The sequence below is a fragment of the Epargyreus clarus genome, unplaced genomic scaffold (assembly GCF_041222505.1).
Source record: "Epargyreus clarus isolate Ecla_fem2 unplaced genomic scaffold, WU_Ecla_fem_2.2 ptg000022l, whole genome shotgun sequence".
In the NCBI taxonomy this organism is placed as follows: Eukaryota; Metazoa; Arthropoda; class Insecta; order Lepidoptera; family Hesperiidae; genus Epargyreus; species Epargyreus clarus.
In genome coordinates this window covers 1,087,537-1,664,252 of record NW_027332229.1, presented here as the reverse complement: position 1 = coordinate 1,664,252, position 576,716 = coordinate 1,087,537, and the positions used below count along the sequence as shown (strand labels likewise).

Sequence of the window (576,716 nt, the reverse complement as noted above, 5' to 3'; positions counted from 1 at the left end):
ATGTCTGATTTCTATCATAAAATATTAAATGAATTTGAAATGAAACTGAAAACGTGGTAAATCTTCTCACTTTTTTGAAGGTTTTAATTTATAACATAATTTAATACTTAATTACTTTTTTGTTTTTTTGTATACAATACAGAATTACTGCAATTTGTTGTTCCATAAGTTATATTTTCTTCCCTATTTTTCATTAGATTTTTTATATTACAGGTAACTTGTGATGCAGATGTCCGCATTAGATATATTGTTGCCAAATGGAGAGGTAGCACCCCTTGATACTAGAATCTTTAACGAGCCACCTCTACAGCGCTTTAAAACTGGGTCATTTAAAGGGTAACGTTTAGGCGATTCTGGCTATAAATTAGATTCAAAGGCCCCACAATCGTAGTGAGGAAAAGTATAATGAATCACATATTGCTACTAGAAACTCTGTGGAGCGTTGCTTTGGTGTATGGAAGCAGCGTTTGCTGTGGTGTTATTTAGAGGACGACTAGCCATACATCATAAAAAAAAAAAAAGTATAAAAGCGTGTTAGCTGACCCTAATGGACTAGTTCATAGGATACATATATACAAAGGGTCAGCTGACAGAAAGTTGGTGGTACTGGCCCTGTCAATAAGGTCGTCCTCGAACTTATGAAAGATTATTTTAATGCTGATCTTTCGTTGTACATGGACAACTATTATACCAGTGTAGGCCTAGCAGAAATTTTAATAAATAAAAAGCGACCTGCACTGGTACAATACTGAACGCGCCACAGCCCTGCGTACGCGATCGGGTGCGGGGAATCGGTGCGGGGCGCACCTTCCTCCGCCCCCTTCACCAAGACGACGCAGCCGGGAGCGCATTCATACGCGAGCGAACAAGCAGTGCCCTAAAAACTCCCAAAGTGACCGTACGTTACTCTATTGTAATTTTCAGTCTTATTATACCAGCCTCAAGTACAGTCTACGACTTTTATTTCGGGGCAGTTACCCCAAATTCAGGGAGTTAGGGACTGCACACCACCAAATACAATGAAATAGAAAACAAACCCACAACGGTGGAAGGAAATATAGGAAAAATGGAAAGGGTGTATGCGTTATGAAGTGGAAAGACAAAAGGAATGTCCTTTGTCTTTCTACAGAGCATACACCCACCATGGTTGTCAAAATTTTGTTCGGTCTTTTGCCTCCACCATCTACAACACATCTTCCGCAGATGATGATGATAAAGCGTCCCAGCTGAACGTCCTCGATGAGTGACTATTTTTTTTGTTGTTAGTCTTTTTTATTATTGTCATAATTATGAAGTCGGTTTTTGTAAGGTAATCTTAATTATATTTAGATTTATTATTAATTAAATAGACTACGTCTCTATTGTTTATTTGTTAAATAATAGATTAATTAAGTGAAATATACAATGATTTATAATTAATTATAATCTATTTGACACCAATCAAAGCTGTACGCGTATCCAATTGACGCATAACTTAAATCTACCCTCAAGATGACAGACGAGAAACCCGACTTCATGATAATGACACGAACAATTTGCTCCCTTGTTGAGCAAACTGTCAGAATCCTGTGAGTTTGCAAGAAACAATAAAAGCTTTGCACATTGTTCTAAAAAGTACGACGGCGAGAAACTACAATAAAGTAGACGAGTTTATCTCGAGCGTTTCTATATATAAGAAATTGGAAAATTTTACCGACGAAGACTCTTTAGAAGGTCTAACCCTATTGCTTACTAGAGAAGCTGCTACCTTGTGGGGTGGTATAAAGGCAGAAGTAAAAAAATTGGACTTAAGCCTTATACTCTATCAGAAGAACCTTTGCTCCTAAAATGCAGGAGCAGTTGAGAAAAAACAAACAAAGGAATCCATTCACGAATTCCTTTCTGGGAAGCGTGCGTTAATGTCTAAACTTCCTGCTAAAAGACAAAGAGTATTGGCAACCCAACACGTGTTAACGTAATGAGTATGTGGCAACACTGAGCTCTATTCCGCTCGCCACCATTAAGCCGCTTGTATGTGTATTACTAAAATAAAAAAAGTTTTCTGTATCCAAAGTTTAGTTTTTAACAGTCTACAACAAACCCCCAACAAAGAGGAAAAACAATGAGCTTTAGTATACAGCTTACAAAACGTATCATACAAGGAGATACCACGCACTGAAATTAAATCATTTGCGGAACTTCTTAAACGCGGTCGATACTTAGAATCTATTATTAAGGAAGCAGGAGAACGGAGAGAAGAACCTATTACTAAGGTAGGAAGATGTGAATGTTTTGGTGTAAAATAGTCACCGAATGTTAAACTGCTGTTAATAGCAGCGCGCCATCTCTGAACGAGTAGCGGGAAGCTACACAATTACACATGCGATGGATGTCGAGCTACAAGAGTTATAAGAAGCGACTGAAATGTTTGCAAAAACAAAGAGACGCCATCAAAACCAGTGTCTTTTTATACAATTTATAACACGATGCAAGCTAATATAAAAATACCTACCATTGAAATATCCCGAAAGGGTGAAAAGGGCTACCCATACATTGATACTGCCGCCCGAACCAGTATTGCTAGTACACAACCACTCGATGGTATAAAAAAGCGGTAACCATATTTTCTAAATAATCTTTATGTTTGTATAAGAATTTATAAACATCATACCGAGACCGGCAAAACATTATCCCAATTTTTTCAAAAATGAAGTTTTATTAGTTTTTTGACTCCAACAATTACGACATGTCCTCAACAACCAAAGAGCAGTGGATTCTTTACTTCCTACGAATACGGAAACAAGAATGTTAGAACTTTGACCAAAGAGCACGCCATAATTTTGCAAAAAGGCTTCAAGCCCCAAAGTTGGTTGTGCAGGTGCAAGAAAACTAATCCTGACGAGCTCCTAACCTTCTTAAGTGTAATGTTCTTTATGGGGACGGTAAGGCTCAGTGGAATACTTAGCTACTTAGAAAACACATGAGTAGGAAATAGGAATAGATTTATTTTAACGCTCGGAATGCTATACTTCCAATTTAAAAACGCTAGCAATGGTATTTTATTACTTCAATAGCACAATGAAAAATAGTGTACATCCACAACAGCTATCGATCGACGAATCCATGGTGTTATTTAGAGGACGACTTGTGATACGGCAGTTTAGAGAAAAAATGTAAGTTAGCAATTAAAATCTAACACGTATTAGCTGACCTAAAGGCAAAGGATCAGCTGACACTGAAGTTGGTGGTACTTGCCACGTAAACAAAGTCGTCCTCTCACTAATGAAGGATTATTTAAATTCATGTCACTTGGTTTATATGGACAATTATTTTACCAGTGTAGTCTTAGCGCAGATATTAGTAAGAAAAAGTCACGGCTCTGATAATTATTAATTTATCTTAAGGTGTCAAGAAATTTCTAAGTGAAATAGAAGCACGAGTCAAACGCAGCACAATAAACAATTATACATACAGTCACAATTCGGAGTTCGTCACGGGACGAGATATAAATATATATATATATTTTATTACGGGGGTCCTGATGACCAATTCGGGAGTCGCGAGTGTGTGTGCATCAAGGACGACCGGTCGCCGAAAGAAGCAGCGCACCACTCATCGGTATTTATTTATTGTTTCCACCTACACTACTGTCAGTAGCGTAGGTAGTTAATATGAGATACGAGTACTGGTGCCCGAAAAACCCTAATAAAAAACTAAGCTCTAAAATTAGCTCCTTTGGTAAATACCAAAGGAGCAAAATAATAAAATATATATATAAAAGAATAAGCGGCGCAATTAGAGCATATGGATCAGCGCTGGCACCTCTTAACCGAAGAGATTGCCGCTGAGCACTTGCGGCTGAGGAACAGGGAGCTGGACGAGCGACAGGCGGAGCGAGAGCAACGTAGAGAGGAAATGGCTAACTGGCAGACAATTAGACTTGAACTCACTCGGCAACAAGACAGGGCGTATATTGATATTGGAAAACATAAGAAGAGGAATGATACTTATATAATACGGCTCAGCTCCACACCACACCATCTCTAATCGGGGTGATTTAGTATCTAATATTTCAAGAAACTTATCTATGATTTCAGGAAACAGGAACAATATGTTCAATCCTTATTAACTTTTAAGTGGGTAGATGAAAATATTCCACCAGAGGTGTCTTTTAATGTCGCTTCGTGCGACCAGTCATCTAGCGCTCAGTGAGAACATACAGACGCTCTGTACGTGCCCTGTCTCTTCTGTTTTCCACGTGAACTAGCCGTACTACCGCGTGTGAAGTGCAAAGAAACCACTCCCCAGGAAGATCAGGCCGTGCTTATTTCTTCGAGCCCTGTGACAGTGCCGTGCGTATCACCCCTAACACAATTCGAGCTCGCAGATCGACTTGGAAGGCAAGGTTGGTGATTTTATCTACTCATCACCTGGAACGAGAATTGGGACATACCCCTTACAATTCTTTACATTTTTTTAAATGTATATCTATCTATCTATATCTAAATATATACAAACATAAAATTTTCCCTAGAATCCGGGAGAGAATCTGCTCGTTCACGTACTCCTTGCGCGAAACAAAGTGTGAGGGTGGCCATCAGAGGGCTGCCCATCGACACGGACCCGCAGAACATCCTGGAAGAGCTCCGCTATCTGGGGTGTACCCCGGAGTACGCCCGCGCCATTCCGGCCCGAAGAAGACGATCAAGCTGCATGTTTTCAGTGATACTAATAAGAACAGAAGACCTCTTACCAGGCATATACGCAGTTGGAGAACTACTGTGTATTCCCGACATTTAGATCGAGGCATTAAGAAAGGATCGGCCCAATGCCATCGCTGCCAGCAGTTTCGACACAGTTCGCACAACTGCCACCGTCACTGGGCCTGCTTGCTCAATATTTTCAATATTATTTAGTAATATACTGCCGACCTCATCATTCCTAATTAAAATACAACACCTTGCAACGTCCGCTCCATCCGCTTAATCCACGTCCGCGAAAAAATTTTTGTAAATAAGTTTTCGGGAAAAGTTTTTTGTAAACGTAAAGACAATAAAATCGTATAGTGACAACAGTGGATTTTTTTTAAAAAGACAATAAGGGGTTGCCGCGTAACAGTACGCTGCGGCCACGTTGCCTAGCAGTGCCCGCGACTCCACCCAGATTTAACATCGAAATATACATAAGACCCCGAATAAATAACGGGAACCTTAAAATGATACTGGTGACGGGCAAAGTAGAACGGGAGACCTCGAGGACGCAACACAAAAAGATGGTCTGACCAAGTATTATAACATCTGAAGATACCAATTAGTGAGGCAAGACATCAGACCACTGACCGAAACATGTGGAGAAAAACTGTAAAATCACGATACTAAGCTCTGAAGGGCTGACTGAAGAGAGATATTTAGAGCGACGTGTTGGTAGGAACGTATAGAAGGAGGTGTGATCGTTGTTTGAGAGACTGCCTAAGGTGCGGGTGATGGATACACGGTCAGCCTTGAAAAACCACACATATTTTTCCGATAAGGAACTTCCAGAAAATTTTCGGAATGAAATCAATCAAATAATAAATACACGAAATCGTCAACCTCAGCACCATGAGACATTTCTTAGAGAATGGGACACTGCACCCTTTTTATGGCAACCCATAGAAGACCTCTACAGTCTTTACTTCAGGAACAATAGGACCTACGCGGACCTTTGAAAGTTTTTACGATGCGTACCGTGCAATATGAGATGATAACATATAATCCCATATAGTAACGGAAATAAATCGTTACGCTCAAAAGTTCCGCAGAGAATTGCAACGGAAATGGGTAAAGAAAAAAATTGACAAAGTTTACACAAAACAAGTACTAATATTACCAACTTTTGTACCATCTAATGAAGTACCATCACAAATGTTTACTTTTACAGGACTTATTAACGTTCGCAGATATCAAAGTACTCGTCTTTATTAAACCCGTCCGTACACCCACTATATTTTAACCATTCTAATTCTTCTATTTTTGGTTTGTCATGTGGCGACAGGGTGCAACGCGTGGACACACGATATAATTTTTATAATATAATAGTAGTGCCAGCGCCGTGTTCGGCAACAATCCGTCACGATCGGTATTTTCCGCGATTGGACTATGGTTGCAAAGTTTTGCTTTTTAAGATTTGGAAAAATATGGCACCATCCATACAAAATACAAAGCCTCAACGAAAGTGACTATTATTTGCGAGAAACACCTACCTACCACTCAAGGAAACATTTGGTTTAGCTACGAAGAACATTTTAATATTGATGGACATGTTAATAAACAGAATATGAGACACTGGTGCCCGAACAACCCTAGAGAACGCTATCAAGAACGTTTACATTGTTTAAAAATATCAGTTTGCTGTGCCCTTTTAACCAGCGGAGGGCGAGCGAGAAAAAAAATAAAAGGCCAATTGCCCTTATTTTTTTAACCAAAGAGAGACAGTCACTGCTCCGGTGTTTGCCGTATGATAGAATAGTAAAAACTAAGCAGTAATTGCACTTTTGCAGATTCATTTTATGTCCCTTTCCATATTGCTCTAATTTACCAAAGGAGCAAAATAGTAAAATATAAATGAATAAGCGGCGCAATTAGAGCATATGGATCAGCGCTGGCACCTCTTAACCGAAGAGATTGCCGCTGAGCACATGCGGCTGAGGAACAGGGAGCTGGACGAGCGATAGGCGGAGCGGGAGCAACGTAAAGATGAAATGGCTAATTGGCAGACAATTAAACTTGAACTGATTCGACAACAAGACAGGGCGCGACAGGCCGAACTAGAACAACGGCGATCAGACGCGACACGATGACAGACTCTTGTGCTCCACAAGAATATTTTATACATACATATTAATAAGTAGAATAATTATGTAATTTAGGCTTTAATTGTTCATAAGTTTTCATTGGTATTGTATTATTTATTTGGATGCGTTACAGGAACACCACGTGATTCGTGAAAAGTCCACATTACATACTTTACATGTTCACTTGTTTTGCTATTTCTTAACGATTTTCAAATATTTTAGAATATTTTATAGTTCATTGGGATGATATTCCAAAAAATATGTGCTATAATCGTAGAATAACGCGAAAATATGATGTGACAGTCAGAGAGGATTCACGAAAATAAGTTTTTCTATTTATTCAAAATATTATAATATTTTATAAATATAATCAGAGATCAATCAATCAATTTTTTTTTTCGACTGGCAACACTCGCGTCAGCTGATCGTCGCGGTCCTAAATTAACATAAATTTAATATTTTAACTGGTTAAAACAGTTTATTTATGGTAATTAGTCGCAGTATATTAATAAATAATATCAATTAAATGTTAATTTTGTAAAATAAATAATACAAATACAATTTGGTGTAAACAAATCTGACGTATACACTGTGAGAATACGTTAGGTTACGTGTTTTTAAAATTATAATGCAATTAATAGTTAAAAAGGATTGTAACCACAACAAATAGGGTAAGTGTTCAGTTGCCATAAGTCATTTATCTGTTTTGTAACAAAACTGGTATAATTTGACGAGTTTGTAGATTGATAACTTGCCCGGCATAACCTCTCTTGCTGTCAGACTTAACAGAGCAGTCTTTCATACTTAATACCAATACTAGCCTCAGTTTCACCTGTAAACCGAGTAAATTAGTTCATATATCGCAACGATGACGACCCGCAAGGCGTTCGCTAACCAGAATGAGTCCCAGCTTCAGGTTGCGTTGCAGGAATTAAAGATTGCTAGGGACAGGTGTGATCAGCTGAATAACGAGAGGGATGATAATGAGAGGGAATTGTTGGAAATTCTCGATAAGAATAAAGTGAATTAACCGATATTCACTTACAGTACAGTACTGTATGTTAGGAGCGGGATAAACTAGTTTGTATTGTAGATGGGTTCAACAAATATTGTGAGGACTATGAGGTAGCATTAAAAACTATATCTTCATTAGAAAAACAATTGCATGAAGCCCACCAACAAATTATGAGGCTTGAATCAGTTACCCAGAAGTCCGAGGAACAAAAAACCCAAAGTTTATTCGATGAATTAATTACTTGCAACCTTACTTCTGTTGCTGCTGCTCCTAGTAATCCTAACATAAGTATCATAGATTTAACAGGCAATGACACATTGTATTCTGCCTCCCCGAAGGTAATTACTGGGTGCAGCAATAACAAGATTAAGAAATATGTAAAAATAAATAGATGCATAAAGAAAACCCAAACAATGTTAAAATCTCAAAAGAAATTCTTAAAATCCGTGCCAACCACAAAGAAAAGGCTGCACTTACTTCAAGAACTTAATTTATGTACAATAGAAGTAGAAAACCATATATTAAAGTATGAAGCTGACACACAGATTCTTAAGTCTGAAATAACAGAATTAGAATCCTCACTGCAGATGATGACCTGCATGTATGAGAAAGCTCAGGCTTTGGTCGAGAGACACTCTCAGGCTTTGACCAACCTCTTAGATTTAAATAAGTATAATGCTGCTCGTTTGCAACTGTTGGAAGGTGATCTTTTGTCATGTGGTTGCAAATGTCTCAGCGAGTCACAGCCGGGGTGTGGGCTTTCACCTCCATCTTCAACGCAAGTAAAACCACTGTGTGACAGCAGCGTGACTGTGTGTCTATTAAATGTAAACAACGGTTCCCTCAAGTATAGAAATGGTAATGTAACAATATACTGCGATGAAATTGGTAAGGACATGGGAAGTTTGCTGAGTTCTCTCACGGGACGATCAGTATTGAATAATTGTATGCCTAATGCATCTCTCCATGAGATTATGCACAATATTTGTAATACTCATTTAAATAATAATACAAGCTTAGTTGTTTTATAGGAAATAGGGGAAATGTGAACAAAAAGCAGTTATTACATTACTTGGACACATTCTTAAAACTTAATTTAAAGGAGATTGTAATGTTTACATTCCCCTATAGTAGAAGTTTGTCAGTCGAAGAGAATAATATTAGATATAAGTTAAATATGACCTTGCACACTGCGATGTGCAATAATAATAAATTTAATTTGATTGATACTAACTCTCTTAGTATGAATTTTTATTTGACAGGAGATAATTACTATCTCCCTAGATTTTATAAAAGACGGATAGCTGTTGTGCTAGAATATTATTTTGACATTTCTGCCAAGAATTTGGCAACCAAACCTGCTTCTATTGAGCAGAATAATAATTTAAAATTATTGACATCCAATAATTTTAGTTTGACATTGGATTATTTAAATTAAATAATAGGACAACAGAGTGCACCTCTGGCAAATTATTTAACTTACAACCATTTATGTCAAATGGTAATTCATTTATTAATATTGACATTCCAATCAATAATAATGTAAATAATTCATATAAATGCAATAATAATAAAATGATTGAGAGACATAGATCAAATAAATGTTTTCATAAGGGTAAACTTAGTAATAATAAAACTAGCAATAAAAACTTTTCATCTCTAAAAATATTGCACCAGAATATCCAGGGTTTCTCAAATAAGGAGCTGGAACTGGAGTTATTTTTAGAGAGTAATCATTATGATATAATATGTTTAACAGAGCACTGGTTAAAACAAGGTGAAGCACAAATAAATTATACAAATCATTTTATTGCTAGTTCGTTCAGCCGTGAGTCGGCTATCCATGGTGGATCATTAAATTCGATTACAAGATTGTGAATCTCCGACTCAGATTGTAGATTACGGCTCAAAAATTACCAGGAAAGGGTTTTAATTACTGATGAATGGGATGGACATCGCTCGAAGGCCCGATAACCGATGGGGAAGAAAGGTCCTCGAGTGGCGACCACGTGTAGGCAAAAGGAGTTCAGGCCGCCCCGAGACCAGGTGGGCCGATAATAAATAAATAAATTTGTTATTTGAACTTATTGATAGAAATAATGTAGGAATGTTATTGTATAATGATAACCAAAGCGCTCAGAAACTTACAGTAAATCGTATGTATCACTGGAGAAGTAAACATATAGATGTTAGGTTTCATTTTATTAGAGAGGTTGTAGATAAGAAATTAGTTAAAATTGCATACTTTAATACTACAGAAATGCGAGCTGATTTCTTTACAAAAAATATGTCAAGTAAAACATTACAAGTTTTTAGTTAAAATAGGTATTGTAAAAATGGCAGGAGAGTATTAGTTAGTTATGTTTATTTGTGTTTTGTTTTTGGGTTCTTTTGATAAGTGGTGGTATTGTAATATATTAAAATAATACTGGTATGAAGGATAAATGTATGTGCCTAAAAAGAAGAACAAAATTTGTTGTGTGTTCGCTACTCAAGTTGTTTTATTAGTCTTTGGGATATTGCAGTCTGTCTACGCAAGTAGCGGGTCGAGGGGAGCGGAGCGCGGGGACTGCGGCCAACGACCGCGCACCGGGGGCATTGACCTCACCGGCGGGCGGGGGCCAGTGCGCGAAAAAACCTCGGCGCAGACGCTCGCTCGACCGTTCCATATATTGTAACGATTTTATTACGAACTATTATATCGCTCTTACCAATACCGAATTTTATTGCTGCACGACGAGAAGCCAACTTGCTATCCGAACACAGTCCGTTCTACATATTCTACCGTTAAATATCATTTAAAAAGAGTTGTTAAAAAGAATGCATTAACATATGAACATGTAAATACTGTACTTGTAGAAATTGAGGGAGTTTTAAATTCTAGACCATTATGACCACTTTCGTCTGATATTATATTTCACTTCCTTTCTTTTTCTTATTTTATTTTTCTTTCTTTTTATTTTTGATCTAGCGCATCTGACCATAGGTCACTTTTTAATAGGGGGAGCGCTTACTGCGTACCCAGAAAGAAATGTTTCTAGTTTGTTTAAAAATAGGTTAAAGATGTAGCAGATATTCATAAAAATGGCATAAACAATATTTATCATTGCAAAATAATGGCACAAAAATGAATGTTAAGTATTTTAAAAGATAACGATAACCTGCCTAGCATGTGTTGGCCTAGGGCTCTTATCAACCTCGTATCAACGTCAAGCTTTACCCTGGGCATGATAACAAGGTGAGAGTAATTGGTGCCTAAGTATGCAACTATTTCGGAAGAAACAATGAGATGTGGAGCAGATGTACCTCATGTGGATCATGGGCTCACTCGGAATGCACTTGGTGGGACTCGGCTCAAGATTATGTCTGTGCTAGATTATCATTGACTCTGATTGTCCCCGGGATGACCACCAATACTCTCATGTGGGTGTAATGGGAGTCGAATCTGTTTTTTTTAAAACTTAAATAATGTTCAAAGTTGCAATTACACAAGAATTTGAAGTTTTCTTCTCGAATATGGCATTTAAAACTACCAAATGTTTCATCCCCAATTCAAGCAGCGACTTTCCTTAAAGATAATTTAACAACCAACCCAACAATTATAGACCTATTTCAGTACTGCCTGTTAAGTTAAGTAAAATTTTTGAAAAGATCCTTTTACACCAAATGTTGCTACATTTTAAAGTAAATAATCTTTTACAACTAAGACAATTTGGCTTTACTAAAAGCCGTTCTACTATAGTGTACAATTGCTGCGACATACATTTGATTGTTGGGAACAAGCACATGATGCTATAGGTATATTTTGTGACTTGTCTAAAGCTTTTGATTATCCCTTCAAATTTCGGTTTAATATTGATCATGTCCTATTTCATGTGTATTGCTGTGTTATTTTTTGTTAAGTTGAATGGTTATTCATGTTTTAAAGCGTGGCATTGTTATTTTGTCGTGGCATTTTTTTTAAATAATTATTACTCCGACCAAGTCGCTGTTTTGAGTACCTAGGCAAGTTGTGACAGCCTGTCACGTGCTCGAAATGCAGATTTTTTTCAATTAAAGTTACCAATCGTCCAAATCCAGAACAAGAGCAATCAGTTGTGGACAATACAGCAAAATCCCAACACCTGCGCAGACGATTATGACGAAGGAAGAGATGCTGCAGCTACATATACATATCTGAACATATACAGTTAAATATACAGTATACATTTCCCTATAGTAGAAGTTTGTCAGTCGAAGAGAATAATATTAGATATAAGTGAAACATGACTTTGCACACTGCGATGTGCAATAATAATAAATTTTATTTGATTGATACTAACTCGTTTAGTATGAATTATTATTTGGCAGAGGATAATTACTATCTCCCTAGATTTTATAAAAGACGGATAGCTGTTGTGCTAGAATATTATTTTGACGTTTCTGTCAAAAATTTGACAACCAAACCTGCTTCTATTGAGCAGAATAATAATTTAAAATTATTGACATATAATAATTTTAATTTGACATTGGATTATTTACATTAAATGATAGGACAACAGAGTGCACCTCTGGCAAATTATTAAATTTACAACCATTTATGTCAAATGGTAATTCATTTATTAATATTAACATTTCAATAAATAATAATATAAATAATTCGTATGAATAATAATAACAAGCTAATTAAGAGACATAGTTCAAATAAATCGCACGCTTAATCATATACTGACCGATTAGTGTTTCGGTCAAAGTTTAATTAAGTATACCAAGAAGTTTATTTTAACGCCCTCTTTCGGCCGATCTCGGAATTTTTTTGATATCTTGTTTGTAGGAGGAGTTAAACCTATATCTGTCTCTTTCATACGCAAGCGTTTCGGCAAACGCTTTTACGAGACAGAGACAGATATCAGTATGTGTCAAGGACTAGGATCGCGAACATCTCGTGTTTTTATTTAAAAGTGTCATATTAGTAGTTAAGTCGCTTTAGTGTAAAAATCAAAGGTAAGTTTTATTGAAATTATTTATAAAAATGTGACCAATTGTTCAATATGCCTATTTAGTACAAAATATGATCGAACTATTCATGAATTATTTAGTGTTAGTTCTGTTTTATACAAAAACATGTTAACAATTCTTTGACTGATTGTGTATTATGCCTATATTTTATAAAACTATTCCGTTTTGCCGGTAGTGTTTTGGCGGCTTTAGAAGTTAGGTCAGTTTTTTACAAAAGTGTTCTTGAAATCTAAAGTCGTACTTTGTTATGATTCTTTATTTTATAAAACACAATTGTCTGGTATAAAATTGTTGAATGCATATTAGATCTTGTGTCACTTATAGATTTAAATAATTGGTTTAAACGAAATAAGAAAGTAACTTAACTTTTTTCAGAATGTCTTCAAGGTCGAAAAAGATAATGGAATTGATTAATTCTACAAGTGACCCTTCTCGTGATGATAAGGAAGCTCAAATTCAAGATCCCATTCTGAACCCAGACCCTAGTCCAAGGATGGCGAACCAATGGCACGCGTGCCGTTGATGGCACGCGACACAATATTTTGGGCAGGTCACCGATCACAAGAAAAATATGAAATAGGTACGACCTACCTATCCGCAATAATAATATACCTGGTAGGTATTTTATGACGAGCGAACGCGAGCGCGTGCTCCTACGCTGCCGATTGTTCGGGACAGTTCGGGTTAATTCGGGTTAGGTGCGCGGGGTGGGGGCGGCCCGGCGGCAGGCGGAAAGGGCGCTGCGCGGCATTATTGCGTTGTTTGCGCTCATTTGTCTTTGTTTACGTCGTCGTAGATTTCAATTGCTAATCACGCTTTGTTTATATACGTGTTACATGCGCGACCTAGATGAAGACCGCCGACGCTGCAGCGCGTGTTAACTCCACGCGCGCCCTCAATTTAGATGTAGCTGACGCGACATCAGCATTTAATAATTTTCATTTGAATTATAATTAGAATTATTTGTCATTATATAGCTGGATCTCACATCGACCACTATAATCTTAAATTGTAATTTAATTAGTTTAATAAATTAGTTTAAAGTAACTTTGGTTTTTTTTGAGTCCTCCGGCTGTCGTTAACGTAATTGGCGCAGTCGGTAGGATACTTCGAAGCAGTGGTTAGGCTCTAGAAGACCAAGAAATCGGACAGAAGAGGACCAGCTGCGTACACTATCAAGTGTTTCGTCGAGGTATCCCGAACATCGTACGTTCAGCCGAGGCCGCACTCAGAAATCAGCGCCGAAAAAGACCAGAGAAGACACATGTAAGTGCTTTGAATTGCATTTTCTTTTCGTGTTGTCTATCCCTTCCCACCATTTTCCATCTAAGAAAACTCGGGGAAGAATCTGTCTCTTCAAGACAGATTCATAGAAATAGTGCTTTAGATTATAATAGAAATTTGGATACATTAGATTCGGATTCTAATAATTCAGATTCATTAAACTGTAGCGTAGATTTAAATTGTTCTAGCTTATATTTAGATAGTACGATAATTAATTTAAATATGGACCCAGATACGATTTTTAAGGCTTTACGCTCAGTCCCAGATTTTGACGGCAATCCTAATATTCTCACACGATTTATAAGATTTTGTGACCAATTAGTACTACAATATATTAAAAATGATCCAGGCTACGAGTTGACGAATTTATGTTTAATAAATGGCATCTTAAATAAAATTACGGGCGCCGCAGCTCGTACAATTAATTCCAACGGCATTCCCGATAGTTGGCTAGGTATTAGAGAGGCCTTAATTAATAACTTTGCCGACCAGAGGGATGAAACTGCCCTCTACAATGATCTATCTCTAGCGACTCAAGGTAACGACACCCCTCAAGAGTTTTATGACAGATGCCAGACCCTTTTTAGTACAATTATGACATACGTTTCTTTGCATGAGTCTGTGGCTACAACCATTGAGGCCAAGCGAAACCTTTATCGTAAATTAACCAAGCAGGCGTATGTCAGAGGTTTGAAAGAACCTCTCGGGTCCCGTATACGGTGTATGAGACCCGAAACTATAGAGAAGGCTCTGGAATTTGTCCAAGAGGAACTTAACGTGATGTATCTTCAGAATCGCAATAGCTCTTCCTCGGACCGGCGTCCACCTATCACACCACAACCAACACCAAAAGTACCGTATTTTAACAATTATTCTGTGCCTAATTTAAATTCTCCCGGACCAAGCTGGCAGAGGCCTGCCCCCACGCCTGTTAATGCACCCCAGCATTGGCGTCCCCCTCCTCAATCTAACCAACCCCCGCAGCGTATGTTTATGCAGCCCACTCGTACGCAGCAAATGTTCAGAGCTCCCCCTCCAAACTATAATAATAGTGGATTTAGACTTCCTCCCAGGAACGCCCCTCAGGCTACAGGACCAAAACCTATGAGCGGAGTTAGTCATTTTACACCTAAGCCGTTACCCCCGCGAATCTCTGGTCACGATTGGCAAAGATTTGGCAATCCCCCTCCATCTAACTACTTTAAGACAAGAGAAATGAACTTTAATGAGAGTTATGACTACGATGACTATAATTATGATTATTATGACTATTATTATAACTATCAGACCGACTATACAGAACCTGACTATAATAATTATTATGACTACCACACTGTACCAGACTACCACTACGAAAATTACCCTCAGTACTGTGAGAGTCAGGGCTCACGTCCCATGCACTCTAAAGAACCGCCGCAACCCTCTAACAGAAAACCCGAGAAGGATTTTCCCAAGGACCACTGCGAAACCACACCAGAATAGAACTTAATTTGCAATCAAAAAAAGAATTACCATATATTCAGTTCCACAATCCACCTCTTAAATTCCTTGTAGATACCGGTGCAAACCAGTCCTTTATAAGCCCTGAAGCCGTAAATACTTTTTTCTCACACATACAAAGAAACTTTGATCCTTTTGAAGTCACTAATTCGCGTGTGACAAGTACGCATGAACATTCAATTACTATACCTAGTTTTCCGGAATTCAATAGCCAGAAAAATATTAAATTATTCATATATAAATTTCATAACTATTTCGACGGATTAATTGGCTTAGATTTGTTAGAAAATTGTAAAATAGATTTAAAACATAACCTTTTGTTAACTGAATTTGCAAGTATACCGTTATTACGTTATCAGTGTAGAAAACCTAAGTCAGAAGAAATTATTCCGGCCAACTCCTCTCGCCTAGTGACCATCCCTATTCATCACCCTAATGGCGACGTATACATCCCTGAACAGTTTTTATGCAATTGTGTTATACACGAATGCATTACGACAGTGACAGACGATACTGGTATAGTGGAGATCCGAAACCCGACAAACAATGACGTATTACTTACCTTTGACCGACCAATGACTATTGAACTCTGTAACGCAGAGTGTACCCTTAAGGAACAAGACCCAAGTCGCGTTAATGACGTACTAGCCCGACTTCGAACTGACCACCTAAACCCCGAAGAACAAGCTAACTTAAAGACCTTGTGTGCACAGTATGCCGACGTATTTTATATAGAAGGAGAACCCCTGACATTTACCAACAAAATCAAACACAATATTAGGACCCATGACGAAATCCCAGTATATACCAAAAGTTATCGCTACCCTTTCGTACACCGACAAGAAGTTAGAGACCAGATAGAAAAAATGTTACAACAAGGCATAATACGACCTTCGGACTCTGCTTGGAGCTCGCCTATTTGGGTAGTACCCAAGAAAGCGGACGCTTCCGGCAAACAAAAGTGGAGACTGGTAGTCGACTTTCGAAAACTTAACGACAAGACTATTGACGATAAATACCCCATCCCTAATATTTCAGACGTCTTAGACAAACTTGGTAGGTGTCAATATTTTACAACTTTGGACTTAGCCTCAGGTTTTTATCAGGTCGAAATGAACCCCGACGACATCCCTAAGACCGCGTTCAATGTCGAACATGGGCACTTTGAGTTCTTACGCATGCCCATGGGACTTAAAAATTCTCCATCGACGTTCCAACGAGTCATGGACAATGTACTCAGAGGACTTCAAAATGAAATATGTTTGGTTTATTTAGATGACATCATAGTTTTCAGTACTTCTCTACAAGAACACATGTTGAATCTCGAGAAGGTTTTCAGTAGACTTCGAGAATCTAATTTTAAGATTCAGATGGATAAATCTGAATTTCTAAAATTAGAAACAGCTTATCTTGGACATGTAATTACTAGAGAAGGCATCAAACCGAACCCTGATAAAATTAAGTCCATTCAAAATTACCCAATACCTAAGACAAGTAAAGAAATAAAACAATTTTTAGGACTTTTAGGCTATTATAGGAAATTTATACCGGACTTTGCACGACTGACAAAACCAATGACTAAATGCTTAAAAAAATCAAATAAAATAACTTTAGACTCAGAATACATTAACTGTTTTGAGAGATGTAAGACTTTACTGACTAACGACCCCATTCTCCAATATCCCGACTTTACAAAGGACTTTATCTTAACGACAGACGCTTCTAACGTAGCGATAGGAGCCGTACTTTCACAAGGTACTATAGGTTCAGACAAACCCATCTGCTATGCTTCTAGAACCTTAAACGATAGTGAAATGAACTACAGCACTATCGAGAAAGAACTTTTAGCCATAGTATGGGCGACTAAGTATTTCAGACCCTATTTGTTTGGACGAAAATTTAAAATTTTGACTGACCACAAACCCCTCCAATGGATAATGAACCTGAAAGAACCGAACTCTAGACTGACACGATGGCGACTTAAACTGAGCGAATACGACTACACTATCATTTACAAAAAAGGAAAATGTAACACCAACGCAGACGCCCTATCCCGAGTTCAGATTAATAACGAGGAAATAGAATCCCTCCTTAGAGAATGTGGAATCGATCTATCCACGAGACCTGAACCCCCTGGATCTTCAACAGCCACCATACACACATCCAATGAAGACCCTATTTTAGAGATCCCCATCACAGACGAACCCTTAAATAAATTCCACAGACAAATTTGCTTGACAATCGTAGGTGACATTAAACGACGGACAACAGTTACAAAACCTTTTGACACGCACACACGAACCCACATCCAAATCTCCGAGTCGACTTTAGAACAAGACGTTGTCAATGCAATTAAAGAATACGTTAACCCCAAAATAAAGACCGCCCTTAAAATCACACCACCACTAGGGATGTATTCTGTTATTCCAATCCTTCAGAGGAACTTTAGAAACTCGTCTATGAACTTAGTTTTAGCTAAAACTGAGCTAGAAGACGTAAAGGAATATCTAAGACAACAGGAGATAATAAAACACTATCACGAGGGAAAGACTAACCATCGAGGCATTAATGAATGCTATTTGTCCCTCTCCCGTCGTTATTACTGGCCTAAAATGAAGGAAGAAATAACCAAATACATAAACGAATGTACAATATGCGGACAGACTAAATATGACAGAAACCCTATCAAACCACAATTTAATATCGTACCACCCGCAACTAGACCCTTTGAGATAGTACATATGGATTTATTCACTGCACAGAATGAGAAATATTTGACCTTCGTAGATTCATTTTCAAAATACGGACAAGCCTATCATTTACGTGACGGTACAGCCCTCAGTATCTTACAAGGATTATTGACCTACTGTACACATCACGGACTACCCCTGACTATAGTGACCGACAATGGAACCGAATTCACAAATCAACTTTTCGCCGAATTTATAAGACTTCACAAAATTAACCACCACCGAACATTGCCTAATTCACCTAATGATAATGGAATCATAGAACGATTTCATTCGACGTTATTAGAGCATTTACGTATATTACGACTTAGACAAAAGGACGAACCGACAATTAATCAGATGCCTTATGCGATATTAGCATATAATAGTTCAGTACACAGCTTTACTAAATGCAGACCCCACGACATAATAAGAGGACATTTTGACCCTAGAGACCCACTGGACATTGACATTACCGAGCACTTAATGCAACAGTATATCTTAACTCATCGTGAACAAATGAAGACTGTATACGACTTGATAAACGAGTCTACCACAGCTGACCGTAACCAATTAATGAATAACCGAAATAAGAACCGCGAACCCGAAATAGAATACTCACCTGACCAACAAGTATTTATTAAAAACCCATTAGCTAATAGACAGAAACTAGCACCACGATATACACAGGATACCGTCCTTGCCGACCTCCCTATTCACATATATACCTCAAAAAAGAAAGGACCCATCGCTAAATCCCGCCTTAAACGTGCGCCTAAGAAACCCAAATAAAATTGTTACAGGTTTCGACTGGTACTGTTAGCTCACCTGACGATGGCGCTCGAGATAAGACTGGAACCACTTGACAATGGACCTGGACTACTACCCTTTAACCTTGGACAAACTAAAATTATTACCCATTACCATTCTTTTGTACAGTATATACAGCTCTCAGACTTGGAAAACCAACTTAACTCTATTGACAACCAATTGAACTATTTTAAGACTGAATTAGACAACAACACCCTACCCATATATGAACTTCAAATTGACTATTTGACCTCCAAACTTATAAAGATAAGATCCCAACTAAAAAGCTTAGAACCTAACCGCACAAAAAGAGGTATTTTCGATGGATTAGGATCATTAATTAAGAGTGTAACTGGTAACTTGGATCATTTGGATGCCGAAAAATATAACAGCGCAATAGAAATATTAGAGAATAACGAGCAAAGATTGTTATCTGAGTTCAATAATCATGTTAGCCTTAATAAAGCCTGGATGGTTCAACATTCACAATTGATTGACATCTTAGTGGAGAACCAACAGAAGTTAAATGAAACATTTAAATTACTTTTAGATAAAAATTACATTTACGAAGTTAAGTATGCCAAATTTGCACAACTCTTAGCTATTATCAGTGAAAACGCTGAGGATTTATATTTAGAAATAATTAAACTAGAAAATATTTTAGCATTTATTCGTGCATCGAGCACTCATCATAGTATGATAAGTATAGATAACTTAGAACATATGTTAACTAAACTTAGGAAAATTTATAGTAGTAATGAGATATTAGATGCTGATTTAAGAGAGTATTATAACGTCATTAAACCTGGTAGTTATTTCGTTGATAAACGATTAGTATTAATATTTAAATTTCCGATTATATCCCCGGACACTTACGAATTATTTCGCCTTTCCATCGTTCCTAACAAGTTCTTACAAACCTTTTTACCTCCGTATCCTTTCATGGCAACCGATGGAAAAGCATTCATGTACATGGAGGCTGAATGCCCGAAGTTCGGTCACCACCTTCTCTGTGAAGAAAATATTAACCATCTCTTAAGAGAGCACACTGATTGTATCCAGAGCATCATTACGCACCAGCTGATAGATAAATCCTGCAGTCCTACAAAAATTACAGTCACCAAGGAGGCCATGGAGCAGTTGGACGGACAACACTACACTCTTTTCTTCCCACAACCTACGAAAGTGGATTTAAAATGTGGCCGTGAAGAATACTTATCTCTTTCTGGAAGTTATCTCGCCACTATTCCATATGAATGTTCCCTGCGTACAGAATCTATCACAATCATTAACATCAACGATGAAGTAAAAGGACAGCCACTGAAAATTACGGAGATCCCCAATCATCACATTTCCGTAGACGATAGTAATATGAACCAAATAACTCTTAACTCCGTCAACCTGAAAAGTCTACATAAATTAGAAGACAGGATATTTCTTCAGAAGCCACTCACCTTGGACAACACAAATTCTTCACTATACCATACGACGCTACCCTTCTACACTATTATATTTGGGGTACTCGCAGTCACCGCAGTTATAATAATTCGCCGCTATGTGAACCGCACTACCGCTACCTCTGAAAAGAAACCAGAACCCAAAAAGGACGAGGCTCACACCTATGCTACTCCTGAAGGATCCAGAACCCAGGAGGCCGTACCAGCAACATTTTCGGTCAAGGTACTCAAATAGTTGCTGCTCTGGGGGTGGAGGTGTTACATGCGCGACCTAGATGAAGACCGCCGACGCTGCAGCGCGTGTTAACTCCACGCGCGCCCTCAATTTAGATGTAGCTGACGCGACATCAGCATTTAATAATTTTCATTTGAATTATAATTAGAATTATTTGTCATTATATAGCTGGATCTCACATCGACCACTATAATCTTAAATTGTAATTTAATTAGTTTAATAAATTAGTTTAAAGTAACTTTGGTTTTTTTTGAGTCCTCCGGCTGTCGTTAACGTAATTTACGCATAATATAGCATTTTTCATTCGTATAATTATGTATTAAAGTATATTTGAGTTATTTGTATGACTTTTAACTGTTATTTAATATGGCAAGTTCAGCAAAAAGTGCAAGATAGTAAAAGTATCAGAGAATTTCAAACTTGGTGGACTGAGAAGTATGGCATGATTAGTAAAGGTGACAAAGCAGTGTGTGTTTTATGTTCCGGAACAGTGGTATGTAGAACATCGTCTGTTAAACGACATTTTGAAACAAATCACAAATTCATTAGTCAAAAAAGCAAGCAGAGCAAAAGGAATTAATTGCAAATGCATTGAAAGACAGAAATAAACAGTCAACATCAATGTTTAACTATGTTGCCAAAAATTGTCATACGAGCGCGGCAAGTTACGTGGCTGCAAATGTTATTGCCCGGCATGGTAAACCTTTTCAAGAGGGAGAGTTTTTGAAGGAAGCTTGGTTAGCTTGCGCGCCTTCTCTCTTTGATGATTTCGATAACAAAGAGAAGATACTTCAGCGCATCAAAGATACTCCTCTGTCAAGAAACACAATAAAGGAACGAATCTTAAAACTGGCCGAAAATGTAACAGACCAACAAAAAATTGACATTAGCTCTGCTCCTTTTATATCGCTATGTCTTGACGAAAGCACTGATGTCACTAAATCTGCAAGATTAGCTGTTTTTGCTCGATATTGCGCGGGAAATGTCATTAAGGAAGAATTAATAGCTATGAAATCATTGGAAACAACTACAAAGGGCACAGATATTTGTATGGCCGTTAAAAATTCGCTTGCAGAAATAGAAATTGATTTAAAAAAAATTGTTTCTGTAACAACTGATGGTGCTCCAAGTATGGTGGGTAAAAAAATGGTTTCATTAGTTTATTTAAAACAGACGTAGGACATTCAATTCTGGAATTCCACTGCATCATTCATCAACAAGCCTTGTGTGCTAAGAGTGGCTTAACGTCTCTTGATAATGTACTGGCAGTTGTTTCGAAAATAGTCAACCTTATCTCATCACAGGCTTTAAACAAGCGAAACTTCGATGCTTTGTTGGATGAAGTTAACTCGGTGTACAACGGCTTACTGATGTATAATAATGTTCGCTGGTTGAGTCGCGGGCACGTACTTGAAAGATTTGTTAATTGCTTGGAGGAAATCAGACTGTTTCTGCAAAATGAGGGAAAACTTGAACAATATTCACAATTGTTGGACGTTACGTGGCTTTCAAAATTGATGTTCTTTACAGATATATGCCAACATTTAAATACTCTAAACGTGAAGCTTCAAGGCAAAGCCAAAACAATTATTGTTATGATAGATCTGATTCGCGCTTTTGAGGCTAAACTGCAAGTTTTCAGGAACGATATCGACATCAAAAACTACAAATATTTTCCAAACTTAAAAAAATATATGAACGATTTAGATATACATGAGGCACCAGACAAAGAAAAAGTTACCGACGAATTTATTTATGTGATTGATTATTTAATTAAGGAATTTTCAATGAGATTTTCTCATTTCAAGGAATTATCGGAAACACTTAAGTTTATTATGTACCCTGATGTGACTTCATTTGATAAAATGAACTTGTCCCAATTCGATTGGTTGGAAATCGAAGAATTTGAAATGCAGCTGATTGATTTTCAATCAAGTTCAATATGGGTTAAAAAATTTATTGATATGAGGGCAGAATTAGAAATAAATGAAAGAGAAAGACTAACAGGTAACATTAGTGGAAATGCTGATAATAAAATATTGGAAATATGAAATGCATTACCAGACAAATTTAAATGTTTGAAGAAGCTGGCTCATTCCATTTTAACTATATTTTCGTCTACCTATGCTTGCGAGTCCCTATTTTCAGAGATGAATAATATTAAGAACACGGTTAGAAACCGTTTAACAGATGAATCCAGTTCAGCATGCATCTTGCTAAAAGTTACATCTTACAACCCTAATATAAGTAATTTGTCATCTAATCTGCAACAACAGAAATCTCACTAATTTTATTTTAAGTTACCTTTTATAAACCTTACCCTGTACCTTTTTAAAGTAAATAAAGATTTTATAATATTTATTATTATTATTTTCTCGATAATCACTAAGTCAAAATTATGATGGCACGTCTATGACCTTATCAAACATTTCCATAGAATAAATGGCACGTTGTTACTTAAAGGTTCGCCATCCCTGCCCTAGTCAATCTCCGATTCAAAATAATACGTCCGATAGCAACAAAGTGGCATTTGACATAGATGAAGATAGTTCAGTTCAGAATGTTGCAGTTGATGTCGAGGTAAGTACCTACTCATAATTATTATTTTATTCTTTCGAATTATTTTTTTTATTTTATCCCTTTTTATTGTGGTATTTTATTTTTAAACTAGATTTGCGCACGCGACATCATCTATTTTAGGTACCCCTTAGGGGGTGCAATTGTCAATACTAGATGAAACATGACTTTTTAAACCTTGTATTTCGTCATTTATTTTGTCAATGGCCATCGGTTCGAATGTGCGTGAAGTGAAAGTGAAGGCGTGAATCTTTAAATAACTATTCTTTTTTTACAGATGTTATGTGATATTACTAATAAACCTGAAAACAAGCGTTATTACAATGCTAAAGATTTTTTTGAAAGCGAGCTCAATCATAATCATAAATATTCTAGCCGTAAAAGAGACCAAGTTGACTACAATGCTTCACCCGTACATTCTGGTGAAATCAGTGCAGATATCAGCGACAATGACGATCCAACCTATGATAGTCAAATAAAAAGAAAGAAAATAGAACCAGTTCATCCTTCATCACGTCGATCATCATCTAGCTCCAGCAGCTCCTCATCCTCCAGTTCAAACAGCTCCAGCAGTTCCAGCAGTTCCTCATCTTCATCTTCTGATGATGATACAGTGGTAAAACCTTCTACTTCCGATCACGTGGATGATAATACTATCAATAATACAGATACTACAGCTAATGGACAGTCAACAAACGAACAACAAACAAGTGAAATTGAAAATGGAAACAAAACTTAAATAAAATTCTAAGAAATTCTGGACGATCTTATGAGACTTCGAAAAAGAAAACTGTTGCAGCTCCTGAACTGAAACCACCTTGCACAGACAAGTGCAGGCTTAAATGTTATGAAAAGTTTACATCTCTTCAAAGACAGGCTATTTTTGATGCTTATTGGAATATTGGTGAACTCAATCAGCAGCGCTCGTTTATTCAGTCTTGTATGTCCGATGTCACTCCTAGGTATAAATATACCAACGCCATGCGCCCGAGGCAAGCTAATAAAGCTTTTCATTTTATAGTCAATGGTGGACCAATCCGGGTCTGTAAACCATTTTTTGTTGGTACGCTGAATATATCCGATCGGGTTATTCGTACAGTAATCCAAAAGTGTCAAAACCATGGAGTTTTGGAAAATGATCGAAGAGGTAAACACGACAACCACACCACTACTGATGAAACACTGATTTCAGACATTAAAACTTTTATAGACTCAATACCAAGGGTTCCGTCACACTACAGAAGGCAAACATCTACCCGCGAATACATAGACGGGGGCAAAACCATTACAGATCTCTTCAATGACTTCAAAAACTGGGTCATTTAAAGGGTGACTTTTAGGCGATTCTGGCTATAAATTAGAAAAATATCTGTTCACCCAAATTCAAAGGCCCCACAATCGAAGTGAGAAAAAGTATAATGAATCACATATTGCTACTAGAAACTCTGTGGACCGTTGCTTTGGTGTGTGGAAGCAGCGTTTGCCATGATGTTATTTAGAGGACTACTAGCCATACATCATAAAAAAAAAAACGAAAAAAATTGTATAAAAGCGTGTTAGCTGACCCTAATGGACTAGTCCATAGGATACATATATACAAAGGGTCAGCTGACAGGAAGTTGGTGGTACTGGCCATGTCAGTAAGGTCGTCCTCGAACTTATGAAAGATTATTTTAATGCTGATCTTTCGTTGTACATGGACAACTATTATACCAGTGTAGGCGTAGCAGAAATTTTACGAGGGTGCGTTTTTAAGTCCGCGGAATGGCAGGGTTGGAGGGGGGATAGCGGGCTCGTTAAGGGCGGTACGTGTTAAGTGACTCATAAATAGTATAAATATAAAGTTTTATCACAATTGCATCATTAGTTTTAAAACTATCGACAATTAAACAACTCAATCCGGAAGAAAATTGGAAGTATGGAGAAAATCGAGCATCGCGCCGTTATAAAGTTCCTTACCAAGCAAGGAAAGTCTGTGCAAATCATAATGGAAGAGATGTCATCGGTTTACGGGGACTCTTGCCCTGGAAAAACGATGGTTTACAAGTGGAACAACCTTTTTAAGCAAGGCAGGGATTCACTTGAAGACGACCCACGACCAGGACGGTCTGTTGAGGTGACCATTCCGGAAACGATAGCGGAAGTCGAAAAATTAGTACTGGAAGATGCTCGGCTAAAGAAGAAACAGCTTGCAGAAATGGTTGGAGTATCGGATACAACCATTTTTAAAATTCTGCATGACCATCTTGGCATGACTAAGGTCAGCGCGCGGTGGGTGCCGAGAATGCTCACGCCGCCTCAGAAACAATAGCGCTTTGAATGTTCCCGTGCGTTTTTGAACCTCTGTGGAGAAGATAAGGATATTGTACTGAATCGAATTGTTACTGGAGATGAAACTTGGGTTCACCATTATGAACCTGAGTCTAAACAAGACTCCATGCAGTGGCATAAAAAGGGTACAGCACCTCCTAAAAAGTTTAAGGTGTCACAATCGGCCGGCAAACTCATGGCGACAGTCTTTTGGGATGCAGAAGGAATTTTGTTAATAGATTACAAAGATAAAGGTGTCTCTATAACCGGAGAATATTACGCAACAATCTTGGAGCGGTTAAAAGAAGCCATCAAAGAAAAAAGACGAGGAAAATTATCCAGAGGTCTCCTGCTGTTGCACGACAATGCGCCCGTACACAAGAGCCGTATTGCTCTGGCTGCCCTGCATAAGGTGGGCTTTGATATTTTAAATCACCCACCCTATAGTCCAGACCTGGCTCCCAGCGATTATTATCTCTTTCCAAAAATGAAAAAAGAGCTTCGTGGAAAGAAATTTTCTACAGACGAAGAAGTAAAGGACGCAATTTCCTCGTATTTTTCCGACAAGGACAAAACATTTTTTATGAGGGTTTAAATAAGTTAATACAAAGATCTGAAAAATGCATTCGTCTTGCAGGAGAATATGTAGAAAAAGAAAAATAATTTTGACATTTTATTTTCGCTCCTTGTCCCTCATTCCGCGAACTTAAAAACGTACCCTCGTAATAAATAAAATACGTCCTGCACTGGTACAATACTGACCGCGCCACAGCCCTGCGCACGCGATCGGGTGCGGAGAAGCGGTGCGGGGCGCACTTTCCTCCGCCCCCCTCACCAAGACGACGGAACCGGGAGCGCATTCATACGCGAGCGACCAAGCAGAGCCCTAAAAAGGTCTAACCCTACTGCTTACTAGAGAAGCTGCTACCTGGCGGAGTGCTATAAAGGCAGAAGTAAAAAAGTGGACTTAAGCCTTATACTCTATAAGAAGTACCTTTGCTCCTAAAATGCAGGCCTATGAGGTTTATATGGAATTTGATGAATTCCAAACCATTGATGAATTCCTTTATGAGAAGCGTGCGTTAATGTCTAAACTTCCTGCTAAAAGACACAAAGAGTGTTGACAATCCAACAATATTGTTAACGTAATGAGTATGTGGAAACACTGAGCTCTATTCCGCTCGCCACCATTAAGCCGCTTGTATGTGTATTACTAAAATAAAAAAAGTTTTCTGTATCCAAAGTTTAGTTTTTAACAGTCTACAACAAACCCCCAACAAAGAGGAAAAACAATGAGCTTTAGTATACGGCTTACAAAACGTATCATACAAGGAGATACCACGCACTGAAATTAAATCATTTGCGGAACTTCTTAAACGCGGTCGATACTTAGAATCTATTATTAAGGAAGCAGGAGAACGGAGAGAAGAAGCTATTACTAAGGTAGGAAGATGTGAATGTTTTGGTGTAAAATAGTCACCGAATGTTAAACTTCTGTTAATAGCAGCGCGCCATCTCTTAACGAGTAGCGGGAAGCTACACAATTACACATGCGATGGATGTCGAGCTACAAGTTATAAGAAGCAACTGAAATGTTTGCAAAAACAAAGAGACGCCATGAAATCCAGTGTCTTTTTATACAATTAAAAACACGATGCAAGCTAATATAAAAAATCCTACCATTGAAATATCCCGAAAGGGTGAAAAGGGCTACCCCTGCCGCCCGAACCAGTATTGCTAGTACACAACCACTTGATGGTATAAAAAAGCGGTAACAATATTTTCTAAATAATGTTTATGTTTGTATAACAATTTATAAACATCATACCGAGACCGGCAAAACATTAATTATCCCAATTTTTTCAAAAATGAAGTTTTATTCGTTTTTTGACTCCAACAACTACGACATGTCCTCAACAACCAAAGAGCAGTGGATTCTTTAATTGCTACGAATACGGAAACAAGAATTTTAGAACTTTGACCAACGAGCACGCCATAATTTTGCAAAAAGGCTTCAAGCCCCAAAGTTGGTTGTGCAGGTGCAAGAAAACTAATGCTGACGAGCTCCTAACCTTCTTAAGTGTAATGTTCTTTATGGGGACGGTAAGGCTCAGTAGAATATTTAGCTACTTAGAAAACACATGAGTAGGAAATAGGAATAGATTTATTTTAACGCTCGGAATGCTATACTTCCAATTTAAAAACGCTAGCAATGGTATTTTATTACTTCAATAGCACAATGAAGAATAGTGTACATCCACAACAGCTATCGATCGACGAATCCATGGTGTTATTTAGAGGACGACTTGTGATACGGCAGTTTAGAGGAAAAATGTAAGTTAGTAATTAAAATCTAACACGTACTAGCTGATCCTGAAGGCAAAGGGTCAGGTGACACTGAAGTTGGCGGTACTTGCCACGTAAACAAAGTCGTCCTCTCACTAATGAAGGATTATTTAAATTCATGTCACTTGGTTTATATGGACAATTATTTTACCAGTGTAGTCTTAGCGCAGATATTAGTAAGAAAAAGTCACGGCTCTGATAATTATTAATTTATCTTTAGGTGTCAAGAAATTTCTAAGTGAAACAGAAGCACGAGTCAAACGCAGCGCAATAAACAATTATACATACAGTCACAATTCGGAGTTTGTCACGGGACGAGATATAATTATATATGTATATTTTATTACGAGGGTCCTGAGGACCAATTCGGGAGTCGCGAGTGTGTGTCCATCAAGGACGACCGGTCGCCGAAGGAAGCAGCGCACCACTCATCGGTATTTATTTATTGTTTCCACCTACACTACTGTCAGTAGCGTAGGTAGTTAATATGAGATACTGGTGCCCGAAAAACCCTAATAAAAAACTAAGCTCTAAAATTAGCTCCTTTGGTAAATACGAAAGGAGCAAAATAATAAAATATACATATAAAAGAATAAGCGGCGCAATTAGAGCATATAGATCAGCGCTGGCACCTCTTAACCGAAGAGATTGCCGCTGAGCACTTGCGGCTGAGGAACAGGGAGCTGGACGAGCGACAGGCGGAGCGAGAGCAACGTAGAGAGGAAATGGCTAACTGGCAGACAATTAGACTTGAACTCACTCGGCAACAAGACAGGGCGTATAGTGATATTGGAAAACATAAGAAGAGGAATGATACTTATATAATACGGCTCAGCTCCACACCACACCATCTCTAATCGGGGGGATTTAGTATCTAATATTTCAAGAAACTTATCTATGATTTCAGGAAATAGGAACAATATGTTCTATCCTCATTAACTTTTAAGTGGGTAGATGAAAATATTCCACCAGAGGTGTCTTTTAATGTCGCTTCGTGCGACCAGTCATCTAGCGCTCAGTGAGAACATACAGACGCTCTGTACGTGCCCTGTCTCTTCTGTTTTCCACGTGAACTAGCCGTACTACCGCGTGTGAAGTGCAAAGAAACCACTCCCCAGGAAGATCAGGCATTGCTTACTTCTTTGATCCCTGTGAAGTGCCGTGCGTATTACCCCTAACACAATTCGAGCTCGCAGATCGACTTGGAAGGCAAGGTTGGTGATTTTATCTACTCATCAGCTGGGACGAGGATTAAGACATACCCCTTACAATTCTTTACATTTTTTTAAATGTATATCTATCTATCTATATCTATATCTAAATATATACAAACATATAAAATTTTCCCTACAATCCGGGAGAGAATCTGCTCGTTCACGTACTCCTTGCCCGCGAAACAAAGTGTGAGGGTGGCCATCAGAGGGGTGCCCATCGACACGGACCCGCAGAACATCCTGGAAGAGCTCCGCAATCTGGGGTGTAACCCGGAGTACGCCCGCGCCATTCCGGCCCGAAGAAGACGGTCCGGCTGTATGTTTTCAGTGATACTAATAAGAACAGAAGACCTCTTACCAGGCATATACGCGGTTGGAGAACTACTGTGTATTCCCGACATTTTGATCGAGGCATTAAGAAAGGATCGGCTCAATGCCATCGCTGCCAGCAGTTTCGACACAGTTCGCACAACTGCCACCGTCACTGGGCCTGCTTGCTCAATATTTTCAATATTATTTAGTAATATACTGCTGACCTCATCATTCCTAATTAATATATAACACCTTGCAACCATGTGGCCGGTTGCACCTTATCCGCGTCCGCGAAACATTTGTGTTCTATTCTATAAAATAAAAGTGAGGGGAAAAGTTTTTTGTAAAACGTAGTCATATAGCGACAGCAGTGTTTTTTTTTTAAAGACAATCAGGTGCCGCGTAACAGTACGCTGCGGGCACGTGGCTTACCAGTACCTGCGACTCCACCAAGATTTAACATAGAAATACACATAAGAGCCCGAAGAAACAATGAGAACCTTAAAAAGATACTGATGACTGGCAAATTAAAAGGGAAGTGACCTCGAGGATGCAACTCAAAAAGATGGTCTGACCAAGTATTACAACATCTGAAGATACCAATTAGTGACGCAATACATCAGACCACTGACCGAGGCATATGGAAAAAAACTGCAAAGTCACGATCCTCAGCCCTGAGGGGCCAACTGAAGAGATATGTGGAGCGATGTGTTGGTAGCAGAGGCGGAACATATGGAATGAGGTGTGTTGGTGGTTTGAGAGCTGGCCAAAGGTGCGGGGGATGGATACGCGGTCAGCCATGAAACCACACATATTTTTCCGATAAGGAACTTCCAGAAAATTTTCGGAATGAAATCAATCAAATAATAAATACACGAAATCGTCAACCTCAGCACCATGCGACATTTCTTAGAGAATGGGACACTGCACCCTTTTTATGGCAACCCATAGAAGACCTCTACAGTCTTTACTTCAGGAACAATAGGACCTACGCGGACCTTTGAAAGTTTTTACGATGCGTACCGTGCAATATGAGATGATAACATATAATCCCATATAGTAACGGAAATAAATCGTTACGCTCAAAAGTTCCGCTTAGAATTTCAACGGAAATGGGTAAAGAAAAAAATTGACAAATTTTACACAAAACAAGTACTAAAATTACCAACTTTTGTACCTTCTAATGAAGTACCATCACAAATGTTTACTTTTACAGGTCTTATTAACGTTCGCGATATCAAAGTACTAGTCTTTATTAAACCCGTCCGTACACCCACTATCTTTTAACCATTCTAATTCTTCTATTTTTGGTTTATCGATTACGATATAATTTTTATATTATAATAGTAGTGCCAGCGCCGTGTTCGGCAACAATCCGTCACGATCGGTATTTTCCGCGGTTGGACTATGGTTGCAAAGTTTTGCTTTTTAAGATTTGGAAAAATATGGCTCCATCCATACAAAATACAAAGCCTCAACGAAAGTGACTATTATTTGCGAGAAACCTTCGCAAGAACAATGCTGGAACGCTTTCGGACACCTACCACCCAAGGAAACATTTTGTTTAGCTACGAAGAACATTTTAATATTGATGGACATGTTAATAAACAGAATATGAGACACTGGTGCCCGAACAACCCTAGAGAACGCTATCAAGAACGTTTACATTGTTTAAAAATATCAGTTTGCTGTGCCCTTTTAACCAGCGGAGGGCGAGCGAGAAAAAAAATAAAAGGCCAATTGCCCTTATTTTTTTAACCAAAGAGAGACAGTCACTGCTCCGGTGTTTGCCGTATGATAGAATAGTAAAAACTAAGCAGTAATTGCACTTTTGCAGATTCATTTTATGTCCCTTTCCATATTGCTCTAATTTACCAAAGGAGCAAAATAGTAAAATATAAATGAATAAGCGGCGCAATTAGAGCATATGGATCAGCGCTGGCACCTCTTAACCGAAGAGATTGCCGCTGAGCACATGCGGCTGAGGAACAGGGAGCTGGACGAGCGACAGGCGGAGCGGGAGCAACGTAAAGATGAAATGGCTAATTGGCAGACAATTAAACTTGAACTGATTCGACAACAAGACAGGGCGCGACAGGCCGAACTAGAACAACGGCGATCTGACGCGACACGATGACAGACTCTTGTGGAGCAATTAATTGATATTTTATACATACATATTAATAAGTAGAATAATTATGTAATTTAGGCTTTAATTGTTCATAAGTTTTCATTGGTATTGTATTATTTATTTGGATGCGTTACAGGAACACCACGTGATTCGTGAAAAGTCCACATTACATACTTTTCATGTTCACTTGTTTTGCTATTTTTTAACGATTTTCAAATATTTTAGAATATTTTATAGTTCATTGGGATGATATTCCAAAAAATATGTGCTATAATCGTAGAATAACGCGAAAATATGATGTGACAGTCAGAGAGGATTTACGAAAATAAGTTTTTCTATTTATTTAAAATATTATAATATTTTATAAATATAATCAGAGATCAATCAATCAATTTTTTTTTTCGACTGGCAACACTCGCGTCAGCTGATCGTCGCGGAGTAATGTAATTCTTTGAATGAACATCCTGAAGCTAAATATCTGAAAAAAAAAAGTATTTTTTGTTAATACATTATTACTTTATACGTCACCAAGAAACAAATTGTATTGTTTTATGATATTTTTTTATTGATTTCAGGAAAACAGGTTTCAACGAAATGGAATAATATACGAGATTCGTGGCTTAAGACAGTAAAGAAACAAAAAGATGAGTCTAAATCTGGATCTTCGGCCAAAATGACGCGAAATTATTTATATCACGAGCAATTAATGTTGAAAAAAGTCTCCGAACCTCGACCACCACATGAGTCAGTTTCAAAAAAAGCAAGAACTGAGACTGAAGTAGGCACAGAATCAGATTTTCGTTCACCTTTAAAAAAAGAGAAAAGAAAAATTGATAATAAAGAGGTAAATGACAGGATGGTAAAGTTTTTGGACTCCAGAATTAACCCAGAAAAGGAAAACCATCATCTGTCTTTTTTCAAAGGCATTATACCAATCTTGAACACTTTAAATATCGAAGAGACTTTAGAATTTCAAGCTAGCGTCATGACAATGTTGCAAAAAATTAAAAGTAGGAATTATGAGAGACCAAATTGGCGGACTTTGGCGTGATTCATATAATCAGATGACCGGACCAGATCAGTATTCTGGATACTACACACATAATAGCGTCAATCAACAGGCAACACCTACGCAAGATCAACACCTCCCTGGATACTCTACGCAATATAATAGTAGCAATCAACAGGCAACAACATCTATACCATCAACTTCATCTCAGACATCGAATCCGATTCCAGCTTCGCCATCAGCATCTAGTAATCACTCCATACATTCCCAAGACTCAGATTACTTTGATTTTGAAGGGATTTAAGTTTGAGTACAAATAAATACTTAAATATGTTATTTGCATTTTTTAATTCATAATGATTATTAAATACATACACCCTCCCACACACACACACACACACACACACACACACTATATTAACATACATAGCAAACATTCATTCATTCAGTCTTAAGTACCTACTTAGTAGATACCTACGTCAAAACTATTATTACGTAATCTTGTGTATAAAATAATCTTACTTTAGACATATGGCTAATCTTTGTTCTGGGCAAATACATTCTCTGAAACTTGTATCTCGTACTCTTATGTCTAGTCATCCCAGTAAATCGTCAAAAGTGGTTGCTGTCATTCGAAAATAATTGAAGAACTTTGATTCGTCTCTTCTAAGTTCACACATTAATGTTTCAAGTGTTCCAAGTGAAAATCTTTCCCGTAAAATAGGGTGTACCCAATGTTTTCTTTTATTTTGCCTTCTATTAAGATACCACCACAACACTACAATTTCGTCGTCCATTGTGCGCGCAGGTCCAAATTCAACTGAGGTAAGTACTTGACTGTCTGAAGTTCTTCCGGGATCCGGTATAATGTGAACACTTCTGTCCGGTGTCCGGTTTCCGGCAGATCTGCCGGTCCGGCGTAGTGGGAACCCAGCCTAACTTAGAATATAGTTTATTTGAGCCAACCGACGGTGCGGCAAAAATTGCCGGAGAACTTTATGAAAAGGAGACAGGCCACCGCGCTGATATAAAAAATCCCCAGATGCATCCAATAGATTTATCTCGAAATGCGAAAACTCTAATTGAACATTTTGAGATGCCAAGCACATCGGGTGGATCTACTTATTCATGGATGATGGAACCCCAATCTGGCAGAGCCCGACTGGATCAGTATCCTAGGTCCACTCTCGAAAAGGTAATTTCTAAAAAAACTAACGTAGCAAATACGCATCGTAGAATGCATCATTTGACGAAACACTCCAAAATGTCACACAAATCTACGTCTTCATCATCCGTAGCTGCGGTGCGACTAAATGTGAGTCCCAGTTATACGTTACAAGATATTCCGGTACTGCGAGAGCCCACCCAAAATCTCCCGGAATTGTATACGATGTCATCCCGATCCACCGTCGCTCCTGAAATCGTTAATTTAGACTCTGACGAGGACTAATGCTACTTATTATTATACACATTATATGAGAAATTTACATATAAGAGGAATCTTAGAACATAAATTGATAATATTAATTGTTTGTTATCTAAATGTTAAATTAATTTTTTGGCATATACAATAATTTCAATTGTATGAAGTAGTACAGGGTGTCTGGCGGCAGATTTATGTTTTTAAATACGATTATTTCAAAAAGTAATAAACGGTACGGGGGGAGGGTGGTGTCGTTGGAATCAGCGATCGTGCGGATCGCTTAGTCACGATGTCGCAGTGGTCGAGTGAGCATCGCGCGTTCGCCATCGAGGCATTTTTCAAGAGTAACGATTCGTACGTAATTGCTCGTCGACAATTTTGTTCACACTTCGGTATTCGACGGATAAGTGATGGACCGAGTGTGAATTTAATTCGTTCCTGGGTGCAGAGGTTCCGCGCAACTGCTTCGGCTATGAACACCCCAGGGCCAGGGCCCAGTCGATCTTCAAGGACTCCCGAAAACATTGAACTGGTTGAAGAAAGTTTGCGTGAAAGTCCGCGACTTTCGATACGGAAAAGGGCAGCCTCACTGGGACTTCCAAGAGCGATTATCCATGAAATTTTAAAAAATGATCTAAAGTTCCATCCATTCAAAATTCAAATCGTTCAAGAACTGAAAGAAAGTGACTTCGTTTCACGCAAAAAAAATTGTGAAATGATGCTGGAGCGTTTTCGAACTGTGAATGCCATTTTCTGGAGTGACGAGGCTCATTTCCATTTAAACGGACACGTTAATAAGCAAAACTGCCGTTACTGGTCTCCAAGATCCCATAACCCTCGACTGAAACACCAGAAACCATTGCATTGCCCGAGGCTAACTGTTTGGTGCGCCTTATCCACGAATGGGATAATTGGACCATTTTTTTTCGAAAATGCTCGGGGCCAGGCGACAAATGTCAATAGTGAGAATTATCGACGCATGATTACAGATTTCTTTTTGCCGAACCTGCGAGCTCACCCATCGTTCTCATCCCACACGTGGTTCCAACAGGATGGTGCGACCGCACACACGGCCAGAGATTCGATGACTTTGCTTAGGGAAGCTTTCCCTCAAAAACTGATCAGTCGCTTTGGGGACATCCCGTGGCCACCAAAGTCCCCCGACTTGACTCCTATGGATTTTTTTTTATGGGGTTACCTTAAACAGAGAGTTTACATTAACAATCCCCGAACTCTTGTGAACTTAAAAGAAAACATTCGACGAGAAATCAGCACCATTGAACCAAGTTTACTGCAGCGTGCGGCGCGGAACACGAGGCTCCGTTTTGAACAGTGTTTGCAACTCGACGGAAGACATTTGGATGAAATAATCTTCAAAAAATGAAATCCGCATTATTATTCTATCGTTCAATAGTTTAATTAAAACGGTATATCAAATAGTTATTTTTTTATTTAATTATGAAAACACAAATCTGCCGCCAGACACCCGGTAGTTTGCTGTATTAATGATAGTTTATCTTATGATCGTTTTATCCTTTTGATTTTTGTACTGGGCAATAGATTTCTAGTCGAATACTTTTATACCTACATAGTATTATTCGTATCCCTATATTTTCCCCTATTTTTGTAATAATATACCTACAGAAAGCTCAAAGCAAAAAATGAAATGTCTCTATTTAGAGACTTGGATTAAAATACCTTAATGAGGGGACGTCAAATTCCAATTACGCCCCAGGCTGCAAATTGGGTCTGAATTCCAAACGGTGACACCCACGCTACGCCATAGCCCTTTTCAATCACTATTTCTTTTCTTGAGTTCCGTATGAAAAGTACTTGCCCAGTCATATCACATTCTTAATGATTCTTTGTTCATTTTTACTCTCATATATTCTACATTATATATTTTTTAATTACAACAATTATAAATTTTTTCATGAATTTCAGATGAATGTGGACCAATCTAAAAATGACAAGAAGGTTATACGTGATAATCCAGGAACTGCATCCACGACGTACTCGTACACCAACCATTTGCAATATGCAAAAGATAAATTAAAAGAAGTAGAATCATTTTCGGAAGAAAATATGCGTCGCTTCCAGGGCGACATCCACGACGTACTCGTACACCAACCATTTGCAATATGCAAAAGATAAATTAAAAGAAGTAGAATCATTTTCGGAAGAAAATATGCGTCGCTTCCAGGGCGACATCCACGACGTACTCGTACACCAACCATTTGCAATATGCAAAAGATAAATTAAAAGAAGTAGAATCATTTTCGGAAGAAAATATGCGTCGCTTCCAGGGCGACATCCACGACGTACTCGTACACCAACCATTTGCAATATGCAAAAGATAAATTAAAAGAAGTAGAATCATTTTCGGAAGAAAATATGCGTCGCTTCCAGGGCGACATCCACGACGTACTCGTACACCAACCATTTGCAATATGCAAAAGATAAATTAAAAGAAGTAGAATCATTTTCGGAAGAAAATATGCGTCGCTTCCAGGGCGACATCCACGACGTACTCGTACACCAACCATTTGCAATATGCAAAAGATAAATTAAAAGAAGTAGAATCATTTTCGGAAGAAAATATGCGTCGCTTCCAGGGCGACATCCACGACGTACTCGTACACTAACCATTTGCAATATGCAAAAGATAAATTAAAAGAAGTAGAATCATTTTCGGAAGAAAATATGCGTCGCTTCCAGGGCGACATCCACGACGTACTCGTACACCAACCATTTGCAATGTGCAAAAGATAAATTAAAAGAAGTAGAATCATTTTCGGAAGAAAATATGCGTCGCTTCCAGGGCGACTTCATCCTCTGCTACTTGCACTGATACCATTTTCTGTAACTGCACTATAGTTGATAAATCTATAATAAATCATATTAAATCTGATCACAAGGGGCAGTCTATCAATATCCAATATAACATATCTAAGGAAGTGAACATTAAGTTTCTTCATAGACCAATTACAAGTCACCGTTTAGTAAAATATAATAAAGTGCTACTTAATAAGTTGTCAGTTCTGAATCATAGCACTTGTGTTAATAATTTATATTCTTCGTGTTTCTCCACGGTTCACACAGAATTTAAAAAAATATTTTATGAAGTTAGTTATCAAAAAAGTTCTAGACTTAGTTTTTGTGCATGGGCTACTAAAGGAATTCGTCTCAGCAGAAGTAAACTTTTCGATCTTTATAGTGAAAGAGAAAATAACTGTAGCCCACACTTCAAAGATTACGTTCTTAAGTTTTCTAAAATATTTAAATCAGTTTGTATGACGGCTAAATCTATGTTCATACGTAATAAAATAAAAATTACAGACAATAAAATTAAAACGATATGGAAAATAATTAACGCTGAGACACGAATTTGCAGATTAACTAACAATAAACTATGCCTTACTACTGAACATGGTCAGATTACCTCAGATAAAGAAATTGCACAAGAATTTGAAACATTTTTCTCGAATATCCCATTTAAAACCACTAAATTTTTAAAATCATGCCCAATACAAGCAGTGACTTTCCTTAAAGATAATTTAAATCAATGTCCAATTAAATTTAAATTTAAGCATATTTTAATTGATGACATATTAAAGGCTTTTAAAGAAATAACAGTTAAAAATACAGAGGACATTTGGGGAATGTCAGTAAAAGTCTGTAAATCAATCATTAAAACTTTAGCTCCATACTTAGTCACTATTTTTAATATGTGTGTTGATCAGGGCTGTTCTCGTGATTTATTGAAACATACTAAGATAATACCATTGTTTAAGGCAGGTAAGGATACTAAAGATCCCAACAATTATAGATCCCAATGAGTGGAACGGCACGACCAAATGCTAACTTACTACCCCTGCAAGCAAAAGACCAAACGATGGTACAAAAAGTGGGTATCCATATTTTCCAAATGGTTGTAAATACGTATTTTTTATACAAACCGGTACCGGCAAAACTTTATCTCATGAGTTCTCAGTGATAAAGTTTTGTCCGAACTTTCGCCTCCGACAGCTACAGCACGTCCTCCGCAGCTCCCCACGCACATGCCCAAAGAATAAGGTAGCACGACTGGGGTGTGTTGAAAAACAATTTAGCATACCTCATCGAACAATTTTAAATAAAGACAAACAAAATAATGAAACAAGACAAACGTTGGGTGACCACTGCCAAGGTGGAGCCAACAATACAACTACATAGTCTAATACAAAGTTTCTTACTATCAGCATGTACTCACCAGAACTAGTCCGGTCAGATCCAAGGGCCATATGGCCACGAGCGGCGAAGTGAGTGAAAAGTAAGTGCGAAGAAGGGGCACTGCCATCAAAAGAACTGCGGCAGGTTGCACTGTCGCAATTATAAAAAGGTAAGTGTTGCTCGGGGCACTGCTATCCGCTCAGCTGTTGCCGAACGCATTGCCACTATCGGCATGTGGCGAAGTGCTCTGAGGGGCACTGCCATGAAAAGAACTGCGGCAGGTTGCACTGTCGCAATTATAAAAAGGTAAGTGTTGCTCGGGGCACTGCTATCCGCTCAGCTGTTGCCGAACGCATTGCCACTATCGGCATGTGGCGAAGTGCTCTGAGGGGCACTGCTATCAAAAGAACTGCGACAGGTACAGCGTCGCAATTTCAAAAAGAGTTTGAGATGCTTGGCGCATTACTAACGGCTTAGCTGTCGACGATCACGCTGATGCCATCAGCGCAAATGTGCAAGGCTAGTATTCTACTCTTACCTTTGTACTGATGCATAGTAAGGTTTAGTAGACAGTGAGGAACAGGACTGTATAGGCGCCGCAAGGCGAAGTGCCCTGGCAGGCATTTATTTTGTGCCTTTCCATATTTCTCTAATTTAAAAAGGGGCAGAATAAAAAAACATACATGAAAACATCACATACATATAAAAGTGACAAAGAGGAAAATAAGAGGGGACACCTTACATAGTTAATTATGCAGCTAAGATGCCTAAAGAGGATATTAAAATTCATCCACCAGAAAGTTTCATTAGTGGAGCTAATTTCCTGTCCCTGCGACAGCTATAAGCCAATACGCGCAAGAAGGTACGAAGGAGTTAAATCACCCATATATGATTAATACATTAAAATCTTCTGTTTGCCCGAAAACAGACAACGGTTCAAAGTTTGGTATTTAACAATACTTATATGACCTATGGGCTTCGGCTAAAAGTTTAGCGTAACCCAAGTACGAAGTAGAAAAAATATTAGTAATAACCTATTATTTTAGTTTCTACAAAATGTACCGCTTCCTTGGTGTCATGAACGATTCCCATTTTAGAATAATAAAACTTAAGAGAGATGAGGAACATTTATTTTACTGCAGAAAGCATTATCATTCAATTAATGTGCAAGTAATAAGGAAAAGGTTTAGGAAATGCACGTAGCATCTGTCTTAAACAAACACGTTACTTATCTGGTTTACAATCGCCAACACAAGAAAGTTTTCTAATAACCACAATTCGTTTCGAAAAGTAGCTCCTTCACATTTATGGAAACTTTATTTAAATCAGAATGGCACATCTGGACTAAAATAAATATTACATGTTTAGTTAATTTACTTCTGCTAATGAAATAGCGTAGTTTTATTTTTAAAAAGACGATTCTGGATACCTAAAAAGATCTAGGCTACCTACCTAGGCTAACACCTGAAACATGCAACTGGATTGGTAACACTGTAATAACAGTACTTACAACCATATAAGATTAGAGGAACCACCGATTTTATTAGAAATTGTTGTCAAATATAAAGATTACATAAGTGACAAAGAAGAGTAATATATTAGGGTGCGTTTTTAAGTCCGCGGAATGGCAGGGTTGGAGGGGGGATAGCGGGCTCGTTAAGGGCGGTACGTGTTAAGTGACTCATAAATAGTATAAATATAAAGTTTTATCACAATTGCATCAAACACACTCACACTCCGCGTTTGAACGCCAGACCGAGCAGCCCCGCCTGCTCGCGCTCTAAGTGTTTCCTAACCCAGATTTTTGTCTGGCTTTTCGGCCGGTTCTCGACTACTCGATTTTATCGGTAGCGGTCCGTGCTTTGTTAATTGCCAATTTATTGGGAATAAACAAAACTCACGTCCCGACGCGTTTGAGTTGGTGGATACCTAACGGTGCCAACGAAACCAGCTAGCGTTGACCCGGTGCGCTTCTCAGACCTCTCGGCCTGAGAGAAACCGGCAGACCCAATCCCACTGCACTTGGGCTATCCCAAGGGTGACGGTAGCAGTTACTTTCCCTTAGGGGTAATTGCATTTCCCTCCCCCTCCCCGTTAGCTCCCTGCCTCGGCAGGGAGGCATCCCTGGTTACCATGGCCTACATGGTAACTGATAGGTTTTTCGAGGCTCTGTCCTCTCTACTGAGCAAGAAGCTCAACATCCCCTTCGACGCTGTCGAACTCCGCTCCCTTTGCGAGCCCTTAAAGTCCTTAACGGATCCCCTGTCCGTTACCGATTCACCCGCATCCCCTGATGCCACCCCGAGACACGAGATGGACTATGACGCCATCTCGCTAAAACGCCCCGCCTCCTCCGACGAATCGTCGGAGAGCACCCTCATTTCCGCCGCCTCCTCCGACGACGACCAGGGTTTCACCCCTGTCAAGTCGAAGAAGACAAAGAAACGTCCAGTCAAACGCGTCGCTAAGGCGACAAGTGAGACTTCTTCCGAGGCCTCTATTGAAGCCACCCCAGCCCCAGCGGCCCCCGCTCTGGCCCCCGTGCCAAAAGCCTCCACTCTGGCCCCCGTGCCAAAAGCCTCCACCGAGCCCCAGAGCTCAACCCCCGCGGCTAAGCCCCCCAAGCCAGCCACGCGCTGCGAACCGGCACTTGCCAAGTGCAAACCGCCTCCACACATTTTCTTCAGGGATAAGTCGAAATGGTCCGACTTCTCCAAAACCCTAGTGGAACGAAAAATCCACTACACTAAGGCACATAACCTTCGCGATTCTATTCGCGTATCATGCCCCACCACCGAGGACTTCAGGAGCCTCATTAGGCTCCTAACTCATTTACAACTCCCGTACCACACGTACGCACTGGAAGAGGACCGCAAAATCAAAGCGGTCCTTAGGGGTCTCCCCTATGAACTTCCCACCGACGACATCCAAACGGATCTCGTCAACCAAGGTTTCCCCGTGGAAGGTGTACACAAGCTGTACAACCGCAACGGGATAAAATTCCCACTAGCCCTGGCCATACTGTCCAAGACCCCGTCCTCCAAGGACATCTTCAAAGAGAAGGAGCTCACAATCTGTGGCCTTTCTCAAATCAAGGTGGAACCACCTAACAAGCGTGGTTACCCTGCCCAGTGCCACCGCTGCCAGCTTTATGGCCATGCAGCGGCGAACTGCACTGCCCCCCCAAGGTGCGTCAAGTGCCTCGAACCCCATGCCACACGAGAGTGCAAGAGGACTCGTGAAGACGAGTCCCCTCCTGCCTGCGTGTTGTGCACCACTTCCGGTCACCCGGCTAACTACCGTGGTTGCCCGAAAGCCCCTCGTCCCGCTCAAAAGAAGGTTGCCAAAAAGCAGCCCTCCAAAGTAGACCCCACCTCCGGTCAATACGACCAATTTCCCGCGGTTAGGGGCCTCCAAAACCCCAACCGCTCCCATGAGTTGGAGGAAAGTCGCACCCGCGACCGCCCCACCAACCCCGGCCCCTAAGGCCACTCCCACTCCTCGTCCCACCCAAGATGCATCGGTAAGGGAACATATCATGTTCCTTGTCGACTGCGTTAAGGGCGTGGACCTCGACGAGATCAAACTCGTCTCCCAGAAGATGCGTAACGCCAGCCAGGCGGAACGCATCGCTATCTACTCCGAACACATAGCGTTGTTCAAATCTATCCAATGAGTAACGTTCATACTCAACCCCTTCGTCCCGGTCGTCAAAAACCTAAAGGCGTCTCGCTTATCTCCTTCAATGCACGAGGTCTAAAGCCTTGCATTCCCGAACTCAAAGAGTTCGTCCGCAACAGGGATATCGACCTGTTGCTTGTTCAGGAAACCTTCCTCAAGCCCTCCCTTAAAGGCGTAAGTCTCCCCTCTTACGCGCTTGTACGCAATGACAGAGCCGACGACCGTCGTGGCGGAGGCACTGCCATCTACTACAAGAGATCCTTCCATTGCACCCCTCTGGAAACACCCAAGCTCATCAATATGGAAGCCACCGTATGCAAATTAGGCATGACAGGACACCCGTCCCTGATCATAGCCTCAATTTATCTCCCCGCCCATAAAGCCCCTCTCCAAAGCGACTTGGAGGCCCTCCTCTCGCTCGGAGACTGTCGTATTATTTGGAGATTTCAATTGTAAACATACCGTTTGGAACAGTCGTCTGACTAATACCAACGGTAAGAAACTCCTAACCATTTCCCGCGCACTGGACTTTGATATCTTCTCTCCAATAGCGCCAACCCACTACCCCGATCGGGAAGACCAAGAACCCGACGTGCTGGATTTCGCCCTACTCAAAGGCGTCGCGCTCAATACAAGAGCGATCGAAACATTGGACGATCTGGGCTCAGACCATCGTCCAGTCTCTCTCCAGTTAGGTCCCTATGATCCAACTCCCCATACTTCCTCGAAAACCTTCACTAACTGGGAAGGGTACGAGAAATCTCTCACCTCGGCCATAGAGGCCCCCGATTCACCGTATGCTATTCCCCCAGGCTACCTTGTTAGCACGGACAAAATAGACAGTTCGGTCAACTCACTCACCCAGCTAGTTCAGACTTCGCTTCATGACAACGCGAAGGTGGTAGAGGTCCAGAACCGCAAACTACCTCGCGAGGTCAGGAAGCTAATCCAAACTAAGAACGCAGCCCTCAGATGGGCCGCTAAGTATCCCACCCCTGTCCTTAGGAGGCGCGCTAACGCCCTCTAAAGGAAAGTCAGATCCCGGCTAGCCGAACTGAGGGACTCCAACTGGAACTCTCTCATGGAGGATATCCAACCTTCTCATGAGGCATTCTACAAAATCACTAGACGATTTCGTACCGAAGCCTTTTCTAGCACTCCCCCCCCCCTCTCACGCGTCCCGACGGCAGCATAGCCTTCGAGGACACTGAGAAGGCCGAATGCTTCGCAGATAGCATCGCTGCGCAGTGCTCCCCCAGCACTCAACCGTGCGACCCTATCCACATCAATAAGGTGGAGGAGGAGGAGGTCCTTAAAAAGAGCTCTCTCCCTGTCACCTCCGCTCCCATCATAATCACTTCAGACGAGGTCCGGACCGTCATCCGCGGTTTGAAACCTCGTAAAGCCCCAGGTGCGGATGGTATCTCCAACCTGGCGCTTAAACACTTCCCCGAGCAGGTACTGACCCTTCTGGTCATTATCTTCAATGCCTGCCTCGATCTCAGCTTCTTTCCAACAGCCTGGAAGACAGCAACAGTTATCGGTATTCCCAAGCCTGGGAAACCGAAACATATTCCCTCCAACCACCGCCCCATTAGCCTCCTCAATGCAATGGGCAAGGTTTTCGAACGGGTGATCCTCGTTCACATAAGAGGGCACCTCTTCCCAATAGATGCTCCCCCACTCATCATTCCTCACCAATTTGGCTTTCGCCACCAGCACTCGTGCCCCCAACAAGTCCACCGCATTGTCGAGAACATCACAAGCGGGTTTTATCCAAGACGTAACAAGACACTAGCAGTCTTCTTCGACGTCGCCAAGGCTTTTGACAAAGTCTGGCATGGAGGACTGGTATACAAGCTATACCAATCTGGTCTTCCTGATCGCCTAGTTCGCATCGTGGCTTCCTACCTTCAGGACAGAACCTTCCGCTACAGGCACGAAGGTGTCCTCTCTTCACCACGCCCCATAACAGCCGGAGTCCCTCAAGGCTCAGTGCTCGCTCCCACATTATTCATATCGTACTCCAACGATATTCCTATCCCCAAAAATGGGGTGCAGCTATCACTCTTCGCCGATGACACCGCTCTTTACATCCAAGGGCAAAAGGAGTCATCTGTCCTCGCCAAACTCCAACGCTCGGTCAACGAGTTAGGAGATTGGTTTAGGAAATGGCGCATCGAAGTCAATGCGGAGAAAAGCTCCGCAATGCGCTTCGACCACAAACGCAGGCGCTTAAACAACCTGCCCTCCGTCAAATTACTTGGGGCCCCCATTCCATGGAGGCCCACAGTAAAATACCTAGGAGTTACCCTTGACCCGGGCTTCACCTTTAGACCCCACGTCTCTAAGGTCACCCATACCGCCCGCTCTTACATGAGCCGCCTCAACGCCATGATTGGTAGACACAGCAAGTTGTCAGCCAGGAATAAGCGAACGCTGTATAAGGTTTGCATTCGACCGGTGTTAACATACGCCTCTCCAGTCTTCGCTGACGCGAATCCCACCATCCTAGATAAACTCCAGGTCATACAAAATCTTTTTTGTCGTCGGGCACTTAATGCCCCCTGGTATGTCAGGAACGCCGACCTCCACCGCGACCTGGAACTCGCTCCAATACAACAAGTCCTTAAACAATTCTCTGAAGCGTTCTTCGACCGCTCAGAAAATCATTCCAACCCACTTATCAAGGGTGCAGCGGACTATGCTGCCCCTCTTCCTACCCGTCACAACTGCCGTCGGCCAAGAAATATTTTGACCGACGCTCCTAACAAACTCTCCACGGATGTGGAGAATCTTCTGGCCGCCCACAGGGGCGTACAACTCTCCATAGAGAATCGTCTTCCCGACTATTTTAGTCTTATTCATGATACGTTGACACCTTCAGTGTCATCTATCCAGCGGTCGCTCTCTAGGGAGCGCCGCTAGCGCCTCTCGTTCCACAACGAGAGGTCGCTATCCGATGTCGGCTGTACGGTCCCCTCGGACGAATGCCTATAAAGGAGTTTTTAGTGGGATGGTCCTCCCTTCAGGAGGACCTTTCAGTCAGTCCCACACGACGCAGGCACCGGCCGTCGCGGCCTGTAAGTGCTTGGATGCATTTTTTCCTCCTCCCTCTCCGTAGAGGGTCAGCCCTTTTTCCACCTAACATCCGGGCGCCAAAAAAAAAAAAAAAAAAACAATTGCATCGTTAGTTTTAAAACTATCGACAATTAAACAACTCAATCCGGAAGAAAATTGGAAGTATGGAGAAAATCGAGCATCGCGCCGTTATAAAGTTCCTTACCAAGCAAGGAAAGTCTGTGCAAATCATAATGGAAGAGATGTCATCGGTTTACGGGGACTCTTGCCCTGGAAAAACGATGGTTTACAAGTGGAACAACCTTTTTAAGCTAGGCAGGGATTCACTTGAAGACGACCCACGACCAGGACGGTCTGTTGAGGTGACCATTCCGGAAACGATAGCGGAAGTCGAAAAATTAGTACTAGAAGATGCTCGGCTAAGGAAGAAACAGCTTGCAGAAATGGTTGGAGTATCGGATACAACCATTTTTAAAATTCTGCATGACCATCTTGGCATGACTAAGGTCAGCGCGCGGTGGGTGCCGAGAATGCTCACGCCGCCTCAGAAACAACAGCGCGTTGAATGTTCCCGTGCGTTTTTGAACCTCTGTGGAGAAGATAAGGATATTGTACTGAATCGAATTGTTACTGGAGATGAAACTTGGGTTCACCATTATGAACCTGAGTCTAAACAAGACTCCATGCAGTGGCATAAAAAGGGTACAGCACCTCCTAAAATGTTTAAGGTGTCACAATCGGCCGGCAAACTCATGGCGACAGTCTTTTGGGATGCAGAAGGAATTTTGTTAATAGATTACAAAGATAAAGGTGTCTCTATAACCGGAGAATATTACGCAACAATCTTGGAGCGGTTAAAAGAAGCCATCAAAGAAAAAAGACGAGGAAAATTATCCAGAGGTGTCCTGCTGTTGCACGACAATGCGCCCGTACACAAGAGCCGTATTGCACTGGCTGCCCTGCATAAGGTGGGCTTTGATATTTTAAATCACCCACCCTATAGTCTTATCTCTTTCCAAAAATGAAAAAAGAGCTTCGTGGAAAGAAATTTTCTACAGACGAAGAAGTAAAGGACGCAATTTCCTCGTATTTTTCCGACAAGGACAAAACATTTTTTTATGAGGGTTCAAATAAGTTAATACAAAGATCTGAAAAATGCATTCGTCTTGCAGGAGAATATGTAGAAAAAGAAAAATAATTTTGACATTTTATTTTCGCTCCTTGTCCCTCATTCCGCGAACTTAAAAACGTACCCTCGTATATATAGAGGGCTTTTTGGAATCATAATGATATATGATTATCATCATTAATATAGAATTAAATTACGTATATTTCATCATAATAACAGGAATGACGAAGACACCAACCCCAGCCCCTGGACGCCAACCCCAACCCCGCAGGAAATTGCGGCGGAAGGCGGTAGCGGTAGCGGTAGCAGTGGTGAAAGCCTGGCGGCACTGTTACGCACCGCCAGGTGCACTGTCTTGGTGGTCCCTAGGCCAACCAAGAGGCAGTGCACCGAGTGGAAGGGGAAGGGGAAGGGAAAAAAACAAAAAAATAAATATTTGAATTTATACATATCGTCGGGGATGGTGCAAATCCGCGTAACTAGCATTGGATAATACCGCGTATCTGACAAATGTAGCCAATTTTGAATTTTGCGGCCATTCCGCGTAAGATCCCGATTGGCAGCCTTCAGGCTGTTTTATACGAGGTAAGTAACTGGCGCCGAAATCGAGACAAGTCAGCGCTGACCTGCCACTGCCATCGTGTAAATCGATTTTGAAGACAGCGCAGTACTGTCGGACAGCGCTGTCTTCAATATTCCCGCTTCATATTTTTCGGCGCAAGTCCGCTCCCCCCGCGACCCGCGCCAGCGCCACTGTTCTCGTGTAAACGCCGAAGTCAGTCACTGTCGGTGTATTGTATGGTGACTACGCTGCATCGCTCCGCGATACGATGACGACGAAACTGAACGAAGCCGAAAACATAAAGCTCGTACAACTATACAGGGAACATGAGTGCCTGTGGGATAACAAATCTATACATTATAGAAATAAGGATATGCGTGCAACCGCATTGCAGAGTATTGCACAAGAATTGAGTATAGAAGGGATTGGCCCTTCCGAGGTAAAAAATAAAATTAAAAGTTTGAGGGCAACTTACAATTTAGAACTGGAAAAAATAAAAAAGTCCTCAAGATCAGGCGCTGGTGGAAATGTCTATATTCCAAAAGTGAGATGGTTCGAAGAAATGGATGCTTTTATAAGAAATGTATCTATACAAAGAAAAACAACAGTAAGTACCCACATTTTTATTATAAATTTTTTAATATAGTTTTTAAAATTAGTATTATGAAAAAAATAGTAGTAAACTTTGTTTTTAGTATTAAATTGAAACATAAATTTTAAGAAATTCTGTTAAACTGCCACGGTACACTTCCGTTCGTCATAAAGTAATTTTTCAACAAATCTCTTCTTTCAGTAATTTTTCAACAAATCTTAAAAGAAAATAATATGGTAAAATAAAACCGATTCGTTAACTTTTCAACGGGTTAATATTGATCTATTTTAAATATTGAATTTCATTCGATAACGATTTTTTATGTGATTGGATTTCAAGCTATTTATATCGGTACAACAGAGGATTTATGGAATATTCAGCAACGATGGCTCATATAAATATGGTTTTAATGAATGTATCGATCTTACCCCTTCGCCATTGCACCTTACCCCTACATATTGTTTTCGCTGTTGAAGCGGCTATACGCATGACAATTTATCAAAGATCCAGGAGCGGGCAGTATATTAACAAGTTTTTTAAATACTTTTAAATGTTTAATAAACATGATGTAAATTTGGAGAACTCAGTATTGTCTATATAGTATTAAAATATATACTTCAATTACGTTTATTTACATTTGTTTTGAAACATAATTTTGGGTGATAAGTCACTAAAACATTTTATGCAGTATAGTTTTCTACTCTAGATGAATCTGAATCCAGATGAGGTGGAACGCAACATTTACGAGATGTTTGGAGAAGAAGACGCCTCCAACTACCGGCAGGCGAGACGCCGGGTTGAAAGTTGTTCGTCGGTCTTAGACACCGATTTGTCTATCTCCGACGAATCCGAGGGGTAAGTTAATGTATAAAAAATAGACAAAGATTTCGATGTAAAAACAAATTTTCTTTCAATCCAATTTTGAAATAAGGTAACATATACATATAAATAAATTTGTGACACCATTGTACTATGTGCCCATAGTCCTTATGAACCTACGTATAAGCCGTCGGAAATATCTGTGCACCTTGCTGGAATGCGCTTCCCCTCGCGCTTCCCCGCACCTCACGCCGTTCTCGCCTGTCTAGTACCGTTGCCAACGCAAGCGCCGACGCACGTGTATTATTATTCTTGCTTTCGTCATCGCATTATTTTTTTTTATTTCTCCGTTTGGTGAAATATTAATAAAGTACCTATTTAGTTCTGAAAAATGGGTAGGACTATACATAGTGCAGAGCGGAATTTAGTGCTCAAAGTAATCCAATTCTTTGAAAATGAAAAACAACACGGTTCTTTAATTATTCCGGTTGAACAATCAATAAAAAGGGCGTGTGCAGCGACTGGTTTATCTAAAAGGACAATAATGAATATAAAAAGTGAAGCAAAAAGATTACAAAGTTTGGCAGAAACAACGAGAGAGGTGAATGTTCAGGAAAACATTAACACAAACACGTCCTTCGATCCACAAGATCCACAACCAAGTACTTCAGCTTCAGTTACCACGGACACTATCAAGCTGTAGTGTCTATGCAGGCTCGTATGGTATTGAGAGGCGTGTTGCTTGTATGATGTCTTTATTGTTACTGTCTTAATACTAAGCTTAACCTAACTTATATAACTATGAGTCCTACACACACTACACCTCCACGGGTTATTGAAAAAAAAAATGAAAAACACGATTTAATTTTTTTTTACATTACAAAATTTAGAAAAAAAACAGTAAGGTTGGTGTAATATGCGTTAAGACTACTAACATAAACATTTCAAAGTTAAATAATATAAACGAATAAAAAGATAACAGATAATAGTATTTTTACGAACTAAATTATTATAATATAATATTATTATATACCTTAAATGTAGATCTTAGGTTACTAACTTAGTTATAAAAATCAAATCCGAAAAAAAATGTCATATCCATTATTACACAATTACGTTGCGCTGACGTTTTATGCGTTTTAGTCTTATCAAGTATACATTTCTGTTTAGGCGCCAATAGTCAAATCCGAGTTAATATGTAGCTACTTATATCATTTCCAGTTATATAATTCATTTTCATAATTATCACAAAGTCTTTCTCCTTTCCTACGTTTATATTTTTCAATACAATTTTCTTACATCTTTATTACATTTTAACATCGTATTCATTTCATTTCACAATTTCCTTTACTCCTATAGTACGTACTAGGGTTACTTTCCCTTAATCATTACATTATTTCATTCCCTCATTACTATTTCTCATTTTATTTTCAACCACCATATCTTTCACGTATACGACTCGCGTAACTACATGATCAAGAACATGGCATAAAAAGGGTTAAGTTCACTCTTCCTACAGTATTCAACTCTTTCAAATCATTTCATTATTCTTTCATAAATCTCTTCCTCTGGATTTCTTTCACACAGACGGCTCGCGTACAGCATGATCAAGATTTCCCAATAGAATATATTCTTTCTTGCACTCACAGAATCCTACTACTATTCCTCTCATAAAACCAACTTAAATAAAACTTATACAACACACAATATTTCAAACGCATGTTAATACTTTCTTAATCCTCGGGGGATCAATCCCGATCGTTACCAAAAATACTAACTTACGAATGGAATCCTTCCTAATTTCTCGTACTTACATTCTTGTCATAATTATTCAGTATGAATATACTTTCAAAGATAATAGCCATTTAGATACAGTCATAATCTTACAAACTTTAATTTTTATAGACAACTCATAAAAACATTAATAATACAAATTCAAATTAACAGAAAAAAGCTAAATTGATAAAAACATGATTAATAAAATAGACAAAGTAACACATTATTAAACAAGTGTGCATGTAAAACGAAACTGCATCGGCATTGCATCATTCTTGCAATCCGAAACTGACACATTCCATTCCCATAAAGGATGGGTAATAAGATTCGTAACAAACTATTTGCAAGTAAGCGTAATTAGAACGCGGATAGAGTGAAACTACTGTTACTAACTGGGTTTACTTATTACTTTACGTCATTAACTTAATTATTTATCCAAAATGTATGAAATGTGGTATGTAAAACATTCACAATACAAAACAAATATTTAACTATGTAAATAATAACACAGTATCTAAATTGAAATAATTAATAGTCTAACTGAAGGTACAATAAATTATTTATATGATAAAAAAGCAATAATTTTGCAACAATTAATTAAACTTTGACTAATATTTCACACATTCACAAACAGAAAATTTGGTTCATATACTCTATTGTTCATATACTAAGTATTTACTTTATATTTTACTACACAAATTATCTTTTCAAAATCAATATAATACTTTTATGCTGTTTTTTTTCCGATACCTGTTGTATGATGACTGTAACCAGTGTCGTGTCCAGTTGTTCTTGAGCCGATCTTCTACGCCAAGGGTTCTCACAAGGGCTGGTCTCCGTCGGCAGTAAAATTACTCTGACCGGTGTCCATTGATGATGAAGAGTAGATCTTCTTTTGGTAGTCTTCTTGATGTTTGGTCTTCCTTTTAAGATGATCGAGGACCTCGAAGACATTTTTCTCTTTATTTTATGTTTTTCACGATCACGATGTTCAGTTAATCTATTTTTTGTCTTCTTCCATGACTTCATGACGGAACTTCTTTGTTCATCTTAGTTATTTTTCTCATTGTTTGATATAATTTTCTTCCACAAAAAAGAACTTCTTTCTTCGTTTTGGTTTTTTTTCTTTTCCTCGTGATCTTCAATTTTTCTTAACTTTTTTCCCTTCTTCTATATCAGAAAACTTCTTTCATCTTCAAGCTTCATTTAAAATTTTTCTTCTTCGTTTCGAACGCCTCCCGGTGCGCGTGCAACGTGGCACACGCGCACCGGCCTGGCAGGGTCGCCATGTAGTGATGGAGCAGGCTCGTATGGTATTGAGAGGCGTGTTGCTTGTATGATGTCTTTATTGTTACTGTCTTAATACTAAGCTTAACCTAACTTATATAACTATGAGTCCTACACACACTACAAAGCTCTCAACACCGGGAAAAAAGCGTAAAAAATACAAAAAGAAAATAGATCTAGACAATTTTGAATTATGTGCGATACGCTCTTTGGTTGAAAGTTTTTATACCACAAGAAAAGAAATACCAACTTTAAAGAAGATTCTGAGAATAGCCAAACAGGAGCTCAACTTTCCCGGCCAAAAAGACGCCCTAAGAAACATACTTATAAAATCTTTGGGGTACAGGTTTAAAAAATGTAAACGAAAACGTGATTTATTGATTCAAAGACCTGAAATAGCAGCCTGGAGAGCAAAATATCTTAGGAGGCTAAAAGAAAATGACGAAGGTGGTGCCGAAAAAAAACTAGTGACATTCATCGACGAAACCTGGATACATTCGCACTACACTGTCTCGAAGTGTTGGCAAAATAGTAGTGATTCCAGCATTAGAAAAAATCATTCTCCTGGTCAGCGCTGGATTGTGGTACACGCAGGTAATGAGGTAAACGGTTTCGTACAAGGAGCTGAGCTCCTCTATAAGTGTAAATCAACAACCGGCGATTACCACAATGAAATGGATGCGTCCAATTTTACAAAATGGATCAAAGAGAAATTGATACCGAATCTTCCACCAAACGGAATAATTGTCATGGACAACGCGCCCTATCATAGTAAGCAGGCGAACAAGCCGCCAAATTACAGTGCACGTAAAAACGAAATGCAAACGTGGCTGCATGAACATTACATCGAATTTAATGACAAAATGACTAAAAGAGAACTTTATATGTTGATTAAAAGAAATAAGCCAATAAAGGTATATTTCATCGACGAAATATTTAGAGCTCATGGGCATGAGGTATTACGTCTGCCACCATACCACTGCGATCTAAACCCTATTGAGTATATTTGGAATTTGATAAAGCAAAGGGTGGCAGACAAAAATGTAGACCAATTAGAAAAAGACATAGAAAGATTAACAAAGGAAGCAATCCAAAATATATCCCCGGAAGATTGGAAAAAAGAATGCAATCATGTTGATCGCCTAAGAGATAAGTTTTGGCATAACGACAGGTTGTACGAACTTGAAGAACGCGAATTAATAATTTCTTTAGGAGGAGAAGATAGTGATAGCGAAAGCGAAACCCAAGATAACATTTTAAGTAATGAAGAAGATGATGACAACGACAGCGTTACAACAATGTCTGGTGTTGAGGCTTTTTCAGAGTAGTATCGCCACGTCCGTTTCTGTGTATTATTTACTTAAATGGAAATAAAACTTTTTTGTTTCACTTTAATAGTTTTATTATTTTATCATTATTCATTAATTTATAAAGTAGGTACAGTTTGAATTCAAAGTTATATGAAATTTTAAAAAATAGACAATTTTAAAAGATTGACACTCTAATAAAAAATATATCTTATCTTTTTAAATCTCGATTTTTTTGCTATCTCTCCAGTTCGCATGACGTCATTACGCCGGGTGCATAGATATTTCCGACGAGTAATACGTAAAGTTTAGTGTGAGATAAATTTACATTATAATAATTATTTACAGGACAAGCATTTCTGAATTAGAAGAGAGTGACGTGATTGACGTCAGTGACGAAGGTGGGATGGGGGACGATCTTGAGTGGATTGATGAACCCACGGTGCCCCCCACGGTGCCTCTCTCCGGACAACCCGGTATCAAAATATTTAATTTTGAGAACCTTAATCCCGTAGAGTATTTTAAAATATTATTTAATATATCTTTTTTAAATAATTTGGCCATGACCACCAACGACCACGCAGAAGAAGTTATTAGTAGAGGGATATCAGCGAATAGCCGGCTAAATCGGTGGAAACCGACGAATGGAGAAGAATTATTGATATTTTTAGGGATATTATTTTTTATGGGCACCGTTCGGCTAAACAAATAAATTATTACTGGCGAAAGCACCACTTAGTGAAATTTAATTTAGGAAATTATATGAGCAGAAATAGGTTTCTGCTCATTTTTCGTATGCTATATTTTCAGCCGAACGGTGTCGGTGAATCTTGTATTTATTCAAAAGTAGATTGCCTTGTAAATTATTTTAATAATATAATGAAAGATGTTATATATCCCGATAAAGAATTGACTATAGATGAGTCTATGATTTTATTTAGAGGACGGCTTTTAATTCGACAATATATAAAAAATAAAAAATAAAAATTTGGAGTAAAACTGCACATGTTAGCTGACCCTAATGGTCTTGTACATCGTATCCACATGTATAAAGGGTCAGCTTGGAAGTGGCAGGAAAAGGCCACGTCGATAAAGTCGTCCTCAAATTGATGAAAGATTATTTATATGCCGGTCATTCCTTATATATGGATAATTATTATAATAGTGTCAATCTAGCTGAAATTTTGCTGTCAAAAACCACATATTGCACGGGTACACTGTTACCTTCCCGCAGGAGAAATCCTCGGAAGGTAAAGAGTACAAAATTAACACGGGGTGGCCACATTTACCAGAACAATAGAAAGGGTCTATGCGTAGTGAAATGGAAGGATAAAAGGGACGTCTTGACGTTATCCACAGAGCATACACCCGAAATGGTAGATGTGGTGAACCGCCGAGGTCGCACCGTGTCAAAACCAAATATAATAGTTAAATATAATAAATTTATGAAAGGTGTTGACCGGTGCGACCAAATGTTAGCGTACTACCCGTGCGAACATAAATGTATGAGGTGGTATAAAAAGATAGGAGTTCACATATTTCAAATTATGTTTTTGAACTCCTTCTTTTTATACCGAAAGGGAAAGGATAGCAAAATTACGCTAGAATGTTTCAGGGAGAAGGTAATATCAAGCCTTCTTCCTCCTCCAGCGTCTAGCTTATGTCCTCCAGAATTGCCATCGCACATGCCCAGCGAACTACCAAGGAATGGCGATGGCGTTCTAAAAAGGCGAAAATGTGCTAGATGCTGGAGCAAACGTAAAAAAAAGGAAGGACAGTGGTATATTTTGTGCGGACTGTAACATCGGGCTTTGCCTCGCTTGTTACCGTCCGTACCATACAGAAAACATGGTAACATAACATTATTTCTGTATGTTACCATGTTTTCTGTATACGGGGTTAAAGAAAAGTCGACCTAAAGAACTAAGGATATTAACACGTTCACTGCCAGCACGATTTTCTTAATTCATTCGCAGGTGCCGCCTATATTTCACGATGGACTCGCTAGGAGAGTCGCAGGCACTACATAATAATTCAAATGGACTCGCTAGGCGAGTTCATTGACATAATGTTTAGAAACTTAATAATTTGTAATTATTGTGGCCGTCGCAGTCTCCTGAACGTTTATTTCGTTATTAACACATTAAAACACACTTAATTAAATTATATTTTTTTCAATTGCAACGCGTCACCGCGGCGGCGGCCATGTTGTGAATGTCAAAGAGTAAAACATTTGTATGCGCAGACTTGACACTATCGACGTATAAGACTAATTAAGACATAATTAAGGGCAGTAAAATATTAATTTTAAATTACGATAATAATGTTAATGCAATAACATTAATATTTTTTTATTATTATTTGGATTTAAAGGTTTCCTCGGCCGTGTCATGAAACAAGAGAATTATGGATCAAATTTGTATAGAAGAATCGCAGCGAAGAAACGTGGTTACCTTTAGATTATTCACGCATATGTTCCGTGCATTTCCAAGAAAACGACAAATACACCACAAAGACAGGAAGAGTGTACTTAAAGAAATCTGCAGTACCACGCGATAACGGAATTATATTACTGAATAATATTGCTGGGATTTTTGTCTTGATTTGTGATTAGAAATATTTACTTTTTGTGATGTCCCGTAAGTATACTGAAGTATGCTTACGGGACTTATGAGAGGCGTAACTAGTATATGGCGATTGATTTTACTGTACCGCTAGAATATTTACAGGCTTCAAAAATTCCTTTTTTTTCAGCCATCAACATGTGAACAGAAAGTATCAGAATCATTGTCCGAATCAGTAAGCAGTTCAAATTCAATTTTTGATACTCCAAGAAAAATTGTACTTAAAAATAAATTACGCAAGGAATCGGCAGCTAAAAAGAAACTCACTGAGAAATTTAAGAAAATACAAAGACAAAATATTTATTTAAAGCAAAAATGTGCTTCTTACAAAACAATTGTACAAAATTTGAAAAAGAAATTCGGTCTCAATTTAAATGCTGAGATTGATTTAATGGCTAAAGCAGAAGTTGTCGAGCTACATAAATCTTTAATGAAGAAAAAGAATCAACAGAGCAGACATCATTTATTATACACTGCGCCCTTACGAAAACTCGCATTGACGTTACACTACTATTCTCCAGCTGCATATAAATATGTTAGGGAATGCTACAATAAAGCTCTTCCACATCCTAGGACAATTTGCAGATGGTATTCAACGGCTAATGCAGAACCCGGTTTCACAACAGAAGCATTTGCAGCCTTGAAAAAGAAATCCCAATCCAACGCAAATTCAAATAAACCTGTACGCTCATTAGTCTTTGACGAAATAGCTATCAGGAGACAGAAGCTTTTTCACAACAATCAAATATTGGGGGCAGTTAATTTTGGAGCAGGTCCTATGCAAGGTGAAGAAGACGAGACTGTGGCAACGCAAGCTTTAGTATTTATGCTGGTTGCCCTAAACGAAAATTGGAAATTACCTGTGGGTTACTTTCTGATAGCCGGTGTGAATGCTGAAACAAAGACAAATTTGATAAAAATATGCTTGCAGAAGTGCCATGAGGTTGGCGTAATAGTATTAAGTCTTACATTTGATGGTTGTTCTGCAAACTTTGATGCAGCTGAAATTTTGGGCTGTAAATTATCTGACGTCAGTAATATGAAGACTTATTTTCCACATCCATGCACGGGAGAAAATGTTTGCATTTTTATAGACCCTAGCCATGTTATAAAACTAATAAGAAACACGTTCGAAAAGAAAAGACTGTTATTTGATAATAATGACAAACAAATCAAATGGCAACTACTAATAAATCTTAATAAGCTTCAACAAAACGAAGGTCTTAGATTCGGAAACAAGTTAACACCTCGTCATATACATTTTCGACAACAGTGGGTCTACCGCCTATCTCAACGCTATAGCTATAGCTTTGATGAAAGCTAAAGCGAAGCACTTGCTATAGCTTTCATTTTGAGCGACCGGCTATGATCGCCGCACTTTTGTAATAGCTATAGCTTTCGCTTTATTGAATGAAAATGAACGAAATAAGTCTGGCAACTGCGTTTGGTTAATGCTAGTTGATTACGATTTACGGTTTTTATTTTATTAATTAAAAATACTTAATTTTATGAAAATATTTGTAATTTTTTAGTTACTATGTTAAATTATTATATTAATGTAATTACAAGTACATTATATCACACTTCTGAATTTTAAAAAGCAAAATAATTGCCTTTTTTTATTAAGCCATTGAAAAACTAAACGCGTCCTGTCAGTGTCAACAAATTAGCGGTGGCCGTGGCCTTTGGTTGTTTGATCATTGTGTAAATTGTGTAATTTCATACGTAAGTACTCTTTTTATTAATTGTCCCTATGTGAAAAGTTATTCTTTGGTGTTCTGTGCACAAGCACCATAGGTTCCTACCTGTGGTGCTTGTACGATTTGTGCTTTTTCGAAGTTATTGTGTCGCCGAGCCGTGTTTCCAGCCAAACACTACAAATGAGGGGAATCATTATATTAAGTACACATAATATCCCTTTAAATAAGCTAGAGAGAGCTTCCACTATAATTATTTAGTTTTCTGTAATATGTTTCAGAGGTCAAAAATGCCCGCAAATCGAAAAATAGCACAGGGGCAGTTGGAGTGTTTGGTGGGTTGGATGCAGTCCAACCCACTGGTAGCCCGAGGGGCTTTTTTAAATACCCCACAGGGTAAACAGCGAGTCGGTGCCCTGTGGGACGAATTGGCCTCCCGGCTAAATGCTATGCCGGTGGGATGCACCAAAAGTGCAAAAGAGTGGCGACAAGTGAGTATTTATGAACCTTAATTGATAACATATGATAGGTTAGGTACTTGTTTGTTGTTAAATCATTTTGTTTTTGTGTTGTGTTTGTGCTATTGCATGAGTTATTGAATATGATAAGATACTTACTTTCTTAATAGCATTTTGTTTTATGCTGTTTGTGTTATTGCCTGAGTGATTAATTAAATTACTTATTAACATTGGAGGAGGGTTATGGATTAACTTACCTATTACGAGGGTGCGTTTTTAAGTCCGCGGAATGGCAGGGTTGGAGGGGGGATAGCGGGCTCGTTAAGGGCGGTACGTGTTAAGTGAGTCATAAATAGTAAAAATATAAAGTTTTATCACAATTGCATCATTAGTTTTAAAACTATCGACAATTAAACAACTCAATCCGGAAGAAAATTGGAAGTATGGAGAAAATCGAGCATCGCGCCGTTATAAAGTTCCTTACCAAGCAAGGAAAGTCTGTGCAAATCATAATGGAAGAGATGTCATCGGTTTACGGGGACTCTTGCCCTGGAAAAACGATGGTTTACAAGTGGAACAACCTTTTTAAGCAAGGCAGGGATTCACTTGAAGACGACCCACGACCAGGACGGTCTGTTGAGGTGACCATTCCGGAAACGATAGCGGAAGTCGAAAAATTAGTACTGGAAGATGCTCGGCTAAAGAAGAAACAGCTTGCAGAAATGGTTGGAGTATCGGATACAACCATTTTTAAAATTCTGCATGACCATCTTGGCATGACTAAGGTCAGCGCGCGGTGGGTGCCGAGAATGCTCACGCCGCCTCAGAAACAACAGCGCGTTGAATGTTCCCGTGCGTTTTTGAACCTCTGTGGAGAAGATAAGGATATTGTACTGAATCGAATTGTTACTGGAGATGAAACTTGGGTTCACCATTATGAACCTGAGTCTAAACAAGACTCCATGCAGTGGCATAAAAAGGGTACAGCACCTCCTAAAAAGTTTAAGGTGTCACAATCGGCCGGCAAACTCATGGTGACAGTCTTTTGGGATGCAGAAGGAATTTTGTTAATAGATTACAAAGATAAAGGTGTCTCTATAACCGGAGAATATTACGCAACAATCTTGGAGCGGTTAAAAGAAGCCATCAAAGAAAAAAGACGAGGAAAATTATCCAGAGGTGTCCTGCTGTTGCACGACAATGCGCCCGTACACAAGAGCCGTATTGGACTGGCTGCCCTGCATAAGGTGGGCTTTGATATTTTAAATCACCCACCCTATAGTCCAGACCTGGCTCCCAGCGATTATTATCTCTTTCCAAAAATGAAAAAAGAGCTTCGTGGAAAGAAATTTTCTACAGACGAAGAAGTAAAGGACGCAATTTCCTCGTATTTTTCCGACAAGGACAAAACATTTTTTTATGAGGGTTTAAATAAGTTAATACAAAGATCTGAAAAATGCATTCGTCTTGCAGGAGAATATGTAGAAAAAGAAAAATAATTTTGACATTTTATTTTCGCTCCTTGTCCCTCATTCCGCGAACTTAAAAACGTACCCTGGTAAGTGCTCAAACTAACTTTTGTGTGTTGCGTTGCTTTGCACTTTAGTACTGGGGTGACCTCAAATGTAAGGTCAAGAAGAAAGGGGCAGCAATTCGCCAGCATGGTGGTGGTACTGGGGGGGGCCCGCCATGTGGCATTTTGACACCATTAGAGGAGCGAATCCTATGTATAATCGGGGTGCAAAATGTCACAGGCATTGAGAGCGTGAGGATCCCTTTTGATGTAGTTAAACCATTTTAATTTACATTGTTTTGTTTGATAAGGGACTTTATCAAATGTGTTCTTAGCTAAGATTTGGGGGTGGAATGTTTTATTTAATATTAAGTAGATAATAGATATACATATCTACTTTTTTACTACTATTTAGCTTTCTAGGTAGGTATTATGATATTATTATACAATCATAATTATAATTTTATTAAATTATCAGTACCATTTACTGCTACTTAATAATATGTAAAATCAAAACATACTCTATGACTGTACTAACCCAATAAGCCAAAACAGTAGGTTACCCTACCTACTATAATTATTGCTGTGCAATGAAATTAAACTCTTACACATAGATGGAAAACTAATAACATTTCGTTTTATCAGATGGGTGATGATGTGCTACTGCCATCACCACCACCACCACCATCATCAACACCACCACCACCACAATCACGGGTGATAGTGCTGCCCCTGGAATCAGAGAGCCCCATTGTTGGCAGCAACTCTATTCCATTTGGTATGTAGGTGACATAATTTACATTATTAAGAATAATTTATAGGTAATAAGAGTAAAATGCTTATACATATTCTAATAACAAACAACTTTTTCAAAGAAACATGAGTTTAATTTTTTTGACTGTTATTGGTTGGGCAATTTAGCTAATAATAATTTGTAGATACCTTGTTGATGATGGAGGTTGAGCATTGTGGGTATAGCAAGGAAACAATTTAGACTGGCACTTTTTGTATTCTTGTAAGGTTTTTTTTATTAAAGAACATAAAATAGAATAATTCAAAATAAACATTAATTAAAAAAAGCTATGAAAAGAATGCCGACCGCCAACATACCTAAATATGTACAGTAGTTACTCATACATTATAATTTCATCTTTTATCATGCTACTAAAATAGACATTAATATATTAATCTTTAATGTTTTTAGAAAGTGAAATTCAAATGGAGTCAGAGCCGGAGCTTGAGCCATCTCCAATCCCAAGCGCCCGCAAACGACCTAGTAAGTTATTTTTAAAAGAGCGGCTACATTTCCTATAATTAGCGCACTAAACCATTAAACTAGTTCCGTTTAAAGTGCCCACAATTTTCGACACTAGCGCCAAAATTCCTTGGTTTAGCACTATGAAGTGTAGCCACTGCATAAGCAAACTTCATGTCATCTGAGTACATGTTATTATATACCTTGACCTCATTCTCAGATTCTTTAAAATCCTTCCATGTTCTCATTCTTCCGTGATCTCTTTGTTACATATATGATCAACTATTGAAATGTCATTATGCCATAGAGAGGAATTTTTAAAACAATATAATTACTTGAACAAAGGAGTAAAGTATTCATCAATATTTTTGTTTCAGAAAAAAGGAAACATGTCGCTGAAGATGACGGTCATGCTGAGGTGTCAAGGACACAAGGTAAAACTAACGTTTGTCAGCACGCTTAGCGCAGCGATTATTCTTCTTTGTTGGGCAACGCGGGTTCAATTCCCGCACGGAACAAATATTTTTATGGGGCGCTTATCGTTCAGTAAAAAACGATCCGCAAAAACTTTTGCAAACAATTCTTTTCAAAATCATCATGCATGTTGATGTTGCATGATTTGTAAATCATTCATTCGGAAAATCTTTGCAGCAGTGTGAGCACTTAATTTTATTTGTTATAGTGCCTCCACCGCGTTGGGTCCTTGACCTCGAAAACCGTCGGGGCGCCGATGAACGGGAGCGGCTCGAGTTAGAGAAGCGGCGGGTCGCGTTGGAGGAGCGGCGGCTGGCTCTAGAGGAGCGCCGCTTAGAACAAAAACAGAAGTTCGAGGAGCGGCAGCTGGCTCTAGAGGAGCGACGTTTCGAGGACGAGCAGAGGTGGCGACACGACATTCTCGACACCCTCAAGGGCATTGCCGAAATACTTTAATTTTATGTACATACCGATTTTGTTAATTATACTGTTATGTGACGCCTTATGCATTAACCTACATTGTCCTCACATCTCTAATTACATCCTACTGTAAAATCAAACATAAAAAAGGAGAAAAGGAAAAATATATCCATGGAGTTTCTTCCATGTTCTCCATAGGATTTTGTTCTGGAACGGATACTTTGGATGAGGTAAGAAAAAAATATATGCAATTTATAAACTGATCTTTTATTTGTCAGATACACATACACACTAATGTTATGTAGGAACTACTCTCAACATATCCTCCTGAAAAGAAACTCTGCCGTGTCCATTGAAATAAGTTGTTTCTACAGACGAAGAAGTAAAGGACGCAATTTCCTCGTATTTTTCCGACAAGGACAAAACATTTTTATGAGGGTTTAAATAAGTTAATACAAAGATCTGAAAAATGCATTCGTCTTGCAGGAGAATATGTAGAAAAAGAAAAATAATTTTGACATTTTATTTTTGCTCCTTGTCCCTCATTCCGCGAACTTAAAAACGTACCCTCGTATATGACCTATGGGCTTCGGCTAAAAGTTTAACGTAACCCAAATACGAAGTAAGAAAAAGAATCGTATTATTAGTAATAACCTATTTTTTTAGTTTATACAAAATGTAGCGCTTCCCTGGTGTCATGGATGAATCCCATTTAAAAATAATTAAACCTACGAGGAATGAGGAACATTTATATTTCTGCAGAAAGCATTATCATTCCATAAATGTGCAAGTAATAAGGAAAAGGTTAAGGAAATGCACGTAGCATCTGTCTTAATTAAACAAGTTACTTATCTGGTTTACAATCGCCAACACAAGAATGTTTTCTATTTACCACAATTTGTTTCAAAGACCTAGGCTGACACCTGAAACGTGCGACTGGAATGGTAACACTTATAATAACAGTACTTACAACCATATAAGATTAAGAGGAACCACCGACTTTATTAGAAATTGTTGTCAAATATAAAGATCACATAAGTGACAAAGAAGAGTAATATATATGTCGGAGCAAATACGGCAGTTCTCCTATTATAAAATAAAATGATTAAACACCTGAGGTAAAACACCTGCATCTTAAAATACGAAAACAAGTGCACGTGCGCCGGTCTATAAAAAGGGCCGTACTGGCGACATCGGGGCATGCAGAAGCATCGCCGCATACAGCAGCCCCCCTCCGTCGGCCAGCAAGAGCCGCCGAAGAACCGCTTCCCTCCACTCATCGTGGAGAAGCTCCCCAATTGGCACCACCACTTTAAGGTGCTTAAGGAGAAATTGGGTAGAGCTCCGAACGCACGCCCCTTCGGGCAGGAAGTCCGATTTTCCCCAAAGGAAATCGATGAGTACAGATTAATATAATCGTATCTCACCGATCTAGAGTCCCGGGAGAGAATCAGCTGGTTCACCTACTCCCTGCCTGCGGAGCAGAGCGTGAGGGTGGCCATCAGGGGGTTGCCCGCAGACACCGACCCGCAGGAAATCCAAGACGAGTTCTGCGATCTGGGGTATGTCAGAGAATACGTGCGCGCCATCCGGGCCCGTGGAGGACGGCCCGGTTGCATCTTCCTCGCGATTTTTAAGAGGACCAAGGACCTCCTGCCGGGTATCTACGCAGTCAGAGAACTGCTGTGCATGCCTGGCATCAAGGTGGAGGCGCGGAAAGAAGGGACTGCCCCAGTGCCACCGGTGTCAGCAGTTTCGCCACAGCTCGCATAACTGCCATCGGCACTTGGCCTGCGTGCGCTACGGCGAGCAGCACGCGGCCCATGAGTGCCCAGGCCGCGGGAGGAGCCCGCGACCTGCGCGAACTGTGGTGGACCGCATCCCGCCAATCACACATCGTGTCCGGTGTTCCGGCGGGAAGCGCACAATAAGCGCACTGGCACGGTTGCCCTCTCTGTCAAGCCGGCAGAGGAGACGGACGCAACCATCGGTGGCTCCCGTACAGCCGCGGACCGTGGAGGAGCAGCACCAGGGCTCCCTCATGGCCGCAGCCAACGGGCCAACAAATCGCGGGGCTCCAGTGAAGAGTCGGAGGAAGAGGGGGAAGAAGGCAAAGGCCGCCCCCTCAGCCGCTCCACCCGCATCTGCACGCACCTGCTGCCAGGAGGCAGCCTAAAAGGAAGACGCCCGCTTTTACCCCCGCTCCCGCTCCTAGATCAGAGCGGAGCCAGGGCACCAGCGGCCTGAGGCCTGCAGCAAACAGCTGGGGGTACTGCAGGACCTCACAAAGATGCTGCAACAGGTGATAACAGCCATGGGTGAGGGCCACGATACGGGGCCAGCTATCCGTAGCGGCATAGCGAGCATGTCCGCTCACTATGGATAGCAAGCCCATGCGTATCCTATTTTGGAACGCCCGCGGCCTAAAGAAGAAGGCCGCGCTCTTCCGACTCCTCCCGCGGGAACAGGACATGTGGCTTTGGTCTCCGAGACTCTCCTGTTCTCGTCGGACCTCTTCAAGATGCCAGGATACATCGGATACCGCCAGGACGAGATTAACGACTCAGGTAGCCCGTACAGAGGGCTCATATTTTTCATCAAAATGGCTGGCGTCAACTCAAACGCGAAACGAAAAGATGGGAATGCAGAGGACATGGCGCAAGCTATAAATTAGTAAGAGAGAAATGGGTTAATTGAGAGCTGCAAAACACTGAGGTCTATCTTGTTTCGATCATGCCAGAAAAACGAACTATCGCCAGAAGAATCAACAGCTCCTACACTTAGAAGGAAAACTGTTTTAGGGACAACTTTTGAAAATATTTTGGTAGATTACATTTTGACGATGGAATAGTAGATTAATGACATTATTATTGTTGCTATGAAAGCTGCTTACTGGTCATTTTGTACCTGCCTTTATTATATTCCTTAGCAAGAATATGAGTGATCAGCTAATGAGAGGCAGTCCCCCAGGCGCTATTGCACATCCGTCAGGATGGATCCAAATGAACATATTTACTGAGCGGTTCAAACATTTAAGTTCAATTTTTATAGTGTTTATAGTACTTAGCGATTAACCGTCGTAGAGTCAACTTACCCTGATGATGCTCCGTTTTGGAGCGAAACACGTGTTGGTGGTGGTATGTATGGTGGTGTATATTTTTAATTTTTGCATCTGCATGCATCCTTTGAGGGAGGGAGGGTGGTACATACTGCATGGTTTAAAATATATACCATCATACATATTTGTAGCGGATTGTTGCGAAGTAGTTTTAATCTTAACTTAATAGTGTTTATAGTATTCCATATATGGGGTACCTATTCCATATTGGGGTACCATTATCATTATTTAGTTTTTTATTTAAAATAAGTCAATGTAACAAAAACTTGCCACAAAACAAAGCGTAAATATACTATTATTATGAATGACTACAAAATGATTTTTATTTATAACGTTTGGGCAAATTATGTGTAATAAACAAAATGGTATTCCATATTTGGTCACTCTCCTCTACAAGGTGTAAGATGGTAAGGTGGTGAAATAATACACTTGAAAGCTAGTAGAATGACACTGACTTTATTATAAAATATTGTCAATTATAAAGGTAACATAAGTGACAAAGAAGAGTAATATAAGAGGGGACACCTTATAAAGTTAATGATGCAGCTAAGGAGATTATCATCCTCCAGATAGGAGGAGGATCTGAGATGTTTTATGAAAAGTTATTGAACGCGCGACAGCCCTGCGCACGCGATCGGGTGCGGGGTATCGGTGCGGGGCGCACCTTCCTCCGCTCCCCTCACCAAGACGACGGAGCCGGGAGCGCATTCGAACGTTAGCAGCTGATCAATGCCCTAAAAACTCTTAACGCGATCGCACGTTGCTTGTAATTTTTAGTCTTATAATACAAGCATGGAAACAAAGTCCACGAGATTTATTTCGAGGCAGTTACCCCTAATTCATAGAGTTAGGGACTGACTGCACACTACCCAGTCATCCTCCAAAATGTACTTTGCCTGCATCACACCAAACGATAGGGAAGGTTAAAAATAAAAACCTGACAATTCCTTTTCGGAAAAGACAGCGCAGAAAAATTAAAGCAGTCCAGTCAACGTTACATCAATCGAACATCTGATGCTGTAATCAGTAAGACGAATTGGATTTTCCTTGACCGTCACAAAAACCAATATTGTTTAAACTGACATGTTCGGATTTGCACAATCGAACAGATCAGCGATTACACGTTTTTGCATAGTTGCAATTGACGCGCAATCGCTTTCTTTAAATTAGTTTTATTAATATAAGTTAGTACGTGACCAGTAGGGCAGCGCGTATTCGATACCAATACCAATACCATTACCATTACCATTCAGTCGCTGTTAGAATTGTGTATACCATTACCATTTAATCGTTATTAGAATAAACACCAGTTAACCAGTAAAAGGTTGACCGTTATTACCAACCAACCATACCAGTAACAAGAACTCTTTTCATGACAAATGTCCCAACATTATTATTAGCGGAATTATTTAGAATTAAAATAGTGAATACGAAGTCAATAATAATAACTACTATGAAACTAAAGGAAAGAAAACTAAAGATGTGTCCGTAAAGAAAACTAAGGAATATAAACAAAATACAGACGAAAACTGCATCTTACAGCAACTCAAAACCTCTATATAAAAACATAGATAACAGTATTCAGCAAGATAGAGTTGTAATTGAAAACCACCTTTGGTCGTCTCAGAAACCGGTGGAGAAGTTTACATAAAGATAGAGTTTTACATTATAAGCCTGACAAATGTTAAAAGATTATTATTGCGTGACCACTGTTGCACAAGAGCAATATGCACTAGATTTTAAAGTAAAAACACAGATAACAGTATTCAGCAAGATAGAGTTGTAATTGAAAACCACCTTTGGTCGTCTCAGAAACCGGTGGAGAAGTTTACATAAAGATAGAGTTTTACATTATAAGCCTGACAAATGTTAAAAGATTCTTATTGTCCACTGTTGCACAAGAGCAATATGCACTAGATTTTAAAGACTTCCTTTCTGAAGAAAAAATGCTTGTTAATAAAAAAGTTCGTTATAGAAAAAAATATATAAATAATGTTTGTTAAAAAAACAATTGAAGACCCCATCCATACACTAAGCACTTGCTGCAAACTCCACACAAACGTTAAAATTGGTTGATAGAATTAAAAGCTGGGCTACAAAGTTGACTTCAATCTTAACGCGCTTATTCTCGCTTTCCTATACCACAGAACACGTATCGTCTTCGAGGAATGAACCCCTTGTTCAACCCATTCCAAAAATAGTGACCACAGAACCCGACAATTACATCTCTTATAGTTAATGGACACTGTTATTTATACATATGTTTAAAGGTACCTCGACGATCAGCGATCATCAATATAGTTTTCGCAAAGATTATTCAGCTAATGATCTTCTGCTGTACTCGTACCTCACACATCGATAGGCGCAAGCCATTGAGAGCCATGGTGAGGCATTGGCAGTTAGCCTAGATATCGCTTAGACCTTTGATTGGGTCTGGTAAAAGCCCATCCCGCGAAGTTTCCATCTTACGGTCTTCCCGAAAAGTTCTTTCTGAGCAACACATCAAAATCGTAGTTGACAAAAAAGAACGGAAAAACGTCGAGACAACCAGTCACTTTGGACCTAAAAAGACGGAAGCCAAAGTATACGGAGTAAAGCCAAAAACCAATAAGTGATATGAGCTACAGGACCAAAGAAATGTAACTAATACAAAGCTTATCGTGATAACTTTTAAACTATCCATCCAAATTATTTAGTGTAAAAGACAAAGTTTATCTACTTTCAATGTAAAAGATGATAAAGATACTTATTTTGAAAAGAAATAAGTTAATACTATAAAATAAGCATAGCAAAAAGGTAACCAAATAATTAGTAATTTATGACTGACTATTTTTGCTATAATGATACGTGACTAGTCAATAGACACGGCAACCATATGAGTAGACACTGTAGGCAACATGAAGAATGATTGCAAGATCATGAAACACGAATACCTCCAGACTATACAAAACGGTGCTAGCTTCGTCGTACTCCTAATAAATCTAGCAATAAAGCAGACTTTATTGACAGTACGAAGGAGTATCTTAACAAAAATCATTTGATTTTTTTAAGTCGGCTTAAAATGCAAGACGCCAGCGAAGACTTCATAAATATGCTGTGCCCGTTCCCGGAGATAATAGGTTAGTTTCCTGATGTCCCTTTGGTCGTGGGAAAAGAATAGGGCGACGGTATCCCCAGCCTGTCGTAAGAGGAGACTAAGGCTTAAGGCTCGCCACAAGAAAACGTATGCTACCAGCAGAACTTTCAGATTCAGTGATTGTCAAATATGACATTTCACTATTAGCAGCTTTTTGTTACGAGTAAACGTCGCTCGTTCCCATCTGATACCTTATGTTTGGCTTCGTAAACGGTCTAGTGCAAATGATCAACGATAAAAGTAGTTTATAAGTTCCTTACATTAAAAACGTAAAACTTCGTCTAAATGGTGGCTTAATTCAAAGTGTAGTAAGGATATCGGATTCCACCGATACAAATGTAGTCCTATTGCATGCATTCAGTATCTTCTGAAGTACATTAGCAGCGATAATCGTACAACATATAGAAACATTCTCACCCCAAATGATTACGAGACGACGAAACGCGCCACTCATAGCCTTGGACTTGCAAAACAAAAGCAACGAATACTTCCATAAGTGCTGAGAGGAGAAATAATATATTTCAAATTTGAGGGCCAACATGAAACGAGCCTATAGTAAAAGATAGACGCAGTAATGACGCCAATGCACATATTGTAATCTTTAACAATACACACACCAGCGAGCCGCGCGACACATACGAATGCATTTTTAACTTTCTGAACTACTACCTCTCTAGGAACTTTAATTATGCCAAATCACGTCTTTTTTTCTTATTAAACCTAATGTATTTCGTTAGAGAAAAAAGGTGGCAAGCCACAATCTACAACTCTAAGGATCACCTCAAATTAAATGTTGCCATTTGCAATTCTTAATGAGATTTACAACAATAACCATCAGATAGATCTAGTTCATGAACCCAACAATAAAGCAACAATGTCAATAAATATAGCAACCTTTATTGCTATATTTATTAGCATTAAGCTGATAAATATAGCAACCTTTATTGCTATATTTATTAGCTTATTGCTATTTAATAATTAATAATTATAACATTAATAATTGCCTTTATTTTTTATATTATAAGCTATCGAGTACGTACAACGTACCTCGAGTTAGGGCTCTTTGGATTTGTTGTGCAGACTTATAGAATTTATATATATACGTTTTTATTTCTATTTCAGAAAATGGAAGCCAATCATGGGCAAATTGCAGGGCCTAGTGGGGTCCGCCTTGTACTCTGCTACCCCTACAATATAACGCCAGGGGGAACAATGCGGGTAGAAAGTGACGCTACTTTGTACGAGGTGCTTAATGTACTTCTTCTGTGGTTGTTTCAGCCATGGATGCCAACATCTACGCCGGTCATCTCGACTCCAGCCGCGTCTCCGGGGTCGTCGACGGGGCAGCGAAAGCGGCGCTGCCCAGATGTCGCTGGTGGTGCAGGTCCCCTAAGAAGTCGCCGCTCCCTGCTCAACGATGAGGACATTGTCAACTTCTTAGAAGACTCAGGGAGCGAGTGCGAAGAGGGAGATTTGAACTACTTCGACATCGACGGCGAAATCGGAGACGAAGACGAGGATGACCGGTTAGATTTTCAAATGCTCCGCCACCATGCGCGACAACTCCGTGACCGATTGGTTCAGGAGGATGTCGTGGATGGGTGGCGGTTGAGTGAAAGGTTAGGCGTGAATGAGGATGTGAGTGGAATAGAATTGGAGCGTATTGTGGATTGGGTGGAAGAGATTGAAAGAGATGAAGAAAGAATGGGTGTGAGTAGGCGAACGAGCAACGACATTTCAACGGCGGCAAAAAAATTCCAATTGGCAACGAGATTCCAAAATATTTGGATGCTTGGGTCGAGGACACGGTCGAGACCTGTACCGATACTTTGCCATGCTAATTTATATGCCTTTTCGCTACTTCTCCGACGTGAGGGAGTACTGGGCGTCTGGCATAATAGGGATGCCAGCCTTCAGGGATTATGGCGCGTAACCGGTTTCTGCTGATTACCAAATTTTTACATTTTGTGTCTAATGAAAATTTGGTATTCGGGGGGCACCAACGCAAAATCGCCAAAATAGCTTCCGTAGTTGATCACGTGAACAAGCGCTTTGGGGAGCTCTACACGCCTCGTCAATACCTCAGGTTTACCAAATTTTTACATTTTGTGTCTAATGAAAATTTGGTATTCGGGGGGCACCAACGCAAAATCGCCAAAATAGCTTCCGTAGTTGATCACGTGAACAAGCGCTTTGGGGAGCTCTACACGCCTCGTCAATACCTCAGGTTAGACGAAAGGATTAATCTTGATTCATGGTCAAAAGCAACCCGGTTTGGTATTAAATCCTACGAGCTGTGCGAAGCCGACACGGGTTAAGAGGATATAATCCAAACAATATTTATAACCCGGATGAAACTGCTTCGTTCTTTGCTGCCAGATAAAACATTTATTTTCAAGGAAAAATGCCACAGAGGAAAGCAAAGCAAGGAGCGCCTTACTATTCTTCAATATGTTAACAGAGAAGAGAAGAACAAGGTTATCCAAATTAAAACTTGTTAAAAAACAATCTTAGATCACAATGTACTAATAGTGCTTTGATGAAATTGATTGCATTGATGAAAAAACTAAAAATAAATCAAATGGATGTTGGTGCATTTCAAACTATTTTGTCGGAGCCGTTTTCTGAAACTGCGAGATGTATTTATGCGTTCATCAATGCATCTCTCAAACATAGAAATTAATTATATAGGATAACTTAATTAAAGTGTAAAATAGATTGTATAAGTTACAATGGGGTTGACATGTACAATTAGTACCCAAACCCCGAAATAAATAAAGAGAAAAAAAAAGAAAAAAAAAATTCTGTCCATGCTATCTGTTCAGTATTTCGGACTGAATTGGCTGAAATACTGATTATATATATAAAAAGGATGAATTCAAAATTTTAAATATTGACGTTTCTTTCATTACTCACACGAAAATTACATACAGTCGGTATTCGGAATTCGTCACGGGACGTACGAGGGTGCGTTTTTAAGTCCGCGGAATGGCAGGGTTGGAGGGGGGATAGCGGGCTCGTTAAGGGCGGTACGTGTTAAGTGACTCATAAATAGTATAAATATAAAGTTTTATCACAATTGCATCATTAGTTTTAAAACTATCGACAATTAAACAACTCAATCCGGAAGAAAATTGGAAGTATGGAGAAAATCGAGCATCGCGCCGTTATAAAGTTCCTTACCAAGCAAGGAAAGTCTGTGCAAATCATAATGGAAGAGATGTCATCGGTTTACGGGGACTCTTGCCCTGGAAAAACGATGGTTTACAAGTGGAACAACCTTTTTAAGCAAGGCAGGGATTCACTTGAAGACGACCCACGACCAGGACGGTCTGTTGAGGTGACCATTCCGGAAACGATAGCGGAAGTCGAAAAATTAGTACTGGAAGATGCTCGGCTAAAGAAGAAACAGCTTGCAGAAATGGTTGGAGTATCGGATACAACCATTTTTAAAATTCTGCATGACCATCTTGGCATGACTAAGGTCAGCGCGCGGTGGGTGCCGAGAATGCTCACGCCGCCTCAGAAACAACAGCGCGTTGAATGTTCCCGTGCGTTTTTGAACCTCTGTGGAGAAGATAAGGATATTGTACTGAATCGAATTGTTACTGGAAATGAAACTTGGGTTCACCATTATGAACCTGAGTCTAAACAAGACTCCATGCAGTGGCATAAAAAGGGTACAGCACCTCCTAAAAAGTTTAAGGTGTCACAATCGGCCGGCAAACTCATGGCGACAGTCTTTTGGGATGCAGAAGGAATTTTGTTAATAGATTACAAAGATAAAGGTGTCTCTATAACCGGAGAATATTACGCAACAATCTTGGAGCGGTTAAAAGAAGCCATCAAAGAAAAAAGACGAGGAAAATTATCCAGAGGTGTCCTGCTGTTGCACGACAATGCGCCCGTACACAAGAGCCGTATTGCACTGGCTGCCCTGCATAAGGTGGGCTTTGATATTTTAAATCACCCACCCTATAGTCCAGACCTGGCTCCCAGCGATTATTATCTCTTTCCAAAAATGAAAAAAGAGCTTCGTGGAAAGAAATTTTCTACAGACGAAGAAGTAAAGGACGCAATTTCCTCGTATTTTTCCGACAAGGACAAAACATTTTTTTATGAGGGTTTAAATAAGTTAATACAAAGATCTGAAAAATGCATTCGTCTTGCAGGAGAATATGTAGAAAAAGAAAAATAATTTTGACATTTTATTTTCGCTCCTTGTCCCTCATTCCGCGAACTTAAAAACGTACCCTCGTATAGTATATTGTTTATATTTACGGGGGTCCTGGAGACCTATTCGGATGTGTGTAACAAGGACGACCGGTCGGCGAAAGGAGCTGCGCACCACTCCGCGGTATTTATACATTCTTTCACCTACACTATCGTCACTAGCGCACAAGGATCAAAATTTCATTTCGGATCAAACCAGCGACCTAAAACTCTACACTATCAATTGAAAGAAAATCACAACAAAAGAAATAGATTTCATTGACGTTATTTGTAAAGATTTAAATTGCAAATTAGCAAGGTATCACCTGATGGTAAGCGGTGACCACCATATGGCAATGACCACTTACCAATGGCACTATGACAGTGCATATTGATCACTAACACCATACAAAGCAGGTTCTTTCACCACGTATCTTCACCATTAAAGAAAGTGACAACTAATTTATAATACATACATAACTGAGAAATCAGATACATGCCTGGGATTTGAACCTGGGACCCGTCGATTAAAATTTTCAGCCACTAAGTATTCACTGATAAGGATAGAACCTAAGACCAATATAATTGTTTTCTTCCCAAAAAAACCCTAACATTGCAGTTTAAGTTATAATCTGTCCGTGTTTTTAATTGCAAGGAATGTATTAAAAGAAATTGATTTCACTGAAGTTATTTGTGAAGATTGCTGTAACAAACGAGCAAGAAGTATCATCTGACCATGGTTTCACTGAAGTTATTTGTGAAGATTGCTGTAACAAACGAGCAAGAAGTATCATCTGACCATGGTTTCACTGAAGTTATTTGTGAAGATTGCTGTAAAAAACGAGCAAGAAGTATCATCTGACCATGGTTTCACTGAAGTTATTTGTGAAGATTGCTGTAACAAACGAGCAAGAAGTATCATCTGACCATGGTTTCACTGAAGTTATTTGTGAAGATTGCTGTAACAAACGAGCAAGAAGTATCATCTGACCATGGTTTCACTGAAGTTATTTGTGAAGATTGCTGTAACAAACGAGCAAGAAGTATCATCTGACCATGGTTTCACTGAAGTTATTTGTGAAGATTGCTGTAACAAACGAGCAAGAAGTATCATCTGACCATGGTTTCACTGAAGTTATTTGTGAAGATTGCTGTAACAAACGAGCAAGCAGTATCATCTGACCATGGTTTCACTGAAGTTATTTGTGAAGATTGCTGTAACAAACGAGCAAGAAGTATCATCTGACCATGGTTTCACTGAAGTTATTTGTGAAGATTGCTGTAACAAACGAGCAAGAAGTATCATCTGACCATGGTTTCACTGAAGTTATTTGTGAAGATTGCTGTAACAAACGAGCAAGAAGTATCATCTGACCATGGTTTCACTGAAGTTATTTGTGAAGATTGCTGTAACAAACGAGCAAGAAGTATCATCTGACCATGGTTTCACTGAAGTTATTTGTGAAGATTGCTGTAACAAACGAGCAAGAAGTATCATCTGACCATGGTTTCACTGAAGTTATTTGTGAAGATTGCTGTAACAAACGAGCAAGAAGTATCATCTGACCATGGTTTCACTGAAGTTATTTGTGAAGATTGCTGTAACAAACGAGCAAGAAGTATCATCTGACCATGGTTTCACTGAAGTTATTTGTGAAGATTGCTGTAACAAACGAGCAAGAAGTATCATCTGACCATGGTTTCACTGAAGTTATTTGTGAAGATTGCTGTAACAAACGAGCAAGCAGTATCATCTGACCATGGTTTCACTGAAGTTATTTGTGAAGATTGCTGTAACCAACGAGCAAGAAGTATCATCTGACCATGGTCACTACCATAAGGATTGATGACCAACACCATACATAACAGGTTTTATCACCACATATCTTCACCATTCGACGACCCGCGTGTCACCATACCGGTCTGACGCGCAAAGGGTCCCGGGTTCGATCCCCGGCCAGACAGATATATAAATGATGATTTTAGATTTCTGTTTCTGGGTCTGGGTGTTTGTGTATTTGTCTATGTGTGTGTCCATGGCACCCACGACACAGGGAATCCTAGTGTGGGGCTGTGACGCTTATTCCACTTTTCCCCGTTGGATGATCCCCATTGATGGGGATTAGTGAACTTTTTGTTCACTATTCCCCGTTGACCCAAAATTTTTATTTAATGGGGATAAGTGAACTAAAAAGTTCAATAATCCCCATTAGGTAGGTACGTTAAAAAAATAAAATATATGAATCATGTTACATTTATTAATTAAAAATATAACTTTCTTATACCTAATAAAATCACAGATTGTACAATTATTAATTTAAAATAAAAAATATAACTTTCTTATACCTAGTAAAATCACAGATTGTACAATTATTAATTTAAAATAAAAAATATAACTTTCTTATACCTAATAAAGTCACAGATTGTTACAATCATTAATTTCAAATTGTAGCATGAAAATATTTCTTTCTTATACCTTGTAAAATCAAAGATTACAATCACTTAAGTTTTTCTAATTAGGTACGTCTAATAAGATACACAATACTGTAAAAGATGCTCATTTTCTAGAGGCGCGCGCGCAAGGCGGTGGCGGAGCGGGGTGCGAGTTAGCTCGTATGTGATTGGTCGACCCATCTTTTGTTTTTGTTTCGTAGTCGTTAAGGGTTAGTAGTGTGTAGTGTAGTTCAAGCGTGCAGTTCTTATCAGTTCGCAGTTATTAGTTTAATATAGGAATAAATAAAGGAAATGGCTGGTAGTTCAACTGACGTTTGTTTAGAGTACGTTAAAAAAGGTAAAGCTACCATACTTCTCCGGGCCGGACATCAATACAGTAAAAAATGCAAATATAAAAATGGTGGAGTTTTGTGGGAGTGTACCACAAGAAAACAAAGTAAATGTGCCGGATCCATCACTGTCATGGTAAGTTACTTATTATATTTTGTGATTAATAATGACAATAATAACTCAGGTTATGTGTGTTATCAATATCACGTTTATCAATATCAAAATTTAAAAATCAACGTTAAAGTTTAAACACTGTTTCTGTCATGGCGGCACGTGTGACGTCATTCTTTTGTCAAACAAGTCTATTACACCTAGTGTAAAAGAGTGTAGCTGAAGTGAATTGTATATATTTAATTATTATTACATATTTTAGTTAAGCATAAAGTGAAATATGTTTTGTTGAACTATTCTGATAGGATAACAACAATTTGTTATAAGTTTTAAAGGTTGTTAAATAGCCTATTTAATTTTGTATTCTATGTAAGTGCAATATTGTTTACTTAAAAAATAATGTAAAGTAATTAATTATTATTACTTAATTTTACAGGACAATCAAGTTGTAGCTGAGAAACGACACAATGTTTGTGAACCTGATTTTGCGCGGAATGAAGTTACCTTGAGGTTATTCAAACTAAAAACTACACTTGCGGATCCAGAAGCACCTGCTATTCCCACTGCTTACAACGCGGCTGTGAGCTCACTAAAAGATACCGGAATTGACAAAATAAAAGAATTCCCTGCCCTGAAGTCTATCAAAACAACATTATATAAACACAGAAATGCAGCATTTGAAGTAAGTAAAATTGAGTTCAAAAATGTTGAAGAAGTTAAAGTACCTCCAGCTCATCAGGAATTTATTTTAGCAGACTACAATGACAGTGGTATCCGTGTAATAGCTTTTTGCTCTGAATTTGCCCGACATCAAATGAAAAATTTGAAGATGTTCTTGGGTGATGGAACGTTTTGGATCTGTCCATCTCCCTTTTACCAACTCTACACCATTCATGGGGATTTGGGCAGTACAGAAAAACACATAAACATTGTGCCACTTGTTTATGCCCTCATGAGCCATAAAAATCAACAAACATATGAAATTTTATTTAGTATGCTAAAATCTGCATTACCTGATTGGAATCCAGAAATATTTAAATGTGACTATGAAGTGGCTCCGATGAACGCAATGCGAAATGTTTTTGTAAATATATCTATTAGCGGCTGTTATTTCCATTTCACCCAGGCAATATGGAAGAAAGGAAAACAACTCAAACTAACAAAAGATAAATTAACCAGAAGACAAGTTGCACTTAGCACTGCTTTGGCTTTGTTACCATCAGATAAAATCATTGCGGGTTGGTTTTATGTTGCCTCTCAAAGCCCTGATGATGATAATAGCAAGGAGTTTAGAAATTACATGCTCAGACAATGGCTACAAGATGATTTTATTAAAACGTGGTGTGTATTTGGACAGACTCATCGCACTACGAATTTAGTCGAAGCATGGAATAATAAAATAAAAAAGCGTGTGAAAATAAAGAAACCCAACATTATGAAGCTCCTCACAGAGTTGGCTGAAGATGCATCGTATTACGAAGTTCTTGCATTGGGGGTTTCTGAAAATAAAGGTATAGCGGAAAAAACAAAAAAAAGCATCAATCGCGATAATTATATACAGGAGGTCCAAATGGAACTCATTAATAATGAAATTACGATTGGGCACTGTTTAGAAAAACTTAAGTGAGTGTAATCTTTGATTTTACAAGGTATAAGAAAGAAATATTTTCATGCTACAATTTTAAATTAATGATTGTAACAATCTGTGACTTTATTAGGTATAAGAAAGTTATATTTTTTATTTTAAATTAATAATTGTACAATCTGTGATTTTACTAGGTATAAGAAAGTTATATTTTTTATTTTAAATTAATAATTGTACAATCTGTGATTTTACTAGGTATAAGAAAGTTAAATTTTTTATTTTAAATTAATAATTGTACAATCTGTGATTTTACAAGGTATAAGAAAGAAATATTTTCATGCTACAATTTGAAATTAATGATTGTAACAATCTGTGACTTTATTAGGTATAAGAAAGTTATATTTTTTATTTTAAATTAATAATTGTACAATCTGTGATTTTACTAGGTATAAGAAAGTTATATTTTTTATTTTAAATTAATAATTGTACAATCTGTGATTTTATTAGGTATAAGAAAGTTATATTTTTAATTAATAAATGTAACATGATTCATATATTTTATTTTTTTAACGTACCTACCTAATGGGGATTATTGAACTTTTTAGTTCACTTATCCCCATTAAATAAAAATTTTGGGTCAACGGGGAATAGTGAACAAAAAGTTCACTAATCCCCATCAATGGGGATCATCCAACGGGGAAAAGTGGAATAAGCCGGCTGTGAGTGTAGAAAAAGTTTATTTTATTTAAGAAAGTGGTAATTTTATTTCATTATTAATATTTAAGTCAATTAATTCCAGTAGAATTATAACTTTATACCATTTAATTAATTCGACTTATTATATTATTCTTAGCTTCAGATTTAAATAAAAAAATGTATAAACTTGTAATAATGCATGACCTGTTTACCCGTAATTGTAAGAACAGTTAAGATGTATCCATTTAGCTTATTTTAATTTCTTTATTGCAAACATTGCTTCTTATGTGAGTATTCCAATAAATAAGTAACTAATTTATAATACATACATAACTGAGAAATCAGATGCATGCCTGGGATTTGAACCTGGGACCCGTCGATTAAAAATTTCAGCCTTAGTGGCTGAAACTTTTGACTAATAACGATAGAACCTAAGACCAATATGGTTTTCTTCGAAGAAACCCAACATTACTGTTAAGGGAAGAAAAGTTTTAAAAGCCAGATTTCACATTTTTTAAACATTGATGCAGTAATCAAGCAAGATTCACCTGATGGTAAGTGACCACTACCATATAGTGAGACCAACTTTATACAGAACAGGTATTTATTACCTGAAGCAGATTTTTGATATAATTGCATAATGATTATGATTGCAGCAGATGAACACAGATTTTTCATACTCTTTCATGAAAAAAGACACTAGAAAAACAGACAAAAAATCCAAAATTTAAGTAACATTAAGTGTGGTTGTGTGTGTCAATTGAAATAAAATTTTAAAAGAATTGCCTTTTACTTAATTTTTTTAAGCATTGACATGACAAACCACCTTGCAGTCCACCTGATGGTAAGTCACTGCGGTATGGACATCTGTGATCAAGATTTTCACTGTTTCCCGCCCAGCTGTGGAACATAGCACCGGGGGCAGTCGACCCCTTGAGAATTGCCCGGGTAAAGAGGGACACCTCGAGGCCCTTACACCCCGTCTCCTGGAGGCCCACAGGCCACAGAGTAGGATGGACAACGAATGGATGGACAATGAATGTGGACAACATTCACTCTTTCATTGAGAAAATGACAGCTTCGCCCAGATAAACAGACCAAAAGATTATCCAAAATATGAATAACATTAGTTGAGATATTGGCACTAATAAATCAATTGCAATTGGCTGATTTATCCATCTTTTAAAACTTCCAACATACATACACATTATTTTTATTATGTGGTATATGATGCTAAATTTTAAAATATGGTTAAGTTAGCGTACAATATTAAAGATATATGAAGCATAAGCTTCAGCACAATATTACACTTGAACTTAGTTTTAAAGTCTCCAAAATATTCTTTCCACATTTAGTACCTTTTGAGATTTCTAACAAAACAAACCTTAAAAGCGACCAACACTCTAATCTAGACCATAAAAGAGACCTCAAAAATGTTCCTTAACACAAAATTTCGTCATATAATGACATTGCATTTTTTTTCATTATACCCAACATAGTTTTTAGTATCTAAGCAATTTGTTCTCTATTAATAAATTTGAGTAAATCAATTACATGGCTAATACTCAATATGCAAGCATATTGTCTGTCATGTTAGAATGTGGTCAATGTGTCGCTACACGATGTGAGCATGTGACCCGTCTTGTGTGTCATTTCATATGTCACATGATGCATTGTATTTACAAATGGAACATCCGAGGTTGTAAATAAGATGACAGGACAAGTCAAAAACTACATTTAGTAAGTCCTCCTGGTCGAGAGTGGCTACCGACAGAAAACAGACAGTAGTGGGAGCCCTAAGGTACCAAACTGAGACAACAAATAAGGTGTAAATAAAGTTAAATGGGTATGGGGTAGGAATGGGGTAGGAAGGTCCTCGAATGGAAACCACGTCTCGGCAAAAGGAGTACAGGACGCCCCCCGACCAGGTGGACTGATGACCTGGAAGCAGACAGCGGGTAACCGCTGGATGCAGATGGCTCAAGACCGGTCGGAGTGGCGCAGACTAGGGGAGGCCTATGTCCAGCAGTGGACTTTAAAGGCTGGTAGATAGATAGATAGAAAGTTAAATATGTGTAAAAGATTTGCCTTTCATATATCAACTTCAGCTCAATATAGACCCAAAGTCATTGTTGAAAATTGCCAAAATATTCTTGCTACATGGTATAGTCCAAACTACTAGTCCGCTCTGTTGTTGCGAGCAGGTGTAGTCATACAACTTGCTATGGGGATGCGATTCCTTTCTATATTCAGAGCGGACTAGCAGTTTTACGTGGACTATACCTTGGGAGATTTTTAGGGAAACAAACCATAAAAGTGGTCAACAGTGAAATCTCGACCATAACAATGTACCACAATTACCATAATATACCACTTCTTCCAAATTTTAGTTTGTAATAAGTAGCCCTTTGTACACAAAGTTATAAATAGAATTTGTTATAAAGGGCTATTTATTAATTTATTAATTTATTACTCAATATAACATTAACAACAAGTATATGAAATAAACTGCAATTTCATGTTTTATAGCGGTCATCATTGGTAGACTAAGTTTGTCGGAGGCTCGGGACAGATATATTTAATAAGTCCGAGGCAGAAGGTTGAATGAGGCCCTCAGTTTTAAGTTGATCTTATTATACAGGCTTTTTCAGGTCTACAAGGACTTCTAGACATTTGAAGGCCCCCAAGACTAGAAGCCCCTGCCCTCTCCCTTAGTCTTCCAATGCCGGTCATATACAATAATAGCAATTGACAGAAATAACCTCAATTCATAACTTATGGATGTATTCGATCAACTAAAAGAAGGGAAATTCATAAATTCAACAGAAGTGTAAAGCAGATTATAATTGCTTATTAATTAGCGAAAGAAACTAAATTTAGTGAGATTTGTTCTTTAGGAAGTCCAAAATTATTTGTGGGGTTTAACCATAGATTAGTAAAGATACTTCGCCGCCTTGAAACTGAATGAAGCCACAAACGGCTTATTAGAAAGTTCTTTTTTTTAATTCTTGACAAATAAAAATATTTTTAGAGAAAATTTACGAATAAATAACTAATACTGTGTAATTTACATAATAAATAAATCATTATTTCAAATATTTTAGGGACATTTTAGCATGGAGACGTGGCAAAACTGTTTTTACACAACTATTTCAATTCTCAAAACTGGATACATTTTCTTGTTAGGAGTGAGTAATCTTTACTATGTATTTAACATATATGGATTCGAGTCCTATGGTAAGACTAAACAGGACTCCTAACTTGAGATTGGCAAAGAGCATAACGATGGAACTCAGGAACAACGTGTAAGACTCCCCTACTCTTCAAACCACAACACAGCAGCGCTACTGTTATAAACGGATAAGTCTGGCGGCAGAGCCTCCAATCGAACCACAGAATTCTACAAGTCACCGTATATAATATATTTTTGCGACGCGAATGAATCGCGAATCTACCGACATTTTTTTTCTCAAACAGAATTGAACACGTGGCCTACGTAATGATAAATGGTCAGTGGCCATGGACATTGAAAACGGCTCCATTAGAAGGTTTCTACCTGAAGACAATCAAATCAAATCAAATCAAATCACCAATTTTGAGGACTAAGATGGTACTTCAAGTAACTTAAAGTAAACCGACCGACACTCGAGAATATGTAACTTGCAATTTTCAAACTCGAACGACAGAATTTACCTTACTCGCTGAACAAATAACGGAGCACGTATTTTTCTTACAATTTCGACGTAGCTTCGTATAATAATTCTAACTCGGGCGACGTAGGCAAAGGCGAAAACAACGGTCGTCGATCGATAGATTACTTTTGTGAGGTAGGGATGGCTGAATGACGGATGAAGAAAGGGCTAATCGATTTTGGACCAAGAAAACGATTATTTTAATCGATACCACTGTACTAGATCGATTCAGTGAATCGATATTTCGTCTTAGAAGTTAAAAAACGATATTTTCTGTTTTGATAACAACCTTAAAATTATTTATAATTTATTGAATGTACTTCCCAACTTCATTTAAAGAAATTGAAGTTTTTTACTTAATAATGTAAAAACTCGCTAGGTAAATTTCTACTTAATTTCTTTTGCCTCTCCTTAATAATAGGTAAATAGAATAAAAAGTTACTTTAATACAATTGCAAAATGAAATTAAATAAGTTCAAAAGCGGTAATGTTCGTTTATTGTAGTGGCATTTTTTATTTCTATCGTTTGGTTTGTAATTTTATTGCAAATAGGAACTCATAAACCAAATAAAAAAAGATCAGTTTGTAGACAATCATTTCTTTAGAACTAAATTTTATTTGCGAATCGATTTATCAGACTCTGATTTGAATCGATTTTTTTCGGAAAGAATTCATCCCTAATTTGAAAATGACAAATAACTTTTTTGTTTCCGCCTTTTGTCTATGGGCAGTATATAATAGAGAATATTCAAGGTAATCATAGATAAATAAACATTTCAATAAAATGAACACAGGAATGAGGAAATAAAATAATTTTACTTCAAACAAAAATAATCATTTTTATATGGTTTGTTACAATGCAAAGATAACTCTTTAATACTATAGTTGAGTTCGTAGAGGTCGAATCAATTGTCTTAATTTGACATAACCATAAACAAGTTTGTGGTCTTACGATAAACCAACAGATTAGCAAGTTGGTTGGACGTACCAATCAAGAGCAATATTTGCATAGTACATTGAGTCGTAACTTGAATACATGGTCGGACAATCCAAGTAAGCTTGGTCTGACAACTTTTTTCCGTACGGCCGTCTTACCTTGAACAAATGTTTGATGTTATCTTATTAAAAATAATTATGAAGTTAGAGAAAGTATTTTAAGCTACTGTTTGTTTCAATACATAAAAATATCTGTTTATTTGTAATTTAATTGTAATTGAAGACTTTTTAACAGTATAATTGGTATAGTCGGCGCCAAACTTCTAGTCTGCTCTGAAGTTGTTGCGTGCAGGTTTAGTTAGCATATATAACGAAATGGCACACTAACACAGCTATGTAACCGTGGGCGAGAGGGGGAAACGGACGAGTACCGTGGGGGTCCTGCTAGTATCTACAATCTAATGTCTGTTGGGACGCGACTCGTTTCTGTATTCGGAGCGGACTGGCAGTTTGGCGCGGATTCAACATAATTATAATATACAAATAGTTTAATTATCTAGGAGCTAAATTACTCTGATGTTGTAAAACAGGCCACTACTATACTGTATTACACAGGGCCGGATTAAGAGGTCTAGAGGCCTTGGGGCAACAAAGGAGTGGAATAAAATGAACAATTTTTTCAGTTGAGTTTTTCAATAAATATTTTATTATGAAACGCAGGTAGATTCTTCTAGTATTCATGTTTGTACAAAGTACTGTAGATAAAGGTAAAACAGCGAAAAAAAATATCAAAGAAAAATATATTTTTTTTATTTTTATTAGTGTTTACTAGTCGGAATTAAAAAAAAACCGACGCCCTCCCTGACTACAATAGAGGGGGCCCCTCTTTTGTGGAGGCCCCGGGACTGCCGCCCCGGTTGCCCTCTCTTAAATCCGGCCCTGGTATTACATTTTATAAGGTTACATCACAGGGTTACATAGTATAATACTTACTACATTTTTAAATGAGGGAGTAGGTTGTAAAATAAAACAACAATATAGTTCATATACCCACATTTTATTAAATCATCAACACAACAAGATTAGTTTTACTACTCAATAAACAAACAATTAAACATAGCATAATCCTGTTTCTTCACATATGCATACGTTCACACATACAATAATATAATCGTAACACAGTTATATTCTGTTGTTCGTATGTTCTGAGATATTATGGCGTATTTTTAGGCTTATTTAAAGCTCTATGTCGCCTTAAGAAGTCCAATTAATGTTGGACTAAGGTCGTCGAAGGCCCGGGAAAGTTGAATGGGGGCCCCCAGTATAAAAAGTTCATTTGATTTTACAATATTACAAATGTATGATTTTAGACTAAAATTATCGCGGAATTGAGACATTTTATTATGTAACGGGTACTCACGATATGCGTTTTAAATTTCTTTATTGCCGATATTTCGACCCAGTTGCATGGATCGTGGTCACGGCGAAACTGCGGTGGCAGGGAGAAACCATTGACGAGTACTAGTGGTAGATAAGTAACGTACGTCTAATTCCGTTACATAATAAAATATTACAAATGTGTCATATACGTATTATGCCGATAACCTTTTTTTTTGCTCATTAGCATCTGTGTTTGGGGGCCCCCAAGACCGGGGCCCCGGGCGAACCGCCTGTCCGCCCTAGTCCGCTCGAGTCCAATGACACTTTGACATCGGAAAGCGTCAAATAACACCTAAATACCCTTGTAACATGTTAAAGTGTGCACACATATGGAGTTTCTTGCGCCGTTTCTTCTCCATAGCGAAATACCTTCCGAAGCGGTGGTAGTTTGTTGACTTTCAAAAAGCATTCTATATGAATAAATTTTGAATAAATGAGATTTGAATTTTGAATTTGAATTATCAACGTTATATTACGCTATTTAACGTTATTTGACGTTTAATATCGTTATCGTTGTCGGACATCTTAACGCTCAACAGCGCATAAGGACATCACGTAGCATTGTTACATGTGTTTATTACGCCGGTTATTAATATACAATCTATCTAGTGTTTTATCTACCATAGATTGACATTTGACAATTTATAGTAGAATGTAATTTTTCGATCTTTGATAGGTAACATTGTATAGATTGGTTTTTAATAATGGTCGTATTGATTAACCTGCTATTTTCACTGAAGTTGTTCGTTTTGTAATTAATATACATAATAATATAATAATAAATAAATTTATAACAAATATTAAAATTAAATTCAGCTAACAGCGTTATATATCATCCAAAGCTTTAAAATATCACTAAATCTATCACATTTATATATTTGATTTATTTATCTAATATTATTATGTCATTCACGACGGGAAAAGTCCACTACCTAGTAAAATATAGTATAGTTTAATAGTACGTTACAAATATTTTAAAAATTATTTATTACTAAGATACACTTGCAGCTGTACGCTGTATCGAGGTTAATATAACGTTTAATGATTATAAATAACGTTATAACGTTGTATCGTTATAACGTTGTATCGGTATAACGTTGTACCGTTATAACGTTGTGTCGTTATAACGTATAACGAATATTAAGCTTATAATACAGTTATTAATAACGAATATATCTAATACATTCTGAGTATCTGAATGAAAATGAACATTTTAAGTTTTCTATTTCATTTTTTGGTTTGCATTTAATCATTCAGACAATCAAACGTTTTTACAAATGTTACAAAGAGGACCCAAACCCAGCTATGGTTATTCACTATTTTGTATCTGTTTTAAATTACTTTAACACGAAATTGCAAAGTAAATTCATAAGTCTTTCGCCAAACATTCGTAATTATTGAAATATTATTTATGAGAATGACGTCACTACATCTACTAACTAAGATTAAACTACTAGTGTACTTTATCTACGAAAATACTTATTTTTATAGCGTTTTCGATATATATTGAATGCTTTGAAACAACAAAACATTTTGAGTTATAAACTGAATAATTAAAAAAAACCGTAGAAATTGTAGGAATAGGATGTATTTCCATTTATATAAAAACATAGCCATTCATTAAACTTAACTAGAATTAATACCCGTACGTGTAATATAATTTGAAAAAAAAAACTCATTTAATAAACCTATTATAAATTATTTTGACTCCTATACGGCGACATTGGCTTGCCTACTCTTCCTCTATAATGTTAGAACGTGAAACATATACTAACTTCGCCATTTTGATTTACAATATATATGAGAACATAAAGCTTATATTTCACTAAGCCTTAATACACAAAAGCAATAAATATCTGTCATTTTTGACAGTTTCTTTAAAACTAGTGATGGAAGTATATATGTGATTAAATTTCATCTCTACACTACTACTCTTACTACTTGCAACATTTGTAATTCTACTACGATTGTTAGGAAAGTTATTGTTATTACATAATAACAATAACTTTTTTGAACATTGGTACATTACCAAAGATAACACACATATTATTTACATAATGAGAAAAACAAATGGGCTTGCAATCCAGTCACTACCATATGTCTTAACCTCAGATAAGATTAGATTCCTACCTGAGGTCGGCCACAGATACGCCATTATTTCTGAGGACTATTCTACACCACACCTTATAAACCAGAACACAGCAGCGCTTAGCACTACTGGTATTAGGCAGAAATAGGTGGTGCCGCCGGAATCGAACTACAACCTTCTTACTGGTACAGAATATATAAGTTCCTTTAATTAAATAAAAAAGATGTCATTCTACTCATTACTTATTTGGGTTAAATAGTAGAAAATAACAAATTTTTATGTTAATTCAAATCATTAACGGTTCGAACAATCGTAGCATATCCGAATTCTAATACTACAAGCTCTGAAAATTTAACACCTAATATTACCAAGATTATTTAGTGACACTACGTAAGTTAATAAATGCAATATTGTCCCTAATTAATAATCATTATTCAGTAAGCTTTTTGAATATAGCATCTTTACTATAAGTGTTATATTGTAAATATAATGATATATTATAATATGTTATGTTGTGACAAATATAATGAACAGTTTCTACCAATATATTCTTAACCATTTACGCAGCCATACGTCAATGGAAAGAATCGTGTCTCATAACGTGGATGTTGGTACATTTCAGAACATAGACATATGAATCAAATATACTTTTGTTAATACTTTTATATGCAAGATTTGAAGAGACAGTGGTAGATTATTAGTTTAGGAGAAGATTTGAACTTTGTGACCCCAATTACAACATACGTACAGGAACATTACTTCCTATATGTATTCAAAGATAACTTAACCTTACTATGGCCACTGTAGACACCCAATAAACCCTGTATGTATTCTTACACACCTTAAGAATAAGCATGCCACGAATAAGACTAATGTCACAAACGATATGTCATAGAGTATTTTGTATTCGAAATATATTTGGTTTGTTTATCTATGTTATGGCATAATTAGACACTTATGGTGAAATGTCCATTAATTTGCTTAATAAATAAAAATAATCAATTGTTTCGCATGTTCTGTGTGCTAACATCTATTATTTATAGTATCTATCTAGAATATTAATTAAAACAGCGATAAAATGGAAGTAAAAAGTATTAATACTGTCTTAAACTCAAATATAAATACTCATTCGCATAATAATCGATTTTATTCTCATCAACGGTTCTCAGATTAAAGCGAACCTTGTAATCGTTTTTTATTCGAATGTATTGTTGAAAATATATTTTAATGTATTACTAATTTCACAAAATTTTATTTAAACATTTAGGCCAAAACTATACCTAATTACGATTTCTAACTTCTACTTAGCTACTCATCTAGGGTTAAAGACATCAAGATTCAAGTTATTAATGATTTAAGAAATACTACCTAATCACTAACAATAAGACACCTATAGAAATGATTACATTTTTTTTTATGTTATTCACTACTTTTAAAATCTACAGAATATCATTCTACGAAGTAATGAGAAGTGAATATAGTTTTAATATTAAAGTGACTGCTATAATATTTAGTAACTAAAATACTACCAATTATAACAGTTATAATGATTATATTATAAAATATAATTATAGATGTTTGACGAAAGACTTGCTAGTAAAAGCAATTAATATACATCTTACAGTTACTTGTATAAATATGTATATGTTTGTATAAGTTTAGAAGCATTTTTAGATTTTCTTTACAGAAATAACGCAACATAAAACAGCAGCTATATTATTAAAAATAACGGTATTTTGTAACATTATTTTTTATAACGAATTAGTTTAATGTTGTTATAATTTTGGTCCATTTTAAACAATAAATTAAAAAAGTGCACAATTAACACGTGAATTAATTATTTGGTATATAATAATAAATTATTGTCAAATTATTTAAATATGGTGAAACCGTATACGAAAATGACATGTTTTATTTTTATAATGAGTTCATTAATGAAGTAATGATATCTATAATTTGATCAACAATAGTGTTGGGTTGTCGATGAATGATTCAAAAATAGATTATAGAAATAGGGTTACAAAATTTTGAGAGGTAAATTTCTAAAACATCTAATCTACTGTTTGAAAAATATTGATTTTAAAATAAATGCAATTCGAATTCTAAATAATTGATCCACAAAAATATAAAAGATTAGATGGATTTCTTAAAAATAGATATTTTATCACTGATTTAGAAATATATCAATATTTCTGATCTAAAAAATGAATTCTTCTATTAATAAATTACAGATTGCCAAATCTAGTTCCAGTAATAATCAACGTTACAATACCATAAAAAATTGTGACATTTATTTAATATACTATTGTTGATCAAATTCTATAAAATTACGATTAGAATTCCAACAAATGGCAATGGTATTTTTGAAGTCGAAAAAGTATTCCAAAAATGTATATATGCGTTCAAAGCTCATTTTATATAATAATAAAACACTAAAAAATATTTATTTTATTGTCTAGAGCAGATTTTAGTTTGAAATATTGTCTTTAATAAAAGTTAAATACAATTCATTTGGACACGATACGTATGGGAATGTGTGTGTAAATACAAATAGTGTGTCTCTATGTATGCGTTTACAAGTTATTTTTTATTAATGACACTAATGCCGCGCCTGTCAAACTCTCACAAAGTGTGTGGATGGAGCATTTGACTTGATTCGCAAGCGTTTTTAGTATAACTTTTGATCAAGCCAAATGTTTGTACAGGTTTGGATTTTGGGGCAAAAGCCAAGAATACTGACGCGGAAATTTGGCTAGAAAATATTTTGGTAAATCCCATGACAAAGTTAACTGACAAAGAATGGTAGTAGACGTAGATTCAGATGTCTAAGAGCGAAAGTATAGGCCAATGTAAGGGCAATATGGGTGTCCGTGAAACTAGCACAGCATTGGCCAGCAGAGCACTAAAAAATGAGAGTTCTATTCGCATGCACATGAGTTCTATAGTTCCTGATAGTTTTCAGGAATAGTTCTGGCGATTTCACGGAGATAAAGCAGAATGAAATAATGCTCTGCTAACTTCACACAGCAGAGCATTTTCTACAAAATTGAAAAAAAAGCTATTGATTAGTGTAATTAGCTAATACCTGGAGTTCCTAATAGTTTTCAGTCATAGTTCTCGCGAAATAAACATAAAAAATAATTGATTGATAAAATAAATTGACAAAAATTTAACCAAAAAAAATCTGCAAAAAGGTTATTTAAAAGTGGAAACTCGTCGATTTTGCAAAGCCTAGTAATAAAATGATACATTTGTACAATAACTGACCCAGGAACTCACACTAAAGTGCCAGCACAGCATAATAGAATAATACAAATCGGAAAGATTTTCGACAAAACTTTTTTAATATTATTTTCACGTACCCAGGGGGAAGGTACTCAGCGGTTTTACATAGGCTAGGAATATGGCTACAATTTAAAAATATAACCAATCCCAGAACTCACACTAAAGTGCCAGCAGAGCATACTAGAATAACAAAAATCGGATGGAGTTTCGACAAATATTTTTTTTTAATTATTTCCACGTAACCAGATAGCGGGAACTCATCGGTTTTATATAGACTAGTAACATAGCTACAATTTAAAAATATAACCAATCCCAGAACTCTCACTAAAGTGCCAGCAGAGCATACTAGAATAACAAAAATCGGATGGATTTTCGACAAATATTTTATTTAAATTATTTACACGTAACCAGATGACGGGAACTCATCGGCTTTATGTAGACTAAAAACATAGCTACAATTTAAAAATATAACATATCACAGAACTCACACTAAAGTGCCGGCGGAGCATACTAGAATAGCAAAAATCGGATGGTTATATTTTTAAATTGTAGCTTTGTTACTAGTCTACATAAAACCGATGAGTTTCCGTTATCTGGTTACGTGTAAATAATTTAAATAAAATATTTTTCGAAAATCCATCCGATTTTTGTTATTCTAGCATGCTCTGCTGGCACTTTAGTGTGAGTTCTGGGATTGGTTGTACTTTTAAATTGTAGCTATGTTTCTAGTCTACATAAAACAGATGAGTTCTCGCCATCTGGTTACGAGGACATGATTGAAAAAAAAATATTTGTCGAAATTCCATCAGATTTTTGCTATTCTAGTATGCTCTGCTGGCACTTTAGTGTGAGTTCTGGGATTGGTTATATTTTTAAATTGTAGCTTTGTTACTAGTCTACATAAAACCGATCAGTTCTCGTCATCTGGTTACGTGTAAATAATTTAAATAAAATATTTGTCGAAAATCCATCCGATTTTTGTTATTCTAGCATGCTCTGCTGGCACTGTAGTGTGAGTTCTGGGATTGGTTATATTTCTAAATTGTAGCTATGTTACTAGTCTACATAAAACCGATTAGTTCTCGTCATCTGGTTACGTGTAAATAATTTAAATAAAATATTTGTCGAAAATCCATCCGATTTTTGTTATTCTAGCATGCTCTGCTGGCACTTTAGTGTGAGTTCTGGGATTAGTTATATTTTTAAATTGTAGCTATGTTTCTAGTCTATATAAAGCCGATGAGTTCCCTTCATCTGGTTACGTGTAAATAATTTAAATCCATCTTGTTACGTGGACATGATTGAAAAAAATATTTGTCGAAAATCCATCCGATTTTTGTTATTCTAGCATGCTCTGCTGGCACTTTAGTGTGAGTTTTGGGATTGGTTATATTTCTAAATTGTAGCTATGTTACTAGTCTACATAAAACCGATGAGTTCTCGTCATCTGGTTACGTGTAAATAATTTAAATAAAATATTTGTCGAAAATCCATCCGATTTTTGTTATTCTAGCATGCTCTGCTGGCACTTTAGTGTGAGTTCTGGGATTGGTTATATTTCTAAATTGTAGCTATGTTTCTAGTCTACATAAAACCGATGAGTTCTCGTCATCAGGTTACGTGTAAATAAAATAAATAAAATATTTTTCGAAATTCCATCCTATTTTTGTTATTCTAGCATGCTCTGCTGGCACTTTAGTGTGAGTTCTGGGATTGGTTATATTTCTAAATTGTAGCTATGTTACTAGTCTACATAAAACCGATGAGTTCTCGTCATCTGGTTACGTGTAAATAATTTAAATAAAATATTTGTCGAAAATCCATCCGATTTTTGTTATTCTAGCATGCTCTGCTGGCACTTTAGTGTGAGTTCTGGGATTGGTTATATTTCTAAATTGTAGCTATGTTACTAGTCTACATAAAACCGATGAGTTCTCGTCATCTGGTTACGTGTAAATAATTTAAATAAAATATTTGTCGAAAATCCATCCGATTTTTCCTATTCTAGTATGCTCTGCTGGCACTTTAGTGTGAGTTCTGGGATTGGTTGTATTTTTAAATTGTAGCTATGTTTCTAGTCTATATAAAGCCGATGAGTTCCCTTCATCTGGTTACGTGTAAATAATTTAAATCCATCTTGTTACGTGGACATGATTGAAAAAAAATATTTGTCGAAAATTCATCTGATTTTTGTTATTCTAGTATGCTCTGCTGGCACTTTAGTGAGAGTTCTGGGATTGGTTATATTTTTAAATTGTAGCTATGTTACTAGTCTATATAAAACCGATGAGTTCCCGCTATCTGGTTACGTAGATATAATTAAAAAAAATATTTGTCGAAAATCCATCTGATTTTTGTTATTCTAGCATGCTCTGCTGGCACTTTAGTGTGAGTTCTGGGTTTGGTTATATTTTTAAATTGTAGCTTTGTTACTAGATTACATAAAACCGATGAGTTTCCGCCATCTGGTTACGTGGACGTGATTGTAAAAATATATTTGTCGAAAATCCATCCGATTTTTCCTATTCTAGTATGCTCTGCTGGCACTTTAGTGAGAGTTCTGGGATTGGTTATATTTTTGAATTGTAGCTATGTTACTCATCTATATAAAACCGATGAGTTCCCGCCATCTGGTTACGTGGACGTGATTGTAAAAATATATTTGTCAAAAATCCATCCGATTTTTCCTATTCTAGTATGCTCTGCTGGCACTTTAGTGAGAGTTCTGGGATTGGTTATATTTTTAAATTGTAGCTATGTTACTAGTCTATATAAAACCGATGAGTTCCCGCTATCTGGTTACGTAGAAATAATTAAAAAAAATATTTGTCGAAAATCCATCTGATTTTTGTTATTCTAGCATGCTCTGCTGGCACTTTAGTGTGAGTTCTGGGTTTGGTTATATTTTTAAATTGTAGCTATGTTACTAGTCTACATAAAACCGATGAGTTCCCGCCATCTGGTTACGAGGACATGATTGAAAAAAAATATTTGTCGAAAATTCATCCGATTTTTGTTATTCTAGTATGCTCTGCTGGCACATTAGTGAGAGTTCTGGGATTGGTTATATTTTTAAATTGTAGCTATGTTACTAGTCTCCAGCCAGAACCAGAATCGCCAGAACTATTCCTGAAAACTATCAGGAACTATAGAACTCATGTGCATGCGAATAGAACTCTCATTTTTTAGTGCTCTGCTGGCAAATGCTGTGCTAAGTTCACCAACATGCAATATGGCCAATGATTTAAATAAATGTCATTTTGACACCAACTGTCAAAAACAAGACACTATCTGTCAAGAACTATAGCCGAATAAGACGGCTAACGCGGACGGCAAACACAAGATGTATGAACAGCCACACACAGACATATATTATGAAAGTATATAAACTTAAGTGTAAGATGAATGTTTTTATTCATTGTTTGTGCGAATAGAAGAGAAATATATAATGAGAATCAAATTTCAATGAAATATACGTCTTATATATTATGAAAGATATGGAACTTCCACACATTTGCTTCAAAAGATTATGTTTCTGATATAACACTATTTATTAATAATATGTCATGGTTGTTATGTTTTGAATCCATAAATATTATAGGATATGTATCTTAAAAAACTGAATTAAACGTATTTACGGTCAGGTTAGGTTTAAAAAGTATCAAGGATAAAGTATTTAAATTTTGTAATTGATTATAAGAAGTGTCATTGTAAAAATACGTTTAATTTTTTCAACACCCTATATCTCATCATTTTGACAGACAGGCCTTTGTATTTCTTAACAACTGATATATATACAATACTTTGTCGAACTCATAGTTGAAGAACACATACAACCACAACATATTATATAAAAATTAATAAGCCTTCATATTTTAAAAATTGGTCAGAATTTCTACTTTGAATATAATATGTATAGCAATATGTTCGTTACATTGTTTTTTAAATAGAGAATATTTAAATATAGCGACAAAGTAGCTACAATTTTCATTGTATTATGTATATTTTAATTCTACAGTATAATAATATATGTTTTATTAAGTCTGAATATTAATTAATTAAATATGTTGTTATAATTTACCTTTCAGATAAGTACATTATTGATTTTAATTTATACAGGGTGCTTAAAAGCCTGAAATAAAATGGTATTGGGAATAACTGTGAAGTTCAATAACAAAAAAAAACCGTTTTGCGTTTTAATTTTTCTTTTACAATAAAAATCTGACATATTTAATATAGTATTCAGAAGACGACTAATAAACACCCTGTATATATTCTATTTTTATGTATGCAGCCATAATCGTTAAGTTAGTAGATCTAAAAATATGATTATAATTTGTATAAATAAACCAAAAATACACATACTTATTTTTGATTATGAACATCTAATTTTTTTTCGATTTCCATTTTATATTTTTTTATTAAATACCATTAAATCTATTAGCAAAAATACAGCAAGAGCGTTTCGAAATATCTAGATTATTTTAAAATATTCGAATATATTTTTATTTTATTTTTAATCTACGTTTATACCTTGGCACAATGTCATTTGTTCCTTTGTCGTTTAAAAGTATCGGGCGGGTTCAAGATGGCGGCGATAATGGCGGGCTTATTCTTCTTCCTCGTTCTGATAGCTCACGTAGCGAACTGAGGACTTCTCGCTTATGATCAGGCTCTGAAATTATTCAATAACGATTGTTTTTTATAATATAGGAGTAGCAGACGAGCATGCAGTCCATCTGATGGTGGCTACTGCCATGGACATCTGTAATCAACCCCAAATAGGATTAGATATTCCTACCTGAAGTCAGCCACAGACGCGCCACTACCCCTGAGGACTAAGCTGGAACTCCTCGGAAAAGTATGTCTCCTTTACCACATCTTTTAAACCAGAACACAGCAGCGCCTAACACTGCTGTTATTAGGTAGAAATAGGTGTGGTGGTGGTGCCGCCGGAGTCGAACCACAAAGGCTTCTACCACCTTCAATTACTTCCTCAATGCCTTCGAAAATAAAACCTTAAGCCCTTCCCGTTCCCTTCTTAAGATAATACCAGCAAAGTTAGTCAATAAAGCACGCTCACCTGCTTCTCATCACGCGCTGGTGGCGACCGAAGCAGCAGCAGGACGGGAGCGTACGCGAAGTTGAGGACTGCGATCATCACCAGCATCCAGTCGAAGCCAATGCTGTTCACCAACGCGCCGGAGAACGCCGGCCCTGGAAATATTATCATAATAATAATAAAACTCTTTGAAAAATTTCTGTTTTGTTTGTCAATATTTTGTTTGTTTTTTTTTTTAATTAACATCGAAAAGGACCCCTCCTTTCTGTATTCCTTCCCTTCTGTATTCAGCTGTATGTTTTTTGTATGTATGTTCATTGATTACTCCGCTGTGCCTCAACCGATTGATATGATTCTTACGGCATTAAGTATATGCCGCCTTATACACGGCATTATATATGCTGCCGCCTATATCTTTGCGTGGGAATTGGAAAATTTTCCCTAGTTTTGCCGGAAAATTGGACAAACATAAATTCTTAGAAGCACAAATAACTCGAGTATTCCTGGATCAATTTTAATCTTCTTTTATTTAATTTGTAACTTCTATATTTTTTTAGGTAAGGACTCTAAGGTGATTTTATAAGCCAATTATGACCAAAACCGAAGCCTTGATTGAACATTACCGATACGATATCGAAAATTAATATAAAATATCGATGTAAAATATTAAAATTTAATAGGAGGGCTTTTTAGCTGACTTTTTTAAGTTATGTACTTAACAAAGGCAGCTAAAAAGCCCTCCTGAATATTTTTACATATCGATAAGCTTATCCATCGTTTAAGCTTTGATCTGACCGGATCTTATATTACACCTTCAATATACATAAATATCGATTTATGTATCAATAATTTCACAACCTCACATTATTATAAAATATAGAAGTAGCAGACGAGCATGCAATGATACTAACTCACAATAGAACTTACCCACAGCGTATCCAAGACAGAACGCAGTGTCCCCAATCGCGTACACAGAGCCATAAACCGCGGAGTGGCGGATGTCCACCAGGAAGCCAAGTTCTGGCATCATTGAGGAGTCTACCATGCCGATCGCGAAGCCCAGGCCAGCGTTAGGGATTATCAGGTGCTCCAACTTCCGTGCCATTGGGATCTGGGGACAATTTGTTTTATAGGAACCCTCTGTAGTTCAATCGGCGGCACCTTTGAGTTATATATATTTAGATAGAATCTAAATATATATAATTCAAAGGTGACTGATTGACGTAGTGATTTATCAACGCACAACCCAAACCACTGGACGGATCGGGCTGAAATTTGGCATGCAAGTAGATGTTATGACGTAGGCATCCGCTAAGAAAGGATTTTGATCAATTATTGATAGGGGATGAAAATATTACTTCGAAACGCGAGCGAAGCCGCGGGCAAAAGCTCGTTTCTGATATAACAGCAGCGCTCAAAGCTGCTGTTGAGGCAGAAATAGGTGTGACAATTCTGTCGCCGGAGATGATCCGCTAAGGTTTCAACCAACCTTCAAACATACTCATCGTTATTTTTTTAATATTCCAAATATAATTACATACACCTTATTGAAACTCAATACCTTATTTAATTTAGTTTCTATAAACTTTTATTTCACTTGCCTTATTTTTATGTTAGTATGTGAAGGTCAAATCTCGCAACTTAATTTTAAACCAGTTTACTCTAACTCAGCGTTTCCCAGCCTTTTTACCCGACTGCCAAGGAAGGGTTATGTTTTTCGCGCGTATCTTGTATGTTTGTCTTTCTTTATTTGATCCGATCTTACAAACGGCTGGATAAATTTCGACAGTTAAGGTGTCATTATATTCGTCTCTATGACCCGAGTGTCCTTAGATAGGTGTTAGAAAAAAAAAATCAAAAGGGCGAATTTTTGGCGCGAAATAGTAACACATTTAAAAAAAAAAGTTAACCGAACCTATCGAGTGGGGTATCAAATGAAAGTAAATTAAACGTAGATTATAAAAACATATTTGTGTATATATAAAACAGCAAGATGACTGACTGACTGACTAATTAAATGACTTTTTCATTTTTCAGAAATCAACGTACCGCCAAAACCGATCAACTTAGAGTTTTGTAATTTTGCACATGGGTTCGCTATATAGCGTAAATAAGTACTAAGAAAGGCCTTTTCGAAATTCCACCCCTAAGAGGGTAAAATAGGGAAAACCAGTTTTTTTGAAATCCTTAAATTTTGAAGCAACTATTACAAAATTTAGTATTTGGCTTTCTGGGTAGGAACAAGGACACATCTATCTATCCCCTTCCGAAAAATCAACCCCGTAGAGGGTAAAATAAGGGATAAAAGTTCATTTGAACAACCGTCAATTTTGAAGCAATAAGCATAAACATAATGGAACGCCTATTTCACTGTTTTTGGAAATTCTACTTCAGCCTGTTTAGTGCAGTCGGGTTTTTGATTTTTTAATTAAATTACTTGTTCAGTCCACGGACCCTTTGGAAATCAAGCACAGTTTTCACGGACCCTCTTAATAAAATAAACAGCAAAAAAACGGATTAGGTATTTATTTTAGTTATTACAGATACAAAAAATAAAACAAATACAGAAGGTTTACAAATTATAACTGTTTATTTTGAAAAATATGAAAAAAAATTAATGTGAATGTTGGTGTTGCATTTTTACTAAATAAGGGATATGTGGGTGGATGTTGCTACTAATCTGTAATCTGAAATCAGATTCTACTTGTAATCTGTTTCTGTATTTGTTTTTTGTATAAACAAGAGTAGAGGTAGCCTTTTCACATAGGTATGTGGTTGAAAAAAGCAGTAACGCGGCCCTTTTGCATTTAATGAGAGATTTATGTATGGTCCGGAGATGACACCGCGGACCCCCATACTTATACTCGCGGACCCCAGGGGTCCGCGGACCACAGGTTGGGAAACGCGGATCTAACCGATTGAGCTGAAATTTTGCCTAGAAATTTGGTTTGAATGACAAGCTTAGTGACGTCATTCTTAATCCAATATGGCGGTCCCTTCAATATGGCGGACCAATTATTTTTTATTTACTTATGTTATAAATATAATTTTTGCTGAGAAGAATAGGGAAAGAGCTTGTCTTTAATAACTTCAAAAAGGTTAAATTTTTAAAATTGCTGTATAAGCCACCAATAAACTCACCAGAATAAGACAAAAGCCAATGATGATCAGTCCGGAACACGCGGCGAGCCAGCGTCCCATCTTGTGTCCGAGAGGGCCGAAGAGATTTGTACCTAAAACATAGAACGAGAGTATATAGGGACCGAGAATACACAACCACACGCACACACACACACACACACACACACACACACGCGCACACGCATACATACACACACTCATACAGCCATACGTGTACATACACATACATTTATTGTAATTTTATTATACTCATAGATCTCCCGGACACAAATTTATTTCATTACGTTTCTTATTAGGTGACCTATGTATGAGAATATTATGTTATGCAACAATAAAGATTAATATTATATTATTAGAAATATTATTATGTGTTATCTTTTAAGTCCTTCATCATCATCAACCCATTACTGTCCACTGCTGGGCACGGGTCTCCTCTCAGAATGATTAGGCCAAGGATTAGGTCCACCGCGCTGGCCAAGTGCGTATTGGTAGACTTCACATACCTTTGAGATTTTTTTATAAATCTCTCAGGTGTGCAAGTTTCCTCACGATGTTTTCCTTCGCCAAAGTTTAAGCAAGTGATAATTAATTTATACTACGCACATAACTTTGAAAAATCAGTGGTAGGTGCCTGGGATTTGAACCTTGGGCCCCTCGATCGAGAGAACGAGTTTCTTAACCAACAGGCTATCAATGCTCATGTCATTAAGTGCTAAGTAAATTAAAAATACCATAGTTTTATTCTAATTTCTAACCACAAAACCGTCATTGCCGCTATTTCTAACAAACTAATCATAACCCTATTTCTAACGGTTCTAAAATTTATTTATTTTTTAATGTATAGTGGGATTTTTTCGCTGGGCGAACACATCATCCCGTACAAACAGACTATAAAGCAATATATTATTATTATTAGTAAAGATTACTCACTCCTAACAAGTAAATGTAACCAGTTTAGAGAAATAAAATAGTTGCGTAAAAAAGTTTTGCCACGTCTCCGTCCTAAATTGTCCCTAAAATATTTGAAATAGTTACTTATTTATTATGTAAATTACGCAGTATTAGTTATTTATTTGTAAATTTTCTCTAAAAATGTTTTTATTTGTCAAGAATTCAAAAAAAGAACTTACTAATGAGCCGTTTGTGGCTTCATTCGATTTCAAGGCGGCGAAGTATCTTTACTAATCTATGATTCATCCCAAAAAATTGTATAATATGCTTATTTACTTTTAAAGATTTTAAATTGCATTCTAACATACATACCAATCAAGTAGCAAATACTAGCGGGTAGGAAGGCGACGCCCTGCTGCCAGCGGTGCGCCTTCATGGTGTCAGTCATCCAGATGGGCAAGCTCGGCTCCAGCATCGCAATGCCAACGTTCGCGAATGTTATCGCACCTGGAAAGTGTGAAAAGTTTGTTATTAATTGGGATCAATAGAATTAGAATAATGAGAAAAAATTGAAGATATAAAGTATGGTTTGATCAGGGAGGTACCACCGCCACACCTATTTCTGCCTCATAGCAGTAGTGTTAAGCGTTGCTGTGTTCTAGTCTGAAGGGTGTGGTAAGGGAGACGTACTTACCGAGGCGTTCCAGCCTAGGACTCAGTGATAGCGGCGCATCTGTGGCCAACCTCAGGTAAGAATCTAATCCTATCTGGGGTTCATTACAGATGTCCATGGGCAGCAGAGCCACATGGCCATCAGGCCGACTGCATACTCGTCTGCTACTACTAGATTATATAAAAGAACTCTAGAAACGCTAGTATGCTGGGACCCTAAGAGGCTTACCAGCTGCAATAAGGATGTAAGGATCCGTGACCAGCGCGCGCAGAGATGGCGGCTCCGACTCCTGCCTCACCACTCCTGGTTGCAGAATCATCAGCTGCAGCACTGGAACAAAGTAATATAATAAATTTGTTGAAAACGCGGCTTCACCCGCGTTTAAAAACAATAACATGACATAACTGAAAATGTGTACTTTCATTGGAACGACAGTGGTGCCATCTGTCGAAATTTGTCAGCTCAGAAACCTTCGTGAACTCATGCACAACAACTTTGCTAAAGTTCATCATAATAATAAGATCAAATGCATAGTTTACAATTCTATAAAGGACATACAGACAAACATTCATTTATATATTGATAGTAATAAATGATGGCCGAAATGATGAACTTGAATATTTTTCTGGGTTAAAAACGGATTGGTACCTTTCACAGCCAAATGACGTGGTTGATTGAAGTCGAAATATTGACGTCCATAAAGATTTCTGCAAAGAATTCTTAAATAAAATATTTTAATTTTGCCTTTTATTTCGTCAACTCACATCCATCACCAAGCGCCAACGCCGACAGCATGAGGAAGGGCGCGGTCTTCCCCACGAACTCGTACATCAGCCCTCCAAAGGGCGGCCCGATGAGCACGCCCAACGCCAAGCCGCCCAGCGCGATTCCCATGGCGTTCCCTCTCTCCTGCAGGGTTTAAGATTGAATTAGCAAACGAACATATGAAGGTAGAACCCTTTGTGGTTCGACTCCGGCGGCACCACCGTCACACCTATTTCTACCTAATAACAGCAGTGTTAGGTGCTGCTGTGTTCCGGTTTGAAGGGTGTAAGGGAGACAGACTTTTCCAAGGCGTTCCAGCTTAGTCCTTAGAGGTAGCGGCGCATCTGTGGCCGACCTCAGGTAGGAATATCTTACCTATCTGGGGTTGATTACAGATGTCCATGGGCGGTGGTAGCCACTTATCATCAGGTGGACTTCATGCTCGTTGCGACAAATTAATTACTCTTAGTCAATTATTACATTTCCACTGCTGCGCGGATCGCTTCAGAGGTTTAGGCCAAAGTCACCGCGCTGACCAAATGCAAATTGGTAGACTTCACTCACCTTGAGATGTTTTTTCGAACTCTCAGGCATGCAAGTCCTGGTTTCCTCACAGTGTTTTCCTTTACCATTTGAGCAAGTAATAATTAATATCCAATACGCACATAACTTCGAAAAATACTACCACTAACCTTATCATCCGGGTACCTCTCAGCTAACATGCCCATCCCAGACACCGAGGAGCAGGAAGACCCTATGCCCTGGAGTGCGCGAGCCACGAACAAGACCCCGTAGGAGCGACCGAAGGCAAAAACTGAAAAACAGATTATGTATTAATATGATATAACATAATTTAAAGGTAGAACCCTCTGTGGTTTGACACCGGCGGCCACACCGCCATACCTATTTCTGCCTCATAACGCTACTGTGTTCGTTTTGAAGGGTGTGGTAAAGGAGATATACTTTTTCGAGGCGTTCCAGCTTAGTTCTCAGGGGTAGCGGCGCATCTGTGTACCTCAGGTAGGAATATCTAATCCTATCTGGGGTTGATAACCGATGTCCTTGGGCGGCAGTAGCCACTAGGTGGATTGCATGCTTGTCTGCTACTCTTGTATTGTAAAAAGAAATTGATTAATGAACTAAGACGAAAATTTTGAGTGTGTGATTTTGTGTGTTCATTTCATCAATCCTTTACGGGAGGAAATATTTTAAGGGAACAGGTCTCCCCGCAGAGTGAAAAGGTTTTAGGGCATAGTTCATGACGCTGGCCAACATTGGATTGGTAGACTTCACATACCTTTGAATTTTTTTAAAACAATTGTGTATGTTGCCTCATGTTTTCATTCACCATTAAAGCAAGTGATAATATTTTTAAAACGCACATAACTTTGTAAAGTCAGAGGTTTTTTCATTGCATCACAGAGCCCTCAGAGTTTTTTACCGGATTCTCAGTTGAGGTCGCGTTCCGATCCGGTAGTAGTTTAAGAAAAATATTGTACCTGACAATTTGTAAGTGCACCATAGGCCTATACAAAATAAATATATTTCATTTCATTATATTTCTTTTTGTATACATATATATTTATTTATACCTAACTATAAGCAGATGGGCTACCTGGAAAGCAGTCACCGTCGCCTATGGATATTTGTAACACCAGAGTAGTCGCCAATGCATCGCTGGCTTTGAAGGAGATCTCTTTTTGCACCCCTTTTGAAGAGCCCCACGTCAGGAGAAAGTTCATTCCACATTTTGTACGTACACGTGGTAAAAATTAATGTGCAAACCAAACCGTGGAGGACCGTCACGTGTCCAGTTGATGAGGATCAACCTCATCCTTCGGCGAGTGGTGCGGTGAACAAAGGGTGATTTAGGCACCAGATCGAAGTTCCTCAGAACACTCACCATTGTAAAGGATCATTTCTGATTTTTAGGCGTTATTTTAACCAATAAGCTATCACTGTTCATGAAGCTGAGTTGAAGGATTTTAATACTTACTGAGGGTAGACAGAAACATGAGGATAAATCCAGTAAACATTGGGATGCTGTAGCCAATCCTGAAATAAGAAAAAATATAGTTTAAAAATTAAAAACTAAAAACCACGCTAAAATTGCAAAAGGAAAATCGTTAATCCTAATCCTAATAAGAATAGGAATGGAATTGTCATCGGTTCTAGATGATTGTTCAAAATTTTAAAATAATCGGACCGTTCAAAGTGGGTAAAAATTTCGGCGCTGTGCTCGTCCCGCTAATATCTACAATTTGATGTTACGACGCCACTCGATTCTATATTCAGAACGGACTAGAAGTTTGACGCGGACTCTATTTCTCCTACTAGATTTACTCTCTCTATCAATCTTTAGGCTACTACAATTTCCAAAGTCACGTCTATAAACACCTAACCATTGCTCCAAAGAATCACCTATCCCTTTCACTCTCTAGAAGATCAACTTACTTATGAGTGAGAGGTCCAACGAAGGGGTTAGCCAATAGTTGCACGATGGCCTTGCTTGCGAACATTACTCCAACGTCAACAGTCTCGTGGAGCAAATCCTTGTGTCGTTCCTCCTCAGCCGCTGTCAGGTTCACTAAAAAGAACGCATAATATTATACATTTACTCTTTAGTAAGTGTCTTTGACGAAGTCAGAATGAGAAAGCTCAGTGCGTTTTACCGTCAAGGGTCTTTATGGCAGATATCGGAACTACTTCACATGGTACACATTGCTCTTTACAATGGGTCTCCTAGAATAAGACTCTTTAAAAGTCATGAGTCTCTTCTCTCGATCAAAACGTCTACATTCTATTACCTTATGTGTTTTAGAAATACTAATATTTGGCGACATCTATGACGTCATATGTATGAGAATATGCGAGTGTGTATGCGTTTGCACGCGTGTTTATTTCTGTGTGTATGTGTGTGTTGCAAATATATGTGTGTAGCATACATGTGTAATTCGCTATCATCGTAGCTTTTCATCCTTGGTCCTTGTGATACAGTAATTTTTTTTTTTATATTTAAGGAGGAGCAGATGAGCATGCAGTTCACCTGATGGTAAGTGGCTACTGCCGCCCATGGACATCTGCAATCAACCCCAGATAGGATTAGATATTCCTACCTGAGGTCAGCCACAGATGCGCTGCTACCCCTGAGGACTAAGCTGGAACGCCTCGGAAATGTCTGTCTCCCTTACCACACCCTTCAAACCGGAACACAGCAGCGCCTAACACTGCTGTTATTAGGTAGAAATAGGTGTGGCGGTGGTGCCGCCGGAGTCGAACCACAAAGGGTTCTACCACCTTCTAATTATTATGAGCCAAGATTATTAAACTTTCAGGATACTTTTGCTCGAATGGGTCTAACTCTTCGATTTAACTCTTAACCCGTTAATATGAACAGTTTGCTGTTGCGACGCGACTCGCGTCTATATTCAGAGCGGACTAGAAGTTTGGCGCGGACTCTACCGTGCGTGACGTTCTCCACTTCGACGGTGCGGTTGAGACACGGGCAGTAGGGCGTGGGCGGCGGCGGCGTGCTGAGCTCCTCCAGCGACGCGGACAGCGGCGCGTCCGGGTGACGGATATCGTAGAGAAACTCCGGGGTTACGGACGATTGAGAGACCATTTACATATTGCTCTTTGGGATGTTTCTTTTTAAAATGAGACGCTTTAAAAATATCTCTATAACATAGTCATTTTTAGAATCAGCCGCTTAAAGTCACGATGGTGTCTAAATGCATCTATTTGAAAAGCTAAATATTATCCTACGTGTTTAAGATATAGATACCTACGTTTTAGTATTTGTGACGTCATAGATATGTGTTTATGTAAGTGCGTGTGTGACTGTTTGAGTGTCTGTGTGTGTGTGTGGCATAAATGTGTGATTTTCTAACACCACACCTTCAAATCGGCTGTCTAATGTAGTGAGATGGGCACGGAGTTTTAACATATTCTTCCCAGGATCTACATCCTACAGTCTTCTCAACAAAGGAGCTAGATAGGGATTATTTAAGTTATAAAGTGATTTAGTTACCGTGCGTGACGTTCTCCACTTCGACGGTGCGGTTGAGGCACGGGCAGTAGGGCGTGGGCGGCGGCGGCGGCGTGCTGAGCTCCTCCAGCGACGCGGAGAGCGGCGCGTCCGGGTGACGGATGTCGTAGAGAAACTCCGGGATTATTGGTACTGGGGACAAAAATATAGGGATTCAGTTTTTATATAAGTTTTAAGTAGCAAAGTAAGTCATCACGGTGACCCAAAACTGTAAGCAATTCCGTAACTTACTAAGTGGTTAAGCCCCACATGGTAACAGAGTGTGGAGACATGCTTTTCCGAGACTTTTCAGTTATCAGGGCAACGCACCTGTGGCTGATCTGATGTCTATACCGATAGTAGTCACTTACTATCAGGTGGATTGCATGCTCGTCTGCTACTCCTATACTTATTATAAAAAATGCTCGTTTAGTACTTTTGTATCATAAAATAAGCTGATAACTCGTTAGCTTATTCCATAGATCTGCAAATACGATAAAAATGAACATGCTTACGTTGTAAAAACTAATGTTCAGTCATGTATGAGAGATAAAAAATAATTTTGATGGATGACACCTCAGCCGAATTCAGAGAATTATTATTTAACTTATATTTTGAGAAAATAATAAACTTCTAACCGTTAATTCCCTTATTAACATTAGAAACTATAACTTAAGTGCACCACCGTCACACCTTTTTAACACGCTTTTATTAGCTTGGGTTGTATGTATGTAGGTATGTATGTAACTAAGTAACGGAATCTTTGAACCCGATTTCTATCCACGTTGAACGTTCAGTTTAATTCACAATTTTAAAGAATTATCAAAAACCGATTACAATACACGATTTAATAATTTTGTACCATTGTCCTTATCAACATTCTCAGGATTAACGATTTTCGAGGCGAGATTGTTCGAGCGCCTTAGAGAAAGTTCATCGCAAAGTTACTAGATTGCAATAATTATTGCTTTTTTGTTCTGTTATAGTTTATAATATGGATTTTGAAGGTGCTAGAACCCTTTGTGGTTCGACTCCGGCGGCACCACCGTCACACCTATTTCTACCTAATAACAGCAGTGTTAAGCGCTGCTGTGTTCCGTTTTGAAGGGTGTGGTAAGGGAGACAGACTTTTCCGAGGCGTTCCAGCTTAGTCCTCAGGTGTAGCGGCGCATCTGTGGCCGACCTCAGGTAGGAATATCTAATCCTATCTGGGGTTGATTACAGATGGGTGGCAGTAGGAACTTACCATCAGGTGGACTGCATGCTCGTGTGCTACTCCGATATTATATTAAAAAAAAAATGGCTTGTGCCACCCATGGATATCTATCATCAACCCCAAATAAGCGACAGAGGTCCTGAGGAAAACCTAAGGTCGGCACAGATGCGTTTCTTCCCCCGAGGACTAAGTTGGAACGCGTCAAAGGAAAATGTCTCCATGACCACACCCTCCAAACCAGACCAAAGCAGCGCTCTATTGTTATTAGGGCAGAAATGAATTGAGAAGGTGGTAGAACCCTTTGTGGTTCGACTCCGGCGGCACCACCGCCACACCTATTTCTGCCTCATAACAGCAGTGTTAGGTGCTGCTGTGTTCTGGTTTGAAGAGTGTGGTAAGGGAGACGTACTTTTCCGAGGCATTCCAGCTTAGTCCTCAGGGGAAGCGGCGCATCTGTGGCCAACCTCAGGTAGGAATGTATATCCTATCTGGGGTTGATTACAGATGTCCATGTGCGGCAGTAGCCACTTACCATCCGGTGGACTGCATGCTCGTCTGCTACTCCTATATTACAGTGGCCACTTACCATCAAGTATTGCTTGTTTTCTACTTCTATATTATAAATAATACTCGCTTAAATATCCCTGCCACAGAGCTATAAAGTTATAGATAATAACTACAAGGACTAATCTGGAATGCCTCGTAAAAGTATGATTCTGTCATGTAAAGGTGGTAGAACCCTTTACGGTTCGACTCCGGCGGCACCACCGCCACACCTATTTCTACCTAATAACAGCAGTGTTGGGCGCTGCTGTGTTCCGGTTTGAAGGGTGTGGTAAGGGAGACAGACTTTTCGGAGGCGTTCCAGCTTAGTCCTCAGGGGTAGCGGCGCATCTGTGGCCGACCTCAGATAGGAATATCTAATCCTATCTGGGGTTGATTACAAATGTCCTTGGGCGGCAGTAGCCACTTACCATCAGGTGGACTGCATGCTCGTCTGCTACTCCTATATTATAAAAAAAAATGTATTGCATACTCGTTTACTACTTCTATACTATAAAAATACGCGTTAATACGTGGTTAAATATCCCTGCCACAGAGCTATAAAGTTATAGATACGGGTATCTTTCGCGTCGCCGATTATGCGGGTACTTAGGATAGGGATCTCGTATCAACCGTATGAAACATCGTGTTATATAACACATAATGGGATGTTACTAAGTGCCTGCGACTTTGATGAAAATTTTGGGATCAGTATATTAAATCAACAAAGTGACTATTTGTACAGGTACTGGACTAATAAATTATATTTATTCGTACATTTATTCAATTTTTTTTTTTAACATATTTATTCGTACATTTATTCAATTTTTTTTTCTTTAAACAATGTGTCAAATTCAATTTTTTTTAAATATATCTATTCGTACATTTATTCAATTGGTTAGGTTAGGTTAGGTTTTTTTTTTTTTAGATATATTTATTCGTACATTTATTCAATTGGTTAGGTTAGGTTAGGTTAGGTTTTTTTTTTTTTTTTTTAATTGATTTCGAACGGGCTGATGGCGATCGACGTCATTTTTTGATGTTAAGGGCTTAGTTTCTAAAATCGATCGGTAGAGCCATTTAAAAGTTATTAAAAAAAAACATTTCAAAAAAATTTTTTTTGTAGTTTTTTTGAGATTTCTCAAAATCTACCGGTTCGAATCGGATAATAATAAATTGTTTGTCCAGTACCCGTATTAATAATTATAAATTATTTGTACGGTAACCGTATTAATAATTATAAATTGTTCGTACAGGTAGTATTAATAGACTCAGCCTTAAATCAAATCAAATCTTTATTTGTAAATATAGGTCTTACAGCTGTTCACATGGTTATAAAAAGTGCACTATATTTGACCCGTTTGGGTATACAAATGACATAATTAATAAATCCTATTAGAAATATTTAAAAAAAGTGTCATTATCATTATTTACATGCATAATTATTACTATTATTAAATCATTAAATTATTGATTATAATATTCATTCATTATTAAATGATTATTATTAGTTAGGTTATAATATATTACGCGAGGAATATTTAAGGAAATGGGAATATTGGTAGTACAGTACAATACAAGACGATACGATCCGATATGATATGATACTGATATAATACAATACAAATATTCTATAACGGTGTACTTAGCACCGCATTTATTTTATAAAATGGAAATAGCGAAGTAACATATGCTTTTCTATGTAATATTAAATTTTTATACTGACATAGTTTATTTAATTATTGTTTTTCTTATTAATTCTTAAATGTTAGAGCGTTTTCACATTATCCGATCCGATATCGGGTTCGGACGCCGATACGATATCGGGGTAAGTAAAATGTATGAAACATGTACCTGCCTTTCACATTGTCCGTTCCGATATCGGATATCGGAGCCGACAGCGATATGCTGGCGACACCATCGGACGCCCGTGAGCCGTCGGGCGATAATGTTTGTATGTGTGCTCTACGTGTATCTAAATTGTCTCTGTGTGCGTAGAGCCCGATGCGCGGCGGCCTTGTTTCTTGATACTGTTTGTGAGATGAATTAGCAAATAATTGAATGTGGATTCACTCATACGAAAGTAATTAAAAAAATTTCTAGGTGCGTGTTGTAGCTTGCTAAAAAGAGTGTAAAATGCTCCCTCTGAATATCTAGCTTCCACAATAGGATGTATCCAATACTGTCTGTGAACAGATCTTTTTTTGCGTCTCAAATATAATAGATACAGCAAATAAAGTTTTCTATTATAGTCTGCCATGATGACCTGTCCGCACTAAGCTATCGAGCAAATGGCCGTATCGGAACGATTTTGTCGGAAATATGTGAAAATAGCACATGGTGTCGGCTATCGAATGTCGGCTATCGTCGTCCGACACCGATATCGGATCGGATAATCTGAAAACGCTCTTACTATTTAACTTTCAGCTATTATATAAATGTTTTATTCTATTTAATAATGAAGTCTCCTGTATTATGACATTGAATTTGACATGTTAATTAGTGTATAGTCTGATTCATAATTAGGTGTCCAATATGTAAACAAAGGTGTTGACCTATCAAGAAAAAGCGTTAGAAATGGTAGTTTCTTATTTTTGTCGATATTAAAGTAATACAACAATAATAAAATAATAATCTAAATAAATTAAGATTAATTCCCATTTTCTAATATTTATATCACCTCAATTTCGTCCCATACAGTAACAATAATAAAAAACAAAGTTTATGGTAGAAAATTAAAATGTGATAATGGTAACACAATCGGAATCCAAGACATTTCTTGTGCTGTCATTTAAGTTTCGTAACTGATATTATTCATTTTCGTGATTTTGATTAAACTCGAATATTTTCTCGTTTACATAACGCGTTTGTTAAATTGTGTATATTTGTTAAATTTTCGTTTTTTGTTTAGTTTGTTACAGTTTTTGTTTCTTGTTAATTTTGACAGTGACATTTCTTTGTTTACATTTTGGACACCTAATTATGAATCAGACTATAAGTGATTCGTGTATCGTTCTAATTAACAATAAATAAATAAATAAACACGTAGTCCATCTGATTGCAAAATGAGATCTGCATCTGTGTTTTTACAGATTGAAAAATCTATAATCTACTACAAACTATACCCTTGTAGAACCCTTTGTGGTTCGACTCCGGCGGCACCACCGCCACACCTATTTCTGCCTCATAACGGCAGTGTTAAACGCTGTTTTGAAGGGTTTACTAAGGGAGACATATTTTCCAAGACTTTTCCAGCTTAGTCCTCAGGCGTAGCAGCTCATCTGTGGCCAACCTCAGGTACGAATATCTAATCCTATCTGGTGTTGATTACAGATGTCCATAGGCGGCAGTAGACACCATCAAGTGGACTACATGCTCGTCTGCTACTCCTATATTATCCTATCCTATATTACATATAAAGAACAAACAAAATTATTTGATTTTAAAGCTTAATAAACTCGCATTTTAATAAAAACTTCAATAACTTAATGAGTTCTAATTTAAAAAAAAGAGAATATGATTTTCGATATCATCCTAACGGGATAAGCTGTCAGCCACAGGCTCTCAACCTCAGTGCCTCTTGGTTGAGAGCCACTCGACAACGTCACGCAAATTGCAATGAAATTCAATATTGCCGCGGAATATTAAAAAAATATGCCGTATTTTTTCTGGTTTGCATATTATTTGTATTTATCTATAGAAATAAAATAGTCCACGAATAAATGTTATATTTTTTTAGCATTGGAGTAGCAAACAAGCATGCAGTCCACCTGATGGTAAGTGGCTACTGCCGACCATGAACATCTGTAATCAACCCCAGATTGGATTAGATATTCCTACCTGAGGTCGACCACAGATGCGCCGCTACTCCTGAAGACTAAGCGGCAACGTCTCGGAAAAGTATGTCACCTGATGGCAAGTTGTTACTGTTACCCATAGATTAGTAAAGATTACTCACTCCTAACAAGAAAATGTACCCAGTTTTGAGAATTAGTTGCGTAAAAAAGTTTTGCCACGTCTCCGAGCTAAAATGTGCCTAAATTATTTGAAATAATTATTTATTTATAATGTAAATTACGCAGTATTAGTTATTTATTCGTAAATTTTCTCTAAAAATGTTTTTGTTTTTCAAGAATTCAAAATAAGAACTTACTAATAAGCTGTTTGTGCTTTATTCAATTTCAAGGCGGCGAAGTATCTTTATTAACTATGCTGTTACCAGTGGACATTACGAATAACAGTTTTTATAATTATTCCACTGATACAATAGTTTTTTTTGGAACTTCAATCTTACATAAAAATATTTTCGTAAAGTAAAACCACGAAGCAAAAATAGTATTCCCTCGGGCACAATTTCACAGGACTCTTTGTACGTTTTTGATTAAGATTTTTTCCGATATTCCCATCACATCGGATGAGCTGTCAACCGCACGGACTCTCGACTCTCGAAACTCTCGGAGAGTCGAGAGCCACTCAACGTAATTTGCTATGGGGTTCAAATTATCGAGAAATGGTGAAAAATTCTCAATTAGTTTTTCGAAGCCTTTCCTTGTTGATGTTATCTGTTGGTTATGATAAGGTTTACGGTCTTTATTAATAATCTATCTATCCAACTCTTCCTTACTAAAGATTGAAATTAGACAATTTTTAGTATATGTGACACGTTTATCGAAATTTTAAGATATTTTTTGGCATATCAAGTTATAACCACACACAATAATTGCAGATAGCCTAGTAATGGAAACTCGACCGGAGTCCTGAGTTCAAAAGCCAGAAAGAAACGATTCCTAACTTCCCTATTTTTTGAAATCTATATGCGTATTAGAAATTATTTATCACTTGCTATAACGGTGAAGGAAAACGTGAAGAAATCTACACGCCTGAGAGATCTTCAAATAATAAAACGTTCGCAAAGGTATGTGTAGTCTACCAATACGCACTTGTCCAGCGCGGTGGACTATGGCCTAATCCTTCTCATTCTGAGAGGAGACCCGTGCGCAGCAGTGGGACAGTAATGGGTTGACGATATTGTACTTATAATTAGTTTGCATTACAAAAACTTTAGCCTAGTGGTTAAGAAACGCGGCCTACAAGCAGTGATAGCCTAGTGGTTAAGAAACGCGGCCTCTCGATCGAGGGGTCCGAGGTTCAAATCCCAGGGCACGCACCTCTGATTTTCAAATTAATGTGCGTATTAGAAATTAATTATCACTTGCTTAAAAGGTGAAGGAAAACATCGTGAGGAAACCTGCATACCTGAGAGATTTATAAAAAAAAAAATCTTAAGGGTATGTGAGGTCTACCAATACGCACTTGGCCAGCGCGGTGGACTATGGCCTAATCCTTCTCATTCTGAGAGGAGACCCGTGCCCAGCAGTGGGACAGTAATGGGTTGATGATGACAAAAACTTAAAAAACAAGTGATGGTAGTTGAACCCTCTGTGGTTCGATTCCGGCGGCACACCACCACACCTATTTCTGTTATAACAGCAGTTTTAAGCGCTGCTGTGTTCTTTAAAGGGTTTGGTAAAGAGAGATATATTTAGCAACAATATATGGGAAGAATTTTCACCGTGCAGACATAATATAATGTTAATTATACCAGAATCCTCGCGTCTCTATTTCTGGCACTAGTGAAGGGCAAACATGAACATCGACATCGATAAAGTTCAAAGATATTATAACAAAAGATCTTTTTTTCTTTTTGAGCATGCAGTCCACATGATGTTAAGTGGCTACTGTCGCCCATGGACATCTGTCATCAAACCCAGATAGGATTAGATTCCTACCTGAGGTCGGCCACAGATGCGCCGCTACCCCTGAGGACTAAGCTCGTATGCCTATGAGCCACCGAGATATTTGAGTTTAATTTTTTTCGAGTTGTGTTTGCAGGGTCGCATAGCGGTGGCTTTTTTTTTTCTTCAATAGTTTTTCTCTGTTGGCTCGGGCATATCTTCAATTTATCCATGTAAGGATGAGTATGTCTCCCTTACCACCCTTCAAATCAGAACACAGCAGCACTTACACTGCTGTTATGAGGTATTCCCTCAGGACTATGACATGGGGCTTCAAGAGTGTAAAAAGAGCTCTCCTTCAAAGCCGGCGATGCATTGGCGACTCTTCTGGTGTTGCAAATGTCCATAGGCGACGGTGACTGCTTTCCACCAGGTACGTCTGCCTTATCGTTAGTTTAAATATAAAAAAGGCAGAAATAAGTGGTCCTACTTCTATACCATAAAAACAAACTTAGATCAAGTCACAGTTCAAATGAACCTTACAATCAACTTGAATAGTTGACAAGCGTACGCCTGAGCTATTTAACCAAGTTTATAGTTATCAAACTGCCTCTAACATTGTTTGATTCTGTTCCTGTCACTAATTAAATCTATCTTTGTGACAACGACACCTACTTTCAGAGTTCAAGCCGTATAGTGTGACGGCTTATATAGAAGAAATGCAACAAGTGATGGTGGTAGAATTCTGTGGTTCGACTCCGGCGGCACCACCATCACAGCTGTGTCTTCCTCATAACAGCAGTGTTAAGCGCTGCTGTATTCTTGGTCCGAGGCGTTCCAGCTTAGTCCTCAGAGATAGCGGCGCATGTGTAGCCGACCTCTGGCAGGAATATCTAATCCTATCTGGAGATGATCACAGATGTCCATGGACGGCAGTGATCAAATATTCATATAAAATATATCCTATGTTACTCGTGGATAATGTAGCTTTCGAATGGTGAAAGAATTTTTAAAATCGGTCCAGTAGTTTTTGAGCCTATTCATTACAATCAAACAAACAAACAAAGTTTTCCTCTTTATAATATTAGTATGGATATAAAACACTTTCTTTATTTTGAGTATACATTCAAAATATCTTTAGATTTAAATATTTAAAAAGAAAAAACAAATTCATTCTACAACCCATAGATACCTATATTATCCTACTGTCGTAGGGTATATCTATAGTACAAACCGAATTATCTGCCAAAACCGTACGACAAAACAAAAAGCGTCCCTAGCAGATTGTATCAGAACTGATTGGAAATATATGGGAAATACGTAAACAAAAACAAAAACAGTCATTTTTGTCAAAACGTAAAAAACTCACACTAAGGGTACAGTAGCACTACCACGAGTTTACAAAAGTATTACTCGCTAGCGACTGCGTAAAATAAATGTATGAAAAATTGTACAGCGCCTCTGGTGGTTACTCGTAGAACTAAATTCCATAGTGTGAGCCACTCGTAACGTAAAAACCCTATCGAAATCAAATCGCTAGCGAATGTCATTATGATCTATTGCCATACAAATTCGGTCCCATGAGTCATTAATTTGACAGACGTTGTCAAGAAATACCGTAACGATAGTAGTTATGTTATTCACTAGCAAAATGACAATAGTTTTCTATTTAAAATTTCTATAGTGGCGTTTCTATGCCAACTCATGGTAGTGCTACAGTACGCATATACACAACACTACGCCAAACTTAAATTCAACTCAAAGTTGAGATAGCCCCTCACTAGCGGCGCCTTTGATGAGCTCCTAACTGAATTCCACTTTGATGTCGCCGACAGATTGCCGGAGCGAGGCAAACTATATTTGTAGTAACTTGATTTTGTGCAAATTTCACTAACTTAACTAATTTTGTCGGAGAGATAGTTAGTTTAAAATAGGTTGGTGATAGGGCAACACTATTTTTATTATGTGAACGTAGGAAACTACCTAATAGTTTTTATATTGTTAGAAATATATTCAAATTATTTATTTATAGTATTATTTTAAATAATTATTTTATGTTATTTCCATGATGTGTTTTTTTTTTATAATAATAAGTTCCCATTTATATAGTCACTGGCTGGTACGATTGTATGAGTTAGCGTAAAATAGAATAAATATAGTTAAAAAAACTAAAAAATAGTATAATTGTCAAAAAAGCGTGGTGTGCTCCACTTATCAGTTTTCGAAAAGCGCCCCACACTTTTTCCACAATTATACTACTGTACTATTTACTGTTCCTTAATTGATTCCTAGATTGAAAATTATTTTCTACTTTTTAGTTAATTTTATCATAAAAGCGTGTTTTTTAGTTTTTTGAACTATATTTGTTTTATTAATTTTTAGTATTTGTTGTTATAGCGACCATAATGCATCGTCTGTAAAAAAATCAAGTGTCTATCTATTACGGTTTAAGAGATAAAGCCCTGTGACTCACGAACAGGCAGCGGCGGGTTTCGTTTTACCCTTTGAGTACGGAATCCTAAAAATCATTCTACAAGATGGCATTATAAATATGTTTCAGTACATTTGAGTTATAGGGAAATAACATCATTATTTTTCAAAACCAAAAATCAAAGTTTTGCTTGAACTTTCTCTAAGGCGCTTTCTCTCGCCTCGAAAATCGTTAAACTAAACAAAAACATTCGAATTCCTTTTATCTTACCTTTATTAAGATAAAGAATTATTTCAAAGCAAAATCCCGCAAAAACCTAAGGTTTAAGGGTTAAGGTAACAAAAAAGACTTATTTGAAAGCAAAACTAAGGTTACAAAGAACCTTTTAACTAATTTCAGTCACAACTATCCCAAATATTTCAGCATTCACCAACTTGATACCGCTGGAATGTTTCAAAATGCTTTGACTAAAACAAAGCTTAGTCTGTTAGACTAACATTTTCAAATCAAAAGGTATTTTGATTTAGGGTAGGATTTTGCATAAATAGAAATGAAACGGTGTGGCCTGAAGTAGTTCCAGCTCCACATGTACCATTATGTTAAGTTTAACATTGTATTTTTTTTAAAACATGTGTGTTATGGAGTTTCTTTCGCCGCTTCTTCTCCATAACGAAACACCTTGTGAAGTGGTGGTAGTTGTATTGACAATCAAAAAGCGCTCTGTAAAGAACCTATTTTGAATAAAAAAAAATTATTTGATTTGATTTGAAATCAGTCTTACCACAAAAGGTTAGATGGCGTTTATATTAAATACTGTTTTATTTTGTTTTTAACCCTTTGTGGTTCGACTCCGGCGGCAACACCGCCACACCTATATCTGTTATAACAGTGTTAAGCGCTGCTGTGTTCTGGTTTGAAGGGTGAACTTTTCCGAGGCGTTCCAGGAGTAGCGGCGCATCTGTGGCCGACCTCAGGTAGGAATATCTAATTCTATCTGGGGTTGTGTTGTGTATGTGTATAGTACAGTATGCATGTGTGCGTGGCTGCGCCCACCACCACCGGTGTTTCACGAATATACGACAGTGCGTTAATAGACAGCTGCCTTTTCACTCGCTCCCTTGTCCGCATATTTATCAGTGGCGACGATTACCCGCGTTAGAAGAAAAAAAAATTGCAATGTCGAACGTTCATTTCGGAATTTTAAATAGCTTCGACCATAATGTGCAAACGTGGAAAACATATAAAGGTCGTATAGAGCAGTACTTTATTGCGAACGATATAAATGAACAGTCAGACGCAACGGGAAAGAAGAGGAAGGCGATCTTGTTGAGCGCACTCAGTGAGGGTACGTACCGGCTGGCAACGGATTTGGCGTTGCCTAAAAAGGTCCAAAACGTGCCCTACGAAGATTTGTTGAAAATATTAGACGGCCACTTCTCTCCAAAACGCATCGGGTTCGGTGAGCGGCATAATTTTTACGCCGCCGTTCAACACACTTGCGAGTCGCATTCACAATGGGCTGCAAGACTGCGGGGATTAACGGCACATTGTGGCTTTTTAAACGTCGAAGAGACACTTCGGGACAAATTTATAATGGGTATGCGCCCAGGACCTGAAAAGGAGAAGCTGTATGCTGTGGATCTGAACGACCTTTCCTTAGCGAAGGTCGTGGAGATGGCGGAGAACCTGAGCTGCGCGCGTGCCACGGCGGCGGCCGCCAGCTCGGCCGGCCCCGCCCCGCCCGCGGCACCCGACGCGCAGTTGTACAAAATCTCGAACAATGGAAGAAGTGCAAATGTAGGAAAAGTGAAGTGTAGTGTGTGCGGGTTTAACAATCACCGGTCGTCCGAGTGCAAATATAAAAACTACGTGTGTAAAAAGTGTCATGTAAAGGGTCACTTGCGTAAAATGTGCACGAAGGTAAATTACGTGGAGGCGGACCTCGTTGACGAAAGTGACGATGACGGTAAGATTTATTATATTCGTTCATTCAGGGGCGAGCCAATGGTGGAAACAGTTTCGATTAACAATATTGAATTTAAATTCGAAATTGATAGTGGATCAGCTGTGACGGTGATTTCAGAGGGCTATTACAAAACTCATTTCAAGGATGTGCCGTTATCATTTACGCGTAAACAGCTGATGACATATAACGCAGGAATATCTGTTGTATAGGTGTAATGTGTTTACCGGTTTGTTACGCGGGACAAACTAATCAAATCTCATTTTATGTTGTTCGCGATGGTGGACCGCCGCTTCTAGGTCGGGACTTCATATCTAAATTTAAATTACATCTAGTGCCAATTAATTATTGTCAGGACACAGATTTGTGCGTAAGAGACTTAGAGCTACAGTTTTCTGACTTATTTTCGAGTAAATTAGGAACATTCAAGAAATATAAAATTAATTTAGCATTAAAAGATAACTCCACACCCGTTTTTTGTAAAGCTCGTCCAATAGCGTTTGCATTACGCGATAAAGTTGAGAAGGAAATCACTAGATTAGTCAGTTTAGGTATTCTAGAATCAGTGGAGTACTCTCCTTACGCTTCGCCGATAGTCCCAGTATTAAAACGTGACGGAACTGTGAGGTTGTGTGCTGATTATTCGGGTACAATTAATAAACAATTACTTGTGGAACAATATCCGCTTCCCACTATAAATGAATTGTTTTCTAAAATACATGGGGGTCAACAGTTTAGTAAACTTGATTTGTCCATGGCGTACAACCAATTTGTATTAGATGACGAATCTAAAAATATAACTTGCATCAATACAAATCGTGGGTTGTATAGATTCACTCGTCTTGTTTTCGGTCTAGCCAGCGCACCGGCTATATTTCAACGCGCCATGGAAGGGGTGTTGTCGGGTATAGACGGGGTCCTCTGTTTATTGGATGACATATTGGTAACTGGTAAAGACAAAGACGAGCATTTAGAACGATTGAAAACAGTTCTGTCGCGTTTGCAGGCGGCGGGGCTTACGTTGCAAAAAGGGAAATGTCATTTTTTTGAAGACGAAGTCACTTACCTAGGATATATTATTTCAAAAGACGGATTAAAAAAAGCGCCTGAGAAAATTAAAGCTATGATAGAAGCCCCGATACCAAAGAATGTTAATCAATTGCAGTCATTCCTAGGTTTAATTAATTATTATAGGAACTTTGTACCGAATGCGTCCAGTGTGCTATGTCCTTTATACGACTTATTAAAAAAAGGCCGTAGTTGGAGTTGGACTAATGCTCATAATGAGGCTTTTGAAACCATTAAAAAAATGATGACCTCAAATCAAGTTCTTGCACACTTCGATCCACAAGCTAAGCTCATATTAACTGTGGACGCCTCACCAAGTGGCTTAGGAGCTATTTTATCGCAAATAGGATCGAATGGTGTGGAGAGGCCTATTTCGTACGCTTCGCGAACCTTAAGTGCGGCAGAAAAACGGTACGCTCAAATTCAAAAGGAAGCAACCGCTATCATATTTGGGGTGCGACGATTTCACCAGTATTTATATGGTAGGTCAGAACCGTTTATTCTGCGTACCGACCATAAGCCGCTAATTACGATATTCGGGCCGCACAAAGGGATACCCGAGATGTCTGCGAACAGATTGCAACGGTACGCTTTATATCTCAGTAATTACAATTATGTAATAGAATATGTTCGTAGTAGCGATAATAGTGCCGATTATTTTTCTCGCTCTTGTTTACCCGCTGCCCCTCTCGCCGCGCGCCCGCAGCCGGTCGGCGCGGGAGGGGCGCACGGGTCGGATGCGGCCGCCGCAGCGCCCGCGACGCTCGACGGCGAGTGCGCGAGCACTGAACAGTGCCAGTATGAATATAATTGCGATCCGGCTACTTACGTTTGTTTTGTCGTAGACGGCACCATGCCGATTACTTTAGATAAATTGCGCGAGGAAACGAAAAACGATGCGGTTCTTAAGCGTGTAGTGGGTCTAATTATGAATGGTTGGCCACCGAAATTAACAGATTTGCAGATAAAACCGTATTACTTGTGTAAATCTCAGTTGTCTTACGAAAATGGTTGCGTAATGAGAGGACACAAAGTGGTGTTACCCGAAAGCTTGTATGGGACAGTTTTAAAAGAGTTACATTCTTCACATTTAGGGATTGTAAAAACTAAAGCCGAAGCTAGGTCGAGATTCTGGTTTCCGGGGATCGACCAGGCTTTAGAGAGAATGATAGGATCATGTGAAGTATGTATCCAATTGCGCGCCTCTCCCCCGCGGGCACCGTTGGCACACTGGGAATTCCCGCACCACCCTTTCGAAAGAATACATATAGATTTCTTAGGTCCGTTTAAAGGGTGTGTATACCTAGTAGTTGTAGACGCACATACTAAATGGGTAGAAACTTACAATATGAATAATAGTACAACGTCAGCAGCAGTAATAGAGAAAATGTGTGATTTCATGTCGAGGTTTGGGGTTCCGCAAACAATAGTGAGTGATAATGGCACAGCCTTTAGTTCTCAGGAATTTGAATTGTTCTGTACGGCCAATGGTTGTTCACACCTTACATCGCCGGTTTATCATGCGCCCAGTAATGGTCAAGCAGAAAGTTTTGTGAAAGTTATAAAAAAGGGTATTAAATCGTGTTTGCTATCGTGTCGAAATGTAAAGGATACGCGATTAAAATTACTTAGGTATCTAATGGACTATCGAAACTCTGTTCACTCCGCCACTGGTTTGTCCCCGGCTCAAATGGTTTTCGGCCGTAAACTTAGGTCTAGGATAGATTTAATCAATCCGAAGTCATCGACACCTTCGTCACCGTCCGTGTCTAACCGTGTAAGTAACCAACAGTGTATGCAAAATGAAAAGTTAAATAAAAAATTATCAGTGAAAACATTTCAACCGGGCAATCTAGTACTGTATAAATTGTTTAATGGTAAAGGTAAATTTTTATGGGAAAAAGGGATAGTTGAAAAAAAAATAGGGAAAGTATTATATTTAATTAAGAATGTTAAAACATTAGCTTGTTATAAAAGACATGTAAATCAATTGTTGTTGTACAAGGGGACACCTAGCAATGTTTGGGACAATGCCGGGGAAAGTAACAAACCTGAGTCGCGTTCTCGGCCTAACTCGCCGGGCCCGTCGGTACTGCCTCCGTCGCCAGTACGACCCTGCTCACCGCCATCACCAACGATATCATCAACACCATCAACGCCGCCGTCCGCGTTACTGACACGTCCCCTGTCACCACTGCCGACCGCAATTTCAATGGCTCAGTCACCTGGGGCGTCGCACCCTACTTCATCCCGGGACTCATCGCCTGATGTCATTAATACCCGTATTCGAGGGAGAAGAGCAGAAATTTATAAGCCTAATGAAACGTTGTCGTCGGAGGGAGGCGAGTATGAGAGTGATGTGACGACTGGCGAACAAGCAGCTTCACAAAGAAGATCAGCCTTGGATGACACAGAGGATGAATTTCACGAGGCTGAGGAACAGGATGACGGTTAGAAGATCGAACCGACAGGGTTGTTACGTAAACGCCCTTAATATGTTTAAATGGTACACTTCAACCACTAATAATAATTGTCAAATTAAAGGGGGAGGAATGTTGTGTATGTGTATAGTACAGTATGCATGTGTGCGTGGCTGCGCCCACCACCACCGGTGTTTCACGAATATACGACAGTGCGTTAATAGACAGCTGCCTTTTCACTCGCTCCCTTGTCCGCATATTTATCAGGTTGATTACAGATGTCCCTGGGCCGCAGTACGCGATAGGCAATGGAAATTAAAAACATACATATAGGAGTAACGAAAAAATTCTAAATCTTTGATTAAAAATCACACCCCAAGTTACCTTTGATCCATCGTGAATCCATCGAGATGGTTTCAACAAGTAGGCACTTAGCTTTATCACATAGGACAGCGGTACTCAACCTGTTTGAAGCTTCTATAACTTGCCAACAGATGGCGGTAGTAGAATCATTATATTATTTTCAAAACATTGTTCTTTTTTATAATAAAGGGGTAGCAGACAAGCATGCTGTACACCTGGTGGTAAGTGCCGCCCGTGGACAACTGTGATCAATTCTACATAGGATTAGATTCTTACTTGAGATCGGTCACTGATTCAGCTACCCCTGAGGACTAAGCTGGAACGCCTCGGAAAAGTATGTCTCCCTTACCACACCCCTCAAACCAGAACACAGCAGCGCTTAACACTTTTTTAAGATTCTCAGATATGCAGGTTTCCTCATAATGTTTTCCTTCATCGTTTAAGCAAGTGATAATTGATTTCTAATACACACATAACTTTGAAAAAATCAGAGGTGCGTGATTGGGATTTGAACCTCGAACCCCTCGATCAAGAGGCCGAGTTTCTTAACCACTAGGCTATCAATGCTTTCTATCTAACACAATAGTATAAAATAATTCGAATTCTCACTGACATCACAAACTGCAAGTTAAAATAAATAGTACCACTTTCTTTTATTAAATGTAAATGAATACGGTTTAGAATAACTGTTATTCAAATAACCACCCTTCTACCCTTATATTGTATTAAGTTAAACGTAGTTCGGCTTAGCCGTGGCGTTTGCTATACCGAATATTTTATTCAATTCATGTAACTAGTAAAGTGTAGCAGTCGAGGGGTCCGAAGTTCAAATCCCAGGCACGCACCTCTGATTTTCAAAAATTATGTGCGTATTAGTAATTAATTATCACTTGCTTAAACGGTGAAGGAAAACATCGTAAGGAAACCTGCATACCTGAGAGATTTATAAAAGAAAAATCTCAATGGTATGTGAAGTCTACCAATACGCACTTGGCCAGCGCGGTGGACTATGGCCTAATCCTACTCATTCTGAGAGGAGACCCGTGCCCCGCAGTGGGACAGTAATGGGTTGATGATGATGTAACTACTTTTAAAGGTGGTAGAACCCTCTGTGGTTCGACTCCGCCACACCTATTTCTGCCTAATAACAGCTTTGTTAAGCGCTGTGCTCTGGTTTGAAGGGTGTGGTAAGGTAGACATACTTTTGCGTTCCAACTTAGAGGGTAGCGGCGCATCTGTGGCCGACTTCAGGTAGGAATATCTAATCCAATCTGAGGTTGATTACAGATGTCCATGGGCATCAGTAGCTACTTACTATCAAGTAGACTGCATACGTTTCCTTCTTCACCATTATAAAAATAAGAAAAAAAAGAAAGAAACAACATTTTAATTCGAAGCCTTCTTGTAAGAACTGCGATGCAACATCAATAAGCCAAAGTGTAGGCACCTCAGGTTGAGAACCGTAGCGCAAGATGGCCGCCAATCGGTCGAGTGCTTGATAAATAATTCATTACGCCTTTTCCCGCGGAATGGTTGTAGTGACATAGCCCGCTTTCAACAACCAACTTCGTTTAAACGAAACATCATTGCAATTGTAAACGTAAACAGTGTTTAAACGAAGCGTCTTACAAGTGTAAACGTAATGGTTTGGCTTAAACGAACTAGCTTTATCTTTGTTATATAGAATGGTTGCAATTTTAAACGGACACAGCCTGTTTAAACGAAGAATTATTGCAAGTATAAACGTAAAAAAGTGGTTTAAACTTTAAACGAATGAGCGAGGATTTTTGGTTTATAAACGCATGATTGTAATAATTATTATACTCGGAAACAGGCCTGAATAAACGAAATATTATTGCAATTGTAAACCAAACCTTTTTATTTGTAAATGTAATGTAATTTACTCCTTAGAGCCGATCAATCAAAATAAAGGCGTTATATTTCTCTGCCCATAAGAGAAAATAACATTTAATGTCTTTATTTTGGCTTTTTAAATAATATTTACCATTCCCTTATACAAATCCACGATTTCGAACTATTTTGACGACCAATGTCATTCTAATGTTCAAATAAAGAAAAACGAACACAATATGATAATATATACCAACAATATATACGGTTCAGTTTGCATGGACGTTCTTGCCGCAAACGTGTAAGATGTGGAATGAACTTCGTCCTGAGGTATTCCCGTAGCGCTATGACATGGGGCTCTTCAAAAAAGTTGCAAAAAGAGCTCTTATACAAAGCTGGCAATGCATTGGCGGCTCTGGTGTTGCAAATGTCCATAGGCAACGTTGACTGCTTTCCATCAGGTAGCACGTCTGCTTTATCTTTAGGCACAAATATAAAAAAAAATGCTACTTCTAATAAAAAAACTGGTTCTACCACTTGTTCTTCCTGTCTCCCTCTTATTCTTCATATCTTCCCTATTATCCTTCTTATTGTAATCTTCAAATAAAGGTACTCACACACACTGATTCACACCGGGAGAGTTCAGTTGCCTATATTACAGGTTCATGCCCAGTTTAGGCAACTGAAGATAAATGTTATGTCCAATCTTACTATAATGCTAACCTAATAACATTGTGTTATTTTTAGAGATGGGTTGTACTAGGTAAATTTGGGACTAGGTATGCCTGTTAGTCCTAGTATTAAAAAATACGTGATCCAGAAATCTGCTCCACCTAGTCCCATAAAATACTAGGTACTTATTCTTGGACTAGGTCCGACCTAGTCCGGTAAAATACCTAGTCCCGGTACCTGTTCCAGTATATACGCCTCACCTCTAGTTATTTTATGAAATAAAGATTTTTATTATTATTTTTACTCACCAACGGTGGTCAACAGCATGTTATCGAGCAGTAGCGCGACGGCTACCACCACCAGCAGCAGCTTCCGCGACTCGCGGAGCGCCGCCACCCTCGCGCGCCAGCCACCCATCCCGCCGGATGCTGCGCCCATCTTCTGATTCTGGACCTGTTCGATTTGTTCCATACAAATTAAAAATATAGACTTATATATAATCGTTGTTCATGCCTATAATTGGCACTCATACGAACCCTATTAGTATTAATACTACTATAGTGTACTTCTAAGTACTATATAATGTATTGTGTGTGTTGCTGTTGGCATGTAAATAAATAAATAAGATGATAATTTGTAGATTTGAAGACATTGCATATTTTTCTGTTCACCCAAAGGTTGACTGGTAGAGAATGCTTTTAGCATTGTACCAATTTTTATGGTATAATAAAGTTTTAAATATATTCTGGTGATTTTTTTGAATCATTTTAAACATATTTTTGAAGGTAGAACCCTTTGTGGTTCGGCGGCACCACCGCCACACCTATTTCTGTTATAACAGTGTCAAACGCAGTGTTCTGGTTTGGAAGGTGTGGTGGAATGTCCTTTTTTGCGTTCCAGCTTAGTCCTCAGGGGTAGCGGCGCATCTATGGCCGACCTCATGTTGAAATCTAATCCTATCTGGGTTTGATTGCAGCTGTCCATGGGCGTCAGTAGCTACTTCCCATCAGGTGGACTGCATGCTCGTCTGCTACTATATTATACAGAAAAACTCCATTACAAGATTTTATAAGCAATCGACACTAGTAAGACTGAATAAACGCTTGCAAAAGGAATAAAGTCATTAATTCATTGCGCAAATCATTCTTTACGACAGAAATCAAAATGGCCACCGGAAGTGCGTCTTTAGCGCATAAAATGGCGCGTTTAAATTTTAACAAGCTGTCTGACAGCGTCATTTTAGACACCATTTTAACAACTTTGTCTCACAATAAAACATCTTTGATTCACAAAAATAAAAACATAATTTGCAAATTCTTATTGTATTTATTTTTATTTACTTATTATTCATTGTATTGTTATATAATATAGGAGTAGCAGACGAGCATGCAGTCCATCTTATGGTAAGAAGCTACTGCCGCCCATGGACATCTATAATCAACCCCAGATAGGACTCCTACATGAGGTCGGCCACAGATGCGCCGCTACCTCTAGGGACTAAGCTGTAATGCCACTGATAAGTATGTCTCCGTTACCCTTACCACACCCTTCAAACCAGAACACAGCAACGCTTAACACTGCTGTTATTAGGTAGAAGTAGGCGGTGCCGTCGGAATCGAACCACAAAGGGTTCACCACACTCGTTCTACTATCTTCATTACTTGATTTCTTTTTTACAAAGCTCTTCGGTATGTAGGTCTCTTTAAGTTTTCCTTCAACGGTAAAGCAAGGGATTTTTTTTAATACGCACGTACTTAATTGAATATCATCATCACCTATTACTGTCCCACTGCTGGGCACGGGTCTCCTCTCAGAATGAGAAGGATTAGGCCATAGTCCACCGCGCTGGCCAAGTGCGTATTGGTAGACTTTACATACCTTTGAGTTAGTTTTTTTATAAATCTCTCAGGTTTCCTCACGATATCTTCCTTCATCGTTTTAAGCAAGTGACAATTAATTTCTAATACGCACATAACTTTGAAAAATTCGAGCCTAGGAATTATCTATTTATCTTTGTATAATAATAAAATATAATAACTTTAGATAATCAACCCTTTGAAATCAAAAGCGAGTCATAAGTTCTAACACGTCAAGATGGCGGCCGGAAATGAGCGCGCTAACGACGGTACCAGTAATGGCGGCGTTTCCGGCTGTCACTTGGAATTGATTTTGATAGATCTTTGTGGCTTTTGGCAATTATTTAGTTAAAGTTAAAGGTGGTAGAACCCTTTGTGGTTCGACTCCGGCGGCACCACCGCCACACCTATTTCTGCCTAATAACAGCAGTGTTAGGCGCTGCTGTGTTCCGGTTTGAAGGGTGTGGTAAGGGAGACAGACTTTTCCGAGGCGTTCCAGCTTAGTCCTGAGGGGTAGCGGCGCATCTGTGGCCGACCTCAGGTAGGAATATCTTATCCTATCTGGGGTTGATTACAGATGTCCATGGGCGGCAGTAGCCACTTACCATCAGGTGGACTGCATGCTCGTCTGCTACTCTTATATTATAAAAAAAAAAAAAAAAAAAAAATTATTTAGTTATATTAACGAAGTTTTTGGTATATATCTGTAACCACAAAAGATTCCACCTCTTAGCAGTTGGAATCCGAGGGCACTACCGCCACACCTATTTCTGTCTAATAACAGCAGTGTAGCGCTGCTGTGCTCTGGTTTGAAGGGTGTGGTAAGAGGGACTTTTAGGTGGTTCTTTATTCCTCTAAGAAACAATGCCGACGTCAGATATAATACATGTATGAGGGTAGTATTGTCATCCTATCTAAGGTTATGAACCTACAGCTTTCCAGCTAGTTCAATAAAAAAAAAATCATTTAGCTATCTGGGAATCAAACCTATATACCAGAGTAGATAATCGATTCTCAACAGAACTCGTTTTTACAAAGAAACTTTGTACATATAATATACCTCTTAGATATGATCCGTATTTAGCGATAAGAATCGTCGATTAAAGTTATTTCCCCAGAGACCAAGATCAGTTTCAACCCCTTAAGAGTTAAATTTCAAAAACCCGAATCGAGATCCACTTTTACAAGCTTTTATTTATTGAGCATAGTCTTAAACCCGAATCGAAATCCTAGATTTATTTAACGTGTTTACAGTACAACTAATGGTATGTGGCTACTGCCGCCCATGAACGTGTGTGAAAAAACTAATTATCTATCACTTGGTATACCTGTGAAGGAAAACATCGTTAAGAAATCTACACGCCTAAAAGTTTTTAAAAAAAGTTTTGTGAAAGAAAAAACAGTTCTCTCAAGGATGAAAGAACAACCCCGTGTCCTACGCCAATGCCTCCCTTATGGGGGTCGGAGATGAGCGTGGGGAACCCTTCCACTACGCCCGGTTTACGCTGCGGATAGGGAGGTCTGAGGATTTCTCTCTCTCCCTCTCCGCAGCCTTGAAAATTTCACAACTTTAACTATTTTCTAACCTAACCTATCCTAAACTATCCTAGAATCCTGCAAGCCGCTGGGCCCGCAGCCCTGCCCTTGCGGCCCGCGGACCTTTCCAATTTTTTTTTTATAATATAAGAGTAGAAGACGAGCAAGCAGTCCACCTGATGGTAAGTGGCTACTTCCGCCCATGGACATCTGTAATCAACCCCAGATAGGATAAGATATTCCTACCTGAGGTCGACCACAGATGCGCCGCTACCCCTGAGGACTAAGCTGGAACGCCTCGGAAAAGTCTGTCTCCCTTACCACACCCTTCAAAATGGAACACAGCAGCGCCTAACACTGCTGTTATTAGGTAGAAATAGGTGTGGCGGTGGTGCCGCCGGAGTCGAACCACAAAGGGTTCTACCACCTTCCAATTCAATTTACCTCCGCCTTCCTTGGCCTACGCTTCTCCTAATAATGTCTAAATCCTTCCCATTCTACGAACAGACTGTGCCCAGTAATGGGACAATAATGACCTAATGATGATAATTGTGTGCCGTTCGATATTTTGTAAGAAAATTTTGAAAATTAAAGAAATTCAACAAGTTGTTTAGTAAGAAATTATTATCATGTTTCTTGTAGCATTAAATATGTCTACAATTCTGTAGCATTCTGTAGCGCTTTCCAAAACTATTTTATGGATGTACAATAATATTGTAGCTGATTTACAAAAAAAATATTGACTTATAAAAATCTTTTAGAATATTAGTTTAGAATCGTCTTGAAAACCCCGTCTAGAATAGAAAAATAAGTATTTTTTCTTTTATTAAACGTACAATAGATACCTTTTCTTATTGTAACACAAATAATATCTTAAATTTTATTTATGACAATAATTTTGGAAATTCTTTTTACAGAAAGGTCCAAAAAGTGTATTGCGAAGTGATTCTTTTCCTGCCAAGGATTTAATTTATGAGAACATTTTTGAAAATCTCTTTATATTGTATATCCAAAAATTGTATTGCGAAGTCACTATTTCCATGTCTAGGTTCAAACACCCAGACCTGCAGCTTTATTTGCAATTTTTATCCACCGGTTGACGCTTAACGCTTTGACATCAAAGCTCATAAATCAAAGCTTATCTCAAAGCTTTCGAACTTAAAAAAGCTTAACTTATAACATACTCACCCTAAATACTCCACGCGTACCCCATTTTCAAAAAACTCAAAATTACTAAGAATTATAAGAAAATACTATTTTTTAATAATTATTAGACGACCGTTCCCGCTTGCGTTCGGTGGCCGACTGTGTTCTGGCTCAAATGCGAAATATTAGTACGAATGCATCCAGTTATGTTTGATCTTTGATATATATAAGCTACCCCCCTCTGGAGGCCATTTTGTGTTACGACGGGGAAGGGGGGGAGCTCTAGCTACACTGGGTACTTCTTATCAAACGCCAAGTTTCGTTTCACGGAATTTAATATTGAAATACGACCCCATAAGGTTTACTTTTCGTTGCAGTCGAAATAAATCCTGTAAGGGATTTGCCTGCAAGGGAAATGGGGTAGTATTTCGTAATAATAAGGTTTAGTTTCGCTTGTAGATAAAACTGAAAGCTACAGGTTTTCGATAAGTCTGCTGAAAGTGTGGCTCACGCGTGACATGTAGAACAACGCAAGTGAGTTTTTGTAAGATTAAACTAAATATTAATAGCAAAATATTATAAAAACAAAAAAATTTTCTGGTTAAAATATAGTCGACGTTACTTACACAATTTATACGAATCCAACTACACCTCATATGTCCGTCAAGCCGTTTAGACTGTAGGGCGTTACAAAGAATAAAACGTCGTGTTTGTATGTCATTCTTTGGCATTTATGTATGAGCTTACGTAAGGATATACATAAGCTCGAAATCATTATACATAGACTAAACTCTTTTCATTCTAAAACGTAGGGCATTCCATAGGTGGGATAGTTTTTTCTTTATAATATAGTAGCAGACGATCATGCACCACCTGATGGTAAGTGGCTACCGCCGCCCATGGGCATCTGTTATCAACCCCAGATAGGATTAGATATTCCTACCTGAGGTCCGTCACTGATGCGCCGAATGCGAACTAAGCTGGAACGCCTCGGATATGTATGTCTCCCTTACCACACCCTTCAAACCAGAACACAGGAGCGGTTAACATTGCTGTTTTGAAATTGTTATGAAAATGATAGGAGATAATTAACGATTGTTGATTGACGCTTAATCTAGTATTCTTATGATTTTGTGTATGAAAAATCGTCTTTCTTATTTTAAGTTTTCTGCTTCAGCCATAGATAAGTAAAGATTACTCACTCCTAACAAGAAAATGTACCCAGTTTTGAGAATTGAAATAGTTGCGTAAACAAGTTTTGCCACGTCTCCGTGCTAAAATGTCCCTAAAATATTTGAAATAATTATTTATTTATTATGTAAATTACGCAGTATTAGTTATTTATTCGTAAATTTTCTCTAAAAATGTTTTTATTTGTCAATAATTCAAAAAAAGAACTTACTAATAAGCTGTTTGTGGCTTCATTCCATTTCAAGGCGGCGAAGTATCTTTACTAATCTATGGCTTCAGCATTTAAAAGAACTTCCAACTAAAATAATACACCCAAAAGTTCACTTGCAACGTTCTACATACAGTCCGTAATAAGAGGTCCTTAATTTCTCTGTCTGTCTCTGTTATTCGCGCCCACATTCCTATTTCTGTCCCTTTCTCTCCTTTTAAGTACCATCCAGGCCCTTTTATGGCCCACACTATACCCATACATATGGATTTGATCATGAAATTGAATTATTTTTAACGTGTCTTTTCTATCTGCGAATACTGACCCTTAGTTTTCATTTCCCCCCCTAAGGCTGCCTCTAGACCTACAATAACATTGTTCAATACTTTTATCTAATCTTCTAAATATATATAATTAAAGGTGAACATAAAACTAAACTAAACTGACATAGTGATCTATCAACGCACAGCCCAAACCACTGGACGGATCGGGCTGAAATTAGCAGCGTTTAACACTGCTGTTATAACATAAATAGGTGTGGCGGACGTGCCGCCGGAGTCGAACCACAGAGGGTTATACCTTTAAAACTTAAACACTAAATGCTTTTAAGAGCTAGAATGAAGTCATGATTTCTAAAGGACTACAATCCTTTTCTTCTTTATTAAAAGAATTTTGGTACCGTCCCCTTTTAAAGCACTGTTCAAATACAGACGGTAAAAGCTCTAAGCGGAACTAGGGGGCTTTACGTCATCACACTAATTTAATTAAAGATATTTATTATTAAAAAGCTGAAACTTTTATCATAGAGCAGTGATAGCCTAGTGGTTAGGAAAGGCCTCTTGATCGAGGGGTCCGAGGTTCAAATCCTAGGCACCTCTGATGTTTCAAAGTTATGTGCGTATTAGAAATTAATGATCACTTGCTTAAACGGTGAAGTAAAATATAGTGAGGAAACCTGAGAAATCTTAAAAAAAATTCAAAGGTATGTGTAGTCTACCAATACGCACTTGTCCAGCGCGGTGGACTATGGCCTAATCCTTCTCAATCTGAGAGGAGACCCGTGCCCAGCAGTGGGACAGTAATGGGTTGATGATGATGATATCTTAAATGACCCGTTTCTCTCTCTCTCTCACACACTTAGTGTAAGATAGAACTTGTGATTCGACGCCGGCGGTACCCTCGTCACACTTATTTCTGCCTTATAACAGCAGTATTAAACGCTGCTGTTTGAGTTTGATAAGGAGACATACTTTTCCGATGCATTCCACCTTAGACCGATCTTAGGTAGGAATCTAATCTTATCTGGAGTTCATTATATAAATCCATGGGCAGTAGCCACTTACCATCAGGTGGACTGTATGCTCGTCTGTTACTCAATTACAAAAAAGGCGCTTTAAACTTATAACCAGTAAATTCAGGTTTAAAATAGTTTGTATTTTCATGCTCCCTTATAGCGACATAAGGGCCCATTCGAAGTAGCGTTATTAATTCACTAGGCGGTAAATACACCCTTTCGCAATGCTCTGCCCCTGAACACTAGAATTTTGGGCCCCTTTAAAATTGTTAGAAGAAAATATTTGTAGGTATTTTGACAATGTATTTACTCCTATGGCTGCTCTGATAACGAATACTAAAACTAACTGTCCCACTGCTGGGCACGTGTGTATTGGTAGACATCACATACCTTTGAAAACTTTTGTTAAAAATCCCTCACTTAGGTTTCTTCACGATCACACTTTACCGTGTTATAATAAATCTCTCTAATTTTCGCCTGCGGGTATTCTTCAGTGATTTTCTGCGAAGAAAAGTATCAATTAATTGTTCTTTAAAATAATTCTCTGACGGCGGTTAGATTCTATTCACGATGCTCCATCTCGCTCGCACTTACGAGTGACCGATTCTCTCTTTCTAACACTTAAACCGACCCTTAGGGAGAGGAAAATGGACATAGAATACTGTGGAGTAGTTTTCATACTAAAACTTTAATAATATTGTTTAATTTTTACTTTTTACTTTTAAACCATACTAAAGATTAATTCACTTGTTTGTACATGATCAAATACTTTATAATAAATATCATATATAAAGGTGGTAGAACCTTTTGTTGTTCGACTCCGGCGACGCCACCGCCACATCTATGTCTGCCAACTAACAGCAGTGTTAAACGCTGTTGTATTCTGGTTTGAAGGATGTGATAAGAGACATACCAGAGCATTCCAGCTTAGTCCTCAGGGGTAGCGGCGCATCTGTGGCCGACATCAGGTAGGAATCTAATCCTATGTTCTATCCACACCATCAAGTGAACTGCATGCTCATCTGCCACTCGTATATTATAAAAAAACGGCATAGTCCACGGTGTGGGCCACATATTGATAGACTTCACACTTGGGGATTTTCTCTATAAATCTCTCAGGTGTGCAGATTTCCTTATGATGTTTTCCTTCACCGTTACATCAAGTGATAATTGATTTCTAATTCGTTCGTAACTTTGAAAAGATGCGTGCCTGGGATTTGTACCTTGGGCCACTCGAATGAGAAAAGAAGTTTTGGAACTTGGTTGATACGGTTTGCAGCCTAGAGGTTCACCTTGTTTTATAATTAAGTCCATCTGATGGTAAGTGGCTTCTGCCGCCCAACTATAATCATGGCCTCTATGGTGTCATTATTATTAAAGAAAACGTGTGGCACTCGGAGACTGCCGCGGTAAAGCTATTGCATAGCATTTTTTATGCTATGAAAACGCTCAGAAGGAATTCCAGAAATACAATATATTCTTCCATAATCATCAACATTTACATTCATACATCTTTATCCACTATTTTATCATATCTCCATTATATAAGACATTGCAAATATCAGCTGACATTTCATAACTCCAAGCAAGACTGAACATTCTAAAATATAAAATAGAAAAGTATTTAATAAGTGACATAAAGTATTAACAACCAGCAATATAAATGGATCAATGCGATGTGCCTGTGACATTTGGCCGAATGTTACAGGTACATCGCATTTTTCATTAATAAATGCACTTTGTTTATTCATATTTAAAACACTTTGTACACAAATTATTTGTACCATAAATCATAATGGCGTTTTGATTTTGTGCTGTCAAGTCTATCAGTTGTAATTGTACGTTTAAAAATAACAAACACTCTTTTACGTTATTTTATCAATCCAGAATTCAACATAGCTTATGTTGATAAAACATATTATTTGGATAATATGGTAATATAATTTTGAATTTTATAATGGGAATATAAAATATACTTCACGCAATTTTAAGATTTCTGCACGGATTATAAAAAAATGTGTATTACTGCCATCTGTGTTCAAGTTGACGAATTAAGGTTATCAAATAAAATAATAAGGAATGTAAAATAATACTTTATTCAATTATATCCATATTTTTCTATTGACAGTCAACAACTCGGTTGCCTGGAGACTTGATATCCAACAGTCCTCCACCGCTATTTTCACTTACACCACCAGGGGCGCCGGCAGCATTTGGTCAAGGTGACGGCGCACCAGTATGCCATTTTCAGTTTTGACTTCATAATGGAGACTACCTAATCTTCGGATGACGACTCCGAACTCCCATTTAACTCTTGGGTTGGTGTAACTGCGGACTTGTACCTTATCACCTTGTCCGAACTCCTGCGTTGGCGATGCATTGTAATGTAATCTGGATAGTGGGGCGGATTTCTTAAATAAGGCATGCATATAGGTTCTTACCTCTCTGCCGAACATTAACTGATAAGGTGATAACTCTTTTGTATGTGGTGTACGTCTCAAGCGTGCCTTGACAGTTAACAGTTTATCAAATAAACTTCCGCTCTTGCTGATATAAAAGAACATTCAGGTATTAGCCGATTATTTTCTTTTTGTACATTCAAAAATTTAAATTTTAGCTTTGTATATATTTCTTCAAATTCGTACCTGTATTTTATTCCCTCTTGAAAATTTAGAAGAGTAAGCCATTCAATTTTTTCTTGAATCGCGTAGAATTTGTTCAAATTTTCTTGTAAAGAATTCAGTCGTATATTTATTTCTTCAATGTCAATTTTTTTCTATTCCCGAAATGTAATTTTCGGTTCGTTTCATTAACCCACGTAATGTGGCTCGTATTTCCTTATTGTTTTTTAGTTCATTCGACATCTCGTCGCCAATATCAAATAAAATAATAAGGAATGTAAAATAATACTTTATTCAATTATATCCATATTTTTCTATTGACAGTCAACAACTCGGTTGCCTGAAGACTTGATAGTTGGATATCAAGTCTCCAGGCAACCGAGTTGTTGAAAGGTGTTACTTATTTTCGTTACGGAATTTCTCGATTCGGTCGCCGCGCTCAAAGCCCGCGATAAAAGCTATGCAATAGCTTAATAAAATACATTAATACATGGTTTTTATCGGTGTCGTCTCCGCGTATTTCTCTGTCCAACACAGCCGCTATATCACTAATCACTGAATCGCTCTGAAGAGTTACACTGAGCGGAGATTGACTTATTCATTTGTGATAATGGCGCCATTCATTAATAAATATACCTATAATGATACTACCGTAGCTTCTACATAGCTCCTCTTTTATATTTTTATTTAAAGTTACTAAGCATTTAATAAATGATGATTATTAATAAACTAGCAATGCCCGCGGCTTGGCCAACGTTTTGAAAAAAAAAAACATAACATAGATATAACTGAAAATTTGTACCTTCATTGGAATTACAGTGGCGCCATCGAAAATTGGTCGCACTAACTCAGAAACCTTCGTGGGTACGTACATAGACAAACATTCATTTTTATATATACAGAAGATCATTTATGTAATGTTTACTTACAGATCGAACTATTGGCCAAGTGCAAGTCGAACTCGCACACCGGTTCCGTACCACCAGAATGTTCATTTTTTTTTTATTTTTAGTATTTGTTATCATAAGCCAGCTATACAAGTAAATGTATTGTGAAAATTTGAACTGTCTGCTTATTACAGTTCAATAGATAAACCGAGAAACATCGAATACGTTAATCGACTCGTGAGGAAACCTGCATACCTGAGATTTAGAAAAAAAATCATAAGGTATGTGAAGTCTACCAATACGCACTTGTCCATCGCGGTGGACTACCTAATCCTTCTCATTATGAGAGGAGACCCGTGCCCAGTAGTGGAACAGTAATGGGTTGATGATGATGTACAGAACCCTTAAAACCGTGGACAACAGAACAACATACTTTATAATAATATAAACAATCTTGCAGTCGCCTTTCAGAACTTATATAAATTGGTCTAATACTGATATTGTCACGTTCTTGGAAACTTACTTCGCAAGACATACACTTAAGTTAAGTTAACTTTAGTTTAACTTAAACTTTAGTTATAAGGTCGTAGAACGTTGGCTATAATCTTATACCTAATATATATAACTCAAAGGTGACTAACTGACGTAGTGATCTATCAACGCACAGCCCAAACCACTGGACGGATCGGGCTGAAATTTGGCATGCAGGTACATGTTATGACGTAGGCATCCGCTAAGAAAGGATTTTGATCAATTCTGCCCCCAAGGGGATAAAATAGGGGATGAAAATATTACTTCGTAAAGCGAGCGAAGCCGCGGGCAAAAGCTCGTCTTATATATAAAATTCTCGTGTCACAATGTTAGTTACCGTACTCCTCCGAAACGGCTTTAATGATTTTCACCAAATTTTATATGCATATTCAGTAGGTCTGAGAATCGGCTACTATCTATGTTTCTTACCCCTAAGTGATAAGGGTAGTTCACCCTTAACATTTTTTTATTTATATGGCAACACAACGTGTGCCGGGTCAGCTAGTGTATGTTCAAAGTTTAGAAATAATATATAATAATAAATAATTTCAAAAATCAGGCTTGAAGGACCAACTTTTTTCAAAAACTTTTTTAAACGGAAATATTTATATTTCCGATTAAAGTAATGCTAATTGGTATAAAATCTTTATGGGTCTCGAACCCAGACCAAGGGTCGAAAGTCCAGTCATACCACTGCGTCATCGCCCACCCCATAATCTATTCGCATACCAACCCCTATTATATTGCGAGGATCTTTATACCCCAGTTATTTGATCCCTGTATTGTTATTGCAAACAAAAAACACCCCTATTTTGCGAATATAAGACTCAAAATGCCTCAGCGATACCATACATCTCAATTGTTAAGAAGGGAAAAAGGTCTTATTGTGCGAAATGAGCTTTATTGCATTAGAATTAAAGTTTAATTCAATTTGCGAGTGAGACACTTCATTCTTATCATGTAGGGTGTCTATGAGTTATGCTTTACGTAAGTTCATCAACCCTCTGTCCCAATGCTGGGCACGGGTCTCTCAGAATGAGAAGGATTAGGCCATAGTCCACCGCGCTGGACAAGTGAAGATTGATAGACTTCACATACCTTCGAAAACTTTTAATTTATAATTTCATAGGTATGTAGGTTTCCTCAAGATGTTTTCCTTCACCGTTTAAGCAAGTGATAATTAATTCCTAATACGCACATAACTTTTAAAAATCAGAGGTGCGTGCGTGAGGATTCTTATCAGTTCATACAGTCCACAAAAAAATCCCCAACACTAGTTTTCTACTCCAATCTTATGAAAAATGTTAGAAAAGTTCGTGTTTCTCCATAACCACATCCTTTTAAAACCAAACTATACAAGCGTTTAATACTGCGGGTATATAAGGCAGAAATAGATGTCATAGAGGTGCTGCCGAAGTCAAAACACAAAAGGTTACCTTTAAAATAGGCGTATAACACATAATATATATACTCGAATGACTAAGAGGAGTACGCAGAATGTCCTTGAAGGTGGTAGAACCCTTTGTGGTTAGACTCCGGCGGCACCACCGCCACACCTATTTCAACCTAATAACAGCAGTGTTAGGCGCTGCTGTGTTCCGGTTTGAAGGGTGTGGTAAGGGAGACAGACTTTTCCGAGGCGTTCCAGCTTAGTCCTCAGGGGTAGCGGCGCATCTGTGGCCGACCTCAGGTAGGAATATCTAATCCTTTCTGGGGTTGATTACAGATGTCCATGGGCGGCAGTAACCACTTACCATCAGGTGCACTGCATGCCCGTCTGCTACTCTAATATTATAAAAAAAAAATGTCCTATAAATAAGCTATTTTAAGGACACCCCACCCGTCCTTCCTACAGAACGCGAGTAATTTAATAACCGCGTACCCTCCATTCCTGTCGACACTCCGCTGAAAGAAAATGTTCACTCCATTGGTACCGACGTCACAGCTACTTAAGACAATTTTACGCACTCCAAACACACCCTCATCCCTTAAAGTAAAAAGTCATTACACACATTATTCCAATTGAAATGAAGTGGATACTTTTCTGAGGCGTTCTAGGTTAGTAGCTCGAGGTAGCGGCGCATCTGTGGCCGACCTCAGGTAGAAATATTTAGTAAGGACATCTGTAATCAACCCCAGATAGGATTAGCCTATATTACAGATATCCATGGGAGGTAGTAGCAACTTATAGTCCGCGTAAAACTGCTAGTCCGCTCTGAATATAGAAACGAATTGCGTCGCTATAGCAAATTGTATGACTACACCTGCTCGCAACAACTTCAGAGCGGACTAGCAGTTTAGCGCGGACTATACACTGTCATATATCTTAGGTAAGCAAAAGATGGATTGATTATTAATAACGTAAGTCGATCCCGAACCAGTATATAGGGTATCAAGTACAACATATATTACAGAAATAATGTAGATATCTCATTTTTTCTAGCACGCCTCAATGACATGTCCCGTACAGGCGCTGTAATTGATCCGGCAAAGATTATTTATTAAACAGACGAGTTATAAAACCATAGTGGGCAAGTGCAAGAGATGGGTCTAGTATTCTTAATCATGCTATTGAAGTTTTCTCAACAACTTGCATCTATATATATAAAAACTAGCTGACCCTGCAAACGTTGTGTTGCCATATAAATAATAAAATGGTAACGGTGAACAACGCTTATCACTTAGGGATATGAAAAATAGATAGTAGTTGATTCTCAGACCTACTGAATATGCATATAAAATTTGATGAAAATCGGTAAAGCCGTTTCAGAGGAGTACGGTAACTAACATTGTGACACGAGAATTTTATATATAAAATGAATGTTTGTCTGTATGTCCGTTTTGAATCGTTAACTATGAATTTGATCATGTGACGATCTTTAGCAAAGTTGTGCATGAGCCTACGCAGGTTCCTGAGTTGGTGCGACCAATTTTCGACAGATGGCGCCACTGTCATTCCAATGAAGGTACAAATTTTCATTTATAGTAGAGAGTAGTAGAGCATAGCTATCCAGGCATGGTCACCTTGCCTGACGGGACATTTTCCTGTGTCAAAATAGTACAACAATCTTCAATCAACATTGTGTTAAAATTGTTTCGTCGACGTTTCAGCATTACATAACAGATGGCGCTAGAAGTCGTTAATTTAATTACTTTTTTTAAGAAAATAGTTTAATCACTTTTCCAGTCATTATATTATTTTCCTACACATTTGGTATAGCAAACGAGCACGCAGTCCACCTGATGGTAAGTGGCTACTGCCGTATGGACATCTGTAATCAACCCCAGATAGGATTAGAAATTCCTACCCGAGGTCGACCACAGATGCGCCGCTACCCCTGAGGACTAAGCTACAATGCCTAGGACAAGTATGCCTCCCTTAGGGTGTGGACCCTTCAAACCAGATCACAGCAGCGCTTAACACTGCTGTTATTAGGCAGAAATAGGTGAGGTCGGCGTTCCTACTATTGAAAACTAAGTTAGAATGCCTCGGATACTTATCCGGATAGGCGATATACTTACATCCCCTCTGTAACTTCGTTTGGCTTTGACAAAGAATTGAGGTTAGAGGCTAAGAATTATTCAAAGCGCATCGCTTCGTATTATTAAATTTATCGAATACTAACTGAGGCCTGTGGGTTTACTCGTATTAATTCATATATAATACTTATAGATATATATCTACACTAATATTATAAAGAGGAAAACTTTGTTTGTTTGGTTATAATGAATAGGCTCAAAAACTACGGGACCGATTTTAAAACTTCTTTCATCATTCGAAAGCTACATTATCCACGAGTAACATAGGCTATATTTTATATGAAATATATTTGATAAATAGATTTTGAGGCGGTACAAAGTTTGCCGGGTCAGCTAGTGTATAATATATGAATTAATATAGTAAGTTTGAAAGTTACATAGATTGTTAGAAGAAACTTAACATTTAAGGGACCTTGTGAGTATAAATATATTTTTTTATAATATAGGAGTAGCAGACGAGCATGCAGTCCACCTGATGGTAAGTGGCTACTGCCGCCCGTGTCCATCTGTAATCAACCCCTGTAACATTAGATTCCTAACTGAGATCGGGCCACAGATGCGCCGCTACTAAACGGACTAAGCTGGAAAGCCTTGGAAAAGTATGTCTTCTTACCACATCTTTCAAACCAGAACACGGCACTTAACACTGCTGTTATAACAAAAATAGTTGTGGCGGTGGTACCGCCGGAGTCTAACCACAGAGTTTTTTTAAAATATATGGATTTAGGTATGATTGTGGGCTAATTTTGGCTACTAAAAAACCTATATTTCCACGTTATGCTAAGGATTAATGGATCATACGATGGATAAGGCAATGACAAATACTTTTATCAATTACATGCGTTATTATCAGAACTATAATCAATAATTATCAAAGTTATCAACACATAGTACATTGATAACACACTGAAATAACTCAGTTTACTGGGAACGGTATATTGTGTGAGGCAAGGGTCCGGCTACTTGTGTGTGTGGACCCAGAGTGAAGTGTCTATGTGTGAGTTCAGTGACAGAAAGTTTTACCTCGATCTTGGAGTTTTTGAGCCAATCCTGTGTAAGTTATTTGAAGTTTCTGGGTATGTTTATGTATGTGAGTGTAAATAATACCCATGGATTCTAGTGTAGGTTTTTGTGATAAATAAAGTGTAATATAATGAAGGTGGTAGAACCCTCCGTGGTTCGACTCCGGCGGCACCACCGCCACACCTATTTCTGTTATAAGAGCAGTGTTAAGCGCTGCTGTGTTCTGGATTAAAGGGTGTGGTAAGGGAGACTTACTTATCCGAGGCGTTCCAGCTTAGTCCTAAGGGGTAGCGGCGCATCTGTAGCCGAACTCAGGTAGGACTGAAATCTTATCTGGGATTGATTACAAATGTCCATGGGTGACAATATAAAAAAAAAAAAAAAATAGCCACTTACCGTCAGGTGGACTGCATGCTTATTTGTTTATTTACTTCTATATTATAAAATAATAATTGGCTAAGCTTGAGTCAAACTCGCACACGAAGGGTTCCGTATAAACATTTTTTTTATCTACACTAATATTATAAAGAGGAAAACTTTGTTTGTTTGTTTGGTTGTAATGAATGGGCTCAAAAACTACTGGACTGATTTTAAAAATTCTTTCACCATTCGAAAGCTACATTATCCACGAGTAACATAGGCTATATTTTATATGAAATATATTTGATAAATAGATTTTGAGGCGGTACGAAGTTTGCCGGGTCAGCTAGTTTTTAATATTCGTTATCATAGCAGCCTTAGCAGTAAATGCATTTTGAAAATTTGAACTGTCTACCTATTACGGTTTAATTACAAAGCGAGAAAAATGTCAAAAAATTGTGGGGTTTGTATGATGACTCCCATTTATTTTTAACATTTCTTATTTTAAGTAGTTTTGTTATAGCAGCCACCTTTATACACACATGCTCTGTAAAAATTTTACGTGTCTATCTATTTATTTATTTGTGTATACAGAAACATAATAAAAAAAAAACATTAGAAAGAAATATAGTACAGAGGACTACTTCAAACTGAAATTTCTAACAGCAGCCCCTATGGTCGGAAAATTTATATGATAGGCAAACATACTGTGCACAAATTAGATAGGTATAGATATGATAGACATATAAATTGTATATACAAATAAATACACAAAATATATACAATAATATACTATATATCTAATCTATCTATTACGGTACAAAATTAAAGCCCTGACAGACAGACAGCGGACTTCATAATTGGGTTTTCTTTAAGTACGGAAAGGGATTTTACTCTATAGTGTACGGAACCCTAAAAAATGTATCATAGGTACTATTTGACCCGGGATTGCGGACGGCAAGAGTGGGAGTTCGAACCGCCCGGCCAGCGACCCCGTGTGGTCGCATACTGTCGTACGTTTAAGGTGGTAGAACCCTTTGTGGTTCCACTCTGGCGGCACCACCGCTACACCAATTTATGCCCAATAACAACAGTGTAAGCGTTGCTGTGTTCTGGTTTGAAGGGTGTGGTAAGGGAGACATACTTTTCCGAGGCGTTCCAGCTTAGTCATCAGGGGTAGCAGCGCATCTGTGACTGACTTTAGGTAGGAATATCCAATCCTATCTGGGGTTGATTACAGATGTCAGCCACTTACCATCAGGTAGACTGCATGCTCGTCTGCTACTCCCATATTATAAAAAAAAAAAACTCACCAGACGGTGTGGCGAACGTCATGATCACCTGGGCGGAGCCCGACGGGGCAAGACGCTAAGAGGACTCCGGTCGCTTTCCTTTGGAGATCCCGGAGTCCTACGCAGCGCCGGTGACGGCCACCGAGGGGTTTTAGTGCGGTAAAAATCCCACATAACCCTGTATCGCTTCCACCGCACCGAGTACCTTTTGAAGGATTCCCCCTTGTTAACAAAAAAAGAAGATATCATTTGACAAATACGAAAATAACTCCTTATGCCCTCTTCATATGAATTTTCAATGATTTACGATGAAAGTGTTTTAAATTGAATTCCAGTACACAATGGTACACGTCATCATGATAAGCTGATAATTATATCAGTCATTTATCAATGGAGGACGTTGGTCACAGTCCGTTACTGAAGTTCTTTGTTACCGACAAGAAAATGTAAGTATTATTTTCATTTTATACTTATTTTAACGCAACATAAAAATAAAATTTACTGCTTATAATTAATTTAGACAAATTCAACAACTTTTGTTAAGCCGTTTGACTGTAGGGCCAAAGAATGAGACACATAAGTACGCTAGAAAAATATTCGTTTTGCAGTCCACCTTTTTTTATAATATAGGAGTAGCAGACGAGCATGCAGTCCACCTGATGGTAAGTGGCTACTGCCGCCCATGGACATCTGTGATCAACCCCAGATAGGATTAAATATTCCTACCTGAGGTCGGCCACAGATGCGCCGCCATCCCTGAGGACTAAGCTGGAACGCCTCGGAAAAGTCTGTCTCCCTTATCACACCCTTCGAAACGGAACACAGCAGCGTTTAACGCTGATGTTATTAGGTAGAAATAGGTGTGGCAGTGGTGCCGGTGGATTACAGATGTCCATGGGCGGCAGTAGCCACTTACCATCAGGTGGACTGCATGCTCGTCTTCTACTCCTATATTATAAAAAAAAGATGCCGCCTCAACCGAAATGCATAGAAATAAGCACTACGAATTCTATTTTTAGAATTAAATACGGGATGAGTTCTTATTTTCATTCTATTTTGTTATCGAATAAGGGTTGGTTTATCAATAGGGGAAGAAATGGAATTTGAAGCGAGCGGAACCTTATTTAATCGGACAAAAGGCTCAATTATCTCGGGTTTATAGGGTTAAGACTGGGAGCCATTTTATTTATTATATTTATATGCGCAGTGTATTTGTAGGTTGACTTTTGAGTTTGACTTCGATGTTGTGTGTGTTCGAGTATGTGTGTGCGTGCGTGCGTGTGTGAGTGTGTGTGTATGTGTGTGTGTAATTATGCGCGCGAGTGCGCATGTGTGTGAATATAAGTGTGTTTGTGTGTGCCATTGTGTGTGTATTTGAGCGTGTGTGTTTGCACGTGTGTAAGTGTACGCGCGAGTGCGCATGTATATGTGCATGTGTGTGAGAATATAAGTGTGTTTCTGTGTGCCATTGTGTGTTTATTTGAGCGAAAGTGAGTGCGCGTGTGTGTGTACGCGCGAGTGTGCATGTGTGTGTGTGTGTGTGCTTCTATATGTGTACGGGACAATCGTCTTAATTCTCAAGAGTAGCAATGCATCTGTGATCGGCTTGAAGTAAACCCCTGTTTGAAAATGAGACTTTTCCGTCACTCACACCTTGAATTCGAATTAGTACAATTTTTAGCCTGATACGCTCTTATCACGGTCATGATGTGATACGATGAATATGGCAGATTTCTTTTACGTGCTTTAAAGAACTAGCCTCTAGCAGTCTCATCAACTATTGACCGCCCAATAATACTCTCATGTTTAATATATTATTTAAAATCTTTATATCATCAAAATGAAATTTATGTATTTAAGATAATATTTAATAAATTCCAGACCTACCACCACCACCACTATGTCTGGACCACAACTAAGGGTCCAAGTCTCTTGTGGGAACCCTAACATCGAATCCAATGTACCAGGGGAGCAGGAACTAAGAGATGTTAAAACCAATGACACTCCACCAGAAGATACTATGAACAATGCTGCCAACTTAACAGATGGAAACCATAGCGTTGCAGAAAGCACAGAGGAGAAAGATGGAGCAGAGAATAAAGAAGATTACGTTCTATCTCCAGTCATGACTGTGACTAAACAAGAAGCGGTTTTCACGAAAGGAGATCTGAAACTCCAGAAGATTTCAGTCACAGAAGACATTTCGGTAAGGTTCCAACATCTCTTCAAAAAGCAGACGATGCCAGGAAAAACAGTTGTGACAGAAATACAAAAGTTTGAATATAAATATTGAGTTCAATAATAAATGATTTTGACTTGATTTTTGTTTATTTTACGATTTTGTACGAGTAGAAATATAGAGGATGTACTAGTCCGCGCCAAACTGCTAGTCCGCTCTGAAGTTGTTGCGAGCAGGTGTAGTCATGCAATTTGCTATGGCGACGCGATTCATTTCTATATTCAGAGCGGACTAGCAGTTTTACGCGGACTATACCTGATGGTAAGTGGCTACTGTAATCCATGAATATCTGTCATCCATAAATAAGATAAGACTACCTGAGTTTGGCAACAGATTTAAAAGTGGTAGAACTCTGTGTGGTTCGATTCTGGTGCCATCACCGCTACACTTATGCCTACCTAATAACATCAGTGTTAAACGCTGCTGTGTTCTGGTTTAAATGGTGTGGTAAGGTAGACATACTTTTTCGAAGAGTTCCAGCTTAGTCCTCAGGGGTAGCGGCACGTCTGGCCGACGTCAATCTAATCCTATCTAAGGTTGATTAGAATAATTACAGATGTCCATGGGCGGCAATACCCACTTACCATCAGCTGGACTGCATGTTCGTCTGCTACTCCTATATTATATAAAAAAGATGCGTTGTTTTGAGGACTAAGTTGGAACGCCTTGGATAAGTATGTCTCCCTTACCACGCTTCAAACCAGAACACAGCAGCGCTACACTGCTGTTATAAGCTAAAATTGATGTAGCGGTGGTGTCGAACCACAAATGATTTTACAAAAAAATAACACTTGCAAAATACAAGCGAACCAGGGCTTATAGCTTGTGATATTCTCTTCAACAGAGTTAACTAACCATGACACATGACGACACAAATTGTGTAGACAATAGAAAAGTAATTAATCATGACATACTTATTAGAAAATTATGTTACTCTATAGTTTAGTTACAGTGATAAATGTATGTCTCTTATCCGCAAGGCTCGGGGTTCGATTCCTAGGCCACTTTTGTAAAACAAAAAATGAAATATTTTACTTAAAAATAATACAATGGAAATCTTTACCTGAATTCACAGATGCGTTGCTACCTTTGAAGACTAAATTAGTCAAATTTATGTGCGTATTACAAATTTATTATCACTTGATTTAACGGTAAGAGAAAGTAGCGTAAAAAAACTACATGCCAAGGAGTTATATAAAAAATCTTAAATGTATAAAGTGTACCAATTCGCACTTGGCCAGTGTGATGTACTATGACCTAATCCCCTAATTCTGAGAGCCGTGTGCCCAGCAGTGGGACTACATCCACCATGGGTTAAATCTAAAATAAGTTTATGATGATGATGATCTTTAATCTGATGATGAATCTAAAACTGGTTGATCTAAAACTGATGATTTGCATCGTCAACCCATTACTGTCGCTCTGCTGGGCAGGGTGTCTCCTCTGAGAGTGAGAAGGATAAGGCCATAGTCCACCGCGCTGGCCAAGTGCGTATTGGTGGACTTAATACCTTTGAGATGTTTTTATAAATCTCTCAGGTATGTAGGTTTACTCACGATGCTTTCCTTTACTGTTACAACAAGTAATAATTAATTTCAAATACGCACATTTATTTTTGGGATTACCTGGGATACCTGGGATTTGAACCTCGGTCCTCTCGATCGAGAGGCCGAGTTTCAAACATTCGGCTATCACTGCTATATAACGATAATATGGAATAAGCATTATTTGTTTTTTCAGGACAATCAATCCGTTACAAAAATGTCGCATGAAAGGGTTACTATAACTAATAGCGGCGAAAACGAAGTACACAATGAAGTTGTGAAAGTACAGCATATCAGAACAGACAGGCTTGCAGGTTAGTTTGTAAAATATTTTATCTATCCAATTCATCAACGCTTAAAAGAGAAGTCTGATTAAGTCTAAGCCTAAGAAGGGTTGCTGAAGCTTCCTAATTAATTGAAGGGAAACTGTTACTACGACAGCCTCTAGAAAACAAAAAATAACAATAGAAATATTTCTTTCTTTTACAGTAGTAAACACAATGTTATACATATAAAAATAAAGTGAAATAATACGTTACAATAAGCAGAATATTTTCTTAACTTTGTAAAATCCTTAACATCTATAAAAGTCGGGTCTTCTGACCAGTCAATTGTAACTTTAATATTTCAGAAAAGGATAAAATAGAGAACAAGAAGCCTCGAACAAGGATCCCAATGTTAAGGTTCAGGCAGGCTGTAGAGAAAGTCAAGAAGGAAAGGAAGAGTTTGAACGAGAAGAAAGCGGCCGAGGTAAGATAGATTCGAAAGGAGAAAAAGAAAAGACAAATAAATAATAATTTTAAAGTAAAGAAGTAATAAACGAGACTACTGCTATCCATGGACATCTGTTATTAACCCCATATATGATTGGGTATGAGGTCTGAAGTCTACAGACGCGTTGCTACCCTCGAATCCATCAAATGGAACGCATGCTCAATTGCCACTTCAATGTCATAAAAATGTATGTCATGATTAACAGCAAGCAATCAAGAATTAAATATTTTTAAGCGGATTTTTCTTCCATTATTCCTCATCAATTAATATTGTTAGGAACGACGGTAGATGCATAGGGTAGATGATACAAATTTTAATTATTAAATGAGGGTATTAAATAAATGCGTATAAAATGGCGCTGTAGATCGCTTATTAGAGATACAATTTCTGATTGTTGTAAAAACGCTACTCTGCCACTTTTGTTATCGAATGTATAATTTGTATTTACTTCTCATTTTGTTAATTTATTTAAAAAGTGAAATAAAGTAAATGTTCTCGGTTTATAAAAGTTGTTTGAAATTAATTTCTTGGCGAGTTTCCTAATCATATTTATTACATTACTAATTTTAATCAGTCGTAAATTAGGCACTTCATTTCTAAAAACTCTTCTTTTTCAGACCTCCCAACCAAGCCCGCGTCGATCATCGATACCGAGACTAAAAGACAGTAGGATCCCACCACCCATTGTTCCACCATCACCTAAATCAGAATCAGAGCCATCTCCCCGATTAGATGACGAATTTGAGAGACTATATGACGATTTAGTCGACGAACAAGATTCTGACGATACACTATCAATAGCCAGTAGAATCGAAGACCCGGTTAAACTTGAGAACACCTTTGAGGAACTAATACATGCGTATGAAGAAAAAGCACAATCGGTTACTGTGGAGAAAGTAAAGGGTAGTAAGATCCCGTTGCTCAAACGTAAGAGCGAGCAAGAGATTGATGTTAAAGCTGCTGTACAGAATAAGTCTCTTAGTACAAATACAGCTACAGAGTTAGTTGAAAAACAGAGTAAGATACAATCAGTTACACTTAATAAAAGCCCTGTTAGAACTTTGACAAAGAGAGTTTCTGAAGCGAAAATGCATGAGTCTAAAGCAGAGTCGTTTCAAAGTTTTAAAACAGTTAATATTGCTTCTAAAGAAGAGAGTTTTAATGTTAGTCAGAATATTAAAACAATAGAAGACGCTAAGAATAGTATAACGAAAGATATTAAAGAAAATGTGTCAGAATTAAAAAGTACAGAAGTAGTAAGCGCTAATGAAGGTACGATTACTAAAATTAGAGAAAGCGTTAAAATAGCAACGCCTACATTTGATAATTTATTGACCAATGAAGCTATCTTATCTGAATTTAACAAAGGTTCTGATAAAACTATGACACATGAAACGAAAGTGGTCAATACAAGTCAAGAAAGCCACGTATATGTACAAGAAGTTAAACATAATACATCAACAAGTGTAATTTCGAATGTTAAAGATATAAATAGTGGGTCTATAGAACATGTGACCTCTGCTACAACAAACTTTAATATCGATGAAACAAATCAGAAAGAACTAAGTATAACCAAGTTTGTTACAAGTAAATCGCTTGAAGCGAAAGATTCTACAACTGCCAAAGCTCATTATGAACATGGAACCGTAAAATATACTACATCACACTCAGTTGAAACTGTAGGTTCTAAGACTGAGTCAAATAAAGATAAAACCCAAACAATTGAAAATGTTACCACAAATATTGAGGGTAAAGATGTTATTAACAAGAATAATGACAAAGAAGAAGTTATAACGATTAACAGAGACATAAATATAACTGAAGAACAAGATACAACAAAAACGGTTGGAACTAAAGATGTTAATGATAAAGAACAAATTACAACAACAAAAACAATTGAAACACAAGATTCGAAGCTTAAAGAAAGAACAAACGACAAAGAACAAATAACAAACGTAGAACACGTTACAACAAACACAATCGAAACAAAAGATTCTAAAAATAATGAGATATTTAAAGAACAAAGTACTGAAAAAGTTACAACAACAAAATCTATTGATAAATCTAATGATAAGTTAAATGAGAAAGATACACTAGATAAAGATATTTTCGAAAATAATGAAGAAGACATAATAATACTCAAAGGCAAAGTTAGCAGAATAATAAGAAGAATTGATTCAATTGATACTGACACGAAGCCAGCTGCAAAGAACTTAGGAGATGACGTACCCAAACCTAAGACGGTCATGTCCAAAATTGCAATGTTTGAGGTAAAATACATAACATTATATTTTCAAGGTGGTAGAATTCTCTGTGATTCGACCCCGGTGACACCACATAATAACAGCAGTGTTAAGCTCTACTGTGTTCTGGTTTGAAGGGTGTGGTAAAGGAGACATACTTTTCCGAGGCATTCCAGCTTAGTCCTTAGGGGTAGGCGCATCTGTGGCCGATCTCAGGTAATAGTCTAATCTTATCTAGGGTTGATTACAGATGTCCATGGGTGGCAGAAGCCACTTAACATCAGGTGGACTGCATGTTCGTCTGCTACTCTATATTATAACAAATATGAATATACATATTTTGAAATAATCTAGCAAAAATCTTATTTCAGCGGCCAGAACCAGCTGAACCTCCGAGAGCAAGAGTTCGCTGTATTTCACAGATACCTAGACCTAAAAATGATAATGAAGATATTGAAAATACTCCTTCTGATAAACCTAAGATAGTAGAAGAAGTTCTTAAAGCATTACCTGCAAGAGTTGTACAAGAAAATGATAATAATATTGAAAAACACGTGAATACTAATACTGATGATTTTAATGATAATAGTAATGAAACTGAAGTTAGGGCTAAAGATGATGAAAATGGACTTGATATTCAAATAATAGACATACAACCCAAAGTACCGGTTGAAATTTCAAATAATGAAATACAATATGATAATGATATTGGGCATACATTTGACATCCAAATAGTGGATATACAACCTAAGGTACCGGTAATCGAATCTACAGAAATTAATGAAAATGATTCAAAAGTTACTAATAATAGTTTTGAAACTACTATTCCGATAAATAGTAAGCCAAATGATATTTACAATAAATATGACACTCCTATAAATTTGCAAGACATTAGTTTCGGACCAGCAATCGTTGATTTTGATGTACCATCTGAGAACCAAAATAGTCAAGAAAATAACGAAAAATCACACGAATTGGGTGTAAATGGAGCCCAAGAAATTGGTTTTAGACCGGAATTTATTAAAACCAAGAGTGTTACTCAAACTGTATCTGATAAAACACAAAATAACACTAATTTTGTAAATACAAACAAAAATGTTCTTATTGACAATAAAACTGAAATAGTAGCTGATACTAAAAAAGAATTCAAACGGATTAAAGTTGAAGACAAAAAAATTGAAAATTTTAAAGAAAATGGTTTATACAGAAGAGTAAGAAAAGATGAGGGACAATTAAGAATCCATTCTTACAGAAATAATGACTCAGATATTAAGAAGTCGAGATCCTTAGCGGAGCTTGATTTTGGAGATGCTATGAAGGGGAAAGTAAGGAATATGATTGTGAGAATGAATTCCTTAGAAAGGATAAATTTAGGGAGAAAAGAAATCATTGATATTAAAGAAAGGCCTCGAACAAGGTCAGTGTCAGAGAAGATTGCATTGTTTGAGGTAAGAGCTGGTTTATAATTCTGCTTTTTTATAATATAGGAGTAGCTGACGAGCATGCAGTCCACCTGATGATAAATGGCTACTGCCGCCCATGGGCATCTGTAATCAAACCCAGATAAGATTAGATTACTGTCTAAGGTCACACTAATTATTACTCAATAACAATATCTTCACACACAAATATAGACACAAAACACACTTACAATAGGAGTAGCAGACGAGCATGCTGTCCACCAGTCCAGTAAGTGGCTACTGCCGCCCATGGACATCTGTAATCAACTCCAAATAAGATTAGATTCCTGTCTATGTTTGGCCACAGATGCACCGCTGCCTATGAGGACTAAAATGGAATGTTTCGGTTAATTATGTCTCCCTTACCACACCTCAAACCAGAACACAGCAGCGCTTAACACTGCTGTTATAACAGAAGTAGGTGTGTCGGTGGTGCCACCGGAGTCGAATCACACAGGGTTCTACTCGTACCTTCAAATATAGCACTTTATGGAAATATTTTAATACAAGATTTTAGAATACGTTTTATCTTAACATGATAAAATGTTATGTTAGAGATAAACCTATACTTTAAGATGAACGCATATAGCGTTATTCTATCGATAAAGAATTTTCCGTGGTTTATTTTTATGGTCATATGTTTTAACGGGAACAGAAAACATCTTGAAATTCTAAGAATGAGAACTCACGGAGTGTTTTTAGGGTTTCGTACAAAAATAATAAAAACGGAACCTATTACTAAGCCTCCGCTGGCTGTCCGTCTGTCACAGGGCTCTATCTATTGAACTATAATAGATAGACACTTGAATTTTTCCAGAGTTTGTATAACGGTAGCCGCTATAACAACAAATACTAAAGATAAAAATCTTCAAAATAAATAAGGTCGCCATACAAGAAACTGCTATTTTTGACACCGTTACACACACATACTCTAAACATTTTAATTCTATTTATTTGCCTTCACCGTGTTTAATCAAGTGATAATTAATTTCTAATACGCACATAACATTGAAAAATCAGAGATTCCCACCTGGGATTTGAAGCCCAGACTTCTCGATGAAGAGACCGAGTTTCTTAACCACTAGGCTATCACTGCTTTTTTGAAATATTTATCTATTATCATATTATTAAATTTCGGTGTACGCTTACCTTATCAATGATTCGAGATATCATCTTATTTATCATTGTACAAAATATTTTATATTCAGTAAACAAATCAGTCGTGAAGATCAATACTGTAATATTTTTATGATGGTAAGTTATTTTACATGTGAATTTTATTTTAAATTAAGGACTAAATATGACCCTCTGATGAGGGTCTCGGGTTGGTTCCCTGGCCAGACAGATATCTAAATGATGAATTTAGGTCTGTTTCTGGGTCTGGGTGTTTGTGTATTTGTCTGTGTGTGTATGCATAGCACCCACGAATCCACGATACAGAGAATCCTAGCTGTGAGTGTAGATAGCGTCTTTTATTTATAATTGGTAGAATACCTTTAAGGAACGTGAAGGATTCTTCAAATATGTATGTTTTCTTACCTTTTCCTTCGCCGTTGAAGCATGTGATTTCATATCAAGGATCTTTATAGTCTAGAAGTGGTAAACCGAAATACCTGTAACTGAAGGCTAGGGTAGAAGTATTTTATGTTCTTTTTATGTGCAGTGATAGCCTAGTTGTTAAGAAACTCGGCCTCTTGATCGAAGGGTCCGAGGTTCAAAGCCCATGTGCGTATTATAAATTAAGTATCACTTGCTTAAAACATCATGAAGAATCCTGCCTTAGTGGATACCTGAGTGATCTAAAAAAGAAAAAACTGTTTTCAAACGCATGTGAAGTCTACCAATACGCACTTGGCCAGCGCGGTGGACTATGGCCTAATCCTTCGTATTCTGAGACCTGTGTCTAGCAGTAGGACAGTAATGGGTCGATAATAATAATGTTCATTTGTATGATCAGCCACTAGCGGCCATCCATCCAACCGCTAAAACCGCCCGTTGGGTCTCTTTATAAATCTATTGGTCCATAATATGCGCTACCAGGCTATCAGAAACACCAAAGAAAAAAATCAAATTCGTTTTTTCAGAGGAAACTAACGCCATTTAGACTAGAGAAGTATGAACCGCAGAAAAACAAGACAGAAGCCACAGACCAGGGCCTCAGCGAAGAAGAATGCTCGCAGAAGGTCCAAGAATTGGTCCTAGCTAAGACTAAATACGGGACGTTGGACCAGGCACTCATGAAGTACGTGGAGTTTAGGGATGGGAGCAAGATGCCTGTTATTGGAATTGGTACCGCTTTGGTAAGTCCAGAATTAATACTGAATTATCTAGAAAAGTTAAATCTGTACTTTTGTTAGTTATTGGATTTTTTTAAGCGTCATTTTACTTTTTTGTTTATATTTGTGTGCATGCATAATATACAGGCTTTGCGTGTGTGTGTGTGTGTTAGGAAGAATGTATGTGTAACTGTGTGCATGTGTGAGTGCGTATGTGTCTCAGATTTAGAAATTACTGTATGTTGCAATGCAATAATTATTTTAATTTGAATTGTAAAGCTATGCAGCAAATATGAAATAAAAGTATGAATTATTTAAAAATCGAATAGTGAAATAATTTCGTACTTTTAATATATGTGTTCATAACTATGATAATGTTATAGGCTACTTCGAAATTATTAAAAGAATACGTACATTATTACTTATCTTTAAAATTGCAATGTTTGTTTTAATTTTTACATGAATACCTACTATTTTATTTATAATATTAAAGTAGTAAATGAACATGCAAATCACCTGATGGTAAGTGGCTACTGCCGCCCATGGACATCTGTAATCAACCCTAGATAAGATTAGATTACCGGAGGTCGGTCTCGGATGCGCATCAACCCCTGATATGATTAGTTTCCTACCTGAGGTCGGCCACAACCACTGAGATCTAAGGCTGGAATGCCTCAATAAAGTATCCCTTACCACACGGCACACCCTTCAAATCAGAACACAGCAGCGCTTAACACTGCTGTTATAACAGAAATAGGTGTGGCGGTGGTGCCGCCGGAGTCGAACCACATAAGGTTCTACCTTTAAAGAGTCTAATTTGTAATAAGTATTTATTTGCTAATATTTTAAACGACTTAACTTTAGAAATATTTGTGTTTCAGTTGCATCCTAAGCTGGCTCGGTATATAGTCCAAGCGGCCATTGACCTCGGATACAGGACCATAGACACAGCTTTTATTTATGGTAACGAGAAGGAAGTCGGTGAAGCTATTAAAGAGAAAATCAAAGATGGGACGGTTACTCGGTGAGTCGATTTGTATATGACTGCGGAAGGTAATGTTTAAGAAAGGATAATGTTTTAGTTAAAACGTCAAGCTATAGAACAACGACTGTCGATATGTATGTATGTATGTATGTATGAATGTATGTATGTGTGTATGTAAGTCTCATTCTTTGTCACGCTCTTCAGCCCCGACGGCTTGACGGATTACAATCTGTGAGGTGTCGTTGGATTTATATAAATTGTGGGAGAGAAGATAGATTACTTCCTTTTTCAGATAAATATTTTTTTATAATAATTACTAGTAAGTTAGTAGTTGGTACGTTATTTACTTATTTTTTGGGAATTTTGTAATTATTATTTTTTTTTAGTTTAGAGTTTAATTAATTACTTTTTTATTTTATATTTCATGTATTTGATAATTGTAATTGTAAATAACTATACTTTATTTGTTTTTATATGAACGATAACGGTAAAAATCTGTTTTGTAAATCAAATTAAAAAAAAAAAAACAAAAAAAAATTACTATAATTATGCAATTGTTATAACACATTTAATCACATTTTAATTTAACGATATTTTTAAATTATTACAGTGAGGAACTGTTTATAATCTCGAAGCTGTGGAGTACCTTTCACCGCCGGGACCTGGTCGAGAAGGCCTGCCGGGCCTCGCTGGAGGCTATGGGCTTGGACTACTTCGACCTGTACCTGATTCACAATCCTATGTCTTTTAAGGTGAGGACCTATTGATCAGCTTCTCAGACCGCCTAGAGCTTCTAAACAGATCCTCGTAGAATAAAGACCTCCCACTAAGCTCGCCGGATGCCCGGGGCGGAAAGTTGAATAAGGCCAGAATCTAAAAAGTTGATTGTTTTTACAAACTCTTACAAATGTGTTATAGAAATTTTTGGCTGACGGATACCTACATATTTCACAGATTGTTTGGTCCTGACGAGTATATTGCACATAGGTTATTTATATAGCGTACATGAGTAATAAAGAAAGACTTTTGAAAATTCAACCCCTAGCTACTCACTATGAAATTTTGTATTTGGCTTTCTGGATTAAATCCTTTTTCACTGTTTTTGAATACAGTTTAAGAAATTCTAACAACATTTTTTGTGCAGCCGATTTTTTTTTATTATATTCATTGTAAATACGTCAATTATAACTTCTTTTACACAAACGCTTTTTACTACTAACAGGAAGGTCGCGGCCCTATCCCGAAGATCGCAAGTGTGATCCAATTCTCAGAACACGACTATTTGGACGCCTGGTTTGGGATGGAGGATTTAGTACGGAAGGGCTTGATAAGAAAGGGTGGTGTTAGCAACTTCAACTCACAGCAAGTTGACAGAGTTGTTGAGAAGGCGAAGATAAAACCAGTTGTTAATCAGGTAAGGAATGTAATTTTTCTGGGTTCTTTTCATATCTATACTAATATTATAAAGAGGTAAACTTTGTTTGTTTGTTTGATTGTAATGAATAGGCTCAAAAACTACTGGACCAATTTTAAAAATTCTTTCACCATTCGAAAGCTACATTATCCACGAGTAACATAGGTTATATGAAATATGTATATTTGATAAATAGATTTTGAGGCGGTACAAAGTTTGCCATGTTAGCTAGTAATAAATAAGTAACTGACAAGTATGCAGTCCACCTGATGTTAAGTAGCTACTGCCGCTCATGGACACCTGCAATCAACCCCAAACAAAGTTTCCTATCTGAGGTCGGCCACACATGCACCGCTACCTCTGAGGACTAAGCTAGAATAGATCAGAAAAAAATGTCTCCCTTACCAGACCCTTCAAACCAGAACACAGCAGCGCTTAACACTGCTGATATTAGGCTGAAATAGGTGTGACGGTGGTGCTGCCGGAGTCGAACCACAAAGGGTTCTACCACCTTCAAAAAATAATGAAAAATGTACATACTTTCCTTATTTTATTTTGAAGCAGGTAGAATGTTGCATTGGCGCTCAAAAATACCATTTTTAAATTAACAATGTTAAATATAAATAATCCTGATTCAAACATAAACGAAAGTTCCAACCTAACCTAACCTCAATAACAAATCAAACAATTACGTATATAAATACTTTTCCGAGGCGTTCCAGCTTAGTCCTCAGTAATAGCGGCGCTTCTATGGGCGACCTCAGGTAGGAATATCTAATCCTATCTGGGGTTGATTACAAATGTCCATGGGCGACAGTAGCCACTTTCCCATCAGGTGGATATCATGCTCGTCAGCTACTCCTATATTATAAAAACTAACCTTAGCTTCATTAACAAATCCCAGGTGGAATGCCATCCCTACCTGAGCCAGCACCGTTTGGATGACTTCTGCCAAGCGCGCGGTGTGAAGCTCTCTTGCTACGGGGTCCTCGGGTCTAAAGGAACCCCTGAGGAGTATAAGAGTAGTCTCCCACCTCCCATTGATGATCCCCTGGTACGGGTTATGGCAGCTGGTCTGGATGTTACTCCTGCTACGTTGTTGATTGGGTATGAAATGCAATTACTAGTTTAAATAATTTTTAAGCAATATACACTTATATAATATAATATACACTTGATTTTCCATATTTAACGTAGGAATAATTAAAAATTTCAAATAAGGCACCAGTATCATGTGATGATAAGTTTAAAAATATTTTAAACAAAATTTGACTATATTATCTACAAAAAATAGTTTTGACCTTGAAAATGACACTTTAAGTTGATTCTGTTAGCAGCGGGATCCAATACGATTGCAAAATTAAATTGCACGTAAATAAAAGTGAAACAAAAGTTATTTAGAATATAAAAATTAAATCTATTTCTATCTTTTTACTACGCTTTTTATACCTCATTAATTAAGACTAATTAAGCACTAGCTTATTTGCTGACTAGAAAACATAATAGTCTTAAATTAAGAATAAATATGGTTTATTTATTTTTATCGTGGTAAGATAGAAATTTCGTAGAAACTTCCCATCATAAAAGACACAAAGGTTTTAATTATAAATTGTTGTTTTAATTGTTTAGATACCAACTAAACCTAGGTCGTAGCGTGATCGTCAAGGCATCAAGCGCTGCCCACTTGTGGGACAATTTGAACGCGCTAACCCTCTCGCTAAGCCCAGCAGACATATCTGGACTACACGCGCTCAACCGAAACAAGAGGATCTTTACTTTCAAGGGGTTGGTATTACAAATTACCATAATAGATGACGTTAGCTTGTAGGCTTGAATTTTTATATAGCTGATATTTCATATTGAGTTGCGGGAGAACGCTAATAGATGGCGTTCGTTGTGTATGAAAGATATGCGAGTATATTTTTGAGTAAATAAAAATCATCAAGAACTAATCTTGCAATTAAATTGTCTTTTGCTAATGCCTAAAGACGCGACGGAAATTGACTGTCAAAGTTATTAATTCTACGCAAAACGATTTTGTGAGAAAAGTGAGAAAGAATCAATAAATATTTATGTGTTAAGTGATAAGGTAGAGACATATGCAGTTCGATGATTAGATTATTAATTATATTACAAGTAAAAGTCAGATAATAATTATAAAAACAAATAACCCGACTGCTATAATATGTCAATATATTTCGATGAAAATAATGACAACGCATATATTAACGACACCGTCAAGTCGTTTGGGCTGCAAAGCGCGCCAAAGATTAAGAAATACATATTTATAAGAAACATTGCTCTCTACTGTAAAGCAACTGTTAATTATTTATAACCTAATATTTTTATTTTCAGAATGGGCGATACACACAGGAACTACCCATTCAACATTCCATTTTAAATGACGTAGATTGAAATGTATACTCCGCGCCAAACTTCTAGTCCGCCCTGAAGTTGCGCGCAGGTGTAGTCAGAGAGTCAATGCGATCGAACACAACTACAAGCATATACTCCGTAGCAACGTAAGGGCACACTAACGCAGCTATGTACCCGCGGGCAATATCTACAATTTATTATTGCGACGCGACTCGTTTCTATATTCAGAGCGGACTAGCAGTTTGGCGCGGACTATAATCAATATTTATTTTTTACTTTTCTTCTTTATTTTTGACATTAGCTTTAGATTATTTTTATATTACGGGTTGTCAAGTTATTTCACTTTTTATTTCCCGATTCCTTATTTTTAATATAAGAATAGTCATAATTATTTTTAAAAATATTGTCATTTTGGGCATTCTTGACTTTTTTGACACCCCCTTCTGGTCAATAAAAAAAATAAAAGTGCAATAAAATAATATTAACTTCTTATTGTTAAATTTTAATGAAGTATTTTATATTTTGAAATAAAATATATTTAGTGAATTCAAAAACTTTTATTTATCAAAAACCCATTTGCAAATAAAATTACGATATTTACACAAAACATACACAAAATCAATATTTTTATTATAACATTCCATAAATTAAAAATAGCTCTTATAATTAGTAAAACAAAAAACTTGAAACAATTTATTGAAACATACATTTTGCATCACAAGGAAAAATATTAGAACGAAAATGGTGAGTTACCACCGTCACACTTATTTCTTACGCGAATCAGTTCTCATAACAGCGTAGTTTTTTGTAAATCATGTTTTTGTCTTCGATATTGGTTTTTTCAGTAATCCTGAAATAAAACATGTAACATATTACTAGTAGAAGCTTTAAAGGTGGTAGAACCTTCTGTGGGTCGACTCCGGCGGCACCACCACCACCATACCGATTTTTGTTATAACAACATTGTTAAGAGCTGCTGTGTTCTGATGTGAAGGGTGTGGTAAGAGAGACATACTTTTCTAGGGCATTCCAGCTTAGTCCTTAGATAGCAGAGCATCTGTGTGCGACCTCAGGTAGAAATCTAATCCTATCTGGAGTTGATTACAGATGTTCATGGGCGGCAGTAGACACTTATAGTCCGCGCCAAAATGCTAGTCCTCTCTGAATTTTTTTTTATTTATTTATTTATTGTTTAATGTTAAGAAGAACGGTTATGCACCAATTACACTTATTAACAATCATTATAAATAATAAATTTCAATAGACAGATAAAATAAATTACATAAATTCACAATGTCGATGTTGATTATAATAAAAAAAAAAAATCCGTATTCTCTGAAGTTGTTGCGAGGAGGTGTAGTCATACAATTTGCTATGGCGACGCGATTCATTTCTATATTCAGAGCGGACTAGTAGTTTGGCGCGGACTATACCATCAGGTGGACTGCATGCTCGTCTGTATGAATATATACATTTTTATTTATTATTTATTTACTTACTTGGTATTCCCGTAACACTCTTCTGTACGCTTATTTGACTTGTTTTCGACACATTTTGAGAATCGGATTTTGATATTGACGACGTTTTTCCTGAAAATATAAAATTGATAAGTTTAGTAACAAAATTACATAAAAAAAAGCAGTTCAAAGAATTGTAGAACCGGAATAGTTCGACTCCGACGGCACCACCGTCACATCTCTTTCTGCCTAATAACAGCAGTGGCGCGCTGCTGTGTTCTGGTTTGAAGTGTGTGGTAAGGGAGACAGACTTTCCCGAGGCCTTCCAGCTTGGTCAGGGTTAACGGCGCAACTATGGCCGATCTCAGTGGGACTCTAATCCAATGTAGGATTGATTACACATGTCCATATGGCAATAGCCACTTACAACCTCAGGTAGGAATATCTAATTCTATCTGGGGTTGATTACAGATGTCCATACAGCAGTAGCCACTTACCATCAGGTGGACTGCATGCCCGTCTGCTACTCTTATATTATAAACAAACAAACTTATATACATATACTAGCTGACCCGGCAAACGCTGTGTTGCCATATACATAAAAAAATGTTAAGTGTGAACAACGCTTATCACTTAGGGGTATGAAAAATAGATAGTAGCCGATTCTCAGACCTACTGAATATGTATATAAAATTTGGTGAAGATCGTTAAAGCCGTTTCGGAGGAGTATGGTAACTAACACTGTGACACGAGAATTTTATATATAAGACTAGCTGACCCGGCAAACGTTGTGTTGCCATATAAGTAAAAATAAATGTTAAGGGTGAACAACCCTTATCACTTACGGGTTCGAAAAATAGATAGAATATTTGGTAGTGAAGTCTGTCGAATCCAATGTGAAACATTCCAAAATCAACAACTACTTACGAATTAAAAATTAATTTAAAAAACCTTTTCCTACGGACTAAATCGTGAATCTAAACCATTCCCAAGTCCCCTTGAACACAGAACAAATTTCATCAAAATCAGTCCAGTCGTTTAGGAGGAGTTCAGTGACATACACACGCACATAAGAAATATATATATAAAGATATAAGATCACTTACTTGGGCTAATCCTTAGCGGATTTTTCTTAACACCACCATGTTTTGATAATTTTTGAGGTATCTTAGTAAATTTGCTTCCATCTTGTGTTTTTGTATTTTCAGTTTCTTTACGCTTTGGCGGTATTTTGTTTCTGTGGTTCAATACCTTCAATTTTTGTACAGGACTTTTTGGGTCTAGATTTTTGGCACTTTTAACTATTTTCTCTTTGATATTAGATTTAAACATTTTATAATTGATGTCATTGTTTTTATCATTATTTCTGTGGATATTCTTATCATTATTTTTTTGGATATTTTTATCATTATTTCCGTTGGTATTTTTATCATTATTCCTGTGGATAATTTTATCATTATTTCTGTGGATATTTTTATCATGATTTCTGTGGTTATTTTCATCATTTGTTTCATTATTTTTATCATTATCATTAATATTACGATCAATATTATCATTAACTTCTAAATGTTTTCTATTGCTGGCAACATTTTTGTCACCAACTTTTTTATTAGCAACATTACTCTCTCCTTTATGGGCAATTTTGTCAGTCAACTTGTCTATGATTTTCGCATTTGAGCTTTTACTTTTAACTGTCACTTTTTGTAAAGTGTCATGGTTTTTCGAATTTGACGTTTTTTCAAAATCTTGACTTACAAGTTTTTCTTTATCTTTATTTATATTCTGTTTGGAAATTTTAATCTGTGTCGATTTTGTTTTTGATTTTGGTTCAATTTTAGCGTTTTCTGGTATTTTGTTAACTTTATTCGTATTATTAATATTTTCTTTTATATTATCTCTATTGGAATCTCCATTAGAATGACTTTCAATATTTTGCTTAATGACATCAGAATTCATATTATTTTTCTTTTTCTTTTTCTGCAAAGGAATATCATCTTTATCTTTAATCTTAATTGAATTTAGAACATCGTTTTCAGACGGTCTTTTCAAAGACTTACCTTTAACATTTTTCTTTGCATTATCATTTATATTTGAATCTGTATTAATATAATTAATATTACTTGATTTTGTGGCAACACTATTAGACGGAACGTCATTTTTATTTGAAATAGTATTGACATTGGCAACATTGTTAACATTAGCAGCGGATTTAGGTTTGGCAATACTTTTTTTAGAAACAACTTCATCGTTTTTATTATTTGTGTTTACGTTGGCAACACTTTTAAGACTACCAGCAGATTTGCCAACACTCTTTGTAGGTACATCATTATTATTAATAATAGTGTTTGTACTGGCAACATTGACGTTATCACTAGATTTAGCCTTCACACTTTTCTTAGCTATGATTTCGGTATTTTTATCATTCGTGCTGGCAACATTTCTCACTTTATCAGATTTAGTTTTGGCAACACTGTTTTTAGCAACCACTTCATCGTTTTTATTAGCAATACCATTTACACTGGCAACATCTTTACAGTTAACTTTGGTGACACTTTTCTTAGGGATACTATCTTTATTATTATTAGAAATAACTTTATTATCTTTCTCAGTATTCGCTGATTTAGTATTATTTTTATAAGCCCCTTTAGCATTTTTTTTCATATCTTTCTGAGAAACATTTTCTTTATTTTTTTTAGTATTACTTATTTCCGTATTCTCTGAAGTACCTTCATTTATATTATGTCCTTTAGTTAACTTAGGATTATTTAAATCATCTTCATTATTTTCAACTCGTTTCGTATTTTTAGTATTTGTATTTTTAGCATTCACATTTTTAATATTAGTATTTTTATTAACAGTATCAGATTTTTTAGGATTATTATCCGACTCCTTAACATTGTTAGAAATTTTATTAGATTTCCTTAAATCACCAACATCGTTAGATTTTTTTGAACTCGCACCAATTTCTTTCGCTTTACTTTTACTTCCTTTATTAGTATCTTTCTGAACTATATTATCTGAAACTTGGTTAATACCATTATTTTCCTTATTTACAATAGCAACACTATCTTTAGACGCGCTAGCAACACTATTCCTTCCATCTTTATTCAGCTTAGCTTTCTTAGAATCTATTTTATCATCTGTGGCGGTTCGTTTAGTAGGTTTTCTATTATCTATAGTATTCTCTTTGCCTTTCGGTTTAATTCTCTTTGGTAAGCTTTTAGGCGGCGCCATAACTTCACTGTCTTTCTTCTGAAGTTGCTCGATTTCTTCATTGAAAACCGATTTTGGATTTTCTGACTCCAAATCAGACTCCATGCTTTCGTAACGTGGACCTGTGAATATATTAATCTTGTTTCAATAACATTGTATAATTTATCTGTACATATATACACCCACACACCTAAATACATACATATGTCGGCAACGACTTAACTGAAGGTAGATGTCGACAAAATGAGGGTAGATGGCACTTCTACCATCTACCCTCAGTTTGTTACCAAAACTGAATATGTCATTTATTTCTCATCAAAAACATGAGCAACGAAGCTGTGGCCGACCTTAGGTAGAAATTCATTAGTAATAGAACCTTCTGTGGTTCTGTGGCATCACCTATTTCTAGTATAACAGCAGGGTTAAGCGCTGCTGTGTTCCGGTTTGAAGGGTGCGGTAAGAGACATACTTGTCCGAGGCGTTCCAGCAGTCCTTAGGTGTAGCGGCGCATCTATAGGTGATCTCAGGTAGGAATCTTATTCTATTTGGGATCAATTACAGATGTCCATGGGCGGCAGTAGCCACTTACCATCAGATGGACTACATAGTCCTTTGCTACTCTTATATTATAAGAGAAAGCGGAAGCAACCCAACACGAGTCAAATGCTCTATCCACATGTTTGAACTCGTAACGGTATGGCAAGCACGCGTACTGTATTAGGGTTCTAATATAGTGTGTAACACTAACCTCTCGCCTCCAAGCATGTGGCGATGATCTTCGCCATCAATCGCGTCCGCTCGTCCGTGGTCAGCGACGGATCGGAGAGTTCCTTGTGCACTTGTGATATTATCTTCACGTAAGCTTCCTCTGAAACCAAATAATTTATTTAGACATTCTAGATTCAATAGAACGACAGCCACCCCTGAGCAGATTACATGTAAGTGGTAGAACCCTTTGTGGTTCGACTCCGGCGGCACCACCGCCACACCTATTTCTATCTAATAACAGCAGTGTTAGGCGCTGCTGTTTTCCGGTTTGAAGGGTGTGGTAAGGGATACATACTTTAAGGTATACATACCAGTTTAGTCCTCACTAAATGGCGCTAAATGATTACTGATGTCCTTAAGCGGCAGTAGCCACTTACCATCAGGTGGACTGCATGCTCGTCTGTTACTTCTATATTATAAAAAAAATGAAAAAAAAAATACTAGGATTCCCTGTATCGTGGGTGCTATGGACACACACATAGAGAAAGACACAAACACTCAAACCCAGAAACAGAGACCTAAATTCATCATTCCAGATATTGTCTGGCCGGGGATCGAACCCGGGAGCCTCTACGCTTCAGACCGGTATGGTGACCGCTCCGCCACGCGGGTCGCTCGTACATATTTGCAATATATTTTACGTAAGTAATATATATTACATACGTAAGTACATTTTGGGTAAGTGACGACTGCCGTATGGACATCTGTAATCAATCTAAATGTATATAACTCAAAGGTGAATGACTGACATAGTGATCTATCAACGCACAGCCCAAACCACTGGACGGATCGGGCTGAAATTTGGCATGCAGGTAGATGTTATGACGTACGCATTCGCTAAGAAAGGATTTTGATCAATTCTACCCCCAAGGGCATAAAATAGGGGATGAAAATATTACTTCGTAACGCGAGCGAAGCCGCGGGCAAAAGTTTGTCTAGGATAAGATTAGTCCTACCTACATTCGGCCACAGACGCGCCGCTACCCCTGAGGACTAAGCTAGAACACCTCGTTCGCTTTGTAAGGAAAATCCTGATAATTTTTGAATTAAAATTTACTTTTTACTTCAAATATATAACAAACCATATAACATACCCATATATTCCAAATCGAACTTCATCCTGTGATGAAAGGCGGCGACCGGCGACCACTTGTTCTCGAGGATCCAAGAAACTTCTAGAAGATCGGCGCATTTTATTATATAACCACCATCCGCCTGAAAAATACATAACGTAGTGTTAAAATGCTGAGAAGGGATTCTAAAAATACAGTATATTCACCCAGGGTTGACTGGCCGAGAATGCCATTAGGCATTCAGCTTGCTATTTGGCAAGCCCTCTTGTATCTTTTTATTTTTAAAGAGGTGCAATAAATAACTAAATATATTCTTCCATAATCCTCAACATTTACAATAATACATCTTTATTCACAAATTTATGAAGGTGGTACAACCGTCTGTGGTTCGACTCCGGTGGCACCACCGCCACACCTATTTCTACCTAATAACAGCAGTGTTAAGCGCTGCTGTGTTATGGTTTGAAGGGTGTGGTAAGGGAGACAGACTTTTCCGAGGCGTTCCAGCTTAGTCCTCAGGGGTAGCGGCGCATCTGTGGCCGACCTCAGGTAGGAATATCTTATCCTATCTGGTATTGATTATAGATGTCCACACGGCAATAGCTTACGATCAGGTGCACTGCATGCTAGTCTGCTACTCCTATATTATAAAATAATATATATCACACTTTACAAAAGACATTGCAAAAATCAGATGACATCTCATAACTCAAAGCGAGACTGAATATTCCAAAAATATAAAAAAATAGCAAAAGTATTTAAAAGTTGATGTAAATTATCAATAAATAGCAATTATGTGATCTATACATGAATCAGTGTGATGTGACTGTATAGTCCGCGCCAAACTGCTAGTCCGCTTTGAAGTTGTTGCGAACAGGTGTAGTCATACAATTTGCTATGACGACGCGATTCATTTCTATATTCAGAGCGGACTAGCAGTTTTACGCGGACTATTATAGTAGTGATTCGAAATTCTATCTTTCAATCTGGAAGGCAAAGATTCGAGTGCCAGGTTCAGACCTTATTTTCCAAAACTATGTGCATTAAAATAGTACATTACGATACGAGGACGAAAAATTTTTTTCTGACAAGTGTGAGTTTGCAGGCCGAGCCGCAGGCGAGGACTGCAATCACACGAGTCAGAAAAACATTTTTCGTCCGCGTGTTGTATAAAATTTTATATTACGGGGTCGGAAATGGGGGTTTTGCGCACGCGAAGCGTGCGTAAAACGTCAATTTACGCACGCCGTGATATAAAAATAATTATAACTTGCTTTGATGCTGAAGGAAAAGATCATGAAAAAACCTACTCTAGTTCTTACAAAAAAGTTATCAAAGGTATGTGAAGTCTACCAATACGCACTTGTCCAGCGCGGTGGACTATGACCTAATCCTTCTCATTCTGAGAGGAGACCCGTGCCCAGCAGTGGGGCAGTGGCACAATGTGATACATACCATTGGCTCCATGAACAGATTATTCGGGTACTTCTCAGCGAGGCGCGCTAGTGTCGTGCGACGAGATCTGTAGGCCACTGCATAGCTTCTTAGCACCTGGAAATATAATGGAATGTTTTTATTGTCATGGAGTTAGGGATAGAAGCCTTTTTGTGGTTGTACTCGTAGAACCATTTGTAAGACGGTAGAATCCTTTATAATAATAATAATAATAATAAACGTTTATTGCTGTGCAGGGGCACATTACTATAATTGCTGGGTTGGAAGAATTGAAATTCCTTGTTTGTTCTTGTTCCTTTTATTCCTGTTTGTTCCATAGGTCTGTTGCCAGTACTGAATGAAAATTTGAAAATCTGGCCTATTTATATCCCCGACTCAAGTACCACAACTAGAAGCAGGTTTAGGCAGGAATATAGGCCTTTTGGCCAATTACAACTATTTCCCGTTATTCTATGTCTAAACCTGTACGGACCTGTACGAACCTGTTCAAACTGTGGCCTTGAATCGATGATTCACAATAATAATAATAATAATCTATTTAGTTTGTTTAGGAATTTACATATTTCTATTTAAACTTCTATTAAAACCTAAACTATTGCAAAACCTATTATAAATGACACCTATACCTATGCCCTATAAACTATTACGAAATATTTATTTTAATACATTTACAAAACTTAAACTATTATCTATTTTCCCTATTCTATTAAATCCTATTATATACTATTAACAATAAAACATAAGTAAAACACTATTCAAACATAATAAAAACATCAATAAATTACATTAAAAACTATCAGCTGTTTACGTAACTACGTCTTACTGCTATGATCAGCTGATCGAGTTGGAGTCAGCTGTTTAGCGTCGGCCATTGAACTATACAATATTAATCAGCTGATCGTGTGTTACGAATAATGAAGTCTTTATTTATTACAACTTATGAACTATTATGAACTATAAATTAAGTAAACAATTTCAAACTTATAATTACGTCGAATCTTGAGTCAGCTGTTCGCGTCGTCCCGCACATTTCTCCCGCCGTGCAGCTGTGTTGCATCTTCTGTCGGTGCTGGGGCGACGTCTTCTATAGGCAGCACTACCAGCTTCCTCACTGGCCGGCGTAGAACTCCTCCCTTGGTTGCCACGTCGACTGTTCTTACTATGTTGTCTGGACCCGGAAATGTTGCGATGACCCGACCTCGAACCCATATGTTCCTAGGTAGGTTACTATCCAATATTTGTACTAAGTCGCCGATCTTCACTGTTGCCCCTCTTCCGTGGGGCTCCCGCCGGTGTTGAAGCTCAGGAAGGTACTCTCGAAGCCATCTTGTCCAGAATATGTCGGTTAATCTCTGCGCGGCACGCCAGCTGTTTTTGCATATGGTGTCGCGGTCGTTGAACTCTCCCGGGGTCGATACTCTTCCGTTCCCGCCGAGTAGGAAATGGTTCGGTGTAAGCGCTTCTGGGTCCTCGGCGCTCACTGACACGTGGGTGAGAGGTCGGCTGTTCACTGTATATTCCACCTCTGCCAGGAGCGTCGTGAGGACTTCTTCTGCTGGATGTCGTTCGTGAAGCGTTGCTTGCAGTGCAGTTTTCACGGAGCGCACGAGCCTTTCCCACGCGCCTCCCATGAAGGGCGCGCCAGGTGGGATGAATCGCCACGAGATGATCTTCTTAGCAGCCTCCTCCGCTGTGGCTGCGTCGATCGCCTGCCGTAGTTCCTTGTCAGCGCCCCTCAGGTTGGTGCCGTTGTCCGACCATATTTGCGCCGGACGTCCACGGCGCGCCATCATCCGCCGGAGCGCCATCACCGCAGAGTCGGTGGTGAGCGATGCTGTAACTTCTAGATGAATAGCACGTGTGGTTAGACAGGTGAAGATAGCTACATACCTCTTCTGATTGGTACGCCCGACTGTTACTGTAAGCGGCCCGAAGTAGTCGACTCCTGTGTATGTGAAAGGTCGCTTGTGATGTGCCAAGCGACACGACGGTAGGTCTCCGGTTCTCGGGTACGGCGGTGCTTGAGTCTTCATTCGGCATCTGAGACATTGTCGTATAATAGTTCGCGTCACCGGACGTAACCGTAAAACCCAATACCTTTGTCGACACTCGTTTACCGTGGCCTCGACTCCGCTGTGGTGCATCTGTCTATGGATGCTGTGTATCCATAGTTTGACTGTGGGATGGTCACCGTCCAGCACCATGGGGTTCTTGACCTCATTTGTGACGGCTTCTATTGCTTCGATGCGGCTTCGGAGTCTCAGGGCACCATTTTCATACTTGACACTTAATCGATGTAATCGGCTATCTCTGTCTATAGGCTTCTGACGTTTCATGTTATCTATATCAACCTGAAATGAACTTTCTTGCGATGAACGCATTAATAACTCTTCTGCTTCTCGGAGGAGTTCTGCGGGCACGGAGATATAACACTTGGCTTGTTCTATTTTTCTATGCTTTACCTGTGGAGCCACCGGTGTCTTCTTTTGACGTCGCCAGTCGGGGTCCGCTTGAGCGTTTCGTCTAGTCCTCTTGTAATTGACCCGCTGTTTAGACGTCCTGCAAAGCTGTATAAACTGTAAAACCCTTGCTGTAGTGAAACGTAATCTATCCCAATTTGAAAATCTAGATATCTCCGGTAGACCTTCAGCCAGCTGCAGACCTCGTTCTGTTACTATGTTGTGTGTTCTTTCTTCACCTGTAGGTTCTGATGGATACGACGCAGAGTTCTCTATTGGCCAGGTGCTCGAATCCTCGTGTAGGAAGTCCGGTCCCCTATACCACCTGTGGTTCTTATTGAACCCTATTGGGACATTTCTTGTGGCATCGTCCGCCACGTTGGACTTCGTTGGCACCCAGCGCCACTCACTTACCTTTGTACCTTCTTCTATAGCCGCTATGCGATGTGCCACATACGACTTGTAAGAGCGCGAACCAGCCTTGATCCATGAGAGTACTGTGCGGCTGTCCGTCCAGAACGTTCTTGAGTCCGGCTTTCGTTGATGTTCTTTAACGACGGCGTCGGCGAGGCGAGTTCCCATCACTGCAGCTTGTAACTCTAACCTAGGTATAGATGTTAACTTTAAAGGTGCCACCTTGGCCTTGGACATAATTAGTGATATGCTGACGTCGCCGTTGGGTGCCGTTGCTCTCCAATACAATACCGCTGCGTAGGCTGACTCGCTGGCGTCGGTGAACACGTGGAGCTGAAGGGATGTAGCGTCGCTGTACTGTAGGTATCTTCTTGGTATTGCTATATTCGAGAGGCTTCTCAAATGTACCATCCAGTCGCGCCACTGTTCCGCTATGTGATCTTCTATTTTCTCGTCCCACGATGTCCCACGCCGCCAGAGTTCCTGTAAAATCTGCTTAGCTCTTATAGTAACTGGTGAAGCAAAGCCTAACGGATCAAAAAGCGACATAACTATACGTAGGGCTTCTCTCTTCGTCGGTGTTTTCCCATCTATAAGTTCACAAGGCACACGCGTTAAATTGAGGTTGAAGGTAAGTTCGTCTGTATCCGGTCTCCATATGATTCCCAACACACGTTCCAGCTGCTCACCCGCCTTATAGAGTTCTATGTTCTGTGACGACTCCTGTTCCCCTAGTGCTTGTAGTAGCGCGGGCGTATTGGACTTCCACTGTTTCAACTCGAAGCAAGCTCTTCTGTGTATGTCACGCACGCTTGAAGTGATACGTATGGCTTCTTCGATGCTTCTAAAGCTGTCCAGGTAGTCGTCGACGTAATGCTTCTCTATAATGGCGGAGGCTGCTTCTGGCTCGGTCTCTTCATACTTCTTAGCGTTCAAGTTCTTGACGAATATTGCTGTTGACGGCGAACTTGAAGCTCCGAAGATGAGTGATGTCATTCTATACTCCTCGGGTGGTTGATCGTCACGACGGTTCCCTCGCCACAGGTACCTAAGAGCGTCTCTGTCTTCTGTTCTCAACTTCACTTGCATGAACATTTCCTTAATGTCAGCTGTTACTGCAACCATATGCTGTCGGAACTTCATCACGACCCCTGGAAGTGATTGCAGTAGATCTGGACCTTTCAACAGCAAGTCGTTGAGTGCGACACCCTTAGTCTTCGCTGCGGCGTCATGTACCACTCGGAGTTTATCTGGCTTCATTGGGTTCACTACCGCGAAGTGCGGTAAATACCAAGTTCTATTGGGAGTCTTTGTCCTCGGTGCAGGCTCGGCGTATCCTTTCTTGATAAGCGCGTCCATCTGTTCTGTATACTTCTGTTTTAATTGAGAATTACGGTCAAGCTTCTTTTCTATGTGCATAAGACGTGTCAACGAGTTGTCGTAGTTGTTAGGCAAGTCGACCTCTTCTCTTTTCCATAGTAGAGCGGTTTCGTATCTTCCTTCTTCTGTTTGGGTTGTACTTTTCTTTAAGATACGTAAGGCTTGCTCTTCAGGGTCCGACTGTGGCTTCTTTGGGTTGATGCATAGCGAGTCCATTGCGAAGTAATGCTTCATGAGATCTTCAAGCTTATCTTCCTGCGGCGCTTCTGTAATGTGTGACACGAAGTTAGCGGTACGTCCAATAATTCGGTTGTGGCTTCCGTGAAGTACCCACCCAAGTGGCGTGAGAGACGCTACCGGTTGGTTCTTCTTTCCCCTTCTCACTCTTGATGCTAGAAGGAGATGCCAGTTGTCTTGACCGATGAGTATGGTAGGCTTCGCATCTTCATAGGAAAGTACGTCGCTAAGATCTCGCAAGTGTTCACATTCTTCAATCTGTTGTCTTGCTATTTCCTGCGGCGATACGTGCAGGTTCTTGATAGTTCTCGCTTGAATGCTTGCTGTGTGATTGTTCAACCCGTTGAGTGTGATGCTAACTCTTCTTGACTTCGTTTCAGCTGTTTTCAACTCGTTGATTGCTTCTATACGTAGTGGGTCGATGGGTCCCTTTGCCCCTATTTCGTAGGCAAGGCTGTCGTCTATCAGCGTAACTGTAGATCCATCGTCCAATAACGCGTAAGTGTTGACCGTATTCTTGGGACCTGTTGCCTGTACCGGGATTATTTTCAAAAAAGTTTGCTTCTTTGTAGGTCTGGCTGTAGTCCACGCGGAGTTGATGACCTCTGTTGACCTATCTTCTGTTTCTGCCTTTTCTGTTCTGTTGAAGTGTAGTAACCTGTTATGAAAATACTTACAACTATTAATACCACACGGCTTCGTTCGGCAGTTGTGAGTCTTGTTTCTGAAGCGTAGACACCGAAAGCATAGTCGTTTCTTCTTTGCTATATCCCATCTTGTGCTTTCGTTTGCTTCTTTAAACTGTTTGCAGTCCGTCGCGATGTGACCTGTTTCTTCACATACGGGGCATTTCTGTATAACTGTAGACTGCTTTTCTAATACTGTATGTGTCTTCTGAGGACGTCTATTACTATACATCGGCGGTGCTATCTGTTCGGGGAGTGCATAGGGTCCGCACAGCTCAGCTTCTCTCTTCATAAATTTTTCAAACTTCAATAAGTCAGGCTCTTCTTTCGGTTGTGTTGCAGCAAAGTCGTAATATCTGTAACGTAAAGTAGGAGTAAGCTTGTCCACCATTACCTTAGATACCTCCGGATTGTAGAGATAGTAGACGCATTTCAATGCCCGAAGTGTAGACACGGCGTTTGTAACCTTAGTAGAGAACACGCAAATATCCCTAGGCGACTCGCAGAGGCGCGGCAGTGTTCTCAATGTGTCTATTTCGGCCATTGCTATCATCTCCGATCTACCGAATCTCATTTCCAAGGTCTTCATAACATCGGATGGGTGCGCGTTGGTAATCAATAAGCTTTCAACTGCTTCCTTAGCTCTTCCTATTAGATGTCTTCTTAACCTATTAATATTTTCTACTATTGAAAAAGACTCTTCTGTTTCCATATATGCTGCTCTAAAAGGTAGCCAGTCCTGATAATTACCGTTAAAAGTCGGTAATTCAACAAACTTTGAGGACCGCTGGCTAGCTTTGATAGCCTGTGTTATCGCTGACGTAAGTTGAGAGAAGTCTGGCTGCGCGTGGACTCCCGCCGGTGCTTGAGCTCCCGCCGTTGTATGTACTCGCGGATCTGGTTGGGTATGGTGCGCTGTACTATTATTCTGTTGAACCGGCCTTGTCTCTTCCGTGATGGCTTCTATTTCGCGGAGAGGTAGGTGCGGCTCGTCGGCTATGGCTAGCCTCGGTTGCGCTTGCTGTTCCAACCATTCGTCGACCCTGGTGTCGGCTTCTGTTTTTGAGTACTCGGAGACGTCGTCATCGTCGTCATCGTCGTCTTCTGCTTCTATAACGGCGAGGCGTGCTGTTGCAAGTTCCACTTGCAGACGTATAAGTTCTTCTTTGGCCTTGGCTACCTTGTAAGCCTTTGACCTTGAACGCGTGGATCCGGCGCGTCGACTCGGAGCGCGCGAACCATGCTGACTATGTGCTTCTGAAGGCTTCTGTATTACTGTCGGTGAATCAGTACTGGCGGTGAGCTCGACGGGATTCTTGAAAATGGTCGCAGCCGGCCTGGCCATCGTGGTGCCAGTGGCCACTGACGCTACTGTACCCTTCGTCGTGACGGACGTGTCTGTAGCGGAGGTTCCCCCAGTAGTGTCGGTCGCGGTGGTTCCCGTGGCCGACGTTTCTGTTGTTGTGCCCGTAGCGGAGGTCCCAGTGGTCGCGTCAGACGAGGAGGGCTTCGTTTCCGTCGAGTCTCGGCGTTCTTTTCCCACGGAGCGTGTGATCGGCATTCTTCTTGCTAATACACAAAAATGACAATTGGAACGATAATATTACTTACTATTCTTCAATTTCTTCAATATTCGGCTTTCGAAGGACCATTAAATGTGCAGGGGCACATTACTATAATTGCTGGGTTGGAAGAATTGAAATTCCTTGTTTGTTCTTGTTCCTTTTATTCCTGTTTGTTCCATAGGTCTGTTGCCAGTACTGAATGAAAATTTGAAAATCTGGCCTATTTATATCCCCGACTCAAGTACCACAACTAGAAGCAGGTTTAGGCAGGAATATAGGCCTTTTGGCCAATTACAACTATTTCCCGTTATTCTATGTCTAAACCTGTACGGACCTGTACGAACCTGTTCAAACTGTGGCCTTGAATCGATGATTCACAATAATAATAATAATAATCTATTTAGTTTGTTTAGGAATTTACATATTTCTATTTAAACTTCTATTAAAACCTAAACTATTGCAAAACCTATTATAAATGACACCTATACCTATGCCCTATAAACTATTACGAAATATTTATTTTAATACATTTACAAAACTTAAACTATTATCTATTTTCCCTATTCTATTAAATCCTATTATATACTATTAACAATAAAACATAAGTAAAACACTATTCAAACATAATAAAAACATCAATAAATTACATTAAAAACTATCAGCTGTTTACGTAACTACGTCTTACTGCTATGATCAGCTGATCGAGTTGGAGTCAGCTGTTTAGCGTCGGCCATTGAACTATACAATATTAATCAGCTGATCGTGTGTTACGAATAATGAAGTCTTTATTTATTACAACTTATGAACTATTATGAACTATAAATTAAGTAAACAATTTCAAACTTATAATTACGTCGAATCTTGAGTCAGCTGTTCGCGTCGTCCCGCACAATTGCCATAATAACACAGTTTACACAAAGAATAAATGTACAGTTTTACAATAATATTAATATGACAACAGGAATTCGGCTCAGCATTGCTGTCTCAGAATCAGGGATTCGAGTAGCGCTGTTTTTCAGCCGCTCCTATAATCCCTGTGGTGTTAGGTGGGATAAGAAGATGATAGTCAGCCGTGGGGCATCTCCTGGGTTTTAAAATCCAAGCGTGTGTGTGTGTGTGCGTGCGTGCGTGCGTGCGTGCGTGCGTGCGTGCGTGCGTGCGTGCGTGCGTGCGTGCGTGCGTGTGTGTGTGTGTGTGAGCGTTAACACTGCTGTTATAACAGAAATAGGTGTAACAGTGATGCCGCCGGAGTTGAACCACAGAGGGTTCTGTCACCTTCTTCAAATGTTTAAATGAAGCTTCAACATACCTCTACAGCATCGCTGGGTGTCCCAAGCTGTGGTAGTATTGACTTCTGGAGTTCGTTCTCATGCGCTGCTTTCACTGGTAACACTCGCAAACCGCGGTATGACACGGGACCGTAGAGGCGAGTCTGCAAATTAAATAATATTTAAATTAAATTTATTAATACTATGTTCATTAATAAATAATTTATGGCGAGTCTGCAAAATAAATAATATTTAACTTAAATTTATGAATACTATGTTCATTAATAAATAATTTATGGCGAGTCTGCAAATTAAATTATATTTAAATTAAATTTATGAATACTATGTTCATTAATAAATAATTTATGGCGAGTCTGCAAATTAAATTATATTTAAATTAAATTTATGAATACTATGTTCATTAATAAATAATTTATGGCGAGTCTGCAAAATAAATAATATTTAACTTAAATTTATGAATACTATGTTCATTAATAAATAATTTATCAGTTATCTTGGGGCATCCACCATATTGTATGTATAATGACGTCACTAAGCCAATCGCGCATTGTAATGCATACCAAACGTATATACAAAATGTGGAATGAATTTCCTCCTGAGGTATTCCCGGAGCGCTATGAAATGGGGCCCTTCAAGAGGGACGTAAAAATAGCTCTCCTTCAAAGCCGGTGATGCATTGACTCCTCTGGTGTTGCAAATGTTCATAGGCGACGGTGACTGCTTTCCATCAGGTAGCCCGTCTGCCTTATCATTAGGTTAGGACTTCTAGGGTTAGGAAAAATTCATATCCATCTGCTCGGATAGAAAAACTTTTAAAAAGCCCCCATGTATTCAGAAATAGACAAGGTATTACGGAAACATAACTATTTGTGACTGGCGAGTTGAGTAGCTAAACTTTTTATATGTGAGTGGCGCCAATTATTGGGCGCGCTTTTGAGTTTGACATTTGTTGTTTGATATTCTTTTCAGTGTAAGACAATAGAAAAATAATAAAAAACTTTGTCTTGATTATAATTGTTTATATTAAATAATAACTTACTGGTTTATGAGTGAAAAATGTGATACTGAAGGGCACGAGATCAACCCTGCACTCCGCGGTCACCTCACGCCACATACCCTCCTCCATCACCGGAGGCTCTCTGTAAAACACAAATAAACACATCAATATTGTGAGGTCCAGGGTGCCAAATAAGAGACTTCTTGCTACAATATGTGGACTGTATTTATTTTCTTTCTTACAAATTTTTCTTTCTTACAAGTGTGTTTCTTCATCGAAGGCGTCGGAGGGAATGAATCCTCCTTACAAAAAAGCCCCTTTATATTCGTTTTGAGCGCGCCACAGGTGCGCGCGACCTTGCGAGGGCGTGTCCGATAGAGACAGCACTATCTATCGGACGGAGACAACAATAGCCCTCTCGCTCTTACTTATGTCTATCTCTTTTACATTTTATTTAATTCGAATAAAATAGCATTCTTTATTACTTATAAATTATCAGTAAATACACATTAAACAATCTTACAATATAAACAAACATATATGCTACCTTATAACTAATACAATTTCCTATAAATTCTTAATAGTAAAACACTTTAAAATATGAGACAACCAAACAAAATAGAGATAAAATAGAAAAGACTAAGTGTCCGTTACAAATATCATAATAAACATTGGTGTCTATCCACACCTCAACAAGAGGTGGACCTACTTCATCACACTATTGAGATTTTTCTTTTATAATACCATAGGAATAGCAGACAAGCTTATTTCTATGAAATCAGATCTATTTTTTGTTACAATAATAATTATTATTTTTTTTATAATATAGGTGTAGCAGACGAGCATGCAGTCCACCTGATGATAAGTGGCTACTGCCGCCCATGGACATCTGTAATCAACACCAGATAGGACTAGATATTCCTACCTGAGATAAGCCACAGATGTGCCTCTACCCCAAATACTAAGCCGGAACGCCTTGAAAAAATACCTCTCTTACCACACGCTTCAAACCAGAACACAGCAGCGCTTAACACTGCTGTTATGGCAGAAATAGTTGTAGCGGTGGTGCTGCCGGAGTCGCACCACAGAGAGTTCTACCAACTGGCAATGATTACAGATGTCAATACGGCAGTAGCCACTTACCATCAAGTGGACTGCATGCTCGTCTGCTACTCTCTGCTATGTCTGATGCTTGTTTGCTGTGATGTCCATGTCTATATTAAAAATCCTACATAACACATACCTTTCCAAAACCGGATCTTCGACCATCACATTGATCTCTGACTGCAAGACGTACAAGCTGGTCAGCTCCTGGGTGGCGTGGAGACAGGTCTGCAGCATGCCTTGCTCCAGCTTCAGTTGGGAGATCGATGGCCCGGTGTTCAAAGTAAAGTCGTTATCGGAATCTGAACTGTAAACCATATGACATTAAAGAATTTTTGAATGACGATGTTGAGATTTAAATTAATTTTGTATTTCCTTGTATAATGTATGATTTAATCTAAATAATTAAAATTTCAAACCATTTAATTTAATGTAGGTAGTACAGTTTAATAAAGGAGTACAGGACGCCCCCCCCCGACCAGGTGGACTGACGACGTGAAGCGGACGGCTGGTAACCGCTGGATGCAGACGGCCCAAGACCGGTCGGAGTGGCGCAGACTAGGGGAGGCCTATGTCCAGCAGTGGACTAGCAAAGGCTGATGGATGATGGATGGATGGATGAAGTATTGTTTAATTTAATTTGGTTTAATTTAATTTTATATAATCTAATTTGATTAAATTTAATTCAATTTGCATGCTTAAGGAAGGCTGAATAAGAGACTATTAATATTGTATGTAACATCTTTTCTCACTGGTTAGCACACTGGCCAAGTGCGAATTGGTAGACTCCACGCACCTATTAGAACTTTTTTTAAAGAACTCTTAAGCCTGTCACTTTCCTGTCCTCACGATTTATTGGTTCATCCTTTAACTATTGTTATTGATAATCAATCTGTTGAAAGTTTTGTTTATCGACAGATTGTTATTTGACATTTTCATATATGATACGAAGAAAAATCAAATTTCGATCTTAGAAACGTAAAAATTGGATAGATTGATTATAAATAACGGGTAAGCAAATGGTAATTGCTGATGCCCAAAAAATTTTGAAAAATGATATCGTTGCCTGGAGTTTGATTTCGGACCTCAAGACTGAAAAGTCGAGTATCAACCACCAGGCTACCACTGCCAATTGTTAGATCCTGTAATACCTATTTTTACATTTTATTTAGCCTATATCATTGGTTACGGTAAAACTGTTACTCCTGATAGGAGATCCATCCTCAAAAGTGGGATGTAAGGGATTGACAACGACCTACTATGTATATCATATTTATATAAGTAAAACTAACAACTTCTTGCATTTACTTACTCATCATCATCAAAATAGCTCGAATCATTTTTCTGCGACTGAGTTACTTTAATACGGTTTTCGAAGTACTTTATATCCCTCAAAACTTCCTCTTTATAAGCGAGTAATGCTTTCTTCTTGTCACTCATTAGACCAGCCATGTTTTTATTTATATTTCACACACTAAAACATAACTATCGTAATTATAAACATCACGATTTTACGATAGGAAAATACGTTGAAGAATATTGTTTTTAAAATTCAAACGACTGTCAATGTCATAAGTAGACGCTATTTCTTTGTCACATCATTGTTGCCATATGAAAATTTTATTTTTCTTAGAGAAAGAATATTATTTAAGAACTTTGATTTATCTTAAACTTTGGTTAAAAATAAAAATAGTTTTCATAATAAATATTAAGCAATTTTTAAAAACCATTAATCATAAACTTCCATCATATTGAACTAAAAAACTGTTGTATATCTATACTAACCTTTATATTCATGTTCACTGATTCATAAGGCTGGCTATTCACGATATCTTCTGACAGTTGGCCAATACCGATACTATATAATAGACATGGGTAACTCAAACAAATCATGCGAGCTGCAGATCAGATCGCGAGTCATAAGACTGAGCCGGAGTCATGAATCGGCTCACAGATCAGATCAAATTAACTCAATTGATCTGTTTGATCTGAACGAGCTGAATGACTCGCGACCCGCGTTGCGAACTGTGCGAGTCGTTGGATCTGGTGACTCACGCGACTCAAATGACTCAAACGATTCAAACAGCTCAAACGGGTCAAACGATTCACGGTAGTCATGGCTCGTAGGCTCGCCGATATTAGCATGGCGCGGGATTGTAAATCAAGTTTATTAGTTTGAGACTTATATATTTTGAATAATGTCAAGTAAAAGAAGCAATGTCTGTAATTATTATTATTTTATCGATGTTGTAGTATTGTTGAATTAAAATATGTTTTTTTTATTATTAGTTAATAAAGGCAGTTAGAAAGTTATTGATATATAGATAATATTGTGACGATTATAAATCTGATTTATTTATTTTGCTAAGTAAATAAATTGATCAATCGATATTTCACAGTAAGAATAAATTTAATAAAAACGCCATCTTATGGTGAAAGCTAGAACTACAACGAATTCTCATTGAGTTACATATAAAATAAGCGCCATCTATGATCTAACTGATCTAAAGCGATATTCACAAAACCCCAACAGATGTCGCACCACTTACTTTTTTATATTAAACTCTATAATCTAGGAGTTAAAAGTTAAAATTGCATACCATGAATCAAAGAATAACTAACATTCACGATTCACGAAACGCCGTGAGCCGCGACCTAAATTGATCTGATCTGTTTGGGTTTGATCTGCAGATCAAACTCATATAATAAGTGAGCCGAATCTTTGAATCGGGTCAGATCTGAGTTACTCATCTCTACTATATAAAGCCTTTATTCTAGAACACTTTAGAACCGTTTACTTAAAAAGGTATACCGTCAGACAAAAATAACGTTGATCTTTCTCAATTGTATTTGCACTTTTCATAATAAATGTTATTACATTTAATGATTATAATAGAACCATAGAATAATATATATGTTGGAATTTAAGACATTCCGATTAAATAAGTAAAGAGTAAAAATGTATGCCACAAAATATAGTTTCTTGAAAGAACAACATATAACTTTATTAAAATATCTTCGCAGGTAGTACCGCAAGATGGTTAAAATATAGTAGAGTCAGTATAATATATACCACAGAAGCTAACACTGTCAGGTTAATATACTCTTTGGTCATATTTATTTCTAGCGTAAAGTAATTTGCATTTCAGTGTACGGGTGTGCTATCAGTTGACTGACATCGTAGGCAAATTTGAATTGGTCACAAATATAGATGTCACAGTAGCAGTAACCATATACCATCAGATGGATTGCAAGAACTTTTATTACTGAAACGCTTCTTCTCTATAACGAAACACCTTTTGAAGTGGTGGTAGTTGCAACTTGCATGTACATTTAAAAAGTGCTCTGTAAAGAACCTATTTTGAATTTTAAAAAATGATTTGATTTGTAAAAACGTAGCTGCAGACGAATTATAATAGAGAGAATTATAATAGAAGAGACGAATTATAATAGAAGAGAATCATAATAGAGATAATTCTACAACTAATTATGATTTACTAATGACGATATTGATATTTCTTTCAAAGTATCACTACAAGAGGACAGAATTGAACTAAAATCCTAATGGATTTATTAACACCGCCCCTAAGATTCATAACTAAAGTATTATTGACACTATTGATAGTACCTAATTTTTACTTTTCAGTTTGATATTTTCTTTTTGTCATTTGCAGTCTTTTAACTATTTTATTCTGAAAGTTCCTAATAAGCTAAATAAATAAAATGTCAAAAAAATAATTTCATTACAACTATCGGAACGCATTTGGTTATCTCTGCAAAATGTCAAACTGAATACAGTAGCGCATTCGTGATTTTCTATATAATAATGTTTCTAATAAAACATTGCAATATTTAGCAATAATGTAACCTTCCGTGCAAATGTTATTATTTGTATTTTACAGAACATGAACTCTGGATATAGTTTAATGAGATTCTTATAAGAAATATCAATTTTTCTTAGTGTACGATCTAATTAAATAATGATTGTAAACATGAGTAAAGTTCATAGTTCAACGCAATGAGAAGGAATCGTATAGTATTATTTGAATTTCGAATTCGGGTTGTGTTTGAAAAGTGAGTGAGAATTTCTTCGGTTCGAAATGGGTCAGAGCGGTAGCGCCATGCCGGGTGAGTAATAAACCCTATTTTAACTACTTTAAAGTCTATATGATAACCAACCAACATAATTAACGCTAATTAACTATAAATCATTTCCTCATTAACGTTTTGTTACTAAACTTAACCTGTGCAATGTACTGATTTCTAGTACACTTGCATTATCTGTGGAGAATTGTTTGTTTTTTTTAAATAAATTCTTTGTCTTGTTAACCATTTTCTTCATCCATTTATGAAACATTATCATACATTTATGACAATATAATCCAGATCTGTAATATTTTTTTATAAAAATCTGACAAATTTAATATAAACTGAATTTAAGTCAACAAAAAACTGGTATACAGTATACAACTTCCATACAATCATGATAAAATATATTACTGGCACATAATTTGAATTTTACCATCTAGTGATTTAAAAAGCAGAATCGGATGTGTATATGCAGGCAGAAAGTCTTCAATGTGAATCTATATCGAAAATAATTATATTATTTTTTATCTTATTTTATCAAATTATTCTTTATGTGTATGAAAGATCTTTCTGAATATTATTGGTCTTACTAGGCAGTTGACCATTTGCCTAAGAAAAGTAGATTTGAGTACAGATCCCATTGGAAACATTATTATGAAAGATTTAATACATCACATAAGAAGATACATGTGACAAATAGAAGACTTATAAGATTTTTAAGAAAGCAATCTATCTGATAGTATGTGGCTACTGCCGCCCATGGACATCTGTAATCAACCTCAGATAAGATTGAATTCCTACTTGAGGTCAGCCACAGATGCACCACTACCCCTAAGGACTATTATTATTATTATTAGGAAGTTATTAAAATATTCATTATCTTATATATAAAATTCTCGTGTCACAATGTTAGTTACCATACTCCTCTGAATCGGCTTTACAGATTTTCACCAAATTTTATATGCATATTCAGTAGGTCTGAGAATCGTCAATATCTATTTTTCATACCCCTAAGTGATTAGAGTTGTTCACCCTTAACATTTTTTTATTTATATTTATATTTTTTATTATATGAAACTAGTTTTTGCCCGCGGCTTCGCCCGCGTTTAAAAGAAACTAATATAACATACTAACATACATAAAACTGAAAATACGTACCTTCAACTTTGCTAAAGATCATCACTTGATCAAATGCATAGTTTACGTTTCAATTCTTACTAATATCTATTAAAATAATCGATGTTTTGGACCCAAAAGATCGATTCTCTTATTAATCGTTCTGAGATCGCCATCCCTAGTTCCCGTGGGATTTCCGGGATAAAAACTATCCTATGTCCTTTCTCGGGCGTCAGACTATCTTTGTACAAAATTTCATTAAAATTGGTTCAGTGGTTTAGGCGTGAAGAAGAGACAACCAGACAGACAGACAGACAGACAGAGTTACTTTCGGATTTATAATATTAGTAAGGATGATATGATATTAGAGTAATGTAACATAAATCTAGTATATTATTTCCGTACCAAGCATGAATAAGTTGGCAAGTGGAAAATGCACAATTTTATTGCATCTATGTGCAGTATTTGGTGAGAATTATTTAAATGTTTATTATATATAATTATATAAAAATTTTATATACTATTAATAACTAAATTGTAACTGATTTAACAGTAATACTAGATTTAAGAGATTGCTGTACATGCCTATAATTGGCTTACATATAAGTATTATCTGTCTGGTTGTATGTTCAATGTAAATGTGTTTATATGTTTTGCTGTTGGTATGTCTAAATAAATAAATAAAAATAAAATGTTTACAAGTGGCATGTGTATGGTAAAAATACCCATTAACTTACCTATTTACTCACCACATAGGTAATTCAAACAATCTTAATGTTTATTATGATTGAAAAATATAAAAATGTGTATACATATTTGTATAAATAGGTCGTATCAATATATTCACGCCTGGTACCCATTTTATCATTGATAAAATTATATATTTCCGGCATATTATACTGTTATCTAAAAATGCAACCATAGTAAGGATTAATGGAACTATATTATATGTACCTAACTTAATTTAAAATACCAATAAAGTGATATTTTAAGCAGTAATTGCCTAGTGGTTAAGAAACTCGGCCTCTTGATCGAAGGATTTTTCAGAGTTATGTGCGTATTACAAATTAATTATCAGGTACTTAAATGGGGAAGGAAAACATTGTGAGGAAACCTGAGAAATATTAAAAAAAAGTTTTGAAAGGTTTGTGAAGTCAACCAATACGCACTTGTCCAGCGCGGTGGACTATGTCCTAATCCTTCTCATTCTGAGAGGAGACCCGTGCCCAGCAGTGGGACAGTGACGGTTTAATGGTGATGAAGATGATATTAACACAAGAATAGGTATGTCGTTGGTCTCCAGAGCTGAGCCACGAACAACTTTATTGATTCTGCTATAGATATTTTTAAATGCATGCAGACTATTTTTAGGGTTCTGTGCCCCAAGGGTAAAAAATGTGAGCCGTCACAGGACGTCTGGCAGATGTGAAACATCGACATTATTTTGTAAAAGTAATATGCAGAAAAGAACATATTGTGATAGGAACTAAATATGTCATAATGATAAAATAAAATATTACGATTTTTTTCCAGATAACGATGGCTATTTATTGAATAAACATTTATTTTCATTAAATACAAAAATTTACGAATTTATTTCAAATCGTGACTACTTAATTCGTTTAATCAGTGACTTCGGTAATAGTTATTGCGCATGGCGACGCGTCGCCACACCGTACACACTACTGCATATAGACTGTATATATATACCATCGTATAGCGTCACGGCATGCGTCGCCACGCCAGAAATCGGGTTTACGTGCGGCTATAGATGTTTCACATCAAAAAATGTAACCCTATTATAGTCCGCGTAAAACTGCTAGACCGCCCTGAATATAGAAATGAATCACGTCGCCGTAGCAAATTGTATGACTACAACCACAGTAGAAATATGGACTGTGCTACAACTGCTCGCAACAACTTCAGAGCGGACTAGCAGTTTGGCGCAGACTATACTAAGCCTCCGCTGTCTTTTCATTTGTCACGTGGCTATCTTTTGAACCATAATAGATAGATACTTGAATCTTTTACAGAGTAGGCATAGATTAGTAAAGATACTTCGCCGCCTTGAAATTGAATGAAGCCACAAACGGCTTATTAGTAAGTTCTTTTTTTGAATTCTTGACAAATAAAAACATTTTTAGAGAAAATTTACGAATAAATAACTAATACTGCGTAGTTTACATAATAAATAAATAATTATTTCAAAAATTTTAGGGACATTTTAGCACGGAGACGTGGCAAAACTTTTTTACGCAACTATTTCAGTTCTCAAAACTTTGTAAATTTTCTTGTTAGGAGTGAGTAATCTTTACTAATCTATGAGAGTAGGCATAACGATGGCCGCTATAACAAATACTAAAAATATAAAAGCTTATCATTAATTGGGTTCGTCATATAAGAATCCGCTATTTTTCGGCGATTTTCGCTTTGTCTAGTGAATCGTAATAGGTAGACAATTCTTTAAAAGGCATTCATTTCTATAGCTGCTATTAATTTTTGAAGTTGGTAGAACCCTTTCTGGTTCGACTCCGGCGGCACCACCGCCACACCTATGTCTGCCTAATAACAGCAGTGTTAGGCGCTGCTGTGTTCCGGTTTGAAGGGTGTGGTAAGGGAGACAGATTTTTCCGGGGCGTTCCAGCTTAGTCCTCAGGGGTAGCGGCGCATCTGTGGCCGACCTCAGGTAGGAATCTCTAATCCTATCTGGGGTTGACTACAGATGTCCATGGGCGGCAGTAGCCACTTACCATAAGGTGGGCTGCATGCTCGTCTGCTACTCTTATAATATAAAAAAAAATACAAAATTACTTAATAAAAAAAAATGTGGTAAGAACCCTTCTATGTGCGAGTTCGATTCGCACTTGGCTAATATTTTTTTCCTGACTTTCTGACGCGACCTACGCTCTGTCCGCTAAATTAAAATGAACCCCATAATAAGGGTAGTAGGGTGCATTTTTAGTGGTATTTTCAAAAACTATTCAACTCCGAACAGCTGTGGATCAGCTGTTCTTACTACCTGTCTTTCTTTTATTTTTTTCGCATCACGTGTGCTAAAATTGTAAAGGCTGTATTGAATGCAAGTACGGTTTTACTCCGAACCATAGACAACTTTATGTCTTCGCGCCAAGTTTGAATATCGAATATTTTTTCTAGGTAATATCGCAAAATTAAAATTTAAAAGTTTTAGTAATTTCAACCTTATATGTCGGTTATAAGGTTGGAATTTTAATGTCTCGGTTAAAATTTGAATTGCTCGGTACATTAGTTGCGCAAATTCAGTACCTTTTTTTGATCAGCTGATTCGAAAATGTACAAAGGATCATAATATGATTGTAGTGGTATTCCTATTTTGAATTTTGGTTAAAATCCTGTGTTTAAATCCCACTGCTGGGCGTGGGCGTATTTATTTCTACATATCATGATGTTTTATAAAAGCAAATAGATTGGTAAATAATGCGATATATGTACTTACTTTACAAATAGTATTAATCTTATACGTAGAGTAGTAAAGATACTTCGCCGCCTTGAAATTGAATAAAGTCACAAATGGCTTATTAGTAAGTTTTTTTTTTTAATTCTTGACAAATAAAAACATTTTTAGAGAAAAGTATTATAATAAAAAAGTCTCTAAAAGTATGTGAAGTCTATCAGCACTTGTCCAGCGCGGTGGACTATGACCTAATCCTTCTCATTCTGAGAGGAGACCCGTGCCCAGCAGTGGCACAGTAAAGGGTTGACGAAGACTACTCGATATACTTATTCTTTGTCTAAGAATTTAACTCCACGTGATTTATTAGACACCGACGCAAACCTTACCTGTACTTACATTGTCCAATCCGTTATTACTTAGGAACGGAAAGGACACATTGTCAACCATATGATCTTTTGTAGTTGTCTCATTGTCATCAGCTGATTTCGAAGGCAGAGTTTTTGCTTGCAAATTGCTTGAGAGTAAAGCAAGGAATTTAAAATTGATGATTTGCCATTAAGACATAAGATATTTGAAGGTAGAACCCTTTGTGGCTCGACTCCGGCGGCACCACCGCCACACCTATTTCTGTTATAACAGCAGTGTTAGGCGCTGCTGTGTTCCGGTTTGAAGGGTGTGGTAAGGGAGACATACTTTTCCGAGGCGTTCCAGCTTAGTCCTCAGGGGTAGCGGCGCATCTGTGGCCGACCTCAAGTAGGAATATCTAATCCTATCTGGGGTTGATTACAGTTGTCTATGGGCGGCAGTAGCCGTTTCTCACAAGGTGGACTGCATGTTCATTCTATTTTCGTTCTTTCTTGCTACGTTCTTTCTTGGTACATCTACTTTATTAAAAATATAGCAACGTAACGTTTTAGCGTAATCATTTCCGTTACAATAATCGTTTCACCAATAGTTGTCACTCATGACCATAGATTAGTAAAGATACTTCGCCGCCTTGAAATTGGATGAAGCCACAAACGGCTTATTTTAGTAAGTTCTTTTTTTGAATTCTTGACAAATAAAAACATTTTTAGAGAAAATTTACAAATAAATAACTAATACTGCGTAATTTACGTAATAAATAAATAATTATTTCAAATATTTTAGGGACATTTTAGTACGGAGACGTGGCAAAACTTTTTTACGCAACTATTTCAATTCTCAAAACTGCTTACATTTTATTGTTAGCAGTGAGTAATCTTTACTAATCTATGCTCATGACACACCTAAAGAATAACTTAAATATTTAGTTAAGGTTTTCATATTCCTTACGTACAGTCAATTGATGCAATCTGAATTTACCTGTACATAGAAAGTCAGCTGATGCAATTTTAAATCTTACCTGTTTTGCTCAGCTGATGACAATGAAACAAGTACAAAGGGTCATATGGTTGCATACTCTTTGTGTCGCCCAGTGACAAGATTGGACAACGTATTTTTAGTTTGTATATGGTATTTTGGACCATAAATAGACCTATTAGGTCCAAATTCTAAAGTGCGATGTGTTATTACGCAAAAGCGTTACGATAATGACAAATATATTTTTATATAATAAAAAAAACGTGTTAAAAAAAGAGTAGCAGACGAGCATTCGTCCACCTGATGGTAAGTGGCTACTGCCGCCCATAGACATCTGTAATCAATCCCATATAATATTAGATTCCTACATGAGGTGGGCCTATAGATGCGCCGCTACCCCTGAGGACTAAGCTGGAACGCCTCGGAAAAGTATGTCTCCCTTATCCGAAACCGGAACACAGCAGCGCTTAACACTGCTGTTATAACAGAAATAGATGTGGCGGTGGTGCCGCCGGAGTCGAATCACGAAGGGTTCTACCTTCAATTTGGATTTACCTGTACATAGAAAGTCAGCTGATGCAATTTCAAAATTTACCTGTTTCGAAATCAGCTGATGACAATGAAACAAGTACAAATGGTTGCATACTTTCTTTGTGTCGCCCTGTGACAAGATTGGCAAGTACGGTCTTACTCCGAACCATAGACAACTTTATGTCTTCGCGCCAAGTTTGAATATCGAATATTTTTTCTAGGTAATATCGCAAAATTAAAATTTAAAAGTTTTAGTAATTTCAACCTTATATGACAGATATATGGTTGGAATTTTAATGTCTCGGTTAAAATTTGAATTGCTCGGTACATTAGTTGCGCAAATTCAGTACATTTTTTTGATCAGCTGATTCGAAAATGTACAAAGGATCACATGATTGTAGTGGTATTCCTATTTTGAATTTTGGTTAAAATCCTGTGTCTAAATCCCACTGCTGGGCGTGGGCGTATTTATTTCTACATATCATGATATTTTATAAAAGCAAATAGATTGGTAAATAATGCGATATACTTACTTACTTTATAAATAATATTAATCTCATATATAAAATTCTCGTGTCATAATGTTAGTTACCGTACTCCTCCGAAACGGCTTTACCGATTTTCACCAAATTTTATATGCATATTCAGTATGTCTGAGAATCGGCTACTATCTATTTTCATACCCCTAAGTGATAAGGGTTGTTCACCCTTAACATTTTTTTATTTATATGGCAACACAACGTTGCGTCAGCTAGTATTATAATAAAAAAGTCTCTAAAAGTATGTGAAGTCTAACAGCACTTGTCCAGCGCGGTGGACTATGACCTAATCCTTCTCATTCTGAGAGGAGACCCGTGCCCAGCAGTGGGACAGTAAAGGGTTGACGAAGACTACTCGATATACTTATTCTTTGTCTAAGAATTGAACTCCACGTGATTTATTTGACACCGACGCAAAAGTTACCTGTACTTATATTATCCAATCCGTTTTTACTTAGGAACGGAAAGGACACATTGTCAACCATATGATCTTTTGTAGTTGTCTCATTGTCATCAGCTGATTTCGGAGGTAGAGTTTTTGCTTACAAATTGCTTGAGAGTAAAGCAAGGAATTTAAAATTGATGATTTGTCATTAAGACATAAGACATTTGAAGGTGGTAGAACCCTTTGTGGTTCGTCTTCGGCGGCACCACCGCCACACCTATTTCTGTTATAACAGCAGTGTTAGGCGATGCTGTGTTCCGTTTTGAAGAATGTGGTAAGGGAGTCATACTTTTCCGAGGCGTTCCAGCTTAGTCCTCAGGGGTAGCGGCGCATCTGTGGCCGACCTCAGGTAGGAATATCTAATCCTACCTGGGGTTGAATACAGATGTCCATGGCCGGCAGTAGCCGTTTATCACAAGGTGGACTGCATGTTCGTTCTATTTTCTTTCTTTCTTGCTACGTTCTTTCTTTTACTTCTACATTATTAAAAATATAGCAACGTAACGTTTCAGCGGAACCATTTCCGTTACAATAATCGTTTCACCATTAGTTGTCACTCATGACCATAGATTAGTAAAGATACTTCGCCGCCTTGAAATTGGATGAAGCCACAAACGGCTTATTTTAGTAAGTTCTTTTTTTGAATTCTTGACAAATAAAAACATTTTTAGAGAAAATTTACAAATAAATAACTAATACTGCGTAATTTACGTAATAAATAAATAATTATTTCAAATATTTTAGGGACATTTTAGTACGGAGACGTGGCAAAACTTTTTTACGCAACTATTTCAATTCTCAAAACTGCTTACATTTTATTGTTAGCAGTGAGTAATCTTTACTAATCTATGCTCATGACACACCTAAAGAATAACTTAAATATTTAGTTAAGGTTTTCATATTCCTTACGTATAGTCAATTGATGCAATGAATTTACCTGTACATAGAATGTCAGCTGATGCAATTTTAAATCTTACCTGTTTTCTGAAATCAGCTGATGACAATGTAGCAAGTACAATAGATCATATGGTTGCATACTTTCTTTGTGTCGCCCAGTGACAAGATTGAACAATGTATTTTTAGTTTCGTATATGGTATTTTGGACCATAAATAGACCTATTAGGTCTAAATTCTAAAGTGCGATGTGTTATTACGCAAAAGCGATACGATAATGACAAATATATTTTTATATAATAAAAAAAAACGTGTTAAAAAAAGAGTAGCAGACGAGCATTCGTCCACCTGAACCTGATGGTAAATGGCTGCTGCCGCCCATGGACATCTGTAATCAATACCATATAAGATTAGATTATTAACTAACGTTGACCCAGATGCGCCGCTACCCCTGAGGACTAAGCTGGAACGCCTCGGAAAAGTATGTCTCCCTTATCCGAAACCGGAACACAGCAGCGCTTAACACTGCTGTTATAACAGAAATAGGTGTGGCGGTGGTGCCGCTGGAGTCGAACCACGAAGGGTTCTACCTTCAATTTGGATTTACCTGTACATAGAAAGTCAGCTGATGCAATTTGAAAATTTACCTGTTTTCTGAAATCAGCTGATGACAATGGAACAAGTACAAATGGTTGCATACTTTCTTTGTGTTGCCCAGTGACAAGATTGGACAACGTATTTTTAGTTTGTATATGGTATTTTAGACCGTAAATAGATCTATTAGGTCTAAAATCCAGAATACGATGAGTTGATATTACAGGATTTCTCAGGAGCGTAAAAATATTCAATATGATTATCGTAACATAACCATTTCCGTTACAATAATCGTTTCACTGTTTTTCCTCTCATGGTACGCGTAAAGTAACTTCATTATTTAGTTTAGGTTGTACGGGTTCGATTTCCGGCTTGACAGATTCATGAATGATGAATTTAAATATCAGTTCTGGGTCTGGGCGTTTGTGTATTCGTCTTTGTGTGTGTCCACGACACAGGGAGTTCTAGGGCTGAGTGCAGAAAAGGTTTTTTAATTTCTTCATTTTCTACTCATACTTAGCTGATGCAATTTGAAAATGTTACCTGTTTCGAAATCAGCTGATGACAATGTAGCAAGTACAATAGATCATATGGTTGCATACTTTCTTTGTGTCGCCCAGTGACAAGATTGGACAATGTATTTTTTATAGCGAATACTTTCCTATAGTATTTATTTAAATAGAGGTAGAAGGTAAGCCGTGATGGTGGTTAGAAACTTGGCCTCATTCGGAAGGTCCGAGGTTCAAATCCAAGGTACGTAGGTCTAATTTTTCGAAAGTTATGTGTATTAGAAATTAATTATCACTTGCTGTAACAGTACAGAAAAACATTGTGAGGAAACTTGCATACCTGTGTGATCAAAAGTTCTCAAAGGTGAACTCTACCAATACGCACTTGTCCAGCGCGGTAGACTATGTCCTAATCCTTCTCGTTCTGAGAGGAGACCTGTGCCCAGCAGGACAGTAATGGGTTGACAAGGTGAGAAGCAAACGTAGTTGCAAACCATATGCTCACTAGCACCCATGGATTTTAACTAACTCCATATAGATCAGATTCTACCTGATGCCGATCACATGCGTCGCCACACCTGAGAATCAAAATGGTTGCCTTATATACGAGCCAAATGGCAAGAACCTTACGCCAGAAATAGGTGCGACGGTGGTACCTCCCCGAACTAAAATAGTTTTACCATATAATCAGCTGACAAAGACCTACAAAGGATCATATGGTTAACAATGTTTTTTTTTGTACCGGATGATAGCGGATTGAACAATTGTATTTTTTCTATTAGACATACCTTCCAACAGTTTATCTAATGGAGGTAGCAGACTAACATGCTACTGTCGCCCATAAACATCTGTAATCAACCCCAGATAAGATTAGATTCCTACCTGATATCGGCCACTGACGCACCGCTACCCCTGAAGACTAAGCTGGGATGCCTTCCTAACCACACCCTTAAAACCAGAACACAGCAGCGCTTAACACTGCTGTTATTAGACAGAAATAGGTGTGGCGGTGGTGCACTGCAGTCGAACCACAAAGTTCTTCAATATTCAATGTAACTTATATTAAATTCGAAATATTTCTCACATTAAGAAGAAATTGTTAGTAAAGATTTTTGATTTTGAAAATGGTAATTCCCACACCTATGTAGGTACACACAGCTGATGCAATTTCAAATCTACCTGTGATTCAGATCAGCTGACGACAAAGGAATCTAACACAAAAGATCATATGATCGTAACAATACTTCTCAGATGGTACGCAAAAACATTGTACAATTTTTTTTTTGTTAAATGTCTTCAAAAGTTTCAATGTTTTATATGGGTTTGTGGTAAAAACAACAACTTGGTCTAGAAATTAAGGAATAGTTATATAGAAACTAGCTGACCCGGCAAACGTTGTGTTGTATAAATAAAAAAATGTTAAGGGTGAACAACCCTTATCACTCACGGGTATGAAAAATAGATAGTAGCCAATTCTCAGACCTACTGAATATGCATATAAAATTTGGTGAAAATCGGTAAAGCCGTTTCGGAGGAGTACGGTAACTAACATTGTGACACGAGATATTTATATATAAGATAGGTAAATATGGAGGAGGTAGGAGGTTTCAACCAAACCCAAGGATGGAACTGGTTCTACCACCCTCAAGTATTAAAGGTGGTAGAATCCTCTGTGGTTCGACCTCGGCGACACCATCGCCACACCTATTTATACCCAATAACGGCAGCGTAATCGAGCGATAATCTAATCTTATCTGGGATTGATTACAGATGTGCATGGACGGCAGTAGCTTACCATCAGGTGGACTGCATGCTCGTCTGCTATTCCAAAATTATTAAAGAAAGTTAAACGATGTAAAAAATTCCAGCTGTGTTTAAGCCCTTATCGGTCAGAGAGCATAGCAACACCAGACCTTTAATAACACAAACAAAACCCTATTTACAACCTTAGCCCTTACTCATAAGCCCTAATATTGTAATTACTAAAAGTTAGTCAATTGTATAAAATAAGCCCTTATAAACTTTATATTTAGGGAATAAGGTACATTTTTGTGTACGAAGACAAAACAGCTGTCCAGTAAGCACAAAGGAAATGGTGTTCAAGTGATTTTTGAGTTTATACCAAGTTGTTAAAGTCGAAATTGTAATTATGAAAAAGTATGTTTGTCTTCAGAGGAATGCGCATATAGAAATATGCGTATTTGTACTAAGTTTTGCACGCAGCTTTCGCTAATAATTATTTATTAGCGAATGCAAATCCAATCTTCAGTTATCTCTAGATTGGATATTTGTTAAATAAAAAAATAATAATTACTGTAACAAAAAATAGATTTTCGAAAACTGTTAAATGGAGCACCCCACGCTTTTTTCACAATTATACTATTTACTGTTCCTTAATTAATTCCTAGATTGAAAATTATTTTGTACTTTTTAGTTGATTTTATCATAAAAGCGTGTTTTTTAGTTTTTTTTAAACCATATTAATTTGTTGTAATTTTTAGCATTTGTTAATTTTGTTAATAATGCAGATAATAGTAAATGTATTGTGAAAATTTAAATTTCCTTCCTAATACGATTCAATAGCTAATTCCAAAAATACCGGTTTTTTGACTGGGTATCTCGTTTTGTTTTTATTTTTTTTATTTTTAGGATTTGTTATTATAGCGGCCACCGGTATACATACTCTGTAAAATAATCAAGTGTCTATCTATTACGGTTCAAGAGATAGAACCCTATGACAGACGGACAGACGGCGGAGGCTTAGTAATGGGGTTTCGTTTTCATTCTTTTTGTACGGAATCCTAAAAGGGAAGTAGTGTTGCCTATGTCACTCCAAAATAACTACTTCTGTTACAAAAGTCGTTTCACCAATACATTTTATCTCTGGACGACCCGCGTGGCGGAGCGGTCACCATGCTGGTCTGACGCGCAGAGGGTCCCGGGTTCGATCCCCGACCAGACAGATTTCTAAATGATGAATTTAGGTTTCTGTTTCTGGGTCTGGGTCTATATGTATTTGTCTGTGTGTGTGTCCGTAACTCCATAGCACCCACGATACAGGGAATCCTAATATGGAGCTGTGAGTGTAGAAAACGGTATATTATTTTTTCTCTCATGGCGCGGTTGTACATATATGTAGTAGTATTGTACAAGTATGTACATATTTTTTGAATAAGGATACCTCATCCGCATTCTAAAATTAATTGAAACGACTTATTAATTACTCAAAGCGTTACATCCGGAACACAGCACGTGCCTAAACATCCCGTGGGCCCGATTTCATAGCGTGAAAGTATTTCTTATAGCGGGTTAGAAGTGGAGCTAATCGAAAATGATTTTACCCTGGAAATGTATGGAACCATATTTGAATCTAAAATTCGGTAATAGTTTGAATGGTACGAGTAGTACGTATTGGAAGTAAAGTGAAGAAGTCGGCGGATTTTTTATTTGTTAATCGTACAAAATTTAGAAATATATAAATAAGTAGCTGACCCGGCAAATTTTGTACCGCCTCAAAATCTATTTATAAAATATATTTCATATAAAATATAGCCTATATTACTCGTGGATAATCTAGCTTCCGATTGATGAAAGAATTTTTAAAATCGGTCCACTAGTTTTTGAGCCTATTCATTACAATCAAACAAACATACAAAGTTTTCCTCTATAATATTAGTATGGATATTGGCTACTTTTTTCGCCAACCGAAATTACTAGGAGGACAGCGAAATAAAGCAACTGGTATATCGCGCTAAGCTAAGTGAAGAAAGTAGAGATCTCAGGTAGAATATTCACACCTATTTTGAAGGTGGTAGAACCCTTTGTGTTTGGACACCGGTGGCACGTCCGCCACAGCTTACCTATTTCTGCCTAATAACAGCAGTGTTAACCGCTGCTGTGTTTGAAGGGTGTGGTAATGGAGACATACTTATCCGAGGCGTACCGAATTAGTCCTCAAGGGCAGCGGCGCATCTGTGGCCGACCTCAGGTAGGAAACTAACCTTATCTGGTGTTGATTACAGATGTCCATGGGCGGCAATAGCCACTTTCGCTACTTCAATATTAAAAAAAAACAATGCCCTTCGCCATTCCTTAAGAACGTATTTATATACTTAACATACCCATACGTATAGTTAAAAACAACAAACTTTAACATTAGCAAAAAAATGTACCCAGTTTTGAGAATTGAAATAGTTGCGTAAAAAAGTTTTGCCACGTCTCCGTGCTAAAATGTCACTAAAATATTTGAAATAATTATTTATTTAGTATGTAAATTACGCAGTATTAGTTATTTATTCGTAAATTTTCTCTAAAAATGTTTTTATTTGGCAAGAATTCACAAAAAGAACTTGCTAATAAGCCGTTTGTGGCTTCATTCAATTTCAAGGCGGCGAAGTATCATAGGTAATCTATGACTATAAATTCCTATTTATATAACAACGCATACCCAACATATACTCATTAGTAAGTACATAAATAAAAATAAGTACGTAATAATAATGAATAACTCCGCGAAATGGTCCGCATACCTATACAAGCGATATAATCTCGCTTAACACCTTTCGCAGTACAAAGACAGTAGAAATACAAAGAATGCCTCCATTTTGAATCGGTCACAGGCATATGGAGATCCGCGGTGTGTTCTACTTGGTGACCTGTTAGCTCGTAGCTATTGCTACAACAAATGGGAATGGACTTGTTGCAAAATATGTTTTATTTAAAATTGGAAAAGTAAAGTATTGGAATTTTCTACCGATTGCAGGTGCCTTATCACTCCTGAAAATGTATGTCCATATAAGTCAGCAGGCATCCACAACCTTCAACCGTTCTAAATTTATGAAAAATTAAATTATATTGTTCGACTCCGGCGGCACCACCGCCACACCTATTTCTACCTAATAACAGCAGTGCTAGGCGCTGCTGTGTTCCGGTTTGAAGGGTGTGGTAAGGGAGACAGACTTTTCCGAGGCGTTCCAGCTTAGTCCTCAGGGGTAGCGGCGCATCTGTGGCCGACCTCAGGTAGGAATATCTAATCCTATCTGGGGTTGATTACAGATGTCCATGGGCGGCAGTAGCCACTTACCATCAGGTGGACTGCATGCTCGTCTAAAAAATATATATATATAAAAACCAGTGAGAAGGTATACTTTCGTGGCGCCTTTATTTATAAAAATGAGTGCGAGTATAGTCGGCGAGGTCTAAGCTGAGCTTTGCATTAGTGTGAGTGAACACAAAGGTAGAGTCACATAAAAAACTTTCAAAAAATAGTTTTATAATTTATAGTTAGGGACAAAAGTTGAAGAGGTATTCTTGTTTAAAAAAAAATATAGTAAAAAAATTTTAAAAATATGCAATGAAATTAACTAAATAAACTTTGTAGTATTTAAACCCACCTTGTTACATTGTATTTTTTTTAATAAGAGCTTGTGGTGTATTTTTCGCGGAAGTCTAGATACGAGTAGAATCAGAGCTAAGTCTGATTTGAAAATTGTATAATGCAGAAAAGTGGTGAATTTAACTACTGCAAAATATATTTTTCTTATTTTTAGTCTATCTTCACTGTTTTTATAACTTTAAATTTCATGAATTGTACCAAGTATTAACGTTTCATTTTTAGTTAATTAAAATAAATATTTTTGTTAATTTTAATTAGATTTTAACAATTAAAATGATATTTTAAAGTATTCGCCACATTCACGTTTATTTATATTGGATGCCACTTTATTAAAAAATCGAACACAAATACAAAATATTAAAATTTAAACAATTTTGCTACCAGTACCAGAAGTGAGGAAGATGCACGATTGCCAAAAAGCAGTATAAACCGGTTTAAATCAATTAATCGCTTTAATCTGACTTCACACCTACACTATCCATGTGCACTCACACAAATGCAAAGCTCAGCTTAGACCTCGCGGACTATAACAATATGTACAAAAGAAGAAAGAATTGAAACTATGGAAATGCAAAAAAAAATACGACATGATTGGTACAAAATTCCACGACACGTAACTTTACATCTCTTATCTTAGGTGGCTACAATATATCTTTCGGAAAAATATCCATAATTTATCAATTAATGATGTCGAATTTTGATCTATTGTTTTGTAAAAAAAAATACTCTCGGCAATTTGCCCAACGCCCAAAAATATCTAATATATCATTCAATCAATCCTTTGTACTTCATTTCTATCTCTTCTGTATTGTTATCTTTTTTTTTGTGTACAAAAACTTATTAAATAAATAAAAAAATATATATATTTGAAACACAATTTTACAAATGGACAGGTTCAACAAGACCATAGTGGAGCGAAACCAAATTCTAAATGCCGCGCGCCCATTGGCCGCCACGCGTCGCTCGCGTGCCGCCTTGACAGATGTGCGTTTGACGTTTAGGCTTTTTACTTTTTTATACAAGGGCTAAGGCTTCGACCGGCCTTGCTTGCCTGCTTACCAAGGTTTGTAAGTAATTTGGCAGTTGTTACCAATGCGGTAAATTATAATTAATTTTATATTTTTGTAGCACAGAAAGCATACGATAAGAGTTTAGAAAATAAAAAATCATTTTATGTAATTACTTCATTCATTCGTTATTTTTTTTATTTTCGATAATGTGTAACTAAATCATCTTATGCTATATTCAAATTTAAATGATAATAGAATGACACACCTTATAGGCTAAGAATATTATGTCAGGATTCACAAATAATTATGCCTTCGTCATTTATATAAGAGGATTTTAAAATATTGTTGTTTTAAGCAAAAAAAAAAATATGCACATTCTTTATAAGTATATTTTGTCCGAATGTACGATAAAAAGATAAATAAATAAACATTGTAAATTTATCGTCAAAATAATTTATTTTATTGTAGAATTATTTTCCATACATATTAAATGTCTACCTATTAGGTAACCTACATTTTTGTAAATACATCTACTAGAACTTAATAGAGGACCCTTTTAACAGAAAGCCCACCTTTTATGTAAAAAAACATAGAGTTTCAAATAAATACCATTATGCGCAGACGAAATTGCAAATATGAATAATAATATCATTTCCGATAACAGATGCGCACGCGCCATGTGTCAAAATCGGAAGCCATCTTGAAAGCGATTGGCGCCGTCAGAAAAAAACGTAATAATATTCGATTGTCACATTGTGTTTGAATTTGAAAGCTGTAATAAAACACCTTTGCCTAAATGACACCTTGATAGATTTCTGTCGTCATCAACCTATCACTGTCCCGCTGCTGGGCACGGGTCTCCTCTCAGAATGAGAGGGATTAGGCCATAGTCCACCGCGCTGCCATAGATTAGTAAAGATGATTCACTCCTAACGAGAAAATGTACCCAGTTTTGAGAATTGAAATAGTTGCGTAAAAAAGTTTTGCCACGTCTCCGTGCTAAAATGTCCCTAAAATATTTGAAATATTAATTTATTTATAACGTAAATTACGCAGTATTAGTTATTTATTCGTAAATTTTCTCTAAAAATGTTTTTATTTGTCAAGAATTCAAAAAAAGAACTTACTAAAATAAGGCGTTTGTGGCTTCAGTCAATTTCAAGGCGGCGAAGTATCTTTACTTATCTATGCGCGCTGCCCAAGTAGTACTGTCTGGTGACTGTAAACGGTTGGTCGCAGATATGATGATACTAGGGGTTCATTTTAACTGACTTCCCAAAACAAATAACTTATATAATTTTACGTATATAATTTGAGGGTTCCTTACACAAAGGGTAAAAACGGAACCACCGCAATTATCGAACTATTTTGTAATATGCCGAGATTCTCATAGCCTAGTACATAGATTAGTAAAGATACTTCGCCGACTTGAAATTGAATGAAGCCACAAACGGCTTATTAGTAAGTTCTTTTTTTTAATTATTGACAAATAAAAACATTTTTAGAGAAAATTTACGAATAAATAACTAATACTGCGCAGTTTACATAATAAATAAAGAATTATTTCAAATATTTAGGGACATTTTAGCACGGAGACGTGGCAAAACTTTTTTACGCAATTATTTGAATTCTCAAAACTGGGTACAGTTTCTTGTTAGGAGTGAGTAATCTTTACTAATCTTTGGCCTAGTAGTAGTTGATAAACCCTCTTTATTGTTGTAGTTGAACTTACGAGTAGTATAGATATTTTCAAGGTGACAAAAATTTCTTACTCCTAAAGTATGTAACATAAATACATATTATATTTATAGACACATACAAAATAAAGGCTTTTGCACAGCTGTTAAATTCGTACTTACAATGGCACGCATCAACTTGCAATTGGACTAAGGCGTAGTACACACACTACCGCTACAGCCTGAATATACGTAAGATAAAGCGTGTTAAAAGTTTGTAATCAGATGTAATTTTGTGGAAATCCATCCGTGTTTCTTTTTAACCGACTTCAAAAAGGAGGTGGTTATCAATTCGGCCGGTATCTTTTTTTTTCTATGTATGTACACGAATTACTCCGCCGTTAGTGGACCGATTTTAATAATTATTTTTTTATTGTGTAGAAACGAGCTGGAAGTTGGTCCCATTTAAATATGGTTAGGATCCATCGATGGGTTCTGGAGAAAATGAGGGGAACTCCTCCACCCATGTAAATATAACAGCCATAATTTCGCCGTTTATCAACCTATTTTAATGCCTTTAATTTCGTGTGTGGACAATTGCTACAAGTTGGTCCTATTTAAAGATGATGAGGATCAGAGTGGGTTCTGGAGACAAAATATATAACTCCTCAACCGATGGGTATAATTAAGTTTTGTTTGAAGATATTTGGTGTAGGTTCTAATGAAATTGCAAAACCAGTTTATCATACACTATTTAAGGGTCTGATAATGTGGCTCGGAGACAAAATATGTAACTCCTCAACCGATGGGAATAATTGAGTTGTGTTTGAAGATATTTGGTGTAGGTTATAATGAAATTGCAAAGCCAGTTCATTATTGACTATTTAAGGGTCTGATAATGTGGTTTGGAGACAAAATATGTAACTCCTCAACCGATGAGAATAATTTAGTTGTGTTTGAAGATATTTGGTTTAGGTTCTAATGAAATTGCAAAGCCAGTTCAACATTGACTATTTAGTTAGGTTAGGTTGGAACATATAAGACAATATAAAACTAAGCGAGTAGGGCGCGGTAGCGCCCTGCGAGCCGGCGGTTCCAATCAATGTAAATTCAGACCTTACCTTAATTCATGATCACATATTAGACACTCTGTTTACATCGTTATCCAACGAAATATATTGAGCGCCGACTTCAGAAATAGGTACTAAACCAACATATATTTGAAATATTTTTTACTTTGTAGTGACATAGAAGTCGGTTGTATTTTGTGTTAAAAAAAATTAAAGTATTGAAGAAGCAAACGAGCATGCCTGATAGTAAGTAACGTGCATGGACATCTATAAACAATCTCAGATAAGGTTAGAGGTCGGCCACAGATGCGATTCTACCGAAATTTAACAAATATTGCCTAGAAGATTGACACATTTCGAACTTTTAAGGCAAACTATTGTTAAAGTTTATGATTAAAGGGAAACAAACGAAAATCGACTTTTGATTTTTTTTTAATTCAATTTTTGTACACGAAATAGTTTTTTTTTTTTTTTATAATATAAGAGTAGCAGACGAGCATGCAGTCCACCTGATGGTAAGTGGCTACTGCCGCCCATGGACATCTGTAATCAACCCCAGATAGGATTACATATTCCTACCTGAGGTCGGCCACAGATGCGCCGCTACCCCTGAGGACTAAGCTGGAACGCCTCGGAAAAGTCTGTCTCCCTTACCACACCCTTCAAACCGGAACACAGCAGCGCCTAACACTGCTGTTATTAGGTAGAAATAGGTGTGGCGGTGGTGCCGCCGGAGTCGAACCACAAAGGGTTCTACCACCTTTAATAGTTATCAATAGCACATTATAAAAATACAGTACAAAATACTTCATATAAGACATTATCTATTTTCAATCCTCGTTAAGTAAATTGACATAGATTGATTATTGAAAACGGGCGAATTAATAACAGACGATAATCGTAAATGTGTCCCCACCTTAACACATTGAACTTTCCAAACGGTACAATTATTATAGAAAAAATTCTAACTACACATGCTCATAATTGCTACTTGTACGCGCAGCCTTAGATAAAGGTCAATGTATGAGATGATTCTTTTTAAACCCTAACAAATGAGATATAAGGGTGTTTTTACAGGGGTGTAAATGTTGCAGTAACTGTAAAGGATTTTTTGCTAAGAAATGTTTGATAACAGCTGATATATAATGTTTTAACTTTTGAAGAACGTAGTATGCGTTTTAGCGGTCATTGTTCTGTCAGCGTAGGGTTCTAGGTTCGATACCTGGTTAGGTTAAATGTTTCAGGTTTGGGTCTGGGTGTTTGGGTATTTCTGTGTGTTGTAGTGTTGAATTAGGAATCGGATATCTTTGTGTGTTTTATAATTAAGGTATGAGCATGCAGTCCATCTGATGGTAAGTGGCTACTGCCGCCCATGGATATCTGTAATTAACCCGAGATAAAATTAGATTTCTACCTGAGGTCGGCTACAGATGCGTCGCTACCCCTGAGACCAAAGGTACACCTCGGTAAAGTTCTCCTTACCACACCCTTCAAACAAGAACACAGAAGGGCTTAACACTGCTGTTACAACAGAAATAGTTGTGGCGGTGGTGCCGCCGGAGTCGAACCACAAAGTGTTCTACCACCTTCAAATCATTATTGCATATTATTACATACATGTATATATAGGTATAGTCCGCGCCAAACTGCAAGTCCGCTCTGAAGTTGTCGCGAGCAGGTGTAGTCATACAATTTGCTATGGCGACGCCTTTCATTTCTATATTCAGAGCGGACAAGCAGTTTTACGCGGACTATAGTTGTCTTCTCTGGCCATATGAACCCAGCGACCCCTTAACTATACTAATTAACTGCTCTAATTAACCCTTTTCTCCAATTAAGCACATCCTGCGCTACACAGATTAAAGTTAAATCATTATTTATTATATCCTTTATGTCTCATCTGCCTTTAAAGAAAGAAAATTTACACCTTTTTAAAGAGTTTTATTTAAGTTATAGCACAGATACGCCGCTACCCTCAAGGACTAAGCTGGAACCACTCTGATAAGTATGTCTCCCTTACCACATCCCATCAAATTGGAACACAGCAGCGCTTAACACTGCTGTTATAACAGAAATAGGTGTGGCGTTAATGCCGCCCGAACACAGGATTCTACCTTTAAGACTATAATATTTTAATTATTATCTAAGCCAAATGAGAATAGAATATAGTGTTTTAACTTTTAATTATTATTATTTGGTGCCGAAAGAGCATAAGGTCGTTGAACCCGCTAATCATGACAGCTGTCAAACTCGAGTGTGACGGTTTTTGTGTGCGCACGCGCAGACTCCGGCAAGGTGCGCGACGCATCTGTCAGCGCAATGTGCTTCGTGGTTCATTGTTTCGTGTAATTATGGTTTATTTTTAATTATTTGCGACTAGTGGACCTATATAGGTATGTGCACACATACTTATATGTTATGTGTATGTGTGCTGTGTATAAGGGTGGAATTTATATTGAGTAAGGTCCCAATAGGCAGTGATAGCCTAGTGGTTAAGAAACTCGGCCTCTCGTTAAGGGGTCCGAGGTTCAAATCCCAGGCTTGTCTGATTTTTCAAAGTTATGTGCGTATTAGAAATTAATTATCACTTGCTAAACTGTGAAGAAAAACATCGCGAGAAAACTTCCTGAGATTTATTAAAAAAAAATCTCGAAGGTATATGAATTGTGAAGTTTACCAATACGCACTTGGCCAGCGCAGTGGACTATGACGTGATCCTTCTCACTCTGAGAGGAAACCCGTGCCCAGCAGTGGGACAGTGATGGGTTGATGATGAAGATCTCAATAAAATTCCTACGGCAAATCCATTAATGTCCCACTGTTGGGCATGGGTCTCTTCTCTGAGTAAAGGGTTTAGGCAGCTGTCTTTCTCCGTTTAAGCTATTGATAATTAATTTTTAATGCGCACATAACTTAGAGGTGCATAGGACTTGAACCTTGGAGCCGTATCGCTGAGTTTCTTAACCACTAGGCTATCACTGCTTATTTATTACTGCTGCTCTCCTCCAAAGCTGGTGATGCATTGGCGACTCCTCTGGTGTTGCAAATGTCCATAGGCGACGGTGACTGCTTTCCATCAGGTCTGCCTCATCGTTTAGGTACACATGTAAAAAAAATATGTAATAACAAAAATAATATTTTTTTCAAAACATTTTGTCGTCGGCTAGAAAAAAATTTTTTTTTTTTTTTTTAATCGACACTAAGCTTTTCAAAGGAGACCATATTTTGCTGCAAGTACTCTACATATAATGTTACCTATGTCCTGGTCAAAATACCAACTTAAGATGAAGGTGGTAGAACCTCTGTGGTTCGACTCCGGCGGCACCACCGCCACACCTATTTCTGTTATAACAGCAGTGTTAGGCGCTGCTGTGTTCCGGTTTGAAGGGTGTGGTAATGGAGATACTTATCCGAAGCTTTCTAATTTAGAACTCAGGAATAATAACTAATAACACATCTGTTGCTAAGCTCAGGTAGGAATCTAATCTTATCGGCGATTGATAACAGATCTCCATGGGCAGTAGCCAATAAAATGTGAACTTTATTAGTCTTTTGTTTGTTCTTTGTACAAAAGCTAATGTTGAAGATGGTTGAAACATATACACACCACTAGTCATATTTCCAAATTCCAAAATTTATAATTTATGATTTTTTGATATAACACATCTTTAAAATTTATAATTTTAAAAGATGTGATCTTTAAAATTTATAATTTTAAAAGATGTGTGTTATGGAGTTTCTTTCGCCGCTTCTTCTCCATAACGAAACACCTTGTGAAGTGGTGGTAGTTGTATTGACATTCAAAAAGTGCTCTATAAAGAACTTATTTTGAATTAAAAAAAATGATTTGATTTGATTTCAGTACATAAAAAAATGTATGGCGCAAAAATATGTCTATATCAAGTCAACTCAAACTTACTGCATATTGAGTGTCAGAACCAAATTAAGGTACTATAAAATTTAAATAAGTGTAATCCCAAGTTCAGAGCGTTTCCTTCCGCTCCTGAAACAATGGTAGCTGAACAACTGTCCCTTTCACACGACGAACAATAGAACGAGACAGCTGCGCGTAGGGGATGCAATGCGCACGCAGCTCGCGCCACATTCCAAAACGCCTTTTGTTTAAAACAAACGTTATTTGAATTTACACTGTATTGTTCGATACGTTAGCTCGAAATTCGGATGGAGGGGATCAACAATAATGGCCGCCGTGCTAAGGCCTTGGTGAGCTACGCTCGCAGCACCACTCCGCCGGTAGGGCCCGTCGCGTGCGGACGTCTATCGCGTCGTATACAGTGAAAATCGTGTGTTATATCGCGTGTGTTCAACCGATATGAATTAAAATTGTTTTTGTAATAACGTGTTAATTAAATTCGTTACAAATGATGGGTGTTAGCAATTGTATGAGCGTGCGGCAGGCGAGGGGCCCCTGCCACTGTCCTGCGTGCCCGCGGTCCTCAGGCCACGGGGCTCCTATGCCTCCTCAGACCCTGGTACTGCCCCCGATGGCGTTGGAGCCAGAAACGACCCCAGTGAAGGATAAGAAGGGGTCCAAAATGAAGGTCTTGAAGAAAATCAAGAAGAAAATTGGATTAGGTAAGTCATTTGTATGCGGAGTTCATAAAACATATACATAACAAAAACATACTATTATTTATTATTTATATATTACATAAAACGAAAATATAACCGAATACATTATGCTACAAAAAATATATTCGGTTAGACTAAGCAAATACTACGAATATTATAAAGTCCTTATCTAATAAATTAGGGGTGTGGGAATCGTTATAACGGATTGTAACGGTTTCTGTTAAAATTGTTGCATTTACATATTTTCGTTGTTATATTTATCATGCTATATTTTTATTTTGTCGCATTTTTTTTTCCAAATATGTCAGCTATGTTTGTGTCAGCTTAAGAAATATTTAGTAAAATTCGTTTCACGTTATACAATTTAATAAAATATTTAAATACAACTTATAAGTGAAAGACTAACTTAATTCATAGACTTTTTGTCTATATATTACTTTATTTTCCTACCTTCATTTTAGTAATGTTATGTTATATTATAAAACAGTAATGTCGGTAGTTCAATAAATTTTAGACTGCATTCAAAAATCGAATTGTTTTACTTATGAAATGAATAGTGAAGTTTGAAAATGTTATAATTAGTTTGTTTAGTGTAAATTGGATATTATTTAGTGATTTCGTAATAATGGATATAGAATGGACAGTTCGCATCTTGGGTGAGTGTATGTCGCTTATATTGTCCAAAATCATAGTTATACGGTGGTAGAACTGTGTGGTTAGACTATTTATTTATTTATTAAAATCACCAACGATTATTACATTTGCCACCATAAGTGAAGAACTAGGAATACAGTTACAATAAATGCATATTCACTTATAGGTGATTATCAAAGACTCCTTGTAAGCATACAAAAAAAAGTAAAACGTAATTATATGATTAAAAAAAATACAGTTTGTATTTATACTCTAATTAATTAATTAATTAATTAATGTATGAATTTACGAATATATATTTTAAATCTATGAAAGACTAATCTACCGTCTTAAGCATTTTTAAGACTTAAAAACTAAAAGGACTTTTTAGACAAAAAAGCACCGTCAAATATTTTTGTATGTAGCTCATATTATGTACAGTAGTGTAGCGCTTCTGTTCTAGTTAAGGATATGGTAAGACACTACGAAGCGTTTTAAATTAGTCCTCAGGTGCAGCAAGGCATAGGGATAACTTTAGGTAGTGCTCTAATCCTATCTGGGGTTGACTGTAGATTTACATGAGTAGATACGACTTACCATCTCACAGATAGACTGCATTTTTATTATGAAACACTTGATTAGGAAAATGTATTATTTCTATCTAAGGATCTATTCCACAAGTAGCATACATTAAATACTAATGTAGAATGCCTTACGTCATGCCATGCCCTTTAACAGAAATTCACCTAACTACCTAAAGATGATTAGGGATTAAAATAAATGTTAGACACTTGTCATTGCCTTCCGTGGAAAGCAATTATAATTAGTTAATTACTTAAATATTTAAATTGAAAATAGTTTCCTTAATTGGACACTTAATCTGCATTATTATGACTCGAGGATTAAGAACGAAACAATTCTTAATTTGTAAATGTTAGCTTCAGCTATAATGAGCTCAAAAGAAACTTTTAAATAATAAATACATGAAAAAATATGACAGAATACTAAAGTGATACTATTGTAGAACATTCTCGAAATTTACACTAAACAGCTGTTTTAAGCTCTGTTCTGATCTGAAGCTCTGGTTATGTTACCAGCATTACAAACTGACAGGAGAGCTTTCATATTTGAATCCACATTTTATTTTGTTTATGCCACTGCTGGGTATTTGTGTCTGTCCACGGTTGGGGATTCCTAAAACATAATTCACTACGCTATTTCAATGTAAATTGATGAAGACTTAAGATTTTATTAGTCAACATATACATTATACATCGTTACAAATTCTGTTCAAAGTCTGTTTGGGGAACAGAGTTTCATTTGCAAACATTTTCAGACAAATTTTGCTTATGTATGTCATTTTAAAGCAAACTATTACAATTAGGTTATGTTATATACTGGTTTTAATTAAGAATTGTCGGTACTTGAGCCAGGGGAATCGCAATTAAGAGGAATTAGGCAAGGTGCAGGCGACAGATGTTTCTGAAGAAAAAACAAAATGGCTTTACGAAGCAGATGGCACGTGCTTAGTTTAAGTGAACCCTCTTCACTATGACTTTAGAATTGTTAGGATATTTTCTTTAACAAATTACGAGTATATATTAGTAATCACGTTAGTTTTAGGGCTTACTTCATAGTGTGTCCTCAAATAAGCTAGGTACTTTATGATAATGTATCGAGGAAACGTAATGTTTTGAGTTTAAAATCTTTCTTTCTTTCCCAAACATTCAAATAGAATTAACGATAAACCATTTCTAAGGAATTTTAATTGTCAAACAATCCAAAAATAATGTCTCAAACTTCACTCAGTATCTTCAACGAAAAACTTGTAAAGAATATTGTCAATCGTTATAATAACCGTTGTCGGAGAAACTGCTAGTCGTGTTGACAACGAAACTGCTAGAAATTGACCTACTGTCATCTGTATCATGATGTAAATTAAGATTTAAGTTAATTTTGATTTTTTATTGTAATAACGAATCGTTTTTGAGACCATATCCGTTAATAGCTCAATAACTGTTTCCAACTAAGTTATCAGTTACTAAAACGTTATAAATTATTTATTGTAAAAACTGTTATTATCAACTAAATACCTAATTTTAGGGGAAACTATAAGTTTAGGGATTTTTTTATCGTCTATCATTGTTTAAAACTCGTTTCGTGGTATCCGTTGCAGATAAGCTTTGTTTTTACCTAATTATTATTTATTCATAAGAGTATTTGAAAACGTTATCTAATGTTCATATTTATCAAATATGAAAATTAAATTTTGTTTTGTTTTATAGATAAAAACGAACTATCAAAATAAATAAAAGTAAGACCATTTATCACCAAATAATAATTAATTATTATTTTATTGTATCATCTTAACATTTCGAAAAAAGAACACTTACGGTCTCATTCATAAAAAGTTATAGCACACTTATAACGTTGCTATAGTACGATTGTCAAAAAGTGTTATTCATAAACGTATTTTAGGCACTAAACCGTTCTATAAGCCTTCTATAACTTATAGAGGCCAGAACCCTACTATAACAGTGCTATAAGACAAAGATGGCGGACTCTCATCAGCTGATTAGTGATTACTAACCTAATTTGACAATATGTTTTGAATAAATTTTAAATGGCAATGTCCGTTTTGTATATAAACTTGAAATAATTTATTTAAATATCCGATAAATAACATTATTATATCACTATTTCAAATTACAATGCAAAGGACAATGCCCATGAAAGTATGGACCGCCGTCCAGAGTTGCATCAAAACGAAACTTGTTGTGGACGATATATAATTAACCAAATACTACCACCAATAATTATTTTTTAGATCAGCACCCGGGTTCTGAAGTTATTTACCAAAATGTTACATAACCTTAAAATCGAAAATATCCGACGATAGATTGATGGTCGGTTTTAACTGATAGTAGGTACCTATAATGTAGTTCGATTAACATATTCCATTTACTTTTAAAGGTAGTAGGTAAAAAAACCTAAAATAATCCTAAAAACCTAAAATAATGAATTCCGAGTATAAAATACCGCCATATTAATTTTTCAGATCAACAATCAACATTTCGTCTTATTTTACCTTAAATGGAACTCTCTTGTTCAAAGAAACTATTCTGATCTACAAACTATGTAAAAAAATAAAAAAATAATTTTAATATTACTTTAATTTTGATGCATGAGAAAAATCATTAATCAAAACACTAATAGATCTTATTGAATTCCGAGTACACAATTCCGCCATTTTAATTTTTAAGAACAACAATCAACATTTCGTCTTATTTTATCTTAAATGGAATCCCCTGTTCAAAGAAACTATTCTGATCGACAAATTATGCAAAAAAATCAAAAAATAATTTTAATATTACTTTCAATTTGACGCATGAGAAAAATCAGTACCAAGAATGGGCATTCTCCTTTAACAAACCTTAGATATTATTAATAATCTAGAAACCGTCCACTTCGAAGAACATTGCACCAAAGAGTGATCCGTTTTCTTTAAACGACGAAGACTTTCGGAAGCGTTATCGCTTTAATAAATCGACAGTAAATTTTATAATTGATCTCGTACGTAATGATCGTCGTAAATTAGATCGCAGAGATCCTGGTACACCTTCTGAAATACAATGTTTACTGTCATAAGATATTGCGAATGTTTACAGAACGAAACTTAACAAAACATTTATATCCAACCAATTTTCACTCCTTTATCTTTTAACAACTTTTGCTTAATAACCTATTTTAACAAATAAAATATTTTTAAATTCGCGGTATTTACAAATACAATGACACTGACATGTTATTTGGTTTTATTGACAACGCATTGACAAGAATGTCAAGACAGAATATTTTTTTAGTACGAAATAATCTCATTTAATGGTGTTTATCTATGGATATTTGTCAATTTGTTCGCCGAACTTCACTATAATGGCAACATTTTCATTTATAGTTGACTTTAGCGACACATTAGTTATAGGAGGTTTATGGAACGTTTATGAATAAGCAATTTTATAGAACGTTTTATAAGCTTATCGAACACTTTAACTAATGAGTGCTTAAAACCTTCTATAAGCATTTTTTATGAATAAGACCGTTAATATTTAAAGAAATTACTGGAGAATTAGGCGTAGAATTTGGCTCTTAATTTCTTATGACAATGCGAATTACAATTAATCCCGCCAGATGTGCCCGCGTAAAAATGGACGACGGAAGTAGTAGGTGAGGAACAGATGTTTCAATTTCAAAATGGCGACCGGAACAAGCGTATTGGGGTGATATTCAAGAATAGGGAGATCTTGTGTTGATTGTATTTTTTTATTCGCTTAGTTTTAAATTAGGAGAGGAAATACTTCTTTTCGACTAATTTTGAGATTTTTTAAGATATGAAAGTACCAGGGGAGCAGAGATGTACCTATACAAAACATTCTTTATATGAACTGTATATGATAAAAACTCAAAGTTCTCTTTATGGATATTCTGTTCCCAAATTATTTTATGTCAATTCTTTGTTTATCAACTATGTATACGATATTTTCATCCGCTTATGAAATAGAAAGATAGACAGATGTGATTTTATATTTCGACAAAATCTTAATTCACAAGCTGCTGTATAACATGAGAACATCTGCAAATTTACGAAAACTTAATTAAAGCAGCCATTTTTATGTGGGTCATCATAACTATTGATTCCATTTGTAAATTGAAGCTACATTACTTGTTATCTGTCGCCTTTAGTTCTAAGTTTAGTCTATCGATTGTAGTATTAATAGAATTACGAGTATTATTGCTACCTTAGTAGAATAAACTTATATAAAAGACTTTTCTGGGTCTATTACGAAATTTTAACGAAAATTTAATTTGTGAAATATTAAAATCTACTTTTTTGTTGCAACTTTAAGTGTTAAATAAGTAACAATACAATTATTTATGTTGTATTTTTAAGGAAAAGGGGAGTAAAGTTCCTTTAATATTTTTGAATATTATGATAACTTAGATACATTATATTTCATATACCTTTTTTATTTTTATTTAAAACTAATGGGTACAACCTTATTAAAATTCAAATATGACCGATGGTGTCCTACACCTGGTCTGTTTATGTGGACCACTTCTATTTTATGTACACCTGGTATAATTAGAGGTAACACCTTGCTTTTTGATTGGATTTCATTTAATAGGAATAAAATTGTAATTTTGATTAGCAGTTTCGTAAGTATCACGGAAATCTGCAAAGAACCTGAATTGATACTGGACATTTCTTCATATTTCATAATTCCCTAGTACTTTTTTATTTGTTTTTCGAATATTATGGACAATAGTTGAATGTTGGTGTGTGCTGTTATAGTCCGCGTCAAACTCCTAGTCCGCTCTGAAGTTATGCGAGCAAGTTTAGTCAATTGCTATGGAGACGCGACTCATTTCTACATTCAGAGCGGACTAGCAGTTTTACGCGGACTAACCAACTGGAATTGTGGAATAATAAGCATATTATGAAGACAATTAAAAAATCTGAAAGCGACCCAAAACAAAGGCGTTTAGGCAGAAACAATACACGAAACAATGGTATAACATCTGGTACGCAGATTTAGTTGCACAGATGTTCTGGATTACCTAAGTGTTTATGGCCCCCTGTATTTTGCTTCGGTCTTGTTTCTTTGTTTCGTCTTTATTAGTGGCTTTAGGTACTATTGTCACACCACAACCACTAGGTACTACGACTATGTGAACTATTTAGTACGTGTGGCATTCTACTTTAGTCTTTTGCGTTATTGTTTAGTTTATTTAGTGATTACAGACATAGTTACTATAACAACAGAACATTAATTGACTATGATTCGGGTATTGGTGACGAGCTAGTTTAGTCTAGATTTTTTGATAAGTAACACTGTTGTAATACTGCATATGTTATAGTCCGCGCCAAACTGCTAGTCCGCTCTGAAGTTGTTGAATACGAGTAGTCATACAACTTGCTATGGCGACGCGATTCATTTCTATATTCAGAGCGGACTAGCCATTTAACGCGGACTATACCTTCTAACGTGCCTAAAGAAGATTTTAAATTTTATATATTAGCTCACGATTGACGAATCACGATTAGGTCTTCACGAAGCTCGATTTAAACAATACGCTTCCTGTGTACATCGTGGTCTTAAAAACGTGAGCTGCAGTGGCCTACGAGGTTGGTTGATGTATGTTAGTTTAAAGTTAGACAAATATGATGGTTTGTGTATCATTAACAGTGATATGCCAGTGTAAGTTAGACTAGGTTTTTGAGTACCAATATCAGACAAGCACCTACAATTTTTAAGTTATGTGCGTATTAGAAATTTCCTGACTCATCATCATCAACCCATTACTGTCTCACTGCTGGGCACGGGTCTCCACTCAGAATGAGAAGGATTAGGCCATAGTCCACCGCAGGCCAAGTGCGTATTGGTAGACTTCGCATACCTTTGAGATTTTTTTTTATAAATCTCAGGTATGCAGGTTTCCTCACGATGTTTTCTTTCACCGTTTGGCAAGTGATAATTCATTTCTAATACACACATAACTTTGAAAAATCAGAGGTGCGTGCCTGGGATTTGAACCTCGGGCCCCTCGATCGAGAGGCCGAGTTTCTTAACCACTAGGCTATCACTGCTTATTTCTAACTCATTTTCTAAGAATTATTGTTAGGGAACTTGCGTAAAGTCTATTAATCCACACTTGCCAGCATGTAGTAAGTTAGCAATAACTGTTTGATTTTTTTTTTTCTAGTTAAGAAATTTTATATCCTATCCTATATAAATCTTCTATACAAGAACCTTTGTATTTCGTAGCGTAGAAAATATGATTCCTTTAAAAACTATCCGTGTGTGAAGTTTTGAACCATGAAATAGGGGTCCAAAACCTTTTAAGCGTTCAAATATCCTGCACACCGAGTCACAGACCTTTGCAGGAGACTATCGTTTTTGCCTTAATTTTTTTTCTAAAGTCATGGACCTTTAGAAACTGCATAAGAAACGCGGTGTGTTCGTGTATTGAGGTTTTCTCTAAGAACTTGAGTGTATCGATTTTTTGTCAAGTATCATGGACCTCGGGAAGGTCGTTTGAAAAAACAAGACCAGCTGTTTCGAGCCTGTTGTGAGATGAAACGGTTTTAAGCAGCTGACGATAATAATAAATGGAAGAATAAGTTTTGTACCTTGTGGTAGGTTTTGTAGGTAAAATATAGTGCGTAGGTATGAGGTACGGATTGGCGCGAACAGCGACCATAGACAATTTATTGTTTTTAAATCAATAATAAGTACAAAAGTAAATTGTCTATTATTATGAAAGTAATTTACAAGACTGTAAAATTTATTTAAAGTTGTAAGATTTTTAATAAATATTCTTGCTGCTAAATTAACAAAGAAAATATGTTTTATTTTATAAATCTTTGTATTTAATTTTGTTACATTATTTTTTATAATAAATTTAATTTATGACAAATACTAAAATAGTTTATTAAATTGTCGATGAGGTTATAAACAAAAAAAAATTGGTTTTTAAATAATTATGAGAAATTAATTTCATATATCGTTATAACCCAAAAAATAGTAAAAATGCCTATTTTTATACCTAAATACTTTTTAAAAATATATAAGTGACAACCCTTATACAGGGCCTTGGTCAAAGAATTTACAAAAGATATTTTTTACAAAATGAATGGACATGGACCCCGTTGAAAACAGCTGTTGATCTAAAAGCATGTGCAAGGGAGATGGCCGATGTTATCTTAGGTATGTGCGAGCGAGACAGCAACACAACATGTGTTTGTATTACATATGAAGGTGTATGCTCATTTTAATACATAAAGTTAAGTATATGTCGTCTACATTTGAAGATGTATTATAAATAGTTTTCTAGTACGTACATTTTCTATTTATTTAAATAAAACTAAACACTTAAAACTTCAAGAATGTTGAATTATTACTTTTGGACCATTTGTCCTCACAAATCCAAAAATATATTTTTTGAAATATATATGTCATTAATTTCATAATCGTTAATTAAAAGCAATTAAAACGCCTTCTGCAAATAAAACAATTAGGTATTTTATTAATAATTTAAGATAAAGAGCCTGGTCATGTAATAAATAATTCTACCAGGAATACATAACCATTCAATAGTTCAATAGTAATTTACAACTGCTCAGCTGTTCGGCTCAACACCTTTCGCCAAATGCATACACCTGTCCCTTTCTCGCAATACCATTTACTCTCCCGTCCTTGTCTAGCGTGCCATTTGAAACGGCAGCTGCGTACTTACTACTGAATACAGATATATGTTCGATCTCGTCTCTCGTATCACGTTAGATAGAGAGAGGTGAGGCAGATGTGTAGATTATATTGATATGGATTAAGGAAAAAATTACACCTTTTGCGTGTTAGGACGGAGGCCTTATCAGGAAAAAATGGAAGTTCTTCTACAGTAATATTCTTACAAATATATTTTTATTTTAAAATAAGAACATACATTCTACGTATTACGTTAATAAAAACAAAAAATAAATATGAGAAAATTGCGAAACAGTAGTCACTTCCGAATTAAAGAGAAAAATCAAACAAAGGACGTTCTAAATTCAAACAATCAAAACACGAAACTTTATTGGGAACCGTTTAGATCTGCTGTTCATAAACAAATAGCGATTTACATCTTATTACTATACACAAAGATTCAAAATCACATGCACGGATTTAAATGATAGTGTACATTACACGCCATAGTACATCACGCATTCGAATAAGGAATTTCATAGCTTGTTAAAGTGAAGACAGTCCATAAAGCTGCGTATTCAATGACCGTCTTTCGTTGTACAAAATGATTTCTGTTTTCAGAAGCATAAACATAAACATAATAAGGAAATTATCATAATACTTTCCGAAAAATTAAAATTTACATTTCATTGATAAATGGTAATTTTAGTTGTAAATTGACTTAAAATAATAAAACATAGATAAAGAGCTCGTAAAATTAAAGCTATTCATGCCATTGGCAAAAGAAATTTCTTTTACAATTCAATTGTTTTAAACAAAGACGTTTTCGTCCCAATCAGGTAGATAAGTTAATGAATGGTAAGCTTTAGACCGAATCTAAGCTAATGATCGTGAGAATCGAGCGTGGAATGTTTTCGGCCGTTCGAAATTTGAAATGTGTTCGAAATCCAATGTTGGCTGTTACAAAATTTGGTTCAAATTGTGGAAGAAATCTCTGTAGGAAATGTTTTATCTGAATATTGTATCGTTAAATAGATTTCTAACGTAAGATTTACTATTTGTTATGTAATATTATTCAAATAGAAACTAAATTCATCTTCCCAAGCGTTTACGAGCCAGTTTAAACATAAACTTTACCCAGAAGAGATTTTGCTATACTGCGCATACTTGAACGTATTGGTAACTGCACGATTAAAGTTAGAGAAAAAAATGCGACAATCATTTCTATTTAGGTGTAAGTAGGTTCCGTCGATGTCGTAGGGCTGCTAGGGAGTTTTTTCTTAAATCAGAACTGCAAGATTGTAAATAAAACTGAAGTAAAACCACTAATCCGCTCTGAATATAGAAATGAATCGCGTCGCCATAGCAAATTGTATGACTAACACCTACTCGCAACAACTTCAGGGCGGACTAGCAGACTATAATCTTAACTTAACAGCTTGATATCCAGAACACACCGAAATGTAGGATTCAAGATTATTTATTTCAAAATGGATCGCGTTTTTCCGAACCAATTAATTTCGCCACATATATGTATAAACATTAACTTAAAGATTTATTTACTTTGTTCATACACCATCTTTCCCATGCTTTCAAACCACAATAATATTTTTATTAATCGTTACGAAACCGTATATTAATGGGTAATAAATTTTAACTATAACTATTACAACGCACGGACAAGCATAATAACTTATTATTATGTATACAGTATAGATAGAGGTACCAGGGCGGCATGAAGGTGTGAGAGCGGGGTCGTAAGGTCGTGGGATGCTCCTAGTTTGTACGCAACCTGTGTTGCCGCTTTCCGGGCTTTGTGTTGCCGTTTGCGTAAGCTTTTAGGGGAAAATTGTCGTGTTTTGCATGGTAAGGCCTAATTTTACAGGTTTAATTGCAATTAAAAATTGTTGGCGATCTGCGTTATACAGCGGTCTACATATCGGTCTGACACGCGGGTTCAGGTTCGATTCCGGCCAGACAGATATCTAAATGATGAATTTAGATTTCTATCCTGAGTCTGGATATTAATGTTTTCGTCTTTGTGTGCATCAAAGGCATACACAACAAGAAAAATCCTGCAAGTGCAAAAAACCTTATTGACTATTTTTAAAGTAAAATAATTGAAATTAACTTTCCAAAAACAATCGTATTATTTGATTGGCGTGGATTTATTTATGTAGTTCTAATGTCAAAATAGGCTTTTAGTTAACAAACTCCGAACATAAATATAATTTTCCATAAAATATTACTTTTTTTTTTGTAAAATTGTATACCTACTATAAAATTGGTTGGTACATAGGTACATATACATAGTGTACCAACCAATTTTATCTTACATCACCGCGAATTACCTCCGTAATTTAAAGAAATTACACTGAACAATTTTTCTAACGTCAAAAAAGTACTCCACATACTCTACTATTACCGTGCCCCACTTCAGTGTGATGTACTATCACAATTATCTCTACGCACAGTCCCACCTCCGTTCTATCAAAAGGTAGATAAATGTTATCTTGGTTCCCACGACGAAAAAACCTAATTAATGCGCTCGTTCTATCTTTAAGTTGAGGCGATGTTGTGCGATGCTAGTGACATCTATAATCTTGAACTAATACAGGAATCGTTTATTGTATTTAAACAGAGAAACAAAGTAAACACGACACAACACAAAATTTAATTTAGGTAGAAGATTATAATATCTTATATTTGTCATGAATTAACATAGAATTGTGCGGTAATAATGCATTTTTCTCGTGAAAAACTAGTATTCATTTCGTGGTTGTCTAGTGGTTGGTACGAGATGGCGCCACATGCAACATGAATCACGCTATTAAAGATTTCTAAAATGTAGACTAAACTATGATTGGACTTCAGAAATTTATAAATTTCGAAAAAAAAAATACCAACGTAGCATGAAAAATTCTCAATAGTCGTCTCGGAAGTCTGTAAGCTGAAAATAAAAGTTTCGAATAAGTTCAAATAAACTAAGTGCAAATCTGCAAGCTAAAATAAGTTTTAATAAAAATAATGTATAAAGCTTTCTATCGTCACATATCTTTAGTGTCATAAAAGTTTTATTTGCATACTATTACATTATTAGCACAATAAGAGGACTAAGTCTGTAACCCCTGATTATTTATCCATTCTAAGTCAATAAATTATTATATTATATTCTAATTATGCTAGTTTTTCGTCGACGATGAGACTGTACGAGCCAGTGTTAATAACTTAAGTGATGAATGAGTTACGCCGTAATCGGTTTAATTCGAGTCACGATGCGCATCTACCGGAGATCTGGGTTGGTCGTGACTAGTGACAGAAAGTTTTGCTTTTTATGACGTTTTGTACGTGGCTGTCGGTGACAACACTAGTTGGTACAGTCCGCGCCAAGCTATCGGATATACTAGATCGGGATCTACTTACGTTATTAATAATCAGTCCATCTTTTGCTTACCTAAGACCGATATATGACAGATTACCTGCGCCAAACTGCTAGTCCGCTCTGAAGTTGTTGCGAGCAGGTAGTCATACAATTTGCTATGGCGACGCGTTCATTTCTATATTCAGAGCGGACTAGCAGTTTTACGCGGACTATACAGCACTACTTGAGGTGATCCTTAGTTTTAGACTTTAGAGCACAATACTAGTTGAGACGTTTCGACGTAGTGTTAAATGTAGCAGGTGATATTAAATGATAATTCATTCGATTGTTTTCGTAAATATAATTAGAGAATTGTTATAAAAATTAAAACCATGCCTGTTTAAAAATATAGCTCATGTTACTCTCAATATTTAGACGATATATCGACACCTCATATGTTAATCCGTCAAGCCGTTTGGGCTCACGTGACAAAGAATGAGACATACTTACAAATAACATTACCTTCCGCAGTAAAGTAAAAAGAAAGGTAGAAAATGTAGTTTGTCATTAACTAAATTAACAATTTTGAGATCCTATAAGTTCCAGATTGTTATAACTAGGTATTATGTAATAATTTTGACAGTAGCACACACTGCATTATAAAGTGTTCCAGCTTAGTTTTAAGTATCATATTGAGTATGAACTTTAAATGTTCTACATAAAGTTAAGGTAAAAACAGAATATCAGGGATTCCAACTTAGTCAATCACATTATATCTGTATCAAGTTGATCGGCTTAAATTGCTTACAATAAGATCAAAATTAAATTTATGAAGACGCAATCTTGTATGTGCTTACGAATGGAATCTCATGCTGTAAACTTAAAAGGTAAAAAAGGAACATGTAAAACCTCAAAGATAAACATTAATCGCTTAAGATAATTAAAAATAACTTTTAAGAGCAACATTACGTTTACGTTCTCACACGGTGAGAAAAAACGATTCTAATTAGTATGCTTTTATCATTTACCTGCGTGCCCGGATATTTTCCCACAAAACTTTCGATGTGGCTCTTTTTACAACACTTTTCGGAAATGATAAACAGATGTTTATGGCAACCCTTTTGAAATTTTCGAATTTCGAACAATTGCGTGGGAATACAATTGTCAATGACTATTGGCAAAGTTATGTAGAACGCTAGATAAACAGAAATAACCCTTATGTACAAGTAATAAGAGGGATAATTGAAGTTTTCGAGTGTCAAAGTAAGTTGGCTGAATCTGTTACAAGATGTGAATTCTAATTTCAATTGTTGCGAGCGGCCATTGCAATATGTTTCGCTTCCGGGATGTACCGTACACCACCTGTATGTTTATTACACCTTGGTACTTTTTTGTAGTTCTTTCTTCCTAATTTTGGTAAAATTTGCAAAGAATCGGAAAAATTCGGAAATTTGTTGCGAGTTCAGCAAATTGCTATTATTCAGTTTTCTATTATTTTTTATTTTGAGACAAATTACATCTTAATGTGCCTGTTGGGTAAATAAAATTCTAGTAAATATTGTTGACTTATTCAATAATTCGACAATAATACCTATAGTTAAACAATTTTAGCACTAGAGCTAGCAAGATACATTAGTTAGATGGCATAAAATAAAAACAATAGAATCAAGGCATCATTTTTTTAACAATTTTCGTATTATATACCACCTCCCGGCAAATCTGAATAATTACAAGTAGGTGTTGTGACTCATTCATTGTTTATAAAGGCATACCTACGAAACTTGACCCACTTTTCATCGAATCTTTTTAATTATTTACAAAACAAATGTAACATAATCATACAATACTCTAACAGATCGATATATCGTTAAAACTATTGAAAGGTGAACTTCCCACGGACCGTGAGAATTGTGGCCGGGAGAAAGAGACAGTAGGACATCTCGCTCGAAAACCAATACGTGTGAGCGAGATAAATGATGCGCCAGCGTACCAATTACGTAAACAGTTATCTGTCAATCTACGATAAGCGATAATCTGTCCTAATCAGTTGTGTTAGAGCTCTGATTACAATGTAAGATTTGATGTGTCACCGTGATGTTTTGTAATGGTATTGTTCACGCTTCAGTTTTAGGAAGATGCTTCAGTTTTTAAATCGTGGAATTTATGTGGCCCTAGTAACTATGAAGGAAATGGTTTTGACTGTTTTCATCAAAAAAATGTTTTGAATAAATTGTCATAATAAATTATATTTTAATCTTAATTATATTTTTGAAAGGATTTATTTAACTTTTATTAAAACAAATGGTACTTTCGAAATAAATCTTGTTGAAGCTTTGTAAAAATTTGCATTATAATGGAAGTCTCATAATTATTCTAAATTTCAACTCTATCGGTAAAGTGTTAAAAACTTAGTTGCAAGATGATCCATACATTAACATAGCAAGTTATAAACTTGTAATAATAAACAAAACGAGTTTCTCGTTTCCCGCGAAATTACAAGAAAAGGAAGGAAGTAAGACTGAGATAGCAATATAAACATAAACATTGCGAACAGCCAATGAAAGTGGATGGATTTCCTGTTAAATACCGTTGAATATGACTTTCAAGTAATTCTATTGGTATAAAGCCCAGTGTTGGGATTAGAAATATTAGTATTTTGCCTAATGACAGCAGTGTTAAGCGCTGCTGTATTCTGGTTTGAAGGGTGCGGTAAGGAAGACATAGTTATCCGAGGCTTTCCAACTTAGTCCTCAGAGGTAGTAACACTTACCTTAGTTAGGACTAATCCTATCTGAGGTTGATTATAGAGGTCCACAGGTGGCAGCTACTAATCAGCTGGACTAGATAGATGCTCTTTTACTACTTCGTTTATAATAAGACTCATTATACCCAATTTCGTAAGTACCAGGCGCTTATAAACAGCATGAATTATTTTTCCCATACAATGAGTACTAAAAAACGATACAGATCGTCGTTAACCAGTCCAGAGCCAAACGATCGTCAATTAATTTAATTTTATGCAACAAAAGGCATCCATTACAACTTGTAACGGTAACGGGGCTTGAGAATAAAACATAATAGGCCTAAGACGGGCTTCCCACGCCATTAATTACGTGAAAAAAAGAAAAATAAGCTGTCACTTGCAGCGTTAAAAGCGCGGCAATGACAAATGTATTATGAAAAAAATAAGCGCGTCTTTGTTTTGTTTTTAATTACAACCTGCCAGTGTTTACAACGTTGTTTAGTCTGGTTTACGATGTTTGTTTATATTTTTTTTATTCTGCCAATTTTGTTTTAATGAAGATATCATTATTTTTCGTGAACAGATTTACTTCCTTTGCCGTTTTGAAGCAATTTGTTTAATCTTTCTTTATCACAAACATTATAATATTGCGATATGTAAATTTTATCATTATATTATGAGTAACTCATTATACCTATAATGATAAAGTTAATCATTAATAAATTATGTGCATTCAAACATCGTAAATAAATGTAATATAAAATTGAAATAAACCTACAAAATGGCCGACTTCTAATCCTTTCAATAAGTCCATTTATTGTGGTCAATTATTATCAGTATTATTGTAGTATTTGTGATATCGATATATAACATTTCCCAAGGTCACAATAATATCGACAGACTATCCACAACACTACTGGCTAGTAGAAGCGCCGGAAAAAAATTAAAACAGAAAATGGCGGGCAAAAAGAGCATAAATGACAATTACGTCGTGGGAAACGGGATGTTGACCGTTATGTCTGTCCATTGCAGTTTTCTATTTTTAAATTGTATGGCCATCTTGAGACCTGTATCGTATATAATAATTGGCTATTTTTATACCGCACATAAGTAGTGCTTTGTTTTTTAAGTGTTGACAAGCTGTAGCTTCACTTGACATTACAAAAATAAAAACAAACAATTGTCTATGATTGTTTGTTTTCTTAATGAAAATAAATTAATTTAAAATCTATTTCTAGGGCGTTTGCATCTTCAATTTTAAATTAAAAACGTATAGATAAAAATAATGCAGCACAGTAAATAATTTTCTTATGAAATTTCATTAAAACAGAATAAATAATCAAAGTTATTTACACAAATCAAAATCATAAATATTATATAAAATTCTGACACTGTCATATAACTGCATATTCACACACTAAATATATTTTATAATCTGTGATCGGCCACAGAGTAAAATTTATTTAGATAAGAATGGAGTTGTATAAACCTACACGATCAGGGCCGAATTTCAGTAGGGAGGCCCTTAATTATATTCGGAATTAAAAGGTATAATTATTTTCCTTCAAGTCTTTAAATATTTGGAAAAAATCTTACAAGTTGTTGATCCATCGAAATTTAGATATTTTTCTTTATTGTAGTGCCCGTTTATCATGGAGGCACCGAAGCGGTAGCTCTGCTTGCCTTTTCCTAAATCCGTCCCTGGACTTCGGTAATACACCTACGCGCTATTAATGTTTCTAAATATTTTCCGAATTAAAAGAAACAATTATTTTCTGTCAAAATAAAAAAAAACTGCTAACAAATAAAATTATTTAAACACTGTTTAAAAAACGCATACTTAAAACTATTTAGAAACTGCTTATAATGTTGCTGATCCGTCGAAATTTTTAATGGAACTGAAAATTAAATTGTCGAAAATATTTTTCCTTTATTGCGGGCCCTTGTGAGGCCCTAGGGCAGTAGATTGCCTCTAAATCCGGCCCTGGAGTTCAATAATAAACCTGCTATTAGTTTTTCTATCACAGAACGCATACAAATCAGAGTTTATCTCCAACAGTAGTTGGGAATGGTTCGGTTATCGAAAGAAAATGTTAATTTTGGTAGAACTCACGTGTTCCCACGGTGTATGCCGCTGCGGATTGCGTTTGCGACTTGCGTCATAAACTTGCGGCGGTAGTATTTAAAAGAATGTTTTAGTATTCTTATGTCATGTCAGTGTTAGGAATTGGAAAGAGGGATAAATCATTTTATATCCATAAGGAATAATTTGAGGCTTTGAAACTATACAAAATATGGTTTATGGTAGGACTCATTGATTAGTACTGTATTTTACTCATCTAAGGTACTCTACCTAGGCTGTTGGAAATTTGCAAAAATTTTAACAAATTTTCAAAATATAATTCAAACCGGAATTTTGTAACTTATTGGATGCTGGGGATTTTTTATTGTTAGAAATACTTTTTTGCACCAAATGTATTTTATAAGGCATAACCTGAAAATAGAGGTAAATACAAAGTTATCAGATGTTACCCCAAAAGAAAAAAAAGCTTCCAGAATTTATTTTGATAATATTTTATCCTTTATCCCGAAAATTGGGTAAATTTCAAACTACTGGCAACCCTACAGTTACATCCCATGCTATACCAACATCCTCGTAACCGATATGATATATACATATCAATATCACTAAAAAATCGATACCACAAACCGCAACGGATGCTGGAACTAACCATATCCTAAATATGGTAGAAACATCCGAAGATTGTTGTATGAAGTTTCACACGCGTTCCTATAGAGAAATATTGATTTCCTTTACTTTCTGGTAGCCTGGTAGTTGTATTGCGGATCACACCTGGTTTGACTGGTGTGGTGAGCAATAAGCTATCCATTCTCATGGTCAAACGTTATTAATAACATATCTTAGTTTTACCTACGAAAGATCGAAATATGATTAATAATCTATCCATGTTTTGACGACGAAAGATCGAAAAATTACAACATATTACTGTGAAGAAATGGTTAAATGTAGATCTTTAGTAAGCAAAATGTATAGAAAGTCTTACAGCTGTGAAGAAAATATCTAATTGCGATCTTTGCTAGACAATTAATTATTAAAAACATGAGTAAATGTCAGCAAAAGTAGTACTTTAGCGGATAATTTTTCATTTGTCGAACCAACAAATTGAAGTAAAATATATGGGTACTGAATGTTTTTTCATGCAGAAATTACCTTGAAAATAGTTAAACAAATTTGTTACAAAATGAAGTGAAAATATGCCACTCTTATTTTATTTAGTTTCATTGATAAATAATATTCGACACTCTATCTAGGTTTATAGAAGTTTAAAATATATATTTTTAATCAGATGTATAGCTAACTCTTTTTACGCAAATAAAAAGAAAATGTCAGTCAAAATCATGCATTCAGTTCTTTTCTTCAGTTGCATAAATCTTTTTGTAAACCACTATAACTTATCGTGATTCTTTGTTTAAAATAGCCTGCAATAAACCCGTCGTACACCCAATCGTATACCCCCAAGACGTAACCTAAAATATCTAGAGCGGGGGTCCGCCATTAATTGTCAAACCATAGACCGCGGGGGAGACCATAGAGTAGACTAATTCCGTCACAACTGTCGCTCACACATGGCAAAGGCCCACGGGGATTCAGCCGTGTTTGGATAAATACATTTTAATGCACCCTCGTATTATGGTTTTTAAGAGCTTTATTTTTATGTATGCCTGGTCATTTTATTATGTTTTGATGTTCTTTATTTTTAATTTTTATACATTTTCTTACCTTTTTCATGTATTTTCGTAAAATAATATTAAAATTAAATGCTTGCTCTTCTATTTACTATCTACCAGTGGAACAGCGTGGTGAGAGAGACCTCAATTTTTAGAGACAGACCCTTGTCCAAAGCAAGACATAAAAATCTTTTTGAAAACAGTGTAATTATTTTATCCAATTTAGTCTAAAATTTAATGTTGTTGATTTTTTCAAAATAATATGATTTTTTCATCCATTTTATTTTATGCTCTGCGGGAACGTAGATTTAATAATAAGTATGTTCTATCTTCCAAAATCCAAATCTTAAAAAGTTCAAAACTTTATAATTACAACCATTACATATTTCTTCACCTAACTTTGGCATAAAGCGTATTTTTTCCATTCCACATACATTCACAACACATCTGCCATTCCTTTCTTTTCTATGTCCGAAATGTTACCTCTCTTTCATGCACTAAGTACGTAGCTTCATTATCTATTCCGTCCTGCTCTAACACAATAGTGATATTCTCTATCTCTGTCACACCGATGCAATGGTAGCACGCGTTGTGGCTTTTTAGAGCGTTATGCTTCGTTAGTTTCGCGTTCACTTCATTTTTATAACACAAAATACACTTTATTTTTAAGATTATTGCGTCCATTTTACTTGCTTATACTCTGTGTTTATGAGTTTCTAGTAATTATGGAAAGTAAACCTTATAGTTAATTATTAACGTTCATATCAAAGAATATTGTAAATTTTAATAAAAAGTTTAACGAGGTCTTCTAAAGGCGGGAAATGTAACACCAAAATTACTTGTTAAGATTTTTACTGGTAAAAGATTTATAAATAATATGGATGCATTTATATTCATGTCTTAAAATAAAGGATTATTCTTTCAGAATCAGAAAATTATTCATGATTTTTAACTGCGTTTTATTTCTTTCAAATTACTGTATGATGAATACCAGAAAAATTATCGCAACTGAAAGATTTTAATTAAAAAAATCCAATTGTCCGCGCCAAACTGCTAGTCCGCTCTGAAGTTGCGAGCAGGTATAGTCATACAATTTGCTATGGCGACGCGACTCATTTCTATGTTCAGAGCGGACTAGCAGTTTTACGCGGACTATACCACTTTTATATAAAAGTCTTTAGCGGAAATTAATTCAGTAGATTATATTTATCTATTTTCTTTATAGTCCGTCAAAATTAAAACCTATACCTTATTTGTCATTCTTAACAGACAATCTATAGATATGCTTCCTTCCACATACCCTTATTGTTAGCGAACTCAAATATAAATAATCCCGAAGCCCTATTGACACACTCGCCCCTAAACTAAGGGTGTGCGCCCCTAAGCACACATAAATAAATGCTTTCAACTTTAGTCAAGTGCGAATTGCAAATTTTACCCCTTATGACACGAATTAAATTACTAGGCGCTCATAAGTTTGAAGCGTTGACGTATTAATGAAGATCGATCAAATCAAATCAAATCATTCTTTTTTTTATTCAAAATAGGTTCTTTATAGCACTTTTTGATTGAAGCGCCGAAGGAAACTCCATAACACACATCTTTTAAAAAATGATTTTTACAATGTCAAGCTTAACCTAATGGTACATGTGGAGCTGGAACTACTTCAGACCATCTTTATCGTTATATCTGTCGTTGGTAAATTACCTAATACTTTTCTTCTTAATATAAGATGGTGCTACAAGTTCTGTAAATTCATCTTTTCCTAAACCCATGTTTATTTAATATAGACTAGGCATAAAACATCTTATATATAAAATTCTCGTGTCACAATGTTAGTTGCCGTACTCCTCCGAAACGGCTTTACCGATTTCACCAAATTTTATATGCATATTCAGTGGGTCTGAGAATCGGCTTCTATCTATTTTTCATACCCCTAAGTGATAAGGGTTGTTCACCCTTAACATTTTTTTATTTATATGGCAACACAACGTTTGCCGGGTCAGCCAGTTTTAAATAAACTTTGGATTTAATTTTCAATTAAAACAATATGATTTTCAACTTCTAAAATTTTGGCATTTCCTTATCCATAATGAAAATGGGTTCCAAAATTTCCTTATAAACATTAGGTATGACTTTCCTTGAGGTAAAATAAAAATCAATATTCACAGAAAAGTTTGTCAGACTGTAGCTAAATATGAATCATCTCTCATCATACAATCTTCCTCCTCGATCGCCATCGAAGCGAACGTAAGCGCCATCTGTGATCTTGTTACGAACTAATGTAATCCCGTCCTTCGGGAAAAGGGCCTCAAGGGAGTTTCCGATTTATTTTACGAAATAGGTCAGGATTATTTTTGAAAGTATTTTTTTGTTATTATATAGGAATAGCAGACGAGCATACAGTCCAGCTCATGGTAAGTGACTACTGCTATGGATATCTGTAATCAACCTGGGATAAGATTAGATTCCTAGAGAGAGATTCATACCTAAGGTCAGCCACAGATGCGCCGCTACCCCTGAGGAGTAAGTTGGAACCCCTCGAATAAGTATGTCCCTTACCACACCCTTCAAACCAGAACACAACAGCGCTTAACACTGCTGTTATAACAGAAATAGGTGTAACGGTGGTGCCGCCGGACTTTTAACTTTTAATATTAACAACTTATTTATTTAAGGAATACTATCCTATTTTTATAAATAAGTAGACATTATATAAAGACATTAGCCCTTCAAAATCAGGTGGAATATGGTGGAGTGGTAAAGTTATAGTTCGCGCCACAATACTAGTCCGCTCTGAAGTTGTTGCGAGCAGGTGCAGTCATACAATTTGCGATGACGACGCGACTCATTTCTATATTCAGAGCGGACTAGCAGTTTGGCGCGGAGTATACTTCCTTAAAAAAATGTTCCATTTCGTTTCCCGCTAAAACCCACAAGATGGCCGCCGGTCGTAGACCTCCATCCACAAACCGTGACTGAACTAGACGAGCAAAAACAGTAAAATAATTGGCCAAGTGCAAGTCGAACTCGCACACCGAGGGTTCCGTACCATCAAAATTTTCATATCTTTTTATTTTTAGTATTTATTATTATGGGTCTTTAGTTGCCTGAAATAAAGGAATTTTATTTTAATTTATTATAGCAGCCACTGACGTAAATACATTGTTAAAATTTGAACTGTCTACCTATTACGATTTAATAGATAACTCGAAAAACGTCGAGAAATATCGGTTTCTTATATGGCGACCTCATTTATTTTCGACTTTTTAAATTTTTTGTATTTGTTATAGCGACCACCTTTATACATACTCTGTAAATTCAAGTGTCTATCTAATACGGTTCAGGAGATAGAGGCCTGTGACAGACGGACAGACAGCGGAGTCTTAGTAATAGGTCTTCGTTTTTACCATTAGTAAAGATACTTCGCCGCCTTGAAATTGAATGAAGCCACAAACGGCTTATTAGTAAGTTCTTTTTTTGAATTCTTGACAAATAAAAACATTTTTAAAGAAAATTTACGAATAAATAACTAATACTGCGTAATTTACATAATAAATAAATAATAATTTCAAATATTTTATGGACATTTTAGCACGGAGACGTGGCAAAACTTTTTTACGCAACTATTTCAATTCTCAAAACTGGGTACATTTTCTTGTTAGGAGTGAGTAATCTTTACTTATCTATGGTTTTTACCCTTTTGGTACGGAACCCTAAAAACCGTACGCCGCGTTAAAAAATAATTTTACGACGCCATTTTTTCGTTACAATTCAATTATTTTATTAGATTCGCGTCAAATTGAACCGAATCGGATCTGTTGTTGCATTTTTTATGGCACTTAACACAAATTTCGTGTCATGTCGAAATATTGGCTGGTTGGTAAATTGTCTCGATAAAGATTGTAATCTTAAATAGCGGTATTTATGTTTGCTTCTCGCTTGCTCTCTATGTGTGACCGAGAAACAAATAAGAACCATTTTGTGGTGAATTTATTTAAAAAAGTTGTAAAAATTTGGTGATTTTTATCACGTTTGTCATAGATAATGTAACATCGACAATGCTAAACATGATAATCATAGACAAGACTAGTAATTAATTTTATAATCTGTATCATTTGATGGAGGAAAAGCTAATACTTATTTCTATTTTTTCTAATTTTATAAGCTTTTTAAGTCTATGTAGAATTAAAAATTACTTAATATTAAATTATGTACTGTAATTTTAAGTGTATCTAGACTTAAAAAATACAGTACATTAAATAATTTATAATGATTTTCATTTTCATCATAGTTTAAAACAAAATTGAAAGTAACCTTTTACAAAGTAACTTAAACAAATTAACTTAACAAAAGTCACCATTTACTGCACAAAGAATGTTTTGTCTGTCCATATTTAGGACACAGACATTACTGCCAAATATAGGGCTATAATTTTGTGTCTAAAACAAAGAAATAACTCTTGAAAGATGGACAAGGCCTTATTAGTCATGTTTGAGAGATATTTATAGCTACTCCATACTGATGCTGAATGATTTTCTGCTAAAATGTTCTCATATAACATCTTTGAATGTCTACGTGATTATTAATACGAAAAAGTAAAAACATATTTTGTCTATGGATAAAAATGTTTGGCAAAAATAGCATAAATTGATAAAAAAGAAAAAAATACCACTTGTCTATGGCTTATGTCACTTCGGTTCAAATACTCTGATTGTTTTTATCTAATCAATTATTTTCGCGCCTCTTTATTCAAAAAGCAAAAAATAAGTAACAGGCTAAAAGTGAGGATCCAATGTCGTAAAGCGATTATTTTTTCCTGTCATCCCGTAAAATCAACATTAAAATAATTGTTTTATTTATTTACTTTTAACTCCACCATCGGCGCAATATCTCGTATCGAATTAAAACACATTTATTATGAAATCGAAAGGCGTCTATAATCTCTAATAGGTTATTAATATTCGATCTGCTTGTATTGTACGTTACATACTGTAATACTATATTAATCCGTTCAACAACCTCGTCTACATCTATTTAAAGATCGAACGTTATTGTTATAAATAACGTTAGAAATAACGTTATTGTAAACAGCGCTATTTTTGGCGCTATTTACGTATTATGATGGCTTTATTGTACAGATATTATATTAAAATAAGTATAGTCTGCGCCAAACTGCTAGTCCGCTCCGAAGTTGTTGCGAGCAGGTGTAGTCGTACAATTTGCTATGGCGACGCGATTCATTTCTATATTCAGAGCGGACTAGTTTTACGCGGACTATAAATTATATGAGATATAATTTCAAAGTAATTCTGGCTTAGGATAAACTTCGCAACCTTAAATTCATTTTTTGGTGTTCAAAATTTCCTTTAGAATGTGAAAGATTTAAGTAATAGTCCACTAGGTAAGATTTATACATTTTGAGAGTTTTTTTTTATAAAACTAAAAATATAGTATAGATAAAATATAAACATTACTGTATGACTGATAAAGTATGTAGATTTCCTCACGTTTTTCTTCGCCGTTCAAGCAATGATCATTAATTTTTATTTTTGAATACGTAGATAACTTCAAAAATACAAGAGCTTGCCTAAAATTTGAATCTCAGACGCCCCAATAAGGGACAAATTTGAAATTACTAGATATTCTTTAAGACTAATAATTAATTCACTATGTTTCGAAATATATTTTTTTAATTATGTGTTACAATGATCGGAATTAGGACCTTTCTTTCTTTAACCTAATCGATATTTTCACAATAACTTAGTCATGTGGGGTTACTCCAACCCCTATCGTAATACATTTTTATAACAATAGCCTCTTCATTACAAATCCCTTTGAGATCTTCACGTGCGGGGGCGGTTCGCGGACCCCTTGTGTGGCGTAAGAACGATGTTAACAGGTGTTCATTAAGTGATAAGCAAGTTGACCTCCAATATCTTTATATATATATATCTTATGTGGGTGTGTATGTCACTGAACGCCTTCTAAACGACTGGACTGATTTTGATTAAATTTGTTCTGTGTGTTCAAGGGGACTTGAGAATGGTATAGATTCAGAATTTTGTCCGTGCGAAAAGGTTTTTTAATTATTTTTTAATTCGTAAGTGGTTGTTGATTTTGGAATGCCTCACATTGGATTCGACAGACTTCGCTACCATCGCAGTTTCAAATAAACTATCTATTTTTCAAACCCGTAAGTGATAAGGGTTCACCCTTAACATTTTTTTATTTATATGGCAACACAACGTTTGCCGGGTCAGCTAGTCAAATTTATATCATTTGAAAAAACCTAACCTAACCACACTTACTAGTAGGAAAATTTGTAGTAGATGTTTTTTATAATATAGGAGTAGCAGACGAGCATGCAATCCACCTGATGGTAAGTGGCTAGTGCTGTGTGGACATCTGTAACCAACCCCAGATAAGATTAGATTCTTACTTAACTACGACAAAGGCGCAGCTACCCCTGAGGACTAAGCTAAAATGCCTCGGAAAAGTATGTCTCCTTTACCTCATTATTCAAACCAGACCACAGCAGCGCTACACTGCTGTTATAACAGAAATAGGTGTGACGGTGGTGCCGCCGGAGTCGAACCATAGAGTTCTTTGTATAATAAGGTACACAATCTGACCACCTGACCTGATGTATTGCCCTTCAGGTTATCGCCCTGTACCTCAAATTGAAATAAAAACTAACCGCTCTAAAAACTATTCAACGCTCGGCTGCGAAGGGCCGAAGGGTTGCCCTTCGGTAATTACACTAAGTATCAGATTCCCTTTAACAGGATGTGTGCAGTGTACTGTATCTCCTCATACCTACGTATCAACAAAACCTCTGATGCAAGACCTTTGTGATATAAGGCAGTCGCTAGACATAACATTGTACAATATTTTATTGCACAATAAGATTGAAGGCGCAATGCAATTATATTGCACAAAAATGCGAACTGTACTCTTCGTGATGACGAACCAAAGACTGAAAAATATTGCGCAATACTGACCCTACACGATGCAATGGAAAAATATGTTGCAATAAAAATTAAACTCGCTCAAAGTTCCTGTCAATAATTGCGCAATTTTTAATATTAAACCTAAACAGTCAATAATATTGCACAATTCGTTATATTCATCACTTTTGTCCCATTACTGGGCATCTCTGCTAACTGAAAGCTGAATAAAGTTATTTAGGGTGCTAAAATAGCACGATACCTACGATTCAAATTTTACGCTAATTTTGGCGATATTTTTAATAACAATCATACATGTAAATTGCATGTTCAGTCTTCATATATTGCCAGTTAAAAATATTTTATTTTATTTTAAGGCGTCGATTGTTATAACATTTTCTCCTTGCCAAGTAAGGTATAATATTAATTTGGCGAATTTGAAACGAAGAAAAACGAAACTACTGGTGTAACAATTTTACCATGTTGTACTTACTGTAAAGTCATGTTAATTATAAAAACTAATTATTTTAATTATAGTTTAATACCTTACTTGAATTCATAATGTTGGCCATATATTTAATCTGCCGTAACCCTAACATGGCGGGAAACGGCAAATGATGTGTGAGAATTAATAAAAAATGGTCAATAACTAGCAGAATTGGAGACACCTTTTACATTACGTTTATTTATTTGTTTCATAACAATTTGAAAGGTTTCACCACCTCACACTACAAGCTAGCCAGCCAAAAGGTCTATTAGCGATCTAGACCAGGATTGACGTCAGCGCTAAACGCGTCGCACCAGGAAGCGCCCGTGACGTCAACGGTGACATTTCGTTGCGTTTCGTTTCTGCTGTTGTTTTATTATTGTTTTTGATATGTTATATTTGTTTTTTTTGAGTAGGCGTTTTGTTTCTGATGTAATTTTATTATGTTTTATAATATGTTATATATTTTTTTTTTGTGAGTAGGCGTTTTGTTTCTGCTGTTGTTTTATTATGCTTTATATTATATATTATATTTGTTTTTTTTTTCGTTTTTCATATTATCTGTTTTATGTAGCTATGTGTAAATAGTATCTGATTTTTTTAGGTATTAATTTTTTTTTAATTTGAATTTTATGTTGCGTATTCTAGCGTAATTTTAAATTGTTAGGTGTGAAAAAAGTTTTTTATTTTTATTTTAGATTAAATCACGTGTCTATGTTTTATTTTTTAATTTGACTGATCACAGACAATTATTATAAAAAAGCCTTAATTATGACCCAAAGACAAAAAAAATAATAATCATGAGACAAAATAACATTAATTTCGTATTATTCCATTATTTAAGGAATAATATTTAAAATAAACTATTTATAACATTAAAAACAAAATAAGCCACAAAATTAACTACTATTATTCGCAAATTTCATAAAATCTACAAAATGACGTCATAAAGAGTTAAGTATGTGCTTATAATAATTTCCAACTTAATTTACTCTGTGGTTGACATTACATCTAATTAAACACTCCAGCTGGCAACCCCAAGCGGACGCGGCGCGTGCCGATAATTAATGACGTAAAAATAGCAACACTGAGCCAATTTGCCGCTCAAATTGTGGTTTATTTTTAAATTTAGACAACTTGTAGGGTGCTCTGATGTGTCAATTTATGGGGAACGGAATTACAAACCTTTATTGAGGAAACGGTTTAAGTTTTAAAAGTTTGTTTTTGGGTAAAGTATTGCATTTAAAATCTTTATTTATTCCTTTATTATTGATTTATTAATTTTGAAATATTTTGAACAATGTTATTTTCCACATTATAAGATCGTTCTTGTGTATTATTCATTTATTAAAATTGTTATTCTTTGTATTTATCACTGCTTGCCATTGACAAAGTGATAAAGACATCGTATGAAAGAAAAAAAAACATTGCAATTTTTTTTATTCATTTATTACAATTTTATTTTCACACACAAAATTGATCTCACGTTGCAAAATACGAAATTTGGCAATATTACAATTCTCACGCAACATAATATCGAATTTAAAACCGTATCAAATTTTATCCCCAAACCAGCTGGGATTTGAAGAAAAAAACTCAAATCTTCCGGCGGAAGTGAGATCCCTCGATTTTCAAAATGGCTTCCACCCTCGCCACCTGGTCGAGTACCCTTATAACTTGATTATCTTTATGAAGATAGAACCCGCATATAACGTTAGTTAGCTTTTTGTAATACGATAGATGATATATTGAAAAGTGCTTCAAAAAGGATCTTTTGAAAAAAATCTGCAATTTGTTTTAAATTTTATTATCTTTTGTAAATCGATTTTAGATATTAATCTATGGCTTTTAATTTGAAAAGGCAATAGACACGTATTTTCGAAATTATATGCATACCCGGTCTTATCTGCCGCTTCGCTTGCAGTCAGAGGTTTCTATGTATTTCTCGGAAACCATACTTTCTTTCAGGATAAAATATACTATGTCCTTTCTTCCACCTCTGACAACGTGTGTACAAAATTTCATGACAATCGGTTATGTAGTTAAGGCGTGAAAGTGTGCGCCAAACTACTAGTCCGCTCTGAAGTTGTTGCGAGCAGTAACCATACAATTAGCTATGGCGACGCGATTCATTTCTATATTTAGAGCGGACCAGCAGTTTTACTCGGACTATAACAAACAAACACATTCGTATTTATAATAATAGTTGATCAAAATTAACTTACTTTTCAACCATTTTAAAGTTTCAACGTTCACAAATGAGTTTATTCTTAGTTTCTATAATTAAATAGAACGGGTCTATAATAGTTCGATTGTTGTTGGCAACACTGGGAATACTTGCACAATTACTCCTGGCAACACTTACCACCTCTTTCACGCTATTAATAAATTAGCGTTTAAATAAAACAAATACAAATGTTTAATGTAGATGCTTTAAAGGTTTGACGGTACCACCGCCACACCTATTTCTGTTATAACAGCAGTGTTAAGCGCTGCTGTGTTCTGGTTTGAAGTGTGGTAAGGGAGACATACTTTTCCAAGGCGTTACAGCTTAGTCCTCATGGGTAACGCATCTGTCGCCGACCTCGGGTAGGAATTAATCTATCTGGGGTTGATTACAGATGTCCGTACGACAGTAGCCACTTACCATCAGGTGGACTGTATGCTCGTCTGCTACTCCTATATTATAAAATATGTAACGCTGATGTGTTCTGGTTTGAAGGGTAGATATGGGGGTGTTACTAAGAAGTACGAACCGTTGAAACATTATAAAAAAAAATGTAAATAATTTCGCAAACGTACATATCGCAAATTAAATATTCACACGTGTTATAACGATAAGATAATGTTACGATAAAGTTCATGTTTACCACATTATTACCGTAATGGCCGCCATTTGGTAGACTAAACGGTAAATATTTAAAAGTGTGGCGTTCATATTTTAGTAAATTCGTGGAATTAAGCAAGATGTTTTATAGCAAATATATTGTTATTTCTTGTTACTAGATAGCTACTAATATTATACGATGTTTTAAGAATAAAAATTATCACTTTCGACGTATTTAGATAACTAAAATTTCCGTTCTAAACTATATTATACAAAAAATACGCAAAATTCAATAGTCATTACGTTTGTTAAGTGGAATATTAAAACTAAACGTCAATATGAAAAACGTGATTATCATTACGTTCGTTAAGTGGAACGCGAAAATCAAACGTCAAAGTACCAATTTGAGAAATGGCGCGCGTTTCAAGACAAAGATTTTTATTGTATAAGTCCGTGTTTTATTTCACTTCCTACACTTTATGGTATTAAGCACGGGATCTACCACGTGTTCACAATGGGGTCGTTCCCCATGGCTGATGGAGGGTGACGTTCAATGGGGTGGCACGTATTGCATAATGGTTTAGTCTTACAGAATACTTACAAACTAACGTTAACTAAAGCTATGTGTCAATACAAAGTTGGATAATGTTTGTGATGAGTTTTCATCTTTGCAGACTTCCATTTTGGATCCTAATCTCTACTCATTTTATCAAATAAATATTATATTAACAAAAATATACTTACTCACAGTTTTTTTTTAAATTTCAGTAATCATAATAATTTTGGTACATACAGACCTCAGAACCAGTGAGAAAATAATATTAAAAATATTTACTTTATAAATATGGAATTAAATTTGTAAAAAATAATGTGAATAAATTATTAATTCTGTAAAAATAAATGGCTTTCCGTATCTTACTGAATGGCTTAACAATGATCATGGACTAACAACTAAAGAAACAATGAGAAAAAAATGCGTAACATCCATTCCCAATACCTTGTTCTGTTGCTGAAAAGTTTACATAATAATCGTGTTATTTCATTCTACTTCAAGTGAAGTTGACAAAGACAGATAAACTCCATCTGCTTCAGTCGAAAATAAACATTCTTGTACATAAACGCCTCAAATTCGAGTTTCTAAGGGCACAATCTATTGTCCGTAGAAACTCAAGATGGCCGCCACCTGCGTAGCAGATGTACGAGCAGCTTGCGTTCTTAATGTCAATTTCTCCCTACATTTTACGTTTATCAGCTAAAACCGGTACTAAATGTAAACTTTATTAATAGTATTGGTAAATAAATAACATTGTGGACTAATATTCTTGTATTAAGGTCATTTATCTTCCAATCGAAAATGTCATATGGACAAATAAATTCGTAATCCAATTATTTATTTACCGCGCATTTTTTCGAATTGTTCTGAATTCGAATGCTATAAATAGACTGGTAATTAGCATTATTTAAATTAAATATTAGTTTTTAAGTTGTATGACGATTATTTTTATTTAAATTTGAATAAAAATAAAGAATTTTCTGTTTTTAAACTTTTCTTTTCTTTCATTCTACTAAAATAGAATGAATATAAAATAAATAAAATTCGTAAAATTTTAGCCATCACATTTTTAAGGTTGTAGCAAAATATGTAATAGTTTTTTATATTTCACATAGCTAAATATACTACATAGTTTTTTCGAATCTTTCGTCGTTTAGTACTATGTATCTCAAATCAGATACATCTACGCTAATATTATAAAGAGGAAAACTTTGTTTGTTTGTTTGGTTGTAAGGAATAGGCTCAAGAACTACTGGACCGATTTTAAAAAATTTTTCATCATTCGAAAGCTACATTATCCACGAGTAACATAGGCTATATTTTATATGAAATATATTTGATAAATAGATTTTCAGGCGGTACAAAGTTTGCAGGATCAGCTAGTCCTATATAATTACATACATTAACTTATGAATTTAAGTATCTTCTAATATATAGCCATTACACAACATTATTCTCACATTTATAACCAACTCAAAAGCGAATATTTTTGCACAAAGAAAGTTATTTATAGTACGAAAGTAAAGAAATTCTTCCCTTTATATTAATAGGAGCAGCTGAAACATTCTGTCTCCTTAGCCGGTAAAGGTTAACGGATGGTAAGGTCAATCGATGTCAATTAAAGTTCTTTATTATTCAATTATGTACTCCGTTTACGGCGTCAAATGAGTTTAAGGTTATTAGCAAACTAGCAGTCCACCTGATGATACTGCCGCCCATGGACATCTGTAATCAACCTGATAAGGTTCGATTCACACCTGAAGTCGGTCAGAGATGCGCTACTCGTGAACTAAGTTGAAATTCCTTGAGAAAGTATAAAAAAAGTATGTCTCCCTTATCACATCGTTCAAACCAGAACACAGCAGCGCTTAAGAATTGTTAGCTCTTAACACGGCGGCACCACCGCCACACCTATTTCTGTTATAACAGCAGTGTTAAGCGCTGCTGTGTTCTGGTTTTAAGGGTGTGGTAAGCGAGTCATACTTTTCCGAGGCGTTCCAGCTTAGTCCTCAGGTGTAGCGGCGCATCTGTGGCCAGCAGCTGGAGTATTATTATCTGTTACCTTACTTTACAAATTATTCATATTTTACGCAATTCTAAAAAAATGTGTGTAAGTAATTACTTCCATACATTTTTTAAGGTTTATTTAGTAATCAAATCGTTAATTCTTGAACAAACTAAGTACAAAATATTACTTTGTAATTAAACATAGTATTACTTTATAGTACCTACTAGCTGACCCGACAAACGTTATGTTGCCATATAAATAAAAAATGTTAAGGGTGAACAACCCTTATCACTTAGGAGTATGAAAAATAGATAGTAGCCCATACTCAGAGCTACTGAATATGCATATAAAATTTGGTGAAAATCGGTAAAGCCGTTTCGGAGTACGGAGTACGTAACTAACATTGTGACACGAGAATTTTATATGTAAGATTTTAATTTCCTACGAAAACATTGTACTTAAAGAAATTTTCATCAAAACTAAATATTTTTCTCTCTTATCACTTATATGTATATTTATTTATTATATTTTAAACATATTTATGTATGTATGTATAAAATATGTATATTATTTATTTATCCTTAATGTATTATATTTAACACCTGCCGCAAATTCTCTCCAATCACCAAGAGTTGACTGGTAGAGAATGCCATTAGGCATTAAGTCTGCCCTGTTGTAATATAACTTTGTGTTACTTTTACAATAAATATATAAATAAATAAATAAATTATTTTCCTTGTTACAGCGCCCCGCACGTCGTGTACCGGTGGTGCACCGAACAACCTGCCGCCCTTGAGTTTCCACGCGGTCCACGGGGAGAATGTCCGTGTGTCTCGAGACGGTACCACCGCGAGGCGGGTGGAGTCCTTCTGCAAGGGCGTGGCGTTCAGTGCACGGCCTGTACGGGTTAATGAGAAGGTAGGTGGCGTTATCAGAATAATATGATGTGTTACAGTGATAGCCTAATGGTTAAGAGCAGTGATAGCCTAGTGGTTAAGAATAGTGATAGCCTTGTGGTTAAGAAACTCGGCCTCTTGATCGAGGGGTCCAAGGTTTAAATTCCAGGCACGCACCTCTGATTTTTGAAAGTTATGTGGGTATTAGTAATTAATTATCACTATAACATTAATTTTGAAGGTGGTAGGACCCTTTGTAGCTCGACTCCGGAGGCACCACCGCCACACCTATTTCTGTGTTCTGGTTTGAAAAGACATAATTTTCCGAGGGATTACAGCTTAGTCCTCAGGGGTAGCGGCGCATCTGTAACCGACCTTTAAGACTTATCTGGGGTTGATTACAGATGTGCATGGGCGGCAGTAGCCACTTAACATCAGGTGGACTGCATGCTCGTCTGCTACTCCTATATTATATAAAAAATGAACAGTGGTACGGAACCTTGGATATTCGAGTTCGACTCTCACTTGCCTAGTTTAAATAGATCGAAATCTAAACCAAAACTTTCCTCTATTCCAGGTGTGCATACGTTTCGTGGAGATCTCAAACAGCTGGAGCGGAGTCATCCGTTTCGGCTTCACGACCCACGACCCTACATCGTTGGCTCACGCTCTGCCAAAATACGCTTGCCCAGATCTAACCAACAAGCCCGGTAACTGGGCTAAGGCGTTAGGCGAAAGATTTTGTGAAAAAGACAACGTCCTGTACTACTATGTCAATTCCGCTGGTGATGTGCACTTCGGGATCAATGGGGAGGATAAAGGACTTTTCTTTTCGGGAGTGGATACAAGGAATCCTCTCTGGGCGCTGGTTGATGTGTACGGCAACTGCACGGCCGTCCAATTCGCTGATCCCAGAGCTCCGAATCAGATCAGACGGTCGACACAAAGTCCGATGGTGGAAGAAGATAGATTGGTCGGTGGAATGCGATCCTTATCCGTTGAAGAGCCGTTGCCACCGCCTCGCTACCAGAACCCTTCAGTTCCTCTAAGCTTGCATAGGACTAGGGGAAGAAATGTCCAGTTCGTTAACGATAGGGGCGTCGCAGCGAGAATAGAAGCTGAGTTCTGTCAAGGGTATGTCTTCACAGCACGTCCAATGTGTCCAGGACAAACAATCATCGTCCAAATCTTAGCGACTGAGTCCGCGTACGCTGGCAGTTTGGCTATCGGTCTGACGTCGTGCGATCCTGCGATTTTGCGACCTTGCGATTTACCTGACGATGCTGAACAGTTGCTGGATAGACCTGAGTATTGGGTGGTGAGACGCGACGCGGCAAACGGTCTCCGAAGAGGCGATGAGCTCGCAGTGACTTTGACTTTGGATGGAGAGGTCAGAGTCAGCCGGAACGGCTCCAATCCGGTCACGGTCATGCATGTGGACCATACGTTGAGATTGTGGGCGTTTGTGGATATCTACGGCGCGACCCAAAAAGTCAGGATGCTGAGCTCTCAGACCATGGCGAATCAGACGCCTCCTCAGCAACTCAGGGTGCTGGCTGGGTCAGCGGCGCCCATAGCGACTGGGGCCGGTGGGACGGTGTTGGTCGTCAGTCTTCCACCGCAAAATGGAAACCAGAACTTGGTTAATCATCAGCAAGGACTGACTTTAGCGAGTGCGCATTATATTGAGGTGAGTTCAAAATGATTCAAGCTGCCTAACTAAATAGTTCTTTTAATCTTTAGTTTTTATATAAAGTAAATAACGTAAGATTTTTACAACTTACGTCATATTAGGCGCGGGCTACTATGTTGTTATGTAAATTTTAGAATTTTGTCTTGTCTAGTTCAATTAAACTAAAATTTGTTGTTAAAAAATCCGCTACTTAAATAAATAAGTACATTACATTTGTTTTTTCTTTTATACATTTTTTATATTATTTGCTTCCCATAAAGATTTATTGTTCAAAATTTTCCTTCGATTTAGAATCAAGTCAGTCAACTAGTTTTCCAAAAGATAACATACTGATATCAGTTTTAAAAGTCTAGGAAACTTATGACATCTCTTTATATAACAAAAAATAACAAAACCTTTCTTCTTTCCAGCCAATCCAATCATCATCACAGTTATGCCTGACCAGTCTGCAACCGATCGCGAGCCAGGCCTCCTGCTCGATGCAGCAGTACCAACGCCCCCGGACCGACGCTCAGTGCTCTTCCACCTCACAGAACAACTCCAACGAGCAGGTCCAACTGCCCAACGGTCACACCGAGCCTCTGCGCCTCGCTGACAGGATCCCCAACGGACCTTCAACCAGCAGGCAGGCCCCAAGCACTTCCCATCATCAACCCATCTACTCAGTCATCGGTGAGGGTAACCTAACGGGCACAGAGTGTACTATATGCTACGAAAATCCGATAGATAGCGTCCTATACATGTGCGGGCACATGTGTATGTGTTATAGGTGTGCGGTGCAGCAATGGAGGGGTAAGGGCGGCGGCCAGTGCCCTCTCTGTAGGGCCCAGATCAAAGACGTTATACGCACATACAAATCCTGATGTGGTAGGGTAGCTCGGTTGGATAAAGATTGCTTTGTGATACGTACGACTGAAAGGCATACGTTGTTGGTTAGTCTATTGCAGCCTTAGCTTTAAAAAAAAGGATTTGGCAGATGAAAGAATTTGACAGATGTCAGAAACGTCAACGTTTGAACAAAGTAATCTTTACCACAACTGCTTTTGTATTAATAAAAAAAAACATTTATGCCAAAAAAAACGTTCTACACTGGTTTTGAATTAATTAAGTTTGTAGTTGAGTTAATTTTCTCCAAAAATATGTATATAAATGAACAAAAATCGTAATAATAATGGTGGAATTCGTATTGACATAACCTTCGATAGGAATAATGACTTGAATTGGAAATGTAATATATATTTAGAAATACTTATAATTTAATTAATAAATAATATATGCATATCGGTACTTTAGTTTTGTTTAAGCGTACTTTAGTTTCATAATTGAAATTTAATAAATATGGGAGTACTAACTGACTGCGTTTTCTAACACAACTAAATATTGACAATAATATTGATATATCCGTAATAATAAAATTGTCAATGCCATATTTAATGTTAAAAAAAACTGCTGAAATTGCCGCTGTTTTGAAGCATAGATAATATAAAAACTTTTGACAGATGACAGTAATAACTTTCAACAGAAAAAAAAATAAAAAGAGCGCGAAATTAACTGTCACTTATTTTTTTTAATTAAATTCTTCCATAATTATTATATTTCTCTTTTAATTCATTATTGCACTTATTATAAGGACTGATTTTAAACTATGCCTAGTTTTTAGTTCGAATGTTGGATGTATATCCAAAAAACTTTTGGATGTCACAATCATTGAACTAAATTGTATGATTACCTATTTACAACTACTGACATGAAATTAATTATATGTATTAAACGTAATTATAATATAATTTTCTTATATATCAATATAAAAATATGTAATATTCATCTAATTTTTACGCAGAAAAAATACCCAATAAGCAAACATTCATTTTTCGCTTCTTAAAATGAATTATGACTTATTTTAGTATTCTTTCTTACGTTCGATTATGAATATATATTCAGCGTAAAACTGCTAGTTCGCTCTGAATATAGAAATGAATCGCGTCGTCATAGCAAATTGTATGACTACCTGCTCGCAACAACTTCAGAGCGGACTAACAGTTTGGCGCAGACTATAGACGTATTTTCTTTGATTATGTAATACACATTTAAATGATTTATGATTTAAATATTTCAGTAGAATTGGAGTCATTAATGTATTGTGAAAAGCAGCATAGATGGCGCTTGTGTTGAATCGGATTGTTAAATACAGAGTAAAGATAATTTGTAATCTGTATTTCAAATGTAATGGATTGATTGAAAAACTATACTTCCATATTATGATATAATCGGGACAATTATTTATTATGTAATTAATTAATGAATATAATATATAACCAACTATTATAAAGTGGATATGACACTTAGGCGTTTGTTTCACATCCAGCGATTGAAATATCAATCTGTCAAACCATTATTATTAATCTATCTATCGATTTTTACCTACCACAGATCTATATTTGACAATGTCTGGTATGAACTAAAGTCATTATAAATTTATGATCTTTTGAGGCAAAACATTGGATAGATTGAATATTAATAATGGACCATACATGCTAATCGCAAAAACAGCCAACCAACTTTAATATTTTTTTTTACTACAATTGGTTCTAGCTTCAAGGATACTTTTGAAACCGACAGATGGCGCTGATTTAAAGAATTTCAGCGTAGTCCTTAGCGGTAATGCAATTGTGATCAACCTCAGGTAGGGATCTAATCTGAGGTTGATTACAGATGTTCATGGGCAGTAGCCACTTACCATCAGGTGCCTTATTCGTTTGTTTTATTTTAACTATATTATAAAAATGCGAATGGTTGTCTGTCAGTTTTATCATTAATAATATATTATCATTTTTCTTTCACTGGCAGTGAAGCAGATGTCTTATATACACTAGTAGATTTGCTAGGTTATTTATAAGTGGTATAGGGTGGGCCAACTTTGACTAATATTGCTAGAATTTTATTATATATTATTCAATTTTAGTTTCAAGAAGTACTTTTTTCTTGTATAACTAAGGTTTCGTTAAAATTATGTAAATTTATTGCTAAAAATAGCTTTAAAAATGCATTTCGTGAAGTTCTTAACTCTTTCTTTGAGAATAAAAGTAAAAGTAAAAGAAACATTTTATAAAAAAAAAATATTATTTTTCGACTCCGGCGGTATCACCGCCACACCTATTTCTGTTATAACAGCAGTGTTAAGCGCTGCTGTGTTCTGGTATGAAGGGTGTGGGGAGGTCTTTCATACATGTATTTTCAGATGAGGCATTCCTAACATATTTTAGGCCGATAAAGACAATTGCATCTGTATTTCAGTTTAATAAAAAATAATGATAACATAACTCCACTTAACGACTGCAATGAGTCTCATTCTAATTAACTTTCTGAATGAGATGTTATCGTTACGACTGTTAAGTGGAGCATGACGCTTCATTTATATAAATCAAAGTTCGCCCACCCTATAATTACCTAGAAAATAATAATTCTAGGCACAAGTAGGCTGCAAAACTGTACGTCCACGACAGTATGAATAATCGGTGATAGGTGTAATGCATTTAATAATTTAAAACGTAATATAATTTTTTACATGTTACCAGTAAGCGGGAGTTCCTATGAATGTATTGAGCGGTTTTCTTCATAAATAGTTTGACTTTTCTTTGCGTGTGGCGGTTATTCGAAACGGACATTTGTTGTCATATTTATAAAACAATAGTGCCCGCGGTTTCGCCCGCGTTTAAAAAATAACACGACTTATATATGTATAATTGAAAATTTATACCTTCATTGCAATGACAGTGGCGCCATCTGTCGAAAATTGGCCGTACCAACTCAAAAACCTTCGTGGGCAGGCACAACAACTTTGCTAAAGATCATCACATGATCAAATGCATAGTTCACGATTCTATAAAGGACATATAGACAAAGAATCATTTTTACATAATTTTTTCAATTTTCAAGCTAAGTTTTTACTTTAATTTAATGAAATTACGATCTGAACTTGTAATTTGTCAATAAAATGTTTAACATTATCAGAAATTCGTAATAATACGTTAAATATTGATTGTCGTTAAATTTTCCATTTCTTAGGAAGTTTTGACAACATAGGCAATATATACGACTATTAACATTATTTTTATTATGTAACGGGTACTCGCGATATGCGTTTTTTATTCAATTCCGCGATAATTTTAGTCTAAAATCATATATTAACATTAGCTACACGCAAAGAAGTTTTTCAAACTATAGTGGGTATGTCGGTGGTTTAGTATGGCAACCCGTAGATCCAGGCTACGGTGTTGCTCAGCTAAACTCGCTCGAACATCGCGGGAAACTGCCTAATGACATTCACGATCAAACATAGTTTATTTCAGTAGTTATGAAACGAAAACAACTTTATTTCGAATTGACTTAATACGGGGTGTGGAAAATCGACTTAACAAAATACATAGTTGAAAATTTTGAAAAGTTGTTTCTTCTTTTTAAGAAAAATAGACTTATTTATTATCTGCAATGAAAATTAAGCAGTCTTCATTTAAAAAAGGCTTTTTAACACGATTCTCACGATCTTACAAACTAGAAAAATTCCAATAATCTGTCCTAATATAGAGCGAGAGCGATTTTTACACCCTGTATAATCTGTATAGCATTCCTTTAATGCTCAAATTTTCGTGTAAAATGTATGCATATCATTGTTACTCCTTCAACATATCTCAAATTCTTTTGACTATTGCAATTTTCTACATTTTTAATCATTCCTTTGGGGCGTTCCACTTAATGACTGCAATAAGTCTCATTCTAATCGACTTTATTCTGAATGAGATGTTACCATCATAACGACTGTTAAGTGGAACACGAGGCTTCGTTTAGATCTACGATTACCATTATTCTTTTTACCAAAATTTGCAGCCAGTTCCGTATTTTAATTATTTTGGTAAGTACGATGTAATATTACGGTATAATTTTAAAATTTACGGCAACTTAAAATTTAAAATTGTACCGGCGTTAATTTATTATTTTAATTATTATTAATCTAATTTATATATTATTTAGAGCAGTAACACTTTTATACCAAAACAGTGTGACCAGTTTATTAAATTTAAATTTTACTAAAGCGCGAATTAAGCCAAATCTTTTTATGTTTAGTTGATTGTAAATATGAATGGGAAATGTTGATGCGTTTTTGGAAAAATATTTTAGAGAAAAAATGTAAACTTGTTTCAATACAGATTTAATTTCAAAATGGCGACAATCCTATTACCTCTTGCTCATTATTCATATTTAAGCGAGAAACATTTATTTTTGGATATAAAATCTATATTGAAACAAGTAATCAGTGATTACTTTACCATTTTACTGTTTTGTTACTTAAAAAACTTATAAGTTTGCTATTTGTAATGGACCACAATATTATATTCTCTTTCTAACTTTCAAAATCAGCGATGTTTTTACACTCTTACATTTTATACAATAATATATGTATTTTTAATGTTTATGATCATGTGATATGTTTATTATCAACGGCATCATGACTTCTAAATAGTAACTTTCAATAAAAAATATTTTACAAAATGGCGGCATTTTGTTTGACGGGAAACGCACAAATGCCGCCATTTTGGATCATATGTTTAATAAATAAATACATAGAACTTTTTAAAGCCTGTTATCAAGTTGTGTTACTAGATATTTTTCCAAAAATGTATCAACTGAGTGGATTTAAATTATGTGATATGAGTTTTACATTTTGTTTTTGAACGGTCCCTAATGTACAGCGTTATCGTCTAGTCGTTAGTAACTTATTTTTTTAAACTTCATTTGATTACGACGTTGGAGTTTAGATTAAGTTTTCGAATAAAAATGGTTATCTGACAAATTTTTGGTTTGATTTTTGATATTATGTACCCTGATTATTTAAGATATCTTGTTGAATACACACAAAAGTTATACAAAAAACAAAAAGATTTTTTTTTACTAAAATGTTAAAAGTAAATAACACCACATACAAGAAATATGATAATTATTCTTTAGTAAAAATCTATAAGTAAATAAGTATTTGATCTGTGATATATGCATAGATATGATAAATTAATTATCACTTCCTTTAGCGATGAAGGAAAATATAGTGAAGGATCTGCACACTTGAGATTTATAAAAAAAATCTCTAACATATATAAATACGCTTTCTACACTCACAGACCCACACTAGGATTCCCTGTGTCGTGGGTGCCATGGACACACACAGAGACAAATAAACGAACACCCAGACCCAGAACCAGAAACCTAAATTCATCGAATAGATCGAATCTGGGACCCTCTGCGCGTCAGACCAGTATAGTGACCGCTCCGCCACGCGGGTCGTCATCGGGGTATGAAGTCTATCAATACGCACTTTACCCGCGCGGTGGACTATGACCTAATCCTGCACATTCTGAAAAGAGAGCCGTTCTCAGCAGTGGTACAGTAATGGGGGACGACGATAAACATAGAAATTTTCCTTTTCCTTTAATTTGTCACATAACATTACTTCCCAGATTATGATCCTTATAAGCAACACTATCAGATAGTGGAATAATATAGAGGGTGTATTTTTTTTTCAAAATGAACTCGTTCGATTCCTGGCTAGGGTAAAAGTTATTTTAAAAAAGTAATGATGCAGTTTTAGTTTTTATCAAAATCGGCCTCGTAACTCCTTTCAGCATTTTCTTTTCTTTAAATAGTTCTTTTAGTTCTCTTGGAGGCAGGCTGTAGATAGCTCGTATAGCTCTCTTTTGCAATATAAAAATATCATTTAGGTGTGACGAGCACCCCCATAGCAATATACCATAAGTCATAATGCTATGAAAGTAACTAAAATAAACTATTCTAGCTGTTTCGACATCTGTTAGAAGTCTAATTTTTTTAACAGCATATGCCGCCGAACTGAGTCTACCCGACAATTTATCTATGTGGCAGCCCCATTGCAATTTGGCGTCAATAGTAACACCTAGGAAAACAGTTGACTCCACGGGATCCAAAACCGTTCCATTTAATAACACATTGGTTTCAACATGCTTCACGTTGGGTAACGAGAACTTGTCTGTCTAACCGAACTGAGACTGTCGAAGCACGGCCGCTCTCCGGGCATGATCACCTAGCACACAGGGAGATCTCCCCTTGCCAAAAAAATATCTGTCTGATAACACTCGGCTCAAAAATATAAATTCAACATTGTTGTCGTCAATAGTTCACATTTTATTATAAAGCATTAAAATAATAAGTATTTAATTTGATCTGCAATGAGAGAGGGTACGTGAAGTGGGGATGACATCATGGCGGCGCTCGAGTGAACAGGGAGGAACATTCTGGTCGTGGACTTCACCGAGTGCTGACGATTAACGTGGCTATACTTGTTATTTTCTAACCTCATAGTCTGTTCCCTAAATAGTTATAATTGTTATAGTGTGATCTTGTGAATTGTGATTCTATAATAATAAATCTATATCCAACTATCACTGAGTCGATTTATAACATTCAGACCTGATCAGGGATCGAACACGGAATCCGTGACTAGTGTAGTCGTAGAGAAACAAGAAATGTCTATTCAATGAAATCCAGGGTCCTAGTAATTATATCTACACTGTTTCTGCTTAAATAATTTATTTATTTATTTATTCACCAAATCCACAGCTACTTAAATGATATATATGTTGTGTACGGCCCTGCACTTACACCCGAGGCACTGGCTCGATAACATACGATGTGCGCGGGCAGCGCGTCCGTTCTCACCTTTGGCTCTCACGGTACTGACGCCGCACGCCCCGCCCCACCGTGTGCCCGAGACAGTGTTTACAGCTATTACTATTGTTAATAGTATGATACAAACACTACATCCCTTTCTTATTAAAATCTTTATTTTTGCAAGTACCCCTAATAACAATTATTAATTTAATAAACAGACAATCATTCAAAATCTAAAACAGTATTTAATTCACATTATTTTCACGGCCTCCAGTCTCATCCTCACCTCCCTCATCTACAGCTTGCCATTGTCCTTCTATTCTTTTTAAGTGTAATACGTTCCTCCTTAAGGTTTGTCCCGTTTCCTCATTTCTTACCGTAACGTCTCCATCTTTTTTCTGTTCTACAACGTGGGGTATTGGGTTATAATTCAAAGTAAGTTTGTTTGTCTTATTCATCTCCTTTATATATACCTTGTCTCCTTCATTCAAATCCGAGTCTCGCGCCTTACGTCTCCTATCCCCATAATCTTTCCCCTTTTCCTTTTGCCATTTATCTTTATCTCTTATTTCTGTGTCGTCGTCTTTGTTACATATGTCTTGCAGTGTTGGAATTTTATCTCTGTTTAATCTTTTAAAAAATAATTCCATTGGCGTTTTGCCCGTCACAGAGTGGGGTGTAGAATTATACATCATGAGATATTCATTCAAACATTCTTGCAAGTCCTTTTTCTCCAGTTTTCCAATCTTTAAACGCTTTAATATGTCCCTATTTTGCCTTTCTACCTCACCATTTTGTTGTGGCCAGTAGGGGATGGTATTAAAAAGCAGTATGTTACAATTCTTACAGAATGATTTGAACTCATCACTGATGAACTGTCGTCCGTTATCGGCAGTGATTGATGAGGGGTAGCCTAATCGGCTAAATATTTCTTTTAGTAACCGCATTATTACAGTGCTGGTAATAATTTTTGTAATTTTGATCTCTTTATATCGACTGTAATAGTCTACTATAACCAAGAGATAATCACCACTAGGCAATGGGCCAAGTAAGTCCATGGCGACATCGATCCAAGGTCCTTCCGGTAATTCGCGACGCTTCATAGGAGCAGGTGGATATGGTAATCCAACTAATGTGCAACCCTTACAACTTTTCACTAAGTTCTCGGCATCTTTATCTATCCTTGGCCACCAAACTTTGCATCTCAACCGGCCTTTCATCGCTACGATTCCAGGGTGCCCCTCGTGTGCTGCGTCTAAAACACTCTTCCGAAGCTTCGACGGTATGACTAGTCTGTTACCCCTTAAAAGAACGTTGTCAAAGAAACATAATTCGTTTTCAAAAATTTTGTATCCTTTTACGGATTCATCCCAATTATTAGTGTAAACGCCCTTTTTTACTTTGCGTATTTCCGTATCTTCTTCCGAGTGCATCTTAATCTCCGCCATAGAAACTGCTCGAGGTTTTGCATTTTCCACAATCTGATTAACATGCTCGTCACCTTCCGTGGTCTTCAGTTGATTTTTAGAACTACATAATCGTGACAATGGGTCGGCTATATTCGACTTACCAGGCTTATACTTAATATTTTACCGATAAGCCTGTAATCTTAACACCCATCGCTCTATTCGAGCGCATGGTTTCGACTTAGCTCCAAACAAAACTTCCAAAGGCTTATGGTCAGTGATTAAATCAAATTCTTTCCCAAATAGAAATACATTGAAGTGTTCTATAGCCCAAACTAGGGCTAGAGCCTCTTTTTCGGTTTGGCTATATCTACGTTCACAGTCTGTCAACGTCCGGTTCCCATACGCAATTACTCTAGGCCCTTTAGCGTCAATTTGGACCAGAACTGCACCTAATCCAACTGGGCTAGCATCAGCTATGACTTGGGTTTTGTCTTGAACATCGTAATACCCAAGTGTCTGAATTTTTGTCAACGTCTCTTTTAGTAATGAGAAACTACGATCTTGCTCAGTCAACCAAAACTCTTCAATATTTGCATTTTTTCCAAACTTTTGTCTCAATAATTGCTTTAATGGCTCAGTCATGGTAGCCATATTAGGTATCCATTTATTAATGTAATTTATAAGGCCTAAAAAACTTTGTAATTCCTCTATGGTTTTCGGAGCTCGAAATTTAGCTACACTTTCTATATATTTCTTTAATGGTCTAGTACCTTCAGGGGTCAGCTCATGTCCAAGAAAATTAACCTTTCTCACTTTATATATGCATTTGGTGTCGTTAAGTAGAACATTATTTTCCTTCAGTACTTGTAACACCTTCTGAAGGCGTAAATCGTGTTCTTGTTCTGTTCGCCCGTAAACAAGAATATCATCAATGAAATTGATAGCTCCATCACATTTGAGGAGTATTTTTTCGAGTATTTTTTGGAATAGCTCCGGTGCACACGTTATACCGAACATGAGACGCTTATATCGGTAAAGACCTTTTGAACTAATAAAAGTTGTGATATGCCTAGAATCTGGGTGCAATTCCACTTGATGGAATGCGTTCTTAATATCCAGCTTACTAAAATACTCAGCCTTTCTTATTTTTGGCAAAAGGTGTTCCATAGATGGTAATGGGTGATTTTCACGCATAATGGCCATATTGGCACGTCTCATGTCCACACATAGACGTAATTCCCCGTTATCTTTTAATATAGGTACCATAGGAGATATCCATTTCGATGGTCCATGAACTTCTTCTATTATGTCACTATCCAGCAATTCCTTAATCTTAATTTCAATCTTTTCTTCCATTGGTATAGGTATACGCCGATATGGCTGCGAAACAGGTTTTTGTGAATCATCAATGGGGATCTGTACTAAAACATCTTTAAATTTTGGAAACGGTTCATTTTCTATTTGGTTGACTTCAATACCTAGTTTCAGAACGCCGAGATTTATTGCGCTATCTTTGCCTAATAAGTTTCTAGATCCATTCGCGATAACGTACATGTGTGTACGCTCCTCCCGGCTTTTTACTTTAATCACTGTCTCAATGGATCCTACAATATCTAACGGAGTTTTACTGCCGTACGCAAAAAGCGTTTTATCTGGTTTTTTATTTTGGCTTAAATATTTTACTCTTTTTTCTTTTAACTCTTTCCATGTCTGTTCCGTAAGTAAATTGTATTTTGACCCAGAATCAATCAGCATTTTTGTTTTTATACCTCCTACGTCGCATTCTATATTCGCGTCATTGTTAATATTAAAAACGTAATCGACTTCATCTTCTGTTATATTATTAATTTCTTTCCTTTTTCTCATTTGCTTGGTTGGTCTTTCCTTTTCTTGTTTACTACTTTCCCCCAGTTTCCTCTTCCTAAATAAATATTTCTTGCAAAATTGTTGAAAATGACCTAGCTTTCCACAAGCATGGCATGTTTTTCTTATTGCTGGGCAATTTTTGTGATCCGAGGTGTGTTCTAAATTTCCACACCTACCGCATCCTTTCTTGTCAGTAGGCCTGAATCTGTTACTGTAAATTTTTGAAACATTTAGTTTTTCTTTAACAGAAGTAATTGCATTAACTTCATGACTCTTATTTTGCTGTCCATAGTCTTCCAATTGCCTACTGACGACTTCTAATGTATTAGCTTCTGTAATAATTTTGTCCAGTGTTATGCTGTCACCAATTGTCAAAATTTTCTTTCTTAAATCGATTGATAAGCACTTCTCTGCAATTTGATCGACCAAATGCTCTTCAGGCTTTTCAAATTGGCATTTTTCCGCTTGATTCCTTAACCTGACTAGGAATTTTTCAAACTTTTCACCCTCTTCCTGTCTAATCAGGCGAAAAACGTGCCTTTCGTAAACTTTACTCTGCTTAGGAGTAAAGTAATCGTTAAGTTTTTGTATCGCTATTTCATAAACATTGTTGTCATTAGTTGGTTCTGCGCTAGCACCTGGCAAGTTGTAGAATATTTCTTGAAGGCTTGGTCCACCCAGTAATAATAATGTCGCTCTTTTCTTTACTGGTGTTATAATGTCTGTTGCCTCTAGATATATATTTAGAGACCGTTTCCACTTTTCCCATCTCTGTCCTAATGAGGCACTATCTCCTTCTAAATCGAGTTTTTCTAGTGGTGGTAAATTGCCAGACATTGTGATGAGTAAATTGGACCTGAAAATAAAAATACTTGTTTTTCGACTTTGTTGCGCTTTCCAATTTAATGGTAAAGTGTATACAGTAATTATGATTAAAAAAAAACTATTTTTATAAATTATTTCCAATTATATAGGGGTACATTTCTAACAAAGTTTTCCAATTTAATGGACGGTCATGTGAACCACAGTTTTCCAATTTAATGGACGGTCTTTTGAACCACAGTTTTCCAATTTAATGGACGGTCTTTTGAACCACAGTTTCCAATTTAATGGACGGTCTTTTGAACCACAGTTTTCCAATTTAATGGACGGTCTTTTGAACCACAGTTTTCCAATTTAATGGACGGTCTTTTGAACCACAGTTTTCCAATTTAATGGACGGTCTTTTGAACCACAGTTTTCCAATTTAATGGACGGTCATTTATACCACAGTTTTCCAATTTAATGGACGGTCATTTATACCACAGTTTTCCAATTTAATGGACGGTCATTTATACCACAGTTTTCCAATTTAATGGACGGTCATTTATACCACAGTTTTCCAATTTAATGGACGGTCATTTATACCACAGTTTTCCAATTTAATGGACGTTTTTTATAGTAATCACCAATGGAGATAGGTATGTAACTTATAATTCGTTATTTTGTAGAATCAAACCCCCACGCTTAGATAAGTATCTTAGATAAGTAAAATACATATAATGTCCTCTCCCAACAAGAAAGTGCAACCAGCTCTGAGAACTGAATTTTTTATTTTTATTTTATTCATTTTTTTACGTAAAACACGCAGTACTAGTTTATTAGTATAAGGTTACATTTATACTTACACATTATTGCGTTAGTTCAACATTACTAAATAAATAAAACTTTAAAGTAGTTTAAAATCTTTCACTCGAAAAATAATGCTGGTTGCAACGATTCATGATTTAAAAATAATAAAAGGAAATCATGGCGGGAAACGTGAAACGCTAATTCTGGGGCCACACTACCGGCTAACGTCAATGCCCATTAGCGCGATAATTATTGCGATAATTTTTAACACGCTAAAGTCGGTGGCCACACCTACGGTTAACGTGCATTATCGCAACAATTAATGGCATTTCTCGTTAGTGTGGCCCCTGCAAAAGACGATGGAGGTCTCCCTCCCTTTGCGGCCCCACTTAACCTTCAATGCGGCGAGGCATCTATCCATTTTACTTATCATAACCCACACGAATAATATAATTTATTTAAGCTATTCGCGCCATAATAATACTTTATACACTTTATTAATAATTTTGCATTAATTTTAAATAACACAGCTGAATAAGACACGCAATATAAGTTCCAAAATCAATTATTAGTAACTGAATTATTTTACTGAATTAAAATACACCGTACGACCTTATACCAAATTGCACTCGAAAGAAAACGGTTTGATAATTGACGCTTTGTTGTCGTGTAGGTGGTTAACCAACGAGTAGGTAACTTAAAACTTTACAACTACGTTAACAGTATGAATACTAAACTCGTATGCTAATACCTATTTCACTTAATTTGATAGTGTTGCTTTCCTTACCTTTGCCCCTTATTTTGATTATTTCTAACCCTTCTTTTATCCTCGTCGCCACTTGTTGTGTACGGCCCTGCACTTACACCCGAGGCACTGGCTCGATAACATACGATGTGCGCGGGCAGCGCGTCCGTTCTCACCTTTGGCTCTCACGGTACTGACGCCGCACGCCCCGCCCCACCGTGTGCCCGAGACAGTGTTTACAGCTATTACTATTGTTAATAGTATGATACAAACACTACAATATATAATACTTTATTTGTTAAACTAATTAGTCAATTACGGATTTACATTTTACGGACTATAACATTCAATTGCACTGCAACACTAAGTATAAGCTGATATTAAGTATAATACATGATATTCACGTGAAATTGAGTAAATCTTAGCTCGACCACTCCCCATAGCTCAACCCTCTTCCCCCAAAATATTTTAAATAATTAAGGGATGTTCCTAACTGAATGACTCTTTATAAATATGTTAGGATTTTAGGAAGCGCCCATTGATAGGTATAGATATCTCCCCGCCTTGAAGTTGAAGGAAGCCATTAAATGGCTTAAACGGCTGCCAATTCTGTCAGCCGTTTAATGGCTGTCATGATGTAATTTACGCGGAACATTGCCGACATGCGCAGTTAAGTGGTGCAAAAACACGAAATCGAAGAAAAAGTGAGGAGATATATCGTTTCATTCGTAAATGATCTAAAAACTACAGTTTTTTAATATTTTTCAAACACGAAAATAGATGACAGTGACAATTTTAATTGTCCAAACTTTTTCTTGTTAGGAGTGAGTAATCTTTACTAATCTATAGAAACAACAGTTGCTGAAAATTGATTTGTTAAGTAGAAATAGACATGTTTATTTTAAAATGCTTTGCCTACTCACTATTAATATTTTTTTAATTACAATAATATTAAATTTACAAATAATATATTACTATTCATTGAGAAAAAGATCGATTTGAAGAAAATCGATGGAAGTTTGAAGAATCGATCTACAAAAATGTCTTCAGTGCCGCCAAAAAAATTCATCGAACCAAAAAAGTAAAGATCTACACGAAATGTTTCAATTTTATCACAACAGCAAAAAAACTATTGTTAATTTTCGGATATCGGAAATTTACTAGATCCATGTATTCCTTATAGTTTTAATTAAAAAATGGAAATTTTAGTCAACGCAATCGATTTTTTGATTAATCGACCCCATTCCTATCGTTATTCGTTATGTTAGTCCGAGAATCCGAACGCTTGGTCCCGAGCGTCAGAATACGGTGTATTCTTGTTATTATTATAATAACCTTTTATTCTTATGTTTCGCTTTTATTTTCATCACAAAGGGTAAAAACGGCCTGAAATTGGCGTCTGTTTTGAGTTTTTCGATCTAATTTTAAGAATCGCGGGCGAAAACATCTAAAAAGGTGGGTGGTTCATTCAAAAGTGTATTAAAATGTAAAGTTTAATTAGAGCTTCGACGTACTCTCAGTAAGTTTTAGTGGCATGTGCAGTTATTTCATGAGACAGCTCTAATTGTTTGGTTTCTTTTATAAATTAATGCGCCATTTTGTACGTCGTCGGTAGTGTTAAAGTGTTTTATATTTCTCAACGAGATTATTAAGGTTGCGTTATAATTTTGAAAAAGGAATAGTAAGTAAATTAACATTTTTATGATATTTTTTCACCACGCTATTATTCGATTTACGAATGTTGTGACACACGTACAAATTCTTATCATTTTACCGTTATTTTAGAACGCGAAACTATGTTGTTTTTTACGCTTGATTTAAGTATTTTGCAACGTTGTATTTCGTAATAATAAAATTGTTTACATAACTTCAAACAAACGTCGTGTTCGAAATTTAAACTTTTTGTTTTAGTATTGCTAAAATGTGTTAAATATTGTTTGAGGAATAATAATAATTATGATCAATGCCTGTGACATAAAAATAATCCCCAAAACAATAACAAACACATTAAAAATATTAAGAATAACAATATAGCATCTAACAAAAATATAATCTATATACATTTATTTCTCTAATCTATTAAACCCAATTATGGTTGTGATAGTAGTTATAATGAGTCTCTCATTTTTGATTGTTAGTTTAATGTTATGGTTTCAGTACATTATAAGTATTCTTTTTAAGTGTTTTTTTTTGTCTAGGAATATTGAAATGCATAGAGATGTTTATAAAAATGGACATGTAATAAGTAATAACTTTTGATATAGACAAATCTATTAATTTAATTGACTCAGAACACACTATAGTGAGAATACAATAAAATTTCATATGGTTATGTGCACAATATCATATCGCTGCTTTGCAAGAATAACCGCACAACTCAAAATTCACTATTCTTTTAAAGGTACAGCTTCATCCAATCATCAATCATTTCATATCCAAAATGTTTACTATTTTATTATATGACTATTTATTATAATACTATTAATGTGTCTTACTATACTGCGTTATAATATATAACATACTTTTCATTATTTTAACTTCATTCATTAAAAATATGTAGAAACAAAAACATTGTTTCATTTTAAAGTGGCTCTCCTATAGTTTTATTTTGTACTAGCTGACCCGGCAAACTTTGTACCGCCTCAAAATCTATTTATCAAATATATTTCATATAAAATATAGCCTATGTTACTCGTAGATAGTGTAGCTTTCGAATGGTGAAAGAATTTTTAGTTTTTGAGCCTATTCTTTACAATCAAACAAACAAAGTATTCCTCTTTATAATATTAGTATAGATTATGCATCATGAACATTGTTTAACTTGTCCAAATTCAACATTTCAGATGTTTTGCCTCCAAGAAACAGAGCCACCCCACAACGATCCATTCTCGAACGATAAAGACCCGCTCACTGTAACCCAAACTGACTCAAGCGACGACGAACCCAGCGCGAAACGATTGAAGTTCACGAGCCCTTCACTAAACCTCAAAGTCTACCAAATACCAGCATTTAATACACCAAAATCACTATCAATATTCCCAACAACACCTACGTCAACTTTACCCAAATTCGTTAATAATCCACTAAACTTAGCAAATCCGTTAGCATTCGCAACAAGTAACCTCAGCTCGAGTAATGTTGTTAAAAACCTCCATACGAGGTACTCGTTACCGGCTAAGTTAACGATAACTCCGGTAAATCCAGTAACGAAAGTCACGAACGATGGGGAGGTAGTGAGATATAAGAAGAATGGAGAGATTGCTAAGAAACGGGGTCCTCCTAAAGGGTATAAACGGAAGCCTAAAGCAGATCTCTCCCAGAGTTTTAGTAATGGCGCATTATTACAGGTAAGTTGCATTTATTTTGTTCTGAAGCCTTTTGTAACCATCTTATACCTTTTTTTTCTAATATAGGAGTAGCTGATAAGCGTGCAGTCCACCTGATGGTAAGTGGCTACTGCCACCATCTGTGATCAACCTCAGATAAGACTAAATTCCTACCTGAGATCGGCCTCAGAGGTATCGCTAAGGACTAAGCTGGAACGCCTTGGAAAAGTCTGTCTCCCTTACCACACCCTTCAAACCAGAACACAGCAGCGCTTAACACTGCTGTTATAACAGAAATAGGTGAGGCGGTGGTGCCGCCGGAGTCCAACCACAAAGAGTTCTATCACCTTCAAAAGTTGCATTTATATGGTTCTGAAGCTTTTTGTAACAATCTTATACTTTTTTACCACACTTTTATTAGCTTGACCTGTATGTATGTATGTAACGGAATCTTTGAACTCAATTTTTACCCACTTTGATTCCCATTAATTTAAAATTTTGAACAATTATCAAGAACCGATGACTATACACGATTTTAATAATTTTATCCCATTCTCCTCATCAGGATCGTCAGGAATCAGGATTAACAGTTTTCCTTGTGCGAATTTTGCGTGAATTTTAGTTTTTAAACTATAATTATTTTTACAATATGGGAGTAGCAGATGAGCATGCAGTCCACCTGATGTTAAGTAGCTACTGATGCCATCTGTAATCAACTCCAGATAAGATTAAATTCCAACCTGAGGTTGATCACAGAAGCACCATTATCCCTGAGAGCTAAACTGGTATGCCTTGGAAAAATATGTCTCCCTTACCACACCCTTCAAACTAGAACATAAATAGGTGTGGTGGCGGTGCCGCTGGAATCGAACCACAGAGGGTTCTAACTTCAAATCCATGATATTTTTGTTATTTGCAGGCACAGAACACAATTCTCACCAGTCTACTCGCGGCCACGAATACGACGCTAATGAATGTAATAGTACCACAACTACCACCCCCGCCAGTTGAAAGTGCACCCATCAAACTACCCCCAGGTAACAAAAATTTTAAATTCACAATTTTCATAAAATATATATTATTTGTACATGGACTTTTACCTGTGATTTTTGAATTTGTCCTAATTTTTTATTTTCAAAATTGAGAAGTAGCAAGGCTGCATGCTATTCACTTTATGGTACGTGCCCACTGTCATCTGTAGATATCTGTAATCAATTCTGGATAAAATTAGAATTCTACCTGATGTTCAACATAACTATGTTCACCTTGCTACTCTTGAGGACTAAGTTAAAATGCCTCATATAATCCTTACCATACACTTCAGAGCAGAATATTGTAGTGCTTAACACCAGCTTTATAAGGCAGAAATAGGTGGTACTTGGTAGTGCATTCGGAGTTGAACTACAAAGGGGTATCACCTTCAAATAATTGTCTCATTTACTAAATACCATTCATTTTTCATCAATATTTCCCCATTTCCCCAATTTCAGGTACAGAGCTAGTGGAACTACTCCTGGACCCTGAAGACTGGTTCCCATCAGAACCTTACCGGATGATCTTCAGTCGGAAGAAGAACCCTAAATGGAAGAACTTTCCCTACCAGTGTGAATACTGTTTTAAGGTAAGTCTTAATTATGCTATCAAGACCAAATTCGTAGACAAAACATTAGCAAGCTATTTTTTTTTATAAATATACAGAATTTTTCAAACGGGCCTTCAGGGCCAAATTCGAAACTATAAGGATTAGCGAAAAATGCTGAAAGGAGTTACGAGGCCGATTTTGATAAAAACTAAAACTGCATCATTAGTTTTTTAAAATATCTTTTTTCTTGCCGGGAATCGAACGAGTTCATTTTGAAAAAAATTCAGGGCGAATCTGAATCTTATAGTTTATATAATTACACAAGGGAAATTATTTATTTATTAAATTATTTATGTTAAATTAGGCTTTTTACACACTTCACTGAAAATTGGCAAGTAAATAGTTAAAATTAACGTTTGTGGTATCACAGTCTTACATATTTATACGACGAACGACGGTATGTGACCGTACCGCTGTGATTGTTAGTTGGATATGAGGTTGTTTGTTGGATGGCTCAAGCGACACCTACCCTTGCTTCTGTAAGCTCGGTAGCCTATTTAGAACAGAATAGAATAGAATAGAATATTCTTTATGACGGAAATTAAAAAAAAGAAACTGACCAAATGCTAGTCTCTCGACGGTTTTTTTTATGACCTTCGTGATTTCCTTTCTGTTACCGCGCCTGCGGTAACTTTCATACGGATTACGTCGTTACGGATTCTGTGTACGTATCTATAGTTACATGTCATTGCAGGGTTACCGCGTAGCCTCAACCCTGCTATCGCACGCGGCGGAGCGGCACGGCACCGTGCCCCGCGCGCTCGCGTGCCCCTGCCCGTGCTGTCCGCACGTGTCCGCGCGCCGCAAGGCACACAAGCGACACCTCGCCGCGCACGAGGGCAAGCGGCACCGGATCTTCTGTCCGTACTGCCTGCCCACACGTTAGTACATGAGTAGCTTATAGTAAAGATAGATAGGTAGCAATCTGAGATCGATTATTGAAAATCGATTTTTTTTTATCAAAAAGTCGATTAAAAATATAGCCAACGAGCGTGCAACCCATCTGATGGTAAGTAACAACGGAAAACTATAATCAATCTCAGATAGGATTCGATCCATGGATGCAATATTGCTGCCTCTGAAATCTTCAAAACGTCCCATATCACAATGCAGTCCATCTGATGGTAAGTTGCAACTGATATCTATAATCAATCCCAGATAGGATTCGATCCATGGATACAACATTGCTACCTCTGAAATCTTCAAAACGTCCCATAACACACTTGAAACACACAACAACGCTACACTACAATTAAAAAGCAAAAACTAGTGTGACACTAGTACCTACATTGACACACAGAGGGGGTTCTAAATCAAAATTCACTCTTATTCATACTTAAAACATACAATTCGCATTAGACTGCCATTAAAAAACAAAAGCCGGTGTGACACCAGTACCTACACGCGGCACTGTCTCCGCACAGTGCGAGCGTCGCTCGGTAGTGACAGCGCACTGTCCGTGTGCTGTCCGCACGTGTCCGCGCGCCGCAAGGCACACAAGCGGCACCTCGCCGCGCACGAGGGCAAGCGGCACCGGATCTTCTGTCCGTACTGCCTGCCCACGCGTGAGTACATGAGTAGCTTATAGTAAAGATAGATAGGTAGCAATCTGATATCGATTATTGAAAATCGATATTTTTAAATCAAAATGTCGATTATAAAGATAGCCAACGAGCATGCAGTCCATCTGATGGTAAGTAACAACGGAAATCTATAATCAATCTCAGATAGGATTCGATCCATGGATACAACATGCTACCTCTGAAATCTTCAAAACGTCCCATAACACACTTGAAACACACAACAACGCTACACTACAATTAAAAAGCAAAAACTAGTGTGACACTAGTACCTACATTGACACACAGAGGGGGTTCTAAATCAAAATTCACTCTTATTCATACTTAAAACATACAATTCGCATTAGACTGCCATTAAAAAACAAAAGCCGGTGTGACACCAGTACCTACACGCGGCACTGTCTCCGCACAGTGCGAGCGTCGCTCGGTAGTGACAGCGCACTGTCCGTGTGCTGTCCGCACGTGTCCGCGCGCCGCAAGGCACACAAGCGGCACCTCGCCGCGCACGAGGGCAAGCGGCACCGGATCTTCTGTCCGTACTGCCTGCCCACGCGTGAGTACATGAGTAGCTTATAGTAAAGATAGATAGGTAGCAATCTGAGATCGATTATTGAAAATCGATATTTTTAAATCAAAATGTCGATTATAAAGATAGCCAACGAGCATGCAGTCCATCTGATGGTAAGTAACAACGGAAATCTATAATCAATCTCAGATAGGATTCGATCCATCGATACAAAAATGCTACCTCTGAAATCTTCAAAAGTCCCATAACACAATGTCCATCTGATGGTAAGTTGCAACTAATATCTATAATCAATCCCAGATAGGATTCGATCCATGGATACAACATTGCTACCTCTGAAATCTTCAAAACGTCCCATATAACACAATGTTCATCTGATGGTAAGTTGCAACTAATATCTATAATCAATCCCAGATAGGGGTCGATCCATGGATACAACATAGCTACATCTGAAATCTTCAAAAGTCCCATAACACACAACAGCGCTACACTGCGCTAAAAAAACTGGTGTGACACTAGTACCTACATCAAAACAGAGGGTTCTATATTAAAATTCATTCTTACCATACTTCAAACACTCAAGCAGCACTATGACGCAATATGACTAACTTGCACACAAGCGACACCTCGCCGCGCACGAGGGCAAGCGGCACCGGATCTTCTGTCCGTACTGCCTGCCCACGCGTGAGTACATGAGTAGCTTATGACATAGATAGATAGGTAGCAATCTGAGATCGATTATTGAAAATCGATTTTTTTTTATCAAAATGTCGCTAAAAATATAGCTAACCAGCATGCAGTTCATCTGATGGTAAGTTGCAACTGATATCTATAATCAATCCCAGATAGGATTCGATCCATGGATGCAATATTGCTACCTCTGAAATCTTCAAAACGTCCCATAACACAATGTCCATCTGATGGTAAGTTGCAACTGATATCTATAATCAATCCCAGATAGGATTCGATCCATGGATGCAATATTGCTACCTCTGAAATCTTCAAAACGTCCCATGACACAATGTCCATTTGATGGTAAGTTGCAACTAATATCTATAATCAATCCCAGATAGGATTCGATCCATGGATATAACATTACTACATCTGAAATCTTCAAAAGTCCCATAACACACTTAAAACACACACAACAGCGCTACACTGCGCTAAAAAAACTGGTGTGACACTAGTACCTACATCAAAACACAGAGGGTTCTATATTAAAATTCATTCTTACCATACTTCAAACACTCAAGCAGCACTATGACGCATTGTGACTAACTTGCACACAAGCGACACCTCGCCGCGCACGAGGGCAAGCGGCACCGCATCTTCTGTCCGTACTGCCTGCCCACGCGTGAGTACATGAGTAGCTTATGGCATAGATAGATAGGTAGCAATCTGAGATCGATTATTGAAAATGGTTTTTTTTTTTATCAAAATGTCAATTATAAAGATAGCCAACGAGCATGCAGTCCATCTGATGGTAAGTAACAACGGAAATCTATAATCAATCCCAGATAGGATTCGATCCATGGATTCAACATTGCTACATCTGAAATCTTCAAAAGTCCCATAACACACTTAAAACACACACAACAGCGCTACACTGCGCTAAAAAAACTGGTGTGACACTAGTACCTACATCAAAACACAGAGGGTTCTATATTAAAATTCATTCTTACCATACTTCAAACACTCAAGCAGCACTATGACGCAATATGACTAACTTGCACACAAGCGACACCTCGCCGCGCACGAGGGCAAGCGGCACCGCATCTTCTGTCCGTACTGCCTGCCCACGCGTGAGTACATGAGTAGCTTATGACATAGGTATTATTCGAATCGATTTTTGGTTTAAAAAAAACAATAAAATATATTTTAATAGGATTTTTGTTATAAAATTCGATTTTACCCCAACCAAAAATCGATTTAAAAAAAAGAGTAACCAACGAGCATGCAATCCACCTGATGGTAAGTAGCAACTGATATCTGTAATATAAATGCAAAATAAGATTATATAATTTACCTGAGGACGATGACGGTAAGTTCCAAATAACACATACCTGAGGTGTTTTTTTATATTATAGAAATGTTTTTTCATTATAAAAGTAGCAACGCGCATGCCGAGCACCTGATAGTAAGTATCAAGTAACATCTATACAGTTATTGCCTTGCTACCACTGAAGACTTGAATCTCTTCTACACTACACACACAAGCAGCATTTTATTATTTTATGTATAATCTTAAAAAAAATGTAATGAAACAGAAACAAGTGTGACAGTAGTACCTAATATAAAGGAAATACTTAGAAAAAAAAACCCGACTGCTCAAAAATACACTATGTCATTCCTACAATTTATACGAATCTAACGACACCTCATATGTTAATCTGTCAAGCCATGTGGACTGCAGGGCGTAACAAAGAATGAGACATATGTACATACTTACATACATACAAACAAACATATAGTCCCCGCTGTCCCACTGGACACGGGTCTCCTCTCAGAATGAGAAGGATTAGGCCATAGTCCACCGCGCTGGACAAGTGCGTATTGGTAGACTTCACATACCTTTGAGATTTTTTTAAACCTACAAGTGAGTAAATATACTTCTCTTTCTTTCTTTCAGCGGACCCTTCAGAGCCCTACGTGAAAGAGTCAATCAAGTATCCCTTCGACAAGTTCCCACAGTACTGGTACGCTTCCGAGGAATCCCTAAGACTCCATAAGAAGAGAAAACACCCATATGCCGCCATGTTTAACCACGGATGGAGGGGGGGATGGGGGGAAAACCTCCCTAACAGCTAATCCACAATATAGGTAAGGCAATACTGACGCAATATTGACGTTGGTGTGATATTGATGTGTTTGGAAAATAAGCAATATTGATGGTAAACAATAAAATGTTAGTGTCAATGATATTGATTGTATTGATGTTGGTTTGGAATATTGAAGTGAGATCGGAAATGTTACTGTCAATAATATTGAATCGATATTGATTTGGGTACAGAAATTAGTGTCTGATACGGATTAATTATTGTCAGTATATTGTCACAATATTGAAGTGTTGAAATGCATGCAATAGATCATATGATTGACAATAATATTGATGTAATATTGAGACATAATAATTTGTAACTTTTGTATAGAATATTGATGTATTTTTAATGCGTGTCTACAATTATACAGTATTATTGACGTAGGTGTAAGTAATATTGTCAATATTTTTACACTGATTTTAGATATATGTATTTTATCAATATTATTGATAGATTTTTGCAGTGACTTTTTTATTATTTTTTCAGTACTATTGACGAAATATTGTCAATAATATTGATAAAAGACTGATTGAGTATAAGACGAAACATTTTATTCTACCACTGTCATGACATATTATGAACAATATTTTGGAAAATTTTTACAAAGGAATAACTCTTTATAAGTATTTTTTAATAATTATTTTAAATAAGTTTAAATAACTAATTATTTTAAATAGGTATAGGATGGGGCAAAATTAATAATCGAAATTTGTTTTTTTGTTGAATAACTTTTGTCGTTAAATAAATCTTAAGGAGAGACGTGGAAAATGGGGCACAAATTGTATCAACGCTGATGGAAGATACTTGATAGATATCATATTTTCTAATTAGCAAAAAAAGTTACAGGTCCTGGCAAAGATTTCTATTACTAAAAATCACTTTTTTTATTCAATCATAGATTAGTAAAGATACTTCGCCGCCTTGAAATTGAATGAAGCCACAAACGGCTTAGTAGTAAGTTCTTTTTTTGAATTCTTGACAAATAAAAACATTTTTAGAGAAAATTTACGAATAAATAACTAATACTGCGTAATATACATAATAAATAAATAATTATTTCAAATATTTTAGGGACATTTTAGCACGGAGACGTGGCAAAACTTTTTTACGCAACTATTTTAATTCTCAAAACGGGGTACATTTTCTTGTTAGGAGTGAGTAATCTTTACTAATCTATGTATTCAATACAAAAGTTATAAAAAAAAAACCAGAATAGGATGATTAATTTCGCGCCACCCTCTGTATAAATAACTTATTTAAAGTAAGTATTGAAATTTTTACTTAAAAGTTCCCGACAATAACTCAAGTGATTTTTAAAAGTGCCAATTTTAAACAATAAAAATACATATTTTTATAAAAGTTTACATTGACAACATTTTCTAAGCCATAAGAAATATATTCAGAGATCTAAAATAAACCAATTTGGTGAAAGCGCTTATAATTTACATTTTTTTTATCTGATGCATGCTTTATTCATTAAAAAAACTTTTTTCATTTTTTTTTCAAAATGAAAGCCTGCTATTTAGAGGTAATTTTAAAAATAAAAAAAAATGTTTTAAAATCATATTCTTTCTGTTTTTTATTAAATGCCTGATATTTGAAGGTCATTTTAAAGTTAATAATATTTGTTTTAAAATTATAATTTTTCGTTTTATCAGTTTTCAATCAAATGAAAGAGACATTTGTTTAAAAATAAAGAAATTTTGAATTGAATTTTATAGATTCCAAAATCAAATGTTTACTAAAAATATGTTTACTGGCAACATTTAATTAAATAATTAAATTTTTAATAAAAAAAAAATGGGTGTGTAATATTTTGTATCAATATATAAATGTCGTCATGTTTTTTACATTTTTAAACGTATTTTTAGCATTTTTAAACATTTTAAATCGTTTAGACATCAATTTTGATATTTTTTTACAATTGTTAGGCAGCTAAAATATACCTTCAACCAGTAACAAAAATTTCACCAGTAATGACTATTGAATATAAAAAATCCCCGTTATCAAAAACAGTCAGTGCCAAACTGTTAGTCCGCTCTGAAGTTGTTGCGAGCAGGTGTAGTCATACAATTTGCTATGGCGACGCGATTCATTTCTATATTCAGAGCGGACTAGCAATTTTACGCGGACTATATCTAACAAAACATAATAATTGGTCAAGTGCAAGTCGGACTCGCACATAGAGTGTTCCGTACCACTAACACTTTCATATTTTTTTTATTTTTAGTATTCGTTATTATAGCAGCCATTGATGTATATACATTGTGAAAATTTGAACTGTCTACCTATTACGGTTCAATAGATAAAGCGAAAAACGTCGTGATATAACGGTTTCTTGTATAGCGAACCCCCTTTATCTTCAACTTTTTTATTTTTAGTATTTGTTGTTATAGCAGCCACCTTTATACATACTGTGTAAAAGTTTCAAGTGTCTATCTATTACGGTTCAGGAGATAGAGCCCTGTGACAGACGGACAGACAGTCTTAGTAATAGGGTTCCGTTTTTACCCTTTGGATACGGAACCCTATTTTTTTTTGTTTTAAACTATTTATAATATGTAAGTATGTAAATAGAATTACTATTCCACCCAATAGCATAATTCATACTTAATCTAGGATTAACAGTACAGTATTAATATCTTAAATGTGTAGGCAGCTTATAATAGTATTAAATATTGTTAATAGTAGAAAATAATGATGAAAAATAATTGTTATACTGATGGATGTAATATTGCAGTTAGATCTTAGACTTTTATGGGAGTAGCAGACGAGCATGCAGTCCACCTGGTAAGCTACTGCCGTGGACATCTGTAATCAATCCTAGATAGGACTCCTACCTAAGGTCGGTCACAGATGCGTCGCCTGAGGACTAAGCTGGAATGCCTTCGTAAACTATGTCTACCTTACCGCACCCTTCAACCAGAACACAGCAGCGCTTAACACTGCTGTTATAACAGAAATAGGTGTGACGGTGGTGCCGCCAGAGTTAAATCACAGGGTTCTACCACAACAGCATTGTTAAGCGCTGCTGTGTTCTGGTTTGAAGTGTGGTAAGGGAGACATACTTTTTCGAGGCGTTCCAGCTTAGTCCTCAGGGGTAGCGGCGCATCTGTGGCCGACCTCAGGTAGGAATATAATCTTATCTGGGGTAGATTGCAGATGTCCATGGCAGTAGCTACGTACTATCAGGTGGACTGCATGCTCGTCTGCTACTACTATATTATAAAAATAGATGTGACAGTGGTACCCAGTCGAGATATATAGGTTGTACTTTTCGAAGAATTTTCAAGTCTTTTACAACTTTTTATACTAAGATCTAACTCCATTATGAAATAGGATACTTAAAAAGGCCAGTATATGTAAATTATGGAATCGATTTAGATATTTTTGGAAATAATTTACAATTGCAAAATGATACGCTTTAGTACTTAAGACTGTATAAGACCTCGTTTAAGAAAGTGTAATTAGTTTTAACAATTAAATATTTGTGTTAAATGATCATGAAAAGTCCATGTGTACATATGTACACACGTAAAAAGTTTTTGTGTACAGTGAACATAAAAAGTTTGTGTATAGTCCGCGCCAAACTGCTAGTCCGCTCCGAATATAGAAATGAGTCGTGAATAGCAAATTGTAGATATTAGCGGGACGAAGACAGCATGGGACCCCCGGTAACTTCTGCTGTCCGCTCTCGGGTACATAGCGCAGTTAGTATGCCCTTACGTTGCTACGGAATATATGCTTGTAGTTGTGCGCAATGACTTCAGAGCGGACTAGCAGTTTGGCGCGGATTATAATTATGTATGTACACACGTATTTGTGTACAGTGAACATGGAAAGTGTATATGCATATATGTACACACGTAAAAAGCTTTTGTGTACAATGAACATAAAAAGTGTATTTGTACTTATGTATACACGTACAAAGTGTTTGGGTACAGTGGAGATGAAAAGTGCATGTGTACTTTTATGTTTACACGTAAAAAGTTTTTGTGTACAATGAACATAAAAAGTGTATGTGTACCTACGTAAAAAGTTTTTGTGTACAGTGAACGTGACAAGTGTATGTATGTACACAGTACACACATCAGAATTTATATATCTTTGAGCGTAATTAAAACTAATTTTCGTCTCGAAATTAGATCAAAATCATTGAAGAAAATTTGCGTATTGCTATTATACAGGTGAATTTTTCAAGTGATTTTTTCGACGACAAAGTATAAAAGTTGACTTTTATACTTTTTAAAAGTTTTAAATGTCGCGTCCACACACCTGCCAAATATCAACGAAGCAAACAAACGTGTGGATAGCGTTTGACTCGGTTTGTGTAGATTTGCAAGCACTTGTTGCAATTGATCCAATTGTGTTTTGTGAAGCTCTATTTGGTCCCGAGACTACAGGGACATTTCAAGTAACCCTGGATGGCGTTAATATGCGAAATGTTTAAATTAAGAAACGGCGGAAACTTAGTTGCCAACGTAATTAGGAAAAATACGTGTGGCACTCGGAGACTGCCGCGGTAAAGCTATTGCATAGCATTTTTTATCAACTTATGCAATTACAATTATATATTTATTTTATTTATGCAGTATGCAAAAAGTCATTAACCCGTCAACTGGCGTGTGCGCCCCGGGGCGCACAGATCGCTACTAATAAGTATCACCGCTGTGCCGGTCGGAGTGGGGGGGTGTTAGGTTTTTTTCGTCACGGAATTTCTGGATTCGGTCTCCACGCTCAAGGCCCGCGATAGAAGCTATGCAATAGCTTAAAAATATGTTTGTATTTTCTAAAGAATGACTCTTTTGCTTTACTACTTTATAAGCGAAACTATCCGATGGTTGAATACCTTGAAATATTTGCCCTGTATAGAATAATATTTTAATGACAGCTTATGGCAACATTATCAAGTGATTGTATGAGTGTTGCTAGCGTACATTGAAGTCGCATGGCAGCTACTTACATACATACATACTTACATACATACACACACACACACACACACACACACACACACACACACACACACACACACACACACACACACACACACACACACACACACACACACACACACACACGAATTCGCTCGAAGAAAATTACACTCGGCAGTTGGGTAAAATGCGGATTATGACAGTGGCAACACTCTGTGGTTGTAGCAGTGTTGCCAGCACTGAATACTATTAAATGATAGACATACGAATATTCGTCATCACAATATTGTATTATGATATTTGTGTATATTTTGTATTGGAACTTTTGAATACGTCCACACACTTGCCAAACAACAACGAATCGTTACAACAAACGTGTGGATGGGCCATTTGTCTTGGTTTGAGCAAGTTTGCAAGCGCATGTAGCTGATCCAATGGTGTGTTTTTAGTATCATTTGTGCGCGCTTGTGATGCGTCCACACCTTTGGTTGCAAGGTTTGGAGTTTGCAAGGGGCAAGTGTGGATACAGATGTCCGAAGAAATGAATTTGATTGTGCCTTGTATATGCTGCGTAGTGTAGAAATACAGACATTCTTGTATAATACATTCCATATAATTGGTATATTATGGCCTTCAATGTAATTAATTCGAATATTGTAAACTGTATTGTTTACGCAGTCATCCGAAGTTTCGGCCATTTTACGAAATATTGTACGTTCGGCATACGTAGTTTTGTCCGAAGGTTTGGAAATTTTGCGTACAGAAAGAGATACATCGTTTTGGCCGGAGTTTCAGTCAGTGTCTGGTAAATTATATGTACAAATACGGACGAAATAAATAGTTTTGGAGGGAGTTTCAGCCGAAGTTTAGGGGAAAAACATACAGATACATATACGGACGAAATAGTTTTGGTGGCAGTTTCGGCCGAAGATTAGGGGAAAAACATACAGATACATATACGGACGAAAAATAGTTTTGGTGGCAGTTTCGGCCGAAGTTTAGGGGAAAAACATACAGATACATATACGGACGAAATAGTTTTGGTGGCAGTTTCGGCCGAAGATTAGGGGAAAAACATACAGATACATATACGGACGAAATAATTTTGGTGGCAGTTTCGGCCGAAGTTTAGGGGAAAAACATACAGATACATATACGGACGAAATAGTTTTGGTGGCAGTTTCGGCCGAAGATTAGGGGAAAAACATACTGATACATATACGGACGAAATAGTTTTGGTGGCAGTTTCGGCCGAAGTTTAGGGGAAAAACATACAGATACATATACGGACGAAATAGTTTTGGGAAGTTTCGGGAATATTAAACACAGATATTGTTCAATACGGCTGAAATTTCGTCCGAACGCACATAAAATTTGTGTACGTGTTATGCGAAATCAAAGGACATAAATAAAAGATGATTCGTTTGAGACAAAGGCGACAAATCATTGCCCGTTATTAATAATCAATCTATCCAAAGATCTACATTGTATAATTTCTTAATATTTTTTTAACTTTTTTTTTCTTTTAATTCTTTTAATACTAGACAAAGTAGTTTTCGATCTTTCACAGGCAATTTATGGATAGATAGAGTTTTAATAACGAGCGTATATTAAACAAAATTCGTAACGTGACTATATCGGATCTATTTGACTAATGTATACAAGATAGCAGATCGACTGCATAATTCTATTTTTTTTGTAAAGAATGATTGCAGCCCACCTGTAGCACTACCATGAGTTGGCATAGAAACGCCACTATAGAAATGGTAAATAGAAAACTATTGTCATTTTGCTAGTGAATAACATAACTACTATCTTTACGGTATTTCTTGACAACGTCTGTCAAATTAATGACTCATGGGACCGAATTTGTATGGCAATAGATCATAATGACATTCGCTAGCGATTTGATTTCGATAGGTTTTTTACGTTACGTAGTGGCTCAAACTACGGATTTTAGATCTACGAGTAACCACCAGAGGCGCTGTACAATTTTTCATACATTTATTTTACGCAGTCGCCAGCGAGTAATACTTTTGTAAACTCATGGTAGTGCTACTGATATGTCTATGGTGTCACGAATAGTTAATAAAACATAACTTTTTTAAAAAGGATTGTAAACGTTATATTCGGGCGTATTTTGCAGCTTACGCGTCATTTAAATTGAAATAAGCCAAACATGATTTTGTAGGCATATTTGTACACGAATTATTTGGCGAGCTATTCGGCGAATAGTTCGCCGATGATTTAAATGAGACATGAGTACTAATGTCATTTTGGAGTAAATTCCTTGTTAAAGCAAACAATACTTCTTATAATGCCAATTTATATAAGTCTAGATTATTATTAGTGTAAATACCTCCTTAGTTTTAGAGAAATCGTACAAATTAAGCATACCAGTATTTTTTTAATGAATTTTAATGCATTTACTAGGAGACGACCAAAATAATACAGTATTATGTGAAATAAAGCGCTTGTTTTCAAACTTAGTGTAAATATCGTGCCGTGGTCACACGCTTGGCAAACATCGACGAGTAACCACAAATATAAATGTGTAGATCGAGTATTTGACTTGGTTTGTGTAAAGGAAATAAGGGAATTTGCCGCAAGCATTTGCGACGCGTCCGCACACTTGTATTTGTAGAGGTTTGGAGTTTGCGAGTGCCAAGCGTGTAGACATGGCATTATAATGACGTAATAAATAACGGACGTTGGATCTGGAGTAATGAAAAATCTTTGACGTATATTTCATAAGTTATTGCTGTAAACTTAATTTGGAGCAATAAAATGTCTATAAATTGTATTCTACTTATATGTATACAGTACATATGCATAATTTTATCATTCGAAACGTTCTTATTGATTTAATATGCTCCGTTGTCATTATAGCTCTTTTACTATTTTTGTAGTACATTTATTTTGGACGTTTTGAACACAGATCCGAAGTCTATTGCTTGTTACGTCACTTCTTACAGTACTAGATGTGAATATTACAATTCGTGCTTTAGAAAAAGACAGCTGATTTCGGCTTCGTATAGCTTCGTCCTTCGCGTGCTTTAAAATATATAATATAGAGTTGTAAACACCACTCTAATCAAAATAAAATTATGGCATCTATATGAGAAAAATGTGTTGTAACAACTCTTACTACATATCGGACTACGAACCCGAACATAGCCGATTATGGCCGATTTCTTATAAAGTTAAATGTAATATTTACGATCTAGTACTATATGATTTTTGGTGTATATAATTAAAATTGATTAACATTAAGATAAACTTTAAAAATAGTCCGTTTTTACAAAATATATTTTATATGTAAAATATTTAAAACATGCCATATACATAATAATGTACATTAAAAATGGCGGAAACTTAATTGCCAGCTTATTAGTTGAAGAGTGTAACGACTTGACTAAGACGATCTTTTATTATGTAAAACGAAGAAGGAGAGGCCTAGATCATATTCCACCACGCTGCTCCAATATAATTTTATTTAAAAGGTTCGCCCAGTGGTCAAAATTCAAAATTAATAAAAAAAATCCTAAAACTCGTTATTCATAGCAAGTAACAATAAAAAATCGGTCGACAAACAAAAAATAAAAACTATTCTATTTTATGTTAATCATTTTTCTTATATACACCAAAAACCAATTTTGGGCTATGATCCAGAATCTATAAACAAGACTTATTGTAATACTCCGTTTCTTGTAGAACAAATGTTAGAATGTAATTGTAATCAATTTTGAATGTCCATTTTGTAAATAAACTTTTTTTTTATCAAATCTGGTCTTTTTATTAAAAAGAATATAACTTACAAGTAGCAGACGAGCTTGCAGTCCACCTGATGGTAAGTGGCTACTGCCGCCCATGGACATCTGTAATCAACCCCAGATAGGATTCGATATTCCAACCTGAGGTCGGCCACAGATGCGCCGCTACCCCTGAGGACTAAGTTGGAACGCCTCGGACAAGTCTGACTCCCTTGCCACTGGTGTTATTAGGTAGAAATAGGTGTGGCGGTGATGCTGTCTGAGTCGAACCACAAAGGGTTCTTCCACCTGATAGTTAAGGATAAGATTAAGTTGACCACTGATGCGCAATAACTAAGCGGGAATGACTCGGGAAAGTATGTTTTCTTGCCACACCATTCGGTCCAGAACACAGCAGCGCTACACTGCTGTTATAACAGAAATAGGTGTAGCGGTGGTGCCGCCGGAGTCGAACTACAAAGGATTCTATCACCTACCAAAATATAGCTACTTTTCAGAATGAACAATGGTTTAAAAAAAAACAACGAAATCACACCAATTGGTAACGTATTTTACTACAACCAGATAAACACATACACTTAGTTGAGTATTTTACACACAATTTTAGAATTTTTAGAAGTAGATAGGTACCTACTATAATTAAAGTTGTATGATTACTGTAGAGGATTACGGCATAAAAATAATGTAGAGTCCGCGCCAAAGTGCTAGTCCGCTCCTAATATAGAAACGAGTCGCATCGTAATAGCAAATTGTAGATATTAGCGGGACGAAGATAGCGCGAGACCCCTCCGGTACCCTTCGCTGCCTGCTCTCGCCCACGGGTACATAGCTGCGTTAGTGTGCCCTTACGTCATAGTAATTTCTTTACTATGGTTAAGCTAAAACGCCTTGGAAAAGTATGTTCAACTTACCTTTTAAACCGGAAGAACAACGCTCAACACTGCTGTTATTAGGTTGAAATAGGAGAGGCGAGGCGGTGGTGCCGTCGGAGTCCAAGGATTAGAACTTCAAAATATAGCTAATTTTAAGAATTAAGAATAGTTTAAAATAAAACAACGAAATCACACCAATTGGTAACGTATTTTACTACAACCAGATAAACACACACTTAGTTGAGTATTTTACACACAATTTTAAAATTTTGAGAAGTAGATAGTAAAATTAAAATTGTATAGGCGGAACTTCGTCTATTAATACATATATTTTGATATTAAATAAAAAAGACCGTCTGTATAGAATTACGGCATAAAAAGTAATGTAGAGTCCGCGCCAAACTGCGAGTCCGCTCTGAATATAGAAACGAGTCGCATCGCAATACCAAATTGTAGATATACAGAGTATATTACTATGCTAACCAAACCTGCGCGCAACAACTTCAGAGCGGACTAAAAGTTTAACGCGGATTATACATAAGTGTAAAAAATATTTTTAATATCCTAAATTTATTTAACAAATTGAAAAATTATACACTTTTTAGATTTAGTTATAAAATATAGATAGAGTAGAAAATATTTCATTGTAAAAAAATTGTAGTGATAAAATGACTTAAAAATCGAACTAAAAATAATTCCCGCCTTGAAAGTTCGCCTGTTCTTATACCTATTATTATTTAATACAGACAATACAGGCCATTACTACAGATAACATAGCCCGTCCACAGGGATTTGAGTTATCTCCTTATTACATAGATTAGTAAAGATACTTCGCCGCCTTGATATTGAATGAAGCTACAAACGGCTTAGTAGTAAGTTCTTTTTTTGAATTCTTGACAAATAAAAACATTTTTAGAGAAAATTTACAAATAAATAACGAATACTGCGTAATTTACATAATAAATAAATAATTATTTCAAATATTTCAATTCTCAAAACTGGGTACATTTTCTTGTTAGGAGTGAGTAATCTTTACTAATCTATGCATTATGCCAATATCCAACATTTTTATACCACTGGATTTTTTGGCCTCGAATTCTTTCTTATCGGTCTAACTTTATTTACTTATTCATTTCTAATACGTCATCTAACAGCAATAGAGAAACATTTATCATTTCCTTCTTACAAGTAATAGTTAATAAAATATTATTATTTTATGTAATAATGCGACAAAAAACGAATTCCACAAAAGTGTTTGGCTATTTTACATTTAGTAATATTTTAGTAAATAAATATTAGGTATTTGTAATAGGAACATAAAATTATAGTCCTGTTCAGAAGATTATCCAATAATATTTTCCACATCAAAAGTTATGTTTTATGACTTTACATTTCATTAAATAAAAAATATACTCTGAATATATATACTCCAAAAATATCTACGAGTATAATGTAAAAAATAAAATGTTTATACAATACTTTATAGTGGAGGGCTACCACCATCTTTTAAAAACCATCATAGTTCAGGAAAGTTTTATTTCCTCCTTAAAACAGTGAAATATTCCGTCATACACAGTTGAACAAACTTAAATCCTTATTAATATTTCGCTTATCCGTTGTATATAAAACCAACTGAAATTGTCATAATTTGCTTAAAAAGTTAAAATTCCTGCAAAAAAGTAAAATTATGATTAATATATATATATATATATATATATATATATATATATATATATATATATATATATATATATATATATATATATATATATATATAAGAGATGGTAGTAACCCCCCAGGGATGAAATCAATAGTAAAGCTAACGAGCATGTAGTCCACCTGATGGTGAGTGACTGCGGTATAGACATCTGAAACCGGCTTCATATAAAATAGGGGTATCTGATGCTGAGGACAGATGCGTTGCCATACCTGAGGGACCTGGTCGCATCATATGTAATTTAGCAAGCATCCATCCGTTTCAGCGAAACGTAAGAACTATATATAGTCCGCGTAAAACTACTAGTCCGCTCTGAATATAGAAATGAATCGCGTTGCCATAGCAAACTGTATGACTACACCTGCTCGCAACAACTTCAGAGCGGACTAGCAATTAGGCGCGAACTATACTTCACACTCCAAATAGTTGTGGCGGTGGTAGTTCCTCTGAACAATATTGTACTGGTTCATACTTATTTTATGCTGCATACGGCTATAGGCATATTCGCATGACCAAAACTAATGTTAGGAATATATTTCAGTAGCCAATAGATAATGTATGACAATGTTTACAATTGAACTCAAAATGTATATAATATATACACGACTAGGTAAAAAAGTGGACGTAAAATCGATGATGATGATTGATGAAATTGATGATGACAGAGAAAACTTAATGAAGATGACAGAAATGAGGTAGAAAAAATAAACATTAAAAAAAATATCATTCTTGCTCCCAAAATAAAGTGTGAAAATCCACAATACACAAAGACTAGAAAAATATACTTGCAGTCATTGATTTACTAACAATAGACTTTGGGTCTTGATTTTTTTATAATTATAGTCTATAATTTGGAACAATAAATTAAATTGTAGACCAAATTTTATTTAATTATTTCGTAGTAAATATTTACGCAATTTTCATCGGATGAAATAACTTTATTCTTCGGTCCGTCGCTACGAGAACTGGACGGCAAATGTAGCACATATTCTGATTTGTACTACAATTATTTGGGACGTTTTTATACGACCCAAGTCCTTTATTAGTAAGTCAATGTCGCCAGAACACAGACATGTGGAAAAATTAAGAGGTATTTCGTTTCGTTTGCCAAATTGCCTTTAGAATTACAAATACATACTCATAACTAGCAATACCATTCGAGTAAATGCATATAAAAATGTGTGTTTACCTCAACTCCCGCCAAATCCTATGTTGTCATTATGTTTGGCACTTTTTAGTGTTTCAGTCATAGATTAGTAAAGATACTTCGCCGCCTTGAAATTGAATGAAGCCACATACGGCTTATTAGTAAGTTCTTTTTTTGAATTCTTGACAAATAAAAACATTGTTAGAGAAAATTTACGAATAAATAACTAATACTGCGTAATTTACATAATAAATAAAGAATTATTTCAAATATTTTGGGGAAATTTTAGCACGGAGACGTGGCAAAACTTTTTTGCGCAACTATTTCAATTCTCAAAACTGGGTACATTTTCTTGTTAGGAGTGAGTAATCTTTACTAATCTATGATTTCAGTACATAATAATAACACGATAATCGATATTGAATTGGACAGTTTGGCACTTTTAAAATGTTTTTTTAATAATCCATTTTAATAATTATTGTCCGTCTTTGTAATTCTAAAGTTATGGAATGTCAAGAATATTTACCTGTCTCCAAAACACTTATAACAAAAAATGTAATAAAATCATAAAATAAAATATTTACAACCGTTTCGTTGGTGGACCCTTAGACCCTGAGATTTTTATGTTAAATGTCTTATATTTACGAAAGATACTAAGTACTTATAAGCGTAAATACTTTTCACGACAAAATTTATGCATTCACATTTTTATAACTTAAATTTTTACAACTTTTTTATTATAACAAGCTTTATATTAACATAATATTAAGTATTCTGTGTAGGGATTTTTAACATTTTTAGCGATTCAATTAAAACTTTGATTAATTATGGAACTCCAATGATAAGCAAACCTAATTGATATTATAATAAATTTGTGCGTTTGCTTGGCACACTTTGACACCTTAACTAAATTACCGATTGTCATTAAATTTTGTACACATTTTTTTTATAATATAGGAGTAGCAGACGAGCATGCAGTCCTCCTGATGGTAAGTGGCTACTGCCACCCATGGACATCTGTAATCAACCCCAGATAGGATTAGATATTCCTACCTAAGGTCGGCCACTGATGCGCCGCTTCCCCTGAGGACTAAGCTGGAACGCCTAGGAAAAGTCTCTCTCCCTTACCACACAGACCCTTAGCATGTTATAAGGGGTTCAGAACAGGACATAGGGTACCTTTTATTCTAAAAAAGGTCTTTTCCCGAGGCGTAGATAAATACCTCAGGCCGCAAGCGAAGCCTAGGGTAAAAGCTAGTAAAATAATCAGCAGATTGTTTAGGCTTTTTGAATTCCACTCAAAAGTATCATTTTGTTATCCATGAGTTAATTAAAAGCTTGTTTTTAATTTTACAAACATTACAATACAATTACAAATACATACAATTTGATATTTAGAAGAAAACTACGTAAACCAATCAAAATTTTACATTTATATTATATTTAAACAAAGATATAATAGGGTTATCATTATCGATACAAAGTCATTCAATTCTAATTCAATTCATTCTTCTTTTAAGCACCCACTCTTTAATTTTTCTTAATTGCAAATCCTTTCTATCTATTAAAAAATTGACGTCGATTTTGCTAACAAGTGCCAAATATAAATTAGGTAATTAAATATTACTTGATACTGTAAAATATATTTACTTATATCTATAATACCTGTTAAATTCCGTTGTATTAAATTTTCTGTTATATTTTATATATACGTTTTGTTAAAAACTTAGGCTTTAGGACTTTCAAGGAAAAATGTATATTATCAATCAAATAATCACTCAGCCTATAGGCTGAACCCATGATAGTAAAACGGTATGGCCTGAAGTAGCTCCAGCTCTACTGTACCATTAGGTTAAGTGCCATTGTATAAAACATTTTTTAAAGATGTGTGATGTGATAACGAAACACCTTGTGAAGTGGTGGTGGTTGTATTGACATTCAAAAAGTGTTTTGAATAAAACATTTTGATTTGATTTGATTTGAAATAAGTACTTAGCTACAAAAATATTTCTCCGGACATTAGTCCGCGAATTAAGTGCTTGAATCGACGTCAATTCTTGAATAGCTTCATGCATAGATTAGTAAAGATACTTCGCCGCCTTGAAATTGAATGAAGCCACAAACGGCTTATTACTATTAGTAAGTTCTTTTTTTGAATTCTTGACAAATACAAATAAAATTTATGAATAAATAACTAATACTGCGTAATTTACATAATAAATAAATAATTATTTCAAATATTTTAGGGACATTCTAACACGGAGACGTGGCAAAACTTTTTTACGCAACTATTTAAATTCTCAAAACTGGGTACATTTTCTTGTTAGGAGTGAGTAATCTTTACTAATCTATGGCTTCATGTTACAATCTTATATATAACGTTATACGTTGGTATCACAGTTCAGTTGTCATACACATTTCAAAACATTGAGTTATTAAACCCAACAGACTCAACCAGTACCCTTACCATGAGTTTTCAAAACATCCCAAAATTTTACGTTAACTTTACTCAATCCAATATTTTGTTCCGTTTGCTTCAATATACTGAGTAAACGTAACAATAAGTAAGCCAAGTCTTTCTGTCTGCTTCACATGTTCGCAAAAAAGAGATACTAAACATAAAGCGCCATTTTGTCAATTTAGATATTTAATGTTACGTTACTGACACTATAGTTCTGATACAATCCGCTAGGGGCGCTGATTGGATATTGTATGGGCAAATACGTAAACAATTACCAAAACAGTCGTATTTGTCAAAACTCATGGTAAGGGTACTGATCACGTTTTGTCGATACTAGTCTATGCATTTGTGTTGCTAACTTCAGCCATTTAATTAACTGCCTAGTTCTTCAGGCCGTTAGTTACAAGTACCGTTTACTAAAAGTTTGAGGGTAAAATGGACACCTAATTGGACAGGTGTATTTTTCGAGGGGCCCTCAATATGTGAGGGGCCCCAAAGGTTTAGGGCCTCCATTTTATTGTGGCGTCGATTTTCTGTCGACTTTGTGGAGTAATAGTTACATAGCTGGTACATCGTGGGAATTGCACTTTCCAAAGTTTTCGACCTCAAATTGACCTAACACCCGCAAAAAAATGTATAAAAGCGATTAACTATCAAATAGTTTTTACTGGGCACTTTGCCCGAGTCTTTACCTCTATGTAAGACGATAAATACACACAGTTATTTTTTTTTTATATATTCCTTATTCCTAATAGGGCGATAACAGAGGCGTAGCTATTGATTTTAGGTTTCTAAGGAAAATATGATCCTAGGGCCCCTGGACCCGACATTTCAAAAGGCCTTAAATAGGACTTCAAATTAATAACATATTTTTAAACTAACAACCTCACCGTTGAGACCTTAAGTAACTATGCAAAAAATCTATTTATATAACGAGCCACTTGTAATAAATAGAAAGAGTATTAATATATAATTATATATATTATATTTAAATAATATTGATTTTCTTTCGAGAATACTTTCCATTTTAATTGCCATTAAATTTTAAAAACTCGCTTGCGTAAATACATATGTATATACATACATATACTTGGGGCCCTACTTTTAGCTACACCTCTGTTTACAGAAGGGCCCTAGGTAACTACACTTATTCTAAAAACATTTATAAATGCATAAAGATTACTAAAACTACTTTTTATTTGAAAAACTAATTAGGCATTCGCCATATATACTTACTTATAAATTCGGTAAGTATTCTGAAATAAAGCTTCACAGTTATTGAATACAACAATTGTCTTCGAGATATGAGATGATACTTCGTCATTGCGAAATTAACTTTCTTAAAAATTACTGAGATCTTTCAAGTTAATTGTAGGAAGTATAAATAACAATTGCAAACGGTTAGTAGAAAGAATCGAGATTTTATTCCAAATATTCTTTTATAAAAATATGATTTAAGTTTGCAACGACAAGACAGTTTCAAGTAATTTACGAAAATATTTATATCAATATCTTTTTTTTCTCTTTGTTTCAATAAATTTTACTTTAAAAAATAGGTTTTACGTGTTTTACTATTTTTTCTAGTATGTTATTTATATGATAAAAAAGGTAGGACTTATTATCCCACTTTTTTCTAACTTTATCCGAGTTTCAGTAAAAATCATCTTTTGTGAAAAACAGTAAATTTTCTAATTATACAAAATAAATGCATTTCGATAATAAATTAAAAATCACAAAAAAAAGAATTTTTCGTATTCGTAATCTACTTAAGTAATAAATTGAATGGTAAATTTTATTTCTAATGTATTATATTCGTAATGAGACTTTAGGGTCTGTATCACATAATTAATAGCCTCAAAAAGATATTGTCAGAACAGTTTTACATTTTCATTCAAATCATCAAATAATATGATTTTATTTCTTCACCACATGCGATATAGTTAAAATTTAAATGGCGTTTATAATTACAATGATGTAAGTGCAATTGTCATGCTCTAGAGAAAAATGCATTTGAACCAGGCGTGTTGCATTTAATTCCTGCTAAATCCGATCTTAACATTACTTCTATGAGCATCTAGCGGAAATAATGATAACTAACTTACGTGAGTTCAATGAAACATTAACTCTTGTGTTTAATGCAGAAGCAATACAAGAAGACGAACATGCAGTCCACTTGATGATAAGTGGCTACTACCGCCCATGGATATCTGTAATCAACCCCAGATAAGATTTGATTCCTATCTGAGGTCGAGCACTAATGCGCATCTCCTGAGGACTAAACTGGAATGCCTCGAAAATGTATCTCTCTTACACCCCTCAACACAGCAGCGCTCGACATAGGTGTGTACCTTCAAAAATGGTAAATTACACAAGAATAAATGTTCCATTGGACAATTTGGCACTTTGCAATGATTTTGTATATAAGTTAGTTTGACGATTTTGGCACTTACGTCACCGTATTTTTGGATTTTTCAATTCAGCCATGGATATGACGGACGTGGGACATCATTTTAGAGTTTGAATACGTTTTGTACAGACAAAATTCGCAGCTATACGCCGATCCATGTATATAGACACCATGCTGTCTCAAATAGTGCGATTTATTAGTCCAGTATTCACAAAAATAACATTTATACTTCCTTCCGTTCCTATTTTTGTGTTTACGCATATGCACTCTCATGCCGCGTAGACTTACAGAGCAGAACGTGCAGAATCCACATTGCATGATCTTGTGTGTTTTATCCTGTGTTATGTCCGCTGGAAGCAAGTTAGGTTGAATGAAGTTCACGCTTCTATTCTGGTCAACGTTAAGCTCACTGCTCGGTATCTCATTTCTGTCTGAACGGGTCGGTAGTATCAGATCGGCGTTGTTTACCGGAATGTTAACGTTAGCTATATTGTCGATAGTAACCGTTTTTCCGTTAAGTTCAGTGGGGGCTTTATTTTCCTCTACATTCCCAGGCTTATTGTTTGCCTTAGTATTTTCAGCATTATTATCTAAGAATTTTTCGTAATACGTGTAAGAATCAAAATTAACTAAATCAAAATTGAAAATTTCGCTGTTGTCAAACTGGAATTCTATTTTCGTATCTAGTGGCGTCAGCATTTCGTCACTCGTTATGATTGCGCTGGAAATTCTGAGCTGCTCGAGGGGGATGTCATCATCGTCCATATTTTGTGTAGTATATATGTCAGAATTATGTGTCATATTTGTAATAGCGATGAAAGGTTATGAGGAAGCTCGAATCTGATGTGGTTTATTCATACCTGAAAAAACATGTACATCGTTAATTCACAGTTTCACGTCACACATATACGTCACACATATACAAATAGGGCTTTGCGTATGCATATTGTTTAGATATCGTGTCCACCTAATTTCAAACAGTGAATGAAAACCAAAGACCTTTGTAATCACTTAAAAGAAAACTTAGAAAGTTTAATTTCAAGTACATTACAAATGGGTTGCTGTATTTAAGGACTCAATTAGAATTTTATACTAATATTTTGCGTTTAGTTAAACTCGAGCATAGCAGCGCTGCTGTTACATAAGTTTATAAATAAGGTGCCACCATCAATGACATAATATATAACATACAATTGACATTAAGAAATCGGTCAGCTCTCGCTTTTAATCCACACCTTTATTGCAATAATGTAAGTGCAAAAATCGTCAAATTGACGTATGTACAAAAAGTCTTAAAAAGTGCCAAACTATCCAATACGTATGCAAAAAAGCACTAATAAGTAAACGGTAGTGGTTATAATCTCTTTGCTAATACGTGCCAAATTGTCCAATGCAACATTGATACTCATGTGATTACCGTTAAATGGAAGTAGTATCGATTTCGGATTGAAAGGGAATTGAAGGCAACATGCGACGACCCGCGTGGCGGAGCGGCCACCATACCGGTCTGACGCGCAAAGGGTCCTGGGTTCGATCCCCGGCCAGACAGATATCTAAATGATGAATTTAGATTTCTGTTTCTGGGTCTGGGTGTTTGTGTATTTGTCTATGTGTGTGTCCATGGCACCCACGACACAGGGAATCCTAGTGTGGAGCTGTGAGTGTTATAAGCGTTTATTTATTTATTTGTTTTATGCCTGATTCAATAGTACATTACAATACGAGGACGAAAAATTTTTTTCTGACAAGTGTGAGTTTGCAGGCCGAGCCGCAGGCGAGGACTGCAATCACACGAGTCAGAAAAACATTTTTCGTCCGCGTGTTGTATAAAATTTTATATTACGGGGTCGGAAATGGGGGTTTTGCGCACGCGAAGCGTGCGTAAAACGTCCATTTACGCACGCCGTGATATAAATGCATTTTCTCTAGTACATAATATTTGCACTTACGTTATTGTAATTGTAAAGATGTGGCGTAAAATGTATTAAGGATGATAGGATACTGATAAAACAAAGAAAATACTGTGTAAGTAGAATAAATAACTATTAATGAAAAAAGTTAACAATATTACTTCAAAAAATGCTAAGAAAATAGAAATAAAGAAAAAGTGTGACTTAGGGAAGCTGAACAGAAAGTTTTTAAGTTCGCAGCTTTTTAGATGAAATATTTTTATTGGCGTAAAAAATGACTCATATGTTTTGAAATATGATAGAAGGAGCAAACGAGCATGCGGTCCACCCGATGGTTAGTCGATACTGATGCCCGTGGACATCTATACTACTATACTTAACCTCAGATAGAAAATATAAGTATTACTCGAAATTGACCACTGACGCGCGACGTAATACCTCGTGTAAATATCATTCCTTTACCACGAATACTTAGTGTAAATAGTCCCTTAAGGGTGTGGCCCTTCAAACCAGAACACAGCAGTACTAAACTGCTGTTATAAGGCAGAAATAAGTGTCCTATTACTTCATAGTAACATAATCATGAATAATAAGCCGATGTTAGAAATATACCTACAACTAGTAACACATTAGAAATGCATCTTATAAGAATCGTAAGGCATTAGAAATATTCTTTATAAAACCGTAAGATGTTAGTACCTTATAGGACTCGGAGGCTTGTACGGAGCCGGGATCATGAATGTAAAAGGGTCCAAGCTGTTAAACAACCTGTGTTGCTCGGTTATGTAGTCCGGAAGAAGCTCACTTATGTATGGGACGTCTCCGTCATACGGAAGGAACGGTATCGGATCGTTTATCGGATCGAGTTGGAAGTTTACCGGATGGATTCCATAATCTGGAACGTTCTCGAAGCTTGCGGGTATGTTTTCGAACTTCAATAGTTCATTATCATAGTTTATAGGACTTTCATAGTTTGCCGGACGGTGCTCAAAGTTTACCGGACCGGTATCGTAGCTTGTCCGGTTATCGTAGTTTTCCGGACCGTTTTCGGTGAAAATAGGGAAGTTTATGTCAGGACTGAATCCGTCAAACTCAGTAATGGTTGGTTGGGTTGTGTCGATGTCTTGAATTTGCTTAAAATTTTCAGTATTTATCGCATCATCTATTGCTTTATTTATGTATTCGTTATACAACTCAGTGTCCTGTTCGGTTTCGTACTCTTCATTGACACTATGAAACTCATCTGGGTTGAATGCCACTGATTCAGACTCAATATTCCATATATCCTCTTCTAGATTTTCATTATCGCATTTATCTTCAGATTCTTCGCTGTTATTATTCGGTACACCATTGTTCGCATTAGAGTTTCTGGGATTTTCTGCCAAATCTTCGCGATCGCGATCTTGTGTCAAATTTAAGTTAATGTTTTCATCTATCTTTTCCCCTACCAGTTGATCGTATATTTCGTTGTAAACTTGGATAGGGAGTTTAAGAATCTCATTAACAAAGTCATCCACGCATCCTATAGCCACATTCACAACATTCATTAGTTCGTTTGTTGTTTCATTGTGATGTACACTTTGTGTGTCAATCACATTGTTATTATTGTCAAAGTTTTCGTCTAGTTCCACTTGCCGTTTCGGTTGATTGTCCCGGGTATCGTTATTAAAATGGTCTAAGTGATCGTTGGTTAGGTCAATTATATCACTCTTTCTCTTATTATGCACATTGTTTCTTTTCTTTTTCTTGTCGCTTACAACTTTATCCTCATCGTCCGAATCTACAACCTTCTTCCTAACGCGCATAGTGGCTTTGGAGTTTTAAGTCTCAATTCACGTTCAGTAATTTAGTTCTAAGATGAAAATTCCAAGAATTCCAAAATTTGTTATTTTTCCGGTGTCTACATCGTATTCACCTTTTTGCAGTGTCTGCGAAAAACGAAAATTTATACCTTTATTTTCAATTAATTTTTCTTCCTAATTAAGTCATATGGATTTTTGTGGATATCAAAACATAAAATAAAAGGGGACGTAAGTAACTGAACCAGAGTACCTCTGATCCTAAATTTTGGAAAATCGCTAGTTAAAGCGATGGAAATTATAGACGAAGTTATTGAAATGAAAGTATCAAGTATAAAATTAACATTGACTGGAAAAAAATTACTGTTTCCAGTCAAATTTACATTAGATACCTACATAGCGCGGCTGTGTTTTGATTTGAAGGGTGTTGTTAGAGAGATAGAAATATGAGGCGTTCGACCGTAGTTAGAAGCAGCACAGCATCTGCTATCTGAGACAGGACTTCTGTTTTTGGCATTGATTATGTATGTTTTTGGTTTATAAAACCATATGGATAGGCACAAGAGGTGAAATTAGAGTAAGTAGACTAATCTATAGACTTTTTCTAACTTACGGTAATGTCGTTAGTACATATAAAAATAAAACTCAGGGATTGATACTGTATCAAATTCTGTTATTAAAAATAATTAAATGAATAGGCCAAAATTACAGGGATACAATTAACGAATGTTTAAAATCTTAAGACCTCATGGATTGATTCTGTATCAACTTCTATTAACAGAAAATATAAAAGTAAATGACAACGGTGTAAACAATCATTCTGATGGCGACTTTCCGCGTCTAATCAAGATATATCGCTGCTAGTATCTCTAAATCACGTAATCGAAGTTTTCTCAACATCTTGTATATGTGCTCAGAACTGAGAAGATCATGGTCCTTTGCTTTGATCAATCTGGCGGTCTCTTTGTTTCCAGTTACCATCAATCCATTCCTGGCCAACGCCCAGTTTGGCTATCCTCTTAAAATTTAATTTCATCAATATATTTGAGAACACCTTTTATATCTAGGTTTGTATCATCTTATATATAAAATTCTCGTGTCACAATGTTAGTTACCGTACTCCTCCGAAACGGCTTTACCGATTTTCACCAAATTTTATATGCATATTCAGTTGGTCTGAGAATCGGCTACTATTCATAACCCTAAGTGATAAGGGTTCTTCATCCTTAACATTTTTTGATGTGAAACATCTATAGCCGCACGTAAAACAGATTTCTGGCGTGGCGACGCCACGCTATACGATGGTATATATATACAGTCTATATGCAGTAGTGTGTACGATGTGGCGACGCATCGCCATGCGCAAAAATCATAATATTTTATTTTATCATTATGACATATTTAGTTCATATCACAATATGTTCTTTTCTGCATATTACTTTTACAAAATAATGTCGATGTTTCACATCTGCCAGGCGTCCCGTGACGGCTCACATTGTTTTTTTTTATTTATCTGGCAACACAACGTTTGCCGGGTCTGCTATTAATATATAGTTTCCTAGACCAAGCAATCATTGAACAGTCATATGCGCTATTTACATTGCTGAATTTCGAAAGTTTTCCGTCTCTAGATCCATTGACAAATCATTAAAAATCTTGTAGATCATGATTATATTTTCTAGTCACCGTATTCCAGTCAAAATCAAAATTATAACTTCAACCACTTCGCAAGTATTATCAGAATATCATAATTTATTTTTTTGTAGAAATCCCTATCTCTTCATCAAGAGGGGGAACCTCGCTGCCTGACCCTACCGCACCTGACCCTCACCCGACCTGAACACACCTGACTGACCGACCCCACCTGATTTTGTAATTATGATTGTGGTATTCCTTCTTCGATAAGAATATGCCTCCACTATTTTATTTATGACATCGCTTTTAGATTTATATTCTACAAGTTTTTGAGATTTCTTTATAAATAGTACATTACGATACGAGGACGAAAAATTTTTTTCTGACAAGTGTGAGTTTGCAGGCCGAGCCGCAGGCGAGGACTGTAATCACACGAGTCAGAAAAACATTTTTCGTCCGCGTGTTGTATAAAATTTTATATTACGGGTTCGGAAATGGGGGTTTTGCGCACGCGAAGCGTGCGTAAAACGTCCATTTACGCACGCCGTGATATAAAATATATTCTTCTGTGTACCGATGATTTTTACGTTTTTACGCAACGGAAACGGCAAATGAGTATATTACCCATCTTATATCGATTGTTCATAGCGAAATATGGAGTTATAAGGTCTGAATACATCTGAACGTTTGCTTTATACACGAAATCAGCTACTGATCAAGAGTTCTGACCGCCCTAGGCTAATTATGAAGACGCGCCCCCACCGTTACGATAGACCTCAAAAGTACTATATTAGTTTTGATTTTGTTTACTAGCATGAAATTAAAAGCCCTAGGCTGCAGCCTAATTAGTCTAAGGGTTAATCAGGCCCTACACGAAATCCATAATTTCATCCGAAATTTGCGATATTTCTCAATGCCCGTTTTAGATAAGCTTCATATTATATATATATATATATATATATATATATATATATATATATATATATATATATATTATATATATATATAGAATTCAGGATTATATATATATATAATCCTGAATTCTTATATAATACCAAACGATACGGTAAACGGGCTATCTGATAGACAGTCACTGTCGCCTCCAGACACTTGTATCGAGAGGATTCGCCAAATTAGTAATTTAGATGAACAACATTAGGATTTTTTTATAATAAAAAATGTTAGTCTTCGAATTGGAATCACAAAGGAGGCTGTTAAATAGTTCGAGATGAGTCACCAACTTAGAAATTTAGATGAACAACATTAGTTATTTTTTTATAATAAAAAATGTGTTAATCTTCGAACTGGAGGAACAAAGTAAAGAACTTAAGACGAATCTGAAACTTCCTTGATCCAATGAAGAGAAACAGAACACAGCAGCTATAACAGTATCGGCGTACCGTATTTAAGATAGTCACCCTGTATCAAAAATTGTTGGGGCCCCCATTTTTTTTCTTTTTTTCCTTACTTTTGAATGGACAACTTTGACAAGTTTTTATGTTATGATTTTGTCACGGTAAGTCCGGCCTAAGAGTTTCAGTGGAATTGTGAATGACATTTAATACTAACACTCATGGGGCCCCTGTCCATCGGGGGCCCCTGTCATGGTACAGCTGACGCGGTGGTAGCTACCCGCTTGGTTACAATGCAGAACTAGATGTAGCGGTGATGCCAGAGTGGAGTCAAAAATAGTTTTACCATTTAACACCCTTTAAACCACAACACAGCAGCGCTTCACTACTGTTAAAAGGCAGTTGGTGTGGCAGTGGTGACGCAATTATAACAAAAAAATATATACGAAATTATTATTAAAAAGCAGAAGACATACTTAATAACAAATACGTATTCTATAACTCTGGACTTTATTTTATACATCTCTTTTCATATTGAAGTAAGGTAAAATTGTAAAATTTGGTGTATGGTACCATTGCCACACCTACGCCATCGCCATTTCTAAAACTACGCATGCGCGACCTTTCTAAGGTCTTGTTTTCCAATCGATGCTCAAATAATTGGGGATTACATATACTCCAAAAAGCCTATGAACCGGTAAGACATTCAATTGACTCTAAAATCTTCATAGAACTAAATAACTAATTGTAGCGAAAACTATGAAAAAATATGACAAATAATTCTGTTACATTACTTCATACAAATGTGAAAGAGGGTCTGAGTAAAAAATATTATTTTATCTAATCCTTGTGTATGGATTAGCTATTAAATAATTGTGCATCGAAAAAATGCGTCGCCGTTTAAGAAAGATTTAATTCAGTCTCTATTTTAGCCTCAAGAATTACTTTCCAAATGATTTTACATCATATTTTTTTCTTGTAAAAATTATTCATCGCAAAATTATGTTGTTAAGTACGTAGGTTGTAGTAGTAATCTAAAATTAATTAACATTTAAAAAATCAAATTGCATAATTTTAGGTATCCCACTTTTATCACTTATTCCATCATCCGCCAAATTTTACAATACTTACGTAAACACAAATCGTAAAATACACAAATACTGAAAAATGCATATTTAATAAATTGTTGAACAAGATGGAAGTGGCGTCCATTTTGTTAAAAAAATAATTACGCATCCCATAAAAGATTTCGCAAAATCCAAAAAATAATCATTACCGATGCCAAATACATTTATTATTAGACGCAAAACACTTTACTTTACCATTAAATTTAAAAAAATAGCATAAAGAGAACAAAAACCGCCTGTCGTTACATAACTAGTCACCTAACAAAAACTACAAATTTATTAAAATATATTTCCAAACTGACGCCAAGCTTAATAAAATCAATCAGAATAAGAAACCAATACAATTTTAATACTCACAAGTTTCCGGTATTCAAATTAGCACAATATATACAAAAAGGTATGGATAGTTGCGGTGAAATGGCGCCATTAATCATTCGGGAACTAGCGAAAGGACATCTGTTATCGCGCATTGCGCATGCATACCTATCATTATTACAGTAATATAAATAACATATAACAGTGCATTATTGATTGGGAACGGATTGAGGGTGTCCTCTTGGGAATTTTGAGTGATTTCTACCAATTTGGTAGAATATATTAGCTACCAATATGTAGATACGTCAAACAAATTGGCGGGCTTTTTGAAGTTGACGTAACGGCGTCAGACCAATATGTAAATTGCCATTTAATATTTGTATAACCACTAACCGCTATTTTATAAAATATATTAGTAATATAACTTATGGAGATTTAAGATTATAATGTATTTATATCAAATATTAGCTTATTAATATAGATTTGGGATATTTAAAGGTGTGTAATGTGTGTTATTACATCTTCTCTATTAGCTTTCGTTTTTATAAGTTTTCTTGATGTTATATTTTCGTTTTTATTTTGTGATCTGGGGGCATGGCAGTGTCTCCGCCAAGTCGAGCCATAAGTTTTGTTTGCTCAATGTTATTATGATACTAATTAATTTTTCCATTGATGTTGTAGGCATTTGCGGAATTCAGTCGAGGTTTTTTTTAAACTATGAAGTAAATGAAACAAACATTAACTATATTATATTTTATTACATAGCTTATCATAATTATTACAGTTATTATGGTAACTGGGTACGGCCTTAATGCAATAACTCTCATTAACATCTAGACGTGTGTAGGATGCATGTCAGCGAGCTTACTTTAAGGAGTCAGAATTTTTATTAGTGTACAAATCATAGAATCTATGGTACAAAGATTTTTATTTTCACGAATGTTTTGGTTTGATAATATTACTTACAAAAATGCCTTTAGTAAAATATTTTTACAAAAAATCCTCAATTCTACACGAAAAATACATGAATCGTTTCAACATATATATCATATTTATATTACATTATATAATGTATTAAACAATATCTTATTAATAATCACTTATTTTATCTTAAAATTAATCGTATGTTAGTCTTTTCTCGTAAAATATTAAACTATTAACAAACAACGTTATGAAATATTAATAATAAATATAAATATTTTTGAATAATTTATTTTAAAGACAATTGAGTACAAATGCAAATCCAAATTATTTTATGTCTTAAATTATTTCATTTAACAATAGCACTAAATCTTATATCTAAAACGTCGATTTGATTATTACAATGACTATTACGAGTACAATTACTATTAGAGACGGTCAAAATGTAATGTTATATTTACTTATATATTTTGAAATAATAATGAAGAAGATTTATGTATGTGTGATTAATTTAAAAAGCACGGAGAGCGTCGCCAATTTGGAACCTCCTACGAATTCCAGCCGAACGCGTGCATTGCTATACGAAAGTTTCAGCGTTTATGTTTTTAGTTTTACACCTATCTTGACTTCAAAATGAAAATACATGGTCACTGCCGCCCTTGGACATCTATAACCGATTCCATGGACTATAGCGACGGGTCCTACGTAAACTGGTGCAAGTGCGTTTTCACAACTGTACAGTAGAGCGATTTGAATGTTCTAATGTATGTAACTTTAACATTATTCAACGTACATAGTTAAAATTTTAAAATGGTATAATTGAATCCTTTTGAAAAAAAAACTGCATTATACGTGAATAATTATTCAACGTACATAGTTAAAATTTTAAAATGGTATAATTAAATCCTTTTGAAAAAAAAAACTGCATTATACGTGAATAATGTGTAAGTGCGCTGAGTGAGCACAATCAGTAAACAGCTCAAATTAACCATATTCAAATCATAGAAAATGGAGGAATATGAGTATCTTTGAAGGCATACACATAAGAAGTAGGCAGAAATTGATCTGTCATTCTTTCTAAGTTCCAATAAGACGTGGCATTTATTTTAGCAAATCTTACTTATTTTGCTACATGGTCATAATATTACTCGTGAGTTTATCGAAAATGGACTGTTTTCTCTGTCATCTATAATAAAACTCAAAGGTGACTGACTGACATAGTGATCTATCAACGCACCGCCCAAACCACTGGACGGATCGGGCTGAAATTTGGCATGCAGGTAGATGTTATGACGTAGGCATCCGCTAAGAAAGGATTTTGATCAATTCTACCCCCAAGGGGATAAAATAGGGGATGGAAATCGTAATGCAAGCGAAGCCGCGGGCAAAAGCTCGTGTACCATATGGTTACTTATACTAGATACCTAATCCGCATTAGGAATATATTTGTTTCCGTATTACATTCCTTCAAGCAGATGTCATCTTAGCAGCGGCGGCGGCGGCGACCGCAGCAGCTTTCTTCTTGACAGCGAGCGCGGTGCGCTGCTTCGCTAAGATCTGCTTCTTCTGACTCTTCGACAGTTTACGCTTCTTTACTTCGTTTGCTGCGGCTGTAAATATAACGGTATAATTATAACTTCTAATTATTGCCACGCTTTTATGAGCTGTATGTTTGTATCTGGGTATGTAACGGAAGCTTTGATCTCGATTTTATCCTCTTTGAATGGTCAGATTAATTTAACATTTTTAACAATTTTTTAACGGTCAGATTAATTAGTTTTTGAAACAAGTGTCAAGTACCAATGTACCAAAGTGTTCTATATGAATCAAGTTTTAAATAAATGAGATTTGAATTTGAACAATACTTACATTCTGCCCATCAGGATCGCCGGGATTAACAATTTTCATTGTGCGATTTTAGTTTGTTTAATACTTAATATTTAATAATATAATTTAAAAGCGCGCTAAAATCGCACAATGAAAATCGTTAATCCTAGCGATCCTGTCGGCGAAAATGGTACTTGAAAAATATTTTTTTAGTAAAAAAATTTTAAAAATGAAAATACCTTGGTGATTATAAATAATAATTATGGTATTAAAAAAAACAAATTACCAGTAGCAAGTGTATGTCGTGTGGCCGCTGTGCGAGCGAGTTCGCCGAGCGTGTTCGCGATCGCCACGCCGAGCCGCGCGCAGTCAGACCGCGACGCCGAGTGCGCGCGCAACGCCAGTGTTGCAAACCTAGGATTTGAAAATCTACCATTATTCCAGTGTTTGGAGTTAAACAAATGTGTGCGTTTTGGGGTGTTGGCTAGTGCGCATGTGGAGGTATGTCAATGTTTAGTTTTAAAGTGTGCGTTTTGAGTGGGTGATGATGTGAATGTGGATAGGTGTAGTTGATGTGTGCATAGAGGATAGGGTGGCCAGGTTAGAAATTTTGCTTTTTTTAGGGAGTGTAGAATCCAAACAAAAATAATGACTAAAATCGTAGCGCATCCTTGAGTTGTCTGGTCGGGAATCGAATCCGGAATGTTCTACATGACAGTTCACTATAGTTACTACAAATCAAATCAAATCAAATCAAATTTATTGTGGAACATGGGTACATGGTGCATGGTACAAACATATTTTGAGTCCAACATATTCCCACCACAGGTGGGCACACAATAATTGTGCAATAAAATATAAGTAGCAAATCATTAAAAAAATATAACACTTGTCAATTAAAAAATTATATAATTTCCGCTTAAATAATTCAATTTCAATAGTGGAACGGATCGTTGCGGGTAACTTATTATATATAATTGGGGCTTTGACGAATATACTTTGTTTATATAAGTGTGTTTTGGATGCTAATATACATAAGTTAGCTGCTCTATGTCGTGCTCGAGTCTTAAACTCAAATAGGTGAATGTTAAGGTACACAAATATACTGCACTCTAATATATAGAGACATGGCATTGGTAGGATTTTAAGATGTGTAAAATAAGGTTTGCATGACTCCCATGGTTTTAAGTTGCACATCGACCTGATACAGCGTTTCTGTGCTTTGAATGCAATATCTTTATCTATCGAATTACCCCAAAATATGATACCATATCTAAGTGTTGAGGCGACACAACCATGATATGCAGTCAGAACGGTTTTTTGAGGAACGGTTTTTCTCAACATACGAAGTGCATACGATAATTTATTCAATTTTTTGCATACGTAATTTAAATATTGTGTTTCATACTAAGATTTGATATTTATGTATAATATATGTAGTTTCTAAACTAAATCTAAATGTTAAAATTTAGGAGACAAGATTAGAGATTAGATTATATTAGTAGCTTCAATCAGCTCAACGTAAATCAAGCCAAGTTGGTTTCTTACTCATTCGTGCAAATGTTAGGCTTGATCAAAAGTTATTGTTGCTACAAGCGCTTGCAAACCTACACAAACCTAGGTAAACTCTCCATCCACAACCACCGGTTAGAATTTGTGATACCTTCTTGAGGTTTAGCAAGCGCGCGAATGCGGCATTCAAAGAAATAAATAAAGAAAATAAATCTTTATTGCGATAATTGCAACACAATTAAATTACGGACAAGTTGTTTTGTACACTGGATAGATAGATTATTAATAATGAGAAATGAATGGAATAAAAAAGCCAAGTTTCATACACTTATATTTATTTTAGGGAGAATACAAATAAAGAGTAAGCAACACTGAATCGAGGTTTCTAGAAAAGCTAGGTTGCTTTATTGTTTTGTTTTCGATGCGCGCGCTTCCAGGGTAGCTCAGGGATCGGGGTTAAAAAATAAACAATCTAGGTCATCTAAAGGGTGGGGCAGTGCGCAGAACGGTTTACGCAAAATTGTCACTAGATGGAACTAGATGACTAGAGTCTGTGGGGAAAATGCAAATGTCTTTTTAACACGCTTTTATTAGCTTGGGTTGTATGTATGTATGTAGGTATGTATGTATGTATTTACGAGCTTTTGCCTGCGGCTTCGCTCGCGTTACGAGGTAATATTATTAACTAAGAAGATTTATACAAACTTTCATCCCCTATTTTATCCCCTTGGGAGTAGAATTGATCAAAATCCTTTCTTAGCATCCCCATTAGGCATCCCCTACGTCATAACATCTACCTGAATGCCAAATTTCGGCCCGATCCGTCCAGTGTTTTGGGCTGTGCGTTGATAGATCACTATGTCAGTCAGTCACCTTTGAGTTATATTTATTTAGATGTATATGTATGTATGTATGTATGTAACTATGTAACGGAGTCTTTGAATACGATTTCATCGCAGTTACTAGATTGCAACAATTATTGCTTTTTAGTTTTTATGACTGTTATAGGGTGATTTTTAGTTTTGAAATTAATAATGTTATTTCCCTATAACTCAAATGTTCTGAAACATATCTATAATGCTCTCTTGTAGAATGATTAAAAATCATTCCGTACTCAATAGTATATCGATGTTTAAACTATATTTATTACAGCAGCGGTTAACAAAGAAGTGGTGATAATATGAGTTCCCATTAGACGAGCATTAGTATAAGAATTATTCTACATACAAATTGCGCACTTTATTTTTAGCTTCAATGAACTTTAGTTTCAATTTAATTTTACTATTATATAAAAATTGCGAAACGAAGGCTCTAATCGTTCAGTATGTGAAAAACTGAAGGAACTGTTTTCGTTCAAAAGCTTTCAAATCAAATCTAATCAAAATATTTTATTCAAAATAGGTTCTTTACAGAGCACTTTTTGAATATCAATACAACTACTACCACTTCACAAGGTGTTTTGTTATGGAGAAGAAGCGGCGAACACAGCAGCGCCTAAAACTGCTGTTATTAGGTAGAAATAGGTGTGGCGGTGGTGCCGCCGGAGTCGAACCACAAAGGGTTCTACCACCTTAAAAATTGGTATTGAAAATCTTTTTTCCACTCCAATCACTTAAACTAGTGGAAATTTCCCAAAGTTCTATCGTCCACTGCCCAGCTGCTCACCTGCCAGCCAGGTCCTGCTGCTCGGCGTCCAGGTCACACGTGGGTATAGTGGAGTTCCTCTTCCCCACAGACACCTGCGACCAACGCGACTGCTTGAAAATATATATATAGTTCACAGTTCTAATATTATTTTTTATAATCTAGGAGTAGTAGCAGAAAAGTGTGAAGTTCACCTGATGGTAAGTGGCTTCTGCCGCCCATGGACATCTGTAATCAACCCCAGATAGGATTAGATATTCGTACCTGAGGTCACTCACAGGTGCACTACTCCTGAGGACTAAGCTGGAATGTCTCGGATAAGTATGCCTCCCTTAACAGCACTTAACACTTTTATTAAGAAAGAATAGGTGTGGCAGTGGTGGCACCGGAGTCCAAACTCGAGTGATTATTTATTTATTTATTTATTTATTAGGTTTGCCAATGGTTACATCACATACAATAATAACAACACATGTATCTTAAGCCAATTCAAAATGAGTATATGTATACCTTTTAAGGCAAACACAGCATGCACAATTTATTTATAGAATTATATCATTATTATGGAGCTTGCAACGAAAAAATAAGTGCCTATAGACATCTGCTACTATTTACATGTAACATACATAAGTCCTACATGACGTCGACGATACATTACATTGTTTTACCACTAAGTTGGTACGCTTCATAGCGTTCCCGATATGAATACAACCAACCAAGTGATTGTGTAATCGAAAGTGTATGACATCCATAGATTAGTAAAGATTACTCACTCCTAACAAGAAAATGTACCCAGTTTTGAGAATTGAAACAGTTGCGTAAAAAAGTTTTGCCACGTCTCCGTGCTAAAATGTTCCTAAAATATTTGAAATTATTATTATAAATTATTTAATTATCATGAAAATTACGCAGTATTAGTTATTTATTCGTAAATTTTCTCTAAAAATGTTTTTATTTGTCAAGAATTCAAAAAAAGAACTTACTATAATAAGCCATTTGCGGCTTCATTCAATTTCAAGGCGGCGAAGTATCTTTACTAATCTATGATGACATCTATAATCTTCAAATTCTAGTTGTTCCAAGCGTTCTAACTTAGTTATGCCAGGAGTATTAAGAACTCCCAATTACCTTGAAGGTCTGTGGGCAGATACCGAACAAGTACCTCTCGATGGTCTGCTTCAGCTCGTCTGCGAATAGCAGCGCTGGGCCGTCGTTCTAGAACAAAAAAGAAGAAAAATTTTTTTAACAAAAAATACAACCGACTTCTATGTCACTACAAAGTAAAAAATAATTGAAATAAATGTTGGTTTAGTACATATTTCTGAAGTCGGCGCTCAATATATTTAGTTGGATAACGATGTAAACAGCGTGTCTAATATGATAAAAAAAAAAACAAAAAAAAAAAAGATACCGGCCGAATTGATAACCACCTCCTTTTTGAAGTCGGTTAAAAATATACAGCCAATTATCAAATAAAAACAATTGATCAATAAAAAGTATGTAATCTTATGGACGCAAGTAATAATTTATATATCTTTCACGTTAATTACTATTATTTTATATAATTATGTAATTATTAATATTTGGCAAAGTGCGAGTCGAAGTTGCACACGGTGGGTTCCTTACCAACATTTTTATTTTTTTTTATTTTTAGTATTCTTGTAACGGAAGCTATTGAATGCTTTATGAAAATTGAAACTATTAGAGTTCAAAACATAAAGCGAAAAGTGTCGAAAATAGCAGTTTCTTGTATGGCGACACCATTTATTTTTATTATTTGTTGCCACCACCGTTTTACATACTCAATGAACATTTGTTATATCTACTTATTACGGTTCCAGAGATAGAGCCCTGTGACAAACGGTCAGACAGCGAAGTCTTAGTAATAAGATTCCGTTTTTACTCTTTACGATTTAAAACGACTTGCCGCAGACGCAAGCCGCAAACGCAAGCCGCAATTACACTGTTTATTTAAACCGAGATCATATTGACAGATGCAATCCAGCTCACCTATATTTCTGACAACGCGTACAAAATAAACTTCACAAAGCAAGTTGTTATATGTTATTATGATGGTGTGTTGAAAAGCATGTTTTAATATAGTTTTATTCATTCATAAACGCAAGTCAACTTTGAAGGTAGTAGAACCCTATGTGGTTCGAAGCTGGAGGCACCACCGCCGCACTTATTTCTGTTATAACAGCAGTGTTAAGCGCTGCTGTGTTCTGGTTTGAAGGTTGTGGTAAGGCAGACATACTTATCCGAGGCTTTTTAACTTAGTTTCAGGGTAAAAGGCATCGATAGTCGACTTCAGATAGGATTCTTAATTTTCCAATCCTACCTAAGTTTGATTATAGATGTCCATGGGCGGCAGTTGCCACTTCACTTTAAGTTGACTGCATGCTAGCGAGGTGGTAAAACCCTTTGTGGATCGATGCGTGAGGCACCACCGACACATCTATTTCTGCCTCATAACAACAGTGCTATGCGCTGCCGTGTTCTGATTTGAAGGGTGTGGTAAGGGAGATCTAGAGGCACGGCAGTGCCTCCGCCAAGTCGAGCTATACTTATCCAAGGCGTTCCATCTTAGTACTCAGAGGTAACGGTGCATATGTAGCCAACAACTGCGGGTAGGAATCTAATCTTATCTGAAGTTGGTTTCAGTTGTCCATGTGTGAGAGTGACCACTTACTATCAGTAGGATTGCACGCTAGTTTACTTCAATTTTATAAACAACTAGCTGACCCGGCGAACGTTGTGTTGCCATATAAATAAATGTTAAGGGTAAGTAACCCTTATCACTTAGGGGTATGAAAAATAGATAGTAGCCGATACTCAGACCTACTGAATATGCATTTGAAATTTGGTGAAAATTGGTAAAGCCGTTTCGGAGAAGTACGGTAGCTAACATTGTGACATGAGAATTTTATATATAAGACAAGAGAAACATTAGGTTATTTTAATACTAAAACGTTCTATGATTAAACAACGAGCATTAAATACTCGAGAACATTAACTAATAGATAATTTCTCATCAATATCTTCGTAGCAATGTTTAATTGAATTTGGCAGCGAAATATATCGATTCTACATAATATGAGTCATGTCCATTGAGAATAAATTGAGATCTTCCGGGATTATTTGCAAAATACTTCTATTACAGTCAGGGCCGGATTTAGAGGTATAGAGCCTTGGGGCAACATAGGAGTGGAGCCCCCCTGGCCCCAAATTATTTTCCGAATAAAATGAACAATTTTTTCAGTTGAGTTTTTCAATAAATATTTTATTGTGAAACGCAGGTAGATTCTTCTAGTATTTATGTTAGAACAAAGCAATTTAGATAAAGGTAAAATAGCGAAAAAAAATATCAAAGGAAAATATATTTTATTTTTACTAGTGTTTACTAGTCGGAATTTAAAAAAAATCCGACGTCTCTATTGTGGGGGGCCCTTTTTGTGGAGGCCCCGGGGCTGTCGCCCCGGTTGCCATCCCTTAAATCCGGCCCTGATTACAGTCACATTACATTAATTCATATATAGAGCGCTGATTTTCTATTTTTATATTTTTGGAACTATCAATCTTTTTTACCACGCTTTTATTAGCTTGACCTGTATCTATGTATGTATGTAACGGAATCTTTGAACTCGATTTTTACCCACTTTGAACGGTCCGATTAATTTAAAATTTTGAACAATTATTACAGCTTATAATTTTATCCCATTTACCTCATCAGGATCGTTAGAAAACAGGATTAATGATTTTTCTTGTGCGATTTTTGTGTGATTTTTAGTTCTTAAACTATAATTATTTATAATATAAGTGTAGCAGACGAGCTTGCAGTCCACCTGCTGGTAAGTGGCTACTGCTGCCAATGGGCATCTGTGAACTTCACCGGATAGGTCAGCCACAGATGCGCCGTTACCCCCGAGGACTAAGCTCGAATGCCTCGGAAAAGTATGTCTTCCTTACCACACTCTTCAAACCACAACACAGCAGCGCTACACTGCTGTTATTAGGCAAAACCAGGTGCGGCGGTGGTGCCACAGAAGGCGAATCATAGAGGATTCTAACATTAGTCTTGTTTTCAGTTATTACTTAAATGTAATCTGATTCTTGCAATGTCTGTTGTAGGAAGTGTGAATAAAGATGTATTATTATAACTGTAGATGATTGTGGAAGAATACATTGTTTTTTTTTAATCTCTTCTGAACGTTTTAATACTTGTAGATTGAACTTAAATATGTATACGGACAGACAACGGAGGCATAATATGGTTCCGTTCTTACCCTCTTTTACGGATTATACGGAACCCTAATTAACATTATTCTTAGTTATAGACAGACAAAATACAAATTTAATAGTAGTGCTCGTCTAAAACGTTACAAACTACCAAAACATTGGTACCATTTTCATAATATATATACAATTTATTTATATTATCACTGGCGGCCTGCCAGTCAGAAGCTGGATTATTTGAGCTGGAGTGAATCAGAATAACACTTGACGATTGAAACGTCATGGCTCCACCGCAGACGTGGTTTAGGATGGACTATTTATATTATAGAAGAATAAACATGCAGTTCACCTGATGGTAAGTGACCCATGGACATCTATAATCAACCCCAGATAAGATTCCTTCCTGAAGTCGGCTACAGATGCGCCGCTACCACTGAGGATTAAGCTGGAACGCCTCAGAAAAGTATGTCTCTTATCACACGGTTCAAACCAGAACACAGCAGCGTTTAACACTGCTGTTATTAGGTAGAAACGGGTGTGGCGGTTGCCAGCTAGGATTTGATTCCAACCTAAAGTGGGCCGCTAATGTGCCGCTACCCCTGAGGACCAAGCTGGAACGACTCGTAAAAGTATGTCTCCCTTACCACCTTCAAACCAGAACACAGCAGCGCTTAACACTGCGATTATAACAGAAATAGGTGTGGCGGTTGTACCGCCGGAGTTGAACCACAAAGGGTTCCACCACCTTCAAAATTCAGATTACATTCCTAGCTCAGGTTAGCTAGTTGACCACAGATTCGTTTCTATTTCTAAGGATTAAGCTGGAACCCCTCTGAAAAGTATGTATCCCTTACAAACTTCAAACCAGAACATAGCATCGCTTAGCAGTTAGTTAACACTGCTGTTATTAGGCAAAAATGGGTGAGGCGACTTTCTCACAACTAGACATAGTGCCATATTTCATACTCACATTGTCTATAAAAGTTTCCAATTGCCTACATACGTCATAGATAAGCATAGATATCTCACCGCCTTGTAATTGAAGGAAGCCATTAAAAGGCTTTAACGGCTGATAATTCTGTCAGCCATTTAATGGCTGTCATGGTGTAATTTACGCGGAACTATACCGACATGTGCAGTTAAGTGGTGCAAAAACACGAAATCGAAGAAGAAGTGCAGAGAAATATCGTTTTATTCGTAAATTATCTAAAAACTACATTTTTTTTTAATTTGAAAATAGATGACAGTGACAATTTCAATTGTCAAAACTGTTTACATTTTCTTGTTGGGAGTGAGTAATCTTTACTAATCTATGACATACAAATACAAGTATAGGTTCAAGAGAGACCTGTGACAGACAGATAAACAACGGTGACAGTAATAGGGTTCCGTTTTTACCCTTGGGAGACGGAACACTAAAAATATATTTGACGACCGGCGTGGCGGAGCGGTCACCATACTGGTCTGACACGCAAAGGGTCCCGGATTCGATCCCCGGCCAGACAGATATTTAAATGATGAATTTAGATTTCTGTTTCTGGGTCTGGGTGTTTGTGTATTTATTTGTGTGTCCACGGCACCCACGACACAGGGAATCGTAGTGTGGGGCTGTGAGTGTAGAAACCGTTTCATCAACAACCCATTACTGTCCCATTGCTGGGCACGGGTCTCCTCTCATAATGAGAAGGATTAGGCCATAGTCCACCGCGCTGGCCAAGTGCGTATTGGTAGACTTCACATACCTTTGAGATTTTTTTTTATAAATCTCTCAGGTATGCAGGTTTCCTCACGATGTTTTCCTTCACCGTTTAGCATTTGATAATTAATTTATAATACGCACATAACTTCGAAAAATCAGAGGTGCGTGCCTGGGATTTGAACCTCGGACCCCTCGATCGAGAGGCTGAGTTTCTTAACCAATAGGCTATCACTGCTATTTGAAACTGCTGCTATAGAAACCGTTTATTGTTTATTATATAAATAAATTGATAGCAGTGATAGCCTAGTGGTTAAGCAACTCGGCCTCTTGATCAAGGGGTCCGAGGTTCGAATCCCAGGCACGCACCTCTGATTATTCAAACTTATGTGCGTATTAGGAATTAATTATCACTTGCTAAACGGTAAAGGAAAACATCGTGAGGAAACCTGCATACCTGAGAGATTTAAAAAAAAATCTCAAAGGTATGAGAAGTCTACCAATACGCACTTGTCCAGCGCGGTGGACTATGGCCTAATCCTTCTCAATCTGAGAGGAGACCCGTGCCCAGCAGTGGGACAGTAATGGGTTGATGATGATGATGATGATGATGATATAAATAAATAAGGTAGTTTACTTAATCTTGCCTACAGATTGCACGCAAATTTCAGGGCTATTAAACAAAACTTTATTGAAATGGAGCCAAAATGAAGACGTAATTCAAACTGACAAGAAAATCCGAATCGGAAGAAAAGGATTTTCGTTGCAAGATCTAGATTTACGTCGTTATTATCATCAATTTAGGAAGTTGAAGGTAAAGTTGGTAGAACCCTCTGTGGTTCGACTCCGGCGGCACCACCGCCACACCTATTTCTGTTATAACAGCAGTGTTAAGCGCTGCTGTGTTCTGGTTTGAAGGGTGTGGTAAGGGAGACTTATCCGAAGCTTTCCAGCTTAGTCCGTAGGGGTGGCAACGCATGTGTGGCCGACCTCAGATAGGAATCTAATCTTATCTAGGGTTAATTACAGATGTCCATACTCGTTTCCTACCTAAAAACTTAGGTATAGTAGTTATAGATCTGACATTAACAAAATTTTCATACATAAACTTGATTGAAGGACAGATGATACATTACGATCGAGTTATTACCAATTGGTAACAACTCGCGCTTGTTTTTTATTCTATGTCCGATCTTTTTCGAGTTTTAAGTTTAATTAAGAGTTGAACGTCTCTTTTAAAAAAATAAACAAAATTTACCAGAAAATAAATGTCTAAATATTCAAATAATAATAAATACTGTTGTTTATAGACTCATTTACACATAATTTATATCTTATTTTGCATTCCACGGTTTTAATAAAACAATATTTGCAGTCACATATTTGTAATCTGTAATAATAATGGCGTACCGACTTTTGGCGGGAAACGAGGTAATAATTGTTGCCAGTATAAACACAATCCGATATTTTTGCGATAATGTCAAATTCTGATATAAAATAATTAATTTTATTTAAGACTAGCTGACCCGGCAAACGTTGTGTTACCATATAAATAATAAAAAGTTAAGGGTGAACAACCCTTATAACTTAGGAGTAAGAAAAATAGATAGTGGCCGATTCTCAGACCTACTGAATATGCATATAAAATTTGGTGAGAATCGGTAAAGCCGTTTCGGAGGATTACGGTAACTAACATTGTGACACGAGAATTTTATATATAAGATATTTATATTTTGTACAATATAATAAAATGATATAAAATTAAAAAAATATAAAATAAAAATAATATATGTATATTATAATAAAATAAAAAAAATCTGTAGTAAAAAATGCAAAAATTAAAACATATATGCAAAAAAGTTCCGTATTTCCTATGACCTAATTCTCAGTATTAATTTAGAAAATGTGGCATAACATTCCATAATTATTTCTAATTAAGAAATTAATTTATTATCTTATTCGATAATAACTAAAATTTAACAATATCGATTCGGATAATCGTATGAATATGCTTCTTAAATGTTATATTATTATCTACGCGTTTTATAAAAACTCAATTGGACGTAGTTATGCAAAATAGATCCAACCACAAAAACTAACTTTTGAGAAAATAGGTCTTTTAGTAAAAGTTAAATTGCTTAATTTATGGTTGGTATCATTGATATCTGTATATTTCAAAAGAAAAAATGTACCATGAAACTTAAATATTTTTTGCATATACGAAAGTTGGTGTGGAGATGCCATTTGTGATAGTAACAAAAAAAACGGTTTTTGTAGGTTGGATTCATTTTGCATAACTACGTCCAATTGAGTTTCCATAAAACAATGAATACAGATCATACTTGACTGAATCTTGGCAACACTTCCATATTTTTTCCATATTTTAGGGTGTGGTAAGGGAAACATACTTTTCCGAGGCGTTCTAGCTCACACCTCAGGGGTAGGGCGCATCTGTGGCTGACCTCAGGTAGGAATATCTAATCCTATCTGACGTTGATTACAGATGCCCATGAGCGGCAGTAGCCACTTACCATCAGGTGGACTGCATGTTCGTCTGCTACTCCTATATTATAAAAAAATACGCTGTCGGAAAACATTCTGAAAATGACCACAGACCGACTCATCCCATTCGACCATCGGCGTCATCACGGACACAATGTTAGCTTTTAATACAATAAAATGTAATTTTGCATGTTCAAAATTTGTCAGCTTTTAATAAATAATTGGCCAAGTACGAGTCGAATTAACAAACGAGGGTTCCGTTGCACCAATTTTTCTTTTAGGTGGCGTTGCCATGAACAATGTGTGATAAAATAAAATAAAAAAATATTATTGTGCTGTGTATATCTTTTATTACACATGTAAATGCACTATGAAAATGTAACCTGTATTCTTATCATAGTTCAAAAATCTAGTAGAAAAATGTAGAAAAATACCAGTTTAATATATTTTAAACTTTTTATTTTTGGTATTTTTATACAAACAAACAAACTATGTAAACATTTTAAATGCCTGTCTATAACGGTTGAAGAGATAGAGCGCTGTGACTCCTATAAATATAGACGGATAGACGAATAGAGAGACAGACAGACAGACAGACGGACTAAGGGGCTAACGGAGAGACAACGGAAGCTTAGTAATAAGTTTTCTCTTTGAATACGGAACCCAAAAAAAAAGTGGAATGAAATTCTGATATTTCGTTATGAATACTACACTCGTAAATGCCTATTATTCAAATTTATTACCAGATTTCATTTTAGAATTGTAGTTTGAAAAATTTCAGAAGATTTCAGCGTGGGTGTATTTTACGCAAAATATTAAACAAAATTATATCATACGGCTTGAAAACACGTGTTGTATTATTTTCGCAGACTTAGCATGACCTAGAAATTGTTACAGCCTTGGTATTTTATAATATAAGTAGCCAACGAGCTGACATTTGATGGTGTAGTTCGCGACAAGCTAGTCCGCTCTGAAGTTGTTGCGAGCAGGTGTAATACAATTTGCTGCGGCGACGCGATTCATTTCTATATTCAGAGCGGACTAGCAGTTTTACGCGGACTATAAGTGACTACTGCCCATGGATATCTGTTATCAATCCCAGATAAGATTAGGTGATCTGAGGTCGGGAAATGCTATCCCTGAGGAGTAATTTTGAAAGCGGAAAAGTATGTCCTTACTACACCCTTCAAACCAGAACACAGCAGCGCTGTTGTTAGTCAGAAATAAGTGTGGCGGTGCCGCCGGAGTCGAGCCACAGATGGTATTATCCTCCAATACACATGAACTTAAAATAAAAACCTGTATAAGATTTTCTATCTAAAGTATTTGAGGCCCAGTCTGCATCAACAAAACCTTCCAAGTCACAATTATCTTTACTAAACATTAGCCCATAAGATTTAGTTTTACATAAATATCTTAAAATTCGTTTTGCATACTTCCAATGGGTCAAAGAATAACAATTATTAAATTGGCTCAAATAACTTACACTGTAAGAAATATCTGGGCGAGTTAAAACACTTAGGTACATCAAGCTTCCTATGAGTTGTTGATATGGGTATTGTTTACAAACATCTACACTTTTCTCTAGTTTTAAATTACTTTCAATGGGATCAACAACATTACACTCTGTCATATTAAATTTACTTAAAATATGGTCTACAAACTTTTGTTGATCTAAAGAAATACAACCATTTTCATACATTTTTACCCTCATACCCAAACACTGTTTTAATTTCCCCAAATCCTTAATTTTAAACTTTGACATTAATTCTGTTTTTACTTCATTTACCATATCACTGCTATTTGAAAAAATGAAGAAATCATCTACAAATATTGCTATGATGATATGCATCTCTTTACATTTTTTAATATATAGGCATGGTTCTAATTTGGATTTAACAAAGTTAGATTTTAACAAACAATCATTTACTCTATCATTCCAAGCCCTGGCTGATTGTTTCAAGCCATATATAGCACGTTTCAGTTTTAGAACACAATTTTCACTACAGTTTAAATTAGGTGGTACTTGCATGTAAACATTTTCTTTTAGATAACCATTTAAGAAAGCTGTAGTTACATCCAAGTGGATAATATCAAAATTAAGTTTAACACTCACGGCAAATAGAAGTCTCAATGTAGAGTAACGAACCACGGGAGAGAATGTTTCATTGTAATCCACTCCTTCCTTTTGAGTGTAACCCTTCGCGACTAATCGTGCTCTATACCGCACTTTATTGTCATTTTCGAACTTTTTTTTAAAAATCCATTTGCATTGTACCACTCTATCAGCTTCTTTTCTGTCTACGAATTCCCATGCTTCATTATCTTCAAAAGCCTTCAGCTCATCTGTCATTGCCTGTCTCCACTGTTCCTTTTCTGGTCCATTCATTACAGCTTCATAACTGAGTTCTTCACCATACGATTCCAGCTCGTCCAAAATACAGAGGTTGGTTATTCCATACCTATCTACTGGTTTTCTCTTACGTTTACTAACCGCTTCCATCAGAATCTGTGCATCAGTGATAGACTCATTTTCTTCTTCGGACACGGATTGGTATGAATCTTCTTGGGAACTCGATAAGTCACAGGTATAAGTAGGATCATTTGGATCTGTAATTGTGTCCTCTGATAAACTTTCTTTCTTTACTGAATATTTATCTTTCTCTGACTTTTCTTCTTTATTTTCTTCTTTTTCATTTACTACAATCTGAGCTGTGTCAGAGTCTTCTTTCTCCATAACAATGACATCTCTGCTCGTAGTGATTTTTCTAGTTTTTGGGTTATATAATCTGTATCCTTTTACGTTATCTGGATACCCTACTAGGATCAATTTTTCAGCCTTCTTATCCCATTTTTTTCTTTGTATCTTGGGAATATGCATCATCACCTTACTGCCGAATATCCTGACATGACTCAGGTCTGGTTTGGTACCCGACCACCTCTCGAATGGTGTCATGCCTAAACTTTCAGCTGGTGTCCTATTTTTTAAGTACACAGCAGTATTTACTGCCTCAGCCCAAAAACTTTTATCGAGGTTTGCTTCAAACAGTAAACACCTTGCCCGTTCAACCACAGTTCTGTTGAACCTTTCTGCGAGACCATTCTGCTCAGGAGTATGAGGATTGGTCTTCTGATGGACGATACCAGCTTGTCTTAAGAAACTCTCCATCTCTCTCGAACAAAACTCCCCTCCGTTGTCAGATCTCAATATTTTTATCTTGTTTCCTGTTTGATTTTCAACCATACTTCGAAATTCTTTGAAATGCTGAAATACCTGGTTCTTCTCCTTCAAGAAATAGACAAAAGTCATTCTGCTGGCATCATCCACAAATAGAAGATAATACTTTGACTGACCAATCGACTTGGTCTCCATCGGCCCACATAAATCAGAGTGTACTACTTCCAGTAGTTGTTCACTTCTATGGTTAGCTGATGGGAAAGGGAAACGTGTCTGTTTTCCCTCACAGCACACTTCACAATTCTGGATCTTTATGTCAGCTTCCTTGTCAAAAGAAACCCCTTCTACAGCACCTTCTTTCATTTTCTGCAAGGACTTACTATTTATATGTCCTAGCCTTCTATGCCATATTGACACAGCGGACAACAAATTCTCGGATTTAATTGTGTTTAATTTGTACACACCATGAACCAAATTTGCAGTACCAATAAGCTCATTCACTGGATTATATATCAAACAGACATCCTTTTTGAACACAATTCTGTTTCCATTAGCAATCAGCTGACTTACTGATAGTAAATTTGTTGTGAGCTTGGGTATGTATAAAACATTCTTCACAATCACATCATACTGAGAATTGTTCACACTCGTGGTAATTTGTGTTTCACCGACACTCACTACAGGGACTGTCATTTGATTTGCGACTACAATTTCTTTATTTTCGCTCACCCGTCTAGTTCGCAATAAACAATCTTTATTAGATGTCATGTGTGCACTAGCGCCCGAATCGACATACCAGTCTTCTGTGCTGAAATTCCCGTTAAAAAACGCTGCACTAAAAGCATATACATTTTTAGTTGCTTTTAATTCAGGGCACTTATTCTTAAAATGACCGATCTTCTTGCAATTATAACATTTTATTTGTTTACTGCCCGTTGACATGTTTCTTGACATTGACGTTTGTGGTGATTTTACTCTGCGGTTAGTGTCGCCATTTTTCGATCGCTGTTTAGTCCAAAATGCAGTGTCTGCTCCAGTGGTGCCAACCTCCTCACACATATCGAGTAATTTTGTTTTGATGACGTCAGCGCTAATGGCGATACCCGAATGCTCTATCGCCATTATCATCGGTGAAAATTTTTCAGGAAGTCCGGCTAAAAGTAACGAACCAATCCACTCGTCGGTGATTTCAAAACCTGTCCCCTTCAATTTCTGCGCCGTCTCGACCATTTGAGATACGTAGGTTGTCATAGAATCACAGGATTCAAGGCGTATTGAAATCAACGTCCGGAGTAAACTTATTTTTCGTTGATATCCCGTGTCATCGAACAACTTCTTTAGTTTCTTCCACACATCGGTCACTGTTGTCTCATTTTTTATGTGCGCGTATAATGAAGAGTCGATAGTCATTACAAGTTTAGCTTTGGCTTTCTTCATCTCGGTTTCACTAATCGCCGCCGGTAAATTTTCAATGTCGATACCCTCGAGTAGCAAAAAATTGCTCGTCGCGAACGCCCAATCGTCATAGTTTTCGCGGCCTTTGAGTTTCGGCACATTTACTAAATAGCCCGACGTCGACATTTTTACTTTTCCACGATAAAATAAGGAGATTCACAAATTATAACGGTAAAAAATATGGGACTGGGCCCATAACCTAATAAAACGAGTAGCTGTCAGGCATAGACTAAATATATTTTTCTGTATACACAACAGACAATAAAAATATTTATACTTATTATTTTTGATATTAATTTTAACATGTACCATTAGGTTAAGTTTAACATTGTAAAAAACATTTTGTTAAAAGATGTGTGTTATGGAATTTCTTTCGCCGCTTCTTTTTCATAACGAAACACCTTGTGAAGTGGCGGTAGTTATATTGACATTCAAAAAGTGCTCTGTAAAGAACCTATAACGAATAAAAAAAAAGAATTTGAAAAAAAATAAAAATTCATTTGTATAGTTGTATCCGTTAGAGATATTAAAGAATCTCTTAAATTCGTATTTTGAAAGTAAGTAAACCCTTAAAATATTCATAAAATTGTAAAAATAATCGACTTCGTGCTTAACAGCTCAAATTGTGAGTGAAATAAACTCTGAAACAAATAATTCAAAGTCGTAAATACGTTCCTAACAATTTCAATAATTTAGCGTTATTTCAACAGTAATTAAATACGGTGAGTTATGGCTTCACACCATAGATTAGTAAAGATTACTCACGCCTAACAAGAAAATGTACCCAGTTTTGAGAATTGAAATAGTTGCGTAAAAAAGTTTTGCCACGTCTCCGTGCTAAAATGTCCCTAAAATATTTGAAATAATTATTTATTTATTACGTAAATTACGTAATTATTACGTAAATTAGTTATTTATTCGTAAATTTTCTCTAAAAATGATTTTATTTGTCAAGGATTCACAAAAAGAACTTACTAAAATAAGCCATTTGTGGCTTCATTCAATTTCAAGGCGGCGAAGCATCTTTACTAATCTATGCTTCACACCAAAAGTCGAGCTTTGAAACAAAATATTTTACCGTACTAAAATCTACTCATATGCGCAGTATCACTAACTAGATTTTGCCCGCGGTTCCGCCCGTGTCCTTGTTTACTGTGGTATAATCCGCGCCAAACTTCTAGTCCGCTCTGAAGTTGTTGTCACGTGTAGTCAGAGAGCCAATGCGGTCGAACACAACTACAAGCATATACTCCGTAGCAACGTAAGAGCATACTAACTGCTATGTACTCGCGAGCGAGAGCGGGCAGCGGAGGGTGCCAGGAGGCTTCGTTCCGCTAATATCTACAATTTGCTGTTACGCGACTTGTTTCTATATTCCGAGCGGACTAGAAGTTTGGTGCGGACTCTAATGAGTATCCTATGGTTTAATCCAGGTTAATAGATAAACTAATTGTTTGTCTATTTTTAAGCAAATTCGATCAGTAGTATTTTCGTTGTAGTATAACAAAGATCTATCCATCTTTACAAACTTTCGTACATATTAAACCTTTGGAAAAATAAACTTCAGTACTTAGTGTTATTTTTTTATTATAGCTGATGAGCATGCAATCCACGTGATATCTGTAATCAACTACAGATAAGATTAAATTCCGACCTAGGGTCAGTGCCAGTACCCCTGAGGACTAATTTGGAACACCTCGGAAAAGTTTGTCTCCCTTAACCCTTCAAACCAGAACACAGCAGCGCTTAACACTGCTGTTATAACAGGAATAGATGTGGCGGTGGTGCCGCCGGATTAGAACCACATAGGGTTCTACCTTCAAGAATAAATATTTGATTAATAAATAAATGACGAATTGCGTAGGGAAGCGGTCACCATACTAATCAGACGCGCAAGGGCCCGGGGTTCGATCCCCGGCCAGGCAGATTTCGAATGATGAATTTAGATTTCTTTTCTGGGTCTGGGTGTTTGTCTATGTGTGTGACGATGGGGCCCATGACACAGGGAATCTTAGTGTGGGGCTGTGAGTGTAAAAATCGTCTTTAAGGGAAACAGACTTTTACGAGGCGTTCCAGCCTAGTCCTCAGGGCTAGCGACGCATCTGTGGCCGACCTCAGGTAGGAATATCGATCCTATCTGGGGTTGATAACAGATGTCCATGGCAGTAGCCTTACCATCAGGTGAACTGCATGCTTGTCTGCTACTCCTATATTATAAAAAAATATGTAATTAAACATCGAAATTCGCAAAATCAGTAATTTTGCGTGAACTCTCACTCACACACACAATATGCCTCAATGCTCTGTGAAGCATTATATATTATTTTCGTCTGTGGTTATGGCGAGAATAATCTCAATGTCATACAAATATATAAATTTTCGCGAGTGACGCCAGTGCGTTTTATTAGTTAAGCGTCGTAATGTGTTCATTTAGTTTCAAGGAGATATCTGTCAACACACCTTATTTACGTTTCGTCATCAACTCATTGTTCCACTGCTGGGCACGGGTCTCTCAGAATGAGAAGGATTAGGCCATAGTCCACCGCGCTGGACAAGTGCGTATTGGTAGACTTCACATAGCTTTGAGATTTTATTTTATATAAATCAGGTTTTGTCACGATTTTTTCATTCGCCGTTTTAAGGAAGTGATAATTAATTCCTAATACGTACATAACTTTGAAAAATCAGAGGTGTGTGCCGAGTTTCTTAACCATTAGGCTATCACTGCGGCATTTACATGATTGATTGATATTCATTTCATTAATAACATAACTACAATATATAATAACCTTTAAATACTATGTATTTATTTATTGGTTAATTATTTCAGTAAAAAGAAACAGTTTGGATGTTTTTGTTATAGTATTCGATGAAATATGTAATTATTATTATAATATTTTTTCGGATGAGGACAAAGATGTGAGTGCTAATGTACCCTCAGATGCAGTTGCAGTGCTTATGATTTTTAATGATATTGGAATTGCAGACGAACATGCAGTCCACCTGATGGTAAGTGGCTACTGCCGCCCATTGACATCTGTAATCAACCCCAGATATGATTAGATATTCCTACCTGAGGTCGGCCACAGATGCGCCGCTACCCCTGAGGACTAAGCTGGAACGCCTCGGAAAGTATGTCTCCCTTACCACACCCTTCAAACCAGAACACAGCAGCGCTTAACTCTGCTATTATGAGGCAGAAATGGCGGTGGTGCCGCCGAAGTCAAATCACAGCGGTTTTTACATACTTTAAATTAATTAAATAATATTAAACTTCAATATAATATGTACTTACTATATTTATTTTTAGTAACTTAACATTATATTGCATAGAAATAGGTGTAATGCGGAACTGAGTCGTCAAAGAAGAAAGTTCTGTGCCAAATACTCTTTAATCTTATTGCAAATATTCTTGCAAATTAGCTTTGAAGTGGGTTACTAAAGCACAATGTATTTTGGCATACACCATGGCGAGCAGTGTTGCCAGGTTAAGGGATTTCTCCCATAGTTTCGGGGTGATTAAATATTGATTTAGACATATTTTTCTGAGAATGAATAGCTTTTTAAAATAAAGTTAACATATGATGATACAGAAGATAAAAAAAATGATATTTTGGATTGGTTCGGGAATAATTTTGCACGAATTGCTTTATTATCAGTATAAAAATACTATCATTTATGTAAAATACAATATTTATTGCGCTATCGTACACAAACATGACAATTTATATCACACTAGTTTTTGCTCGCGGCTTCGCCCGCGTTTAAAAGAAAATATGACATACTAACATACATAAAACTGAAAATTAGTCCCTTCATTGAAATGGCAGTGGCGCCATCTGGCGAAAATTGGTCGTACCAACTCTGAAACCTTCGTGGGCTCGTGGACTACAACTTTGCTAAAGATCATCACTTGATCAAATGCATAGTTTACGATTCAATCCTTACTAATATCAATTAAAATCGGTTCAGAGTTTAGGCGTGAAGAAGAGACATCCAGACGACAGACAGACAGAGTTACTTTCGGATTTATAATATTACTAAGGAGTAAGGATTAAAAACGTCTTCAGATTCGTCGTCAGGGCACGTGCCCTTACTGTAAATGCTGACCATTGTGGAATAATATAGGTAACTATTATATTTTTAAATCCCTTCTGAGAGTTTTAACACAAATGGCCTTAAAACTACGTCATTTGAAATTAGCGTCACTTTTTGGATACAATTCAAAATATAAACCCAAATTCTACATGAATAAAGCCAATTTGAAAATCTTAAAATAAACGATTCAAAATAGCGGACCACTGTTCTTGTCATCAAATCATCACACGTAATTCTTAAAAATTATCATAAAACATATGCTTAGTCATTTCCATAGACATTTTTAGGGTTCCGTACCCAAAGGGTAAAAACGGATCCCTATTACTAAGTCTCCGCTGTCTGTCCGTCTGTCACAAGGCTCTATCATTTGAGCCGTAATACACTTGATTTTTTTACAAACTTAAAAACAAATGCGGGTTCCCATATATAATAAGAAAGCGCTTTTTTTTCAGCGTCTTTTCATTTATCTATTGAACCGTAAAAATAAGACAGTTCAAATTTTATTTACACAAATTTTATTACAATGCATTTACTTCTAAGGCTGCTATGATAACGAATGAACTCGAACACGCACACTGAGGGTTCCGTACCACCATTATTTTATTTATTTTTTATTTATTCTCTAGTCTATCTGTTACGGTTTAAGACATGGAGCCCTGTGATAAACGGACAGACAGCGGAGGCTTAGGAATGAGGTTCCGTTTTCACCCTTTGGGTAAGGAACCCTAAAAAAGGCCTCGTGTAAGTGTCTCCTTTACCACACCCTTCAAACCAAAACACAGCGCTACACCGCTGTTATAAGACAAAAATGGGTGTGGCGGTGGTACCTATACTCCGAAGTTGAACCACAAAATTCCACATAACTCTCATTATAACCAACATTAAAGTAACTGTCATTAACCAACATTACATTTTTAATAATTTTATCACGCGTTTTATTTTGAAAATATTGGTAAAGTGCGAGTCGGACTTACTTAGACGATTTTGTTCGGTAATTCATATTTCTATATAGTATCCTAAGTCTACATGTACGTAATTCTATTGTAGTTTATCAAAACTGCCTTTAACCAAAACAAAATAATAAAAGTAAGTATTGTTTTGATTAATTAAATAGTTAAAAAATATTAATATACAATATATTAAATGTAAATAATTATTTTAAAATATATTATAAATTTAATTATTTATTGTTTACCTAAGCATAAAAAAGTTTTAAGTATATCAAAAATTTAAATTATATGTAAAAACTAGCTGACCCGGCAAACGTTGTGTTGCCATATAAATAAAAAAATGTTAAGGGTGAACAACCCTTATCACTTAGGGGTATGAAAAATAGATGTTGGCCGATTCTCATAGATACCGGATAAGCACAAAAAATTTCATCAAAATCGGTCAAGCCGTTTCCGATTTCCGTTTTCGGTTAGCCGAGGAGTAAGGCAACGAAAACTGTGACACGAGAATTTTATATATTAGATAACATAACGTAAGAATTATTAATAACATTTTTAAATTACAGATACAATTTTACCTTATGCTTTACCTCTGATGTATCAGGATTATTGGTTTTATTATCCGATGTCTTCGCTCCGCTTTCGTTGCACAAAAAAACCAACAAAGTCAACACAGATAATATTTGTGCGTTCGTTTTAATTCGCGCCATTTTTAAAACGATAAAAACTATTTAACTTTTCCTTTATTCAAATTAAAATAGCAAATTAATACTGAATTATTTAAATATTAAATTTACTGCGCAAATTTACTGTGATTTACAAAAAACAAGCTTTTTATTTCTTTTTAATGTTTAATGGCTGTATGTAACAAGTAATTAAGAATATTCGAAATATTAAAAATAAAGTTGTCAATTTGCGCGGGAAACGGCTGTCAATCGCACGCCGGACTCCAGAGCACTGGAGTATTTGTAACAGACAGCAAGACGCGTTTATTTTTGGATTTATAGCTTGCGTTATTAACAGATTCGAATGCGTCAATAAAAAATGAGAAAATAACACGTGAATAAATAATTCGTTTTAACTGAACGCTGTTGAGTGATGTTCTTACACTATTCATCATCGGAACATTGACTTGTAATAAATGGAGGCCGGGTTTAGTAAAAAAAATACGAAAAACGGCCAAAGAATACAACTGTTGCTAGGGAACTTGATTTAAAATTACCTGTTATAACAATTAAAAATTTGTAATTATTGAATTTTATTTGGAGTAATAAATTCAATTCAAATTTAGTTTTATTTTATTTTAAATAGTGTTAAATTGTTTTTTGTTTAAATTTATATTGTTGTTAACAGATTAAGAAATTAAATATGGAATAAAATATTTAATTGAAGAAAAAAAAACAAAAATTCAAATTGTAATCATAAGCTTAAGTTGTAAAAATATTTAATATTTTTCACTCTTAGAGAATTTTTAACGTATTTTTCCGCACAAAACCCTAATGTTATCACGTCATTTATTGCTCGAGTACCTATATCGATTATTAAGTTCATTTTGTAGGTGTTTTCCATTATGTAGCACATTTATTTCGATTGCTTTCTATCGCATATCTTTTAATTTCGTTTAAATCATTGATTTTACTACTTTTTAGTATACCTATATCTCATTACAAGAAAATAAAACCTAGCCTAATTGATTTATCGCCCCCGAAACCCCCTAAATACGTAATTTAAAGAAAATCGTTGGAGCCGTTTCCGAAATCGTTGATATAATACAAGAATTGCTCGTTTAAAGGTAAATTAATACACCTCAATACTAATCTATACACCTCAAGAATAAATTCTGAATACATTTTACATCTGAGCTGCGAACTGTTTATTTTACTACTCATAAAAACAATACATATTGAAAAAAGACAGTTCTAAAATGATGTTTTTTCAGCGTCTGTGCTTTTATTTACTTTGGCCAGATCTTTGAAACATCTAGTAGTCGAGACTAAGTCAAAATCAACATTCATTAACGATTAGTTTATGTTGTTAATTAAATACGTATAGAACTCTAGACCACCCACAATGTCAGTTGTATATAAATAATCTTATAAATAAATCATTGGAAAAAGATTTCAATATTAATTGAGTATTAAACTTGTTAAATACGAAGAAATGCGTTTTCATAAAAATAGCTGCAATGTTATAATAAAAAGTCTATGAAATTGCTATTTCGTGGTGCTAATACGTCGGCTTAAGTAAGTAACTAAAATGCTTAGTTATAATAGTTTATAACTACTAACTAAGTTATTATAGTTTAAAAACTAAAACCACGCTAAAATCGCAAAAGGAAAATCGTTAATCCTGATTCCTGACGATCCCGATGAGGTGAACGGGATAAAATTATTTAAATCAAGTATTGTAATCGGTTCTTGATAATTGTTCAAAATTTTAAATTCGGACCATTCAAAGTGGGTAAAAATCTAGTTCAAAGATTCCGTTACATACATACATACAGGTCAAGCTAATAAAAGCGTGGTAATATTAATATTAGACGAAGCCACAGCGAAGCATTTAGTTGTATGAAAATCATTTTTCTCCCTGTCATGATTCTGATATACTTTTACCACATCTAAATCTTTCAAACAATCGAAACATGAATTCAAATAATACACAACGTCTATTTTAAGCTTCGCCGAGAAGAAATAACAGCTACGAGTACTTATCTTTGAATCGTAAACATTGGTAAAACGGATTCGAGCACTTCTGAGTCTCAAAGTTTATAATATCTTATTTGTTTATCAACATTCAGGTTTTAAAGATGCTAAAACACTATGGTTCGACTCCGGTGGCACCACCGCCACACCTATTTCTGTTATAACAGCAGTGTTAAGCGCTGCTGTGTTCTTTTTCGAAGGGTGTGGTAAGGGAGATACTTTTCCGAGGCGTTCCAGCTTAGTCCTCAAGGGTAGCGGCGCATCTGTGGCCGACCTCAGGTAGGAATATCTAATCCTATCTGGGGTTGATTACAGATGTCCATGGGCGCCAGTAGCCAATCAGGCAACTCCACTTTTTGTCAGAATGTTTTTTTATTTATTTGATTTTGTTCAACGCCATTTACTATCAAAATAAATATAAAACATTTTGACAAAAAGTGGAGTTGCCTGATTTGCAAATTAAGGTATCGATATGAAATATTGTTAGATGCGCTTAAAATATCACTTAGGTTATAATTTATAAGCAATAGGTTTTTTTTTATAATAATCCTCATTATTGCATGTCATTGATAAGCGGCCTTATAACTTCACATGCTAATATGTTTTCTACGGACATTATTTCGTGAATTTACTACCAATCCATTATTTTCAATCAATAACGTGCTAATAGTTCGAAAACAGAAAACGAACGTAGGTAATATAAACCCGTTGGTTTTCAAAGGAACCAAAATAGTCTAGCTTACAGATTCAATCACTAACGCTATTAAAATGTCAATGCAGTTTACATTACTAAAATCGCTCAGAATGATTTAAAAACGTTTATTTAAAAGTTGTAAATCTGCGTTCCTTGAGCCTTAACGTTTAAAAACGATTGACAGTGACAGCGCCGTATTTTTGGCGCGAATGTCAATAAATGTTTAACAAAATGGCGTTATTTTTGCGTATATAGCAAAACTAGTTTTTGCCCGCGGCTTCGCCCGCGTTTAAAAGTAAATAATATAACATACATAAAACTGAATATTCGTACCTTCAACTTTGTTAAAGATCACCACTTGATCAAATGCATAGTTTACGATTCAATCCTTACTAATATCGATTAAAATAATCGATGTTTTGGGTCCAAAAGATCGATTTTCCAATTAATCGATCTTAGATCGTCATCCCTAGTTTCCGTGGGATTTCCGGGATAAAAACTATCCTATGTCCTTTCTCGGGTCTCAGACTATTTTTGTACAAAATTTCATTAAAATCGGTTCAGTGGTTTGGGCGTGAAGAAGAGACAACTAGACAGACAGACAGAGTAACTTTCGGATTTATAATATTAGTAAGGATTTGAGGTTCCGATGTTTGTACTAAAGAAAAATATTTGTGTTTGGATAATGAAATGGTATTGGGCAATAAACATAAAAAGTGGTACAAACCTTCGTGGGTCGTCTCCGGAGACTCCACCGTCACATCTATTTCTTCCTTAGATAGTCTTAAGCGTTATGTTCTGGGCATAGATTAGTAAAGATTACTCACTCCTAACAAGAAAATGTACCCAGTTTTGAGAATTGAAATAGTTGCGTAAAAAAAGTTTTGCCACGTCTCCGTTAAAATATTTGAAATAATTATTTATTTATTACGTAAATTACGTAATTATTACGCAAATTAGTTATTTATTCGTAAATTTTCTCTAAAAATGTTTTTATTTGTCAAGGATTAAAAAAAAGAGCTTACTAAAATAAGCCGTTTGTGGCTTCATTCAATTTCAAGACGGCGAAGTAACAAAAGTGTATAAGCGTGTAATAGCGGTCATGTGGCAACACCGAGCGTTCTCTTCCGCTCGCCACCACAAAGAAGCCTGTACGTGTGATAGTCAAATAATATAAATTTCTGCCTCCAAATCAACAAATCTTTTAATAGTACAGCCCGCATCAAACCCCTAGCAAAATATGATACGATTTTATTTATATTAAAGAATTAACAAACGTAAATTCAGTCTACCTGATGATAAGTGGTAACTGGTGCCCATGGACATCTGTTATCAACCCCAGATAAGATTACATTCCTACCTGAGTTTAATCACAAATGCGCCGCTACTCCTGAGGACTAGGCTGAAACGCCTCGGAAAATTATATCTCGCCTATCACACCCTTCAAATCGGAACGTAAATAAGTGTGACGGTGGTGCTTCCGGAGTTTTTAACTGTAAAGGCTCCCACTATCCCTCATTTCTTACATACATTTATTTAGAAAATATTTAACATAAGTAAAATATGTAGCAAGTTTGTAAGCACTGAATGTACCGGTAGTGCTGTGACGCAGTTGACGGCATAAAAACTCCGTTAATTGTATATTTTGCTATTTTAATTACTGTTTTTGCGGTATCAATAAACTATTTTCTGATATTTATGACCTTTTTATTGACAAGTTTGACAACAACAGACCAAGTTAATAGGTATATCAGTGTCCGTAATTGTGTGTCTCTTAATTTAGGGGACCGAGGTTCAAATCCCAGGCACGCACCTCTGATTTTTCAAAGACATGTGCGTATTAATTATCACTTGCTTAAACGGTGAAGGAAAACATCGTAAGGAAACCTGCATACCTGACAAATCTTACAAAGGTATGTGAAGTCTACCAATACGCACTTGGCCAGCGCGGTGAAGTATGGCTTAATCCTTCCCATTCTGAGAGGAGACCGGTGCCCAGCAGTGGGACAATAATGGGTTGATAATGATGATGAAATGGGGCTTCCGGGGTTGTGGGCGGCAAGAGTCTGAGCTCGAACAGCTCAGTTCGTGACTCCGGGAAGGACGACGGTATGACTGCACGCCGTCATAAACATCCGAATGATGGTGTGGGATAAACAAAACTTACCGGAGCAACGCCCGACAGGGCATCCGAATCACGTTCAAAGGACTTTTGAAGGTGGTTAAACCCTTTGCGGTTCGACTCCGGCGGCACCACCGCCACGCCTATTTCTGCCCAATAACCGCAGTGTTAAGCGCTGCTGTGTTCTGGTTTGAAGGGTACGACAGACATACTTTTCCGAGGCAATCTCCAAGGGTAAAGGGAGAAAAAGAAATTAATAACGTTATGTTACAAATCACTGTTATGATAACTATCTACGAGTATCTTACTGTCTGTCTACTTTATTACGGTCAGGCGGTTTCAATTTTGACAACTAAGCGAAATCTAGTCTACTTTTCCAATTATTTACACAACAAAAACTTAAAAAGCTATAATATTGTATTTAACACCATGTTCTTTCGTTTTAGTATTGACCATATTTTGTATTATAAATCAAAACACTTAATAATTATGGTCGAACTTTTACCATTTGACGAATTTGTGACTAGGTATATAGGAACTGAATATTGCGAACTTAAAAACAGAATTACATACGAAACCAAAATATCACGCTTGTTCAATAATTACCAAACTAAAAGCTTTTAAAATCAATCAGTTTGTTTGAATTCGCGCGCGATAACTTTTGCGATTATTTACGACAGCCATTTTGTGAAGAACACCATATTTCCAGCAATAGTGTTACCATGTATTTAAAAATATTGGACAGTCCGCAAAAATTGAAGGTGGTAGAACCCTTTGTGGTTCGACTCCGGCGGCACTACCGCCACACCTATTTCTGTTATAACAGTGTTAAGCGCTGCTGTATTCTGGTTTGAAGGGTGTGGTAAGGGAGACATACTTTTCCGAGGCGTTCCAGCTTAGTCCTGAGGGGTAACGCATCTGTTGCCGACGTTAGGAATGTAATCCAATCTGGGGTTGATTACAGTTGTCCATGAACGGCAGCTACCCACTTATAATCCGCGCCAAACTGTTAGTCCCCTCTGAAGTTGTTGCGAGCAGGAGTAGTCATACAATTTGCTATGGCGACGCGATTCATTTCTATATTCAGAGCGGACTAACAGTTTTACGCGGACTATACCATCAGATAGACTGCTCGTCTACTACTCCTATATCTTTATATATATATATATATTTCTTATGTGCGTGTGTAGGTATGTCACTGAACTCCTCCTAAACGACTTGACTGATTTTGACGAAATTTGTTGTGTGTGTTCAAGGGGACTTGAGAATGGTTTAGATTCACAATTTAGTCCGTGGGAAAAGGTTTTTTTAATTATTTTTTAATTCGTAAGTAGTTATAGAATCGGAAACTATGCATTTGATCAAGTGATGATATTTAGCAAAGTTGTTGTACAAGAGCCCCCGAAAGTTTCAGAGTTGGTACGACCAATTTTCGCCAGATGGCGCCACTGCCATTCCAATGAAGGTACGAATTTTCAGTTTTATGTCTTTTAAACGCGGGCGAAGCCACTGGCAAAAGCTCGTATATAATAAAGACAACCCACGAGTATGATAAATGGTGGCTGAGTGTGACCTTTTGTTAAATTTTACTGCAGCAATGTTCTGATTTGAAAGTTTACTATTATTTATGCCACATAATTTTGTATTATTTTTTACAAATATTTTTCTCTTTCTTTCTAAAAGCACTCGTCTGGTCCCGATTGCAACATGGCTACCCTACTCTACATCTGGCTAATGTCCTACACTAGAAGTCACATAACAGCATTAATAGGTGCTAATGGTGATATATTAGCGCTTCCTGCTTAATGTTGCTGGGTTATTACATTTTTTCGAAATAAAACTTCTTTAGACGTGACTTGAGGGTCGGATTTTCCGACCAATGTGACTATTTGTACAGGTACTGGACTAATAAATTATATTTATTCGTACATTTATTCAATTTTTTTTTAATATATATATTTATTCGTACATTTATTCAATTGTTTTTTTTCTTTAAACAATGTGACAAATTCAATTTTTTTTTAATATATTTATTCGTACATTTATTCAATTGGTTAGGTTAGGTTAGGTTAGGTTTTTTTTTTTTTTTTAATATATTTATTCGTACATTTATTCAATTGCTTAGGTTAGGTTAGGTTAGGTTTTTTTTTTTTTTTTTTTTAATTGATTTTGAACGGGCTGATGGCGATCGACGTCATTTTTTGATGTTAAGAGCTTAGTTTCTAAAATCGATCGGTAGAGCCGTTTAAAAGTTATTAAAAAAAAAACATTTCAAAAAAATTTTTTTGTAGTTTTTTGAAATTTCTCAAAATCTACCGGTTCGAATCTGATAATAATAAATTGTTTGTCCAGTACCCGTATTAATAATTATAAATTATTCGTACGGTAACCGTATGAATAGACTCAGCCTTTTCCGACGGATGGAATTTATGTTTAGAAAGAGCTTTTATTTATGTTATTGATTCAATAGTAACAGTGATAGCCTCCGAAAAGTAGACGGTGCCGTGGGTCCGACACAGAGTAATGTGGGATTGTTACCGCACTAAAACCCGCGGTGGCCGTCCTCGGCGCTGCGTAAAGGACTCCGGGATCTCCAAAGGAACGCAACCGAAGTCCTCTTAGCGCGTTGCGTCGGACTCCGCCCAGGTAAGCATACCGCTCACCACCCCGTCTGGTGTACACGACGGTATGCGACCACACATACCGCCGTTCTTCCCGGGGTCGCTAGCCGGGCGGTTCGAGCTCCCACTCTTGTCGCTCGCAGCCCCGGAAGCTCCTTTTAGTCCTTTTAGTGTGGAGCCCGACGGGGCAGTGCGCTGACAGCGGTTGCGTTCCTTTAGAGATCCTGGAGTCCTCTACGCGCCGAGGACGGCCACCGGGGGGATTTTAGTGCGGTAAGAGTCCCACATAACCCTGTGTCGCTCCCACGGCACCGGGTACTATTTTAAGGTTTCCCCCTCGAAAAAAAAAGCCGTTATGTATTAAAAGGCGTGTTACTTTGACGATATCTTTATTAAAACTGACTTAATAATACTCTATCATTCATTTATCTAAATATATATAACTCAAAGGTGACTGACTGACATAGTGATCTATCAACGTACAGCACAAACCACTGGACGGATCGGGCTGAAATTTGGCATGCAGGTAGATGTTATGACGTAAGCAATCCGCTAAGAAAGGATTTTGATTAATTCTACCCCCAAGGGGATAAAATAGGGGAAGAAAGTTTGTATAAATCTTCTTAGTTAATAATATTACTTCGTAACGTAAAGTCGGCGAAAAACGGTCGCGTTGATCTTCCAATCCGTGATAATTAATTTCTAAAGCCCCGAATTTGTCATCATCATCATCATCAACCCATTACTGTCCCATTGCTGGGCACGGGTCTCCTCTCAAAATGAGAAGGATTAGGCCATAGTCCACCGCGCTGGCCACGTGCGTATTGGTAGACTTCACATACCTTTGAGATTTTTTTTAATCTCTGAGGTATGCAGGTTTCCTCGCAATGTTTTTCCTTCACTGTTTAAGCAAATGATAATTAATTTCTAATACGCACATAAATTTGAAAATCAGAGGTGCGTGCCTGGTTGAACCTCGGACCCCTCGAGAGGCCGCGTTTCTTAACCACTAGGCTATCACTACACGGAGTTTGTACCAGTTATAAAATTATCAACACTAATATGTTACAAGGTAAAATAAAACAAATAATTAATATTTGATACACACGAAATAACATATTCAGTACAATTGGAAAATTGCCAAAACCAAATCAGCTATTTATATTTTATGTGTCTATTTAATATTTCATGTTTTATATTTACCCGGTAATTTCTGTTTCATAAATCTATATTTAAATCGTATCTAAAATAGATCTAAGATAGATCTATTTAATAAGATAGATATCTAATCTAATCTAATCGTATCTAAGATAGATCTAAGTATTTAACATTTATTATAATATAGGATTAGCAGACGAGCATGCAGTCCACCTGATGGTAAGTGGCTACTGCCGCCCATGGATATCTGTATTCAAACACAGTTATCTAATCTTATGATAAGAGTCCTACCTGAAGTCGGCCACAGATGCGCAGCTATCTGAGGGCTAAGCTGGAATACCTTGGAAAAGGATGTCTTCCTTACCACACCCTTTAAACCAGAACACAGCAGCGCTTAACACTGCTGTTATAACAGAAATAGGTGTGGCGGTGGTGCCGCCAGAGTCGAACCACAAAAGGTTCTACCACCTTCGTAACACGATTAGTTCCTTTCTGCTACAGGTGCAAATGCTATGGACCGTACATAAAGTAGTTATAAAAAACAATGAGTGTTTAGCAAAGAAAATCCCACCGAACGAACGAACGAACGAACCACAAAAGGTTCTACCACCTTCGTAACACGATTAGTTCCTTTCTGCTACAGGTGCAAATGCTATGGATCGTACATAAAATAGTTATAAAAACAATGAGTGTTTAGCAAAGAAAATCCCAATCATTGATCGATCGTACATCATTGTACAAAGCTACATTGCGTGGGCAGATCCCAAACAATTGTTATTTTGAGCTTTAGTTGCGCCAAAAATTGCAATAATAAGGTCATAGACTTGAACGTACAGTCGAGAGTTGTACGTGCGAAATATATTCGAGACAAGATACAAATTTTATGACTTCATTTATATAGTGATAATTTACTCATGTTTATCTTATGATTATTAATAGTGTTTGTAATCAAAATACCTTCTAAATACTTATAGTAGTATAGTATAGTAGGTAGTATATAATGTATTTATTATAACTAACTAATAATTTCGAAGGTAGAACCCTTTGTGGTGGACTCCGGCGGCACCACCGCCACACCTATTTTTACCTAATAACAGCAGTGATAGGCGCTGCTGTGTTCCGGTTTGAAGGGTGTGGTAAGGGAGACATACTTTTCCGAGACATTCCAACTTAGTTAGTCCTCAGGGGTAGCGGCGCATTTGTGACCGACTTTAGGTAGGAATATCTAATCCTATCTGGGGTTGAATACAGATGTCCATGGGCGGCAGTAGCCACTTACCATCAGGTGGACTGCATGCTCGTCTGCTACTTCTATATTATAAAAAAAAAATGGCTACGTGCGAGTCGAACTCGCACCCGATGGGTTCCGTATATTTTCATTTACTTTTAGGGTTCGATGGAACCCTAAAAGTAAATGGTATGCCCGAAGGATTAAAACGGAACGGTTTTATCGACGTTTAACGCTTGTCTATATTAAATGTTCACAATGCACTTACTTCAATTAGTCGTATAATAACATTAAAAAAATTGAAAATTGTTGTTACGGAACCCTCCGTGTTCAACTTGCACTCGGCCAATTATATTTATTTATTTTAACGACAAAAATATCGGTTTATTGTATAGCGACCGCTATTTATTTTTATCTTTAGTATTTGTTGTTATAGCAGCCAACGTAATATATACCTACTTTGTAAAAAATTCAAGTTTCTATCTATTTCGATTCATAACGAGCCCTGTGATAGGACAGACAGCGGAGGCTTAGTAATACGGTTCCGTTTTGAAGGGAACCCTAAAAACAATTATAATAACTTTCGTATTTATGTCTGTATGAACAGATGTATCTCCAAAACTACTAAACCAATTCGACTTTCACTGGTAGTTTAAATAATCTCAAACCAAGGGTCATCCAATTGCTGATCGAATCCTCAATGTTGCTTAAAATCATACCTATATCACTTTTTTGTTTTCTCCTTACATAAAATAGAGATTTATTTATTTTTGAATACCAACATAATGTACACTCAATATATTAGTAAAATAAATCGCCAATACATCGCCGGCTTTGGATGAGTGCTCTTTTTGCACCTTTTTTGAAGAGCCCCATGTCATAGCGCTCCGGGAATACCTCAGGAGGAAGCTATATGATATGTAAATGTATCTGTAAGCGATTATATATTATGTATTATACCAGATTATCCATTGAAATGTATTCGTTTATTCTGTAGAGTATTTAGAACTTGACACGCCATCTATTGACAACTTCAAGATTTACTTATATTGTTTCTCCATGACATTAACAGATGGAGTTATAATTAATTATTAAAGACTTGATGATCGCGCATACAATTAGCGGAAATTCTAGTACGATTTCATAAAATTACCAGGAATTCATATTTTACTATAACTTAAACTGGGCGTCTTATTGTCACAACATTAAATGTGAATGTGAATTTACGGAGCGTATATCAGATGTTACCGCGCGCGGACGCACTACTTTTTAACCGAATTCACAAAGGAGGTGGTTATCAATTCGGCCGGTATCTTTTTTTTGTTTTTTATGTATGTACACGAATTACTCCGCCGTTAGCGAACCGATTTGAATAATTCTTTTTTTATTGTGTAGAGACGAGCTGGAAGTTGGTCCCATTTAAATATGGTTAGGATCCATCGATGGGTTCTGGAGAAAATGAGGGGAGCTCCTCCACCCATGTAAATATAATAGCCATAACTTCGCCGTTTATGAACCTATTTTAATGCCTTTAATTTCGTGTGTTCACTATTGCTTCAAGTTGGTCCCATTTAAATATGATGAGGATCAGAGTGGGTTCTTAAGACAAAATATGTAACTCCTCAACCGATGGGTATAATTGAGTTTTGTTTGAAGATATTTGGTGTAGGTTCTAATGAAATTGCAAAATCAGTTTATTATTGACTATTTAAGGGTCTGATAATGTGGCTGGTAGTCAAAATATGTAACTCCTCAACCGATGGGAATAATTGAGTTGTGTTTGAAGATATTTGGTGTAGGTTCTAAATTTAATTCTAAAATTGCAAAGCCAGTTCACCATTGACTATTTAGTTAGGTAAGTTGGAACATATAAGACACTGTAAAACTGCTAGAGGCGGAGGCGTAGTAATAACCACTCTAAGAGTAAAGTCTTCTTCTATGATAATAAATATAATTATAAACCTAATCCCAAGCAATATTATAAATACGAATGTGACTACACTTTAACACCTTAACTACATACAATAACCGATTGTCATGAAATTTTGTACACACGTTGTCAGAGGTTCAGAAAAAGATCAGTAAAATCCGCGCCAAACTTCTAGTCCGCTCTGAACATAGAAATGAGTCGTGTCGCAACAGCAAATTGTAGACATTAGCGGGACGAAGACAGTGCGGGACCTTCCCGGAACCCACGCTGCCCGCTCTCGCCCGTGGGTACATAGCTGCGTTAGTGTGCCCTTACGTTGCTACGGAGTATATGCTTGTAGTTGTGTTCCACCGCATTAGCTCTCTGACTACACCTGCGTACAACTTTAGAACGGACTAGAAATTTGGCGCGAATAAAGGTATACTTTTTATTCCAAAAAAAGTACCGTTCCCGAGAGAATGCTTTATTAATTATATGTAAAAATGATGGCATTAAAAAAAGAAATTATTATTTAAAAAAAAGACAAACCCACTGAGTTTCTTACCGGATCTTCTCAGTAGAGGTCGCGTTCCGATCCGGTAGTAGTTTAAGAAAAATATTGTAACTGATAATTTGTAAGTGCCGTCGTTGGCCTATACAAAATAAATATATTTCATTTCATATATTTCATTTCGTTTCATTTGAGATAGACCTCTGAACATAAAAGGTCGCGGGCAAAAACTAGTATTTTCAAAAGGTTGTAAAGATAAAATAAAACAACAGCTTTAATAATCACCTATAATTCATTAAATACATAATTTAGCGATGGAATTGTTGCCGAGGTAAGATCGGAGCGACAACACAGATGTCCTTACAACTAGATGTGTTAACTACTTCTTGGCGATCATCTCTTCCAGTGCTTTTATCTCCGCTGAAACGAGAAAGAATATGTTTATTCAACTATAAAATATTAAAACTAAACATATATTTCTTGTACATAATATAGGAGTAGCAGACGAGCGAACCGTTCACTTGATGATAAGGGAACGTACCCATACTACGTGACCAATTTTTTAATATTTTTCGAACCCTCCCCCCTCCCGTGACCACCCATAGTATATGCTAAGACCCCCCCCCCTCCTCAAATAGTTACGTAGTATTAGCGATGGGTTGTTGTGGGTGGATGTTGTTGTGTCCTGCGCCGGCGCGACGAGCAAAAGCAGCCGATCGTACATTATTGTATACGCCTGTAGCACGGATTCTCGTCGACTCGATGAATTTTACTACGTGACAAAAATCAAAGTCCCCCCCCCCGCTCCTGTGACTTAGCGTGACATTTTAAAGACCTCCCTCCCCCCCCTAAATGGGTCACGTAGTATGGGTACGTTCCCTAAGTAGCTACTGCCGCGCATCAACATCTGCAATCAACCCCAAACAAGACAAAATTCTCAAAAACGGTCATAGTTGTGCCACTACCCCAGAGGATTAAGCTGGAACGCCTAAGAAAAGTATGTCTCCCTTACCACACCCTTCAAACCAGAACACAGCAGCGCTTAACTCAGCTCTTATGAGGCAGAAATAGGTGTGGTGGTGGTGCCACTGACGTCGAACCACAGAGAGAACTCTCTTTAGCATTATTTATAAGTTATTCTAGTCTAGTGATTTTAAATTTTGTGCCTTAGACTAGGAGTCCGAATCTTAACAGCTCTAAATTTTAACTCATTATGTGTATTAGTAATTAATTATAACTCGCTATAACAGTCAAGGAAAACATTGTGTAAGTTTTACATTTCTGTTAGGAATTTTAAGCTTTTTTACAATATAGGAGTAACAGACGAGTATGCAGTCCACCTGATGGTAAGTGCCTACTCCCGCCCATGGACATCTGTAATCAACCACAGATAGAATTATATATTCCTACCTGAGGTGGGCCACAGATGTGCCGCTACCCCTGAGGACTTAGCTGGAACGCCTCGGAAAAGTATGTCTCCCTTACCACACCCTTCAAACCAGAACACAGCGCTACACTGCTGTTATAACAGAAATAGGTGTGGCAGTGCAGCTGCCGGATCCAATCTATGTGTTCTATGATCTTATAATTAGTAAATACAAACCTGCTGAAGCAATCGCCTTCTCCTTAGCCAGCTTCTCGTCCCTGATGACTTTCTCCTTAGCCTCAATCTCGCGAAGCTTGGCTTCTTTCTTGGACAACCTGTTTTGATGGAAGGCTCCGTACATGATACCGGCGCCAAGGAAGGACCAACGGCCAAACTGGAAATATTTAATTGGAGTGTTTGAATAAGATTGAAGTAGTTAATCAACATGAAGTCGACTTGATGGTAAGTTTTTTTTTTTTTATAATATAGGAGTAGCAGACGAGCACGCAGTCCACCTGATGGTAAGTGGCTACTGGCGCCCATGAACATCCGTAATCAACCCCAGATAGGATTAGATATTCCTACCTGAGGTCCGCAACAGATGCGTCCCTACCCCTGAGGACTAAGCTGAACCGCCTCAAAAAAGTTTTGCCTAGGAAAAGTCAGGCCTAGGGAGCGCCAGGGTTTCATTGCACACGGGCACTACATGAGCTAAAGTCGCCCCTGATTGCCATATTATTAAACTAAGATGGTCGCCTACACCTTATGTTTAGTTGTGTAAAAACATTTTTAAGCTATTGCATAGCTTTTATCGCGGGCTTTGAGCGCGGCGACCGAATCGAGAAATTCCGTAACGAAAATTCCTAACACCTTAATTCGTCAACTTGAAAACAGATGGCAGTAATACACATTTTTTTTTCAATTTTATTTTTTAACAACAATGTTGATTAAGACTGATGTTTAATATGTTTATGCCACTAGCGGTCCCATCCCATCTAACATCCGACCTCGACAAACGTTGCTTAAGTTACATCTTAGTAATTTAAATGTTGATTACAATTGCTATTTTAATATGTTTTTGTCACTAGCGGTCACCCATCCTACTGTCGGCCGTGCCCTCCATTGCTTAATTTACATTTTAGTAATTTGAATGTTGATTACAACTGTTATTTTAATGGTTTTACCACTAGCGGTCACCCATCCAATATGTTTTTGTCACTAGCGATCACCCATCCTACTGTCGGCCGTGCCCTCCATTGCTTACTTTACGTTTTAGTAATTTGAATGTTGATTACAACTGTTATTTTAATGTTTTTGTCACTAGATTATGACATTATAGTCCCGCTAATAGTAAGCAGACAGCTAATATAGCTGGGTTTGACGATTGATTACTTATCCATATGGATAAGTAATCAATCGTCAAACCCAGATTGGATTCCTATCTGAAGTGTGCTACTGGTCTCCCCTTGAGAACTAAGTTAGTTTGCCTTAACTGCACTTAATACTATAGAGCAGGATAGAATAGTGAAGAGATAATCTATGAAAAATTTGGGTATCAGGCTCATCTTTATTGTATTGAAATAAATCTGTGGAAAATGATAATTCCATTAACCTGATATTAAGGTTACCAATCATGATCAGTGTCAAGAAATTATAGTATCAATGCATAGATTAGTAAAGATACTTCGCCGCCTTGAAATTGAATGAAGCCACAAACGGCTTATTAGAAAGTTCTTTTTTTGAATTCTTGACAAATAAAACATTTTTAGAGAAAATTTATGAATAAATAACTAATACTGCGTGATTTACATAATAAATAAATAATTATTACAAATATTTTAAGACATTTTAGCACGGAGACGTGGCAAAACTTTTTTATGCAACTATTTCAATTCTCACAACTGGTTAAATTTTCTTGTTAGGAGTGAGTAATCTTTAATAATCTATGTATCAATCAATCTGTAATAATTTGTATTAAATAACTCCTTGTGTATGGATTAATTTTTACGCGATTCTTTTAACCTTATACATTTATTTTATCGACAAGAATATTGTATTAAATAAAATATAAGTAAGGACGTAACAAATAAAATAATTAGTTGATTAAACAGGTTATAAATTTTATGGAAAATCTTGGTACGGTTTTTTTTGTACGCTCATACACTGGCTGAAAATAAAACTGGAAGTTTAAAACTATAAGAATTTACGTCGGAAGTATTTTACAAATTTTGAATATCGAATATCAGTTCAAAAATGAATAAAAACAACTTGTTACATAATGTTCAGAATTTGTGATTTTTGAAAATATTTACCCGGATCAATGGTGACACTCGCACTGGGGGTCCATAGGGAAGATCGGCCATTTTGGTTATTTTTTGGAAAATTATCCCAACAGGAATATTATTTGGAAAAATATCCAAAATTTATTTCCCTTTGCAGAGGTTATAATGTACTGCACCAGTGTTGTCACATTAAAAAATATCTATGATATAACTTTGACTTTCAACGATGTATACGTAAAATGAATCGTTTGACAAAAAAATAATGTAGGAAATATAAAATATAATTTACTCTGGTAGCATTAGTAACAGTTTTTATTATAATTTTATTAACAAAGGCATTGTATTTTTATCGTAGACTTATTTACTTTGAAATTTGTGTAGATATGTTTTCTACAACTCAAGTTATATTTAACTGTTTTGTATGAAGCTTAGATAATATCTAAGGTATGAAGCTCTCAAAATTATTACAAAATATACCATTTCCATAAGTAAAAAATATTTACTATTAGTAAAATATTTTTGTACTTAAATAATGCTACGAGAACATGTGAAAAGAAGCGTAATTCAATATTGACAGAGAGAGAGAGAGAGAGAGAGATCTGTAGTATTGCCCTATTTTTTGTATCTTTATTTGTTTCGTAGAATTATTTAGAAGAAGAGTATAGTAATATGATTCAAACATATTAATAACAGAAACTTAATTTTCCAGTTAATTTATAACTTACCTAAAATATTTACAGAAATGACTAAACATCTACTTTATCTACATCCACAAAAAGGTAACATCATTTTTAAAGTGTAGTAAATTCAATAATAACCAGAAAAGTAATATTTTTAATACAGTGCAGAGTATTGTATTAAAATTATTTTGATATTACTAAGATAATAATAATATATAGTCAAAGGATTTTAGTTATCTCTTATAATGGTAACACAGTACTTTATATGGCATTGACAGGACCTCAGCTGGCGATAAATGACAGCTTTAGTTCTTGTGAAACATTGAATGAATGCGTGCGTACATCGATAATGACGTAGCGGCTATTCTATTCCGTCTTATATCCGTGGATTATTATTTTTCATAATCTGTCATTCGAATTCAGTTCTTCGCAATATGGCGTCGGTAATGCCGTTCGTATCGGTTGCAGTTTCGATTCTTTATACGCCGTTTCTTCTATTAATCGTGTGCATAATATTTTTGGCGTCGATCGGGAAGTCTCTGGGCGTCCGCCGCCTATATGTGAACATCTTGCTAAAGTTATTCGAGGTGAGTTATTCAATTTAATAGTACGGTAATTATTTGGTTATTTGCGCGTTTATTTTAGAAAATGATTCAAAAAATTGTATTTTTTTGATACACTGTTTTCGTGTGTATCGCTGCGGCGGTTAACACGTAAATTAGTGATATGTTGTTGAAAGATTAACCTTGATATCGTCTAATATAACGTAAATGACTCATGAATTATTTATCGAACACGTTTTTTTTCGTAATTTAGTTACAATTTGATTGAAAAATGTGTAATATTCGTATTTTCATAACTGCATGTCAGTACCGTGCTCGACCCAACGCCGGTTGGAAAATGTCGCCTGTCATATGATTTTTATTTTTTAGTATAACCAACCTTTTTGAAACAATTAGGGAGTGAAATATATTTTCTAATCTAGCAGGAACATGCTGCGATATTATTTGACCAAATTAAAACAATTTTGACGACGTGGCGACATAAAAAACTGATGTTTGCCGTCGCCGTCAGCTTTATACTGTCCCACTGCTGGGCGCGGCTCTCCTCTCAGAATGAGTAGGATTAGGCCATAGTCAACTGTGCTGGCCAAGTGCGTATTGCTAGACGTCAAATACCTTTTTGATATTTTTTATAAATCTCTTCTGCATCATCATCATCAACCCATTACTGTCCCACTGCTGGGCACGGGTCTCCTCTCAGAATGAGAAGGATTAGGCCATAGTCCACCGCGCTGGCCAAGTGCGTATTGGTAGACTTCACATACCTTTGAGATATTTTTTTTTATAAATCTCTCATGTATGCAGGGATCCTCATGATGTTTTCCTTCACCGTTTAGCAAATTATAATTAACTAATAATACACACATAACTTTAAAAAATCAGAGGTGTGTGCCTGGGATTTGGACCTCGGACCCCTCAATCGAGACCTCGAGTTTCTTAACCACTGGGTTGTCACTACTTAGGCTATAACAGATACACTTAAACCGATTGAAATTGAGTGTTTAAGTTATATAAGTTATGATGTAAAATCATAGTCTACTAAAATGTTGCAATTAATTCATTTTTTAACCATGTATTTGACGGTGGGTTAATCTTTTGTAAATATTAAAGTTACTGATGCAAACCACCCCAAATGAACTGGCTTTTACCTACCACTTTGCTTGTGGTCCAAGTTTTTATATGTTCCTCAGGCATGGTACTTTTTCACGACAAATGGTACCCTTATGTCCTTTTCTAAACGGCTGACAATGTTTACGAAATTTCATGACAATATAATATAAAAAAAACAGATTTTGAAAGTGTTTGAAGTGTATCAATTTTTTATTTTGACTATAGCATAATCCTGCTAATTCTGGGGACAGTGGCAACTGCTGCCTATGTACATCTGTAATCAATCTAGACGAGATTAGATTTCTAAATGAGGTCGCCCACAGATGCGCCACCCGTGAGGATAGAGTTGGACTGCCTCAGAAAAATATTTTTTTTTATTCTATTATGGGAGTAGCAGATGAGCATGCAGTCCACCTGATGGTAAGTGGCTACTGCCGCCCATGGAAATATGTAATCAACCCCAGATAGGATTAGATTTTCCTACCTGAGGTCGACTACAGATGCGCCGCTACCCTTGACGACTAAGCTGAAACGCCTCGGAAAAGTATGTCTCCCTTACCACACCCTTCAAACCAGAATAAAGCAGCGCTTAACACTGCTGTTATAACAGAGATAGGTGTGGCGGTGGTGCCGCCGGAGTCGAACCACAAAAGATTCTATCACCTTCAAAGTAATCTCATAACGACAATGACACAATACAAGAGGACACACATATTATCTATGTATATAAGCATATTTATATGTAAATATGTACCTTTGTTTTAAGCACAAAAGGAATCAACTGTAAATGAGATCATACATACAAACAAAGATCTTTGTGAGAGATTATCATTTTGAACAAATACTTTGTTACCAAACCTAAGTTTTAGTGATAGCCTAGTTCACATGTGGCTCTTAAGCGAGGGGTCCGAGGTTGAAATCACAGGCACGCCTCTGATTTTTCAGTTCTTAACCACTAGGCTATCACTAAGTCCCTGTGGTTCCGGGACCAGAATAGGGCTACAGTACCCTCTGCATGTCGTAAGAAGAGACTAAAAGGGGGCTTTCGGAGTTGCGGGCGGCAAGAGTGGGAGCTCTAACCGCCCGGCTAGCGACCCTGGGAAGAACGATGGTATGTGTGACCTCGTACTGTCGTGCGCTCCACAAGAAAAGGCCAGCTTCATGATCATCTGGGCGGAGCCCGACGGGGCAACGCGTTAAGAGGACTCCGGTTGCGTTCCTTTGGAGATCCCGGAGTCTTCTACGCAGCGCTGAGGACGGCCACCGGGGGGTTTTAGTGCGGTAAAAGTCCCACATAACCCGCCGTCGCTCCCACGGCGTCGGGTACCTTTTGAAGGTTTCCCCCTATCGCTAGGCTCTAAGCATGTGACATACAAATCGATAACCAAAGAAACCTATTTTTACGACAAATCGATTACAACCACACATCGTATTGTATAAATTACTTAATATTTTGTAAACAGAATATTTATGCTATATTTTTTTAAATCATCTAAATATTCAATAAAAAGGAGAAAAGAAATACCAGTATAATTTAAAAATTTAACCTTTTTTAGAAGATTAAATAAAGCATCGGTCGTCAACTGTATTTTTTTTTCGTTTTATCATTCACTAAGAAACAAAGTTTGATTATTTTATTATTGTTATAATGAAAAAGGGATAAATAATTAGTTATTGCTAATTCTAAGTTTCGATTATTTGAACGTTAATCGATTATGGGTTCTTCCGAATGCTTTGAAGCTGCAAGCTCTAACCGTCACGAGGTCGTAATCTGCCTACTGAAAAGTTAGTTTAAGACATTAATGACATTGGGATGGCATGTGTCAAAATGGGCCTTCTTTTTTTTTGTTTTGTCGAGGGGGAAACCTTCAAAAGGTACCCGACAACGTGGGAGCGACGCCGAGTCATGTGGGTTTTTTACCGCACTAAAACCCCCCCGGTGGCCGTCCTCTGCGCAGCGTTGAGGGCTCCGGGATCTCCAAAGGAACGCAAACGGAGTCCTCTTAGCGCGTTGCCCCGTCGGGCTCCGCCCAGGTGAGCTTGACGCTCGCCACACCATCTGGTGTATACGACGGTATGCGACCACACATACCGTCGTCCTTCCCGGGGCCGCTGGGGCCTATTAAATTGTGACGACTATAATCTTTGATGAGTCATTACCTGACTTGCACTTTATACGTTATTTAAATAATTTTCTAAATACTTTTGTACATAATACATATGTCTTCCAAATGACTTTATATTCTGCGTATCTCAGCAGATAAGATTCTTGTGCGATTGATAATGTTGCTATGGTAGGCTTTGTTTATATGTAAGGTTGTCTGTTTAAAATAAATGCTTTAGACAGATTGGGGGAGGAAGAATAATATTTTTAAAACATCTATCCATAAATGTGGGTTAATTTGTTTAATTCCGCTGGATTCAAAGGGCACGGGACCGGTTGGAGTGGCGCCAATTAGGGGAGGCCTATGTCCAGCAGTGGACCTCAAAAGGCTGATGGATAGATGGATGGATGGATGGATGGATGGAATTTGTTTAAAGATGTTTTTGTTTTAAATTAAGAAGAAAAATATTTAGCTTTTCTTGAGAATAAAGTGATTTTTTAACGAATTTACAGTGAAAAGCAAAAATGTGGTGCAAAAATATAAGGCTGTCAAATTGTCTTTGACAATATATACATATATACATACATATATTGAACAATATAATTTTTTTTAAGGACAATATTTTAGACTCTTTTAAATATAAACTAGCTGACCCGGCCAACGTTGTGTTGCCATATAAATAAAAAAATGTTAAGGGTGAACAACCCTTATCACTTAGGGGTATGAAAAATAGATAGTAGCCGATTCTCAGACGTACTGAATATGCATATAAAATTTGGTGAAAATCGGTAAAGCCGTTTCCGAGGAGTACTAACTAACATCGTGACACGAGAATTTTATATATAAGATTAAATGTTATATAATTATTTTTACTTAACTGCGTGATGTTTTTCTCGCGTATGTATGTCTCATTTTTAAGCATACCATACGGCCTAAATATCTTAAGGGATATTAACATATAAGGGGGTCTTTGAAAGCGTGTTAATAAAAGAAACATAGGCTATATTTTTAGCAGTAATTTTTTTCTTTATATAATAATTATTATACAAATTTTAAGTATAGGTGACAACCCTATTAATAAAACGAGGTCCTTGACTGGTTATCGTACAAAGGCTTAACAAATACAAGCTTATAACGCGACGTCACCTGTCAGGCTCACACTTTACCTATTTAAGTCCAATAGGTTTGAGGTCTTTACTCTGTGACGTCATTTTTTATAATGTGGGAGTAGCAGACGAGCATGCAGTCCACCTGATAGTAAGTGGCTACTGCCGCCCAATGGCCATCTGTAATAAATCCTAGATAGGATTAGATATTCCTACCTAAGGTCGGCCACAGATGAGCCGCTACCCCTGAGGACTAAGCTGGAACGCCTCGGAAAAGTATGTCTCCCTTACCACACCCTTCAAACCTGAACACAGCAGCGCTACCCTGCTGTTATAACAGAAATAGGTGTGGCGGTGGTGCCGCCGGAGTCGAACCACAAAGGGTTCTACCACCTTCAATTTTTGCGGACTGTCCAATATTTTTAAATACATGGTAACACTATTGCTGGAAATATGGTGTTCTTCACAAAATGGCGGTGGTGGTACCGGAGTCGAACCACAGAGGGTTCTACCACCTTCTGTTACTTTCGAGTTTTAGAGCTGTTACTTTCCTGTGTTATATTAAAAATTTCATATAAATATATGTATTTTAATCTGTTTTTGAACGTATTGCACTAATGAGTGGAGATTTAGGGTAATCTGTTTGATAACGTGACCTTGGCCAATGGTATTATCATTGGATTCGGATGTGATTGATCGTGGTTGCCCTGTTGCAGATAATTGCGGGGGGTTCATACAAAGAGAAAGGCTTGATTGATGAGGCCATTGCTGTGGTTACAGTGAGATGGTGTTGTAGTTAAAGTCTTTAGAAGGTGGTATAGTCCGTGCCAAACTGCTAGTCCGCTCTGAAGTTGTTGCGAGCAGGTGTAGTCATACAATTTGCTATGGCGACGCGATTCATTTCTATATTCATAGCGGACTAGCAGTTTTACGCGGACTATACAAAACTCTGATTCGACGGCAGCACCAATGCCACACCTATTTCTGATATAATAGCAGTGTTAAGCGCTGCTGTGTTCCGGTTTGAAGGGCGTGGTAAGGGAGACATACTTTTCCGAGGCGTTCCAGCTGTCATCAGGTGTAGCGGCGAATCTTTGGCTGCATCTGTGGCTGCTCCTCATACGACAAGCAGGGGATACCGTAGCCCTATATTGGTCCCGGAACTACAGGGATAAATAGACGTATAAGAACGTACGTATAAGATATTGTACCTATACCCAATACCTATTATAAAATACATTGCAACTGGACAATCTGTAAACTACCAAAATATATTTCATTTCCACATTACTTAATACATAACTTTTATGTAACACCAACATAGGTAGGTATACGAAATCCCAAATAATATTATAATAACAGTATTGCGTGCGTGGTTAATTGTTAACAAAATCACGCAATGGAGTTGTGCGTGCTTGGGATTATAGATTTAAATAAATAGATTTCCCTTTTTGGGGTTCTGTACCCATAAGGTAAACACGGAATATCATTTGGTATACTACTTCCATTTAGTTTTATAGTATAGGACTTCCAGACGAGCATGCAGTCCGCCTGATAAAGTGGCTACTGCCGCCCATGGACATTTGTAATCAACCCCAGATAGGATTAGATATTTCTACTTGAGGTCGGCCACAGATGCGCCGCTACCCCTGAGGTGTAAACTAGAGCGCCTCGGAAAAGTCTGTCTCCCTTACCACACCCTTCAAACCGGAACACAGCAGCGCCTAACACTGCTGTTATTAGGTAGAAATAGGTGTGGCGGTGGTGCCGCCGGAGTCGAACCACAAAGGGTTCTACCACCTTCAAAATTTGGTAGGTATTTGGTATATTATACAAATTCGAGTTTCAAGGATGTAAGCAACAGGGAAATTTTAAAAATTTAATTATTTATTCCAATAATAACTAACGATAGCATATTTCCGTATATTCCCGGAAAATACCGTAATTAATGTCCAAAAATAACCGAATAACTATATGTAGGTACCATAATTAAATAAGTTGATAAGATGAACTCTACAGAAATAGATTAGATCTTTATATATATAACATCAGCTGTCAGTATGTTTGTGTCCGCAAAACTCAAAGTTTTACATAATATTAAATACTTGTTTTTTTACATAATGGTGCATTTCTATCATCATCATCAACCCATTACTGTCCCACTGCTGCGCACGGGCCTCGTCTCAGAATGAGAATTAGGCCATAGTCCACCGCGCTGGCCAAGTGCGAATTGGTAGACTTCACATACTTTTGAAAACTTTTTTTTAATATTCATTTTCTCAAGTATGCAGGTTTCCTCACGGTGTTTTCCTTCACCGTTTAAGCAATTAATAATTTTTAATGCGTATCTCTATATTCTTAATGTAAAATTCTCGTGTCACAATGTTAGTTACCGTACTCCTGCGAAACGGCTTTACCAATTTTCACCAAATTTTATATGCATATTCAGTAGGTCTGAGATTCGGCTACTTTCTATTTGTCATACCTCTAAGTAATAAGGGTTGTTCACCCTTAACATGTTTTTATTTATATAGCAACACAACGTTTGCCGGGTCAGCTAGTATTCTTATATAAAAATTACGTAACTCTGATTTTTCAGTTATGTGCGTATTAAAAAGTAATTATCACTTGCTATAAGGGTACAAAAAATAAGTGATAGCCTAGTGGTTAAAAAACTCGGCCTCTTGATCGAGGGATCCTAGGTTCCAATGCCAGGCACGCACCTCTAGTTTTTGAAAGTTATGTATGTATTAGATAATTATCTTATCCCTGGCTTAAACTAAAACGACAACATCGTGAATAGACTTGCATACTTGAGACAATTATTAATAAAATATAGTTTAAAAACTAAAAACCACGCTAAAATCGCACAAGGAAATTCGTTGATTTGATTCCTGACGATCCTGATGAGGAGAATGGGATAAAATTATTAAAATCGTGTGTTGTCATCGGTTCTTGATAATTGTTCAAAATTTTACATTTATCGGACCGTTCAAAGTGGGTAAAAAACGAGGTAAAAAAAAGTCTACCAATATGCACTTGTCCAGCGCGGTGGACTATGGCCTAATCCTTCTCATTCTGAGAGGAGACCCGTGCGCAGCAGTGGTACAGTAATGACGAGGATATCAAACGGAGCAACAGAGTCGTAGCCTAGTTTAATAAGTACAATATAAATGTCAATATAATTAATCACAGCGCGACCAAAGTTCAGAGGTCCATGACGTGATTTTGACGTGGTACATAATGAGTGTGTTTGTCGATTAAACTGATTGGGTACATATTTACATTGGTACAACTATGCTCATATTATTACGATATGATACTTGGATTTTTTTTACGTTTTTTTATAATATACAAATGGGTTTGAAGGTGGTAGAACTCTGTTGTTCAACTCCGGTCCCACCGCCTCACCTATTTCTGTTATAACAGCAGCTTTAAGCTTAGTTAAGATTAGATATTCCTATCTGAGGTCGGCCACAGATGCACCGCCACCCCTGAGGACTAAGCTGGAACGCCTCTGAAAAGTATGTCTCCCTTGCCACACCCTTCAAACCAGAACACAGCAGCGCTTAGCACTGCTGTTATTAGGCAGAAATAGGTGTAGTAGTTGTGACGCCGGAGTCGAACCGCAAAGGGTTCTACCACCTTTAAACTATCTTCTTCTTGCGGTGCCTCTCCAACTTGTGATGGTCGGCTGTCAGCTGTCTAAATTTCTCACGGTTTTTTGAGAGACGAAATAGTTTTGAAGATGGTAGAACCCTTTGTGGTTCGACTCCGGCGGCACCACTGCCACACCTATTTCTACCTAATAACAGCAGTGTTAAGCGCTGCTGTGTTCCGGTTTGCAGGGTGTGGTAAGGGAGACAGACTTTTCCGAGGCGTTCCAGCTTAGTCCTCAGGGGTAGCGGCGCATCTGTGGCCGACCTCAGGTAGGAATATCTAATCCTATCTGGGGTTGATTACAGATGTCCATGGGCGGCAGTAGCCACTTACCATCAGGTGGACTGCATGCTCGTCTGCTACTCTTATATTATAAAAGAAAAAGTTCAGCTGCGCTTGCTATTCCCGTCCACTCTCTAATGTTTCGAAGTCAAGATTTTTTTCTTCTCCCTACTCACCTTTTCCCCGCAACTTTACCCATTGTAATAAGCTGGAGAAGTTCATAACGTAGATGCCGTCGAATGTGACTCAAGTAAGAGATTTTTCTCTCTTTGATGGTAAGGCTAAGGTTACGCTTTTGGTCAATTCGTCCCAGGACCTCGTCATTGGTTATCTTTTGCATCCAGCTAACGGAGAGCATGCGTCTATACGTCCACATCACGAAGGCTTCTATTCGTTTTTTTTAATCCTCTTTTATAGTCCAAGCCTCACATCCGTAAAGTACAATAGGCCAGATGTACCAGTGGAGTTGTAGCGACTTCCCGCTAGTCGTCAACAGATGGCGTTGCTGAATCACGCTATCGAAGTTTTCTAAACATCCTGCATATACAATATAAGCCCCGAACTGAGACTGTTGGAGCGCGGCCGCTCCCCGGGAATGATCACCTAGCCCGGCGGGTGATCTCCCATTGCCAAAGAGTAAACGAGTACGTAACGCGATGTTACAGTTCCACAGGACTTTTTTCATGGCTTTAAACTATAACAAAATATAAAATAAACTATAAAAACATATACCCATTTTGAATACGGAATTTTGTCAGTTATAGAACACGAGCTTTTGCCCGCGGCTTCGCTCGCGTTACGAAGTAATATTTTCATCCCCTATTTTATCCCCTTGGGGGTAGAATTGATCAAAATCCTTTCTTAGCGGATGCCTACGTCATAACATCTACCTGCATGCCAAATTGCAGCCCGATTCGTCCAGTGGTTTGGGCTGTGCGTTGATAGATCACTATGTCAGTCAGTCACCTTTGAGTTTTATATATATAGATGAACAAACGAACAGACATACAGTCATATATGTATGTTTCCTTACACATAAGGATAAGGTAGGGTCAAAGGTTCGTTTTACAATACGTCATTATGACGTCATTTCATTGAACTTGTCATATTTTTTTACTTCCTTTACAGGAAATCTACGATCGAAGTCAATTTTTGATAAAGTCTGACTTATGTACTCGTATGTATGTCATCAACCCATTACTGTCCTACTGCTGGGCACGGGTCTCCTCTCAGAATGAGAAGGACTAGGTCATAGTCCCATATAGACTTCGCATACCATTGAAACATTTTTTTAATATATCTCAGATTAAACTTTGTAGTTCGACTCCGGCGGCACCACCGCTACACCTATTTCTGTTATAAAAGCAGTATAGCGCTGCTGTGAACTGGTTTGAAGGGTGTGGTAAGGGAGACATACTTTTCCGAGCCGTTCCAGCTTAGTCAGGGGTAGTGGCGCATCTGTGTCCGACCTGAGGTAGAAATCTAATTCTATCTGGAGTTGATTACAGATATCCATGTGCGGTAGATACTTACCATCAGGTGGACTGCATGCTCGTCTGCTACTCCTATGTTATAAAAAAATATAACAAATTACGTAAGCAAATATTATTATTTATTACTAGCTGACCCGGTAAACGTTGTGTTGCCATTTAAATAAAAAAATGTTAAAGGTGAACAACCCTTATCACTTAGGGGTATGAAGAACAGATAGTAGCCGATTCTTAGACCTACTGAATATGCATAAAAATTTGGTGAAAATCGGTAAAGCCGTTTCGGAGGAGTACGGTAACTAACATTGTGACACGAGAATTTTATATATAAGATTTAATTAAATTGCAAAATACTGAATATGCATATAAAGTTTGGTGAAAATCGGTAAAGCCGTTTCGGAGGAGTACGGTAACTCACATTGTGACACGAGAATTTTATATATAAGATTTAATTAAATTGCAAAATTGATATGAGGCCATATGGTCAACGAGATATCTTTATTTGTAAAGATATCGGTATTGCAGTAATAAATGAAGGATTAAAGGTTGTTATCGCTTAGATAACTCCCGGATGTGGTAAATAGTTCTACATATGTTTTGATTGCGGCTTGGTTCGGTTCTATTTCTACTACCGATTAAAAATATAAAATAAAAAAAAAAAAAAAAATATAAAAAATATTTTTTAGGGTTCCGTAGGTACCCAAAGGGTAAAAACGGAACCCTATTACTAAGACTGCTGTCTGTCCGTCTGTCACGGCTCTATCTCCTGAACCGTAGTAAATAGACACTTGTAGTTTTTAAAGAGTACGTATATTGGTGGCCGCTATAACAACAAATATTAAAAATAAAATAGTTGAAAATAAATGGGGGTCACCGTAGAAGAAACCGGTGTTTTTCGCTTTATCTAATGAATTGTAATATGAAGACAGTTGAAATTTACAAAATGCATTTATTTCAATGGCTGCTATTACAAAAAATACTAAAAATTAAAAATAATTAAAAAATTGTGGTACGGAACCCTCCGTGTGCGAGTTCGACTTACATTTGACCAATTATTTAAATAAATTATTCAGTAACATATTTCGTATTATTTTCAGAAAACCGTTCTATTTATACTTTTACTCATACTATGGAGATGCGTAAAAAAATTCACCATATTGTATTTGGAATGACGTCACTATTGTAATCATGCATTGACATCCAAACCACACGTTTGTAAAATTTCAGCACAATCGCTTGGGGTCTCCTTTAAAATTCAGTTGCAAAATTTGACCCTAGGAAATAACGGGGCAAGTCGAATAAATGCTGGTAAAAAAATTTATATGATTTTATTAATACGCTTTTATTAGCTTGGGTTGTATCTATGTATGTAACGGAATCATCGAGCTCAATTTTCACCGATTTCCGCAACTAATTTTTCATTTTCTGATAAATTTGAAACTGCACACGTATCAAGTTGAATTAATTTTTTTTTATGGTTTTTAGTTCGATTAGCTATAACTAAAAAATAACACGCTTTTATTAAGCGTGTTATTTTTTAGTTTTTTAAACTATTATTTATTTCGTATTATTGTTAGAAAACCGCTTATATTTGATACCCATACTTTGGAGATGCATAATAAATTTTGCCATATTGTATTTGGAATGACGTCACGAACCTAATAATGCTTTGTCATCCAAGCTAAACGTGCATGCAAAATTTCAGCACAATCGCTTGGGGTCAACTCGTTTAAAATTCAGTTGCAAAATTTGACCCTAGAAAATAACGGGGCAAATCGAATAAATGCTCGTAAAAGTATTTTTATTATTTTATTTAAGTAATGAACGAGCATGCAGTCCACCTGATGGTGAGTGGCTACTGCTCACGGACATGTGTAATCAACCTCGGGTAGGATATATTACTACCTGAGGTCGGTCACAGATGCGTCACTATCCCTGAGTATTAAGTTTTCCTCACCCTTCAAACCAGAACACGGCAGCGCTTAACACTGCTGTTATGAGGCAATAATAGGTGTGGCGGTGGTGCCGCCGGAGTCGAACTATATAGTAATCTACCACCTTTAAAATATTGTTGTTATTGTAATTAAGATAATAATTATATCATAATATTATATAATATAAAATCACGATAAATGTCAACGTCAAGGATTAGGCCATAGTCCAACGTGCTGGTCAAGTGCGGATTGGTAGAATTCGCCCCCAGATGGCCGTCCTCGGCGTTTGGTGGAGACCTCCGGGATCTCCAATGGAATACAACCGGAGTCCTTCTAACGCCATGCCCCCTGTCGGGCTCTGCTCTGTGGGGAGCAATGCAATTTACGCTCTCACATCTCCTGGTTATTACAGCTATATGCGACCACATAAACCGCTGTCCTTCCCGGGGTCGCTTGCTGGACGGTTTGAGCTCCCACTCTTGCCGCCCGCAACCCCGGAAGCTCTTATTAGTCGCCTCTTACGACAGGCAGGGGATACCGTAGCCCTATTCTGGTCCCGGGACTACAGGGACAGGTTCTAGCTAGTCCTAGCTATTTCTTACTAGTTCTATATTGAAAGTTGATCTCTGTCTTTACTCACTGTGTCTACATTTTGTCAATGAAAACTAATTAAAATCTAACGATTAATATTCACTCATTATTAATTGAACAAAATTCAGAGACAATGATTAATTAATTTTATATTGTAATTATGGAAAAACGGCACAACAGAAATACTTGGCTTGCGTAAATATAAATATGTTATTTTCAAAATGCATATTTTGAACTTATTAATGTGGTATGTAGTAGTAAAAAATAACAGCAGTTTTAAGCGCTGTTGTGTTTTTGTTTGAAGGGTGTGGTAAGGGAGACATACTTTTCCGAGGCGTTCCAGCTTAGTCCTCAAGGGTAGCGGCGCATTTGTGGCCGACCTCAGGTAGGAATATCTAATCCTATCTGGGGTTGATTACAGATGTCCATGGGTGACAGTAGCCACGTATCAGGTGGACTTTATGCTCGTCTGCTACTCCTGTATTAAATAAATAATTGGTCAAATGCCTGTCGAACTCGCGCACGGAAGGTTCCGTACCATCAAATTGTAATTCAGTCGTACGTATTCTGTGGACATTTCAAATGCCTAAGGTTTCAGAGATGAAGAAACCCGTGACAGACGGACAAACAGAGGAGGCTTAGTAATAAGGTTCCGATTTTACCCTTTGGGTAACCCTAATAAGCCCTATAATTTTGTTTTTTCGGACACTTTGTGAAAACTGGATATCCATATGTAGTATATGTACACAGTAAACATTGTACACTAAGACATGAGCAGACATGGCAACCAAATTGGTAATGCGATCTTGGACTAATGCTAATGGTAATGGCGGGACTGTTCACATTGACTAGTTAAAATAGTCGATAAGACGTTGTCTTTGCCGCTAGATGGCGCTATCAGTTTGATCTTTAATTTTAGTGGTTCATACATAGATTAGTAAAGATACTTCGCCGCCTTGAAATTGAATGAAGCCACAAACGGCTTATTAGTAAGTTCTTTTATTGAATTCTTGACAAATAAAAACATTTTTAGAGAATATTTACGAATAGATAACTAATACTGCTTAATTTACGTAATAATTACGTATAAATAAATAATTATTTCAAATATTTTAGGGACATTTTAGCACGGAGACGTGGCAAAACTTTTTTACGCAGCTATTTCAATTCTCAAAACTGGGTACATTTTCTTGTTAGGAGTGAGTAATCTTTATTAATCTATGGGTTCATATTGACAATATGTGAATTTAGAGTCATGAATAATTTAACAACAGTGCCAATTCATTGCGTCTAATTCTTGTCTACCACTGTTTGTAATTGGGCGATTTAGGGTATTAATTAATAATTAACAAGCACGCTTTAACCAATTATACTAATTGATAATCGACAGAATTACCATTACATGAAATAAGCAATTGAAATTGTAATTAAATTTGCACTGACCTGGAATTATTAAAAGTAATAAAAAATTTAGGCAAGCACATTTAATTATATTTATTTCCATTGTCATATATTACGCATTGGTTTAATTATACAATACAAGTTAGTTTAGTTTTCTTATAACACTACCAATCTTAATTATTCTTTTATTTATTTCGTTACATAAGTACAGAACGATTTTTAAGAACGATAGACCTTCTGTGGTTAATTTTTAACAACTATTTTTGTTGCATAAGTACAGTGTGAATGTACCATTTGTAAGTCTTTAACGTGAAGATAATGGTGTGTGCGAGCTCGAGGTCATTAGAAACTCGTGTTTGTATGTGTGATAGATAGTACATGGGGGTTAGTGGGACAACTTTACAACGTTGCCATTAGTTTTGATGTTAGAAATTGTTGTTAGAAACTGTTTTGTTGTTGAGTGTGGGTTTGGTGGGTGTGTGTAAAGTGGGGATGTAGGGGTAAGTAAGACATCTGGTCGTCATTTTTTTTTATAATATATGAGTAGCAGACGAGCATGCAGTCCACCTGATGGTACTGCCGCCCATGGACATCTGTAATCAACCCCAGTTAAGATTAGATATTCCTATCTGAGGTCGGCCACAGATACGCCGCGACCCCTGAGGACTAAGCTGGAACGCCTCCGAAAAGTATGTCTCCCTTACCACACCCTTCAAAACGGAACACAGCAGCGCCTAACACTGCTGTTATTAGGCAGAAATAGGCGTGGCGGTGGTGCCCCCGGAGTCGAACCACAAATGGTTCTACCACCTTCAACTTTAAAATATGTTCATTTAAATCCATAGATTAGTAAAGATACTTCGCCGCCTTGAAATTGAATGAAGCCACAAACAGCCTATTAGTAACTTCTTTTTTTTAATTCTTGACAAATAAAAACATTTTTAGAGAAAATTTACGAATAAATAACTAATACTGCGTAATTTACATAATAAATAAGTAATTATTTCAAATATTTTAGGGACATTTTAGCACGGAGACGTGGCAAAACTTTTTTACGCAACTATTTCAATTCTCAAAACTGGGTACATTTTCTTGTTAGGAGTGAGTAATCTTTACTAATCTATGTTTAAATCATATCGAGTAAATGCATCTTCTATATAAGAATAAACGTTTTTCTTGATGTCAAGGTGTTATTCAAGGCGTTTTCTAATAATAAAATAGTTTAAGGAAAAGATTATCTTTATCCACCGAGTTTTAATGTGAATTAAAAAAAATAGTCAAGTGCGAATGGTACGCGCAGATGGAGTGTTCCGTACCACCAAATTTTCATTTTTTTTTTTTTTTTGTATTTGTTATAGCAGCCATAGAAATAAATGTATCGTGAAATTTTGTACTGTCTACCCATTACGGCTTCATAGATAAAGCGAAACACGACGAAAAATAAAGGTTTCTTGTACGGCGATCCCTGTTTATTTTTAATATTTTTTATTTTTAGTATTCGTTGTTATAGCGGCCACCATTATACATACTCTGTAAAATTCAAGTGTCTATCTATTACGGTTCAGGAGGTAAAGCCCTGTGACAGACGGACAGAGACGGAGGCTTAGTATTATCAGGGTTTCGTTTATACGCTTTGGGTACGGAACCCTAAAAACGTTAAAAATAAAATGCGTTGATAATTTATTTTGAAAATGTACGAAATATAATTGTTTAAAGTTTGAATAGGTAATAATATAATTAATGTATTATATATATAGTGAGAAATCCAATTAATATAACAATTAATAATTTGTTTTTAGATGAACAATTGTTCATTATTTCATTTAATGGAAATAAACTTTTCAGGTTTTTTTGGCCCTTTATCCTTATAGTAAACATAATTTATTTCTAATTTGTATACAGGTAACTGTAAAAATTAAAAGTAAAGAGAGCTAAGAATCGAACCCCGAGCTTCTAGTGTAAGAAGCGGACCACTAACCTCTAAGTACTAGGAGTGGGGTTGATGCCGCCAAAAATACCCAAAAATGTGTTGATTACATAGAAGTAGCAGACGAGCATGCAGTCCACCTGATGGTAAGTGGCTACTGCCGTATGGACATCTATAATCAACCCCAGACAGGATTAGATATTCCCACCTGAGGTTGGCCACAGGTGCGCTGTACCCCTGAGGACTAAGCTGGAACGCTCGGAAAGGTCTGTCTCCCTTACCACACCCTTCAAGCCAGAACACAGCAGCGCTTAACACTGCTATTATTAGGCAGAAATAGATGTGTCGGTGGTGCCGCCGGAGTCGAACCAGAAAGGGTTCCACCTTCGAAAATTGTGAAGTGCGAATTGGTAGACTTAACATACCTTTGAAAACCTTTTTTTTCAAGATTTCTCAGGTTACAGGTTTCCTCGCAATGTTTTCCTTCGCCGTTTAAGCAAGTGATAATTAACTGCTAATACGCATATAACTTCGAAGAATCAGAGGTCTGGGATTTGAACCTCGGACCCCTCCATCAAGAGGCCGAGTTTCTTAACTTAATTAACTTAACTTAAGTCCATAGATTAGTAAAGATTACTCACTCCTAACAAGAAAATGTACCCAGTTTTGAGAATTGAAATAGTTGCGTAAAAAAGTTTTGCCACGTCTCCGTGCTAAAATGTCCCTAAAATATTTGAAATTATTATTTATTTATTATGTAAATTACGCAGTATTAGTTATTTATTCGTAAATTTTCTCTAAAAATGTTTTTATTTGTCAAGAATTCCAAAAAAGAACTTATTAAAATAAGCCATTTGTGGCTTCATTCAATTTCAAGGCAGCAAAGTATCTTTACTAATTCAAAAAAAGAACTTACTAATAAGCCATTTGTGGCTTCATTCAATTTCAAGGCGGCAAAGTATCTTTACTAATTTATGGCTTAAGTCTATCACTTATTTTACATGTACTGCTATTATATAAAAGTTATTCCACCATATTCAACACCATCTCTAACCATGTTATCTATCTTTACAGTATGGCAGACAACACATCGAGGTGGCGAAGAAGCTGCAGAGGAACGACAGTTCTGATGAGGACGAGGAACCACCGATACCGGACGACAAGCCACCGTCCGCTATCATCAAGGAGAATGGTGTTAATGGTATGGTCACTGCTGAACTTATATCTTGTTGGAGAATATCAAATTTGAGGGGCTTTGGTTGATAGAGCGTGCAATTCGCGTAATGGTATAGTTCGCGTAAAACGTTTAAAGGTGGTAGAACCCTTTGTGGTTCGACTCCGGCGGCACCACCGCCACACCTATTTCTGTTATAACAGCAGTGTTAGGCGCTGCTGTGTTCCGGTTTGAAGGGTGTGGTAAGGGAGACAGACTTTTCGGAGGCGTTCCAGCTTAGTCGTCAGGGGTAGCGACGCATCTGTGGCCGACCTCAGGTAGGAATATCTAATCCTATCTGGGGTTGATTACAAATGTCCATGGGCGGCAGTAGCCACTTACCAACAGGTGGACTGCATGCTCGTCTGCTACTCCTATATTATAAAAAAACAAAAAAAACTGCTAGTCCGCTCTCAACATAGAAATGAATCGCGTCGCCATAGCGAATTGTGTGACACCTGCTCGCAACAACTTCAGAGCGGACTAGCGGTTTGGCGCGGACTATAAGTGGCTACTGCCGCCCATGGGCGTCGTAAAATTTATAATATCAGATTATTTGAATGATAAAGGAGTAGCTGACGAGTATGTAGTTCACCTGATGGTAAGTGGCTACTGCCGTCATCAACCTCAGATAAGATTAGATTCCTACCTAAGGTAGGCCCTTGATACGCTGCTACCCCCTAGACTAAGATGGAGCGCCTTGAATATATGTCTTACCACACCCCTCAAACCAGAACACAGCAGAGCTTAACACTGCTGTTATTATGCAGAAAAAGGTGTGGCGGTGGTGCCGCCGGTATCGAATCTTAGTCCTCTGTTATCGACCTCAGGTTAAACTCTAATCTTATCTGGGATTGATTACAGATGTCCATACGGTAGTAGCCTCTTACCATCAAGTGGACTGCATGCTCGTCTGCTACTTTACATATATAAAAATCTCTATAAAAACATTTAGGTATTTATATAGAAAAAAGACAATGTGAGCCGTCACGGGACGCCTGGCAGATGTGAAACATCGACATTATTTTGTAAAAGTAATATGCAGAAAAGAACATATTGTGATAGGAACTAAATATGTCATAATGATAAAATAAAATATTACGATTTTTGCACATGGCGACGCGTCGACACAACGTACACACTACGGCATATAGACTGTATATATATACCATCGTATAGCGTGGCGAAGCGTCGCCACGGCATGCGTCGCCACGCCAGAAATCGGTTTTACGTGCGGCTATAGATGTTTCACATCAAAACTTCTAGGTATTTACACAGGTTACCTTGCGATGTTTTCCTTAACCGTAAGCGATCAAACTCCTATTAAGCTTGACCTACAGCATTATGTCACACAGTGGTCAAAGGTCGCGAGATCGTTTTGCGAATTTTTATCTCGCTTCCGTCGGATGTTGGTTGGTTATGCTTATTTAATTATCATAACAATTAATATTTGGCGGTACGCTTTGTGAGCGTAATTTACTGAATTTTTATTATCCTAGGTGGTAGAACCCTTTTGTCCCTGTAGTCTCGGGACTAGAACTAGAATAGGGCTACGGTATCCCCTGCCTGTCGTATGAGGCGACTAAAAGGAGGCTTCTGGGGTTGCGGGCGGCAAGAGTGGGAGCTCGAACCATCCAGCAAGCGACCCCGGGAAGGACGGCGGTATGTGTGGTCGCATACCGCCGTTTTGTTTGCGGTAAAAAATTCACATAACCCGGCTACGCTCCCACGTCGTTGGGTACATTTTGAAGGTTTCCCTCTCGAAAAAAGAAATAAAAAAAGGTAGTAAAACTCTCTGTGATTCGACTCCGGTGGCACCACCGCTACACCTATTTCTGTTATAATAACATCGTTAAGCGCCGCTGTGTTTTGATTAGAAGGGGGTGGTAAGGGAGACATACTTTTACAAATAAGGCAACTATTATAGTCCTCAGAAGCGGTAATGCATCTGTGATTGACTTCAAGTAGAGTCAATATTCTATACACAGTTGGTTACAGATGTCCTTCTGTCCATAAAAGTATGATACTGATAAATTTCATAAAAAAAAACTTTGCAATAAGGATTATAAGTGGTAGGTATAGTCCGCGTAAAACTGCTAGTCCGCTCTGAATATAGAAATGAATCGCGTCGCCTTAGCAAATTGTATGACTACACCTGCTCGCAACAACTTCAAAGAGGACTAGGAGTTTGGTGCGGACTATAACACTGAATTATCCCTGTAGTCCCGGGACCAGGATAGGGCTACGGTATCATGTCTGCCTGCTTGTCGTAAGAGGCGACTAAAAGGGGGCTTCCGGGGTTACGGTTGGCAAGAGTGGGGGCTCGAACCGTCCAGCAAGCGACCCCGGGAAGCGGCGGTGTGTATCATCGCATACCGTCGTAATCACTATCAGGGAATGTGGGAGGAACATAAATTACTTTGTTCCACTAGGGCAGAGCCCGATAAGGGCATCGCGTTAGGAGGACTCCGGTTGTGTTCCGTTGGAGACCCCGGAGTCCACCAAAAGCCGAGGACGGCCACCGGGAGGGTTTTAGTGCGCTAAAATTCTTACATAACGTTAATCGATATATAAGTATCCAGTGGCAACACCATGACAATCATTGAATTTTGTAAGGTTTATTTAGTATGTAAAGCTGTTCATCATCTCCTTGCAGGCACGAAGACCAGCGTGATAGAACGACAGGAGATCCTCGGGCCATCGCCGGAGCTGAACTACAAGCGAAGCTCGAGCCAGGAGCGCTTCCAGAACGGCCACAAGACCTTGCAGCCTAACGATGTGAGTACACCAGTTAGCATTGTTGATGACAGGAGATCTGCAATCTGTCGTCGCAGCTGAGCTACAAGAGAAGCTCGAGCCAGGAGCGCTTCCAGAACGGCCACAAGACCTTGCAGCCTAACGATGTGAGTACACCAGTTAGCATTGTTGATGACAGGAGATCTGCAACCTGTCGTCGCAGCTGAACTACAAGAGGAGCTCGAGCCAGGAGCGCTTCCAGAACGGCCACAAGACCTTGCAGCCGAACGATGTGAGTATTCCTACAGTAACAGCATTCTTGATGAGAAGAGATCTGTCCTTCGCTGTAACCAGGCGTGGTCCCAGGACGGGGTCCCTAGGGGTTATGCAAAACCGTCTGCATGGATTCCTCTCTGCCGCTGGGGTAGCAGAGAGGAATATACTGAACTTTACGGTAACTATACTATACGACCCGCGTGGCGGAGCGTCCACCATACCGGTCTGACGAGCAAAGGGTCCCGGGTTCGATCCCCGGCCAGACAGATGTCTAAATGATGAATTTAGCTTTCTGTTTCTGGGTCTAGGTGTTTGTGTATTTGTCTATGTGTGTCCATGGCACCCACGGCACAGGGAATCCTAGTGTGGGCTGTGAGCGTAGAAAGCGTTTATTTATTTATTTATCTATTTATTTAAAACGTGTTGGAAAAAAAATGTTACTCCACTTCCATTACTATGCCACTGCTGGGCACAGGTCTCCTCAAAGAATGAGACAATTTTGGGACGTGGTAGACTAAACTGACTGAAGAGCAGCTGACTTCATGACTGCAACCAGAGTTGAACCACAGCACCTTTGAAGGATTTTCTATTTGATGACCTCAGTGGTACAGCAGTCACTATACTGGTCCGCCCAAACAGATCGAATTTCTAAGTAATCTGACTAGGCAGATAGTTGAATATGTATGGTCCGCGTAAAACTAATAGTCCGCTCTGAATATAGAAATGATCCGCGTCGCCATAGAAAACTGTATGGATACACCTGCTCGCAACAACTTCAGAGCGGACTAGCAGTTTGGCGCGGTTTATAAAATTTAACTATCTGCCTAGTCAATTTACTCTATTAGAATTCTATTGTGGGGTGGGTGGTTATGGCACCTATGTCACAGCAAATCATAGCGTAGCACTAAACTTAAATGTATTTTTGGTGTACATTACAGAATGCCCTAGAATTCCACCTGTACCACTGCCTGGATCTAGTCAAGGCCGGCATGGAGTCCATAATCGAGGATCAGGTCACGTCGGTCTTCGAGGCCGAGGAGTTGAGGAGTTGGAACCTCCTCACGAGAACGAATAGGTGAGGTATTCTTCTGAACTGTCGTGCAGTAAGCGTAGATAGAGACCAACTGATGACCCTAAGATATGATGAGTGATTATTTATTTATTTACTAGTGGTGCCCGCGGCTTCGCCCGCATTTTAAAGATATAATATGCTTTAAGATATGATATGATAAGAGATATGATATAAGATCAAATGCATAGTTTCCGATTTTATAAAATGTATATAGACAAATATTCATTTTTATATAAATAGATAGATGATCGACTAACATGGATAAGTAAAGTAACTGTAGGTAAATTATGAAAAAATCGCATTTCGATCTTCTGGGTTGAAAGATCGATTCACTGAATCTCGAACCATTACTGGAGATCGATTAAAATAATCGATTTTTTGGTTCAAAAGATCGATTCTCCGATTAATCGATTTCAGATCGCCATCCGTAGTTCCCGTGGGATTTCCGGGATAAAAACTATCCTATGTCCTTTCTCGGGTCCCAGACTATCTGTGTACAAAATTTCATTAAAATCGGTTCAGTGGTTTAGGCGTGAAGAAGAGACAACCAGACAGACAGACAGACAGACAGACAGAGTTACTTTCGGATTTATAATATTAGTAAGGATTCATAAGTAGTACCAACAAGGTTAACACTATTTACATCTTATAAGTTTACATTTACAATCTTGGTGAGTGTCACCTCACTTACAGGTACAAACAACAATTCACTAAAATTAAACGAAAACAATACAGTTATGATATGTGAGACAAAAGTGAATAAAAATGTACAATCAGTTACAGTATTTTAATAAAATATAGCATTAAATAATATTGAAATATTACATTAAACATAAATTGCAATTATTGATATTTAACACAAAAATGATATTCTTGATGATTAAAAAAAAACATTATATTCTCACAGACAGACATTTATGACATAATTTATTCACTATTAGATTTAACAACAATATAAATTTTAACAATAAACAATTTAACACTATTTAAAATCAAATAAAACTAATACAATTAACACTAAAATTTATAAATAAAATAAATGAGCCAAATCGATGCCCTGTGGAAGTGTACCCAAGATACTAGCAGCATTACCTCGCTGAATTGACAAACTAATACTCACAGACATAATTATAAAAGTAAAAAATATATATTCTACCTTAAAGTGATATTTGAATAAATTTGTATTCTTTTCTTTTAATATCAAAAAAAAAAAGAAAAAACAAAATCCTTCATAATATAACAGAAAATTTCTAAATTATAAAATTCATTAATTTATTTACAAATCAATTATCATTAAATTCATTAAAATAATTATTAAACGATATTTAATTTAAGTAAGTAAACAATATTTTATTATAAAAAGAAGAAATGAATACATTATCTTAGAATCTTCCAGATGTTTCTTTTAACAGTAAGTAAACTTTAAAAAAAAATCAATTTGGTTAACTATTACTATTACTACTGCACAAATCTACATCGACTTCAATAAATAAATTATGCACTAAGTTATTTATTTGGCAAACGTTGTGTTGCCATATAAATAAAAAAATCACTTAGGGGTATGAAAAATAGGTAGTAGCCGATTCTCAGACCTACTGAACATGCATATAAAATTTGGTGAAAATCGGTAAAGCCGTTTCGGAGGAGTACGGTAACTAACATTGTGACACGAGAATTTTATATATAAGATATTTTAACCTTTCTTTCCGCAGACAATACGAATTTCTAACGTGGCGGCTCACTATAATATGGATGATGGGTTTTGTGGTTCGCTACTTCTTCCTGCTACCACTGAGGATACTCATATTCATTATTGGGGTGAGTTTTTAATAAATTACTTTTTTTTATGTTTCATCACACACACTTTCCGTGGATGTCATAGATTAAATTGTGATGTTAGGATGGAAAATTTTACAAAAAATGTTTTTTTTTTATATTAATAAATATTTTGTTTTTTTTTTTAAATGTTGTATTGCAATAGCAAAATGATGCAGAAAATTTACAGTTTTTTTTTTAATATTAGAATACTCATTTCATTTCTTTTTTACACAATATTTTAGTAAATTAAAAATTATTATATTTTGGATGCTAGGCTTAATTCGAATACTTTTTTCGTATTTCTTTTACCTATATATTCTATTCGTTGCTAACACTTCACGATTTCGGCAATAGCTCTCATCGACTTAGGTGGCTACTGTGATCGTCTTCAACCCGTTACTGTCCCACTGCTGTGCACGGGTCTCCTCTCAGAATGAGAAGGATTAGGTCATAGTCCACCGCACTGGACAAGTGCGTATTTGTAGACTTCATACATACATGAGGAATGCTTTTGTTATATAATATTGATTTTTATCATTTTTTTGTATAATAGGGGTTGATATTGGACTTATTTTTTATTTATAGTCGAAATTGACATATTTTTTATACATTCGATTCGTTAAAAAATCAAAATCTACCAAAATTTAGAAGAATACTTAAATAAAATCCATTTTTTTATTTGCTTTTTTTTACACATGCCAGGTGATATAATGTTATTACGTACATTTATTGCAACCATACATGTTATGAGGTAAAAATTACCTCATTTTTACGTAACTATGAAAAAATACAACTTGAAACTTTTCTTAAAACATTTTTTTTCTTACAACTTAACCCTGATTACACTGTACAAACATGATATGTTCATACATTTTTTATTGACTTGACAGGGTTTTAAATTTAACTGATAAATCTTGCAGCAAAAAAACTCTAGAATGAAATCCAAAAGGTGGTAATATTTGTTTGTTTTTTCTTTGATTTATTTTTTTAATTTTTATATACCTTTTTTTTATATTTGTGTGTCGTTTTCCTTATTTTTTTATATTTATGTACCTTTTTTATTAATTTGTTTAACTTGAAGCGGTGATGATACGATGTTTCTCTAGAAAATGTTACATAACTCAAAATTTTTAGGTATTTTTTTTATTTATCTACCTTTTAATGTAATTGTAAGAAAGTCGGCAAACGCTCTTACCAACCTCTCGGTGATCACGATGGTGGCCAGCATGTCGCCGGTGGGCTGCCTGCCCGAGGATGTTTTTTGACATAGTTCGTATGGTCTTTTATTTTACTGACTGTCAGGGTTTTATAAATTGTAATTCTTGTAGCATAAAAATACACAAATTAAGATATTTTAGAACGAATTAAAAAATGAGAAAATTGTTATTTTTTTTCTTTTTAATTCTTGACATTTTTTCATAAATCATTGTTTTTTTTTTCTTAAGTGTTGATATAAAAATAACTATTGAAAATGTTACATAGTCCATAATTTTTGGGGTTATTTTTTCTAATATATCCACCTATTTATATCTATCTATCTTTAATCATCTATCAATAATCATTTTATTTATATCTATCTATCTCTAATCACTAAGCAAATGGATGCGTTGTTGCAATTATTGTTTGTTTTCTTTTGCAATGATGTAGGTTGATAGGGTTGGGCGTCATTTTTAGTCGAATTTAGCACATTTTTTTAATAATTTGTTTTTTTTTTAATTGGTAGGTACGTAAATATCGCAGCGAATTTTTCTTCTTTATTTGTTTTTCTATTTTTGACATTTTTTAATATCCATCATTTTTTTGTTTTTTTTTTTTAATTTCCCTTTTTTTATGAAATCGGATTCTACACATGTTTCTTTACTATATTGCAGCTGTTTTAATTTTATTAAGTATTTTCTAAATTTTCTAAATTTATGGCACGTTTTTTTTTACAACCTAACCTTGATTACACCTCATAAACTCGATAAGGTGATCACGATGGTGACGAGCATGTCGCTGGTGGGCTGCCTGCCCGCGGGCCGGGTCCGGCGCTCTCTGGCCGCCGCGGCGTACAAGCTGTCCATACGCGTGCTCATACGCAGCTTCGGTTGCGTCACCACCTTCCACGACGCGGAGCACGCGCCGCGCGGGAACGGCTTCTGCGTCGCTAACCACACGAGCCCTTTCGATGTAGCCGTACTGAGCGTCAACACTTGTTTCTCTTTGGTAGGGGTTTTTTAGGGTCTATTTGGGTGTGACGTCAGTGCTGCGTGCGGTTGTGTGGGTGCGGACGGGTGTGTTAATGCCGGGCGGAACGCATTTGCATTTTAAATTTGGGTTTAGTGTTCGTTTGTTGATGGCGCAAGTTCTATTGAATAATATAATTATATCGGTCGGTATTCAAATAAGGTTGACAAATAAAAACAGTTTTTTATACGAAGGGTGTAAAAAAATGTTTTTATTTTTTATTTTTTTTTGTTATGTACACGTCTGAGAACAAATTCTAGTAGACCTATTAAAAAAAAACTAAACATATTTTTTAATTATTTTTACGTTAATAATTTCAAAAGAATATGGCCATTGTAAAGACAAGCGAATGCTCATTTCACGGAATATATCATTTCGCATTTCCAAAAACAACATTATTCACACATTATTGGTCTAAATGCGACATATGTATGTAGCATGCTTACGTCACTACAACTGGGTTCCCATTTGCATTCGAGCGTGTGGCTGGTTAGGGAGTCGATATAAAAGAAGCTAAAAAGTTTTGTAGGCACGGAAGAAGTTACACTTCTTTGGCGTATTTCATAAAAAAAAGTGTAAGTATCAAAAAATATTATAAAAAAATTGGAAGAAAATGACACGACACGATACTACAATATTTTGTCGTATCTTATCGTGTCATATAATATTATACCTATTACAATACTTTGTAAAATTTAGTAGCCAATCTTATGATATCGATTGTTATCTGTCGAGTTATAAAAAAAAACACATTTTTCTTAAACGCCACAAAAGAAGTGTAACTTCAAAAGTAGTCACCGTCTTCCCCTGACCAGCCACGCTCTTACGTCGCACCATTGGTACCATCAAGGCTTTCTAGGTGTGGTGGTTGATCGTTTGCACCGCCTGCGTGGGAACACTGCCGGACGGCCGCTTCAAGCAGAAGGTGAACAGCGCACTGTCGCTCATGTGCTTCAACTTCCTGTCGCGGTGCATATCGCTGGTGGTCACCTACCACAACGGCGAGCGGTACAAGCCGCTGCAGGCCGGCATCTGCGTCGCGAACCACACCAGCCCGATCGACGCGCTGGTGCTCATGTGCGACAGTACCTACTCGCTGGTGAGTTGGTGTGGACTTACTTAGTGCCTTTGTACCTTAAGGTACAGTGTAACTTTGAGTCGATGTAGGTGGTACCTGAAGGTACAGTGTACCTTTGTACTTTGAAATGGGTGTTGAGTTATCAGGTAAGTGATGAATTACGCTTTAAATATTAAAAAAGAAAATATTGCGTTCGCGTTACCAAGAAAATGAAAAAAAAAAACAAAACTATAAACACTAGTCAATAGTTTAGAAACCGTTTGGTTTGATTTTTCAAAATTACTATTTGCTATAAAATGACCATGGCAAGATTTTAGACAAATAGAAAAATAAAAAAAATATATTAAATCATGAAATAAGATTAACTCTTACAATAAAGCTACTTACAAAAAATCTAATTACCTTATCGGATACTGTGGATCTATTTCAAAATATAGTTTCTTAATTCTTTTTGGTCCTTAAAAAAGTGACACGCAAAGCGGTCCTAGCTCTCGAAATATAAACAACGACAAAAATATAAAAAAGAGTAGTAGTTATAGAAAACAAATAAAACTTTTTAATAAAAATAAAAAATTGGTCAAAACAATTTTCGAACCGACGCTTTGTTGACCAAAAACCGTAAGTACTACTTTATCGAGGCCATAACACATAATTTTTCAGGTAAGTTTGAACAAATAACATATTGTGAATAATCTTTATTTTATGTGTTTGGGAGCATTTTGTGTTTTATTGTATGTTCACTGCATAACGTGTTGTTTTGGGCACATACATACATATAAATAAATATGATTTTGTTATGTTTTTGTCTTGTTTTGTGACTGTGATTGTCGAAATGTTAGCATGACTAATTATATTCGTAACAAAAATTATAATTATATTATTATAAATAAATAAATATAATGTCAATCATAGATGCTTTTAAATATTTTGTTTTCTGAAATTCAATAAATACAAAAATGTTTTTTTTTTCTTCTTCTTCTTGTATATTTTAGAATCTTTAGCACCCAAAGATTCTAAAATGTACAAAAAATTAAAACATCTAAAGATGAAAATTTCAAAATTTTCAATTAATAAAAAATAATTGAAAACTAATCATTTTGTATCAATCATTTTTAAATGCAAAATTTTAAAATTTTATACATTTAATGTAAAACGTTTATCGCTCGTAACTTGTGTCATACCCTCATTTACTATTATCGAACTACCCTCATTGAAAGTAAATATCATAATACCCAACTTTTTGATGCAAGTGCGAATGACTTAAAAATAATGGTCTTGAATCTGTATTTTAGATCGGTCAACGCCACGGCGGATTCCTAGGGCTTCTACAACGAGCCCTGGCTAGGGCTTCGCCCCACATTTGGTTTGAGCGATCCGAAGTAAAAGACAGACATGCTGTAGCTAGAAGGTAGGTTTATTTTATATAGTGTAAATTTAGTAGTGATTATATTTATATGTGAGAGTTATATTTATGTATATCTTAATTGAGCTAAAAGTGGAAAGTTGAGCAGTCTACGCTTAGATGGGTGACCGCTAGTGGATACACATATCCTTCCGTGCTTCAGAGCACTTTAAGAGTGAAGTATTCACGTAACATTGTACTTGCGTGCGGACGTGGCGGAGAAATTTATTTCAAAACACACGAGACGGCAGTTTTGTGTGGTTAGGTTAGGTTAGGTTAGTCGAAGAAATAAATTGAGCGTGTATTGTTACTATAAGACGTCGGCTCCAATAGCTAATATTTAAATACTTTGAAAACGGATGGATTAGAACATAAAAGGGCATTTTCTCTGAGAGATCACAGGAGCAGGGTGGATTCGTGACTGATGGCTCATATTAGACAGTAATGTTCAGCGCTGCTGTGTTCCGATTTGAAGGGTGCGTTAAGGGAGACATACGAATACTTATCCGTTCCTTCCAACTTAGTTCTCAAGATTACCAACTCATCTATACCGACGCTCAGATAGATCTCTTATATGGGTTAGGTCGCAGATGTCTATGGTCAACAGTAGCCACTTACCATCAGGTGGACTGTAAAGGTTTCGTTGAAGAACCCTGTTGTCGCGAAAAAAGTTGGTGTATTCTAATGGGGGGGATTTCTATTAATATCAACCATACGTATCCACAGGCTAAAAGAACACATCTCGGTGCCTGACAACCCACCGATCCTCATCTTCCCTGAAGGCACCTGCATCAACAACACCAGCGTAGTGCAATTCAAGAAGGGCAGCTTCGAAATGGGCGGCACCATCTACCCGGTTGCGATCAAGTGAGTGACTACTATATGTATATTTGTGTTTGTGACTTTGTAGCACTTGTGACTATTTGCGGCTTTGTAGCCCTTTTCCCATTTTGTAACATCTTTAGTTCTAACTACTCGCGGCTTTGTAGCACTTTTCCCATTTTGTAACATCTTTAGGTCTAACTACTCGCGGTTTTGTAGCACTTTTCCCATTTTGTAACATTTTTAGTTCTAACTACTCACGGCTTTGTAGGAATTTTCCCATTTTGTAACATTTTTAGTTCTAACTACTCGTGGCTTTATAGCACTTTTCCCACTTTGTAACATCTTTAGTTCTAAATATTCGCGGCTTTATAGCACGTTTCCCATTTTGTAACATCTTTAATTCTAACTACTCGCGGCTTTATAGCACGTTTCCCATTTTGTAACATGTTTAGTTCTAACTACTCGCGGCTTTGTAGCACTTTTCCCACTTTGTAACATCTTTAGTTCTAAATATTCGCGGCTTTATAGCACGTTTCCCATTTTGTAACATCTTTAATTCTAACTACTCGCGGCTTTATAGCACGTTTCCCATTTTGTAACATCTTTAGTTCTAACTACTCACGGCTTTGTAGGACTTTTCCCATTTTGTAACATCTTTAATTCTAACTATTCGTGGCTTTGTAGGACTTTTCCCACTTTGTAACATGTTCAGTTCTAACTATTCGTGACTTTATAGCACTTTTTCCATTTTGTAACATCTTTATTTCTAACTATTCGTGGCTTTGTAGCACTTTTCCCATTTTGTAACACCTTTAGTTCTGACGCTTTGACCTATCAATTGATATTTACAGGGCTATTCAAGTAAACTGAAAGCAAAAAAGAGGCTTAGGAGGGGATCCGTACGCGTTTGGTTGTTACGTCAGTTCTTTTTTAAATATTTCTGTTTTTGAAAATTTTGTGTAAAAATTTAACATTGTATTCTCTCTCCCTCCCTCTCTCCTACGTCCAGGTTATGGGGGCTAAAGGGGGCTTTGCTTACTTTCGCGTGGGGGGTGGAGACGGGAGCTATAAAATACTCACATTGTGTTTTCGCACTACGACAATTAAAAAAAATACCAGCTGGTAGAACACTTGCTTCTACTCCGGAGGCAGGATGATTTCCTTTCCTCTATTAGTCTCCTGCGCAATTATTTACTATAATTTAATCGTTACAGATACGACCCCCGCTTCGGCGACGCGTTCTGGAACAGCTCCCGTTACGGCATGCTCCACTACCTACTGAACATGATGAGCTCGTGGGCGATAGTGTGCGACGTGTGGTACTTGCCGGCGATGCGGCGCAGCGCGCACGAGAGCGCCGTCGCGTTCGCGAACCGCGTGAAGGGCGCCATCGCGCGCCGCGGCGGCCTCGTCGACCTCATGTGGTGAGTGTTGCTGCACAGTGTCTCTAGCGGGTTGCCGGAGCGACAACCGCGTGAAGGGCGCCATCGCGCGCCGCGGCGGCCTCGTCGACCTCATGTGGTGAGTGTTGGCTGCACAGTGTCTCTAGCGGGTTGCCGGAGCGACAACCGCGTGAAGGGCGCCATCGCGCGCCGCGGCGGCCTCGTCGACCTCATGTGGTGAGTGTTGAGCTGCACAGTGTCTCTAGCGGGTTGCCGGAGCGACAACCGCGTGAAGGGCGCCATCGCGCGCCGCGGCGGCCTCGTCGACCTCATGTGGTGAGTGTTGGCTGCACAGTGTCTCTAGCGGGTTGCCGGAGCGACAACCGCGTGAAGGGCGCCATCGCGCGGCGCGGCGGCCTCGTCGACCTCATGTGGTGAGTGTTGAGCTGCACAGTGTCTCTAGCGGGTTGCCGGAGCGACAACCGCGTGAAGGGCGCCATCGCGCGGCGCGGCGGCCTCGTCGACCTCATGTGGTGAGTGTTGAGCTGCACAGTGTCTCTAGCGGGTTGCCGGAGCGACAACCGCGTGAAGGGCGCCATCGCGCGGCGCGGCGGCCTCGTCGACCTCATGTGGTGAGTGTTGAGCTGCACAGTGTCTCTAGCGGGTTGCCGGAGCGACAACCGCGTGAAGGGCGCCATCGCGCGCCGCGGCGGCCTCGTCGACCACATGTGGTGAGTGTTGAGCTGCACAGTGTCTCTAGCGGGTTGCCGGAGCGACAACCGCGTGAAGGGCGCCATCGCGCGGCGCGGCGGCCTCGTCGACCTCATGTGGTGAGTGTTGAGCTGCACAGTGTCTCTAGCGGGTTGCCGGAGCGACAACCGCGTGAAGGGCGCCATCGCGCGCCGCGGCGGCCTCGTCGACCTCATGTGGTGAGTGTTGAGCTGCACAGTGTCTCTAGCGGGTTGCCGGAGCGACAACCGCGTGAAGGGCGCCATCGCGCGCCGCGGCGGCCTCGTCGACCTCATGTGGTGAGTGTTGGCTGCATAGTGTCTCTAGCGGGTTGCCGGAGCGACAACCGCGTGAAGGGCGCCATCGCGCGGCGCGGCGGCCTCGTCGACCTCATGTGGTGAGTGTTGGCTGCATAGTGTCTCTAGCGGGTTGCCGGAGCGAGCTTTGGTCGAAGATTCTTTACAGGTCGTCAATTTTCACTTAGATCGTCAATTGTTTAGTTAGATTCTGGAGGCGGCGTCGACCTCATGTGGTGAGTGGGTAGCTGTGTCGACTCTTGAGGCAGGAAGGCAAGGAACGTGACTCTTGAGGGTCGACAGAGAGGGGCTTTGGTCGAAGATTCTTTACAGGTCATCAATGATATTCTTCTGTTTATTTAGATACATTAGGTTTTTAGCTTTCAATTTGATTTATAATCATTTTCTTTATTATGTTCTATCTATATTATAATTCTTGACTTTAAAACTTCCATCGGTTTATCTATTTTGCCCTCTATAAATACATTTTAAACGATTTACCTTGTCTCCATTATCCATAAACTTCTTTACCTCACAAGCCTTTTATACCTCTGTCTCTTCCTCCTGATCTCCATCTCTCTCTCCTCACAGAACTCCGTTCAGCATTTTACCTATAATCTATTGTTTCAGGGACGGCCAACTAAAAAGAATGAAGGCGAAGAAGGAATGGAGGGAGATGCAACAAGAGGAGTTCAGTAAGAGATTAAAAGGGGAATAAACTCGCTGAAAACTGATTCCCCAGAGAATACTCCAGAAGGAAGCAGAAGGGAAAATAAGGGACTGTTCTATAGGCCTTTGGACAATGATAGTGCGGTGAATGTAATGTTACTAGTAGTTACAAGTGTAGTGTAGTGCGAACTCCTTTATAGTAACATGTTGGGTTGAAGAGCAGATGCGGATTTTGGACGCTAGGGGCGCTGCGAGTAAGTAATTTTGATTTGAGTTTGCGTTTCAGTCGACAGGCAATGAACGTGTCAGGCAGGGGCCGTAGCAGACATCATTATGTATATAGTACTGTTTTGTCAGCGGCTTTGTATGCGTTAATTATATTATAATATAATATAAACCCCTGTTTTGTCACTTAGGGGTTCATTTTACAAATCCGGTGATATATGGTCTTATTATTTCCAATGATTTTCCAAAAACGGTGAAATAGATTTTTCATTATATCAATACTAAGTTTTATAGAGCTAGCTTCAAAATTTGGGGATTTTTAAACTAACCTTTAAATTAGTTTTAGACCCCTTAGGGGTAGGATATCAAATTTATTTCTTAGTCGTCATAATAGGAATGTATTTTCCAAATCTTACATTTCTAACTTCACTGGTTTAGACTCTGCGATGATAAAACAGCCAGTTAGTCAAAATAACTCTTTTTATAAATACAGGCACGGATAAGTCAGAGCTGTTATACTTTTCCGAGGTGTTCCAGCTTAGTCCTCAGGGGTAGCGCATCTGTGGCCGACCTCAGGTAGGAATCTAATACTATATGGGGTTGATTACAGATGTCCATACGGCAGTAGCCACTTACCATCAGGTGGACTGCATGCTTGTCTGCTGATATTATAAAAATATGCAAGTGGAACAGTAGCGCTCTCTAGCGGCCAAATTAGACATCTCTGCATAAAGTGATATCGGCGCAGTAGCTCCATAATATATGTATTTTATGGACATTTATAAGTATATAATGGATTTTCTTAGCATTTGTAAATATTGGGAAGCGTCTAGAAAAACTTTGATAGCGCGTTTCAGGAGTACATCAAGACAGCGCCATCTAGTTGCATTTGATGAAAACTTTCCTTGGATAAACTTTTTTCCACTGGCTTTTGGTTTGCTAAAAACTAGGAATCATTTCGTATTAGGTGTGAATAATTTAACGAGTTGAAAAGGCAAATTTTATATTGCAGCTATTTGTACTGTTTGGTAAGAGTTATTTTAAAGTTTGAAGGTGGTAGAACCCTCTTGTGGTTCGACTTAGGCATCACCGCCACACCTATTTATTGTCAAATTTCGATCTTGGATAGGCAACGGTGTATAGATTGAATATTAATAATGATACATAAATGAAACGTGATACATAAATGAAAGAAATTTCTTCGCTACGCACACTCTGCTATAATATTTTTGTTAATTTTTTAAAGATTTTTTTGATGTGTGATACTTATGTAAATGTCTATTCACCTGTTTCCAAGATTAGTTGGTTATAAAGTGAAAATTATGTTTTTGGTGTACATAACCATTTTATGTTTATGCCTTGTAGGTTTAAAATAGAAACAATATTATATTATATGTCAAAACTTTGATGTTACTCTAAAATATCATCACACATCAACATAATATTTCTCTTTTCACTGATAAATAGTTATATTAGGCAGTCAGCCTAGCCGCCCCGTACGGAGGATGTTTTTGCCGCCCCGACGTAGGATCAATCGGGGGCGTCAGATGTTTTGCCGCCCGAGCGTAGGATCCTTTGCCGCCCGGGCTTAAGATATTTTGCCGCCCGAACGCAGTATAAATTGCCGCCCGAACAATAAGAACTTTTACCACCCGAAGCGTAGGATTGTTTGCCGCCAGGGCATAAGATATTTTGCCGCCCGGTGCATTTAATATTGGGAAAAGCCACAAAATACACGGAAACTCGATTCTTATACATACTCATATGTAATGAGATTGATTTTATTAATCATCAATATATTATAGATGTCTGCGTATTGGTATTTTTAATAAACTATATAAATATGTGGTGTATTTAAAATTGTGGTATATTATTCGCTGTATAACGTATGGGGTAGTTAATTGTAAAATAACTTATTTTAATTTTTACTCGAAAATAATGATATTCTTCAAGTTGAAAACATGGTTATTTTGCAAGTATAAGTAAAAAATGTTTTTTGTCAATGTGGTAGAACCTTTGATTGGTCTACCACCGCCACACCTATTTCTGATATAATAGCAGTGTCAGCCGCTGCAGTGTTCTGGTTTGAAGGGTGTGGTAAGGGATGTCCCTTACCACACCCTTCAAACCCTTCAAACCGTCAAAATGCCTAGTGTAACCATGTAGTTACACTAGGCATTTTAAAATCGTCAGGGGTAGCGACGCATCTGTAGCCCACCTCAGGTAGGACTCTAATCCAATCTGGGGTTGGTTATAGATGTCAATCAAATCAAATTCGCTTATATATTTTTATTAATTCAATGTAATTAAATAAACTTTTGTTATATACATTGGTGAACATATGGTCAACCTATTACTGTCCCACTGCTGGGCGCGGGTTTCCTCTCAGAATGAGAAGGATTAGGTCATAGTCCACCGCGCTGGACAAGTGCGTATTGGTAGACTTCACATACCTTTTTTATAGGACACTTGGCATTTTCTTATAACGTTGTCCTTTTAAAGCAAGTGATAAATTGAATGCAATTTAATTATTTTTTGTAATTTGGAAGCAATATACTTTTGAATAGCTCATAAATAAGGCGACTCTAGTGTATGACATGTTGAGGATCTGTACAAATTAACGCGGATAATGAGCGGGTAGCGGACAGCCTAAATGGTGTGAAAAGCCCATCTGAGATAGGAAAGAAAAGGTATATTTTTTAACTAAATGTATACAGGGTGAATTTTTCAAATATGCCTTTAGGGCCAAATCCGAAACTATGAGGATTAGCGAAAAATGCTGAAAGGAGTTACGAGGCCGATTTTGATAAAAACTAAAACGGCATCATTACATATACGGCATCATTATTTTCTTAAATATCTTTTTCCATAGGCGGAAATCGAACGAGTTAATTTTGAAAAAAATATACCCTGTATATTATTCCACTGTCTGATAGGGTTTATTATAAGGATAAAAATTCTGGAAAGTAATGATAAATGAGAAACTAAAGGAAAAACCTCAATTTTAAGAAAATACATATTTTTTCATATTAACTTGGCAGTTAAGTTCCCGCCATTCATTAATTTAAACATTTCGCGTATTAACATATTTGGCCTAATGTTTGCAATTTGGGATTTGGCCCTGAAAGTCAGTTTGAAAAATTCACCCTGTATATTTTTTGGTGCTCTCATCGTAAATCTATAATTCAACATTAACCCATTACTGTGACACTGCTAGCACAGTAAAATAAGATTAGAAGAAAGAAAGAAAGAAACATTTATTCGGATAATTGCAACACAAATGAGATACTATAATAGAGAGAGACAAAAAAAAATAACCTAAAACAAAAGAAAAAAATAATAAATAAAACAACAACAAAAGGACAATAAAATGTACAATCAGTTATTACAATAATATGTAATAACTGATTGTACAAGCCGCGGTCTCGGCTTCCCGCACTCTGATAAAATGTCGTGTTTATGGTGAACACCCGATTAGTAGATTAGCTAAACTGCTACACGAATCAATTGATTTAGTAGGCAATTGCCTACTCCATAGATTAGTAAAGATACTTCGCCGCCTTGAAATTGAATGAAGCCACAAACGGCTTATTAGTAAGTTCTTTTTTGAATTCTTGACAAATAAAAACATTTTTAGAGAAAATTTACGAATAAATAACTGTAATACTGCGTAATTTACATAATAAATAAATAATTATTTCAAATATTTTAGGGACATTTTAGCACGGAGACGTGGCAAAACTTTTTTATGCAACTATTTCAATTCTCAAAACTGGGTACATTTTCTTGTTAGGAGTGAGTAATCTTTACTAATCTATGGCCTACTCTTGCAGTGATGCATAGGGTTGTATTTCTATTTTTAGTTAAATATTATTTGCGCAATATGACAGCACTAGGTTTTCAATAACGTAATATAATGTTATGTTGTACCAATTCGTAAATGGGTTGTAAATAAAATAAGTTTTACATATAAAAGACATTTATATACTATACTTTTGAAGGTGGTAGAACCCTTTATGGTTCGACTCCGGCACCACCGCCACACCTATTTCTACCTAATAACTGCAGTGTTAGGTGCTGCTGTGTTCCGGTTTGAAGGGTGTGGTAAGGGAGAAAGACTTTTCCGTTCCAGCTTAGTCCTCAGGGTTAGCGGCGCATCTGTGACCGACCTCAGGTAGGAATATCTAATCCTATCTGGGGTTTATTACAGATGTCCATGGGCGGCAGTAGCCACTTACCATCAGGTGGACTGCATGCTCATCTGCTACTCTTATATTATAAAAAAAAAATACTATTTTCATTTCTTTATTTTCTCGATGACAGTTCTTTGTAGTGTTTGTGACCAAATAGGCAATGATATCGATCGCATATGTTTATTATATGTATTTTGAACAAAGATAAATACAACAAAGCTAGTAATTTATTACACCTATTTATTTTACAACAACTTCGAAAATTTTAAAGAAGTAGGCATTATCAATCAAAAAAATTATACGTGTAACATTTCGTAATGAAATATAATATTATAAGTATATGTAATACTAGCTGACCCGGCAAACTTTGTACCGCCTCAAAATCTATTTATCAAATACATATATTTCATATAAAATATAGCCTATGTTACTCGTAGATAATGTAGCTTTCGAATGGTGAAAGAATTTTTAAAATCGGTCCAGTAGTTTTTGGGCCTATTCATTACATCCAAACAAAGTTTTCCTCTTTAAAATATTAGTGTAGATAATATTATATTTATAAATTTGTACAAAAGTATCCGGAAGTAATTTAGTTTCTTACATTTTGTAAAAAAAAACGGGTCTGTTGTCGTGTTACGTTTATCGGTATAACTCCTATAGTAATCATTATGTGTAGCACATCACTACCTGTCCATGAAGTACAGTATTATCTGTGTGACATTTTAACATAAGTAACACAAAATTACATGGGCGTCGATCTGTCATCGAGAAAATAAAGTAATGGAAATAGTATAGTGTCTTATTTTACTATGCTGCTAGGTACTGATATAAGAGTTGTCATGCCATGTCAATCTACATGGTTGCCTAACTATAATAAATAAATAAATAAACGCTTTCTACACTCACAGCCCCACACTAGGATCCCCTGTTTCGTGGGTGCCATGGACACACATAGACAAATACACAAACACCCAGACCCAGAAACAGAAATCTATATTCATCATTTAGATATCTGTCTGGCCGGGGCTCGAACCCGGGACCCTTTGCGCGTCAGACCGGTATGGTGGCCGCTCCGCCACGCGGGCCGTCAATTTACTATGTTTACTTTTGCCTTCAAAGTAAATGACGATTTTTTATAAATAAATTAATAGTAGTGAAAATATTACAATAATTTTGGTATTACCTAAAATCTTTAACTCGCTCTCCGCTCATAACACGCGTCGGTTCGAACAGACACCTATCGGTATTAGTCATTTAGGATTTCTAATTTTCTAGGTGTATATTTAAAAAGCATTAAATGCGTATTAGAAGTAGTTGTTGTAGAAAATTTTGTATTACTTACAAAAAATATATACATAATTATAATTTTAAATTATTTCTCTTTAAACGTTATTAGTTAAAATGTAAAAAAATTGAGCCGCTGTAAAGAGATAAATAAATAATAGTGGATATTAGGAAAATTCTCCTACTAAAACTTTAATACCACATTTTTTACAATTTTGTGAGGTGGTACAGTCCGCGCCAAACTGCTAGTCCGCTCTGAAGTTGTTGCGAGCAGGTGTAGTCATACAATTTGCTATGGCGACGCGATTAATTTCTATATTCAGAGCGGACTAGCAGTTTTACGCGGACTATAACGTACAAAAAATCACAAATGAAAAAGTTTTACGGTCTATATAAATCAATGACTTCAAAATATCACAAAGATACATAAGACACTACATTTATCATCAAAGATTTGCATTTCTATAAGTCGGGACTTTTTTTATGAAGGAATATAACTTATTGTTAGTTTTGTATAGTCCGCGCCAAACTGCTAGTCCGCTCTGAAGTTGTTGCGACCAGGTGTAGTCATACAATTTGCTATGGCGACGCGATTCATTTCTATATTCAGAGCCGACTAGCAGTTTTACGCGGACTATACAAGAATTTCGATTGAGTGAGATCAGTTATCTCTTACGCAGGGCTGGATTTAGAGGTATAGAGGCCTTGGGGCAACCAAGGAGTGGAGGCCCCCTGGCCCCAAATTATTTTCCGATTAAAATGAACATTTTTTTCAGTTGAGTTTTTCAATAAATATTTTATTATGAAACGCAGGTAGATTCTTCTAGTATTCATGTTTCTACGAAGTACTGTGGATAAAGGTAAAACAGCGAAAAAAAATATCAAAGGAAAAGATATTTTTTTACTAGTGTTTACTAGTCGGAATTTTAAAAAAATCCGACGTCTCTATTGTGGGGGCCCCTCTTTTGTGGAGGCCCCGGGGTTGCCGCCCCGGTTGCCCTCCCTTAAATCCGGCCCTGCTCTTACGAAAGAATATATCGATTTATGTCTATGATTTTAGTAAATAGAATGGTGATAAAATGATTGAGAATAAACCGTGTAAATTATTTTAATTTAAATGTAATTTATACTTTTGTAATCGTATTTATAGTTATTTATTAATTATCAATTTGTGTACGTTACAATTGATTCGTGACAATTTTTGTATCTGTTTCAATTGTCAAAAATATTTTATACGTAAATGACACGCAACAAGCAAGAGCAAGACGGGACTTCATACCCACCGGTCTCTCATATGCCGCGTCTGCGTTTGCAATATGGGGGTGGGTAGGGATTATTCGGGTCTCGAGGGTACCCTCTTTGCCCGGGCATATTCTCAAGGGGGTGAATACCCCCCGAATTTTTTAATATTCTTTCATAATAATATAATATTATTAATAATATCATAATATAATGAGACAACATTAAAATTATACCAACCCCGCTATTTAATTAATTTGACCGAGTCCCGTACCCCCCGCGGTACGGGACTCGGTCAAATTACCAAGCTGGCCGTCCCCCTCCTGATGGTCGGAGGGAGGAACCAACCCCGGGAGCGGCCGCCCCTCAGGTGGTCGATCGTGAAGGGGCGCGAACCCCTTTAGGTGGGAGTGTGGTCCGGCCTCAGCTCGCGACACGACACGCGAAAAATTGTGTAGGAACTTGTTGATTTCAATCTAAAATGGCGGCATCTCCTTGTCTTTTTTTTTTCTATAAATATAGTTCTTTCAAATGTTCCTATAGTTCTTTCAAATGTATGCTCCGAAGATAAGATTAATAAAATACCAATATGTTTTGGTTTATATATTGTTTGTTTTTTTAATTGCATTGTGATTATTTTTTTAATAAAGATTAATAAATTTCTGCTTACAGAATTACTACTTCAAAAAAGGGGCATATAAAAGCCGCCATTTTGAAATCGCCCTTCTTTTTTTAAACGCGTTATTTTTTATCTATATTGTTGGCGTTATTTTTGGACACTAGTGGCGGGAAAACTAGTGTCATTCTATGCATTTTGACGTTTTTATATTGACTGTCATTTACGTGTATGATATATTTTGAGTAAGTTAGGGTTTTATAATATCGGTGTTTTTAAACTTATTAGTATGAAAATAAAAATGTATAACATAAAATTAATACTGTTTAACTTATTGTATACTCTTGTAAACTGTATTTTAATATTCTTAAGGCCAATGTCACTGGACGCTTAGCAAAATAAAACAAGTACTTACCATAAACAAGAATTCGTATTTTTACAACCTAAAAGATAAATTTGACCACGCATAGGTGTGACTTACAGCCGTTATTAATAATCGATCTGTCCAATGTTTTGTTCACCATGGATAGAAATTTGTCAATACATAATTGTCTATTACAAATTATGTAAATTCGATCTTAGGTAAAAAAAGAAAGGAGTCAATGAAAGTATCGAGCCCTTTGGTGGTAAAAATATGTAAAACACTCTTTCTTATAAGTAAAGAAATGCGAGGTTGTATGAAAACCTCATTCACACAAGTCATTAATGACTATTTTTAGTTTTGAAAATAGAAGTATATAGAAATTGATTATATACAACAAAAATGTACATGTACGCCGACTCAAATAGGACTATGGGTTTGGTTCGAATTTTAGGCAACAAATGATATATTCATTATTTTTATTTTGCTTAGCGTCATGTGAAAAAGGCCTATAATGTAAAATAAACGTGCATTTTGTATCTTATTTATAAAACTGTGTTGTTGTTGTATATCGACTTAGACTGAATTAATATTTGGATATTCGAGAAGATTCTTCGATTGTAATGGCAGCTTTGTGTTAAATGTTAATACAATAAATTAATCATAACTGGTGAATCTGATTTTATTTATTTTTTTACCCTAAGTGTGATCGCTTCGAAGAAGAGGACGGTTGAAACTTTAAAAATATGTATAATAGCGATCTTTCTTGTGGAAAAAAAACGAATGTTGTTGTTCTGTAAATAGAGAAACGACATTTAACGTTTTTTATTCCACTAAAACATTTTTATATTTAAATTTATGTGTCATTGAATTAAACGTCACAAATAAATAAACTTTTTCTTTACATATGTATTCGTTGTTTTAAAAAGAATACTCTTAGTCGTTACTCTTAAATGAAGCCCTTGCGTTTCTGTGGAAGGTAGTGTGGTCTAAGATCCCGATATAAGACTACCTTCACCAAGCTGGTTAATGGATGAAAAGTATTTTTAGTCGAATTAAATATGTCGATAATTATATTGTAAATGGGTTGTCTAAAAAAATTCAGTCCAGAATGACTTTGCCATTTTTGATGTGAAACATCTATAGCCGCACGTAAAACAGATTTCTGGCGTGGCGACGCATGCCGTGGCGACGGCGGCGATACAGTCTATATGCAGTAGTGTGCACATTCTTGTATGCAGTTGTGTGTGTTTATTCAATAAATAGTCATCGTTATCTGGAAAAAAAATCGTAATATTTTATTTTATCATTATGACATATTTAGTTCCTATTACAATATGTTCTTTTCTGCATATTACTTTTACAAAATAATGTCGATGTTTCACATCTGCCAGGCGTCCCGTGACGGCTCACATTTTTTTATTTTTTAAACATTTCACTGGTCTGATTTATGGACTAATTACATACCAATCGAAAGTATGAAGCCTATAGAATATGCAAATATTAGGTTGACTATTATTTTCCTCTCACAACCCTTGTGTAAGCGGGTATAGACAGGTAAACAAGTTGGCCTACCCAAGGACTGTGACAGGAAAGAATAGTCAACCCCAAGGACTGTGACAGGAAAAATAGTCAACCTAACCTTTGCATATTACATAGGCTTCATGCTTTCTTTTAGTATGTAATTTTTTATTACCGAAATAAAATGTTTATGAAAAAAAATACTGACTGGACCGAATTTTTTTAGACAACCCATTTGCAGTATACTTTTTGACATACTTAATTCGATATCTAAAACTAACTATATGGGAATACAGGTGTCCACGCGCGATAGTCACTTACACCAGGTAGACGGCATGCTCATTGTCACTTGAAACTTATAAAAAACTAACTATAATCTTGATTTAAAATGTATTTAATTTAATATATAAAAATAAACGCATTATAAGATCACGATATTTTATTTTTAACGTTTATTTATTTATTTTATTAGATCATACGTGTTTTTTTTTATAATATAGGTGTAGCAGAGGAGCATGAAGTCCACCTGATGATAAGTGGCTACTACCGCCCATGGACATCTGTAATCAACCCCAGATAGGATTAGATATTCCTACCTGAGGTCGGCCATAGATGCGCCGCTACCCCTGAGGACTAAGCTGGAACGCCGCAAAGTCTGTCTGCCTTACCACACCCTTCAAACCGGAACACAGCAGCGCCTAACACTGCTGTTATCAGGTAGAAATAGGTGCGGCGGTGGTGCCGCCGGAGTCGAACCACAAAGCGTTCTATCACCTTCAAAATCTCATAAGGCGAGTAAATATGAGAACCATTGGCGATTGTTCAATACTTGATTACTTTGTACGATGATTTATCAATATTTTATCAACTTTATGACTCAAAGTTGATAAAATATTGATAAATCATCGCAAGCTGAACGAAGGGTGACTAAAAATAAAAACACCAGTATCGAAAAAAATAATTTAATTGGAATACAAAAAAATCTCTCAACATTAAATACTTTATTGCGTGCACTCACTCTTAGCTAAGCCCATCTTACACTAAGCGAAGCGACTGCCCAGAAAAATATCAGACAGCTAATTTTAAATTCGAGCGACTTTAAAATAATCTTTAAGAGATTAGACTCTTATAGAAAAACACTATATTACTAGAAATAATGCAATTTTACTATAGTGACATCGACAAAAACAAAAAATACATGTTAAGATCGAAAATATTAATAATTACAAAGCTCCAATTCGCTTCGCTTACACTGGACAGCTGCCTCAACTTTAATATAACCATGTTTAAATAATACATATTATTTCAAGTTTTAAGCAGACTTTTTATATATAGCGACAGTGATAATAATTTTCTCTTACAATTATACATGAGATGCTAGAAACAGGTTTTTTTATTATATAATAGCGAGCATGCAGTCCACGTGGTAAGTGGCTACTGCCGTATGGTCATCTGTAATCAACCCCAGATAGGATTAGATAGTCCTACCTGAGGTCGGCCACAGATGCGCTGCTACCCCTGAGGACTAAGCTGGAACGCCTCAGAAAAGTATGTCTCCCTCACTACATGATGTAAACAGTTATAAATCTGTTTCTAGCATTATATTTCTCGTTTACAAATATTTTCCACTTGGAATATTACCTTAATTACTATTAGAAAGTAAAATCTCACAACAATAATACTATATTTTTACTTTACGTGAGAAATAGTAATTTATTTAATTAAGTTTTTATAAAGAGAGAATATTATCTTTAGTACATCAGTAAACAATGTGTTATTTTAATGTTACATAGGGTATTTCGATTTGTCTTCCAGATTTTTTTGAATTATAATATGGGAGTAGCAGACGAGCATGCAGTCCAGCTCATGTTGAGTGGCTACTGCCACCCATAGACATCTGTAATCAACCCCAGATAGAATTAACTACCTGAGGTCGGCCACAGATGCGCCGCTACCCCTGAGGACTAAGCTGGAACGTCTCGGAAAAGTATGTCTCCCTTACCACAACCCTTCACACCAGAACACAGCAGCGCTACACTGCTGTTATTATACAGAAATAAGTGTGACGGTGGTACCACAGGTACCGTCGAACATAGTTACATAGATATCATATAGTTTATACAGTATTTCGTATTCAGAAAATATCTTAGTAAATACGTAAGTAAAACTTATTTCAATAACAGTTCAATTCAAAATTACAACACATCTCCCTCTCTCTCAATCTCTATAATGTGCGAGCGAGATGCCTAACATGCTGTTATTTTAGAACAGAACTTTATTGAAACAATATAGATTTTAACATAATTCGTCATAAGACTAAATGCTTTCACAAAATATAAGTTAAAGCAATTGCTTCATACATACATACATTCATACAACTTCCATATTCAGTGGAGCATCGAGAATCCCTCAATTAACATTATTTTTCGATCCACATACATATTATATTCCACTTTTTATGTATTTAACTCAGGTTGTAACTTTTCTATGCATGAGGCGCCATTGCCCATTATAATGTTGCATTATTTTTGTTTTTTTATATTTGAGCCTAACGATGAAGCAGACGTGCTACCTGGTTTAAAGCAGTCAACGTCGCCTATGAACATTTGCAACACCAGAGGAGTCGCCAATACATCGCCGGCTTTGTATGAGAGCTCTTTTTGCACCTTTTTTGAAGAGCCCAATATCATAGCGCTCCGGGAATACCTCAGGAGGAAGTTCATTCCACATCTTACACGTCCGTGCAAACTGATTATTAATGCGAATCTATAAAAATAATGTGAAAGATTATTCATTTTATTGACAAATAACGTAAATTAAGTTTATAAAATCGTAATTTTATTAATCTACAATAATATTGTAAGGAGGAAAACTTTGTTTGGTTGTAATGAATAGGCTCAAAAACTACTGGACCGATTTTAAAAATTCTTTCACCATTCGAAAGCTACATTATCCACGAGTAACATAGGCTAGATTTTATATGAAATATATTTGATAAATAGATTTTGAGGCGGTACAAAGTTTGCCGGGTCAGCTAGTTTAACATTAAAAAAATGCAAAGAGAAAGATTTTGTTTTGGGATTTTTAGATTTGGAAAAACTGAAAAATCGCTTATCATAAAATATATACTTTCCGAAAACCGCACAAACGCATAGAAGTTTATCGGACTATAAATTTTTTCGTAAATTCATACATACAGTATTATACCTATATTATGAAGCGTTATATAATAACGTTATTATAATAAGTACTCCAATTTATATTATGCTGATTTGTAGATATTTTAATGATCTGTCATCATCTTTTACTTATAATCTGTTTTTATGACAGAATTAGCAGACGAGCATGCAGTCCACCTGATGGTAAGTGCCCACTGCCGTATGGACATCTGTAATCAACCCCAAATAAGATTAGATTCCTAACTGAGGTCGGCTACCGATGCGTCGCTACCTTTGAAGATTAAGTTAGAACGTCCGAAGTATGTCTCTTACCACACCCTTCAAACCAGAACACAGCAGCTCTTAACACTGCTGTTATTAGGCAGAAATAAGTGTGGCGGTGGTGCCGCCGGAGTAGAACTACAAGTTCTACCTTAAAGCTGGATGAAAGTCATGCGTTACCGTACTCAATACCAGAAATTATACTTCTTTTGAAGCGTTTTGGAAAAATGAGAGTGAACACCGTGAGGTTGTGTAATTAAAATTGCAAATTTTGCAGAAATCGCCATCAACAACATTTTTAAATATGTAAGTTATTAGATACGAGCTTTTGCCCGCGGCTTCGCTCGCGTTACGAAGTAATATTTTCATCCCCTATTTTATCCCCTTGGGGGTAGAATTGATCAAAATCCTTTCTTAGCGGATGCCTACGTCATAACATCTACCTGCATGCCAAATTTAACATATGAGGTGTCGTTAGATACGTCTAAATTGCGAGAGTGACATAGACTATAGTTTCAAGCAAGTATAATTTCTCCGCAAAAGAAGTATTTGTTTAAATTACTAAGTAACATAGGCTTTTGTTTTAAGCAGAATTTTTGTTTTCCATTCATACTTTTGTGTTCATAATAATTGCTTTATGAAATACGCTAAAGAAATATAACTTCTTAGAAGCCACGCCAAACTTCTACTCCGCTCTGAATATAGAAACGAGTCGCGTCGCATCCACTGCATACTCTCACCCGCGGGCACATAGCGTTAGTATACCCTTACGTTGCTACGGAGTATATGCTTGTAGTTGTGTTCCACCGCATTGGCTCTCTCACTAAGCGCACAACAACTTCACAGCGGACTAGAAGTTTCACGCGGCCACTACCTGTGTACACACACACGTTTCAATCCATTCAACCCACACCCCACACTTCACTTCGCTTCACCACACTTCACTCCACTTCACTCCACTCCACTCCACTCCACTCCACAACAGGTCCTAGGCCCTAGAAGGTCTTGCGGTGCACCGCGCGGTGGCCCTCCTCGTCGTACTCCCGCTTCGACACCCACATCTTCCGGAACGTGTCCAACGAGGCGAGAATCGAACCCCCTATCCATGTGGAGTAGAGACGCTCTTGGGGCGCTGAGATCTGTAATTAGAAATAACATTTATTATAGCCTTTTGGAGTTATTTGTATGTAAAGATGAAGGTTATAAACAATCTATTTATAGTAAAATATATAATTCTTCTTAAGTAATACTGCTGTAACGCAAGGCGTTCCATCCTAGTGTATATAGAAACGTGTATATTACCACCTTTGTGGTTCGGCTCCGGCGGCACCACCGTCACACCTATTTCTACCTAATACCAGCAGTGTTAGGCGCTGCTGTGTTCCGGTTTGAAGGGTGTGGTAAGGGAGACATACTTTTCCGAGGCGTTCCACCTTAGTCCTCAGGGGTAGCAGCGCATCTGTTGCCGGGCTCAGGTAAGAAAATCTAATCCTATCTGGTGTTGATTACAGATGTCCATGGGCGGCAGTAGCCACTTACCATCAGGTGGACTGCATGCTCGTCTGTCTGCTGCTCTCATTTTAAAAAATATATAATATTATACCCTTTTGGAGTGGAAAAGGTGAAGGTTATAAAATATGCAACTCTAGTTTAGTCTTCTTAAGTGATACGAGGCATTCCACTTTAGTTTATATATGGAAACCGGTCTCATCATTAGAATGTCATCGTGAAATATGTACTGTAACTAAACCGAAACATGAGGCATTCCACCTTAGTTTTAATACTCACTTCACCGCTGCATCTTTCTGTGTACAATTCCCACCAAAACTAAACCAGCACACGAGGCATTCCACCTTAGTTGCCCCCACTCACCCGTATCTTCATGTCCTTGGGCGCGAGGCGGCGGATCTCGGCCAGCAGGCGGTCCCCGAAGCCGAAACACGAGGCATTCCACCTTAGTTTTCATACTCACTTCACCGCTAGATCATTCTGCTTAAAGTTTACACATAGACTAAACCGAAATACGAGGCATTCCGTCTTAGTAACTTAATGCAATATATGCATCATTCCGCATGAAATTCCACGAAAACTCAACCGGAACACGAGCCATTCCACCTTAGTTTTCATACTAACTTCACCGCTGGATCTCGTGCATCATTCTACCTAAAGTTTCCTTAAAAACTAATCCAGCACACGAGGCATTCCACCATAGTCCCCCACTCACCCGTATCTTCATGTCCTTGGGCGCGAGGCGGCGGATCTCGGCCAGCAAGCGGTCCCCGAAGCCGAAACACGAGGCATTCCACCTTAGTTTTCATACTCACTTCACCGCTAGATCATTCTGCTTAAAGTTTACACATAGACTAAACCGAAATACGAGGCATTCCGTCTTAGTAACTTAATGCAATATATGCATCATTCCGCATGAAATTCCACGAAAACTCAACCGGAACACGAGCCATTCCACCTTAGTTTTCATACTAACTTCACCGCTGGATCTCGTGCATCATTCTACCTAAAGTTTCCTTAAAAACTAATCCAGCACACGAGGCATTCCACCATAGTCCCCCACTCACCCGTATCTTCATGTCCTTGGGCGCGAGGCGGCGGATCTCGGCCAGCAGGCGGTCCCCGAAGCCGCGGAACAGTGTGGAACCGCCGCTGAGCACTATGTTCTGGTAGAGCACCTTGCGGAGGTCCATATCTGATTTCTGGATCGCGAACATTAGGACCTCGTGGAGACCTGGAACGTATAAAAGTTAGATTAGGTTAAGTTAGCCTTTTTTTTACGATGGAGAAACCTTCAAAAGGTACCCGAGGCCGTGGGAGCGACGCAGGGTTATGTGGGACTTTTACGGCACTAAAACCTCCCGGTAGCCGTCCTCAGCGTTTGATGGGAGATCTCCGGGATCTCCAATGGAACACAACCTGAGTCCTCCTAACGCGATGCTCCTATCGGGCTCTGCCCTGGGGGGATCAAAGTAATTGACGCTATCACATCACCTGGTGATTACAGCGATATGCGACCACACAAACCGCTGTCCTTCACAAACCCCTTGTAGTCGCCTCTTACGACAGACAGGGGATACCGTAGCCCTATTCTAGTGCCGGCACTACACAGACAAGACTTGGTTAGCCTAGTAGTCGAAACCCCGCGTCTCGATCGCAAGGTTCAAATCCCAGGCAAGCACCTCTGATTTAAATTATATTCAGACTTATATTCAAGTATATTTCAATTTAGTTATCACAAGACTGTAAAAAGTCATATCAAAGTTACGTAAAAAGTAAGAACCCACCTTCACACTCTTCACCAATGAGATCTGGTCTGAACAATACTTCTGGTGCCCTAAACCTCGCTGGACCAATCTGAAATTAATAATAAAAATTAATGAGGAAAATAAGTGAAACTTCTTTTCACATCACAAATGTTTTTGACATATAGTAGCAGACGAGCATGCAGCCCATCTGATGGTAAGTGGTTACTGCCATTAATGGTCCTCCATTATCAACCTCAGATAAGATTAGATTCTTACCTGAGTTCGGCCACAGATGCGCTGTACCAAGTACCAAGCTGGAATACCTCGGAGAAGTATGTCTCCCTTACCACACTTCAAACCAGAACACAGCAGCGCTTAACACTGCTGTTATAACAGAAATAGGTGTGGCGGTGGTGGTGCCGGAGTCGAACCACAGCTGATTCTACCACCTTCAAACCATGACCGTTAACATCAAATGAGCTGCCCGCAGACATCACTGTCTTCAGCTGGATGACGTCACACACCAGCTCTGCACCTGGCCCCAGTCACCCACCTCGAGCTGGGTCCCGTCGGGCAGCGTGTACTGGGCGCGCTCGGAGTCCAGGGTCTCCTCCTTGAGTGGATTCGGAGAGAGGTAGCAGGCTCGCTCCTTGATGGCCTTCACGATCTCCAGCTCAGCTGATGTGCGGAGGTTGACGCCCTCTTTCCGGAGGAGGAGGCTGTGGAAGGAAGAGCATATGGTAGATTATTAAAAAATTAAAATTTACTTTAAAATTAGTTATACTGAAGGTGGTAGAACTCTCTGTGGTTCGACTCAGCTGCAGATAGGGAATAAATGGTGGGTTTTCAAAATTATATTTCAAAACTTTTTAAGAATGAAGATGGTAAAATCCCTCTGTGTTCGAACCACACCCCCTCTGGAGGCGCCTTCACAACACCTACTTCTGCCTTATAACAGCAGTGTTAAGCGCTGCTGCATTCTTGTTTGAAGTGTGTTTTAAACTGTGACATAGTTTTCTGAGGCTTTCCAGTTTAGTCCTCAGTGATATTGATGCATATGGGACCGACCTCAGGTAGGACTCTAGTCCTATCTGGGATTGATTACATCTCCATGGAAAGCAGTAGCCACTTACCATCAGGTGGACTGCATGCTCGTCTGCTACTCCTATATTATTATAAAAACAGACAGAGCCCTGCGACAAACAGACAGACTGACAGAGGAGCCTTAGTAATTGGGTTCTTTTTTTACCCCTTGGGTACGAAACCCAAAAAAAATCTAGTACAAAACACCTAAATGATATTCCACATCACAACTCCTTGGATGTACTCCGAGTCATAAACAAAAAAATTCTATACGATATGTACTCCAAGCCCAAGAAAAACACCCATATGATATTTATGGACAGTCCCAACTCACCGAAGGTACCTAGTGACGTCACGGCCGGCCACGTCGACCCTCATGATGCTGTGGGGCATCGCGAAGCCCTCGTATATGGGCACCGCGTGGGTGACTCCGTCCCCGGAGTCCAGAACCACTCCTGTGGTCCTCCCTGTTGCATAACTGAGGACATATAAACAAGCTTTCGTTTAACTTGCTTGTAAGTTCGTATTAATACAATAAAACTATTTCTTCGACCAGATTACAAATTTTATTATTCCCGCGCAAAACACAAGTCTAACGTCAAGAGCGTTCTTTTTCTTTTTTTTATGCTAATCCATACAATCGTGTAACGCATACAGCCAGTGACTATATAAATATAAATGGACATGAAAATAACACACAAAATTAAAATAATACTATAATTAAATAATTTGAATATATTTCTAACAGTATGTATGCGAGGAAGCCGCAAAATGGCAGATCAGAAAATATTTTCTGAAAATAATAAGAAGAAAGTTTTTTTTTAAATAAAGTTTTTTAACAAAAAATATTTCATTGAGTCATAACTTTTAAGTGTTTTTTTTCTGTACTGACCAATTTTAATACTTAGAGGTTTTTATGTTTTTCATCATTTAATTGTTTTCTTTAGTTTTTTATCTCACTGTAAAGGGTCATGTTTTTGGAGTGTATGTTTTCATGGTAGTCTCATTACTTGACATGCTCTGTAGTCCAAACGGCTTGACGGATTAACATATGAGGTGTCGTTGGATTCCTCTAAAATGTAAATTGTCGAAAGGCTTTTAACATTTTTTTATTTATATGACAACACAACGTTTGCCGGGTCAGCTAGTTTACTTGCAAAATGTACTTACAGACTGAGCACAGCTTGCATAGAGAGGAACAGTGCTGGAACGTTGAACGTTTCAAAGAGGACTTCGGCAGCTTTTTCTCTGTTGCGACGCGGGTTTAGAGGTGCTTCGGTCAGGAGGACCGGGTGCTCCTCGGAGAACGTTGATAGTTGGTCCTGGGGGCAAAGTGGTTTTAAATTAGAAAATCGATTTTAAACAATATAAGGAGAAAATTAGTATGCAGACCATCTGATGGTAAGGCTACTGTCGCTCATGGACATCTATAATCAACCTCAGATAGGATTGCGCACCCACCAAAGGGCGACCACAGGCATGATCCATTGCTATTAGTATTCAAAATAAAAGTACCACAGTGTATCCATACACAATCCTACACCTCACTTATGAACCCTATGTTTAACGCTCATTATTTATAATCAATCTATTCCATTTTTCCTTCCAAAGACAGATTTTTGACAATTTGTAACTGGCATGATTAGAAATTAATTATCACTTGCTTAAACGGTGAAGGAAAACATCGTGAGGAAACCTGCATACCTGAGAGATAAAAATCTTAAAGGTATGTGAAGTCTACCAATACGCACTTGGCCAGTGCGGTGGACTATGGCCTAATCCTTCTCATTAAGAGAGGAGATCCGTGCCCAGCAGTGGGACAGTAATGGGTTGATGATGATGATGATGATGATGAATTGTCGAATATCAATCTTTTGTAGTGAGAGATCTTTATGAAAAAAGTCTCAAAGGTATGTGAAGTCTACCAATATACCAATATACGCACCAAATATGCACTTGCCCAGCACGGCTATGGCCTAATACTTCTCATTGTAAGAGGAGACCCATGCCTAGCAGTAGGACAGTAATACGACGACCGTTGGTAGACAAAAATCAGATAGATTGATTATTAACAACCGTAAGTCAAAACCATCTTCCATGCATAGAAACCCACCTTGCTATATATATAATTCCAAACGCGCTCCATATCATTCCAGTCAGTCACGATGCCGTGCTCCATGGGATACTTGATGCTGAGCAACCCACGGTGCTCTTCAGCACGAGGGCCCACAAACAGCTCCCCCTCGAGCGCTCCGGCCATAACGCGCACGTGTTTTGGACGACCGATACTGAAAATTTATTAAATTATGAGCTTCTCGTATAATTGTACTTTTAATTCTTTATAAGATAAGTACTCATATTATAGGTAAAAGTATAAAAAGTTGATTGAATTTTACTATATTTAACAAATATCCTGTAAACGATTTTCGCCGACAAATACGTATTTCAGTAATTGCTTGGTCCTGACAACCTGTTTTTATTATTCAGTGATAAAAGAGATTTTTTTTGTCTATATGAATGTTTCAACCACTACTTTATAGTTAAGAGGGATTGGCAACTGTATGGCAAAACGCCCCTGCCACCCTCTCCCCCATTAGTCCGCCAGTGGTTCCAGGAAGTGTACCAGTATTTCCTCTGTGACACCATCACACATGAATCCTCCATTACATCCAGAATACCATCATCACAATATTTAAAGACCTTAAGAAAGTCAAGTCATACACTTGATCACTCATACTCATGACGACCCGCGTGGTGGAACGGCCACCATACCGGTCTGACGCGCAAAGGGTCCCGGGTTCGATCGCCGGCCAGACAGATATCTAAAAGATGAATTTAGATTTTTGTTTCTGGGTCTGGGTGTTTGTGTATTTGTCTATGTGTGTGTCCATGGCACCCATAACACAGGGAATCCTAGTGTGGGGCTGTGAGTGTAGAAAGCGTTTTACTTACTAGTTTGGAAACCTGCATTTTGGTATTTGATCACCGGCAAAACCAGCTTTGATGACTCCGGAACCCTGGAGAAAGAATGGAACTGTCAGCTCTTAAACTCAAATACTAGGAAACAGACAAAGACCTGATAAAAGCTGTCTATGAATATAGTCAATATTAAATAGTAGATGCTATATAATAACCAATATAATGTACCTGAAGTTTACAGATACATTTCTACCCCTGAGGACTAAGGTAAATTTCTACCTCTATTACGTCTATGTTCATAAGGTGGTAGAACCGTTCGTAAATCGACTCCAGAAGCACCACCTATATGGCTATTTCTGCCTAAGAATAGCAGTGGTAAGCGCTATTGTATTCTGATTTGAGGTGAAAAGAATACATGCATATCGTCGCTACCCCTGAGGACTAACTTGGAATGCCTGGGATAAGTATGTGTGAACCATGGCCTTTTTAGTTAATCCATGGGTTTCAAGTACTTACCGCCGGGAAAACTTTATACCAATAGTTTAAGGTGTTTTATTTAACTAATTCTTTACAAGAAATATAAAGTAATACACTTTGGAAATAAAAAATACAAGCGATCTATTATGAGTCATAATATGTTCATTTATGGTTTTTGCATTGTTTTCAAACAAATTTATATGCAAGAGGTGGTGTAATTATCATTATTGTACTTTTTCTAGGTCAATAAACGTATTATTACGAAAAGAAAGACGAGAAAATAGGTGTGCCGAATTTTATACTATCATTTTTGAACGTAAAAAACAAAGTAATTACATTGTCTATAACCACTGGCTGGTTCACAATCACGTCGTTTAACTCCATATTTGCAAATAATTGCAAAAATACGATGTATTTTATTGAATTTCACTGTATTTCTTCTGTAAAATGCACATTCGGTCAATTCAATATGAGAATGACATCAGATGCGCGGTGTTGTCATACTTTTAAATTTACGTGTCATCGTTCATTAAATTGATTCATTAAATTCAATAAAACAACATATTTTAGTTATCAACTTCTTTATTGTTAATAAAATCTAAATACAATGGTACATATTTATGAGATATACTTGCAAGTTACTGCACTGATCAATAATAAAAATCGTCAATAATTAATTCAATTTATTGATTGGTTTCAAAAATGTCCTTGATTGGGTGCCAATCATTAGAGATGTGCAAAAGTTTATTTTCTATCGATAAATATTGCAGGCGTAATCCTCATACATAGGCTAATCACTATATTACAGAAGGTTAGTACAAATTGGAGTTTCAGAAAGAAAAAGCTTAGTTCAGTAATGTAGTGATTAACCCGAAAGACCAGGCCAAATAATTATAAAATGATCATACCATCGAAAATATTTATTTTTGACAGGACGTAAATGTAAATAATAGATAAATGTAAGTGAATATAGGTATAGAGGTTTATATAGTCATCATTTTTCCCATGAATACGATTTTCTTACAGTGTATGTACAGTAATTTGAAGTTATGTTTCGATTCAATGTCATATCGATAGTCGACTCTTGACATCACACATCCCTACAATTTGCTAATAAATTTTCTTTGACAGTTTGTCAACATCGAATTGTCAATTTCCTTAATAAAATTTTGCGATTCTAGTCTTAATATTCAAAAATATTGCATTATTTCTATAAAAGTCTTGTTTCATCAAAGAAAATTTTGAATAATTCACGAAAATGTACTTCATAAGCGCAGTATTAACTATTTTGCTTCTTGCCGGTACGCACAATAGTTTAGAATACTCCTGTTCTTCGGAATCACAAGAGTGCCCGGCGCAGCCCGAGTTCAAATATCTATTCTTTGACGTTAGCAGCCAAGAAGGGTTTAATTTGCGACGGGATGTCTACATGAGATATGCGATTATGTTTGCTGAGATGCGAAAACGTAATGAGCGAATGAATTGGAAGTTAGTGTTACCGCCGTTTTATAGGCTACCTCACTGGCGTAACGAGAACGCCTTCAGTGAACCAATACAGTGGAGTAAATTCTTCGATATTGACTCTTTGAAGTCCTACGCGCCCGTAGTCGAAGTTAAAGATATTTTTAAAGAGACACTCCCTTATATAGACATTGATAGAGTTTATGTCCTTCAAAACTATGAGAATGCGTTCGAAAATGGACACTTTGCTGAAAAATGGGATGTCGTTGGCAAATGCGAGTACTTAAGCCAGTCTTTTTGGGGCTACGTCACAAATACTTTTGAAACGGTGTGCGTCAAATTCCAAGGTAAAGTTTCGAAGTTATGGGAGTTGACTTCCTTGCATCCGTACGATAAGTCAGTGATGATTTACCATGCAGAAATTCCTCTACATGACTTATATGGGACTAAGAGTTACTGGGATTGTCGGAAGAGTATGAAATTCAACCCTGCGTTGATAGAAGCAGCGATGGAATATACTGCAAAGTACTTCCAATGCTATGTGTTTCAATGTGACTCCTACATGAGTGTGCATTGGCGACGTGGGGATTACGCACACAGTCGTAAAAACGAAGTGCCGTCCATCAAAGGCACAGCAAAACAAATCGACACAGCTGTAACCAAAAATAAACTAAAAACACGAAATGTTTTCGTTGCTACCGATGCAGATGCAGCTGAGATCCGACAGCTACAAAAGGTTCTTCAGGAATTAGGATATAATGCATATTTCTACTTGCCACGACATACAGATATAACAAAGTTCCGAGAAGGAGGCATAGCTATTATCGAGCAAATAATCTGCTCCCATTCAGCATACTTTATTGGGTCCCACGAGAGTACCTTTACTTACCGTATTCAAGAGGAACGAGAGATACTAGGCTTCAATACCAGTTCTACTTTTAATAGATTCTGTCCGGACAAAGGCAGATGTGAAGCTCCGTCGGTTTGGAAGATCATTCAATAAATAACTAGACGCCTGGCAGACTAAGGGGGGGCCGAAGGGGTGGTTCGCTCCCGATTCTGGCCCCCAAAACAGTTGCTCACTAAAAAAAAGGTCATGAGGACGAAACAATGTGTGAAATGTGTATAAAGCAGTGAAAAAAGGTCATCAGAATCATACGTATTTGGCGGCAAATAAGTCTATGACATATGTGTAATTTTGTAAAATGAAATGAAATCAAATCAAATTTTTTTATTCAAAATAGGTTCTTTACAGAGCACTTTTTGAATGTCAATACAACTACCACCACTTTACAAGGTGTTATGGAGAAGAAGCTAATAGAAGAATAGTATGATCTTTACTATCTTTACTAATATTATAAATCTGAAAGTAACTCTGTCTGTCTGTCTGTCTGTCTGTCTGGTTGTCTCTTCTTCACGCCTAAACCACTGAACCGATTTTAATGAAATTTTGTACAAAGATAGTCTGAGACCCGAGAAAGGACATAGGATAGTTTTTATCCCGGAAATCCCACGGGAACTAGGGATGGCGATCTAAGATCGATTAATCGGAGAATCGATCTTTTGGACCCAAAACATCGATTATTTTAATCGATACAAGTAAGGATTGAATCGTAAACTATGCATTTGATCAAGTGATGATCTTTAGCAAAGTTGAAGGTACGAATTTACAGTTTTATGTTTGTTAGTATGTTATATTATTTTCTTTTAAACGCGGGCGAAGCCGCGGGCAAAGACTAGTACTATATATTTCTATAATGACATTTCAGGGCTAATGAGGCATTTATAATCATAAGTGTATATTTTTGAATCTTATAGTTAATAAGTATTTTTAATATCTGATTGTAGTAATATTAACATAACATAAATGTCTGTAAGGAGAGTCGAGCTCAAAACAACTGCACAAAAAAGTTTGGCTATATACAGGGTGAATTTTTCAAACGGGCCTTCAGGTCCAAATCCGAAACTATAGGGATTAGCGAAAAATGCTGAAAGGAGTTACGAGGCCGATTTTGATAAAAACTAAAACTGCATCATTAGTTTTTTAAAATATTTTTTTCCTTAGCCGGGAATCGAACGAGTTCATTTTGGAAAAAAATACACCTCTATATTATTTCACTACCTGATAGTGTCGCTTACAAGGATCAAATTCTGGGAAGTAATGTTATGTGACAAATTAAAGGAAAAGGAAAATTTTGAATAAAACACGTATTTTTCCATACATTGGCATTCTAATCCTCAAGGATTATACATAACAAATGATTTATGTATAATTCTTTAGAAACAGATTCATTAGATGTTATAACCGTGACTTAGTATGAGAAAGTAATAGTTTGGCAAAGAAATTACCGCCGTGTTTAGGATTTATATTTTAATAAAAATAGATAAGTGATAAAATAATAATTTTGTATTGTTTGTTGTTTATAACTACGTTTCAACAGTAAATATGATTTTCTATATCTCTTTGTTTAGTTATCATTCGGATTTGACTCGAAAAAGACATTCTCGCAAATTGGCAATTTTTCATCTGTATTAAACGAAACTCCGCTCATAGCAAGTTAAATCTATTATAATGGTCCTAAAAGTAACCTTAACTAAGTCGGACATAAAAAATTGAATTCTTAAAGAACAAAACGTCAATTTCGAATGATTTGAAGCATTGAGCAAAAAAATTGTTAATACGCGAAATGTTTAAATTGATGAATGGCGGGAACTTAACTGCCAAATTAATATGAAGAAATATGTATTTTCTTAAAATTGAGGCTTTTCCTTTAGTTTGTCATTTACCATTACTTCCCAGATTTTGATCCTTATAAGCAACACTATCAGATAGTTGAATAATATAGAGGGTGTATTTTTTTCAAAATGAACTCGTTCGATTCCCGGCTAGGGAAAAAGTTATTTTAAAAAAGTAATGATGCAGTTTTAGTTTTTATCAAAATCGGCCTCGTAACTCCTTTCAGCATTTTTCGCTAATCCTTATAGTTTCGGATTTGGCCCTGAAGGCCCGTTTTAAAAATTCACCCTGTATACTGAAGTTTTTTTGACATTAATATCATTTTGTTACACATTTTGGACTGTATATAATGATTGGTACCTATCACATATACCATTGAAAAGAAACATGTATATAATTTGTATGTGTTACACAATGTAAAGGTTATATAGTAAACCAGCTGACCCGACAAACGTGTTGCCATATAAATAAAAAAATGTTAAGGGTGAACAACCCTTATCACTTAGGGGTATGGAAAATAGATAGTAGCCGATTCTCAGACCTACTGAATATACATATAAAAGTTGGTGAAGATCGGTGAACCCGTTTTGGAGGAGTATGGTAACTAACAATGTGACACGAGAATTTTATATATAAGATAATCTTTATTTCATAGCAGAAAACGAAATATTGGTTGTGTTACTTATGTTGTAGCGTATGTACTTATTTCTTTATTTAGTAGCAGTATATATTCAAGTATAATATATAAGAAACTGTATTAATGGAAAACTTTATTATGTAAAAAGTACAATTTATACCATTGTTTTTTAGACATGTGCCATAATATTATTAATCAATTATTATGAAACTGTTGTACACAGCTCTCTATAAATGAGACCGATTTTAGTCATAGTCCAGTATGCAATGTACAACAAATATGGATTGAAGAAATACACACCAATGACTTGGTGAAGACTTCACAGGTTCATAGGTTTCCCCTGTACTTATTTATTGTTAAAAGCAAGTAGTTCATATTTTTATTAACAAATTTTGTAAATTTTGAAATTTGAACATATGGGAGGCAATACATGACACGTCTTAGCTACCAGCTTTTGCCATAGTATACTTATTTGATATAGTTATTATAATACATTAAAAACTTATTATTTAAGTTAATATTACTTGTTTAAGTCAAGAGCTCAATGCCAAAGATTTTAATAAACTGTATATGACACTATTACTCTCTTTTATTTTACCTATACCAAAATCAAAATCAAATCAAAAATTTTTATTCAAAATAGGTTCTTTACAGATCACTTTTTGAATGTCAAAGCAACTACCACCACTTCACAAGGTGTTTCGTTATGGAGAAGAAGCGGCGAAAGAAACTCCATAACACACATCTTTTAAAAAAAAAATGTTTTTGACAATGTTAACTTAACGTAATGGTACATGTGGAGCTGGAGCTAATTCAGACCACACCGTTTTGTCAGTCAAATAATCACTTACTTTATAGTACGCTTTTTTACATAGCGTTAGTTTGACGACATGTTTAAACTTTTTTTCTGTGAGATTCAAAATGTGGTCAGGTATTTTATTGTAGTAGCGAATACAGTTGCCCACGAAAGATCTAGCCACCTTACATAATCTACGTTTAGGAATTACTAATTTATTTCTATTTCTGGTATTAAAGTTATGGTGGTTACTATTTTTTTCAAACATATCAGTGTGTTTTCTTACATACATAATATTTTCATAAATGTATTGACTATGCACCGTCAATATATTAATAGTGGGAAACAGTTCTCTTAGGGACTCACCACGCCGCAGACTATATATTGACCGTATTGCTCTTTTTTGAATAGTAAATATAGAGTCTATGTCAGCAGCACTGCCCCACAGTAGAATGCCATAAGACATAATGCTGTGAAAGTAACTGAAATAGACAAGTCTGGCAGTGGGTATGTCTGTTAACTGTCTAATTCTTCTGACTGCAAAAGCTGCAGTACTAAGTCTGCTGGACAAAGCAGAGATGTGGGGACCCCACTGGAGTTTAGAATCAATGGTAATCCCCAAGAAAACAGTTTCATTGACGAATTGCAAAGTCTCACCATTTAGAGCGACATTCATCCCCGTACTCCTTACATTTGGTAGCATAAATTTAATACATTTAGTTTTATTAGAATTTAAGAGTAGGTTGTTTGCATCAAACCAGTTCTGAATCAAGCAAAGAGTTTCATTAATATCGTTCGTATCCTGTGATTGTCGTTTTACTCTAAACACCAAGGAAGTGTCATCAGCAAACAAAACAACCTCAGATAAATCCTTTACTACATTTGGCAAATCATTTATATAAACTAAAAATAGAAACGGACCTAGGATGGAGCCCTGAGGTACACCTATTTTAATATTAGAACCTGCTGATAATGCTCCATTTACTTGCACTCGTTGGACTCTATTGTTTAAATAAGAATTTATCAACTTTAGAGAATTTCCCTGAATACCATAATATTGTAATTTTAACAATAAGGTTTTATGATCAACACAATCAAAAGCTTTAGACAAGTCACAAAAAATACCTATAGCATCATGTGCTTGTTCCCAACAATCAAAAATATGTCGCAGCAATTGAACACCAGCATCTGTGGTAGAACGGCCTTTAGTAAAGCCAAATTGCTTTTGATGTAAAAGATTATTAAGTTTAAAATGAAGCAACATTTGCTGTAAGAGGATCTTTTCAAAAATTTTACTTAGAACAGGCAGTACTGAGATGGGTCTATAATTGTTGGGATCTTTAGTATCACCTGCCTTAAACAATGGAATTATTTTGCTATGTTTCATTAAATCAGGGAAACAGCCCTGATCAACACACATATTAAAAATAGTGACTAAGTAGGGAGCTAAAGTTTTAATGATTGATATACAAACTTTTACTGACATTCCCCAAATGTCCTCTGTATTTTTAACAGTTAATTCTTTAAAAGCTTTTAATATGTCATTAATTAAAATATGTCTAAATTTAAATTTAATGTGACACTGACTTAAATTCTCTTTAAGGATGGTCACTGCTTTAATTGGGGATGATTTTAAAAATTTAGTAGTATTAAATGGTATATTCGAGAAAAAAGTTTCAAATTCTTGTGCAATTTCTTTATCTGAGGTAATCTGACCACGTTCAGTGGTAAGAGATACTTTACTGATACTTAATCTGCAAGTTCGTGTTTCGGCATTAATTATTTTCCAGATTGTTTTAATTTTATTATCAGCATTTTTTATTTTATTATGTATGAACTTAGATTTAGCTGTCATACAAACTGATTTAAATATTTTAGAATATTTACGAACATATTCATTGAAGTGAGGGCTACAGTTATTCTCTCTTTCACTATAAAGCTCGAAAAGTTTACTTCTACTTAGACGAATACCTTTAGTAGCCCATTCACAAAAACTAAGTCTAGTACTCTTTTCATACCTAACTTCAGAAAATATTTTTTTAAACTCTGTGTGCACTGTGGAGAAAAATGCAGAATATAAATTATTAACACAAGTGCTATGGTTCAGAACTGACAACTTATTTAGTAGCACTTTATTATATTTTAATAAACGGTGACTTGTAATTGGTCTATGAAGAAACTTTATGTTCCCTTCCTTGGATATGTTATATTGGATATGGACAGACTGCCCCTTGTGATCAGATTTAATCTGATTTATTATAGATTTTTCAACTACAGAGCAGTTACAGAAAATGTTATCGATGCAAGTAGCAGAGGATGAAGCCACCCTGGTTGGCTCAAAAAAACTATATTCTAAGTTATATGATCTAAATAAGGAAAGTAATTTTACTTTCAATGTGGTGTTTTCTAAAATATTCACATTAAAATCACCACAAACAACAACATATTTCTTACATTTGCAAATAATATCCAAAACATTTTCCATTACACCTTCAAATCTAGAAAATGTTTCTATGTTAGGGGGCCTATACACGCTAACCACAATAAGGCTATCCAGCTCGACACATGATAATTCAATAACACGTTCAACCGAGAGCCCCACTATATCCAAGCGTTCTCTTGATTTTAAACCTTTACGAGTTATTATTAATGAGCCACCATGGATAGCTGACTCACGGCTGAACGAACTAGCAATAAAGTGATTTATATAGTTTATTTGTGTTTCACCTTGTTTTAACCAGTGCTCTGTTAAACAAATTATATCATAATTGTTACTCTCTAAAAATAACTCCAGTTCCAGTTCCTTACTTGAAAAACCCTGGATATTCTGGTGCAATATTTTTAGAGATGAAAACTTTTTATTGCTAGTTTTATTATTACTAAATTTACCCATATGAAGACATTTATTTGAAATATGTCTCTTAATTTGCTTATTATTATTATATTCATATGAATTACTTACATAATTATTTATTGATATGTCAATGTTATTAAATGAATTACTATTTGACAATGGTTGTAAATTAAATAATTTGCCAGAGGTGCACTCTGTTGTCCTATCATTTAATTTAAATTTTCCAATGTCAAATTTAAATTATTGGATGTCAATAATTTTAAATTATTATTCTGCTCAATAGAAGCAGGTTTGGTTGCCAAGTTTTTGGCAGAAATGTCAAAATAAAATTCTAGCACAACAGCTATCCGTCTTTTATAAAATCTAGGGAGATAGTAATTATCCCCTGTCAAATAAAAATTCATACTAAACGAGTTAGTATCAATCAAATGAAATTTATTATTATTGCACATTGCAGTGTGCAAAGTCATATTTAACTTATATCTAATATCATTCTCTTCGACTGGCAAACTTTTACTATAGGGGAATGTAAACATTACAATTTCCTTTAAATTAAGTTTTAACAAAGTATCCAAGTAATGTAATAAATGCTTTTTGTTCACATTTCCCCTATTTCCTATAAAGATAACTAAGCTTGTATTATTCTTTAATTCAGTATTACATACATTATGCATAATCTCATGGAAAGATGCATTAGGCATACAATTATTTAATACTGATCGTCCCGAGAGAGAACTTAGTAAACTTCCCATGTCCTTACCAATTTCATCGCAGTATATCATTACATTATCATTACTGTATTTAAGGGAACTGTTGTTTACATTTAATGAACTCGAGCTGACACACAGTGATGACTGAGGTTTTATTTTTGTAGAAGATGGAGGTGAAAGCCCACACCCCGGCTGTGACTCGCTGGCACATTTGCAACCACATGACAAAAAATCACTTTCCAACAGTTGCAAACGGGCAGCATTAAACTTATTTAATTCTAAGAGGTCGGTCAGAGCCTGAGAGTGCCTCTCGACCAAAGCCTGAGCTTTCTCATACATGCAGGTCATCATCTGCAGTGAGGATTCTAAATTTGTTATTTCGGAATTTAGTGTCTGTGTTTCAGCTTCATATTTTAATCTATTGTTTTCTAATTCAATTGTACATGTATTAAGCTCTTGTAGTAAGTGCAACCTCTTCTTTGTGGTTGGCACAGTTTTAAGGAATTTCTTTTGAGTATTTAACAAAGTTTGGGTTTTATGTATATATCTATTGATTTTTACATATTTTTTTAACTTGTTTTTGCTGCATCGAGTAATCCCCTTCGTAGAGGCAGAATATATTGTATCATTGCCTGTTAAATCTATGACACTTATGTTGTTGGGATTACTAGAAGCAGCAGTAACAGAACCATAAGCCTTGCGGTACCATACCAAGCTTGCAGTACCCATAAGCTTTGCAGTTTTTTAAGTGTGTTTTAAATAAAATATACAATATTTTCTTAAACTACTACCGGATCGGAACGCGACCTCTACTAAGAAGATCTCTACTGTTTTTATTTGCTAATGTGCGTAAAATAATAGGGATTCAAACATGATTAATATGGAATACATTAATAATAATCTTTTAACACTTGCGAATAATGTTAATCAGTAATTAAACTGCTTATCTACAAAAATACTATTTTACGATAAAAAATATAAACCGACCCGATCAAAATTGAAATTGATCAATTTAAATTAGTTGCCGTCGGGAAATAATTTACGGGAACTTCCCGCTAATTTAATAAGAAACGGAAGTGACGTTTTTCAGGTATGATGTTTGAATAATCGTTCAGTAACTTGGTGTGATATTTTGTATATAGTTTTCATATATTTTTCAATGTTACTTTTAATAATATGAAGTAAAACGGTAAATTTATTAATAATATTACCACTAAAATTTAATTTAGGAATAGATTGTAGAATAAAGACAGTTTTAGTATCAACAAATCAATAAATAAAGAAGTGACATTTAAATGACATTCGTAATTAAACACTGCGGATTTCTCGACGATTGTGATGAGAGGATTGATTGTTGATATAAAAGAATAATTTGTAAACAAGCCGTTACAGTTCCCGTATGACAGTTTTAATGTTTATATTTTTATAAATGCAATATTATAGTATAAGAAATAGTTGTGCAGTATTCCTCGTACACGTTTTTCATGATTTACAAATAATATTTTAGGTTATGGAAACGAATACGGATTTCACTAAAAACGGTGAGTTGGAATAGGAATAATATATTTTTAATTATCCACTTCCGGTTACAAATGCATTCCTTGCATTCGGACAATATAATTAAAATTTTCCTGTTGTGTTATGCCTCTCTATTCAACACTTTCGCCAATTGTTTTTCTACTATTTAATTATACACTTAATAATTATTCTTGTTATATATCCTAAGTTTCCATATTTTAATGATCTACACACACTAACACTTACGCATATATCAGAATCCTATAATAAAAATAATTGATTTAAGTATCTGCCTAGCCAGTGGCGAGGTATAGTCCGCGTAAAACTGCTAGTCCGCTCTGAATATAGAAATGAATCGTGTCGCCATAGCAAATTGTATGACTACACCTGCTCGCAACTACTTCAGAGCGGACTAGCAGTTTTGTGTGTACTATACCACCACCACACCTATTTCTAGCATACAACAATTGTATTTTGTCTAACTTATAAAGAAAAAAAATAGTTATTAATATGCAATAGACATAATTCTATTTGTTCTTAATATGAGTATCATCATCAACACATTTCTGTCCCACTGCTGGGCATGGGTCTCCTCTCTGAATGAGAAAGATTAGGCCATAGTCCACCGCACAAGTGCGTATTGGTAGACTTCACATACCTTAGAGTTTTTTTTAATACGCTTTTATTAGCTTCAGACGTATGTATGTTGGTATGTTAGTATGTAACGGAATCTTTGAATATGATTTTAACCCCCTTCAAAACGTCGGATTAACTTGAAATTTGGCATACTTATTAAGGACCGATGACAATTCAATATTTTGACCTGACCTGACCTGACTTGACCTGACCTGACCTGACCTGACCTGACCTCAACTTCGACGCGTCCGTTGTTAATAGCATCATGAAGCGGTGTCTCATCATCCTTATTCATTCAGCACTTCAACATCTGCACCTTCCTTTAACAAGATTTCCACTATTTCATTGTTCCCATTTCTTGCTGCCAAATGTAAAGGCATATATGATTTCAGCTCATCGTCATAGTCACAACTTATATTATTAACTCGAGCTGTAAAATTAATTAAACTACTAACAGTTTTAAAATCTCTGCAGGCAGCAGCAACACAACGAGAAGAAATTCTAGAATTATTTTTGATATTAACATCATCCTGCTGGAATATTAAATCGATGATTGGACGACGTCCTTTTGAAATGGCTAGATGTAAAGCAGTTGACCGTTTTTCTCTTGAGTATTGCCATCAGCGCCTGTTTTTAAAAGATGCTCTATCATCCTTTTTCCGTGATTACTTTTATCCAAGATAGAGGACCTGGGATATGGTATAAATTATAAAAGAAAGCAGTTAGCATTGGCAATTCGGATGTCATTCAACAACTCCTCTGGGATTTTCACGTTAACAATAAAAATAAACACCAATGTAAAACACCACTTCATACAGCTGTGTTAAACAATGACCCAATATTCATTTTTGCACTGCTAAGCAAAGGTGCTGATGCTGATTCGAAAGATAAACTTGATAATACGCTACGTAATAATCGTTAAAATAATCGCTAAAATAATCACTAAAAAATGAAAAATAAATAATAGTTAAAAAAAACTAAAAAATACGCTTTTATAAAAAATTCGACCAAAAAATGAAAAATAAATAATTGTTTAAAAAAACTAAAAAAATACACTTTTTATAGAAAATCCAACTAAAAAATAGAAAATGATATTTTTAAAATTTGAATTAAGAATAGTGTAAATAAGATAAAAATATTTTTTATTGTAAAAAAAGCGTGGGGTGCTTTTTAAGATATTATCAAAATGATGATCCTTCTACTCAATATCTATCAATAAAATATTTATAACTATTGACACCATGCACCCCACGCTTTTTTTACAATAAAAAATATTTTTATCTTATTTACACTATTCTTAATACAAATTTAAAAAATATCATTTTCTATTTTTAGTTGGATTTTCTATAAAAAGTGATTTTTTTTAGTTTTTTTAAACTATTATTTATGTTTCATTTTTTGGTCGAATTTTTTATAAAAGTGTATTTTTTAGTTTTTTTTAACTATTATTTATTTAATCAATCTCTCAGGTATGCAGGTTTCCTCAAAATGTTTTCCTTCACCTTTGTAGCAAATGATAATTAATTTTTAATACGCACATAAATTCGAAAAATCAGAGGTGCATGCCTGGGATTTGAACATCAACCCCTTGACCGAGAGGCAGGGTTTCTTAACCACTAGGCTATCACTGCCTTTGTATATAATATGAGTGAGGATCCTAGAAGTAATTAAATACATTGTATATTAAGGATCCATCGTTGTATTTATACAACAAAGATGTCCTTTTATGAGCCAATTTTGTCTTATCAATGGTGCTTTTATAGTGTTCTAAGAATTATATTGCTCACCATTACCAAATCTTTTTTTTTTTTTTTATAATATAAGAGTAGCAGACGAGCATGCAGTCCACCTGATGGTAAGTGGCTACTGCCGCCCATGGACATCTGTAATCAACCCCAGATTTTTGAGATAGGATTAGATATTCCCACCTGAGGTCGGCTACAGATGCGCCGCTACCCCTGAGGACTAAGCTGGAACGCCTCGGAAAAGTCTGACTCCCTTTCCACACCCTTCAAATCGGAACACGGCAGCGCCTAATACTGCTGTTATTAGGTAGAAAAAGGTGTGGCGGTGGTGCTGCCGGAGTCGAACCACAAAGGGTTCTACCACCTTCAAAAATCAAAAATCTACTTGTATCACACCTTTTCCTGCCTAATAGTAATGTTAAGTGTTGCTGTGTTCTGGTTTGAAGTGTGGTAAGGGAGACATACTTATTCAAGTGTTCCAAGTCTTTACGGGCAGTAAGGATTCTTGTATCTGTGTATAACCTCAGGTTAAGTTCATCATCATCATCAACCCATTACTGTCCCACTGCTGGGCACGGGTCTCCTCTCAGAATGAGAAGGATGACCATAGTACACCGCGCTGGCCAAGTGCGTATTGGTAGACTCCACATACCTTTGAGATTTTTTTTTTATAAATCTCTCAGGTATGCAGGTATCCTCACAATATTTTTCTTCACTGTTTAAATGTGATAGTTATTTGCAAGTGATAATTAATTTCTAATACTTACATTATGCAGGTAAAGTTACGTATATGCAGGTTATCTGTGGTTAATTATTCATCAAGTCGAAGTTCGTGTGATTTTGGAGCCATTTTGGAGATTAGCCGGAGTAAACAGATAGACAAACAGATGGAGTTTTAAGTATATTCCGCGTAAAACTGCTAGTCCGCTCTGAATATAGAAATGAATCGTGTCGCCATAGCAAATTGTATGACACCTGCTCGCAACAACTTCAGAGCGGACTAGCAGTTTGGCGCGGACTATACCATATATACATAGAAAAAAAATGATAGTAGATTAATTTAATATTATAAACACAAGCATAAAATTAAATTTATTCTTCTTTTCAGACACCTTTGATGAGTTGGTGAGTGTAGTTTTCAGTGTGTTGCTTTTGTTACAAAACACTCATTTTTTATGTTATGTTAATAACATTTCAGATTAAATTATACTAGATATTTGGGGCTTGATAATAGTAGACATAGAGACATAGATAATAGTAGAGGTATAGAGAAATAGAGGAATAATGTTCAAATTCAAATCTCATTTATTCAAAATTGATTCATATAGAACAATTAAATTGAGAACCTCACATTTTTTTAAATTAAAGCCATATTTTTCTATCAATCAAATACAGGCATAGCTTTTTGTGGGGCAGGCAATCATACGAAACACATTTTATATCACGGCGTGCGTAAATTGACGTTTTACGCACGCTTCGCGTGCGCAAAACCCCCATTTCCGACCCCGTAATATAAAATTTTATACAACACGCGGACGAAAAATGTTTTTCTGACTCGTGTGATTGCAGTCCTCGCCTGCGGCTCGGCCTGCAAACTCACACTTGTCAGAAAAAAATTTTTCGTCCTCGTATTGTAATGTACTATTTTATGAAGCAACATTATAATAAATCAAAATTAGCATGATAAATTATTAAATTTAAAATTTCTCACTTTTCATGTAGCATTTTCTATAAGAGAACCTAATTTTTTCACCGACTGACCATAGATTAGTAAAGATTACTCACTCCTAACAAGAAAATGTACCCAGTTTTGAGAATTGAAATAGTTGCGTAAAAAAGTTTTGCCACGTCTCCGTGCTAAAATGCCCCTAAAATATTTGAAATAATTATTTATTTATTACGTAAATTACGTAATTATTACGTAAATTAGTTATTTATTCGTAAATTTTCTCTAAAAATGATTTTATTTGTCAAGGATTCAAAAAAAGAACTTACTAAAATAAGCCATTTGTGGCTTCATTCAATTTCAAGGCGGCGAAGTATCTTTACTAATCTATGCGACTGACCTAAAATGTATCTTAAATAGTCAGATCTCATTTATATCTACAGATTTATTTTTATTAACACGCTTTTATCAGCTTGAGTTGTATGTATGTATGTATGGGGTGCTTTTCGAAAACTGATAAGTGGAGCACCCCACGCTTTTTCAACAATTATACTATTTACTGTTCCTTAATTGATTCCTAGATTGAAAATTATTATCTACTTTTACTTGATTTTATCATAAAAGCGTGTTTTTTACTATTTTTGAACTATATTTATTGAAGTATTTATTTCTTGCATATTGTGTAGAATATGTAATTTTATATGGCCATCATTGCCTAATTAATATGTACTGCCTGACTATAGTGAATAATGATTTTCGCGGGTATGCTTGTATGTATGTATGTATCTATGTATATATGTACGTCTCATTGACACGCCCTGATACATCAAATGGCTTGACGGATTTTATATTCGTCACATTTAATAGGCCTATTTTGACACTTGCCATCCCAATGTCATTAATGTCTTAAACTAACTTTTTAGTAGGCAGAATACGACCACGTGACGGTTAGAGCTTGCAGCTTCAAAGCATTCGGAAGAAACCATAATCGATTAACTTTTAAATAATCGAAACTTAGAATTAGCAATAACTAATTATTTATCCCTTTTTCATTATAACAACAATAATATAATCAAAACTTTGTTTCTTAGTGATTGATAAAACGAAAAAAAATACACTTTACGACCGATGCTTTATTTAATCTTCTAAAAATGATTATTTTTTAAATTTACACTACAATTTATTTTCTTTTCTCCCTTTTATTGAATATTTAGATGATTTAGAAAAATGTAGAATAAATATTCTGTTTACAAAATATTAAGTACGATGTATGGTTTAATCGATTTGTCGTAAAAATCGGTTTCTTTGGTTATCGATTTGTATGTTTAGAGCCTAGCGATGGCGTGTGTCGAAATGGACGTATTAAAATGTGACGACTATAATAATATAATATAAATGAGGTGCGTTGAAATCATCTAAATTGTGGCAGTAATTTAGACTTTATTTTAAGCAATCAGGTTTTATTTATTTTCCATAATTCTCTAGTTATTAATTATTGTCTAGTTAAGTAATTATAATGCATAAAATTCGTGTTATGGCTTGTTTCAGAGCACTATAGTTAGTTCATCTACGGATTCAATAATGCCGAGTAGGAATATGCCGCCGAAACGAACCGCCCCTAGAAGAATAGGTAGGACTATCCTAGTTCTGCCATACCCGTTATTTATAATCGATCTGGACTTTTACCTAAAAATAAATCGAAATTTAATAACGTCCTGTTTTATAATTTTTTCAAATTATTTTGTTGGTTAGCATTTAAGATTTCTTTAATAAATAATTGCTTTTCAAACATTTTTGTTACTTTTCGGTTTTCCTAATATTTAACACTAGCTGACCCGACAAACTTTGTACCGCCTCAAAATCTATTTATCAAATATATTTCATATAAAATATAGCCTATGTTACTCGTGGATAATGTAGCTTTCGAATGGTAAAAGAATTTTTAAAATCGGTCCAGTAGTTTTTGAGCCCATTCGTTACAACCAAACAAACAAAGTTTTCCTCTTTATAATGTTAGTGTAGATATGCGTGCGCAAGATTTTCATGTTCTAAAAATACACTATAATATGTTTTCCCAAGCTATTCTATCTATTTATTATCTTTTATCTCTTTTATTTGAAAAAAAAATATGACTATTTATTGGCGTTATTCAAATTTGTTTTTTTTTTTATATATGAAAAAAAAATATATGTATATAATTTTTTCTTATTTTTTATAATCATGTGTATAATTATAAAATAAACTTATAAGTAATTAAAAAAATATTATACTAATTGGCTGTGTATTGTTAGTATTGAAATGTAAATTGTATGATACTTAAATAAAAGCTATAAGTAAAAAAAAATAAACAATTGGCTGTTCAGATAAAACACCTTTGCTATGTATAAAATTAAATGAAACATATTTTTTCCATAATGAGGGTAGTCAGAAAAATCTTATTGAAATGTCATAGATTTTATTCCGGCTTGTGTTTTCTTTTGCATAAAATTTGATACAAATTGAAAGTTATTTAAAAATAAATAAATTATTTAAAAAATATAAATTATATGTGTGTTTGTGTTTTTAATATCTTTCAATTGTTTACAAATGTGCGAGTTGACACAATCGGAATTGAGGTTACGTGAAGGTAGGGTTAGAGGAACAGTGGATTCCGGCGGCACCACCACACCTATTTCTAATAACAGCAGTGTTAAGCGGTGCTGTGTTCTGGTTTGAAGTGTGGTAAGGGAGACATACTTTTCCGAGGCATTCCAGCTTAGTCCTCAGGGGTAGCGGCGCACTGTAGCCGATTTCAGGTAACTAATGTTATCTGAGGTTGATTACAGATGTCCATAGGCAGCAGCTACTTACTATATAGACTGCATGTTCCTCCTGAGGTCGCAGATACGATGCTAGCCCTAAGGTTTAAGTTGAAACGCCTCGGATTAGTATGTCTCCCTTACCACACACTTCAAACCAGAACACAGCAGCGCTACACTGCTGTTATAACAGACAGGTATGGCAGTGGTGCGTCCGGAGTCGAACCACAAAGGGTTCTACCACCTTTGACACAGCTCCATATGGCATCGACCACGTAACTTCAAAAAGGTTGCATGGTTTAGTTAAGAAAATAATTAATATTATGATTGTTTTGTAGATGGACCATCCCCGGCGAAAAGACCAGCGCCATCTATACATCTCGATGCGGGATTCAAATGGAATTTGCAAGTATGTTATCTTTACATTTGTATTACATATGATTATTACTGGTGCCCGCGGCTTCGCCCGCATTTTAATGAAATAATATGACATACATAAAACGGAAATTTTGTACTTGCATTGGAATGACAGTGGTGCCATCTGTCGAAAATTGGTCTTACCAAGTCCCAAACCCTCGTGGGCTCTTGGACAACAACTTTGCTAAAGATCATCACTTGATCAAATGAATAGTTTCCGATTCTATAACTACTTACGAATTAAAAATTAATTAAAAATACCTTTTCCCACGGACTAAATTGTGAATCTTAATCATTCTCAAGTCCCCTTGAACACACACAACAAATTTCATCAAAATCAGTCCAGTCGTTTAGGAGGAGTTCAGTGACACACACACATAAGAAATATATATATAAAGATTAGGGCCGTCTTAAGGAATTCTGGAGCCCTTGGGCACACAAGAATGCCTTAATAGTAAAAGTAATTATTAAAATAAAATAGATAATTATAGTAATTAGAAATGAGAACTGTAATTTTTATCTATGTCATCATCATGAACTCATTACTGTGCCACTGCTGGGCACGGGTCTCGTGTCAGTCCACCGCGCAGGCCAAGTGCGAAATGGTAGACTTTTTAGATATTATGTGTAGTCATAGATTGGTAAAGATTACTCACTCCTAACAAGAAAATGTACCCAGTTTTGAGAATTGAAATAGTTGCGTAAAAAAGTTTTGCCAAGTCTCCGTGCTAAAAAGTCCCTGAAATATTTGAAATAATTATTTATTTATTATGTTAATTACGCAGTATTAGTTATTTATTCGTAAATTTTCTCTAAAAATGTTTTTATTTGTTAAGAATTCAAAAAAGAACTTACTAATAAGCCGTTTGTGGCTTCATTCAATTTCAAGGCGGCGAAGTATCTTTACTAATCTATGTGTGTTGTGCAAATGTTTCTCTTCGGGGTCTTTGGGAGCCCTACGTGGCTGGGCCCTAGGTGCGGGTCCCTTGTGTCCATAGGGTAAAATTTGGGTAATTATACAGTTTGGCTACTTTTCCGAAAATCAATGCAATATTTTTTTTAGCATGCGTGGCTTCAATTAGTCACCATTGATGATATTCCGTCGGGGGAGGCTAGCATTTCCTATTGAATTGGTTAGGTTAGCTTGGAACATATAAGACAATATAAAACTAAGCGAGCAGCGAGCGGGTGGGTTCAATCCAGACCTTACCTTTATTCATGATCACGTTTATACAATTTTATATTATATTAATATAGACTTTAGTATGTCATCACTAAAAAGGGTGAAAAAAATGCAATATCAGCCTCCCCAAACGTAATATCAATGGTGACTAATTGAAACCACCCATGCTAAAAAAAATTATCGCATTGATTTTCGGAAAAGTAGCCAAACTGTATAATTACCAAAATTTGTATTGGTTATTGTATAAATCAATGTTTTCAGGCGCTCGCGAACGCAGCAGACGCGGTGGAGAATGGAGGAAAGTCACCAGTTTCAGCGCTCAATGAGCTGGGCGTGCGAGTCACATATACAGTGGTCCGGCAAGGCGGCCCGGCACACTGTCCTAGCTTCACCGTGGCTGTACACGTAAGTAAATAAAAGCATAGCTTATAGCGCATGAGGCTAGAATATAGCGTGCTATTTAATATAGCGTGCTACATTTTATAAAGTGCTATATTTTTATAAATTTTAAAGTGCTTTCTTTGTAGCGTGTTATATTTTATAGCGCGCTATTTTTACGTAACGATGCTAGAATATAGGTCTTTAATTTGTAGGTTTTTATCATTTATAGCGCGCTATTTTTATGGGATGACGCTAGAATATAGTGCTTTAATTTGTAGCGTGTTATATTTCATAGCGCGCTATTTTTATGCGATAGCGCTAGAATATAGCGCTTTAATTTGTAGCGTGTTATATTTCATAGTGCGCTATTTCTATGCGATGCGCTAGAATATAGTGCTCTTATTTGTAGCGTGTTATATTTTATAGCGCGCTGTTTCTTACATTTTGGCGAGCTAATTGACCTTTGACCTTTGAGCTTGACAATGGAAGTGGATATTTGAATGACTATGTATGTAAGGGATGATCGACATGAAACTATTTTGAAACGAATTTATAGGGAGTGGCTAACATATTCAAAAAACCCTATTGAAAATGTGTCGGGCACAACATAGGGAAGTTACAAACGTAGGGAGGTAACTAAGTAGGTTATAAAGATATGGAGTACGGTGGCAAGTCACCAGTTTCAGCGCTCAATGAGCTGGGCGTGCGAGTCACATACACGGTGGTCCAGCAAGGCGGCCCCGCTCACTGTCGTAGCTTCACCGTGGCTGTGCACGTGAGTTATAGCGTATAGCGCTAGAATATAGCGTGCTATTTATTATAACGTGTTATATTTTATAGCGCGGTAGATTAACCAACAAATTCTTCAATTGTATGACTTATGTATGTTTCTAAAGAATTATACATAAATCATTTGTTATGTATAATCCTTAAGGATTAGTATGCCAATGTATGGAAAAATACGTATTTTCTTCAAAATTTTCCTTTTCCTTTAATTTGTCACATAACATTACTTCCCAGAATTTGATCCTTATAAGCGACACTATCAGATAGTGGAATAATATAGAGGGTGCATTTTTTTTTCAAAATGAACTCGTTCGATTCCCGGCTAGGGAAAAAGTTAATTTAAAAAAGTAATGATGCAGTTTTAGTTTTTATCAATATCGGCCTCGTAACTCCTTTCATCATTTTTCGTTAACCCTTATAGTTTCGGATTTGGCCCTGAAGGCCCGTTTTAAAAATTCACCCTGTATTTAAATAAGTACATTTCTTCAAAATAATTTAACGTGTATACAATCACTATTTCAACTAAAACTATTGCAATAAACACTGACATTTTATAAAAACACTAACATCTTATAAAGAAAATAAATGAGCCAAATCGCTGACCCGAGGAGGTGTACCCAAGATACTAGCAGTACCTCGCTCAATTGACAATATGGTATACGAAAATATATTATATAGCACGCTATCTTAACAAATATTTGCTGGCTCTTCCGAGCTATTTTCGAGTTGTAACTCACGTTTGACCCTGACAACTTAATCCCTTAAGGAAATAGGTACATCCCTAAAGAGTTCCTCCACCAGGTAGCAGACATGACGTTCGAAGGTCGAGGTCACAGTAAGCGGGACGCGAGAGCAGCGGCGGCGAAGAGCTGCCTCTCAGCCCTCCTAGCGAGAGCCGGGAGGGTCCTCCCAGCTCCACCAATGCACCAGGACTTCACTAGTGACGAGCTGGCTAGGAGTCCACGTGAGTACCTTAATAATGTTATTTAAGTTAGGATAAAACTACTTCGCAACAATCCGCTACCAATATGTAGGATGGTATAGTCCGCGTAATACTGCTAGTCCGCTCTGAACATAGAAATGAATCGCGTCGCCATAGCAAATTGTTTTTTTTTATAATATAGGAGTAGCAGACGAGCATACAGTCCACCTGATGGTAAGTGGCTACTGCCGCCCATGGACATCTGTAATCAACACCAGATAGGATTAGATATTCCCACCTAAGGTCGGCCACAGATGCGCCGCTACCCCTGAGGACTAAGCTGGAACGCCTCGGAAAAGTCTGTCTCCCTTACCACACCCTTCAAACCGGAACACAGCAGCGCCTAACACTGCTGTTATTAGGTAGAAATAGGTGTGGCGGTGGTGCCGCCGGAGTCCAACCACAAAGGGTTCTACCACCTTCAAAATAACCACCTTAATAATGTTAATTAAGTTAGGATTAAAATTACTTCGCAACAATCTGCTAAAGTCCGCGTAAAACTGCTAGTCCGCTCTGAATATAATCAACAACAACAACAACATATTATTATTATTTATTTGTACACCAAATATAAGCAACATATAAGTTATATAATGCGTCGGGATGCAGCAGCCAGGATACAGAAAGACCGAATTACTTAAGTATATGTATTTAATCAAAACAGAATATTACATGTTTTGGATTAAATCTAACCTAAATTATAACTAACTATCCTAAGTGACTTGCTGGGGCAATGTTAGCGCCCAGAGTGAATTCCCACGTTCGGGACTATACGGTGGAAACGGAGCGGTGGTGCGGCGTCAGCGTTCCCACGGCACAGCGGCGGTGCAGGATCGGATGTCTTCTTCATAATTTTGTATAAGGCGAATTCCTAACTATGGTGATTAAGGCCAATATATAACATATAAAACAATACATGAGACAGTATACAAATAGGCGGTCTTATCAATCAATCAATATAATCAATGAATGAAAGAAATGAATCGCGTCGCCATAGCAAACTGTATGACTACACCTGCTCGCAACAACTTCAGAGCGGACTAGCAGTTTGGCGATAACTATATCCTTAAGTTTGTCATTTATCATTACTTTAATTTGATCCTTATAAGCGGTACTATTAGATAGTGGAATAATATAGAGGGTGTATTTTTTTTTCAAAATGAACTCGTTCGATTCCTGGTTAGGGGAATGATATTTAAAAAAAACTAATGATAAAGTTTTAGTTTTTATCAAAATCAGCCTCGTTACTGAGAATTTTTCGCTAATCCTTATAGTTCGGATTTGGCTGTGAAGGCCTTTTTGAAAAATTGACCCTGTATATGCACCCGTGCCCAGCAGTGGGACAGTAATGGGTTGATGATGGTGATGATGATGAATATTTATAAGTTACTAGTTTTTGCCCGCGGCTTCGCCCGCGTTTAAAAGAAAATAATATAACATACTAACATACATAAAACTGAAAATTCGTACCTTCAACTTTGCTAAAGATCATCACTTGATCAAATACATATGTTTACGATTAAATCCTTACTAATATCCATTAAAATAATCGATTTTTTGGTCCTAAAGATCGATTCTCCGATTAATAGATCTTAGATCGCCATCCCTAGTTCCCGTGGGATTTCCGGGATAAAAACTATCCTATGTCCTTTCTCGGGTCTCAGACTGTCTTTGTACAAAATTTCATTAAAATGGGTTCAGTGGTTTAGGCGTAAAGTAGAGACAACCAGACAGACAGACAGAGTTACTTTCGGATTTATAATATTAGTAAAGGCCTTATTAGACCACCCAATTTTGAGGGACCCTAACCCTAACTAAGAGTGGTGTAATAAGACTTAGGGAGTTAGTGTCCCTATTTAGGGCGATCGGATCATCCCGATCTGCCTAGCTCCCTAACTAGGGTACACGCCCACCCTGGATGCAGGGTCCTTCATATCGGGTTGTGTAATAAGCGTTTAAGGGGTAAGGATTTTTTACATTCTTATTTTGTATGTTACAGCTTCAGAATTTCAATGCGTCGAGCCAAAGGTGAAGAATACAAAAACTGTAGTGGGTGAGTTTCGTGTAATTTTTATAATTAAAAAACCATTAGCCTCTATTAGGGCTATTTTTATTATAATATAGGAATAGCAGACGAGCATGCAGTCCACCTGATGGTAAGTGGCGACTGCCCATGGACATCTGTAATCAATTCCAGATAAGAGTCCACGAGACAAATTTGCAACATTGTAGTTTTATTACGTCTCAATTTATAATGTTTTTGCGATTAGACAAAGCGTGTAGAAAATTTGAAAAATGCTTATCCTGTGACTAAAGTACTAAAGATATTTGATTGAAAATTTGTTTGGAGGCTTGGGAGATGGATGTTCATGTGGTTAAATTTATTGTCGTACTAGTTTTTACCCGCGGCTTCGCCCGCGCTTAAAAGAAAATATATAATAACATACTAACATAGGCACATGAAGAAAAGACAACCAGACAGACAGACAGACAGACAGACAGACAGACAGATAGACAGAGTTACTTTCGGATTTATAATATCAAGTAAGGAGTAAGGATGAAACTATCCATCCTGTATATTATACTAGCTGACCCGGCAAACTTTGTACCGCCTCAAAATCTATTTATCAAATATATTTCATATAAAATATAGCCTATGTTACTCGTGGATAATGTAGCTTTCTAATGGCGTAAGAATTTTTAAAATCGGTCCAGTAGTTTTTGAGCCTATTCATTACAATCAAACAAACTAAAGTTTTCCTCTTTATTACCACGCTTTTATTAGCTTGAATTGTATGTATGTATGTATGTAACGGAATCTTTGAACTCGATTTTTACCCACTTCTAACGGTCCAATTAATTTAAAATTTTAAACAATTATCAGGAACCGATGACAATACACGATTTTAATAATTTTATCCCGTTCTCCTCATCAGGATCGCCAGGAATCAGGATTAACGATTTTCCTCGTGCAATTTTAGCGTGGTTTTTAGTTTTTAAACTATAATTATAATATTAATATAGATTGAAAGCATCGGCATCTAAAAAATATGATTTGTTCCAGTGGTACCCCCAACCCCTACAACTATGGTGTTCGGAGCAAGCGCTCCCGCCCCAGCACACAAGAGCCCCATCAACACCCTGTACGAAAACTACCCCGGGCTCTCCTTCCTATGCACCTTCGGGGATGGGTCCCCGTTAGAGTCGGCTCAGCGTAAGGAATGCTTTGTGTTCTAGTTTAGTCTATGTGGTGTGTTTGTGATTAAGTTTAGTCTGGTTTTAAAGGTGGTAGAATTCTTTGTAGCTCGATTCTGGCGGCACCACCTATTTCTGTTTAGCAGTGTAGCGCTGCTGTTCTGGTTGGAAGGGTGTGGTAAGGGAGGCATACTTTTCCGAGGCGTTCCAGCTTAGTCCTCAGGGGTAGCGGCACATGTATGACCGAACTCAGATAGGAATCTAATCCTATCTGGTGTTGATTACAGAAGTCCATAGGCGGCAGTAGGTAAATGAATATTCTTTATTGCACACTTCAGTAGATCGTGACAATAATACACAATTATTATTGTCATGATAATGTCCGTTGCCACTTACCACAAAAAAGTAGTGTTACTTTTTAGATTTTGAACAACCTTTATATAAATACCTCTTATAATCTTTGAGGTAAATTATTATTTCATTGAATTTTAAGACATCCTGTATATAATGTATTTTTTTTTCCACAGCGCCCCTACAACTCAATCACAGTATGAGGTTCAAGGTAGTGTGTTACATCAAGGACCAGAAGTTTGAGGGTTATGGTGAGTAACACTAAAATGTCGGTTACAGTATTGTGGTTTGGTTGCGGTTGTGGTTCGACTCCGGCGGCACCACCGCCACACCTATTTCTGTTATAACAGTAGTGTAGCGCTGCTGTGTTCTGGTTTGAACGGTGTGGTAAGGGAGACAGACTTTTCCGAGGCGTTCCAGCTTAGTCCTCAGGGGTAGCGGCGCATCTGTGGCCGACCTCAGGTAGGAATATCTAATCCTATCTGGGGTTGATTACAGATGTCCATGGGCGCCAGTAGCCACTTACCATCAGGTGGACTGCATGCTCGTCTGCTACTCCTATATTATAAAAAAGTGAGATTTTGGATTTGATTTTGGTTTCACGGTAATGGCTGTCCCACTGTCACGTCTATTTCTAATATAATAATAGAAAGATATATATTTATAATAGTAGTGTATGGATTCAAAGGGTGTGGTAAGATATGCTTATAAGAGCTTGCTAAGGTGATCAACTATTTGAAGCAGTTTGCGTTTTATTTTAGTTAATTTTATCAAAATAATTTAAATAATAATAATGATTTAAATTAGGTATAATCGTAATCAGTATTTTGTGGGTTCGACCCCTAGGGGTTCGTGTAGCTAAAATAAAAATAAAAGAATATAAATGTAAAAAACTTTTTATTACGTTTTTTTATAATTATTTATTTTGCACAATAAATAATAAAATGTACGATTATAATATTGATAACATATACATTATAGAAATAGCGGATAGTAGGAAGGCGCTTATTTACATACACTAATATAATAAAAGTTGTATTGATACATACAGGGTCAAGCAAGAAGCTAGCGAAGTTGGCGGCAGCACATGCGGCGTTGGGACAACTTGCGGAAAGAACGCCGCAACCGCACGCGGCGCCGGCGCTACCGCAACCGCTTGCGGATCATGTAGCTAAGTTAGTACCACGGGACTTACGATACAACACGATATCCCGCAATGTAACACGTATCCCACGATACAATACGATACGCCACACTAAAACGTCATACTCCACGGTAAACATGATTCACCACGCTACTCCACGCTACAACGCCATACGCCAAACTATACCTCGCTTCGACATCATACCCACACTACCCCACGATACAACATGATACCCACACTACCCCACGCTACAACATCATACCCACACTAACCCAACAATACAACATCATGCAAAACGTTAGGCCACACTACCCCACGCTACAACATCATACCCACACTACCCCACGACACAACATCATGCAAAACGTTAGGCCACACTACCCCACGCTACAACATCATACCCACACTACCCCACGACACAACATCATGCAAAACGTTAGGCCACACTACACCACGCTACAACATCATGCAAATCGTTAGGCCACACTACCCCACGCTACAACATCATACCCACACTACCCCACGATACAACATGATACCCACACTACCCCACGCTACAACATCATACCCACACTAACCCAACAATACAACATCATGCAAAACGTTAGGCCACACTACCCCACGCTACAACATCATACCCACACTACCCCACGACACAACATCATGCAAAACGTTAGGCCACACTACCCCACGACACAACATCATGCAAAACGTTAGGCCACACTACCCCACGCTACAACATCATACCCACACTACCCCACGACACAACATCATGCAAAACGTTAGGCCACACTACCCCACGACACAACATCATGTAAAACGTTAGGCCACACTACCCCACGATACAACATCATACCCACACTACCCTACGCTACAACATCATACCCACACTAACCCACGATACAACATCATGCAAAACGTTAGGCCACACTACCCCACGACACAACATCATGCAAAACGTTAGGCCACACTACCCCACGATACAACATCATACCCACACTACCCCACGCTACAACATCATACCCACACTACCCCACGATACAATATCATGCAAAACGTTAGGCCACACTACCCCACGCTACAACATCATACCCACACTACCCCACGCTACAACATCATGCAAATCGTTAGGCCACACTACCCCACGCTACAACATCATACCCACACTACCCCACGACACAACATCATGCAAAACGTTAGGCCACACTACCCCACGATACAACATCATACCCACACTAACCCACGATACAACATCATGCAAAACGTTAGGCCACACTACCCCACGACACAACATCATACCCACACTAACCCACGATACAACATCATGCAAAACGTTAGGCCACACTACCCCACGACACAACATCATGCAAAACGTTAGGCCACACTACCCCACGATACAACATCATACCCACACTACCCCACGGTACAACATCATACCCACACTACCCCACGATACAACATCATACCCACACTATTCCACGATACAACATCATACCCACACTACCCCACGATACAACATCATGCCACACTACCCCACGCTACAACATCATACCCACACTACCCCACGACACAACATCATGCAAAACGTTAGGCCACACTACCCCACGATACAACATCATACCCACACTACCCTACGCTACAACATCATACCCACACTAACCCACGATACAACATCATGCAAAACGTTAGGCCACACTACCCCACGACACAACATCATGCAAAACGTTAGGCCACACTACCCCACGATACAACATCATACCCACACTACCCCACGCTACAACATCATACCCACACTACCCCACGATACAATATCATGCAAAACGTTAGGCCACCCTACCCCACGCTACAACATGATACCCACACTACCCCACGCTACAACATCATACCCACACTACCCCACGATACAACATCATACCCACACTATTCCACGATACAACATCATACCCACACTACCCCACGCTACAACATCATACCCACACTACTCCACGCTACAACATCATGCAAATCGTTAGGCCACACTACCCCACGCTACAACATCATACCCACACTACCCCACGACACAACATCATGCAAATCGTTAGGCCACACTACCCCACGCTACAACATCATACCCACACTACCCCACGACACAACATCATGCAAAACGTTAGGCCACACTACCCCACGATACAACATGATACCCACACTACCCCACGACACAACATCATACCCACACTACCCCACGACACAACATCATACCCACACTACCCCACGCTACAACATCATACCCACACTACCCCACGCTACAACATCATACCCACACTACCCCACGCTACAACATCATACCCACACTACCCCACGACACAACATCATACCCACACTACCCCACGCTACAACATCATACCCACACTACCCCACGCTACAACATCATACCCACACTACCCCACGATACAACATCATGCAAAACGTTAGGCCACACTACCCCACGCTACAACATGATACCCCACACTAAAACATACAACCATCATACATCATACGCCACACAACTCCACGCTACAACACGCTATCTCACGATGCTACTGTAAAGGGAAGAGCCACATCATATGACGTCATTCGCTTCGAATCGATTATATTATACTATATTACGGTGTATAATAATACAAGTTACGCGCAGTCTCAAAATTACGTACTATAATATTTCAAAACATTACTAAAATATTTTTTTAACTATATTGTTACAGATTAGTAAATGAAAAGTTCAACGAGTTAATGAAAGACGACATAGTGCACTCAAAACGCAAAGTGCTCGCCGGCATAGTGATCGTTACGAACAACCAGACGAACAACGCTAAGGTAAGTTATACTTGTAGGACTTTTATCTTTTAGTCATGTAAAAATATAGTGTTTCTTCCACACGTTTGGCATTTGCAGCGAACTGCAAAACTACAAATCCACAAATGTGTGGACGCGTCGCGAGCGTGGCGGCAAATTCCCTTTGATTCGCTGAAAAACTGACACTATTGACTCGGCTACAAGTGGCAAACCTACACAAACTAAGTCAAACGCTCTATCCATACGCTTGAATTTGTAACGGTTTGTTTGTCTATCATATCATCATATCTTAGTTTCAATTACAAAAGTCCATTGGCATATTAAACGGGCATGCTGATTTGAAGGTGGTAGAACCCTCCGTGGTTCGACTCCTGCGGCACCACTGTCACACCTGTTTCTGACTAATAACAGCAGTGTTTAGCGCTGCTGTGTTCTGGATTGAAGGGTGTGGTAAGGGAGACATTTTGACTGGAAACTGTTAGGCATCTAATTTTATCTGAAATTGATTACAGATGTCCATGGGCGGCAATAGCCACTTACCATCAGGTGGACTGCATGCTCGTTGACTACTTTTACATTATAAAAAAGCATTTCAAAGTCCTCTGCATGTTTAAGTAAATAACTCAGTGCTAGAACTCTCAATTTCAGTTGTCCATGGCATAATAGACGAGCATGCAGTCCACTTGATAGCAATAGAGTTATTATGACTGTACTGCATGTTTATCTAAGCTACATTGTTTCAGGTGATAGCTGTAACTACAGGCACGAAGTGTGTATCAGGAGAACACATGTCGGTGCGGGGGAGGGCGTTGAATGATTGTCACGCTGAGGTGAGTAGGTCCCACTGTCCCACTGCTGGGCACGGACTTTAGCCTAATATAACATAATTAGCACTAAGAGATGATTTTTCGAAATGCGTCCTTTAGGGGGTTATCTAGGGTAATATGTATTTTCTGCAAAGTTAGCACTTTCCTTTAGTTTGTCATATATCATTCCATCATTCCAGAATTTGATCCTTATATGCGACGCTATCCGACAATGGAAAAATACAGGGTGTGTTTTTTTTTTTCAATATGAACTTGTTCGATTCCCGGCTAGAGAAAAATATATTTTAAGAAACTAATGATGCGATTTTAGTTTTTATCAAAATCGGCCTCGTAACTCCTTTCAGCATTTTTCGCTTATCCTTATGGTTCGAATTTGGCCCTGAAGGCCTATTTGATAAATTCACCCTGTATAGTGACCTTTGCCTAATATAACATAGACAAGTACTAAGAGACGATTTTTAGAAATTCGTCCCCTTAAGGGGTTTAGTAGGGTAAGAGATTTAATGACGGCCGACGTATTTAATGATAAATTAAACGCCTTCCTTTTAAAATATTATTTTAGTTCGGTTGTAATTTAATTTTGTTTTATTTTATTTTAAATGTATTTTTTTTTGTGCTTGTTTGTAATTTATGTATTTTATGTTTATCTTAAGTTTATTTGTGTTACTATTGCGTTTGTGAGGCATTGGCGCAAGCTGTAATCTCGCAAACTGTATTAAATAAATAAGTAAATAAATAAATAAGAGATATGTATAGTAATAATAGTGTTGTTGTAAATAAAAAAATGTAATCTTTGTAGGTAGCTGCGAGGCGGTGCTTACAACGACATCTCTACGCTGAATTATATAAATACGCCAATTCGCCAAGTGAGTATATCACAATTTATAATAATATGAATCTAAATGAATCTTCATCATCAACTCATTACTGTCCCACTGCTGGGCACGGGTCTCCTCTAAGAATGAGAAGGATTAGACCATAGTCCACCGCGCTGGACAAGTGCGGATTGGTAGACTTCACATACCTTACAAAATATATTTTTTAAATATTTCTCAGGTATGCAAGTTTCCTCACGACTTTGTCGTTCACCGTTTAAGCAAGTGATGATTAATATGTAATACGCACATAACTTTGAAAAATCAGAGGTGTCAGATATTTGAACCTGGGACTCCTCAATCAAGAGACCGAGTTTCTTAACCACTAGGCTATCACTGCTTGAAAATGAAGGTGGTTTTGAAGGTGGTAGAACCCTTTGTGGTTCGACTCCGGCGGCACCACCGCCACACCTATTTCTACCTAATAACAGCAGCGTTAGGCGATGCTGTGTTCGGGTTGTAAGGGTGTGGTAAGGGAGACAAACTTTTCCGAGGCGTTCCAGCTTAGTCCTCAGGGGTAGCGGCGCATCTGTGGCCGACCTCAGGTAGGAATATCTAATCCTATCTGGAGTTGATTACAGATGTCATCATCAGATGGACTGCATGCTCGTCTGCTACTCCTATATTATAAAAAAAAATAAAGCATTTGCAATGATGCAAATGAATATGCTCCCTCGTAAAGTGACATATTGCTCTCAGATCCAACGCTGCCTATCCCCGACTCGGATCTAGAGCCGGTGACGGGCGGCGGTTACCAGCTGCGTCCGGACCGCCGCGTTTTTCTCTACGTCAGCACCGCGCCGTGTGGAGACGGCCGTATTTTCAGCCCGCATGAACAGAACGAACCAGAGCCGGACAAACATCCGAACAGGTTGGTGGTTTTTAGTCGTTTATGTACTCACTCGCTCTCATTCACTCACTCGCCTATTCTCGTATTCTCTGTCACCCATTTACTCATTCAACTCACTCTCTTATCCTTCTCTTTCTGAAACACACAATCAATCACTCACATATCACTACTCGCAGTGAGCAACACAAAAAATGCTCACCTTTTTAGGACTAATATTACACTAAAAAAAAGACCCCTAAGGGCCTAAACAGTTGCAAATATGAAGTACGTGTTTAAAGAAATGTAACTTTAATTTCCGAAATGTGTAAATTATGTATGACGTGAAAATATGGAATAAGAAATTATTTTTGAAAATTGATCCCCAAAGGGGCTCAAGCTAGATAAATGCAAATATGTAACAAATAAAACATTATTTCTTTGAAAAAATTGTACCCAGACTAGCCCGTGGTCAGCTGAGGACGAAGATAGAGTCCGGCGAGGGCACGATTCCGGTGAAAAACAGCGGCCTTATACAAACGTGGGACGGTGTTCTACAGGTGAGATTATTTTTTTTACTTAATACCTTTGAAATTTTTATTCAATGATTTCTGTGGTCTGTTTTCTTCCGTTTATTGTTTCTTTTTGTATTAAAAGTATATTTCTTCTAGCGTGTTAGGGAAAAATTGATGAGAGTGATTTTTTACGAAATCGACATCTCAAATCTCTTCCTTTGCCACTTGACAGTCTTGTTTTTCTAATCTTTATTCTGTTGACTCTTAGTCTCCTCTCTAAAGAGTAATATTATTCGATGTCGATTTGTGTTGTGTATCATTTTATACCAATCATGTCATGTCTCTCCCGCACCGTTTTCGCTCCATCTCGTTTTCCCTATCTCACTCTTCTCTGTCTCTCTTATTTATTTCATTTTTTCTTCCACCACTCCGCTTTCACCTTATATCGTTGTCTCTATCCAATTTCACTCTTCTCTGTCTCTCTCTTTAGAAATATTGTCTTTCTTTCTACTACCGCTGTTAACTGATGATATTTCTCACACAGGGCGAACGTCTCCTAACGATGTCGTGCTCGGACAAGGTGGCGCGGTGGTGTGTCGTGGGGTTACAGGGGGCGCTGCTGTCGCGGCTGCTGCGCCCGGTGTACCCGCACGCGCTGGTGCTCGGCTCGCTGCTGCACCCGCACCACATGTACAGGTGAGGCGCGGTGTGTTCTGGTGGGTGTGGAGCGAGCGTTCCGAATGGAATGCCTTGTGTCTGAATGTATTAGAGATAAAGGTCTCTTTGATATTGGTAAAAGATGAGTTTCGGATACAATGCTCAGTATAAATGTCTCATTTGTATTCGTAAAAGCAAAAATAAGTTTGGAATGCTTTGTGTGCGGACTATTTGAGGTACTTAATCATTAGTTGTGTCGATAACCAACTATGCATGCCGTCTCGAGGCCCGATTAGAATGCCTTGTGTGCGGACGTGTCAACAACAACAATAGTAATCATGCGACTGATGATCATTTTTTAATTAATTTTAAAGGCTGATAAGTGGAATGAAATAAGTAAAGGTAAATAGTAAGGAAATTGTTTATTTTACTCTCGTTAATTTTACTTATAGTCTAGGTTTGTCAATTTTTTACAGAGTATTTTCGTATTCTACATTATATTTGTGGTATTTTACTACAACATTTATATTATGTAACGATTTAACTTACCATCAAAAACTGACTTTCAAAATTGAATTTTCGAAAAATTATTAAACAAAAATCGCACCGATAGTAACCCGTTTGCCACTTTCCGAGAGTGTGACATACATTGTGCCTCATATTTCGTTTTGTTGCTTTTTTTAGTTCGGGCACATTGTTAGTAAGTTAATGTATATAGCTATCTATTTAAAAAATCCATACAATATATTAATTGAAATCTAAAAACTAGAGAAACATTGCAAAAACAATAAATCCGACGGTTTAAAAATATTACTTATGTCTCACAAGGTTAAGATAAATTGAACGACACTTCATATTTTACAATTTATCGAGCTTTTTGACCGGCAGGGAGTGCGAAACTATGAGAAAAACGCTCGAAAAACATTAAACCCTTTGCATTTGCTTAATAATTATTTATTCTTAAAAGTCCTCACGCCACTTAGAATAAAACTTACAGAAAAATTAAATAAACAATAAAATCTACATCATATTCTATATATAGAAATACAATCTTATAATATATATTCATTTGAGCAACACCTTATTATAATTATCATTTTTGAGGATTTTTTTAAATATATTTTTGAATTATTCTATTGAATACGGTGATTTGTCGTGTGTCATAAGGTAGTATATCCCAGTTGAGCTGAAAGATAAAATTACACATATTAACATTTATACATTAACATCTTAATAAAATTGACAATAATACACTGCTTAACAAGCAGTTTGGAAATTTCGATCCCTAAGGGGCCAAATGGGAAACGTTCATTATAATTTTATAAAAATATTTTACAAAGTTTTTATTTATTTATTGATTAAGAAATAAGGACAAATTAGAGATATCACACATAAATTACAAATTTTATATACTTAATTTTTGAATTTTCATTTTTAGATTTTGTAATGAAGGGGTGCCATCAAAACCTTATTTCGCCGTATTGTTTTCTAGAGTAGCAAACAAGCGCGTAGTCTACCATATATTATTCACTGTTGCTTTTTAATATCTCTTAACTGACCCCTAAGGGGCAGGATTTCTTTTTACATTAATCTCTTACCATCAGATACACTACATCTCGTTTAAACATTTTTTTAATTTTTTTTCATTTATAATAATATAGGAGTAGCAGACGAGCATGCAGTCCACATGATGATAAGTGGCTACTGCCGCCCATGGACATCTGTAATCAATCCCAGATAGGATTAGATATTCCTACCTGAGGTCGGCCACAGATGCGACTCTACCCCTGAGGACTAAGCAGGAACGCCTCGGAAAAGTATGTCTCCCTTACCACACCCTTCAAAACGGAACACAGCAGCGCTTAACACTGCTGTTATTAGGCAGAAATAGGTGTGGCGGTGGTGCCGCCGGAGTCGAACCACAAAGGATTCTACCACGTTCATTATTTTATATACAAAAATAAAATAAAATAAACTATAAGCGTCATGCAAAATTATATACAAAATTATATACATACATCATTTTCCACTACTAGTCACCGTCAAACCATTTGGAACACCAAATAGCTTTCTGAAAAACCCTTTCAGTTTTAAATCGTTTGACGGCTCGATATTATAAGTAACCGGTTCGAACTTCGGTAACGTCCCTATGTAGTTATTTCTCTCTTTAATCCAGTTATTCCACTCTCCGTTACCGTTTTTCACTATAGTGTTTATTTCCCGTACAACAGTCACGATTGGTACGATACCTTTGCCGTGTCGTAACATGAAATCCAAGATTCGTAATAAGAAGTTATCGCTTTCGAACGGTTCTGGTTTTCTGAATAACGATCTTCGTTTTCGTGATAGCAGTTTATATAAACCGTTTTTAGGTCTTTCGGTTGTAATAACGGTTGCTATTTGGGATATCTTAGTGTTGTTCGTCGATTCTTGTTTCCTGAATAACGATCTTCGTTTTCGTGATAGCGGTTTATTGAAACCGTTTTTAGGCTTTTCGGTTTCAATTACGGTTGCTATTTGCGATTTCTTAGCGTAAGAGTTTGGTTTATCAAAAACGGTTGCTGTTTTATCGTTTTTGTGTCTACTATCATCAGTACGTGATTCAATATTTAGACGTTTAGTCGATAGAATATTCATTCCAAATTGGGTTTGATCGAATTGTTGTGATTTCTTTATTATATTGTTTGTTTGTGGTTTGAGTATATTGTTGTTTGTAGCAGTTTTATCAGTGTTTGAAGGCAAATCCGTTGTAAAGCTGTGGTTTCTTGATTTTTTAATGATATTACGTCTGTTCCTATGTTTGTTTGCTTGTAAGTAGAAAGCGTAGAAGGCGTGCGTGTTTGCTTGCGTGCAATGGATTTCTGAAAGTGCAGAAAAGCGGTGACTTTTATGTATCTACTTAAATAGTTTTAATGACTAATAATGCGTAGCTTAAGCCGGTCTAAATAGTTTAAACTTACGTAAGAAAACGATTACTTATATTTCTTAAGCATATTAATTTAAAATAAAACTACTATACTCTCTATGTCCCTTCCAATCGCTTAACTGTACCCTATATCTTTCTATATACCCCCACCTTGCCTTATAATCTCCATTAAGTTTTAAACCCGTATCTATTATTTCTATGCGTTGTGGTTCCCATATACTTTGTACGTACTGCAGAGCATTTGCCTTACTGGCAGTCCAAGGTCCTATTCTCTTCATATTATCCATCGACACCTAACATATTATCCATAACACGGTTTCGTGTAATTCGCGTTTATACTATTGGTACGCCAGGACCCTATTTTCTTAAAACGTAAACCACTTTCACACGGCCCTGTACCACCTTGATCAAGGTTCCGTATCCATACGTTCTATTAGCCTATCCCATATACCGTGTGTCGGCTGCAGGATATCTTCCATGTAGACGTAGACGTCACCTCCACCAAATAAATAAAAACAAATAAATACCTCATGTCAGCGACATCCTATATACCATGTGTTCAAGAAATCTGGAACGTCTAACCCTAATTACATCATCCCACTACCAACATCAAGTCCAAACGTACGTCCTATGTGCCGCGTCCCATATACCGTGTGTCGGAGATGTGTGTGTGTGTGTGCAGGATACCTCTCATATAGTACAAGACACCTGAAATAGCCAACCATAGAAACCCTTTAGCCCTAATCACGAAGCCCTAACATACTTCCTATCCGCCGCGTATCCCATGTACTGCGTGCGGGCCGCAGCGCATCTGCCGTGCTTGTAGTCCCGCCACGTGCGGCACTCGGACGCCGTGAACGACGCGGGCCGGAGGACCGACTCGCTGTAGAACTGGTAGGAGCGCCAGTGGCTGCAGAATACTATGGGGAGGGTTAGGTTAGGTTAGGTTGTTAGGATTAAAAAGTTAGTAACAGAAAAAAAAGTTGTTAGGATGTTAAAAGTTAGTGCCAGGACATGGAAATAGTGAAATCCTCCTCATCTCGCAAGGAGGCTGCGGAGAGGGAGTGAGAGAAATCCTCAGACCTCCCTGTTCGCAGCTGGAAAACCGGGTGTAGTATAAGGGCTCCCCACACTCATTTCGTACCCCCATAACGGAGGCATAACGCATAACGGTACCCGCAGTGTCGACGGTTCTCCAGAGGAACACCGTGAGGTTTTAGCCGGAAGAACTCCAGCGTATCCTCTCCGCTGCCCCCGCGGCTGAGAGGAACCCATGATGGATTTCACCACGAAAAAAAAGGGTATTAATAATTGTAGCTGAGGTTAAGTTATGGAAGCTTTTAGGTCTTTAATTAGATTCATAATCGATACTTTTAACATATTGACTCGTTACAGCGTGTTTAGATTAATCGATTCTCGTAGAATTTTATTATTCTAGTAGTTGACAGTTGCTTGTTAATAGATGTTAGCTAAGGTTAGTTTCTTGGCATATTTCCCTCTTATTCTTGTAATAGATAGAGTAGAGATACAGATTTTGGAAATTAAATAAATAATTTATATTAGAATTCGCAATGTGATAAATTCTTAATAATTACTGTTTAGATGCTACCTTTTTATATTCCACTCTTTGGTACAAGTCTCCCTATAATTGGAGGAGTTTAGGAGAATATGCTGCTCCTATGCGCATTGGTAAAGGAAGGTACACATGAATAGCCAATCCATATTCTTGTTATTAATAGTACTTACTCTTATTTAATAGCAATTGTTGTGGTATGACGACTTCAAGTTCGCATCCCGGTTGCGGGCTCTGCCCACCGTTGGGGTAGAAGTCCACGTGGCCCACAGGGCGTTTCATTCCTTGAACAAAATATTTCTATATAAAAAAGTGATCTAGTTCTGGCTATGGAAAATACCCAATGTGAAATTCTTCTGAAATACCTCCTAATCATTTACTTACTAATGCAAGGTCTGCTCGGCTCAAAAACCTCTGCACTAAAATATTTCTAAAAATGAAAAAGTTTTACAATGTCTTACAAGTTCTATTTCGAAATTAGAAACAAATTGAAATAGTGCCTAAAAAGAGCCCCCTATTTTTGAAACTTGCGCCCCCTAAAGGATCATGAATTGACTTTATTCTATGATATTCGAGACTTGAGCCCCTTATGGTCAGTCCAAATGAATATCGTAAGACGAAGTTATAAAAAGACTAGCAGTACTCGCGGCTTTGCCCGCTTTTGTTCAATCATAATAAAATATATAGCACTCCTGAATAGTGTTAATAGTGAAAGAATTTTCATGATCGGTTCAGTATTTTCGAAGATTAGCTCTTACAAAATAAATAATCAAAGTTACAAACTTTACCTCTTTATATAACATTTAGGCATAATACATAATATTACTTCTATTACTTTACATAATATTTAGGCAGTTTGACCAGTGATAGCCTAGTGGTTAAGAAACTCGGCCTCTCAATCGAGGGGTCCAAGGTTCAAATCGCAGGCCCCACCCAGCTTGTAAAATCCACCTCTGATTTTTCAAAGTTATGTGTGTATTAGAAATTATCACTTGCTTAAACGGTGAAGGAAAACATCGTGAGGAAACCTGTATACCTGAGAGATTTATAAAAAAAAAACCTCAAAGGTATGTGAAGTCTACCAAAACGCACTTGTCCAGCGCGGTGAACTATGGCCTAATCCTTCTCATTCTGAGAGGAGACCCGTGCTCAGCAGTGGGACAGTAATGGGTTGATGACGATGATAGAAGTATAGATTCAAAATGTTAACTTACCAAATATGCCCGCGTCAGTGTGGATGACGTCGACGAACTCTGCATCAGATGGGTCCAGCTGCTGCAGGAGGGATACCTTGTTGAAGAGCGGCAGGGCTGGGTCCAGCCCGGTTATACGGGAGACACGGCCTGGGGAACCATTAGTACTACAAAGTAATATATATATATATATATAACATATATATATATATATATATATATATATATATATATATATATGGGCATTAAATAAAGCACGACATTAGCTGCCAAAAAAAAAGTGAGACAAACATAAGAGAACTCATTACGAAATTGTATTAGCCTATTAATATTGGAGATGTCGATTTCGGAATCTCATAGGGCTACTCTCCGTCAAAAGATGGCGCCACAACTGTCCTGAATCATGCTATCAAAGTTTTCTAAACGTTTTTGTATATTTTTTAAACAAGCTCCGTAATTCGACTTTCCAAGCACGACCGCTTATGATCACATATTCGATAGGCCAGAGGGAAAGCCCCTTAGCCTATTTTACCTACGAGGGTACGTTTTTAAGTTCGCGGAATGAGAGACAAGGAGCGAAAATAAAATGTCAAAATTATTTTTCTTTTTCTACATATTCTCCTGCAAGACGAATGCATTTTTCAGATCTTTGTATTAACTTATTTAAACCCTCATAAAAAAATTTTTTGTCCTTGTCGGAAAAATACGAGGAAATTGCGTCCTTTACTTCTTCGTCTGTAGAAAATTTCTTTCCACGAAGCTCTTTTTTCATTTTTGGAAAGAGATAATAATCGCTGGGAGCCAGGTCTGGACTATAGGGTGGGTGATTTAAAATATCAAAGCCCACCTTATGCAGGGCAGCCAGTGCAATACGGCTCTTGTGTACGGGCGCATTGTCGTGCAACAGCGGGACACCTCTGGATAATTTTCCTCGTCTTTTTTCTTTGATGGCTTCTTTTAACCGCTCCAAGATTGTTGCGTAATATTCTCCGGTTATAGAGACACCTTTATCTTTGTAATCTATTAACAAAATTCCTTCTGCATCCCAAAAGACTGTCGCCATGAGTTTGCCGGCCGATTGTGACACCTTAAACTTTTTAGGAGGTGCTGTACCCTTTTTATGCCACTGCATGGAGTCTTGTTTAGACTCAGGTTCATAATGGTGAACCCAAGTTTCATCTCCAGTAACAATTCGATTCAGTACAATATCCTTATCTTCTCCACAGAGGTTCAAAAACGCACGGGAACATTCAACGCGCTGTTGTTTCTGAGGCGGCGTGAGCATTCTCGGCACCCACCGCGCGCTGACCTTAGTCATGCCAAGATGGTCATGCAGAATTTTAAAAATGGTTGTATCCGATACTCCAACCATTTCTGCAAGCTGTTTCTTCTTTAGCCGAGCATCTTCCAGTACTAATTTTTCGACTTCCGCTATCGTTTCCGGAATGGTCACCTCAACAGACCGTCCTGGTCGTGGGTCGTCTTCAAGTGAATCCCTGCCTTGCTTAAAAAGGTTGTTCCACTTGTAAACCATCGTTTTTCCAGGGCAAGAGTCCCCGTAAACCGATGACATCTCTTCCATTATGATTTGCACAGACTTTCCTTGCTTGGTAAGGAACTTTATAACGGCGCGATGCTCGATTTTCTCCATACTTCTAATTTTCTTCCGGATTGAGTTGTTTAATTGTCGATAGTTTAAAAACTAATGATGCAATTGTGATAAAACTTTATATTCATACTATTTATGAGTCACTTAACACGTACCGCCCTTAACGAGCCCGCTATCCCCCCTCCAACCCTGCCATTCCGCGGACTTAAAAACGCACCCTCGTATATGTAATTTTTTGGAGTCGTCAGTGGTATAATTTATTTCAATAAAATGCTTTCAAAAATGGCAGCTTACATATTATTATGTTTTCTCTTTACATAATAAAGAGTATGAGATTTAAATAGTAATGCATTTTTAATTGTCAGCAATGGCGGACTAAGGTCGTCGGAGACCGAGAGGAAAGATGAATGGAGGCCGCCAGTGTATGAAGTTGATTTGATTATACAAAATTACAAATGTGTCTTAGACTTATTCGGCGACAAATACGTATGATTCCGGCGATTTATTTTCTTTTTTCGCTGATTTGTACACATTTCACATATTGTTCGGTTTTGGCGCCTTTTTTTAGCAACTGTGTTTGCGGGCCCCCCACCCCCTTCTTAGTTCGTTAGAGATTGTCAGCGTTTGTTCGTTGATTCGTTCACTTGTTCGTTATGTTTTGGCCCGTGCCAGACAAACAAATATTTGAACAAAGACTTTGCTCACACATATGAACACTTATTTGTTTACATTTTTTAACCTGTCACTCATATCATGGTCTCATAGCATCTGGATATTGCGCATGTGTAGCAGGCTTCGCTCATATTAGAAGTTTGAAAGCTTTGACGTACGCTCGAAAAACCGACACCTAATGGCAAAGTGCAAATATTTGAAGCAAGCTTTGAACAAATTCTCAAATACCCGTGCTTCACTGTGTTCAAACATGTGTTCAAATGTTTGTGCTATGTCTGGCACGGGCCTTTCAATTTTTTTTGTAAAGTAAGTGGTTTAACCCACCAGAAGTTATTGTGGCTCCTGCGACCGCGGCGGAGTGGGCGCCTAGACTATGTCCAATTAGATGAGTTCTCGATAAGTTCAGTCCTCTGAAATAGTAGAAATGATTGGATCATAACATAAGGATTGAGGAAAAAGGAAGACACCCTTCAAGTATATCTACCAAAAATGACTAAATTTCCCAAATTTTCAAAGGTGGTAATTCGAATCCGGCGGCATCACCGCCACAATTATTTCTGCCCCATAACAGTAGTGTTGAGCCCTGCTGTGTTCTGGTTTGAAGGGTGTGGTAAGGGAAACATACTTTTTCGAGGCGTTCCAGCTTAGTCCTCAGGGGTAGCGGCGCAACTGTGGCCGACCTCAAGTAGGAATATCTTATCCTATTTGTGGTTAATAACATATGTCCATGGGCGCAGTAGTCACTTACCATCAGGTGGACCGCATGCTCGTCTGCTACTACTATATTATAAAAAAGTTATCACCTCACCTAGCGACCAAGTAGTCGATGAACATGGCGGCCATCCTGCCGATGTACCAAGTGTTGTCGGCAGCGGTGAAGTACCACGGACCAGCCTCCAGCCGCCCTGCGTCCACCATTATGACATTCGTGTCGCCACGGAGCACGTATGCTGAGAGATTGGATAGAAAGATATTAAGTAAAGTTACTTATGAGGTAAGTTAGGTTACACGGTTAGGTTAGGCGAAAGCGTAGGTTCGATATGGCGGTCAAACATAACGAGATATAAGTGGCTCTAGCTCTACCCTGAAGAGATAGGCATTGCCTAGGACAAAGTATGTTACAATTACATTAAGCTTGTAAAAACCAAATTTGGACGCCGAAATGGTAAAATGAGAGTATTCATGTACCTTATGACACATTTCTATCACAATACAGACCTCGTAAGAATATCTTTCTCTCTCTCTCTCTCTCTCTCTCTCCCTCTCTCTCCCTCTCCCCCCCCCTCTCTGCCTCTCTTTCCCTCTCCCTCTCTCCCCCCACCCTCTCTCTGCCTCTCTTTCCCTCTCTCTCTCTTTCCCTCTGCCTCTCTTTCCCACTCTGAGGGTCTGTGTCTGTGTGTAAGACTTAGTAGCTATATAGATAGCAATACCTTCTCTGAGCATGATCCCGCTGCCGAAGTTAGGTTCCTCCAGGAACGCGTGGAAGACGATCACGGTGGGGTCGTGGAAGTTGATGTGTGACGCGAACAGGGCCTCGTCGTCGTCAATGGCCAGGTTCTGGTAGACTGTTGGGTTGTGCCTGGGGAGAAGTAATGTTAGCTTGAAGTTAGATGTTCCCCCCCCCCCCCCCTTTGGGTAGGAGAAGTAGCTAACTAGTGTATGGTCCTCTCTGTAAATGGTCATTGTTTATATGTGTATATTCCATGTCAGTCCTCAGATAGCAATGCATCTGAACATCCTCAGAGGATTCTTATTCCCTCGTATATTGATTACAGGTCCATACGTAACGTAAAAGTTTAATGAGGTCCTACAATCTAATTTTACAAGCTGTTAGAAATATTCGGAAGGTGGTCGTAATCTTTGTGGTTCGACTCCGGCGGCACCACCGCCACACCTATCTGCGTAGTAACAGTAGAGTTAAGCGCTGCTGTTCTGGTTTGAAGGGTTTGGTAAGGGAGACATATTTCCGAGGCAGTCCAACTTAGTCCTCAGGGGTAGTGGCGCATCTATGGCCGACCTCAGGTAGGTATATCTGATCCCATCTGGGGTTGATTACAGATATCCATGGGCGGCAGTAGCCACTTAGCTTCAGGTGGACTGCATACTTATCTGCTACTCCTATATTATAAAAAAAAAGAAAAAAAATGGATGCCTCCCAGGACCAGAGGCCCCTTCCCCTTAGTCTGCCTCTTCTAAGTACCTGGTGTATAGCCTGAAGCCGACGTCATTCTTGTCCCTCACGAAGGGACACTTCATCTTGTCGACCGGCGCTAGCTGGAAGATGGCGGACTCGATTTCTATGGAGGGCGGTCCTGTAACACATAACTTCCTTTGATTCTTAACCTTCTAAAGGGTTTTGAGTTTCTGCTCAGACATGTTCGAAGTAAATGTGCTACAAAATGAAAAATGTATAATACTACAATCACGAAAAACTGTAATTTCCGTGAGTAATTGGTCATGAGTCCATAATGCCGATTGGTTTAAAAAGATACGCAAAAAAAATGGAAAAGTAAAATATTTGGCCAAGTTTGAGTGAAACCTGGACACTGAGGGTTCGGTACCACCAATTCTTTTAAGCAATCGCTTAATAACCCTAACTTTTTTTTTTTATAATATGAGAGTAGCAGACGAGCATGCAGTCCACCTGATGGTAAGTGGCTACTGCCGCCCATGGACATCTGTAATCAACCCCAGATAGGATTAGATATTCCTACCTGAGGTCGGCCACAGATGCGCCGCTACCCCTGAGGACTAAGCTGGAACGCCTCGGAAAAGTCTATCTCCCTTACCACACCCTTCAAACCGGAACACAGCAGCGCCTAACACTGCTGTTATTAGGTAGAAATAGGTGTGGCGGTGGTGCCGCCGGAGTCGAACCACAAAGGGTCCTACCACCTTCAATAACTAATGTTATGGTGTGAATGTGAGTTTGTTCGTTTGTTTGTTATGCTTTCACGTCTCAATGACACAAGCGATTGTCATGGAATTTTGTACACACGTTGTTAGGGGTTCAGAAAAGTACATAGGGTACCTTCCCCCGTAAAATTACTGTTCTCCAGGGTCATATAAAATAAATGCGTAAGGACAATGTCATCTAATTGTATTGTTTTCGACTTTTGATAGTGAGCGAAGCCGCGGGTAAAAGATATTATGTTTTTGTATGTTATGTAATGTTTTCACAACATTACCTAACAGTTAATGCATACGGAAGGCTATAATTTCTGTAACCGTACGGGTTATCACATATATCGTAAGTTATAAAGGTACGCTTAAGTGTCATCAGGTCAAACGCGCATTAAGAAATGTTGATTATCTTTATAGTTTCTATAATAAAGTATGAAGGTGGTAGAACTCTTTGTGGTTCGACTCCGGCGGCACCACCGCCACACCTATTTCTACCTAATAACAGCAGTGTTCAGCGCTGCTGTGTTCTGGTTTGAAGGGTGTGGTAAGGGAGACAGACTTTTCCGAGGCGTTCCAGCTTAGTCCTCAGGGGTAGCGGCGCATCTGTGGCTGACCTTAGGTGGGAATATCTAATCCTATCTGGGGTTGATTACAGATGTCCATGGGCGGCAGTAGCCACTTACCATCAGGTGGACTGCATGCTCGTCTGCTACTCGCATACTATAAAAAAAAAATGTTTCTATCATATAATTGTGTCGCAAACTGTCGTCCCACTAAACGTGGAATAAACTTCTACCCTTAGCGGACTAAGGGGGGGAGGAATTTATCCTTCTCCCCCCAAACACAGTTGCTAACCCTTTCGTTGTGAACTAAATAGCATTGGGTGGTATTAGCTAAAATAAAGATCGACAGAATCAAACAATCCGTGAAATTGTGTATAAATCAGCGAAAATAAGGTCGCCGGGATAAAACCATCACTTAAGTACGTATATGGGCGCGAATAAGTCTATAAGACATTTGTAACTTTGTAAAATTAAATCATTTTTTTGACTAGGAGTTTCCATTTTACTTTCCACCCTAGGCCTCCGACGACCTTATCCCTGTAGTTCCGGGACAAGAATAGGGCTACGGCATCCCCTGCCTGTCGTAAGAGGCGACTAAAAGGGGGCTTCTGGGGTCGTGGGTGGCAAGAGTGGGAGCTCGAACCGCCCAGCCAACGGACCCGGGAAGGACGGCGGTAGGTGTGGTCGCATACCGTCGTACGCACCAGACTGGCCGGAGCCCGACGGGGCAATGCGCTAAAAGGACTCCGGTTGCGTTCCTTTGGGGATCCCGGAGTCCTCTACGCAGTGCTGAGGACGGCCACCGGGGGGTTTTAGTGCGGTAAGAGTCTCACATAACCCTGCGTCGCTCCCAAGGCATCGGGTACCTTTTGAAGGTTTCCCCCTCGTGAACAAAAAAAAAAAAAGGCCTCCGACGACGTTATTCTTCCACTGGTTATACCACTTTTACCCGTGCCCACCAGTAGGACATTAGTTGACGACTTGAACATATACGAGTACATGTAAGTGTGTAAGGATCTGTTACATGCATTAAACAGATTCTAGTTACCCCTTACATCACACGTAACATTACGTCATGGTGAGGACGGGTTATTACGCATCCTGGCCTTATGTAGAATATGTCGTTCTAACTGGAAAAGTTACTTTAATATTACATATTATGTTGTTGTTTTGTTTGCGATATTTATATGTAACTACTAGCTGACCCGGCAAACGTTGTGGTGCCATATAAATAAAAAAATGTTTACCGTACCGTGTGTCACTTAGGGGTATGAAAAATAGATAGTAGCCGATTCTCAGACCTACTGAATATGCATATAAAATTTGGTTAAAATCGTTAAAGCCGTTTTGAAGGAGTACGGTAACTAACATTGTGACACGAGAATTTTATATATAAGATGTTTTTTGTTTGCTATATTTATATGTAAGTTGGCAAAGGAAAAACAATTGAATACTTTTCCGTTCTTTTTTAACAGACCGCGGGAGGTTGTGTGTTTTTGAGAATATGTATGTATGTGTGTATGTATGTATGTATGTATGTATGTATGTAGGTATGTATGTATGTATAATTCTTTGACACGCCCTGCTGTCCAAAAGGCTTGATAATTTAACATATGAGGTGTCGTTGGATTCGTCTAAATTGTGGGAGTGACATAGGCTATATATGTTTAAGCAATCAGTTTTTTATTATTATAATCATTAATAGTTATAATATTTTAGTAGCAAACGAATATGCAGTCCAGCTGATGGTAAGTAACTACTGATGCCCGCCAGATAAGAATAAATTCTTAACTCCTTCCTTAGATCGGCCAGATAGGCCTTACTAATCTGGAACGCCTCGGCAAAGTGTCTCCTTTACCACACCCTTCAAACCAGAACACAGCAGCGCTACACTGCTGTTATAACAGAAATAGGTGTGACGGTGGCGCCGGGTCGAATCACAGGGTTCTACAGGGCCGGATTTAGAGGTCTAGAGACCTTGGGGCATCAAAGGAGTGGAGGCCCCCTGGCCCCAAATTATTTTCCGAATAAAATGAACAATTTTTTCAGTTGAGTTTTTCAATAAATATTTTATTGTGAAACGCAGGTAGATTCTTCTAGTATTCATGTTTGTATAAAGTACTGTAGATAAAGGTAAAGCAGCGAAATAAAATATCAAAGGAAAATATATTTTTTCCTAGTGTTAAATTCGACGTCTCTATTGTGGGGGCCCCTCTTTTGTGGAGGCCCCTTTGCCCTCCCTTAAATCCGGCCCTGGGCTTCAAATTTAGTTTTATCACACCAGCGCTTCCATGCTACCAGTTTTAAAACGCAACGTAGCTAATAAGTAATATCGGTTCCGCTCGACTTAGACAGTATTTGGTGCAAAGAAATTAATTTCATAACATATTTGTAATTCGTTTGCAATGCGGTCACTTTGGGAATGTTCGAGTGTATGTTGCACATTATTAACAATTATGGGACACTGGGGCCGATTTTACCGTACGGGTACATGGGCACCATGTCCAGGGGCCCAAACTCACGGGCCCCGTACAAGAGAAATATTTTTCGCTTACAAAGACATTTCGTTTTTGTCTATTTTAAAATTACAAAGAAATACATTTTCTATGTAAAAATATTAATCCCCAAATTTTTTACTAGCAGACCAGGCAAACTTTGTACTGGCTCAGAATTTATTTATGAAATATATTTTATATTAACTCACCTTTTAAACCTTCCCTGGCCTTTCACAAATTATTCTAAACTAAAATTAGTCAAATCGGTCCAGCCATTCTCGTGTTTTAGCGATACTAACGAACAGCAATTGATTTATATATACATAGATAGATAGATTTCTTGGTGTTCGTAACGCTTCAGCGGTTATTTTTCAGATTTATTTTCCAACGTTGTCTTATTTTAATCCCAGGGGGACGTATAACGGCACTGGAAAATGACTATAGTCCACAACGCTGATTACAAAAAATACAAATTATATTGCACACATGGGCGCCGCCAGGATTATTTTCAGGAGTCTGCATAGCCATTTTTTTTTCTTTTTTAGCACATATTTTCTGTTTGGTATTGGTGACTTTTTCGCTTATAAATACACATTTAAGGTATTTCTTCGACTATGTATTTTTCCGGTCAGGGGGGTGCAAGTGCATCCCCTTGCTCCCGCCGGCCGGTGCCCATGATTGCAAACTTTATTTTTTTTACACACACATTACTTTGACATAGTTATTTTTAGAGAACTCTCAGGCGTAGGTTCCAATGTTTATTTTTTAGAATCCGATTTTAAAGGTGGTTGAAGCCTCTGGTTTCACGCATTATTTTCTAAATGCTAGTATAGCGCTGCTATCTTGATTTGGAGACTGCGAAATAGGAAAGATAATATTTAGGTCCGAGGCGTTTTGACTTAGTTCTCAGGGGTGAAATGATCTGTGACCGACTACGACTATTTAAAAATGTTCATTGATAGCAATTGTCTCCTTGTACCATCAGATAGAATGTATACTGATTATTCTGTACTTCTTTAATATAATAACGATAAAATATGCCATCAAAAACACTGCTTGTAAAAAAATCCAAGCCTCGCCATTCAGCTCTTCCACCGTAAAAAGTCGTCAGATCCATGGAATCCAAGTCGGTTGATTCATCCAGTCTGTACTTAAGAGACCTTCTGTCTTAAGGTATAATCTCACTATCTAACCTAACAACATCTCATGGGACCATATCAATATTAAAAATATTTTATGTTTCAAATAAATAGATTGGATTTGGCAATCGTACTAAACAAACTAATTTAATTTAATATACATATACTTGTGATATACATTGTTTTTATTTATAATATAGAGGAAGCAGACTAAGCTGGAACGCCTCGGAAAAGTATAGCTTCCTTACCGCACTCTTGAAACTAGAACATAGCAGCGCTTAAGACGCAAAACTTGATCTAGCGGTGGTGCCGCTGGAAGCGGTGATACCACAAACAGTTCACATTGTGTTTTAATCGCATCATATCGCAGCACACGAGTAACATTACTACGATTGCCAAGTCCAATCTATTTATTTAAAACATAAAATATTATTAATATTGATATGGTCCCATGAGATGTTGTTAGGTTAGATAGTGAGATTATACCTTAAGACAGAAGGTCTCTTAAGTACAGACTGGATGAATCAACCGACTTGGATTCCATGGATCTGACGACTTTTTACGGTGGAAGAGCTGAATGGCGAGGCTTGGATTTTTTTACAAGCAGTGTTTTTGATGGCATCTCTTTCCTTTTTGTAGGTATGCCTACATTTTTTCCTTTCCGAGACCTTCTATTACTTGAATGTCAACAACAGATTTTTTTGAAGCCCCCCCCACTGTCTTACGAGAACGAGCGTTCTTTTTTGTAGGTAATATTTGTAGTTATTGTAAGAATTATTATTTGAAGAGTATATTAATAAAACATATTTTCCGCTAGACCACGTTTTTATTCATTTCTATTTTAATCTTGAGTCACCGAACAATATAATTTTATACGCTACCAGTAATATAGATTACAATTTATATTAAAAAGGTTCTTACAATACGCCCCCTTTATCTATATTACCCACCTATAACAAATCTTTACATAAATACTACCAAACATAACTCTTTCGTGGAACTGGCTAAATAGTTGAATCTCCCCACTAAACTCTGACACGGTAGACTACTGTTACTATCTGAGTTACCTTTTGTTTATTTCAAATCAACCTCCATTGAAGTTGACACGGACTTACAAACGGACATACCAAACGCTTGCAATAATTTTAAAATACATTGTTTTTGGTCTCAAATAATCACTCAGTCATCTATAAGCATGCTATCACGCGGAGGTCCAACAAGAACTCAAGTTTGATTTTATTTTAGCACAAATTACGATCAGGCCTACACTCAGGCCGTTACAGGACCACTCTCTGAAATTAAATTACATGTTAAAAAGTTGTAAAATTCAGTTTATTTCCTCTCTCTAACAGGATAACGTCTATTACTATCATTACTTATATCAACAGATTCCCGTTCCATTACTTCAGACTCGCTTACATCCGTCATAGCATTAGTCACATTACTTACTTCACTTGTATCTGTAACCGCAGGCACACGTACACCTATATCACCTGTAACACCCGCATCAGTCATGCACTCTTTTCATTCATCATCACTTTCATTCGACAATAAATTAAATCGAAAAAGTTAATATTTTGACAACTGGAATTACTCCCGTTATCCTCAGGAAAAACATCGTCTAAAAATTTAACAACTCGACTGATTGTGATTTCACGTCTCTTCGTATATTAAATAATCGATATCTTCTTATGAATATCCGACAAAAATCAATGGTTTTGACTTTGCATCCAATTTTCGTCTTTTCTGTTTGGTATAAGAGTATACGCTGCACAACCAAATAAGCATAAATGGGTAACATCTACTCGTTTCCCAGACCATTTTTGTAGTGGCACGCAGTCTTTCACTGCCTTCGTCGGACTCCGGTTTTTGATATAAATCACAGTATTTAACGCTCTTGCTCAAATTCGCTTCAATTTATAACAGACTTCTCGATTTTTCGATAATAGTTCTGTTAGCTCTTTCAACCATACCATTCTGTTTGGTGGTATATACTATGTAGAATTTCATTTGTTGACAAAAAAATATCGTAAGCTCTATTACAAAACTTCGTTCCACCATCTGATCTCATACACTTGTTCGACTTGCTAGTTGCCTTTTCAACGCCGACTTTATATTTTTTAAATTTCGTAAAGTCTCACTCTTATGTTTGAGAAAATTAACATGTGTCATTCGAGTATATTCGTCGATAAATAATAACATATACCTTGAACCGTTGAATGAAGTAGCTTCCATGGGACCACATAAACCTATATGTACGATCTCCCGTATATCGTTCGCTCCCGTTCAGAGTTTTGGAAATGGTTTCTTACTAGTCGACATATCCGTCGTAATGTTCACATCATCAAAACGAGTCACAATATTCTTTAAAATTCGCATATATTCCGGATTAGTACGGGCTAGTATTCTATGCCAATATTTATTTGACATTGTCCAATTACATATTGGTGATTTGACAAATTGTTTAAATTTATGTATACCATGTACGTTGTGGCCAGTTGCGATGATATTATCCATAGAGTTACTAATAGTGCAACCGTTTTTCAGGAATTTAACAGTAAATCCTTTTTCAGTAAGTTTACTCACCAATAACGAAATCATACTTAAATATCTGTATTTGTCTTCTGCATTCAACCTGTAGTTATTTTTAAAATTATTTCTTGCAAAAAATATTAATAATACATATTTTCAGCTAGACCATATTTTTCACCGAACAATATCGAAAAGTGCATTAGCGAAAAGTGCTGAAAGGGGTTACGAGGCCGATTTTGATAAAAACTATAACTGCATCATTAGTTTTTAAAATATCTTTTTCTTTAGCCGGGAATCGAACGAGTTCAGTTTTAAAAAAAATACATCCTCTATATTATTCCACTATATGATAGTGTCGCTTATAAGGATAAAATTTTGGAAAGTAATGTTATGTGACAAATTAAAGTAAAAGGAAAATTTTGAAGAAAATACATATATTTTCATACCTTGGCATACTAATCCTTAAGGATTATACATAACATATGGCTTATGTATAATTATTTAGGAATATACATAAGTCACAAAATTGAAGAATTTGTTGGTTAATCAACTAATTCTTTGATGTTATGGCCATGACTTACAGCTTAGTATGAGAAAGTAATAGGTTGGCAACTAAGTTCCCGCCGAGGATTTATTTTTTAATAAAAATACATAACTGATTAATTAGTAAATTCTTATTTTTTGTTGTTTACAACTTCGTAATAACGTTGAATATGATTTTCAATATCTCTTTGTTAAGTAATCACTCGGATTTGACTCGAAAAAGTCATTCTCGCAAATTGTCAACTTTACATCTGTATGTAAACTCCGCATACGCATAGCAAGATACAAACGCATAGCAATTTACAAATCTATTATAATGGTCCTAAAAATAACCTTAACTAAGTCGATCATAAAAATATAAATTCTTGGAGAACAAAACGCCCGCTTTCGAATGATTTTAAACATAAGGCCGAAAAATTTTTAATATGCGAAATGTTTAAATTAATGAATGGCGGTAACTTAACTGCCAAATTATTATGAAAAAATTTGAATTTTCTTAAAAATGAGGCTTTTCCTTTACTTTGTCATTTATTATTTCTTTCAAGAATTTTATCCTTATAAGCAACACTATGAGGTAGTGGAATAATATAGAGGGTGTATTTTTTTTCAAATATTACGTAAGTTGAAAACATGATTTTTTGTTTGTGTAGATATTGATTTGTCTTTAATGCTATTTGGTAGGTTTAGGTCTAAAACGGATAGGGCAAAAGGAATTGTGTAATTAGGAAGGGTAATCCGTTTAAAAGTTATTAAGGATTTTACATTGTGAACTTTGTAAAATTTTATATGTATGCTTATTTTCATACAGACATTTATTTAAGCGCAACAAGGGCGAAATTTGCCTAAACATTTGTTTCCTTGGAAACAAACTTATTATTATTTTATAATACGGTGACAGTTGCTTTACCTCACGACAGTTATTATATTTTGTGTATGTTACCGTTAGATTGCAGAATACGTTAGCATACACTTTAACTAGTTAGTCTCAAGATTAGCTAGAAGATAATAATATGCAGATTAACTATGTATTAAAATTCGAAACATCTTTTCAGACTTTCTTTCGTTCGTTTCGACTTTCGTTCTTAGGGCTAAAACATATGCCTTTTTACGACATAACGACGTATATATATATCACATAGCGACATCATGCCGCAAAGCGATATTGTTTCTTGAAAATATGCAATGTTTGTCGTAAATTCATGACACGACGAGGCATCATGGCATGCACGAAACGACGTCAAGGGGTGAAAATTGATACAATCTTCGTTTTGTACTTTAGGTAATGGGCAAGCTAATCTGCGTTTTAACTGATTAGGCACATTAGCCGTAACATATTATTTTTATTCTCATGACATTTGTCAGAAATTCGTAATGTTTTTGATATTATATTACTTTTTAGGGTTCCGTACCTAAAGGGTAAAAACGGATCCTATTACTAAGCTGTCCGTTTTTCTGTCTGACATAGAGATCTATTTCTGGATCCTTAATAGATATAAACTTATTTTTTTTACGGAATATGTATAATTATGGCCACTTTAACAACAAGTACTAAAAATAAAAAGAAAATCTTTCAAATAAAGGAGTTTTTTTTTCTTTATGAGGAGGAAATCTTCAAAAGGTACCCGATGACGTGGAAGTGACGCGCGGTTATGTGGGACTTTTACCGCACTAAAACCCCCCGGTGGCCGTCCTCAATGTTCGTTGGAGAACCCTGGGATCTCCGACGGAACGCAACCGAAGTCCTCCAAGCGCGATGCCCCGATCGAGCTCTGCCCTAGGGGAGCGTTCGCTCCTCCCGCAACATCTGGTGATTACGACGGTATGCGACCACACATACCGCCGTCCTTCCCGGGGACACTTATAGGACGGTTCGAGCTCCCACTCTTGCCACGCCCAACGCCGGAAGCCCCCTTTTAGTCGCCTCTTACGACAGGCAGGGGATATCGTAGCCCTATTTTAGTCCAGGAACTACAGGGACAAACATATAAGGACCTGCTATTTTTTGGCGTTTTTCACTTTATCTATTGAACTGTAATAGATGTTACAGTTGACATTTTCACAATGCATTCTATGGCTGCTATAATATCAATTAGTAAATATAAAAAACACATGTTTTTTTGGTACGGAACCCTCAGTGTACGAGTTCGATTCGCACTTCACCCATTATTTGTATTGAAGTTAAATTGAAGTTGGAATTGAAAACTTCTTTTGTCTCGAGAATAAAAACAATTGACGTCGCCTATAATAGTAGGGGAGCCCAAGAGGGGATTTCGAGAGTGACTCGAACGCGGCAGATTAAGATATGGGAGATACCTTACATCCTATAGAGTATCTTAAACCATCCATTTGGAGGGTTCGCACGGGGAAAATATCGTGAAATCTATAGTAGCTTAATTACATGCTGAAAACAATAAATTTATAACAATCTGACGATTTGAGGGTGGCGTAATAAGGTTGCAAAAAAATCGTTACCTGGACATACTTGAGCGCGGTATTTTTTTTTTTAATATAAAGGAAATAATGCTAGAAAACGGGTAACATCATAATCATACCACACGTTGATGTAGTGAACAAAACAGTCATTTAAAAAGAGAACATAACATAACATACACTATCTGATAGCGTCACTGAAAATACATTTTTTTTTCAAATCGTCGGTATAAAAAGACCCCTCCACTAAATCGTCAGATGAAGGGTTATGAGAAGTAAAACATCAGCTGGAATTTCCTGTATAATAATCTTACGCCCTCGAGTGTGTCAAGATAAAGATTTTTTTTTTGCATTTTCGAAGAGTCGAATCGAATCGTCAGTCTTTCGAATGGGCGACTCATCTGGGGTAACTTAATATCCCCTTTTGAAAATCTAATGCACTGGTGTAATTTTTTTTCTCCATTTTTACCTCTCGTATGGCTGCAAACCAGCAGATAAACATATTTCTGCTGCGCCTTGAGTATGTCCGTCTGACTCATTTTTTTTACATCTTTCAATTCCTCTAGAAGCTATTCCCACCGTGCATCGAAAAATATCATACAAACTTTTCTTCACTCACTAAAGTGTAATCTATACAATCGTATAGGTCCTATCGACGCTCGAGTTTCTATCCATTTAACATCATGGGCTCCCCTACTACTCGTACATTTCGCGGACAGAAACACAGATTCATTAACTGCAAATGTAACTTTGTAATCCTATATAACTTATATAGGATACAAAGTTATTTAATGTAGTTGGTGTATCTAGATAACTGGACAGAAATTGCAAAATATTATAGTTTTTCCGTGAGTTACATACTAAACACTAATTGTATTCTCAATCTTAACCTTCTATGTCTGCTAGAAGTGCCTCAACATTTTGATGATCGGTCAGTCAGTGAGTGACAAAATTACGAACTTTGACTACTTGTAATTCTTAAACTACTGGTTCAAATTAAATGAAATTGGTAATACACCGTGTCTATACAATGCTTGCTTGGCTCCTGAAAATTCAGGCTTCTAGCTTCATATGCAACGAAGTTACAGGGGGTCAAAAATGGGCCGAATTGCTTCGGGAAAAGTATGGTACGGCCGTGCCGCTTCTTTTGGCTCGACTTGGCGGAGGCACTGCCGTGCCTCCAGATAAAACACGAAACATCCTGTCAGAACGGCTTTACGGCTCATAAGTTGTTGGATCGCTTATCTTAGGTTTAACGTAAGTTGATACTATTTTACGACGTAGGCATACCACAAGAGCCCGTTATTGATAATCTATCTATCTAATGTTTTGCCTTATACACATAGACATCTCACAATTTATGCATTGTCATATTTAGATGTTTGGTAGATGAAAATTTGACTTGTCCTTGTCGTTCCGGAACTAGAATAGGGTTACGGTATCCCCTGCCTGTCGTAAGAGGCGACTTAAAGGGGCTTCCAGGGTTGCGGGCGGCAAGAGTGCGCTCAGCCAGCGACCCCGGGAAGGACGGCGGTATGTGTACGGGGGTTTTAGTTCGTTTTAAATCCCACGTTATCCCCGTGTCGCTCCCACGGCATCGGGTACGTTTTGAACCTTTTTTAGTACTCATGAGTAGCTGCACGTGTGGTTGACTCCAGAGAGGAACCTTATCTTATCTGGGGTCGAATATAGATGTTTATCGGCAGTAGTTGCCCTTTAATATCAGATGGACTGCATACTCCTATGGGAGTGGCAAACGAGATATAAAAAAAAAGTTTTTTATCGTTTTAAAGTTTACTAGTGGTGCCCGCGGCTTCGCCCGCATTTTATAGAAATAATATGACATACATAAAACGGAAAATTTGTTTAGCATTGGAATGACAGTGGTGCAATCTGTCGAAAGTTGGTCTTACCGACTCCCAAACCTTCGTGGGCTCTTGGACAACAACTTTACTAAAGATCACCACTTGATCAAATGCATAGTTTCCGATTCTATAACTACTTACGAATTAAAAATTAATTAAAAAAGCCTTTTCCCACGGACTAAAATATAAAAAAAAGTTTTTTATCGGATATTCTTAAGCGTAAACCAAGACTATCACTTACTACGTCAATCAAAGTAACTAAGTTAATTTGTTAACTATAGTTAATTCATTTGCCACGCGCTGCAATACTTCCTGTGATATGCCGGTTATAATCACCGATTAGGTGATACATAACCCATTATATAAAGCGGTGGTAACTGATAATGGTAACTGGTCAAGTGTGAGTCGGGCTTGGGTTTTTTTATATATTTTATCAATTCATTACTGTCCCTTTTCTTTTTTTTTTCTTGAGGGGTAAACCTTCAAAAGGTACCCGACGACGTGGGAGCGACGCCGGGTTATGTGGGATTTTTAATGCACTATAATCCCCCGGAACACAACCGGAGCCCTCCAAGCGCGAAGGCCCGATCGGGCTCTACCCTGGAGGAGCAGTTTTCGCTCCTCCCACACCATGTAGTGTTTACGACGGTATGCGACCACACATACCGCCGTCCTTCCCGGGGCCGCTGGCTGGACGGTTCGAGCTCCCACTCTTGCCGCCCGCAACCCCGGAAGCCCCCTTTTAGTCGCCTCTTACGACAGGCAGGGGATACCGTAGCCCTATTCTAGTCCCGGAACTACAGGGACATCATTACTGTCCCACTGCTAGGCACTGGTCTCCTCTCAGAGTGAGAAGGGTTAGGCCATAGTCCACCGCGCTGGCCAAGTGCATATTGGTAGACTTTGTTTTAAGATTTCTCAGGTATGACGGTCCTCAGGATGTTTTCTTCACCGTTTAAGGAAGTGATAATTAATTTCTAATACGCACATAACTTTGAAAAGTCAGAGGTGCCTGGGATTTGAACCTCGGACCTCCCGATCAAAAGGCCGGGTTTCTTAACCACTAGGCTACCATTACCATCACTGCTTTATATATACAAAGTTAGGAACGAGTATATGTAGGTAAGTTTTTTTTTTATAATATATGAGTGTAATGGACATGGACATCTATAATCAAACCCAGATAGGATTACATATTTCTACCTGAGGTCGGCCACGGATGCGCCGCTACCCCTGAGGATTAAGCTGGAACGCCTCAGAAAAGGATGTCTCCCTTACCACACTCTTCAGACCAGAACACAGCAGCTCTTAACGCTGCTGTTATAAGGCAGAAATAGGTGTGGCGGTGGTGCCGCCGGAGTCGAACCACATAGTGTTCTATCACCTTCAGTCAGTCGAAATCGAAAAAAATCTGTATGTCAGTCGAAGGTAGAAGGTAGAAGAAGGTAGAAGGTAGTAGAACCCTCTGTGGTTCGATTCCTACGGCACCACCGCTACACCTATTTCTGCCTCTTAACAGCAGTGTAACGGTGCTGTGTTCTGGAGAAATACTTTTCCGAGGCGTTTCAGTTAGTCCTCAGATAGAGGCGCACATGTGGCTGACCTCAAGTAGGAATCTAATCCTATCAGGAGTTGATTACAGATGTCCATGGGCAGCAGTAGCCACTTACCATCAGGTGGAATGTACAGCAAAAGTTAATTGCATCATTTAACTTGTAACTTAACATTAACTTTTACATTAGATAGATTCAAAACTAATCAAGGTTGTAATTTAAATTAATTATCACAATTTGGTTAAATCATGTGGAAGTAAAATTATCTTGAAAATCATGTCATTGGAATTAATTAATAATAATTTAAAGTTAATATCATTTATATAAAAAAGGATGCTACCGTATGCATGTGTTCGAAAAACTGGAAAATAGTCGATGGATTAACTTAATATTTTTTGGATTCTTTTTATTCCAAACGAGCTTTTGCCCGCGGCTTCGCCCGCGTTTAAAAGAAAATAATATAACATACTAACATACATAAAACTGAAAATTCGTACCTTCAACTTTGCTAAAGATCATCACTTGATCAAATGCATAGTTTACGATTCAATCCTTACTAATATCGATTAAAATAATCGATGTTTTGGGTCCAAAAGATCGATTCTCCGATTAATCGATCTAAGATCGCCATCCCTAGTTCACGTGGGGTTTCCGGGATAAAAACTATCCTATGTCCTTTCCCGGGTCTCAGACTATCTTTGTACAAAATTTCATTAAAATCGGTTCTGTGGTTTGGGCGTGAAGAAGAGACAGACAGACAGACAGAGTTACTTACGGATTTATAATATTAGTAAGGATTTTGTTCAAAAACTAAGATATTTTATGTACGTCTCTAATAATGTATATTAGAGGCATAGTATAATTAGGTAATAGGTCTCCGTCGGCACCACCGCCACACCTATTTCTGCCTACTAACAGCAGTTTTTTCCCTGCTGTGTTCTGGTTTGAAGGGTGTGGTAAGGGAGACTTACTTTTCCGAGGCGTTCCAGTTAGTCCTCAGGGGGAACGGGTCTGTGGCCAACCTCAGATAGGAATCTTATTTTACTTGGGGTTGATTACAGATGTCGATGGCCACTTACCATCAGATGGACTGCATCCTCGTTTGCTACTGTTTTTCTTTCTTATATAGCACTAAACGCAGAGGAAGCCATTGACGGATATATTTCAGGCCAAACTGCTAGTCCGCTCTGAAGTTGTTGCGAGCAGGTGTAGTCATACAATTTACTATGGCGACGCGACTCATTTCTATATTCAGAGCGGACTAGCAGTTTGGTGCGGACTATACTAGTAGTAGCAATACTCACGTATTATAGACAGGAAGCATGCTAACGGTAAATTTATCTGCATTGTCCGTTTATTTATGACCACTAAATATACGCAAAACCGTAAAAAAATCACTATTTTACCGTTAAAAACAAAAAATAACACTATTCATCGATATATCCGAAAAAATATTAACTACGCACTTAAGATAAAAGTTACTAACAGTAAAAGCAAAAATAAAAAATACGAGTCCCAAAATATTAATTATCTATTCCCCTAAAAGTTAAAAAAGTCCCATAAAATCACTAAAAAAACAATAAAAAAGTTCGATTAAAATTACACTAAAATAAGAATTATCTTCGTGCTAACAATCACTAAAATAATAAAAAAAGATTTATTAAAAAACAAAGCCCTAAAATATAAATTATATATGCCGTAAATGTAAAAATAAAAATTAAAAAGTTAAGTAGCCGCGTTTTTGGCTGTCAATTTTGACAAGACGCGCGTGCGGTGTGTATTTTCGCGGGAAATGGTTAGGTTCGTAATGGAAGGGTACTATTCCCGCCATAGTTGTTTTAAGGGGGGATTCGGCATCGAGAGGTTGAATTGATAGGAACTTGTATTGAAGAGTAATAAATATACTGTCAAATTTTACTTGTAGATTTTGTACTTGTAAGAACGCAGTTTATGAATTTCCTTAGAAATAAAGTGATCTTATACATTTTGATTATGAAAACAGGTCTATAAAATGTTCCAGGAATATATTATTTAACAAAGTCAAAATTATAGTAGATAGTCAGACCTTATTACTAAAGTAACTCCTCATTTTTTAAATTTCAATTAGTATTATTATTACTTTGTTTAACTTCATCTGGAGAAAATATAATTTTACTTTCGACTGAGAGTAGACAAAAGTTTTCCGATGTGAAACAATAATTATAATTGGATTGAATTGTGTTCTGGCATAGATTAGTATGTTCTGGTTTTAAAGGTGTGGCGAGGTAGAGTTTCCAACTTAGTCCTCAGGAGTAATTGCGCATTGCTGTGTAGGTACCCTCAGAAAGAACTCGAATCCTATGTAGCGTTGATTACAGTCCCTACGGCTTGACTACTTACCGTTACATGGACTTTTTTTGCTGACGAGGGGGAAACCTTCAAAAGGTACGCAACGCCGTGAGAGACGGACTTTTAAAGTACTAAAAACCCGTGATTACCGTCCTCGGCGCTGCGTAGAGGGCGCCGGGATCTCCAAAGGAACGCAACCGGAGTCCTCTTAGCGTGTTGCCCCGCCGGGCTCCGTCTGGTTTGCACGACGGTATGCGACCACACATACCGCCGTTCCCGGGGCCGCTAGTCGGGCGGTTAGCGCTCCCACTCTTGCCGCTCGCAACTCCGGAAGCCCCCTTTTAGTCGCCTCTTACGACAAGCAGAGGATACGGTAGCCCTACTTTGATCCAGGAACTACAGGGACTACCGTTACATGGACTGCATGCTCTTTCGCTACTTCGGATTTCATATGAACACTATTTATGAAGATCAATCAAAGAGTGAGTTCTGTCAGTATATAACGAATTAATTATTGATACTGATCATTGGTGCAAGGAATATTTCAACACGTTATAGGTATTGAATTGGTTCAACGCGTATTCATAATAACTGGCTTGTTACATTTGAATCGTGTTTTATACATTCTTTTATACAATTTTACTTTTAACTTCTTAACTGAAAACATAAACTGTTTTTAATATTTTAAATATTTACTAGTTTTTGCCCGCGGCTTCGCCCGCGTTTAAAAGAAAATAATATGACGTACTAACATACATAAAACTAAAAATTCGTACCTTCATTGGAATGAAAGTGGCGCCATCTGACGAAAATTGGTCGTACCAACTCTGAAACCTTCGTGGACTCATGGCCAACAACTTTGCTAAAGATCATCACTGATCAAATGCATAGTTTACAATTCAATCCTTACTAATATCGATTAAAATAATCGACTTTTTGGTCCAAAAGATCGATTCTCCGATTAATCAATCTTAGATCGCCATCCCTCGTTCCCGTGGGATTTCCGGGATAAAAACTATCCTATGTCCTTTCTCGGGTTTTAGACTATCTTTGTACTATATTTCATTAAAATCGGTTCAGTGGTTTAGGCGTGAAGAAGAGACAACCAGACAGACAGACAGAGTTACTTTCGGATTTATAATATTAGTAAGGATATTTCATATTTACTTATCTTTTAAACCTTCCCTGGACTTCCACAAATTATTCTAAACTAAAATTAGCCAATTCGGTCCAGCCGTTCTCGAGTTTTAGCGAGACTAACGTACAGCAATTGATTTTTATATATATAGACTAGTGGTGCCCGCGGCTTCGCCCGCATTTTAAAGAAATAATATGACATACATACAAAATATGACAGTCGAAAATTGGTCTTACCAAAATACCAACTCCCAAACCCTCGTGGGCTCTTGGACAACAACTTTGCTAAAGATCATCACTTGATCAAATGTATAGTTTCCGATTCTACAACTACTTACGAATTAAAAATTAATTAAAAAAACCTTTTCCCACGGACTAAATTGTGAATCTAAACCATTCTCAAGTCCCCTTGAACACACATAACAAATTTCATCAAAATCAGTCCAGTGGTTTAGGAGGAGTTTAGTGACATACGCACGCACATAAGAAATGTATATATATATATAGATAGATTTCTTGGTGTTCGTAACGCTTCAGTGGTTGTTTTTCAGATTTATTTTGCAACGTTGTCTTATTTTAATCCCAGGGGGACGTATAACGGCACTGGATAATGACTATAGTCCATAACGCTGATTACAAAAAATACAAATTATATTGCACACATGGGCGCCGCCAGGATTATTTTCAGTAGTCTGCATAGCTATTTTTTCGCTTTTAGCACATATTTCCTGTTTGGTATTGGTGACTTTTTCGCTTATAAATACACATTTCAGCTATTTCTTCGACTATGTCGAATATTTATGTGTATATTTCAGCTATTTTTCCGGTCAGGGGGGTGCAAGGGCACCCCTTTGCTCCCGCCGGCCGGTACCCATGATTGCACATATTTTTTTTTTACACACACATTACTTTGACATGGTTATTTTTAGAGAACTCTCAGGCGTAGGTTCCAATGTTTATTTTTTAGAATCCGATTTTAAAGGTGGTTGAAGCCTCTGGTTTCACGCATTATTTTCTAAATGCTAGTATAGCGCTGCTATCTTGATTTGGAGACTGCGAAATAGGAAAGATAATATTTAGGTCCGAGGCGTTTTGACTTAGTTCTCAGGGGTGAAAGGATCTGTGACCGACTACGACTAGTTAAAAATGTTCATTGATAGCAATTGTCTCCTTGTACCATCAGATAGAATGTATACTGATTATTCTGTACTTCTTTAATATAATAAAGATAAAATATAAAACACGAAACATCCTGTCAGAACGGCTTTACGGCTCATAAGTTGTAGGATCGCTTATCTTAGGTTTAACGTAAGCTGATACTATTTTACAACGTAAGCATACCACAAGAGCCCGTTATTAATAATGAATCCGTCTCTAATGTTTTGCCTTATAAACATAGACATCTGACAATTTATGCATTGTCATATTTAGATGTTTGGTAGATGAAAATTCGATAGTCCCTGTAGTTCCGGGACCAGAATAGGGCTACGGAATCCCCTGTCTGTCGTAAAAGGCGACTAAAAGGGGCTTCCGGGGTTGCGGGCGGCAAGAGTGGGAGCTCGAACCGCCTGGCTAGCGACCCCGGGATAGACGGCGGTATGTGTAGGGGGATTTTAGTGCGGTTTAAATCCCACATAACCCCGTGTCGGTCCCACGGCATCGGGTACGTTTTGAACCTGTTTTAGTCCTCATGAGTAGCTGCACGTGTGGTTGACTCCAGATAGGAATCTTATCTTATCTGGGGTCGAATATAGATGTTCATCGGCAGTAGTAGCCCTTTAATATCAGATTTTTACTAGTAATATCAAAGTTTACTAGTGGTGCCCGCGGCTTCGCCCGCATTTTATAGAAATAATATGACATACATAAAACGGAAAATTTGTATTAGCATTGGAATGACAGTGGTGCAAACTGTCGAAAGTTGGTCTTACCAACTCCCAAACCCTCGTGGGCTCTTGGACAACAACTTTACTAAAGATCACCACTTGATCAAATGCATAGTTTCCGATTCTATAACTACTTACGAATTAAAAATTAATTAAAAAAGCCTTTTCCCACGGACTTAAATATAAAAAAAAGTTTTTTATCGGATATTCTTAAGCGTTAACCAAGACTATCACTTACTACGTCAATCAAAGTAACTAAGTTAATTTATTAACTATAGTTAATTCATTTGCCACGCGCTGCAATACTTCCTGTGATATGCCGGTTATAATCACCGATTAGGTGATACATAACCCATTATATAAAGCGGTGGTAACTGATAATGGTAACTGGTCAAGTGTGAGTCGGGCTTGAGTTTTTATATATTTTATCAATTCATTACTGTCCCTTTTCTTTTTTTTTCTCGAGGGGGAAACCTTCAAAAGGTACCCGACGACGTGGGAGCGACGCCGGGTTATGTGGGATTTTTATCGCACTAAAACCCCCCCGGTGGCCGTGTTTACGACGGTATGCGACCACACATACCGCCGTCCTTCCCGGGGTCGCTCGCTGGACGGTTTAAGCTTCCACTCTTGCCGCCTGCAACCCCGGAAGCCGCCTTTTAGTCGCCTCCTACGACAGGCAAGGGATACCGTAGCCCTATTCAAGTCCCGGAACTACAGGGACATCATTACTGTCCCACTGCTAGGCACTGGTCTCCTCTCAGAATGAGAAGGGGTAGGCTACCGCGCTGGCCAAGTGCGTATTGGTAGATTTTGTTTTAATTTCTCAGGTATGAAGGTCCTCACGATGTTTTCTTCACCGTTTAAGGAAGTGTTATTAATTTCTAATATGCACATAAGTTTGATAAGTCAGCGGTGCGTGCCTAGGATTTGAACCTCGGACCTCTCGAGTTGATTACAGGAGTCCATGGGCAGTATGAGCATGGGTGGAGTGTACATCAAAAGTTAATTGCATCATTTAACTTTTAACTTAACATAAGTTTTACATTAAATAGATTCAGAATTAATGAAGGTTGTAATTTAAATTAATTATCACAATTTGGTTAAATCATGTGGAAGTAAAATTATCTTGAAAATCATGTGTCATTGGAATTAATTAATAATAATTTAAAGTTAATATAATTTATATAAAAAAGGAAGCTTCCGTATGGATGTGTTCGAAAAACTGGAAAATAGTCGATGGATTAACTTAATATTTTTTGAATTATTTTTAACCAAACTAGTTTTTGCCCGCGGCTTCGCTCGCGTTACGAAGTAATATTTTCATCCCCTATTTTATCCCCTAGGGGGTAGAATTGATCAAAATCCTTTCTTAGCGGATGCCTACGTCATAACATCTACCTGCATGCCAAATTTCAGCCCGATCCGTCCAGTGGTTTGGGTTGTGCGTTGATAGATCACTATGTCAGTCAGTCACCTTTGAGTTATATCCAAATTTCCTTCGACAACTAAGATATTTTATGCACGTCTCTAATAATGTATATTAGAGGTAAAGCATAATTAGGTAATAGGTCTCCGGCGGCACCACCGCCACACCTATTTCTGCATAATAACAGCAGTGTTAGGCGCTGCTGTGTTCCGTTTTGAAGGGTGTGGTAAGGGAGACAGACTTTTCCGAGGCGTTCCAGCTTGGTCCTCAGGGGGAAGCGGCGCATCTGTGACCGACCTCAGGTAGGCTAATCTAATCCTATCTGGGGTTGAGTACAGATGTCCATGGGCAGCAGTAGCCGCTTACCATCAGGTGGACTGCATGCACGTTTGCTGCTGTTTTTGTTTGTAATACAGTACAAAAAGCCGACGAAGCCATTGACGGAATATTTCAGGCCAAACTACTAGTCCGCTCTGAAGTTTGCGAGCAGGTGTAGTCATACAATTTGCTATGGCGACGCGATTCATTTCTATATTCAGAGCGGACTAGCAGTTTGGCGCGGACTATATTAGTATTAAAAATACTTACGTATTATAGACAGGAAACATGCTAACGGTAAATTTATTTGCATTGTCCGTTTATTTAACACTACTAAATATACGCAAAACCGTTAAAAAATCACTATTTTACCGTTAAAAACAAAAAAATAACACTATTCATCGATAAATCCCAAAAATATTAACTACGCACTTAAGATAAAATTACTAAAGATAACTTACTAATAGAATAAGCAAAAATAAAAATAAACCCAAAATATTTATATCTATGCCCCTTTAAGTTAATAAACGTCTGGTAAAAGCACTAAAAAAACAGTTTTAAAATAACACTAAATAAGAATTATCTTCGTGCTAACAATCACTAAAATTATTAAATAAGATTAATTAAGAAATCAAAGCCCTAAAATATAAATTATCGATGCCGTAAAAATATAAATTAAAAAGTAAAGTAGCCGCGTTTTTGGCTGTCAATTTTGACAAGACGCGCGTGCGGTGTGTATTTTCGCGGGAAATGGTTAGGTTCGTATTGGAAGGGTACTTTTCCCGCCATAGTTGTTTTAAGAGGGGATTCGGCATCGAGAGGTTGAATTGATAGGAACTTGTTTTGAAGAGTAACAAATCTACTTTAATTTTACTTATGGATTTATTTTAGGTTCTTGTAAGAATTTTATAGAAATACTACGCCTTGACTATAAAAACGGGTCTATAAAATGATCCAGAAATATAATTTTAACAAATTCAAAAATTATAGTGGATAGTCGGACTTATTATTAAAGTAACTCCTCGTTTTTTTACACGCTTTTATTAGCTTATAATTAAAAAAAGCTTAAAAGCTTAAATTGAAACTGCAAAATGTATTCTTTCTTTCGATTGAGAGTAGACACTTACTCCAATGTAAGCATTGATTGAAAAAAAAAATATGTGCGTCTCATATCGCATTTCAGCCTTTTTTATAATATAGGAGTAACAGACGAGCATACAATCCACCTGATGGTAAGTGGCTACTGCCGCCCATAGACATCTGTAATCAACCCCAGATAGGATTAGATATTCCGACCTGAGGTCGGCCACAGATGCGTCGCTACCCCTGAGGACTAAGCTGGACGCCTCAGAAAAGTATGTCTCCCTTACCACACCCTTTAAACCAGAACACGGCAGCCCTTAACTCTCTGTTATAACAGAAATAGGTGTGGCAGTGGTGCCGCCGGAGTCGAACCACAGAAAGTTCTACCACCTTCAAAACTACTACTTGTTTCCTTATGAGGATCAATCAAAGTTGATTTATTTCTGTCAGTACATAATCACTAATACTGATCATCAGTGCGAAGAACGTTTCAACACATTATTCATTTAATTAGTTTAAGGCGAATTCATAATAACTGAATTTATTTATTTAAAACTAGAGTGTTTTGTACTGGAGAAAAATGTATACCGAATATGCATATAAAATTTGGTAAAAATCGGTAAAGCCGTTTCGGAGGAGTACGGTATCTAACATTGTGACACGAGATTTTTTTATATAAGATTCAGTAGGTCTGAGAATCGGCTACTATCTATTTTTCATACCCCTAAGTGATAAGGGTTGTTCCCTTAACATTTTTTTTATTTTTATGGCAACACAAAATTTGCTGGGTCAGCAAGTATGAAAAATATTTCAGAAATATATTCTGAGGCGGTACAAAGTTTGCCGGGTCAGCTAGTATTATATAATATTTGGATATTACATAAAAACGGTTGTTTTATTTATTTCTTCAAGTTTTCTTTTAATTTTTTGCATTGGTTGTATAGTCCGCGTAAAACTGCAAGTCCGCTCTGAATATAGAAATGAATCGCGTCGCCATAGCAAATTGTATGACTACACCTGCTCGGAACAACTTCAGAGCGGACTTGCAGTTTGGCGCGGACTGTACCTATTTTCTCTTTATTTTTATTTAGTATTGCTATAATGGACTTATGTGTTACATTTTAGGGACTGTATTTTTTACGCTTTGGGTACGAACCCTAAAACATTTATTAAACATATCACTTTCTTCCCCAGGGCGATCTGCGGCCGCATAGAGGGCCACATTTCGTCGCTACCCCCACCCTTCAGGTTACAACGGCCGATGTTAGCGCGAGCCGCGAGTGCTGAAGCTCGGACCCCGGCCCGCGCGCCGTCGTTCAGCGTGTGCTGGTGTTGTACTTCGCCTGTGAGTATAAATATCTAATATATAAAATTCTCGTGTCACAGTTTTCGTTGCCATACTCCTCCGAAACGGCTTGACCGATTTTGATGAAATTTTTTGTGCTTATCCGGTATCTATGAGAATCGGCCAACATCTATTTTTCATCCCCCTAAGTGATAAGGGTTGTTCACCCTTAACATTTTTTTATTTATTCGGCAACACAACGTTTGCAGGGTCAGCTAGTTAATAGTTATAATGTTATAGCGCGCTGTAACGTTATAACGAATAACGTTATATTTTATAGCGTGCTATAACGTTAAGATGTTATAGCACGCTATATTTTATATTATGTTACTAGCATGTTATGAGTATGAGCAGTGATAGCCTAGTGGTTAAGAAACTCGGCCTCTCGATCGAGGGGTCCGAGGTTCAAATCTCAGGCACGCACCTGTGATTTTCAAAAGATTATAATTATAGCACAAGTACATATAATTATAGCAGTCCCTTTGTATTGTATATCTATAATGTTTGCTTTTTTAACTTTTCTGTATACGTTAACTCATAAATAAATGAATAAGTACTTTAAAATATATATAAATTTATGATTTCAGACACCAGAAATAGTTAATGCGACGACAGGAAAGCTGGACAACGGTCAACCATCGCTCCTATGCAAGCAGAGTATGTTCGCAAGATGGCAATACCTCGTCAGGCGACTACCACTATTGCCGCAGGTGACTATAACTGATTTGTACCACGCTTTTATTAGAATGGGTTGTATCTATGTATGTACTTATGTAACGGAATCTTTGTATTCATTTTTACCCACTTTGAACGGTCCGATTAATTTAGAATTTTGAACAATTATCAAGAACGGATGACAATACACGATTTTAATAATTTTATCCCATTCTCCTCATCAGGATCGTCAGAATTTAGGATTAACGATTTTCCTTGTGCGATTTTAGCGTGGTTTATTAAGATTTAAACTATAATTATTCTATTAAAAATATACATTTAAAAAATATTCCTTGAATAATTCCTCTAACAAAATGTTCTGACGTCATTGTTCTGTAATTTTTTTATCTATTTTCGTTTTTAACTATGTTATTTCTAAATCTACAACAAACTATTATACAATTGTAAATAAAATAATAAAAGATTGTTCTTAAAAAAATTGGTGATAAAATAAAATTAGTTCTCATATATAATAAAGTCTCATTATGCAATCCTAAATATAAGTTTTCTATGGACTAAAAATATTATATAACCAAAAAACCATCCAAATTGGATCAGTAGTTTATAAGAAAATCAAGGAAATACACACACACAGTCATCATCATCATCATCATCAACCCATTACTGTCCCACTGCTGGGCACGGGTCTCCTCTCAGAATGAGAAGGATTAGGCCATAGTCCACCGCGCTGGACAAGTGCGTATTGGTAGACTTCACATACCTTTAAGATTTTTTATAAATCTCTCAGGTATGCAGGTTTCCTCACGATGTTTTCCTTCACCGTTTAAGCAAGTGATAATTAATTTCTAATACGCACATAAATTTGAAAATCAGAGGTGCGTGCCTGGGATTTGAACCTCGGACCCCTCGATCGAGAGGCCGCGTTTCTTAACCACTAGGCTATCACTGCTACACACACAGTGTCGGTTAAAAATTATTGGTTAGTTACTTTTCAGCAAAACTTCGACATTAACCGTCCAACTACATGGTCTCGATTTTAGTTGTCGTTACGAAAATAACACTCACAATTTTTCCAAAGGAAGTATTGAATTCTTTTTATATTTTTTAATAAGTATAAGTATAATTTTAATAAGTATTTCAAATTATGTGCGTATTAGAAATTAATTATCACTTGCTTAAACGGTGAAGGAAAACATCATGAGGAAACCTGCATACCTGAGAGATTTATAAAAAAAAAACTTAAAGGTATGTGAAGTCTACCAATACGCACTTGTCCAGCGCGGTGGACTATGGCCTAATCCTCATTCTGAGAGGAGACCCGTGCCCAGTAGTGGGACAGTAATGGGTATAAATTTGATTGTTTTTTTCCAGGACCCGAGTTCAGGGGTACCCGTACAACCCCTACCGCCGAACCTCGACAGCTTGTTATACAACGAAGCGAAGGACCTATGCACGGAGTATCAAGTGAGTTTCAAATGTGATTAATTGTTGTGCATTTAGAAATTGATCGATGGTGTACAATGTGTGAGTGTTTGGGTGTGTTTCTGTCAAAGAATTGTGGCAATGCGTGTGCTTGTGTGTGTGCTTGAACAGTGTATGTGTGCGTATTTGTTTGTGCGCGGTTGAGATGCGTATGTGAGATGCATATTATGTTTGGGCATAGGTGGGTGTGATGACGAAAAAAGTGAAAAAGTGTAAAAGTGAATGCGCATGGGTGACGTGTATGTGACATACAGTTATGTGTGTGTGTGAGACACAGAGAGAGAGAGTATTTTTTGTTCTTTTTTTTATAATATAGGAGTAGCAGACGAGCATGCAGTCTACCTGATAGTAGGTGGTTACTGCCGCCCATGGACATCTGTAATCAACCCCAGATAGGATTAGATATTCCTACCTGAGGTCGGCCAGAGATGCGCCGCTACCCCTGAGGACAAATCTGGAACGCCTCGGAAAAGTATATCTCCCTTACCACACCCTTCAAACCGGAACACAGCAGCGCCTAACACTGCTGTTGTTAGACAGAAATAGGTGTGGCGGTGGTGCCGCCGGAGTCGAACCACAAAGGGTTCTACCACCTTCAAGATTATTTAAGTGACATGCGTGCAGGCGTGATATGCGTGTATATGTGTGATACGTGTGTGTGTGTGTGTGTGTGTGTGTGTGGAAGTGTGCCATTTAATTACTTTTTGCTGAAATATTTATATAAATTTTCGTTTGGCCCGTACTCTTAGCTGGCCAAGGCGCCAGTGGGTCCACAAGCCGCTCTGTTTGTTTTTTTGTTGTTTTTAATGGCTCACTCACCAATGGTCCACAGCTGGCTAAGGCGTGTCTACTCCAGGCGTTCGCTCGCGGCTCGCTGGGCCAGTGGGTGCACAAGCCGCTGGAGCAGGACCAGTTCGTGTGCGACATCCTCGCCGCCGCGCCGCAAGCGCTCTTCGCGTAGCACCCATAGCTCTGGGTCTCTCAAAAACTGAGGGTTACTACCATCTCTTAAAATAATATTATTTTAATCACACATTGAAATTACTTACCACGTACTCGGTAAAGTAAGATTGTTTTTATAATATTACAATAAGCAGTTTTGTATTATGTCGGTCGAAATTATTGATTCGGTTTTTTGCAGGAAATTTAACTTTTAAAGCAAAATATGATAATTTCAGTTGGTTTTTATAATGGATAGCGAAAAATGAATAAGGGTTTAAGTTTGTTCGACTGCTTATGACGGAACACAATAAAAACCGTGGTGTGCGAACGAGATGACACTAGATTCGGTGTCTCGTTTCCTCTTGGATAAGGAATCGATAAATTACACATTCTTTTACATCACTCGGCATAAATAAAACAATACTGTTTTAAGGAGGTCGTGTTACGCAAAAATAACGTTGATACAATATTGAAATAACACTTTCCTGAACTATGATGGTTTTTTAAAGATGGTGGTAGGATCCCTGGCCGTGTATTGCATACGTATTGTAGCGCCGCGCTAGGTGTTAGCGCTAGAAGTAAACACTGACGCTAGGTTTTAGCGCCGAGTCTGACGCGGCGCTAGGCGTTCTTGTCGCCGAGCGTTTTACTTTTTACAGATTTGCGTAATAGCGACATTATAGATGAAAATATACGCGCTCTGTGTGATTTCTTAGTACTAACTCAGTATAACGCAACTGGACGTCAGGATTTACTCCTAGCGCGGCGCTAGAATGCATTCTGTTTGGCTAGGCGTTTAGTTTAGTCACTGTATGTGAAAAATGTAGTATTAAGCTCTATCTACAGACATGAAGACAAAATCATATTTTTCTGTACAATTTTGACAGACCAATATCGATTTTGTTGTGGAAAACTTCGTTTTTAAAGAATTATGGTGAACATATAGGTGAAAGAAGCCACTTACCATCAAGTGATCTGCTACTCCTGTATTATATAAAGTCAATCTAATGATAAGTGGCTGTCGTAAACATCTGTAATCAACCCCAGATAAGATTAAACTACTAAGTACCTACTTACTTAGTTGGTTAGTTATCTAAGATAGGCGACAGATCCGCCGCTACCCCTGAGGACTAAGCTGGAACGCCTTGGAATAGTATGTCCCTTACCACACCCTTCAAACCAGAATACAGCACCCTTCGAACCACAAAGGGTTGTACCTTCGAAAATATAAATAAATAAATAATAGATAGTATAGAAAGATATGATTTTGTCTGAACCGACCCGTGTCTGAAACGGTCAATGTCTGTAGATATTTTTATCTTTAAGTGTGTTGGTCTCATAATGTTATTTTGTGACAAAATATTTTTTGGTAACTATTTTGAAATTTTGAATTTTATATTCGACGTGTCGCAAATGTTTTTTTTGAGAAAATGGTCATGCAGTCCACCTGATGGTGGCTACTGCATGGACATCTGTAATCAATCCCAGATAGGTTTAAAGTCCTACTTGAGTCGGTCACAGGGTTGCTTTCACTGAGGACGTATCAAGTATTATATAAGCATTTAATTGGGGTTCACCCGGCAAACTTTGTACCGCCTCAAAATCTATTTATCAAATATATTCCATATAAAATATACCCTATGTTACTCGTGGATAATGTAGCTATCGAATGGTGAAAGAATTTTTAAAATCGGTCCGGTAGTTTTTGAGCCTATTCATTACAATCAAACAAACAAAGTTTTCCTCTTTATAATATTAGTATAGATGACAGGAGACAGTGTTGTCTAGTCATTGTTTTAATATTAAATCTAAAGTTTTTCCTATGATATCCACATTCTCTTTAATCTTTTTTTTTTATTGTTTTCGCCTATCGTCTACTAATGATAGGTTTTCTTGATTATTTGGTTCTGATCTTTTGTTATCATTGACAATTGCTTGTTCTACTTCACCATGTCATCAAATTTTATGAAGTTGACTGTTTTCAGCTGTTTGGTTGGCAACACTGGTCTAGATGGTGCTAAAATCACCAAAAGTTATTTATTATTTCCGATTTTTTTTTGCAAAATTTTGTATATTCTAATTCGAATAATTATGTACGCATAGATTGGGTTGAATTTTTGCTTTTTCTGATAAGGGTTAAAAATTAAAGGGTGAAAAGGGGAGGGGTCCAAAATTACAATAGTTTCCTCAGTACTCAAAGTAACGCATCTGTGGGCTCAGGTAGGACCAGTCTTATCTAGGATTGATTATAGATGTCAATTATGTGAACTTGCCATCAGGTGGACTGAATGCTCGTCTGCAAATATTATTTCTGACAAAGATTAGTATATAAGATTACATTGACTTGGGAATAGTGGAATTCGGGTCTTTAAAACGTCTGGACTAAAAGTACTACAAAATGAAAAAGAGCTACAATGGTGTATTAGTAATTTTTGTATGATTTTAATACGAAACTAATTTTGTAATAATATCGTTAACTTGTCAAAATGGTTTGTTTAAATACCACATTACCATCACACCTATTTCTGGTATAACAGCAGTGTTAAGCGCTGCTGTGTTCTGGTTTGAAGTGTGGTAAGGGAGACATACTTTTCCGAGGCGTTCCAGCTTAGTCCTCAGGGGTAGCGCATCTGTAACCGATCTCAGGTAGGACTAATCTTATCTGGGGTTGATTACTGATGTCGATAAGCAGCAGCCGTTTACTCCTAGTTTGCTATTCAATATTATAAAAACAACGTTTTCTTCGGACTTTTTGGTGAATAAATTAAAAATCGCATATCGTGAGTACCCGTTACATAATAAAATGTCTCAATTCTGCGATAATCTTCACAATGTTAGTTGCCGTACTCCGCAGAAACGACTTTACCGATTTTCACCAAATTTTATTTGCATATTCAGTAGGTCTGAGAATCGGTTACTATCTATGTTTCATACCCCTAAGTGATAAGGGTTGTTTACCCTAAAAATTTAAAAAACGGGTCAGCTAGTTTTAGTCTAAAATCATATATTTTTGGTGAATTTTGATCTAGACCCGACGTTCGCTGTTCCTAGGTGAGTGGTTGATTAGTGTTTAATTATAATTATTGTAAGGAAATACCATGTTTCATTATAACACTATATAATCAACCCATTACTGTCCCACTGCTGGGCAGGGGTCTCCTCTCAGAATGAGAAGGATTAGGCCATAAAATATCAACTAAGTTTTCTAGCTCATTTTAAAAATCACTTATTTTATATAGGTCCCCCAATATAAAATATTTTTTTCCAATTTTTAAATAGGTTAATAAAGTAGAACATCTTATATATAAAATTCGCGTGTCACAATGTTAGTTACCGTACTCCTCCGAAACGGCTTTACAGATTTTCACCAAATTTTATATGCATATTCAGTAGGTCTGAGAATCGGATAGTATCTATTTTTCATTTTAAGTGACAAGGGTTCTTCACCCATAACATTTTTTTTTATGGCAACACAACGTTTGCCGGTTCAGCTAGTAATAATATAAAATATATATATGTAGTAAGTTGGTTTTGATATGGGCGTATTAGAAATTAATTATCACTTGCTTAAACGGTGAAGGAAAACATCGTGAGGAAACCTGCATACCTGAGAAATCATTAAAAAAAGTTGTCAATGGTATGTGAAGTCTACCAATACGCACTTGGCCAGCGCGGTGGACTATGACCTAATCCTTCTCATTATGAGAGGAGACCCGTGCCCAGCAGTGGGACAGTAATGTTGACGAATATAATTTGAAATATTTTTTTGTTTTTGCTTTTTTCATCCGATTGTGGAGAGAAATTATTTTGCTTTAAAAGGTGAAATGTGGTATTTTTAAAATAATGTGTGATTGTGATTTAATTTTTAAAAATGTGATTTAGTGTAAGAGAACATTTTTGATTTATAAATAATGGGAACACTGTTATTTCTTTTTATTTCTTTGTGCCCACTGTTGGGCTTCATTTACGACTAAGGATTATATTTTTAATGGATAAATAAATAAAATATGTTTTAAAAGGACAATGCCCATGAAAGTATAGACCGCCGTCCAGAGTTGCATCAAATTGAAACTTATTGTGGACGATGTATAATTAACCAAATACTACCACCAATAATTATTTTTTAGATCAGCACCCGGGTTCTGAAGTTATTTACCGAAATGTTACATAACCTCAAAATCGAAAATATCCGACGATAGATTTATGGTCGGTTTTAACTGATAGTAGGTACCTATAATGTAGTTCGATTAACATATTCCATTTACTTTTAAAGGTAGTAGGTAAAAAAACCTAAAATAATCCTAAAAACATAAAATTATGAATTCCGAGTATAAAATACCGCCATTTTAATTTTTAAGAACAACAATCAACATTTCGTCTTATTTTATCTTAAATGGAATCCCCTGTTCAAAGAAACTATTCTGATCGACAAACTATGTAAAAAAATCAAAAAATAATTGTAATATTACTTTCATTTTGTCGCATGAGAAAAATCAGTACCAAGAATGGGCATTCTCCTTTGCTAAGATGTGAGATGACATAGTATTTCAAAGGTATTATTACTATATAGGTACTATATGTTTCGACTCCGGCGGCACCACCGTCACACCTATTTCTGTTATAACTGCTGTGTTCTGATTTGAAGTGTGGTAAGGGAGACATACTTATCCGAGGCGTTCCAACTCCTTTGCATCTGTGACCGACTTCAGTTTGCATTATCCTATCTGAGGTTGATTACTGATGTCCGTCTGATACCTTTACAATTATATAAAATGACTAGTTAGAGATAGCCAATCGAATGTGACCGTACCAGATAAACTAGTACTTAAATATTTAAAAAAACAAAACCCGACTGCCTAAAAATAATAATGTAGCCTACGTCACTCCCACAATTTAGAGGAATCCAACGACACCTCATATGTTAATCCGTCAAGCCGTTTGTGCTGCAGCGTGACAAAGAACATACATACACATACACACATACACTCATACACACACACACACACACACATACATACATACGCTCGAAAAACATTACCCACTGCTGTTAGATCATAGATAAGTATAGATATCTCACCGCCTTGTAATTGAAGGAAGCCATGAAATGGCTTAAATTTCTGACAACTCTGTCAGCCATTTAATGGCTGTCGTGGTGTAATTTACGCGGAACAATGCCGACATGCGCAGTTAAGTTGTGCAAAAACACGAAATCGAAGAAAAGGTGCGGAGAAATGTCGTTTCATTCGTAAATTGTCTAAACACTACATTTTTTTAATATTTTTCAAACACGAAAATAGATGATGTGATAATTTCAATTGTCAAAGCTGGTTACATTTTCTTGTTAGGAGTGCGTAATCTTTACTAATCTATGAGTCAGATAGAAATCATAAGCAGTAGCACTACCATGAGTTCACAAAAGTATTACTCGCTAGCGACTGCGTAAAATAAATATATGAAAAATTGTACAGCGCCTCTGGTGGTCACTCGTAGAACTAAAATCCGTAGTGTGAGCCACTACATACGTAAAAAACCTATCGAAATCAAATCGCTAGCGAATGTCATTATGATCTATTGCCATACAAATTCGGTCCCATGAGTCATTAATTTGACAGACGTTGTCAAGAAATACCGTAACGATAGTAGTTATGTTATTCACTAGCAAAATGACAATAGTTTTCTATTTACCATTTCTATAGTGGCGTTTCTATGCCAACTCATGGTAGTGCTACAGATATTGGAAATGCATTCGATTTGCCGTGTGTATGACAGAGCCTTCAAAATAGACTAATTTTCAAATAATAATAATATTTGATAACATGACAGCAATAAAATCAACACCAAATTTGTTCAAATAATTATTATATATTTATATCACAAAGAATGGAACACTAGTATTAAGAGAATTAGTTTATTGAGAGTATTAGTATTTTTAAAGTATTAGTATTTAAAAATGGAACACTAGTATTAAGAGTATTAGTTTTAGTATTAAAGTATTAGTCCTAACTAATATAATAAAAGCGAGTGAGTTTGTTTGTTACACTTTCCTTAACTATATAACCGATTGTCATGACATTTTTTACACACGTTGTCAGGGGTTCAGAAAAGGAAATAGAGTAGGTTTTATCCCGAAAACAAGTACCGTTCCCGCGGGATAGACAGGGCCGGATTTAGAGGTCTAGAGGCCTTGGGACAACAAAGGAGTGGAGCCCCCCTGGCCCCAAATTATTTTACGAATAAAATGATCAATTTTTTCAGTTGAGTTTTTCAATAAATATTTTAATGTGAAACGCAGGTAAGATTCTTCTAATATTCATGTTTGTACAAAGTACTGTAGATAAAGGTAAAACAGCGAAAAAAATATCAAAGGAAAAGATATATTTTTTTTACTAGTGTTTACTAGTCGGAATTAAAAAAAAATCCGACGTCTCTATTGTGGGGGCCCCTCTTTTATGGAGGCCCCGGGGCTGCCGCCCCGGTTGCCCTCCCTTAAATCTGGCCCTGGGAATAGATAAAACTTTCTGAGCCCGAAACCGAAGGTAAAAGGTAATAATCTAGATTAGATTTAGTGTGTTATTTATCCACACATAGCATTTGTAAACGCCAAACCTCTACAAATACAAAGATGTGGACGCGTCGCAAATAGCTTGCGGCGAATACTCTTTGATTTGCTAAAACTGACACTCCTTTGGATCTACAAGCGCTTGCACTACACAAACCAAGGCAAACGCTCTGTCCACACGTTTGAATTTGTATGTTTGTTGAAGTTTGGCAAGCGTGTGGGCGCGGCATTTATTTTTAATACGAACCACAGAGCAGGTGTCAAATAGAAATGACTTGAAAATTTTTAGTTTCAAAGTATGGGCATTAAATAAATATCAATCCTGGTCCTGTCTAGTATGTATGTAAAATTAAAATTATATCCAAAATTATCGAAAAAAAGATTAAATATTAAATAATAAAATAAATCGTAATTAATTATTATAGAATGTAATGAAATGTTTCTTAATTGGTTCTTCAGATATGAAAAAGTTTAAAAAAATATTGTCAAAAAACAGTAAGTATTAATCTTATATATATTTCTTATGTGCGTGTGTATGTCACTGAACTCCTCCTAAACGACTGGACTGATTTTGATGAAATTTGTTGTGTGTGTTCAAAGGGACTTGAGAATGGTTTAGATTCACAATTTAGTCCGTGGGAAAGGTTTTTTTAATTAATTTTTAATTCGTAAGTAGTTGCTTTTTTTTGGAATGTTTCACATTGGGTTCGACAGACTTGGCTACCATCGCAGTTTCAAATATTAAATAATAATCTATTTTAATGATAGTTTCTCCCAACAGTGACATACACACGCACATAAGAAATATATATATATAAAGATACAGTAGGTCTGAGAATCGGCTACTATCTATTTTTCATACCCCCAAGTGAAAAGGGTTGTTCACCCTTAACATTTATTTATTTATATGGCAACACAACGTTTGCCGAGTCAGCTAGTTTAATATCATAATTGTGAATAAGGCAACACAACTTATATTATTACTGGAAGGATTCTTCTTGTTACTTTTATTTTTCTCGTGTATTTCTAATAAAATAATGTGATACTTAAAGATGCAGTATTAAAGTTTAAAATTAGCGAACAACTAATAAAATTTAACATAAAAATCTTCAGTTCCAACACTCCTGTGATAGCCATTTTGGAAAGTACTTAGTCAATTTTATGTCAGTACATTCAATAGCTTATTTCTGTCGGTTTCATATGACGATATGCATTTTAAAGTTTTACACATTCTTATATAACGTGTTAGCAATTTATAAAAATAAGTACAAATATTAGAAAAAAGTCTTATGAGGCATATTATAACTTTAGGAATATTAATTTAATAGCTTTTGCCCGAGGCTTCGCTCGCGTTACGAAGTAATATTTTCATCCCCTATTTTATCCCCTTGGGGGTAGAATTGATCAAAATCCTTTCTTAGCGGATACCTACGTCATAACATCTGCCAAATTTCAGCCCGATCCGTCCAGTGGTTTGGGCTGCGCGTTGATAGATCACTATGTCAGTCAATCACCTTTGAGTTATATATATTTAGATAAAAGTATTATGTGGCATCTAAAGCCCCAATTTATATCCCCAGTCAATCAAAGTGTCGTGTTATAAACATATTCTACACATACTGTTGCTAAGCCAACTGTTTTATCAGTAGATTTACTGTTTTTATATGCTATCCTTGTGTTATGTTTTGTTTCCCTTATTGTTTTATCGGGTCATCTAATATAGGTAATGTGCAGACAACCTGTTTTTTCGTCGACAAATACGCATTTTAAATGTTCCTGTTTATTTATTTATTTACTCTTTATTGACCATGTTAAAAACAATGTGGTGTGCAAAAGGCGGACTTAATGCTAAATAGTTATCTCCCAGTCAACCTTAGGGATGTTCAGAAAAATTAAAGGTGGTACAACTATACTAAAAAAAAAAAAATAATAAATAGTTTGGCCCCAACGATCTATTTTCGCCAGAAAAATACGTTCTGAGGACTTATCGGTTACTATTTCTTTGTCTACGTGAATATTTCAATAAATTTTGTGCAACTTTAACTGTTCTCTGTTTTTTTTTAAGACTACTATCTACTTTTTAGTTCTACGATCTACTTTTGCACGACTCATGATGCGAAGCATCAGAGAGTGCTTTACGATCGAAAAAATTTTTTCGCTTCATTTTGGCGGCTATTTTTATTATTATAGCCTTGATAGTTCACGGAATCAAGATATTTTGCATACTATTGTCGAGATAATTTAATGGAGATTAATTCCATACTTTTTAAAAATTGATTTACTGCAATTGAATCGGAAAAAAACACCAAAATAGGTCAAAAAATTTTCCTGTCCGTCATGTGTGAAACCTGAAAACACTGTAACTTGTGAAAAAATCCATCATTTGAGTTAATTTTTTTTTTTTAATTCTAATCGACGATTGTAGGTCACTGAATGCGAATGATTAATTAATTCAGTGTCGTTTAATTGCAATTAATAAAAAACGAAAACTACAAGACTGTATATCTATAGATATTATGTACATTTATTCCACCAGGGGCGCTTGTGCAGTACCTTCTTCCTACTACAGCTGTTTTTTCGGCAATTAATTTTGAACGACTTAAGTTATTTTTATTTTTTTTTTATATTTCATAATTAAATGAGCATTATGAGTCGTGCACTTTTGGATTTTCCAAACTTTTTAGTTTACAGAAGGGTTAGTAACTGTGTAATGTGTATACAATATTTTGACAGGCAAGGCCCAAGATGTAAAGAAAAAAGTTATAAATAAAAACTTTGCTAAACATTTTATCAATCTATATTATTTCATTTTGCCACAGACCGTGTCTGCATAAATGCTCCATGATATGGAATTCATAATGACCAAAAAAAGTAAATATAAAATATCAGATTGGTTAGCAATATTACTAGACCCAATTGGTAGGTAAATTAATATGGATCAATAAAATAATAGTTATGTCATATCAAAACATTTTATAGTGCTGTTTAACTATAGATATACGAAGATATTAATTAAATAAATATGTATAAAATAGTATTTCAATTAAAATCATGATTACCTATTGCTACCTAGAGTATGTCTACTCTTTATCTGGTCTGTGATTTTAGCGCACAATAAACAAATGATTCCAATGTTTTTGTGTTTTATTTTACCCTTTCTCATCCTCGCTTCCTAATCGTAATTCTTACTAATAATAATGCAATGTGAGTTTGTTTGTTTGTTACACTTTCTTGTCTTAACTACATAATCGATTGTAATGAAATTTTGTACACACGTTGTCAGGGGTTCAGAGAAGGATATGGTTCCTTTTATTCCGAAAAAAGTACCGTTTCTGACGGATAGATAAAAACCTCTGACGGTTAAAAGCTAGTGTTAAATAACATGAAGATTGTAGAACCTAAATATATAAGTAGGTATATATTTTTTTAAGTTACTGCACACGTGGGATCCTACTTCGCAAGTAGCTATAGTCGGCGCCAAACTGCTAGTCCGCTCTGAAGATGTTGCGGGCAGGTACTTATCTATGCGAGCAGGTGTAGTCATACACCTCAACTGCGACTTATTTCTATGTTCAGAGCGGACTAGCAGTTTTACGCGGACTATACCATTATATCTACGTACTTTCTGAAATCATGCTCGGTTGGTTGCTTTGCCTGGGGTTATCGACAGTTAAAACTTATAAATGATATGTTATCATTACAAACATGTAAATATAACCTGGCTAATAAAAAAACTTAGGCATATTATTGAACCATTGTTGTAATTTTATTATTCCCGCGCAAAATCAACTCAAACGTCAAGAGCGTTCTTTTTTATGCTAATTCATACAATCGTACCAGCCAGTGACCACAAATAGGCCCTTATTATTATAAAAATAATAATAAGTACATATACACATCATAAAAATAACACAAAGTGATTAATTGAAATTATACGAGTACTATAATTAAATAATTTGAATATATTTCTAATAATATGTAGTCCGACCAACTTTTCTATATACTAAACAAATATAAAAACCTATTATAATAATGAAACCATTACGCTTACAGTATTTATTGCCTAAGGCTATATTAAGCTGTAGAGACATAAGACTTATTTTTTTATATTTGGATAATTTTATTACAGATTATTTCCACCGGTACGTTACATTACATGGCTTGTTACAGTAATTAATCAAATAAAAAAATAAACAAGTGTGATTCAGATTACGTCAAAATAAAGGTTCATTTTATTGTTAAAAAGGAAGTTTTTGTTCTACAGTATTGTTACGATATTGTAAAACATTTATCTAAGTAGGTAGGTATAGGAAGTAATTTAATATGACGTAAAAAAGTTGATTACAAATGACGGCGCTGAATTACCAGGTGGACTACACACTCGTTTAGTACGGACATAGATTAGTAAAGATACTTCGCCGCCTTGAAATTGAATGAAGCCACAAACGGCTTATTTTAGTAAGTTCTTTTTTTGAATTCTTGACAAATAAAAACATTTTTAGAAAAAAAATTACGAATAAATAACTAATACTGCGTAATTTACATAATAAATAAATAATTATTTCAAATATTTTAGGGACATTTTAGCACTGAGACGTGGCAAAACAAACGCAACTATTTCAATTCTCAAAACTGGGTACAATTCTTGTTAGGAGTGAGTAATCTTTACTAATCTATGAGTACAGACTTCAATTTAATAAAAATATAGCATTTAAAATCGTAAGACACGTAAACTACCATAAATTATCAATAAATATGTCAAGGCGGAGAGTATTAGATAATGAATAGTAGATGTAGGCATTACGTCTTCAACTAAGACTAATAAAATGGTAGACAACGCCTCGAACAAAGTGTAACGTATTGAATTGTGAGGATTTATTCAAAATCAACAGGATTTTTATTGGATAAAGTAGCAAACTCTGTATAAAAAAGGATTTTTCTCTGAAACCGATCATTCGATCTGATCTACTCTTGAGGAATTAGCTTGTATGAGACAACCGCCGTCCTTTCCAGAGAAATGGAAGAACTACTACCTCATTGAGTGTAAATATAATTGCAAGTCCTGTAAGAAAATTACATTCTGTTCACAACTCCTATTATAGCGCTCAGTCAAACTACAAACCACACATACATACGTCTGCTTAGTAACAGTGTTAAGCGCTGTGTTCTGGTTTGAAGGGTCTGGTAAGAGAGACATACTTATCCGAGGCGTTCCAGCTTAGTCCTTAGGAATCTTATGTGGGGTCGATTGCAGATGTCCATAGGTGGCAGTAACCACAAACTCGTTTGATACTTCGATATCATTTAAAAAGTCTTTCTTATTTTTAATCTGAGCTCTGGAGATAATTTTGCTGTACTTGTTTACCTTGCCGCGTTATCACTATTACAAGTATTTGCTCAGCTCTCCGTTTTACTTTATATTTTTCCGATTTATTAAGTAAGTAAATGTGCTTTGCTTGCTTTAAATTAAAATACAATATAATCGCAGTTTAAAATCCTGTCGTCTCTATCTACGAGTAGGAAATCAATGTTAGAAATTATTATTTCTTTACATGTTATGGTTTTCGGAAAAGTAATTATATAATCAGCTACATTATTTTATTTATAATTTTTTCGTGTTAATCTTGGTATTTTTACTTTAAATATTTTAATTGTTTTTTTTAATTGTATTGTAGTTCCTCTGAATAAATGTATACTCTTTATGTCAATGCTAAAATAAAATGAGTTACTTATTAAAAAGGTATAGCTTCATGAGCGATTTATCAATTTGCCTAAATAAATAGTCTTTTTATTTTTATTTTTATTTAATAACATTACAATCTCAAAAACAAAACCTTATAATTACTACTCTCTACTGAACAAAGAAATACATTCTACTTTGTAGTTTTTATACAGCAATATCAAAAAATATAACTATGAAATAATAGTACATTACAATACGAGGACGAAAAATTTTTTTCTGACAAGTGTGAGTTTGCAGGCCGAGCCGCAGGCGAGGACTGCAATCACACGAGTCAGAAAAACATTTTTCGTCCGCGTGTTGTATAAAATTTTATATTACGGGGTCGGAAATGGGGGTTTTGCGCACGCGAAGCGTGCGTAAAACGTCCATTTACGCACGCCGTGATATAAAACATATTATGATTTTTATTTAAATACCCAAGTAAAGACATAAAATAAACTATGTGTAGCGGAAACTTTATCTCGTATTATTACAAATTACAAGTGGTTATTTAACCAGATATGATGATAAACTCAGTTCACGATAACCCGGGCTGTGTAAAACAAGTTATTCGTGTGCTCGCGAATAAAATTTAAAAAATAAGTCATGGCGCCAAAAGGATCACAGGAAGTAATAAAATTGAACAATGGACAAACTATTCCTGTACTGGGATTGGGGACTTGGAAGGTACAATTTTTTTGTAAATACAAGATAAAATTTTGATATACTTATAAAAAATACTTATATTTACTTCATTGTGCAACATTGTGAAAATATTTCCATTTCCATTTAGTAAAAGTATGATATACAAAGTATACAAATAAATATTGATTTAAAAAATAATTCGCCAAGTACGAGTCGAACTCGCACATGGAGCCTTCCCTACCACCAAATATTCATTATTTTTTACTTATTTTTATTCATTTTATCATTTTCAATAATATTTAATTATATCAATCAACAATAGATGGTGTTGGAGTGATGAAGAATGATACATAAATTTTCAACAATATTTAGTTATATTACACAAAAATATATGACGTTCAATGAGAGTGAATGGAGAGTGAATGTGAAATGGAGTGATGATCAATGATAATGATACGTAAACAACGTATAATAAAATTAAAATAACTATATTAAAATATGTTTTATGTTCTTATTTGTATTTATTATAATACCAGTTATAGTAGTAAACGGATTATAAAATTTAAACCGTTTCCCTGGTACGGTGTAACAGTTAGATCGAAAAATAGCGAAAAATACCGGTTTGTTGTATGGAGACCCCCTTTAATATTCAACTTTATTTTATTTTTAGTATCTGTTGTTATAGCGGCCACCGTTATGCATCCTCTGTTAAAATTTCATGTGTCTATCTATTACGATTCCGGAGATATAGCCTTGTAACAGACGGACAGACAGCGAAGTCTTAGTAATAGGTTTCCGTTTTTACCCTTTGGGTACGGTACCCTAAAAACAATTTTTAATTGATTTTCGAGATATAAGGAGTCTTTAAATCTCAGATTAGGGAAAATAAATCTATACATTCAAACTTTTTTTGACTAATCTGATAAAAAAATTAACTAATAAGTTTATTAATCTGTAAAACTAGAAAACTTATTTTCTAAAACGTCACATCTTTCACTCACATTACACGTCACTCAAATTTGATTTACGTTTGTTTGTACCGGCATTTCCAAGGGTAATCCGTAAATAGTAAATACTTTATTGATTTGTAATCAATACTTATTTCGTAAAAGTTATGGCGTCGAAAGTCCTTCGTCTTAAGTTCAATAATGGCTTTGAGTGTCCCATACTGGGCCTCGGGACATGGAAGGTAAGTAAACATGTTTATAAAGTACAATTTAACCTGTTAAGGTTTTTTTTTATAATATAGGAGTAGCAGACGAGCATGCAGTCCACGATGGCAAATGGCTACTGCCGCCCATGGACATCTGTAATCAACCCCAGATAGCATTATATTCCTACCTAAGGTCGGCCACGGATGCGCCGCTACCCCTGAGGACTAAGCTGGAACGCCTCGGAAAAGTCTGTCTCCCTTACCACACCCGTCAAAACGGAACAGCAGCGCCTAACACTGCTGTTATAACAGAAATAGCTGTGGCGGTGGTGCCGCCTGAGTCGAACCACAAAGGCTTCTACCACCTTCTCAAGCATTTATAAGTATTGGTAGTGGTTAAGTCTGGTCTCTAAGTTGGGAAGTCTGCGGTGTGAATCCCAGCCACTTGAAGCAATATGTGATTGTTTTTTTGTAGAACTGTTCTATAGTTGGTTGGTTCGGAATTGGTTACAGATACACTGCTACTACTACTAGTAGCCACTTACCATAAGATGAACATCTTCCTCACTATCTACTTTAATCTTATATAAAAAGATATACAAATATTCTTCGAATTGAGTTGAAAATCAATGATAAACCAAAATAATATGTCCGGTACAACTACTTTATGACCTGTCAAATTTGATGTTGATTTTGGGTTGGGTTGGGTAGCTCATAGTGTAACTTCCCCTGTGAATGGGGGGCTGCGGGAACCCCCCGTTTCTTTTAATGAATTTTTAAATTTTGAGGTTACCTACTTATTTCATTAGGAATTAAGACTAAAATATTAGGGGATGCACATGATATTGAAAGAAACCAACCCCCTACATTTCACCCCCTCATAAATAGTCTATAAGCTTGTTCTAGAACAATTAAAACGGCAATTTAAACCCCGAATTTGAGTATACTAAGGTTGACGGAACCCTGCTTTGCGGCAATCATTTTTTTTATATTGATTAAACCGTCTAACCAGAACCTAACCAACTAATTCTTTTTTTTGACACTATTTGTCCAATTAAAACATCAATTTAAACCTAGAATTTGATTATACTAGGTCCGTTACACTAGTTATAGTTATCACCAAACTGCTAGTCTGCTCTGAAGTTGTTGCGAGCAGGTGTAGTCATACAGTTTGCTATGGCGACGCGATTCATTTCTGTATTCAAAGCGGACTAGCAGTTTTACGCTGACTATCAAATGGACTGTATCATTTTCTACTTGTACACTATAAAAAATGTTATATTTAAGTCGATATAGATATCATCGTGTCTTAGTTCATGTGACTTAGTATTAAGATAACATAGATAATATCAAACAAGCCCATAAATATTATATCAGATAAATTCAAGATGAGGTTTAACTCGATTGACATGGATACAAAATCCCTTAATCTTTACAAATAAGAACTGTACTTTGTAACATGAGATATTACATAAGATTACGATTGCTTTACAAAAACAATTTCTCGGTGTTAGAATCCTCTGTGGTTCGACTCCGGCGGCACCAAGCCACACCTATTTCTGTTATAACAGCAGTTTTAAGTACTGGTGCATGCTCGTCTGCTACTCTGATTTATGAAAAAAAATAAAAAGGTTGCACTCCGGGAGTGCAGACAGAAGTGAAAACTTTCGAAACCTAACCTGAATAATAAAATATAAATAAAACATGAAACTGACACCCATTGACATATTTTTTCTATGGTAACACCGGATAACACCTTGACTTTTACAGTTTGCTTTGCTGTCGTACGAATTTTCGATCAGGCCACGTGTCCTGACGTGAGTTACACATTTTTTACCCATCACGAAAAGATCACAACTCCACTAAAGAAGTTTTCACTTCAAATACAAAAAATTTCAAGTCAATCAGGGAAGTGGGTCAAATTGAATATGCAAAAATTGACCTGAAGTAATATACATACATTGCAAATTAAATAAAAGTTTGTACAAAAATACTGAACATTCACTTGAAAATAACTAAAAATTATTATTTGTATTATGAATTTGACATTGTGCACTATTTTGAATGTAAAATATAAAATACTAACTGACCCGGCAAACGTTGTGTTGCCATATAAATAAAAACATGTTAAGGGTGAACAACCCTTCTCACTTAGGGGTATGAAAAAAAATAGTAGCCGATTCTCAGACCTACTGAATATGCATATAAAATTTGGTGAAAATTGGTAAAGCTGGTTCAGAGGAGTACGGTAACTAACATTGTGACACGAGAATTTTATATATAAGATTTGTCACCATTTATTACTACATTCTGGCAATAATTAATTTTCATTTCATTTAAAGGTAGAACTCTTTTTGGTTCGACTCCGGCGGCATCACCGCCACACCTATTTCTACCTAATAACAGCAGTGTTAGGCGCTACTGTGTTCCGTTTTGAAGGGTGTGGTAACGGAGACATACTTTTCCGAGGCGTTCCAGCTTAGTCCTCAGGAGTAGCGGCGTATCTGTGGCCGACCTCAGGTAGGAATATCTAATCCTATCTGGGGTTGATTACAGATGTCCATGGGCGGCAGTAGCCACTTACCATCAGGTGGACTGCATGCTCCTATATTATATAAAAAAAGAAGAAAATTTCAATTCATCACTCTTTCTAGTCCAAACCTGGTGAGGTGACGCAAGCAGTCAAGGATGCCATCGACATTGGGTACAGGCATATCGACTGTGCATTTGTTTATGGCAACGAGAAGGAGGTAGGGGAAGCGCTGACGGCTAAGATCAACGAGGGAGTGGTTAAACGGTAAGGTTTTAGTGATGTATGATGGTTCTAGGGGGTTGGAAGATGGTAGAAACCTTTGTGGTTCGACTCTGGCAGAACCACCGCCAAACCTATTCTGCCTATTTATAGTAGTGTTAAGCTCTGCTGTATTCTGGCTTGAAGAGTTTGGTAAGGGAGACTTCGAGGCGTTCCAGCTTAGTCCACAGGGGTAGCGGCGCATCTATGACCGACGTCGGGTAGGAATATCTAATTCTATCTTGGATTGATTATAAATGTCCATGTGCAGCATTAGCCACGTACCATCAAGTGGGCTGCATGCTCGTCTGCTACTCTTATATTATAAAAAACAACAATAATAATAAAATTGAATATCTAATATTTCAATAGAACTTTATCCTCATTTAATGGAACTAATTACAGCGAGGACCTGTTCATCACCTCCAAGCTATGGAACACCTTCCACCGGCCTGACCTGGTGAAGGGTGCGCTGCTGAAGACCCTCGAGAACCTTCAGCTGAAGTACCTCGACCTGTACTTGATACACTGGCCACAGGCTTACAAGGTATTATATAATCACGGATTTGGTTTTGTGAAGGGATTTTTTTGCTGATCGAACATATCGTCCCTTACAAACAGAATATGAAACAATCTATTCATCCCATAAAATTGTATGATACTTGTGTGAAGGATAATATGTTTAAATGGTGTCTTAGCTTTTGATAGAATAAACACACACACATGCTCCGTCACGCACATGTGTGCGTTGTTGTCATGTACACATTTACACACAAAAATGCATGTACACATGAAATTGATACTGACTCATTTACTCATATATGCGGCTTCATTAAAGATGCACACTTACATACATTCGCACATATAGGCTCACGTGTGTTTAGAAATGCATATCCATACAGAATCTCACAAACGCACTCTGACACACACGCACATACGCACGCAAGCACGCACACAACACACACAGTCTGAGTAACACATCATCATCATATCATTACTGTCCCACAGCTGGGCACTGGTCTCCTCGCAGAATGAGTGGTTAAGAAAGTCGGCCTCTCGATCGAGGGGTCCGAGGTTCAAATCCCAGGCACGCACCTCTGATTTTCGAAATTATGTGCGTATTAGAAATTAATTTTCACTTGCGAAAACGGTGAAGGAAAACATCGTGAGGAAACCTGCATACCTGAGAGATTTATAAAAAAAAATATCTCAAAGGTGTGTGAAGTCTACCAATATGCACTTGTCCAGCGCGGTGGACTATGGCCTAATCCTTCTCATTCTGAGAGGAGACCCGTGCCCAGCAGTGGGACAGTAGTGGGTTGATGATGAAAACTATTTTTCTCTACCACTACAGGAGGAGGGTGAACTCTTCCCAACGGACGAGTCCGGCAAGATCCAGTTCTCGGACGTGGACTACGTGGACACCTGGAAGGCGATGGAGCCGCTGGTTGCCGAGGGTCTGGTGAGGAGCATCGGGCTCTCCAACTTCAACGCGGGGCAAGTGGCTCGCGTGCTGGAGGTTGCTCAGGTCAAGCCTGTCGTCAACCAGGTGAGTTGTGTCCGGGTTTAAAGTGCTACAATTTGACAAAAGTGACACAATTTAAGAAAATCGCAGCAATGAAGCTCATTTACTTAAAAACGTCCGTTGTAAAAGTGCTACAATTTGACAAAAGTGCCACAATTTAAGAAAATTGCAGCAATGAAGCGCATTTAGTGAGAAACGGCCTTAGTAAAAGTGCTACAATTTGACAAAAGTGCTACAATTTGACAAAAGTGCTACAATTTGACAAAAGTGCTACAATTTGACAAAAGTACTACAATGAGTCACTTACGAAAGTTCGTCAATACATCGACCGAATTATGTAACAAACCGTCCGAAATAAAACTGCTACAATTTGACAAAAGTGCTACAATTAAAAAAAATTGCAGTAATGAAGCGCATTTACTAAAAAAACGTCCTCAGTAAAAGTGCTACAATTTGACAAAAGTACTACAATGCCGCGTATTTATTCTTACGTTATCGTAATTGGTACTAAGAAAGTGAAAGCGTCCAAATTAAAAGTACTACAAAGTTAAAAAATACAAAGTTAAAAATACTACAGCTACAATAGCGCTTGTAGAGTTATTTGCATTACTGTTATTCACTAACTCAAGTATGTTTCAAAAAACGTCTGAATTAAAAGTACTACCATTTGACAAAAGTACTACAATGGCGTGTATTTAGTCAATCAGGTGAGTTACGCCAAGTATTCCCTGTGTCGTGGGTGCCATGGACACACACACAGACATACACAAACACCCAGACCCAGAACAGATATTCAAATTTAGCATGCAGATGTCTGTCTGGCCTGAGAACGAATCCAGAACCCTTGGAATCCGCCACGCAGGTCGTCCAAGGTAAAAGAAAGTGTTGTATTTAAAAAAAAGTGCAATAGTAACCCGGCAATATTTGTTTCCACTACTGTATAGTCCGCGCCAAACTGCTAGTCCGCTCTGAAGTTGTTGCGAGCAGGTGTAGTCATACCATTATGTACGAGCTACTGCGCGTACACGTGATGCCAATAATGCGTATTGGCAAGTTTTCGTATGTAAGTGCACACATATAGACATTTCATGCACACTCCCATAGTTTCACAGTCATCATTTTTACATATTCTACCATAGATTACGAGTAGTAAAGATCACTCACTCCTAACAAGAAAATGTACCCAATTTTGAGAATTGAAATAGTTGCGTAAAAAAGTTTTTCCACGTCTCCGTGCTAAAATGTCCCTAAAATATTTGAAATAATTATTTATTTATTACGTAAATTAGTTATTTATTCGTAAATTTTATCTAAAAATGTTTTTATTTGTCAAGGATTCAAAAAAAGAACTTACTAAAAAAAGCCGTTTGTGGCTTCATTCAATTTCAAAACGGCGAAGTATCTTTACTAATCTATGTATTCTACTTAAATAAATTAGTGTAAAACCGACACTCATCGGAATTGGTTTTATTACGCTACCTTTCCCCCAAAACTGTTATCTTAGTTCCTACTACGTAGTGAACGGTACACGTTATATTAAATTTTTGCAGGTGGAATGCCACCCATACCTGAACCAAGCCCGCCTGAAGCAGTACTGTGAAGCCCGTGACATACTCCTCACGGCGTACTCTCCATTGGGGTCTCCGGACCGGCCGTGGGCGAAGCCCGGGGAGCCGCAGCTCATGGACGATCCCAAACTGAAGGCGCTGGCTGATAAGCTGGGCAGGACTGTGGCGCAGGTGCTCATCAGGTGAGGTTATGTTGGGTAGTGGGGTTAGGTGAGGTTACGTGAGGTAGTGACGTCAGATGAGGTCATGTGCAATGAGGTCATGTCTGGTTAGAACGAGGTGAGGACAGGTTCGATGAGGTCACGTCGGGTAGTGACGTCAGATGAGGTCATGTCGGGTTGTGAAGTCAGGTGAGGTGATGTCGGGTAGTGGCACTAGGAGGCCCTGTCCAATGAGGTCACGTCGGGTAGTGGAACTAGGTGAGGACACATCGGTAGTGGCACCAGATGAGGTCACGTCGGGTTCGGTGAATCATTGCGCAATTTTCAATATTAACTCTAAACGATCAATAATATTGTACAATATAATTGACCGTTAAGGCGGCCTTTTACTTTAAAAGTCTTCCCTTCACAGCATCACAGCACAGCAGATTAGTAAAGATTACTCACTCCTAATAAGAAAAGTTAACCAGTTTTGCCAGTTGAAATTGTCACTGTCATGTATTTTCGTGTTTGAAAAATATTAAAAAAATGTAATTTTTAGAGCATTTACGAATGAAACTATATTTCTCCGCACTTTTACTTCGATTTTGTGTTTTTGCACCACTTGACTGCGCATGTCGCCATTGTTTCGCGTAAATTATGCCATGACAGCCATTTAAGCCATTTAATGGCTTCCTTCAATTGCAAGGCGGTGAGATATCTATAATTATCTATGTTTCACAGATACCAGATCGACCGCGGCAACATAGTGATACCGAAGTCCGTTAACAAGGAGCGCATAGCGTCCAACTTCGCGGTGAGCGACTTCAAGCTGTCCCAAGAGGACCTGGATCTGATCAACAGCTTCGATTGCAACGGACGCTTCGTGCCGATGACTGCGTGAGTTGAGAATTATATAGGAGTAGTAGACTAGCATGCAGTCCACCTGATGGTGTAGTCAGCGCCAAACTGCTAGTCCGCTCTAAAGTTGGTGTAGTTATACAATTTGCTATGGCGACGCGATTCATTTCTATATTCAGAGCGGACTAGCAGTTTTATGGATTTTAAGTGGCTACTGCCGCTTATGGACAGTAATCTACCTCGGATAAGGTTTTTTAATAATATAGGAGTAGCAGACGAGCATGCAGACTACCTGATGGTGGCTACTGCCGTATGGACATCTGTAATCAACCCCGGATAGGATTATCAATAGGATTAGATTTGATCAACAGCTTCACACGGCAAAAGTTGTGTTGCCATATAAATAAAAAAATGTTAAGGGTGAACAACCCTTATCACTTAGGAGTATGAAAAATAGATAGTAGCCGATTCTCAGATATACTGAATATGCATATAAAATTTGGTGAAAATCGGTAAAGCTGTTTCGGAGGAGTACGGTAACTAACATTGTGACACGAGAATTTTATATATAAGATTATGTATAAAGTATTCAAAATAATTAATCATATGCTTCTTTTATTTTCAGATCATTCGGCCACAAGTACCATCCATTTGAAAATGACGAATTTTAAAAGTTGTTTATTTTAAGTAAATAAATATATGTTACCATAATAACAATATAATTGTTATATTCCTAATATTAAAGTGATATATTCCATAAGTTTGGTCGTTTTTCTTAATCCACTACTGTAGCTTTTCTACATTTTCCACTGTCAATAATCAGTCTATTCTAATGTTTTGCCTAGATCGACATTTGACAATAATATAACTCAAAGGTGACTGACTGACATAGTGATCTATCAACGCACAGCCCAAGCCACTGGACGGATCGGGCTGAAATTTGGCATGCAGGTAGATGTTATGACGTAGGCATCCGCTAAAACAGGATTTTGATCAATTCTACCCCCAAGGGGACAAAATAGGGGATGGAAGTTTGTATAAATCTTCTTAGTTAATAATATTACTTCGTAACGCGAGCGAAGCCGCGGGCAAAAGCTCGTTTGACAATAATTTCATACTAGAAATTGTTCAATGTTGATCTTTGGTAGGCATACCTTTAAAGGATTTAAGAGTTGTAGAATCACTGCCTATGGATATCTGTAATCAACCCCAGATAAGATTAGATTCCTACCTGAGGTCGGCCACAGATGCGCTAACCCTGAGAACTAAGCTGGAACGCCTCGGAAAAGTATGTCTCCCTTATCACACCCTTCAAACCAGAACACAGCAGCGCACAACACTGCTGTTATCAGGTAGAAATAGGTGTGGCGGTGGTGCCGCCGGAGTCGAACCAGAAAGGGTTCTACCACCTTCAAATGATTACGTGATTACAAATACATGAACGGCAGTAGCCACTTATACTCCGCGTAAAACTGCTAGTCCGCTCTGAATATAGAAATGAATCGCGTCGCCATAGCAAATTGTATGACTACACGTGTTCACAACAACTTCAGAGCGGACTAGCAGTTTGGCGCGAACTATACCAGGTTGACAGCATGCTCCTTTGATACTTCTACATAACAAGAAAGGCAGATAGATTGATTATTAACAACAGCCGTAAATCAATAAGTTTATCCTCATTTACCAAGCGTTGGAACAGGGGTATATCAATAAAACAACAGTATCCTAAGTAACATATTTACTAAGTTTTAACATTAAATTTGTTTAGCGCGCCATGCATAAGCCTCATCAGCTCTTGGTATAGCAGACAGCTTCGACTCGACGGCTTGCAGATCTCCCTGTGGTCCACATTGACCCCACAGAGGCCGCCGATACCTGGGTCTAGAAATATAAACGGCAATTAGTTGCATTCATAACTATTATACATACCTTATCAATATAATACCAAAAAGTAAAATACTTGAACAGTTGGACAGTGAAAGCTTTATACGTGAATGTCATAGATAAGTAAAGATTACTCACTCCTAACAAGAAAATGTACCCAGTTTTGAGAATTGAAATAGTTGCGTAAATAAGTTTTGCCACGTCTCCGTGCCAAAATGTCCCTAAAATATTTGAAATAATTATTTATTTATTAAGTAAATTGTACATTGTAATTGTAAATTACGCAGTATTAGTTATTTATTCGTAAATTTTCTCTAAAAATGTTTTTTTGTCAAGAATTCAAAAAAGAACATTTGTGGCTTCATTCAATTTCAAGGCGGCGAAGTATCTTTACTAATCTATGGTGAATGTTAAAAAAACATAATATTCTTTGTTTTGTTTTATAGGATGTAAGTAATCATTAATTATTTGATTTCTTAACAGTATTAAAAAGTGCAACAATACTGTGTGTGTGCTTTTTAAGTAAACCTGTTATATTGTAGGTTAGAAAAAAATATTTATTAAAAATATAATTACAATTTTAGTTTAGTGTAGGAAGTAATTTTCGACTGTACAGTAGGTTTGCTTTTTAATAGTACAAAAAATATTTTAGCACAGATAAATACAAAACAATAACAGATTGTTGTATCTAATAAAAATAAAATTAATGAAAAACTACATGTTGGAATATCTTACGACATAACTCACGAAGTTTCCACTAGATGGCGTTACTAGGCGTTTATAATAGCTCAATTTTCTTATAATAATGCAACATCGCTATTTTAAAGACAGCTACACTATTATGATACGTGTACTGTATAGTGGTACATATTTCTATTTTATAATAATTAAATAAATGTAAAATATGTTTCATAACATGGAAATACAAACATAAATATAAGAGTAAAATTTAAAAACAGTTACGTGCAAGCACAAACTTCTACACAGAGTTCTCATCAATACATTAACCCAGTTCTTACCAGCGGAGTCCACGCTGACGATCCTAAGCCATAACACTGACATGAGGGTCCTGCAGGTCTCCACCAGGCTTCGTACTACCGGCTGTGATGTCGCTGTCGCAGCCATCCACCGGTCTTGCAGGGAGAGGACCAGGTTGCAATCTGGAAGTTAATAAGTCTAAAGTTCAATCATAGATTAGTAAAGATACTTCGCTGCCTTCAAATTGAATGAAGTCACAAACAGCTTATTAGTAATTTATTTTTTTGAATTCTTGACAAATAAAAACATTTTTAGAGAAAATTTACGAATAAATAACTAATACTGCGTAATTTACATAGTAAATAAATAATTATTTCAAATATTTTAGGGACATTTTAGCACAGAGACGTGGCAAAACTTTTTTACGCAACTATTTCAATTCTCAAAACTGAGTACATTTTCTTGTTAGGAGTAAGTAATCTTTACTAATCTATGAGTTCAATAAATTGACTTGTATATATCAAATTAAAAATTTGACGTAACAATAAATTAATGTTGGTTCTCTAGTACTTAAGTAAAATAATATAAAAAAATGTGTCAAAATACTCCATATTTTTTTATTTTATTTTAGTTTTTTTGTCCATATCGTTTAATTAATTATTAGCATTATTAGGTTTTTGATCTTTTATTGGTTCTCTAGTACTTAAGTAAAATAATATTTAAAAAAAAAATATGGAGTTAATTAATTAGGTTTTTGATCTTTTATTAAGATTAAAACCTTTAAAATATTGAAATGGGTTATTGAAAAACTAAGTTAAGAGTAATAAATGCATTTAAACGCAAAACGATCCAAGTAGGTAACTAATTTTTTTCATTTTACAGTAAGTTTTTGCATGATTTTTGTACGAAAACGTCTTTATTGCAATATTTAGTAACTCATTATAAATGGTAATTTTTCTGCTAGTAGTTTATTTCTAGTCACTTCTGATGTTTCTTGGATATACCTGAAATCATATAGTTGGTAAATAAATTAATCAATTGTCTCAGTATGAAGCTTTCACAAAAATATTGAAGATTATTAAACATCTGTATTTAAAAATCTTTAATAACACGATTGAGGCTACACGTGGTGCCATCTATAATCAAGTTTTAGAAACGACATTCCATAGCATAAAAAAGGGGTAGTTTAGCTGATCTTTTCCTTAGATAATTATGTCTGTTTAATTATCTAAGGTCTTTTCATACCTTTACATATCTCCATGAGCTCCACACTCCTAGCCGTGATCGGAGTCTTAATGTCCGCGAGCGGAGACCCGCGGTGTGGTACCGAGTAGAACATGAAGCCCGCGCTGTTCGACCACAGGCTGGCTCGGGACTGCAAGGTAGTTTGGTCTTCTGGAAATAAATATAATATCTAATTCTTATGATAAATCAACTTTACTGTGTATCATAGATTAGTAAAGATACTTCGCCGCCTTGAAATTGAATGAAGCCACAAACGGCTTATTAGTAAGTTCTTTTTTTTGAATTCTTGACAAATAAAAACATTTTTAGAGAAAATTTACGAATAAATAACTAATACTACTTAATTTACATAATAAATAAATAAATAATTATTTCAAATATTTTAAGGACATTATAGCACGGAGACGTGGCAAAACTTATTTACGCAACTATTTCAATTCTCAAAACTGGGTACATTTTCTTGTTAGGAGTGAGTAATCTTTACTAATCTATGATGTGTATTCGCAAAATTGGAAAGATAGTTAAACTTAAAGGTAGAACCCTTTGTGGTTCGACTCCGGCGGCACCACCACACCTATTTCTGGTATAACAGCAGTGTTAAGCGCTGCTGTATTCTCGTTTGAAGGGTGTAAGTTGAAACATACTTTTCCGTGGCATACCAGATTAGTCTACTCTAACTTAGACTCTAATCTTATCTGGGGTTGACTACAGATGTCCACACGACAGTAGCCACTTACCATCAGGTAGTCTGCATGCTATTCTGCTACTCCTATATTATAAACGAGCTTTTGCCCGCGGCTTCGCTCGCGTTACGAAGTAATATTTTCATCCCCTATTTTATCCTCTTGGGAATAGAATTGATCAAAATCCTTTCTTAGCGGATGCCTACGTCATAACATCTACCTGCTTGACAAATTTCAGCCCGATCCGTCCAGTGGTTTGGCTGTGCGTTGATAGATCACTATGTCAGTCAGTCACCTTTGAGTTACGAGTATATATATTTAAAAGAGTAACTAGGTATCCTTTAATTTTAAAGAAATCTTTATTTACCTGTATTATTCGAAGATGGCTCCTCAATTTCATTCACACTCTCGCTACATTTATTTCCATTGACTTCATCTTCATTTTCTATAAATGCATCATCAGCTTCATCAACACTAAACCCAACATCTTCTGTTTCACCATCATTATAATGAAATAATTTTCGCTTAAAATCTAAATTTAAATTTAAATTCGAGTCAATATCACTGTCAGTAAAATCAAATGCTTCTTTTATACTACATTCGATATATACACATTCTTTTTCAATATCATTATCTTCATTATCAGTATTTATATTTATATTATCTATATTATTTAAATACGTGGAATTATCTGTAACGTTTTCTATGTTATGGTTAATTCTGTTATCGTTATTAGATTCGTTATGGTTATATTGGTCCCGTTTTTCGTTATTTTCGTTATTGTTTGGGTTCTTGTTTAGTTTTTGGTAAGCTTCGTATGCTGAAACGAAATTTTTGGTTAATTTATTTTTGTCATTTTAAGATATTACTGTCCCACTGCTGGGCACGGGTCTCCTCTCATAATGAGGATTAGGCCATAGTCCACCGCGCTGGACAAGTCCGTAGGAATTGTTAGACTTCACTTACATTTTTCTCAGATGACAGATGTAAGTTTCCTCACGATGTTTTTCTTCACGTTGATGAAGTGATATTTATAATACGTAGATAATTTCGAAAAATCTGCCCTGAGTAACGGTTCCCAGACCCTTGGTTTATACCAAGTCTATTAAAAGAAAGCCTACTTATGTAGTAGGCTTTTTAACCAATGGCTGCTTAAATTCCTAGGAATGTAACTTCATCAAAAACCCATTACTGTACCACTGCTGGGCACGGGTCTCCTCTCAGAATGAGAAGGATTAGGCCATAGTCAACCGCGCTGGACAAGTGCGTATTGGTAGACTTCACATACCTTTGAGATTTTTTTTTTTATAAATCTCAGGTATGCAGGTTTCCTCACGATGTTTTCCTTCACCGTTTAGCAAGTGATAATTAGTTTCTAATACGCACATAATTTTGAAAAATCAGAGGTGCGTGCCTGGGATTTGAACCTCGGACCCCTCGATCGAGAGGCGAAGTTTCTTAACCACTAGGCTATCACTGCTTGACTGGAATGTAACTTACAGGAGTGAAACTTCTCTAGCTTTTTCAATTACCTTCACAATAAATTTGTTTAATAAACAGTCCCCCTTTGGAATGTCCGACCCAGATGATGGGCCGCTTGCCCACGCCCAAGTCCAGTAGCTGGGCAATCATCTGTTCTGCGCGCTCATGGAGTCGTAGCCTGAAATATATAAATTGCATTTATTAAAAAAAAGAAAATAAGATTCTTCTCTACCCATGACAACTGGAGAATATTGTTAACTTCCCACAAGTCTCTAAGATTTATATTTTATAAATCTTATAAATAAATAAAATAACATAAATATAAAGTAGTGAAAATTATTCCTGGAAAAACCCCGCTATTATAATGCTCGTTAGACATTTTTTTGGAAAATAATAAGGGAAAGAAAATTTGCCCCCCATTTTTGTTTTATTTTCGTTAATAATTTTGTTATTATGGTTCAACGAAAAAGTGGTATAAGTAAAATCAAAGATTTCCAAAAAATAATTACAGAGTAAGTAAGTAGGTAAATGTTTTACAAATTATCCGTGAGACGAATTGCAACCCTTTTTCAAAATGACTGCCACAAGACAAGAGATGCGACGTCACAAACTTGAATTTAACTTTACAATAACCCCCTCGTGTCATCAAAAAAAAAAATTGCGTCCTCTGACTTCTGCCACCTCAAATATACATTTTTAATGGATTACTGTATTTGTCATCTAAAAGCTTGCGCAAAAAATTAATTTAAAGAGCTGAGGCTACCTACGAAACTTTAAAAGTAGAATCAACTTATCGTAAATGATAGTTACCTCTTACTTTCTTTGATCCAGAGCGGCCTCCACAAATAAGGATCGCTTGTGTAGTTAATAGAGATAACCCTAGCACCAGGGTAGTCCTCCTTCACCCAGTCCCTCGGCCAGCAGGGTGAGTAGCAACCGTCACACACACACCCACACCCCACACACTTAACCCCCACGTCACACTGGCAATCATTATCATTCTCACATTTATCCCGTTGGAAAAGGTCCTTAACAAAATTCGCTTGCGTTTCGTAATTACCAACTATCTCTACTTGGTCGAGGAGAGTGTTATTGTAGAATTTTTCAGTTATAAACGCATTATCTTTTGGTAAAATCTTTCGAATGTCATCGTAAAATTTTCTTTCGTCGCTCTTGAAACTAGATTCGTTGCTTTTAAATATATTATCGTAATTCCCTTGAGCGTCTTTTAAACCATTATTTGTGTTGTCAACATTTCCATGTCCATTATTATCTATATGTTTATCACATTCTGTCTGTCCGTTGGTATCTTCGTAACAACATTTCGGTAGAGAATCAGATCGTCTTAATGGTACTTTTATTGGTTTTGTGTTATATTTTGTCCGCCATTCCCCTTGTCGCCATGTGTTTGCTAAAGACCCTGAAAAAATATTAAATCTTCTGTGAAATTACTTATTAATAAACTTTAAATTTTATAAATGAATCATGGTATAAAAATTCCTTTTGATTTTTGCAATGACAGATTACTTTTTTCCTATAAAGTAGGAGTAGCAGACTAGCATGCAATCCACCTGATGGTAAGTGGCTATTGCCGCCCATGGACATCTGTAATAAACTCCAAATAAGATTGCATTCCTACATGAGCTCGACCACAGATGCGTCGCTATTCTTCAAGACTAAGCTGGAATGCCTCGGATAAGTATGTCTCCTTTACCACACCCTTCAAACCAGAACACAGCAGCGCTTAAAACTACTGTTATAACAGAAATAGGTGTGGAGGCGGTATCGTCGGAGGCGAACTACAAATGGTTAAGCCCGCTCCACATTCTTGCGAGAAATTCGTATCGGCTCCACATTCTTGTTTCTCATGCTTTTCTCGCGTTCTCGCGAGAATGTGGAGCGGGCTCTAGTTTTCAGGGGTACCAACCTTCGATCACTAATAAGAACGTACCAACGCATATGTGGTCGACATCAAATAGAAAAATAAAATACTTCTATTTTCAAATCTAGTATTTCAAAACCAATATCTAAATATATATAACTCAAAGGTGACTGACTGACATAGTGATCTATCAACGCACAGCCAAACCACTGGACGGATCGGGCTGAAATTTGGCATGCAGGTAGATGTTATGACGTAGGCATCCGCTAAGAAAGGATTTTGATCAATTCTACCCCCAAGGGGATAAAATAGGGGATGAAAATATTACTTCGTAACGCGAGCGAAGCCGCGGGCAAAAGCTCGTCATACCATATAGTCCATGCACGAATATGACATCAATAGTTGGGGTAGGTGGGGTGTGCAGGACCACGCAGTCCACCCTTGGCTCTGGGTGGAGATGGTCTGTGCTCGCTGGCCGGGGCTTCGGTGGTTTTGGAGCTGAAACAAACATAAAAATGAACTAGTAATAATAAAGTAGAGATTTATAAAAACTGAGTAGGGAGCTGGAAAGACTTATTATAATATGGAAGTAGCAGACGAGCATGCAGTACACCTGATGGTAAGTGGCTACTGCCCATGGACATCAGTAATCAACTCTAGATAGGATTAGATATTCCTACCACGGTCGGCCACAAATGTGCCGCTAACACTGAGGACTAAGCTGGAACGCCCCGGAAATGCATGTAACGCTCCTGTTACGAGACAGAAATAGGTGTGGCGGTGATGCCGCCGGAGTCGAACCACAAAGGGTTCTACCACTTTCATATAAGTACTACAAAATTATTATTAAAATAAAAACCTAAGTGTTTAAATAGTCTACTAGATTTTACCCGCGGCTTTACTCACGGTCACAGCTTTTTATCTATCCCTCGGGAACGGTACTTGTTTTCGGGATAAAAGCTGCTACGCTATCCTTTTCTGGACTCCTGACAACGTGTGTACAAAATTTCATGACAATCGGTTATGTAGTTAGGTTTGAAGGTGGTAGAACCTTTTGTGGTTCGACTCCGGCGGCACCACCGCCACACCTATTTCTACCTAATAACAGCAGTGTTAGGCGCTGCTGTGTTCCGGTTTGAAGGGTGTGGTAAGGGAGACAGACTTTTCCGAGGCGTTCGAGCTTAGTCCTCAGGTGTAGCAGCGCATCTGTGGCCGACCTCAGGTAGGAATATCTAATCCTATCTGGGGTTGATTACAGATGTCCATGGGCGGCAGTAGCCACTTACCATCATGTGGACTGCATGCTCGTCTGCTCCCCTTATATTATAAAAAAAAAGTTAAGGCAAGAAAGTGTAAGAAACAAACTTACATTCGAATTTATAATATTACTAGCTGACCCGGCAAACGTTGTGTTGCCATATAAATAAAAAAATGTTAAGGGTAAACAACCATCATTTAGGGGTATGAAAAATAGATAGTAGCCGATTCTTAGACCTACTGAATATGCATATAAAATTTAGCGAAAATTGGTAAAGCTGTTTCGGAAGAGTACGGTAACTAACATTGTGACACGAGAATTTTATATATAAGATATTTAGGATTTTTCTCGAGCATGTACTTAGGTTTCCACACTATGTTTATTTCAATGCATGTGTAACATTATCTATCTATATATATGTACCTATATAAAAAATGAATGTTTGTCTGTATGTCCTTTATAGAATCGTAAACCATGCATTTGATCGTGTGATTATCCTTAGCAAAGTCGTTGTGCATGAGCCCACGAAGGTTTTTGATATGGTACGAACAATTGTCGACAGATGGCGCTACTGTCATTCCAATGGAGGTACAAATTTTCAGTTATATAAATGTCATGTTATTATTTTAAAACGCAGGCGACGCCGCAGCCACTTCTAGTATACAATACAACTTATCTTTATTACAGATAATATTTAATTCATCGTAAATTACATATTGTTATGTGTTTCGCTTGACGACTAGATATTATATCAAGTATCTTAAGTACGGATTACTTATATGTATTGAAGGTGGTAGAACCCTTTGTGGTTCGACTCCGGCGGCACCACCGTCACACGTATTTCTACTTAATAACAGCTGTGTTAAGCGCTGCTGTGTTCCGGTTTGAAGGGTGTGGTAGAGACAGACTTTTCCGAGGCGTTCCAGCTTAGTCAGGGGTAGCGGTGCATCTGTGGCTGACCTCAGGTAGGAATATTTAATCCTATCTGGGGTTGATTACAGATGTCCATACGGCAGTAGCCACTTACCATCAGGTGAATTACACGCTCGTCTGCTACTCCTATATGTATTATAAAAAAAAGAAAATTTCATGCATGTAAAATGTATTATAATTACATTTATTTAGAATATAAACAATATTTTTCAGAATGTTATGTAAATTAACACCTAATGTAACAATTTGTCACATATTGACGTCATTTGTCGGTATGTGCGTATTTAATTACCTTTGCCAGTGGCTCTCAACCTTTTCTTGACCCCCTAGTATATAAGAATTTCGCGGCCCCCTACCCGCAGTTTTTAACGTGTGTTATCTTACAAATACGAAATCCTTATAATATTTTTATTTATTTTCATAATTACGAATACATTATTAGGCACTTATAATAGACATAATTATGTGTTTTAACATCGATTGCGTCACCAAACGTCTTTAATTTGGTCTGATTTCATAGCAAAAAAAGTATTTTTCGAGTTAAATTAAAATATATAGCGTTCTTTTATCCTTTTTGTAGAGATTTCGAGTTGCAAATTTCGCGACCTCTCTTGACCCAGTGAAATCTTATCCCTTTTTTTTGACGAGGGGGAAACCTTTAAAAGGTACCTTTAAAAGGTACCTTTAAAAGGTAAAGGTAGGTAATGGGAGCGACACGGGGCTATGTGGGATTTTTACCGCATTAAAACCCCGGTGGTCATCCTCACCGCTGCGAAGAGGACTCCGGGATCTCCGTGCATGCGTGCGACTTGCAGGGGGTCACGTCAAGCCCCACTTTGAGAAACACTGACTTTTACTAAGGTCCATACATAATGTATTTATTTAACAATACAATGAAAATAAATGAACATATTTCTTGCAAGTAAACATATTTTTATACAAAATGATATGCCATTATGGATAAAAGTTTTTCATTTGTACAACAATATTGGAAAAGATGATTAACCTTTTGTGTGTCATAACATCTGTTTCCCATTATAATAAGTTTTATTATTTTATAATATACGAGTAGCAGACGAGCATGCAGTCCACCTGATAAAAGAAATGAATCGCGTCGCCATAGTAAATTGTATGACGTTGCTCGCAACTATTTCAGAGCGAACTAGCAGTTTGGCGCGGACTATAAGTGGCTACTGCCGCTCATGGACATAATCAATCCCAGATAAGATTAGATTCCTACCTGAAGTTAGCCACAGATGCGTTTTGCCCTTGAGGACAAGTTGGAACGCCTGGAATAAGTATGTCTCTTACCACACCCTTCAAACCAGAACACAGCAGCGCTACACTGATGTTATTAGGCATGACGACTATACCCGTCAAGACATGGCGCCACGAGTATTCTGAATCACGCTATCGAAGTTTTCTAAACATCTTGCATATATACAAGCTCCGAACTGAGACTGTCGGAGCACGGCCGCTATCCGGGCATGATCACCTAATCGGGAGATCTACCTTTGCCAAAGGCCATGGGTGTGGCGGTGGTGCCGCTGGAGTCGAATCATGAAGGGTTTTACCACCATTTAAGGTTACCTGTTGAAGGTGGTAGTGGTGTGGTCATCAACCTATGCAGCACCAGGGTGGCTGTGCTCCAAACAGAAGAAACACACCATCGTCTGAAAAGAAAATACAAATATCATCATCATCATCATCAACAACCCATTACTGTCCCACTGCTGCGCACGGGTCTCCTCTCAGAACGAGAAGGATTAGGTCATAGTCCACCGTGCTGGACAAGTGCGTATTGGTAGACTTCAAACCAGAACACAGCGCTTCACGCTGTTATGAGGTAGAAATAGGTGTGGGGGTGGTGCCGGCGGAGTCGAACCACAAAGGGTTCTACCACCTTGACTACTACACACCAAGATGCAAGATGTGGAATGAACTTCTGAGATATTCCCGGAGCGCTATGACATGGGGCTCTACAAAAAAGGTGCAAAAAGAGCTCTCCTTCAAAGCCGGCGATGCATTGGCGACTCCTCTGATGTTGTAAATGTTCATAGGCGACGTTGACATTATGCCTAGTGTATAAGAAACTCGGCCTCTCGATCGAGGGGTCCGAGGTTCAAATCCCAGGCACGCACCTCTGATTTTTCAAAATATTTCAAAGCGTATTAGAAATTAATTATCACTTGCTAAACGGTGAAGGAAAACATCGTGAGGAAACCTGCATACCTGAGAGATTTATAAAAAAAAAATCTCAATGGTATGTGAAGTCGACCAATACGCACTTGGCCAGCCCGGTGGACTATGGCCTAATCCTTCTCATTCTGAGAGGAGATCCGTGCTAACAGTGGGACAGTAATGGGCTGTTAATGACGTTGACTACTTTCCATCAGGTAGCACGTCTGCATCTTTAGGCTCAAATATACATAAACATTCAAAACAGAACACAGCAGCGGTGAACACGTGGCATGTCATACGAGAGATACATATGGTGTAGACACGTGAGTTAGCGTTGTAGGAAGCATCATATCAGGCCCATTACTTATGTAAGTAGTACGGTAGTTTGGTTAATGGTTGTCTTCCGATATCAGTTCTCAAATGCGAAGGGTTAGAGACACCTTGTTTGGTTCCGTATACAAAGAGTAAACGGAATCCTATTACTAAGCCCCCACTGTCCGTCTGTCACAGGGGTCTCTCAGGAACCGTACGAATAGACACTTGGTTTTTTTACAGAGTATAACGTATATATATATATATATATATATATACGTATATGTATATAACGGTGGCCGGTATTACAACGAATACTAAAAAAAATCGGTTGTCTGTAAAGTCGGTTTACTGACGATAGTTGAACGTGACAACGTCATAAGAAAATACTGATGGAATGGTTGCATTTTTCAAAAGAAAATTTTAATTTTATTTGTTTTATAGATATTTTGTATGGATATAGATAAGGTAAATGGAAATCACAATGGAACGCTGCCGAACGCGGAGGCCGATTGTGCCTGTTTGTCGCTCGTTCCGCGCTCTCGCTTGCACTTCAAGCCTTAAATGTAACGCCTCAGAGCGAGGTAACGCCGCATGAGCCATGTTTTTTGGTGCGTGCAGCCGGCTCCATCGAATTATAAGACGTTCATCAACAACCTATTATTGTCCTACTGCTGGGCATGGTCTCCTCTCATAATGAGAAGGATTAGGCCATAGTCCACCGCGCTGGACAAGTGCGTATTGGTAGACTCACATATCTTTGAGATTTTTTTTTATAAATCTCTCAGGTATGCAGGTTTTTCTCACGATGTTTTCCTTCGCCGTTTTAGCAAGTTATAATTAATTTGTAATACGCACATAACTTTGAAAAATATTAGGTGCATGCTGGGATTTGAACCTTGGACCCCTCGATCGAGAGGCCGAGTTTCTTAACCACTAGGCTATCACTGCTATAAGACTATAAGACGGTGTCACGTCAAAAATAAAAAAAGCTGAAAATGAAGAGGGCTCGCGTACCGTAGACACTTAGATAGTTAAAATTTTCGTAATCCCCTTCTGTGGCCCATTAAATAACAAATACAAAAAAGCATTTTCGCTGATTTTTACACATTTCATACTCTTTGGTCCTGACATTTTTTAGACGGTGTTTGGGGCCCCCAGGATCAGGTATGGTGCGGACCGCCCCTTCCGAATAAGCCATTTACCCTTTGAGTACGAAACTATTTATTTCTACTTCGTTTGTATTTCGAACCCAGTACCCGTGTGGGATTAGCGACATTAAAAAAAATGTGAGCCGTCACGGGACGCCTGTCAGATGTGAAACATCGACATTATTTTGTAAAAGTAGTATGCAGAAAAGAACATATTGTGATAGGAACTAAATATGTCATAATGATAAAATAAAATATTACGATTTTTTCCAGATAACGATGACTATTTATTGAATTTGATTGCGCAAGGCGACGCGTCGCCACACCGTACACACTACTGCATATAGACTGTATATATATACAATCGTATAGCGTGGCGACGCCACGGCATGCGTCGCCACGCCAGAAATCGGTTTTACGTGCGGCTATAGATGTTTCACATCAACAGCTGATTTCATTGCCGCGTGGTTGGGTCTAGGTATAACATTTAAGTATGAGTATCGTGGGCCACAAATAGAACCAATTGTTCTCTCAATTGTGCGCTATCAGTAAATTGTCCTGATGAGGTCCTTACGTATACGACAAGTATAGTATAGTCCGCGTAAAACTGCTAGTCCGCTCTGAATATAGAAATGAATCGCGTCGCCATAGCAAATTATATGACTACACCTGCTCGCAACTTCAGGGCGGACTAGCAGTTTAACGCGGACTATACATACGTACTATACCGTGTGTATGTGATAGTCTAGTGGTTGAAGCCTCTCGAGGGGTCCGAGGTTCGAATCCCAGGCACCCTCGATTTTTTTGTTATGTATTAGAAATTAATTATCACTTGTCTAAGTGAAGAAAACTTGAGAAAATTTGCTTCTATAATCTTAAGAACAAAAAAATCTAAATGAGATGAATTAGGCCATTGTCCACCGCGCTCGCCTAGTGCGTATTGGTAGACTTCATATACCTTTGTTTTTTTATAAATCTTTCAGGTTTCCAGGTTTCGTCTTGTTTTCCTTCAGAATTAAAGCAAATTATAATTGATCGATCTGACTCTCTTAGAATCAGTCCAGCGTATTTACACTAGTAACCATAGATAAGTAAAGATTACTCACTCCTAACAAGAAAATGTACCCAGTTTTGAGAATTGAAATAGTTGCGTAAAAAAGTTTTGCCACGTCTCCGTGCTAAAATGTCCCTAAAATATTTGAAATAATTATTTATTTATTATGTAAATTACGCAGTATTACTTATTTATTCGTAAAATTTATCTAAAAATGTTTTTATTTGTCAAGAATTAAAAAAAAGAACTAACTAATAAGCTGTTTGTGGCTTCATTCAATTTCAAGGCGGCGAAGTATCTTTACTAATCTTTGCTAGTAACACACATCTTCAAAATACGTGAGATTAGGGGTTGGGGGAGAGGGTTTGACCTAAATCTTATGACATCTCACAATTTTGGAAAACCGACACGTAATCACGTAATTAACAGATGCCTCATTTGATTAAGTTGTGCAATATAGCCGAAAAAATGGGCAATTATTAAAAAAAGTAGTCACTTATACTATATTTTTTAAATGTTTTATTTATTGTAAAACAATAAAACTATTTCTTGATCCATTCACGATCCAATTTACAACTTTTTTTATTCCCGCGCAAAATACAGCTCAAACGTCAAGAACGTTCTTTTCCTTTTTTATGCGAACTCATACTGCCATTAATTATATTATAAGAACTTAATAATATAAAAATAACACATTACGAAAATAACACAAAATAATTAATTAAAATAATACTATTAATGAAATAATTTGAATAGGTTTCTAACAATTGTGTCTCTGTGTACACAAAATAAAAATTAAAATAAAATAAAAATAGTCGAAAATTCAAGAGATTTGACTTAAAAAATATAATAATAAAATAATGAATAAGTTTTAAAAAATTGACGTTCTCGTTTCCTTGACGACCCTGCCAGGATTCGAACCTGGAATCTTCTGATCCGTAGTCAGACGCGTTATCCATTGCGCCACAGGGCCGATACTTACAAAAATTCAAAATATGCTTTTATATCTGTCCAAAGCAGTGATAGCCTAGTGGTTAAGGTTCAAATCCCTGGCACCTCTGATTTTTCGAAATTATGTGCGTATTAATTATCACTTGCTAAAACGGTGAAGGAAAACATAGTGAGGAAACCTGCGCACCTGAGAGATTTATAAAAAAAAATGCATCTGATTTTTCAGTTTTGTGCATATTAAGTAAGAATTTTATTATTTATCACTTGCTTAAACGGTGAAGAAAAACATCGTGAGGAAACCTACATAGCTTTGAAAACTTTTTCTAAATTAAAAAAGTATTTTAAAAGTTTTTTTAGTACGTGAAGTCAACCAATACGCACTTGTCAAGCGCGGTGGACTATGGTCTAATCCTTCTCATTCTGAGAGGAGACCCGTGCCCAGCAGTGGGACAGTAATGGGTTGATGATGATGATAAATATGATAATGATCCGTCGAAATAATTTCCCAAGAGAGAGTTGAACTAATACATGGAGGATTCCATATCACAAAATCTTCATTTATTTGTTATTTTTATTTGTTATCCTAGAAGCCATAGACGTAAAAGCACTTTGAAAAAATATTTTTTTATAATATAGGAGTAGCTGACGAGCATGCAGTCCACCTGATGGTAAGTGGCTACTGCCGCCCATGGACATCTGTAGTCAACCCCAGATAGGATTAGATATTCCTACCAGAGGTCGGCCACAGATGCGCCGCTACTCCTGATTAAGCTGGAACGCCTCGGAAAAGTCTGTACCACACCCTTCAAACCGGAATACAGCAGCGCCTAACACTGCTGTTATTAGATGTCTGTATATTACAGTTCAATAGAAGCTAAAACATTGAAATATAGCGGTTTCTTGAACGGCGACTATTTATTTTCATCTATTTATTTCCGCGTAAAACTGCTAGTCCGCTCTGAATATAGAAATGAATCGCGTCATAGCAAATTGTATGACTACACCTGCTCGCAACTTCAGAGCGGACGAGTTTGGGATGGACTCTGTATAAATTTCAAGCGTCCATAGTATCCTAGGATATTATGGTTTAGGTAAATGATTGTGCAAACAGTCATATAATGGTGTTTGTTAAGGTGAAGCCCTATGCGATGATGGGATCATGGTACATGTAAATAAGATTATATGATATATAATATCTACGTAACCACAATACATTTATTTATTTAATAAGGAACCAACTAAGTGCATAAAATGACTCTTATCTTATATATAAAATTCTCGTGTCACAATGTTAGTTACCGTACTCCGAAACGACTTTACCGATTTTCACCAAATTTTATACGCATATTCAGTAGGTCTGAGAATCGGCTACTGTCTATTTTTCATCAAGTGATAAGAGTTGTTCACCCTTAACATTTTTATATTTATATGGCAACACAACGTTTTCCGGGTCAGCTAATAATAATATAACAATCAGAAAAAGTTTTAAAATATACACTTAAATTACAGGTTTGTGCAACATTACAAATAAGTTAGATCAAAATCAGACTCGCTAACGTCTTTAAAAAAAACATATCTTATAATAAAAGTTACATAAGTACTTACTTTTTACATTGTATTTACTTTTTATTCGGTATTGTAAGGTCACATTTATTATGATACCTTATTGCGTTAGTTTAACATTATAAAAATAAATAAAATTAAAATAAGTTTAAAACCTTTCACTCGAAAAATAATGCTGGCCACATATTTAAATTGGCTGTAACGCTGTATTCGGGATTTAAAAAAACAAAAGTGGATTATGGCGGGAAACGGCAGATGTCAAGGACGATGTTTGTGGAGGTCATGGAATTGATTAAAAATAACTAGCTGGATTCAAGTCTTTCATTGGAGATACCCCCAACAATATAATACAAAATATAAACACTTTGATAGCCTAGTGGTTAAGAAACTCGGCCTCTCGATCGACGGGTCCGAGGTTCAAATCCCAGGCACCTCTGATTTTTCGAAATTATGTGCGTATTAATTATCACTTGCTAATACGGTGAAGGAAAACATCGTGAGGAAACCTGCATACCTGAGAGATTTATAAAAAAAAATCTCAAACGTATGTGAAGTCTACCAATACGCACTTGTCCAGCGCGGTGGACTATGGCCCAATCCTTCTCATTCTAAGAACAGACCCGTGTCCAGCAGTGGGACAGTAATGGGTTGATGATGACAAAATATAAACACATCTTCCATATTGTATACCTTAAAAGGTGTGATAGTTAAAACGCTCTGTGGTTCGACTCCGGGCATTACCACACCTATTTCTGCCTAATAACAGCAGTGTAGCGCTGCTGTTCTGGTTTGAAGGGTGTGGTAAGGGAGACATACTTTTCCGAGGCATTCCAGCTTAGTCTTTTTTTTTATAATATAGGAGTAGCAGACGAGCATACAGTCCACCTGATGGTAAGTGGCTACTGCCGCCCATGGACATCTTTAATCAACCCCAGATAGGATTAGATATTCCCACCTATGGTCGGCCACAGATGCGCCGCTACCCCTGAGGACTAAGCTGGAATGCCTCGGAAAAGTCTCCCTTATTACACCCTTCAAACCGGAACACAGCAGCGCCTAACACTGCTGTTATTAGGTAGAAATAGGTGTGGCGGTGGTGCCGCCGGAGTCGAACCACAAAGGGTTCTACCACCTTCAACTTAAACCTTCCTTCCTTCCCTTACTTCCTACCTTCACCTTAGTCTTAAGAGATAGTGATGAATTTGTGGCCGAATCTATGTAAATTTGTATAATAATTGGCAAAATTTTTCATTTCTTTTTTAGTATTTGTTATTATTTATTATATTAGCCACAGAAGTAAATTCATTGAGAACTGTATATATCTATTAAAGTTTATGAAATAAAGCGAAAAACGCAGAAAAATAGCAGTTTCTTGTATGGAGACCCCCTTTTTTCCCCTGACAGACAACGGACGCTTACTAATAAGGTTCCGTTTTTACCCTTTGGGCACGGAACTCTAGAAGTAGGTGGTACAAACCTTGTTAGAAACCTTGGTTCGACTCCGGCGGCACCACCGCCACACCTATTTCTGTTATAACAGCAGAGTTAACCGCTGCTGTGTTCTGGTTTGAAGTGTGTGGTAAGGGTGTCATTTCCGTGGCGTTCCAGCTTAGTCCTGAGAGGTAGCGGCGCACCTGTGGCCGATCTCAGGTAGTCTCTACTCATTTTATAAAAAATATTCACTTTGTCAGAAAGATTTTTAAGAAAATTAAAAAAAAGCATTTAACGTTTCACCGGAAATATATGATGTGATTCATTCAAACAGATCAGAGTCGAATGTAAACCGGAAGTACGTCATCACTCAATTGATCGATTGAACTGAACTGTGAACGGAGTCGTATTGTGAGTTGTGAACTTGTGATATATTAAACTTAGCCTAGGTTCATATGACATTTTCCTGTACCTTTATTTATAATATAGGAGTAGCAGAGGAACATGCAGTCCACCTGATGGTAAGTGGCTACTGCCCATGGGCATCTGTAATCAACCCCAGATAGGATTAGATATTCCTACCTGAGGTCGGCAGATGCGCCGCTACCCCTGAGGACTAAGCTGGAACGCCTCGTATAAGTCAGGCGTCAATTTCAAGACGATGGAGTATGTTTCTATTTTATTTATCAAGGGTTTCATAATAATAAGTTAATTCTACACTTTATTCTTGAATCAATGTAAATAAAGAACTCGTTCCCTTCAAGTCACGTTTTGATATGTAATCTGTTTTAACTACTGGTATCTATGGCCGGTCGGCCTTGGTTTTGATTGTCGGACATAGAATAAGTAATATGTAGAGATGATATTCGTGGAAAAAAAATTACATTTAAAAAGTATGTTTCATATGAAAGATATGTACTTATAAAATATATTAAAAAGTTTTAACTGTCTTCGTACACAAATATGTTGATACAAAATCTTATTTTTTCAAATTATTACTTGTAAAATATTTTTATCAAAAATAACGTTGTAACACTTGTAACATGTTATTTTTGATTACAGATTAATTATTATTGTAACAATCCGTAAATAAAGATTATAAAATTAATTTATATTAAAGATTATTACTTACGAAATACTTATTTTAATTTAATTTTAAAAGAAAAATAACACAAATATTTAGAGATATTTAAGTAAAAAAGACGAAACATGCGCGCAAATCTTTTTACTCGCCATTTAGTCGGGTATAAAGTACATTATATTTTTTATTAAGATAATAATTATGTAATAATTATATTACGTAATGACACACAACGAAATTAAAAGAGAAAAACGTATTTAATATCTTCATCAAGTAATAAAAAATATGAAAGGACTTATGTAATAAAAACATGAAATTAAGTTGTTGTAAGTATTTTTTTTACATTTATTTTCACCAAATAATTATATTTATTTTTTCTAATTGACAGGTCAATGTTCGCATGAAGCACCTTATATTTAACTAGCGGACCCGGCAAACTTTGTACCGCCTCAAAATCTATTTATCAAATATATTTCATATAAAATATAGCCTATGTTACTCGTGCATAATGTAGCTTTCGAATGGTGAAAGAATTTTTAAAATCGTTCCAGTAGTTTTTGAGCCTTTTCATTACAATCAAACAAACAAACAAAGATTTCCTCTTTATAATATTAGTATAGATTAATAATATTGTAGTTGAGAATGTATATACAATGTAATTTTCGCATTATGTCATACTCTACAATTACAATGTCATAATCATTGACAATTAGACACGTGTGAGGAAGCGCGCCAAATAGATAACCAAAGTTGCCACTTCTAAAATAATGTCGAGTGCTTGTATTTTTTGATGTGAAACATCTATAGCCGCACGTAAAACCGATTTCTGGCGTGGCGACGCGTGCCGTGGCATGCACGCTATACGATGGTATATATATATATATATATATATATATATATATATACAGTCTATATGCAGTAGTGTGTACGGTGTGGCGACGCGTCGCCATGCGCAATCGAATTCAATAAATAGTCATCGTTATCTGGAAAAAAATCGTAATATTTTATTTTATCATTATGACATATTTAGTTCCTATCACAATATGTTCTTTTCTGCATATTACTTTTACAAAATAATGTCGATGTTTCACATCTGCCAGGCGTCCCGTGACGGCTCACATTTTTTTGTTATTATAAGATTAAAGTAATAAATGATGTTCTGTCCACTTAATAATAAATCGTCAGTGTCCATGGACAAAGCAGAGATAGCCCAATAGTTTAGAAACTCGGCCTCTCGAACGAATGGTCCGAGGTTCAAATCCTAGCGCACCTCTGTTTTTTTCAAAGTTATATGCGTATTAGAAATTAATGATCACTTGCAAAACGGTAAAAAAAGAAGAACATATCGTGAGGAAACCTGCATACCTGAGAGATTTATATAAAAAAATCTATTAGTGGATATAAACGTATTATGGCACATGTTGATGATTATGAAAGAATATATTGCAAGTAACAATACAGAAATATTGTTTGAATAAAACAAAATTGTTTTAAGGTGGTCGTGGTACGAAAAAAAAGTGTTGAGGCAATCTTGAAATGAAACTTTCCTGAACTATGATGGTTTTTAAAAGATGGTGGTAGGCCCCCTGGAATCCCTTATAGGCGTTTTTATAGCATATTCTCTTAAAATAAGTATATTAAACATCGAGCGAACATTTACATGTAATTTATCTAGATATTATCTTCGCTATTTATAAATGGCAACATTGATTATCACGCGCCATTAGTCAGGTCAAAGACCCGATGACATTGAAAATGGCAAGTCTCCAAGCGAACAATTTCATTTTAACTTTCATCTTCATTCGCACGTGTTCTAAAATTACTGACGTGACGTAATTTTGGAATTCTACGAACAATAAAATTGTATTGTTTGTATATTTTCTGATTTTCTGACATCATAGATAATTAAAGATTACTCATTCCTAACAAGAAATAGTTGCGTAAAAAAGTTTTGCCACGTCTCCGTGCTAAAATGTCCTTAAAATATTTGAAATAATTATTTATTAATTATTTATTATAATTATATATATAAAAATGTTTTTATTTGTCAAGAATTAAAAAAAAGAACTTACAAATAAGCCGTTTGTGGCTCCATTCAATTTCAATGCGGCGAAGTATCTTTACTAATCTATGAGTAACATTTTATTCATAGTAAATGAATTTCTTTTGTCGTAGTTGAGAACAACACGAACGAAATAATTTTGTTTTAAATTTTCGCTCGATTCCCATTCGATTCCTTAAAACAGTGGCACTCTGGTAGTGGTGACACAAATGAAATCTTGAACAATTTGGTACGTGTGTATTTTTTGAATAATCAGGAAGTAAGCATAGATTTATAACCTCGTCCCTGTAGTTCCGGGAGTAGAATAGGACTACGGTATCTCCTGCCTATCGTAAGAGGCGACTAAAAGGGGGTTTCCGGGGTTGCGGGTGGCAAGAGTGGGAGCTCGAATTGCCAGTCAGCGACCCCGGGAAGGACGGCGGTATGTGTGGTCGCATTCCGTCGTACACACCAGACGGTGTAGCGAGCGTGAAGCTCACGTGGACGGAGCCCGACGGGGCGCTAAGAGGACTCCGGTTGCGTTCCGTTGGAGATCCCGGAATCCTCTACGCAGCGCCGAGGACGGCCACCGGGGGGGTTAGTGCGGTAAGAGTCCCACATAACCCTGTGTCGCTCCCACGGCACCGGGTACCTTTTGAAGGTTTCCCCCTCGCTAACAAAAAAAGGTGTGGGATTACGCCTTTAAGTTGAACCACGATGGATTCTACCAAACACTTTTCACATTTAGTCGTTTGATGCTGTTTTTACTTTTGGATAATATTTGAAATTGGTAAAATCCGTTGTAGTTCGACTCCGGCGGCACCGCCACACCTATTTCTGCCTAATAACTGCAGTGTTAAGCGCTGCTGTGTTCTGGTTTGAAGGGTGTGTTAGGGGACATACTTTTCCAGGGCATTCCAGCTTAGTCCTCAGGGGTAATAACGCATCTGTGGCCGACCTCACTGTTATCTTATCCGGGGTTGATTATAGATGTCCAGCAGCAGTAGCCACTTACCGGGTGGTCTGCATACTCGTATTATTAAGTACAAAAAATACATTAGAGTTATGTATAATCACACGTTTTTATGACGTAAAAAAACGTTAAAACATTACATAATGGTGATGCAAATAATCACATAAACATCGATGCTTAATATGGCTTCTACAATTTCATTATGTTATATAAATAACGTATTTGCGTACATGTTACATGATGAGCACGCCGTGGTTTATAAGGTTCTGTAGTTCCGTATCCAAAGGGTAAAACGGAACCCTATTATAATGCGCGTAAAACTGCTAGTCCGCTCTGTATTCTTACCATGAGCTGTTACGTTTTGACAAATATGACTGTTTTGGTATTTGTTTACGTATTTGCCCATACAATTTCCAATCAGCGCCCCTAGCGGATTGTAACAGAACTATAGTGTCAGTAACGTAACATTAAATGTCTAAATTGACGAAATGGCGCTTTATGTTTTGTCTCTCCTTTTTGCGAACATGTGAGGCAGACGGAAAGACTTGAGCACTTACTTATTGTTACGTTTACTCAGTCTTCTGAAGCAAATGGAACAGAATATGGGATTGAGTAAACGTAACGTAAAATTGTGGGATGTTTTGAAAACTCATGGTAAGGGTACTGAATATAGAAATGAATTGCGTCGCCACATAGATTAGTAAGTCGCCATAGCAAATTGTATGAATTCACCTATTCGCAACAACTTCTGAGCGTACTAGCAGTTTGGCGCGGACTATTACTAAGCCTCCGCTGTTTGTCCGTCTTTCACAGGGATCTTGAACCATAATAGATAGACACTTGATTTTTTACAGGGTATGCATAACGGTGGCCGCTATAACAAAAAATATTCTAAATAAAGCTCATAGATTAGTAAAGATTACTCACTTCTAACAAGAAAATGTACTTACCCAGTTTTGACAATTGAAATAGTTGCGTAAAAAAGATTTGCCACGTCTCCGTGCTAAAATGTCCCTAAAATATGTGAAATAATCATTTATTTATTATGTAAATTACGCAGTTTTAGTTATTTATTCGTAAATTTTCTCTAAAAATGTTTTTATTTGTCATGAATTCAAAAAAATAACTTACTAATAAGCCGTTTGTGGCTTCATTCAATTTCAAGGCGGCGAAGTATCTTTACTAATCTATGGTAAAGCTTGAAAATAAATGTGATGGTAAGTCAATGCCTTATCCTTCTGTAACCAACTTCATGTAGAACAAGTTTTACCTGAAACCGATTACAGATGCATTGCAACTCCTGAGGTTAGGATCTAGGGATGGCGATCTGAGATCGATTAAGCAACGATCTTTTGGGCCAATAATATCGATTATTTTAATCGATCTCCAGCAATGGATCTATTCAGTCTGTTTTCGCTATCTTCGCCCCTTCTTAGCGTAAAAGATCGAAGGTCAATTTTTGGAGAATCAATTCTTTGGGCGTCGATTTTTTTTTTTGTGAATCGATTTGTTACACTTTGATTCGAATCGATTCAAGAATCGATCTTTTTCGGAAAGAATCGCCATTCCTACAAGATATTAGGCTCGTGTATACCATTAAAACAACATAATTAGTACATAATAATAAATAATAAAATATTATTTCGTGACCTCGTATCACGACCTCGGCGTCTTTTATTTCATTCGAACTCTGTTTACTTTCATTGTCCTACAGATATTTAAAATTATTTAATTATCTGTAAATAAATTCCCGCCTAATTATTTTTTTTATTTAATACCAGTAACAGAAGGTCACAAAACCTTAACCTTACTGCCAAGTACCTATAATATACTCGTATTTATGTACATAATTATAAATTTAATTAGAATTGTTTACATTAATTACATAATTACAAATGCGTAATTTTAATCATTTCTGACAGCCTCTGTTTATATTATAAAATTAAATTATATAAAGTTGAAATATTTCACAAATTTTACCGCCATTCATAATGACAACTCACAATTTTTTAAAAATAAACCTTACGTAAAAATATTCGTTACACAATGCCAAGTTTTCTACGGTGACTGAATAAAATTATTTTAGTTACGATTTCCGCCCACATTTTAACCTACTTAGTTTTTATAAATTTTATTAGTGAGATAAGGACTTAGATTTGAAAATAATAAAACTCTGGTCTAATGCTGCAACGCCATTGTTAAGACTGAAGAGAGAGACGCTTTCTACACTCACAGCCCCACTCTAGGATCCCCTACGTCATAGGTGCGATGAACGCACACAAAGACGAATACACAAACACCCAGACCCAGAAAATTCAACATTCAGATATCTGTCTACCCTGGGATCGAATCCGGAACCCTTTGCGCGTCAGCCCGCTAGGTGACCGCTCTGCCAAACGGGTCATTATCTTTCTGTCGATTTTGTAAAAATCTCTCGTCAATAATCATTTTTCCTAAATGCCCCAGAAGTGAAACTTTAAAAATTATATATTTTACTTATAGATTAGTATTGATATCTCAGCGCCTTGTAATTGAAGGAAGTCATAAACGTAAAATGGCTGACTGTTTTCCCATTACGTCTCCGACTGTCATGGTATTACGCGGAACAATGCCGAAATGAGCAGTTAAGTGGTGCAAAAACAACATGAAATCGAAGAAAAAGTGCAGAGAAATATCGCTTCATTCGTAAATGCTCTAATAATTACATATTTTTAATATTTCTCAAACATGAACAGATGACAGTGACAATTTCAATTGTCAAAACTGGTTGCATTTTCTTGTTAGGAGTGAGTAATCTTTACTATAATAATCTATAATTTTACTATTTTCTCCACAGTTCATTGTATTTTTAATTCCTTACAACGCTGTTAACAATAAACTAGTTTCTTTATGTCGTGTTGAAAAGTTCATAAACTTCTAATTAATCCTGATGAGGAGAATGAGATAAAATTATTAAAATCGTGTATTGTCATCGGTTCTTCATAAGTATTCAAAATTTTAAATTAATCGGACCGTTCGAAGTGGGTGAAAATCGAGTACAAAGATTCCGTTACATACATACATACATACATACATACATACATACATACATACATACATACATACATACAACCCAAGCTAATAAAAACGTGGTGATAAAGTAAGAAGCATGTCAGAAAACCTTTGTAAATAAAAAAATAATATTCAAATACTTACATTAAAGCAACAAAATATGGATGCAACCTGATGTTACTCAGTCCGCCATCTTGCGCGATTTCGATATCACCGGAAGCAGCCATTTTGAATCAGTTGTCATCTGTCAACAAAAAAGTGCGTTATTAAACGTAAGCATCGGAAAAAAATATTTCAAAATTCTAAGTCTGTATTTAATAACATGATAAAAAGGCTGACATAAATTTATATAAAATCGAAGAGTTGGAAAGCAGTTCATCTGATGGTAAATGGCCATCTATGATCATAGGTGAGTTATGAAGGTAGAACCGACTGTGGTTTGTCTCCGGCGGCACCACCGTCACACCTATTTCTGCCTAATAAAGCAGTGTTAAGCACTGCTGTGTTCTGATTAGAAGGGTGAGGTAAGGGAGACATACATTTCCGTGGTTCCAGCTTAGTCCTCAGGGGTAGCGCGTCTGTGGCCGACCTCTGGTAGGAATCTAACCTATCTCATCTGGGGTTGATTACGGATATCCATGTTCGGTAGCCGTAACCATCAGGTGCATGCTCGTCTGTTACTCTTATATTAAAAAGAATACCCAAGTTGATAGGACCACTAAACCTCCCGGATAATTCCCAGACAGCCTTCAAACAATCACAAACCCGGGAGGCAGTTCAAAAAGGAATTTTATTCATTTTAACTACTTAGACAATATAGGGCAGTGTAGGTCAGAGGTTGTGGATCTCGTATAACAATTAGGTATTGTTTAATTGAAGATCTACTTTAGATCTAATACGCGATCTAGATAGTTCTTAGGATATTAAGTCTTGCCATTTGGTGTTGAAACTATGGGGCCATGGATATCTAATGTTATTTTTCAAGCATTTGTCCAAATGTTTGATCATCATCAACCCAATACTGTCCCACTGCTGGACACGGGTCTACTCTCAGAATGAGAAGGATTAGGCCATAGTCCACCGCGCTGGACAAATTATTGGTAGATTTTGAAAACTTATTTTAAGATTTCTCAGGTATGCAGGTTTCCTCACGATGTTTTCTTTCACCGTTTAAGCAAGTGATAGGTAATTAATTTCTAATACACACATAATTTTTGAAAAATTATAGGTGGCTCTGGGATTTGAACCACGTACCCCTCGATCAAGAGGCAGAGTTTCTTAACCACTAGGCTATCACTGCTTTGAAGTTTAACCGTTTGATAGAGTCAACGAATGACCATAGAGCTGGCACTTACTTCGGGCAGAAAATTAGCCTCTCTATCCAACGAGATAATGTTGTAAGCATAAAAAAATCGGTAGAATTCAACTAAGGAAGAATATTTTCGCTTTATCAATTGAATATTAAATAGGTGAATAGTAAACCAATTTTCACAATGCCATCACTTCTATGGCTTCTACAATAACAACATATAATAAAAACAAAAAATAAATGAAAATTTGGTGACACGGAACTCTCCGTGTGCGAGTTTGCCTCTCACTTGGTCAATATTATCTTGTAATTTCGATATTTCATAATAAAAGATTTATTTCAAACTGAGTTGGTAGGTTAATATGATATCATTCAAGGATAAATCTATATGATAAATACATTTAATCAACAAATATAAATAATAAACTCACCTGACCACAAATAATGTTATTTCCACGAAGTTATCGAGTAAACTGTTTTAAACCAATGGGTAATTGATAATTCGTAATCGTGACTTTATTTTAAAATTAGGTCAGTTAGGGTAGGGCTAGGGCTTATGATAACGATATTGTTTTAAAAAAAATAATTAAACGAGCATTTTTTTTATAATATAGGAGTAGCAGACGAGCATGCAGTCCACCTGAAGGTAAGTGGCTTCTGCCGCCCATGGACATCTGTAATCATCTGTAATCTGTACCTGAGGTCGACCACAGATGCGCCGCTACCCCTGAGGACTAAGCTGGAACGCCACGGAAAAGTCTGTCTCCCTTACCACACCCTTCAAACCGGAACACAGCAGCGCCTAACACTGCTGTTATTAGGTAGAAATAGGTGTGGCGGTGGTGCCGCCGGAGTCGAACCAGAAAGGGTTCTACCACCTTCAAAACATACAGTCAACTTGACAAACATTAAAATATAGTTCGTATCCAAAGGATAGAAACGGAAATCTATTACTCTCTCCGCTTTCTGCTATGTCCGTCTCTATCCTTCTACCACGAGGCCAGATACCGGGAGAGGGGGTCACAGGGGTCATGACCCCCAAAACCGTCGAGTCTGACTAGCACGTGTCAGATATTTTCATGGGAAAACCTGGTATATGCGGAGAGGATACGCCGGACTTTACAAATAATACTAAAATATACAAAAAACGCCTTTGAAAAAAGCGGTCCAATTTAATAAAATTTATCCTGTGACTCCAATCCTGCCACAAATTTTATGGCTGCATAGACTATTACTGTTATAGTGACCACGTACTCTGTAAAAAAAAAAATGTGAGCCGTCACGGGACGCCTGGCAGATGTGAAACATCGACATTATTTTGTAAAAGTAATATGCAGAAAAGAACATATTGTGATAGGAACTAAATATGTCATAATGATAAAATAAAATATTACGATTTTTTTCCAGATAACGATGACTATTTATTGAATAAACATTTATTTTCCTTAAATACAAGAATTTACGAATTTATTTCAAATCGTGACTACTTAATTCGTTTAATCAGTGGTCGATTGCGCATGGCGACGCGTCGCCACACCGTACACACTACTGCATATAGACTGTATATACGAGTATATACCATCGTATAGCGTATGCGTCGCCACGCCAGAAATCGGTTTTACGTGCGGCTATAGATGTTTCACATCAAAAAAACAAGTGTCTATCTATTACGGTTCACGAGATAGAGCCCTGGATAGACGGACAGACAGCGGTTTAGTAATATACGGAAGGTATTTTTATGTAAGTGTAAAGATTACTTATCCTATGTAAGTATATATCTTTTGCTAATCTTTTAGGTGGAGTTAGTAACACTTATCTTTAAAAGATAGCGATTTGACCTATTTTGTGTTTTAAAGAAAGTATCAGACGAGCATGCAGTCTTGCCTTGCCTGATGGTAAGTGGCTACGGCCGCCCATGGACATCTGTAATCAATCACAGACAAGATTCCTATCCGAGGTCGACCACAGATACGTTGCTACCATTGAGGACTGCGACTAGACTAAGATATGTATGACAGTGATAGTCTAGTGGTTAAGAAACTCGGCCTCTCGATCCAGGGGTCCGAGGTTCAAATCCCAGGCACGCACCTCTGATTTTTCAAAGTTATATGCGTATTAGAAATTAATTATCACTTGCTAAACGGTGAAGGACATCGTGAGGAAACCTGCATACCTGAGAGATTTATAAAAAAAAATCTCAAAGGTATGTGAAGTCTACCAATACGCACTTGTCCAGCGCGGTGGACTATGGCCTAATCCTTCTCATTCTGAGAGGATCCGTGCCCAGCAGTGAGACAGTAATGGGTTGCTGATGATGATGGATAAGTATGTCTCCCTTACCACACCCTTCAAACCAGAACACAGAAGTTACACTGCTGTTATAACAGAAATAGGTGTGGCGGTGGTGCCGCCGGAGTCGAACCACAACGGGCTCTACCATCTTCCACCTCATGGTAAATCAACCTCAGATAGTATTAGTTTTTACATTAATTTAATAAAATTTATCATCATCATCAACCCGTCACTGTCCCACCGCTGGTCACGGGTCTCCTCTCATAATGAGGATTAGGCCATAGTCCACCGCGCTGGTCAAGTGCGTATTGGTACTATACGATAAAATTACTATCTTAAAAAGTAGAACTTATATTATTTAAAACTAGCTGACCCGGCAAACTTTGTACCGCCTCAAAACCTATTTATCAAATATATTTCATATAAAATATAACTATGTTACTCGTGGATAATGTAGCTTTCGAATGGTGAAAGAATTATTAAAATCGGTCCAGTAGTTTTTGAACCTATTCATTACAACCAAACAAACAAACAAATCAAGTTTTCCTCTTTATAATATTAGTATAGATTAAAATTAAATATGTTTTTCACATAACTACTACACATTTGTAATAATATTTTAAGTGTTGATTTTTTAGAAGACCTGCATGGCGGAACGGTCGCCATGCCGCTCATGTGCAGGGTCCCGGGTTCGATCCCCAGCCAGACAGACTAAATAATGAATTTAGGTTTCTGTTTCTGGGTCTGGGTGTTTGTGTCTGTCTTTGTGTGTCCATAGCATCCACGATACAGGGAAACCTAGTGTGAGGCTGTGAGTGTAGAAAGCATTCCACTTTTTAGGTATTTTTAACAGCCTGACAACATTATGATGGCCAGTGGCGCTTTTTTTTATAATTATGCCTTAACGATGAGGCAGACAGGCTACCTGATGGAAAGCAGTCACCGTCGCTTATGGACATTTGTAACACCAGAGGAGTGGCTAATGCATCGCCGGCTTTGTATGAGAGCTCTTTTCAGACCTTTTTTGAAGAGCCCCATGTCATAGCGCTCCGGGAATACCTCAGAAGGAAGTTCATTCCACATCTAGCACGTGGCAAGAACGTCCGTGCAAACCGAACCGTGGAGGACCGCCACGAGTCCAGTTGGAGTCCAGTAGCTCCTGACACTAGCACCGAAAAGTTAATCGGACTATAAGCATAGATTAGTAAAGATACATCGCCGCCTTGAAATTGAATGAAGCCACAAATGGCTTATTTTAGTAAGGTAAAGTCACCTATTTCCGCGGTATTTTCACCAAAACTAGAAAGAGCGTCAGATATTAAGCATTTGCTACGGCTTAATAATGAATTAGATAATTTTGTCAGAAGCTTTATTATCTGTACTCTTGAAATAGACTCGACATTTTACGATTAAATATTGATTTAAATGTGTATTTTAAATAAATATGAACCAAGGCAGAAAACCCTAATTCCGATGTAAAAATCCTTATTCCGATGTATTTGGTTCCTAATTCCGAGTATACAAAATAAGGGAGTGAAAGAGATAGAACGACAGCTACATGGTGTGTAAAAATAAATGTTATTTATTGAATTTAGTTTCAATTTCGATTTTTTTTTTATTAGTTAAAGAGTAGCTTTATCAAAAGTGTTCTTAGCTATGATTAAAGGGAAGCTGCCGAAATAAAACTTTTTTATAGTATAGTTTCATGATTGGTTAATTTTACTAATGTATATCATGTATTTTTTTTAAACTGCAGTCAATTCGTGTATCTGCAATACAATTTTGGACATTCTTCTTCGTGCACTTTACTAAGGTTTATTATCGTACACCATAAATAATAATAATAATATGGAATACCGTCATGAGGTTTATAGAATTATTTCATTTTGAATAATTTAATCAAATGAAAACGTCGTAAAATGTTCTAGTTCTTATTTAAATATCCATTAAAATCGTATAAGATTGTTAATTCTTCATTAATTAGGATTAAGCGAATTACTGATACAAACAATAGAAATGTTCTTCAAAACTGATGAAAACTTTAAACACCCTGTATAGTATTTTGCGGTTATGCCGCGGATTAATGTGCCCATATAACCTAATTCCGACTTATATACATCGGAATAGCGTTTCATAACTAAAAATCACGTTTCCAAATTCCGATTATTAAATAATAAAAGACTTTTACACAATTTAGAGACAGAAAGATGCTTTATTAAAATATGTACATAATAATATACAATACTTGTTCAATATTACATCCATATCTGGATGAACTTCATTTTCTCTCCTTAGTTGTGCCATAGAAGAAATTAGGAAAGTACATAGATAGGTCATCTTTGATATTATATAATTAGGTAATGCAGTACAATGCAGTACCACGGAAAATGATTTCGATATTAATTGAGTATTAAATTTGTCAAATTCGAAGCAAGACGTGCTTATTTATTACAACAGCTACAAAAATTGAAATTAAAAACAAGTCTATGAAATTGCTATTCCGTGGTATACCTCGGTTTAAGGGACAGCCCAAAATATTTGGCACCTAATGCCGCTGTATTTTTAAACTTATTTTTACTCTTATCTGTTAAGAAATGGGCACAATATTTAAATGTTATCGATTCCATATATAATCAATATAATGTTTTTATCGAAACACTATCACACACATGCAAATTTATTGAAATAATCACTATTTGAGAAATCGTGACGTTCACGTGAAAAAGACCCAAAATGTATGAAGCATACGTTTAATGGAGGCACTAATGCAAAACTATGCGATTATTTAAAAAACCTTACACATAATACTATTACGATAGCCATATGACATTAGAGCGATAAATTATCTATTAAATAACATACCTTTTATTAAAAATGAGTTGGTAAATAGTTTATAAAAGCCGTTTTTGTAAATACCACGGAATATAGTGCCAATTTCAAAACCCCTCGGCATTAGGTGACTTTACCTTAAGTTCTTTTTTTGAATCCTTGACAAATAAAAACATCTTTAGAGAAAATTTACGAATAAATACGTAATTTACGTAATAAATAAATAATTATTTCAAATATTTTATGGACATTTTAGCACGGAGACGTGGCAAAACTTTTTTACGCAACTATTTCAATTCTCAAAACTGGGTACATTTTCTTGTTAGGAATGAGTAATCTTTACTAATCTATGACTATAAGTAATAAGGTTTTCTTCTATATTACAAGACTAAGTACTCAATGTGTGTCGCTATTCATATCTTGTATACATATTACCGGTTATGATGTGAGTGTGTTTATAAACATTGAACAGATACTGAATGCTCGCGGCTTCGTCCGCAGTCGCGAGAACGGTTAGTATGTAACAGTAATTTGTTTTAATTTTTAATTTTAATATTTAATACTTTATTTTATATGTACACAGGAAAGTAATATAGAGAAGACATTGATGTTTTTTTTATAATATAGGAGTAGCAGACGAGCATGTAGTCCACCTGATGGTAAGTGGCTACTGCTGCCCATGGGCATCTGTAATCAATCCCAGATAGGATTAGATATTCCTACCTGAGGTCGGCCACAGATGCGGCTACCCCTGAGGACTAAGCTGGAACGCCTCGGAAAAGTCTGTCTGCCTTACCACACCCTTCAAACCAGAACACAGCAGCGCTTATCACTGCTGTTATAAAGCAGAAATAGGTGTGGCGGTGGTGCCGCCGGAGTCGTACCACAAAGGGTTCTACCTTCAGTTTTAAAATTATAAATGCACAGTAAATTAAAACAGAAAAGGGATTGAAAATGTATTTTAAATCGGCCTTTTAATTTGAATATAGCGAGAATTCAGTTTCGATGCAACATAAGGTTTAGAGGCTCTTAAGGGCTTCAAGTAGTTAGCGGCCTTCAACTCTTGTACGATGCATATTATTGCAGATAAATTGATTCAATCATTTAAAAAAAATAGGCCGCAAAGAAAAAAATTAAAGTCGTGAAAACTGACAAAAAAGAAAAGAATGGTTAAAAACAATGAAAAAAAAGTAAATAAGTTTGGCGGAAAGGACAGAATCTAAGGTAAACAAAAAACAATTTTCTTTATAGACCCAATATTAGGACAATAATGATAATGATGAATAATGGCTCATGCTTAAAATATTCTAATATAGAGACACGTAGATAGAAGAGTTTAAGATAATTTTCTTATGAGTAACACAACGTTAAAGTAGGTCGGCAATACTTATCCGTTCATATAGGTATGTGTAAATTAATTCCTTATAAGTACTTCTTCAATTAACTAGTTCTACATACAGTTGTCATTAACCTACCACATAAGATTGCTGTTATTAGATTTAATTGGGAAATAAATATTCATTATTTATTTTAAATATAAATGAAACAGGAAACTGGCATTTAAGAACCATGACCCAAGGACGAAACAATAAAAAACAAATAAACAACTTTTTAATCACCTGCGGATATCCATTCAGCCATGGTATCAACCACAATACTATTTTACATATCACGTTTTAAATTTCTATTCACAGCACGTTTTGATTTATGTATATTTTTTATTTACGTATTATAAATATCGTTTCTTAAAATTAGTAATTTAAATTTACTGTCAAATTAAATACTGTTTTAAATCGGAACGCAGCACAAGCGAACGTGCCGCGCTTTCCCGCGCTACTAGATATTTAATAGCCAATCGCGAGCCAGATCAATCACGAAACAAAATGGTTGTTATCTAACAAGCACCAATTAGAATTGAGCGTTACTCCACTCGAATACAGTTTATTTTTACGCAAACATACTTTGGTACATACTGCCTTTATACATAATTTAATAACGGATGAAAAATAATTCATACGGTCAGTTGTTGTATGCAATTATGGCTTCTATACCATAGTAATTGAGGCGCCAATGTCGTGAAACGTGGACAATACACAAAGGCTTTGTTTATTTCGTTTTCGCTCCACAAGTTGATACGTTTATCTGTTATTCACTGTTATTTAGGCTATGTATTGTCTTGTCATATTGTTCGTAAATTGATTGCATAGCTACAGATTTTTATGGTCAATTACATTATTATTTAGTAGTATTTCTATGTTGTAAACAGATTAGTAAAGATTACTCACTCCTAACAAGAAAATGTACCCAGTTTTGAGAATTGAAATAGTTGCGTAAAAAAGTTTTGCCACGTCTCCGTGCTAAAATGTCCCTAAAATATTTGAAGTAATTATTTATTTATTATGTAAATTACGCAGTATTAGTTATTTATTCGTAAATTTTCTCTAAAAATGTTTTTATTTGTCAGGAATTCAAAAAAAGAACTTACTAATAAGCCGTTTGTGGCTTCATTCAATTTCAAGGCGGCGAAGTACCTTTATGGTTGTAAAGGTGACTGATCTGTGTTTTAGCACTACACATAGCAAACACATAGAGACTTGTGTCGTATCTGGGGTTGATTATAGATGTCTATACGACAGTGATTGCTTAATCTTTAATGGGCTGCAACTCGTTTCATACTTCTATGGGAATTCTCACAACGCGTATAGTCCTCGCCACACTGTTAGTCCGCTCTGAATATAGAAATGAATCGCGTCGCCATAGCAAATTGTATGACTACACCTGTTCGCAACAACTTCAGAGCGGACCTGCAATTTGGCGCGGATAGTCCGCGCATATTAAACATACAACAAAAACAGTGAGATTTTAAAATTTATGCGTGTATTTATAAGTCCAATTATTTGCGTATGTGTGAGTCGCATGGGATCACAAACCAACCTACCTACACCATATAAAACAGGTTTTACTTAAAGTCGATCACAGATACATTACTGAGGACTAAGCATAGATTAGTAAAGATTACTCACTCCTAACAAGAAAATGTACCCAGTTTTGAGAATTGAAATGGTTGCGTAAAAATGTTTTGCCACGTCTCCGTGCTAAACTGTCCCTAAAATATTTGAAATAATTATTTATTTATTACGTAAATTACGTAATTATTACGAAAATTAGTTATTTATTCGTAAATCTTCTCTAAAAATGATTTTATTTGTCAAGGATTCAAAAAAAGAACTTACTAAAATAAGCTGTTTGTGGCTTCATTCAATTTCAAGGCGGCGAAGTATCTTTACTAATCTATGGGACTAAGATGTCACCTCATATACGAAAGCTAGCACCCATACCTTTCCATGGAATCGTGGAACCTTCCACGCTAGAAATAGATGCCAGTGATACTTCCTCCGTCGAATTTTACTGGCTCTACCACCCATCGACATTATGCATGGACTAAGTGATTTGAAGGTGGTAGAACCCTCTGTGTTTCGACTCCGGCGGCTCCATCGCCACACCTATTTCTGTGTTAAGCGCTGCTGTGTTCTGGTTTGAAGGGTGTGGTAACTGGGGTTGATAACAGATGATTATTACCGGCAGTAGCCCCTTACTATCTAGTAGACTGCATTGTTTGCTCCTTTTATATTATAGAAAAGTATAGTCCGCGTAAAACTACCAGTCCGCTATGAATATAGAAATGAATCGCGTCGCCATAGCAAATTGTATAACCACACCTGCTCGCACAACTTCAGAGCGGACTAGCAGTTTGGCGGAGAGTATAAAATGCTAAATATTTCTACATCCTAACTTTAAGAAATGTACCAATCCTTTACAATATGTCTCTACGTAGTTTGCCTGTATATAATCTGTGTCTATTATCCAACTAAGCGATAGCCGCAAGCCGCAATCGCACGAAGAAACCGAGCCGCAGCCGCAAGCCACACCGCCCGCGACCAATTTACTGATCACTTTATTTTTTATCTGTGTTGGTCTCGGCCTTGTGGAGGTACGTGTGAATATTACGTCACCACACTTGTATTGGCTAGGGTTTACAGAATAAATTGTTGACTTTAATACATTGTTATATCTTTATATATATTACTTATGTGCGTGTGTATGTCACTGAACTCCTCCTAAGCGACTAGACTGATTTTTGATGAAATTTGTTGGGTGTGTTCAAGGGGACTTGAGAATGGTTTAGATTGACAATTTAGTCCGTGGGAAAAGGTTTTTTTTAATTAATGTTTAATTCGTAAGTATTATAGTTATAGAATCGGAAACTATGCATTTGATCAATTGATGATCTTTAGCAAAGTTGTTGTCCAAGAGCCCACGAGGGTTTGGGAGTTGGTAAGACAGCCAACTTTCGACAGATGGCACCACTGTCATTCCAATGCAGGTACAAATTTTCCGTTTTATGTATGTCATATTACCTATTTCTTTAAAATGCGGGCGAAGCCGCGAGCACCACTAGTTGAATTATGTGAATTAAAACTGTTATATCATATAAGCGTGCCATTATATCACATACTTTATGTTCTTATGTGATCGGCATAATGCATCGTGAACGTTGCTTTTTAACACGCTTTTATTAGCTTGGATTATATCTATGTATGTATGTAGCGAAATCTTTGAACTCGATTTTTACCCACTTTGAACGGTCCGATTAATTTAAAATTTCGAACAATTATCAAGAACCGATGACAATACACGATTTTAATAATTTTATCCCATTCTCCTCATCAGGATCGTCAGGAATCAGGATTAACTATTTTTCTTGTGCGATTTTAGCGTGGTTTTTAGTTTTAAACTATAATTTATTTAATACACGGTAGCAGATGAGCATGCAGTCCACCTGATAGTGGGTACTGCTGCCTATCTGACGTCTGCAATCAAACCCAGATAAAATTTAATCCCTACCTGAGTTCGGCCATAGATCGCCGCTACCCTTGAGGACTAAGCTGGCATGCCTCGGAAAAGTATGTCTCAGAAGGAACGCTTAACACTGTTAAGCTTGGCAGGAATAGAATTTGATTTATTAATAATCAATCTACCAAGAAATCATCTTACCAAAGATCAGAATTCCAATAGGCTTTATTAACGTCTACCCCATCTTTGTTTAAGCTCGAGATTTGGCTACGATTGTTTGGCAAACATACTTTATATTCTTATGTGATCGGTAATGTTACCGTATGTATGTACCGTATGTATGTATGTATGTATGTACCGGTTTATGTACACCCTGTCCTTAATAAGTACCATCCTCTTACTACGGCGTTGTGTATATCTGACTTATAATCCATTCCATTTTTATCTTAAAGGCGTACGCGGCCTGTACCCAGGGCCCTGACATCAAGGGACCCCAAAAGCCCAATATATTCGCTTACAAAATATCAAAACAAATCTCTGTCTTTTTAATTTATCGTAGCAATAATAAACACTCATATATCGTTTAAAAATTGGCTATACTTCAATAAATAACTATTATACATAATCGTAATATCAAGCTAAAGTGTAACCGTCTTCGTAACAAAAATCATTTAATTCACTAATTATCATAAAATTAAATAAAAATGACAATTATTCCTTCTAATGGCGCGCCTAAAGAGTTAATTTAAAATCCGAATATACCCAAGTACGACAATATTGCGCAATATATTCCTCGGAATAATGAATGGGAACCCTAATGACAGTTAATGATATCTACTTAGCGACATACACTGTTGTATGATAATCATAACGACACGTGTACAGTAGCGACGATTAGTTACCAGCTATACATTTATTGGAACTAATGCATGAAATTATTATCATTTATTTATCTATTTATTATCATTTCATGATAAAAATTGGAGGTGGAATCCTTTGTGGTTCAAATCCGGAAGCATTGCCGCCACACCTATTTCTATCTTATAACAGAAGTGTTAAGTAATGCTGTGTTCATGTTTGAACTTTGTAAGGTAGATAATCCGCGTAAGACTGCTAGTCCGCTCTGAATATAGAATAGAATCGCGTCGCCATAGCAAATTGTATGACTATACCTGCTCGCAACAACTTCAGGGCGGACTAGCACTTTGGCGGGGACTATATAAGTATAAGTAAGAAAAACACGTATTCGAGGCGTTACAACTTAGTCCTAAACGAAAAGCATTTTTAGTCAACCTTAGGTAGGAATCTAATCTCATCTGGGGTTGATTACAGATGTCCATGAGCGGCAGACGACAGTAGCCACTTAAGATCACGTGGACTACGCACGCGTTTGCTACTTCTATATTAAAAAATAGATTATGTACCATAAGCTAATCAAACATTTATTCATTACCTTGTATTATTTTGTCTTGTTAGTAAAATATCTTTATAAAGTCCATTAGTCGATTATAAAATAAATTGCGTTGCGTGAAAAGGAACATATTTTGACACTTCACTGAATTATTGCCATATCATTATTATTTACCCTGTTACAAAGTAATGACGCTTTGTTAATAAATACTAAAATACGAGTAAATATTGATTTTGTTACAGTTACAAGACGTAACTTTTTTGTCGTGTAAAGAATGAAATAATTTTATTAAAACTGCTAGTGAAAAACCTTTTTTGAACACTTAACAATTACACTTTAATGTCAAATGTTAAAATAAATAAATTGCAAAATATCATTTCATGTACTAGAGATCAATGAAAATTAAACATATTACATTTTAGTAAAAATATATGACATTTCAATATTATTAAACTTAAAATAAGTTCGAAACATTCAATTTTATTTTACACGTAACAAAGACGCGAATTAAGATTCCCTAACTGGCAACATTAACCATGACGGCGGCCAGTTGTCGGTCACGCGAGAAAAAAATGTGAATTTGTATTTGTTAAATACGCGTTTTACGCTCGTATAAATAAACATTTGGTGTTGTTATGTAAACTAAAACTTAGCTTAGACTATAAACTGTTATGTAGTTTAGTTATTTTAGTGGTTGTGGTGTTGATATGTGAATATTTTAGCAATTAAAGTTGGATGTTGATAAAAAAGTGCTCACTTTTTTATGTACTGTCGAGTTGTCGTAGGTATTTTTTTTTCTTCAAATATTGATTACTGACACCGTACGCCCTTCAGCCTTGTTTTGTAACTGGACAGGATTTTGTTTGAAACATTTATAAAGTTTGAGTTTCGAAACTTTCGCGCTAATATATTTGAATTATTTGAATTGTTCTAAAGTTAAGAGATGGGCAAATTAAGATTTTCTTTGTATCGAGACGAATGTATGCCGTTTTTTTCGTATGATGTTTACTTTAAATGAATTGTCATTGAATAAAATGTTATTTTTACTATAAAAATGTTTTAATGCTGTTTAAATAAAGTATTATAATGTTATTTAAATACAATTAAAATAGTTATGGTGTGTATTTTTGTAACCAGATGTTTTAATATATATTTGACATAATTAACCCATTACTATCCCTTTATTGGGCATATGTCCCACTATTGGGCAAAAAAACTGAATTATAAAGGTATAAACCAAAGTCCACACTTTTCAGAGTATATTTCATACACCTTTGAGAACTTTAGAATACTCAGGCATGTAGGTTACCTCACAACATTTTCTCTCACTGTTTAAATATGTGAAAATAACTTAAAACACCCATATGACTAAATATTTACAAGTATGAATTATGGCTACTTATAAGAGTCCAGAAATGAAGTCCCATAAGGCTGACATAAGTTTTATAGAGAATTCAACTCATTATTGTCTCTTTGTGTATTGGTATTTATTTTATATTTATACTAGTGGTGCCCGCGGCTTCGCCTGCATTTTAAAGAAATAATATGACATACATAAAACGGTAAATGTGTACCTACATTGCAATGACAGTGGTGCCATCTGTCAAAAATTGGTCTTACCAACTCACAAACCCTATAACCCAATTCTATAACTTCTTACGAATTAAAAATTTATTAAAAAAACCTTTTCCCACGGTCTAAATTGTGAATCTAAACCATTCTCAAGTCCCCTTGAACACACACAACAAATTTCATCAAAATCAGTCCAATCGTTTAGGAGGAGTTCAGTGACATACATATGCACATAAGACATATATATGTATATCTATATATAAAGATACTCTTTGAAACCCTTGAGATCTTTACAAAGCCCTCAGGTATAGGTTTAATGTAAATCCCTATTCTTATTAAATTCCTAATAAAAATCATCTACAATATTAAATCAGGACTTTTAAGCAATATATTAGGAAATCCAAAAAGTAATCAAACTTTTGTTAGTTGGCTAAAAATTTATTAAAAAAATCTTAAGTGGTAATCAATACTAAAGTTCCTATTTCTAACATTATTTAGTACTGATAAATGATGGAAATTATTTTTCTTATGTTTCGGTTTTTCGAATAATAATATAATATGTAAGCTGTGTTCTGGTTTGAAGGTGGTAAGAGACATTTATACAATGGAACACATGTTGCCAACAAAATATTGTTTGAATGTCATATGAAGTAACTTTTTACATCCGGACAAAAGATGGCGCTACATGTATTCTGAATTGCACTTTTGAAGTTAACTATACATAAAAGACAACCCCTATATTGGTACTAGTAGAAGCCAATTAAGATCCGATATACCTACTAACAGCAGTGATAGCCTAGTGGTTAAGAAACTCGGCCTCTCGATCGAGGGGTCCGAGTTCAAATCCCAGGCACGTACCTCTGATTTTTCAAAGTTATGTGCGAATTAGAAATAAATTATCGCTTGCTAAATGGTGAAGGAAAACATCGTGAGGAAACCTGCATACCTGAGAGATGTATAAAAAAAAATAATAAAATAATCTCAAAGGTATGTGAAGTCTACCAATACGCACTTGGCCAGCGCGGTGGACTATGGCCTAATCCTTCTCATTATGAGAAGAGACCCGTGCCCAGCAGTGGGACAGTAATGGGTTGATGATCATACCTACTAAAAGTTAAATGACTATATTTCTGTCAATTTCTATATTTATTCTTATAAAATCTGAAAGATAAAATAAAATTTCCTACTGTTTAAAAATATAGCCTATGTCACTCTAATTTGGACAAATTATCTAACACTTTATATGTTACATCCATCAAGCCAGGGCCATGCCAAAGAATAAGGCAGCTGGTTAAAAATACTATATTCTTTCTTGATCACTCAATACTTTCATGTGGACTCCCACTATTTATGCAGTTATAAAAATTACTATTTCTTTTTCAGATAAATAACAATGAATCAAAATATAGTTGAAATGGACCCGTTGAGTGTATATGACTATCAGGCACATCAGGTATACAATAATGTTAATCCAGAAACAAACACAGGCAATATACAAAATGTTGGTCCGTATAACGATAATGTGAAAATGAATGTACCCAAGAATATACCACAAACTGAACTAAACTTGCCTAATCATATACAACCAACTGTCTCTAGACCCGATAACGAAAAGAAAAGCAAAGATGCAAGTTGTAGTGTAGAAAATAGCACAGTAAAATGTTTAAACAATCTTAATATAAGTAACGATAAAAGTAATTTAGGCACAAGTGGTCAGAGTAACGGAAACATTGTGTTAACGAAGCCGTTTGAGAAAGGGAAACGGAAAGTTAAGAAGGAAAGAAGCAATTATTGGTCTGAGAAGATAACGGACAAAGATTATCCGTTCTACGGTTGTTCTGTCTGCAACATTTGCTATGTAGATTTAGCGGATTTGGACAAACATGTCGCTACACATAAGGATAGGATAACGAGCTATGATTTAAGAGTTAAGAATCAGTTAAAAAGAAAAAAGTTAAAGAAAGAAAAGAAGAAACTAAAGAAACTAGGTAAAGAAATAAAGAAAGAAGATTTATTAGATATAGAAATAAAGCCAGAAGACGGTTATATTGGTAACGAAAAAGCTGCAGAGTATGAAAATAAGGATATTGTTAAACCAGAGAGTGGTGGGAGTAACGATAATAAAACAGAAGACTTAAACAAAGAAGGCAATAAAGAAGAACCTAAAGTAGAATATAATAAGGATTTGTTGAATTTGGAGAAGATTTTCAAATGTTTCGCTTGTCAAAAGCAATTTACCCTAAGTTACTACCTCAAGTTGCACGTAAGGTCACATACTGGTGAGTTATTAGTAAATTATTTTGTATTAAAGTTAAAATGAGCTTGTAATCCTGATTGGTAAGTCACTGCCGTATGGAGACAGTAACCAGCTCCATATAGAACACCTGAACTAAGTTCTATTTGAAACGAAGATAGTTGCTTTATAAGTCAGCCAGCATCCACATCCTTCTAAGAAAACACAGAACTTTTTTATAATATAGGAGTAGCAGACGAGCATGCAGCCAACCTGATGGTAAGTGGTTACTTCTTTCATGGACATCTGTACTCAACTTCAAAGAGGATTAGATATTCTTACCTGAGGTCACAGCACAGATGCGCCGCTACTAAGGAGTAAGCTGGAACGCCACAGAAAACTATGTTTCCCGTACCACACCCTTCAAACCAGAATACAGCAGCGCTTAACACTGCTGTTATACAAGAACTGCTTCATACTAGAAACTAGATAGATGATAGACCTTATCAATTTATACAGGTTCATGTATGTTTCATTTCAGTTATACAAAATATCATTTTTATAACTATTTATGAATTTGAAGATGTTTTCCAGCAATTACATAGTCGCTGCTAATATCAAACCCACTTAAGGTCAGCTGCAGTAATAAAACATAGTATATCTTTAAATATCTCTTTAGACATGAATAAAACAGTGCTTAACATTGTTGTTAGAAGGCCATGGCTATAGGTTATAACTGTGCCATTGGTATAGTCCGCGCCAAACTTCTAGTCCGCTCTGAAGTTGTTGCGCAGGTTTAGTTAGCATATACTCCGTAACGTAAGGGCACACTAACTGCCCTATGTGCCCGCGAGCGAGAGCAGCAGAGGGTGCAGAAGTTCCGCTAATATCAGCAATTTGCTATTGCGACGCGACTCCTTTCTATATTAGAAAATGATGATGATTGATAATTATAACTTTCAGATGAGAAACCCTACACTTGCCCGACGTGTGGTCAGACTTTCATTACTGCAAGCAAACTCGGGAGGCACAACAAGAGATTCCACCTTCAAGTCAAATACCAGTGCAGGATATGTTATAGATATTTTTCTAGGTAAGGAAGTGGTTTTCCCTCTCTTAAACAAAAAATAATAATAAGGTAAGGAAATGTGGTGTTGGCCTTAATAGGGGTAGGTATCCCCTTGTCCCTGTAGTTCCGGGACTAGAATAGGGCTACGGTATCCCCTGCCTGTCGTAAGAGGCGACTAAAAGGGGCTTCCGGGGTTGCCGGCGGCAAGAGTGGGAGCTCGAACCGTCCGGAGAGCAACCCCGGGAAGAACGGCGGCATGTGTGGTCGCATGCCGTCGTAAACACCAGGTGTGCGCCAGGAGCGTAGTGCTCCCCCCAGGGCAGAGCCCGACCGGGGCATCGCGCTCGGAGGACTCCGGTTGCGTTCCATTGGAGATCCCAGAGTTCTCCACCAAGCGCTGAGGACGGCCACCGGGGGGGTTTTAGTGCGGTAAAAATCCAACATAACCTGGCCTCGCTCCCACATCGGGTAACTTTTGAAGATTTTCCCCTCTTAAACAAAAAGGTGTACATGTGAACTTAAGGCCTTAATAGGGGTACAGTTTTCCCTGCCTTTCGTAGAGAAGAGGACTATATGGGGGACTTCAGGGCTCTAGCGGCTAAAGGGGGGGCGAAAGGGGCGAACCGCCCCGGGCCTCCGGTCCTGGGGGGCCCCGTCAGAACCAACCAATCTATGAAATGTGCATCATTCATGGAAAAAAAGGTCACAGGCGAATAATTCTATGACACATTTGTCATTTCGTAAGATCAAAAAAAATTTTATTACGCTTTTGAGGGCCTCTAGCCTCTAGCCTTTAGGGCCTTCAAGTTTCCGCCTCGGGCCTCCGAGGACATTAGTCCACCACTGCTTCAGGGGTTGCAGGTAAGAGTGGGGGCTTGATCCCGCCAGCGATCCCGGGAAGGACGACGTTATGTGTGGTCGCATACTAGAGGAGATGAATTTTTATTTTTTATGTTTGTACTTGTTATAGTCCCCGCCAAACTGCTAGTCCGCTCTGAAGTTGTTGCGAGTTGTAGTCACACAATTTGCTATGGCGACGCGATTCATTTCTATATTCAGAGCGGACTAGCAGTTTTACGCAGATTATACCATGACAGCTATTCAAATAGATGCATTATATTAAATTTTAACTGTTCTATTACGGCTCTATAAAGCGAAAATCGTTGAAAAATAGCGTGTTTGACAACCCGCGTGGCGGCAAGGTTACCATACCGGTTAGGTGCGCAGAGGTTCCCGGGTTCGATCCCCGGCCTAACAAACATCTAAATGATGAATTTAGGTTTCTGTTTCTGGGTCTGGGTGTTTGCGTATTTGTCTCTGTGTGTGTCCATAGCACTTAAACACAGGGAATCCTAGTATAGGGCTTTGAGTGTAGCGTTTATACATTTCATAGAATTCGAGATAAAACAGTCAAAATTTAACAAGCCATTTCAAATATAAAACATGTGGATAGAGATGCCTTCATTCATTGAGAGGGTGCAAGTGCACCCCTTGCACCCCCTGCCGCGTTGAACACTGGAGAGAGGGGTGGCATGTACTAAGGAAAATAGGGGTAGAATAGACCTTATTTTAAACCTTACAGTGCGTTCAGTGCGTACGCTCCACATCGCCATTTTTCTCTATAACCGTCCTCTATACAATTATAATAGTTGAAATTTCCTCCGAAAAAAGTATCCGGAAAATTATTTTCCATAACGAAACACCTTATGAAGTGGTGGTAGTTGTATTGACATTCAAAAAGTGTTCTCTAAAGAACCTATTTTGAATTTAAAAAATAATTTGATTTGATTTGATTTGAAATTCTATGTCACAATATCAATAAAAAAGTTAATGGTTTCGCGTAAAAGTCATAACTAATATATAATACTAATACTAATAGATAGAATCATTTTTCTGGAACTCATTTTTAATTACAAAACATGAGTAAAGAAACTTTTTTATTGCTTATTACATACGGAATACCTAGTAAGTAATGAAAACTATGTTCTCTTGAAAACGATTTACAGACACGAAAAGATCTTTTGAAAACCGGAGGCCTACCACCATCTTTTAAAAACCATCATAGTTCAGGACAGTTTTATTTCCTTCTTAAAACAGTAAAATATTCCGTCATACACAGTTGAACAAACTTAAACCCTTATTAATTTTTCGCTTGTCCATTGTATAAAACCAACTGAAATTGGCATATTTTGCTTAAAAAGTTAGTTTCTGCAAAAAAGTAAAAGTATGATTAAAATAATATTGTTTTAAGAGATGGTAGTAACCTCTCTGTTTATTATTTTCCATATTAAAAACTTCGAACCATAGATTACTAAAGATTACTCACTCCTAACAAGAAAATGTACCCAGTTTTGGGAATTGAAATAGTTGCGTAAAAAATTTTTGCCACGTCTCCGTGATAAAATGTCCCTAAAATATTTGAAATAATTATTTATTTATTACGTAAATTACACAGTGTTAGTTATTTATTCGTAAATTTTCTCTAAAAATGTTTTTATTTGTCAAGAATTCAAAAAAAGAACTTACTAAAATAAGCCGTTTGTGGCTTCATTAAATTTCAAGGCGGCGAAGTATCTTTACTAATCTATGCTTCGAACTAATAACGTTACGGAAAATAAAACTTTATTACCTAACGGGTACGCACCAATTTAAGCCCTATTTTATTGGAGCCGATATTTCCACACAGCATGGACCATGGTCAGACAATAAAAAAAAATCACCCTCACGAAAACAACCCTTTAGGAGGGGTAGGTATTGAACGCACTCGCCACCCCTGTCTCTAAATGTCATTTTCAGATCAGTTTCTCTGTTAGATAGCGTAAAAGCTTATGCAAATTGTATTAAAACCGCGTAAAATAAAGAATAATCGCCATAATGTTTTATTTATCATAAAAATGGCGCGTATTTTCATACTCTACCAGTGATAAATCAATATTGCGTATTAAGTTGACAAAGAAAGTGCGCCAAAATGGTCGATAATATTTTTTCGTTCGCTTTTAGTTTAACAAGTGTGTTTTTGTGGAAATGGTCTCCTGTTTTAATATATCGGTAGCGTTAAACATACCCTTTTTATTAAATACGTCGCAATAAGTTATTGGTAGCTACGGATTATGAAAATAATAGACTGAATTACTGTATTTCGTATAATGTTCAAGTGAATCTGTGAATTATTATGGATATAATGATGCGTGCTGCATATTCATTCGGTAAGTAAAAAATAGTGCGTGTTTAATTCATAGATTAGTAAAGATTACTCACTCCTAACAAGAAAATGTACCCAGTTTTGAGAATTGAAATAGTTGCGTAAAAAAGTTTTGCCACGTCTCCGTGCTAAAATGTCCCTAAAATGTTTGAAATAATTATTTATTTATTACGTAAATTACGCAGTATTAGTTATTTATTCGTAAATTTTCTCTAAAAATGTTTTTATTTGTCAAGAATTCAAAAAAGAACTTACTAAAATAAGCCGTTTGTGGCTTCATTCAATTTCAAGGCGGCGAAGTATCTTTACTAATCTATGGTTTAATTTCGAAACTGCGTCTAATACGAGTATAGTCCGCGTAAAACTGCTAGTCCGCTCTGAATATAGAAATGAATCGCGTCGCCATAACAAATTGTATAACTACACCTGCTCGCAACAACTTCAGAGCGCACTACTAAGTACTAGCAGTTTGGCGCGAACTATAATTAAATATAGTCTGTATTATATTATTATATCAAAAATATAATTGATCCTTATAGTCAAATTACATAATTATATAAATATAACAGTTTATATTGAAATTATTATTAAATAGTGAAAGAATAATATTAATTACAAATTTAATAAATAAATAAATAATGAATTGGTTGATTTTTCTAGTATTATAATATCGAACGTAATTTGGCGCGCAAATAATGAAAATATAATAAAATGAAATATGAATGGAGTTTAATTATAAATGCGGTTGGTTAAGTCTTTTAATTAAGTAATTATAGACTTTTAATATTAATACAAATATTATTCTGTCATTCAAATACTTAATTAAATTTCATCATATTATTATTGGTAAATTATTAATATGGTTTAAGCAAACAAGCATGCATTCCACCTGATGGTATTGTCCGCGCCAAACTGCTAGTCGGCTCTGAAGTTGTTGCTCACAACTAAAAGTATATTCCGTAACAACGTAAGGGCATACTTTTTTTTTTATCGAGGGGTAAACCTTCAAAAGGTACCCGACAACGTGGGAGCGACGCCGGGTTATGTGGGATTTTTACTGCACTAAAACCCCCCCGGTGGCCGTCCTCTGCGCTGCGTAGAGGGCTCCGGGATCTCCAAAGGAACGCAACCGGAGTCCTCTTAGCGCGTTGCCCCGTCGGGCTCCGCCCAGGTGAGCTTAGCGCTCGCCACACCATCTGGTGTGTACGACGATATGCGACCATACATACCGTCGTCCTTCCCGGGGCCGCTGACCGGGCGGTTCGAGCTCCCACTCTTGCCGACCGCAACCCCGGAAGCCCCCTTTTAGTCGCCTCTTACGACAGACAGGGGATACCGTAGCCCTATTCTGGTCTCGGAACTACAGGGACAAAGGGCATACTAACGCAGCTATGTAGCCGCGGGCGAGAGCGGGCAGCGGACGGGTGCCGGGAGGATCCCTCGCTGTCTTCGTCCCGCTAATATTTACAATTTAATAGAAAATTGTACATATTAATTACCGTAATTGTTAATTACCGTACTCCTCCGAAACGGCTTTACCGATTTTCACCAAATTTTTATTTGCATATTCAGTAGGTCTGAGAATCGGCTACTCTCTATTTTTCATACCCCTAAGTGATAAGAGTTGTTCATCCTTAACATTTTTTTCATTTATATGGCAACACAACGTCCGCCGGGTCAGCTAGTTATTTATAATTACCGTAACATAGTCTACGGGGTCGTGCCTATCAAAATATTGTATAGAAAAATGTGATATATTCTTTTTAAACACTTTCAATGTCTCTGAACATATATAGAGTCCTCGTAGAGTACACTCTCGTATAGTCCGCGGCCAAACTGCTAGTCCGCTCTGAAGTTGTTGCAAGCAGGCAGTTATACAATTTGTTATGGCGACGCGACTCGAATCTATATTCAGAGCGGACTAGCAGTTTGGCGCAGACTATATATTACCACTGCCTCCCAGAGACAACTGTGATATGTGCTGCCATTCCTAAAGATGTACATGACATACATGATTCAACCCTCATGTATGTCAGTTTCCATCCACTTCCTTATATAATATAGTATGCGGTCCACCTGATGGTAAGTGGCTACTGCCGCCCATGGACATCTGTAATCAACCCCAGATAGGATTAGATATTCCTACCTGAGGTCGGCCACAGATGCGCCGCTACCCCTGAGGACTGACCTGGAACGCCTTGGAAAAGTATGTCTCCCTTACCACACCCTTCAAACTAGAACACAGCAGCGCTACACTGCTGTTTTAACAGAAATAGGTGTGTAGGTGATGCCGCCGGAGTCGAACGAAGAGTGTTATACCACCATCAATTTTTTTGTAATTTCTTCTTTATTAATGATTATATTGTTTGTCCACAGATTTGAATGCTTGACCACACATTTTGACAGAAAACATCCGGATGATAAGATAGAGGGAGAACCATATGGTAATTAACACTTATTTAATTAAAAGTTAATAAGTAGCTGAACCCTTTGTGGGTCATGAGGCACCATTGGTTTGAAGGGTGTGGTAATGAAGACAGACACGAGGCATCCCTTAGGGCCCGTACACATTCCGGGACTAGAATAGGGCTACGGTATCCCCTGCCTGTCGTAAGAGGCGACTAAAAGGGGGCTTCCGGGGTTGCGGGTGGCAAGAGTGGGAGCTCGAACCGTCCAGTATACTGCCCCGGGAAGGACGGCGGTATGTGTGATCGCATACCGTCGTAATCACCAGATGTTGTGGGAGGAGCGAACGCTCCCCTAGGGCAGAGCCCGATTCGGGCATCGCGCTTGGAGGACACCGGTTGTGTTCCGTTGAAGATCCCGGAGTTCTCCAACAAGCGCCGAGGGCGGCCACCGAGGGGGTTTTAGTGCGGTAAAAATCCCACATAACCCGACGTCGCTCCCACGTCGTCGGGTACCTTTTGAAGGTTCCCCTCGAAAAGAAAAAAAAAAAAAAGGGCTCGTACACAAAACTGCGATGCGACGTCGCATCGTAAAAATCTACGAACTCCCTCGACGCATCGCAAGGACTTGCGAATTGATTCGCATCGCGCATTCTTGCGATGTTTCGTCACACTTGTTGACGCCATTTTTAGTTCGCTCAGAGACAGAGTATGGAGAAGACGCACAGACCTGTATTTTTGGGGTGGGAAGACGTATACTTTAATGTAAAAAAATGACAGAGTACGTTGATTTTTTTATATTACTAATTGAGGAGCGCTCAATTCTTTGGGACATATATGAAATAAATGATATATGATGAATGGATGAACCCAAAATCTTCTTTGTTACTCTTGTTAATAACAAAAGTGCACACTTCATTTTACGATCCATGTCACGACCTAGTTCTCAAAATACGTTGCGTACGGTTGTCGGAAGAATGGTCACCCTGGGAGACGCCTTGCCGTAAGAAATCGCATCGCATCGTGTCGCGTTGCGAATTCGCATCGCATCACATCGCAGTTTTGTGTACAAGCCCTATGGGCTCGTTCATTCATATATAGTATTTATTTCATATATGTCCCAAAAAATTGGGCGCTCCTCAATTAGTAATATAAAAAAATCAACGTACTCTGTCATTTTTTTACATTAAAGTATACGTCTTCCCAGATCTCGCAGTCGTCGCAGATTTTTACAATGCGACGTCGCATCGCAGTTTTGTGTACGAGCCCATAGTCCTCAGATATCTACGGCTGTGACCACTTATCAAATGGAATACTCGTTTGTCAATTCTGCATACGGCATTCAAACAATACGTATAGAATATTTTTTTATTTAACAATAATATTGTATTTTCCTGTGTTTTATAAATGTATTAGGACTGCTCGCGGCTTCGCCCGCGTTTAAAAGAATATAATATAACATACTAACATACATAAAACTGAAAATTCGTGCCTTCATTGGAATGGCAGTGGCGCCATCTGTTGAAAATTGGTCGTACCAACTCTGAAACCTTCGTGGGCTCATGGACAACAACTTTGCTAAAGATCATCGCTTGATCAAATGCATAGTTTACGATTCAATTCTTACTAAAATCGATTAAAATAATCGATTTTTTTTGGTCCAAAAGTTCGATTCTCCGATTAATCGATCTTAGATCGCCATCCCTACTTCCCGTGGGATTTCCGGGATAAAAACTATCCTATGTCCTTTCTCGGGTCTCAGACTTACTTTGCACAAAATTTCATTAAAATCGGTTCAGTGGTTTAGGCGTGAAGAAGAGACAACCCGACAGAGAGACAGACAGAGTTACCTTCGGATTTATAATATTAGTAAGGATTAGTAATGCTCGCGGCTTCACCTGCGTTTAAACATATAACTGAAAATTTGTATCTTCATTGGAATGACAGTGGCGCCATCTGTCGAAAATTGGTCTTACCAACAGAAACCTTGGTGGGCTCATGCAAAACAACTTTGCTAAAGACCATCACATGATCAAATGCATAGTTTACAATTCTATAAAGGACGTACAGTGAAACATTATTTTTTATTCATATAGATAACGAGCTTTTGTCCGCGGCTTCGCTCGCGTTACGAAGTAATATTTTCATCCCCTATTTTATCCCGTTGGGGGTAGAATTGATCAAAATCCTTTCTTAGCGGATGCCTACGTCATAACATCTACTTGCATGCCAAATTTCAGCCCGATCCGTCCAGTGGTTTGGGCTGTGCGTTGATAGATCACTATGCCAGTCCTTTACCTTTGAGTATACCTTTGAGTTATATATTTTTAAGATAAAGATTTTCTCTATAGTAAACACGCATATAATCTTTATATTTATTTCACAGATTACAATGCAATCCTACCATACCTAAAAGAACTAGAAGAGCAGCTCAAGGCGAAAGCAGAAGAAAACAAACCCAAAATAAAGGACCCATGGACTGATGGATGGACTGACCCAACCGTACCACAATCTGACACTCAGGACGACAAATCACACATAATGGACAGCTTGGACCAAAACAGCTCTAGTGTTATGGACCAAAGTGGGAAGCACTTCATGGCCGTATCAGGTCCAATGGATGAACCGGATAACTTCTACTATGAGTACGATGATTACACGAAGAAACCCGAAGGTCCGGAGGAACCGAAGCCTGAAGTGGAGGTGGTCCGGATTGAAATAAAGGCGGAGGTTATTGATCAGTTCCAAGATGAGGATGTTAAAGATGAGAATAGTTTGAAGGATGAAAGGTAAGTTATTTTTATATCTAATGTAGTATATGTTACGGTAAATGTAAGCAATCGGTAATTATCTAGAATTACCGGTAATTATAGATAATTACCAACGCACATGGTAAATGTATTGATCTAACCTAACCAAAACCAAGCCGGTATGAAATTCTTTAGGATTGGTTAGGTTAGGTTGGAACATAAAACAAAATATAAACCTAAGCAAGCAAGGTCCAAATCATGTAAAGTACTTGTACTGTACTTATAATGTACTTAAAATATTTATAAGCGATCAGAGATAATAGTAAGGGATGTATTTTATCACTCCACCCCATAGCATTTGATTCCGATGTTTGATTTCATTATTTACTAAATTTACTAAAGGGGTATGGTAATCCTTATCCTTACTTATTTAATATTATAAATCCGAAAGTAACTCTGTCTGTCTGTCTGTCTGTCTCTTCTTCACGCCCAAACCACTGAACCGATTTTAATGAAATTTTGTACAAAGATAGTCTGAGACCCGAGAAAGAACATAGGATAGTTTTTATCCCGGAAATTCCACGGGAACTAGGGATGGCGATCTAAGATCGATTAATTGGAGAATCGATCTTTTGGACCCAAAACATCGATTATTTTAATCGATATTAAGTGATGATCTTTAGCAAAGTTGAAGGTACGAATTTTCAGTTTTATGTATGTTAGTATGTTATATTATTTTCTTTTAAACGCGGGCGAAGCCGCAGGCAAAAACTAGTTTTATATAATTGCCGGTAAATGTGATTAATTGGAAAGTTTTTACAACCTTTACCACGAGCTCTGGTAATTATGCATAGCCCGGTAATTATACATAATAACCGCACTATCCACATTTACCCTAACATATATAAAGGTTAACACAAATATTTAATATTCATATTTGACACTTGGACATATTGAAGGTAGTAGAACCCTGTGTGGTTTAACTCGGACGGCACCACTGCCACACCTCATCATCATCATCAACAACCCATTACTGTCCCACTGCTAGGCACGGGTCTCCTCTCAGAATGAGAAGGATTAGGCCATAGTCCACCGCGCTGGACAAGTGCGTATTGGTAGACTTCACATACCTTTGAGATTATTTTTTTTATAAATCTCAAATATGCAGGTTTCCTCACGATGTTTTCATTCACCGTTTAGCAAGTGATAATTAATTTCTAATACGCACATAACTTTGAAATATCAGAGGTGCGTGCCTGGGATTTGAACCTCGGACCCCTCGATCGAGAGGCCGAGTTTTCTTAACCACTAGGCTATCACTGCTACACCTATTTCTGTTATAACAGCAGTGTTGAGCGCTGCTGTGTTCTGGTTTGAAGTGTGTGGTAAGGGAGACATACTTTTCCGAGGCGTTCAAGCTTAGTCCTGAGGAGTAGCGGCGCATATGTTGTCGACCTCAGGCAAGAATCTGCTAATTCTTTTATAAAAAATACATAATGATACATACATACATATGCCTGAAAACCATTTTTCTACTTTTGTAAAAAAAAAAAAAAAACAATATCATTAATCATATTTGGTCCGTAATTCTGCCATTTTAATACTTCAGTTTTGTAAATTGAATAAAAATAAAGGCGTAAATTAGTTTCATAAATTTTAATCCAATTTATACTTATCTCTATTATCTGTACTTCAAATATTATCTTTTATCAATTATCTTTATTTTCAGCCCAAGCAGAGACGGTTCAGACGACGAATACTTCCCGGACAACACATGGGTCCAAACTAAGGAAGAAGACCTCCCACCCATCGACGCGGACCCTCTAACCTGTCGCGTGTGCTCCAAGAAGATCAGCACAGCATCCTACATGAAGATACACATGCGCACACACACGGGGGAGCGGCCCTTCAAGTGCTATATATGTGATAGTGGGTTTATAACGAGTAGCAAGATGCATAGGCATGTGTTGACGCACGCTACGGTGCACAATGGTGAGTATATACGCTTGTGGCCGAAGTTTTGAAAAATTTTTGCTTTTGGCCAAAAATAGAATTTGACCAAAATATCGGTTTCAGTCAATTTTCGGCCAAAAAATAGGCATTAGCCAAAATTACGGCCAAAAATAGTTTTCGGTCATAAATAGGTTTCGGCTAAGTTTTGGCCAAAAATAGGTATCAACCAAAATTCCAGTTTCGGCCAGGTTTCGGCCAAAAAATACGGTTAGGACCAAAATAGGAAGAACTTAAAAACACATGTTCGTGAATCCCTAATTTGCCCTGTCGCGTGTGCTCTAAGAAGATCAGCACAGCATCCTACATGAAGATACACATGCGCACTCACACGGGGGAGCGACCCTTCAAGTGCTATATATGTGATAGTGGGTTTATAACGAGTAGCAAGATGCATAGGCATGTGTTGACGCACGCTACGGTGCACAATGGTGAGTATATACGCTTGTGGCCGAAGTTTTGAAAAATTTTTGCTTTTGGCCAAAAATAGAATTTGACCAAAATATCGGTTTCAGTCAATTTTCGGCCAAAAAATAGGCATTAGCCAAAATTACGGCCAAAAATAGTTTTCGGTCATAAATAGGTTTCGGCTAAGTTTTGGCCAAAAATAGGTATCAACCAAAATTCCAGTTTCGGCCAGGTTTCGGCCAAAAAATACGGTTAGGACCAAAATAGGAAGAACTTAAAAACACATGTTCGTGAATCCCTAATTTGCCCTGTCGCGTGTGCTCTAAGAAGATCAGCACAGCATCCTACATGAAGATACACATGCGCACTCACACGGGGGAGCGACCCTTCAAGTGCTATATATGTGATAGTGGGTTTATAACGAGTAGCAAGATGCATAGGCATGTGTTGACGCACGCTACGGTGCACAATGGTGAGTATATACGCTTGTGGCCGAAGTTTTGAAAAATTTTTGCTTTTGGCCAAAAATAGAATTTGACCAAAATATCGGTTTCAGTCAATTTTCGGCCAAAAAATAGGCATTAGCCAAAATTACGGCCAAAAATAGTTTTCGGTCATAAATAGGTTTCGGCTAAGTTTTGGCCAAAAATAGGTATCAACCAAAATTCCAGTTTCGGCCAGGTTTCGGCCAAAAAATACGGTTAGGACCAAAATAGGAAGAACTTAAAAACACATGTTCGTGAATCCCTAATTTGCCCTGTCGCGTGTGCTCTAAGAAGATCAGCACAGCATCCTACATGAAGATACACATGCGCACTCACACGGGGGAGCGACCCTTCAAGTGTTATATATGTGATAGTGGGTTTATAACGAGTAGCAAGATGCATAGGCATGTGTTGACGAACGCTACGGTGCACAATGGTGAGTAGACGCGTGTGGCCAAAGTTTCGGACAAATTCGGTTTTGGCCAAAAAATAGTTTTCGGACAAAATTTCATTTTTGTCAAAGTTTCGCCTACAAAATAGGTACTGGCCAAAATTTCAGTTTCGGACAAAAAAAGGTGACGACCAAAGTTTCGGCTATAAATAGGTATCGACCATAATTCCGTTTTGGCCAAATAATAGGTTTTGGACAAATATAGGGCTAACTTAAAAACACAAGTTCGTGAATCCCTAACTTGCCCTGTCGCGTATCTTCTAAGAAGATCAACACAGCATCCAATATGAAGATACACATGCGCACACACACGAGAGAACGACCCTTCAAGTGTTATATATGTGATAGTGGGTTTATAACGAGCAGTAAGATGCATAGGCATGTGTTGACGCACGCTACGGTGCACAATGGTGAGTATATACGCTTGTGGCCGAATTTTTGAACAATTTTTGCTTTTGGCCAAAAAGAGATTTTGACCAAAATTTCGGTTTCAGTCAATTTTCGGCCGAAAAATAGGCATTGGCCATAATTTCGGCCAAAAAAATAGATTTGGGTCATAAATAGGTTTCGGCTAAGTTTTGGCCAAAAATAGGTATCAACCAAAATTCCAGTTTCGGCCACTTTCGGCCAAAAAATACGGTTAGGACCAAAATAGGAAGAACTTAAAAACACATGTTCGTGAATCCCTAACTTGCCCTGTCGCGTGTGCTCTAAGAAGATCAGCACAGCATCCTACATGAAGATACACATGCGCACTCACACGGGGGAGCGGCCCTTCAAGTGTTATATATGTGATAGTGGGTTTATAACGAGTAGCAAGATGCATAGGCATGTGTTGACGCACGCTACGGTGCACAATGGTGAGTAGACGCTTGTGGCCGAAGTTTCGGCCAAAGATAGATTTCGGCCAAAATTTCAGTTTTGTCAAAGTTTCAGCCTCAAAATAGGTGCTGGCCAAAAAAATTGGTGTCGGCCAAAATTTCGGTGTCGGCCATAAAATAGGTGTCGGCGAAAATTTCGGCCAAAAATAGGTATCGACCAAAATTCCAGTTTGGGCCAAGTTTTGGCCAAAATGTAGGTTTCGGACAAAGATAGGGCGTTCTGAAAAACACATGTTCGTGAATCCCTAACTTGCCCTGTCGCGTGTGCTCTAAGAAGATCAGCACAGCATCCTACATGAAGATACACATGCGCACTCACACGGGGGAGCGGCCCTTCAAGTGTTATATATGTGATAGTGGGTTCATAACGAGTAGCAAGATGCATAGGCATGTGTTGACGCACGCTACGGTGCACAATGGTGAGTATACGCTTTTGGACGAAGTTTCGGCCAAAAATAGGTTTCGGTCAAAAATCTTGGTTTCGCCCAAAAATGTGCCAAACAATAGGTGTAGGCCAATATTTCGGCTTCGACCAAATATCGCCCAATTTAGGCCTTAAAAAGGTGACGGCTAAAGTTTCGGCCAAAAACAGGTTTCGATCAAAAATAGGTATCGGCAAAAATTCCGGTTTCGGCGAAAAATGAAAACTGTAAATCTTTATTGCAACAAACTTTAAATATATCTACATTACGAAAAATAAAATAGGTTCCACCAAAATTTGAATTTGGCCAAGACTTGGCCGAAAAACTGGTTTTGGGCAAACAAACTGTATTGGCCAAAAACAGTTTTGGACACTTAATATTATTGAGTACAGGTCGAATCTATGTCCCTTCTTTTAATCCCCCTCTTCTAAAGATAACTTTTAATTCATTTAAATTAATATTATTTTCAGATGGCACGATAGAGATTAAGAAAGAAGAGCCGAAAGAGGAGCCGAAAGAAGGAGTGAAGGAAGAAGAAGACAAGAAAAACAAGGAAGACGAGGAAGGAACAAAGAAGTAATTATTAAAATTAAATCTATAAATAAATAAATGATGTGTCTATTTGTAAAGTCTGAATATATTTGAAGGTGGCCGACTCCGGCGGCATCATCGCCACACCTATTTCTGTTATAACAGCAGTGTAGCGCTGCTGTGTTCTGGTTTGAAGGGTGTGGTAAGGGAGACTTAATTTTCTGAGGCGTTGCAGCTTACTCAAGGGTAGCGGCGCATCTGTGGGCGACCTTAGGGACCAGGACCTATATCCTATCGGTGGGATAGGATAGGTGATCATGTCCGGGGAGCGGCCGTGCTCCAATAGTCTCAGTTCGGAGCTTGATATATGCAAGATGTTTAGAAAACTTCGATAGCGTGATTCAACAGCGCCATCTGTTGACGAGTAGCGGGAAGTCGCTACAATGTATTTTAAATCATCATCAACACATTACTGTCCCTCTGCCGGGCACGGGTCTCCTCTCAGAATGAGAAGGATTAGGCCATAGTCCACCGCGCTGGACAAGTGCGTATTGGTAGACTTCACATACCTTTGAGATTTTTTTTATAAATCTCAGGTATGCAGGTTTTCTCACGATGTTTTCCTTCACCGTTTAAGCAAGTGATAATTCATTTCTAATGTATTTAAATGTGATAGTCTTTTTAGCGCCATATCTTGAAAAATTGTATGATTATAACAATTTATTTCAACAATACCGTTATTTTACAGGCCAGTGAAGGGTAGAAGAAAATTTGGTATGAAACGCGGTGCGGACGCTAAGAAGCGACCTCACGCCTGCGAGTTCTGTCAACAGCGGTTCTTGCATCTGGAGACTTTGCAGGTGACTATAACGGCTTTGTATATCTTACACTATGATAGTACATACAATACACAATACTTTCTACACTCAACCTACGTCAGTATTCCCTATTGTGTATGCTTCGACACATGCATAGATTGATACACAAAAACAAACGCAAACGACTTAATCATACTCTCCTAGGTACGCAAAATATCCCATTGAGGACATACTCTTATAACAGTAAATGATGTGTAGAGTCGGCTATTTTTGGTATTCGAGTCCAGAGTACGCACAATGTACTCGAGTAACTTACGAAGTACTCGAGTACTTTGTAACACATAGTCTAACACCACGAAGACAAAAAAAAGGTGCGTAATCTAATCAAAATTAAACAAATTGTTACTTACACAATTGCTATTGTATTCACTCGTTTGCCTATATAAGGTACATAAGACTGGAGTTAGTGTACTAGTACCGGCAGTATTCGAGTATCACTGGTACTCGAGTATCACTTATTAGTACTCGAGTATGTGAGATGTAAGTACTCGAGTGCTGACTCGGGTCGACCTGACTCGGCACATCTCTAATAACAGTCCAAATTTTGTACTCTTCCAAGGTACATAAAATGTAATGTACAAATGTAAGGTACATAAAACTTACTCAAGTAAACTATTCAAATCTCGATACTCTTGCAGGTACACAAAGTGTATATTATTTAATTCTTATACAATTATAAGCAAGTGCGTATAATATTAAAATGTCATACTCTCTAGGTCCCCAATTTGTGTCATTAAAGACACTCGAATAATTAGTCCAAATCTCGTACTCTTCAGATACAAAAAAATATATCATTAAAACCATACTCACTAAACAGTCCAAATCTTGTACTCCACTAGGTACAAAAACTGTCCTTACATTCTTAACTAAACCATTCAAATCCTGTACTCTTCTATGTACACAAACTGTCCCATTAAAAAACATTCTCAACTAAACAGTCCAAATCTCGTACTCTTCAGGTACACAAAATGTCCCATAAGGGCGAGGCGATAGTGTACAAATGCCAGTTCTGTCTGCTCGAGATGGAGAATGACGAAGCCCTGAAGAGCCACGAGGCGACGCATGACGGACCGAAGCCCTATGTGTGCACTATATGCGGGAAGGGGTATAAGAAACGGGAGACTATGGTGAGTGTGATAACTTTTATATTATTTTATTTGTCGTGTTAGTTCGTATTTATATAAGGGTTAATTTAAAGGTGATAGAATTATTTTTGGGTCGACTCCGGACACCAATACTACAATTATTTCTACCTCATGTAATGTTAAGAGCTACTGAGTTCTGTTCTGAAGGAAGGATTTCTATATAATTATATACGTATACTCTTTCTACACAATTGAATACCGCCTTGCACGTTTTCTGCTTAGCCTAAAGGTAGACTGGCAGAGAATGCTTCTAGCATCAAGTCCACCTTTTATACCAGTGTTAATTAAGGTATAATAAAGTAAACAAAATAAATAAAATGTGGTTAAGGATTGTCTCCTATACCATACCTTTCAAAACAAAAATATGTACTTATCCGAAGCATCTTAGCCAACTTAGTCTTCAGGGGTTGTAACTCATCTATTTCAGACCTCATCTTATGAGATGATATTATATTTATTATGATAAATAGTAATATTATTCTAATCATATTTTGGGGTTAATTATAGATCCAAATATCCATAGACAGTAGCCCACCATCGGGTTCACTCATCTGCTCATTTACTTCTTACATATTATAAAAAAAAACCAAGAAACGCTAGATCAATTTAATACTGACATAAAACCGTGTCCCCACCAGGTGTACCACCGCAAACACCACAAACCGGACGCGGTGTACGCTTGCGCGCTATGCTCGAAGTCGTTCAGCACGAAGTGCAAGCTGCAGCGGCACGCGCTGACGCACCGGCGCGAGCGCTACTCGCTGCGGTACGAGTGCCCGGTGTGCGCGCACATGTTCCACACCAAGTACCACGTGCGCATGCATCTGGCGACGCACCAGCGGGAGGGGCTGTGAGTATTGTGGCTTTTTCGTAGTTTTTAAGGCATTTTTGTGTCATTAGGTACATTTTTTGAACTTCCCAGGACATTTTTTATGCTTTCAGGGACATTATTTGTATTTTAGGTACATTTTTTGACGTTTCAGCTACATTTTAGGCGATTGAGGGGTTTTTTTTTGCGTTTTTGGTACTATTTTATAAATCTAGGGACATTTTGTACTTTCAGAGACATTTTCTTGCTTCTAGGGACATTTTGTACATTTAGGTACTTTTTTTGAACTGCTTGGTACATTTTTTACTTCTAGGCACACTTTTGTACGTTTAGGAACACTTTTATCCTTCTAACTTCATTTTTCGACAACTACAAACATTTATGTACATTTAGTTACATTTTCATATATTTAGGTACATTTTATACTGCTAGGTACAAATGTTGTACATATAAAACACACCGGTACCGTATACCGTGCGCATTATGCTCTAAGTCGGTCAGTACGAAGTGCAAGCTGCAGCGGCACGCGCTGACGCACCGGCGCGAGCGCTACACGCTGCGGTACGGCGACGCATCAGCGGGAGGGGCTGTGAGTACTGCATCTTAATGTAAAATTTTTGGACTTTCTGCCATTATTTTTGCTTTCAGGGACATTATTTGTACTTTTAGGTATATTTGTGTGTTTTTAGGTACATTTTTTGGCTTTCCAGCGGCATTTTCGGTATCTAGAATTATTTTTCTGTTTTTAGGTATATTTTTTAGCTTTCCTTTGGTACATTTTGGTGCATAGGGTCAATTTTGTGTTTTAGGTACATGTTCGTACTTTCAGGGACATATTTTTACATTTAGGTAATTTTTTTCCTTCCAGGTACATTTTTCTGTGTCCAGAAACATTTTATACTTTCAACATTTTTTTTTATATCTAGATGCAGTTTTGTACTTCAAAGTTCAAGATTATTTTAGGTATACATTTATAATTACATACCTATAAAAACATAAGTCGGTGCTAAGTTTATTATTTTTATATTTATGTACATTTTTTCAACTTTTTTGGACTTAAATCTATAAGGTATCTATGAGATGTACGAATTTGTATTTAACCCTTCTAATGGACTGTGGCGTCATTATTATAAGAGGAGATACGTATCCAACAGTGGATCCATAATTAATTTATTATTACGATATTATTTTATTATTATTATATAATATAATAATAATTCTTCCCCAGAATCGTGGAACAGAACCGCAACGAAATCCTCGCGATGGTACTCCAAAACGCACGTAAGGTGCCGAAAACGAACGCCGGGGGCTCCGATACCCTCATACCGGCCGACGAGAGGAGTCGCGTGTGCAACATATGCGGGGAAGTCTTCCAACACTTCTTTTACTTAGAGGAACACTTGAAAAACCATGCTTCCAAGATCGCTATTGAAGATGAAGAGAAACCGGAGGAGAAAAAACACGTCTGCCAGGTCTGTAACAAGAGCTTCAAGCTCCACTACTATCTGAAACTCCACAGCTTCACCCACACGAAGGAGAAGCCGTACATTTGTCAGGAGTGTGGGAAAGGGTTCATAACGAGGGGGAAGTTGAAGCGACACCTCGAAACTCACGCGGGTTTGAAGAAGTTCCAATGTCATGTTTGTTGTAAGTATTTTACGAGGCCCAGTTATTTAAGGACTCATATAAGGACCATCCATGGGACTCAGGATTATAATTTCAGGCTAACGCAGAACTTAAATTTGACGTACCCGTCGGCTCAGATTGCCTAACAGTTGTAAATATTGTGTGGGATGGTTGTTTGTGCGCGCGATGTGTATTGTAAAAACACTTGTTCTTTTTTTTAATGAGTGTTTGTACCTTCGAGAATATATTTGATAGAAGCTGTGTACTTTTAAAAAGTTTATATAGTAGTCTCGGGGTTTTCTTTTTTTAGTCAATTCATAGTCATCGTTTTTGAAAATATTAAACTTGGCACACACATTAACAGACTACGTTGAAGGTGGTAGAACTAACTAACCCTTTGTGATCGACTCCAGGGGGCACCACCGCCACACCTATTTCTACCTAATAACAGCAGTGTTAAGCGCTGCTGTGTTCTGGTTTGAAGGGTGTAGTAACGGAGACATACTTTCCCGAGGCGTTCCAGCTTAGTCCTCAGAGGTAGCGGCGCATCTGTGGCCGACCTCAGGTAGGAATATCTAATCTTATCTGGGGTTGATTACAGAGTCCATGGGCTGCAGTAGCCACTTCCCATCAGGTGGACTGCATGCTCGACTGCTACTCCTATATTATGAAAAAAACATAAAAAGTTTGCAAACACACACCGCGCGCACAAATGAAAATAGTACCAATGTTGGATGAGTTTTGTACCATTACATTAAGTTTTAATCGACTTTTCTACCGTTTGAATCACAATTTTATAATGCACTAGTATTAAGTTTACGTTTACACGACATACGATTTTTATGACTAATTTGATAAAACTGAATTGGAACGACCCGCGTGGAGCGGTCACCATACCGGTCTGACGTGCAGAGGGCCCCGGGTTCGATCCCCGGCCAGACAGATATCTGAATGATGAATTTGGATGTCTATTCTGGGTCTGGGTGTTTGTGTATTTGTCTCTGTGTGTGTGTCCATGGCACCCATCACACAGGGAATCCTAGTGTGGGGCTATGAGTGTTAAACACATGTTCAACAAGCATTGTAACATATTTGTGACACGAGGCGTCTAAACTTAGTCCTCATCTGTGATTCGGTTTATTTTAGAATTAGAGCCCAAATTCTATTGAGACTATTTGAATCTTAGTTCAGGAGATGTATTAACGTCTGTTATTAATATTCAATCTGTCCAAATTTTGCAAATGAAAGATCGAAATTTTTAAATATCGTATTTTGGTTTGCAAAATATCCAGATTGGTACAAAAGAGACGTACATTGGTTGTACTAAAGGTACAAAGATTGTACCTACAGAGATACCCGATTTGTAGCACATAAGGTGAGGTGAGGTGTACCACATTTGTGTGAGGTACATTTTTTGTACCACAATATGTAAAAGGTTTGGCTTGTACCAAAGAAGGTACATACATTATTTGTACTTACAGAGATATAGTCCGCGCCAAACTGCTAGTCCGCTCTGAAGTTGTTGCGAGCAAGTAGTCATACAATTTGCTATGGTGACGCGATTCATTTCTATATTCAAGAGCGGACTAGCAGTTTTACGCGGACTATACACGATTTGTACATGAGCTGTAATTTGTGTGAAGTACAATTTTTTGTACCACAGGAGGTACATCTTTTGTACCTCTGAAGGTACAAGTTTTGTACCAAATCACATTAGGAGAAAATTCTACTGTTACTTTTTAATATTCTAAGGTATTTTTTTTTTCAAATCTTAATGTAAATATAAATAAAATTTCTATTGTACATTATTGTCAATTGTCTACTTTCGCCCGTTTTTAATAGTCAAACTATCTATTCTTTAAAAGATCGAAAAGAATCGAAAAGAATTATAAAGATCGAAAAATGATAATGTCAAGAAATCGTCAAATGTTAATCTTTGGTAGGCAATAGATAGATTGAATATTAAAAACGGGCGTCGATAGATCAAATGTGGTCCCATTTTTCGGTCCCTTGAAAATGGTTCAGTGGGGCCTGAAGGGTAGGTAATGGTTTGAAAATATTGTATATAATATGGGCACTGTACTTTGAAAACATCATCACAATTTTAATTCTGTTTTGAGTTATATGAAGTTATATATCGACCAATTCCAACATGTTTTATTATAAAATATATAATAAAATATTCACTTGTAAAATATGTACGTCGGGTTTTATGCTATTTCTAATAAAAGTCCGGAGAAAACCATAAATGCGTGAATAAGTTAAATTGAAAGTGCACATTTTTTATATCAGCTATTTGTTGAGTTTTTTTGTGCTGTGTGCGATAATAAAGACCCGTTGACTTATTTATTTATTCACCCTATAAATTGAGGATTCCTAATGCTTATTATGAAAAATATATACAGGGTGAATTTTTCAAATGGGTCTTCAGAGCCGAATCCGAAACTATAAGGATTAGCGAAAATGCTGAAAGGAGTTACGAGGCCGATTTTGATAAAAACTAGAACTGCATCATTCGTTTTTAAAGAATATTTTTTTTTAGCCGGGAATCGAACGAGTTCATTTTGAAAAAAAAGGTACCCTATATTATTCTACTATCAGATAGTGTTACTTATAAGGATCAAATTGTGGGAAGTAATGATAGATCACAAACTGAAGGAAAAGCCTCATATTTAAGAAAATTATCTTTTTTCCTTATAGTTTCGGATTTGGCCCTGAAGGTCCATTTGAAAAATTCACCCTGTATACGTTGGTTGGTTAGTTATGTTTTGCGTCCGGATGCAGACCCGAAGTTAACATAACTTTTTGAGAATGAATTTTTGTTTGACAGCAATGACAGCTATGGTTTCGTTCAGAAAAATAGAATTTGACAACTTCATTTCGGACGGAACCGATATATTATTTATATATCTGTATAGTCCGCGCCAAACTGCTAGTCCGCTCTGAATATAGAAATGAGTCGTGAATAGCAAATTGTAGATATTAGCACCTCGGCACCCTCCGCAGGGACATGGCGCAGTTAGTATGCCCTTACGTTGCTACGGATTATATGCTGTAGTGGTGCGCAACAACTTCAGAGCGGACTAGCGGTTTGACGCGGACTATACGCAAAAATTGTCGGTAATAATACAAATAGTAAAATACTAAACTTAATAAATGGTACTTGGTTTCGCTACGTTCAAGTGGCGTTTTAGCAATAATTATTTTTATGTGATTTTCTAGCTTATTTTGGTGTTGTCTTTTATCTCTTGGAGATCGTTGTTTTTGTAAAAAGATGAGATATTGAATAAATTAAGTTTTAATATAAGGATTTTTATTTATTTATATTAGTTTCCCTTGTCCCTCCCTATTGAATATCCGTCTACAATTTAAGTCAAAAAAAATCCACGGCTTTTGTTAGTATTGTGATAGCAAACGAGCATGCAGTCCACCTGATGGTAAGTGGCTACTGCCGCTCATGTAATCAACTCAGATAAGATTAGATTCATACCTAAAGTTAGCCACAGGTGCGTTGCTAACCCTGAGGACTAAGCTGGAACGCCTCGGATAAATCGTCTCCCTTACCACCCTTCCCCTTCTTTACCTTTCTTTACCCTCATTTCATACTTCGGACACGTTGTCCGAAATCAAAACTCCATGGAACGGCTCGTTGTCCAAGGGCACATGGAAGGCAAGCGGTCACGCGGACGATCTCCTACGCGTTGGACCGACTTAATAAAAAGTACCACACAAGCCTCCATTATCCAATGTTGCCGCAACGCCGAAGACCGCAACAAGTGGAGGCGCATCGCAAGGGCGGCATCGTCCAGAACTGATGCAACATCGTGAAACCACGACCGCTCTGTCAAGAGTGAACGACTAAAGAGAGACCCTCATTTACTCTTCAAACCAGAACACAGCAGCGCGACAATACGCTGTAGTAAATTAAAATAATAGCCCTATTTCACTAGCTTTCCACAATGGTATAAAACTTTTATCTACATTGATAATCACAACAATAACAGTTTAAAGTGTTAACTAAGATAATGTGCTTTACCTGTGGCGAACAGTAAGACTCTAGTGCAATCGCAATTCGCCTGAAATCGGTATTTAGAAATAAGAACAAAAACTTGAATACCTCAAAAACAAATCACTATCGGCTAGGGTACTTAATGACTGTCCCTGTAGTACCGGGACCAGAATAGGGCTACGGTAACCCTTGCCTGTCGCATACCGTCGTAAACACCAGACGGTGTGGAGAGCGCCTGGGCTCACCTGGGAGGAGATTCCAGAGTCCTCTTCGCAGCGCTGAGGATGGCCACCGGGGGGGTTTTAGAGCGGTAAAATTCACACATTCACACAATTTCACTTCATTCACATAACCCCGTGTCGCTCCCACGACACTGGGTACCTTTTGAAGGTTCCCCCTCGTCAAAAAAGAGAGGTACCCCTGCCACACATAGGTACAGTTAAGTTTGTGGGACTATAAATTAGTTACTTAATACATAATGCTGAGCTTTTGCGTTTGTATAATTCATGAAATGACTCCAACAATTCTCAACTATTCTCTGTTTATATCAGTGAAAGCAAATAAAAAATACCACAACAATAATAATTTATTTGTCAGCATAAAGCAAAAAACAAAGACACTTCAAATTATTCCAACAATTCCTTTTCAAACCAGAAAGAATTGCTAAGAAACGATTGAACAATTCACTCATTTTAGTATTAGACTTGCCACAGATAATTTTACATAATTCCTTCAATATACCACATACAGCTGAATAACAGCTGCAGCAATTAATCTCGATGCTTTTTTCCAAAGACTCCATAGAATTTTCTTTTTGTATAAATTTCTCCCGCTTAAATCTATTTCGTTTTCTTCGCTCTTTCCTCGGTATCTCTGTGGCCATTGAGCAAGTTGTAGTATTGGAGAGGTCCGAATACTTCGGTCGGTCTCGCATTAACTGGAAAGAACTTAGGAATTAAAACAGTAAATCACTATCTAATATAGTAGGTGGTAGAAGTAGCAAACGAGCATGCAGCCCACCTGATGGTAAATGGCTACTGCCGCCCATGGACATCTGTAATCAACCCAGATAAGATTAGATATTCCTACCTGAGGTCGGTCACAGATGCGCCACTACCCCTGAGGGCTAAGCTGGAACGCATCGGAAAAGTATGTCTCCCTTAAAAAATGCTCTGGACGGGTCCACACCCGTCAAACCAGAACAGCTATTTTTAACACTGCTGTTATGAGGCAGAAATAGGTGTGCCGGTGGTGCCGTCGGAGTCGACCCAAAAGGTTCTACCACCTTATAATTATAATAGCAATGCTAAGCGTTGCTGTATTATAGGAGGCATTCCAATTTAGTCTCTAGAAGTAGCAACGCATCCGTGGCTTAACCTACAGGTGCAAGTAGGAAAGACTGAAGATGTGAAAACCACCTTATGTTAAATGATCACAGTCCGAGGACAGACTCCGAATATCGTCATGACTGAAATCGAACATGCTTCCAGGATTTACATGGAAAGCCGTATGTAATATATTTGCACCCTTCAAACCGGACCGACCGCAGCAACTACTAGGATGCAATAAGATACAAATAGAAGTGATTTTTCTGCCTCAGTAGAACTATAAGATTTATAAAATATTTGAATTTTAAACTAACCTTTACCCTCCAAGTACCCGTTGCTTTGTCCATTTTATTTTAGTTATTTAATGCACTCGAAAATTTAGATACATTTTGTTATTCTCTTCTGACATAAATGACAATTGACAGGACTAGATTTTTTCGAAATAATTCTATGGGTATCTACAAACTTTTCTTTATAAATGTGACGGATATTTACAATGACTGCATATTGTATTAATATGGAGAGTAGAGGTAAGAACAACCTTTTGATGTAGATCTCTTGAAATATCTGCTAAAAGTATCCAGCTTTAAGCAGTAAATAACAGTTCCAAAACTCTCCAAAATGGCGCTAGTGTAGCAAGAGTATGTAATTAACTTTAAGCTTTAATCAGCTTTAAACATAGTGAAGTACAAGGTTTTCGATAAATATCTTCCTTTCTATCCCTAAAATTATTAAGCAAACCGTTATAGAAATAACTTATGATCAGTGATTGTTATATACTAGAGTTTGATTGCTTCATAATGAGCTGTTTTAAGAAGAATGTGGGTAGGTACTGTATATTGTTGCCAGCCTAATATATTATGTTCTATTTGACAGATTAGTTTACTTACATTCAACGTTAAATATATCCATTACCAAATAAAACGACATTAGTAGGTAATGTAACATTATTTACTATTTTTAGTTTCAAAATCGCCTTTTAATATAATCAAGTAAATTAACTTGGACTTCTATAACATGCACAAACATAAAAAATATTGTACTTAAATACGTGTGAACGTCAAATAGAAACAATTTTAGCGAACGGATTATAATTTGAAAAATTATAATAAATTAAACGTGATATTATTATTGTATGCGTGTTTAAATAATTTATCTGTTTCAATAATTGTAAATTAAACGAAAACTAAATAAAATAAAATAAAACAACGTGCTCCATAATAAATCTTTCAAACAGCATATATTGTAGAAATAAAAAAATACATGATACAAATAAAACTCTTTTAAGCTAAAACTTAAAACTAAAGTACCATACGTCGCGGATTGCAACATTTGTGACTGTGGGAAAAGAAACCAGATTGATTTAAAACTAATAATTTATTCATTACAAATACACAAAAAAGTTGCATGAAATGCCTGTGTCATAATTTCCAAGATTACAAATACATTCTAAAATATTAATAGATCCGGCCGCAAAGCCGAGAATCGCAACGTGTAATAAAACCAACTTGTCATTTTAACAACGCTAGACCTATTCTAGGTAATGTCAAATTGATAAGGCCCTCGCGTGGAAATAATAAAAATCTTATTAAAATATAGTTTTAATTACAAAATAACTTGGGCCCTACAACAACGTATCGTGAAATTTGGCGCGCGATGTTTTCAATATGGCGGCTTTATTAAAAAAACAATAACCTTGAATTCAATTAACGTTGCCGATTGTTATAATATATATTTTATTTGTTACTTCTAACCATTTAAATAAAGGCGGAGAGTATTTGTAAATTATAACGAATGAATTTTAAGTAGATTTTGCACGAATCCGCCATATTAAAAAATCGCGCCAACAGCGTACCAATTACAAAAAAAGGAAATAAGTTAAAAAATCTACAATCGTAGCTAGCCGATAGTTCTTAACATTACATCAATAAAGTGCTATATATATTATACTTTGTTTAATATTATTTAAATAATAATTTTCGCTTACACACGGCGAATTGTTGACGCCGGCTGAAAAGTTTTTTACTTAATCTCGAAACTCTAATTCTGTCAAATAACACATCCTTATATTTAGCATTCAACAATGCCGGCAGCTTACAAATGATTACCCAAAAAAGCCCAATACATCTAAAAGGGCAACACTATGTACATTTATATAACTTGATTGAAAAAATCTAAGTAAATACAATTTAAAATTGGATGTCATAAATTAAAATTAAGTTTTAGATTTTAACTTCATACATATCCATTTTTGTAAGTAACAAACCTGGAATATGATAAGGAATATATACGAGTAAACCTATTGGATTATTGTAATAATCACAAGATCATTATGTTAACAGTCTCTAATATGATTATGTGCAATTATTTATTAATTGAATTCCATGTTAAACCTATTATTTCATTTTACTTACCCAGATTCCGAAAAATCAAGCAACCAAGCTATATAACTGTACACAACGTCTTCGACAGAAACAGTTGTAATAATAAGAATATACGAAATATTTCATTCATATTATTATTTTATTTAAGCTTCCATGCTACAAAAAATAAGCAGTCGATTCCAGTTATCATAAAATCGATCAAAAACATATTTTTTACGCAACTATATTCTTGTTTATCTTTTTTATTATTCCAATTTTTTTTCTTAATAACACTCAATTTTATTGTTTTTGCATCATTATTTCATTTTACATTTTTTAATTATCATGCAATTTCTTATTTTTTATTATTTTTATTATTATTCCAAATTATAATTTTATTTATTTTCATTTTCATATTATCCAATATAATTTCTTGTTACTATCATTTCGACTAACATTTTTTAAACTTTTTGTTATCATCATTTTTATCTTCTTATTTTCCAACTGTCCCCACCGCCCTTCGCCCTCGGAGCCGTGTAAGCAAAGTCCTTACTCAAATTTTAAAAGCACAAATGGCGCGGGGCCTCCATCGGCCCCCTAACACGTAAAGCATCATATGCCATAGTAAAATACAAGTAAACGCACCACATAACCTACTATTTGATTTCGACCGAAAACGTATCATCATTTTATAAGGAATTTGTAATTATATTAATGGCATTAGTAAATAACGAAAAAATATTTACTCATTAATTACTAAATGTCAAAAAACATGTAAAAAAGTGTATCCTTTAAAAATAAATCATAAGATTTTTCATAACAAATTTGATTTAAAATTTCATAATCTATTTTAATAACACTTAATTTATTGTACTTCATTAAAAATGATATCTAAAAAAGCATGGCTCGATCACTTCAATATTGCATTATAACAAAAATCATAAGACTTTCTATCATAAGTTATATTTTAAAAAATCATAAAAGACACATTTTTTACGATATTTAAGCGGCGCGGATTTAGGTACAGCCCTTTCTAGAGTACAAAATATTTTCGGTCAAAACCAAATATAGCGGTCGAAAAAACTATAGATACGTAATTAAAAACGAAAAAAGTATAATATTTATGTATAAAATAACGTAACATAAGACCTGGCAAGTCACGAGAAACTGAATTTTATCAAAATTTATTGATCCGTCAAATTTTTCGAAATCCATCAAATAAATACATTAAAAAAGATTGTAAAGTCTGCAACTATATTAGCTTCTAAACACTAACGCTCAATCTGAGTCGATGCTCAGTGCAGGCTCAATTCGTGAGCTGAGTCATGCTCAGGTTCGCTCACTGCTCTGGCGTTGAGTTTTAGCTCATATCTGAGTAGACTCATCAACACTGAACAATCAGAGTCAACGCTCAGTACAGACTCAAATCGTGAGCTGAGCGATACTCAGTTGAGTTCGCTCTTTTCTGAGTACACCCAAGAACATTGACGCGCAATCCGAGCGCAATGCTCCGTATGGGCTCAAATCGTGAGCTGAGTCATGCTCAGATGAGTCTTGAGTCATGTTCAGATAACTCATTCCTGAGCACATTCAAAAACAGCGCTCAATCTGAGTTTGCTCAGTGCAGGCTCAATTCGTGAGCTGAGTCATATTTAACACTCATGCGTTGAGCCTCAGCTCATTTTTATCGCTCAAGCCGTGTGAGTGGTCGGCCAATAGGTGGGTTTCACACGTAGGGATCGCCGTCGTACCAAAGGTTTATTATAAGAAGCGAAAAAGGGACATTACAGGTTAATCTGGAGTCATCCTTAAATATAACGGTTGTAAGCGAGATGGCAGTGAACTTTTGGAGTTTTATCTGTGGACAAAATTATTATGTTCCATTAGAAAAATATTAAATCATATATACTTTTTGTAAACTATATTTTTTGTAAATAAAATTATAGAAATGTACGGAATAAAAAAAATAAATTAAAATTAAATTTTATAAACAAAATTGTTTTATTACAAAATTTCAAAAAATAAAATAATATCTTTCCATAGATTTATGCTATGGAGAACGGCTTCAGAGTCAAATTTCTTTATGAAATTTCTTTGTGACAAAAAATGATTTATAAATATTATATGACTTAAGAGTGAAGGAAACTAGACTTTAAAGTAAGTAATCATAAATATTTGAATATTCGAAATATTTGATATTTAAAAATCGCCAATTTTACGAAAAAAAGCAAGGCCTGCAAAAGGTGAGGTTAGGTTAGGTTATGTCCTATCGGGAGCGCGGAAGGCCGTACAGAGGAACACCGTGGGGTTTTAGTTAGGAGTCCGGCATATCCTCTAGCTGCCCTTACGGTTGAAAGGTTTGGCAAAGGTAGATCTCCCTGTGGTCTAAATGAACATGCCAGGGGAGCAGCCGTGATCCGACAGTCTCAGTTCGGAACTTTTAGATGTATAATCCGCGTAAAACTGCTAGTCCACTCTGAATATAGAAATGAATCGCGTCGCCATAGCAAATTGTATGACTACACCTGCTCGCAACAACTTCAGAGCGAACTAGCAGTTTGGCGCGGACTGTACAAGATGGTAAGAAAACTTCAATATCGTGATTCAGACTCGTGGCGCCATCTCGGCGTGGCGGGAAGTCGCTAAGACCCGGAAGGGAAGGGAAGAAACATAAAGGGTTCTCTACAAAAAAGGGTGAGGTTAGGTTACCTCTAGGCGGGTTGCGGCGTGCTGGACTTGTCCTTCTTTTTTTCCTTCTTCTTCTTCAGGAACGAGGGCGTCCGGAGGCCCTTCTTCTTCTTCTTGTCCTTCTTGGGAGAGTCCTCGGTCGACACCTCCTTTGAGGGAGAGCCCTGGAAATATTTCTTAGTTATCACCACCTAACTATTGGTATTTTCTTAGAATGAGATGTGTTTTGTATAATATTAGCATTTAAATCAGTATTATTTATCTTATATAGTGTAATAGCACTGGTAAGCATTTAAATTTGGTTCACTGTAGCAAGGAATCTCTAATCTATTTCAGGTTAGATTGGACTATCATCCTATTCGGAATTATTTAAATTAAATTATTTACACAATTATTTTTGAATATCAACAATTTACAACATACAAAGAAACATTATTTTTAAATATAAAATATACAATTTTAATTATTAATAACATTACTTTAACATTATTTAAACAAACCACACAATCATCTTTTTAAAATAAAGATTTTAGTGAAAAATAGTTTATACTCAGTACCATCATGAATACGCCCTTACCTCTTTACTGCTATGCGAGAATGTGCTCTGATGCGCGTCGGAATGGTCGCCGTTCACGGTGTGTTCGCCTGTAATACACACCATTATCATACATATATGTTTCACACAAAATAATATGTAATATAAATAAATAATAAATATATTTAGAATAAATAAAGAAAAGCAGAAAAAAAAACATAAGAAGTGTGTATGTTTTTTTTTCTGCTGTCACTTATTTTATAGGAAGTTTGAAAAAATCGAAACTCTCCCATTAAGTAGTTACTACTAAACAATATAGATAAATAATATCGATTCAGTGGTTGGTAATTAATTGAAATTATTTTTACAAATCTTTTAAATCAATGAAACAATTAAAATTGTGACTTCATAAAAATGTTAACTAAAAGTTTATAATAAATTAGAAACTTTTACGAGATTATTTCAAATCTTTTACTAACTGATCTAAAATAGAAAATTATGTTTGATTTATTAAACCCTATTGCTCACAAAATAAAATATTATCGTTGTTTCTCATTTCTCATATATAAATAAATATATATATATATATATATATATATATATATATATATATATATATATATATATATATATATATATATATATATTTATCACTAAAATATGTACACAAATACACATATAACGAACAACATCACCACACAAGCGAGCAATTGATATCAAGCAAAAACACCAAGCAAATATGTTAACCAAAATATATGTAAAAAATAAATGTAACTTGAACATGCGCCTTACCTGTTTCTTGTTAGCTTCGTTCATTCACACCGGTGCAACAGACAAGCGGTGCTTCACCATTTATAAAGCGAGTAAATGTTATAAAAAATGAAATGATCGATTACAAAAAATATTTAAAAATAATTAGGGATGACTCCGAAAAATACTGGGATTAAAAAATGGGAGGTTATTGATACATAATGTTAGTATAAAGCTTGTTTAAATTCAAATTCTGAGAATATTTAATTAGTCCTTAAGATTTCAAATGAAAGTCGGTTCTTACGTATTTTCATTTTTATTTTATTTTTCAACGGATTCTGATACGGATAAATAGAAAATAAATACGACTATTAGACGAATTATTACATTTTTTTGCGTACGACCCAATGGATTATTAAAGTTATTTCTTTAAAATCCTATTTCATGAAACTCATATTTCTAGACTGCTATTTGAGAATAAATGAAGATATCAATAGTTAATCCAAGAAAATGAAATGTTAATGACATCAAATGAAACCAAAGTTATATGTTAAAAATATTTTTAATAAAATTAATACATGCACACAAGCTGGGACAGTACGTTATTATTAAGGAGATAGCAATTATACGCTTAAAATTGAATTAATTTAATTTTACAGTAAATTAATTCATAAATATGAATTCAAACAATATAATACATTATTTAAATTAATATTAATAAATTAATTGTTTATCAATTAATTTATTTTAATACGAAAATATAACGTCTTTGTGTATTTACGAAAATAATATTTATATTTTAATTAAAACACTTTATTAGAAAACATTTTAAATGCTTATTTATTAAATAATAATTATAATCTAAATTTAGATTAATTCAATCTTTAAGACAAAATATATATTATATTTATGACAAAATGCAAATGAAATCAAAATAATAAGCATAACACAATGACATAACATGACAATCACAAAAACACAATAAACACAAAACACATGCAAAAGGAAATTATATAAATTTTAGCAATATATGCACTTTTTCATTAAGTTATTTTAATGTTTTAAGTAAGTGTAAAGTAATTCTAAACCGTCTCGAAAAAAATTAAAATTGTTACGTAATTAAAAAGTCTCATTTTCCAGTACTATTTATTAACATTCAACTTAAACAAATCGGGTAAATAAAGTTGTACTTCATTCCCGAAGTGTTACTTCATATGTTTTTTTTCTGCTGTCACTTATTTTACATGAAGTTTGAAGAAATCGAAACTCTTTCATTAAGTAGTTACTACTGAACAATTTTACAATTATTTTATCGTGGGAATCTGAAATAATGTACTATTTTTTGATTTATTAAATCGTAGAAAACATTATTATTTTCGGAACTATATGACGTTTCATTTCATATTTTACGAAGGCGTTCATGTATTTACATTAAAAACGGTTAAATCTATTACAGGCTATTCTCAAACGTGTCAACATCGTTAGGATCGAAACTTTCAGACATTCTAAACTTTGATATAATCCTATAGAATAACGTTTGTTCGTATGGGGGCCAGCTGGAATACTTTCGCCTTGGCATTTGTAGCTCACTTCGCGCGTCATACAACAGTCTCTTCTCCGATTTTGTAATATCTACTTCACCTACTTTCTCAACTTCAGACTCACAAGTTTTGTATGATGAAGATGCTTCGTTAAAACTACTTGTACTATCATGATCGTCGAGTAACACACCTCTATGCTTATCTTTTGTATCTTTCTTATTTACACTCTTGTCGAAGTCGACTACAACGAAACTGGGTAAATCAACTTCTCTAAATCGTTTCACGCGTCTCGAAAAGGAATCGTCTCGCTCCGTGTAACGTTCGTCAAACGACAACCAGTACTTAATACCACCGCTATGTGCGGTCTGTGACATCGATATAACCGGCGCGCGTTTAACGAACGGCGAGCCTAAGATTGTGTCATCTTTCTCGTACACACTCAAGTTTTCACCTACAAACGGACCAGTTGTATGTTTAATTGGCGATTCCGTACACACATCGAATACGTTATCATGTTGAGGTGATGAGGAACGACTGAAAAAATCAGAATTTTCAACGAAAGCCGTGTTCATTTTCTCTTGATTTGCGTCTACGCTAAAAGTTTCATTTAAATTCGTCAAATCGCTTTGTGTTCCGTCAATTTCTGTTTCCAAAAATGATTTTTCTATTACATCGCACACTGTATTAGATGCTATTCCTTCCGAATCATCTTCTAAGTCCGTACAATTCATTACAGTCCAGAAGCTGTCATCACAACTTGTAGTACGGTCAAGTTCTGTAGGTATTTCAGTACCTTCTTCAAAATAGATTTCTGTCTTATCTGTAATCGCTGAAAAATTTACATTTTCACATTCTCCAACGCTGTCTTGCGCTTCATTAAAAATACATTCATTGGGTACTTCTTTACATGGTATTAGATCTAAACTATCATTAGTGTCATTATTACAACCACACTCATTAATTTTCACTTTTTCTTCTTTGTTTTGTACTTCACTACCTCTATTCTTCGTAATATGTGTTTCATGATAAATTTCAATTTCAGTATTCGTTAAATCTCTTTCAACCCACAACGGTAAAGCCGTGAATAGAACATCTTCAGAATCCACCACAGTTATAACTGTTTTTAATTTATTACTCCTCCCCTTATTTTTATTAGCACAAACAAAAAACGCTCTATCGAATAGAAAATATATTATCGCCTCTACAATTTTTATCGAATGTGTCGATTCAGAATCGCTTGCGTCTGTAGAAGCAGTCTCATTAAAACTGGCTTTCAATTCATTCCCTTCAATATTTTTAATAATTTGTGTTATAGAAAAACTTTCTTCTTGATTAGTTTGTATTTCAACGGTATTGTTTGGATCATCTTTTACAGATTCTTGTAAATTATCACTTATATTATTATCAGATAAGTCGGCAATTTCATGTACATTTTCTTCTTTGTGCAAATCATAAGTGCTATCTACGTATTCGTAATTTATTTTATTTAACATACCAAAAATAATATCAGTAACCACTTCGAGTTTTTCAAATTCTACAGTCGAATTGAAACTAGTCGTTTCATTGGTAGAACTTTCTACACTAAGTTTAACGCTATTTATATTTTCATTCCTATTAATATCGGCTTTATTTTCAATATCAACAGAAACTATATTATTATCATTAAACATTTTAAGATCAGCTACATTTTTATAATCTTCAAATTTCATTGTACCTGTATTCAATTTTGGTGTCTGTTGTCTTTCATTAGTCTCTTTTATTTCACCTGTACTGATTGCAATATCATGTGCAGGTTTAAGTTCTATGGATTGACGACTTTCTTCTTGAGCGCTAGACTTATTTTCTACTGAAAGAACAGTCTCGTCACTAGCAGTTCCTTCTTTGATATTTTCTTTACCATCTCTATCACCAGTTTTATAACTCTTACTGCTTTCATACGACTCCTCCCCATACGAACTCTTGGACTCTTCTAGAATGGGATCTAAAGCAACAAGCTTTGGTATTTCGTGTCGTTTTTGCGGCGACTTCTTCGGACTTGACACCTTTGTAGCGTAATCCTCGTAATAACAGTCGATCGGTACCGAATAATCCCTTATGTCTTTCTGAACAAGATCTTTCACGGGACTTTCGTATACCGCTTTCTCGAAGTCCAATTCGTCTGTGAAACTGTGATATTCACCTTCCATCGAATCATTATTATTTATATCGTTAATGTCTTCTGTTTCGCTTGTATTTAGTGTTACACACACAGCCTTATATAACGTCGTATCTTCAACATTGTTGTCCATTTTTATATCCTTGTGTTCTTCGACGAAAGGTTTACTTTCCACTTTACTAACCCCAGTCTTTTCAACAACAGTTTGATCGCTCGAAGCGAAACTACTACCGATTTCCAAGTAGTTATCTTCATCAAATTCTTGAGTATTCACAAACTCTGCCGTTTGTGTTTTCGGCAAATGGTAAGTCGGTACGAAAACTTCCTTAACTTTAACTACAACAGAGTCTAGTGCTTGCAACTTTGGAACATCACTCGCATGACCCAAATGGTTTTTTAGACTAATTTTCCGTTTAAGCGTCTCCCAGACATACGAGCTATTGATAGCGCCACAGGAGTTACACTTCGGTACGTGGAAATGACTCGGATCTGGGTCCTTTGTAGAAACGAACCCACTGTGTGACTGTGTTCTGTATAACCTTTGTGTGTGTTCAGTTACCTTTCGGCGAGGTAGAGACCGTGTACGATACGTGAAATCCTTGCACCTATCCCATTCTATAGATTGTACGGAATTGAGACTCGATCTACTGCTTACATTACCCGCATATAGCGTCAATGCATTTTTATCAACATCATCTATAGTACTCCTAACATTACGACTTCTAACATTATCATTTGACTTAAATAATTTATCATTCAAACTAGTTTTGCATTTCGGCTGATATTCGCTTTCGTATCTTGATAAAACAGCGCCAAAGGTGGGATTTCGGGAATATTTGGGAGTTTTCTTGTTAGTACACACTTCGTTTAAGTACCCTTGCTGTTTACCTGTTAGTGGGGAAGTTAGTTAGTAAGCAATTATACAGCAGATAACATAGACATCATCGAGCCATTACTGTCTCACTACTGGGTACGGATGTCCTCCCCGAATGAGAAGGATTAGGGCATAGTCCACCGCGCTGGTCAAATGCGAATTGGTAGAGTTCACATACCCTAAATATATCAATCATAAATTTCTCAGGTATGCAGGTTTCCTCACGATGTTTTCCTTCACCGTTTATGCAAGGGATTACTAATTTCTAACACTAACGTAGTTGTATTAAATGTGAAATTGTCATATATTTATTTGATTTCGTTTAAATAAATCTGTGTATAAATAGTTTAAAAAGGTAAGTGTAATAAATAATAAATATTAATAATACGTGTTTAAGATATCACAAATAAAAACAAATATATTACAGAGAGAAACATCAACTAACCACCACCATTGCTATTATAACCTTTAACATATCACAAAAAAAAATGACACTTGACCACAAAAGCACGAAACCAACAATATTGTTGAAAAAATTAACAACGACAAAACAACAAACGAAATAGACACAAATGACGAATAACAACAAACAATTGACACGAGGACGGGGCAACACAAAACGACATGAGCCAACGCAGAACCGAGGGATAGGCAAAAAAGACAATACCAAATAAGCCCTTATCACACAAAACTTATAACTAAATTACTTTCATTCTGTCTACGTCATAATTATTATATCCTTTTCCATTTATTTTACATTTATACCTTCATACCTCTAAATCACATCTTTTTTTTTTCATATAGCTTCCCTTCTCCCACACAAAATTCGAAGCTTTGTCATGGTATTTCACACAAGCAACCATCAATTCCATTTTTTCATATTTCCATTCTCTCATCTCTCTCCCAGACATACTTATCTTTCCCTTAGACACGCCATCTCTTGTTACCCCGACACCGTTTATACCTTTCTCTTTCCCTCCCACGCGCCGTACATTTCACGTCCAACACCACTCATATTATTTGTGATATCTCCTCTCTCTCATGTATCCTTCGCTATCCCTCCCACACGCCATGCAGTTCAACCAACACCACCCACTGACACACAATCTCTTTCCCTCCCACACGCCACACATCTTCCCCCAACACCGTTCATACCTTTAGCGATATACTGCATCCTAACAACGACGGGTTCGACGTCGATCGCCGACGAGACAGCCGCCGACGAGACGCCCGCGGACGAGGCGGCGGAGTCGAGGAACACCTCGTCGTCGGACAGCAAGTACGGGTCGCGGGACGGACGCTGCTCCGGTTGATCGGGCAGCACGATGTGTACGGGCTCCGCGTGTTCCGCTTTCAAATTTGAATAGGAGGAGGGATAGTTGAATGTAACATTGCTTTTTTGACGAAACTAATCAATGATGCCACACTTCAGAGGAGGCATCATACATAATTTGACGTATTCGGCTTTTGAATTTTAAATACGAGGGATAACTGAAATAGTGGTACTATTATTATTTTTATAAAAATATCTACCGTCAGACGAACCCTGCTCTAATTGGTCTGTTAGTGCGATATTTAACCGTTAGATGTATTTGTTTTTTAGATACGAAATAGGAGGAGGGATATTTGAATTAGTCGTACGATAACTATTTTAGATGGAAATATCCAAAGGTGATTTAGCATTGCCGATATTGGTCTGGTAGTATGACATGTACGGGATCGGTGCTTTCGGCTTTTTAGTTCCAAATAGGAGGAGGGATAATCGAACCGGTCGTATGAACTATTTTAGAGGGCAGTGACAAGAATCAAGAGCCAGAAGTAGAATTATACGCCCGGTCTAGCTGGTTCCGCTTTTTAATAAGAAATAGAGAGGGGGATAGTTAGGCCGACTATAAGATTGATATTTTTATAGCGTGTTGACCATATGATTTTACAAGAAGGCTACATTATAAATATCCTCCTTAAAAATCTTATTGAGCCTGAAGATCTACTAGAAGTTGTTCACCTACCCTTTATATCAGTAGACTCTACCTAACTATTAAACTATGAACTGAAAATACACTGAGATAAAAATAGAACATTTTAAATAATGTTATCGTATTTCCTGTGTGTAATTTATCATAAATATTAAGTATAATGTTAAACTTAAATTTGCTTGTGAAAATATTAAGAGCCAGCTATATAAATACATCCAATCATATATTATATAGGAAGTGTAGTGGAAACACATGCTAAATGTGTTAGGATACATGCAAGTAAATAAAAAAATCAATGCGTTATGTATTAAGATTTTGCAAAAAAATCGTGCAAGAGTGAAACCATTTTTCCAAGATGCGCTTTTCCCTCTTATGAATCGAAATAGTATGACAAAAAGGGACAAAACATTAAAGTAAATATGTCATTGAGGTTGTCTAAATTGTGGGAAATGGACATTTATTATTTATTTTATATTTTAAGTTAGAAATTCGATAATACATCGTATTAAGAAATTGTGGAATGTCGTTGTTACGTAGGCAAAACATTGTACAATTTATTATAATAAATATAATATACATGAAAACGAAATTTTAGTTTTATTTATTCATCAGTACTTGCCTTTTTTAATTAGTATATTTTATAATAATTAATAAACTTCAAATCTTAATTCAAATTAATTATCTTCGAAAAAATAGTTTCACTCAAAATTAATTTCTAATATTAAATGTTATTTCTAAAGACGTTTAATATTAGAAATTGACAGGGTTGTGTCTAACCCTGTCAATTTCTAATATTAAACGTTATTTCTATTTCTAAGACAGTTTAAGACACAAACCTCTAGTGCGGTCCGCGTGCTCCCGCTCGGCCGCCAAGAAATCTGTCGTGTCCACTACGGTAGGAAACACATGCGTCAAACACGGGCACGTGTCTACACGGGCACTAGACTAGGGCCATAGACCAGGTATGGTGTAGAAATGGCGGGTATTTTTCGTAATAAAACTAATAAAAGTAAATGATTTTTTTTTATATAAATGTGGTAATTATTTGTTTTTAAAATAGACGAATGAAATCTAATAAAATTAAATTTATTGTTATGTAAATGTTTTTGAAAAAAAAAAAAAAGTTATAACTGAATGAATTGATGAGAACAGAATATCTTTGAAAATCATTAATTTTGTGGATAAAAATATTTTTGAACTTGCGCGAAAAACGAAATAAAAAATAACAGAGCACATTTAAAAAAAAAACATTAAGATTGTCTTTCAGAAGGTCCTGGGTTTGATCGCAGATATGTAAAAAATATATTTTTATTATAAAATATAGGTATCTAATGTCCAAGACAGCTATAAGATTAAGTTTTATTTACAGTCATAATTCTTTTTATTTATTTCACATATTACAAATATGAATGAATTCGTCGATCTCTCCATAAAATACCTGAAGCCATTTCTACGCGATATCTATTCTATGGTGAATACTATTTCATGTATAGCGGGATAATAGACTCATGAATTTCATAGACACGGCATAATAAAAATTGTCTTATGACAGCTACAGAAAATATACAAGACATGAACAATATTGTTCTTTTTAACATTTAAGAATCTGTGTCCCACTGCTGGGCAAGGGTCTCTTCCTAACGCTAGGAAACCCAGGCCACTACCTTCTATTATATATATAATTTCTTAACTATATGTCATATTTTTTGGTTGCCATAAAACAAATCTTTTTATACCAAAACTAGAAAAAAAAATAGCATAGAAAAGTCAAAAAATCAATGCACAAACTTTTAAAACTATTTACAAAAGTATGCTATGAAAATGAAAAGATTTTCAAAATATATCAAAATGATGCACTCCATTCATCATTAACACATTACTGTCCCACTGCTGGGCACGGGTCTCCTCTCAGAATGAGAAGGATTAGGTCATAGTCCACCGCGCTGGACAAGTGCGAATTGGTAGACTTCACATACCTTTGACAACTTTTTTTACAATGTTAAGTATGTAGGTTTCCTCACATTTTTTTCCTAGACGTACAAAAATAAAATTCCCACTTTATGCCCACTGCTGGGCAAAGTTGCCCACTACTGGAAGAACAAATCCCACACTGTTCAATGTGTTCTTATAAAGTAATTGACGCTAAAAACGTAATAAAATCAGAGATACCTGACCCGGGCCTCGAACCCTGGACTGGCTACACATTTCTATCTAACCATCACTGTTATAATATGTAATATCTACAATCTTCGTGCATTCATGAAAATTACATGCATATCTAATCTAGCATATCTCAAGAAAACTTGTCAAAAACAATATTATTATGATAATGTTAATATTACATAGTGAATAGTGTAGGGGAGATGGGGGTAAAAGGAGAAAGGTTATTGTAGGGGAGAGTGGGGACCGAAATAAAAGAGGAAAAATGGATGTATAGGCTTAAAATAGTCATTATTTTTAGAGTACACTTAAAATATATATACAGGGTGAATTTTTAAAACGGGCCTTCAGGGCCAAATCCGAAAGTATAAGGATTAGCGAAAAATGCTGAAAGGAGTTACGAGGCCGATTTTGATTAAAACGAAAACTGCATCATTAGTTTTTTAAATATTTTTTTCCTTAGCCGGGAATCGAACGAGTTCATTTTGAAAAAAATGACACCCCTATATTATTTCACTATCTGATAGTGTCGCTTATAAGGATCAAATTCTGGGAAGTAATGTTATGTGACAAATTAAAGGAAAAGGAAAATTTTGAAGAAAATACGTATTTTTCCATACATTGGCATACTAATCCTTAAGGATTATACATAACAAATGATTTATGTATAATTCTTTAGAAAGAGACATAAGTCATACCATTGAAGAATTTGTTGGTTAATCAACTAATTATTCGATGTTATTACTATGACATACGGCTTAGTATGAGAAAGTAATAGTTTGGCAAATAAGTTACCGCCGTTTTTGGGATTTATTTTTTAATGAAAATAGATAACTGATTAAATAGTAAATTATTATTGTGTGTTGTTTTTCAACTTCGTTTCAACGTTAAATATGATTTTCTATATCTCTTTTTTTAGTAATCACTCGAATTTGACTCTAAAAAGTAATTCTCGCAAATTGTCAACTTTACATCTGTATTAAACGAAACGTAATAACAAGTAAATCTATTTTAATGGTCCTAAAAATAACCTTAGCTAAGTCGGACATAAAAATATAAATTATTGGGAAACAAAACGTCAATTTCGAATGATTAGAAACATTGAGCCAAAAAAAATGTTAATACACGAAATGTTTAAAATGATGAATGGCGGGAACTTAACTGCCAAATTAATATGAAAAAATATGTATTTTCTTAAAATTGAGGCTTTTCCTTTAGTTTGTCATTAATCATTACTTTCCAGATTTTGATCCTTATAAGCAACACTATCAGATAGTGGAATAACATGAACTCGTTCAAAATGAACTCGTTCGATTCCCGGCTAGGGAAAAAGTTATTTTAAAAAAGTAACGATGCAGTTTTAGTTTTTATCAAAATCGGCCTCGTAACTCCTTTCACCATTTTTCGCTAATCCTTATAGTTTCGGATTTGGCCCTGAAGGCCCGTTTTAAAAAAATCACCTGTATATTTTGTTGCAAATTGTCGAAACTCGTCAAGAGAGAGATGTTTATGTTCTAAAAGTGGCATTCAGTAACGCATCATCAATTGCGTTATGATGTAGTGGCGAGAGATCACATCCTATTATGAATGAAAATTGTTATATTTGTTATTACTATTATAATCATTTTCTGAAGCTAAAGTCTGTGTGTGAAGTCTGAATAATAATAAAGTTTTTACAGCATATCTTTGTCTGTTACCTTGTGTTTGCCACAGAAGCGTCATAGAGAAATTTCATTTAATTTTTTCTCAATCCATAGGAATGTATTTCACTCTTTCTACTCTTTTTTAACATTAAACAATAAATTAATGAATAAATTGCACTAAAATGCTTCCCAACATACCTACAAAGGGGACTTAGTAAAAGAATGGATAGGACTGTGTTCGTGTCACATTATGTGTTACATTATGTGTTACACTGTGTGATGACGTCACTCACCATCGCTCATCACCACCTCGGGCTGGCTGCGCACTGGCACCTGTTTCGTCTCTATTCTCAGTACGCGATGCTCTGTGAAATAACATACGTTTCTTTTTATAATATTTAAATAGCAAATAAGTATTCCGACCACCTGAAAGCAAGTTACTGCTGCCGCTCATAAACATCTGTAATCAACCCCAGATAGGATTAGCGTCCAAACTAAGGTCGGCCACAGTGTCGCTACTCATAGGTGGGAAGCCTCGGATAAGTATGTCTCCCTTACCACACCCTCCAAAACGGAACACAGCAGCGCATAACACTGCTGTTATTAAGTAGAAATAGGTGTGTGCCGCCGGAGTCGAACCACAAAGGGTTCTACCACCTTCACCTTCAAAATGTAACAAAAGTGGCAATGTAACTCAAATGATAATGTATCTACAGTGGCATTGTAACTCAAATGGCAATGTATCTACAGTGGCAATTTATCTCAAATGGCAATGTATCTACAGTGGCAATGTATCTCAAATGGCAATGTTACACAAGTGGCATTGTACTATGGGTGGCAACCGACAACTCACCGTCGCGCGACTCCTCCTCGGTCTCGGAGGGCGCGCTCGCCGGCGACGTGATCTGCGCCGCGCTCACAGCCTCCGACTCCGATAGATCTGTATCGTCTGTAAGTGTGAGATGAAGAACAAAGTTAAGTCCGTGTCGTCTGTGAGGTGAAGACGTAGAGCGAAGATTGAACGACAAAACACAAAAATAATGACAAGTTTTCACTGTACGATAAGAGATGGCGCCACAAATGCCAGGGGCAGAGAAGAGTATTAGGAGTTATTTTGTGTTTTATGAATTCATTATTATATATCAAACTTATGATCACTTTAAAAATGTTCATTATTAATTATAGAAATGTTATTTTATTAATTTCTATTATTTGCTCTAAAACAAACCAAAGAATCATAAATAATGTGTAAAAAAATTATGTTTACTTATAAATAAAAATCGGTTTTTATTAAGTTAAATTAGCATTAGACTTCTGAAAAATAAAGAAAAGTTATGACATCATACGCGGTCAGCCCGCTGCTACTCCTGAAAAACGAAACAGTGACGTCGATCTCACAGTCGGTGACATCACTTGTGCCCCTCCCCCGCCCCGCCGCCCGCCGCACGCCTGCACGTGACGTCACTCACAGTCGGTGACGTCACTCACGCCCCGCCCCGCCGCACGCCTGCACGTGACGTCACTCACAGTCGGCGACGTCACTTGCGCCCGCCGCACACCCGCACGTGACGTCACTCACAGTCGGACCGCTACTTCCTCTCCACGGTGCGCTTGTACCCGTCCATCTCGCGGTCGGTGACGTCACTCACGCTTCTCCCCCGCCCCGCCGCCCGCCGCGCACCTGCACGTGACGTCACTCACAGTCAGTGACATTACTCGCGCCCCGCCCCGCCGCACACCTGCACGTGACGTCACTCTCAGTCGGTGACGACACTCGCGCCCCGCCCCGCCGCACACCTGCACGTGACGTCACTCACAGTCGGACCGCTGCTTCCTCTCCACGGTGCGCTTGTACTCGTCGATCTCGCGGTCGGTCACGTGGTCGAAGGGGTTCCTCGCGTACGGTGCGCTGTACATCGTCGCGTTGTGCTGGTAGCCGCGCTGGATGATGCCCTTCGATGCGGCGCCCATCAGTACCTGGGGAGAGTGGGGTTCAGTCGGTTATATTGCGTATTGGGTTAGGTTTTTGGTTGGTTGCGTGTTGCGTACGAAGTCCAACCGAATGGGGATGTCGGGGTATAGTGAGTGAGTAGATTAGAGTCATGTGTTTATAAATATGCGTGTGTTTATAGATTGAACGAAAATACAAGACAGTCGTATGCAGTGACGTCATCAGATTGAACTGATTGAATAAGCCTCAGGTCGATCACAGTCGCGTCGCTACCCCTGAGGACTAAGTTGGAACGCCTCAGATAAGTATGTCTCCCTTAGCACACCCTTCAAACCAGAACACAACACTGCTGTTAGGCAGAAACGGGTGCGGTGATTGTGCCGTCAGAGTCGATCTTCACATTGATTTTAAAATTGGGGACGTCGGGGTTTATTTGAAATCATCTTTATTTTTCATCTGAAATGTGTATGTGTATTACACCCATAATCTGTCTTCGTGTGCGTGTGTACAATATAATATTATAGGAGTATTAGTCAAATTTTAGTAGGACATTTAGATTAAAAAAAAAAAAAAAAATTGACAGAAAAAAACCAAAAACGTAACTCGTTTCAATAGAGAACCTAATACAAAATGGCAGATATGTTTCTCACTCACACTCTACGAGCTAAAATTTGCCTTTTTTACTCAATTGCGTAATGCTTTTCGATCGTATGTATCTATGTCTCATTCTTTGTCACGCTGCAGCACAAACGGCTTGACGGATTAACATATGAGGTGTCGTTGGATTCCTCTAAATTGTGGGAGTGAGATGAGGTATATTATTAGCAGTCACGATTTTTCTTTTTATCATAGATTAGTAAAGATTACTCACTCCTAACAAGAAAATGTAATCAGTTTTGTCAATTGAAATTGTCACTGTCATCTATTTTTGTGATGGAAAAATATTTAAAAAATGTAGTTTTTAGACCATTTACGAATGAAACGATATTTCTTCGCACTTCTTCGATTTCGTGTTTTTGCACCACTTAACTGCGCATGTCGGCATTGTTCCGCGTAAATTACACCACAACAGCCATTCAATGGCTGAAAGGTTTGTCAGCCGTTTGAGACATTTAATGGCTTCCTTCAATTACAAGGTGGTGAGATATCTATACTTATCTATGGTTTTTATATTACATATCTAGTTACTACAATCTTTACTGAAACGAGTCATACAGGATGATTTATATATTTTAATAACATTTAAGTAAAACCACACAATTTTAATTTTCTTTTTAGGAACTGTTAATGGGAGAAATCGGTTTTTTGGGTTTTTCAAAACGGTAAACTCACGATACGACGCGGTGGCGGTCTTGGTGGTATTGAGTCCTAGTAAATAAGTTATACATATATAAATAAATTATACATAAAATAAATTATAAATATAGTATACGAATTTTATGTAATTTTTTTTTATAATATAGGAGTAGCAGACGAGCATGCAGTCCACCTGATGGTAAGTGGCTACTGCAGCACATGGACATCTGTAATCAACTGCAGATAGGATTAGATATTACTACCTGAGGTCGGCCACAGATGCGCCGCTACCCCTGAGGACTAAGCTGGAACGCCTCGGAAAACTATGTTTCCCTTACCACACCCTTCCAACCAGAACACAGCAGCGCTTAACACTGCTGTTATAACAGAAATAGGAGAGGTGTTGTTCAAAGGTTTCCATTACGTATCTGTGCCCAGCTGTGGATCCAAATGGTCTATGTATGGGCGGATTGCAATCATCGGCGGGCCGGAGAAGACCCCCGACCCTAATTCACCCATAGTAACTCCCAAATGGTAATAGACCCACGATACTCACCACATGGTCCCCGGTGTGAGTGTTAGCGGCATCCTCGCCGACCAGCTTGGACGCCTCGTCCCAGGTCACACCCTCGAGTATGTGCGACTGGGGCCCGGCGCTTATCTTGTCAGCGCGACGGTTCTCCTTGATCTATCGAGTTTTTCATAATACATAATTCTTTATTTGCATAGAATAAGGTTAATAAGGTCTTAAAGCTGCAAATCTTCTCTCATTCTGCCGTGTCGGCAAAATTTGTGACGATTAAAAAAGAAAAAAAGAAATAAACATTTATTTGTAAAAAAAAATACTACAATAAGATTAGTGAAGTTATGGCTTAAAAATGATTTTGTGGCTTAAATATGTAGTAGTGGTGCCTGCGTAGTCAAACCGACGGGCACTACACAACCTTTCAAACTTATGTTTAAGCAATCAAGATTAAGTCATAATATTTAACTTATGCTATAAACATTTGATCGCATTTCTCACCACTGGCTAAATACCAATTTCTAATAAGTTCATAATTTAAAAAAATAAGATGCCCGAGACTTGAAAGGCCTAATACATTGATATATTTTTTAACATCTCTCTAACAGCATATCAATCTTATACATACTGCTTTCTAACAATACATCCATGTCTGCAATTGCAATTGCTTCACAAATCTACCTTTCAACCTTATATAACCTGTGATAAATCTATAGTCGTCATCAACCCATTATTGAACTACTGCTGGGCATAGGTCTCCTCTCCTCTCAGAACGAGAAGGATTAGGCCATAGTCCACCGCGCTGGACAAGTGCGTATTGGTAGACTTCACGTACCTTTGAGATATTTTTTTTTATATAAATCTCTCAGGTATGCAGGTTTCCACACGATGTTTTCCTTCACCGCTTTTTTAAGCAAGTGATAATTAATTTCCAATTAATCTATAGTACAATATAACATTCTACATACCTGCTGTTGCAACTGCTTGAACTCCTTAGGATTGGTGCCCTTGGGCACAAACTGGAGCGTGTCGATCTTGACGGGAGTGCTCGTGTGCGCCGGCGAGGCGTCCTGCACCCACTGTTGTGACGTCACCGCGATGACGTCACACGGCAACGAGCACGGCGGCGGCGCGATGACGTCGCGCACGCGCACAGCCCGGAACACGCGGGTGGCACGATGACGTCACACGGAACACGCGGGTGGCACGATGACGTCACACGGAACACGCGGAGAGCACGATGACGTCACACGGAACGGCGGGTAGCACGATGACGTCACAGAGTCGTTCGTTGGCACCGATATTGGTAGTTAAGTTGATGTCACGTCGTATCGTGACGTTTCGATATCCATATTGACATATGTTTAGATTTGTCATATTGACATTTGTTTTGGTTTGCCATATTGACAGGCATTCAAGTTTCCATATTGACAGGTGTAAAAAGATTGACATTTTGTCATATATTTATCATATAAATTAATTACCATTTTGACGTCCATTTAAAATTCGATTAATAAGTGACCAAAATGTGACGATGTAACATAATTAATTTTTGTCATAACATCACAAGGTCCAACCACCATTTCAATTGCAATATTGACAGAATGTGGACAGTATTGACAGTTGTCATATTGGATAGAAATATACATGACATAGAGAATGCGTATTATTATTATTATTTGTGTAATTAATATTGATTATTTAACCAAAAACAAAAATTAATTTAATAGTAATGCGTTCATAGTTTTGTTTTTTCAATGAGTATATGGTCAATATGGTATTTTGTCATATTTGTACAATATTTATATTGTTCAACCATTTATAAAAAAAAATCGATCCAAATATACGAATGTCGTATATTGAATATTTGGTTGTCATTAAGTTTAAGATTGTCAATATGGTTTTTCGTTTTTTATATTTTTTCCCAAAAAAATCGGTGTGTGTGTTCCAATTTCGTTTTCCATTCCGTGTTCGTGTGTGTGTTCGACGACGTACGTGTAAGAGAAAGAAAGAAAGATACAATTAGTAAAATGTTGCCAGCGTGACGTCACTCCGTGTACACGTATATATAGATATACACGGTATACACGGACCGACAAAGCGATAGGATGGATTAGTTAGGTCGAATTAGATAGTGGCATTTTCGAGGAGAAAATTTCGAATAAAAGAAAGAAAGTTGCGATAAATAAAATTTTGAAAAAAATAAAGTGTGCATTAGAAAATAAAGCGGTAATTATTTTAGAGGCGACTCTCATCGAACCTGGTCAATCATCGAGCATGTACAGTAAAATTTTTTGAAAAAAAAAACTTGACAGAAAAATGAAAAATTTTTGACAGAAAAACTATAGTAACAGTTCAATACATTCACAGAAATACCATGCAAAAGCCGTTATAACAAAGTATTTATTACAAAAGGGGTAGAAGTGTTTTGTGCTTCGAATATTGTAAAGAATCAGTAATAATAATGTTTTCTAAAATCAGTAACATTTTTTTATTCCTGCGTTGCCGGGGATCGTACCCGGAAACATTCGTTTGTCTAATATAAAAATCATGCTACAATACTAACTGTCAAATAATGTAAATACTTTGAATAATATACTGTCAAAATTGTTATTATATTCAAATGCAGTAAATATATTTAAAATTAAGAAAAAATACTTTTTACATTGAAAAATGTCAATTTGACAGTTAAAACCGTAATTTGACAGATGGCAGTTTAATATCAAAAATATTTGGTAATCACAAAAACACTTGTAAACATCTATATTTTGACAAAACGACAAAAAAAAACAAAAAAAATGTCTAGGGAAGTCCGCGAGGGTAGAAAAAAAGGGGTGCAAAAGGGAAAAGGGGGTTCATGTGGCAACACTATACCAATTCATTTTTCTCTCTAGCCTACACTGTACAGTCTCGATGTGTGATGTGAATAAAATTATTTTTTCAAAAACTCAAAAAAAAAAATTTTTTCCCAAAAAAAAATAATTTTACTCAAAAAACCAGGGGGGTAGTTATGAAATGCTGTTGAATACCAATCGTAAATTCAAAAATTTAGTATAAGCGTTCATAAAAAATATTTTTTAAATATTGTTACAAGAAAATTTGTTAATAAAAATTAAATAAAAAAAAATACCAAAAAATACAGAAACAAATACATATTTCTCCCAAAAAACCTGCAGCGATGATGACCCTAAGCCGACCTCGTTACACCGTTAATTAAAAGAAAGAAAATCGTGAGAAGAAATTATAATAAGAAAACCGAAAGATTTTTAAAGAAGGTTGAAGAAGATCGTGACAGTAATGATGAAGTAACGATGAAGATAGGGAAGGATTCGCGCCAATAGCTTATTTTTGTAAATAGCAAACGAGCATGCAGTCCGCCTGATGGTAAGTGGCTACTGCCACCCATGGACATCTGTAATCAACCCCTGATAATTACCCCTGAGCCTGAGCCCTGAGCCAACCCTGAGAACTAAGTTTTTTTTTTATATAATATGATATTTTTTATATATTATATAATATCATATTTTATATAATATGAGAAACAGACGAGCCATCCGATGGTAAGAGGCTACTGCCGTATGGACATCTATAATGAACCCTGGATAAAATTAGTCCTTCCTCTGGACGGTTACAGATGCAACGCCACCTCTGATCACTAAGTTGGAACGCCTGAAGTCTACACTATGCCTCCCTTACTAAGTTTATATCCGTAATAATTATTTTTAGAGTACTTCGATCTACGGCACGACGTAAAAATGATGCAAAGAGCTGTTCACTAAGGCAGTCTGGGCATTATCAATCCCTCTGGTGTTGTAAATATCAAGGCAACAATCACTGCTTACCATCAGATAGCCTGACTTACAGTTTAAATATAAATATAATTTTAAGTTTAATTTAAATATAAAAATAAACTTGCTCTGTTACACATGACATAGAATTGTGAGTAAAACTTAGTTATATAAGTATATTAACGCCTATGTTATTTGACTTCTAACAAAAATATAACCAGCAAATATTTTTATTAGAAACCTAGGTGACTTTATATAAACCGAAAATTTTATTCACTCTAATATTTTTTTAATTATGAAAAAAATATACAAATTTGATTTATGATCACTTTAATACAGACCTAATTAGGTAACTTAACAAATCTGAATATATAATATTTAATAGACAAATATTTATTTTCAAAATAAAATACATAAATAAGCACAGCTATTGGCGCAAACCAGCCCCGAAACGAGAAATGCTGTATCGATACTGATGTTAATGGAGGAATGCGACACAAAAAGTTATTTACCTCTTCGTTGTTAGCGTCCACCCACTGCAAAACATTTTCATATTAGTCACGGTTCAAACAGACAAACAAAAAAAAACAAAAAATCAAAAAACAAAAAAAAAATTGTTAAACAAAACAAATTTTCAAAAACAATCTTAAAAAAACAAACAATATTCAAAAGCATTTCATCGAGAGAAGCTTTGAAAGAATAGAAATGTTATATTTTTTTCAAAAAAGATTTTTTCATATTTTTATTTAGTTTTCAACATATAAACTCTATAAGCCACAAAGTATATGAAAGCTGTTGTATTTTTTCATATTTTGTGCAAAAGAATTCAAATTTTGACAACGTTTTTCTTATATTTTTTCACAAAATATGAAAAAAGATACAATTTATCCTTATACAAAACACACATAGCGTTAAAATATTGAATATTATCGCAATATACATAGACATAACTACATTTTAAATTTATATGAATATAATCTCTTAAATCTATAATGATTTTCGATGACTTTCATGAAAAGAAGTGTAATACTAACATAATAACTGAAAAAAATTGAGCCTAAATCAGCACTGAAGACTATACCTTAAAAAAATCTGAATATAAAAGTTCACAAAGTTGCTTAACATTTTTCTTTTGCTCACTATTATTTTGAAAAATGTAAAATAATCAAAATTTTGTTTGCTGTCTAACAGTTATTTATTATTGAAATCTTAAATGATAATTAACAAAATATTTTTTTTTTTTTTTGCCAACGATGGAAATTATTTTGCTTTTTTATATAATATAGGAGTAGCAGACGAGCATACAGTCCACCTGATGGTAAGTGGCTATGGACATCTGTAATCAACCTCAGATAACATTAGATTCCACCATTGAGGACCATTGAGGAAGACCGCAGATGCGCCGCTACCCCTGAGGACTAATCTGAAATATCTCAGAAAATGTCCCTTACCACCCTTCAAACCAGAACACAGCAGCGCCTAACACTACTGTTATAACAGAAATAGGTGTGGCGGTGGTGTCGGCGAAGACGAACCACAGAGGGTTCTACCACCTTCAAATATTATTTAACATTTAAGATTTATTTAATACATAACTGTTAGCCAGCAAACAAAATTTTGACTACTTTTCTGTTTTCCTAATATTAAAACAACCATATTTAAAATACAACCGATTACAGCTACCGCATACTACAGATTGGACGTAAAAATAAAAAAAAATGATCCATGATCGTATGATTAAAAAAATGTGAAAAATATTAAAAAATGGAATGTCTAGTAATATATTTTTTAACACGAGAAAAGAATTACATATATTAATAAGACCTATACAAACAGTACATTCTGTCTGTCCTGTTATATATACATATATAACATCTTTTATGTAAGGTATTAGAAGTAGTTAGAAGTAATGATGTGCCGAGTCGGCCATTTTTGGTAGTTTCGAGTACTTTAGTACTCATATAAAAAAGAATCGAGTCAGTACTCGAGTCCAAAGTATTCACAAAGTACTCGAGTACTTTGCAACATACAGTCCAATAGCACGACAGAGCAAAAAAAAAAACGCCACTCACTACACAAAATTAAACAAGTTTTTACTTGTACGAGTAGTAGTTGTAGTGTCCGAGTATCGTCAGTATTCGAGTATTACTGGTACTCGAGTATCACTATTGGTACTCGAGTATGCGAGTTTATGTAAGTACTCGAGTACTGACTCGAGTTGACCTAACTCGGCACATCTCTAATTAGAAGCAGTCCAGTCTGATGGAAGGTGAGGTTAGGTTAGGTTAGTTATCTGTCTACAAATGCAATTAATTAAAAAATTAAAAAAAAAACTGCTGATTTTGAAAATTATAAATGAATAAAAAATAGAAACATTTAACAATGTTATGAATAGATTTTTCCAATTAGAAATGGCTCATTCTATCATTTTTTTCAAATTACGAATTACAAAATTATAACACACACGACTTAAACAAAGTTAAGAAAATAAAAAAAAAGTTTGACACACAGACAGACAGAATATACCGTATGTAAGGTCCTTTACTTTTCTATACATATAAAATAGTTGTGCCAATAACTTTACCTATATATAAAATGGAAAAATTATTTGAATACTTTAGTAGGAACGCAGATGTTTTGTTTCCCTACGTAAATGCTTTCCAACGAACCCCTGGGGGGGTCGGAATTTCTTCTAGGGGCTCTTTGGGGGTCGTGCCAATATTGTGACAGATAGATAATAAAATTAAATGTGATGTATGTAAAATCTGGATATTAGGGCGAGATCGTCCATAAGGGCGTTTTCAAACTAGACGATTGTCGGACTGCTAACGCACGACAGTCTTTCTGTGTAGTAGTCTTTGGTTGATAGAAGACTTTATTATTAATGACGTTCAATGAAGATATACTTCATATTGTAAAACTAACTAACTTTAAAATGCTTATTAACTTCCATATTAATTGTAATAATAATCGTTCATAATAGATAGATTATATTCCCATAAAAATATTATATCAATTTAAAGGGAATAAAATGTTTTAAATATGAATAATTATAGAGTTTACAATGATTATATTTGAAACCAAAAAAATATACTAATAAATATATTATTAATTAAATCTTTATTACAATGCACAGTCGATGTATCGCCGTGTCGCCACGCCAACTGTCAGCCTGACATTCAATCAGATCTGCGTGGTGTACGACAATCGTCCGACTGTCGTGCGACAACAGTCCGACCAATTCTTTAACATCCATTATTAATAACCAATCTATCCATTTCTTACCTACCAAAGATCGAATTTTAACTATTTCTAGTAAGCAGATATTGTGACATATCGACCTTACGGATTGAAAAAAATATCTACAAAGCGGAAACTGTCAAATCGATCTTTAGTAAACAAAACATAGGATAGATCGATTATAAATAACGGGTAATACTCGACCACGCTCTCTCTCTCTCTTAGTGAGTTACGTATATGAATACAACTTACAATCTAAAAAAAATGGCGTCGCTAAATGCCTACGGTATTACTGTATTAGAAAATTATTAATTAAACAATAAACAATTATTATGGGTCACATTGCATAATTTAAAATGATTATTAAATTAATTTAAATCTATATTGATTTATAAAATAAAATATATTAAAATAATAAAAATTCTATTTTTAATATTTGTCACATAATAAATCAAGTATTTATTATTATAACCTGTTCCAATAATTATTAAAATCCAAAATGACAATTATTATACAATATATTTACCTCTCGCGTGTTTTATATAATATGTGAGCGAGACACATATAACGAAAGTCGTCATTTCAGATTGCATTTCTTATTGAAACATGTTATAATGTGAATGTGAACTATTTTCGATAACATTATTTAATAAAACATGTTATATGAAAGACACCATAATAATTGTTATGCAACAGAACCTAAATGCACTAATATGCTGTTTTACCACTTGCCGATATACTATAATTCGCACTGCTGGGCAAAGGGATTTACCCATAAGGTCTAGAGGGGGAAGTAGGGAGTATGGAGGAGAGGGGATATAGATATAGATGATTATGACTATATATATGTATACATGTGTGTATGTGTATATAGGTCTAACTAGGTAGCGTAAGAAACTTCAGCAGTTCTAATTGGATTAATAAAATAAATAGAATAGATAGATATCCCTGGTAGGAAGGTTTTTTATTAAAATGAATTGAATTCACAAAGGGGATATTAAGCACATAATTTGAACTTGTGCACTCACATTTTTAGTCAATTAGTTGGTTTTACGATGGGCAATCCGCAATCCTATGACTTTTTACTTATGTCTTTTAAACTAAATATTATATATGTCTCATAAAATTTACTTGTGCATGATCCCTTGCCCCCTTCCCTTCCTTCCTTGATCCCTTAAATAGGGGTACCAACAGGTAGGAGGAGGATGGGGAGGTAGGTGGTAGGGAATGATGGAAGGTGGGGGATAAAGGTAAGATGGGAGAGTTGGCAGGGGGCGAAAAGTAAACAGAAAGGGGGAGAAAAGTAGGTAAAAGGGGGAGATAGATAGTTTACAGGCAAGCGATAAAACAGACCGTAAAACTAATTATTTTCGTATTACACATTTTAATATGAATGAAATATATTTTATGACACAGTAGAGGTAATTAAAAGTATAATATTTTTATTATCTACACAAATTTTATCGGCAGGTCGATTAGTATAAGAACGGCTATTTAGTTTAAACAAATATTTGTTATTGGAAATTCTATCGAATTTACTTTCTACGGGATTATAGTAATCGCGCGAGAATTTTAGTAACGAGGCTTGGTGATCTACTCTGTTCATCCGTAAACGAATTTTGAATATCCCTTAAAGTATTCGAAATATTTATTCGATGTGAAAACTAACAAAATCGATTTCGGACGAGCTAAAATTAATAAAAAAATGTAATAACATAATAAAAGTTGATACCCTCTCGAGTAATCAACTAATCAATAAAAGAATGTTGAAAGTAGAACATGTCGTGTCGCGTAAGAATATTCAGGGCCCCCTCTTATATCGGGGGCCCCTGTGCCCTTGGTGTAAATACGCACATTTCAAGTTTGAAACAGTAAAAGTAAACCTTAGCGGGTCGCGTAAGACTATTCAGGGCCCCTCCTATATCGAGGGCCCCCTATATCGTGTGCCCTTGATGTAAATACTGAATAGGGTTGTACTGTTAAACGACTAATATCGATCTTCATAAGGCCCGTCCGAAACGGACGTAACTTCCGAAACTTCGTACGAAACTTCGGATATTAACAGAGTACACCATTATCACCACACAATCGAACACCAAATGAGTTCAGAAATCTACAAACGAAACGCTACAACTCCCCATCTATCTAACCCCTGACAACGCACCCCTCCAACACTATCTGGCCCCCTACGTACCCCTACCGTAACGAAATGCCTACCACTATTCCTATATAATCGGACACCTTATACACCTCTTGCAATTATCCCCTCTTCAGCATCCCCGTACCCCTATCTTGCAATAAAAGCCCTATATACCCCCTGTCACCCTATTTACCCCGCGTCCCTCCTGTTCCCCTATACATCGGGTCAACTGATCCCCCGTTCCCCGGATCCCCTAGCCACCCGCTCCTTTAAGTATGTTTTTTATCGACTCACGAAGACGAAGTAACCGAATAGACTTCATCCCCCCTTACGCCTTACTCTAGGGGTCTAAACAAATGGTCATTGCAAACATCATCCCACCTACAAAGTAAGTATATCTGGTCAATTTAATGAATCCCCCGTCACTTCACTTCGCCCTATCATCCCTACATACCCTACTGTGTGTGCAATCGGTTCTGTGTTCATCCCCCATCATCCCTAGACCCCCTCCTGTGGATACTACGGCCATTTTAATTTACGAACCTAATCCCCCGACATCCCCAACAACTTCAACCCCTGCCAACCTCCTAACGTGGATACCTACCACCCCCATTCTCAGCACTCTCCCCCACCCCTACTTTGAATATCTCAACCCCCTTACATGCCTATCAAATTCTACCCTTGCCAGACCTACCCCCGTCACCCCCTACGTTTCAACTACCCCCTCTTCCTCTCCCATCTCACCTACCCCACTACCCCCACCCCCCTACTCAGCCTCCACACGCAAGTATTCTACCTTGGTGATCTTCTTCGGGTCCGAGGTGCCGGTCTCCAGCATCTCCACCTTCTGGTACACGTTCGGGGAGTTCAGCCAGCGGGTGCGCTCGCCCGCCTTGCCACCACCCTTCTTCCATAATCTGAGGGGGTGAAAATAACCCTCTTTAGCATATTATTTTTTCTCCATTCACCAAAGGGTTAACCAGTAGAGAATGCATTCAGGCATCAGGCATTAAGTTTGCCCTTTTGTACTTTAACTTTGTGTTAGTGTTGCAACACTAAATATATAAATAAAATAAATTCGTTAGTAAATGTAGTCAAGTGTGTTAGTATACATCATCAACCCATTATTGTCCCACTGCTGGACACGGGTCTCCTCTCAATGAGAAGGATTAGGCCATAGTCCACCGCGCTGGACAAGTACGTATTGGTCTACTTCACATACCTTTAAAACAATTTTTTTTGGTTTCTTAGATATGCAGGTTTCCTACATCCTTAAAATGATAAAGAATTTGTAATACGCACATAATTTCAAAAAATCCGAGACGCCTGGGATTTCAACCTCGGACCCATCTATTGATAAGCCGTGTTTCAACCACTATCACAGACATCGCAATACACATACAAATAAACAGCAGGTACTATTTACCATCAGGTAGACAACATCGACCCCTCCTACGTATAATATCCTCCTACTCCTGCAAAATGACAACTTACAGGATAGCGTTTCAAAGTTTCGAATATGCTAAAATGCTAATAAAATCTGCATTTCTGCATGTATCTCTATGAAATTTGGTATATATATTTTATTTTATACGCTTTATAACGTTACTTGTGTCAATAAAACACATTAAAATATGGAAATTTATGCAACGAAAACGAAAAGGTTATTCTGTGGGTTACAATATTATACGTAGGAGGGGTCGGCATTCGTTCACCACTACAATTTCATAATAACAACAAAAGTTAAAGTTGACTTCTAAGATAATAAGAGTAACTCACCCCTGCTTGTACAGCTCCTCCTCCTCCAACAAGTAGCCGAGGGATGACACCGCGGGAGGCACCTCCACGTCGTTCTTGGGTTTCGGTACGTCGTTCTGAAACAATGACTCTTATTTAAATACAATATACATATGTACAACAAGTGATAACTTTTAAAAAGTTTAATATGGGTATTACAAAGAATATTAAAAAACGGTTACGTGTATTTACGTTCAAATGTATTTTTCAAACAAATTTTATTTCGTTGGCGTATTATTGAAGATGGTAGAACCCTTTATGGTTCGACCTCGGCGGCACCACAATAATGTTAAGCGATGTTGTGTTCTGGTTTGAAGGGTGTGGCAAGAGAGACATACTTATCCGAGGTGTTCCAGCTTAATCCTCAGGGGTAGCGGCGCATCTGTGGCCTACCTCAGGTAGGAATCTAGTCATATCTGGGGTCGATTACATATGTCCATGGGCGGCAGTAGCCACTTACCATCAGGTGGACTGCATGCTCGTCTGCTACCCCTATATTATATAACCAAACACCTTGGATGCGATGTTTATCTCTCCTAAGAAAATACACTATTTACCTACTGCTCCCTACATTTACCCCGTCCTACTGGCTCGTATCTCAACCCACCCCCTAGTCTCCCCTCTCCTCAAACTCCTCGCCGTCCACGCGCCACTTGCTAGAGTCCTCCCCCACTTCCCCCAGCTCCCCCCAACCCACCTTGACCAGCGGGTGCCTGTAGATGTGCCCGGTGCGGAACCCGGCGTTGTCGAGCATGCGCATCAGCGCCTCGAACTCCTCGCCGCCCACGCGCCACTTGCTGGAGTCCGACGGTGGCTTGCGGGACGACTCGTATATCTGTGGGGAGAGAATGGTAGATTATTTTACAATACGTTTTATAAGTTATTTTTTTCATAATTTAGTAGTATGCAGTCCACCTGATGGTAGATGGCCACTGCTACTCATAGATATCTGTAATCAACTCAAATAAAATCAGAGGTTGACCATAGATACGTTCCATCTAGGTTCTCCGGACTAAACTAAAGCGCGTCCTCCAAGTGACGTCATGCCTCTACAACTGCAGTCACACGCGTCCCCCGCGTGACGTCACTCTGCCTTCACCGCAGCTACACGCATCCCTCGCGTGACGTCACTATCCCTGCACCGTATCTGCGTCCCCCGCATGTCGCCACAGCCCCCCCCCCCCCCCGGCAACCACCTGCCGCCTGGTCCCCTCTTCGAGCAGCACTAGAGCCGCCGACAGCAACGCAGCCACGTGACGTGACACCTCCACCAACCGCACCCGCGCCTTCTGCGTGACGTCACACACTCGTACGGTGGAGAGCGTCCGGCACTGCGACGTCATACATCTATCACTGCAGCTGCACGCGTCCCCCGCGTGACGTCACAACTCTCTCTACACACAACAGCCGCGCGGTCGCACGCGTCTCCCGCGTGACGTCACATCATTACCCGCAGCATCCCAGCCCACCAGGTGACGTCACGCAACTGCCCGCCGCACGCGGCTCCCGGCAGAACGCGTCTTCTGCGTGACGTCACACCCCCTCCCCGCTCTCCAAGCACCCACCTGCCGCCTGGTCTCATCGTCGAGCAGCACCAGGTCCGCGGGAGGCAACGCGGCCAGTCGCAGTTGCACATCGCACGCGGCGGCCAAGTGGCGAGCCTGGTAGAACGCCTCCTCGAGGGTGCCGCCGCAGCAGAGCGCACCGCCGCCGGACAGCATCAGCACCTTCGCGTGGGGGCCGAGGGCGCGGACGAGCTTGTCGCGCTCCTCGTTGTCCAGGGGACCTGTGAAATATAACGAATTTATTAGTATGTACAAAAAAATATTGGACACATACATAAGTACGCATATGTGTATAGTCCGTGCCAAACTGCTAGTCCGTTCTGATGTTGCGAGCAGGTATAATCATACCATTTACTCTGGCGACGCAATTCATTTCTATATTCAGAGCGGACTAGCAGTTTTACGCAGATACGTGCAAACGTATTCATGCTCACAATAACACATACACTTATACACCACACTAAACAGCTTCAGAGACTGCCCATTCAATCTCCATTCGATTCTTTATATGGGACCTAATTGTGAATAATGTTATTTAATTACGATGCGTTGTGTATATGTTATAAGTATTGAACAGAAAATTGAGCTTCGTAGAATATAAAACTGTCGACGGTCTATCCAACGTGCGTGACCCTCACGCTCACCACTTCCGACCGCACAACGTGTATACTACGCACTCCCCCGCCCTAGCAAGCACGTGCAACTAGCAGCTACCCCGCACACTCACCGTACGGCACGCGGTGGTACGCCACGTCGCCGAGCAGCGCGGCCTCCGCGCACAGCGGCAGCAGCCCGCGCCGCGTGGAGGACACGGCGAGCGCGGCCGGCGCGCGCATGTGCAACACGCACCGCACGTCCGGACGGGCGGCGTGGACGCACGCGTGGAGAGCGAAACCTGTAACACATATTTACCATTAGAGCGTTTGTCCACCGCCGCCGTCACCGGACCGTCACCGAGAACGACATTATTTCGGGCCGACTTTAGTGGCGGTGGACAAACACCCTTAAGCATTCAAGGCTTACATTAGCAGATTTGTTGAAATTTTTAAACAAAATTTTTTGTTACTACAGATTCAGTTAGGTAAGGGTTGTCGATTCAATTCCAGTGTTGTCGCGGGGCGCTGTGTTCGGCGGTGTGGTGGTATGCCACGCCGCCACCTAACCTGCGACCGTATAGGGGTGCGGGCGTGATGTTGTACGGACGGCCTTCTTCCGTCCGGCGCCGGAAGCCCGCTCTTAGTGATAGTCGTCGCGTCGGGGAGTTGCGCCTGTCCCGTGCCGTAGAGAGGGTAGGTGCGGGGAAGGGGTGACGTGCAATAGAAACAATAATTGGCGTGCAATAGAAACAAGAGTGTAGGCCAGCCAAAGCCTCTTCCCTATCCCGACCTAACCCCTACTTCCTCTTCTTGAACAGGAACGCTTCCGTCTTCAGATTTTCCTTCTTCCCCAGGAGTCCTCTTCTTCTCCAGGAGTCTTCTTCTTCTTCAGGAGTCTTCTTCTTCTTCGGGAGTCTTCTTCGTATTCTTCTCTGCTGAGACCATGCTTAGGCCGGAAAACTGGTTTTCTGAGCTACCCCAGAGCAATACCGTAAAGAGAGCCGCGCTTTTTTAGGCCCATTTTCGTGTCATTTTCACTTTGGCTGACCTAGTTTTCACCCTTTCTTTATTAATTTCCCAAAATTTACACATATATATTATACATCGTTGGAATCCTCATAATTAGCCCTATCTAGCTACATAAGTTACATTATCATACCTAAATTAGTTACAAAATTATTCGTGAAAATATTCCAAAAATGTACATCTTACGCAATTTCACATGTCAATATTCCTAATTATCTCAAAATTATCACAATTGATTCTTACTAATCTTACATCAATATGAAGCTAGAAACATATTCTAGGAGATAACATAAACATTAAAAACATTAAACTTGTATAAAACTGAAAATCTTAACCTTAAATATTATTTTCATAAAAATACCTAAAAATTCTAATAAAATACAACGAATGCGACCGATAGCGCCATCTACCGTGTCTTATCCCTACGTAATGTATTTTCTTATTAAACTTATATAAACATATTCAGTCAGACTTAAAACTCAAGTTAATTACAATTATTCATGAAATATCGTAAGTCAGTCGCCGACATCCAGTGTATACGAAACGATATTCATATGGACATTTTTAACTAACCCCAGATAAAATTAACCCAACTTGATGTTGGCCAAAGAGACGTTGCATTGATACCTTGAGGACTATGATGGTAGCCCCAGAGAAGTATGTCTGTTTTATCAAACTCTTTAAACCATAACACAGAGGCACTTAACACTATTTTTACAAGGCAAATATTAATATAGCGGTGGTGCCTCTGTTGTCAAACCACAGAAGCCTACCACTTCCAAAAAGTTCTTGCGTCTTTGAGCATACGCCTGAAGCTCATAATTCTTCCGAAATCTAGTTTCACGAAGGCATACTCCTCGACCGTTTTCAGACGTCTACTGCACCATATAACCAGTACATACCCTCAGAGTTGACAGGGAAGTTGGTGGTGCCGGGGTCCTGCACGACGCCCTGCATGTCCACCTTGACCAGCGACGAGGCGGTCACCTCGTGCGGCAGCAGACCACGCGGCGTCGTCAGCACCTGCTCCACGGCGGTGTTCAACCGGGCCGTTATCTGACCGCTTATGCCGGCTGGAATTAAAATAAAGATTATTACTATTATATAGGATATTATTATTATATAGGAGTAGCAGACGAGCATGCAGTCCATCTTATGGTAAGTGGCTGCTGCCGCCTATAGTTTTTTTTATAATATAGGAGTAGTAGACGAGCATGCAGTCCACCTGATGGTAAGTTGCTACTGCCGCCGATGGACATCTGTAATCAACCCCAGATAGGATTAGAGATTCCTACCTGAGCACCGCTACCGTTGAGGACTAAGCTGGAACGCCTCGGACATGTATGTCTCCCTTACCACACCCTTCGAAACGGAACACAGCAGCGCCTAGCACTGCTGTTGCTAATGTGAAGTTCCACCACTCACTCTGAGTCCATCCGAAGAGATCGACCAAGCGGTAGACGGCGGCCAACTTGCAGCGCAGTATCTTCTCGCCCTTCTCGTAGCCGACACCCTCGATGCCGCGGATGTCGTTGATCGGGAGCACGCAGCTTGGACCCTGGAATCGAGAAAATGGAAAATTTAAACAGTTATAGTTATCCTACATTATAAATACGAAAATGGCTTTGCTTGTTTGTTTGTTTCTTTGTTTGCTTTGCTTTCACATTTGAAACTTTTGTACATACGATTTCAGGAGTCCAGACTAAAATATAGAATACTTTTTATCCCGCAAAAAAGTACTGTTCCCGAGAGATAGATATACAATTCTTATCATCGCGAACTCTGACTGTCAATACAGTCCTGATACATGTCCAGCATACTGAACCATGGCATAAGCCGTTTTATTCTAAGAGACCCGTGTCCAGGAGTGTGTCGGAAATAGTTCGATGATGCTGATCGAGAGCGGGATCCTCATGGAACATCTACGACTAATATTTTTCGCGTGCGTACGTGTGCTCGTATACGCGCATGTGTGCATGTGAGTGTGCGCGTTTACGCATGTGTGCTCATATGCGAGCATGTGTGTGTGTGTGTGTGTGTGTGTGTGTGTGTGTGTGTGCGTGTGTGTGTGACCTCACTCACCCTGAAGCTGCCCGTGTGCAGCCGACCGCCGACCATCTCGCGGATGCGCTGCAGCAGCGGCGCGTCGTTCCCCTCGTGCATCTGCTGGTCGAGCACGCGCTCCAGCTCCTCGCGGAACAGCTTCGAGGACATGAGCGCCTCGACTCGCTTGCGGCGCTCCATCTCGCGGACATCCTGGGAAAGTTAATAGAGATCATATTAAATTAAACAGATTATGGTTTAATTGTTGTACGAAATTAGTAAAATATAAGCAATTGCGCATGTAGTCCAGGCTTAGATTTAAGTAATAAACTCCAAACAGGCTTGTTATCTGAGATTACAAGCATGTTGCTTGCCTTAAAAACTAAAAGATGATGCTGTTGATGTGCAATTAAAGCATCGATTAATTATGAGAAACGAAATTTTGCCCTTCGGCAAAAGTATGGCCAAGCAGGACAAACTCTGTAGTCTCAGCGCCAGAATAGAGCCACGGTATACCCTGCCCATTGTAAAAAAAAAACAGTCTTCTGGAGTTGCTGGAGACAAAATTGGAAGTTTGAACCGCTCATCAAGCGATCGCAGGACATCCTCGTCCAATCACTTAAACGACTCTTTTGATCCATGGCGATGTTAGTCTCAGTTGATATGTTTAATATACTCACAGCGTCGATGTCGGCCGGGCGCTGCTTCATCCTCTCGTCCTCCTCCTCGGTGGACAGCGGCCCGGTGCCGTTGGGCAGCGTCTCTGTGTCCGTGTCCGCCATCGCGTCTGCTTGTCTGCTCGTCTGTAACAACAAAGATGGTTAATGATTAGACATCTGTTTTGAACAGCAATATTATTTCATTTTCCCTGAGGAAAAGTGCTGAAATATATATGACAATAATAGAATACCTTTTTTGTGGTAATGATAATGACTAATGATTAAATGTCAAATTGCTGTATCGATTTGAACGAATCATAACTGTTTTTATAGGTGTTAAATTCGTAACACCGCAAATTTGTAACGTAGCCCGCAATGTGATGAACGTCATTCACTGGGTTTTCAAGATGGTACAAATCTTTGAAATTCAACTGTAAATACACCGCCACCAAACGTAATTCTACTTTGTAATAAATAAAACTTTCAACCCATGTGTTTAAGTATAAAACAATTAGACACATACATAGAATGTACTCGATATCCTTACTAATATTATGAATCCGAAAGTTGCTCTGTCTGTCTGTCTGTCTCTTCTTCACGCCTAAACTACTGAACCGATTTTAATGAAATTCTGTACAAAGATAATCTGAGATCCGAGAGAGGACATAGGATAGTTTTTATCCCGGAAATCCCATGGGAACTTGGGATGGCGATCTAAGATCGATTAATCGGAGAATCGATCTTTTGGACCATAAAGTCGAATATTTTAATCGATATTAGTAAGGATTGAATCGTAAACTATGCATTTGATCAAGTAATAATCTTTAGCAAAGTTGTTGTCCATGAGCCCATGAAGGTTTCAGAGTTGGTACGACCAATTTTAGCCAGATGGTGCCACTGTCATTCCAATGAAGGTACGAATTTTCTGTTTCATGTATGTTAGTATGTCATATTATTTTCTTTTAAACGCGGGCGATGCCGCGGGCAAAAAATAGTTCCAAATAAAAATCAATACAAATATCCATAAACGGTAGTGAACTCACATCATGTGATCTACACGGTCATTTACCACAACTACAACATAAAAACCGTAAAAAGCGAATACTATAACAAACTGAATAACAATATAAATTCCCGGCATCGCATTAAGCGAATTCCCAGAACGCTAGCATCATAGAATCAACTCGATCTCGAACAATAGATTAACACAATGCCTATGGGAAAGTTTTTATAGGCGGGTTATTTTACTTTTAATATAAAAATATATGACAAAATGTATATACATAAATTCTTATGATATAAATTGAAACATCCATTATTCTATTTTCCTTATTAATAACTAATTCCTGTCCGACTGTTTGGTACGGGTCTCCTCTCAGAGTAAGAAGAATTTATTCTATGAAGTCCACCGCGCTTGCCAAGTACAACACCATACTCGGATAACTTTTTTTAAGATCACAGGTATAAAGGTTTCCACATGATGTTTTTCTTTCTTGTTAACAAATATTGATTAATTTTATTACTTTTTGGGCTTTTTATTTATTTATATACGCGTATATCTTAGAAAAACAGTGACAGGATTGAGCTCCAGGCCATAATGAGAAAGGATGTGTGGGAACTGAACCTGAACTCCCAATTTGATGCCGAAATTAATACGACTAGGTTATCGCTACATATTTTATACATCCAAAATCAAAATCCATTTCATATAAACACAAACGTGTACATTTATATTTAAAAATGGCCTAAAATTTTGATATACCAAGTTCTACTGTACTGTACGAAAATCAGTCTGGCAAGTTCTACAAGTGTACCATAAAGATGCAAAAATAAAAACATCAATATTCATCCCTCCATCCCCATCGGAATAGTCATTAAAAATAATAAATCATCACCCCACTATAAGGGTCGAGCCCCACTCCCCCGCACTGAAACAGCATTGATTTTTCGCCTTATATCCAATACTAGTTATGTTCCGTGGTTTTACCTGCGTATAAAAACAACGTTCACGACAAATTTCTCACTCCAATGTCCACTCAAAACTTTTTCCAATAAAAAAAACAATAACCATTTTCTTTTTCATCCTCCCATAAAGGACGACGCATACAATAGGGAGTTCAAGCTCAAAAAAATATTTTTATTTAGGGACCGTTCAAGTATTACGTAACGTAATTTTTGAAGATTTTTGACCCCCCCTCCCCCCCTTGTAACGCACCGTAACGTTTTTCTATAACCACCCCCCTCCCCCTCTCTAAACGTTACGTAACACTCAAGTTACAATTTTTACCCGAAACTCGCAAAAAAGTTATGTTATAGTTTTTATACTTGGGATACTTTTACTTACATATTTACTTTATAATACTAAGAGTTGCCAAGGGTTGCTAAGAAAAGGGTTGCCAATTTAGAAGTTTTATTTTTTTATTAAAAAAATGTTACGTAACGTGTTTGAAGAAATACCCCCTCCTGCCCCTGTAACGCGTCGTAACAAGAAAAAAATTGCGTTAGACAGATAGACAGATAACAGATAGTTAGTTTTTTCTGTTCAGTGGTTATTATCATGATCAAATAAAAAATATCTTCAGTGATATAAGTGTTACTAGCTGTTCCCCGCGGCTCCGCTCGCGGTCAGAGGTCGATGACAATAGTTGTTTTTTATCTATCCCTACGGAACTGTACTTTTTCGGGACGAAATGTACCCTATGTCCTTTTTTGGACCCCTAACAACGTGTGTACAAAATATCGTAACAATCGGTTTGGTACTTAAGGCATGGAAGGGACACAAAGTCACTATCATAGTTATTATAGTTAAGAAGTTAGGATTGAGTATAAATCACTCAATTTCATCTTATATATAAAATTCTCGTGTCACAATGTTAGTTACCGTGCTCCTCCGAAACGGCTTTACCGAAATCGGCTACTATCTATTTTTCGTACCCCTAAGTGATAAGGGTTGTTCACCCTTAACATTTTTTTTATTTATATGGCACCACAACGTTTGCCGGGTCAGCTAGTTTCATACAAAGTTAACATAAATCATACAATTAATTACATACATTCCGTCGCATACGAACAAGTGGGGTCCGACCCGTCGCTGCCACGATCGTCCGTCCCTCTCTCGCGTATAGCTCCGTCCCGCTCGCGCACATTCGAATTGGTGAATCAATGGTGATTGACAACCATCGCCGGCAAAGGTCAACGACCTCGGCCATGTCTGCCATGACTCGTTGACATTTGTGTGTGAGTAGTGACTAGTTATGTTTTTTAGTCTATTGCGCGCATTTGTTAGACTAAAGCTCGCGTACTAAGTTCTTACTAGTGTTAAAACGCTCAGAAGGGATTTCGAAAAATTTTATATATAAAATTCTCGTGTCACAATGTTAGTTACCGTAATCCTCCGAAACGGCTTTACAGATTTTCACCAAATTTTATATGCATATTCAGTAGGTCTGAGAATCGGCTACTATCTATTTTTCATACCCCTAAGTGATAAGAGTTGTTCACCCTTAACACTTTTTTATTTATATGGAAACACAACGTTTGCCGGGTCAGCTAGTACAATATACTTTTTTAACAATCATATTCTACAATAATACCTCTTTATCCATTAATTTATCACACTTATTACAAAAGACATTGCGTAAATCATGACATTTCATAACTCAAAGAAAGACTGAATATTCCAAAAATATAAAAAATAGAAGTATTCAATAGTGACATCCTTACTAATATTATAAATCCGAAAGTAACTCTGTATGTCTGTCTGTCTGTCTGGTTGTCTCTTCTTCACGCCTAAACCACTGAACCGATTTTAATGAAATTTTGTACAAAGATAGTCTGAGACCCGAGAGAGAACAGGATAGTTTTTATCCCGGAAATCCCACGGGAACTAGGGATGGGGATCTAAGATCGATTAATCGGAGAATTGATCTTTTGGACCCAAAACATCGATTATTTTAATCGATTTTAATCGATTAGTAAGGATTGAATCGTAAACTATGGATTTGATCAAGTGATGATCTTTAGCAAAGTTGAAGGTAGGAATTTACAGTTTTATGTATGTTAGTATGTTATATTATTTTCTTTTAAACTAGGCATCAGCTAGCTTCAGGTAGAATATAGAGTTGATTACCGATGTCCATAGGCAACAGTGGCTACTTGTATCTTTTGTTTAATAATAAAAGTAGCAAACGCGCCAGAACCTAGCAAGTGGCTTCAGTCGCACATTTACGTCTGAAAACATGACTATAGTCGTAACTAACAATCCTGAGGCCAGCCAGATATTGATATTGCCTTAAGATTAAGTTGGGACTCCACCAAACCAAAACACAGCAGCCCTTAACACTGCTCTTATCCAGAAATAGGTATAGACAATGATCCCCAAACGAACCACAAATCACGAGCTACGAACAACCCAACCACATCTACATAAAAAAACAAAACAAAATGACGCAAGTTATCAGCGCACGTACAAATTGTTTTGGAATGACTCCCGTACGTATCTTAGTGAGCAACATTAACCTGCGCGGGCGCATCCAATCACCATGGCGTTTCATCATTTGAATAATGTAGGGCGTTGTTCACATTAATACATATGCATTACAAATAAATGCATTTTAAATATAATTTTTATGTAAACATAATTATATATGTATAGTCACATGTTTGCGTTTTTGTATACGCAATATTTTTTATAATATAGGAGTAGCAGACGAGCATGCAGTCCACCTGTTGGTAAGTGGCTACATCCGTGGACATCTGTAATCAACCCCAAATAGGGAAGATGAGATCCTACTTGAAGTCGGCCGTGCGCCGCTACCTCCGAGGACAAAGTTAGAACAAACAATTGACAAATGACATTGAATTGGACAAAGTCTTATAACAATATTGTTATTAGACAAAAATAAATTAAAAAAACCTTCTGTGGCTCGAGTCCAGCCACACTACAGCCACATCTATGTCTGCCTAATAACAGCAGTGTTAAACGCTGCTGTGTTCTACTTTGCAGAGTGTAGTAAAAAAGACAGGAGGTAGACCTCAGGAAGGAATCGAATCTTATCTGGTCTTGATTACAAATGTCCCTGGGCGGCCGTAGCCACTTACCGTCAGGTAGGCGTTCGCCATCATGCTCGTCTGCTACTCTTATATTATAACTAGCTGACCCGGCAAACGTTTTGTTGCCATATAAATAAAAAAATGTTAAGGGTGAACAACCCTTCTCACTTATGGGGTATGAAAAATAGATAGTAGCCGATTCTCAGAGCCACTAAATATGCATATAAAATTTGGTGAAAATCGGTAAAGCCGTTTCGGAGGAATACGGTAACTAACATTGTGACACGAGAATTTTATATATAAGATAAAGTCTGCATATAAAAAGCTTGTAACATTCTGGCGCTAGTGCATTATGAGCATTCACCCCCTCCCTGTCCGGTAGGGTAGTCTTTTTAATGTCTGAGCGCAAAAAAAATGCCAACCAACATGGTCTTTCAGCATGGGGCATGTGCATCGTCTAACGGCGGTCAGACCGCCCAGTGTGCCCCAGCCCTAACTCCATTGACCCACAAACAACACCATCTGTCCGCACGTGCAACTGTGCCAGTTATCCGCGGTGACTCAACGGCGCACTCGTTCGCGTGATCGGATTCAAATCCGAGCGTTTGAATCCAAAACCGAATTATGTTCGTACGTTGTGAATGGCGCGTGACGTCGACGCTGGTTATATTGACACTTAAATATAGATATGTCGGAGAAGGACGGCTCTCATCGACATCATTAATAGAATCTATGGGTTTTGCGGGCGTTGTCATAGGGTAGTTGCAGGCACAAATACAATAATCATAGTATTTATTGTTCTTAAGTAACTATACTATACTACTACTATTACTTTACAAACAAAGGATTTGAGCAGCAGGTTCAAGGTAGTGACTACACGCACCAAAGCACAACGAAATAATGATCCACCTCGATCACTCACATCAGTTCTTATCAATGTTTCCCCACCGCGCCGCCACATACCTCGACTCCTAGAGACCTCTTAAAGTCGCTGCTCAGATCCTAATACGAAAGCTATACAATGACTGTTAATTATAATTTAAATCAATGAACCCTTCGATTGATCAAGTACCAATAACATTACTAAAATACTAAAGTAACAGTATAGCTAAAGCTATATTAAATAACTCTGACTCTTCCTCCGACAGATATTTTTGTCGATACTGAATAATTGCCGATACGATATAGGCGTATCGTAATCATAGATATAGGAAGATTTAAAAAAAAATGTATTAAACGAATAAAAAGGTCACCAAAATCAATCATCTGCTATATAAAAAAATTGTGAAGGTTTTGAATTATCGATAGGTATATTCAGCGCCAAACTGCTAGTCCGCTCTGAAATTGTCACTAGCAGGTGTAGTTATACAATTTGCTATGGCGACGCGATTCACTTCTATATTCAGAGCGGACTAGCAGTTTTACGCGGACTATAGGTACTCGTATAAGTATATTGGCGGGGGCACGGCCGTGCCCCCATATTTGCCTACCATACTTCAAACCAAAACAC

The 576,716-nt window shown here is 36.9% G+C and overlaps 21 protein-coding genes, 1 long non-coding RNA gene and 1 other non-coding gene across 44 annotated transcripts; 12 read left to right on the top strand and 11 right to left on the bottom strand.

The window, feature by feature from the left end:
• Positions 1-31,525: 31,525 nt before the first annotated feature.
• LOC140751211 (uncharacterized) lies at positions 31,526-33,114 on the top strand. The gene is made up of 2 exons (XM_073085073.1): positions 31,526-31,625; positions 32,248-33,114. Exons 1-2 carry the CDS (start codon positions 31,526-31,528, stop codon positions 32,778-32,780), a joined length of 633 nt encoding a protein of 210 aa, XP_072941174.1. The 3' UTR covers positions 32,781-33,114.
• Positions 33,115-46,663: 13,549 nt separating this feature from the next.
• LOC140751232 (uncharacterized) lies at positions 46,664-53,323 on the top strand. The gene is made up of 3 exons (XM_073085101.1): positions 46,664-47,433; positions 48,125-48,273; positions 52,956-53,323. The coding sequence occupies exons 1-3, from the start codon at positions 47,095-47,097 to the stop codon at positions 53,317-53,319; spliced, it is 852 nt and encodes a 283-aa protein (XP_072941202.1). The 5' UTR covers positions 46,664-47,094; the 3' UTR covers positions 53,320-53,323.
• Positions 53,324-73,596: 20,273 nt separating this feature from the next.
• LOC140751371 (uncharacterized) lies at positions 73,597-76,703 on the top strand. The gene is made up of 2 exons (XM_073085278.1): positions 73,597-74,433; positions 74,846-76,703. Exons 1-2 carry the CDS (start codon positions 74,260-74,262, stop codon positions 76,034-76,036), a joined length of 1,365 nt encoding a protein of 454 aa, XP_072941379.1. The 5' UTR covers positions 73,597-74,259; the 3' UTR covers positions 76,037-76,703.
• A 15,813-nt stretch (positions 76,704-92,516) lies between these two features.
• Positions 92,517-125,671, bottom strand: LOC140751343 (synaptic vesicular amine transporter). The gene is made up of 13 exons (XM_073085251.1): positions 125,534-125,671; positions 121,262-121,406; positions 102,695-102,844; positions 101,119-101,251; positions 100,661-100,719; positions 99,357-99,478; positions 98,664-98,808; positions 98,128-98,229; positions 97,599-97,733; positions 96,336-96,427; positions 94,122-94,305; positions 93,216-93,349; positions 92,517-92,807 (listed from the first exon to the last, which is right to left on the bottom strand). The coding sequence occupies exons 2-13, from the start codon at positions 121,389-121,391 to the stop codon at positions 92,742-92,744; spliced, it is 1,452 nt and encodes a 483-aa protein (XP_072941352.1). The 5' UTR covers positions 121,392-121,406; positions 125,534-125,671; the 3' UTR covers positions 92,517-92,741.
• Positions 113,715-117,570, top strand: LOC140751342 (uncharacterized). Its single transcript, XM_073085250.1, has 2 exons — positions 113,715-114,582; positions 117,440-117,570. The coding sequence occupies exons 1-2, from the start codon at positions 113,793-113,795 to the stop codon at positions 117,451-117,453; spliced, it is 804 nt and encodes a 267-aa protein (XP_072941351.1). The 5' UTR covers positions 113,715-113,792; the 3' UTR covers positions 117,454-117,570.
• A 13,157-nt stretch (positions 125,672-138,828) lies between the features above and the next one.
• On the top strand, positions 138,829-153,774 carry LOC140751210 (uncharacterized). Its single transcript, XM_073085072.1, has 14 exons — positions 138,829-138,877; positions 140,370-140,712; positions 142,471-142,535; positions 142,853-142,971; positions 143,613-145,265; positions 145,610-145,950; positions 146,491-146,686; positions 148,783-148,998; positions 149,856-149,998; positions 150,570-150,711; positions 151,182-151,373; positions 152,278-152,480; positions 153,003-153,158; positions 153,729-153,774. Exons 1-14 carry the CDS (start codon positions 138,829-138,831, stop codon positions 153,772-153,774), a joined length of 3,864 nt encoding a protein of 1,287 aa, XP_072941173.1.
• A 567-nt stretch (positions 153,775-154,341) lies between these two features.
• On the bottom strand, positions 154,342-173,405 carry LOC140751300 (uncharacterized). 2 transcript variants are annotated; one of them, XM_073085206.1, is made up of 10 exons: positions 173,159-173,405; positions 171,986-172,153; positions 170,785-170,884; positions 169,766-169,888; positions 161,716-161,811; positions 160,282-160,402; positions 159,168-159,287; positions 156,313-158,541; positions 155,249-155,338; positions 154,342-154,599 (listed from the first exon to the last, which is right to left on the bottom strand). In XM_073085206.1, the coding sequence occupies exons 1-10, from the start codon at positions 173,296-173,298 to the stop codon at positions 154,562-154,564; spliced, it is 3,225 nt and encodes a 1,074-aa protein (XP_072941307.1). In that variant the 5' UTR covers positions 173,299-173,405; the 3' UTR covers positions 154,342-154,561. The 2 variants fall into 2 exon arrangements, with proteins under 2 accessions (XP_072941307.1, XP_072941308.1); XM_073085207.1 differs by lacking the exons at positions 154,342-154,599; positions 155,249-155,338 and having other exon boundaries at positions 157,025-157,183; positions 157,264-158,541.
• A 2,233-nt stretch (positions 173,406-175,638) lies between these two features.
• Positions 175,639-235,434, top strand: neur (E3 ubiquitin-protein ligase neur). 3 transcript variants are annotated; one of them, XM_073085053.1, is made up of 4 exons: positions 175,639-175,974; positions 231,382-231,554; positions 232,110-233,222; positions 233,636-235,434. In XM_073085053.1, the coding sequence occupies exons 1-4, from the start codon at positions 175,947-175,949 to the stop codon at positions 234,086-234,088; spliced, it is 1,767 nt and encodes a 588-aa protein (XP_072941154.1). In that variant the 5' UTR covers positions 175,639-175,946; the 3' UTR covers positions 234,089-235,434. The 3 variants fall into 3 exon arrangements, with proteins under 3 accessions (XP_072941154.1, XP_072941152.1, XP_072941153.1); XM_073085051.1 differs by lacking the exon at positions 175,639-175,974 and adding an exon at positions 198,747-199,084; XM_073085052.1 differs by lacking the exon at positions 175,639-175,974 and adding an exon at positions 199,605-199,737.
• Positions 235,435-247,833: 12,399 nt separating this feature from the next.
• Positions 247,834-257,148, top strand: LOC140751380 (uncharacterized). Its single transcript, XM_073085287.1, has 6 exons — positions 247,834-248,003; positions 249,392-249,895; positions 250,794-250,911; positions 251,365-251,495; positions 252,211-252,397; positions 256,252-257,148. The coding sequence occupies exons 2-6, from the start codon at positions 249,392-249,394 to the stop codon at positions 256,428-256,430; spliced, it is 1,119 nt and encodes a 372-aa protein (XP_072941388.1). The 5' UTR covers positions 247,834-248,003; the 3' UTR covers positions 256,431-257,148.
• A 26,872-nt stretch (positions 257,149-284,020) lies between these two features.
• On the bottom strand, positions 284,021-306,883 carry LOC140751329 (uncharacterized). Of its 4 annotated transcripts, none has more exons than XM_073085238.1 (5): positions 306,488-306,883; positions 288,923-289,009; positions 287,816-287,904; positions 284,925-285,052; positions 284,021-284,421 (listed from the first exon to the last, which is right to left on the bottom strand). In XM_073085238.1, exons 1-5 carry the CDS (start codon positions 306,617-306,619, stop codon positions 284,279-284,281), a joined length of 579 nt encoding a protein of 192 aa, XP_072941339.1. In that variant the 5' UTR covers positions 306,620-306,883; the 3' UTR covers positions 284,021-284,278. The 4 variants fall into 4 exon arrangements, with proteins under 4 accessions (XP_072941339.1, XP_072941341.1, XP_072941340.1 ...); XM_073085240.1 differs by having other exon boundaries at positions 287,816-287,889; XM_073085239.1 differs by having other exon boundaries at positions 306,500-306,883.
• Positions 306,884-319,127: 12,244 nt separating this feature from the next.
• Positions 319,128-322,705, bottom strand: ATPsynE (ATP synthase, subunit E). The gene is made up of 3 exons (XM_073085203.1): positions 322,533-322,705; positions 320,458-320,614; positions 319,128-319,274 (listed from the first exon to the last, which is right to left on the bottom strand). Exons 1-3 carry the CDS (start codon positions 322,581-322,583, stop codon positions 319,234-319,236), a joined length of 249 nt encoding a protein of 82 aa, XP_072941304.1. The 5' UTR covers positions 322,584-322,705; the 3' UTR covers positions 319,128-319,233.
• Positions 322,706-323,502: 797 nt separating this feature from the next.
• On the top strand, positions 323,503-356,462 carry Gpat4 (Glycerol-3-phosphate acyltransferase 4). Of its 2 annotated transcripts, XM_073085091.1 has the most exons (11): positions 323,503-323,769; positions 340,426-340,552; positions 343,221-343,342; positions 344,515-344,651; positions 346,361-346,466; positions 348,435-348,671; positions 349,552-349,791; positions 351,063-351,178; positions 351,899-352,039; positions 353,212-353,421; positions 355,035-356,462. In XM_073085091.1, exons 1-11 carry the CDS (start codon positions 323,617-323,619, stop codon positions 355,120-355,122), a joined length of 1,677 nt encoding a protein of 558 aa, XP_072941192.1. In that variant the 5' UTR covers positions 323,503-323,616; the 3' UTR covers positions 355,123-356,462. The 2 variants fall into 2 exon arrangements, with proteins under 2 accessions (XP_072941192.1, XP_072941191.1); XM_073085090.1 differs by lacking the exon at positions 348,435-348,671.
• A 12,420-nt stretch (positions 356,463-368,882) lies between these two features.
• Positions 368,883-376,193, bottom strand: Arp1 (Actin-related protein 1). Its single transcript, XM_073085149.1, has 9 exons — positions 376,025-376,193; positions 375,245-375,309; positions 374,406-374,580; positions 373,463-373,614; positions 372,627-372,770; positions 371,763-371,928; positions 371,249-371,318; positions 370,529-370,695; positions 368,883-369,091 (listed from the first exon to the last, which is right to left on the bottom strand). The coding sequence occupies exons 1-9, from the start codon at positions 376,070-376,072 to the stop codon at positions 368,948-368,950; spliced, it is 1,131 nt and encodes a 376-aa protein (XP_072941250.1). The 5' UTR covers positions 376,073-376,193; the 3' UTR covers positions 368,883-368,947.
• A 617-nt stretch (positions 376,194-376,810) lies between these two features.
• Positions 376,811-378,418, top strand: pofut2 (protein O-fucosyltransferase 2). The gene has a single exon (XM_073085258.1). The coding sequence runs from the start codon at positions 376,947-376,949 to the stop codon at positions 378,150-378,152; it is 1,206 nt and encodes a 401-aa protein (XP_072941359.1). The 5' UTR covers positions 376,811-376,946; the 3' UTR covers positions 378,153-378,418.
• A 7,766-nt stretch (positions 378,419-386,184) lies between these two features.
• Adar (Adenosine deaminase acting on RNA) lies at positions 386,185-445,271 on the top strand. 5 transcript variants are annotated; one of them, XM_073085085.1, is made up of 20 exons: positions 386,185-386,424; positions 389,891-389,907; positions 391,997-392,078; positions 393,585-393,655; positions 395,108-395,251; positions 396,815-396,977; positions 398,995-399,048; positions 400,060-400,209; positions 400,718-400,792; positions 401,593-401,716; positions 404,406-404,517; positions 405,240-405,326; positions 406,123-406,189; positions 406,898-407,069; positions 407,485-407,584; positions 408,084-408,235; positions 441,569-441,719; positions 442,307-442,429; positions 443,766-443,858; positions 444,709-445,271. In XM_073085085.1, the coding sequence occupies exons 1-20, from the start codon at positions 386,394-386,396 to the stop codon at positions 444,835-444,837; spliced, it is 2,097 nt and encodes a 698-aa protein (XP_072941186.1). In that variant the 5' UTR covers positions 386,185-386,393; the 3' UTR covers positions 444,838-445,271. The 5 variants fall into 5 exon arrangements, with proteins under 5 accessions (XP_072941186.1, XP_072941190.1, XP_072941187.1 ...); XM_073085086.1 differs by lacking the exon at positions 389,891-389,907 and having other exon boundaries at positions 386,186-386,424; XM_073085087.1 differs by lacking the exons at positions 386,185-386,424; positions 389,891-389,907 and adding an exon at positions 391,830-391,848.
• LOC140751224 (pancreatic lipase-related protein 2) lies at positions 409,274-433,771 on the bottom strand. Its single transcript, XM_073085092.1, has 9 exons — positions 433,498-433,771; positions 418,370-418,481; positions 417,600-417,748; positions 416,978-417,119; positions 416,494-416,579; positions 413,910-414,038; positions 412,869-412,979; positions 411,886-412,042; positions 409,274-409,382 (listed from the first exon to the last, which is right to left on the bottom strand). The coding sequence occupies exons 1-9, from the start codon at positions 433,538-433,540 to the stop codon at positions 409,325-409,327; spliced, it is 987 nt and encodes a 328-aa protein (XP_072941193.1). The 5' UTR covers positions 433,541-433,771; the 3' UTR covers positions 409,274-409,324.
• A 12,361-nt stretch (positions 445,272-457,632) lies between the features above and the next one.
• On the top strand, positions 457,633-466,542 carry LOC140751318 (aldo-keto reductase 1B). 2 transcript variants are annotated; one of them, XM_073085226.1, is made up of 7 exons: positions 457,633-457,786; positions 461,552-461,694; positions 462,094-462,235; positions 463,043-463,237; positions 464,764-464,963; positions 465,666-465,821; positions 466,408-466,542. In XM_073085226.1, the coding sequence occupies exons 1-7, from the start codon at positions 457,706-457,708 to the stop codon at positions 466,451-466,453; spliced, it is 963 nt and encodes a 320-aa protein (XP_072941327.1). In that variant the 5' UTR covers positions 457,633-457,705; the 3' UTR covers positions 466,454-466,542. The 2 variants fall into 2 exon arrangements, with proteins under 2 accessions (XP_072941327.1, XP_072941329.1); XM_073085228.1 differs by lacking the exon at positions 457,633-457,786 and adding an exon at positions 458,727-458,933.
• A 963-nt stretch (positions 466,543-467,505) lies between these two features.
• LOC140751291 (uncharacterized) lies at positions 467,506-500,174 on the bottom strand. Of its 3 annotated transcripts, none has more exons than XM_073085185.1 (10): positions 499,966-500,174; positions 492,061-492,160; positions 477,718-477,800; positions 474,306-474,434; positions 472,865-473,474; positions 472,105-472,232; positions 470,940-471,392; positions 469,890-470,039; positions 468,686-468,826; positions 467,506-467,663 (listed from the first exon to the last, which is right to left on the bottom strand). In XM_073085185.1, the coding sequence occupies exons 2-10, from the start codon at positions 492,141-492,143 to the stop codon at positions 467,524-467,526; spliced, it is 1,917 nt and encodes a 638-aa protein (XP_072941286.1). In that variant the 5' UTR covers positions 492,144-492,160; positions 499,966-500,174; the 3' UTR covers positions 467,506-467,523. The 3 variants fall into 3 exon arrangements, with proteins under 3 accessions (XP_072941286.1, XP_072941288.1, XP_072941287.1); XM_073085187.1 differs by having other exon boundaries at positions 469,890-470,036; XM_073085186.1 differs by lacking the exon at positions 499,966-500,174 and adding an exon at positions 492,546-492,556 and having other exon boundaries at positions 492,061-492,163.
• On the bottom strand, positions 481,726-481,798 carry TRNAR-ACG (transfer RNA arginine (anticodon ACG)). The gene has a single exon. It is a non-coding gene; the product is annotated as a tRNA-Arg (tRNA).
• Positions 500,175-505,153: 4,979 nt separating the features above from the next.
• On the top strand, positions 505,154-527,904 carry LOC140751204 (uncharacterized). The gene is made up of 12 exons (XM_073085066.1): positions 505,154-505,392; positions 507,567-508,462; positions 509,380-509,509; positions 515,064-515,131; positions 517,479-517,881; positions 519,572-519,859; positions 522,318-522,496; positions 522,970-523,075; positions 523,779-523,890; positions 524,868-525,035; positions 525,692-525,903; positions 527,111-527,904. The coding sequence occupies exons 2-12, from the start codon at positions 507,577-507,579 to the stop codon at positions 527,652-527,654; spliced, it is 3,096 nt and encodes a 1,031-aa protein (XP_072941167.1). The 5' UTR covers positions 505,154-505,392; positions 507,567-507,576; the 3' UTR covers positions 527,655-527,904.
• A 4,181-nt stretch (positions 527,905-532,085) lies between these two features.
• LOC140751403 (uncharacterized) lies at positions 532,086-533,265 on the bottom strand. The gene is made up of 2 exons (XR_012103313.1): positions 533,160-533,265; positions 532,086-532,454 (listed from the first exon to the last, which is right to left on the bottom strand). It is a non-coding gene; the product is annotated as an uncharacterized LOC140751403 (long non-coding RNA).
• A 942-nt stretch (positions 533,266-534,207) lies between these two features.
• Positions 534,208-570,299, bottom strand: LOC140751290 (protein hu-li tai shao). Of its 8 annotated transcripts, XM_073085176.1 has the most exons (20): positions 570,176-570,299; positions 569,535-569,708; positions 568,878-569,010; positions 568,355-568,525; positions 566,558-566,725; positions 565,831-566,051; positions 564,963-565,100; positions 564,248-564,342; positions 563,265-563,385; positions 557,601-557,624; positions 554,269-554,379; positions 553,334-553,465; positions 552,814-552,849; positions 551,348-551,507; positions 550,384-550,479; positions 549,824-549,895; positions 546,564-546,617; positions 538,474-538,541; positions 537,918-538,060; positions 534,208-537,066 (listed from the first exon to the last, which is right to left on the bottom strand). In XM_073085176.1, exons 1-19 carry the CDS (start codon positions 570,275-570,277, stop codon positions 537,920-537,922), a joined length of 2,217 nt encoding a protein of 738 aa, XP_072941277.1. In that variant the 5' UTR covers positions 570,278-570,299; the 3' UTR covers positions 534,208-537,066; positions 537,918-537,919. The 8 variants fall into 8 exon arrangements, with proteins under 8 accessions (XP_072941277.1, XP_072941280.1, XP_072941279.1 ...); XM_073085179.1 differs by lacking the exon at positions 546,564-546,617; XM_073085178.1 differs by lacking the exon at positions 552,814-552,849.
• Positions 540,127-545,462, bottom strand: LOC140751203 (uncharacterized). The gene is made up of 3 exons (XM_073085065.1): positions 545,438-545,462; positions 544,907-545,101; positions 540,127-543,780 (listed from the first exon to the last, which is right to left on the bottom strand). Exons 1-3 carry the CDS (start codon positions 545,460-545,462, stop codon positions 540,632-540,634), a joined length of 3,369 nt encoding a protein of 1,122 aa, XP_072941166.1. The 3' UTR covers positions 540,127-540,631.
• Positions 570,300-576,716: the final 6,417 nt, after the last annotated feature.

What these genes read in the sequence shown, in the direction of transcription:
- LOC140751290 (XM_073085176.1), bottom strand. Translation starts at nt 570,277, where the DNA reads ATGGCGGACACGGACACAGAGACGCTGCCCAACGGCACCGGGCCGCTG. An exon ending in CTTCCCTGTCAACTCTGAGG is followed by an intron (nt 566,726 to 568,354) that starts GTATGTACTGGT and finishes TATGTGTTACAG; the next exon opens with GTTTCGCTCTCCACGCGTGC. An exon ending in GCACGCGGACCGCACTAGAG is followed by an intron (nt 538,542 to 546,563) that starts GTTTGTGTCTTA and finishes TGTGTATTACAG; the next exon opens with GCGAACACACCGTGAACGGC.
- neur (XM_073085051.1), top strand. Translation starts at nt 198,871, where the DNA reads ATGATGGGTGTTAGCAATTGTATGAGCGTGCGGCAGGCGAGGGGCCCC. An exon ending in CAAGAAGAAAATTGGATTAG is followed by an intron (nt 199,085 to 231,381) that starts GTAAGTCATTTG and finishes TCCTTGTTACAG; the next exon opens with CGCCCCGCACGTCGTGTACC. An exon ending in CGAGTGCGCATTATATTGAG is followed by an intron (nt 233,223 to 233,635) that starts GTGAGTTCAAAA and finishes TCTTCTTTCCAG; the next exon opens with CCAATCCAATCATCATCACA.
- Arp1 (XM_073085149.1), bottom strand. Translation starts at nt 376,072, where the DNA reads ATGGAGTTAAACGACGTGATTGTGAACCAGCCAGTGGTTATAGACAAT. An exon ending in GACGTCACTAGGTACCTTCG is followed by an intron (nt 371,929 to 372,626) that starts GTGAGTTGGGAC and finishes TTCCTTCCACAG; the next exon opens with CCTCCTCCTCCGGAAAGAGG. An exon ending in CCGACGGGACCCAGCTCGAG is followed by an intron (nt 371,319 to 371,762) that starts GTGGGTGACTGG and finishes TATTAATTTCAG; the next exon opens with ATTGGTCCAGCGAGGTTTAG.
- ATPsynE (XM_073085203.1), bottom strand. Translation starts at nt 322,583, where the DNA reads ATGGCCGATCTTCCCTATGGACCCCCAGTGCGAGTGTCACCATTGATC. An exon ending in GAGTGTCACCATTGATCCGG is followed by an intron (nt 320,615 to 322,532) that starts GTAAATATTTTC and finishes AAATATTTCCAG; the next exon opens with TTTGGCCGTTGGTCCTTCCT. An exon ending in GAAGGCGATTGCTTCAGCAG is followed by an intron (nt 319,275 to 320,457) that starts GTTTGTATTTAC and finishes TTCTCGTTTCAG; the next exon opens with CGGAGATAAAAGCACTGGAA.
- LOC140751300 (XM_073085206.1), bottom strand. Translation starts at nt 173,298, where the DNA reads ATGGCTGGTCTAATGAGTGACAAGAAGAAAGCATTACTCGCTTATAAA. An exon ending in CATTTTTCACTCATAAACCA is followed by an intron (nt 169,889 to 170,784) that starts GTAAGTTATTAT and finishes TTTAATTTGCAG; the next exon opens with ACTCGCCTCTACGGTCCCGT. An exon ending in TCCGCTAAGGATTAGCCCAA is followed by an intron (nt 155,339 to 156,312) that starts GTAAGTGATCTT and finishes TTATATTTTCAG; the next exon opens with GAAAAACGTCGTCAATATCA.
- LOC140751318 (XM_073085226.1), top strand. Translation starts at nt 457,706, where the DNA reads ATGGCGCCAAAAGGATCACAGGAAGTAATAAAATTGAACAATGGACAA. An exon ending in ACTGGCCACAGGCTTACAAG is followed by an intron (nt 462,236 to 463,042) that starts GTATTATATAAT and finishes CTACCACTACAG; the next exon opens with GAGGAGGGTGAACTCTTCCC. An exon ending in GTGGCGCAGGTGCTCATCAG is followed by an intron (nt 464,964 to 465,665) that starts GTGAGGTTATGT and finishes TATGTTTCACAG; the next exon opens with ATACCAGATCGACCGCGGCA.
- pofut2 (XM_073085258.1), top strand. Translation starts at nt 376,947, where the DNA reads ATGTACTTCATAAGCGCAGTATTAACTATTTTGCTTCTTGCCGGTACG.
- LOC140751371 (XM_073085278.1), top strand. Translation starts at nt 74,260, where the DNA reads ATGGCTGGTAGTTCAACTGACGTTTGTTTAGAGTACGTTAAAAAAGGT. An exon ending in CCGGATCCATCACTGTCATG is followed by an intron (nt 74,434 to 74,845) that starts GTAAGTTACTTA and finishes TTAATTTTACAG; the next exon opens with GACAATCAAGTTGTAGCTGA.
- LOC140751203 (XM_073085065.1), bottom strand. Translation starts at nt 545,462, where the DNA reads ATGTCATACTACCAGACCAATATCG. An exon ending in ATACTACCAGACCAATATCG is followed by an intron (nt 545,102 to 545,437) that starts GCAATGCTAAAT and finishes CAAATTTGAAAG; the next exon opens with CGGAACACGCGGAGCCCGTA. An exon ending in GATGCAGTATATCGCTAAAG is followed by an intron (nt 543,781 to 544,906) that starts GTATGAACGGTG and finishes CTTACTAACTAA; the next exon opens with CTTCCCCACTAACAGGTAAA.
- LOC140751210 (XM_073085072.1), top strand. Translation starts at nt 138,829, where the DNA reads ATGGAGGACGTTGGTCACAGTCCGTTACTGAAGTTCTTTGTTACCGAC. An exon ending in GAAGTTCTTTGTTACCGACA is followed by an intron (nt 138,878 to 140,369) that starts AGAAAATGTAAG and finishes GGGTCCAAGTCT; the next exon opens with CTTGTGGGAACCCTAACATC. An exon ending in ACAATCCTATGTCTTTTAAG is followed by an intron (nt 150,712 to 151,181) that starts GTGAGGACCTAT and finishes TACTACTAACAG; the next exon opens with GAAGGTCGCGGCCCTATCCC.
- LOC140751342 (XM_073085250.1), top strand. Translation starts at nt 113,793, where the DNA reads ATGTCGAACGTTCATTTCGGAATTTTAAATAGCTTCGACCATAATGTG.
- LOC140751211 (XM_073085073.1), top strand. Translation starts at nt 31,526, where the DNA reads ATGGATCAGCGCTGGCACCTCTTAACCGAAGAGATTGCCGCTGAGCAC. An exon ending in ACAGGCGGAGCGGGAGCAAC is followed by an intron (nt 31,626 to 32,247) that starts GTAAAGATGAAA and finishes ACATTATTACTT; the next exon opens with TATACGTCACCAAGAAACAA.
- LOC140751232 (XM_073085101.1), top strand. Translation starts at nt 47,095, where the DNA reads ATGACGACGAAACTGAACGAAGCCGAAAACATAAAGCTCGTACAACTA. An exon ending in CTATACAAAGAAAAACAACA is followed by an intron (nt 47,434 to 48,124) that starts GTAAGTACCCAC and finishes TTTCTACTCTAG; the next exon opens with ATGAATCTGAATCCAGATGA. An exon ending in ATCTCCGACGAATCCGAGGG is followed by an intron (nt 48,274 to 52,955) that starts GTAAGTTAATGT and finishes AATTATTTACAG; the next exon opens with GACAAGCATTTCTGAATTAG.
- LOC140751329 (XM_073085238.1), bottom strand. Translation starts at nt 306,619, where the DNA reads ATGGCGCGAATTAAAACGAACGCACAAATATTATCTGTGTTGACTTTG. An exon ending in CAGCAGGACCTGGCTGGCAG is followed by an intron (nt 285,053 to 287,815) that starts GTGAGCAGCTGG and finishes TTCAAATCCTAG; the next exon opens with GTTTGCAACACTGGCGTTGC. An exon ending in ACGACATACACTTGCTACTG is followed by an intron (nt 284,422 to 284,924) that starts GTAATTTGTTTT and finishes TTATATTTACAG; the next exon opens with CCGCAGCAAACGAAGTAAAG.
- LOC140751224 (XM_073085092.1), bottom strand. Translation starts at nt 433,540, where the DNA reads ATGCAGATAAATTTACCGTTAGCATGCTTCCTGTCTATAATAC. An exon ending in ATGCTTCCTGTCTATAATAC is followed by an intron (nt 418,482 to 433,497) that starts GTGAGTATTGCT and finishes TATGTGTTACAG; the next exon opens with GACCGCCCTCCATAGAAATC. An exon ending in CACTGACGCGGGCATATTTG is followed by an intron (nt 412,980 to 413,909) that starts GTAAGTTAACAT and finishes ATTTTGTTCAAG; the next exon opens with GAATGAAACGCCCTGTGGGC.
- Gpat4 (XM_073085091.1), top strand. Translation starts at nt 323,617, where the DNA reads ATGGCGTCGGTAATGCCGTTCGTATCGGTTGCAGTTTCGATTCTTTAT. An exon ending in TCTTGCTAAAGTTATTCGAG is followed by an intron (nt 323,770 to 340,425) that starts GTGAGTTATTCA and finishes CTATCTTTACAG; the next exon opens with TATGGCAGACAACACATCGA. An exon ending in CTCCTCACGAGAACGAATAG is followed by an intron (nt 344,652 to 346,360) that starts GTGAGGTATTCT and finishes TTCTTTCCGCAG; the next exon opens with ACAATACGAATTTCTAACGT.
- Adar (XM_073085085.1), top strand. Translation starts at nt 386,394, where the DNA reads ATGGAAACGAATACGGATTTCACTAAAAACG. An exon ending in GATTCAAATGGAATTTGCAA is followed by an intron (nt 393,656 to 395,107) that starts GTATGTTATCTT and finishes CAATGTTTTCAG; the next exon opens with GCGCTCGCGAACGCAGCAGA. An exon ending in GCTTCACCGTGGCTGTACAC is followed by an intron (nt 395,252 to 396,814) that starts GTAAGTAAATAA and finishes TTCCTCCACCAG; the next exon opens with GTAGCAGACATGACGTTCGA.
- LOC140751204 (XM_073085066.1), top strand. Translation starts at nt 507,577, where the DNA reads ATGAATCAAAATATAGTTGAAATGGACCCGTTGAGTGTATATGACTAT. An exon ending in ATAAGAAACGGGAGACTATG is followed by an intron (nt 525,036 to 525,691) that starts GTGAGTGTGATA and finishes TGTCCCCACCAG; the next exon opens with GTGTACCACCGCAAACACCA. An exon ending in ACGCACCAGCGGGAGGGGCT is followed by an intron (nt 525,904 to 527,110) that starts GTGAGTATTGTG and finishes ATTCTTCCCCAG; the next exon opens with AATCGTGGAACAGAACCGCA.
- LOC140751291 (XM_073085185.1), bottom strand. Translation starts at nt 492,143, where the DNA reads ATGGCTGCTTCCGGTGATATCGAAATCGCGCAAGATGGCGGACTGAGT. An exon ending in ATTCGTGCATGGACTATATG is followed by an intron (nt 473,475 to 474,305) that starts GTATGACGAGCT and finishes ATATTTTTTCAG; the next exon opens with GGTCTTTAGCAAACACATGG. An exon ending in TGGATCAAAGAAAGTAAGAG is followed by an intron (nt 472,233 to 472,864) that starts GTAACTATCATT and finishes TATATATTTCAG; the next exon opens with GCTACGACTCCATGAGCGCG.
- LOC140751380 (XM_073085287.1), top strand. Translation starts at nt 249,392, where the DNA reads ATGTTTTGCCTCCAAGAAACAGAGCCACCCCACAACGATCCATTCTCG. An exon ending in GTAATGGCGCATTATTACAG is followed by an intron (nt 249,896 to 250,793) that starts GTAAGTTGCATT and finishes TGTTATTTGCAG; the next exon opens with GCACAGAACACAATTCTCAC. An exon ending in AGTGTGAATACTGTTTTAAG is followed by an intron (nt 251,496 to 252,210) that starts GTAAGTCTTAAT and finishes ATGTCATTGCAG; the next exon opens with GGTTACCGCGTAGCCTCAAC.
- LOC140751343 (XM_073085251.1), bottom strand. Translation starts at nt 121,391, where the DNA reads ATGGGCGCAGCATCCGGCGGGATGGGTGGCTGGCGCGCGAGGGTGGCG. An exon ending in GTTGGACCTCTCACTCATAA is followed by an intron (nt 100,720 to 101,118) that starts GTAAGTTGATCT and finishes TTCTTATTTCAG; the next exon opens with GATTGGCTACAGCATCCCAA. An exon ending in TTACATCCTTATTGCAGCTG is followed by an intron (nt 97,734 to 98,127) that starts GTAAGCCTCTTA and finishes CACACTTTCCAG; the next exon opens with GTGCGATAACATTCGCGAAC.